At 45.5% G+C, this 568554-nt stretch overlaps 17 protein-coding genes and 1 long non-coding RNA gene across 38 annotated transcripts in view; 8 read left to right on the top strand and 10 right to left on the bottom strand.

The window, feature by feature from the left end:
* The window catches only part of FBXL15 (F-box and leucine rich repeat protein 15), a 6603-nt gene extending 4456 nt beyond the window's left edge, over nt 1-2147 (bottom strand). Inside the window, exons 1-2 of one of the 3 annotated variants that reach the window (XM_038140498.1) lie at nt 2025-2147; nt 72-322 (exon numbers count right to left, since the gene is read on the bottom strand). In XM_038140498.1, the coding sequence (XP_037996426.1) occupies nt 72-322; nt 2025-2076 (303 nt within the window). In that variant the 5' untranslated portion in view covers nt 2077-2147. Of the gene's footprint in view, nt 1-71; nt 323-1074; nt 1755-1969 lie in introns of those variants that run through there. The other 2 variants (XM_038140500.1, XM_038140499.1) reach the window with 2 other exon arrangements.
* Nucleotides 1796-5727, top strand: LOC119702426. The gene is made up of 3 exons (XR_005257353.1): nt 1796-1843; nt 3088-3209; nt 4596-5727. It is a non-coding gene; the product is annotated as an uncharacterized LOC119702426 (long non-coding RNA).
* Nucleotides 5728-9175: 3448 nt separating this feature from the next.
* On the top strand, nt 9176-47318 carry PSD (pleckstrin and Sec7 domain containing). Its single transcript, XM_038140482.1, has 17 exons — nt 9176-9387; nt 12316-13207; nt 13288-13390; nt 14046-14514; nt 20044-20487; nt 28554-28748; nt 29260-29340; nt 29826-29938; nt 30771-30829; nt 31378-31467; nt 40960-41003; nt 42219-42397; nt 43176-43246; nt 43821-43978; nt 44293-44437; nt 45044-45187; nt 45426-47318. Exons 2-17 carry the CDS (start codon nt 12440-12442, stop codon nt 45663-45665), a joined length of 3303 nt encoding a protein of 1100 aa, XP_037996410.1. The 5' UTR covers nt 9176-9387; nt 12316-12439; the 3' UTR covers nt 45666-47318.
* NFKB2 (nuclear factor kappa B subunit 2) lies at nt 47200-58307 on the bottom strand. Of its 3 annotated transcripts, XM_038140484.1 has the most exons (24): nt 58200-58307; nt 55225-55408; nt 54160-54204; nt 53746-53824; nt 53233-53273; nt 53025-53123; nt 52627-52778; nt 51931-52037; nt 51624-51782; nt 51431-51535; nt 51202-51287; nt 50938-51076; nt 50739-50858; nt 50456-50641; nt 50151-50292; nt 49900-50014; nt 49491-49698; nt 49232-49401; nt 48975-49077; nt 48632-48861; nt 48369-48438; nt 48079-48251; nt 47891-48002; nt 47200-47794 (listed from the first exon to the last, which is right to left on the bottom strand). In XM_038140484.1, the coding sequence occupies exons 2-24, from the start codon at nt 55267-55269 to the stop codon at nt 47679-47681; spliced, it is 2802 nt and encodes a 933-aa protein (XP_037996412.1). In that variant the 5' UTR covers nt 55270-55408; nt 58200-58307; the 3' UTR covers nt 47200-47678. The 3 variants fall into 3 exon arrangements, with proteins under 3 accessions (XP_037996412.1, XP_037996413.1, XP_037996411.1); XM_038140485.1 differs by lacking the exon at nt 54160-54204; XM_038140483.1 differs by lacking the exons at nt 55225-55408; nt 58200-58307 and adding an exon at nt 54999-55211.
* A 1634-nt stretch (nt 58308-59941) lies between these two features.
* TMEM150A (transmembrane protein 150A) lies at nt 59942-69344 on the bottom strand. Its single transcript, XM_038140857.1, has 8 exons — nt 68847-69344; nt 67640-68331; nt 65799-65846; nt 63571-63642; nt 63358-63425; nt 63102-63229; nt 62046-62223; nt 59942-60269 (listed from the first exon to the last, which is right to left on the bottom strand). The coding sequence occupies exons 1-8, from the start codon at nt 69003-69005 to the stop codon at nt 60025-60027; spliced, it is 1590 nt and encodes a 529-aa protein (XP_037996785.1). The 5' UTR covers nt 69006-69344; the 3' UTR covers nt 59942-60024.
* A 1121-nt stretch (nt 69345-70465) lies between these two features.
* On the bottom strand, nt 70466-169807 carry GBF1 (golgi brefeldin A resistant guanine nucleotide exchange factor 1). 7 transcript variants are annotated; one of them, XM_038140474.1, is made up of 42 exons: nt 169549-169807; nt 163959-164064; nt 162574-162640; nt 113540-113671; nt 108504-108622; nt 107781-107889; nt 107361-107421; nt 105640-105694; nt 104129-104203; nt 102750-102785; nt 98863-98998; nt 97386-97615; nt 96703-96871; nt 96314-96525; nt 95359-95457; nt 94774-94968; nt 94262-94448; nt 93644-93784; nt 93014-93102; nt 89926-90128; nt 89382-89505; nt 88960-89085; nt 88293-88375; nt 85886-86122; nt 84883-84976; nt 81852-82028; nt 81318-81382; nt 81092-81215; nt 80443-80514; nt 79472-79566; nt 78873-79026; nt 78434-78656; nt 77028-77191; nt 76473-76719; nt 75879-76078; nt 74783-74933; nt 74303-74433; nt 73849-73950; nt 73153-73266; nt 72739-72916; nt 72402-72539; nt 70466-72095 (listed from the first exon to the last, which is right to left on the bottom strand). In XM_038140474.1, exons 1-42 carry the CDS (start codon nt 169554-169556, stop codon nt 71809-71811), a joined length of 5715 nt encoding a protein of 1904 aa, XP_037996402.1. In that variant the 5' UTR covers nt 169557-169807; the 3' UTR covers nt 70466-71808. The 7 variants fall into 7 exon arrangements, with proteins under 7 accessions (XP_037996402.1, XP_037996403.1, XP_037996404.1 ...); XM_038140475.1 differs by having other exon boundaries at nt 72411-72539; XM_038140476.1 differs by having other exon boundaries at nt 75891-76078.
* A 6678-nt stretch (nt 169808-176485) lies between these two features.
* Nucleotides 176486-198687, top strand: PITX3 (paired like homeodomain 3). 2 transcript variants are annotated; one of them, XM_038140502.1, is made up of 4 exons: nt 176486-176759; nt 191120-191260; nt 195901-196106; nt 197097-198687. In XM_038140502.1, the coding sequence occupies exons 2-4, from the start codon at nt 191152-191154 to the stop codon at nt 197658-197660; spliced, it is 879 nt and encodes a 292-aa protein (XP_037996430.1). In that variant the 5' UTR covers nt 176486-176759; nt 191120-191151; the 3' UTR covers nt 197661-198687. The 2 variants fall into 2 exon arrangements, with proteins under 2 accessions (XP_037996430.1, XP_037996431.1); XM_038140503.1 differs by lacking the exon at nt 176486-176759 and adding an exon at nt 179358-179551.
* A 6213-nt stretch (nt 198688-204900) lies between these two features.
* ELOVL3 (ELOVL fatty acid elongase 3) lies at nt 204901-208259 on the bottom strand. Its single transcript, XM_038140991.1, has 4 exons — nt 208147-208259; nt 207286-207417; nt 205918-206069; nt 204901-205323 (listed from the first exon to the last, which is right to left on the bottom strand). The coding sequence occupies exons 1-4, from the start codon at nt 208257-208259 to the stop codon at nt 204902-204904; spliced, it is 819 nt and encodes a 272-aa protein (XP_037996919.1). The 3' UTR covers nt 204901.
* Nucleotides 208260-220922: 12663 nt separating this feature from the next.
* Nucleotides 220923-233261, bottom strand: LOC119702579 (2-hydroxyacylsphingosine 1-beta-galactosyltransferase-like). Its single transcript, XM_038140864.1, has 6 exons — nt 233250-233261; nt 226087-226934; nt 223190-223329; nt 222935-223011; nt 222329-222548; nt 220923-221404 (listed from the first exon to the last, which is right to left on the bottom strand). Exons 2-6 carry the CDS (start codon nt 226930-226932, stop codon nt 221089-221091), a joined length of 1599 nt encoding a protein of 532 aa, XP_037996792.1. The 5' UTR covers nt 226933-226934; nt 233250-233261; the 3' UTR covers nt 220923-221088.
* A 1395-nt stretch (nt 233262-234656) lies between these two features.
* Nucleotides 234657-245350, bottom strand: NOLC1 (nucleolar and coiled-body phosphoprotein 1). The gene is made up of 14 exons (XM_038141295.1): nt 245194-245350; nt 245015-245070; nt 244817-244938; nt 243611-243726; nt 242671-242812; nt 242057-242160; nt 241263-241413; nt 240650-240790; nt 240167-240256; nt 239050-239196; nt 238264-238824; nt 237454-237566; nt 236998-237078; nt 234657-236749 (listed from the first exon to the last, which is right to left on the bottom strand). The coding sequence occupies exons 1-14, from the start codon at nt 245302-245304 to the stop codon at nt 236591-236593; spliced, it is 2094 nt and encodes a 697-aa protein (XP_037997223.1). The 5' UTR covers nt 245305-245350; the 3' UTR covers nt 234657-236590.
* A 3781-nt stretch (nt 245351-249131) lies between these two features.
* PIK3AP1 (phosphoinositide-3-kinase adaptor protein 1) lies at nt 249132-286640 on the top strand. 3 transcript variants are annotated; one of them, XR_005257305.1, is made up of 18 exons: nt 249132-249747; nt 255397-255813; nt 265557-265675; nt 266513-266657; nt 268176-268318; nt 269431-269563; nt 270231-270427; nt 272646-272835; nt 275654-275749; nt 276261-276440; nt 277218-277280; nt 278064-278269; nt 279809-279881; nt 280217-280372; nt 282112-282182; nt 282368-282477; nt 283263-283452; nt 283550-286640. XR_005257305.1 is itself a non-coding variant. In XM_038140055.1 (17 exons), the coding sequence occupies exons 1-17, from the start codon at nt 249459-249461 to the stop codon at nt 283602-283604; spliced, it is 2673 nt and encodes an 890-aa protein (XP_037995983.1). In that variant the 5' UTR covers nt 249141-249458; the 3' UTR covers nt 283605-286640. The 3 variants fall into 3 exon arrangements, 1 of the variants encoding a protein (XP_037995983.1); XR_005257304.1 differs by having other exon boundaries at nt 249139-249747; nt 265527-265675; XM_038140055.1 differs by lacking the exon at nt 283263-283452 and having other exon boundaries at nt 249141-249747; nt 265527-265675.
* A 1607-nt stretch (nt 286641-288247) lies between these two features.
* On the top strand, nt 288248-331674 carry TM9SF3 (transmembrane 9 superfamily member 3). Its single transcript, XM_038140056.1, has 15 exons — nt 288248-288407; nt 296348-296543; nt 302863-302985; nt 307611-307771; nt 309923-310000; nt 310905-311036; nt 311558-311724; nt 314084-314178; nt 316057-316187; nt 321821-321960; nt 323511-323579; nt 323671-323817; nt 323972-324055; nt 324168-324244; nt 328738-331674. The coding sequence occupies exons 1-15, from the start codon at nt 288330-288332 to the stop codon at nt 328803-328805; spliced, it is 1746 nt and encodes a 581-aa protein (XP_037995984.1). The 5' UTR covers nt 288248-288329; the 3' UTR covers nt 328806-331674.
* Nucleotides 331675-339093: 7419 nt separating this feature from the next.
* On the top strand, nt 339094-423967 carry TLL2 (tolloid like 2). Of its 4 annotated transcripts, XM_038141110.1 has the most exons (22): nt 339170-339302; nt 369520-369630; nt 385253-385353; nt 387161-387267; nt 387827-387997; nt 388788-388905; nt 389316-389494; nt 389792-389897; nt 394848-394972; nt 398783-398898; nt 400818-400920; nt 403716-403832; nt 407246-407391; nt 408319-408514; nt 411821-411946; nt 413648-413808; nt 415171-415351; nt 416650-416775; nt 417593-417720; nt 418501-418714; nt 419727-419977; nt 421153-423967. In XM_038141110.1, the coding sequence occupies exons 2-22, from the start codon at nt 369607-369609 to the stop codon at nt 421285-421287; spliced, it is 2931 nt and encodes a 976-aa protein (XP_037997038.1). In that variant the 5' UTR covers nt 339170-339302; nt 369520-369606; the 3' UTR covers nt 421288-423967. The 4 variants fall into 4 exon arrangements, with proteins under 4 accessions (XP_037997037.1, XP_037997039.1, XP_037997038.1 ...); XM_038141109.1 differs by lacking the exon at nt 387161-387267 and having other exon boundaries at nt 339094-339302; nt 385253-385324; XM_038141111.1 differs by lacking the exons at nt 369520-369630; nt 387161-387267 and having other exon boundaries at nt 339094-339302; nt 385253-385324.
* A 2882-nt stretch (nt 423968-426849) lies between these two features.
* Nucleotides 426850-432921, bottom strand: LOC119702674 (cytochrome P450 2C9-like). Its single transcript, XM_038141119.1, has 9 exons — nt 432704-432921; nt 432221-432383; nt 431596-431745; nt 431130-431290; nt 430567-430743; nt 429914-430055; nt 429394-429581; nt 428110-428251; nt 426850-427422 (listed from the first exon to the last, which is right to left on the bottom strand). Exons 1-9 carry the CDS (start codon nt 432881-432883, stop codon nt 427241-427243), a joined length of 1485 nt encoding a protein of 494 aa, XP_037997047.1. The 5' UTR covers nt 432884-432921; the 3' UTR covers nt 426850-427240.
* Nucleotides 432922-436334: 3413 nt separating this feature from the next.
* LOC119702676 (zona pellucida sperm-binding protein 4-like) lies at nt 436335-442747 on the top strand. The gene is given in 13 exon segments (XM_038141121.1): nt 436335-436722; nt 436724-436823; nt 437170-437291; nt 437370-437472; nt 438032-438187; nt 438573-438760; nt 438927-439024; nt 439403-439533; nt 439729-439918; nt 439993-440140; nt 441165-441243; nt 441568-441684; nt 441806-442747. Coding segments are annotated over 13 exon segments (1674 nt in total). The 5' UTR covers nt 436335-436623; the 3' UTR covers nt 441949-442747.
* Nucleotides 442748-444861: 2114 nt separating this feature from the next.
* LOC119702673 lies at nt 444862-476143 on the bottom strand. Of its 5 annotated transcripts, none has more exons than XM_038141114.1 (9): nt 475753-476143; nt 465269-466122; nt 457947-458108; nt 455239-455425; nt 454288-454442; nt 452963-452989; nt 451408-451526; nt 447509-447633; nt 444862-447013 (listed from the first exon to the last, which is right to left on the bottom strand). In XM_038141114.1, the coding sequence occupies exons 1-8, from the start codon at nt 475799-475801 to the stop codon at nt 447537-447539; spliced, it is 1650 nt and encodes a 549-aa protein (XP_037997042.1). In that variant the 5' UTR covers nt 475802-476143; the 3' UTR covers nt 444862-447013; nt 447509-447536. The 5 variants fall into 5 exon arrangements, with proteins under 5 accessions (XP_037997042.1, XP_037997043.1, XP_037997044.1 ...); XM_038141115.1 differs by having other exon boundaries at nt 447514-447633; XM_038141116.1 differs by having other exon boundaries at nt 465269-466119.
* A 21486-nt stretch (nt 476144-497629) lies between these two features.
* On the top strand, nt 497630-519528 carry HELLS (helicase, lymphoid specific). Its single transcript, XM_038141113.1, has 22 exons — nt 497630-497686; nt 497757-497878; nt 501457-501579; nt 502736-502795; nt 503277-503313; nt 503400-503464; nt 503927-503968; nt 504722-504946; nt 506393-506575; nt 506836-506979; nt 507544-507740; nt 508415-508511; nt 509450-509611; nt 510125-510267; nt 511419-511557; nt 512995-513078; nt 513166-513285; nt 513621-513737; nt 514637-514796; nt 516995-517091; nt 517262-517338; nt 519009-519528. The coding sequence occupies exons 1-22, from the start codon at nt 497656-497658 to the stop codon at nt 519104-519106; spliced, it is 2523 nt and encodes an 840-aa protein (XP_037997041.1). The 5' UTR covers nt 497630-497655; the 3' UTR covers nt 519107-519528.
* A 4009-nt stretch (nt 519529-523537) lies between these two features.
* PDLIM1 (PDZ and LIM domain 1) lies at nt 523538-567344 on the bottom strand. The gene is made up of 7 exons (XM_038141120.1): nt 567175-567344; nt 555221-555372; nt 545427-545511; nt 535218-535408; nt 528763-528917; nt 525729-525846; nt 523538-524073 (listed from the first exon to the last, which is right to left on the bottom strand). The coding sequence occupies exons 1-7, from the start codon at nt 567268-567270 to the stop codon at nt 523887-523889; spliced, it is 984 nt and encodes a 327-aa protein (XP_037997048.1). The 5' UTR covers nt 567271-567344; the 3' UTR covers nt 523538-523886.
* Nucleotides 567345-568554: the final 1210 nt, after the last annotated feature.

The raw sequence follows: 568554 nt of genomic DNA, 5'->3' as shown, positions 1-568554 counted from the left end.
AGATGCTCCCCTGTTAGTTCCAGAGCAGTAGGACATCTGTGTCCTCCCCCAGCCTCAGAGCCATCCAATACCTGGCTTGAGTCAAAGCAGCGCATGTTGGCCAGGTACAGCTGGATGAGAGACTGGAACGACTTGCTGACCCTCTGCAGGCTCAGGAGTTGCTGCAGTGGCAGATGACAGAGGATATGTGGAACCAAGATGTCTTCCCAGGGCAGGTCCAGGAGGCATCCCCTGGTCGGGGTCACACTCATCATCAGACACCAGAGGGCCAGGCTACTGCAGGAGCCAGGCAAGATCAGCTCACACCTACTGCCGGGTGCCTCTAGGAGGAACAGCCAGAAAGAAAGACTCAGACTCAGCGACGATTCCCACAGTTAGCCCACAGGGAACAGCCCCTTGGCTAGCCATCAGCAGGACACGTGCCTGCCGCCTGCATCACCACCTCTCCAGCCTGGGACGTTCACTGCTCAGGCATCCGAGTCTACCTGCCCACACTGCCCTCCAGGAGAGCTTGGGTGGGGCTTTCCATCAGCTGCTGAGGGAGGCCCTGTGCCTCAGCGAAGCAGCAAGAAGCTGCTGCAGCGTTACCGCACCAGTCGCACAGCAGCTGTGCCCAGCATTCATGTCCGAGCATCGCTCTACCTGTCAGCCAGTCCCCCACCCAGTGCCGGGCCACCCGGGCACCCTGCAAGCGGGAGAGACCAGGCGCTTGCTCCTTCCCGCAGGAGGAACAAGGCTCCGGGCTCCCCGCAGGGAGCGGACCTTCAGCGTCCCTGCGCAGATGAGGCCTCGGGCCGCGAAGGGAAGGAGCGGAGGGGTCCCGGCAGCCCAAAGCCCACGGAGCTGCGGCTGGAGGCCGCGGTTACACTCGGCCCCAGCGGAGTCCGCACCTGGGGATCCTCACCCGAGGCCATTCCTGCCCCGCCGTCCCAAAGAGCCTCGCTCGGCCCCAGAGCCGCCCCTGGGTTGCCCCGCCGCCGCTGCGGGGCGGCCGCCGGGACCAAGACACCGTCCCGCTGCCCGCCGCTGGGCCATGCGGCAACCCTGCCCTGCCCTGCCCCGGCTCCCCGGTACCTGCGGCCCCGGCGGGGCTCCCCCGGCCGCTCCATCCGGCGCCGCACCCGCCCTGGACACCGGCGGCCGCCCGTGACGTCACGGCGGCGGGCGGAAGTGCGCGCGCGCCACCACCCCGCCCTCGGCCCCGCCCCCTGGGCGCGCCGCGGCGGCGGAGCGCGCTACCGGCACCGGCCCAGGGGCACCGCTTCGCGGCGGGGAGTGTCGGGCGGCACAGCGGGCCACGGTGGTCGCAGGTCCCACTGGTGTCGCAGCGACTCCCGCAGGTTGCTCCCAGCGGCGCGGCGCGCCCATCGGCTCTGGTGGCCCAGCTCACGGGGCGCACCCGCTGCCCCGCGCGCAGCGCCTGTCCCAGTTCCTCTGTTATGCCAGATCGCCGGTGCACACCAGATCCCTATGGCCTCAGTTCCCCGGCGCACTCCGGTGGCTGCAGCCCCGCAGCTACCCCGGCTCCCCAGAGCACACCGCCTGTCCCAGTTCCTCGGTTATCCCGTTTCCCCAGCGCACTCGACATCCCAGCGCACACCAGCCGCTTCAGTTCCCCACGGCCTCAATTCCCCGGCGCACACGGGCTGCTCAGCCGCAGCTGGCTGGGTTCCCGGGCGCACACCGGCTGCCGCCGTTCCCCACGGCCCCGGTTCCCGGCGCACCCCGGCCGCCCCGTTCCCCGCTCCCAGCGCACGCCCCTGCCCCGGCGGGCGGCCGCGCATGCACAGCGCGGCGCCGCTGTCCGTTCAGCACTACGCGGAGCCGGGACACGCTGCAGCCGGTGAGCGACGGCCCCGCCGGACCCCAGCCACTGCCCGGCTCCGCGGCTCTTCCAGCGGGCTGTGCCGCCCTTGCCCGCCCGCAGCAGCGGACGGATCCCCGGGAAAGGCCAATCCCTGGAGCTCACAGTTCTCATAACACCCCCGACCGGCAGCCACTGGGCCCCGCTCCTCCGCCGGTACCGGGCTGTCTCCGCCCCGGGGCTGCCCGCGGCCCGCCGCTCCCAGCCCGCATCCTCCCGCGCTGCCAACCGGCTCCTCGCGCTCCGCTCCCCCGCCGGTGCCCCGCCTGCCCCCGCAGCCCCGCGCACAGGGCGGGGTTCGTCTCTTTGCGCGCAGCCCCCCCGGAGGAGCGGCCCGGGCTCCTGCCCGCTCAGTTGCCATAACGACCCCGTAGAAACGGACGCTGCTTCTTCCTCCCCGCTGTCGGTTTGCGGAGCGGGCACCGGCGGGCACCCGGTCCGCGTTGGTGCGACACTCGCACACCACACCTCCGGGCCGGCACAGAGTGTGTGACTCCATCTCTGTCTCGGGACTGAGACCTGCTGACCTGTGCAGCATAGCATCAAGCTGCCGATTACTGCGGGCATAGAAATTATAAAAAAAAAATCCCCCTGGCAAAAGAGCAGGGCCCACAGACAGTTAACAAATCCCAAATCCCCGGTCCCAAGTTTCCTGGAAAGCAATGATCACCCTGTCTGTGCACCCTGCTCTGCTCATTTCCTCAAAACATAGAAGCTGGTTTGTGGAAAGGTCTTCTTTCCTCTGGGGGAAACTACCCACCCTGTCTGCCCCAGGACACACAGCACCTGCTCCTTGAGGATTCCAGTGGCTCTCTGAGTTAGCACAGTGCATTTCTCATTTAAAGGACAAGTGATGCAGAGTTTTAAATTTTCTGCTGTTGTTAAAAATGCCCTTGGCCATGTCCTGGGACAGCTCTTTGTTTCCCTGTGGTGATAACACTCTCTTCTTGACTGCCCGCTGTGAAATGGAAAAGTGCCTCCTGGCAGAGTCCCTTAATGTATAGAATCACTGGGCCTATAGGCTGGAGTGGTAGAAGCTGGACGTGTGGCTGGTTAGAGCCACTAAGGTTTATAGGTGCCCCAAGGGCCTGAGAGCTCTTGGCCTTTGAGGGGTTTGGCCGGTTGGCTGGCTACAGCTATTGAGATGTATGTGCGAGATAGTAGGAATTATGGATACTTTCCAGCTGTGGAATGTTCATATTCTTCTGGTTTTTTGTCCACAGGTTGTTTGCAGATGCAGAAAGAGCATCAGAGACTGTTAGTGTATTGTGGAGGTGTGTACTGAGACACAGCTTTACACCGTCAGGATGTTCAGTAAACTCAGCAACCTAGGTCTACACCAATGGTAAGGATCCCAAACCAGTTCTGGTTTTGTGCTCATGTCTATCAAGTTTTCCTTCATGCAGAGCAGTAGTGAAATGGCTGTACAGCACTGCGGTACAGGGCTTGCGGGATGTTATCCACTGTGCTGTGCAGGGAAGGGACAGCTCAAAGCAGACAAGCTTGAAGAACCAGAGATTTGCTCTGCTCTGCTCAATCAAGATTTGCATCAAGCTTCTGGCTTTCTGTTGGAATATATTCTGCCAGACTTGGGTCTGCATTTCTCTTGAGAGGTGTCTGTAAGTCCCCTTTCTAAGCTTCAGTTGGATGCCCATTTTTAGTTGATTCATAATACCTCAAACAGGTCTTCCAAAATAGCTTTCTGAGGTGGACCTGGTGAATGCTGGGCTATGGCACCTGCAGTTCTTGCAGGACAGCTGGGGGAGTGTATTGCACAGGTACCTTCAGCACGCAGGGGACGCTGTTCAGCTCCCTGGCACTCCTGTTATCCCAGTGGCCACCGAAGTTCTGTGGGGGAAAGCGACTGCGTCAGGCCATGAGCTGATCCATAGCAATGAGCGACCGAGCTGAGCACCAGGGGGAGAAAGCAGATTAGCTCACATCAGCTGCTGCTGCTGCAGCTTTCTGGTACATTCCTTACATACAAGGCTGGCAGCTTGCAGAGCCGGGGCATGGCATCTTTACCCTCATGAACATCCCCTGAAGTGAGCAGAGACTTCAGCCAACTCTGCTGCAAGGTGGTGCTGATGCACAGCTGTACTTCTGAAGAGCCTTGAGAAGCACTTTGGTCATCACTTCACCCTTTAGGAAGTGGAGATGAGATTTAGGAAACTGGGCCCTGAAGGAGGGGAAGTTTTGTGCTTAGAAGAGCTGGCCTCAAGCCAGGAACCCAAGGATTTTTTTTTTTTCCCAGAGATGCTCTTGATTTTCTAGCTATAATGGGCAAGTCTCCCTTATGTATGCCTTTTGACTTCTCCCTTGCATTGCAAATTCAGTTATTTCCATGTCAGAGGTGTATTCAGAGATTGGCTGGGTTTCTGCAAGCCTGCTGGGGTTTCCAGAAACTAGTGCTGTCCAAGGGTACAGCTTATTTTTAGGAGATCAATATGATGCCAAGCCAACGTTATCCCGATGTTCTAGGACCTGTCACCTCGTATGATGGCTTGACACCTTGCTGGCTAAACACCTTTAGCCTTGCAAAGACTTTGGGGCCATTTTCTTTACAGTTTTCTACTAGTCTCAAGTGGGAGAAGAAACTTGTCAAGATCTTGTCAAGGACACCAGTAGCTCTGCAGTATTCACTCCTCTTAGATGTGAGAGCTAGGTGAATGCAGTACCACAGAAGTTCACTAAAGCCTCTCAACACTGTTTTTTCTTGGACTCTCACCAGGTTCTTTCAAAGGATCTGGCTCCATCTTTTCTCTGGCTGCAGGATAGGTCTGACAGCCCCCATCACTCTCAGGGTTGGAGTGGACCACAGCTGGACTTCTTGGTTGCATGGGAGAAGGTATTGAGCTCATAGGGTAAGCTCTGCTGTCAGTCAGTGCTGAGATTGCACAGTGTAACCAGACGCCATTTCTAAGCTGGTGAAACAAGAACACATGGTGACTTCTGTTCAACTCTTCCCTGTACATGCCACCTTCCTACTTCGTATTCAGAAAATAATTTGACTATACAGTCAGGACTAAAAAAAAACCAAATAAAAAGAAGTAAAGCAAGACCAAGTTCTGCAAGTCGAGGTTGAAAGAGGATTATGCATGGGAAGCTCCCAGCTAAACAGAAATACAGGGCTGTTCTGAAGCATCCTACTCATGAATCCCCTGCATTCAAGCTTTCAATGTGTCCTTTGAATTTATCTCCACACATTTCCACGACAGCCATTTTGCTCAGTTTTCTGGTTATATTTGTAATTACTCCTCTATAACTGACCTTCAAGGCCTTTTACACAATCCTGGATGTGACTGTGTTCTTCCTGTGCTGGATCAGACTGTGTGCCTTGGGCTTACTGTCTCTTTTCTGCATAAAATACTCTGTATTCATTGCTCTCATTTCCCTTTATACCCTTTCACCTTTCCCCATGTGAATCTTGAGTCTGAAGGTATGGGGAAGGGACCACATCCTATTGCTGCATACATTAGCTGGAGAGCAGTCAGAAGATCTGTGCTGCAGCACAAGCCTGTCCTGGGAGGATGCACCAGAGTACGGGTGATTTGGGTTGTTTCAGACTAAATTTGTCTCTTTGATGCAGTGACTCACCATGGTGAGGCAGGTCTGGTGAATGACCTGCTGGCACCCAGGAAGCTCTGTCTTCACTGGAGAGCCCACCCCGCCACTCAGAAATCCCTTGCTTTTCTTCAAGACCATCTTTGCCTGAGCATCTTTTTACCAAGAGATACTCCCACACAATTGTTCCCCTAACTGCTGTGTAGGGAGATTATTTATGGCTCAAGCTGTGCTGAGGCCCCACCTCCCACGTCGCCAGGACAGGTTTTATCATGCTGTCATTTCTGTCTTCATCTTGACAGAGCAATGGTGGTGCAGGAGGAGCCCGCTCCCTGTGCGGGTGCTGCCTGGGGCGGGGACAGAGTCTGAGAGGATTTCTGTAACAGCAGGCGTGCCTGGGGCATTACAGAAATATTTTGTTACAGCTCATTCTGAGGCCCAGCACACAGTGTTTGCTACCACCTCTCTACAACTCCACTCTTCCAAGCCCCTGGTCCTCCTGCAAGAGGGAGCAGCTCAAGGCAGGGAGCTAGGACACTGGGTAGGGCACTGGCAGATGGGCGGGCAGCAGCCGTCCCTCGTGTAGAGTCTGAAACGCCTCTTCTCTCTGGTAAGACATTTTGCAGTCTGTATCCTCTTCTAGAATGTCTTTCGCCCTGAAAAATCCTGCCACGGTCCCACATGAGTGTCCCATGCAGGGAAGCTGCAAAGAGGCCCGGGACAGTACAGATTTGCTCTCCCCTGTTCCAGGTCTGGGTGGGAGGGGCTTCAGGAAGGATCTCCGGCAGTGTGTTTTTGCCCTGACTAAGCCACAGAACGGCATTTGTGCAGGACTATCCAAGGGAGGGTGTTTGCACCATTTATCTTTAACCACAAGTCTAATGCAATAACAGATAAGTGCATCGGCCCATTAAAGACTTGGCTTGTGCTGCAATGGCTTTTGTGATCTATGACTAGGATGTGGTTGGGTGTTGGCACTGGAGCTGGAAGGCATTAATTAGAGCCATGTAGTTATGGCTAGGCCCTGAGGGAACACATGCAACCTAATTGGTTGCCCTGGAGCCCTCAGTGTGGAGGTGAGGGGAATTCAGCTTCCCTTGCTTTCACTGGGACTCATCACCTGTGTGGCTGGAGTTGCTATTTCCACAATGCTTCCAGTCAGTTGAGTTGAGAAGAGCCCATCTGCTGATGGAGTGACTGTCCCCCCTTGCAGGCTTACACTGTGCCCTGAGCTACAATACAGCCCCACTGATTTTGGCAGCCATGAGGCAGAATATGTCCTTGCACCCTTTGAAATGCCTTTAGCATAAAGCACACCAGAGAGGAAATGGTTTTGACAGCCCCCCTAGGCTCAGAGAAGCAGCCCTGGGGTGCACTACAGTATTTACCCCAAGTGGAGCTGCAGCTGCAGCACCTTTCTAGAGACTGATCCATGTGCCTTAGGGCAAGCTGAGCATGAGCATCTCCTGGAGCCAGCTTGGGGAAAGAGCTCTTGTCTAACCCCTCTTCACCCAAATTTCATCTAGATCTGTACAGTTGTTCGGACACTATGACATGTCAGGTTGATCTCTTCCAAGCTGGAAGTTCATCGTTGTGCTGCCCTGATGATACCCAGACCCTTCTGCCTTTGGGAGGGAAAACTGTATTGCTGACTTTTGAAGATGATCAAGGACAGTGCTGGCAATATTTAGAAAACCCCTGTAAGCTCCCTTTTGCAGGTCCTGGGAGCTGAAAGGGATGACATGGAGTTGAGTGGACTCTAATAAAGGAAGGACATGGTACCTGCAGGCAAGGACTGGAGGTCCTGAAGTACCCAAATGATAGTGAAGAGGGTTCCCAGTGCACTGCACTCCTATCTCTCTAGCTAAGCTCACTGGATTGGAGCTGGGAGCTGAAGTGGGAGGACTATCTTGTCCCCTTCTGTCATCTGCCAGAGGAGTTTTCTGCTCCCTCCTGTCCTGCATCAGCTGGGGAGGGATTCACAGCAGGAGGGATCAGGAGAGCCAGGGCTAAATCCTGAAAAATCCTGATCCAAGTGAGGCTTATGTCAGTGCTGGCCAGATCCATGTATGTGGACACATCTTTCATGAGTTTCAGGGCTGTGGGAAGGTGAGTGGGATATGGAGCAGGACACTGTGGGGAGGGCAACAGCTACTGCTACGGCAGGGAAAATACAGGTTCTGGACATGTGTTTTCTGTGAATGATCTGGCTCTCCAGTCAGGGTGTCAGGAAAAGACCTCTCTTACCTTCTGCAGCTCTCATCAGGGCTGCCTGCAGGTGCTGGGAAGGCACAGACATGCCTTGTTCTGGTATGGGCACACTGGGAAAGCTCTGAGCTCTTCCACATGGTTAAATTTGTCACTCTGGCTGTGGCTTAGAGAAAAGCCTTCCCCCTCCCTGCCCTTCTGCCATCAAGAAGCTGCTGAAGGAATCAGGTCGTTGATCCTTCAGCACTGAGGCCCCTAATTAGCCCAGCTTCTTGGAGTCTGCCAGAAAAGCTGGCTATGTCTAAGGCAGCTGAGTCCCACAGTCCTCAGTGTGGGGGAGAGAGGCCCCTCACAGGCAGGAGCCTGGAGAAGGAAGGAGAAAATGGCAGCACTTTGATGCATTAAATATGAGGAAAGCCTGCCGTGCCTGATGCTTTTTCTCCATGCCTGGGAGGGCAGAAGAGACACACTTTCTGGGTGACTGTGGGGGCAGGTGAGCTTGGAATTGGACTTGCTGCAGGCCTGGAAAGCATCAAGGAGAGGCAGCTCTTCCCAAATTTTCTTGCAGATACGATGTGCACATGAAGCCTCAGCTCCCCTGGGCATCTTGTCTCACACACATTTAATAATGATTGCTGGGCTGGGTAATAAATTGCTGTTTAATAGCAAATCGATCTGGCAACCTGTGAGGGCACGATGTGCTGGCTGCCAGTCCAAGTGGCTGAAGCCCTGCTACAGCACCCCTCACCTTGGTACCCAGCTGTCCCTTATGACCTCTACTCACACATGCCACTGGTGCCATTGGAGTCCTCGTGCCAAGGCAGGAAACAAAGGATAGGTGATTTTCCCCCCTTGTATCTAGAAGTGGTTTCCTGAGATTCGTGTGGCATTTACTATCCTTGGGGTGCCCAGTGACGCTGTGATATCAAGTTCCTGGTGGCCTGAGACACCTTGGCACCCCTGGCTGTAGTGTGCTTCAGCTGATGACCTTTGGAGAGATGAGTCCCTGGCACAGAACCTGTGCTCTAGGGCAAGGACTTTCTGATGTTGGTTGGTCGGCTGGACCACACAGCAGCTTTTGTCTTCTCATCTTCGCGGTTCTTAAGCAGTGGTGGGGCACAGGGAGCCTGTACCCTTTGGCGTAGGACACAAGACACAGGCCGAGCACGCTCACGCATGACACGTGCCAGTGGCAGGCCGTTCATATTGATGTGCACGCTGCTGAACGGGGAAATGGACACGAGGGCACGGGGACGTGAGTGCTGTGGCATTGGAACAGGCGCACCGGCAGCTGGGGTCGCGCTGCCAGGGCATGAGACCAGGTTCGGCCTGGCACAGGGGGTGTACACACCGGAACCTGAGCGTGCGGAGGATGCTGCACGGGTGGGGGACCCGCCGGCCTGCCCACACACGGGGACAGGCACCCCGGTGTGAATGCGGCCGCTCCTCGTGTGCCGGTGCCACCGAGTGGGGCGGGGCTTGGCGCCCGGCGGGGGTTTTCCATTGGCTGCCGTGGCTGTCAGCGGGGCGGAGTGACAGGCCCGGGCCGGGATTAGCGCGGCAGGGAGCGGCGGATTGCGGCCGGTGGCACCGCGCTGCACCGTATCGTACCGACCTGTGCTGTGCTGTACTGTACCGTATCGTACTGTACCGCGGCGCGCCCGACGGGGCGGGCCGGGCCGGGCCGGGCCGTGCCGGCAGCAGCGCGGAGGAGCGGCGCGGAGGATGCGGTGGCGGCGGCGGCACCGCCGGTGAGACGCGGGGAGCGGAGCGGGGCGGGGCGGGGCGCGGCGGGGACCGGAGGCCGAAACGGGGCGTCTGGGGAGCGGGGAAAGTTGCAGCAGTTGTTGCAGAGACCGGGGCGTCTCTGCGCCCTCCCGGCGGCGGTGACCGGCGGGCGGCGGCACGGGGCTGCGGTGGCACCCGGCGGGGCCGAGACCCGCTCCGGCCCCCGTGTGCCGGTGCGGCGGGAAGGGCGCGGGGCCGATGCCCAGGCAGGGAGATCGCGGCGCGCAGCTCCGCCAGCCCTCCTGGCCGGGGGTGCTCCCTCTTCATCCGGATGGATGTCACATCCACTCAGAGCTGATCCCGCCAAACGGGAGGTGCCGGGTCAGGGAAGCCGGGCAGGGGGGGCCGGGGAGTGAAGAGCATGTTCAGCCTCAGCTCCGAGGTGGGGACACGTCCGCTGCCTAGACACAACAGCTGAAAGAGGTCACCTGTTTGCACCACAGCCTCAGGGCCTCCAGACATCCCGCTTCGGTCACCACTTCATCCCCTCAAACTGCTCTGTGACGCTCCCGCGGGCAGACTCATCTCCCAGGGGCCCTAGCCCCTTCAGATAGCCCGGCAGCAACAGCCTCGTTTCCCCCATTCCCTGCCATGGGTTCCATGTCCAGCACACCAATACGGCCCATGGTGTGAACTTAACCCCCAGCCCCGCACCTCTTGCCTCTCTCCCATTGCTGTGCCCTTCTTCTTGTCTTCTCATCCTCCCCCAGTTCCTACGCCTTGTCCCCACACTCCCGTGGCGTGGGTGTGTGCTTCCTCCGCAGCGTAAGCAGTTCCCGCTGCCTGCTGCCTTCGCTCTTCATCACCCCATTCAGCCAGGCAAGGGCTTGCTTGCATGGAGAGCAGCCGTCCCCTGTTGCGCTGGGTATGGCTCGAAGCAATGGCCGGGAAGCATCCCTGGACATTCCTTTGGCTGTTAAGAAGGGTCAGCCAGGAGGAACAAGTTTCTTGTGAGATGTTTTCTTGAACCAATTTAATCCCCCAGTGATGTGCAGCCCCTGGCTATCGCACTGCAGCTCCTGAGTTTTTCTCTTTGAATGTGTGCCCAGGGTTGCCCAGGCAGACACCCTGTGAGATTTTCTTTGCAGAACTTCTCCTGCCTTTAGGCAGCAGGACCAGCAACGCTTTCTCCACCCCACCGGTGCTTCACAGCTCAACCCATTCATCACAGTGATTTAAGGAGCAGCCTTTTGATTCACAATTGAAATCAGCAAGCAGGAAGCTGTAGCTCATTCATTCCATCACTGGTTTTTAATCTCAGTTGCATTTGTACTTTTTACCTTTCATTATTAAAGAAAAGCTCACTCCACTGCAGGGTGTAGCCATCTGGCTTTGGTGGGTCAAAGGCAGGCATGGCCTTTACTCTGAATTTGATAATTCTGTTTTAATAACCAGGAGGACATTCTGCTTATCCCATTTATTCTAGTAATAACTCACATGTTTTGAGATAGGCTGGTTTTTGTAGATGTGTTATGTTACAGAGAAAACAAACTATTCCTAGAGATAAGTTTTTTCCTTGGCATATGTCTTAGTCTGCATTGAGATAAAAAGTAGAATTTCATTTACAATATATAAACCCCACATCTTCATTATTTAGCAGTTAACTTCAGCAACCTTGAATGTGAACACAACCATAACAGGAGAAGAATATTGTAAAAATAGTACATAATAAATTAATCAGGAGAATAAAATTTTCAGTGAGTGAATTAGAGATTGCTGTTGCTCAGCAGGACAGATTTTTCTATCAGTGTGATAGTGCAGATAAAGGGGTGCCTACCCCACAGGTGTGGTTTGGGTTATTTCATTAATAGTTTTGTCTGTGCATCTCTGGAGTCTAAACACTTGAAAATTCAGCCCCATGTCCTTTAGGAATTTAATCCTGTCTGGTTTGATCTCAGAAACAGGAAGAAGAAAATAATGCTTTCCTGTTTGCAGCTGGCATATGGTTTCTCACTTTCAAATTATGAAAGTGAGGGACTCAGTATCTTGGCATCTGTCAGAAGGCACAAGCAGCCAAGGCAGAATCTTCTCTGCACATTAGGAATTCGAAGAAACTCAGGGAAGAATAAGTACAAGTTTTAGCTCCACTGGGAGAAAGAAAAATGTCAGCAGCCCTGCCAGTGAGGTCGATGTGGGCTCCGGGTCCTGCCTTTCTCTGCAGCCACCCACCTGCTGCCGTGGGGTGGCTGGTCTCATGTCTGGGTATACGGTCTCTGGGCAGAGACAGGCAGGCAAGTGAGCTGTGTGCAGGGCAGGCTTGCTGCGTTCCCCCAGGCTGGGATTGTCTGTTACCACTGCTTTTTGAATCTACTGGTGTTGACAGCTCTGTCTGCACCATCAGTAGTGGCTGCGACATGTGTTGGTGTGACACAGTTTAAACCCAGGCTGACCTCCAAAGACAGAGGCTCCTTGCCCTTGCTGCTCATATTAAACTCCTTGAGCAAGTATAATTGGAGGATGTCTCAGCGATGCAGTGGATACTTTTTTCCCCCCTTACTTTAGTAGGCTGTAGGCTGTGAGTAGTAAATATATTCAGCCTGAAGCAGAATGAATGAAATCCATTTTATAGTGCATTCTCTCACAGTGTCTGGGGTGCTGGATTGTGGGGAAAGTGCCTGAGCCTCCTGGCACCCTGGGGAGAAAGCAAACACTCTGGGTGCCTGGTGACCAAGCAAAGGGCTGCCAGCATCCCTGCAGTGGGTGCTGGTGTGACACCCTTGATGAGCCTTGCCTGCTTCTTGCAGCAGGAGGAGATTTACTGGGGGCTGTCTCAGCTGGTGCATATCTTTCTTCTGCCATGAGGGCAGGGCATCTTTGGCCTGTCCTCCCCATAGCCCCAGACTCTTTTCCATTCCTTTACTTCCCTAACCAGCTCCTTGCCCTTGTTTCAGAGCTGCCTGAGGATGCATCACCTCTTGTCTCAGACATCTCAGGGGTGCTGGGAGCCTGCCTTGCTGTGCCTGTGCCACCCTGCTGGGCTCCGGACTTGACACCTCCGTGCCCTCTTCTGGCAGGATGGCCCAAGCAGGGGCACCTGTCCGCTTCCACCCAGAGGAGGGCTGCACTGCCTCTCCCCCGCCCTTTGCCCAGAGGCTGAACCGGAGGCCCTGGCTGGCGGGGGGAAGCCCCGAGGCTGGGCAGTGCAGCCCCCCACCCTGCCTCAGCCCCAACCTCAACGCCGGCCGCCTCCACCTGCTGCGCAAGGGCCTGGCGCCCGATGCCCACCGCTGCCCGCTCGGCCTCTACAACAGCACTGGCTCCTTGGCCCGCAGGCCGGCTGAGGCAGCGCCCTTTGGCGGCGGGAGCTGCCCAGGCACGGGGCGACTGACTGCCCCCTGCACTCCCCGCTGGGGCCGGCCCGGCCCAGCTGTCGCCTCTCTGGGCAGCCGCAGTCCGCCAGCCCCAGAGGGACGCAGCTCTGTGGTCACCTTCCGCTTCATCGAGAAGGCCAGTGTGCGGACACTGGGCTGCCCGACAACCCCCCATCTCCGCTGGGAGAACGGCCCCTACAGCCTCAGCCGCAGTCTGGAGCTCGGTGGGGATGTGGGATCCCTCCAGCCCCAGCCCCTGCCTCAGGAGCGGCTCCTGCAGACGCTGAAGTTGGAGGCCTCTGCGTCTGACCCGCTTCTGGCCGGGGGCAGGACTCCAGGGGGGACACGTCCCTGTGGGAAGGAGTTCTGTGCCCTTGACACCAGCTGCCTCTGCCGATCCCTAACCAATGGACTGCCAGAGGAGTTCCCCACCTTCGCCAGGAGTCCCCTGAAGCCAGAGCCCCGACATCAGGTAGGTACCAGGGTCTCCCACACTGGGCATGGGCTGTGCCCTAGGGATGCATTGTCCACTCACTGCTCTTGTCTCTGCAGGGCAGTGCCGGGCTGTATCCCCGGCAGAGCTCTGCCCATGCCCAGCGCATTGCCAAGGCCAAGTGGGAATTCTTCTACGGCTCCTCAGATACTCCAAAGACAGGTAAGAAGTTGCAGGTGGATGCCATCGGGTGGGCCCACCCCTCCTTTCAAGTCTGTATTGTTGGCAGGACTCACACTGGGGCTGCCCATCCCTTGGGTCTTCTCAGCGCCCAACAAAGAGCTGAGATTCCCCCAAGAATGGCCAGCCTGTGTCCTCCTGGGGTCAGATCACATGTGTACCAACCTCCCTGCAAAGTCCCCCTGTGGCCATGCAAAAGAGGTGACAAAGAGCCCCTGGCTGCCTCTGCAGAAGAGCTTATGGTTTTACATGGGGTCTCAGGGCTGGCTGGAGATGCACTAGCACTGACAGCCTGTCTCTGCCTCTTGCACTCTTTCTCCTTCTGCTGCCTCTTCACTGTTTCCCTGTGTCCCTCAACCTGGTAGAGTCTGTTCCTGGAGGTGTTTAAGAAACAACTGGAATGGCACTTAGTGCTATGGTTTTGTTGACGTGTGGTGTTTGGTCAAAGGTTGGATTTGACGATCTTGGAGGTCTTTTCCAAGCTTAATGATTCCATGACATGTGACCACCCTCTCAGGGGTGTGTGTGTGTGTGTGTGTGTGTGTGTGTGCATGTGTGCGTGATGCTGCAGGAGCGGCTCCTCAGAGCTCCCCATTGCAGCTCCCCATAGCTCTGAATGCTTGGGCCTTCCTTGCAGGCTCCTCGGCCCCCGACTCTGCTCCCCTGGCTGAACTCCCCCAGAAGTCTGTCTCCCCACTGCCAGCCAAGCCACCAGAGCTGGTACCTGAGCACAGCCTGAGCCATGTGGAGGTGGAGATAGAAGTGTCTCCTTTGAGCAGCCAGAAGCCTGGCTCCTGTGAAACTGGGATTATAAGGAGAACAGTGAAGTACTCCGAAACAGACCTGGACACTGTGCCACTGAGGTGCTATCGTGAAACCAACATCGATGATATCCTGGCCGAGAAGGAGGAGGTGGATTCAGCAATTGAGAGCCAGAAGGACAGTGAGAGCAACCCAAGTTTTGTGGGCACACCAGGCAGGAGGAACAGCACACCAGAGGAGCCACCTGCTCCAGGTACCGGCTGCTCCAAGGATGGGCTGCAAGACAGGGATGTGGACGAGGACGATGAGGTCTTTGAGGCGATGAGGAAGGAAAACAGGGAAAGGTGAGGCTCTGTGTGCAAAGGCAAAAAGCTCCTGTCACCCTCGTTATTGTACCCTGGGTGGCAAAACAAGCTCTGCTAAAGTGTCTGAGCCAAAATCCCAGTAGCAACATGCAGGCTGTGCATGAGGGTGAGATGGGGTCCCTGATCGCACCACAGGGATTGGTGCTGGGGCTGGGGGCGGCACTGGGAAGGGGCCCTCACTGCCCTATGGAAAGAGTAAGCCAGCACAGGGGATCCAGCTCTGGGTGCTGTGCCACGGGCCTCACTCACCTGGGGTGAGCCCTGCAGCTCAGGTTGCCCAGCTGAGCCAAGGCTTCGCAGCATGAGTCCTGCCAGGTGAACTGCATCCTGCCATGGTGCTGCCAGGTGTTGGGGTGACAGTGTCAGGACACCAGAGCACAGGTCATATCCTGGAGCTACTCTGGGCTGCCAGGTGCTGCTGGGTTTTCCTTCTCCCCACACACGACTGTGCTTCAGCAGCAGGAGCAGTTCCATTTGCTCAGCCTCATTAAGTATTTGCCATTTTCAGGAAAGCATAGGGGATACATTGGAATCAAAAAAGCATTTTGTTGCCTTCTGTGTCACTTTTTACATGTGTGGCAAAACACCTTGTGCTGGGAGGCTGATGGAGTGGGTGGCATGAAGATTATCATTCAGTTGCCTACCCATGGGCAGCAAGTGTGCTCCCAGCTGCTGTCTGCCCTGTGCCAGACACTGGCAATTAGCACATGTGGGAGATGGCATTTTGGCTTGGTGGCATGAAACTCTGCCCCTGGAGTTTCTGCTGGAGTGGTAGTTTGACCATGAGAAGTGATGGGCATCATCAGATCCAGAGCACTGTGTGAGACAGCCACCTGAAGGGGAAAGGCCCTGTGGAGGAATGTTCTGACATGTGTATTGTCAAGTGAGTCAGTTGAGTGAGGTGAGGAGGTTCATCGTCATCAGCAAATGCTCCATAGGAGTAGGGACAGGTCTCTTCTGGGAAGCGCAAAACTAGGGTGATGCCTGGAATGTCACGTGGCAGCATGAGCTCACCTAGCTGTGCAGATGGTAGGTGGGGAGCATTTAGGTGGAAGGAAAGGAAAAGGGAGGTTTTGATGTCAGCAGAAGTTAAAAATAATGAAATACATACATTAATAATACATTAATAGAGAAATGCCCCTGCACTGGGAAGGAAAAGAATGAAAGTGCTGAGCTAACAAGGAGGGAAGGTGTGGATCTCAAGGGGCGCTGAACTCCTGTCAGTTTGTCCAGCCCTTGCATCCCTATTGGAGGGGACAAATATGTGCCAACAACCCTGTCCTCAAAAACTTGAGTTCTAGAGAAAAGCTGAAAATAAGCCATTTGTAATGTGGGGTTTTTTTTTCTGAATGGATGTTTGAGTGAGGTGTAAAGTTATTGCAAGTTCTTCAATTTGATGTAACGGTTTTTTTGCAGTGGTATTTTGTTTCCAAATATCTTTGAGGCCACTGTGAGTTTTACGAGCTGTAAGCCTAGACCTGTTTTTTTGTCCTCTGAGACACCCTACTGTAGCTCCCCAGCCAGTGCTGAAAGCTTGGATGTGTCCTTAAACAACCACTTTGCTCCTAAAAGATGGCGCTCCTGGTATAGTTACCAATGTGTGTATGTCATGTTCATTTGGCACAGCTTCTTTGTAGACCAGTTGTTTTTTAACCCTGCAGTCCCCCTGAATATTCCCCTGGTAAGTGCAGACCCTGTAGACAATGTCTTGAAAATCACGAGGCTCAAATTGCCAGCTTGTTCAGTCCCTGCATCACAGCCCTGGGTTTTTGCTTACACACTGTTTTGAGCTCTGCAGCTGCAGTCCTTATCCCTGTTTACCAGTCACCAGAATTGATGTTTTCTTCTTCAAGCTTTCTGCTTTGCCTGCTCACAGGAGGGGTGAAGTTGGGGGGATAAAGAAGCCACCCTGGCTTCCTGGACCTGGCACCATTCTGCTGCTGAACCCCATGCCTGCCCTGGTTGCTGGGAAGGACCAGCCCTACAAAACCACTGAAGTGCTTGTTGATGCTGATTTTCAGCTTTTAGACATGTATATCCCTTTGAACATCTAGCTTTAAGGGTTTGGTACTACCCTTTGGCTTGGTATTACCTTGTTATGCTTCACGTTCTGGCCAAAGTTCAGAATCTTCTTTTGTGATTTAACCTCCCAAAATAAGAGAGCATGCTAACAGCAAAAAAAATCTACCCCAAATCAAACAAGACATGAAAGTGATGGAAGAAATGTTGTCTTCTTCCAGAAAATCTGCTTCCTGAATATATTCAGAATTATATCTACTGACTCTAATGACTCATCTAAGCCTTTACTGTCTTTGTTCCTATTAGTCTAAGAGAGCTGAGACCTGTCAGTGAGAGCAGGCTCAATTTCCTTCTTCCCTGAGCATCAGCAGACATGCTGGATAAGCTGTGGAAGAGCCTGGTTTGGCCCTCAGCATGGGTGCCTTGGGCTGATAAGAGAGAAGAGGCTTTTCTAGGGAATGCTCTGCTCCCCCGAGAGCACAGAGGGCTGAGGGGAGGCAGTGATGCTTCTTCTACCTGCAAGCCGTGCAGGGAGCCTTGGATAAAGGCTCCCTTGCAGGGAGCCTTGGAAAAGCCCTTAGATATGCTGCTTGGGCAGCCTTTCCAGAGCCTTTGTGCTTGCTGCTTGTTGGCAAGAAAATAGCCACAGGGCAAGCCTTGTTGAGAATTAGAAAAATGGTTATGGTCTCAATTTCATCAAATGCTTAAGCATGTGCTTAACCTGGATCAAGCCTCTGATATGTTGTCCAAGAGCCCAAAGTGGCCGCAAAGGCACAGCTCGGGGTGATGCTCCTGGATGGAGCACCGGGCTCGGGCTGCAGAGGGGACGCTCAGGGTGATGCTGGCAGGGGCCTGTCAATGAGCAGGGGAGGTGCCTGCAGCACTTGTGGGTGAGCAGGGGACAGCATGACGGCGTGAGGTGGCAGGGGAGCGTGGACAGTCAGGGGAGCCTGCAGTGCCTGTGGTCAGTACCTGTGCCTAAGCATGGGACAGAGCGAGGACACTGAGCCCTAAGAGCAGGCTGCTGCCACGCTGGAGGAGTAGTGCAAAGGAGCCTGGGGGGTCTGCAAGGAGCTGCTGAGACAGGTCTGTACCAGAGCTTTGTTGAGAGAGGAATAAAGCTAGGGGCTGCTGGACAGTGCTGAACAGTCTCACTTTCTTTGAGCTGAGCTGGGATCCTCACACAGCAATGTGCCTGTGCGGGCTGGAGGAGCCTGGAGCTGGAGGAATGGGGCATGGCTGAGTCAGGGGTCTGGAGGGCCACAGGAGCATTTAGCAGAGAGTTATAACCACTGAGGGCCAGAGGAGAGATTTTCCCCTCATCTTCCCCCCTGCCGAGGATGGCATGTCTGCAGCACCATGTGTCTGCAGGCAGGGAGATTGGGGCGAGCCCCTTCCCCTCTATCCTTCCTCAGATACATCAGAAACCCAGTTGCTCAGATCCCATACCTAGAACCTTCCCTGAGGCACTGTTGGCTCCTGGATCCGCTTCTCTTCCATGTCTGCCTGGCCCTCTCCTAAGGAAGGCTCACTGCCTCTCCTGCACCAGCTCAAGGCTGGAAACCCATTTGCTTTCCTGCTGCCTGTCTCCCTTGCGCAGGTGCTTGATTACAGCTTCTGCATCTCCTTTCTGCTCCTCTCAGCTGTGTTTGTCTGGCTTGGTCTCAGTGCAGTGACCCTTCCTGGGGGACCAGGGCAGAGGATGGAGGAGCTGGGCAGTGCAGCTAGGGCTAATGGAGCATCTGGGTCTGAGCAGGCAATATTGCTCCCGTGCTGCTGTGGCTACATCCTTGAACTGAATGGCTTTGTGCTTGATATTTTGGTGTGAAAACATTGTTTCCAGAGCTTGGATGGTGTGGACAAAACCAGACATGGTTTTTCTGTGGCTTGGTGGCAATATGCTTGTCCACAAAAATGAGCCCATCTACCTCTCCTGGAAACAAGATACCTTCCAGTCTGCTGGTATTGTCCTCCCTGGCACAGTTTTCGCCCTCCTCATGGATTCAAGGTGCAAAATGATCCAACAGCATTAGCTTGGTTTAATCGCGTGGGGCAGGCAGGAAGGATGGAGAATGCACATTTGCATCTGTAAAGCACATCTGCAGATATTAAAGAGGTCTTTTCTGCCTTGTTCTCACCAAAAGCCACTTCAGAAGTGGCTGCTCCTGGGGCTCCTACAGGAATTGTAAGTGTCACATGGTGCTGCACAGCCAGGGAAACACTGGTGGATGGGTGAGATCAGCCTGCACCCTGCCTTTCTTACCTGTGTCTGGCTTCACTGCACACCTCTTGAAACCAGCTGGAACTCTGTGGGAGTCAAGCTGCCAGCTCTTGGCCTACTGAAGTAATTGGGGTGAGATTTTTGAGTGGCATGTGAAGGCTAATGAATGAAAATAATTTGGTGTGTGTTGCAGCAACGCATCTTCTGAGCCCTCTGTAGGAAGCTGTTTTTTCATAACAAATGTTATGACAGGCTGAAGCAGTTCCTCTCCTTTAATCAGAGGAGAGAGTGGCATAAGAAGTGCTTTTCTGCTGCTTTAATAAAATGATAGCAGCTTATGAGTAAAGTAGGCTTTTAGGGCTGTGTTTGTGCTCGTACTGCTGAAGCACTTATGTTCCCTGGGCTGGAAACATCCGTGTTGTCACATGCTTAGGTAGGTGGGCAGGCTGTACTTCACCTCATTTACAGGACAAAACACTCAGGGCTTCAGGGTTTAGAAAACTTCTGTGTTGGGCTGGACCTAGACCAGACTGGAGACAGGCTGGACCTTTCTGTGGGGCTGATCCCTGACAATATGATGAGCTTGGACAATCATGGCCTCCGGGGCATGGGTGAGCTCAGATCGCCAAGCCCAGAGATGGGTGTGAGGCTCCCTCTGTGCTGCCTGGGGAAACCTGGAGCTCAGTATCACTGTGTGCTCAGTCACATGTCTCCTGGACTCAACATCACCTTGTGGAAACAGCCAGCAGACCTTGCAGGTGAGTGTTGGTCATGCTCTGAGCACAGTACTCAGTGACCACAGTGCAGTGTTCATGGAGGAAGGTGTCATACTGTCCTGAGCAGCTTCAGAAGGAGCCTTCTTGGTGACAGAAGGTTCATGAAGGCTCATGAAAAATTCAGCCACTTCCAGATTTGGTTGGAAATGGAGCTGAACCACATCCTGCTTCTAGTACTTGAGCCCTTTATTGGATCTTAGCTCAAGTCAAGTGATTGGGAGCAGTAGCCATCTCATAAGCTTCTTATGAGGATGAGCCACTAAAGGAACAAAAGTCTGTGGTGCATTAAAGGAGAAGCATATGTCTGGAGAGAGGCCAGCCCAGTCCTGCTTCCCATGGTGTCTTGGGCAGGCGAGGTATTTCCTTGGTGGTCTACAGATGTTCAGAGATTTCTACCCTTCTCAGTTTCCTTCTGAAGCAGTGTGTGGGCTTTTGTTTTGGGGTTTTGATCTCTTCTCTTCAATGATCAGTTCTCACTTTCTTTCCCTCTAGGATCATGGACCGAGACACACAGGGTATGCTCAAATCTCCAGTGCCCTTCCTTCTAGGGCACAGCCTCTCCAAGGATGGCATGGACTCTTTCAGCAAGCATTTTGAGACCATCATGGAGTCTCATCGAGCCAAAGGCACATCTTACACCAGCCTGGACTCCATTGACATCCTTTCTTCCCCAGCCCGTACCCATGGGACCTTTTTCACTTTTGACCTCCCAACCCTCACCCCAGAAATACAGGGAAAAATCCGAGACAACGCCAAGGTGATCGAGGAGAACTTTGCTCCTCTGGCTCACCTGGAGCCAGACTCTGGGACCAGTTCAGCCACAGATGCCCCCTGGACAGAGCGGGAGGAGGAACGAGGGAGACGAAGGAAGGGCACTCGGCACAGCCCTTGCCACTCAGAGGACAGCTTTGGCACTCCCTTGGCCTCCAACACAAGGTGAGTGACCTAAGTTGCTTGCTGTCCAGCTGGGCCACTAAGGCTTGATGTGGAATCTAATGCTGTGACATCTGGTTTGCAGCCAGAGCCTAACTTGTGTTGCTGGGAAAGGGTCAGGACTGCATGTGCTAGATTTTCTAGGCAGTAAGTGACCAGGCCAGTGATCACCATGGTATTGTGGTAGGTGTGTTGATGGGAGCACAACTCCTTTTTCATGTTTGCCAGCTTTGTAGGTACTGGAGGACTGTGAGGTTTCCTTTAGCCAATCAAGCTGGGAATGCCAGAACTTCAATCCTGTGGTGGTTTTCATTGCAAGGCAGTCCAGTATCTGTGATGGTATGGGGAGAGTCCAGTCTGAAGTTGACTACCAGTAGAAATTTGACAATGTTTCCCTACTGTGGACTTTGTTCCTTGCCATCTGCACTGCAGCCACTTGTTTCTTAAAGGCAGGAGCCCCATGGTATTGTGCCTGTTCTGGCTTCCTGAACCTACTCAGCCTTGTTTATGTTGGAAGATGGAGGGCTGAGCGTCCTGAAACCCTCATCTACTTTCCAGGCTTTGGTCTTTTCCATACCAAATCTATGTCACTTCTAGTCACAGTCTGTGCCATCTCTGTGTCTCAGGCTCAGCTTGGGGTGGCCAGGTGAAGATCTAAGCTCTGTGTCTTCTCTGGTGTCTGCAGTCAAGAGAGGAGTGGGGTATTGCAGTATTGCATCAGCTCTGTGGGCTTGGGTCAGTCCAAGGGCCTTTTGGGGCAGAGAGGAGCTGGGTTAGGCCTTCCCTACCTTTGGGACACTCAAGCCAGAGACATGGTAGCCCAGAGGCCTGACAAAATTTGTGCAGTAAAACTGGTCATGTCTGGGAGGCACATGGCAGGGAAGGGTGACAGTATCCAGCCATGATCAGTGCTCTCTGAAGGAAGAATTGACTTCCTATTCCTGTGCCAAGGCAAGGGACTGAAACACAGCACCCTGGGGAAACCAAAAGGACAGTATCTGACTGTCCATGGGTTGCCATTGTACCACAGCACAGCAGGGGCACAGGCAGGTGTGAGGGGGCAGAGACACAGATGGCAGCAGGAGCAGCAATGGGGTGGCCTAAAAGAGATGATTCCTCACTGGTTGATAGTCAGTGGAGCACAGAGCATGCTGGCAGTGCCAGGACACTGCGGTGCTGTTCTCCCTTTCTAGCTCAGGTTTCAGAGCAGTGCTGGCCTGCAACACAGGCCGTGGAGGGATGTTGTGTATCCCTCAAGCTGCCCTAGATCTTTGCTGAGCCCACCTTTGCTGAGCCTCTTGTCATCTTCTCTGGCAGGAGTACCTCTGCTTTGGTGACAGAGGAGCACAGGGGAAATGCAGCTGCAGTCCTCACTGTGCTCCCTGGCCTGGGAACCCCAAGGCCTGGGCTTCCCACAGCACCATAACTGCCAGCCTCACCTTCTGTTACACACGCATGCAGAGTCCAAGCAACTACCTTTCCCTGCTTAGAAACTATTCCCTTGGTTATCAGTAGGTTCCTGCACAGCACTTTTTTTTTTTGTCCAGCTCAGACCCTGGTTTTTGCCCATGTCCTGGACTGTTCTGATCTGCCATGCTGTCCTGCAGCAGGTGAGCAGGTGCCCTGGCTCCAGTGATGGCCTGAAGCAGAGACTGCAGGAAAGACAGTGGGAAATGAGGTGTGGAGGAGCAGTACAGGCTGACTGCCATCAGCAGGTAGACTGGGACCCTTGGCAGGGGGACTCTGCAGTGGAGATTATGCTTTACATTGTCTGTCTCAGGGTTGGCAGAGGTGACCTCCAGCTGCAGGGCTTTGGTGTGACTGGTGATGAACATCAGTGGGTCTAGACCTGCATGTGCTGCCCTGTGGCTGTCCTCCTTGTGTCCCCAAAAGCTTTGTTGCTAACTGTTGCAATAGTTGGGGTCGGGATCTGGGTTGAAGACAGCCTTGTAGCCTGTGACTTCCCACCTCCCTCAGTGGCAGGAATGGCCAATCAGTGGTGCCCCTGCATTGCTGGGGAGATGTGGTGTTCCCCACAACCAGCGGCCTTGGGTCATGCAGCCTCGTTGCATACGCCAAGGCTCTGGTGTACCTCAGCACATAATCTCACCATGCTTTTATCTTGACCTTGTATGTGGGAAGCATGTCTAAGTGCAGACCTACAAAGGCCTCCCCTGGGCTGCCTGCACCTATTCCAGCAGGCTTAATTGAAAGGGGTGTAGCAGAGACTGAGCCCCCTCTCTGCCCTGCCTGCAGTGGGATACCCAACAGTGATGTCTCCAGCATAGTCTCTGTGAGTAGGTTATCACCCCATTTGGGCAGGAGGTGAAAGTGTGCAGGTTCCCTGCTCTCACTGGGCAGAGAGCTGCAGTTAAAGCAGGTTGTCCCTGTGGCTATGAGAGATCTCTGCAGAGCATGTGTGGAGGCAGAGCTCCCCAGGGCTAGGGAGTCCTTCAGACCTGGGGAAGCCAGCCAGGGACGGATGCAGTGCTGGCGAGATGGTGGGGCAGGAGCTCGGGCAGCCCTGGGAGATTACAGGGAGATTACTTCAGTGGTGACAGCCAGACTTCTGCAGCTGCAGATCCAAATTGCAGGACATGGCCAAGCTGCTGGTGCAAGCAGGTGTCCAGAGGGTCACTTGGCTTGCCCACTCCTATATGGGTAGGCACTGTGGGCTGTGGGGCATCAGCCCCGGAGGAATGTAAATGGGCAACCTGCATCTCTCCGGGGTTGCAAGACCCCTGAAATCCAGCTGCCCAGCTTCCCTGCAATCCCACTCTTCTGGAGCCAGCCTTGGCCTCGGGCACAGTCGTGCCGGTGCCTGAGGATTGTTCGCGGGGGGAAGAGACGTGGCTCGCCCCTCGAGCGAGGCGGGTTCTGCTGGGACCTCATCGGGGCTTGCCTGCGGTGGGACAGAAAGAAGGGTAGGAGCGAGAGGCAGCATCAAAGGTGAGGCCGCAAACCGTAGGTGAAAACGGCCAGACAGCACGACGAGGGCAGCACGCCTGGAGCTTCGCTAGAGGGAGAGCTCAGCTCTGGAGCTGCGGCTGTGTGGGAGGAGCGGGGAGCCCGTGGGGCTGGCGGCCGCCCCGGGCGGAGGATGCGCCGGGAGCCGGAGCTGCGTCCCTGCCAGAGCGCGGCTGCTGGAGTGTGCTGGAGCACGGGGCCTGCCCGCCAGCTCCGCTGCCTTTCTTTATAAGGTTCTTTTTGGTACTGCAGCGGTCGGGGAGCCGCTGCCCGTCCCCTCCCAGGGCCAGCGCAGGCCTCGGCTGACCTGAGCTCCCAGGTAGCACTGGGCAGACTGGTGAGGATGCCGTGAAGGGCTGCGCCCAGTTTGGGTCCCCGTGGGGTGTATTCGGGGTGTGATGCGGGAGATTGAGGCTGAGAGCTGAGCAGAGGAAGGTGAACCTTGAGGAAAGGATGAATATAGGGTAAGGGAGGTATGGGGTGGGCTGGGGTGATAGCACAGTAGGGAGACAGAGGTAGGGTGCAGGGTGAAGAGATCTCCCCACAGGCATTGGCACTGCAAGAAATAAAGGACAAGCCTGGGAAGAATTTTCCCCTCTGCAAGCCATGTCAAGCAGCAGAAGCCAGGACATAGAACACATCAGCCCTCCACAACATAAAAGACAGTGGATCCCAGGGATGGCAGGTCTGCTTGCAGAGGCATGAGCAGCAGCACATACCTATGGGATGCAGCCCCGTGTGTCAGGCATTAATTCCAGCTCTCAGATCTGACTCAGAGCCCCTAGGCTGGTCTTGGCCCAACAATCCAAGACACCCAGGTTTTCCTGTGCTGACTCTATGGCATCTGTGTCTTTGAAGGAGAAGACCACCCTCCATCCAGCAGGTGAGTAACTGGATATTTAAGGCTCTTGGCTGGCAGCAGAAATTGTTTGGTGGGATTTTAGTCAGTCTCTGTCCTCTACCGGAGCAGATGTGTCCCTCACAAGAAGAGCTGGTGGGATGGGGTGATGGAGGACAAATAGACATCTCCAGAGATTGCTGGTGTTGGAGGGGAGGTTCTGGAAGTCTGCAGAGAAGCAAGACTGAGGAGGGGCACAGCTGCCCAAAGTTCAGTCCTATCTGGATCTGTCAGCAATAACACTGGTGGATGCTGCTGTGGCTGGGTGATTGTTGGGCTCCAGAACTGCCAGAAAGCACAACCAGCCGTGTCTGTGGTTGGAGGCTGGTCTCGCTGACCTTCAAGTGTCCTCCCAGCCCTAACTTCAATTCTGTGAGGAATGAACTGGCCCAGATTTTTGCTGTCATAAATCAAAGTCGTTCCACTGAGACCGATGGAGGGAGCTGCGTTTATTTAGCTCAGCCAAAGATCCGGTCTGGTACATTCTTAGCAGCAACATTAGGCAGGCTTGGTGTGCTCAGCAGAGGCAATCTAGCTATGCACGTGGGCCTTCCAGAGTTGGAGTGCTACTTTGCCCCATGCACCTGTCCCTTGTGGATTTGCACCGGGCTCCTTACCATGGTTTAGGATGAAACCAGCCTCGTGTGGGGAGCAAGAGGTACTTGAATTGTGTTTAAAGGTCTGGAGTTTCCTGCAGCAGGTGTCTTGCCTGGAACTGTGTCAGGATGGACCCAGACAGCCCAGGAACTGAGCTGAGCGCACCCCAGCTCCTGGGGAACTGGTTGTTGTTGCAGGAAGGGTCCCACTATGCAGATGTGTCTCTGCTGGCATGTGGGAGGTGGAGGTCAGCCCCTTGGGCCTTCTTGCTGCTCCACATCTGGCAAGAAGATTTGCTCCTGGTTGCTGGAAAACCAAGTGAACATGGTGCCAAGTAAGCTTGGTTGATGGTGGCAAGGTGGAGAGGATGTCAGGACTCCTGCAGTGACACACTGCATTGCAGGGAAGGTGCTGTGGTCTCTGCTTCTGGGTCCAGGCAGTCGGCTAGAGAAGGAATATTGGGGTGAAATGGTGATCCAGCTCCAGGAAAGGAGTGTTTGGCCCTGAAAAGGAACATTTGGGCCCTGGAGAACCATCTGACCTGGAAGAAGCAGTGTGTTTGTTATGGTGGCCCTGAGCAGGACCATGACTCTGCAGCAGCTTTCCAGGGCAGGGAGCACAAAGTCCTTCTGCTGAGCTGGGGTGGGAAGCGGTCGATGAAGTGCCTCTGTCTCAGGGTGAGCCCTGAGCCCTGTGCTGGATGATGTGCCTTCCTTACAGACACCCCCAGATGTGCCTCACTGCAGCACTCTGGGCTCTAGCAAATGCCTCTGAGGTGACAGGGGCACCTGTGCTCCCAATGACGTGAGTGGTGGCAGTAGGGAGAGGGATGAGCTAGCGCTGTGTCTGCTCAGGAGTGACTTATTTCATGCACACCGAGGATGCTTGCACAGTATCAAATTTGATCTTTGTTCCTTAAGTGTGTATTGAATGTAAAAAATATTATCTCAGTGTTTCTTCAAGCCAAACTAAAACGTCCTATTACCAAACACACCAAAAAACTCTTACCCTGAGACCTGCAATTAGCTCATTGGTGAGAAAATTAGCATAACCTCAATTACCTCAGATGTGGACACATCTCTTGCTCTGCTCTCAATTTGCTTGAAATTGGGCTCTTGTTTTTCTGTCTTTAAGCTGCATGTTCTCCAAGCCAATTGTGACTTTCAGTGGTGGCAGACAGGTACCACAAAGGGGGCATATTGAGCCTACAGAGGCTGACTGTCCATAGTTAACTGCATGAGAGTGGCTTGAGTGCTAGAAAAAAAACCATTTTGGCATGGTAGAATAGTGCCTCATCCTGAGAGCAAGGTTATCTTTGCTGTAAAACACCAAATCAGTGCTGGAACTTGGTGAGGGAGGGAGCAGCAAATTCCACTGGTAGAGCTACTTTGAGACTCAAGGCTTGAGATCCCTGCATGCCCATTGCAAGAAGCAAGGCAGGAATTGTAGTCACAGGTTGGGACCCTGCAGGGAGATACAGGTATTGATGGACAAGAGAGATTTTATAAGTGGCCCCACACCTGGATGCTCAGCACTAGGTAGGAAAGCTGAGGACCATAGATTAGGAAGAGAGGTCATGGGGTGACATTCGGAGCTTTAGGTTTCTCCCTGGATGCTCCAGGAACTGGCCATGTGAGGGAGAACAACCTCTCAGGCAGGATAGATGAGGTCTAGAAGGATATCAGGAGTGTTAGGGATGGTGCAAAGATTTAAAATATTTTGAGAGGGTGACTGAGCAGCAACTTGCTCTGGAGATGCAGCTGGACCATGGAGAGTGTTAGAGGGTGGCTTTGCCTTTTGTAGCTGGAAAAGCACCCTTGGAGCTGCTGGGCTGCAAAGGGGACAGTGCCTGTGCCCTTGTGATAACAGATAAAGATTTTAGCAAAAAAATGCAGTCACCACAACCCATGGCTGGCAGGTGCCAGCTGCTGGGATGGATTAATGTCCTCTGCCTCTGGGAATCAAAGAACCTGTGACCTCTGTCCTTGGTTGAGGTCACATTGACTGCTGCCACACAAGGAGCTGAAGTGGGGCCCAGGTGTGTGCCCAGCACTGGCCCAGCAGCACCCAGCCTATTCTGCTGTCGGGCACCCCTCAGAGCAGCTTTGACCGTGCCAGACAGTGAAGGCACAGTCAGGCACCAGGGCCCATGCCAGCAGCACCTTTGGATGTGGCTGTTTTGGGAGGAGAAGAGCTTTTAGGTAGGTGGGAGATTTGCCCACAGCATGGGGTGTACTCATGATGCAGACAGTGACGCTGGATGCTGCCTGCCCAGCTCCCCAGAGCTGGTGGAGTCAGACCTGGTGAGCTCAGAGTAACCTTGTGGCCACTCTTGTGGCTGCTTCCACCAGAGAGCATTGTAGTAATGGGTAGTCTCCCTGGGGAGGACTGGAGCCAAGTGGGCACAAATCTGCCTTGGCCACTGATCCAGGTCTTACCCCAGTCACCCCCTGGCACCACTGAATTCAGCAGTGGTCTGAGCAAAGTATATGTCTCCAAGATCTTGCACCAGGGAAGTGTCTGACCCACAGGTGTGAGTACAGAGCAGCTTCTCCTGCTGCATGCTGGCTGGGGGTGACAGGAAGGTGGAGAAGATGGCACCTGAGAGCCCCCCAAGGCGTGAGGCAGCCTGCCAGTGCTGTGCACGGCTCCCCTGGGACAGGCAGCGCTGAGCAGGAGGAGGCTCGTCCTTCTTGAAAAAATCAGAGCCTCAAGGAGATTGGCCTGGGTAATTGGCTCAGGAGAGCAGGCCTCTTAAAACTCAATTAGAGACTTTTAAAAATAAATCAGACTGGAACATTGTACGGGCTGCCAGAAAATTTGGGCGAGGTCAGAGTTGCTTAACATTTGTTGTTGATTAGATTCAAGCAGCTTTTGGTAGGGATAACTTCTGCGCAGCTGAGTCAGATTGCTTTGGGGGCCAAGCCAAGAGTGTCTCCTAACATGGCCATTTAAGGCGTGGTGGGAGAGCTGATGGGTAGCCTGGAGAAGACTGCACTCCACTGTGAGCTGGGAGGCCAGGGGTGGTTTTTTTCATCCTCACATTCTCTGCCTCATCTCTGACATCTGTAGAGTGCTTTGAAATCAGTGGGTGGGCAAAGGTGAATAAAGGAATTGGAGTTGTCTTGTCTTTGGTAGAAACTGCACTTGAGAGCAGCATGAGGAGTTTGTCCAGATTAAAAAAATTGAATACAGAGCTGTAGGACAGCATGTGATGTTGCACATGTTTCTGCTCCAAGTCTCTGCTACAGCTGAGCTTGGCAGAGCCTAAGCCCACACATACAGTTTCACAGGTTCAAAGTGGGGGACTTTGGAGTAGTTGTCCTTTCCTTCCACATCCAGTATGAATGTTGGTTTGAGTGCCTTGGTCCAGTCAGTCACTGGTGCTGTCCCATCACCCCACCCCTCCTCCCAAACCTGCATTCCTGCACCTCCCCTTAGCTCCCTTAGCTGACCTCAGAGTGTCTCTGACCAGTGCAGTTCATCCTGGGTCCCAGCAGTGAGTAGCTAGTCTCCAAAGCAGGGTGAGGATCATGCATTTGCTGAGAAGCTGAACAAGGAGGGGATCTGTAGGCAGGCTAACGTGGAGTGTCCCTTCCCATTGCAGCGACCGCCCCCAGAACCAGCTGGTTTCAGACTCGGAGTCAGAGATGGACAGCGTGGAGCAGCTGGCCCTGGGCAGCACAGACACCCTTTCCAATGGACACAAGGCTGACCTGGAGGCTGCCAAACGCCTGGCCAAGAGGCTCTACAACCTGGATGGCTTTAAAAAAGCAGATGTGGCTCGCCACCTGGGGAAAAAGTACGTGTGGGTATTTGGAAGGAATGTTCCATTCTGCAAGGAGCTCACTTGCACCCGCAGTGCACCTGCAGCTGCTGGCCTTGTGGGGCACCAGGCTGGCAAGGAACTGCTGGCAGGACCACAAAACCCTCTCCTCACGACTGGTACATTTGCACCAGGTGTTCCCTCTAAAGGTCTTAAAACCTAGGAGACATCCAGATTTTCATATCTTCCTACCATGACTGCATCTTGGATGCTTCAGTAAGGTGTTGGGCATGGGAATGGCTAGCTGACCTCTCATGGGCCCTTCCCTCTATGGCTTCTCCATTTTCTCTTACATGCCCAGTATTCCCAGTGAATTTGTGGGTGACTTCTCTGAGTTTCATGGGAGCATGAGGCGTCCCTGTCCCTGGTACGCTTCTTGCAACCCTGGGGAGCTCCCAGCCTCCTGGAATCCACCCAATCCCTGTGCCTTTGGCTGCCCCCACAGCCTGGTCGATTCCATTCTCACCCTCCCCCTTTTCTATTTCAGCAACGAGTTCAGCAGGATGGTGGCCGGGGAATATCTGAAGTTCTTCGTGTTCACAGGGATGAGTCTGGATCAGGCTCTCAGGTCAGAACTGAGTGTGTGTACATGCGTGCGTGTGGCCACCAGAGTGGGGTCCCACCTGGAGATCCTCTTACCTCTTAAATAGGAGAAGGTGATTTCCAAGATGGTCTCTCAGCCAGGCAACCAAGATAAAACACTCCTGGTCTTAACTCAATGGTCGGTGCAGTTGAATGACAGTCTGGTTCACCTAGGCCTGACTTTCCAGGTCTTGAACTCAAATCCTTCTGTTGTTACACCTACCTCCTTTCCCAGTGTAGCTCCTGGGATTGGTTGTAGGTCTCTGCAGTGTGCCAGCAGGATATGGTGCCATGGACTTGAGGAGAGTCCCGCAATGGGTTTGGAGGGAGGGAAGGTTGTGCAAAACAGGGCTTCATCCAGCAAACAGGAAGGTCTCAAAACCAGAAAGCACAGCTCCATTCCTGCACAGGGTGAGTAGAAGAAACTGCCGTGGGCTTCATGTGTGACCAACCCTGCTGCTGCTTTTTCAGGTCCTTTCTGAAAGAGCTGGCCTTGATGGGAGAGACACAAGAGCGAGAGCGAGTGCTGGCTCATTTTTCCCAGCGCTACTACGAGTGTAATCCCAATGCCATCTCTTCAGAAGGTAAGAAACTGTGCATGTCTGTGGGGTGTGTGTGTGTGTGAGTGCATGTGTGTATTTCAGAGGAGCTTATGTGTTTGTCAGCTCAGTGAATGTGCTCGAGCTGAAACTAGAGAGCCTATACTGATGCCTTGGAAGACAGTCCCAGTATGTCATTTCCCTCAAATGACAGATGCTTTCGATTTTTTTTTTTTTTTTTTTTTTTAATCTTGGTCTGGTTGGATGATGCATAATTAGCTCAACCCATTCTTAATTTTGACCTTGAGCAGATTAGCACAAGAGACACACTTAGCACACTCCTCACTGAATAGACCCCAGCTCTCAGACCCTCAGCTCAGGGAATACGTAAGTGAGGAAACTTGTGTGCCTAGCATTTCAGGAGCACAGACGCTCGCTTTGCGCTGTTTCATGTCTTTGCACCACTTCTGTGTGCGCTCACACAGAATGAGTCTGCTTCTGGATCTGCTCTGGGCTGGCTCTGGGACTGGTGAGGTTTGGGCTGCCTGGCTGGCAGAGGCTGTGTCGGTCCTACCTTGCCATGCTAGGAGCTCTGCAGGATTAGCAGCAGCATCACTGCCTGGCTATAGGGGCAGCAGGCTTGGAAGGGAATTTGTATGCTCCGGTTTGGAACCAGCGGCCTTGTGCCTACTTACCTGCAGGCTGTCAGCACTGCAGTGACTGCTGTGTCCTCTTGTGTCCAGGGTGGGAGGAGGGGGCTCAGCGCTGTCTTGGAGGCTCAGAGACCCCACAGCCTTCTTGAGATGCTGAGGCACTGGAGCACCAGCTGCAGGGCTGGGCTGGGGGCTCTAATTCCTGTCCTGTGCTTGTGCTGCAGATGGAGCCCACACCCTCACGTGCGCCCTGATGCTGCTAAACACAGATCTGCATGGACATGTAAGTCACCACTGCCACTGTTCCAGTCTGTCCCTGTCTTGCCTCACCACCCTGAAAGTGTAGGTGCTCAGGGAACAGTGAGGACAGTGCCGCGTGAGCAGGAGGCATGGGACCCTGAGACCATAAGAGTTTGTCACCCCTAATGTGTTTGGTGAGGAGAGGCGAGAAAGGCTAAATTAGAGGAGGGGCTAATGAAGGAGAGAGTGGGGCTTTGAAGGAGACTTGCTAAGCTGAAAGATATAGAGGTGGAACGAGGACAGAAAAGAAAACTGAACAGGAAAAGAATGTGGGAATGAGACTCTAAAACCAACTGCCTTTGAGAGCAGGGAGCACACAATTTTGAAAAAGGAGGCTTTTTAAAACTCCTGGAGTCTCTGCAAAGCCAGCAGCTTCCCCATAACTGCAAACAGCCTTCCAGAGACCTGGCTGTTCCCTCACCCCTCTGCAGAGATGGGATGTTTGTTCCTGGGCTGTGGGACCTGCCTCAGCCAGCAGTGACCTCTGTCCCAAAGGTAATCCTGATGTTTCTCTTCCCCTGACTCCCCCAGAACATTGGGAAGAGAATGTCCTGCTCCGACTTCATTGGCAACTTGGAGGGACTCAATGGAGGCACTGACTTCCCCAGGGAGCTGCTCAAGGTAAATTTAGTTGCTCTCCATGGCTGGCCAAGCAGTAGGAGCAGAAGTGAGAACTTTGGGCTGGATCACATGGAGGGCTACTTGAAATGCTATGAATGCAAGATGCATTTACAGGCAAGAACAGTGATGATCCCTGAACCTGTAGTTGTGCTCCTGCCTTGCTGAGGGGAACATGGGCTGCTCCATTCCCCAGCAGGACACCGGAGCTTTGCCTGGGGTTCTGATTCCCTCATTGCTCTTGCTGTGCCTGTATTGCAGGCATGGGAGCACACATGGGGCAGCTTACTAGGGCTGGTATGCCCAGCTGCAGCCAGAGGCTTCCTGCCATCAGTCCTGTGGTACTCAGCCCTTTCTGACTCCCTGAAGCACTGGGGCCCAAAACCTTGGCGAGGCCCTGGGACTGGAGCCATCTCTGGTGGCAGAAGTGACATGGGCAAAGCATTGCAATGGGGAGAGTGGGCTGGAGGTTAAAACCTCGGAGCTGGGAACTCACCACACTGGTGGGACTGGGGGACTCCTGCCTTCTCCCTGCCTGACCCAATTCCTAGAGGGGCTTGGTCAGGGAGAGCAGTGTTCAGCAAGCACCTCTGGCCTTGGACTGCTGCGCTTCTGTGGCATTGCCTGCTCTCAGGAGGATTTTCTGAGCTGCTGTCTCCCTGTCTCAGACCCTGGGAATAGGCTTAGCTCCCATGGGGTCTGCCGGGCAGAAATTGCTGCTGTTTGTGAAGCACTGCAGTTGGCAAATACTCGTGATGTGGAAGATGGGTTCCCACAGGGCGCTGGAGCCACAACGGGGGGGAGGTGGTTGATGAAAAAAGGCAACAGAGGATGAAAAGCTGAGCTCCCTTTTCAGCCTTTGTGGGTCTATTCCTGGTTGTGTCGCTCACCCCATCATTAAGGGGTTACCAGCAGTTCTCAATAGGGCTGTCCTCCCTCTCAGCCCACACTTCACCAGTAAAAGGAGTTACTCAGGAAGAATTCTCCTCTAATTTTAAACCCAGCTCCAGAAAAGGTTTTAAGCACACAAAATGGATGGAAACCTATGAAATGTGAACCCTGGCTCTTCAATGCTGCTACACCTTGGAGTATCTGAGCTCCACAGACTTCTTGGTGTGCCCCCTTTGCATCCCTCACTGCCCCATGGTTGGGTGCCTACACTTGAGGCATTGCCCTATTAAACTCAGCCCCTCAGAACACCAGCAGTTCAAACTGTGAGATGAAGATACCACACCAGATCCCAGACAGAGGGAAATAGGACAGCGAGTGCCATGAAGCTACAGGCTTTCTCTCATGGGCAGGGGCCAAGACCTTTGCTGGGTGTAAGGAAGTGGAGGAAGGCTGCAGTGCTGCAGCACAGCCCCGCACAGCTCTGCCGGCAGCCCAGCAGCTGGGAGGCTGCTCTGCTAAAAATGGCCTGTTCCCTCTGCAGCTGCGGTGCTTCCCACCGCTGCGTTTCAGCCGCCTCTGTGCAGCAGCCATGCTGGGGAGGGGGAGTGAAAGACAGCGTGAGGAATCTCAGGCAGGGCAGTCTGCAGCTCTTCTGAAGCACCTGAAGCACTGCTCCACTTTGGAAACCCCCTGCCCATGCAAGGGGGAGTAGGTTTCTGGGGCAGGTGAGATGGAGAAAGTGCTGTTGGCTTGTGCTGGGAGAAGAACTGGCAAGGGGATCTTGGGCAGCCTTAGCCAGCTCATCCAGAGAAGACACTCTCCCTTCTCCCCACCGCTTTTGGCTGCTTGATGCTTTGTGGTCCCTGCACAGGCTCAGGGGCAGACAAACAGGGAAAGGCTCTCCTGCTGCTGTGTCAGCCTGCATTAGACCTGTTACCCCCAGCAGGATGCTTCCTCCTTGGCAGACCTGGCTGGCGGGCTGTGCCTGGGGACTGAGGCTCCTGTGCAAGCGTGCCTCACAGCTGGCTGGCTAATTTTAGCATTCCAGGAGCACACACGTTTCCTAAGGGTAAGGGGAGGGGAAGGCAGGCTTCACAGGAGCTTCCCAAAGCTGTAGGCCATGTCTTGGGCAGCTCCAGCACCACAGAAGAAAGGTCCTGGGGCTCTTCCAAGCCTGCTTGGGTAGACAGCACAGGCTGCTACCCCATGGACTTCAGAGCCGGAGGGCTGGAGGTGGCTCTCACCCAAAGCACTCACTAGCAGGGAAGTGGGGCAGCAGGGCAGGACCTAGGTGGCTGCAGGGGCACAAGGCCACCATCCCCTGTGACTCTGAGGACAGCATCAGGAACAGACCCACAGGGAGCCAGAGCACTCCCCTCATCTGTGGCTGCAGGGAGTCCCAAGATAAACGCAGCATGATGCCTGAGAGCATGTGGCAGCTTGAGTCAGACAAGAACTTTATCTGCTACTAGATAATACGTGTAAACAGTCCCATTTTTATGCAGAAGCAATGAAAACACTTGAAGAGCTTTCACAGCTGAGCATCACATCCCCCTCACTGCCAGTGCCTTACCAGCAGTGCTGCTGGAAACCTTTTGTCTCTGAAAGCTCCCCTAGAGAACTATACTCTACGGGCAGGGCTGCCCAGCTCTCCAGCTGAGATGTCCCCCTGATCAGGCATGGAGCCATGCTAGGGATATAAGAACCCATATAATGCTGTGCCTGAAGATGCCCACATCTGCAGGCTTGGGCCTGAACTCCTGTGGCCATATGACAGCAGCTGCCCATGCAACAAGGAAGGAGGTGGAAGCAGGACATCCCAGAGCTGCTGATATTTTGGTTAGCTCTTGAGGTATTGCTTTTCTTTTGACAGTGTGATTCCAGCCCATGCCCCCTGGGATTTCACTCACCATTGCTGATTGTCTGTTACATTTTAGATGTGGATTTGACCTTTATGTGATTGATCACTTCGTGGAGCCTTAGCTCATCCCCATCTTCTTTACTCTTTTAGCTTAACCTTGTGCTTCACCGACTGGCAGAAACAACAGTAGGGCCAAATTTGGCCCCATTTCTCAGCAGCACTGCTTAGCAATTGCAGGAGCGAGCCAAATCTGTGCTGCCTGCCAGCCTAGGAGCCCAGAGCACGTCACAGATGTTAATGAATTAAGCCTGACAATGCAGTCGGGTCCTCGGGGGAGGAAGGTAGGATGGGCCCCCACCTTCCAGCTTGGAGGCACAACAGCAGGGCTCAGACGCTCAGAGTGCTGGGTAAGTGATTAGCAATGTGGGAAGAAAGCCCTGGCTCCCACCTCTGAGCTATAATCACAGGAACGCTTGCTCAGTCTAATCCCCTGGGCTATTTTTTTTTTTTTTTTTTTTTGCCTGTTTCCCCTGGGAACGATGGGCTGCCCTGCCTCTGTCTCCCATGGCTCCCCCGGCCTTCAGGGGTAGCCCAGTACATCTGATGTGCCAGACTTCCATGCCCCCTCCCTCTCAAGTTGTGTCAAATGATCACTATGCCAAACAGTTAGGACAGAGTGGAAAATTTCCCCCTTTCCACTGGCTGCATCTCCTGCTCAGTCAAGCCTAACTAAATTATGTATCGATCCTTGTGCTTTCTGCAAGGATGCCCAGCTCTTTGCTTCTTCTCAGGAGCAACTGCCTGAAGCATCTTTGTCCTGCCCATAACCAGCTGGGTGACTGTAGCTACTGCTGTTTCCGGCCTGACCTGGCAGGGACAGGCAAGAGGCTTAAGCGTGGGGTGGGCACTGAAGATGGAAAGTCTGAGCACATCTCCACTGGGCCCATCTCCTAAAGATTTTGTAGGTCCCTGGTGTGGGCCGAGCTGCAGCAGCAGCTCTGAAGCCTGCCCAGCCGGAACCGAGTAGAGGTTCCACCTGGCCCCTGGAACTCGGGAGATGTCACCACCGCGGTCCCCCCAGGAAGGCACAGCCACCTGCTCCCGCTCTCCGCGGAAAGGAGGCGGGGACGGCCAGGTGGTGCACCGCGGGCAGCTCGGGCAACTCGTGCGGCATGACCATGGGGGATGCTGTCCCCCGGGTGGGATGCCCCCCGCCAGCCCCCCGGCGCGGCTCAGCCCGGCCGGGCGCCGCGGGTCGCCATTGGCTGCGGCGGCCGGGGCGGGGCAGCCCCGCCTCTGTCGGGAGCCGCCGCCGAGCCCGGCCCGGCCCGGCCCCGCTTCAACAGGCGGCGGCGGCAGAGCGGCCGCGGCAGCCAGGGCAGGGCAGGGCCGGGCCGGGCAGGGCAGGGCAGGGCCGCCGGGCTCCGCGCCGGGCGCCCCGCCGCCCCCCCGCCGCCGGCGGCAGGATGATCGGCGTCAACAGCATCAACAGCAGCGCGGGGCGCATGCGGTCCCGCTCCATGTGCTCGGTGCGCTACGGGCGCAACTACCGCGGCGTGGAGACCTTCTGCTACGGCTGGCCACAGCGCTCCCGCACCCTCAAGCCGGTGCTCTACACCGACCTGGTGGTCAGCCGCATCCAGAGCCGCCGTAAGAAGAAGCCGGTAAGCGGCGGGTCGGGGGAGCGGGGAGCGCCGCGGGGCGATGCTCAGCGCCCTGCGCCCCGGCGGGGACATGGGCGGGTGAACATGCCCGGACAGTCGCCGTCTCGCCCGCTGCAAGAGCCTCAGCCCTGGTACGGAGGTAGCCAGCAGCCGGCCCCATCTGTGTCTCCCGCCTGCTTTCTGCGGAGCCGGGTCTCCACCATGCCCCCTCCGCCCGAGGGTCCCCGTCCCCAAGCCTGGATTTCTCCCCCCTGCCATCCCACCCCGATCACGGGAGTGGCGGGAGCGCGGCAAGACCCGGGTGACATTGCGCCGCTTACAGTGGTCTGGCAGCAGCGCTTGCTCGAAAACATCGCTGCGAGAGGAATCCAGGACAGAGCCGTACCGCTGGGACCTGCCCTACGGCTTAGCATAAGTGACAGGCTCTGCGGGCTCTCTGCCAAGGGATGCTCTGCACCGTGCCCTGGCCAGCCCAGCCAGGGCAGACTGGCACCCACCTGAGCGTCAGGGAGAGCCGCAAGGCAACGCGGAGGGGTAACGCCGCAGCCCCGGCTCCCAGCCGAGCAGAGTTTGAGGGAGGAGTGGCTGGACAAAAAAGGGCTTTTTACTGCCAGGAGCTTGCTCGCTGGGAGCCGTCATCCGTTTTGGAGGTGTTGGGCTGGTGCGCATCGGTCCTAGGTGGGAAGAAGCGAACAGGCTGTCTCTGGGCGGGTCGTGCCTCGGTCGGGTGCTTGCCTCGGGTGTAGTAGCGGGAGAAGAACGTTCACCAGCCCCCTCCTCGCAGGCAGGCTGGGGCAGAGCAGTCACGGTCACCCCAGAGCTACTTTGGCTGCCCCCGTGGCCCAAACCAGCCCGGTGGGGCCATCGGGGCCGTGCCAAGCCGCGGTGCTGTCATAGCGCAGTACGGTCTGGGGGCAGCATTAAGTTGTGACGCACTCGGATGGAAACATGCAGTTGGGAGACGCTCGGTCGCTGCTTCCCGCGCTGTGGGGCTGCTCTGGGAAGGGTCTGTGTCCTGGGGGTGATAGTTGCCTGGCCAAAGAGTGGCTTAAATATCGAAAGAGTCTGATGCAGCTTACAATGTTACTGAGTCAAAAGTGTGGGATGGGTAGCTGTCACCTGCTGCCACCCATGACTGCAGCAGGGTGGAAGGTAATGCACAGGACGTTGTCCCTGTGACAGCCCCTTCTATGGGAAAAAAAAGTCTGTCCCCAAGTCAGTGTGCTCTGTGTGCACACAGGAACCCCTTGCAGCAGAGGGGAGGGAGGAAGGGAGGAACATGATGGTGTATGCAGTAGGGCTGGTATGTGCCAGGTGATGAGTTGTTCTGAGCACGGGTTGTGCATGCTGTGGGGGTGCAGGAGGTGCGGGTTGGGGGGGGACCTGCCAAAATGAATTAAGGACCCAACGTAGGTGGAGTTCTGTCTGACATACAGCCCTGATCTGACCCTACTGTTCGGATCAGTGCAGCTGGGTCATCTGCATGCCTGGGGGACCTCACAGAGCTTTGTGGCTGGGTGTAGGAAAGATATTTTGCTAAGATAAAGTTGAGGATAGCCAGCAATTGAGCTTTCATGTTTAAATGCTGTCAGTCAGAGAGAGGTAGAATGACTGCAGGGAGGGTGCTTGGTGGCTGTGAAGTCTGTCTTGAATGTCATGAACCCATGGCTGGTCACAGGGCTGACAAAGAGGAAGGGGAGCCTTGATATGCACCTTGCTGCATGGAGAGCTGAGCACTGTGTTTAGCAGAGGAACTAGCAGACTGGAAAGGGGATATATCCATAAGAGTTATGATGCATAAAAGAAGCACTCCAGAAAGGGTTAAAACCCTCCTTGGTATGCTGAAATTCCTACCTCAGCCTTCATCTGTTACTTGAGTGCTGGGCTACAGCCCTCAGCGCAGTCCCATGCTGAAGCTGTGTTCAGGCCAGCTTGTTGCTCAGCTCCACAGACCATTGCTGGATCTTGCCTCTGCTCTGATCTAAGCTGAGGAGCTGAAGGCGGGTATCTTCTCCTTACCCTGCTTACCTAGGCTGTCCCCAGCATGGCTGGGCTGGAGCATCAGAGCCACCTGCCTCTTGAGGGGCCAGTGCAGCCCCTCAAATGTCCTTGAGACATTTGGTAGAGCAGGACACACGGACAGCCTCTCAGCCTGCTTTTTGGAGGGAAAGCACCAAAGAAAGATGTTGATTCAGTTAGAAATCCCACTGGGACAGTACATTCCTAGGTCTCTTTAGCATAGCGCATGTCTAGGGCAGAGCTGGATGATTGGCCTGGCATGCTGCAACAGTGAGCTCATAACCCAGCGATGGCAAAAAACCCCAACCATGCTTGGGGTCATCATCCATAATGGCATGTGGCCAGTGCCCAGCTTTCTCTTGCAAGCTCAGAGATGCCAAAGAGTTGCTGTACTTTTGGCCCAGGGGAAATGAACCCACGGAGCAAACACAGTCCAGAGAGAGGGACCTGCTGAGCGATTAATCTGGTGGCTCTGGTCTCTGCTGATGTGGTTGTGAGTCGGGCTTCAGGAACCTGCGTCACCTGCGCTCCCCAGCAGAAACGATATATGCACCAGAATTTTGTGGACTGACAGGCAGTGGCTCTGCTACAGGACCAGAGCAGCAGGGTGGGCTTTGTGGCTGGAATGCATCTCCTCAGCTAGTACTTGGGCTGAGTCCACCAGCTTTGTACCTGAGATTGGTTTGGGTTGGGGCTGGTGTTTAGCCAAGCAGAATTTTGGCAGGTTTTAAGTGTAGATGTAAAGCTTCGTGTTGCCTTCTCAATCACACAGTTTTCCTGTTTGCCTCTCACTGTGCCCTTGCACAGGAGTGTTGAGCAGCCCCTGCTTCTTATCTCTGAGGTGGTACTTGGCAGCCCCTGCTGGTAATGGGCTTGGTGGGATGCTCTCAGGGCATGTAGCAGGGCAGCTGGATTCTTTTGAAGCCATAAGGCACTTCAGCCTTTGAAGTATTCAGCCAGAGTCCCAGGGCCCAGGTTTTTGTAATGCAGTATTCTGCCAGTCTGTTATCCAGCACTGTGCCATCCCAAATTACTCCTTGAGCATCTTCTTCTATTGGCTCATTCACTCATCATTTAGCAGCAATCCTTCTGCAAGCCCTGCACGGGGCTGGGGTCCTCTCCAGTCCTCCAAAATCCCTGCTCAGCTGGCTCACATCTCCCTTCCTTGGGGCAGGGAGCTGACACTTCTATGAATCACCAATAAGCCAGATGGAAGCCAAGCCACATGTGCCATTCTGCCTGTTCTTCCTGAGGTGCTTTTTTGCTGTTTCCAGTGCCCACTACTCTGTGCCATTTTTTTTAATCTCCTTTTTGTGCCTGTTGGTTCTCAGTATTTTTCAGCTGCATCCCTGGCAGTAAGATTCCTTCTCTTCTGTTTCCCATAGTGACTCCTTATAATCTACATTGCTCTGAGATCCTGCTTATCCCCCTGCTCTGCTCTCAGATTATGTTCTGCGGGGCTTTGCATTACTTTTTTCCTCCCAGATTCTTCTCTAAGTCTCTTTGCTCCTCTGGCTGCCTTGCTGCCAGCCCACTGGTTGGTACCTCCTGCTCACAAGTTAGCATCCTGCCCCTCTGGCGCTGGGACTGCATGAATGGGTCTGGGATCAAATCTTCTCTCAGGTTCTGAGGCCATTACCTCTTTATAGGTCTCCTGTCTTTCCAGGAGAGAACTGAACCCTACTTTCTGCCTACTAGATTGAGACGATCCTTTCCTCCTCTGAGAAACAAGCTGGTGCTGTGCCAGCAATTCCCCGACGGGAAAGTGTGGAAGGAGCTGGGTTCCCACTCCATCCTGGCTGCTGCGCCTCTTGGGAGTGATGGATGTCCCTACCTCAGACACCGCTGGGGCCTGTCTGCTGGCCAGCATTCCCGGGCCCCTGCACTCCTCCAGCTGTACTTTCTCAGCCACCAGCAAGATTTCTCAGCAGCAGTCTCTGGCCCAGTGATGGATGTTGACAGCTGCATGAACATCCTGTGCAAGACTCGATTATTTTCCTTCAAGGATGATGCCTTGTAGACCTTGCTCTGAAGCCCTCTGTGAGCACTGTATTGAAACCCTCTCTGGAGCCTCCCTGCCTGCAGAGCTGTGCTGAGCATTGCTGGCTTGCACCCAGCTCAAACTGGACAAACACTTGGGAGTGGGGCCCTGGAGTATCCTGCTGCAGGCAGGCTTAGCTTGTTCCTGTGCAGAAATACAGGCAGCTGACCTCGCCTTGCTCAAATGGGTGTTGTTTGGGTCTCCAGGGAGGGAGAAGTATTTGGAATTGCTGGGGAGGGGGTAGAGACAGGCCACAGCCACTCCAAGCTCCTGCCTTGACCAGCCAAGAGGTCAAGGTCCTCTGAGGGCCTCGTGAAGGACAGCATGCTAGGGTCTCTGTCTGTGCAGGGCCAGCAGTGCTGCAGACTCTCACAAAGGGTGCTCCTGTAGGACCAGTGCTTTGCCAGGGAGTGCTGGGTGCTTCCATGAGCTGGTCTCTGCCAGCCCAGGGTGGGTGGCTGACTGCAGTGTAGTTGTTGGCTGTGGTCTCTTGTGGCACGGAGCTTCTGGAGGCCCTGGAGCAGGCTGAGATTCCACTGAGTGGGGTGAAGGTGTGCACCAATGAAGTCTGTCCCAAAAGCTTGCTTTCCTTGGGCTCAGGCCTCCTGAAGGCTGCCATTTTTACCAGCCTGGAACACCTTGGAATAGGGAGAAACAGCTCTCCCAAGCACTTGGAAATGTTAGGTATGCCTCACCATTATGCTGCTAACACTGTGTCACTGTCATGGGCAGGTAGAGACAAAGGGTAGGAGAGGGCAAAATGCCAGGCCTATCCCCAGCATTTATTTGGGGTGGGGGGGTTTGCAGATCCCGTGGTCCCAAGGATGAGGTGTCCGTAACCTTAAATCAAGGTCAACTGGCTAGCCTAGCCAGGACAACTCTGGACTGGAACAAGCTGCCGTGGGGTTACCTTAACCTCCAGAGTCCCTGAGCCAGTCTGGCGTGCCTCCTCTGTTCCCTGGAGCAGACCCCCAGCCTGGCACCGCTGTCCTGCTGACCTCCCACTCTTCTCTCGGCAGGCGCTCTACGGCTCCATCAAGAACGAGAAGCTGCAGTGGGCCATGTAAGTACCTCTGCAGGGGATGCTGCTGCATGGGCTGAGTGGGCAGGGAATCCAGCTAGCCCCAGAGGCCACACAAACCATGATGCTGCAAGGCAGCTGCCCCTGTGAGGATGAGGGAAGGAGAGGGAGCTTGGGATGGGCTGGGCTGGGATGCAGGAAATGTACCCCTGGCTGCCCTCAGCCCTGCCATGGGGCCTCTTCTCCAGCGTGCTGAGGGAAAGCCACCTGAGTTGGCTTCTTGCAGCTTCGGCCTGGGTTTGTGCCTTGGCGGCTGTGCAAGGGTGGGAATAGAAAGGCTCTGGAGGTGCTGTGGCTGTGCTGGGACCCCACAGGGTGCCTGCACCCTCGCCCACAGCTGCCATCTCCAGCAGCAGGAGCGGCAGCGCCTGCGCTGCAGGGATTAATCAGCCTGGTGCTACCCAGCGCTGAGCGATGCACTCGACCGCTGCCATGGAGACGCCGGCAGATGCTGAGGGGTTTAATTAGCAGCAAGCGGCTGAGGGAGTGGGGGGGCAGCAGCTCTGGGCTCCCCCATCTTCCTGCGGACGGGGGGAGCGGCACCGGTGCAGCCTGCCCAGAGTGAGGGGCCGTGACCGGTGGGACTGCCTACATCCTGCCCACACCTGTTCCTGCCCTTGAATGGCATTGCCCGAGTCCTTCCTGCCACAGTCTGCCTGCACCCCTTTGCCTCTGGCTCTGGGCCCCGTAGTCTGGCTGCTACCCTTAAAATGTGGGGACCGGAGCCTGGGTCTCTCCTTGTGGGGGCAGTCCATTCTATACCCTTCTTCCTACCAGCTGGACACCTGTGAGCCTGTATGCCATGGGCTGTGGTAGTGCCAAGCCTTGGGGTACTGCTCTTTCGTCACTCCTGGCTCATCAGCCTGGCTGGCATCTGTTGCACTCCTGCCCAAAAAAAAGGCTTCTCACTCCCTGGGGCAGGCAGGGGCCCCACCCTGAACCAGCAGCAAAAGCTCGATGCCTTGTCTTTCAAGGGACCAGGCAGCACCTCAGCTGTCTAGAGAGTCAGGGGCACACGGGCATGGCTAGGTTTGGGATGCTCACCAGTGCTGATGGAAGACTGCTCATCCTGGCCTGCTTCTCCTAGCTTCCCTTTCAGAAGCCAGGCCTAAAAGTGGCACCGACCAGTGGGGAGCTTGGTATTTGCTGTCCCCAGAAAGGTAACAAACTCTTTCCCCACCCAAATCTGATTGGCAGAGATGAAGAGGAGCTGAGAAAGTCCCTCTCGGAGCTGGCAGATCCCAACCCAAAGTCCATCAAGCGCATCAGCAGTTGCAGTAACCCCTTTCTGGACTTTTCCCAGGACGCCAGCATTGCCACTTACAAGCACGGGCTGTTAGTCCGCAAGATCCACGCCGATCCCGACTGCAAGAAAAGTAGGTCCACGGGGAGTCCATGGGGGGCACTTGGGGCAAGAGGGCACCAGTGAGCTCCAGAGCAGAATGGGAAGCAGGGCGAGAGTCACTATGTGATGTCTGTCTGTAGCTTTATGCCAGCCTCCAGCATCAGTGCCCCATCTGTCTGGCTGTGCCAGGCATAATTCAGCCCTCAGGCTGGGGAGCTGGAAAGCCTCTCCCTGCTCACCACCCTGGGAAAGGGGCAGGCAGGGTGGTGGGGTGGGGTCTCTGGGGGTTGCAACCCTGCCACAGGATTGTGTGGATGAAGGGAAATGTCCTGTGCTGTGATAGACAAGGCACATAGCGGGCTGCAGCTGGTTGGGCACTGCCAGGCACGTTCACTGTATTCCCCATAAAATCCCTCCTAAGCCCTGGCCGTCTAATGCTGCCTAGAAGTGATGAGATGCAGCCACCCTTCAAAGCCAGCATTACCTGGCAGGCAGCACTGCCTTGTCCCCATGCCCGAGCACGGAGGCAGTGGTGAAGCTGAGCACAAGCAGCGAGGCGGGGAGCACAGGGGGAGCGCAGCACAGCGCTGGCCCCGGCAGGCAGCAGCAGCCCCCCTGCCAGCAGCACCATCTGCCAGCCACGTGGCCCGCACGGGCTCAGGTGCGCAGGGACAGTCCCGGCGTGCTGCCCGTCCCGGGGGTGGGTGACGCGCGTCGTGGCAGGGCTGGCTGGATGAGGGTGGGGGGTGGCTTTTCCCCCCCACTCAATTCTGACGCTGATGTCTGAGCTGCTCTCTCCTCGCTGGCAGCACCCCGAGGGAAGCGCGGCTGGAAGCCCTTCCACGCCATCCTGAAGGGAATGATTCTCTACCTGCAGAAGGTAGGCAGCAAGGCCTCCCACATCCGCACCAGGGAGAGGGATTGTCCCCAGTCCAGAGAGACAGCAGTCTCTGCAGCAGTGAGAGAGGTCCTGCAGCACACAGCATTGCAAAGCCTCACCTAAGCAGACTCAGCACCCTCTATGCCTGAGCTGTTGCTTGGGGACCTGGTGGCATCCCTGTTTCCAGGGTGCTTGGGTACAGCTTGGGCAGTGAAAGGCGCTGCTAATTGAGAGCGCTGCATGCAGGGGGCTTGGCTGGGAAGAGAGGGGCACCAGGGTCTTTCCCCTGAGTGGAGGGTTGGGCTGTACATCCAGTTCCCTGCAGGCACACACACAGGGAACTGGAGGCAGCGGGGAACAGCCCCCTGTGCTGTTGCCAAGCCAATGTGCCTGGGTTGTCGAGCCTCTCTCCAGGGGTGGAGCATGAGCTGGAAGCAGAGTCCACAGCTGTCTGGTGAAGGGTGATCTCCAAGCCCTGCCACAGCCAGCACTAGTCCGCAGTTCCTGAAACCTCAGAGCTGATTCACAGTGGGGTGCATCCCTGAGCTGGCTTGAAACACCCCATGATTTGCAGGAGGAGTATAAGCCAGGGAAGGCACTGGCTGAAGAGGAACTGAAGAATGCTATTAGCATCCACCATTCACTTGCCACACGGGCATCTGACTACAGCAAGCGACCCAATGTCTTCTACCTCAGGACAGCTGACTGGAGGGTCTTCCTTTTCCAAGCACAGTGAGTCCTTCAGGATCTCTGGCTGGGCCCCATGCTTGGGCACAGGAGCTCCCCTGACTTGAGTCTAGGGTTGGATGGGGCTTAGGGCCACCTTATTCTCTCCTGTCCTGGCCCTTACTGGAAGAAGAGGAACCTGGTGTCAGTGCTGAGCTTTGCCCAGCTCCTCTTTTTCCTACTCTGCTGGGCTCAGGTTGGCTGTGGGTAGAGTCCCAGGTGCCATGGGTGGCCAGGGCCAGGCTTAGACCTTGTCTGTGGAGCAGATCCCTCTGTCTTTGACAAAGATAGCCCTTGTGTAATTTGGCCTTTTTTCTCAGGAACCCTGAACAGATGCACTCGTGGATCACACGCATCAACGTGGTGGCAGCCATGTTCTCTGCGCCCCCCTTCCCCGCAGCCATCGGCTCCCAGAAGAAGTTCAGCCGCCCGCTGCTGCCCAGCTCCTGCACCAGGCTGTCTCAGGTGGGCCACAGTGTGGGGGCAATGGTGAGCCTGGGACAAAGCCCTCGATCTGCCAGTGGCACATTCCCCTGTGGGGGGAAACTGTGTGGTGCCATGCACCCAGCTGCCTCCCCAGTGACGTGAAGGGCCAAGGGGGAGACAGAGAAAAGGGGTACCGAGACTGGGGGCAGACAGTGAGGTCTTGTTCCTTGCAGTGGGACTGGAGTCAGGTGATGGTCAGACCGTGGAAGAGAAAGTGGTCCCACATCACGGCCTGCAAGGTCCTGCAAGGGACCTTGAAAGGCAACTGACTAGGGGGATTAGCTGGCACTCGTGCATACCAGGGCAGTTATTCATAGAGCAGAAAGGATTTAATAAAACCACCAGCCTAGTTTCAGAGGGATTAAATTCTGCTTTAAGACTGCAGTCAGCCCCCCCTATGAGGTGAGAGCAGATTGCCCCCAAGAGCCTGCGATTTTGCCTGTTATTAAAAAAAAAAAATCCAACCCAGCAGCAGAAGCTGAGATCCTGGCTGCTCCTAGAAGGGAAAAACCTGTTCTGTCCCTGGCCATCTCACACTACCAGGGGGACAGAGCAGGGCACTGACATGGTGCCACCCTTCCCCAGGAGGAGCAGGTGAAGAACCACGAGACCAAGTTCAAGACAATGTCAGCGGAGCTGCTGGAACATCGTTCCTCACTGCCTGAGAAGAAGGTGAAAGGCAAGGAGTATGAAGAGCTAAAGCAGAAGGAAGAGTACCTGGAATTTGAGGTAAGCTGGAAGATGTCCCCCTCTGCCCCTACCTGTTTGGCCATCCTCAGTGGTGGGACCAACCCATCCTATCAGCCGAGTTACACTGCCACTGCCATGGTCTAGGACCGTGAGCATTCCTCTGCCCCGGGATGCTGGTTGGGTTGGAGGGACCATGAGCATCCCCCCCACAGGGATGCTGGCCATAGGACAGTACCCAGCTTGCCAACCTCTCTCTCTGCTGCACTGTGCTCCTCAGAAATCCCGCTATGGCACCTATGCCATGCTGCTGCGGGCCAAGCTGAAGGCTGGCTCCGAGGACCTGGCAGCATTTGAGTCCACCCTCTTTGACACAGTGGGTGGGGAGGACGATGGCCTGAAAAAGTCCCACTCCAGCCCCTCACTCAACGCAGAGCCCTCCAGCACGACCACCAAGGTGAAGCGCAACGTGTCAGAGCGCACTGGCCGCCAGCCCCCGGGCCACCCCCAGAAGTCGTAAGTGTGGGGTCTCAGCTGCCTGCACTGCAGCTCTGTTCCTGTTCCCCCGGCACGGGGGTGGAGGCCGTGTGCCTGCCGAGACCCTGCATGTGTCCGTCTGTCTGCGGCACAAGCTGGAGGGGGTGACAGCCCTTCTGCGGCCGCCAGCACCAGCCATGCAGGGCCATGGCCCCTCCACCGGAGACAGTGGCAGAGCAGGATGGTCCCCAGTCCTTGCCTGCAGGAGCTGCCTGGCCCCATCAGACTTGTTCCTGCCCCTCCTTGTCCTGCATTTGGCTGCAGGACCTACTCTTGCTGCCCTGGGGAGAGGGAGCAACTGAAACCTACCCGCTGGGCTCAATCCTTCAATGGCTTAAAAAAAAAAAAAAAGACAAATGCAGCAAAACAAAGCCAGCGGCCGCTTCTCCAGCTCCATTGTGCCATGGGGGTAGATGGGAGGGGGCCAGCCCTAGACTGTCCCCTCTCCTAGGGCTGGTGGCCAGGGAAGCCAGGGCAACAGCACCTGGTCCCTTCCCTGCCACTTCAGTCACCTCTGCACCCTCCCTGCTTTCTTACAACTTTTGAACAGTTTTTGTGATACAGTTTTGCACTTTTTAGTACCAGATCAAGCTGACCACCAGAAAGGTTTTTTTTTTGGGGGCTACTTTTGATGCTTTTTGGGAACTGTTTAAAAAAAACAAAACCACAAACCCAGCCCTATCTTGTAGGCAGTGCACTCTGGGGGAAAGAGGTTTTTAAAAGGACTCAGGGGGCGATCCAGCTCCCCACGCCCCCGCCCTACAGCAAGCTGAGCGTGGGCTACTGTGTGTACTGCTGCTGCCTGCTCCCCAGCTCCACTTCAGCACCAGCAACCCTTTGGGGAGACAGCCCTGTGGCTGCCAGTTCCAAGGAGGCAGCCTTGAGATGGCAGCACCCATTGCTGCACATGTGGCTGCATGGGAGGCTGATGCACCGGTGCTTCATGACCCCCATTTTCCACCACCCACTGCTGGCAGCTTGGACTGGCCCTGTTTGCAGCAACATGGGTGTAAGCATGGTACCCAGGGCATGGTGGGCAGCAGTGTGTGCTGTCACCACTCACTGTGGAGTGGCAACCCCTGGAGCCAGGGTTGATTTGGGGGTCCCCCTGCCCTATGGCTCCAGTACAGGCTGGAGCCAGCTTTTCTTCCCATCTCTTTTCCAATGCATGGTTGGGGCCTCAGAGGCTACCAGCAAAGCCTGGTCTGTAGTGCTGCAGTCCTCACGCTGCAGCAGCACTGGTGCAGCCCCATCCTCAGCAACAGGCTCCCTCCTTGCCGAGGTGAGGGGCAGGCTGGGGCAGCCCTCACCACTCCAGAGTGGGCTGAAGGATGCTTGTCTAGAGCAAGGAGCAAGTGATGGAGCACGGCTGCAGGACTGTCCAAAAAGGGGTCCAGGCACAGTGAAGGGCTGTGACCAGGGGCTGGCACACACGCAGTTCTCAGCCGCCTGGGACCTGGCTGGTTTCAGCACTGACTTTGCGAATGTGTCAAAACTTTTTATTCTGCTCTTTTGAGTCTATTGCAAAAAAAAAAAAAAAATCCACCCTTGCCCCAGGTGGCTTGGGGGGTGGTGGGGAAAAAAAAACCTTTGTACAGCTTCTTCTCTCAGTTACTGAAGTAAAACTCACTCTTCACTTCTTGGGTGCGCTGTGTTTCTTCCCCATGGGCTGGGGACAGCCCCAGCACCAAGGGATGCCGAGGAGGGGCTGGCAGCTGTCTCCTTGCTGCCAGACTTCAGACAGAGGCAGGGTTCAGGAGGATTAGCACCCAGCTCACTGCTGGGGCTGGAGAGAGGGAGGGCAAAGACTAATAGAACCTGTGTCCTTTTATTCAGAAGACAAACCATTAAATAAGAGCAGAGACGGGCAGGAGCCAGCTGCATCCCATCCCCCTGAGTCCAGGCAGCCGGACCCCTAGTCCAGAAGGCACTTGTGTGGGTAAGGCAGAGGGCAGTGCAGCTCCCTGAGCGGTCACAGGGGCTGCTGGATGGCTCCTCAGTGCACCTGTGGCTGCTGGCTGGGGGGCAGCTCACCCCCTGGCTTCAGGGCTAGTGTGGGCGCCTGCTCCTCCTCCACTGACTCACTGCCGTAGGCACTGTCTTCCTTCAGCTCTGCAAAGCAATCCCCGGGTGCTCTTAGTGATGGGGCAACGGGAGGAGCAGCAGAGACACTCCCAGCCCACCAGCCCCAGCCCTCACTCTCTGTACCTGTGCTTTGCAGCTTCTCCAGTGCCTCGGTTTTGTGGAGCATCCTCACAGCATTGTGGAGCCCCATGGAGTCCAGTGCCTCCAGCAGTCCCCCCAGGCTACCACCTGCCAGCTGCAGAGAGAGGGCACTGAGTAGGGCTGACGGCCAGACAGAGAGGGGGACAGAGGCACCCCGGCCGGACACTGACCTCATAACTGCGCAGGAGGCTGACACTGGGCGAGGGTGTGTCCTTGTAGGTCTCCACGAGGCTGCACAGCCCCAGGCGCTTGGCCAGCTCGATCCAGTCTGACCCACTGCAGTCCTGGTTCAGCAGCTGCTCCAGCCCCTGCAGTGCCTCACTGTCCAGTGACAGCACCTTCCCTGTGTGAAAGAGGTGCCCCCATCACAGGCTGCCCATCCTTGCTGCCGGGAGGGTTTTACCCTACCTAGGTGTGGTGCTTCTGAGTTGGGGGGCTGGGGGAGGGAGGGGATGCTCACCTGGCTGGGGGGCAGTGGGCAGTTGTGCCTCGGGCCCCTGCTGAGAGGCCTGCAGCAGGATCTCCCGCACCTGCAGACAGACATGGATGTCAATCTTCCAAAGCACTGCCCAGATCCCCCATTGCCTCCTCACACCTTGGATCTCTGCAGGACACGGAGGAGCACAGGCATCCTCACAGGAGCATCTCCTGGAACTGTGCTCTATCCATGCCGTGGCCTGCACAGAAACTTTCCCAGTGAGTTTGTCCCACTGTGCCACACACCTTCTGGCTCCGAGTCAGGTCCAGGGACGTGTGGCAGCGGCGCTGCCTGTGCCCTGGCTGCCAGTGCCCTTGTGTGGAGAGCTTGGGGCTGGTGCTGTGCTCTGCAGCCAGGGCTGGCTCCCCCAGATCCATGGCCAGCTCCTGCTCCTCAGGGTCAGTGTCTGTGTCGCTACTGGCCTCTGACGAGGATAGGCTCATGGGCTCATCATTCTCACACAAAACATCTGCCCCTGTCGGGAAAGGTTGGCATGAGCCAGGCCCACGGGTCTGACCTTGTGCCTGGCACCACCCAGTACAGGCAGCCAGAGCTATGGTGAGGGAAAGAGGAAGGGCAGTGCCTTACCAGCTTTAAGGAGCAGTTTGGTGAGGGTGGGGGAGCCCAGGCCAGCAGCCAAGTGCAGGGGGGTGTTCCCGGCGAAAGTCCGGCTGTTGATGTCTGCTCCCAGCTAAGAAAGGTGTGAGACCATGAGGATGGGCTGCCTGGGCACTGCTCCTCCCACACCCCAAGGCCTCAGGGGAGCCCCCACTTCTGCCAGGAGCCTGTAGGAGGCTGCATCCCGTCCCTGTCCCACAGCCACCACTACACCAGCCGCTCCATACCTTTTTCACCAGGTGAGTGGCCATGTTCAGGTTCTCCAGCTCCACAGCCAGGTGCAGCGGGGTCCTTCCACTTTGCCTCTCCACTGCATTCACATCTGCTCCTGTCCTGACCAGCAGGTCCAGGCAAGCCAAACTCTTTGCCTTCACAGCCAAATGCACAGGCAGGAGGCCTGCAAGACGGGGATAGGCTCAGCAGCCTTCTGGCCAAGCCCATGATGGCACACTGGGGTTCTGCCCATCACCCCTGAGCCACACTCACCATGGAAATTGGGCAAGCGGAGCAGATAAGGGGCAGCTGAGCCCAGGTGAGCCAGCAGCGTCCTCAGCATCTCTTCATCACCAGCCTGGAGTGCCAGGTGCAGCAGGGAATTGCCATAGCGGTCCAGCAAGGTTGGGTCGGCGCAGGCTTGCAGCAGGAGCTGGACCACTTGGGGCTGCTTGGTGATGACTGCCAGATGCAGTGGCGTCTGCAGGACAGCAGCACAGCCTCAGCAGCGCTCACAAGAGGAGCCAAGTCCTGCACCACCATTCTCTCCAGTAGCTGCAACTTGTTCAGATCTGCAGCCTCCCCTCAGCAGGAGCAGCTACAGGAACCCCCAGGGTTGGAAAATAGGAGTGAGGAACTACTCCCACGTAGAGGAGAACTGGCTGCTTTGAAAAACACGTACCTGTTGCAGGTTATTGGAGATGTTGATGATCTGCTGGCTGGGGATGCTAACAATGATGTCTATCAGCTGCTTGATCACAGCTGTCTGTTCATGGATAATAGCGAGGTGCAAAGGCCTGTAGAGAGAGTGGGATGGTCCCTAGCTCAGTTCCATGCTTCACCAGGTACTCCCTGCTGCCCTCAGAGCCCCCATAATAGCTCTGAAGACAACAAGACCACCGTGCTCTCCCTTCAAACCCCTCGTGTGCTCACGTGTCTCCGTTCTCATCCTGTGACGCGGCCAGGTGCCTCTGGACTGCCAGCAGCATGCGGGGGTCGGCAGTGACCGAATAGTTGAGCAGGGCATGGGCATTGCGATGGGCTAACGCCAGCATCCACAGCTGGCACAGCTGGGCTGGGGGGCAAAGCAGGATGTCACCTCCAGGAGCAGCAGCCCCATCCACCCTTCTGTATCCACCAGGTATGGAGAGCAGCACACAACCCCAAAAGGTCCCCCATCCATGCCTCCTCTCCTGCGCAATGTGCCCCAGCCCTCCCTCAAGCTCTGCTCCTCCTACCGTGCTTCTTCAGCTCCTTGCAGTACGTGCTCTCTTCTGCAGGTGCCTGCCTATCGCTCTCAGGCCCCTCTGCTTCAGGGCCCTTCATCTGCACACCCCCCTGGTAGCTCCCCACTGGGTGGGGGCCGGGCGAGTAGATGCTGTTGTAGGTCAGCCCAGAGGAGTAGGGGAAGCTGAGGTTCCCACCTGTGGGGCAAGGAAGAGGATGGGTGAGCAGAAGGGAGCCCCCAGGGCCAGACCTCAGCCATCTGAGAGAGGAGGAGGAAGAGGCATGGCCACTCACCTCCTCCAGAGCCAAAGCCCCCGGCCCCCCCGCCGGCCCCCCCCATGTGTGAGCCACCGCCAAAGTGCTGAGGAAACTGAGGCAGGACTTTCTTGCGCTTCCTCTCCACTTCTTCCTTATCTGTGGGGAGAGAGAGGCAGCAGGGTGAGAGGCAGCCCCAGCAGCAGGGGACATGCCAGCCTGCCTGAGTGGTGCTCACCTTCCACCACTGGGTAGTAGGTGAACTGCTTGGAGTCACTCACGTCGCCTCCCCGCTTCCGCTTCAGCTGCAGGAAGACGGTGACTGGACGGTCAATCTTGGGCTTGTGGTAGGGGGGTGTGCGGAAGACAATGGCATACTGTGGGCAGGAGATGATGGACATGAGGCTCTGCTCATCCCTGAAGCCGGGGACAGGGCTACCTCACCCCACAAGGCAGTCATCTGCCTTGAAGCAGAGCAGGACACTCCCCACCTCCCCTGTACCTGTTTGTGCACATCTGTAGGAGAAAAGTCCCCAAAGGCCTGCCAGCCATTCTCATCATCCTCGTAGAAACGCACCTCAATGTCATCTGGGGAGAGAAGTGGCACTGGCACTGCCTGTCTCCTTGCCCCAAACAGGCTCCAAGGACAAAGACTCCTGACCACCCAGGGGCCCTGGATCTCTCCTGCTACAGCCCCTCCAGAAGGTTTCAAATGGAGAGAATGGCTTTACCTTTCTGAACTTTATCACACAGCAAGTAGACTTCGTCTCCTCCCCGCACGGAGCCTGCTGTCTTATCCATCCGCGAGATCTTCAGGTTGGAAGCTCCGGGGGACTCTGCAGATCAAGAGGTGTTGGGAGTCTCTGTGAAAAAGTCCTCACCCCCTCCTGCCCCATCCCTTTCCTGGACTGGCCCCACACTCACTGCTGTCATGGATGGGGTCCGAGATGACAGGCTGGAGAGCCAGCGTGAAGTTCCCACTGCTGTCACGGAGGTAGGCGGTGAAGCGCAACCGCACAATGCTCAGGTCCATCACCTTCTTCAGCTCCTTTGCCTCCAGCTCGATCTCACGCAGCTCCACTTCTGCCAGGGCAGGGGGGCAAACTGTTAGGCTGTATGGGGGGACAGGGCTCCAGGTCCCCTTCCTACCCACCCCAGCCCCACACTAAGCCCAGCCCCCAGCCGTCAGCCCACGGTGCCGAGGCCCACTGAGTCCCCGAGCTGCCCTCACCCGTCAGCAGACGGCTCCTGTTGCGCATCTTCTGCTGCTTCAGCTTTTCCTTCATGATCTCCATCATATTCTTCTTGGTGACATGGAGCACACCCAGGTTGCTGAACCTGGAGAAGAGGGAACCTGCTGGGATCTGGAAGCATCAAGGCCAGGAGCGGCAAGCCCAAAGGGGCACATACTGCAGCTGGGAAGGTCCTGAGCACAGAGCGGTGCCACTCAGGCAACAGGGAATCAGCGGCAGAAGAGGAGCAACTGCAGAGGAGAGAAAAGGAGCCCCAGAAACTGGGCTCCCACAGGTGACAAGTCCAGAGGGCTGTCAAAGACAAGACCAGGACTGAAGGCCAGAGGGATGCAAATGGTACTGAGCTGAGCCAGAGATGGATATGTAAGAGCAACAGCAGCAGTGGCAGAATAACCCTGTGACTCAGGCTAACTTCGAAAGTCATCTGCAAAGCTGGGGAGCTGCAACCTCAAGGACAGAAGCTCAAAATAAGCTGCATATGTCAAAACCCAGAGACACGCAAAATGCTCAGGGGACAGAGTTGTAACAATGAACTACACACGCCTGACCTCATCCTGCAAAGCCAGCTCCAGGGTGCACTAACCCCTATCTTCTCCCCATCTCAAAAGCTGCAGGCAGCACCCACAGCCACCTCACAAAAGCAAGAGGCCACCCTGGGTCCTCCTTGCACATACTGAGCAGTCATGTCCTTGGGTCCCACGATCGTGACGCAGTTGCCGGCCTCGTTGCACTGCTTGCCCACCAGGCTATGGGCATGTACACGCGGAGGGTCACTGTGCGTCACCAGGTCTACCTCGATCCGGGCCATCCCTGTGTAGTTACAGATCTGCAGGGAAGAAGGAGATGGGGGTCAGGTACACTAAGCCAGGAGCCTGAAGGATTCTTTACAAATCCCTGTTATCCCTCCCCATGGCCACCACCCCTCCTGCTGCAACTCTCACATCCCTCCAGCACCAGGAGACACACAAGAGCTTATTATAAATTTCCTGTCCTCCCTTCAAGGCTCCCTGCTGATGCTCATGCACTGCTGGTTGAGGACACTGCTCCATCCCCTTCCCATGGCAGCGCTCACCTTGACAGTGGGATAGGTCTTGCGCCCCTTCTCACTGGATGCTCCCGGCAGCCCCCCATGGGAAGGGCCCTCGCAGCCGTAGCGAAATCGGAAACCCCGCTGTGGAGGCAGAGAGCGGGTCAGCCAAGGGTGGCCAAAGCCTGATGCCATGAGAGCAGGTTACACCTGCTCTCAGTTACACCTGTCTTTACCTGGGTGACATCCTTACCTGCTTTGGCTGCTCAATAATGACAAGGTAGGGACCTTCCACTGGAGGACAGAAACGAGAGGTACCAATGAGAAACATGGGATAACCAAAGGGTATGTTCTCACTGAGGATGCTGGAGATACAGGGACAGCACTGAAGGTGATGTGACCCCTGTCTGTCCCATGGGGGTCCTCAGAGCCCCCAAACCCTGTGCTGTCAGAGCCCAGCTGAGAACAGCAGTCAGAGTAGCAGGAAGAGGAGAGGAGGGCCAGAGGATGTTCTGCCACTTGGGAAACAGGGACCCCCAGGAGGTCATAGCCCAACCTGGCAGTCCTTGGTAGACTGAGCAGTAGGGATAGATGGAAGAAGCCCCATTCTGGTGTCACGAGGCAGGGATTTCCAGCCAGCCCACAGTGGGACCAGTAAGGACAAAGCCTGTGATGCTTCTGGCAACTAAAAGGTGTGAGTCAACCTGCTGGGAAACTCCACTGCAGCTGGGGACCCCTGGAAGGGTACAGCCAGAGAGGCCCTTACCTGTCTCCATCAGGGGCTCCTTTTGCTCCATCATGTGTGAGCCAAAACTGAAGTCATCATAGTCAATCCCATCCAGGCACTAGGTGACAGAGGGAAGGTGAATGTGATGACTGCGTTGGAGCTGGAATCCCCCAACTACCCTGTGCGGGTGATGGCAGTCTGGCACAGAACCCCATCGGAGCAGGCACAGATCCCTGTCCCTTCCCGGGAAGAGAGGTGGGCAGGTGCAGACCCCTCAGTGCCCAGCCCTGGAGGCTGACACACACCCTCCCACCTCCCACCCCGGAAGCAGGCAGGGACCCCCACCTCCCACCCCACCCGCGGGGTCGGGCACTGCCCCCTGCCCAGCTCCGGGGCCGGGAACAGGCAGCGACACCCCCCGGGCCGATCCGATCCGATCCGTGCCGCACTCACGGGCTGGAACTGCTCGTCCATGTCGGCTCGGGGCCGGCCGCCGGCCTGCGGGGAGAGGGGGGTTGAGCGGGGAGCGGGGCTGCAGGAAGGCACCGCCGCTCCGGAAAGTCCCTAGAAACCCCGCCGAGCCGGGAAATGACGGGACCGCGCGTCACCGCCCCGCCCCGCCCCGCCGCGGCCGGGACACGGCCCGGCCCGGCCCGGGGCACGGGACAGGGGCCGCGGAACGCCGGGGTCCGCCCGGCACGGCTCGGAGCGGGGCTCTGCTCGGCCCCGCTGCTCCCGCGCCCGCCGGCGGCCGCTCGGGACAACGGGACGGGCTGTCCCCTCCTCGCCTGGGAATTTTGGACTCGGAGCCCCGGGCGGGCTGGAAATCCCGGAGCACTCCCGCCCGCCTCCCCCGGCCGTTCTCGCCCGGGCGCTGCCTGGCAGCCCCGGGGCGCCAGATGTGCCGTATTTTCCCCTCGGGAGTTCGAAGGGATTTGCCCCACACCGTGCCCGGCCGCCTGTCCCGCTACGGGTGCCAGTCCCCGCTCCGCTGCCATGAGCCCTTCCCCAGCAGGACCTGCAGTGCTGCACGGCTGAAACCACCCGCCCGCGCCGTAAACCCCCGCAGAAACCCCTGGGTTCCCCAAGATCCCTACCCCACATCGTCCCATCCTGCACAGGGATGTCGTCTCCGAGCCCCTATGGACTCAAACGGGAGTCGCCCCGAAGTGCTGTCCCCGAGCCCAACGGCTCCCCCCTGGACAAGGGACTCTCTCCAGGACTCTGCAGAGTCGGCAGCCCCTCGCCAGGCACCCAAAGGGGTGCTTTCCCTCTCCCCAGTTTCAACTTACACAGCAGCCCCAGCATCCTTCCCGCGGGGGTGGCCAGAGAGAGGCATTCGCTATCCGTGTTCCCATTGCCTCCTTCCCACTGGCTTCAAAGCGGAAGGGGCAGCCGCAGAGCTCCCTGCGGGAGCATTTCCCACCACCCCAGCATTCAGCACTGGATGCTTCCCGCCGACCCCAGCAGGGCACTGCCAGCAGCAGGGGCCCACAACGCTCACATTCTCCTACTCACCGGGGAGGAAGAGGTTGGTCTCAGCAACCCGTTCAGCCCCAGCATCGCCACAGGGACTGCCAGTACCACAGGCAGGAGTTCCGCTGGGGTCAAGGTCTGCCTGACCACAGAAAACCACCGGCGACTTCTAGCAAAGGGGCAGGATCAGGGGAGAGCCTACGGGCACGCTACACATTTCTTCTCACTAACCAATGAAAAGAAAAAAAAGTCCCGTATCTGACTCCACAATGCCCTCATACTATTAATTTCTGAATCAGTGGTTGCTGCAGGTCCCACTCAGGGGATTTTGAGCGTGTGGGAGAAGAGGGGAAGGAAGGGGATTGTTCAATCCGTGCGTGACTCATATTCTTCAGAAGCTGAACGGAGCCTTTTCAAGGAGATTTTTCAGCCACTCAAGTCTTCCAAAGGGACTGTCCTGTGACCTCAGGACTGAGGTTTTTCCCGGTTGGCCTGCCACCTAAGCACGGAGATGCATCCCAAGCAAAAGTGCAGCCTGGGATGTGGGGTCTGTGGGACCTGCAAGTGTAGGGGAGGGTGCAAGGAGAAGATAGAGATACAGCACTGCAAAATGAGGTGGAGTCCTTTCTCCTGTCATTCTGCAGGGGCTTCTGAAGGCCTAGGAACGTGGACACAATCCCCTGCTGGTCTGTGGGAAGCAGCACAGACTGCCTGCTGTTGGGATCCCATTGATCATCCCACCTGGACAGCTTCAGCCTGCCACCACCAGTCAGCCACACTATCTGCTGGGCACAGATCTTCCAGAGAGGTGAACAAACGGACAAACAACCTCCCTCAGTGGGCTGGGAACAGCCACCTATCCTACCCACTGAGCCTGGTGGGAGAGCCCAGGCCTGAAGCTGCTGGATAAGAACAGACTGTGCCCCTGGAATAGCACAACTCCTTTCTCCAGTGGCATCAGCTCCATCTCCTCTTGAGGGGTTTTCACAGCTCACTCACTGCTGCCCAGGACACTTCCACTTGTTGCAGCAAACAGCATGACTAAAGAATGCCATGGACTTGTACCTGCATCTCCTCATCCCACACAGCTCTGGCTCTCTCTGGAGGTTGCCAGCCATATCCCTGCATCCTTGTGCAGCGTGTGCTGGAGGAAGCCCACCTTGCTTGCCGAGCAGAGATGGTGTCACCACCTGCTTCCTTGTTCCTGGAAAAGCAACCTCAGGCAACCTCCAACCTGCTCTCAAGGTGAAGTGCTGCCTCCTGTGCCAAGCAGCATGCCTTTCTGGCCTCCAGGACTTGGGGTTTCCCCTAGGAGTGTAGCATATGCAGCTTTTATCCTCCACACATGCCAGAAGGGAACACATCTCTCCTTCCTCCATCAGTAGCATCCCCTGCTCTGTCTTCCCAACACATCTGCCCTAGATCATGGGCTTGAACTGCAGACCCCATTTACTTGGCTAATTCCTCCCCATCTTCACACATTCCTTGGGTTCAGGAAGGATTCTCTGGGCATTGCTGGGAATGGGGGAAAAGAGCAGCAATCCAGCTGCAAGGCACTGCCCAAAGCAGCATCAGCTCCCTGCCCTGGAGTGCAGCACTGCCACAGCACCCTTGCCAGATGGCACAGCCTCCCTGTGCCAGCCAGAGTGCTTCAGTTAAGGGCCAGCCTTTGGCAAGCAGTGTGAGTTTAAGCCAATCTGCCATGCCTGCAGCTCCTTGAACGTGACCTAGTAATGCAGGTGCTATTTTCTTTCCTCCCATGACAGTCGGCTGACTTGCAGAGCTGATGCCCTGCAGGCAGGAGGGAAACATACGTCAGCCTATCTGAGGCAGGAGTGTTTAGCAGCCATGGGAAAGGGTGCTCCAGAAATGCAGGAGGCAGCACGAGCACAGCCCTACTCTGAACTGCGCTGCTGTACAGCTGACATGTTCCAGCCACTCAGCTGGCTGCTCCTCTAACGTACTCTTCCCTTCGCATTTTGATTTCCCTTGGGTCTGCTAACACCTGCAAACAATAGCCCTAAATACCTGGCCTTGCTTTCTGCACAAATCCTGTGCTCTGCTCCATCCCTGGAGTCCCAGCAGCTACTGGCAAGAGGCTGCAGAGTCTCTCTCATATTGCGTTCACAGTGACTTTGCTCTGAGACCCTTCCTGGAAACCAAGTCCTTGACCAGCAAGCATGGCAGAGAGGAATCCCCTCTCCCTGAAAACTTCTAAGCCTTCTCCTCCTGACAGCCTGCCTTTGACCTCTGAAGCCATTTGTGTATCTCTGCATAAAATGCCTTCACTCCCATTGTGGCTATCAAGTTGGTTTTGGCAAACCCTAGACACCCACTGATCTTCTGATTTTCTCCTCTAAGGGCCTGTAAATCAGCTCCTCTGCTGTTATGAGCTATTAATCCAGCTGTATCCCCTAGAGAACCCCTGCCAGCGTCAGCCCGGCGTGTGCTGTCTTTCACTCTCTCCAGTTTCCACTCTGCCCACAGCACCGCTACCGTGTTGGAGCTCACGGTTCCATTTGGGCTATGGCCGAGCCTGCGGGCACGGATCTGATTCCCCTCGGAGCGGGCAGCAGGCCAGCCCTGCTCCAGCGCAGGCAGGGCTCAGGACGCAAGAGGGAGAGCTGCAGGATGGGGCAGAACCCAATGGCAACACAGAAAACGGGGAACTTCCCCACCGGCAGGGAAAAGGGTGTAACCTCCAGCGCTGGGACTTGCCGTCTCCTCTCCCCTCCAAGAGAGCAACTGTCTCTCCAAGCTGGATCTTCCCAACAACCCCCACCCCACCAGGCTGCATGGCCAGAGGCAACCGGGGACCGGCGTAGCTGCTGGAGCCAGAGAGAGCCCAGGACCCTTCCGCTGGGACGGGCAGCCCAAGCACAGGAATTTTAAACCTCGGGACCGCTCAACTCCCTTTCCCTGGGAACCGTTCTCCCGCTGGCGCGGGTAGCCCTGCCCGCCGCCGCTCGGGCGCCCCCCGGCACCCCCAGGACCCACACCCCGGCCCGGCCGCTTACCTTCATCCCCGCCGCAGGCCGGCCGCTGTGCCCCGGCCGCGGTACCGGGAAAGTCCCGACCCGACTCCGCCTCCCGGGGCTTCCCGGAGCCGGCTCCGCCCGGCGGAGACAGCGGGAGGGCGGGCCAGGGGACCCCCGAAGGGACGGGCAACTCCAGGCTGCTGCATTCCGGCGACATCGCCCATCGGCCACCTGGCTGGCACTCGGATCAGGGAACCGAGCCCCGGGCTCACGGCTGTCCTCCGAGGCAGGGGACAGGACCGTTCACCCATTCCCAAGGCCAGCTGCTACTCCAGCAGGAATAAGGGAAGGACCGTGTGCCTCACCCATGGATGATTTTCACTTTTATTATTGTAAATCCACTGTTGTCTTTATATATACTTTTAAAAAATATATTAGATACAAAAGTCAGAAAGGCTCCTCTTTGAACTACATATACTGGTGCATTTACAGGCCGGTTTGGAAAAGGTGGGCAAATAGGAAAGCCCAATTTGATCAATGCGCACAGCAGCAGCAGCAGCAGCAGTAAATGCCCCTCTCCAGGGACAAGGGGACTTTATATATATATATATATATATGTGTATATATATATATATATATATATGTAGATCTATGCATACACACACATGCATGCACACACAGCACTCACACCCTTCAACGCCTCAACCCCCTGCCCAGGACACCCCGGGCTGCACGTCAGCCCAAGGAAGCTGCAGCTGAGCGGAATGAGCTCCCGCCACGCAGGCATCGGCCAAGGCACCAGAGGACGGATTTGGGAGTCCCAGAAGAATGGGGCACACTCTTCCTCTTGTTCCTACAGAAGTGCTTCCCCTTTCCATGGCTGCACTCCCTGGGACAGCTTGGGCTGGCAGCAGCACAAAGCAGAAGTCCCCTGCTCAGCAGGCACGGTGCCTGCAGGACATCTCCCATTTGATGGTAAATTAGAAGACTCATTTCCCAAACTAGCTGGAAGCAGGGAAATGCTGTGACCAGGGAGGTGAAACCTGCCTCAGCAATTCTCAAAGCTGAAAAAATGCAGGAAAAGCCATTGACTGATGGCATAGAAGGCCCTGAGCAGTGAGAGCCCTGGCACGGGTCGGGGGTCAGTACAGTCCAGCTGGGGCTGCTGGTGTCATCCTGCAGCAGAGTGAGATGCCATCCCCACCTGGGAAGGCAGACAGGGAGAGACCCCCTGCTGCCATCCTCACTGGGGTTGCAAACAGACTGTCAGTGCAGTCACTTCCCAAGAAAGGGAAAAGGCACTCTGTGTTTTTGGCTCCTCTGACGGTCACAGTAGCCAGCTGGAAGGCTTGCATACCCTTGTGGAGGAGGGAAGAACAGAGATCTCGTCCCCTTCCAGCCCACCAGGCTTGTGTGGTGAAGGGAGGCTGAGCCCCCTGCTCCCCCATGTCCTTTACAGGAGGAAGCCTCAGTATGATTGCCTTCAGCAGCCTGACTCGGACCAGGCTACCCCAGAGGCTCAGGGGCAGATCCCGGCGCTGCTGATAGCACCAGGTTGGCATCCCCACACCCCAGCAGTGACCCCAAACCCTGTGGGCAGGGAGGGGACAGCTCTTGCAGGGGCAGCAGCTGCCAGAGGAACACTGGACACAGCTCCTGCTGAGAGTGGAGGGCACCGCAGGCCCACACGCACACACACACACACACAAAAACACATAAACACACAAACACATACACACACACACAAACATATAAACACACACACACAAACACACAGCAGCGGGGCTTTCAGAGATATTCAAGGTGGGGAGTCACTGGCAGAGCCCAATTTGGGGTCTCCACTATGGGCTGCCTCCTGTGGGGGTCAGGCCATAGCCAGGCCCTCCACATGGCTGTGGATGTGGGCCGTACTGGACAGGCTGCTCTCGCCTTTGTAACTTTTGGGGGCCCGGCTGGCTTTCAGCAGGACCAGGAAGGTGTCTGTGGAGATGGCCCCAAACTCAAAGGTGAATGTGCCGTAGAAAACCAGGACATCAATGATGAACATCCACTCACACAAGGCAGCCACGTGCTGTAGCACAAAGCTCTCCTGGATGAAGAACACGCCACCTGAGGGCATCCCAGTCAAGGATAGTACAGCTGAACCCCAACCACCCCCTGGAGGGCCATGTCCCACTCTTACTGCATGCTGGGGTGGACGTGAGTACCCATCCTCTGCAGGAAACACACCACCACTCCTAACACTGAGAAACCCCCACATGGTTCTCCCAGCACCAGAAGGGCCCTGGCACAGGTGAAGTGGTGGCACACATGCCCAAACCAGCCTTACTAAATCACTGTACTGATGCCAGGCTGGGATTATCTGAAGAGGCCAGGGCAGGATGACCTCAGCCTGCAGGTCTCAGTGCAAGCCAGGTGCCCAGATGCTCAACTTCCCCACATTCCTTGCGTCTTTCTCAAGCCAGGCTGGTGGTCTCCATCCTCTCACAGGATGCAGTCAAAGATGATAAAACTCAACCTTTGAAACAGGGTTTGGACTGTTGCATCCCAGTCCTGCAGCACCTCCTGTCCTTCTGTGCTGCAGGCTGGCCCACCCCAGAGAGGGGGCCTGCTCCCACTTCTCCAGATCCTACCACTACCAGAATTTCTTAATCCTTCTCTCATCCCCACCAAAAATCTCCAAAAACCTATTGCAAGAGCTACTGCGGGTGAGGGGAGGAGGTACATTCCCTAGCCCTCCGGGTGAAGCCTCCAGCAGTGCCATGCCTTCTGCAAGTGAGACCAAGATCTGGGAGAGCTGCAGAAGCAGGGACCTGACCTGTACAGTGTAGAGCCCTCTGCTCACTCTCCCACCCCATCAGAAAAGATCCCAGCCCTTTCCCCACACTGTCCACACCCCAGCTCGCTTCTTGCCCACTGCCAGTCCCAGAACTTACAGAGCAGAATGGCCACAGCAGATGGGCACCAGTCCTGTCTTCCTTGTCCTTACATGCCCTTCTTGTCCCACCCAGCTGGCATGGCCCTGCAGCAGTCCTGCCTTTCCCAGCTCCCTGCCTGCTGTGGTGACAGAGCAGGACCCTCTGATATGTGACAGGCCTGCCAGCACCCCCAGGCTCCTCTTGTGCGGCTCATCTCAGCCAGACCCCAGCCAGCCTCTTTGGGATCCATGGACACTGCATGTTTTTTCCCCTCCCTGCCCAATAACCACTACTTTGTTTCCCAATTTATCCCCAACCTCAGTCCCAATAAGCTACTCACTCCCCAGCCACACACCTGGGACCATTCTTTGAGCTCCAGCCCACCTGATGCCATGACCTCCCTCCCTGGTAAAGTGCTTGCAGACCCCGGTACCTGCTCACCAAACCCTTCTTGTCCCATGGGCAGGCTGGCTGGTGAGTGCCCAGAAGTTCTGGCTGACAGAGGTGCTGCCATGCACCCACCTGGCACTTGCACACAGCGCTTTTGTACTCAGCTTTGGTCAGAGAGGTAGCCCAGGTGGACTTTGCATTGCCAAGGGCTCAAAATACCTTTGTCCCATTAAAAAAGTCCAACAATTAACCAGACCTGGGTGGTGTGTGACTGGAGCCTGCAGTGGTGGCTGGGCTGCAGCAGCCAGGGCATGGCTGGTTTGGGGCATGCCAGCACCCCAAGAGACACCCACCAGCATCCCTTCCCCTCCTCAGCCCCTGCCCAGCCCTGGTACTGCTGCTCCTCTAGCCTACACCTGCAGTGAGCTGCCCACCCTCAGTGCCCTGCCCAGCTTCTCTCCTGGCACCGTGCCTCACTGCCAGACCAAAGGATAGAGAATTTGGGGCATATACCCCACTGTGAGGACCACCTTTCACCAGCCTATTCCCAGTCTTCTTCCCACACCCTTCAGGATACTGAAGACGAGCGTGAAGAAGGCCACAGTGGTGAGGATGCTACGTAAGTGGCCAGTCCAGTACTGTCCTCGGGTTTTAGCCATGCGGTAGGTGAGGATGGACTGCAGGAGCAGGAACAGCATGCTGGTGGGAAAGGCCACCCCTGCCCCAATGTAGTGTAGCACCTTGGCGTGATCCACCTGTGGGGAAGAAACCATCAGTGCCAACACCCTAGGACACTGCCTATCACAGTGTAACTTTGCTCCAGGAGTTGTACTCCTGCCCAGGAAGGGGTGCAGACAGTGCTGGGAGCAGGTCCAGGCAGCTCACCCTGTGCCTGACTCCTGGCTGAAGAGCAGACTTGGATCCACAATCTACTGCTGGGATCTCAAAGAGCTCTGTTTCTTTTATCCATGGGCCAGCAGCCCTGCTGTGCCCAGGAGCAGGGGGTGCCCTCTGCCCTGAGCAACATCAGGGACTGCCTGCACCCCTCCTGAGGGTCACAGCCCAGCAGCGCTCACCATGGCTGGGCCACAAGGGGGATCGGGGCCTGCAAAGCTTCACTACCCGGGGCTGGTGTGGGCAGCAGCCTCCTGCCAAGCAGGAGGGACTGGCTGCCGCAGGCAGCTGCTGGGAAGCCGGTGCCTGGCAGAGCAGGCAGGGGCTGAGCACCGCCATGTGCTGCCAAGCCTGGGCCTGCTCCGCTCCCCGTGAGCACAGGCTCTGCCCCGACAGTTTCCTGGCATCACCCCCCGGGCAGGATCAGGAGCAGCCTGAACAGCATGTCCCTGCCCTGCACATGTCCATGGAGAGGACAGACAGTGCAGAGGGGGCTCAGGTAAGGGTTTAACCAAACCCAGCAGCTCAATCTGGACTTGAACTAGGAATACACAAAGAGGACACCCAGTATCCTGGGGAGCACAGCACTGACTCAGGAGAAGGGAAGGATTGCACGGATGGGATGCTGGACCAAACCAAGGACCCCAAACCCTACCCTGCTGAGCGCAGCCATTGCCCCGCTCCAGCCAAGGCCCTCTCCTGCTCCCCTACCCCAGGGACTCCTGAGGAGATGCCTTACCTGAAAGTTGCCAACCATGGTGAGGCCAGCAGCGCAGACCCAGCCAGTGGCCAGCCCCAGGGTGTTGAGGAGGGACGGCCCCAGGCGCTCCAGGAGGTGGGCATAGCGCAGCAGTCCCACCAGGATGACTGCGGGAGGGAAGCACAGCCCTGTCACATGCCACTGTCTGCGGCCCCCCTCATCCCACTGCTGCCCCATGCCGGGGGGGTGCAGGGCAGCCTCTCCCAGCCCTGCTTCCCCGGCAGCAGGCACTTACCCATGAAGGAGCCCAGGCTGCAGATGAGGCTGAAGAAGCAGCTCTCAGGAGGCAGGGTGCCGCACTTGCTGTGGGGACAAACAAGACACATATAGTGCTCAGACAGGGGGCACTGGGGTGTGCGCCTGGCTCCCTCCGCAGGACACTCTCCTGAGTTGCCCTGGAGGGGTCTCAGAGCAGCTCTACCCGTGTCCCTACCCTGAGGCTGCTCACCTGACGAGGGGGATGTGATCCAGCGTGCAGCAGGAGCTGGGGCCGTCCATGTCACATGACTGGTTGTAACTCCTGCCAGCAGCAAAGGAACAGGTTAGGAGAGCCGAGATGCTGCCCAGGACCCTCCTGTCTCCTGCCCTGCAAGGGCAGCCAAGTTGCTCCACAGTGAGTGCAGCCCAAACCCAGGGATGTGCCCACAGCCTCCAGGGAGTGACCCAATGCCTGTGTTTCCACAGCCTATTCCCTGCCTGCTGGCTCTGCTGCTCACCCAGAGCCCCATTCTGTGAGGGAGAGGCCATGGCACGGCAGAGGCCGTGCGGGCCGGGGTGCGGGCTCAGGGGGATCTGGCAGCCCCACACCCAGACAGGAGCAGGAGCACCCACCTGCCAGCCCCCTCACATATTCCCGGGATGGAAGCACAGCGAAGTTGGGCACGCAGCCACTGACAGTTCCAGGTTTGCAGGGGGTGGGTTGGAATGCTGAGCTGTGTGGGGAATGGCCTCCACAACCACAGGCACCCCCGGGGCAGTGCCACCGCACCTGGGAGGGCGGGAGGGAGGGAGGGAGGGAGCTGGAAGGCACTGCCTGAGGGACAGCATGACCAGAGCCACCCCCAGGCTGCCCTGGAGCCAGGCACACCAGCAGTGCAGCTGGGGTAGTCGCAGAACTGCCGGGCCGGGCAGGGCTGTGCTGCCCGCACCAACCACAGTGTGCTGGGAGCACCTCCTGCACACACAGACGCCGTGAGTCCAGCACCCCGAGCTCTTATCAGCCCTTCCTGTACCACAGCTGCTGCCTGCAACCCTAACCAAATTCCCACCGTGGGGGCTCATGGGCCCTCACCCTCACGGCGCTCCCAGGAGCTGACACACGCTGGAAGTGGGTTTTTGTGCGCCCCTTCGCCGCAGCATCACCCGGGCATCCAGCACCTCTGCCTGGCATGGCCCAGTGGAACCCCTGCTCACACCACAGGCAGCGAGTGCAAAGCTCTCTGCCCCAAAGGGCCTCTTCAGACACCCCAAGTCCCGCGTGGTGGGGGGACTGAGGGGAAACAGCACTGTGGGGAGAGCTGTGGGGGGACAGTGCTGCCCTGTCCCTCACCCAGGCTGTCCATCCACCACCTCCAGCTATGCAGCAAGCACATGGTTAAAAAAGCCTTTTTGGAAAGGGCTGGGCTGAGCTCTGATGTTTTTTCAGTCTCCTCAGTTTACTGGTGGCTTTGTTTTCCAACCACTAAACCCAGGAGAGGCGTGGAGCCCCACGGCCTCCTCAAAGGCTGCTCTTGGGGCTGTGTTTGGTTTGGGAGGGTTTTTTTTATTATTATTTTGTTTAAAGCAAGCAGCCCAAGGCCGGGAAGCATTATTCGTCATTAAGGGCTGGCTGTGCGGCAGAGACAACCCTACACACACATTCTTCCCAGGGCAGAATCAGCCATCAGGCAGGAAATGGCAGCAGGTTTTTTTTTTCACTTCTTCAAACACTCCAGCAAGAATTAAACTAACATGGATCTTTCTGGGCAGATTTTTAAGGGAACGCTACAAGCCAAAAACCCTGCAGAAGGAGTTGCCAAGAGACCAAACAGTGTTTCTTTTCCCAGCCCTTGTTTCCTCCACGCCTCATCCCCCATCTGGGGGTGTTGCAGGCAGTTCTGCCCATGGGGTGTCTGGGTGCTGCAGGATCATCCCATCCCCCTGGCACTGCCAGATTTAGCCTCAAGCAAGCAAGTCACAACCTTTTCCATGGAGACACATAGCCCTCTGTAATTCCCTGACCACTTATTTTCATACTTTCTCCATGCTGTGTTTTTTGAAAGGCCTCCTTCTCCCCGCCTGGTTTGCAGCAAGGCCGGACTATTCACCAGAGCAGCCGTTACCACAGACGAGCCTGAGCAGGGGAGGGAGGGCAGCCTAGCCCTGACAAGAGCTCGACCCCAAGCTGCTCTGCTCCCAAAAGCCACTTGGCTGGGCAGGAGGCGTGTGCCCTGTGGCATTTGCACCCCATCACCACCATGTCTGCTGGGGAAGAAGGCAGCTCTGTGCCTCTTTAATGCTCCCACCATCCCCAACGCCCCTCCAGCACAGTCATGGTGCAGGGAGTGCCTCAGCTACCCCGTAGTCTGACACAGCTTGCACGCTTCAAGTGGGACAGGTATGGAGGGACCTGGCATTACAAGGTCTCTAATCAAGCCGGGATGTGCCGAAAAGCCCCTGCTTCCCCAGAGGCCTTACCAGTTGTGGACAGGGCAGATGTGGTTGTTGGACAGTGCCATGGCATATCTGGAGGAAAGACAACAACAGGGTTACCACAGCCACCCTGCACCCCCTTTCCCTGCCAGCACCCAGAGCAGCCCCAGGGACTAGCCGCCAGAGCACAGGATACAGGCCCTCACAGCCTGCCAGGGGCCAGCACTCATGCTGGGGCAGCTCCCAGCTTTACAAAGCAGGAAAAAGAAAAACAAGTGCATGAGCACATGCTCCACAGAACTCCCACTGCTGGGACCACGTTCCCCTGCCTTGTACCCCCATCCCTGCTGAGAGCCACCTCCTGCTCCAGTTCAGTGCAGCTGCTTCTGTGGGGCCTCTTCTCCATCGCGCTGCTGTGCTCCAGGGGCTCCGGGGAACTACTCTGTCACAGAGTCTTCCTAGCAATGCCGCTGGCATCGGGGCTCTCCACCAGCCTACAGCTGTGCTGGGTGACACCCAATGGCACTGGCTCTGCCGTGCTTCCCCCAGCCCCTGGCTGGCCAGCATTGGAGCTAAAGGAAGTCTGGAAAAGTAGCCAGTGCATTGGGATGGCATTATGGGGAGATCAGCTCCATCAAGCATTTCACTGTGGAGTCACCCTTGTGCCTTAGTGTAACAGGGGGTTCATGACATGCATCCTCTTCTGCTCCAAGGGGTCTCAGCCCCATGGCCCCACCCCAGGCATCGAGAAGCCCTCCTGCCCGGCAGCCACAGCAGTGGGCAGCACCCTGTTTTTCAAATCACTGGCGGTTGTGAACAGCTCAGGTTAAAAATAGACCCCCAACACCAGTATGAAAACTCCTCTCCTTCCTGAGCTGGCCGTGTAACAGCTGGGCTGCAAAAACGATGATTCCAGAACAGAGGCAAAGAGCAGGACAGGTGGGGGAAACCAAGGAACAGCACCCCCAGCCACCAAGGAGCAGATCCCTCACCGAGCCATCTCCCAGCACAGGTCTCCAAAAGGGCCACTCCCAGGGTAGCTCAGGCTGTGAGGATCATAAGCAGCAACTCCCACCCGTGCTGCTTTGGTCTGGAGGGGCATCTGCCCCCCAAGGTCACTCACAGGAGACAGCCCATGCTTTGCAAGGTGTCTGAGGGAAAAACTTGCAGCATAAGTTCCTAGCACCAGGTTCAACATTCGGCTTTGTCGTGAAGTAGGACAGGCGATACCTCAAGGGGAAGCTCTTGGAGGAACCTGCATGCATGTGGGGTGCATTTGCTCCATCCCACACCCCAGGAAGTCCCACCACCTATACTGAACCTCTTGATGCCTTTAAGAAAAGTCCTTCATCCACTGCTTACCTGTATTAAGGCCTGAAAAATGGACTGCTGGGGTGGACTAGTACTGTTCACCTAAGTGACACAGCCTCTACTCCTAGCCAAGGCCCTTCCATGCATCTATCCACCACATGGGATGGGTGCCCATACACGGACTGCAGCCCTGGCGCTGCAGTACCTGGGCTGGTGGCGTGGCTCCCAATGCCGTTCCCGGACCACCTGAGCGTCAGCCGCACTCACACCGGGACAGGGGTGCGATTCTGCATGCTGTCGGGGATTTAAGGACAGGGAGGCACATGCCAGCGCTGCTGCAGGGGACGCGGAGACCACGCAGGGCGGCTGTGGGAGCCCCTGAGTATCCAGAAGCGCCCCAACATGACCGGGGAGAGCGGCTTCCCGCAACTTCCAGCCCGTTGCATCCCACCTCGCAGCATCCCACTCTAAAGCATCCTCCAACCCACGGCCCTCAGTCATCCCGCAGCATCCGGCCCGGGCCCCGGCCCCGACGCCCGTGGGTGGGGGGCCGGCGGCGACCCCTCGGCACTCACACGATCCACATGCCGGTGATGGTGAAGGCAGGCAGCGTGACGGGCAGGATCCCCCAGGCCGGCATCCTGGGGCCTGGCATGCCCCGCCGGGCTATGGGCGAGCGGGGCCGCCGGGCCGCCGCCGGGCCGCGCTCCCCATGGGCAACGGGGCCGGGGCCGGGCTGCGGGCGGAGCGGGTCCGGCCGTGCGGAGCGGCGCCGGGACAGCCCAGGCCGGCCCCGCCCCGGGGCAGCGCGGGTCCCGCTCGGCGGCGGGGCCGGGCCCGCCCCGTCCGGCGGCAGCGGGGAGCGGGACGGGCCGGCGCGGCCTCCGGTGCCACGTGGCGCCCGCGCTGCCGGCCCGGGGAGCAGGTCGGTGCTGGGGAGGGCAGCCCGGGAGCAGGACGGCACGGAGCCGGCAACGCCGGGCTCCGCGAGGCGGGCGGCCCCACAGCGCGCTCGGCTGAGCCGCAGCGAGGGACAGGCTCCCCTGGAGCGCAGGGGAGGGCAGGCACAGCTCAGCAGCGAACGCTCCTCCCGGGAGCCGGGGACCCGAACGGCTTTTGCCGAGGCTGACTCGGGCATCGACAGCCGGCTGCAGGCCTGGGGCCTCACCCCGCTCCGCTCCAGGTGATGCTGTCTCTGCCCGAACACCGGCCCGGGGCCCACATCCGCAAAAGCGTGGCTCCTGTGAGCGTGGCCCGAAGGGCAGTGTCAAAGGACGAGGCAAGAGGTGCTGCGACAGGGAGGGGCCCGGCCGAGCAGACCTTCTTCAGTTCACTCTTCCCTGGGGCTCAGCATTCCGTCCTGAGGACAAGGCTCTGTTTGCACGCCTGGAGTGACTGACCTTGTGCTCTCCCTAAATGGCTGCAGCCACACTGCCAGCCAGTGCCTGCACACGCTCCCGACCCGGTTGCCCTGACCTCTCTCGTCCCAGATGCTTTTTTCAACTAGGGATTACGTTTAGCAGCCAACCACGAACCCTGCTGCCTGAAAAAATTCCATTTTTCTTACACAGAAAACGTGAGGAAAGGAAGCACAACTTCCCTTGGCAGAGGAGCAGGGCTGTGGTAAGGCCACGGCCGTCTCATTTCCCTGTCGGGAGCTCAGCAATAACTCGCCCTCTTGGCCCCTGGCTGCTTGTGGGGATGTGTTTTCAAGTCCCAACACATCCTCCATCGCCAGCGGGTGTGCACAGCCCTTGAGAACGGAGCATTTGGTGCTCATAAAGCCAGACTTTCCCTCTGCAGAGACGAGCTGCCCGGGGACAGCTCTGACCCGGGCCTGTGTGGGAGCAGGCCTGGCTGCCCACCGCCTCCCCGGGCCAGGGTTACACAACCGCAGGAGCAGTACTGCACACTGGGACTTGTAGTCTCGGGGCAGCTCATCGTCCTCTGCGTTGACTCGTGCCCCAAGCAGCCTCCTCACGGGCCCAGGGTCTCTCCTCGCGGTTCAGCCCATCAGCTGGGGGCAAGAGCTGCACTCCAGAAGTTAGCACCCGAGCCGGTTGTGCTCCCAAAGCTGCCCCGGGCATTCCTGTCCGCCGGCCGGCAGAAAGCCTGGCCCTCCCTCTCCCAGCAGCCTCCACACCACATGGACAGTGGGAGCGGTGCCCGCTGTGCCGGGGCTGCCGCCTCCAGCAGCCTTGGCAGGGCTCGGATCACTCCACGGCCACAGGCAAGAAGCACAAGCCCCGCCGGGCTGCCTTCTGCGCAGCTTGGCCGAACATGCCAGGCACAGTGGCTTCAGAACACATCACCCTCTGTAACAGGCATAAATTTTTCCAGAGGAGTTCAACAGCTGGCAACAGTCCTGACATCGAGGCACTTGACAACTGAGCAATGGTTTACAAAGAGTTAATAATCTAAAGCTTTCAACAAGCAGAAAAACAGAGCTGTAAATAGAAGTGAAGGCTCAAAAAGACAAGACAGAGAGGGGGGCTGGATACAGAAGCACACCATGAACAGCACAAGGACTCAAATACATTAATGAAAACATCTGAGGGCTGGAAAGACAATCTACAGGCAGTGGAGGGTGAGGAAGAAAGCTGCAGCAGTGAAAATATTTCAGGAATGATAGAAATGGGGTTAGGGAATCAGGATTTATTACCAGGACTTTTGTAGTGTGCAAATTATTCTTCCATTATGCAACATTTAGACGTTTTCTCATGCAATTTAAACAAACTCCCTAGTTTTTACTGCCTTACCAAGTCTGTAAGAGTCTCTTGGAACAGAGAAGGCACTGGTGCTTCACACAGCTCTGAGGACACTGTGGCACTGCATGGATCTTGCCATGAAACAAAGTAGGAAACACCAGGAAGGAAGTGTAGTTCTTCAAATCCACAGCAAGCACTAGCCCTGGCAGAGCCCAGCATCTCACACCCTCTCCAATTCTGAGTCCTGTCCATGGAAACAAGGATTTCTTTTTCATCAGAGAATCACCCATGTCAGCTGAACTGTCACCAAGGTCTATGTTCTGGCACCATTAGCAGATGAGTAGAGAACCTGCTCCTCAGTCCTCATCTTTGCCCTCAGTCCTGGTGGTGCATGAGTATACACCAATGTACCATCAGAAGTTTTACAGCCCATGTGAAACTATTGCCATCTGAAAGAGCCAATCTCACTATTATAGCTCTGCTTTGTCCATGATGGGAACCATTCCTGATTAGTCCCTTGATGGCTAACCTCCATTGCAGGCCCCCACCCCAAGCTCACAAGTCCCCCTTTGTTCCCCCAGACAGAGCACTGGTATATGAAGCCAGGGCACAACACCCTGACAAGCAAACTCCCCTTTTCCCAAAGCTCTGAGCCAAAGTTCCATGACAGAAAAGGAGTGCGACACCGGAACATTCATTTACAGGATGTATTTATTACACTGTAAAAAGTCCATTGGATTTTAGCCATTTACTCTGTATGTACACTGGCTGTACTTCCACACCAACTGCAGGTTCCTCTCCTTACAGGATACACTGGGTTGGAGTCCCACCCATGCCCCTCCCAGTCACCAGGGGGATTTCAAAGATTGAAATTATTGATAATTTAGCCAACTAGTTGAGGGAGGAGGAGGAGGACAAGCGATGCAGCACTTGCCAGGCAGCCAGCTCTGCTCTGGACATGAGCGGGGAAAGAGCGGGATGTCCTTGCAGCAAGATGGAAGCACAAGAATCACTGCCAGGGCTTCAGCTGCAGGGGCCTTCTGGGGGTAGAAGGACATGGGATCCCAACAAGAAGATGGGTGCAATCTCTTCAGAGCTTTCAAGAGAAACCGCTGCAGACCTGCTGAGCATCTGTCAGCAGGTGCCACAGATCCCCACATCTGTAGGTGAAGGGGATATTCTCCTAAGGAAAAAGCTGGTCACCCAGAGACCAATGTGTAGCAAGTGGCAAAAAACACATGACTGCCCCACAAGTGCTGTGTGAGACACGGCCATGGTGCTCTGCTCTCAGCATTTCCTTCTCATTTACTCAGCTAGGCAGAGCCTTCTGGATTTGCCTTCTCCAACCAGAAAGCCTGACTACATTTACAGGAGCAGGGATGAAAGCCCCTATCAGACTCGCCTGCTACTTAATCTCTATTTGGCTTGGGGATTGCTGTCATCCATGCTGCAGGAAGGAAAGCATGTACCAGCAGGCAAGAAGTCCTACACAGCAATCTGAGAGCTCCACTGTAAGCAATCCACATTTCTAATAAAATTCTCTACCTGCTGAACCCAGGTGTGCTCAGATCCCAAACAAAGCAGTACAACCAGAAGAGGCAGCAGGAAAGCTAGGGAATGGCTGGGGAATTGCCCAGGGACTGGACTGAGTAATCTTGATAGGCAGTCCTGTACTGCAGCCCCTCTCTGGTGTGACATCAACAAGTTTTCCCTCTTTACCAGATGAACTGGTGGCAGCTTGGTCCCAGGCTGCTGGGCACAGGCATTGCCTGGCCCCTGAGATTGCAAAGGCAGGAAGGAGACTGGTCAGTGGAACTGGGCACTCCTCCACGGAGACAGGGATTTTTGGGCAGATTTCTAGGTGATGCCACAAGAAGGGAGCAGGGCGGGACATGCTCCAGAGGACTGTGGCAACAGCCCTTCTGCTCAGGTTAGCATCGTCTTTTAAAACGAACATGCCCACTACCAGAGAACACTTGGCCAGCATCCTCCACCCACAGAGCCTCCTCAGCAGACAGTTCTCCAACATCCTCCAACTAATTGACTTCAGAGCTTGTCATAGGGTCAGTGGGCCGTGGGGTAGCTAAGAGGGGAACAGGAGAGGTGGCTTCAATTAGGGCTGGGTTGAGAATGATTGGAAGAGTCATAGGTGGCACTCCAACCTGCAGGGGAGAGGCAAGAGGCTGCAGGATGAGCGGCGGCTGTGCTGTCGTAGGAGGTATGTCTGTAACGGGGCTTGACTTTGTTGAAGCTGATGCTGGGAAGGAAGGAGAGGCAGAGGTGCTGATGGCGGGTGAGGCAGGTGCAGTGGCTCTCTCAGACTCTGGAAGAAGGAACAGACAAAATAGATCCTTACACAGGTTCTGACAAAGTCACCTATTAGCTCAAAACTAAGCAAAACTCGGGGGCCTTTTTAGACTTGCCCCTTCATACAAGGCCCCGAAGAGAAGGGTTCAGTCGTAGGCATTCTGCCTACCCCAATAACCTCAGCAACAACTTATCCACATGGAAGCACAATATTTCACAACACTATAGGCCTGGTCACCAAAGATCATGCTAAAGCAAGGAAAAGCAAATCGATGCCACCCTGCTGGAAAAGTGATTCCAGAAAAAAGAAAACAGGACTCACCACTAACACCTGGCTCACACGGCTTCTCCAAAGGAGCCACATGGGTGGATGGTCTCACGTCCCCTACAGGAGAAGGGGGCAGTGCAGACACTATTGTTTTCTGATGCTGCTGCTCCACTGGTATGTTTGGGACAGGATCTAGGAAGACAAAACATGCAGTGAGACCACACACCAGTTTACTCACTCCTTTCGCCTTCCCTCAATTTGCCCTTGTGCCAAGTTCCCACAGCCTCCTACAACTCATTTCATCAGCATCAAGACACTGTGGCAGCTGTGTACTGGACAAGGTGAAAGTACTGCTCCAAAACCTGTGTTAAGGTTTCCCAGCCTCTCGTACCTTGGATGACTGTCTGTTTGAAGAGCTCATCCCGCAGCCGAGGTAAGAAACAGTCAATGCGCTCCCACGTGATCTCCCAGAGATCTGAGTATCCTGTCCGTGAGTCGGCACTGTGGAATATTCCAGCCGTATCCATTACAAGCAGCATGTTCTTCAGAGACTCTGGAATGGCCTCCAGCTATAATCAGAGACAGGACAAAGAATGGACAGATAGCAATGAACCAAAGCTCAAAACAGCCAATGGGCTGCCTTGGAAACTGTGGCCAGGACAAGAAACCATGGAACAAAATGGTTTGGAAAGGAATAAAAACTTAAAAAAACCCCCAAAACCCACACCAAATCGAAACACCTTTCAAGTTTAGAAGGTTAAAACTCAATGAATGGTTGTCCAAAGGACTGCATCCAGCACCTTACCAGTAAGTCACTGGAGCCAGCATGCATGTATTTGTCCATAAAATCCAGGATTGTGAGCCACAGGGCAGCAAAGGTGGTCAGTGAGAGCAGTGGGGAGAGATGCTGTAGGAATACCTGGGAGAAAACACAACTACTGTCAACAAGCAGTATAGGGGCTGCCGCTCACTGGCAAGCCAGTCTCACAAATCTGGATTCCCCCTCCTTGTGGCAGGCTGGGAACATGCACAGGACTGGCCTGAGGATGCCACAGGCTTCCAACTCTTCTGAGCTGTGTATGTGAAGGAGTGGATCTTGTCTCTTTTGTGGAAGGCCACTGTAGTCTGCATCAACATGTCTTCTAGCCCTTCCAGACCTCAGCCTCAGGTCACAACTATGGGCTTGTGACATGCATCATTTCACCTCAAGAATAGGCTGTCTTCAACTAATGTTGAGTAAAATCCTTCTCTCTCTCTATCATAAAGTCACAAACCTCTTCCTGACAACTTTTCCAAGGACTAGAATCATGGAGACACTTCTGGAAAGAAGGCACGTCCCAGCAGCAGAAGCTGGTGGAGAAGCCCAGCACTGAACAGTCAAACTAGCACCCTGACACCTGTCCAGATCAGAGATGCTGAGAAGCGAACACAGCAAACAGTTTGGTTTTCTTGAGGAACATGGTTTCCTTTAAGATTCCCTAGGCAGCAGAGGTGTGCTCACCTTGGAGAGTAGTGTTGAGGCTCTCATCCTAGTTTCTTCCATCCCACCAACATCAGCTGGGCTGATGTTCTCGAGTAGCTTGGTTAGCAGAGGAAACAGCACCTGTTGGATCCAATACGTGGATATTTTAGAGCTGAAAAATGACTGATGATATTTTAAAAGACAGCCTTACAGAAAGGCACTGGCTTTAGGGACTGGTGGCTTCTAGGCAGAGGACATGGCAGAACCAACGGGATGTGCATGAGTGGATTCAGTTCAATACTCCAAAAGGCCCTGTCAGAAGCCTAAGTAGAGAGGAACTTTTCACAGGACCAGAATAGGGAACATCTTGTCTATTGCAGTGAACAAGCTTCTCAAGAAGACAGTGCTGAAGTAGGACAACCCTCCTGCACACAGCTTCACTCTTCATGACAACACTGCCCTGCTCACATGCCCATGCCAGGCAGGTGGTTACCTTGTTGAAGCAGGACTCCCATTCCAGAGCATCCAGGGCCTGCAGGTCATGTACCAGGAGGGCCCGCTGCAAGTAAGTGAGTGCTTGCATCCGGATCTGGCGTCGGGCATCACAGCACAGCCAGGCAATACCTGCAAGAGAGGGATTCAGGGCAAAGCCCACAGGGAGAGTGTCACATCCCTACTTCCCCTGTCTAGAGTAAAAAGTCCAGTGAAGGTCAAAAACTCTCTGTGGAAAAAAAAGAATTATACTTGTTCCAGGCCAAAGACTGGCAATCTACTACCAGATCCAGAAACAGGCTGGCAGCTAACTCGTCCTAAAGATGTTTTTCCAAATCTGATCCAAATTCTTTTTCAATTACAACAGACCCTAAAAACAACCTATGCCTGCTTTCTGTAGTTAAGGTCTTGGCTCCTCAACTTTCCTGCCATTACTTTGGAAGAGTGTCTGCTCACTGTCATCACCAGGGGATGGCTTTACCCTGTAGCAAAGGACACCAGCAGTTGGACCACAGTGTTCGGGAATCCGCTGTGATTTTCCTGGCTGCTGTCTCCAGGTGTCGCTGCTCCTCTGCCCAGGAGCTATAGATGCCAGCTGCTCGCGTGTGCAAGGTGTGCATGAGGTCCAGGAGCTGCAAGTACACAGCACAGTAAGAAACACACAGGACTTTAAATTTTGAAGCAACTCTGATCTCTGCTGTTCCCCAAACAAGGCTAAAAGGCTCAAGCTACTTGAGCATGCTTTCTGTATACACACAACCATGCACAGTTATAGAGATGGTGTCAGGCCCTGCTGTCTGTGCCCTCCTTAAGCGGTCAAGTGCCAGGTATCTTCAACAAGATTTATGTCAGTTCAGCAGTCACGTCAATCCCATCTTTGAGGAACACCATTCCAGTCCTGTCTAAAGGAAGAACAGGCTCTTTCCTGGCACAGAGCATTAGACTCTCCCAGACAGAGGGATAAACCCAGTGATTCACCTGTGCAGTCCAGAACAACTCTGCAACTTTTTCCCTTGAAAAAAAGGTATGTGAAGCACATGCAAAGTTCCCTTGCCTGTATGGGCACATGACAGCACTTTAGTCAGTTGACTACTGAACTGAGATGCAACATCCTGGCAGTCAGCACGCCTGTGCCTTTATACCTCTGAAGTACCAGCTGGGAGCAATGACTCCCTTAGCCCAGTCCTCTGTACCTGAAATTGCAGAGCCTCAGCCAACAGGGCTTTCACCTTTCCTCAAGCTCAGATCCCCTGTCAGACTCCTTGCTAATCCTACAGGAACCTCATGTCTCCAAATGACCTTAAATCCATCCTACCTACTACAGTGACTCACAGCTTCAGACCTCCTCATTGCTTTTCAGAGGACCTCTCTCTCCATTGCTACTCTGCTTTTGCCAGTACAAATTGCAGCCTTCCTCCTTCACTGCAGAACCACATACTGCCCCCACAGACACCCTCTGCCATCCAGTGCTCACTTATCCAGGATGCAGCCCTCTGTTGCCCCATAAAAAATTCCAGTGATTACCCAGCAGGCCCTAAGAATGGGAAAGGAGAGGAGGAAATCCTTGCTATACTTACGTCCTGACTAACCTGTAAAGACACAGTGTGGTAGCTGGCAGGGATGCTCTCGTCCTCGTCCTCATCACTGTGTGTGTGCGCCTGGTGCTGGCTCAGGACCCGGGATCGCCGTGTGGAGCTGTCTTTTGGCTTTTTTTTTAACCGACTGGATTTACTGTCATACCTGTGGCTCTTCCCCCTCTTCTCCTGGGACTTGTAGCCTAGAATGCAAAAGGCAACAACATTCCGTATACAACAGTCCACTACAAAATGTTCTGCTTTTCAACACACAGGGCAGCCACCTTTTGATATCCCCAGCAAAGGGTCCTGTCCTCTGAAATGACCACTATCTGCTTGAAGGGGACTCAGTGCCCTGCAGGAACAACTTTGCACAAGAGCTGATACTGCTGTCTCCACATCAACTCCAGACCTCCCCTCCATCCCAGGGAGGGGGATAAGAATAAGGTCCCTGCTGCTAGCAGGAGACAGCACACTTTTCTCCTGGTAGACCATTTTCTTTGGGTTGGGGACTCATTTCATGTCAGTATATTTCACACTGCTTGCCAACTGGCCACCCAAGCCGAATCCTGGCTGACGAGTGAAGGGCCATCTTACCCCCATTCAAGCTGGCCTCCACGAAGATACGTATTGTTTTGACACAGAGTTCAAAGTTCTCAGGTGTAACATGGGCAGCATCTCGCACGATGAAGGACAGGGACTCAACACATTTCATGAGAGACTTTGTGTCATGTGGGCCCAAATCCAGCCCCACTGTCAGGCTGTACTGGTTGACGAGAGGTGACGGACCCAGCCTGCTGAGCCCAGCAGTGGATCTGGAGTTGTCGATGTCATCTTTCCCCACCTGCAGGTCACAGCAAGCACGTAAGCAGGAGAGGGTAGCATAACAAGAAGCATCTCATGCTCACACTGAAAGGAACTTTCTTCAGAAGCCAACAGGTAATGTTTCTGTATGGACCATTTCCCTTTCTTCCTCATTTGCCTCAAAGCTTTCCCCTTTCCATCTGTGTCTCTCCCTATCCTGCCTTTACATTATCAGCTCATCTTAGCTCTTTTCTACTGTCTTATTCTTTCTCCCACTACCACACCCTCTGCTCACAACCATGGTAGGAGTAGCCCTCTTTGGTCACCAGAAGCCCACTGGCTACTCACCACTAGCCAGCCACTGTTCATGACGTCCACATCTGTGACCGAGCGATGCATCTTGCCTGGCTTCCCGTGGTCTGTGTACACCTCGGAGTCAGACGTGTAGCCACGGTCCAGGCTCATGTCACTTGGATGGTAGGAGGAGGACACCTCGCTGTCTGATTGAGCACCTTTAAGATAAAAGACATGGGGTTTAGATCAAAGCCAAATCAAGAACTTGGAAGAGCAGCTGTGGATAAGGGAGAAGCAATCCAGATCAGCATCAACCAGGAACCACAAGTGGTTATTAGTATGTTCTACACCTGTCAGATCTACCTGCCCTGACATTTAGGATAACCTTAAATTTCACATGTCCCAAGAGAGAAGTCCTTGCAAGAGACAAATTTAAGTTACTCATATGTTATTTAGAAGTAAAAACTTGTTCTCTCCATTGTTCAACACCATCTAGAAATTCATCAGCAGACAGACAGACTTGCTGTGAACAGAGTGCACCACATTTTCAGGAGGTAGAGAACTAATGTTTTGATGTGTAAGGTGCCAAGTCAAGCAGTTTGTTCTATAAGCAAAGACAGAAGCACTAAAAAAAAAAAAAAAAAAACAAAAAAAGGAGAGAGAAAAGAGGAGACAGCTCTGCATTAATCCAGGGGGCAAAGTCCATAAGCATTTTAAAAAATCATGCTTCGTCCATCTGTCTAGCACAAAGCATCAGGACATATCAAAGAAGTTCTAGAAAAGCAAAGAGGAAAAAAAACCCTTCTGGAAAATTCCTTTATTGCTCTTTGTTTTAGAAGTCTGAAGACATCACCCTCAAATATATTGACAACTGGCTAAAGCAAAACTGAACAATTTGCTGAAAAGACCACCTTTCTAACACAGTCAAGAGAACTGAGAAATAGTGCATTGGTCTTGTGGTTCAGGGACTATTAATGCAAATGGATCTGGAAATATAATTTAAAAGAACAACTCATTTTTTGAGAACCTTAAAAAGGGGACAGAAAAGAGTCAGTCCCACAAAAGAAGCAAGTAAGACAGGAACAGCAGCTGAGTTTACGTTACATGCCCAGATAAGAGATTACAGTACCCAAGGCACCAAACCATAACCAGCAGAAAATGCTCCTTGGGTAGAGCAAAGACCTCCTACAGCTGCCAGAACTGATATCAGTTTTCCTCCCACCGCCCCCCAGGGACTAGCACCTGGATTGCTGCTCACTGAGTAGGAAGAGATGGCAGAATAGGGACAGGAACAGACCATGAGGAGTGAACAGCAGGTGCTGGTCTTTAATCTTGCTAATGTAGTTTAATATCAGCTTTGTTTTCTTGCAGTCCCCTTTGCTAATTGAAAAGCTTGAGGAAGCAGCTGCTTATCTGGCAGGCAGGCATCAGATTTCCTAGCAAAAGCTGGCCTGTCTTACCTGTGTCATTATCTGCCCTTGCTGTAACCTGCAGGGCTGCGGGTGGCTTCACCCCAGACCCGATGCACTCCAGGAGGGTGAAGAGCGTGTACCAGTCATCCCCGGAGTGAATGTTGGCAGCATTGGTCTTCAGGAGCTCATGGAGGCCATAGGCAACCTCATGGCTAACTCTGGACAGCACATTTGGCTTCATCATAAGTAGGATACGTAATGAGAGGAGAACCTGGCCAGAGAAGGAGACAAGAATAACACACCCAATCACTTATACTCCATTCTCTAGCAGTGTACTCCTTCATCTAGTAGAGCTAGTTACAACTGCTGTTTGTTGTTACCTGCAGCACGGACAGGTTTATTTTGGGTCCATCCAACAGAAACTGGTTTCCTGTGTCACAAGGTATAGCCACAAAACCCCAGTAAGTGCCTTTCAAAAATCCCTTACCTGTGCACTGATCTCCTCTCGACGGAGCAGTCGAATGGCCAGCCTCAGCAGCCCCACCACTGCCCTCTCCACCAAGAAGCAGAACTCCATTGCATGGATACAGAGGTGATAAAGGTGGTCTCGGACAGTTTGCCAGACACAGGTCACACGGTCCCTAGCCACAACAAGGAGGAGAGGAAGGATAGAATGAAAGGACATGAGACGAGCAGGATCCATCAACCTCTCCCACAATGCCAGACAATCCACCATTTCTTAACTTCAATGAAAAATTCCAGTTGGGAGGTACAAGAACAGACACATAGAAACAACAAAATGATCAAACTTCTTACTCATTACTTGCAAAGCAATCAGGTGGGAGAATTCTCCCTCTGGAGTTTAGTTTATATTCTCCAGATTTCAGGACATCAAGCACTAATTCATGAGCTAATAGCCTTTCTGTTTGCACATGCTACAGTGGAATTGTTAAGCCCTGAAATTATAGCCACATGCTGCTTCAGCTGGTGAATCACAGACATAAGGAATGCATTCCCTGGACCCAGGCAGCAGCTGCAGTAAAGCAGGGACATTACAGTGAATGTGCATTTATTTCAAGGTCATACCTATTCTCTAGAACAATCCGCAGAAGCATCTCCAAGCAGAAGGCTGCATCTTCTTCATCATATGTCTCCTCATCAGGAGTCACAGAGATTAGAGCCTGGAACAGCCATGGTATTTTTATGAATCACAAGCTCCCAAAAATGAGAAACCAACAGAATGCTTTGAGTCTGGCCAAAACTGTACTCCACTGCCTAGTGAGGGCATGCATAGTCAAAGGCAATGGATAAAGGTCGAGCTAAATCTATGGGAAAAATAATTTTTTTTTATTATGCAAAATGCAATATGAACTTAAAAGATGTTAAACTCTGACAAAGTGTCTCAGATGAAGAGGAACTGATATCCAGCAGCTTCTTGCTAATAAATACGTGAAGTACAGAAAAAGCAGGCATACTGAAGAATGACTACAAATACTGGAGTTAGTGTTCTCAAGGCATCGGCTTGTATATGAAGGGAGAATTCCTGACAATCAGAGTAGGAGCACAGTGTTCCCCCAGAACTGAGATGACACTCCTCCAGGGAGATGGGCTTCTCTAGCCCAAAGGCTAATGTGTCCAGCCTTGTATATCCGACAGCAGGCAGGTACCATACTATTTAGGGACACACTGTCAAATATTTCTGTAGAGCTCTTGCCTCTAGAGTGGCCTTTTAGAATTCTCTCATTAGGTACACAGCACACCTGAAAATCTTTAAGCTCTGGCACAGAACTACAAATACTTGCCAAGAGTTCTCAAGGCTCTTAGAATGCATTCCACAATTTAATGTTTTCTTCTACTGCCAGAGCAATTTGTCTGTCTGTCTGCCAGCACAGAAGTTACTTTTAACAGGTGAACTAAAGACTAGTTCCACATCCCAAACAATTCCAAGACCTCCTCTGAGGACAGAGCTGTTAAGTGAGTACACAGCACATATCCACTATCATGCATAGCATATTTGTTCCACTACCATCCAGTCCCTTGCCCAATATCTCTCTCACCTTCATGAGCTCCTGGAGGGATTCAAGTTGGAGAAATTTGCTTTCTGTGATCAACTTCTCAGGATCACATTGCTGCAAAATACAGAAAAGACAACTGTGCATCTGGGGGTTGTGGAAGGCACACAAACAGATCTTCCAGAAACACAACGTGTTCACAGGAAAGACACAGATGTTATTACCTGGAGGAAAACTCCTTCCAACTAGTTCAGTCTTTAACATAAATTATTTTTAACAGGCCTGATCTATGCTAGACAGATTTTACCAGATGACTCCTCTGGCCACACAGTGGTCAAACCCCAGGTTCAGATTTTGTTGGCACCATATACCTTTACACTGTCTTGGAAAAGATTAGTTGTTTGAGAATTCATTAACTTGTCTTTAAATACAGGACTGTGATGCCCAGGGCAGATCCCAGCCTGAGGAATTTTTTGATGTGTTTTGATGTGTTAGTACCTTCATGCACAGCAGCACAAAAGACCATTTAGCTGTCCACCCAGATATGCTCCTCTGTAGATTCTTTTAGTTCTAAAGTCTCCTGTTAGCTTCAATAATGCCAAGCAGCATGCATATTTATGCTTCTGTTGCCTGTTACCTACATAGTATTGTCACCAAGAAAAAAACCCAGATTCTTCTACAGCCTATAGGTTACCTTTATGCATTCCAAAGCTGCTCGCTTTGCCTCCTGTGTTTCCGTAGATGGCCCTCTCATACCAGATTGCTCTGTTCCACTGAGGGTGAGCCAACTAACAAAACTCAGTACTGTTGATTCACCACTGCAAATCAGAAGACACCAGCATCAGTAAGAAAACAAGAAATCATGTTATTTTCCAGTCTTGGTACAAAAAAAGACTGCCTGGGACATCTACGCCACTCACCGGCTGGATGGTGTCTCCTCACGCTGAAGACAGATTTTGCCATTAGGATCCACAAAGTCTTCAACCTGGAACACAGACCAGGACATGCATATGACCTCCCCAACCCCATTATATTTCTCTAAGTGATGAAACACAACACCAAACAGCCCATATGTGTGCAGTCAAACCCAGCTCTTCACCCCACTAATCCTGTCAATAAAGTGCCACTCTGGTAACGCCAGTGCAGGGCTCTAGCACTTCATGCCTATAAGCATGTCCTTCTTCTGCACAACATTCAAAATCTGTTCAAGTAAAAGAAATGCTGGAATTCGTCAAATCTAACAAGAAATAAAATGAGAAAAAAAGAAACAAGCTACAAAAGAAGCTGCACCCAACTTGAGCACTATACCCTTCACAGGCTTCCAAGTTCTGTACATACTTTACCAAAGCCAGGCCTTCGCAAGAGAGCTCTCCTACTTTTGGAACTGGCTCTATGAAAAGCCAGCTTCCCACTCTCCTAACTCTTCAGTTATCCACCAGCCAGCTAATTATTACCTCCACCATGGCCTTGGGCAGCAGCTCTGCTCGGAAAAGCTGTAGCATGGCCTCCATGATGTTTTTCCAGCCCTCTCGCAGAATGTCACCATGGCGATGGGCCAAGTGAAACACTGTCTTTGCTGCAATATGGGCCTTGGGATTACTTCCAAAAACAGTGGGCAGGTTCTCAATAGACTGCAGGAAAGAAGAGGCGGTGGCAATCAGTCAGAAAGAGATGTTTTCTTTTCAACAGAAATTAGGGCAGATGCTTCAGAACTGGTTATGGGAAAGATAACAATTCTCTGTATGATGCTTGGATAACTCCTCAGCTCACATTCACTTTGCACAAAAACAAGGACAAGGTAGCTTATCTGCTACAAGTGTAATCACTGCACAACCTAGATATAAACTCCCCAAGAATGACAACTCAGAACATTTTGAAAGTGCTTGCTGAGAACCCACTAATTTATCCTGCTACAGGAACTCAGCTCAGGATCAAAGCCTTCTACAAAAAGTACCCCATCTCCTCTGGAAGCAGCAATTACTCTGCTGTGCTGTTAGAGAAGGAAACTCCAGCCAAAACCACTACTGACTTGCAAAATTACTCCTACCACTACCTAACAGCAAGACTCAAAGTAATTCAGTCCTAACGTGGAGTCTCTGCCAATGACTGCTGGATCTCAAATCCTCATAATCTGTTCAACGCACTCACAGCTTTTCCAAATACAAAAAGCCAGATAAGTCATTGAAACCAACCAAGCATACACTGCAAAAGCAAGGAAAAAACCAGCAACCATGTCAGCTAATATCAAACAGTGTAACATGCTCCGTGATTCTGCAGTTACTTAAAATCATTGCAATCTTCCTTTTGAGAAGAGATGGGCTTTGCCATTCTCTTGTTTATGTGGACAAAATCTATACTTATCTCCTCACCAAGAATGGAAGAGAAAACAAGGAACTGAAGGAGTTAGTTTTTCTGAACTTCTGAGAAGATCTGAGATAGGATACACTATCTCTTGCTTCAGCCAAACTGATGGAAAAACTGTTATCAAAACAGTTGTTTTAGAAGCAAACTCCATAAGAAGTGCCAATCTGAAATCTGGCAGAAATGCAACAACACTTTGGGTTTTTTCCATTGTTGCTATGGGGAAACTACATGAATACATGTATCTCTGAAGTGTAAGTGCAAACAGCAATTTGCCTGATTTTGCACTGTGGCAAGAAGCCACATTACTGAAAACCACACACACAGGTTTTGCTACTACTTACATACTGAGTCAGTATGAGTCTTAATTATGGATCATGAAGTGGGGCACTCATTCTTCCTAATAGTTTAAAGACCTTCCATGTTCCTTTCCATTTCCCTTCTTTCAAAGTGGCCATGTGTCGTAATACGACACGAAAAGACGACACGGACACTGCTGCTCTCCAGGTGAACAAAAAAGAGGGACCTTTATTTTCTGACTCCAACATTTATAGTTTTCTAAAAGTGACAGTGGATTGGAGGGTGACAGTGCCACCTCTCCAATGACACTGGACAGACCAAGAGTCCATCAAGTCTCTCCTCCTCCATGAAAGAATGCAAAACATAAGTTGTTTACAGAACTGTGTGTGAGAAAGTTTGTGACAAGAATGCAAACATCAGAAGGCTTAGCAAGGTCTTAGAAAATCAGGGTGACATCCATGCATAGCAATTGCAGTGCATGGAGAGGATGCCTGCTTTGACTCTTCAGTCCTCCAGACTCTTAAATATTTGTTCAGTTATCCTATTCCACTACTGTCTCCAAACCTTACAGGAATTTAGCACAGCAGAAAGTTATCAATGTACTTTGAATCTGGCTAAAGATAAGAACTCAGCCTTCTTCAAATCCAGAAGTCCCTGACTCTGTGTCATCACATGCTTACTCGATTAACTCAGACCTCGGACTGCTCCAGATTCCAGTCTCTCAACTAGATGGGATGCAGCTGGCAATAGCTGGTGCATGTGAGGGCTTAGTCTAGTCTAGTTGCTTCTGCTGTGTAAATCTGTGTCAAACTGTTTCATGGCAGACATTCTTCTGCTTGTGTTACCTATTGGAAGTCTCAAGGTCTGGTGTGCCTGAGGATGATCAAATACTGCATTTTTACTGTTGTGAGCTGTGGAGGAAGAGGGAATCTAAAGCAAGCCCTCTGCTTGGGATTTGTCTTTTAAAAAATTCACCTGTCTTGGCCTTTTTACTCCAATGCTTTCAGTCTTGAATTATCTAGTTTCCCTTTCCTATATGTGTGGCAGTTCTATTCTGCTCACTGTGGGTCTTGTACTGGTTCTGAAAGCAATACTGTGAGATCCTTTGGGAGTTCTGACCCTTTACAGGAATTGCTGTCAACTACTCCTTAGTACACAGCATCGTCAGCCACACACTGTCTATTAAACACTTTGAGGAAAAACAGGTGGATGCTGTAACACACAAATATATTAGAGCAATAAAGCTTATACTAACCACAGCACCTTGAATTTATTCTCACGGTACACCCTAAAAGAAGAGTCTTCAGGGCTTGCAAAATGTGGGGCTAGCAGCTGATATTATTACCAGAGTCCACACCCCAGCTGACAATTCAAAGCATTTGTTTTTCTAAGCCCTTTATGCTTATGCTGTGCATCTACATAGCTCCTACACTTTGGAAGTACATCTCACAAAACAGTCCCCCCTGGCACTGCACAAACCCTGTAATTGAATAGTCAATATCTGAAATGTATGAACTTGCTTGGGATCACAGGGAGATCTAAGTCTCTTCAGATCAAATAGGTGAATAAACAATTCTACATCAAGGCATTCTGCTCTGCACAGACTGATACTTGTGAGTCAAAGAAAATTTGCATATTTGAACCTGTCCTATGGAAGTCCCACTTCACTACACATTTCCCATTACTTCCTCCAGAAAACTCTGGGCAGGGGCTGATAGATACCTACAGATACAATAACTAAAATAAGCAAATTTTGCTGCTTAACAGAGGAAGAGAGCTCCAGTGTAGTTGAAGTCATGCTTTTTTCCCCCTTTGCAAACTTACCTCACTGCTGAGAGCTGTAAACTTGCAGAGAGAAATTATGAGATTGTCAAACACATCACTAAGGCCATAATGAGCAGAAATCATTGCACATTTCCTGTGAAAAAAAAAGAAAACAGAAAATAATGCACTAAGTCAGCACAGACAAGTCTGTCTAAAGGACAGCAAATCTGAGACCCTCTCTGCTGACATTTTAGACCTTCCTCTCCACCCATTCATAATGAATGCTTATGCATAAAAGTCTACTATTATTGCTTAAATAAGTTCAATCCTTATCCATAGATACTGATATTTGTCTACGCTGATGCAAGAATCAATTTAAAGTGAGTCTAAACAGATAGACCACTTGCACCTGAGCATTCTATCCAACCTCCTGTCCTAACATAGAGAGTTGCTGAGATTGATGGTAGTGTTCAAGTGCAGTTTCCAAGATATCATGCTACAGCATGTATTGACAAAGCATTAAAACTATGCTCAAAATGTCCTTTGGTCTGATCTAAGCATGACCAAAGATCATTCCAATAGAGTTGCTCACAGATGGCAAGTTTTTGAGTACTGGTCATCTTGGAAGGAAAAAAATTTCCCACATCCCATTCAGCCACAGCTACAGGATCATACACATGAAAGGTTTTTTTCCTAAACGGAGATTGTGTCAGCATCACTGTGCCAGTTGAGTGACTTCTCCCCCTCACTTCTAAAAAGCCTAGGTGTGTCAGTAGGTCCTTTAAATGTAACCAGGTTGGAATTTAAAAATATGTACCCTGGGCACTTTAATTTATTACAACACAGCAGTCAAGCTAAACAGTGACTGGCAAGCCAGAGAGGCCAAGATGGGATGAACTGACACAAATGACAGAACACTAGAGGATCGTAGGTCATAAAAAAGTACTTTTCAACTGCTAGGAAAAGCAACATTTGATATTCACTGTGATGTATCTCCAGCAGATAAACAGGAGCCAATGGTCCCACTTTTACTCTTCTGGGTCTTTATGAAGGTAAGAGTCACCTGAAACCAGAGATAGCCTTCTGGATTATTGTTTCCTCTAAGCTCTTGTCAAAAACATAAGAAAGTGCTGCAATGGTGGGCCCCCATGTCATGGTGAAGAGGTCATGGTCATAGCTTCCAGGAGGCACGTGGAGAAATATTCCCTCATCAGTGGCACCACGATGCAGCAGGACATTCCAGATATAGTTTTCCTTCACCAGACCCGTCTGCTCTTCTGGCATCACTATCTCATCATTTCTACAAGGGAGGAAAGCAGAAAGATTGAATTTTTCATTCTGAGCCAAACCTAACATTTACACAGCGTCTTTCATTACGTAGTCCCAGAGCTAAGCAATACCTATTCTGGAATGATTTTGCCAGCCCCTGAAACATTCTGTTTTCCTAGACCTCCCTGCTTCGCCTGCCCTTCTTAGATATCCTGAATATAAAGCCTAGGGGTTCTCAGAATCACACAGCAGCAACCGTGCAAGGTCAGTACTGAAGAAGCAGGTATCTACTGCTGCAAGTGCAAAACACACCACACACTGCCATGAAATGATGGGAAATTCTGGACAGCACACTGGCAAAGCTTCACCCTCCATCCAACTCTCACCCTGTTAAGAGTGCTCTCTTCCTATCATTATTCCCAGTTAAAATGAAATAGTTACATTGCTGCAGTCACTAGTAGGCAAGAGTATCTTTGCATAAGAATAGTGGAAATACTCATATCATGCCAAAAATCAAATATTAGAAAGGAAAGTAGTATAAAATTAAAAATAAAACAAGAAACCAAAAGTATGATGGGGGATTTATAACCAGGGTACCACAGCTCCTTACACTAACTTGGATGAAGCTATGCAGTAATAAAACAATTATGATTAATGCCAAATACTGCTTGCAATCCTAGACTAAAAAAGATAAAGCCTAAATACATACTCTCTAGACTTGGTTATCAATGCACAAGAGAAAATCCTCTGCAAATGACCAACTAAGTGAACAAGAGCCTCAAAGCCACTAAGAATAGCAGATTACAGCCAATCTGAAGAGTTCTTTCTGCAACAATCAAAAAATAACATACTTCAATTGCCAAAGAGGCAATTTTCATGTGCTAACCACAACTAAAGAAACTGCTCCTGATTTATGCATAAGAAATAAGCTCTTCTCAGCTTCAGGTGCTGGCATATTTTGACAAGAGCTGTTATTACTGGGATAATATAGAGAAGTAAGTTTGCAGTAAACAGTGCATTATTTCTAAAATTTCATATATGATTGAAATTATCAGAAGTAAGTGAATGAGTTGACTTGGAAGGTTTCAGGAAATGAAAATGTGGTCAAAAGTGAAATGCTATAACCCTGAAGAGATCACCCACTACTTCATACAGATGGCAGTGTTATTTTTTCCCCCTAATAATACAAATAAATAGTTCTTCAATCTCAACTATGACACTGAGGCAATCTATCTGAGATGGAGCAATACTGAAATGATACATCAACTATTCCAACCATAGAACATACTGGAAAAGCTGAAATACCTGGTGAAGGGGGGATAAAGGGAAATAGACTGGGGTAGAGACACTGGGTAATAAACATACGTGTATACACTCAGTGTACTATTCAAAACATTAAAAACATCCTCAGGGGAGAGAGGCCAATCAAAATTAGAGCTCTGTTTGAAAGGTAGAGCTACATCTTTAAGAACTTCCAGATATTCAGTAGAGGCATCACCCCACCTTCCTGGAGAAGGCTCAAAAGGGAGGGTCAGCCCAATCACACTGCCCTGCTTCCAGCATCAGCTACTGCCTGCCACTGCAGATGGAAATCTGCTGAGACTCAGTCACATCCTGTCTCCTCAGAGATGTAATCATCTCAGCTTCAAATTGGCTGGGCCTGGATTTATCAATTTACTGATTTTTGAGCTATTATTAAAGCTTCCCACTCAAAGCTAGCTTGTGCACTAAAGGGCCTCAGCCACCAGGAACTCTCCTCAAATATTGCTCTGTGAGCCACGAGCTTCAGTGGTAGCAGAAGAGGCTGGTGCAGACAGCGATGATATCATCTCTTGAACCACATAAAAAAGTTCTAAAAAACTCTAAAGGCCTTTTCTGGAGAACAGAGCCTTCTCAGACACAGCATTTCAGATGTGCTGGCCTTGCTCAGCCATTATTTCCCATATTCATAGAAGCAACATATTTTTAAAATATATTTTAAGATCTGGATTAAACTACCGTGGCAAAAATCCAAGATACAAATCCATGTGTAATTGCTGTGACAGGCTTGTTTACCACAACCACACACAGAGCTGGAATTTGGTCTGTGGCAAACAGGCACATGACTGGTGAGTCTCTATCCATACTCTCCAGGTATCTCACTGACCAAACAACTCTGCTTAGCTCTCTGAATACATGGAGATGGACAGGCTGAGTCTTACTTGATGGCATGATACATGTCTTCCAGGATGTCCTGTTCAAAGTCTTTGCCTCCATTCACACCTTTCAGGTTCTTCCGAAACTCCTGAAAAAAATTACCATTATTAATTCCTGGTATCTCCAACTTTAACTGTTTGGCTAGGATCAGTACTCCACTTGTTTTTCACAGGGCCAAAAGGAGACTTTCCTGCATTCTTCAACATGCAGACTCAAAATTCAAAGGTATATGCTATTCTCAGTGGGAGCAGTGTGCAGCATCTGCTGCCTGTGCTCCTAAGGAACGAGCAGAGACACAACACATGCTGAGGCTGGACATCAGAATGGCAGGCCTGTACCACTGCACTGACACTCACATGACTTGGACCCTGTAGACACCCACAGCAATAGAACAATCTTCTTTGTGTTACTATGTCTGAGGATACAGATTGCTCACAGACACAAGCCTCTTGAAGAATTTGCTAAGTTTTCTGGAAAGCTCCTGTTTCTTCAGGCTGTCTCTTGCCTACAGCTGCTCTCTCAAATTGTACTCAGCTGTGGTGCTGCACTCCAGCTCACTGTGTACATGAGTGAAGAAGGCCAACGAAAAGAGACAATGCCACTGAGATAAAAAGAGGTACTACACTGTTTTCAAAACCAGAGGAGACAGATGCCTGCACTGGCAACACCCACCTCCAGAGTCATTGGGACATTCTGCTTGCGGACATTGTGGTTGTGCTGATCAGTGTTCAGCATAATAACTGCATAGGCCAGGGCAAAGCAGGCATCACTATTAGCAAACGGAGACCCATTTGATTTCTGAAAGGCAAATATATGCACAAATTAATCCTACAGGAACAGTGATAGCAGTGACTAAAACAGCCATTTTCCTAACCACGGTACTGAATCATCTCTGGGACAAATAAAAATCCCAGGTTCTGGCTCCAGCTTCTAAAAAGCAGCCCAGGAATCTATTTACCACTGCCAGCTCCTGCAAAACAACAGCTGCTGCTTGCAGAGCAGTTATACAGGCCATTTGATCTGACATGTCCACCATGGCAAGCAGATGGACAAGAAAGAAGGTAGTTTTGAGCTTTCTGCCACCAAGTACACACCCTCCAATGTTCTGTGAAGGCTTCTAACAGTCTCTGAATTACAGGTGCCTCTCCTGGTAATCTAAAGGCCTCTAGATAAAGTCGTAAAGCTTCATCCAGCCTTAAACCTTGGAAGCTGAAAGTCCTGCAAAAACAATGAAATGCAATGAGAAGCTGAAACAGGATGGGAAAGGTAGGATAAACGTAATAACTACAATCTTGTTTGCTTAGACAGTAGAGAGGAGGGTGAGAAGAAAAGAAATATACCATGAACAGCCAAAAACAATAAAGGAGAGTAAACAATCTTACAAGTGATTATGTATGTAATTTTCTTTCCAGTCTTCATGGAAACTGGCCCAGCTGAAAGGCATTTGAATATCATACTTATATATATTTAAGGTGTTACCATATGCAAGAGATGCACAGAATTAAGGCATGGCAGTACACAGAGAACCAAGTAATAGAAATCCAATGCCTCCAAGAACTACTATTCTACTGCTTTTTTAATTACTAAACTCTTAACTTTCACTGTTTCTTGACTGAAGAGATTCAGAAGCATACTCACCCAACAAAGCTTTCCAGCAAGTCTATGTTCTTACGGTCACTCACAAATTCCCCAATCATCTTTTTGTCCAGGCGAGGATTTTCCCGTAACCACCTGGCCACTTCATTGTTGTCAATGGGGGTGGCAAGAAGGTTTTTCTCCTGCAGAAACTGTATTCCTTTCTTTGGTTTTTGGTTGAACTGCTCTGTGCCAGTTATCAGGAGCTGCAGGAGACATTCTGATAATTACAGTTTGAAGTATTTCTTATTTTAGATTTTTCTTGGCATTTGAACCAAAAACGAAGCAGAAGAAAGATCAGCCTTAGCACAATCAAGTTTACTGTACTGTGTAATCCAGGAAAAAGGCTAATGAAGGACAGAAAACCTGCATTCATCACGAGGTTTTACCATCAAATAGTACTGGACAGAGTAAGCTTGAGCTGCCATCTCTGTCTAACTAAGCAATAAACTCTGCTACTTCAAATGCCTCACCTGCTCTCATTTGTAAACACAGCAGATAAACGCCAGACATGTGGCAAGATAGCCCTACCCAGTTACAACAGCAGCTCTATTGTCCTCTCCTGTCCCTTTGGCTCCAGGTTCTCATAACTGCCTCACCATTAGGAGACAGGCAGCAAGAATCCTCAGCACTTATTCAACACGTGTAAGAGATGGTCCCAGGAACATCTGGTATTCCAGCCTGACGAGGTTATTTGGTTCTGAAAGGAAGTCACCTAATCTGCCCTCCTAGGAAACTAGACTGTACCATAGTCACTGTGTAATAAAACAACTAAGAAAGGGTTAACTGAATGCTCCTGGTGGGGTTCAGGAAAACCAAAAGCACAAACAATGGTATGAACTTTACTAAGGAACCAGAATAAATGTCAGTTCCCTGTTAGCTCCTATCACGATCAGACTGCCAGCAATGACCTAGTGAACTAAATTCGTGACCATCATGATTACTAACTCCCCTGGGTTTCTCAGTACCTCAGAAGCCACCAACCTCTGGTCTCTGCTTCCCCTGCCTGTGTGAGCATCCTCAAAACGGCAATGAAACACAGACCCTGAAACAGCATGGAGTGCACAAAGACCCAGTGAGGCCATAATGAAAGAATAACCATGCACTGCCCTGGTCTAAGAGGCCTGAAGGGACTGTATAACACTGGCAGCATTTCTATTCAACTGTAAATCCTGAAACCCAAGACCAAGGATACTCTATGGACTGGCTGAGTCCACAGACTTCCTAAAACCACTTGAAAGGCGGCTGGACTGCTGTCAGTTTGCAGTGCATTTACAATCATATCAGCCTTGTGCTTCTGAGCTTCTGGTCACCACCTTTGGAAACAAAGGAAACTTTCTGTTTGATTCACAATTTGTTTTCTGCTTTTATTTAGCTTTTTTCATCCTTCCAACTGTGGAAATGTTTAGTACTTCAGAGGTTAAAGGAGGTAGAACATGCTGGTGCCAGATCAGCATCAACATAATTAAAGCTGAGTGTTTGGTGTGCCCTGTTTATGTGCTTGGGATGAAACCACTAGGAGATTTAGAGTCAGAGAACAATTTTCCCTAGGATAACTCAGAGATTTATGAACATCTTCCTGTCCCCTACTCTTGATTTCTTCTAAACTTGTTTTCCAGCAGAGCAAAGCCAGAGTATTACCAAAGATTTTCAGTTAGAGCAGAGGAAGCACTATGCAAGCTCTCTTCTCAACAATGGACTTTCACAGAGTCCATCAAGCAGTTGCTATGAAAGCAAGATTTAAGGTAAAATTTGGTGGTTCCTTTGAATACTGAGCTGATGGTCACTTCCCCCCACTGTCCTTGTGGCTGGGGAAGCCAGTTACCATTACCCCACTGCAGCACTGTGCTCCAGGTAAAGAAAAAGTTTTCCAAGTACTGCAGTAAACTTCCTAGAGAGAAACCAATGCTTTAAATTACACTCAGATCCAGCGACTGCCAGAGTGGATCACAAAGCACAGATTAGTATGGCAGCAGAAGACAGAGATGTATTTCTTCTATTTCTGATTAAGCAAGTTTAATCAAATATGACCATCAATCCCTTATAAAAATGTAAAATAAAACCACCTATGCTGGAGAGAGAAGCCAGAAGCCTTTTCGTCAGATACAAATAGAAAACCCTTTCTCTTTTACCACCAGTGAATCCTTCAAAGACATTAATTTCTTTTCTACTATCTCATCTCCTTACCCACAACTAGTATGGCCACTCAGGTTTCATTCAGAACATGCATTATTTTCATGTTGAAATTTAGTAATCTCTCACACCTGAAATGAACCTACCTCATGCATATGTTGTGCAAAGAGAACAAAGTATGTACAAAGAACATATGTGAATGAAAAAAAATCTCATGAAACGCACAACAAAAAAACCTGAATAGTCCCATGTAGCCCCTGGAGACTTAAGATATATTCATCCACTGTCTCTGGAGGTGAAAGAGCAGGCCAGTACCAGGAATTTGACACAGAACAGCAAATAAACACTAAGCCATTAGCATGGAGTACCTTTATCAACACTAGGCCTATACCAGACCCACTCAGGGAATGGAAAAGTTGTATAAAGTTTAGACTATAACTTGGACTAACGAGATTCAAGGAAACAGACTCTGAAAACAAAGAATGGCATTACCACAATCAAAACAATCTTTTTTGTCATCCTTATGACAAAGCAAGCATAGGAATTACCAAATCAGAATAGCAGACCAGTTAATTTCTACTGCAGGCCTCTTGGCACGCTCCCCCTTTACATCTTTGATAAGAGTAGTGAAGCTGCCCTTTTTGATCAAAGTACCTGATTATCTCCATATAATAAAAACTAAATCCAGAGACTTTCTCACCTAGAAATCCGATAGACCTAGCTTACAAACTGTCCCACAAAATTTCCCCAACACCTCCTGCAACCTTCAGCACAACTAAACCAGAACAGGTAATAATCACTGCTGTCTCTACAGTGTAGCAGGATTTTCAGTGGCTGACTCTTTAATTTTGATCAGCAGAACTCAAAATTTCTGAGGTATGACCAGTCATGCAAAGCCCACATGGGATGGGGAATGAGAACACCCAAAGATCCACCTGTAATATATTTCAAACCATACCTTTTTTTTGTTCTTAATCTGCATAAGTTCCTGAGGACTTGGAAGGATACAAGAAAATCGAGTAGGTTTCCTGGGAATACTCTTCTCAGCTAGAATGACAAAGCATCACTACAGTCAAATCTATCCCCAGAGTAGCACTCAGGCATGAGAGTGTCCCATAATAACTTTCAGTCATGGAGTCTTTGCTGCAATATGTTGTCCTGCAAACGGCAGTCACACTTCAATTTAATTACTACATTCCTCCCACCCACATTTTCTTCAGCGTAATTGCATAGTAGCTTCTTGCCCCAGACAATTTCACACAGCCACAATATTTAATTTTCTGGCTATTTTGGCTACCTACATTACTGATTCCCTGGAGAGCCCCTAACTTCCTTCAAAACTCTAAGCACTGCTATGAATTCACACACTTCTGACCCAAAGTGACCCATCAGATCTAATGCCTCCCAGAAGACATGCAACACCTAGTAGGCATAAACAGCACACATACAATAAGCATACATTCACCATGTACCTCCTTCCAATTTTGAAGGCAATAGCTACAATGGGCCACACTATAGCAGGACCTGTCAGCAAATGTCAGGACCATTCTTAGGATATTGACACCCAGGGTACTGCCAAGGCTATTACCTGCTTCACTTCCTCCTTCCAGCTCCATGCAGCTCTCCTTCATCTGGTCAGCCATGAGGCACCCGCTGGTGGGAGGACATGCCCCAGCTGGCTCTGAGACTGCACTGGAAGGTTTTCCCTCACTGAATACTCTCTCAATATCTGTAGAAGTTAAAACAAACAAACAAGCAAACAAACAAAACCACAAAAAAATCCCAAACCAAACACCCACATAGAAACAAACTCATAAGCCATGAAAAAAAGCTATCAACAGAGAAATAGTGAACTGATCACTCTAAATTGAACATGTGCTTATTCAAAGGAAGGCATCTTCTAGTAACCATGACTTTGCAGTATCCTCAGTATTTTGTCTACATGAATTCCACGGCACACCCTCATTCTGTTGTGATTGCCAGTCTTGACATGGCCTTTACATAAAGCTTCATGAGAGACAAATATTAATATCTGCAAATTTTATAAAGAGCAAGGCAATTAACACCAGTGTGTAGTTATAAAATGTGCAACGGGAAGATGAAAACATGTATTTAAGGAGTTTACCATGCCAGCAACCAAAATGAGATTTCCAAGTTTAGTACAAGACTAAGCTTAATATTAAGATATCAAAGAAAGGGTTCTTACTATTGCTTGTTTCTTTGGTGCTGTTGATGGTTTCTGGGCTGGGTTTGACAACTTCCTTCTCTTGTTGATGTATGTTACTCAGCACTTTGGCCTGGCAATGTGCCTCAGTGCTATCTATCACTGTCAGCAATGCTTCCAGAGACAGCAGATGGACAGTATACAGCTGTCCAGAAACTGGAAAGGCATTCTGGGAAACAACATGTAAGGATTAATCAACTTCCACATCTCTCGCACCATAACAGGGCAAGTAAGTTTTCCTCCACAGCTTGGGGAAGGCAAAAAACTAGAACAGAACACCCTAAGCCTCCTAGCTTGTATTTAATAGTTTATTTGCTCTGATATTATTAAAGCATCATGACTATTCTTTTTCTCTTCTGTTTCCCAATGTTCAGTGGCCTTCCTCATCTCTGCAGCGCACTCACCCCAGACCCTCTGAGCACTCCCACTGTCAAGCTCTGTCCTGAGTCACCGGCTGCCCCCTCCCCGCCCCTGCCCCTGCCCTGGTTCAGCACCTTGGAGAGCAGCTTGGTGAGCTCCTCGAACAGGTTGGCACAGTAGTAGTCGCAGTCGTAGTTAATGTACAGCTCAGTCACAAAACTGGGAATCCTCCACAGCTGAACAATGGCTTCCAAAGCCATCTCCTTCATTTCGTAGGGCATCTTTGGGTTTTCCACAGCTATTATTTCCATCAGCTTCTTGATATACATCTGGCAGAAACACAGGGCAGCTCAGTTTAAGGAAAGAAAAAAAAGCAGGACAGTGAATAGCTTTGAGGACTGCAGAGGGAGCTTCACCTTCCCCCATAACATTCTATCTTTAATGATGGCTCATTCTGAAGGAGGCTGTAAAAAGGTTTCAAACAGTTCTACCTGGATCTACAGTTCTAAAAAAACAGTCTGAAGGCAGGCAGCATAGTACACCAGTCTCCAAGACATTTGATTTTCCAATAGAAAAAGGCCTACACAGCCTACCCATAACACTGAGTCATTATACAAACATAATTTGACACTTAGGCTCTATTTTACTGTCCAGACATACGCATTTAACTGAAGGCCAGTAAACTATTATGAGGCACCCGGTGATATCAAAAAACTCACCTCCAGCTGGAATTTCAGATGCTCTCTCATGCTCTCAAAGAGAAGAAAGCACACCCTGAGGGAGGCTGCATACAGATTGAGCCGTTCAACACTCAGTAGCTGAACAAGGAACAAAAAACATTTAAGAATTACAAAGGCAAGTCATTATGTGCTATGAGTAGCAGTACCAGGGCACCAAAGGCATCACCTGCAACAGCCAAAGCTCCACACACTGCCCCCCATAGCAATGATATGTTAAAAAACAATCCCTTGTTCAACCATCCGGTCCCACTTTTGCTAGTGAGGATGAATATAATTAATTATATTAATTAAAATTAATTGTACTAATAACATTAATTATTACATATAATTATACATTATAATATATATTATAATAATGATTATAACATGGTACTATAATACTATATAATAGTTATATTAATTATTTAATTATATAATTATGTTTATTAATTATATTAATTTAATATATTAATTAAATGTTATTTATATTCATTCTCATCTGTGTGTAGTAACACTTTACCTACTACAACTTGGTTCTTTTGTCAAGTCCACACTTACTGGTGAAGGAACTTGGGACAGGACCTGCCTCTGAGATGACCCCAGTGCAATTAATAGCTTGGTATCCCCCAAAGATTCTGCCTACTGCTAAGCTGGTAACTTGCATCTATAATTACCACAAAAGCAATTATATCAAAACACAGTGTTATCCCACAGCAAGAGTTCATTCAAATCACACTCATCCTTCTGGGCTGTGGTCTGCAGAAAATAGCATGACACCCCTCTGGCTTTGCAACAGCACCATTTGGTGCAATTCAGAACTCTCACTGCAGTGCAGGAGAGAGCTTATTTGCAGACCTGCCAAACCTCATAATACTAAATTTCAATGTGCTCTTTGATGGAGATTCGTGTCTGACTCCCCAGTGCCATGTTCCATGTGAGCATAAGCCAGACTCACTTGAAAGAGGTGCCGGCACAACTCCTCCTTCACGAGTCCCAGGAGGGACTGGCAGTGGGCGATGGGTGCTGACTCCAGGGCGACAGTCAGCAGCTGCAGCCCCATGTGGATCATCACCTCAGAGTTGTGGCGGTCGTGAGGGTTGGTGAGCGAGATGAGAAAGCGGAACAGTTCTCTAATACATGGCAACCCATATGGGACCAGAGCTGCTCCTGAAGAAAAAGAGAGATTAGCAATCTAAATTCGCTTTTTGCAGGTGCCTAGCAAGTGTTAAAATTTTAATTGTTACACACCCACTAAGGAACAGGAGCTTATCAACCTCTTAGCAGGAAGTGAAATAAAACAGTGGAAATGAACAGTGGACTTTAGCAGCATTGCCCACCTCTCACCTTCTTTTTGGGAAGACTGAGTAAAACGTACTCCCCGGGGATTTACATAGTCCATGTCATGAACTGAGGCAGAGTCAGAATGTTCTGCTACAGATGTGCACTCCTCTAGGACCTCAGGGATAGACTCGACAGAAGCTGACTGGACCTTCTCCTCCCTCAGACTTTCATTCTTCATTGAAATGTCATTTGAAAATGAAAGAAGCAAAAGAAGAGTTAAGCACTAGACAAGTGAAAAAAAAAAAGTCTAATTTGTTTGCAGTTAATCTGTAACTATTAAAACAACACAGGTCACTAATGGAAGAGTACCATAAAAACAAAATTTAAGAGAAAAGAGAGCCTCTACATAAGCTGCAACTCTCTTTACCCTCCCACTTACATCAAGTTCTTATCTGCTTTATATAACTCTAGGTTGTGAGACTAAGGACTTTACCTCAAAAATATTTCTATAACCTATCAGTTCTTACTGCCTCTGAGGTGAAAAATTTTGCTTATTTTTTTTAAATGCTACACAACTTAAGCACATTACTTCCGTTTAAGCCTTCCTAGCATTTTTATCATTCAAAATATCTGCAGCTCTGAAAAGTCCCCTGTGGCTCTATGATCCTCTCAGTAGCATTTCTGTTGGGGGGAGAAGCGATCACGCTGGGAGTTGGAATTTTTCTTTGTAAATTACATTCATGTACCTGAAGTTCAGGCTGATTTTGATTTTCAGTGACTTTGGCCTCATTTGAAGGTGTTCCTGCAGTAAGTCCCAAAGAAGTGACTTGGTCCAAATCCGTCAGGTCTTCCTTAGATGTTGTCTGTGAGGACAACTCCAACCCACTGTCTGTAACAGGACTGACTGCTGATGAAACGTTTTCTGAGCTCCCAGAGGAGCTGGGTGAAGGACCATCTATGAAAGCAACTCCGCTTGCTGATGAGAAACAGAAGCAAAATGATTAGTATTGCTCTGTCCCTCAACCACAAATTCATACGTTAAACACAGCAACAAAAAATTCTCTCATTACCACTTCATACTACAAATAATCTCAGCAGCACACTAATGTGAGAACATAGATAAACTAAGATCTCTCTTGCTAGGTATTAATGAATTAAATAGATGAACACTGGAGATACTAGCAGTTCTCCAAATCTAACACAAAAGTTGGAGTCTAACTGACTCAGCAAATTAGGCAACTTATATACTTAGATAAAGAGTGCAGAGGATTTACATAAGAAGGCATCTGAAAAGTCTAAAAGGTGTACTTTACTCTTTAATACAATGACACAACCACTTTAGATACTTGCATCAAGAATTAATCATTCCTTCAGAGTGAGAATTCTGACTTGATTCTAAAGCATGACTGATATCTTTAATTCTTTCTAAACAAATGAAGTTGCCTTAAGATTCAAATGGATCTGAAATATGAGCAGTGAAGAATTTCTACTCATTTCTACTCAAATTTTGTCTCTAAATATGAGACAGTGCTCCAAGAATCTAAGTGTTCCTTACAGAATCACAGAATCAATTAGGTAAGAAAAGACCTCTGTGATCATCGAGTCCAATCTATGACCCAACACCACCATGTCAGCTAGACCATGGCACCGAGTGCCACATCCAGTCTTTCCTTAAACACCTCTAGGAACTGTGACTCCATCACCTCCCTGGGCAATCCATTTCAATGTTTAATCACCCCTTCTGTGAAGAAATTCTTCTTAATGTCCAAGCTAAGCCTCCCCTGGAGCAGCTTAAGACTACGCCGCCTTGTCCTGTCACTAGTTGCCCTCGGCTCTCCTCTTGTCAGTGTTCCTGTTCTCAGTCTCTTCTACCTGCTTCATCTTCCAACTCCTCTGCACCGCATGGCTGTCCATAACCTCAGCCACTTCTCCAGGTGTCCGTTCTCTTTTGTCCAAACTACCCCTATGAGGCATGCTGAAAGCACAGAAATGCTGCCAAGTTATCTGCAGGACCATGCCTTTCTCATCAATATGTATTCCATTTCCTGAAAACTTTTTCTCCTGGACCTGAAAAGCTATGATATGTTTTATTGCTACAGTCACTGAGAACTAATATGAAAAGAATTACGGCAAAATAATATATTAGGAGAAATTAAATACAGGTAGATTCAAAAAAGCTCTAGCATGGATGCTGTCTGGTCTCTTGAAAAAGATTCAACTTACCTGTAGTATTAGTAGCATTGCCTGCTGATGGTTCTGTCCCAGGAGAGACCTTAGTTACGTGTCGAGGAGGCCTAGGTGATCTCTTCTGCTTTTTCCATTTTGATGACTCACTCATTCCTCCAGCTCTCATTTTCAACTGAAAACAAATAATCATTAATATCAGTGTTGTAAAACCACATAGCATAATGGATCACACAAGTCAACTCGCAAAGGCTACCTCAAAAACTTTGAAGTCAGGCAGTAGCACTTAAATATATCACACAAATTAATCAACATCTCAAAATCATGCAAACTACCCCCTGACTCCCCACATATTAGCCAACACTCCACACTTAAATCAAGGGACTCTGCTATAATATATACTTAACAGTTCAATTCTCACAACACTCCCTATTCCCTATCAATACCTCCCAACTTTAAATTGGAAAAAGAATTCTCTTAGACCTATACATCTCAAACCTCTCTGCTTTTACCAAAGCTCCTAGACTTCCAAAGGGCATCAATTAAAGTATCTAAGTAAGCATTAGTTCAGTTTGACATGAAGCTAAAATGTCACCATCTATATATCAAGCTGGAGCAGCATGAGCATGCTGCAGCTCTGTCACTGACCTCTTGCCTCAATTCACTCTTCATCTTTGCAGCAATGCCATGCTCACTATTGACAAGTATTCCTAACACTTCACTTGCTACTGGTGCATTGCAAATACTACCTCAGCAATATAGAAACAAACCTCAGTCTCCTTTCACCTGCCTTCTGTCATTACTTCTCTTCTAAACCTAACCTTAACTTTTGATATCTTTGTTGACCAAGATTCTACTTCTAGTTTGTACACAGAACTTTGATTGGGAAAACAAGAACAAAAACAGGAGCAGGGCAGACTGTGTGGCACTTGCTGCACAGCATGCTATTTCAGGCATGCAGAAACGCTGCAGAACTCCAGAAAAACAGTACAATATTTAGTCACATGGCTAATGGCCCTGGCCAGCATGAAAACCAGTTCCTTACAACATAAGTTCCTCCAAGTGCAGGATCGCATGTACTCTTGCATTTGGTAGCTGCAGGCAGCTTTTCTGATGCTGCCACCTCCTCAGTCTGAGAGCAAATTAGGCACTGAACAGGTATATTGCATGCTGTGGAAACCATTCAGCAGGTTTCAGTACCAGGCCCTGTTCAGTATTCTTCTTTGTAAATTTATCACAGTCAAATTTTATTTTGGGCTAAAATATTCCTTATTTCTTATATCTCTAGCATCAGATTTAGCTTATGTAGAAGACAGCTATATTCTTCAGTCTCTTCCTTTTTCTGCAACTTAACTGCTTCCAGCTACTACTACTCTTAAATGCCAATAAATCTTCCAAGTTCCACCACTGTTTTTCCTTCTCTTTCCATTTTCCAGGTAGAATTGTAACTCCCTGTATATGGCCTCTGCTTGTACTTCTTCCCATTTAAACAAAGCTTGTGAAAATGTTATATCCCACTGCAGTAAACCATTTGTGTAACTGTTCTTCACACCACAAATTGCATTTGTTTGATGACTAATCCCCAGGTTTTAGCTGTGCTACAGTTTCCTTGAGTGTGCTGATTAACAGATTCAGAATTACTTTGTTCCTTGTTATTTCTTTCAAATATTGCAGCAAGAATCTTCTAAACCACAGCTTCTAGTAAATACTTACATGAGAAGCACACAGCTAAAACCAAAATTTTGCAGATGTCAAAATGTTTTAAAATGTTTATGGATCACAAACCTTTCATGCCAAAATTATACTGCTTCTCATCTTTCTTATTTACTGCTTCATAGGGCTATAGAAAATGTGTTATTCTTGATTCTTGCCAATTTCTAAAATCTGAGCCTTAAATACTACCAATAGCTGCATTTATTAAAGGCTTAACCTACAAATTAGATCAGATAGTTTCACCTACCAGCTTTTATAGAAACAGCAGTAATTTTTTCTCTTTTTTTTCAGTAACTTATACAGTAAGATCTGAATACTTATAGTTCATGGTACCAAACTACTTTCATTAGGAAGGAAACCTGGAAGCATTATGTGTTAAACCAAAAAAAGTCCATTTCACACAATTTCAAAACATTGCTTCTAGCTACTAAATCCAGTTATTATTTGCCAGGTTAAAAGTAACTTGCAGCAGGATGCAAAATTGAATCAGCAAAACGGAGCTGAGATACTGATACAGGCTAAGCAGGTACCACTCCTTTTGCCCTCATCACCCTCCTGAGAAACACCAAAGGTTTGAAACATTCTATCAGACAATGCAACCTGACAACTTAGTTACTGTTTCTAATCTTCCCTTTCATCCAACACCAAATACCACCTCAATTCAACACAAGTACTTTCAAAAAAGCATTTTTCCTCAAACACAAAATCTACCCTCTGTGATTGTCCTTTGTTTTGTTTTAACTTCCAAGATGGCACCATTTCGATGAACCTGGGCCATCTTTCAGAGACTGAGTCACAACAGCTTCATATGGATGGGAAACAGCACAGTCAGGCAAGCAAGAAGACTTACTTGATTTTTAAAGATTCCAAAACATTTAATCAGATTATACATCATTTAGACCAGAATCTAAGTTTATTAGACCTTTTAGGTGGTTTTTTTTTTGTTTTTTTTTTTGGGTTTTTTTGGGTTTTTTTTTTTTTGTTTTTTTTTTTTTTTTTTTTTTTTGTGGTGTTTTTTGGGATTTTGGTTGGTGTGGGGTTTTTTTGTGGGTTTAATTTTTTGTGGTTTTTATTTTGTTTTGGTTTTTTTTGGGGGGGTGGAAGTTCTTTTGTTTGGTTGGTTGGTTTTTGTGTTGTTTTTTTTTTTTTTTTTTTCTGCAGGGAGTGGAGGGATGGGTGGGGTGAGATGAGATTACCCAGTAGGTCTTTTTCATCTCATACCATCCAATCTCCACATTCTACAAAAACAGGTATCCTTTTATTAGAATTACCTAGTCGGACTACGTAGGAGTACTTCCCATATAATTTTGCCCTCCCTCCTTTTTATTTTGCTATCTCCTTTTGCTTCAATGCAGCAAACTATTGCACAGCTTTAAAAATTTGCAGAAGCGAACAGAAATGCTTAATAAAAACATTTCACCAGTGTCAAGAGGCTAAATGCTGTTTCAACAAACAAACACTGACTTTGAGAATTCTAACACAATACATGTATCAAAGGACAGCAAAGTAACGTCATTCCTTCAGGATTTTCTTTGAATTAAAAGGTAACTATCTCACATCTCTTTGCTTTTAATGTTAGTATAAAAAATGTAAAAAACACTTGCACAGTTAGCCTTTAACTAAAGGAACTATTTCTAAATCTTGTTTTCACCTTCAATTCCAAGACATTTCCCAGTTTCTCTGGAAAGCTTCATGGTATGTAAACACACTGATATTTTAAACCTAACATTCCCTTTTTGATTAAATGCAGCAGTTAAATGGCATTTAATAGACTATTAACATATCCTGAATCTTACACATTATCTAAAACTCTCATTCCCTCTTCCATGATCAGTGATACAAGAGTTACATTAGTTTTCTAATGATCAACATCCTTGAGACTACATGAGGCTTGTACTTTTGACAGTAAAAACCATTTGATGCTGGTATTTAAAAATATTCTTTAGAAATGAGAGAGGGAGTTCAGAGGTACTGTTCATTCATCTTGGAATTCTGTATAGATTCAATTACATTTATCTGAGTTACCTTTGCATAAAGAAATGTCCACAAAATTATAGAAGAAAAAAATTACAAGATTCCAAATGCTTCCTTTGATAGATGAGGTTTTACAAATAAAACCCTAGCTAAGGTCTAGGAAGGTGAAGAAAAATGTAATACTACAAGATTATTTTTAAAGGGTTCATGAGATCTCATTTTTCTACAAGCCACCTTACCTGTACTCGTTTGTTTTTCCATAAGATACTGTAAGCCTCAAGAGAAAAGGGCAGGGGCCAATGATTAGTAATTAAAGTGATTATACTAAAACATGAGCTCATTCTAGATGCAGCATGGAACTGTTCAGCACACCAAGTAGCGTTCAAGACACAAAAGCATGCAGAGAGAACGCAGTCCACGATCCGAATCCTGGAGACACCAAGGCAATCCAGTCATCTCATTTTCGTACCTGCCTGTACTGCAGCAACTAATGAAGGTTATTTGGTGAAATGCATTTATGCATCTTAGGCAACTACGAACAAAACCCACCCCAAAAATCTGTGAAAATTCAGATGTATGTTCCTCCTCACTCTCACAGCAGAGCTCAATGTTTACCTAGAACGCTTTCTACTGCAAAGGGAAACATTTCTTAGTCTTTCTTTTCTGTGTAATTCTGCACAAATCTGCAAGTCTTGAGCCACTGCCTTTGCAACTATCCTCTTCATTTAACTATTTTGTCTTAGACACAGAACAAAAGAGTTTCTAACAAAAGACATTTCTAAATGTCCTGTTCCGCTCTGTCTGGACTAAGTAACATTACCAGCAGATAAAAAATAAAGCTACATTAAGTTTATGAACCAACATGGAAAACTGAGAACTGTCCTAAGTTAGTTTTTCAGGTTACTATGATTGACCCAAACTAAATAATCTGCATGCCTACAGTATTTCTTTAGAAGTATTTTCTAGGGAAATTGGCAGGGACTAACACATTTCGTAAATCAGTTTGGCCCCACTGATCCCCCACTAGCATATACCGTGCTGGGACACATACTTTCAGTAGAAACACGAACAAAAGATGTTGAAAATATACAGCAGTCTCCTTCAAAAAAACTTCAGAAAGCATTGAACTCTGTGGCCCTGTACCAAGTAACAAAGCTCAGAGATTCACCCTGACTAAAAAAATTTTAAGGCATGCTGGGTCGAAAGACTCCTCAGGTATATGGAGGAGCTATGTCTATAATTAAGATCAACAGGCAAGACACACAACACTTCAGAGACAAATCTATACTTTTTAAGTTTTCTTTTTTTGGGATTTCACTGTCAAGTCTTACCCATGCCCTCCCACTCCCTTCCTCCAGAGGATGCTGTGATGGTGTCTTAGGTGGCACTCACCAAGACAGGGAACGCTCCCAAGCCTGCCCCAGCTGCAGCCACAACACTGCAAAGCAACCATGGCATGCACTGTCTCCAAAAGCCATGCTGTGTCAAATGAGTAGAGGGAGATTTGCTGCACACACCGTAACTATCTCTCAGGTGGCGTTTACAAGAGAAGGAAGAGGGGAGTAAGGTAAGAAGGGAGAAGGGAGAGAGCAACCTTCAGGTTCTTAAAGATCAATACCCTCTCTAACTGGTTCAGGGCTTTGGGCTGTTCCCCACTACTTAGCTCCAGTTTGTTGAGGAGACCTGAAGAAATCTGTGAAAGATAGGCAAATGTATGGTTTAAACAAAGCAAAATAAACCCAAAGAGAAGAATAACCTGGCAGAGTGCAAGGCTGCAGGGCACACTCCTGGCATGCACAGCAAAGAGACAGTACAGGGTAACTGCACAGAGCGGACACAAGACAGAGCATCACTTAACCGAGCTGAGAGCAGCCATCACTTGGTAAGGGCAGCCTTCCTAAATTCAGTCACCTTCACTTCACACCTTCGGTACACAGACCATACAAAGCCTGCCTCCTGCTGTACATGAGCCTGATCTCTTTTAGCTTTCCGTACGCCAGCCTACCACCATCACAAATCCTGTGACTTCTCCCACAGCAAGGGAAACAAGCAGTCATTGGTTTACCATACAAGAAGTAAAGCCCTAAGCCTTACTAGGTTTCAAGCACCAGCATTCAGTCTCTCAAAACACTTCTGTAATGGCTCTGAAATGTTTGCTTACCCTATGCTGTCCCTTTTCTAAACTTATTGAAATAAAAACAGAGTGGAAGCTATAAACTGTATATTCAGTGTTAAGCTGAAAGGTGGTTATTTCTTCTCTAGCACCCACTTCTCCCCATCCTGTTGCTCTCAACAGCAGAATCAAACAACCTTTACTGACATTCTTCATATGGAATATAAAGAATATGGAAGTATATATGGAGTTCCTCAATAGGACCTCTCTTCAATAAGAAATTGGTACATTAACAATCATATAAGATCACATAATGGTATTTGAAATACTGAATTCAGCTACTAAAAACCTCACTGTATTGATCAAGATGGTGGAGTTGAACAAATCTAGGACTTCCACCATCAGAAAACTGTACATTTAGGGAAAGGGAGATAAAGAAAAGCCTACTTTGATTTGGCTGCTAATAGAGATGGCATTGATCATGTGAACTAAGGTGCTCACCACAGAATGCTGTCCTTTCTATAAGTCACCAAAGCTTTTTCTACAAAAGCTAATTTCATGCTTTCATGCTGTTTCACCAGCCTCAAAAAGTTTCCCTTCCACACAGGAGGAACTGGACAAAAATATATCCCAAGAGCTCAATATTAGACCTGTAGTGAATGAAGAATGATGAAAAAGAAGCTGGGGAGAGAGCAGAAGACAGCAGATAACCAGACAATGACACCATCAGGTCCTAGAACTTGCTAGGGTTTTCTAGCCCACAGCACTGACAGCTGTTTCCAGAATCCAGACTGTCTCACTTAGGCAGCAGTATCATTAAAAAGATTTGCCACTGGGCTATCTGGACTTAACCCCACAGAATTAATGAACCTATGTTCATTTATGCAGTTAAACATGCTCTTTCAGTGAACTGGGATTTGTAGAAACGAAGAAATACAAGTGTGAAAACAAACAGAATAGAAATGAGCGCAAGCCAAAGACAGGAGCAGAACAGTGAACACAGTGCTGGGTCTTACCTTCTTCATGTTCGTTCCCATGTAGCTTTTAGGCTCTTCTTTAAACTGAGGCAACCTGAAATACAAAGAGCAAGCCAAAACACATAAGCTTATATGGATTAACAGGCTGGCCTTTCCAGCTATGCTGCAGATACTAAAAAACACAAATTATGTTTTCTTCACAAAGAGAGACTCTCCTAATTTCTTTTCCTGCCAAAATCTGCCAAGGGAAAGAACCCACACAAGTATAGATGAGAGGTGCTTTGCACGCTATTACAGCTAATGGCCATTTTTCTATATTGATTTTCCTGCCATGTAGAGACCATTTATTTTCCTTCACTGTATGTTTTCAGTAGTGGACTATTTACATCTGTTCAAAACAGGTTTCTCTGATGCTGCTAAAAGCAGCTGCTGCATCAGTGTCATCCACACCAGGACTCTTGCAGTGTACATATTATTACTAGTCAAGGCAATTCTTCTCTTTGAACTTGTAGAAACCCCAGCAGTTATCCTGTGGTCAGCATCATATAAACACAACTGTGGAGGGCAGCAGATGTACATTAAGCTGAATCTTTGGAGATAAGCAGTTCCCATCTCAGAATGAGGTAGGCTGCTCTCACCTGTGCGACCAAACGGCAGCACGTACAGCTCTACAATTCCACACACCCTGCTCTCTCTCTCTCTTTACTGTTTCTTTACTACAGTTCTGTCTTTACTTGATGAGGGTATAAAAGCCTTGGAGCACAGCTTTGGCTGTTTCGTTTTCGGGAAACCAAGATGGCCGAATCACCCCTGCAGTTGCTGCCTTTGCCTTGCACGTCTATCCCAATGTCCACAGGCACAGATGGTGATGGTATCTCCGTGCCTTATCAAGAAGGACAGAGGAGAGGATTACACAGTAAGTAATTAAAAAGCACCAAGTAAAATTCACATATGCTTTTGGAGAAAAAGTAACGTAGTTTCTCCTCTTTGAGGAGATTGATTCTGCCTTTGCCCAACATTCATCCAATGCACGATGCAGGGCACACAGAGGAGAAGAAAATGAGATCTCATCGGAACTGTGTGACAATGGGAAAAAAATAGGACGCAACTGTGTCTCATAAGCTGTCAGTTTCACCAAAATGTTTTTCTACTAAAAGTATATATGTACCTGTAAAAATTTCCTTTTTACAATACCCAGGGAAAGTCTGTGATTACTTCACTATATGGAGAAACAGTTTTGAAGTTAATTAGCTTACTTGAGTTTTAAAGAAGTCATCTTAATTACCTGAAGGGTGCTGGAAAGGGCAGAATGTTTGTCCAAGACACACGATTTCAAGAGTTTTAAATGTTCTTTGATGTGTGAGGTCAAAAAGCTCTCAGCTAGAAAATAGTGTGTGAGTATTCAACACCCTTTCTGTTCCCTCTGCTAAAGAGAGCTATATTTTTTTAGAGAACCTTTTTTTCAGTGAAGTTTGCATTCTCTGTCCTGAAACTGGTTCTCTATCCTAAAGCTCTTCATTACTTGGCTGTCCATCTCTCCTCAAAGGACACCCTAAACCAGGCAACCTTCCCTACCTCTGTCTCCCCGCAGTCTGACAGGGTCAGCCCTAGAGAAAAGTGCCAAATCCTTCATCCCCCTCCACCTCTAAATAATGACCATTTTGGATGATTTTTCTGAGGGCCCTTAAGTGGAAGTGTGGAATCTTCCTGTCCTTAGAGGGCCATCTCGGCAATGCTGAGGCAAACACAAGCAGGTTTACCTTGTGAAGAGCAGCTGCACCATGTCGACCAGAGTGTGCTCTGCAGATTTTCTCAATAACTCTGCGAAGACAAAAACAAATAACACAGGTGTCATTACTCAGTGTGATATTATCAAGAGGCTTCTTCAAGCAGACTCCCCTCCAAGTCTTGTTTACAGAGATTACGGCAAATTTATTAAAACCAGCTCCAACCCCGTGTTACTGCAAACGGTCACGGCATCACACGGTGGCGCTACACAGCTGGGGAAAAAAAGCAGTCCAAACTCCTACAGCGAACGCCCAACAAATCCATGAAGTTGTAGAAAGACACAATAATATAAAGCTCAGCAGCTTTCCATGGATGCATGCTCTACAACAGAACTAGTTAATGCTGAGGAAACCCGATCAATTTCTTAACGGCAGAAGGATGAACAAACCTACCACTGAGCCTCATTTCGAAGCATATGCGGAAACAGGACTGCATGATCTCACACACCGACTCATTGGTGAGGTGGGCTCCCACTGGGGTGAGCAGCAACGTCCTCAACACCTGCGAAGAACAGCACCCACATGTACCACACTGCAATGATACTTGCATGCATTCCCAAGAGGAGGCTGGTCTCCTCAAGAAAGACTGCCATGAGCAGAAAACCTAAGGAGGCTTCTCCTGGAATCATTTCAAACTGAATATGTGCTCAAGAAGCCAAATAGGAGACAAGAATGATCTTCTGACCCATTTCTATAAGGGGTCCAATACACTGCATGCTATGCAATATTTAAATTCAGGAACTAGATATCTGCGCAGAAGTACACAGACCGACAGTCCACAGTTTTGACTCTACAAAAAAACTGTTCTCAAAAATAAGTCTGAGAGCTCCATATTCTTAATTAACTCCCCCAACACAGACCATGCACAAGGTAGGATTATCAACACTACCACATTATCAAGTTCATAATTTTAAAATAATTTAATTTAAGCTTTTAACTATTTTCATTTGGAAAAGCTTTTACCACAGGTATATGAGCCATCTGTTTAAAAATAAAGTCTGTCACTAAGCTCCTGCAGAGTCAAAACATTGCTTCCTCCTCTTCATCTCTATGTAACAGGATATGTTCCACAACAGGCAGCCACCGTTATGGTAATTACCATTTCTCTCCTCTTACCTGTAGGATTTTCATCAAGACAACCTCATCGCTCGCATGATCTGTGCCCACAAATCGAGCATGAGTGACAGCATCTGCCATGTTCTCCATCCCCTCTGCTGTGCCCTCATGGCTGGGATCTGAATAACAGAATAAAAGAGACATGTCACAGAACAGTCATCTACAGTCTACCACCTCTGTGGGGAGACATGTACATGGAGATATTGTGTGACCTTCAGCTTCCTCAATTTATGTGACTTGCACTGAGTTGACCTGACAAGAACATTGCTCACCTCCCACTAATAGAAAGGCTTTATAACTGGGAGCTTTCAGAAAGATGTACCAAGAATCTACTTATATTTGCAAAAAAATATAACTTAACAAAGAAAATAATTACAATTCCGTTGTTACCGGTTCTCTATGTTTTGGAAGTTAACTTCTAAGACTGTGTCCTGTTCTCTACAATACAGCCTAATCAGCTACTAAATGCATTCAGGGCCTCCTTGGGAATAAAGACAGAACAGCTCTTAAACACAGGGAACCTAAAATTTACTCTCATGAGAAGAAAATGCCAAACAGGTTCCACTAAATTGAGAAGGGAAAATTGTCTCTTGCTCTACATCCCTCTCAAGGAATGAGAGCTGGGAAGGAACAGACCAGTAGTTTCCCCAGAGAAAACAGCAGACAGACACAATCACAGTTTAGATATCAGAGTTGCAGGCCTCCCACTCCAATCATTCATCAAGGCTCCTTCTCTCCATTTCAGTCTTTTGCAGCTACAAACAATGGTGCAGTTTGAGAGAATGTTTAGGATGAGATTGTTGCCAGTAACTGTATCTTGTGCTACATTACAGTGGCTTCAGAAAAGCTGCCTCTAGCTTTGATTTCATTCTCACTTAGACAATATGGCACTGGGCAAGAATCTTGATACCCTTCTACCTAAACAGTCATTAGGAAAGAAAGAAGACAACCTAAACATTGCTTAATACCTCATTAATTGGCAATGGGGCCTCTTGAACTCCAGCAACAACGATGCTGACAGAGGAACCAAGCAAGACCTTGTAAGGTTTGCAGAGAAGCGCTGCAGATTCCCTCTTTGACTCCAGTAACATCCACGTCTAGGAAGAGCTATAAGCCCTTGGTGTTAAAGAAAGCTGTCCTTATTGTGGTCCAGAGACAGCAGCCTCTACCACACTCCTATTCTGAGCTGCAGGGTAAGAAATTTCTCACAGTTGCATAAAACTGAAATGGCACCAGCGTACTTTAGAATGACATAAATCTGCATAGGAGCAACACTTTGCCATTGCCATCTCTTACACATCTGTTTTAAGAACAGAGCTGGATTACTTTTGACATCGTTCACACACACATACACATAGAAATCTTGCATAGTTTAGAGCGAGTTCCTCTCCTGTTTTGTCAAACAAACTTCACTGAGCTTTGAAGACGGCTGTTCTAAAACCAACCGGTCACTTTTCACTCAATTTAGCAGCAGCACACAACAGGATACAAAACTGGAAGCATTAGGTAAGAGGCCTGGCTGCCAAAAGCAGTCCTCTGCATACCTTCAATAATGGCTTATAATCCAGTGAGAAGCTACTACTCTTCTACCAGAGGCAATAAAATCAGTCATAGGTTGGTGAGTCATGCACTCTTATTCATGGAGGTAATAGCATAAATCACCAAAGGTAATGTAGGCGCATTCTGAATTGTCTTAATTAAATTAGGCAAAGACCAGTGGTGTTACAACACCAGCACCTACATTAGCATTACTGTTAACCAACCTCAACAACCACAGTGGAAAGCAGCCCAGTGGGAATCAAGACGAAAAAGCAACTTGTTGCAGAAAAGGCTCTCACAGGCAGCACCCACAGATTCACTTCATTGTCACCTTTTCCAGGAGATGTGAGTTACTCCAGTCTTACGGATATGTTTAATCACAGTTACACATAAAACAGTCTGTGTGAAAAGGAAATGCAGGCAAGTTGTGCACATGCTTCTTTAACAGATCTGTGAGTACTACTTCACTTTTCTAGCCGCTACCTTCAACACCTCTCTCCCAACACACATCACGCCTGACTACTTCAGTTCTGGCTCCCTGGAACAGCACTACAAATTCAGGTCAATTTATAAAGCCTCTTGAGTTCAATTAAAAGCACAGATACTTCTGCTTTGCAGAAACAAGATACAGACAAAAATCTTTGTTCCCTTGTGAGAAAACAGCACAGAAAGATGTATCGATGCCTGCTCAGAATCACTAACAAGAAGTTTGAGTGAGCACAATAACAGTTTGAAAATTGCCATCTACAATGCAAAGATCTAGACACCCCATCTAGATACACATGTTTCATACTGGGCGCAGTCTTACAACAGGTGGGCAAAAGAACAAACAGAAATCAGAAAATCCAGGCTCTGAACCAGAGGGAATTCAGGAAAGCCAGAAGCCTACTCAGTAACACCTTTAATGGAACTAATATCAATCACCAAGGAGACAGAAAAAGTGGAGGGGAGAACAAGTCTTAAACCCCTTAAACAGCAAGTCCTCTCACTGGAAGCTGAGCAACAGCTACTTACTTATAGATATATAGTTTCCAGCAACATCAGGGAAAGCTAACTTTAGAAATGGAATCAAAAGCTGCTGTGGACAATAAAAAAAGCACATACTTTTTCTGAGGGAAATACAGAAAAACCTAATTCTGAAATTTAGCCACTAGTCTTCCTATAGTTAAGGTTTAAGCTCATCCGGCAGGCTGACAACTCACTAGCTAGTGCAAAACTGCTGAGCAAGAAAATAACTAATCTGAGGGATAAAAATCAATAGGAGTTTAGTATTACCAGTTTTCTAGTACTTTAAAAGTTACTGTGTAATTTATCAACTAAAACTCTTGTAGAAGTACTTAGAGCAGAGGATAATCACTGCAATGCTAACTATTCCTGCTAAAACACACACATGGTGAATATCAAGTAATTTTATCTAACTGAGCTGTGATTGCACACTATACCATTAGTGAATTCCCATTTCATACTACCAGAGATCAGAAGTCTTAAACTCTACTCAAGAATTATTCTTTTCTAACTGGTTTTAAAACATACCTCTCAGGAATACTGGCCTAAAAAGGAGACAGATAACCACCTGACATGTGACAGAATAAAAAAGCAATAAGACTGCACAAGGATTAGCAATGAAACACTTTGGAAATGGGAAAAGAAAGCCATTTTAAACAAAGAAATTTGTCAGAGGAATTTGGCCCTTTCACTGCACCCTGGTTTTCAACTCAGTGTGAGCAGCAAAAACCAACCACTCACAGAACAGACAAAGCTAATGTCACTTTTTTAAAAAGTGCTGGCTTCACCTGTCATTATGCAGCTCCAAAGCACACTATAATATCTGCCACGCTGCAATTTGCCTGCCATGGTTATGCCAGCATTCTTCTCTTTTGCTCTGTATAGTTTGAAACAGATTTGTACATTAAGAACAGTTTTAAGCATTTCCCATGTTTAGGCAAGCAGTCTTTAGACTACCTTTAGTCTCATATTACAAAAAGAAATAACACCAAAAAGCTTTCATTTAACAACACAACCTAGCCAGATGTTCAGCCAGCACCACTAATCCCAGCCTAACTGGTATCTGGAGCAGCACAAAGGACAAGGCTGCTCTGAATGTCACCTGAAGCAACAACGAAGGTCTTAGGTTACAAGTTCTGACCCAGAAAAAAAGCCAGGCAGAGAGTCATCCCCTGCCTACTACAAAGACACACAATCACCAACAGCTACAGGGATGCACTCTTGTTGGAGTGACCCAATTAATATTCTAAACAACAGGTAGCTAGAGAAAGACTACAAATTCTAAACTCCATTTTTTCCTGTTTCTGCCTCAAATCAAGCATTTATAGTCAGTTGCCTGTGCAGACATTTGCCTGGACATGTGATTCAGATCATAAAAGCCCAGAAGAAGAGTCCACCCCTCACTGTAATGCTGAAAGTCATATATTTGCATTATTGCTTAATTCTTCAGAGGGACATGTTTTACAAACTGAAGTCCTCATACACTAGATTTTCATCCAACACTTGAATCTTTTTTCCTGCAAGTCTCTATTTTTGCTCATTTTAGTTTTGTGTCTTTCCTGCAAAAGTGATCTGCACAGATGTAAAGCCCCTTTCTTTCTCCAACTGCCTTCAGGCTATCTCTAAAGAACTAAATATTTAAAACAACCAAAAATTCAAAGTGTTCCCTTACAATGCAAAGGAGAAAAAGAACTGAGAGATCCAAACTCAGGGGGAAGGAAGACTGATAAAATTATTTTCCTTAAGTGAGACTATGTACAAACAAACACGGATAACAGGTTTTGTAATTCACACAGGTATGATCACGAAGTACTAACAGAACTTACAGAGAAAAATCGAGTACCACTAACAGCAGGGTGACACATTGATGGCAGACAGAAAGGCAGCTAATGAGTTACAAGCCAGCTGAGCCACGGGAACTGACCACATGCACATTATTAGTCTTTCACAGATACAAAGAAAAATGTGCAAATTTGAAAGTTTGATCAGCAGCAATACAGTCTCTGCCATGACAATTGTGGAAATGAAGAGTACTGGCACACCACTGGACAAGGTCTGGGACTGGGCAAAAAATCATCTTCCCTCTAGAGCAGAAATATTAGTCCACAAAACTAAATAAATCCTACTGTGTTTCTACATGTTACAACATTGTAATCCGAGCTGGTATTCTTCCCTCCCTGGCCCTTTTGCTTGGAGGGCATTAAAAAGCAGCTGGTGGCCAGCACAGTCCTGCAGCAGGCCCTAAGCACACACAGCAGTCAGGGCAGAGCAGAGGCTTTGGCTCTGTCTCCAGACACGGCTGTAGCACCATGAAAGATCAGCCAGTAAGATATTAAGAAACTGCAGATGCTGATTTCCCCAGTGTTAATGACAATTTTCTTATTTCCCTAATCTCCATATTAAGACTGCAAGCATGTATCCTGGCCAAAGACACAGCTCACAGAGGCATTTGGCTGGCATTTTGGTAAATCCCACGAAGTCACATAACATACCTATTAGTGCATATGAGAGGAACTTATTCACAGAGGTGAGTGCCAATCCAGTTATGGGGCCTGTAGTGTCTTCAGAACGGATTACTTCCAGAAAAGGCCGAAGAAAGACATTAGGTTCAATTTCAGATAGCTCTGTAAAATAAAAATAATTTTAAAAAGACAATTAGACTTGATTCATTAGGATTCATTTTCTCTTTAAGAAGATACATTTTTCATCTCAGAGGAAAAAAAACCCTGCCCTAGGTTAGTTTCAGAAGGCTGGTGGGAAGGTCAGGGTTGCTTTTCCATATACACGCACACAAACACACACAGGTATATGTGTATATTTTAAATGCAATGCTTTGTAAAGTTCACTTTCTTGCACTCTTCAAAACAGCTTTCTGGAGCCTTCTAAAATCTGACTGTAGGAACACTCTGTAAACGCCACAGAGGCCACTGCTGCCTAAATTTATGCTTTAACTCATTGGCAGATGTAGCTGCATTTTCCTATTACTCCTGGAACTGTGTGAACCCATGAACTCTATAGACCCTGCCCCACCTTCTGCCACCCCTGTAACATCCTATTACAGATAAAACTCCACACTAATCACATGCAAAGTACAGATGTACAACCAGGTTCACTGGACTTCTTGCAGCTCTTTGCCTGAATACAAATCGCATTTCTGCTACACTAAATGTTTGCTTGGCAAAGACAGGAAAGCCTCACAAGATACCCTAACTTAAAAACTCTTCTGTCTTGCTCTCAAAATAACTGTGTAAGCCTCTCAACCAAACAATTAGAAAGAGCACCCCTCTACTTGCTGTTTTGGCCAGCAAGGACCCCCTCTAAAGCTGCAGTACTAGAGAGCACTGAGCTATTGAGCTGGAGAAAAAACAACTAACAAGCTTCCTGAACTTTCCAAGATGATCAAGAGATGCTTTGGGAATGGAAAAGAAATACAGAAGAGAATAACCAGAACTAGGGAAATTGACCAAGAAAAACAAACAAAAAACCCAAACCAAAACAAAAACCAAGCCCAACCAAATAAAACAGGAGGAATCAAGATAAGAGGAGCCCTGAGGGGGATTTAGGAGAAAAAGCATTAAAAAGCAGGTGAAGGCAACCACAACACAGCTAGTACACAGGCACAGAGGAATGCATTAAAAGTAACTTGAATAATTTTGAGACCAGAAATATTTAAGTACAACACTGGGCTCAACTTGCTGAAACACACTTTTTATTCCTAATAAAAGTTAACAAGTCTAATGGCTAATAGTGTCACAGGATCACTGGCATTTATACCCTTAATCAAACAATCAAATATTGAACTTATCTGTCATATGAGCTTCTTTGAGGCAGGGAATAAAAAACGACTGCAATTCCTGAATCCTTAGACAAGCTGCTGCTTTTCTATCTACCAACATAATTCAATTATTTTGCTGAGGGAAAAAAATCCAAACCCCTCGTTCTGAAATTTTATCACAGTTCCTATTGAGAGGACTTAAGTATCAAAGCAAAAAAGTCTGCCAGAAACTATGTTAACATAACTGTGTCAAATTATGGCAAGGAAGCAAAGGAGGAAAAACTATACAGGGGCTTATGTTTTAAAAGTTAAGAGCACAAAGAAGTAAATAAAAGTGCTTTTAACTAAAGCAAAACTACAATTAAAAAGGGACTTTGGGAATCATTATGCCACCTCTTATGTTTCAGCCACCAGTTCAAATAAGACCAACACCCCTCACTTGTGTGGGGTTCAAAGGAACATGATGATTCAACCTTTTTGGCTTAAGAACAACTCCCCCAGTTTGTCAGATAATATGCTGGTGTAACATTACAATTGTGTCACCTCTGAACAGCACATGGAAATCCAGATGATCATAAGACATACTTACATTAATGCTTATTTAAGTGTGCTTTATGGAGCACTTGACTGGTTACAAGCACTTGGACAGCATTTAAGACTGCTAGGGATCAAAACTCAATTTCTTCTTTCCCAAAACTGATCCTTTCTACAGACCAGACTATAATGCTGTCGATTCCTCCAGTCTTATTCAAACCAGTGAGTTCCAGGATGAAAAAGTTGCACATGATTAGTAAGAAAAATGGGAGTTCAGCAGACAATGAAGATACACTTGGTAGCAAAGGATGTATAGGGCATCACACCCTCCATTAATACATCTTTTGGGACAACAAATAGATATTTTCTTTACAAGAATAGGGAGAGAATCAGGTTTTTCCTTTCAATTAGAATTGTAAATCTTAATGTTGTTAAAGATCAGATTCCCTTGCAGTCTAACTGAAACTTGCAACTTACATGAAGATCAGAAAAGAGCTTGTCATGATTAGGATTTAACTTAGACACATATTGTGGATTACACAGCAACTTTGGCCACTTTCCCTAATATTCACAGATTCCAGACTACACAATAAAAAGCACTTTACATTAAGCTCTCTGAAACTGATGGTTTATGCTGCAAAACTGTTTAGACTGGGTAGTTGGTACTGCGGTATTAATAAAAAAATCAAAAAACATGTCAGACAAAAAGAGAGCATTTTTAGTGCACTAAATAACTACTGTCTGAAAGATCTAAGTGTCAATAAACATCGATGTCATTGCTCGTACCTGAGGAGTATTCAGTTAATCACTACTATGAGCTCTTCTTACCAGAAGCATTTGCAAGCACTGAGGACTTACAAGGGTCACCAGCTCCCTTTTCAAGGCAGAATTTAATCTTGGTACTGGTTCTTTGCTTCCATGGGAAGTCTCGGAGCACAGAAAAACACTGATACTGAAGCTGTTCTTGCTGTATCCTGTCTTGAAACAGATTACTTTCATGGGCTAAAGAAGGTTCAGCATCTGAATGTGTCATTAAAGCTACCTGGATTTTTAAATCCACTTCCATACTAAAGCTACTGGGTTTTTAATACAGTGACAATTTTGCAAACAAGCCATTAAATCAAACATATAACCTCTTCTTTTAACTCAATCCTGTTGAGGCCAATGAAGTTCGTTCAGAAGCTCTTTCCTCAACAGGTTTTCTTAGCCTTGTGCACCAAAGGTGGCAGTGCCCAGAACAAACACGCCAGCCCTTTTGCATCAATAGCTACAACTGCAGGGTGCACTCCACACTGGCTTTTCCTCTACAGCTCAGGTTTGATCTAGAGCACAGAACAGCAGGAAATGAACAGCATTCTCTTCACAATACTTTGGCAAGGTGGGACCGTAGTCTTTAGAAGGAATTGCTCTGTCCAACAAGTTAAAACTTCATGAAAGAGACACAACAGAACTCTTGCTAAGACCTAACTGTAAAAGCAATCCTGCACTCTCCTGAAAATGTCTAGGAACCTCAGAAAATGCAGCAAAATCATTCATTACTTTAATAATTCCTTGTGACAAAACAAAGGCTATATAAGGTACATAGTAAATGTTAGGAAGTACATACTTGATGTTTGTAACAACAGTCCAAAACAAAGTAGCTCTGAATTTTCAACTCTGGTTCTTGTTCTGCCACATTCAGGTTCAGGCATTACAAGTGAGGTAACTACAACCAGTGAGAGAACTGAGAACTGCCTATACAGACATTTCTCCAAGTATATTTTCCAGCAAGAGACATTTCTCAGTGTTTTAACAAGAACTCTACTTAAGTAGCCAGTTTCAGCTCTGGGGGAAAAAACCAACCAAACTAAAAATCCATCTGAAAACCCACCAAACCTGTAAGCATACTTCAGCCAAGGGTATTACAAGAGGAAACACTGAACTATCCACAAAGAGAACAAAATTTCACAAGGGACTCCTTCAAGCAGCCTTCCTTTGAAATCTACTCAAAGTCAGGGAAAAATATATTAAAACATTACTTAGACTTAAATGAAGAGCCTGGTCTGCTTTAGGGACTAGCTGGAAAGCACTTCCCATTCTTTTCCCCACAGGTCCTTTCAACAAAATTTCAGAGAAGCAAATGGAGACCAGCATCAGCACAACACTCAGAAATGCTCAGCTAGCTTAAAGCAGTGCATGGAAATGGGAAAGAAAGGAAAGAGTATCTTAACTAATGTATCAAAAAGCCAACCCTTCAGCCTGGCAATTTTAATGAGGACACAATTCCTTTGAGACCACAGTGCTTTCCTTCATTCTTCCCATGGATTATTTGCACTTAGACACACATGTCTATAATGATATTTAATCAACTAATTCATGTTTAAGCACCTAACTCCCATTTCAGCAATCCCATCCAGCCATTCTGGAACTTCAGCAAACAAACTGCATCAGACCTCTGGCGTCCCTTTTCTCCTGAAGTGCAGGAGCAGGTCCCCCTCGGACGAGTTTTCTTATTGTTAGCACACTGTTGGCACATTCCTGATCTAAAACGCTCACATAAGCTGCTTTCTCTGGCAGTTCAACTCTTCACTCCTGAATGACTCTTATCAGGATCGGCTATGCGTTCCGAATCAGAGTAAATGAACAAGAAAAAATTGTTTATGACAAGTTATTTCAACATCATTTGTCCCGAGGACAGGCAACTGCAACCCAAACCACATGACCTGGACTCCTCTTATGCAGCAGCTGTTGGCCTCTGACGCCCAGCCTTCAGAAAAGCTGTCTGAGCTGTATCCCACGCACCCCTCCAGCGAGACGAGCTCAGACAGCAGCAATGCTCAGAGCATGCAGCATTACGGTCCCTGCCTGTAAACTGAACTGTACAATGAACAGACATTCTCTTTTCTTAAGGTGAGAAAAAGGCAAAGATAACACTGTAACAGAGCAGAAATCCAGCTTTTCCGGACTCTTGCTTTGGGGCTCAATCAGTTCATGCCACAAAAAATTGAAGTATCAGCAAGTGCTTCCTGGGTCATCCTCGAAACCACTTTCTGCAAACACTGCCATTCTGGCCTACGTGACATGCACTTTATTCTCAGTTCACCCAACAAACACCAAAACATTTTGTCTTTTCACCCAAAGGATGAGAAGCCCCTGCAGTCTGGATCAGCAAGTCAGACTGAATGTGTTCCAAGGAAAAAGGACAAAATTGTACTTGCCTTTTAAAACCACCTAAAAGTATGGAGTGGTCACACTTCCTAGATTTTCATAAATATTTTAACTACTGAAATAAGTACTGGCTTAATTTCAGCTAGGTCAAAATGCAGGATTGCAGGGAAATGAGAAATTTTTTTGAGTTAGTCCTGTGATTATCAGCAGTTTAATTTAGAAGTTAAAAAATCTAGCAAAAAGATTTATAGTAACTTGTTCCTCTAAAAATCTTCAGAGAGCTTGAATTTGCTTTACATAGAGTCCCTAGGTAACAGGCGCAGAACAGTACATGCATACTGATTCTAGGTGCTCTGACAAAACTGCAACTACAGCAGCTCTACAGCTGATAAACAGAGCGGGAGCATGTTTTTCACCACTCCAAATTCTCCAGACTGACTGGAACACATGCCACTCTGCACCTGAGCTAAAAGACATACCCTGACTTCCCTGATTTCCAGCTAGCAAATTTACTCCGACTCTGACATTTAACCCCAGATAATAACAGCCAATTAATGGTGGATAACAAGTGCAAAAAAGCTACGTTACAGATGATCCACATTCATTTGCTCCTGAGCATATGCTCTGCTCCACACAGCCCTGGCACAGACAGTGTTTTAAGTGAAAAGCATCCTCTGCCATCTCTCCCCTACAAGGGGGTCTTAGTCGCTCTCATCTTGTTTTTCTTGCAAGTTACAGACCAGCCCTTGCAACGCAGTGCAGTTGGTCGCACATTTGTAGATATTTTCTGATCTGAAAGGAGAACAGGTTGCCACCTATACAGCCTGTATAGTGCAGCTAGTGTTGCAAGAGAAAGCTCTAGTTCTCCTTCCTCAATATAATGGCAATGTCCATTAAACTTCATAAACAAGAGGTCATCAAAAGCGACCAAATATTCTCTCCAGGTTCCCCACAACATCATTGTCTTATCCTAATCTAAGCTCTTAATAGATAAAGAAAACAGGACTCTGCCAGCTAAGGAGAAGCAGAGGAGCCACAAGCTTACATCCTAGCTTCTAAAACACAGAAATACTGTGGAGATTGTGCAACACAGTATACATACCGTGGGGATGTGTGGGAGCAAGCTTTGTGCATCTCTGAAATCAATACTGCATTATAAATAAATGGTAACAAAAGCTTTGCATACAATAAACATAAACACAGGCTGAAAATCAAGGATATTCAAGCCAATGAAGGAGAAGTATGAATTAACTGCAATCCTTTTCAAAGGATGTCTGTAAAATATACTCTTCAAAGCTAATGCCCTGTGAATTAAAGTGGTCATTCAGGGGCCCCAACCCACCAAACCAAGAGAGAAACAGTGCCATTCACAGCCACACATGAATGCAAAGCTGGAATTACAAATGCAGTTTGACAAGGGAAACCCAGAGATGTCAAGCCTGTTCTGTTTGCCTAATTTCATTACAATGGCACAAATGCTTTCATTTGTCACACTCCAGCTTCGTGTGTTTATCTCCCTTTCATTAAACATGACTTTAACAAATTATTGTTTCATAGTGCCAAGATCTCAAGCACCCCTCAGAACTGAGATTTTTATTTTGGGGAAGCATGACATAATGCATACTGAGCATTTGACTCTTCACATCCTTTGATTAAGGCAACATAAACTCAGCTAAAACACGGTCTTCTATGGAATTACTTATATCCACCAGTGAAGCAGAAGCACTGACAATGCCACCAGTATGTGCCATTAGCTTATAAGAAGTTTCATCTGATGCTGTGCTTCAACTTCAGCTGCTCTGACTGACCATTAAAATTTCCTGGGCATTTTTTCATAAAAAGGAGCCTGCTAAAGTATCTTCAGCCAAAACTGTACTATAAACTCCAGCTGTGTCTCCACCGTTCCCTTAAGTGCTTTTCACCCAGCTGTAGTATTCTGTTCTAGAGTGGTATTACAAGAAGCAGAAGATACTCACTTCAATCACAGGGAAAGCAAATGCCATCAGCAGAAATATGGAACTACATAGGAGGCAAACTTCCATGGTTTCTATCTGGATGGACTGAAAAGTGCAGACATGAGTACTTGCTCCACCCTGAATTTCTAACACCAGTCCTGAAGACTGCTGAGTGTCTGGATATGAAGTTATTTCAAAAGCTGAAGTTGTTTAATTCTGGTTTTATTTCTTAGCACTGAGGAGAGAGCAGAGACAAACATCTTGACAAACTTTTTTCTGAGCTATGGTTGACACGTACTGATCAGAGGTTGTAATCAAAAGGCTGCTTCAAAATAAGAACAGCTCTGAAAGTGAGCTGAGGGGTAATTTACCACAGTAAGGTTGAAGGTCATCAGGAGGAGACCTGAATACCTCTGAACAGACATGACTAATTCCGATAAAAGGCAAAAAATCAAGTAACTATATAGTAAAAGGCTCCCATCTCCAAACTGCTTGCTCATGAGTGTATCTTTGGCCAGAGTGAAGAGCAATAAGGGTAATTTCAACGCTAATCCATCCTTGTTTTCATGAAACCCTTCCTCCTACATCACAGTAGAGGATAAGCATTAGAGCGCCACTTGATTTTGCCAGCACATTTTACAGTAAGATTATTTACATATGATAGAAATAAGCAAATTCAGAAGTGCTCAAATAGCTTTTTTATCTCCCCTACAGGAAGGCTGATTGCTGTGAGGGAAAGGAGATAGGGTAATACAGCTGATCTAAGCCTCTGATAGGTTTTGGAATATACCACTAGTTCTGTGGCTTTTACAAACAGACAAAAGCTCTAAACTGTTAATGCCAATTGTAATGTCACTTAATTCTACTCCAGAAAACTGAACTCCCCAATGACTCTACAAAATCTGACTTGAGATTTTACCCATTCTTGAAGAATTTTTTTCCCATGGGTGCAAGTTACTTAGCCTGAAGCTCAGTAAGCTAAACTGCTTACAAGTTTCACAGGTGAAGCTTAACATCCACTTAAAAACTCCAACAAAACAAACCCATCCCATTTAAAAAAGGCAAATAAAATGAAGGCAAGCTTCACTATTTGTCTGTTCAGAACCAGCTGAAACTGTTTCAAAAGACTCTTGCAGAAAACCACCATGCATATGACAACAGCCAGTTTTTGTGATAGACCTGCACCAGGTCTGAAGTTCAGAACCCACAGGCACTCCTCCAAGCCAACGACACTCAACTCCAAATGAAATTACTAAACCAAAATAAACCAAATCAAAAAGCAGCCATCCCATGACAAATTCATCTGCCCTTGACCAAATGCTGATAGTTATTGATCTTGCTGCAGTTGTGAATTACAGCCAGGTTTCCCAAGGTTCCCTCCTAATACGGGGAAGAGAGCGTGGCCAGTCTAACAAGACAGACCAGGCTAAATGAAACCTGTGGGGAATTGCACACTGCCAAGTCCAAAGGATGGACTTAGCTGCTCATCTTACTGACAGTACAAGTTTGATGCATGTCAAGTTTAAGCACTCTTTCTCCTCTCTAAAAGAAATTGGTACATGTTGAAGAAAGAGCAATTAGATTGTGACACTCTACAGAACCCAATTCAGTCACTGGACTTGCTTCACTATGATATTTTACACATCTTGCACAGTACCAGGCCCAAGCTAAGTAGGCAATTTAAAAGCCCAGGAGAAATTAAAACTCCTTCCCTGGTATTTTAAAGCACAGTAATTCTCCACAGCTTTGTGTGTCAACCACGCTATGAACAGAGCTCTCATTGCAAATTCACCATGTTGTGAAAAGGAAAACTTCACTATTTCTAGGAGGCTGGAGAAAAAGATTACAGTTTTATCATCAATTAGCCGTCGGGATGTTACTCCATTCTGTTTACCCTTTCCTCAAGGGAAGCCAATGAGTGCCAAGGGGAAAAATTAAAAGGAAATTGAAGAACTACAAATCCCAAACAAGCCAAGACATTTTTTTGATGTCGCCAGAGAATCAAAAATGCATCAGTGAGACAGACAAAATCCAAAGAATGAAATGAAGAAAAGCCTGATGACCCAAGAGGAAAGAATCTTTTAATGACAAAAATCTCTCAAATGCTCAATATACCTTGCTGTTATGATTTACACAAATTCTTCTATTCAACCTGAACTAATCTAGGAGACATTGTGCTTCGCCATATTATCAGAAAGTAAAACTCCCAGGTGCTAATGGTAAAATACAACGGCCCAGAGCTCAAGAGCCCACACACCAGGTGACCACAGAACAGAACGGGAGACTTGAGGAGAGCAGAATGCAAAATATCACAGGGATATTAGTTTCAAACCTAGAGGAGTGGAACAGAAGCAAAAGGAAGAACAGCCCAGCTTGCTGGCAGCCAACACAACCATTACCTCAAGACATTCAAACAGCAAAAACATTAAGAAACCCTTCTCTCCCCCCACCCCCCCCAGCAATAATTGAAGCAATCAGCAATACTTGCACACACACATGCGCCAAAATTTTGATGCTACCTGCATTAAAAGGCAGCTCGATTCCCATAATAATGACAAGTGAGCATTATGTCCTTGCAAATGGACTGGGGAAAGAAATTAATTTCTGCATACTGCAATGTGCTAGATCAAACCACTGATACAAGGTCCTGATGATACATGAAAAGAAACAGAATTCCAAATTTTAACACTTTTGACTTTTTTTTGTTAGTTTTTGCATCTGAAGAGATCTGTGAATGCTATTCAACTTCAGTGATCACCAAGTAGGATGTATCTTAAGACAGGCATCATGGAAACAATTCTATCAACCCCCAACTCCATTAAATACATTTTTTCCATGCTCTGGAATAATTTATCTGCTGTAAAACAATAAAATGTCTGTGAAGAATAAAATGGCCTAAAATCTAAGTAAAGAAATAGAATACAGGTTACAGTCTCTAAGAAAGTGTCAAATTGATCTATTTTAGTCTATTACTAATTGTTTTGATCTAGTACATGCCCATGACAGAAGAGACCATTTCTGAGCAGCTCAGAAGTTCAGCTGAGTGATCCTGATAAAGGCCATCGTTGACAACACGCTGCCCAGCAAGACTGATGGAAAAGCGGCAGCACAACGCAAACTTCAACTCGTTCAGACAAACAGGGCTGCTGGTTCAAGCCAGCCCCCAGCTCTTCACTCCCTCTCTCCCTCCCCTAGGGCACAACACAGCTCTCCAACTGGAATACACAACACACACTGAACAGGTCAGCAGACACAACCCTGCTTTAACCACTCACCCCTAGGATTTCTGCTGCCATGACCTCTGTGAGGGACCCATTATACTTCAGCAGCACTTATTCCCAAGACTCGGTAAAAAGCCAAAGACAGAAGAATTTCCTTTTGATTTTCATTCCTAGACCTACAGAATTTGCTCTGACAGGATGTAAGCACATACACAAATAAACTGACCATCAAGTGGCAGCAAGGCCCTTGATCACAGACAGGCAAATCGGTCTACTCAGCCTCTGCCACTCATCTCCCCCTGATGCCCTTGGGCAAGTCACTTCATCTCTGCTTCAACTCCTCATATGAAAAGGGAACATATTTGGCCTTAAGTGCTGTGCCATAAGATTACCTGGAAATATTAGCAAAAAAACCAGCAATACCAATCCAATAAAAGCTTCCTGCCCTATCCTCGCAAAATCAAAAATTAACTAAGACTCTTAGTTAAAACAGCCATTTTCCAAGTTAATATTTAAGTTAGGGAAATATGATATGCACCGTGTAACACAAGTTGAAATCAAAATTATATTTACAGTTTATCACACAGAAGAACAGCAGCTGAGTTTATGAAATATCAAGGAGATTCACAGCAACAAACAGGAGAAAAAACTTGGCAGCACTTAGGCACTCACTTCTGGGTGTCAGTGTTAAAGAACTTGATTTTTAAAAAAGCTATCTAATTTTCAGAAGACCTAAGGAATGAGGGGGAGAAAATATACCTCTTTTTAAAAAGAGCAGCAGTTAAACTGCTAGTAAATTCTCACGGCCTTGTCAGAATGAAACCACTTGACACACACCAGTATTTTCAGCTTTGAGGCCACTGCTCAAAACCAAAAAGTGAGTCAAGGTAACAGGAGGAGTTTGAGGGCCCTTCCAAAAACTTGGGATGAAATCCCAAAGCCCTGGGAGAGCAAGGCAAGCACCTGTTTTCCTGAACAGTCCATTTTTTTATGCTGCATACTTTACACAGAAGCTGCATTATTCTGGAGAAGCTGCATTCCAGCCAAAAGTGCACAGTTAATGTTTTTTGCAGCCCCCAGCTTCCAGTGATGGATGACCATTTTATAATGAAATACTTTATGCTCAATCAACTTACAAATAACGGATGTTTTATCACACTGAATTAAAAAGAATGTTTTTAACAAAAAAAAAAGAAAAAGAAAAAAGGAAAAAGGCAGCAGGATTGGATCAGCGATAAGCAGAGGCAAAAGTTATTCCTATTAAGGGTGGGCAAAAACATCCAGATGATGGTTCACTTTAACTTTTTCATGGCTCTCCAATAACGTGGAAATGATGCACAAGGTAGTATTTGCCCTGAAAACACCTACACTTAAGTTCTGTTCCAGACCATTGAGACATGAGACTTTTCAGCTTCTACAAAAATTATTTGATTGTATAGCGTCTCAATTAGGTTTCCAAAAGCCTAAGGCTAATAAGGAAGCACTGTTTGAAGATAAACCTTTAAAAATACTCTAATCTCTCATGCCCACTCAGCATTACCAAACTCATTCCTTGTGGGAACCCAGGGCTTTCTCCTCCTGCACTTCCACCTGTCAATGCTCAGCGATAACCAGAGAAGTAAATGCCCTGTACTCAAAAGGCTACTGCTATTTCTAAATCAAGTTTTGGAATCAAACATCCAAACTCAACTGATAACCATGACTCAGCGTTATACTGCTATACCACAATTGTTACTGTTTTTACACACTACAAGTCAAGAAACCCCAGACCTGCAGGGCCATATGTTAATCAACACAAGTTCTTTAAAATGCTAGCAGCAGAACCATTCCTGGTCCCTTTTCTCCCCAAATAGCATATGAAAAAGTCTCTAAGCTAGTCCAAACATGCCAAATCACATGAGAATGGAAAGACAACCTTATACTTCTAGGGCAAAAAAATCTCTTCTAATAGAAATAAATTAATGCAAGAGTGCAGAACAATATGAGCAGAACCATTCCTGGTCCCTTTTCTCCCCAAATAGCATATGAAAAAGTCTCTAAGCTAGTCCAAACATGCCAAATCACATGAGAATGGAAAGACAACCTTATACTTCTAGGGCAAAAAAATCTCTTCTAATAGAAATAAATTAATGCAAGAGTGCAGAACAATATGAGCTGCAGTGACAGAAGCTACATGGGGAACAGCAATAAGGTATTGGAAAGATATTTTCTAAAGAAGGGTGTTCAAACACCAGGACAGTTTGCTCAGAGAAGGTGTAGAAGCTCTATCCCTGGAAACACTGAGAATTCAGCAGGCTTTAACCCTGCACACAATCTCACAAATTGGTCCTGCATTCAGCAGGGTATCAGAGCAGATGAATTCCAGAGATCTCCTCCTACTTAAACTATTTCAATTCTGACTTGTGATTACCAGGAACAAAAAGTCCCCTCTGTAACTGTACATGCAGGCTCCCTAATATCCATGGAGTGAAGAGAGTTTCCCTCCCCAGATTTTCTATTTGTTAGTAGCAGCAACCAATAAATACCAAGCAGAAGCTCACTTCAGAACTATACCTACAAAACACTCTTCATTTTCTAAATCAGTTTTTTAAGCAGAAGCTGCAAACTCAGGCCTGCAGCTGGATTGGGAAAAGCAAAGCAAACCGAAACACAAACAGAAAACCATCAAACCAAACCCTCCATAGTTTACCAAATTTGGAAATTTTAAGAAAACTAGCAGAAATAGAGCATGTTCTTCCTGTGGGCTCTTAAAAAGATATTACATCTGCTGCAGATATTAATGTCAAAAAAACCCAGCACCTTGGCCCAGAGTCATAACTTCAGATCTAAATCAAGTCACACTGCATCACCTGAAGCTCCACTAAACTCACATTTAATTTATGGCACTTTCACTTTACTATTTGAAGAAATGCAAATATTAATCAGTCCGAGATTTTAATCACAAAACCAATTCTCCTCCCTCTTCCATTCCTCAGCTGAAGGCTGGCACTCAATGAACCAGACCAAAGGGAGAATAGTTCTTCCAGCACCTGCTTCAGCTTTTAAGTTTCCAATTTAAACTGCTGTGATCTGGCAGCAGGCAGTCTGGAGATGTCATTTTGCTGCTCTGTGAATGACTGAATCTCAGTATAAAAAGAATCCAAATAGAGAAATGAGTGAAAAGAGCAGCAGCAGGCAAAGGAAGCCACAACATAACTTAATCTGGCCAAAGAGAAAGAGCAGCTGAATACAATGTGCTCCAAGTACCGTGTCCTCTAGAAGCCAGCACCGTATTCCCCTCTGGGTGCCTCCTGATGGGCACTGTGGGCACTGCTGAGCAGGCAGGACTCTCCACACTTGTGACAACGCTCCTTCAAACAACACTGTAAATATGACTCAGCACTGATGTATGATTTGGAATCACTTTATTACTAGACATTACAGACTATGGTTGTTTACCACAGTAACATTTTTTAATTTCTAGATTTAAAATCTAGAAATTATATATTCCTGCTGAAAGAAAGTTTCCCTTATTTTACAGAAGGACATACAGATAACTCAAAATATAATTCCAAGTATGCTTTTCTAGTGCATAGAAAGAATGTCAAACACATTTATTTCTCACTATAATAGGCTTCATGACGTGGTAACAATACACCTGCAAGCAGATTCCTTCCACAAAGAGGAAATGCTCTCACTCTCAGCATGTCTGCTTGAAAAAAAAAAAAAGAAAAAAGAAAAAAAAAAGCACTCCCTTTAGTCCTGGTCAATACAGTGTCTGTACCACCTCCTTTTAAAATCCAATTTAGGCTTATGAGTTAGAATAGCAAAACTCCTAAAATGAATGCAGTTTACTGGGGTCACAACCTTTACAACAGTATGGCAGCACTCACACTAGATAAGCAGCACCTTAAGACTGATGGCAGCAGTGTGACTTCAGTTTAGTTTTGTCATAGCATAGGACAAAAATGGAGGGGTGCAAAAATACAGTTGTTTTGATTGTTTTAAAGAAACAAAAAAAACCAAAATCAAATCTCCTACACACATCTCATCAACACCCTGTTTTACTTAATCTTATTCCCTTCCCCAATACAAGCACTAAGAACTAATTCTTCTTCCAGCTCTCAAGGCTTTCTTGGTCACAGAAACTGCTCACTGAAATTTTCCAAAAGTTGGAGTAGCAGAAAGAAGAGTGGAGAAAGGGTTAACTCACAGCTGGGAGAAAGTTTCCCCGGAAAATTAGAACACATGCTGTGGCTGTGACTAAATTTCACACTGGTTCTGTTGAGTACAAACATCCACAACTGTGTGCATTTGAGAGAATAGGAGAAAATGAAATGCTCCTTATATATCAGCTTCACCTGCTAAGTTCCTTCAAATGGATAATGACATACTCAAGGGACCAGCAGAATCCTTCAGACTCACTTCACATTTCAAGCAGAGAAGAGGCACTGGGGGAAATGGAAGGAAGTTGTCCTTCCCTTTCCTGCTCCCACGTATTTTGGAACATACTGGAGAGCCAAGCCTATAATCTGGCAGAGACAATTCTGCTGTTTAAGACTAGATGTTTCAGCATGGAAATCACCTGAGTTGACACTTAAGACACCTGTGCCATCCAAGTACATAAAAGAGGAACTGTACAGAGCAAACAGGGAAGAGTATGCGCACTTTAAAGATCATCTGGTTATGTTTTAAACAAACGGGCAGCACTTGTCTGAACAGACAAATACAAAGTGGAGATTAAGAATTACTAAGACAACCAGAACAGAACCACAGAAATGTTTGCTTTGGAAGAGATCTCTGGAGGTCACAGACTTCAACCAGAATTCAACGACTGCTCTGGAGCTCTAACGGGTTGCTTCAAGGCCGTGTTCAGTCAAACTTTAAAAATCTCCATGGATGGAGATTCCGCTCTCTCTTCCCATGTCCCAGTATTTAACTCTCTTTCAACCTTTTCCTCCCAAGTACAACTGGAATTAATGCATATTCATGACAATGGATCTCTGGCCCATGTAAGTGGCTCTGCCTTTTTTGTTATCCTCCTTTAGGTAGAAGAAGACCACTATTAGGTCCCACTCACCAAAGACTGTTTTATTACAGAACGGCAGTAAATGAAAAAAAATGAAATGAAAAAACAAAGAAATTAAAAAAAAAAGTATCTTCACTGAGTTGAGAGATCTCAAGAGGGGTTATCAATACAAAAAGGCACAGAGCTAGCACTTATACCTATTACCCCTAGATAATTAATAAATAGCAATAGATTAAATATAGAAAAACACTTCCTCTTCCTCAAAACATTTTTTCACCAAACTACACAAAGAGAAGCAGAAAGCTGGCAGACAAAATATCTAGAGAGGGGAGGAGACATGATTACTCCAAGATGCCAAACACTGTGCCGGGTAGGACAGAAAACTTCTGCTCTGCCCTTTTCTATAATGCATTCATATTTAAGAAGGTGGGAGGTAGGGAAGACTTTGATGAACTATACCAGTCTTCATCTGGTTTACTGCCTTTGTTTCCTAATTGCCTACAAAGTTCTATTCAAATATATAAGGACTATTTTGTAGCCGTCCTTCCTTGACAGGAACTAGCAAATGCAGGGTTAGTAGATTACTAAGACATGGGACTTATAGGAGGATCCACACATCCTCTGATGGCCTGGAATTTCACCATCTTTAAAACAAATCTTCTGCTCTGTCCTTTTACAGCCACTGAAGAACTGTAGCAGTGCTAGGGAGGGGGCTTGGGATGAGGGTGCCTCATAGTCAGAAAGGAAAAATATCAATATTACTATCACTCAGTAATACCCAAAATCTAGATAAAATAACATTTATTTGATAAATCATTAATAGGACAACAATTATTTTGAAAATTTTATCATTTTGTATCAGACAATGTTATTTCAGAACCAATGACAACCTATAACTAAAACCCCCAAATGTAAAAGATCAAAACATACATTTCAGCAAGCTTCATATTTAGCATACTTTGAATTTCCTTAGCTACAACCAGATTTATTCAATCAGAAATTGTATATGGTCTCTGAAGAGTTAGTGCATGACCTTGCATCCCTTATGAGAAGTCACAGCTGTATTCCCACATTGACTGATAAAGACAACTGAACAGGCAAGCAGACTCCCATCCCCTCTTTGAAACAGGCCAGACATCTAAACTCATCTCAATAAAAAAATATTTGCTACCATCATAATTAAACATTTCTGGCTTTCTATTACATGGTTCAAAACAAAACAAATCACACTTAAAGCATCAGAAAATCTCATACTTGGATCCCAAGTGACAAAAGGTAAGAAAAAAAAACTATGAGGTGCCCTATGTCCCCTTTTAAAGGCTAACAACCTAGCAACACAGATCTCAGTCTGGTCTGAATCAGGTTACATCTCCAAGAAAATTCAATTCAAAAGAAGAAGGATTCCAAATAGGGCAGAAATGACAAGTACAGACTAATTTTTTTTTTTTTTTAAAGAAAGGTAAGAGTATGTAGGAGTTGTGGAAGCAGCACAGCTGGTTAAAAAAAGGTTTGGTTAAGAAAGGTCAGGAGGAGGAAGAAGAAGCAAAAAAAAAAAATCTTGGAAAAACTACAAGTTAACATGAGCAATGTATCAGACTTGTACTTGGAACAACAGGCTGGCTCACACTTAATGTGATCCTAAACAGGATCTTCCAAATCTCTGCCTAGGTAAGCATTTCAACTTGAAATGCAACATTGTGTTCTGACAAATATTGAAGAAGTTGACAGGACAAACTGCAAGTCCTCCTTCCACAGAGATAATTCCTCTTCAGTTCAAGTAGCCTTCAAACATAGAACCCCATTTCTTTTACTGAAAATTTAAGTGAAAAATAAAATATACTAATAAATAATTTCTGAATTTGTGTCTGGTACAGCTCAGCAAGCCCTGTCCCTCACATTTGTCTCTGCCTCTCCAGCCTGCAGCTCTGGTTTAAAAAAATCTGCCCTTCAGCACCACATTTTGGAAAGGATAATCTGGCCACAACCCAGTTTACTCCCCAAACTGTTCAGAGCTACTGGTTCAGTCATACTGAATCTGTGTTTTCATCCTTTCTCCATGAGTGAGCTACTGAAAGCATCTCAAAAGAAGCAATCTCAAGAAAAGCTCCCTATTTTGTGGCTTTAACTAAAAAGATTTGAAGTGCAAAGAGCAAATGATAGGCATAAAGAGCTTAAAATCTTTGCATACAGATTTTAATCTTTCCTTGCCAGCTCTTACATGGCTAATTCAGCTCACACAAAGGTTTCTTAGACGATAAGCAAAGAAACTTGTGCTGCTCACAGTGCAGTGTTTTGTAGCCTGTCAGCTTTAATAGTCACTGTTTGGACTGAACTTAAATAATTTCCTAAACTCTCACAATCTTCTACCTCCAGCATCTAGAAATGGATAAACTTTACCTTTGATCTCTCTTCCCTACCATGTCAAAATGGGTATGTCACTAGGGCTGAGGTCAGGAAGTCATCCCTTCACAGCTATATACACAGACACTACTTACCCAGACCACTGTTTTCTGCTCAGTTGCTTTAAACAATTCTTTCTTAATCAAAACCAGTAAATAACCCATCAAGAACATTTCCACAGAGACCTCTATCATGTCCATAATGAAAAAAGACCAGCTGCTTTTCCAAACTATTGTAAGAGAAGCCTCTGTTATTTTGAAATAGCAGGTTAACGCTCATTAGCTTAGTACTAATTAACTGTCTTCCTATTCTACACTTTGCATTTTGCAGAGGGAATGTTAACTGGTGCCCTGCATTGAGAGGATCAGGCAGACAATGAAGACAATCTGCTGTCTCCTCAGAGTACAACAGGGAAGCTGAGCAATTTCTACTATTGAGTGCGGCATATAAATGTATTCGTGCTTCCCCCATTCTATTAATTCTATTTTTTAAGCCTCATTTCGGCTGCGGTTACCTCTTGGCACATGCTGTGTCCAGCCAGAAAAATCATTACTACTAATCCAAAAAAGGTAAACTCCATTGAACCATGTGATAAGTATCCCTTGCACTCCTGTTTCTTCCTAGGCTGTCCTGCAATTGTGTCCCAATCTGCCAGCATTAACACAGATACACAGCGGTATTTATTTGATGCCTATTCCACCACGCTGTATTCACACTAAATCCTCCATGTGTATTTAATAAATCACACTAGTTAGGTGGGCAGGATTAGTTCCAAGTCACCTAATGACTATATCATGAGCTGCAGTATTAAAGGGATTAATATTAATCTTAGCCATTTCAATTCACTGCGAGAGGCCAGTCCCCGCTCCAACAGAAGCCGCAGCAGGCAGCGCAAGAAATTCTAAACAAGAGCATGAAGATTAATGAGGGCTTCCTCATTCTGCCTGTGAGTCTTCTCTACCAGGATACAGGGCAGCGAATCCCCAGCAAAGACAGGCTCATAAATAAACACACAACACCACAAATACTTCGAGCAGCTGAGCCCAGCATAGAGTTGTTTTCACTTGCTATCTGCTTCTCCTGTAACCCACACCTCTAAGAACACTCAGGAATTTGAAAGGCTTGCACAGCAGCCAATTTGTTTTCTTTCACTTAAAAGCGCACAGCTCATTACTCATAATAAATTACTCGTTTTAAACGAGCTTGTGGAACTAACAGCTAAAATGAGCTGTGTTCAGAGAGGATGAGAGCAGCAGGGGAATTTGAAAGGATAACTCACTGCACTGAGGTTAAAAAGAATGTCAGACTCCAACAGATTTGACTGCTTTATTCTTGGCAAGAATAATCACTACAAGCAGAAAGAGTCATTAAAAATGGACAGAAAGCCCTTTTCTAAAGCATTCATGTTAAACCAAAGCATAAAAATGGACTGATACAAACTGATTTTCTGACAAAGTATAGCCCCAGCAAAAACCCCATGCAAGGGTCCTGGCCTCGACTTCACATTAAAGAATATAAACCCCAATCGGTGGCATAAAATTCCAGAAGTTCAGTTTTAGTCTACTGCAGATTTAGATGCAGTTAAGTGTTGAAAAAGGATCGGCCTTTTACGGCTCACAGTTAATTCAGAGCACCACAGAACAAGTAAGAGTCAGTCAAACAGCTGCAGTCTGGAGACTAGCTGGTAAAAACGTCAGATGAAAAAAGGGGGAGTTGAGTCAGCAGTATTTTCTGCCTTCACTGAAAAACTCTAGACCCTCAAAAAAAAAAAAAAAAAGACAGATCAGTTTAAACTGGAGCACAGGCCTGTCACAAGCTATTAACAGCTCAGCAGGTCCTCCAGGCGCAACAGCAGCCTCAAACTCAGTGCAGATACAGCGCAGAGCTGAATACAGTACAACTACTTGGAAGCACGTGGCTCACAAGCCATGGAACTGAAAAGGAGCACTACATTAAACATGACAGAAAAAGCCTTGAATTTGTGTTACACTAATACATAAGTGATGCAAGGGACTGATGCCAGTTTATATCCAAGTTTATAAACTAAACACATGCAAACAAAGTGGAGTTGCATCACATGTGGCAGAGCAGATGAGAAGGGCTCCATTAAGTGCACTGTCCAATCCTTCAAGAGGCAGAATGGACCAGAGATGGAGTTAACATTCTCTGAATTTGTAAACAACCTGCTGCTTTTTCATACGAGAAATATGTGGCAGTAAGGGTGTGCTCAGCTCACACTCTTACACCTGTTTGTCTTGTTCAGTTTGGGGAGTTGTTTGTTCTTCTTAAGAAAAGGACAAAGAAAGCAAATTCAAGACTTAACAAGATGCAATGTTCACAGGTTTTATACTCCATTAGCCCTCAGCAGTCAAAGAGCTGTACTCCCAAAGCACCTTTTAAAGGGTAAAGGTATGCTACAGGCCATACAGTTAAAACCATTTCAGATGCTTAAGGAAGGGTTTTGTGTGGTGGGCCAGCTATTTTGGAATGAATGAAACATTTTACACTCCAAATGTACATTCAGATAGAGGCAGACCACTGAATGTATTTTTTGGACAAGTAATCAGACAGACAATACAGCTACATAAATGTTTAGATGTTTTCAACTCTAAACATTTAGCTGATTTAAAAACTGACATAAATTTGATACTTAAAACTCCACATAACTGAGCTCTAAATCTCACAATTCAAAATTATTATTAAAAACCACAGAAGAAAAAAGCTTGAAGATTTTAAGCTATCCACAAACACCATCATGGTTTGTCCAACAACAAAGTAATATCTGCCAAACTTCTAACACTGCAAGAGGCTAGAGTACTTGACATGTTTTCATCAGTGCACACCCTTAACACTGAATGTGCAACCTCGAATACCACCCAAAAGAAACAAATTAGCAAACCTTATAGTCTTGTGACCAAGTGGAAGTCATTAGTCATCATTTTACATTCACTCTAGTCCCCTCTGAAATAGGTACTCAAAACCTGTAGTAGCTAGCTCACTTACAAATTCCATTTCTGACTCTCTCAAACAAGGTAGTCTTCATCAAATTCACTTTTAGCAGCCAGGTTTCAGTGGAAGTCAGCCATCCAGCCTGCAGCTTGCTGTTTGACCTGTGAAAACTCTAACTGGTAACTTAGCTGACATAATGTTGTGAGAAAAAATCTACTCTTCTTCTACATCACAAGTCTCATTTCCAGGACTGTTTGGTCTATCATAAACAAAAAACAACTGAATATTATTAAGCATGAAACACCTTTTCAGTTGATTTGTTTTCTGAGTTTCTGGGGTTTGGGGGTAGGGGTACCTTTTAAGTACAGAAAGGCAGACATGGGAAATAGAACTTTCTATACGCAAGCTCCTCTTACCGCTGTTGAGAACATGATTTGTAACTTTTGCCATATTTTACAAAACCAGTAAAAGTAAACTCTGCTTACAGCTTCAGAAAGGGGATAGATAGAAGGGTATTTTTAGTGCTTTGGCAGGGACAAAGACAGTCCCAGTACCAGACATTCTTGTAGTGCTAACAGGCTGCAAAACCCTCATAGGAAAGATGCTATTCAGACCTGTGGACACTGTATAAATATAAGCGTATGTGAGAACTATTTCTGTGCACGGTAGCAAATTTTTCCTCCCCATGAAGTCCTCTATAGATGAAGCCATTCTGCCTGCTGCTGTGTCCACAGTCCATTCTGCACACAAGGTCAGGCCCATCCAGTGGAGCTGCATCAGTCTCCTGGAATGCTGAAGTCCACATATTTGCCATTCAACATGAAAACTGCTTTTCAAGTTCAATCAGCTATAAATGTTGCTTTGTTTTAATTTTCCACTGAACTTCCTGGAACCCATTATCAGACTGTCAGGGATGTATATTTAGCAATGGCAACACGGCCTCTTTGCCGCTGCCCCACTGCTCATGTCACCTCCAATAAACAGAAAAACAATCCACCAGCAAATGACATTTTTTGCAGACTATTTACTGCCAGCATGAGGTAGTGGGTGAAACTGGAAGTGCATGGGGAAGCCTTTAACAATTTAATAATCTTTTTTTTTTAAGTTTTTAAAAGTCATCAAGGGATCTCTAAGGAGAGAGACAAAAGGGAACACTAATTTACCATTTACACATTAAGTCTCATGAAATTAAAACTATATGAAATATGGTATGAAAAAGAGCAAGAAAGAGTTGCAACAAAAGAGAGAAATGTAAAAGAAAAACAGCCTTCCAGCCACCCCAAATCCATCAGCTGCCAGCTATGAGACAGTGACCATCAAAACCTGTCTCTTTTCAGCAACAAAACTTTACAACATAAAAGGCCAGTTTTTAAGTGTTTGCAGAACAGTACACAAATTCCTTCTTCTAAGGACAACTTTAAACAGAATTGTGGCTGCACAATTACTAAACAATTGACAAAGCAGCCATATATAACAGCTTAAAGCAAAATATGCGTAACATTTTAATACAACAAACTAAGCTTCCTGCCACAAACAGCAATGGGTAGAAATCAACTAACCAAACACCTTTTTATTAAAGCTAATGGTTATCTTATATTTACTCCCTGTTCTTCAGAGATTAGAGTATTTCTCCACCATTTTCCATCAGACCTAATCGTGGACAAATCAACAGAATTTAAAAATTTTATGGTTTGACATCATTTAAAAAAGAAAAACTTATTAGACAAGAAAAAAAAAAAGAAACCTAAACTTGTGAATTGCATAAAGGTGGACTAAGAGGCAGAAGTCTACTTATAGCTGGACAAAGAAGTTGTCATTGAGGGATTGTGACAAACATCTCCCTGAAAGCAAGTTCTTGTGACACCCAGATGTTACCTCTGCTATACTTGCTTTACAAACTTCATCTAAGAAGTAGTGACTGACTTTTGCTGAGAAAGGAAGCTGAGTATTAGTAATAAAACTCCAAGACTCAAACTGAGGCCTCTGAGCCTGGTAATTTCATTAACAGATAAAGAATGGCTCAGTGCTTAAAAGAATTTCTTATGAGCAGGTTATCAGACACTGGAGAGGTGTACACAGCACCAATGGCCATCTATCTTCTCTTCAGAGAGCTGAGCATGGCAGACTGTTTTCCACCTCTGAAAAACTATGTAAGAATGACTGCAATAATTGTGTGGCTGCAAATACTTTAAAGACAAAAAAATTAGATAAAACAGCCATTAGGTACTGAAGTATTAATAAAAGGAAACTCCACAACCCTAGACAGGAACACCTAACAACCTAATTTTAAGCAAATACTTGGCTGCTCTCAGAACATGGGTAATATAACGTAAGCTTCTCAGAACTTAAATTTATGACTTTACACAGCACCTGCTATGCCCAGGCCTGATTTCTAACTGGGTTCTTTCAATGTTGTAACAAATGAAGTACTGAGAACATCCACCAAAAACATATACAATACGGTAAAGGAAGACCCTTATCAATATTCAGACTCAATGCAGCCAGATTAGTAAATGGAAATTCTACATAAACTCTGAGTGGAATTTCTTTCCACCTTTCAGATAATTTATAGCTTAATGTCAGCTAAACATAGTAACTAATCCCATTTGTCCACTGAAAGTAAATTCTTGGCCGCTCTTCCAACGTCATTGCAGACATTGCTGTCAATCCCCAAACTGTGGCCTGACCAATCAAAGTGTCAGCACTTACCTGCTGCTCAACACTTCAGACACATGGGCTGTCATATCAGTCAGTGACTGATCAGGCGCAGAAATCAGATAGAGCTTTCTCTTGACAACCAGATACACTCAGAGTCCAAGTTCCACATCAGCCTCCGCAGCCTAACCAACGCGAGCTCGTGTCAGTAGGAGGCAGCTTTACTCCTCATGACCAAGCTGCCATCATCTCTGCAAATCCTTGGTGAGAACAAGCCAGGGAGAACAGCAATAGGTGCAGAACAACCCCCTCCTCCTTTTCTGTGTGTAAGTGATTAAGCTTAAAAAAGCCAAACAACCAGTCCAAGGAGCAAAAGTCCTCTCTAGACTCACAGAAGAGGCAAAAAAAACCCAAGAAAGAATGACCACCTTGAGCCTGAATTCCCACTACAAAGTCTAAACCCAGCAGTGAAGAAAGGAGGTATTCTTGAAATAAGACTGGTCTCTCTCCAAACACACTTTGATTTTTTAATTGTGCAATATATCAGTTGAAAAATGATAGCAGAAACAAAATGGTATCATTAATCTTACAAGGGCTACTGAGTAGCTGAGAAAGAATTTTAGTTTATGCCTGTGCTTCTGGATATTCAGAAGGTAGGCCTGAAATTTAAATCCCGCACGTGCATCTTTTTTTCAGCCACCTCTTTACCTGACCATGGCTGCATATGAATCAATGAATGAAAAGTATTTTAGAATTTATATTTAGAATTTTAGATGCTTCCAGCTTTCTGTCTTTGCGAGGTAGGACTCCACACAAGTCATCTGGCATATTCATCTATCAGGAAGAAGGCACAGTCATCTCACCAAGAGCTGTTCCTCAGTGAATCCACAGCCCCAGTGCAACAGAGAGCAAATGCTGGTGAGGTGTGACACTGTGCTATTTCTAGCTCACACCAATCACTTCAACACAAGCAACTCAGCCCCCGTAAAACAGGTCCAGCCGTTCCACTATTAAGTTTATCAGTAATAATGTCACAGCTCCACAAAACTTTTCTTCCCATCACAAGTGCAAAAAGCCTATGCCAGCATGACCTTAGATCGTTTTTAGCTCATGAGTCAAGTTTGCCCAGTGCTGTCATCTTCTAATACAGAGCATGAGCCAGACAGCAGGAAATTACTACAGAAGCCACAGCTGTTGCAGAGCCCAGTCTTCATCTTCCAGCCATGAGAACTGCTCTATTTCCTTCTTTGATCAACATGCCCAATGACTAAAAACAAACGGTGCCCCAAATCTGCTACTAGTAAAGAAATTTCCACCATTCGCATCTCTACTTTGCTCAAAGGCTAAGAAGGTCTGTGAAAGCACTCTTAGTTCTCCACCATTTCCTTAGGAGCTCAAGTACTTAGAGACTTGCTTCTCTAACACTATGCATTCACAGCGCTACACCAACAAGCCATGTTCAAAAGGCTCAGAAAAATTCAGTACAGTCCAACAGAATATAACACAGAATAACAGCTGTCCCTTATAACAGAAATACTTCAGAATAGACATGACTGACTGCAAATCCACACTGCCACAAAGACTTAACACCTTTAAGACTAATAATATTATTAAAGGCTCTCTAGACAATATTCCAAAACAAAAAAAGTTACTAAATTCCTCTGCCCAGAACTCTCTTCCAGTTTCTTCCTAAATACAAAGAAAATTACAGTCTCAGAGAAAGAGGGGAGTGGAGAAGCACAGGGGTCTGAATTTCATTTTCATCTCCTATTTTTAGTTCTCTATTTGGCTAAGTTAAAACACTAAAATTAAAATGAAAAGTAAAAACCTTCAATAAGGAAATCTCTTATTTCAATGTACTTTAACAAGCCACATAGAAAAAGCCAGCTCTGCAGTTTGACACATCAGCTCTAAAAGAAACACAGATATACATCTTCAAGGTGTGTACAACAGAGTTCCTAAGAAACCCTGGAAAATCAATTCTGTGCCTCAATACCCATACCTGTAAAGTAGCAGCAATGTTTCCTCCCTCTGCCCTGTGTCACTTTAAACTGAAACATTTATGCATGCTCAGTGCTTCAAAACCACTGGCATAACCATACGTGGAGCTTCTGAGAGCCATCAAAGTATGGATAATATGATTAAAATGAATATGCTAAAGCAGTAGTTTACACTTTGATTTAATAAGTAGAGTACAACTACTCACCAGATTCCTATCAACTATTTTCATTGAAATCACTGTTGTGATTCAACACTACAGTTGATTCAATCACTACAGTTCTGCATTTATTACAAAGCTGAAACTGTTGCTTTTCAGATTTCCAATGTACTATAACCAAAAATTTGAGAACAAATGGACTCCTCTATACTGGAGCTGATTGTAACTCCATAACTTAAATAGCACAAGGGAGGACTTCTGCCCAGCAGATGAACTCCTTTTCTGTATCGTTCCTTTCTTCAAATGCATAAATGCAGGAATACCTGTTTTGATAAGGAAAACAACTGCCTCACAGTTTAAGTAATTACTTTAAAAAGCTAGGGGGAAAAAAAATCCCCTACCCACTCCCTGTGCATTATTTTTATCCAAGTATATTTCCCAGTAACAGGAAACAGGGACTGTCAAAATTCTTCCTAATTATTCTGCTCCCATTAGCCTATAAAAATCTGCAGCTGAACCATGGTATGAGTGATAATTACTCCTAAAAATCAAAGCAATACTCCATGATTCAGAAGCAAAACCGCTAGGATGTATGCTGAGGAAGTAGAATATCCCAGTTCCAGTTAAATCCTCTGGTATTCAAGAAGAGGAGGCATTCAGTCCTCTCTGCAAACAAAAAGGACATCAGAGGAAAGCGTTAATGTACAATTTGATGACCCACCAATACCTACTCAATCACCTCTTTTCCAAGCCAGAGGAAGGGATACAACCTAATGAATAAGAATGAGACATTCATTAGGGGTTTGTTTACACATTACTATTCAATACTAACTTTCAAAATGAACTATGATAAACAGAAGAATGATAACCTATACATGGTATTATGCAGAAAAGCTGCTGTGCTTTAAAATCACCTTCTCCCTTAAAACAAATTAACATTTAAAGTATGGATAAATTTTTAGTGGGGAGGAAAGTGATTGCTTACAGAAGGGGCTCAGGGTGGGGGGGATTACTCGCACACAATAGAACAACAGTGCAAAGATAACAGAAAACTGAGTATTTTCATGCATAAATAAACATATTATTGTAGTACCCTCTGCATGACTTGCATTTGAACATCTAATTTAACAATAATCTTTGGAAACTCTAGGAAGACTGGAAAAAACAACACCTGTAGAATTCTAATTTGAGGGCAAAAGTATATACTCATCTTTACTTTTACACATTGTCCTTCATCTCACACTTTTCCTTTCATTACTTAGTCTGCCTACCAATACATGTCCACTGCTACAAAACATCTTACTGACACTCAAGACTAGAATGAAAACATATTTCTATTGCCTGCAGGCTGTACACAGGCAAACCACTGATCCTGTCTAGCAAAAAAAAAAAAAAATTTAAATTAGGAAGGTACCCTTAATCAGTACCAGGACTGCTGGCCTCAGTCTCTCTTCTCTCTCCTCCACTTCATAATGCCTATTATCTAACTGAAAAGGAAAACTTTGATCCTAATGGTTTCCGACACCTGATGAGAATAAAGCAACACAAAGCGACCTGGTGATGTGTTATTTAACGCATGACTGTTTTAATAGAGCTGTCTAATTTTTAGAGGCACAGGGCCCATATCCAATGCCCCTCACAGCAACCCATCAGCTATTTGCCACATTCCATTCACCACATCACATGATGGCATTATTGGCAGTTCCTGAAGGTTAGTTTAATCAACTTTGTATACTATGATAATTTCCTGGGTTAGAAAAGGTTAATGAGAGGCAGAGCTAAGAGCAGAGCATTTTTCTGTATTTCAACATGGCAAAATTTTTACTGTTCACAAAAATCTGAGCTATGTATGAATTACAACCAATTACACAGTATGCATGTTTTCAACCTTATATCTCTCAATGCGTTACAAATTGGTGTCCTTAGCCTTATATTCTCAAATGTGAAATTTAAGACACACACTGACAAGGTGATTTTTCCAGCTTCCATTTCTTTAAATATGAATTTACCTAAGTATCCTGTTGGTGGCTATATCCAAGTCCTTTAAAACAACATGAAATTTCCGCATAGAAGTTGGCTGATCAGGTAGAGCAGCTGTTATGTCCTGTAACAGGTTACCTCCATTGCTGTATCCATCCACAGCTCCCTCTGCAGAAGTTTCAGGTCACTAAAGGACAACTTCTTTTTTAAAGCCGCTATGTCTAGGTTAGTTAGATTTCCTATTACCAAGTTTGAAAAAGTAATCTTCCATTAAAATCCAACTCAGCTTAAGACAAAACCCCACATCTCCATTTTTAATCAATTCCAGTGTAAAGAAGCTTACTAATAAGTTCTTAGAAATCCATTCTATACTTGTTACCCCACACATTCAGAGAACATAGTGAACTGCTTGTCACTAAGGAAAGCAATTAAATCCTAGCCTTCATTTTTTAAACTTCACCTTAAGGAAGAAATGGTGGTGAGTATTTGTCCTGACAAAGCAGGCATGCTTCAATTATTTGGGGTTGAAGAGGAAGGAAGCACTACTAGATCAGAGATTTTTTACTTGTAATGGGAAGGTAGTAAAGTAAGTACCCTTCTGACACAAACTGGTCCCATATTTCTGGATTTTCCTATGAAGTAAATGAAGTTCCTCACATCACTTTTTCCCCCTCAAGGTAGTTCTTATACAAGTTTCAAAAATTTAAATGCCAAATTGCAAACAGGAAACTCTCCCTGTTCTGTAAAAGAACAGGCAGCCGGTAGAGTACTTCTGCTTACCACCAAGTCTAACTCCATCATCTCATGATAAAAACCAAAATCTATCACCAAGTAATCTTCCTGATAAATTCCATGCCTGCTATTTCAAATACTGACTGCTCAGATACCACCAACCACTCTAAACACAAGGAATGAAACAAAAAATTGTGAGAGAAGACCCTCAGCATGAACAAAGAATGGTGAAGCCACATTTGGTTATTGTAGAAATTATTAGGCTCCACGAATGCTAGAATTTGTTTGCTATAACTAACAGCAGATGAAATACAAGTGCCATCCAGAACCAGAGGATACACAATACAGCAAAGAGTCACATCTCCTTTCTGATGCAGGGAAGCAGCCAGCTTAGGTTAGAACGTGTCACAGAAGAACCAAGTTGCTGTTTCACCACTGCTCCACCCACCACAATCAGAATTACTACCACTCTGATTTATACTTCCACCCAAGGCAGTATCTATCATTTCAAAGCCCCACACAGCAGTCCAACTGCCAAGCAATCGCCATGCAGCCTCTTGCAAACCCTACAGGTCGGAGTTAATCCAGCACTCCAGAGGCTGCAGTTCAGAAGCTGGTTTTGCATCCTACACAATGCTTCTGTCAACACTCCAGAGACCCCAAATCTGATTAATTGCATTTGCCTGGGACCCTCCATCCTCCCAGCATATTGTTGAAAGCTGCTGAAGCAGGGCAACAGTTGCAACCGTCTTCACACCAGGCATAAGCCAAACTTGTCATTCCCTGTTTAAAGTGCCATTAACTAGCCAGATTTACAGCTCCTAACCAGCAGCTCAGAAGCACAGCATAGTAATAACTTCTACTAATCACTACTATTTGCTTCAAGTCTTGTGGAAACTTGAGAATCTTTTGCTCCTTCCAGTCTGGGTTACACAGATAAAAACATTTCATCCCGAAAGACTACCTCTTTGCTTCCAGACACAAGTACTTCAAAGCCCACAGACAAATCAGAATTGTACACTTGTCTCTGATCCAGGTAATGTGAGCTACAGCAAGAATTATGCTATCATTTCAATAGTTTGATTTATGTACAGAAATCAAATGCTCAGTTATTAAAAAGCCTAAAACTAAAAAAACCAAATAGAACAACAACAAACCCACCAACAGGCCCCTGCAAAAAAACCCCCAAAACAAACCAAAAACTCACCACAATAAATCCCAAACCTATAAAATTTAAACCTTTGGTGTTACCTGATTGGCTAAAAAAAAAATTTACTACTATCCTTTCTACAGCTGGTTATTTATGAGTCCACAAATCCTGAAACAACATCCTTGAAAAAACAATTTACACCGTGTTTTTCTTTACAGACATCTATTACTAACAATTGAAGGGATTCATTAATGTGATTAAACATTCAAAAAAGAAGAGAAAATTACAACATGTTCTTTAAATGCCTTCAATAGATGCAAGACATCGCCAAACAGGTAAGAGATGCTATCAGGAGAAAGGTGCTAAACCATATCAGGCAGCCTCTGAATTTTACTAAAAAACCAAGGAAATCTTCCCATTGGTCTTTCAGAGAGCAATGGGTGGGGGGTGTCATCCCAAACATTTTTCAAGAAAGGCAACAGGAAAAAGTTGCTCAAAAGAGGTGAATTATGTATCTCATTGAGATAAATAGCATCCTCCTTTCTAACACATTAACAGACTAATCCTTTATGCTTCCAGACAGCTCATTATCCATGTAGAAATCATCTTCTCTCCCATGGCTTATTTCAAGTCACATCTGTCCTATATTATCAGCATAATCAAGACTCTGCAGGCCAGGTTATCTATACAAAAGGCAATTAGCTCTTGTTTTGTTTTAATTTTATTCATGCCTTTTTAGCTAGCTGTTACCTTAATGCTTGCCGAATGGACCTCCCCACCATTTCTCTGAGGCTCCAGAAAGTTGGGTGTATCGCATTTGCATTGATCATTGAAAAGAAAAAAGGAAAAGTCTCTGAGATACCAAAGTATCTTAATGCAATCACCAAGGACGACGAGCTTTATGCACTTTACTTCCCTTCCCTCTCATTCTGACTGATTAACCGTGACCTTATGTTTAAAATTGCTACCCAGGTCAAACCCTTCTAAAGGCCTGGCTCGCCTATAAAGCACCAAGGTTAATCTTCAACAGATTCCATTACAGACCCTTCAGCTATTCTAGCAATGTTGTTTGAACATGTTTCCTCCACAGACCAGGTCTTTTTCCAAGGTGGTGTTAGCTGTCTTGTTATTTTGAGAAAGCAGACTGTGTCCTTTTCTTCAGCCCCCATATACAACCCTTCTCATCCTGGACAGTGTGGAACGCAATGCAGGCTTTGTCCGCTCTAAGAACGAGGGGTATAAACACAGCCATACAGTCACTAAGAACAGTGACAAGCAGGCTTGCTTTGCCTGGTGTCCATCTTAAGTCATCCTTGCCTCCTGCATCTTTCCACTTAGCAGCCAAAAGCCATCTGCACAGGAGAGGTGATGAGTTAACACATTATTTAAGTAGTTGCCAAAATGCCTCTTCGTTAGCCAGCCTTTAAGCATTCTCACTTGGCTAGCAGACAGCAAATTAAAATACTTTTGACCATCACCTTTCTGCCTCAGAACACCAAGCTCAAGAATGAAATAGTATTCTAGCACTGAGGTCAGTCAGCATCAATACCTTTTTTCTAAACAGTAGCAACAGGCACAGCCTCACAGGTCAATCCCTAGGGCTCCAAAACAACTGTTTGCCACTCTCATCACGACACTGAGAACTTTGCAAGAAGCAACCAGGTAAGTTTGCATCTACCAGCCAATTTAAATTTAACCCAGTGCAGAAACTCTAGGCTAGCTGCAGAAGATATCCAGAGAAAAAATTTTACTGTAGCTTAAAAAATAAAGACATTAATATTAAAGCACGCTGACAGTGGTCTGTGCTAAAATATTTGATATTTTTCTTTATTCCTCCCCAGAACCAGATCCCAGCCTAACTATTTCTGCTGTCTCAGGCACGTTAAATTCAGTAAACATGCTAAGTCATGAAAACATCTCTGTGAACTCTCCTCCCTGTCCTAGACTTTTGCATCTATACACCCGCACCATGTGCAGGTGGATATTGTAGTGGCCAAATTCAGCATGACCAAAGCCAACAAAACCACTTTGCGCATAACTCTACACAAAACATGCTGTGGGAGCTGAACGACTTCTGGGCATCCAACAACAGATACATACATGTATATAAATACAGCGACAGTGGTTAGGGTCACAGTTCTTACTCCCCACCAGCACAGACGTGCTGACAGATGTAAAATGCACAGGTAAAACTGAGGAGCAGATAGACTCACTCTGGAGAATCCCGCAGTGATGAAGCAAGCACTAAAGATTCTGCCCAGTCTTGACTTTGCAGCTGTCTGTCTCATCTTCCTCCAAAATCATCAACTGCTACTAGACACCTGAACAAAGCAAACATACGGCCACTCCCCAGCCACCTCAGTATGAAATTCGACAGGGGATAAAAAGGTACAACTCCTGACCATTGTCCCAGTGTTGGGAGATTTTTTTTTTAATGGGTAATTTAACCACAAGAACCCCACCCTGCCAGCTTAGCAAATTGCTTATCAGAATGATTTACAATATTGTATAAAACATGACAGTATGACCTGCCAGATCTCATCTGTCAACTACTTTAGTCTACAGAAGCTATCCTGGGTAAGAAAAGGAACTTCCCACTCCTAAACCTCTTCACCCACACTGAAGAAAGATAAGGATGGGGACTTCAGAGCTACTGATGACACTCAATGACGAGCTCTCCAAGAAGCAAACCACTGCCAATCATCCTTATACAAAGGGGATATGATACCTAGTCTTCATTCACATCCCAAAGATCAGTAGCCCATTGCATAGCTTTTTCAAAGCTGAGTTGCCTGTAAAATCAAAATATGAATAGCTTCAAGAGGATTTCACACTGGGGACTCAGCTACTTCATTGACTGGATCAGAACAAAGGCTCAAAAATTTTGCTGTTTCACCAGAAAAGACTAGTTCTGGATGAGCACAACCAGACATGCAGCTCTTCAGCCCTGACCCTATGCCTAAGAGCACCCAGGACAAGATGCAGGACACTGCTCTGCAGCTCAGAGGACACCAGAGAGCTTGTGAAGCCTGCCCACTAAGTGACACAGAGAGATAAAATTTCTACCATGCACTCCCTGCGCAGTGCCAAGGGTTAATATTCAGATGGCAGATTCAGTTTTGAGAGATGCATCTCTGAATTGAATTTAGGTTCAGAAGGCTTGTACTGAGCTTTATGTGCTTCTGAATTCTGGGGTAACTCTTGCTCACCAAACACTGGTATTTGTATGAATAAAAATGAAGGGATTTAACAAATCTTGTTCCTGCACACAGTTGTCAAAAAAATCTGACCTTTAGAACAGGAAAAAGAGGGGGGATTTAAAGGTTTAAAGAGGAGGCAGTGGCTGCCTGATGTATAACAAACCTTTGAAAAATTATGAACCAGTGAAAATCCCCTACAGGTCCCAACAAAATGTGTCCAATTTGCATTCCTGCAAGTCTTCCATACAAACCACTTTTTGCCTGTGTGTACACAGGCAAATAAATCCCTAGGAATAATACAACTGGGACCTGAATCTGATCTCAGATATATTATTGCTCCAGAGCTCCATTCCAACTTTCACAAATGGCTTTTTTTGTTCCAGATAACTAAATCAAAGCAGTCCTGATAAGCTTTCAAAGCAGGGAATGTGAGGAATGGTTTAATGAATGTTACAACTCAACCTATTACAGACTACAGAGCATTACAGAAGACAGGGGAGAAAAAAAAGCACATATGACACTCATGTCTGGAAGTCTCATAAATTCAAATCCAGAAGCACCTGCCTTTTTAAGTCCCTTTATATTAAGCCCAACAAAAACTCAGTGCTGACTGTCCAAAGGAACATAAAGAGTGGGAAAGGAGAAGAACTGTCTCAGACAAATGCAAAGGGCTTCTTATTGTAAAGTTATACTAGTTGTAAGTTTGACACAGAAAATCCTTACACAGGAACAGACTGCAAAAAAAAAAAGCATGAACAGAAAGTAAAAGCAAAAGAGAAAAAGGGAAAAGAGTCATGAAGACAAAGCTAAAAAAACTTTGGAAAATTTTTATTTTTGCAAAGCAGCTTCTGTGGCATTTACATGGGCCCCAAGTGCTGATTGTGCCCTACAAGAAACTCAGGCAATTTCTTCACATATCAAACTTCAGCTATGCATGCAAAAGGTACACACGAAACGTCTGTATGCTGGTCCCAAGTTCTGCCTTGTTTTCACTGCTTTTTCAATTTCTAAGCATTAAATGATTCTTCTGAACCAAAAATAAGGTTGCAGCATAAGTATTTTACAACCTGTTGTAGCTAATAAGGTTCTGTGCAGCTAAAGCTCGTGGGCTCAGACTGGAAGACTAAGTTAAGCTAATACTTCAGGTGATTTTCATGAAGTGAAATTTCAGCTCAGAACACACCAGACACTAAAGTATCACATGAAAGAAATTATCAACTCCCTTCCCACAAACTTACCACCTAAAAGGTGTTCTTGAGTACATCAAGAACAAAGTAACTGTGCTCCTATTTAGCTTCTACATATCTTCATTCTCCTGTTTACTCCTTTCTCCAGGTAATGATGTGCATTCCTGTCCCAGAATTAGTAGATGCAAGAGTAAAACGGTTTAAAGGCTTCAAATGAAAAACTATCTTCTTCATACAATTAAACAGTTAGATTGTGAGAACAGGTTAGCAATTCAGCATTTACTGTCACAAAAAAGCCTGAAATACCATATGCTTTAGTATTACCTAGACAGTTGCAAATGAACTGTAGAATGCAGAATAGTTACACTCACGGGGATTAAATGCTTCCTGTTTACATGACATCACCTAACAACACAGCTAGATCACAGTTAAAAGTAATTCCACAGCCATCCTGCAGACATGCAGGACATATCCAGAGCAAAGCCATTCTTATCATGGAACAATGATCCCAGAAAAAAGCCCTGCAGAAAAAGCTCCTATGGAACAGTTTTAAGTATTCTACTCACTTTCCTCAAAACAGCAGGTCCAAAACTTTCTCTCATACACCTCCTAACACTAATCCACAGTTCTTGCACGTAACACTTTACAATTTCAAAGCCCTTTACAAAAAATTACCTTGTGCTTTGTTTCTTCTAGATTTCTTTCAAATTTAAGTAACTGCAGGTTTTTTTAATACCACAGTCTGATTCTTTTAAAACACTTTCAATGCACTGTAGACTATTTCAGCTTCTTGCCTTCAGTACAGGAAAGAATTCTGCTATTTTAAAACCAGATGCAAATGTCGGGGGAAGGAACAACAGATAGTATATTCTGAACATAAGTTATGCTTGATTTAATTTCTGCTTCTAGATACCTGATTAAAAGGTCTTTTGTTGTCATACATATTGACAGCTGATGCAGTAAAACAAACAACCGGTACCCAATGATCACAGAACACAGGTGTCTTTTGATGTGAAATTTCACCTGAAACATGAAGTTTAGCCCTTTCACTTTTATTCCAGAGTGAGACTGGCAAAGGAAAAATGAAATGGAATAAAGAACTAGATTTAAAGGGCATTGAAAACCAGCATTGAAGAGAAACAGAGGCTTCCACAGAGTAGACTTCAAATCTCGATTGCTGGAAGCTGGGACACCTGGAGTAAGAGGCATGCAGGCAGATAATAGTGTAACAATAAATTAAACACTGATGATTTGTTTTTTCATAATAAACTGTTCCTGCTGATGAAGTTTACATTGCAAAAGGCCTAGGCAAGCCAGGCGTGCAACATAACACAGCTAGTAAATTGTAACAAGTCTTGAGTTAGCAGTATGAATGAGAAATGGCAAAGCTTTATCCCTGCCTATATCATGACATACAGTATTTGGATCAGGTACAATCAGAAGAAATAACAAATTAATCCTGGGGGCTTACAAATATTTGTGAAGAACACTGTACACTGACAAAATAGTTAACTTAAGCAGGTTTTACTCAAAAAATATAGAACTCCATCTGTTATCCTACCGCTTGTAACTACAGAAAGCTTTTGGACAACCTCTAGTCTGAATCAGTTGCATCCTCCAGCAAAATACCCATTTCTTCCTAAAAGCCAAAGAAAATTCAACACCAGTTAAGGTCTTCAGACTTCTGAGCATAGAAATTGAAGCTTATTACATGGAAGTGTGTAAGCCAGTTTTCAGAACAGACTTACTGTTCAGTGAAAATGTTAGCATTCATGTAATACTTTTTACAATTACAGTTATTTACCCCCAATGCCCTTGGACACAAATTCTCTGCCTCCACATTTGCGTGGTATGCTGTGCACCTGTTGGCTGCTCACCCCACCCCAGACACAGCCACATCACAGGGCACCAGACTGAGCTCACTACGGTGGGAAGCAGCATGTAACCTCTCAGAAAAGGCAGCAGAATCAGCAACTAACCACAGACAGCTACTGTGCACAAAATTGTCAGGGTTCCTATCTTCAATATGTTCTTGACCCAGCTGATAGAAAAAACCAGTCCACCGCACTAGGAAAATGCTGCAAATGGTACCGACTCTAATCTGCAGCCATCTCCAACTTCCCTTGATAAACTGCAAAAAATCTGTAATTTACTGTTACATTTGATACTGCCTCTAACTGTTACAATTTTGATTGCCATTGCCCATGTTTATGCCTTTCTGTGCAAAATACGGTCTATACCAAATGACTGCATAGACTTCTGTAGGCCACCCTCTAACACAGCTGGTTCCATTTTCTTCCCAGACAGTACAATTTGTGTTGATACTTTAACTAATATCACAATATTTCAGGAAGCTTTATGGCTTTGCCAATCAGGTTTTGCTGGAGAAAAGCTTGTGATTGGCTTTTTCTGTCCCTGCTCATCACCTATGTATCAACTGCCAATAAAGACAGAATTTTAGAATATTCGCTCTCAGCCCATTTTCAAGGAAGAGGTTGGTGGGGGTTGCTTGCTTGCTTACCATGTGGCCTAGAAACAATTTTGCACCTAAGCAGAAGTCAGGTTTCTTCAATATAATCATGTCCTGAAACTCTGGGGGTCACTTTCCACATTTTATGTCCTTGCCTCTTTTCAAAGGGAGCTTAAACTAGAAGAAAGTGTGTGGAGCTACTATTTAAACACCATAGAAAATATTGGTATCAGTTCTCTACACATGTTCCTACCAATTTTACCATTTTTGATAGCACTTTCACCACAAGAACATATGACAGCAGAATGCAGCAAGCATGCCAGGCTGTTACCTTAGTTACACTGAAAGAAATAGGTATGTCTCAGAAATATAGGAAATTGTTACTAGACAACAGACAGACAGCACTTCCTTTCCCAGAACAATCTGTCTCCTGCCCTGACAACCCATTCCTGCTATATTTACCCGACCAAATTTCACCAGTGATATATTTCCAGATGCACTTGAGCCACATGTGCCTGTCAGTCAGACCAAGCACAGAGGAATCTGAGCTCCTAGAAATCACTAGATGTTAATCCATGCTTCCTCTCTTGCTTGCCTGTAGAGTTAAAGGAGACAAAATGTGTAAAGCATTATTCCCAGTTTATTTTGGAAGCAGGGACAAGAGGTACTTCATTTGATAAAGCTATTTACTTCAACTGCTGTCTTTAGAGCTTGCAGAGACACCTGAACAGTTAAAAAAATTTCATATGTGAAATGTGAAGTTAGAAATACCTGGCTGTTTCAACCAATTAATACTGGGTGTACAGCAAGAAACTGTAAGACTCTTTTAAAAATTCTTGATGCTTAACAAGGAGCTTACTATCCTAACCTGCCATGGGAGAGCCAATTCCTCATCCAGAAAAAAAAACTCTGTGCCATCTTTGCAGGAGAAAAGCAACACACATCACTTTTTGATTATGGACAGTTCAATTTAAGAATGCTGACCAGCTAAAATTAGTTGAGTTTTGGAGCAATAAGAACACGGTCTAATGAATTATCTAAGCTAAACCACTGCACTATATTAGCACTTATATTCTTCCTACATTCTACCATGTACTTCTGATCCCATGCTATCTTCTTCCAACCCTAACTACACAGCTAGGTTCTCTTCTTTGCATAATTTTATAAAACACTTAACACACAAATTCTGATCCTTATCTTTACTCTTGCTGAATTTCTCCCTGAGATCCTTCGAGCAAAAAGGAACAAATATACTCTCTTCCCACGTCCACATTGCTAAAAGATGATCTTCACAGCTGCTATATCAATACTACTTTCATTCCAAAGTGCATTTTTTGAGGTTACAGCCCTGGGAGAAAAACAAACCAACCCACCCTATCTCATGCCAAAAATCTAACCAACCAAAAAAACCACCACAAAAACCTAAAAAAAAAAACCCACTCCAAACCCAACTCCACAGCAAAACCAAGGGAGAAAGAAATCCACTTAAAAATCGCCACAAAACAACAAAGTCACCTCTCAGAATCTCATTAGCAAGAAGAGATTGTCGTCACATTGGTGGCCACTCAGTGGAACCAAGGTATTTCTCAGTTCTAGGTACCATGACTCTTCTAGAGAGGGCAACGGGAGGCTAAACCATTGATACAAGAGAAATTAGTGAACAAAGGAGCTGAAAGGGTTTAAAATGGTAAATATCCTTCCTCTGGCTCCCCTTTTTTGGAAAGCACAGAGAGGTGGTTTCAACTTTTTCACCCTTTATTTAATAGGCTTAACAGAGGGTCCTAACAAACAAGCTTTTTTAAATAAAAAGCACAAGTTGAAATTATTTGTGGCTATATCAAAACTCACTGCCAGGCCAATTTTATTACCCAAGGCGGAATTAGAAACCCCTGTAGCCTTCTTTTAACAGCAGATTCACATACAAGACCTCTTCAACTAGCTGCATGCAGGCAGATTCTTCAGAACAAAAGCACTTTTGATCCATTCTTCTCAAACAAGCATACCCAAAAGTATACTGTTTAAGGACAAGAACATCCTTTAGAACAGACTAGATTATTTTCATTACAGCATTAAGTCTCTAAAGTTTTAAAATGCTTTTGCTAGAGAGATCGTTCCTGCTTCCTTAAATCACATACAGTTTGCATGTTCTCAGGTACTCTTTCCTTTTCAAATCAGCAGCCCTGGAACACTTTTCAAAATCTGACTAACACATCATACAAGAGGAGTGGAGACAAGCATAAGCAAGAAAAGGAGCACCTTATAGGTGGAATTGAAAGATGTTAAAAATTATACTGGCCAGGGCTGAGTATGATCAAGTGAAATGTGGGCAAGATATGAACTGCATTACATGTAAGAGTTTATTAGCAGCCTCATACAGCTGCTCAAATTCAGGCATCTAATACAAGGATGTGAACAGCTGGTACCATCACCTGCTGTTGCTGCAGAGTGAAAGGGAGTGTGTGACCTTCCGCTGCAGCACATGGGCCTCGTGCATGTGAACAAGGACCAGCACGGGCTGCGAAACTCTATAGCATTAAGAAACTACAAGAAGAAAAAAACTACAATTTAAAGACAGCTGAACAACAATGGACTGCCCTTTCAGATTTTTAACGTATTGTTAATAAAAGTGAAGGGAGAAAACACTTTTTAAGCATGACTGACTGTCAATAGCCAGTTAGCAAACAACCATTAGGGTAAGCAATTCAGGATGCCTATGATGGTCTTCCTGCTCCCCATTGTTTAATAGTACATTTCTTCAATTTATTTTCTCTGAAATTTCTTAATTTTTTCCAACTCTTGTACTACTATTCAGCTGCTGTTAAGAGTCCTGTTGCTTTCTACAATGTCTGAATATTTTTATTTCTTTTTCTCCTATGTTTCCAACGCTCCTGGCAAAGCCTTTTCCCCAAGAAAGTGATACTTATTTATTTGCAGAACATGGATGTTTCTTCTCTTATTCCTCCCTTTCATTAAGAAACAAAAGCCTTCATAATGAAAGTATTCAGACTCCTGTATGACACAAAGAAGTTACATGCTTTCAGAAAATTGTGTTGTTTAAAACTTATCTCTTTGCCAAATCTAAATTAGACTTCTGCTTCAACTGAACTTCTGCTTCAACTGAAAAAGTCTCTTCCTGTTGACTGTATTTTAACAGGCTGGCTAATATTTGAGCACATATATTTCCTATACCTTTGTGTTCATCATCAACAATGCCACCAAAGTAAATATTCCTAGGACTGTGTTCTCCTACTCTCTGTACCAGCCTGATCACATCTGAAGCACTAACCTCATGCTGAGGCAGAATGTATTTAATAGAGAGAAGCACAGAAATCAAATCTAACTGTGCCTGTTAGACTCTAAATCTGACTGAGTATATTTGCACTTCAGATAGTCAAAACATTTGGTTTTTTTTCAGTAAGAGCTGAGTATGTAAAGAAAAACTTGGTATTTCTAAATGAAAAACACGAAAACCTCAGACCGAAGTGAAAACATGCTAATGATGGCTCCTGGATGCTATCATGACAGTAATTTTCATTATTATAAAACTATTACAGGCCACTAGAAACTGTCTAATCCCACCCTGAAGAACATCCAAGATGCTAAGTGCAGTTACTAAATAGGCTTACACGAGCAACCATATTTTACCATTGCCACTCATTCTATTTCTACAAAGCTCCTCCCATAGGCTACAGCCAGATTCAATAGATCATTCTCTTTCAGTACACCATGGTCAAGGTAATAACCACATCTTTGTTTATTTCAACAATTCCTCATATTTACAACTTGATCCTTTAATCTTCTAGGCAGTTAATCAAGCTATCAAGCTGTATGTGGAATCTAATTCACTTTGCAGACTTCATCACTGTATCATGAAAAATTATAATTTCATGAAAAGTAGCAGGGCACAAAGACACATCTGAACAAAAAAAAAAAAAAAAATTCCTCCCAGAATCAAGCTATATGTGATTAAAAGAGAAGAGCACAGTTTTGAAGTATCTCATCTCATCTAAGTAGCACAAGCTTTGAGAATTATTTACAGTCATGCAAGCACTTAGTCTCCTGCAACAGCTTACACTTTCTGAAAGATTCTCTAACTTACTACTTCAATATGTCTAGGAGTAAGTTTCAGCTTACTGCTACAAGGACAGAACTGGAAAACAGAACTTCTCAAAAGCTTGTATTAGGGTATAGGTAGAAGTTCAAATAATCAAAGAACTACCACTGGTGGAGAACTTCAAATATTCAACTAAAAAGCATTAATGTAGTACACCCCTTGACCACTGTAATTGTGTAACTGCAATTACAGGGCATAAAACACATTAGCATAGGCTGTTTATCAATCTGTTCATTTTAACAGGATAGCTAAAGCCAAACTTTAGTTCTATAGCAAAGATGTGCAAATTCTCATTAATATAGTTTACTTTTTCCTTTTTACTCATCTCACACTGGGGTGTTTTTGCCATAATGTCTCACCTATTCCTCAGTTGTCACAAAACCACAAACCTGCTTTTTCTTTCACAACACATTGAATACAACAGTGGTTTGAACTGACAAGTTTTAACTTCACAACTGCACCATGCAAAAAGCACAGACATACTAACTTCAGAAAGTCCAACAGACAAGGATTCTATGTCTGTCTATGCCCTTCAACTAAAGAAGTATCTACCAATCAGGAGTTCAAAGCAAGAGCAGGTTGCTTTAACACTTGCAGTAACATTTCCAAGTCACACAGATACAGTACATCATACAATACCAGTTTAGATCTATCCATTTTCTACAATCACCACTTGACAATTGTTCCTTCTCAAGATGCGCTTTTTATCTCCGATAATTTTGTGATGACATGTACTGATTCACCATCCCCTAAAACATTTACATATATTTAATTGCTCACTCTTTTAATAAAACAACAGATTTCCATTCACTCACAAAGTTCTTCCCCAGAAAGTATCTGTTGATATTAACAAAAGCTCACCCATGACACTTCCATCTCTCACCTCAGAATCCATCACATCATAAAACCTCAGACCCTACCTTCAAGCCACTGTACTGCAGATTTTATATATCAAGTTTTGTCTTTTTTTGTAGCTTTGAAAAGCGCTGAAAAGCCAGTTAAAATCCTGTCATCTAAAAGATTATCAGAATTTCCCTAGGACTGTATGCATCAGTTTTATGTCTTCCCTGGACATATCTGCTGTCTTGTATCATTTTCTAAAGACAAATTACAAAAGCAAGATAACAGATCACAAAGTATTCTGAGTTGAAAGGGACCCACAAGAAGCATCATGTCCAGCTCTTGAGTGAACAGCCCATGTGGATCCACAACCTTGGTGTTATTGGCACTGTGCTCTGACCAACTGAGCTAATATCATCTCGACTGTCCATCCAACATTTTTTTAAGAACTTACCATGAGAACATCCATAACACATTGGAAGATTAATTTTTTTTCTGACTGCAAAGAAACCCCACCCAACCAAGCATAAACAAAAATACTCCTTCAGCAATAGTCTATTCTGCAACACTCAGACAGCTAAAAAGCTAGATAGTTATCCTAAAAAGAAAAAGCTCCTGCAAGTTTACTTCAAATGGGCAAGCCACCAAGTACACATCCCTCACTATCAACGTTCCTTAACCAATCTGCTATTTTAATAAAAATGTTCTCCATTAGTCTGCTACTTTTACACTTACCTTTTAATCCCTGCCATTCTACTTCTTTTCATCCTGACTTTTTTATTCCACACTGATCATTGAGAGAAGCAGCACTTTTTCACAGATCCCTGCACTACTCCTGAAGAAAAGGACACTTCACCCAATTGTATCTTCTTTCAAACCTCTCCTTCCAACTCACATCTTGGTATAAACCATATTAGGGATCAGCCAACAGCAGCCTGTTTGAAGGATAAATTGAGGTAATCATTAAGAAAAACCCTCAAGTGTTTAACAACTTTGTATATTTCATGATTTCTCTCTGTTGCTGCCCCCTTAAGCTACAGACTCTGAGATGAGGAATACTTCAGTAAGCTTCTTGTGTATGCTTCTTATGTATGTATATAATCAACAATTCTTGGCAGACCTGTTACATATTATGCAACTATATAAATATGCATCTGCACTTTCTGACACAAGTTATTGCTTCTTTGAAGTAAATCACTTTTGGGACAATATTTTTAACAGGTTAGATGGCAACTATTGAGTGATAAGACAGGTAAAAGTAGGGAGGAAGAAGAGCTATATACTTAGTAAACTACCAGCAGAATTAAGCAATTTCATGTATACTCCTACTTCCAGTGGGTTTTTACTATAATGCAAATGGGCACAATTCCTTTTCACTACTCTTGACCACCAAACAAAAGCATCACCATCATAAAAACTCAATATAAAACCTCAATGGCTGACTTAAGAGGAACCTTAGCTTCTATGCAGCATCTGGTACTGCCTGTCCACCAAATCAAACTGCAATTTATTGCACCCTCATGTACATCCATTAAGCCATTTCCTTCATGGCTCCACTTCACACAGAAGCAGTAACTGAAGGAAATAATGGAGTGCCCAACAAGTGGGAAAGTAATTGCTCAACAAGCGTGGAACAAGAGAGAGTCAGTTGCACACCATGCACATGTGGCAGCTCTTCAGAGCCCAGCCCTGCAGTGGTAACAGAAGGCTGGTGTTACAGAACAAGCCCACTGTGGGAACTCTTCCAAAGCAACAGCCAGGAGTGCTTGTCCATCTAAATCCTTGGGTCCTTAAGGATTAGGGGTGAGGAAACAATTCCTTCCAACAGCACCACCTCCTGCCTGTACCTGCCAGTCATTAGCCATGCATAGGAGGAAGACTTCAGCTCCAAGTTCTAGTGTTAAACTGTACTCAGAGAATTGTATTGAAAGGATGCTTAAGTGGTATCACAAAGGCTGTGGGGCTGAACTGCATAAGGGACTTCAGGAGACATGAAGAAATACCTAGTGTGAAGATCACCTTACTGGGTTGGTTAGGTTTTTTCCTCTAAATACTCAGAGATTCACTCCATTTCCTTCAATTTCATTCATTAAATTTCTCTACTACTCAGAAATACAAACCAGCAGATGAACACAAGAGCTAAAACGTTATCAAATTAAGGATTCTACACAAACAGAGTTTCTCCCTTTCTCTATGTCAGTGTTCATTACAAATATCTCAATTACAAGCTTCTTCTCAGGAGTTCTCATTTCATTCAGTAATCTGTGCTGAAGGGCTCAATGTACAATTCAAGAGAATCAATTAGAGCTCAGAGTGACACCATCCATACCTGACTCCTCACACATTCTGCATACATGCTATCCTGCACACAACAGAAAAGCCATGAAAAAGGTTATGGTGCTTGTCTTGGTGCATCTGTAAATCATTCTTCATCAAGGACATTCCTCGTCCTTCTTTCATATAGAAAGTTAACAAAACCTTTAATGAAATTATGGCAATTCTTGTGTTAATTTTGGGCTGGAGAAGTTCTCATCCCAGTTGCAGTGCAGCTATCATTCCTACAGCACATCAGTGTCTCTCTGGGAAAATCACTTAGAAAGTAAAGCACAAGGTTAGCAAGCACCTGGGAAAAGTCTGATTTATTACTTCTCCAAAAAAACACAAAGAAAATCTATGCCAAAATACCAATACCTATGCTAAAAATACCCCTGAGGAAGATGCAAAGACTTCAGCCATAAGACAGTGATTTGATTAGCTTGATGCTAAAATAAGATTAAAAAGATTAATCTCACTTAGAGTATTTGGAACTACCTCCAGCTTCAAAGCAAAAATACTGCATTGGTTTACATTCTCTGTGCAGTTGGAAGGATGTTTGCATTCATTTAGACAAGAAACTTGCTTTTAAAATGACAATTTTTACTGTATTGTCTGAACGCAGCTGGCAAAAATCAAGTCTGGATTCAACCAGCAAGCAAAGCATCAAATTTAAGTTGGCACCTTAATATTCTTATTTCTTCTGGTAAGAAAATATGAAGAGAAATAAATTACCACTTTTGTACACAATGTCAGGTCATTCAATATGGACTAAAATTGCATTGTCATCCATTAATTAGAGTGAGGCCAAGTTAAAGCTACGGAAGAAGCCTTATTCTATGAGCTTCCTAACCTTCATTATATCCTTTCCATTCTTCTTTAAAAATTCATAGAGAATGCAACAAAGCTAAACGTTAGCCTGAATTGCTTGGTATTCAAAAATACCAAGTTAACACATATGACATGACTAACCTGTTAGTAAAAAAAAAAAAAACAAACCTTTTAGAGTTATCACAAGAACAGACATGATCTATAGGATCAGTGCATGTTCTAGATCTTTGACAGGAAGCTGACATGCAACAGGAAAAAAAAGCTTTTTTTTTATATGGCTGATCTAGATAACATTTATATCCTTCAATGCAAGCAGTGGGAGAAATATTGCAGCATGCAGTTATCATATTTGTTATTTGCCAGTAAGTTCAGGCATTGCTAGTAGAAACTCAAGATCTAAATAATAAATAAAATATGGTATTGCTGTTACTTGCAAAGCAATAAGCATCACAGCACTTTATATATCATACATCCATATCGTCTAATTCCTACACTTCAGATAAAAAAAACCACAAACGCTACTTTTTTCTAATTTCTTAACTTGAACTAACATCTCATATTCTAACCATTAGCACTTCAACAGCATTGAGAAGAGGCCACATATTTATATTTACTACCAATTTACCACTTCTTAAAACTAGATCTTTCAGAAAAAGTTCAGACATTAATTCAAAATCAGGATAAAATTCCTGTATTGTTTTATACAACTGTCAGGTTTTCCATAAAACCTGGGTTTCCAGAGCTCAGACATGAGAAAATGAGTGTGCGATCAAGTCTACATACCAGAAAACTGATGGCTACAGTAACAACTATATTAAGTCAGACACTGGGCAAAGGTTCTCCTACGGTTACAGTCATTTGACCTTTAGCCAGCTCTTAATGCCCAAGCCAACCCTCTAAAGATGGAGATTTGCAGCAGCTTCTTGTCTGAAATAAGCCATGAAAAGATTCTTCTGAACCCACTGTACAAGCATTCATTTAAAATGTCATGAATGTGCATGAAATCAGAGTGCTTCTAACAGCTTACTCTGCAGCTTCTGTTTAAATGCACTAACTCTGAACCACCAGAGGATAAAAGGACTCAAACCTTGCAGTCTGGCACTCACGTACCTAAAATATACACAAGCACCTCTTCACAGGTGTGTTTACCTAGTTTAAACCTTATTCAAATAGACTCTTGATGCACACACTTTCCACAAACACCTGCTTCTCCCACTGCAGTCATGACTTGTACAAGGCAGTTGTAGTCAGTCATTCCTGTCCTAAAGCCATCCCACACAGCAGTAGGCAGCACTTCAGGCGTGAAAATCCTGGGTACTGACTCAGCTCCTGGTCAGAGCAAAGCACAAACTCTGTAATGAGAAGGATGACTACAGAAGTATCTGCTCTTAACTCGACATCATACCAGAATGGTCTGAAGACTTCAACAACCAGAGAACCATTTAAAGAAACCCAATCCTCATGAAATCATGGAAAAGCAGGCTTATAATTAATTCATTCATATTTCCAATTATTTGTGGTTATAAAACCTTTCTCTACTGACCTAGAGAGCATCCTAAGTTGGAACCATTCATGAAAGAGACAGTCTCAGTTATCACTGCATGTTAAAAAGAAGCTTCCTTTTGGTGACCTAAATCCGTAACAAAACTGACAAAATGAACAAATGTTTCAACATGCAGACGTATTTTTCAGGGTACTCAGCTCACTTTAAAGAGCAGTCAAATGGAAGCTGTGGTGACAGTGGCCCTTGATCTGAACTTGTATCAATACAGGTTTTCATCAGTTTTAAAATAACCTTTGAAAATGTAGCTGTATTTCAATTTTGCATGCATGGACAAAGCTTGATAGTCATTGCTTCCATATGGTCATAATTCAGGACACTGACTTCTGCTTTTTCTAAGCACTAGAAATATGACACACGCCATCAAATTTAAGCATATTGTGGTCATCTTAGCATTGCAAGCATTCAACTATTAAATTTATTTTGGATTAACTTATGCATCACCCAAGACAACAGAACCTCTGTGTTTCCTTTCTGTTTTTCAGGCAACTACTATTAATAGTAGCTAAAATACATGAAAATGTAGCCCATGAAAATGTAAAAATGGCATCCAATAAATCAACTGCCAGTGGATCAGAGGTGGACATGCTGTTCATTTTCAAATTGTTAAACTCTTCTTATAAATCCACAAAAAATTCCCACAGAAATTAAGTTTATCAGAATTTTAAAGAGAAACTTCAAAGTATTCAGGTTCAAGGCCCTTAGCTAGGTATGCTGAACTGTAGAAGTGAAGTTACTCTTACCAAAATCATGGGACTGTTTGTGCTGAGCAACACAGCTTCTCTACACGCTTCCTCCAAGAACACAGGTAGAGGTTACGACAGGATGGGATACCATACTTAGTTGCAGGCAAGCTTTCCAGCATGTAATTTAGTTACTCTTGAGGAGCAATACTTTGAAACAAGAATCTTCAGCGGCTGAGGGCATACAGCGCATCTTTATACCCTTGACCAGGGTATTTCAGCACCACAGTCATGACAGAGTTAATACCCACTAGCTCAGAGGAGAACAAAAGGTACTCCACTGCAACATGCCTAACATTTACATTGCCTCTCTTTGCTCATTAAACAGGTTTTGGTTAAATAATGAACAAACTGTATTACAGACTCCGATGAGAATTCCAAAATTATAAATCAACTGGTAAAGCCCAGAGGAGAATGAAGGGAGTGGGAGGGAAGGAAGGATAATATTGACTAATATAAAGGGCGCAGCTTGACAGTGGATATTCCTGCCACACCTGATCAAACATGCTCCATGGGGGAGGGGAAGGGAGGGAGAGAGCAAGAGGGGAGATGGGACAAGGCAGCCTGAAATTTGCATCCGGAACAGATTAAAATGGGTTCTTGGGGGATTGAGAAAATACATAATATATATTACTATAAATGCAAAATTGTACTAAAAGCTAACTCAAATGTCAAAGATTACAGCTTGAATAAATTTAAATATAAAAGCAATGCGTTTCCATGAGCTAATGAAAGAGACATGAAAGGAAGGTCTAGGGGAAAAAAAAAAATCACCAAAAAACCCCTATGCTGGGGACTGGACTTTTGATTGCCTGGAAGATGATGCAGGATACTCTGCATCATTCAAAGTATTGCTTGGGAGCAAGTCCATGTCTAAAATGGAAAAAAGATGGAGCACAGCAATGATGTTCTATCTCAAGACACTAGTCTGTAAATAGCAGTCACTGCAGCTAAAATCACCTGTATAAAAGAATCCCATGTAGTCAAACCAACATGCTATCATCCCCATACATAAGCAATTATTATCTCAGCAGGAACCACACTTACCTCATGACTAATACAAAGGGAGTCTCTGAATCTCTCAGTACATTAAACTTTGCTTTCTCTAACATAAGCAGATAGTGAACTTGCATTTCTCCCCAACAAGTCAACAGCACATTGTACCTAGCTGCTCTAGATAAATGGCCAGTCCCTGACATTTACTTATACTGCATTTATTTGAGCATCCTGACAGTCCCTGCTCTTGCTGATGAGAAGAGGTATTTGCAATAATGGCAAAGAACTTCAGGAAGCTTATTAAAAAAAAAAATTCATCCCACAGAAGGGAGAAATGTAAAATTTCCTCCCAATACACTTTTGGTGACTGCACATATACCTTACAGAAGGTGAGTGGGCTTACAAAAAACCCCACAAATCCAGACTATCATGTAGTCCAGGTACAAGGATAACATCCAGAACAAGCCAACTGTTCAGGAGTTCCCTAAGATGTCACAATCTTACAGAAAAATCCTGCTTCCAACCACAGAAAGTTAACCTTGCAGAGAAAAGCGAAGCATTACACTTACAGGCAGACATGTAAGAAGAAGGAATAAAGGCTTAGAACTGGCACGCGTCCTCAGCACCTCCTGTCACCACCACCTGGAAGCAGCACTACAGTGCTTCTAGAGAATGCACTTCTTATGAGACTCCAGACTCAGCACTGGTGCATGAACAAGCATGCTTCACAGCTAGAAACGCAAAAGGTCCATCTCAAACTAAGGCTGAGTGCAGTTCTGAACAGTCACTGTAATAAAGGGACCAGAAATGAAGTTTACTTCCAAATACTACAATCATTAAGAAAAATCCTGGGAAGAACATGCAGAATGCCATATGGAATTTAGGATTAGCTTCACCTCCAGACTCTCAACATATACTTCGGTAACACTTGAACAATCACTCCTGAAACTACAAAACCAGAAAATGTTGGGGGAAGGGGAGAAAGATGGGTTGTGAGTAAAACAATGGTCAGAATACACACCACAGCCTTGTGTACTACTTCTCTGATCAATACAGATTTCCAGTTTCTTTCAGTACAGGTGATTACAAAGTAAGTCTTTCACTTAAAATCCAAGAGACTCAAATAGAAACAGAGGTCTGTGCTTTACTTATTACATGATGAAAGCTAACAAACCAAAAAATGTGAGGAAAAAACAGACAGAAACCACTTTCTAAGCAGATTTTTTTCCATCACTCACACATCAGAAAGCATAAACAAACCACAAAAAACCTATGCATGATAATACACCACATTTCATATTCTACAACAAGCTTCAGTATATCAAAGAAACATACATCTTTATAAAAATGTGTGTGTGCATACACACACAAATATATATACACATATATATTTATATATATATATCCCTAGAGACAGTGGCAGCAGTGGTATTTCTCTGCTAGTTCACATTGGTATTATTTGCCCACAAGTATATGCAGATTTCCTCTTTTCTTGTTCTTCAATAAATGACTTCTGGATAGTAAATAAGACAAATAAATACACCTGTACATTTACTTGCATATACCCTAGCAGGTGCACATACCTGCTGATTTCTGCAGAAGCTTACCTGTTATATTATTCAGCACTTCTTTTAGGTGGCTAAAGCTATGCAGCAGGGGATCCCTTTCTTCATCCTATAGGTTATATACAGGAAGCAAGTAATTAATGAGGCAAACATATTCCTGAAGACAATCTTAATAATGGGTCTGTTAAGGACCTCACCATCACATTCACAGAAGTGCTGTGGTTTGAGTTTATCACTGTCAGCATGTTTACAGCATCAAATCCAAGAGAAGCATTTTTATTTTCCTGCCAGTGCTCCCCAATATCACACAGCTCAAATGTCAAAGCATAGGTCCAACACTGAGCATTCTGGTTTGGTTTTATTGTCCTCGGAAGTATTTCTGATTATTAGTCTTCTGCTATTCAATGAATTTCACTGCAAATCTAACTCATACCATATTGAAATGGCTCATCTGGATTTGCTATAATGTTAATCTATGCAGATTGTAATGGGAGCAGAAATACAATGACATTTTATGCCATTAAAATAACTTGAAGAAAGAATCACAGTGCAATATTTATATGAATTAGCTGCATCCTTTAGCCTTAGTCTATCTTTATGATATTAAAATAAGGAGGAGCAGCAGTTTCTCCAAGCTGAGTGCAGCTGCATCCACACCTCGAGCAGAGGGGCCGTGAGCTCTGATGGAGAAATGCATGTTAGAAAGAAAAAGGGCCCTGCCCTTTGACAAACTGAAACCACTTGCACTGGATGACAGCCATCTGCTACTCATGTGACATTCCCAAGTGCACCACTGATACAGTGTGCCACACCCACACATTTACACTGTGGCAGCCACAAACCCGCCAAAGCATAGTTAGACTTGGAAACACTGTGTAGGATTTTTACCAAAGCAGGTTTGAAACTATTGATAGGTTTAAGTCAGGTATACAGATAGCAGCAACAAGACAGAGCTGAAAACAGATACTATGCCATATGAAAAATTTAAAAATACTCTATATATAATTACTTCCCCAATTTTTATTTCATGGCTTTCATGATGAAGACTGTCTTCCCCAAGAGGGTACAAAAGATACATAAAAACACTGTGCTAAATAAAATAACACCATATGTGGAAATGCCCCGACATCCCCGGTGATAAAAGCCTCAATGAGATGATTCCCACACAGAATACAATGTGGGGGTTTCGTATTTACAGGACAAGAAGGTAGAAGACAAAGACAAAGAAGACTTTGTAGCTTTTGCAGTCACTGGCACATGAGATGCCCAAAACAAGGTAAACAATGCAGAAAGTTATTCCAACTTCACTTACAAAACTACTGTAACAAGCGCTACAAAAAACTGAGGTACTTTTCCAAAGCCAGGTGGTTTCTGTCACAGGTGTTTCCACCTGCTGCTACAGATGGCAACAATTCAAGGTAACTTACCAGATGTGTGTGAGTGCTCCATCGGGCATTACGCTTTATGGCTCCCACCACTGCGTTGATTTCACCTTGTACGATGTAAATGTTCTTATCCACCATCCTGACAATTCTGAAAATAAAGGTAATCCAAATTAATCTCTAGCCTCTTAGAGTAATTGTCTTCCTCAGATGAAACAAAGTTGACTCTAACCAAGAGAAGGCCTGCAGCGATGCAAGAAACTCTTTCAAATTTGTTTTGTGCATGCACAAAATACAAGTTACTACACGTAACTAATACAAGTACTTCATCAAAAGAAGACACTTTTCCATAGCGTGTTTTCAAAACCATGAGAGCAGACAGTTAGTTCTAACACCATCTTTGTAATGCGAGAGATCACTTTGCCAAGGCACATTCCTCATTTTTTTCTAGTCTATGTAAGTTGACAGAAAGATAAAGTGTTGGGGTACCAGGACAGACATCCATGGCAATGCCATAACACATGCATTTCCAGCACTCATGCAAATTCCTGCAGCCCTACGTGGAACACAAAGCTAACCTTGCACTCTCTTAAATAAGCATCAGTGGATGAATGAGCTGGCCAGAGCAAACCTCTTTGGGACTTAAAACGTTGACAAAATAATTTGTAACAGATGTTGATTTCACACTTGCTTCACAAAACAAAGTTTTCAAGAAAGCAGGAATGTAAAACAGACGTGAGTAAAACCCCAGAAAGAAATGAGCAAAACTGGAGACAAAACTGGGAAAAAATGAGAAAGCTAAAGGCAGACACTTACTCTCCTGTAGTCTGAGATCTTTCAGGGAAAAAAATTAAACTGATACATCCAGAAAGAGGCAGAAGAGGGGGAAAGAAATTAAAGGAAGAAAGATTTGTAATAGTCTGAGAAAAAGAAGAGTAAAGTTCTATGGGACTGTTCTCTTTATACTAGCTGTAGCCCAGATACAGTCAAGCATCAAGAAGTAAGAATGAAGGGAAATGAACAAACAAATGTTTATAAATAAAAAACCAGGACTTATAAAGAGGCCAACGAGTCAGATGATACCATGTCTGTAAATGAGAAGGATTTAGTGATATGGTAGCCAAATAATGAGACTTTTTCAGGAAAAAGAATGAAAGGAAAATGAGGACTCCAGCTTGAAATCACAACTTGAGATCACTCCAGCTTGAGATCATCCATAGGGAAGCAAAAGATTGGAAACAGGTGAAACACTGATCGTAACACCTCAAACCTGACAGGCTCATTCAAAGGACTCAGCTGGGAAGGGGAGGCAGGGACTAACAAAGCACAGAGAATAGGAGAAGGACTTTTGCCCATGCAACACAAGCAAAGCTGGAAAGAAATGGTTTTGGTGGATTACACAGGACCTCAGAAAGATCACCACGGAAATTTCAGAATATACATCCTGGATCTGTCAGGCTTCATGTTAATTAGCATGTCTGAATTACCAACAATGCTTCAAATACACAAATATCTTCTGAATGAAAGAGACTAATTTGCTTCAGGACTCCAGAAACAATGGAAAGAAAGCAAAGTATTATAAAAGATACCTCACCAAAGGACAGCATCAGATTTGTTGCTTCATTTTTTCAGGTGTTTGCAATAGAATGAATGCTCTTATGGTAAAACTGTTTATTTCATTAAATGAATTACATATAATGGTACTCCCTGGTGTAAAACAATAATTTAAGGGCAAAGACAGAAGTATTTTGTAAGAACAATCATGACAGACAAATAGTGCTTCCAAGTAATTTGCTTTGCCCTGAAGAACAAAGGTTTATATCCTTCCTCCACAGCTGTATACAACAGAACCACCAATACACTTTCTGCTCATGTGGCTAATGCTTGAGAGATATTCCCATCCTCAATAGCAAATTATTTCATACATTATTCATATGATTGCATTGAAATACCATTGATCACAATTTTTCTATTCACTTTGTTGTCTGTGTTTTAGTACAAGGCATGAATGGGAGATTTCTCCTTCATGTAAAATTTTTGCTTATTTATTTTTTCTTTCAGTAATTCCATTATTTTCTGTATTTCTACACCAGCAGTTTCAGGGCTCAAAATTCTAGTCCAGGGAAGTACTTCTGAGGAAATACTTTACACACTCATATTTGTCAAATCTAAGTTTTTCCTGTCTTCACTGTTTCAAAACAGTATTGAACATGTAAACTGTGTAGCACCATTCCAGGCATTTAGCAAACTGACATGGAAACATTATTTCAAAAAGCATGAAAATATCAGACAGATATATTACAAACCTTGCACATATACAGATACTCAATCGTTCTGACAGTATTTAAAGTGAAGCCAAAGCTTAAATGCTGTCCTGCATACTACTGAACCTGCTTGTAAGAATTCTATTTATTCTCCTCTATTTTTAACATAAAATAATTAAATAAAAAGTTTGTTAAAACTCCATCTCTCCTGAATGTAGAAGACTTACAATACCCAGCTAACTGCAAGTGGCAAAATATGAAGAAAATAGACAAAAACCTCCAATACAGACCCTTTCCTTTTCACCTGATCCTTTCAAGTAAGGGTGCAAAAACTCTGTGTTACTTGGCAGGGCTCTCCTGACATATGAAAACCCTGTAAAACTAGGGCAGTATTTCATTGCTAACTGTCTGAGAAGACTCAATGAAAAAATGCACTCCTTTCCTCAGTGCAGATTCTATCAAATATGACTTTATTCAAAAGTACAAAAATTCACTTTATGCACACCAACAAACTCATTTCACCAGTGCAACTGAAACAACCTACCATGCTGCAGGTGCAAATTCCCACTGAGGCTCTGAACATCCGACATAGAGCTCACTTCTCCCCCAACACTGGGTGGAGATGGAGGGAAATACTGCTTTATATTCAAGCCTGTAGCTAACCAAGCAATAGCATTCCAAAGTAAACCAAGAAGCCAACGGACCTTTGCAACTTCTTGTTGGAGAAGGGAACAGAAAAGAACTACAGAGTGAGCAGGAAAGACAGACAACTATTATCAGAGAGATGCACCTTGTAAGGTAAGCCCACCAAAAGAATCATCCATCCATGTAAAAATTTAAATTTGAAATTTTATTTCAAGTGATGGATATAGCTTCACTAAACTCCAAACTTCCCCTTAGGCTACCCCTTTTAAATGATAGATAATTTCTGTATGTGTTCCTTCAACTGCAGCATCGCCACAAGGAACAACTGATCACACTTCAGAGCTCAGTACAGATGTCCCCAATCGAAAGAAGTTTTAAGATTGAAATGAATGCTGTGAAGCAACAGAGAAAAAAAGTTACACAATTTACCAGACCAGCACTGAATGATCAGCTGAGTTTACAAGAGCATGGTGGGAGTCAAGCAAAACCACTAGGCATTTGTTCAACTTAGAGAAGAAAAAAAGTTAACATGAATTCAGGCTTAATGTTACAAAGCTCTGGTCTGAAGAATGGGGTATTGTAAAAGTGTTGAACGGTTAACAGAACTAATACTGAAGATCATCAGCAAATTTGAAACAACCTCCCCAGCAAAGGTATGTTTCAATACCTCCTGATCTCAAACCAAGAATAAATGCCTTTCTTGCAAGCAATCAAGCACAAAAGCATAGTGGATTCAATACAGAAACAAATGGGTTCAGTTCTGTGGTCTTAAGTTAGGAAAACAAAAAAAAACAAAGAAAGGTACCTACTAAATTTCAAATGTTTTTAGCTCCTTAATCATTCAGTTAGTTAAACTGAAGGGTTATATAAACTCCTGTTTCTTAGTCAAGACAGATTCATATATCTGCTTAAAACTGCAGCTCAATCCCCAGACATGCTCTATGCACAGAAGTTCAACAGGCAGCACAGGGAAAATGACAGCTCCAAACCAAGGCAACAGGGTGCCCCGGCCACCACAAGAACAGAGACTGTTAACTTTCACAGCCTCATTGGCAACAGCATTGGGAACACTAAGTGGGAAAAGGTCAATGCCTGATCATGTCATAAAAGAACAGAAGCTCATATTCATAACATTACCAAAACCTTCAACAGTGTTCTGTAGATAACAATTACCACTATTCTGAGACTTCAGAAATAGCATCACGTGTAGAATCTTCATATAAAAACACTGAAAGATTTACACCTGCAAATGTTATTTCACACATGCACTGAACACTCCATTTCTGACCTCAGAATGTCTTACCCCTACACATCCCAAGAGATAGGAAGCCAAATTCTTCCTAGTATTACCACTACCTCTTCTGCAGCAAAATGTCTGCAATTCTTCTGCAAACAAGCAAGAGTTAGCATCAGAAGCATCAAGGTCTGGCAGACTTCCCTCAAGTCACTTCTTCCTATCATTAACTTTAGCCTTCAGCCATGGCACCTGGTTTAAACCCAGTGACACTACTCCAATAAACAGCAGTAGTGAAAAACAACATGACCACAACACAGAAAGGTAATATTTCAAAGTAAGCTTCTGTTGACCCAAATTTTTACTGTTTATGAAAATGCTGGAATGATCTAGATAACTTCTGACCTAGATTTGGCCACCAGAGTCCTGATACCAAAACAGAACACAGATACACTGCTACCAAAACAGAACACAGAGCCATGAATCACAAACAACTCCTGGCAATCTCACAGCCAGCTAGGCTTCCCAGAAGCCCAAGTGGCAATCAGAAAGCTCCTTTTCTTCCTCCTAAACCTCACATGGAAGGTACATGAATGTCTATACAGAAATTTAACTTGCTTGGGTTTTTCAAGTAGTAACTGTTCTGCAAAAAGCATCACAGGCAGCAAAAGTTCAGAGAAGTCAGGATGTTTCTCCAAAGGCTAGCTCCTAATGCCTGGACAAAGGTGAGATAAAGCAATAATTTGTAAGTATGGAAAGGAACTGTGCAGTCCTGGGCATTTAAGAATGCCCTTCAAAAGATAAGCAGCAGCAGCATGGTAGCAGTGGCACATCAGAAAGGAAGAGAGGGACAAGCTTCTCTGCAAGCCTCCACATTCAGCTGCAACAGTGAGATTGGGCCTGGGGAATCAAGTAGAGAAAGGCAAGTTGCATTTACCTGTCAAAACTGCATAGCAAAAATGAAACCTAAGGTTATTATGGTGAGGGACATTTCCTTTTTTCCAATTATTTCATACTGTTGGAACTATGAAACATGCCACGGGATGAACTCATAACACAGACGCTAAGCGCGCTCTGAGCTTTCCCCCGCAACAGCCACGGAGCTGACCATATGGCAGCAGCAGCCCGTCTCCGCCGCTTTCAGGCAGCAAGCCACGGTGGCGCACGGGGAGCGGATGCCTGTGCAGGTGCAGCGCCCATCCTGCAGCTGCCTGCGGCCCGGCCCGAGCCCTGACCCCGCTCTTCCCCGCGGACCGTGGCGGTCGCTGCCAGGCGGGCCCGTGCGCCCTCCGCCCCGTGGCACCGTCACGCGTGTCAGCCCCGGCCGGCCGCAGGGGCGGCCGCCGCCCCGACCCGCGCCCGGCCCCCGGGGCTGCCGCGGCCCCGTCCCCGCCCCCCGCGGGTCCCGCAAGGGTCCCCCGCCGCCGCTTCCCGCCCGCCCGCCCCCACGGCGCGACACTATCGCGACAGGCGGCCGCTGCCCGGCACTGACCCCCGCATCCAAAATGGCGGCGCCTGCTCCCCGCGGCGGCGGCCGCTTCACATAACCGGGCGGGCGGGCGGCACCGCGGGCGGGAGGGCTCGGCCCGCCCCCTGTCCGCCCCTCCTGCCGGCGGCGGCGGAGGCGAGGCCGCGGAGCGCGGGGTCCGCGGGGCACGGGCAGGGACACCGGCCCCGCTCCCTCGCACTGACGTGGAAACCGGCGCACCGTGACCCGCTGCCTGGTTACTGCGCAGACGGACAGCCCGGGCAGCCAACCCGCGCACGATGCGCCGCGCAGCTCCCCGCGACACCCAATGGCAACACGGTTTGCGACCGGAGGAGGCGGGCCCTGCGGTGACAGCGGCGGACAGCCAATGAGAGGCGAGAGGGTGGACCCAGCAGACCCGCTGGCCAATCGCGGCGCGGTGCGCCGCCGCAGCCGCGCCTGAGCGGGCGCGGTCCGCGCGGCCGGGCGGAAGCCGGCGGGAGGGCTGCCCTCGCAAAGCATTGTGGGCCGGGCCGCCCGGGCCGTGTGGGAGCCGCGGCCGGGCCGGGCGGAGGGGCGCGGGTGGCGGCGCTGGGGCTGCGCAGCCCGCCGAGCGCAGCAGCGCCTTCCCTTCGCCACTATTTCCCGACTTGTTCCACAGCCTCTTGCAGCTGGTACCGCGTACGGCAGTACCCAGAGGAGCGCACGCCGCTTCTCCCTTCTCCGCAGTCCTGCTCCCCAGTAACTCCCCTCAGCCTGAGCACCGCTGATTGCTTGCTCGAGTTTGGCTCCAAGCCACATGCTGCAGTCTTAGTTCATCCAGCCCAGCGATCTTGGCGAAGAGACCACCGCGGAGTTTAACTGCTCCATGAAGCCACTTTAGAGGCCTGCTCTTTGCAGCAAAAAGAATCACAGCATTGTAGCTATACAGCAGTTGGCAAAAGAAGTTCTTGGTGCTGCTCCCTCCTTCTCAGGCACTTTCTATGTCTATGCTCCAGTAGCAATGCTGTGTGCCTTAAAGGCAGTAATTTGCAGGGGTCAATACTTGTTTAAGCCTCTGCCCATTGAACTCGGGACAGAGGACAGAAGGTTCTTGCAGTTGTGTTACAGTTTTACAGCTCTAGGATCATCAGTCAGGTCGGCCTGGGGATCAGTTGAGGCAGATGTTAGAATTGTCAAAGCAACAGCTACCCCATAACCCTACACTCTTTAGGGAAAACACAAATCACTGGAGCCAAGAGAAAGGTGAAAGGGTCAGAAAGTTTTCATTCATTTTTAATCACAACTTCATCTATCACAGTGTGACTGAGGAAAGTTCTCAGATAAAGGCTCAGGGGAATATCCAGCAGCACTGTTCCATGGCCGGCCAAATATAAATCTGAGACTGACTTCAGTGCCACTCTAAAAAATGGCCGGGTATCATCACGTATCAGTAGCTGTCAGACTATTGTCTGAGGAGATTCAACGGGCCTTACACTGAAACTGCTGTTGCCTCCCAGCTCTGACACCGCCAGGGACCTTCTTCAGCCCGGCTTTGCCTGGCAGCATGTAGGAAGTCACTGGATTTGGAAGTTTAAGCTGTGATTGCATTAAGCAGCCCTATTCCCTAGAGGTGAAGCAAGAAGGAGCATGCCCCAGTGGTCTAGCCACAGGCTCAGAAGCTAAGATGTCTTCCTCCAGCCTCTGCTGCATCCATGGTTCATGCAGTTTATCTTGAGTTTCTCAGCTCTGAAACAGACAGTCAAATACCGAGCCTGGATTTCATATGCCATCTAGGCAATGAGTGAAGGTTTGCAGAGGAAGCAAATTAGTTGCTAGTGCTTTCTCCTTCCCTTTTGCCCCACTCCAGCAGGTGCTAATTAACAGCCTGGTGGTATTTGCCAGATATTTTGAAATCCACAGGAGTTCATCTGGCACTCCATCCATCTACTCCCTGCTCTGGAAAGGGATTTCAGGTGCAGGCTTAGCCACTGTACACCTTGCAGCTCAGTCCCGGTTTATCATGCCTGCCAAGAAAGGGTCTGAATCCTGTTCCATGCCTTCTTACCCCTTCCAGTGTCCACTGTGTAGCTCAGGCTCCCACCCAGTCACATCTGGTGAATTGGACCCTGCTAAGGTGTTATTTATGGAAGCCTGTCACGGAGCTTGAAACCAAGCCAGGCAGGAGCCTTCTGCTTCACCCAAATGCATCCTAGTGCATTAATAAAGAGCAAACATTGCAATGTGCTTTGCATTTTTACTTACAATCCAGCCCTGCATTGTCTGGAGAGAAAAACAATGTGGTATGGCCCCACTCTGCCCGAGGAGGAGAGTTCACTCACACGCACTACAGCACTGCGTTAGTCAGCCCTCAGACAGCCCAGCACCACCCTGGCTGCACAGAAAATCCTGCTGATGTGACAATGGCACCAACGTCCCCAACTTGGCAGCAGTGAGGAAACCTGGCTTGCCTGGACTGCATGATCCAGCAGAGTTTGAAGTGAATGGTGCACAGCTATGGGCACATGTGGGCAAATGGGAACACTCTGCACCAGAAGATCCAGGCATAGGACCAGGACACAGGATAATCCTTTGTCCCTTTATTTCCAAGATAATGCACTAATTCTTGCACACAACATGGTGCAATGAAACCAAAGATCAGACAAGCAGTCTGTGCACATCCCGCTGCTATCTGCTCAGGAAAGCTTAGCTTTATCTTCACTGAAAAGAGGCAGCTTTTCAGCAGCTTCTGTCTCGAGTATTCCTCCTTAGCCCACAAGGAGCATATGGAAGGGATGCAAACTCACTGACAATCATCCCCTCAGGCCTTTCCCAGTTACCTGGCCAGCTCACCTGCTTTCATGAACATCTGAGCAGCCAGCCCCTTGCAAAGAGCACGGTCTCCATGTCACACCAACTGCTTGCCTTTGGTGAGACTGTCAGAAATCCATGCTGCCGACCACTTCCACCTCTGCGATCTGCACCAGCCTTGTACAGTCCACAGCTCTTGCTTAGGCACCACCAGTTCATGGTTATCTTCAGAGCCCAGATATGAGGCCACTGGGCACTTGTAACACAGGAATTTTCCAGCAGGTTAGGTAGTCTGAGAGAGATTAAACTTCCCCTCCTCGTGGAGGCTTTTGCTGTTTCTCAGAGGCTTAGTAAGGTCTAGAACAGAGAGCAGAAAGATGGAGTTTCTCAGAAGGTACTAGCAGTTGTCATGGCTAGAAGCTATGTGCAGCCACTCTTCCCAGAGCTAAGCATCCCCAAACCACTACTGATCATGTGCAGAACAGAGTGTTTCTAAGCAGATGCTCCCTTCCAGAGCAAGCTCAAGTAGAAATTTGCCCAAAGCCAGCTGAAGGGTCTCCAGAGGAAAACTGATGTGCGACATCTGACACAATCTGGAATCCAAGTCAGGACCTAAAACTGAAACAGCAAAGCTGCTGTTGCAGAAACAATTAAAAGGATTAAAACACTTCTCTGGAAACTACACAAACTATTGAAAACTGTACAAACTATACCAAGTACAGTATCAAACCTGCAGGGAAGTCTCCTAAATCTAAAATACCCTGCCAGCTGCTCCCCTTAGCCTGTGTCTCCAGAACACTCCTGCACTTCCCAGTGACATCAAGCTCCCCCAGAGAACTTCCCAATGTAATGTTTTCGTTGTCTCTTCTTGGCCAAGGCAAGCCATGCCTTTTTGGCAGGAGCAAGCTGGGCTCAGTTAGTCATATCTTTGTCACTTCTTGGCTAGACCACAGCTATGTGATACACCTGGGCATGAAGCCCACAGTGATTGTCAAATGCCAACTAGAAGAGCATGCTGCAGTGGCAGCCCTGGCTGCCACGAGTGCATCAAACCTACCTCTGCTCTCTAGGCCACTTTCTGGCGTGAAAGCCAAGCCAAATTCAGGCTTGAGTCCTGATCTTTAAGGCATTTGATGGCATGGACCCAGCATGGCTAAAAGATCAGTTAAGACACAGAGATGGAAACCATGATCATCAACAACTCCACCACTCCCCAAGAGCAGTGAACCCATCCAGCATGAGGACCATGTTTGTCTGTGGCAGAGACAGATCTTGTCTGAGAACAAACTCTTCCCAGCTGGTGAAAAAGGAAGGGTGTCTAAGTAGCTGAGTAATTCCCTTTTGCATATCCCATCTCTCTGCCAAGACATGAATCAGGGTCATTCTTGGTTTAGTTTGCTTTTGCATTTTTTTCTATTTTATTTTATTTAAAATAGTAACATTGGTCTCCTGAACCCATGTGAAGTTCTTGTTCTCTTCCCCAGCAATGAAGTCTCCTGCTGGCAGGACAAGATGCACTACAGCTAAGGGGTCTTGGCACAAACCAACAAGATCTACATTTCAGCGACAAGTGCTAGAGCCTCCCTCCCAAAGACACCCTTCAGGGGTCAGTCCAGCAGTTGAATTGAGGATGCCTTGATGACAAACTCCTTCTGCAGGTCCCTGGATGGTCTAATCCAACAGTCTTTGCACTGTGCTCTGCAAGGAACTAACCTGGGACATGGTGCCCTAGAGAAATAGCTAAAAATACATTTGTTTCATGATTACTTGTGACTGTAAGCACAAACTGTGTTTGCTGCAGGCTACTGTAGGTGAAAGGTTTGGAGAGAGAGGGAAGCAACTGAAAATAAGGTCTCTTCATTGCTGCAGACTTTATGCACGGTTTTCCACTTTCCTGTGGCATGTGGTCATAGAGACAGACTGCCCCGTGGAAAGTGCTAGTGCTGTTACACTGTGTCTGCTTCTCCTAATGGAGACAAACCTATGCCGGGGTGGATTAAAATCTGAGCTAGAAACAGATGTGGTCCAGCTTTCTGTCATTTTTGGCAGGCAAAAGAGTAGTAAGGCAAGCACAAGCCCCAGATTACTACCATTAAAAAAACACAGTAGTTTCTCACAAGTACATCAGTGTTGTGATTCCTTTTCAACTCTCTGTATTTCTACTGAATTAACGTGTCAGTGAATGTTTTTGAACAATAATCCATAATGCCTGGGACTGCTTAACCTCTTTTTACATCCTGTGTTGCTCTGTGCGCATTTGTCTTTCCACGTGTATCTTTATGTCTTGTTATGCATTTATTAAGCTCCTTAAATTTGGCTGGTAAATCATTCAGGGTTAAAATTCACTACTATTCTCACAACATTATTTCCTAATCTTTAAAATATGTCAGTGGAAGAGCTTGAGGGTGACCTTTGACATCATAAATTGGAGAGCAGGTTGACATGAGAACGACCTCAAGAAAATCAGACGGTAGAATCACAGATCGAGCTCCAGAGGAGCCTGACAGGGACAAACTTCTCCCCTGGGCTCCTGGAGCAGGACAGAGAGGCTAAGCTCGGCTTCTACAAACTTCTCCCTGTAAGCATTGGGAGAGAGGGGACCTGTTTAGTTGGAGTGAAATGTGTGTGCCAACACGTTCAAGGCTTGCTGTAGCAGGTACAAGCATTTGGGGACATTTCAGGGAGTGATCGCACCCTACACTCCTGCACTGAGATTTTGTCGTGAACTTCAGTAGAAGCCAGGCTGGAATGTAAACTACGAGCAGCATTTGGACTCCAAAAGATTCATCAGTGGGCTGGAGCGCGGTGTTTTTCGCACAGCCGGTAGCCTCCGTGTCCCGGTAGGAGCGGCACGGTATTGACAGAGAAGCGCTTCCCGGAACCGCCTAGACCCGCAACAGTGCGTGCGGTAACTCGCCTGTGATTAAGCACGCCCTGCAACTGCTGCTCCACCGTGCAGCGGAACGCTTCCAACTGCTTCCAGCTGACTACGGACTTCATTCCCCAAAAAAACCTCTGTCTGGATGATAGCTCGAACTGCAAAACCCGAACAGGCTCGCCGTGCCAGTACTGAGAGGAGCAGATGCTCAGCACGGGCTCCAGGGTACGGGATGGCCAAGCACTGAACGAGGCAGGCAGTTTGCGCGGAGCCAGGAGCAGTGTATGGGTGTGCAGGCACAGGAGCACCGTGTCCACGCACCGCGGCTGGCTTTGCGCGGAGCCAGGAGCAGTGTATGGGTGTGCAGGCACAGGAGCACCGTGTCCCCGCACCGCCGCTGGCTTGGCGCTTTGCGCGGAGCCAGGAGCAGTGTATGGATGTGCAGGCACCGTGTCCCCGCACCGCCGCTGGCTTTGCGCGGAGCCAGGAGCAGTGTATGGGTGTGCAGGCACCGTGTCCCCGCACCGCGGCTGGCTTTGCGCGGAGCCAGGAGCAGTGTATGGGTGTGCAGGCACCGTGTCCCCGCACCGCGGCTGGCTTTGCGCGGAGCCAGGAGCAGTGTATGGGTGTGCAGGCACCGTGTCCCCGCACCGCCGCTGGCTTGGCGCTTTGCGCGGAGCCAGGAGCAGTGTATGGGTGTGCAGGCACCGTGTCCCCGCACCGCCGCTGGCTTTGCGCGGAGCCAGGAGCAGTGTATGGGTGTGCGGGCACCGTGTCCCCGCACCGCCGCTGGCTTTGCGCGGAGCCAGGAGCAGTGTATGGGTGTGCGGGCACCGTGTCCCCGCACCGCCGCTGGCTTTGCGCGGAGCCAGGAGCAGTGTATGGGTGTGCAGGCACCGTGTCCCCGCACCGCCGCTGGCTTTGCGCGGAGCCAGGAGCAGTGTATGGGTGTGCGGGCACCGTGTCCCCGCACCGCCGCTGGCTTGGCGCTTTGCGCGGAGCCAGGAGCAGTGTATGGGTGTGCAGGCACCGTGTCCCCGCACCGCCGCTGGCTTGGCGCTTTGCGCGGAGCCCCGCGCCCGGGACGTGCCCCGCACCCTGCGCGGCGCGCGGGACGGGGCGGGGCCAGCGCGGAACGGCGCGGCCTGCCGCCCTCCTCGGCCAATCGGAGAGCAGGGCTGGCGCCGTATGTAAATGAGCCGCGAGGCGATTGGGCGGCGCGGGCGGGGGGCGGTGCTGGGGCGGCGGGCGCTGGACGGGGCGGGCGGCGGCGGGCGCGCAGCTGGAATGGGGCGGGCGGGAGCGGGGCGCCCGGTGCAGCTGGCGGGGGGCGCCGGCCGCCCGCCATAAAGTGAATGGCCAGGGTGAATGGGAGGCAGTCGGCCGGCGCCCTCCGCCTCCGCCCTCCCCGTGAGCCGCGGGCCGGCAGCGACGCGCAGAGTGGCTGGGGAGCCGGGGGGATTTACTTTCTGACAGCGGCAGAGCAGCCCGGGGCGTGGGGCGGCGGTCAGCTTCGCTCCTCTCGCAGGATTAAGTCCGCTCAGCCGAACCCGCAGCTGGAGCCACTGTAAGTGCCTTTCTGTCCCCGGCCTTCCGGCGACCTTCTTTCCCCCTTTCACTCCGAGCCCCTTCGTACTAGCCCGGCCGGCCGTAACCTTTTCGATGCTGGCGCAGGGTAAGAGCATCCCCGGCGGGGTGGCTAGGTGTGCCGTGCTCGGCAGCACGGGGTCAGCCCCAGTTCAGCGCGAGATCGGCTTTCCGTCGCCTCCCGTGGGTCAAGAGGCGGCAACCAGGTGAGAGCGGGCGGATAGAGCCCTGCCCTGCCATCCAGAAGGGGTCCCGGGGCTGTGCGCCGCCGAACTGTCCCCTATCGCTGCCGGGAGCGCTGCCCGCCTGGCAGCGGGGCGCGGCCCTTCCACTGCTCTGCTCTTGTAGGGCCCGGCGACCCCCTGCTCGCCGCCGTCGGGGTGCCCCAGCCCCGACCGTCCCCTCGGGGCCGACGCGGGCCCCTTTCCGACAAGCGCTGCTGTAGTCTCGCGCCGTTGCTAAACTTAGTCATTTTCCACTCGGACGAGCGGGGCAGGGGGCTGTTTAAATTAGCCGGGATTCGCTGTAAATAACGGCGTTGCGGGCTGGGACTCAGCTGTCTGCAGGGTCCGGGCAGAAAGGCGCAGGGAGCAGAGGCGGGGAGATGTCGCCGGGGAAAAGGAAGGCAGCCCGACGGCTTTTGGACAGTTGGATAAATTATATTTATGTAAGGGCTGGCTCCTGTTTACAGCAGAGCCGACCTCCCTGTAGCGCCGGGGAGAAGCGAGCCGGCCCCGGCGGACGAAGCGCATTCGTCCCGGGACGCCGCTGGCTGCGGCGCGCCGGCGGATGGGGTTCCAGGGACCTGACCGGGAATAATAGACCTGGTCGGGCTACGTGGAGGGAGCGCCGACCCCGCGGCAACCCTGCCGGGAGCATCGAGCCACCCTGCCGGAGCGCGGCTGGCCGGCGCTGGGACGCTGCGGGCAGAACCGGCTGTCGGGCCTCCGGGCGCTTGCACGGGCTCTCCCGCCTCCCCGGCTCCGGGGGCACGGTGAGGAGCGGCGTCCCTCCGTCCCGCTGAGCGGCCGGGAAGGCCGGCCGACTGGAGCGGGCTCCCGGCGGAGCCCGGTACTGTCCGCTGCCCCGTCTGTTTCCCGCTCAACGAGTGCGGCTCCGGGGGAAGAGCCAGCCCGCCAGTGCGGCACCCCCTTGTCCTTTCCCCCGACCTCCTCCTCGGAGCAGGAGTAAGGAACGGGTGCGTCCCGGCTGGCCGCGGCTCTGGCGGGGGAGGGCGACCGCGGCGGGGGCCGATGCCGGCGCTTCGCCGCAGCTGCTGGAGCGGGCTCAGGGAGGGGGGCGGCAGGCCCGGTGCCGCCATGCAGGGCACACCTGTCGGCCGTTCACCCGGCGCCCCCGCGGCTGGACAGCTGAGGGGACGAGCGGGGAGGGGACTGGATTCCACCCCCCGGCACAGCCAGGGCCCTGCAGAGGCGCTGATGGGGGTTGCCGCAGCCCCCACCCCCCTCCCCTCCCCTCCCTGCCCGGCTGGGGTTAGGCAGCTCGGGGCAGCAGTCCCTTGGCCGGAGCTCCCGAGACTCCGCACCCCTTCCCCGCCCGGTCCGCCGGGTTACCGGGTGCAGAGCTCGGTTCTGCACGGGAGCCGCAGAGGAACACGCTGCTTCTGGACGCCGGTGCCCCGCAGAGCCTGGAGGTGAGCTCCCGGCCGCCGCACCCCTTTGATGCTTCGAGCTGGCAGTGCAGAAATCAAAACTTATCCCTCATGTCCTTGCCGTTCTTTCACCTGAGAGGGAAGCAGACTTCCGACTGATGGGAGCACGACCCGTCCACTTTCTAAGTGGAGTCCAGTGCTGAAAGGAAAGAGAGGGATTTGGCGTCCCCCAGACAAACTTGTGGGTCTTCCACACGTGGCCCGTGGCCTGGAAAACAGGATGCTAGGGATGAAATGGCTCCCTCCCATCTGGAATTTCGGGAGATGCTGGAAGGAAGTGCTCAGGAAGCTGTCTTTCAGAGTCTCACCTCTGTTCCTGTCCCATCTTCCCAAGACAGAGACAGGACCACCTTTTCGGTGATGGGATCAGTGTCTCCCTGGCTCCCGGCACCACGTCCAAGCCCCTCAGCCTGCCGATGAGCTGAAGTGGATAGGTGTTTGTGCAGGCTTTGATGGTGCCTCGCTGTGAGGGACAAAAGGCTGCCTTCTGGCTCTGGAGGGAATATCCAGTCATGGTAGCTGCTTTCAGTTTTCACAAATGTCTGCTGAAGAAGAGCAGAGTTTGATTTTTATTTTTTTAATTATTATTTTTCATTAGCAAATTGTCACACCATGCCCAGTACTCCTCAGAAGGAACCTCACAGAGTGACTTTTTTCCATGTCAGCCTGGAGAGGGGTCTGGGCAAGGGCGGTGGTTTTCCTGCTGTTATTGTAGTTCCTTGATTTGCCTGACTTGCTGCCCAGATTCTGCCCATGCAAGCCCACCTACATTCCTGTCCAAGACACTGCTTTAAAAACCAATATTAATCTTTGTCAGAGAAACTGTTGCAAGCCTCAATTAATACCTATTACGTTTATACAAGGGCTTAATTCAGGCAATTATTAGCTCGGCAAATTGTGACTGGATTGCAAAAGTATTGGTTAATGTTCCCTGTGAAGAGCTGGCAAAAAAACCCTTGTATCTTCTCTCTGTCAGATGCTACCCAAAACCTTGAGATTGAGAGGTGAGGCTGACTTTGGAGACTGCCAAAAAGAAAAAGCCAGAAACCTGATCTAGGAGACCGCTCCAAAAGGAAGATGAGATGAGCAGGGGACATGAGGTCTGTCTCGTGACCTGGCACATGTGCCCTGGCCTTGGGGACAGGGGAGGTACCTGGGTCTGGGAACAAAGTCCCAGATGGGGAGATCTGCTGGTTTCAAGCTGTGCGCTCTGCATCAGGAAGGAAACGGGACGAGACTATGGTGCCATGGAGGGAGGAGGGTCAGAAACAGGAGGCTGTGGCGTCTCTGAGCAGGCTCAGCTATTTATCTGGCTGTTTAAAAATGGAAGATTGCTATTTACTTAGGGCCTGATGGCAGAAGGGGCAAAGCTGCCCCTCTTGCTGTGGGCCACTGGGGCTGGTGGGTATTAGGCTGTGCCAAGGCTGGGCATTTGCTGTTGGCTGGGGAACAGTCTCTACCAGCTGGTATTAAAGTTTGTGCTGAGGCTGTTGGAAAAACCCTCTATTGTCAACACCCGGCTGAAATAGGCTGGGGTTTCGGACGGCTGGAGAAGGAATATTTCTGAGGCCAGTCCGCCACACTTCCCTTCCTCTTCTTTGTGTGCTGCTCCCCCTCACCAGCACCCCTGCCCTCCTCCCGCCTCACCTCTGAATATTAATGCCTCTGGCAGATTGGATAATAATGTGACTGGGAATTGAATGAAGCTGGTTATTAGCTCTGGGCTTCCTTGGGGCATTTAAGGGAGTCCACAGGCTGATCCTGGAAGCTTGGCAGCACAAGGGACCAGCACAAGGGCCAGACTCAGTAAAGAGTGGGGGGTCACTTCTGTGGGAAAGGATTTGCTTGAATCCTCATGTCCCTCTGACCCCAGAGGAGGACATGTATGGCAGCCTAGCCAGAGCAATTCCTATGGGACGGTTAGCAATAGATCTGTTGGGTTTTGGCAAAAAAATTTAAATATTCAAAGTTTTTTTTCAGGAAAGACCTAGGAGATCTAGCTGGGCAGAAGCTAAGAAACATTTCTGTTACTAGGCTTTAAAAAGAGGTGGGGAGTGAGCAAAGGAGGTCTCTCTCTTCTCTTCCCATCAGTATCAGAGTATTACCAAGCAGATTCAGGAAGAGAGCCAATCCTTTACCTCTAAACAAGAAATTTACCACTGATTTTCAGGGTGTAGGTTCATCTTTGGAACACTCATTTCTGAAGAGCTGAACCTTTTGATCTCTCTCCTCAGGAGACTCCTATACGTAGATCTCTGGACGCTTTAGCATGAAGGGAAATATCCCTGTTGAGCTGAGGAGAAACTGAGCTCTGGCAGAATTTCCTGATCCGAGTCAGAAATACAGCCTCTGTCCCTTGACCCTCAATCTGATGCTCTTTGCTATCTCCTAAACCACAGCTCCACCAGAAAATAAACATTTACACCCTTTTGAATAGTGCAAAAGAGGAGGGAAACCAGAGATGGATTTGCAGAAACTGTTATTAATTTTGTCCCTCTGATTTTTCAACTATTCAAAATGTTCTACGATGCATTAATGGGACTGCAGGTACTGGGGATCTTAGCAGATCTCCAGCTTGGGGGAGCTGGGTCCTGAGTGCACTAAATTAACCCCTAAAAATCACCATCAGAGATCACAGATCACTGTAATCAAGACACCTGTTTGTAAACTTCTATCAAACAAGCTCACAATCCCAAATCTGAGAGGCTAAGAAATACTTCTGTTGGGAGGCACAGCACATATGCCACTCTGAATCACACAGCACTGCTCCTATGGGCTATTCTTTTCAAATACGTACATTAAATTGCTGCTTGGGGAGCTTCAATGGTGTGGTACAGGCTGGAATGCTCAGCACCTGCCGAGCTCTCTGCAAAAACTGAAAAAGTACGAAGATGGAATGAAACAAATGACTAGAGGTTCGCAGTTACTTCCACCTCTCTCTCTTTCCATTCTGTCTTCCCCTCAACCTTATTTAAAACAGAAGCAGCCTTCCCACCACCCGTTGCCTTTTCTCTGCTTTGCAATGCTGCCATTTATATGAGTCTAATTTTCTTTTAAAAAAGCTGATTATAAATGACCATTGTGAAACATGAGGATTTAATGGTAAATCAAGTTGACCTGTCTGTGTGTGGACGTTTTTATTTACTCCTTTTTTTGAAAAGCAAATAAACATAGAATCCCTCCCACATAAAGCAGCTCCCCACTTAGATTTGAACACAGTTTAAAAGAAATCTCTTTTGTTTTAGCCATTTTTATTTCCTGTTTGTTTCTGAGCTTAGACTTGACAATGAAAACCACATGAAATTCCCTGTTTGTTCCATCAGTTTTATTTTTGGTGCCACAATATCCCAACTTCCAGTTCTGTGAGTTGGGTTTGGGGTTTTTTTGTTTGCACTTATTTCAAGGCTTTACTTTTTAAAAAGTAAATGCATGGAGGTTTTCTTCCAAAATAAAATAAATAAGGCTTTTTAGAGGACTGGATGTACTAGGATAATTTTTAAAAAATTAGATCGTTAAGGTAAATTAATCGAGCTGTAAAGGTCAGCCTCCGTATGAATCCATACCTAAGCAGAAATACCAAATCGATGAAAAATACGGACTTTCTTAGCCCGTTAAAAGGGTTTTGCAGCTTACTTTGTGTTGGGTGGGTTTTAATAACAGTGCCCCAGTGCCTGAGCTCAGATATGCCCGAGTTGCAGACCAGGGTAGGAGGCTGGAAAGCTGTTCCCTGGCCCTGGAGCTGCAGCAGAGGTTGCTCTCAGGGTGACAGGGTCTGGGCAGGCAGAGGCACTTTTGGCTGTACGGCCCTGTCCCGGGAGCAGGCTCGTCCGTGGACGGGACGTGGTGTGACCCAGGCAGCAGCGCTGTGAGATGGCTCACATCCTTCTGCCCCATCCCTTTTCTCTCCGAGCCGCTTTGATGGGATCGCCCGAGGGCCAGACTGGCTGAGTAATTAGGGCTCTGCAGCTTCCTCTCCTACCCACCCAAACTGCCTACCTCCCAGGGCTCCGCATGGGATGCGGCCTCGAGCAGATGGAAAAACTGAGGATTTGGCGGGGGAAAGGAGGGGGAGGTGTGTGGAAGGAGGAGTAGGGGTGGAGGGGAAAAAAAAAAAAACACAAAAACAAAAAAAACCCCAGCAGACTTTGTATACAGTCCTTAGGCAGCACACTCCCACATTTCAAGATTCCCAAAGTGAAACCTCTTGGTTTTGCTTTAGCAGCGACTGTTGTGCCCTGGATTTAGGGACGTGAGACATTTTGCCACGGCCTCGAGTGGGGCCTCTGGGCGAGAGGCTCGGAGAGAAGGGCAGCTAGCCCTCTTTGCTGACCCACCCGCCCTTCCTCCTCCTCGCCCCCGATCCGCGCAGCGTTCGCGGCCGGTGTACGGCAGGAAAGCCGGGCGATCCGCGGGACCGATCCCGCCGGCAAAGGCCTGGTGCCAAGCACTGCGGGATCGGCCCCGGCACTGTTTGCTAATCGCCTCCCTCGGCCCCTTCAAACAGTGTCTGGATAAACAGGCTGACCTTCAGGGCATGTTGCAAGGTCCACAAAGATGGAGTTTGGAGAGGGAGCAAGCTCCAGCATCCATCCCGGAGCCATCCTCCTCCTGCCCCAGCCCTACTAGCTGCAGTATCGCAAGGAAGAGGGGAGGGATACTGTGAGCTGAGATCATCCACTTGTTTTATTCACGGCAGTCTTCATTCTGCAAGGGTCTTCTTGTCAGAGAGCTTTAAACAAAATTTAAATACAAATTACTTGGGGGTAAAAAAAAAGAAAAATCATCAGGAAACTTTACAGCCAAGCACAGCAGACTTCGACTCCCTCCAGCACTGCCGGTTTGCAGTGAGACAACACATCCCTCAGAGCAAGCCAGCAGTTTCTGGGCTCTTGTTCCCTTAACCAACAGAGCTGCTCGTTGGCCATGGTGGTTGGTGGGGCCATCACAGAATTTCTGGCAGTTACCCCTTTTCCCTTTGCAGCTCTGCAACCCGCTGAGCTCTGACAGGTTGTTTTAAAACAACGATCTAGTACCACCCCTCCCCCCCAAAAAACTTCTTTCTAGCTGCTGGTTTTGCTAAGTTCTGTCATAGAACAAATGTTTATGATCAAGTTGAAGTTCTCTAGAAAGGATTTCCAGAAGTGGTGATGGATGGCAGACACTGACAGCCCTACAGTGGCATGGAGGTCATAAAGCCATAGTGGTGTGACATGCTGGTGGCAGGGCATCCATCCCAACCTTCAAGCCCCTGTATTACCCACTTGATGATGAACTTTCTTGAACGTGTTTACTAATTGTGAGAATCATTTACATCTTCGATAACATCTGATTTAGCCACTGCCCTTCATCTGCATACAAATCTCCTAACAGCAGCTGGAGCCACAGAGCTATCTGGGCCTCCCTAAAATGAGCCAACTTTACAACTATAGAGATACAGAAATGACCCAGCCCCTCTTCTGCAAGCACAGCCCCCATAGGAATCAGGCCAGTTTCCTTTGACTGCCAGAATAATTAGTCAAATTTATACAATTGCCCAACTAAATACAGCAACACATACCAATCTGCTGATGCCAGGCCCTGGTGGCCTTTGCTGCTGCATGAGCAGTGCGTGTTCAGCTGAGCTGCAGACAGGCTGCCTGCACCTCTTGTTTCTGCCCAGGATCCTGGCTTGCAACTATCTCATCTTGCTCCTGGCTCCCCAAGAGCAGATCCCGATCCCTTGTACACTGTGGCTGTGAGCTATTTCTCTCATGCAGATGCAGGCAGATCCCTCAAGTTGCATTGCAGCCAGCTTGACAGGGCTGCAAGAGTGGGCAAGGGCAGGTGGGGATGAACAGAGTCAGTATGTTCCAGCCAGGTCAGTGCTGGCACTCCACTTTAGTAGATCCTTTATTTCAGTTGCAAGATTTTCCCAGGCAGAATTTCTTACTGAAATCAGCCTTTTTTCTCCCTTCCCGAAAACAAAGGGATTAATTTCCCTAAAGGACTTTTCTTCTCCTATAACTGCAGACCATGCTCTCACTCCTAGCACTCCTGCATGGTGGATCCACACCATGCCAGCAACTTTTTGCAATTGAAAGTTGTTTGGGCAAAACTGAGTTTTTGCTGATTTATTTTGTTCCAGATGCCTAACAAACAAAGTAAGCCATAACAAAGCGTAGCCTTGTTAATATAGCTGCACAGTCTGTCAGAATAAAAATCCCAGTCCTGGTTGATAGATCCAAGGTGCCAAACACCCCACTGAGGCATAGTGTCTAAGAGACACTGGAAACACGGCTGGACACAGTGAGACCTGAAGCACAATGCTCACAAGAATGCAAGAACTATGAATGTTAATTTAGAGAAAAAAAAGCAACTTTGCAGAAAGTCTGGCAGGGCTTTTCTTTTGTGCTAAGATTAGCAATTTGTTTCCAAATTTTGTGTGCCATTTCAGAAACCATCCAGGTATGCTAAGGGTAGCATTGAGGTCTAAAGATACTATTGTAAAGAACTTGCTTTAAGCCAAGCCCAAGCACATTACCCTGCCTCTGCAGAAGCCAATGCTTCAGCTTGGCAGGGTCTGCACCAGTGTGGGGGATTGCAGACACACCTGTTGTGGGGAACGATGCACTGTGTGTGGGGCATGGTGACATCAGGGCGCTTCCACAGCACAGGGGCACAGTGCAGCCCATCAAATAAGCGAACAGGACACATTCCATTGTGGGCTTTTTTTTGCTGTGGACATGGGTATGGAGCTGTCAATCCTTGGGACATTTCCATTGTGATAATCCTCTGGAATACAGACAGTTTATTAACCCTCTGCCACCCAGAGCAGAGGTTTCGGCCATCATCCTCCTCTCCAGCTGGAGGTTTATGTCAATGTGAGGGAAGCAAGTGGCCTGCTCCCATCTTGCAGGCTACCTCCAGCCCCCAGGAAATGCATTAGGCAGTGTCCAGCATGGTTGGGCATTTTCCTAGCACCTCTTATCTGAGGATCTGAAAGCACTTAAAATAATTTTGCTTCATTACCTCCACCAGCTCAGATACGCTCATTTACGTGATTTCTGAGATGAAGGATACAATCCCAGAACAGTCAAATAGTTTTACCTGCCTCATAAGGCAAGTCAGTGTCAGCGCCTTACCTCCTCACCCTCTTCCCACCTCACATTATTGGGAACTTCTCCTTAGAGCCACGCACAAAAAGAGAAATAACCTGGACCCCTCATCAGAGAGCTGCCAGCTCTCAGGTCCTTGCTGCCAGCTGTGGCCAGGAAGCCTGGCAGCAAGAGCCTGGGCTACTGCAGTTCCATGGCACCATGCACAGCTCTCAGTGCTCTGTGGCCCAATCCATGTGTGGGGCAGTGCCAGACAACTTGCTCTGACAACAAAGCCACTAAGTGCCTCAGGGAGCTTTGGCAAGTCCTACTGATGAGAGGAATAAAACCCCTAAACCATGTTCTTCAAAGCAGCACACACCACTACCAAGCCACCCTCAGGAGCTCAGGGGTTAGTGCCCAGCTGTAGGGACTAAATCGAGAAATAAAGTTTATTATAACCTGTGACTCAGCCCTTGCTGGAGGTCAATGATCCACTTCTACCCGAAACCACTGCTCAGGCAGCCTGAGGCTGTGCACAGCCTGATGTTTTTGGAGGCAGGCAGCTTGCTCTCCTGTCCCATAATGGCCCTGTGCTCCGGGTCACCAGTTGGCTGCTGCTGTTTATCTTCCAGTGATTAATGGTTGCTCTTGGTTCCTGCTGCAATTCCATTAAGATTAGAGATTTAAAGCTACACTGAGATGTTTAGCAGTGGGTGACCTTGGTCTCCCCATAGTTATAATTCTATAGTCTCAAGGAAAAAAATATTAACTCATTTTGCACCCCATCCTTCTTGCTTTCTAGCAGTGGGGAAAGAGCACCTCACAGGCAGCACTTGTGTTGGTCAGCAAAGAGAATCTGACTCTTGGTTGCTGCACAATTCATGCGCTGTGCTCATGTGGTACTTTTAATTCCAGCCCACAGGCACTCTGATGGCACCATAGCCTGAACAAACACATGTATCCAGAGAACAAAACACTCTTCCTCAAGAAAACAGGCACACTCTCAATCACTTCCTCTTTGACAAGAAGCAGAGGGAGAGGCAGGGCCTGTTCCACCTTGCCTCAGCCCCTCATGGGGACCGAAGTACAGAGGCAGATCACCTTCCTGAAAATGTACATTTAAATAGAAGCCCAAATGTTTGTCTCTCCTAAAAGTAAGCCAGCACACAGGGAACATGAGCATGGGAGGAGTGAAGCAATCAGCAGTAGTTTGACTTCTGCGATTGATGGAGCAGGAAGAGACAGCTCTGACCCTAAGAGTCTAGTGTAACATCATATCTTCACCTCAGGGGATGCAAGAATGAAAGGACACTTCCCCCCAAATGATTGCAGAGCACCTTTCAGCCTGAGGGGTAACCCTGAACTCTTTGTGGAGATCAGCAATTCCAAGCAGAAGATTCAGCTACTCTGGCCCTGGCTGGAGGCAGGAAACTCAGAGATCCACAGGGCTGTGCTGATCTGCTTGAGAGAGGCCAGCTTAGGGCTTCCCTCCTATCCTTGGGTCATCAGTGGTCCTTGTGCTCCTATCTTGGAACCTGAAGCATCAGGTCCTTGCTGAAGCACCCCTGCATGCCCATGGGAAGTCAAATAACATCAAAACAATGCAAGAGACAGCTTTTCACTTCCAGATCAACCTGCCAAAAGCAGGTCCAGCAGGAAGCCTGCAGGCAATGCAGAGAGTTGAGCAGCACACACTAGTCAGTCTCTAGGCAGCTCTCAATGGGCAAGACCCACATCACAAAAGCCACCCCTATAATTAGTCTTACTTTGCTTGAAGTCAGCCTCTATGTTTCCTTCCCACCCCTTCAAAGAAAAAAACACCCAAGCAAAATCCTCCTTGCTCCCAGGTGATGGAGCAGTGCGTTACAGAGAAGCAGGAGACGGGTCACAGGGACCCTTGTTTCTGTTTTCAGGTAAACAAGGTTGCCCTCCTCACGAAGGAGTGTCCTCCTTCTACTGCCTCAATGTCCCTGGCTTGAGCAGTTGGGAGCTGACACAGAAATAGAAAGGGAGAACATTTGAAAAGAGAAAAGGCCTAGAGCCAGGATTGCTCTTCCCCTGCCCTCCACCATGCCCATGGAGAAGGGATGGCAATTCCCTGTCTGGCTGGAGGGTCTTGTTCACATGGGCACCAAGGAGAGGACGCACATGGGCAGTGACTGGAAGGAGAGATGTGTTTGTTACAAGTTTGGGAACCTTTATCTCAGGGGCAATAACACATCAATGGAAGGAGTTATGAGTGCTGGAGCAGCCTGGGAGCCATGGCTAGTTTTACAAAACTGAAGCCTCTGAGAAGCCTGGCTGCATGTTGCTAGTACAGGAGGTGTCCCTAAAGAAACTGTTCTTTTATGTTAAAAGAAAGTGAGATGAAGAGTCAGATGAAGATGGTAAATTTGATTTTATCTAAAAATACTTTTGAGTTGCCTATTTCAATGATTCTTTGACACTGGGCAAACAACTTAGTAGAAATGCCATGAAGGTTTAGCGTTGACTTTTTTAATGTCTCTGCCTACAGCAAGATTGAGCCAATGTGGACAAAAGCACATTTTTTTAAATTCAAAAGGGCTGTATAATCTAGAAGAATACCTTACAGCCTTTTGTGTCAGTAGCATGGGGTTGCCTTTGGGTAAATACATTGGTACAGAGCTCACGTGCAATCACCATGGCACACTTTTCCTGCTTTTATAATCATGCTGAGTAGATCCCTCTCTCCCCTTGCTTTTGCTTCTCCATGACCTGCTCAGAGCAGACTGAGACAGCATTCCTTGATGCCACCACAAACGGTACACGCAGTAGGTTATGTAATTACATATATACATACATCATCTTCTCTCTGAAATCCTCCTGCTTTTAAATTCAGTTCACAAAGCGAACTTGTGCTCAGCCACAAGTCCCAGTTTAAACTTGAATACTGGCCACCCTTCATAACCAGTTTTAATCTAAATGCCCACTGTATCTCTGAGGCAGGCTAAGCAAGCTATGTTGTGTCCAGCAGCTTGGATGAACTTTGCAACCACTGCATTGGTGCAGCCCAGGTTGGGGCATAAATTTTCAATACCAGGACTAGGTTCTCCTGAGCCTTGTACCTTGTGTTGTCATTTAAGCCTGTGGAACCTTCCCTATGTAAGATACTCCTCCCTGGTTTTCCTGTCTTCATTCTAGTTTGTGTAGATGAAAGCAATGCAAGATGTGGAAAAAAGAGCAAACAGGACCCTGCACAGGAGGACACTGTCCTTGAGTTACAGCGAGGCAAGGATCTGAATTCCTCCTTAAATCGTCCAGTACAGTGTCAAGCTCTAGAAGAGAGGAAATTGTGCTTGACAGATGCAATCATATGCAAATGGCTGTAGAAGAGGGGAAATTATCATCTACAAACATTGGGCAGAAATTCCATCTGCTGCAGACTCAAGAAGGGCTCTTAATAAATTCTGAGACAGCAAAGTGACACACATCTTAATCAAGACTTAATCCGTGGAATTAATTCACTGCGCGTTTCTGCATAATTCTGAGAGTAATGCTAAAAGCCATGGCAATATCAGCAGCAGATGGACTCCCCTACTCCATGCAAAGGTATTAAAGAAAACACAGCCCCTGTCACATCACTTCATGTATGTACACACTGCAGAATGCAACAGGGCTGTGCCTGGCTGCTGGCAGGAGCTTAACGCAGCCAGCAGACACCAAAGGTCAGGCTTGCCACAAAGTGGAAATGGAAACCAGCCTCATGGCAAAGCCAGAGTCCTGCCACTTTTCTCCCACAGGAGAGGAGAAGCCCAGAGAAAGGCAAAGGTCTGGGAAACCAGAACCAGGTCCTAGTTTGTTATGTGCTGCTTCCAGAGAGCACTGACTGAGGTTGGTGTTGAGACTGTCCCACCAGTACCTGGGAGACGTGGTGGACTTCTCAGGCAGTGAACGGAGGTCAAGCCAAGTGAAGAGCAAGGGAAACTACAGGGGTTTTGTGAGCAAGATCTGCTGCAGATGCCAGCCAGATAACCATTAGAAATGGCTCTTTTCTCTCTCATTACAGCCTGGAAAGCACACTGCAGGTATGGGGATCAGCCCTGGGCCCTGGCAGCAGCCTTGTACAAATTGACTAAAGGAGGCTTTAGACAGCTCTGAAAATACATTCTTAGTCACTGTCATCCACGTCCAAATGAGGTGCAACAGCTATGTGATTAATCTCTTGTTTACATGTCTAAAAACTAACACAGTCCAGACTGTCTTCAGCACGTTCCCTCCCTGACACGCATGGATTTGAGGGGCTGGGCAATCCCTCACCACCCAGGAACCAGCCTTCACAACTGATCTCCACCTAAAGTTTGAAAGTTCCAAACCCCTGGTCCAAACTTCCCTAAACCTAGGGGTCCCAGATCCTGGCACAATTTATCAGCTGTTGTGTCTTAGAGGAAAAGGATCCCTGTCTGGAAAAGTGAGGGATCAGCTGGGAGTGGCTGAAGTTTCAGAAGCTGCTGTGGTCCCCTCAAATTAATCCAGCCTTCATAAACTGTGCACTGGTGGCAGTGAAACATCCTGCGTTTTGGTGGGTTATGATCCAAAATTCAGATTAGGGGCTAGGACAGGACCAGCTCACCTTTGCAAGGGATGTAGCTAGGCTTGGAACACTTACTGCCTCATGCCTGCCTCTTCATGAGCATGCAGTGTGGTCAGAACTAAGGGGTGCTCTCAGCTGAGTTCCTTTAGGAAATAGAGATGGAGGGTGCAGGGTCCATAAGGAAGTGAATGATGAAAATAATTGATCTTGGGACAGGGAAAGAGGTGGCAGAAGAGTCACAGTGGTTCCTGCAGTCATGGGGAGCAGCACTGACAGCTTCCCAGTTGGGATGCTTTCAGCCAGGGAAGATGGCTCATCAGCACAGGCCAGTCTCTTGAGGGGACATGGGGAGCCTCGAGTCAGGATGATCTCAAGCTGGAAGCAAGCTCCTGCTACAGCCTTTCCCAGGCACCTAAGTGTGTGAAATGTGATTCCCATGTTAATTCAGGTTCCAGAGGTCCTTATGTACCCCAAAGGAGTCCACTTGCACTGCCTGGGTCTCTGTAGCAGTGGCTGTGCAGGCAGATGTGCCTTCCTATGAGTGCCAGGCATAGGAATGTTTTTCTTTTGGGATGTGTGCATGCAGTGCTCTGTGAACAGCTTTACTTAGGCTTGGCCAGCTTGTGGAGAAACAAGGGAGAAAGAGGAGGGAAGCTGGACAGGGAGGATGGGAGAGGTGGGATGACTGGGGAAGGTGCTAACAGCCCTTGGCTGGCCCAGAACCACTTCCTCAGATCTCCATTACACAGCATGCTCCCGGCGTTGCTATTTCAGTCTGAATGTCACCTATAAATTGGAGGCTCTTTCTCTGAAGGCTGCAAATAGAAGTGTCACTAGATGATCTTTGATTGATAGGGAAGCTCAGCTGAAAGCCCAGTATGTCCATTTTCCAGCCAAGAAACTCAAAGGTGTCCAAGGATCACACAGGGATCCTTTCCTTTTCCTAGACTTTTCCTCAAGGCAAGTCCCTGCTGGAGGTGGTGAGGAGAGGTCATACAGACATTGATCTCTCTGATCACCCTGTGATTACTGTTTTTCAGATTCCTCCTTCTCCACCGCCCATCCCTGCCCCATGGATTTCAACCTGCTGGCAGACGCGGAGGCTCGCAGCCCAGCCTTGTCTCTCTCGGACTCTGGAACTCCTCAACATGAGCACAGCTGCAAAGGGCAGGACCACAGCGGTGAGTGCAAGGCTCAAGATACAAGAAAAACCCTGACCCATCCTTGCTCGTGGATCTGGGTGGCCAGTGGATTGCAGTGCTCCCAGAAGGACAGTTTCCCTTTGTACTGGGAGCCAGAAAAATGCCATAGCAGCATGGCTGTGCCAACAAGCAGGGGAAAGGCATAAGGGTCCATATTGCAATGGCAGCTATTGGGAGGGAGGGTGAGAACATCATCCCAGTGGTGGGGTCATCTGGCCCTGGCTGCAGGAAGCCGCTGCTCACAAGGGTATAGCCCATGGCAGGCCAGAGCCAAGCAAGTCAGGTCACAGCCCAATCAAGATTTTATTATATTTGCCTAAACAGGATCCCCACAGCAGGAGACCTGTCCCCACAACATAGGAAGTATCCAAGGTGCAGAAGGTTACACCTAATTTAAACTGCCTTTTTTTTTTTTTTTAACCTCTGTTTAAATTGTTTGAGTTTAAAATTTCCTTGGTAAAGGTAAACCTCAGGCTGAACTTTCCAGGTTCATGCATTAAGATGAAAGGGAAGCACTTGTCCTTCTTGCTCCTGCTTTAACTGAAAATGTCTCCTCACCTGTGTCTCACTGCTCTCCCACAGAGGGGCCTCTGACCATTACCAAAGGCTGAACCAACCCCAAGCCTGCTGAATTCTTTATCAGGCTCTGAATAAGGAACATCACCATTCACATCTGTTCAGCTACCAAATGCTATGGTTTCCTCTGGATTTTACATCTGTCCGGTTACCACTCCATCCCTTGTTATTCTGGATGTGTCAGGATGCAAAGCTGCTTCTGCCAGTGCCAGCATGAGGGAGTGAGGGCCGGGGACAGCCCGCTGCTCTCCGTGTAAAGCCTCCAGGCTCACCCGCGTGCAAAAGCTAATAAGGATAATGATGCAGATTAAAATTCCCCAGAGAAAGTATCATGAAGGGAGTTACGCTGGGATAACTAGAGTCAGAGAATCCGCCCGACAAATTCCCCACTGCACACGTACCTTAGTTGGGCACATCCCCAAGCTCAGTGGCTCCTCGTCAGCTGCTTTGGATGCATGGCAGTGTCTCCATTCAAGTGGCCTTCCCTATTGAGCCCACCCTGGCATGCTGTAGAAGTGCCAATTTAGGCACTGACTTTTCTTTCCATTAGGCATGAGCAGCTAATTCCAGCTATGGCCACAGTCATTTCACCGAGTGGGCGAATGTGTACAAGATATATTCCACAACCTATTTTGGGGCGACGATAAGTGTTGGATGCATGGCTACATCACTCCCCACTGTCTTAAGCAGTCTAGAAATAAAACGGTTCTGGGAGGTGCCTTGCCAGCATTACCTGTGTGCAGATGCTGGCAGCTTGTGCCTTTGCAGCAGAGGCTGATGGCAGCCATGCATCAGCAGTGTCAGGCAGAATAGAGCTGGCTACCGAGGCCTGCCTGGAACAGGGGTAGAGCTGCACTTCTGACACTTCTTGACTCACCTCAAGAGAGCTACTTCTCCTTGGCCCTGCTTCATCCATCCACACAAGTGAACACAAACCTTGCTTGTCTGGGCTCAGCATTCAGGGATCTCAAGTGTCCTCCAATTTTATGGCATGGTTAGTGACACCTCCTTCTATTAGGTTTCATCAGGCAGCAAAGGGGAGAGCAAGGATGAGGAGTGAGAGAGGTAAAGAACTGCCCCACATCTCCCCATATTGTGCTCCTCAGCATGGATTCAAGCCACACACATCCTTCCTCTGGGCTCATTTCTTTCCCTGTATTGCCACAGTTTGGTTCCTCACTGCAATCAGTCAAAACTCCACACCTTTTACAGAGGACACTTATTCCCTGCTTACAGAAGAAGCAGAAAAGAGATGACATACAGAAAGAAACACAGCTAGCAGGTATGGAAACAAAGAGAACACCAAGATGAACTGCAGATATGTTTCAAGGCTCAGAGTTGGGATTCCTATTTCTCCTTAGACTTAAGATTTATGGAAAGTAGGTATACCAGAGGGTGTTGAGAAGACAAATACCAAACAAGATACATTGTGATCTCTTTCACCCAGATATAGCCCATAAACCAGTGGTACCTTCATTCCATTTTCTTTCGCTCTTGGTATAATTTCTTCCTGAGTGAAGAAGGGCAGCCCTGGGCAGGAGTTCCCAGTAAGGGCATAGCCTCCTACTTCACAGCAACCCCTTTGGAAATAAGTATTTGTCAGGGACTTTGGTGAGAACACATCCCCTGTATGCATCAGGCTCCTAATTAACCCAGGCTCAGCAGATGAACAAACAAACCCAATGTTGCCTGTTCATCTGTATTGAGCCATTCCTAATAACTAGCTCAGATGGGTGGCATCCCTCCTCGTTCAATCTCTTTTGCAGATGAATAGTGCAGGAATCTCCTGCATCCAATACCAGTTTAAAGCACTGAGCTAGAGAAATCAGATTAATCTTCTTGGCAAGAACCACTATAAAAATCCACATTAAGAGCATGCTTCCAAGAGTTCTGCTGAATATGGGCTCCACTAACAAAGATGCTCATGAAAATGAGAAGAGTACCACAAGACCACAACCAAGCTCTTTCATTCTACTTTTCAATTCCTATGGCTTTGTTTCAAGAGCGTGCTGGGAAAGTTCTTGTACAGGTACACCCTGGATGGAAACACAAAGTGATCCTGATGCTGAGAACAGGACATAACACCTTCCTGCTCAGAAGAACCAACTTATAACCTGCTGCTGTGAGCAATGGCCATCTCACTGTCCTCGCATTCACACTCCCGCTGATGGATAGCATCAGACATGCTACAGAAGCAGAGGTGGCTGATGAGGAGCAAGCCACTCACCACACCCAGGGTTTCCTCCCTGGAGAGCGAGCACTTCTCCTGGAAATGCTCTCTGCTCTCTGCTGTTCACAGAGCAACTCCAGCATTGCTCCCTTTGAAGAAAGGCAAGTACAAGGAGAATTTTCCAGGAACACCAGGAAAATATTTCTGAATTCACAGACTGTCACAGGAAGAGGGTAGTGGCAGCAGGTTCCTAAGACAGGAGCATCTTCAAGGTCTGGGGCCCACTAAAGCACCTGCTGTTGGCACAGCACTGCCCTGCAGCAGTCTCTGTGGGGGCTCAGATTCTTTTAGGCCTCTTGCATGCCCTAGAAAAACTAAATGGAAAAGACAGAGCCTATTATTCCAGAGCACATCCATTTGACTTGTGGAATCCCTTTTTTCACTGACTCAACTGTATTCCAGGCTGCTGTCTCCTTGCCTCCCCACTCATTAAGGGGCTGTACCAGACACCTTCATGCTGAGATTCTTCTGGACTTTGAAGCCTTTTGAACTAGCTTCCACTCAGACAACTGCAACCAAACAAAAATTTAAATTTTAGCAGAGTGATTCCAGGATATTTTTAAAGGTTCTTCCTTCAAGTGAAACAGTTTGGGAGCTATTTGCAAAAATTTCTATTTAGTTTAGCTGACTATTTCCCAATGTAAAAGAACACCTCCTCTCCCTGCTGAAGACTTGATTTTCATTTGGAAATGCTTCACCTGGCTTCTAGATCAGAGGAAGGAGTTGAACATCAGAAATTATTTATTTTCATTGGAATAATTTTCCTCTACAGTGATTTGTCTTGATTCCCAGCAGAATTAAACACAAGCTATAGGTTTCTTCCATCATAAAAGAAAGTGCCACATTTGAGCAGTTGGGCACTCTATTAGGACAACTAAAGGGAAGATATTTGTATTTGCATTCTGCCCCGATTTGCATTTTGCCTGCTTGTATCTGCACAGCCCCCAAAAAGGGCTGTGGCACAGGGAAGCAGCTGGCTGCCCACCTCCACTCACAGCAGCCAAAAGCTCAGCATGCAGACATGGACTCTATGCCCAGAAGGAGGCTGAGCTGTACATTTCAGTGAGATATCAGTGTGAACACTAGAGAGTTTTGAGACTTTAATGGGCAGTGAAACAAAAGACACTGCCTCCAGGAGAGGGATCTGTGGATCAGGAGGAGGGCAGGGGCAGAAAGACAGGGAGATGCTGGAGTACTTCATGGTAAGGTCTAAGAGAGGCCTTTCCCTATTTTTCAAAAATCAAAACATATGCAGCTAAGTAAGAATGTAAAGGAGGAAGAAGGGGAATGAAAATTTGTGCTCCTCAGGTTTAATTAATTGAAGAGCTTCAGCTTGCTATCAATTTGCAATTTGCCTTTTCCCATCCCTTGTCCACGAGGGACAGGACTAGATCTTTTGCTGTGCCGTAAGTGTCAATTTCTGTTCAGTTTTTCTAAAGGACACCTTAGGCACAGAGTTTTAAGCACAGTAAGAACCTTCTGATCTGGATAAATTCTGCCACTATCTCCCATGTGAACTGTAAATGAAACCCAAATATTGGAAGTTTGGAAAATCTAAATCTGGTCACTTGGAAGCTAACATCTGTTATGGCAGTTAAACAAAGGCAAGCTGTGCTGCATGAAGGGGGTTTTGGTGCTGGGTGGATGCTTGCTTGCAAGGACAAGAGAGGGAGATGGGACCACTCCTGGTGGCTGCAGTGGAAGGGGACCTCACTGAGCATGCACTGGTTGCCTCAAGGATGGGCTCCCCAAGTGCATCCAAGCCCTCCAGTTAACTCAGGGGATCTCTCCCATTTTTCTGTTTCTCGCACAGACACTGAGAAGTCCCAGCAAAACCAGACGGACGACTCCAACCCTGAAGACGGCTCGCTGAAAAAGAAGCAGCGGAGGCAGAGGACGCACTTCACCAGCCAGCAGCTCCAAGAGCTGGAAGCCACTTTCCAGAGAAACCGTTATCCAGACATGAGCACCAGAGAGGAGATTGCAGTCTGGACCAATTTGACAGAGGCACGAGTCCGGGTAGGACTGCAGCCCTTCCACCTTCCTGGGCCTGAGCTTGTGGGGAAGAAGCCTGCCGTGATACATGACCAAGCTGTCCCCAAACCAAGGAAGGAATTAGGAGCACTAGAAAATTTCCTTGTCTTGGAAACACCTCACTAGGGTCTGCCCTTGGGATTTGACACATCCTGCCGCACACATACCCCAAGCTGGTGGTGCCTTCCCCATCTAGGGCCACCTTGCAATTATACAGGTAGATTCAAAGCCCAGGCTCTGCCCACCAGCAGACCCTTTCCTTGCAGTACCATCACTCCCCAGCCTTACCCTTGCTGGAGGGCACTCTTTTGGGTTCCCAAATCAATGTGCAGTCACAGGCATAGTGTGGCAGGGCTCCAGCTGGAGTGAGAGCTTCTCTCTGCTACTAGAAATATGAGTTAGCAGCATCATGAATAGCCTTCCAGCAGCTTCCATGCTCTAGGAAGTTATATTGTTTGAGCCCCTCTAACACTAACAGATTTTCCTGTTAGAAGACAGACCTATAACATCCCACTCCAAGCCAGTCCTGAGGCAAATTCAAAAGAAGAGAAGTTATTTTCTTTGTTCAGCAGTTTTCAAGTCACATCCTTCAAATACTTTGCTCCCAAGTCACACAACCCCAATCCCTCCTCCTGGCTGTGGTCTCTTGGAAATACAGCAAGTATTTTCCTCTCTTTTTTCTGTATAAAGGGCATCTGTTTGTTGATTAAGGTGAGTTATTCTGTGTGCTGTGAAATGGCAGTGGTTTGGGTTTCTGTTGGTTGACTGAGGACCACCTGGTGATTCCTGCTGGGAGATGACCCTGAAGCCCAGACATCTTGCTGCAGCTCTTTCCTGATGCTCAGCCTCCCATCTCCCTGGAAGCATCGCCAGCCCTTCAACAGCTCTTGTCTTGCTGGGCAAAGAAACCAGGGCAAGGCCCCTTTCGAGGTCAGCCAGAGCAATTCCCATGGCCTCCCTCTCTCTCTCTTGCAGGTCTGGTTCAAAAACCGCAGAGCTAAGTGGAGGAAGCGAGAGAGGAACCAACAGGCTGAATTGTGCAAGAACAGCTTCGGAGCCCAGTTCAATGGACTGATGCAGCCTTACGATGACATGTATTCCAGCTATTCCTACAACAACTGGGCCACCAAGGGGCTTGCCAGCAGTCCGCTCTCAGCCAAGAGCTTTCCATTCTTCAACTCCATGAATGTCAGTCCCCTCTCCTCCCAGCCCATGTTCTCCCCACCCAGCTCCATCACCTCAATGACCATGCCTTCATCCATGGTCCCTACTGCTGTGACCGGGGTACCGGCCCCTAGCCTCAACAACCTGGGAAACATCAATAATCTGAACAGCCCGAGCCTCAACTCTGCTGTCTCATCCAGTGCCTGTCCTTACGCCTCAACAGCCAGCCCCTACATGTACAGGGACACGTGCAACTCCAGCCTGGCCAGCCTGCGGCTGAAGGCCAAGCAGCACGCCAACTTCACCTACCCAGCGGTGCAGACGGCAGCTTCCAACCTGAGCCCTTGCCAGTACGCCGTGGACAGGCCTGTATGAAGGGCTGCCCTCTGCCAACCAGGGACTCGACCTTAGCCTGACAAAAGGAGACCTTTAGCTCTACAACAGCATACGTCCTGCAGAGAATGAGAGTGAACATGACAGCATAAGAGGGAGACAGGGAGAGAAAGAGAGAAAAGAACGAGCAGGCAGACGAACCTTTATGAAGATTTGTCTATTGTATGGTGAATTTTGACTGTCTTTCCCCTTCAAAACCCCTTCCCTTCTTGCCCACCAAACCTTCTCCTCCATGGTAAAATAAACCAAAAGAGTCTACTGGAAGGCCCACGGGGAAACAGGAGCCCAAACATGCAGGGTGCCTGACCCATGGGAAGCACAACCAAGTATGTTTCAATCTGCCCCTCCAAGCCCCACAGGTGTGAGCCCCGCAAATTCCTGGGACAGCACAGGCAGCCTCACACCACCCCTGCAGGAAACAGCCAGAGACAGGACAGCTTGAGGCGGGTTGCCAGTTGGTGCTTGGCTAAACCATATTCTCTGCACATGTGCAAGACTTCAATGAAAGATACCTTGCCCATTTATTTATCATACAGCCAGTAAGGAAGCCTTGTCTCAGTCAGTTATCATCTCTTTATAATGCATATATACAACTGGCCCTTCAGACTTGAAACCTTCAGGAGCTGGGGGTTGTAAGAATATGAAATATGTGTATGTATGTGTGTGTGTATATATATATATATATATATATATATATATATATATATATATATATATATATACACACAAATACATATAGAGACATTAAAATATGCTTTCTTGTTTTGGATGTGAAACAATCTACAAAGTAGACCTTAAAACCAAAAACCCTGTAAAGGAAGCACATCCACCGAGGCAGTGTCCTGGCTGTCATGCTTTACTGCTTCAGTCATTTTGGTCAGACACACTGCCGCCAGCATACATCCCAAACATTCCCATCTGCAACAATCAGCTCCTCCTTGCACATCTCCTTCCCTTCCCCAAATCCCATTTCCAAAAAAGATAATAAAAGTTGGCACAAACCCTTTAAGCTTCTGCTTGCGTGGTTATTGAAAGCACAAACCTGCATCTGAAGATTCTGAAATCAAGTGCCAGCAGCCCGGGTAAAGGAAAGCATCCTTAGAAGCACCAGCATGAGGCAGTCCGAGTTGGAACAGGGGCTGAAGTTTGGAAGAGTAGTTCACGTTCCTCACATATCAAACACCTGGCTTCTCAGAACAACAAAAGACCACACACAGAGTAGGAAGAGGAAAACAAGCCCCCTCTGTGTTCCTGGTCTGCATGCACTCAGTGCAGCAGCAAGGTTGAGCCTCTTCTGCCTCAGGCTTCCCCACTGGATGGGGTCAGTGCCTTTGGGCTCCCACAGCCCAGGGCAGGGGAATTCCCCCCCTGGCACTCTGGCTCGAACAGTGGTCCCCAGGGCAGGTGCCGGGTGCAGCAACTTGCCCTGCTCAACTTGCCCTGTTGGGAAAGCTGTAAAACAGAGGTGGCCCTCCTAAGCCATACAAGCACCTGGAAAAGCTGCTGCCAATGCAGAGGGAGGCAGCAGATCCCTCTGAGGGCCTGAGGAAGCTCCACATACAGCAGGGGAGCAGGACATCTCTACCCAGTGCAATCACCTTTCCCTTCATCAAGCACAAGCTCCAAGGGAAAACATAACTCCAATATTTTACTTTCCTCTTTAGACAGAAAAAAAACAGCCCTAAAATATCTTCAGAACAAACTGTCCTACCAGGAAGAATAGGACAGGCAAATCTGACATAACCCATGTTCTGCAATGTCATCAGCATGCAGAGGGAAAGCAAGTTCTTTGCTAAGAATGGATCTTCACTAGGACACTGTAAGAGGTCTCTCAGAAACCAAGCTCATAAACTGTTCAGTTTTTGCCAAAGCCTCTTCCACAGTTCAGTTGCTTCTGAAGATATTTGTGAGCAGATGCTGGAAGCAGTCACTAGTGTCAGCTCACCCTCACTGTAACAGATTATTCTTTGCTCTGAGCTAATCCAAAATCTGGGAGCCAAGATATCCTGCACTGAAACAGCTACCAGTAGAAAGGGTTGAAAGATCAAGTGTAAACATATAAAACATAAACATAGTACATCTCAGACCATATGTTTCATTTTAACCTGGATCCTACCTTGCTGCTGGGCACAAGTGCTGTTGAAGTAGATTCAGTGTTTAATCTCCATTCTGTGCTGGAGCTGCCACCCAGCAGCCTTTCCACCAAATACACACCTCATCTTGGTGCTGCTGTTCTTACCTTCCTTCTCCGATACGACTCTTCCATCTATGGGAAGAAAGAAGGGCCTGGGCTTCTGTCCAATACCCTCTCCTCCACTGAGCCCAATTCGTAGCAGAGTCCACCTTTTCTCCCTGGTAACCCAAGACAAGTGGTGCCACAATCCTCTCCTATTGCCTTGAAGAAAAGCTGATCTCTTTACATACTTGGTCTTTCCCTCCTCCTTCTCCACACACACTGCACCTCCACCCTGTGCTTGGTGGTTCTCTATGCTGCTCTGGTGCTTGTGGAGGTCCTCTACTTGTCCCACAGAGAAGATGATGTTTGGCTGGGGGAAGCAGTACAAGACTTGGCTGCTGACTGTTACAAGATTCAGTGGATGAAAGATATGTCCAATTATGCCAAGCAGAAGGCCAGCTCCAGCACATGGTTCTCATTATCTCCTCTGGGAGCCAGTAGGGAAAAGTCAAGACCTAGTTTAGGTCCTGATTTTTCAATCTGAGGTTTTTCATGCAGTCATTTAAATTACCATTACTCCAGACCACAGCAGGACAGACTCAGTACCCACACAAGGTAACTAGTACATGTGGCCAGTGGCTCTGCAGCCTGGCTAGTTGGCTCAAGTTTTTCCTTCCTATGCTGTATGGAGAAGATGGTGGGGTCTGTTTCTGCAGTCAGAGGTATTGCACCATGTAGGATCCAGACCAGATGGCAAACCACACACCAGCTCTGAGCTGAGAGCACTTGGTACAATGGTACCTAAAAACTGACACAAGCACGGGGAAAACCTTTAAATCTACAGAAAATAGAGGTGGCCAAGAGCAAATAACTAATTGAGCAAGTTGGCCGCAGAGTGTTCTGCGAGATGTCTCCTGTCTGACAAATGCCACCTACCTTCCTGGTTCAGCTAAGCCAGTTCAGCCTCTCATATTCAGCTTCTTCCCCACAGGGCCAGGACTTAGAGATCATGCTCTCTGGTCCAACACAAACACAGCAGGAGTTCTACAGACCTTACCCAGGACTTCTCTCTCACAAGCCCCCAGTACCTTCCCAGACGTATCTTGTTGATACTGCAACCCCAAGCACACGACTTTTAGCAGGATTCCACTTATTCTGGAGACCTGTTAGGCAAATAACTTCGTCGTTGGATACTTCCCAATCTACAAATTTAGCAAAAGCATGTTCTCCTCCATCATCCAGATCATTAAAGGAAGTGCTGGGCAAAAACAGAACAACAGATGTCACTGAATTTCACTCAACAGACCCCTTTCTTTTCAACAGTGAACTGTGAATAACTCTCTGGGTATAATTACCCAGTGGGTTTTGTACCTACCCAAATCCCATGTAGATCATCCTTAAAAGCCACTTGACTGGCATCCTAAGCTCTCCGTCACCATGCCCCTACCCTGTCAGAGAGGAAAACTGAATTATTTTGACCAGATTCTGTTCTTGATGTGCCCACATAGCTCCTGACCACAACTCCACTGTTTACACAGAGTGAGATTATTTGATCCAGCTTTTTGTTTGGTTGGTTGGTTTTTGTTTTTGTTTGGGGTTTTGTTTGGTTTGGTTTTGTGGTTTTTTGGTGTTGTTGTTGCATTTTGTTTATTTATTTGGTTTTGTGGGGTTTTGGGGGGTTTGGTGGTTTTTTTGTGGGGTTTTCTGTTTGTTTGGTGGGGTTTTTTGTTTATTTTTAAAATGTTTTTTGAGGGGGGATTTAACTGCGAGCAGTTCCTGGATTTTGGCCCCGTCCCCATTTTGAAAAGGGGGAAATTCTGCGGGAATTCTCATAGATAACAATGACTAATTCTGGGATAGTTTTGTGTGACGTTCACCACACCGAGAGGGTCTGAAAAAAATCCCATTTGTCTGAATACTTGCATTTTTCTTACTCAAGGCCAGACTTTAGCCCCCATCACCAGCACGGCCTGTGCTCCCCACTCGCCCGCAGCTGTGTCTGAAGGCTCGCACAGAGCGCACGGACGCTGGGCGCCCTCAGCAGCTGCCGTCGTTCCTCCTCAGCGCAGAGCGGCGCGGCACCGCCCGCGGGGAGGACGTTCACACCGCTCCTGCTCGGTGCGTGCCGACAACAGAGCCCCAAAGCGCGGGGCGGGCGCGCACCTGCGGGCCGCTGCTGTACGTGTGAAAGCTGGGCTCAGATAGGTCCACAGCCCCGAGGGGCGGCTCTAATCTCGGCCCCAGCCCCGTTCAGGTCCCGCTGCTGTCGCCGTGCGGGCCCGGCCCGACCCGGCCGGCAGCGCCCTCAGCGCGGGCGGCGGCGCCGCCTAGCGGCGGGCTGCAGGGCGTGCCGCGCTCCCGGCCCCGGGACCGAGAGAGCCCCGGGGAAACCTCCCGCCGCCGTGACACCGAGACAGCCCCGGGGAAACCTCCCGCCGCCGTGACACCGACACAGCCCCGGGGGAACTTCCTCATCGCCCTGACACCGAGACAGCCCCGGGAAACCTCCCACCGCCGTGACACCGACACAGCCCCGGGGAAACCTCCCACCGCCCTGACACCGAGACAGCCCCGGGGGAACTTCCTCATCGCCGTGACACCGAGACAGCCCCGGGGGAACCTCCCACGGCTGTGACACCCATACAGCCCCGGGGGAACCTCCCACCGCCGTGACACCGAGACAGCCCCGGGGGAACCTCCCACCGCCGTGACACCGAAACAGCCCCGGGAAACCTCCCACCGCCGTGACACCGAGACAGCCCCGGGGGAACTTCCTCATCGCCGTGACACCGAGACAGCCCCGGGGGAACCTCCCACGGCTGTGACACCGAGACAGCCCCGGGGGAACCCCCCCACGGCCGTGACACCGAGACAGCCCCGGGGGAACCCCCCCACGGCCGTGACGCCGATATAGCCCCGGGGGAACCTCCTCATCGCCGTGACACCCATACAGCCTCCGGGGTAAAATCGCCCCCCTCGCTCCCGCCCAGTCCCCAGGCCGGCTTCACCGGCTCTCGCAACCTGGAGCTCCGTCTACTCCCGGCTCCAGGGGGACCTTATCACTCTCTACAAGTGCCTGAAGGGACGTTACAGGGAAGACTGGGGAGTGGTCTCTTCTGCTCTGCCTACAGAGAGGACAAGAGGAGATGGCCTAAAGCTGAGACAGGGGAGACTCAGATTAGATGTTAGAAGGGTTTTCACTGTTAAGGTGGTCAGGTATTGGAATAGGTTGCCCAGGAATGTGGTGGAGTCACCACCCCAGAGGCGTTTAAGAGGCATCAGGATCTGGTGCTGGGTGATGTGATTTAGTGGTTTAGGAGTTACAGTGGTAGTGCTGGGTGGATGGTTGGAATTGATGTTCTTTAAAGGTCTTTTCCAACCTTGATGATTCTGTGATTCTTTGTGTTGGCATAGATGCCAGACACAGCTGGGGAGCGTGCCTGAGGCAGCTGTAGAAGTTAGGAGAGCTGGCATTTGCTTCACCAGGACCACAGCTGTTACATAAAGTACCCCAAACAGCACTATGCAGGAGAGAGACCACCCCATTACTCCCATATGTTCACCATCCCCTCTCTAAAGAGACCTAAATGTGGAAACTGTTTATTCCTATTCCCCAAGCCTTCAGCTAACTGCTCCTGCCTTTCCCACAGCTGGGGAAGGTGCTGTTACACCACTACCCAACATGCGCCCAGGTCTAGAGCAGGAGCCCTGGTCAGGGGAGGCTGGACAGGGCTGTTGCTATCTCCCAGCATTGAAAGTGCAGCCCACTGCCATGCGGCAACTTTCCAGTCCACTGCCTTAAAAGGCCAAAACTCATTCACCAGGTAGGAGCCAACACCCACCCAGAGGCTCGGACCCCTGGACTCAGGCTCTGAGGCACATCTTGGCTTTTTGAAGCACAGTGACATGCTCATTTCAGATGGTAAAACAACAGCCTGATTTTTTTATCATCTCTCTCTCACTTCTAGCTCCCTGGTGGCGAGCAAAGATGCTCAGGCAGCCTAACCAGCTGATGACTGCAGAAGGGGTAAGCACAGGGGACAGCCTGCTGGACACGTCACTAAGCCTCAGGAAGACACAGTATCAAAACAGAGAAGGCAGCATTCCTCTCACAGTTCTGTACAAAGGTCAGGTATGAAAAAGGCATCAAAGAAATCAATCAATGCATACATGACAGCATTTATTAGTTGTTTTAACACATCACCCAGTGGCAGATGCACCCAGAGATGAATTGACTCTGGGACTCTTCTGTTCCCAGCCCATGAGATTGGCCATGGGCTGGGACCATTGGCAATGCCTGACCCACTGCAGGACAGAGCTGGACCCTGCTCATCTTTTAGGGTTTGAGGCAGTAGCTAGTCAAGTTAAATAGATGGGTTAATATTGTACAAGAGGCGCACCACAGGTAACAGCCATTAAAGTTCATGGGATTCAGTTCCTTGCATCACAGAGGAGAAGAGAGAGCCCAGGTAGATCCTTTCCCTACATAACCTTAAAAAAGCAGCAGGAGTTTTCCATTTCAGTGCTGTTCCCACCAGCAATCTATTAGGGCTTCCCTGCAAAGTAGCAGCAGTTTTGGGCTCTGTTCTTCCCCAAAACTGGGGAAGAGGGCAGTGCTGCACATGGAGAGGGCAGTGCTGCTTTGAGAGGAGTTTCCCTACCTTTTTTCCAAGAAGAGTCTTGGTGCATGCAGGATTCTATCAGTCCCCAGGAAGGAAGTGAAGCACAAGGCGAACCCAAGTGATGCAAAGAAGGTAAAGCAGAACCACAACCCTGAGGTTTCCAGAGCCCAGCCTCTTCCCCTTTCTCCTGTTACCAGCCTGCCACGACCTGCACCTCACTCTGGCATGCCACCCATTGCAGGGCAGATACACCAAAGGCCAATGTGCAAGTTACTCTGAAGGCTGTTACCCACAGTGATCTCTTCCTAAACCCCATCACACCCATCCTATCAGGCACTTAGGCTCCAGACAGAAGCAAAAAGTTTCCCTTTTTCCTCTCCCTCTCTCCCCACTTCCATCCCAATGTCTTCTTCCATCCCTTGGTTTTAATTCCACTTTGATTTCTGGGTGTTACTCAGGTAAGTTTTCACGAAGAAGTTGGAGAAGAGGACCAATAAAGTGGTATACAAGCCCGATGAAAAGAGAAACAGGGGCCAGGTAACTTGGCAGAGCTTATCATCCTTCCAGAAGAAGATAAAGATGTTAATTATTACAAGTCCTGTAATCTGCGCAATCTGTGAAGTGGTGATTAGCATGGTGATGGAGTGGGGTACCCGGATGCCCATGGCTGCCACAGTGTAGTACAAGTACATCGCAGAATGGATACTGAGGTTTAAGGCTGCATTCCACCCTGCCCCAGCTGGCATAATCTTATAAGCATACCAGGACAAAATCATTGTGAAAAGGTGGTGGTACCAGTGCAGGAAGATGAGCTTCTTTTTCCGGAGAACAATGAACATAGTGTCACCTGGGGTTGGGGAAGAGGTATATCATTAGTCAGGTGAAAGCACAGAAGTTGCACAAGTTTTCACATGAAACAGACCAAGCAAGCTTCAATGCTGAAGCCATTATGTGGTTTGATCCCACCAAAGCCTAGGTTCCCATTGAAATCATCTGTATTGAAGAGGGGACCATTTAGGCCCCCTACCTTCTGGCATTTTTGGAGTATAAGAGCCCCTTGCCCCAGGCTTTCTTTCCCAGATCTACCTGCACTGCATTTCCAGCTGGCTGTTCTTTACTTCTTTTTATGAAAGCTGTGTGGAAAGCCCAGCCCTCCCTGCCTGTCTGCTGCCCCCTCGCCATGGTTGTTCCAGTGCAGAATTGCCTAGTCCAGGCACTGGCCCGGGGATCAAACTCGAACAGTAACATCAGGCTGCAACCCCGTGGAGAGCAAGCATATCATCTGAGTCGAGCAATAGGGAGCAAGGAAATGAGTGACACATGCAAGGCTAAGCAATCCTTTTCTCCAAGTAACATTTGGGCAGAGACCTGTAAAAGAAAATCTGCCTGTCAAAGCAAAGCAATTATAAACACACAGGATAAGGAGAAGTTTCAGACTCACCCATTTCAACAAGTTTGCTCAGTGCAAATAGATATATCCAAAGCTTGGAAACGGGGTGGACATAAAAAGATTGACTACACACTGATTGCTTAAATCCCTTGGTAAGGAGGAGGAAGGCCATCTGCTTCCAGATCCGACAGGCTGCAATGAGACTGCAAGAAAACCAGAGGAGAGCTGAACACTGTGCCCAGGGCCTCAACATAGCCTCTGACAGCTCTGCACCCATGGATATTTAGTTGCCTCCATCTTGATGTTCAGGGCAATCTCAGACACATTTAAACAAACCTGTGTCTTCTTAGACTTCCTAACAAGTTTTAGCCAGGATTTAAAACCTATTCCTGCAAGACAAAGCAGCATGAAAGAGTGCTCCCCTCAGGGAAGCACCCCCTGCTTCCACTGCTTGAAGAGGCACTTGAGCAAAAGCTGCCCCACCTGATGAGAAATGGAGGACAATTTTCCTTATGTCCTGCCTTTCAACATGGGCCCAGAGGTCAGGGAGCATTTATAACCTCCTGTGGCAGGCAACTCCTACAGCTTATGAGAAGAAATACCTTTTTTTTCTTTGTTATCGACCTGTTTCATTAGCACAAGTTTGTCTCTGAACAGACCATGAACAGCTATCCCCTGACCTCCCCTCTCCCACGACTTGTGATTTTACCAACCATTGCTGTACTCTGCCCTGACAGAGGACAACCAGTGTCCCTTTGACCTTGTCAAAGCCAATGGGAGTTACAGAGGCAGTAGTCTAGTTTTTCTCTGTCCCACCAAACAGACAGAAAAAGTTGTGGTTATGAGGGGAATTTTCTAAAATTGACATATGCTAGTTTAAATACAGAGCATGGGCTGAAACATTTTTATGGCCACTGCAGGAAACCTATTCAATAAGACTGGACAGCTTGAAAGCACATTTTAGTTTAATCTTTTGTGCTTCTGTGAGTGCAGCAGAATTTTCCCCACCTCTCACACAACAGGATTGAAGAAATGGGGGAGCAGGGGAGGTGGGTAGGGGAAGAGAAAGAAATCTAAATTTTAAAGAGAAATAGACCTCAAATCAAACTTTAAATTGGCAGGCACCCTTTGAATGAGGGAAGACGTCTGCTCTTGCAGGCTTCACATTCAAATCTACCCACTAATGATTTTCAAGGACTCTCCCCAGAGATCCTTTTGCAACTCATTCTTGCTGGAGTTTTTCTGGTGAGAAATAAATGACTTGTATAAGCAGGTCACTCCCCTAGTTAGAAAGCGTCTTCAAAAGGGAAAATTTAATGTATTTCCCTAGTGATGATGTAGTGAATAACCAGAACTTTCCATCAATCCAGTTCTGAGGAAGGGTCTACAGCTGTCTCCAGATTTAACAAAGGCTCTTACCTGAACAAAGCCAGGCTGAAGGACCACAGGATCAGTGGTCCACGCAGTTTGAAGGGCCTCCGTTCCTTCATGAAATGTTGGATTCCAAAGATCAGGATCAAATAAATAACAGAAAAAAATAAAGACTTTTGCCTGCAAGTAGAGAAGAGGGAACCGTCAGGATAAGACCCAAACTGACCTATTTTTAGCCAGACTTCTGTAGCCCCAGCAAAGTACTCTCACCAAGAAACAAAAGATCTCCCATTCTCATGTGAAAGTTGGGTTTGGTCACAAGAAAGCCTGCCCTGACAGTGAGCAAGCATGAACCCTGAGGACTGCACAAAAGAAAGTGAACTGCTACATCATGGAGATTTCCACAAGACCTTGATAGGACGAGGCAGGTTCTGGTGACCTGTGAGCAGGATCCAAAGCAAATACATCAATGCATCTTATCCCTTTACACGTGAGACTCTACAGGCAGAGGATGTCTGCACAGGATGTCTAAAAAGGCCTGTTTCATGTAAGCTGGAGCCTCAAGTGCCTTGTGTTGTATCCCACACACTCCAAGGCTTTAGTGCAGCACGGCAGGGCTGAGTACCCTATTTGCCAGTGCAAGGGCTGCAGTGGCCATCCGTGGGTGCTCTTTGCCCTCTTGCCACATCACCATCTCCCTACAGGCTGCAGCCCCACCTGCACCACTGTTTGCTCTGCCACAGGTACTGCTGCATCCCATGCTCCGCAGCCTCAGGTACGCAACCAGAGACCCCCAATCTTCTCCTCGGAACAGAAGATCCTCACACTTGTTCTGCTAAAAGCAGCAGGATCCCATAGGGCTACACAGCGTTTGGAATGCACCAGGTCATCAACCTCCTCTCCTCTCACCAATTCTCCTCCATCCATTTCCTGGCTGCTCGGTGATTAAAGTTCTTCTCGAAGTCATACTCCCCCAGCGGCTGCAGCTCCGACGGGTCAATGTTCGCTTCCATATTCAGCATCCCCGGGAGCGACCCGAAACGAGTCACTCCCGCACTCTTCACGGTGGATATAGTCCCGGGAATGCGCTCCGCCCCAACAACACACCGCGGCGGGAGGCGGGACCCGGAGCCGCCCGGTCCGACGGAGAGCCGGAGCCTCCCACTCCTTGTGCTGGGTAAGGAGGGGGAGGCTCTGGTCACTCAGTCAGGCTGAGCGGGAGGTCCTCCCGTTCCCCATCCAGCCCAGCTCATCCCTCAGCAGATGGGCAAGGTGATTCCAACACTGTCACCAGCAGCAGGCAGAAATTCCATTTCCCTGACTGCAGTTAGCTGTTGTTCCTTCTTCACCATAGACTGAAGACTGCTGGAAACTAGATGGGTTCTGGGTAATCTCCCACTGAAGTTCCTGCAGCTGAAAATGGCTCCAGCGCAGTCAAAATCCCCTGAATGCAGCATATCTCATTGCACCCTCTGGTCACTCATCTTGGTGTCTCTCCCAAGTGTCATGTCTTTACGCAGGTGCAAAGCTGCACCCTGCAAAGCTCACAGACTTGGAAGAGGTTTGCTTCATGCAGGCATCACTGCGCCTGCGCACAAGTCATCTGCTGAACTGCTGCCTCTTCAAACAGGGGAACATTTGCCTGGGTGAGACATTTCATAGGATTGTAGAATGCTTTGGGTTGAAAGGGACCTTTAATATCATCTAATTCCAACCCCTTTGTCATAGGGAGGGACATCTTTCACCACACCAAGCTGCCCAAAGCCTTATCCAGCCAGGCCTTGAACTCTTCTAGGGATTGGGCATCCACAATTTTCTCTGTATTTGACAATGCAGTAGTGTGAGAAAATCAGGGAAGAATTTAACATGTAGGAATTAAAATCCCTTGGTGATTTTTGCACCACCCTGACTTACTCTCTCCATTTTGCAGAGCACTTGCATGTATCTGTGGAAAGTTTGGCTTACACGTGGCAGCAGCAATTGTTTTACCATACCCCACACAGGGAAAATAGCCTGTACATAGCATGAGCTCCCACTGTGCCTTGCACAGCTCTCACCTTAGTGTTTCCAGCACCAAGGATGTCCTTCCCCTTCCAGAGGACTGCAGGTCAGGGATTGTGCAGTCTCCATTCCTGGGTCACTTGTCTTTCATCTTTCATCACCTACTTTGGGCAGTAGCATCACCAGGCAGAATATTCAGGTATATTCAGAATATTCAGGTACATGCTGGAGGAAGCTTCTATCTGATGCAAGGGCTTCTGCATACCAAAAGAACAGGTGCAACCACCAATAAAGCCAAGGGTAAGAGCAGAGAAGAGGCAGCATAATAACACAAATTTTTTGCACTTCAAATGCATACAAGTCGATGTTCAGTCTCATTATTCAGCAGCAAAGCCACATTGGCAACCTTATAAATTTATCCCTCTCCATGCTCTTGACAATGGTTTCAGTGTTGCTGACTTCTTTGCCTGCACATTGTCTGTGGATTCACTGTTCTTAGATGGAGTACAGTTGTTAGCTGTTTGAGGCAGTACAAGTACAAAATACCTGCTTTTTTGACCTATGCTTTAGTAACCGTTAAACAAGTCCTCCTTTACGTAAGACACCATATGAGAAGAGAAGAGAAAAAACCTTTAAATACCTGTTGAGAGATGCAAGGATGAGTTGGGTTAGCTGAGTAGAAAACATCCTGATTTAACATAATTTCTTATTCCTAATCGAGTTTTAGGTTCAGTAAAGTTTTCATTTTGAGACGGTTTCATGCCACATAAACAAGAACAATGGCTCTCGTAGGGCAGGTCTGTCCCTCCATCCCTTAGGTGGTGGCACGTACAGTTACAGGAGGAGCTCACGACATGGCAGCTCTTTGGTACCACCTGAGCAGGCAGCTGGCAGCCCTCCCCAAGTGTCTCCTTGGCAGATGGGAACAAGAACAACACATGTAAAGAGCAGAAGCAGATAGCAGGGATGAGGCTCTTAGCATCCTGTGGCACACATTTCTTGCTTAATAAGGCAGGCTTTGTCACAGACTGAAAGCTCACCTGCACAATCCAGATGCAGTTGTGACATCCTTGTTATCCTCTTTTCTCTCCGCTGTCAATTCATCTGTCTGCCCTCCTGGATCTGGGTGGATTAGCATGCAGAGAGCTGCCCAGCCCAGTGCCTGGTCACTGGCACTGCTCAGAAACACTGCTGGACTCAGAAGGCTTTAGCGGCTGACATGCAATACAGACATCAGAGCGACTTGTAAATAAACAGATGAGCTTATTTTCACGCATCACAGTGAATTGCACAGAGCTCAGCCACTGCAGGGGAGGAAGTGGAGCCCCAGCAAGACTTCACACAGAGCAGGAGCATCAGGGCTGCAAGTCCTGATTCAATGGGAGGGGAGCACTTCATTCTTCTGTCCTCCAACTGAGTGGGAAGGAGACAGAGACGCTATGGAACAGAAGCCTTCATGCCTTTATTTTTAGCCCAAAATGGCTAGGTAGGACCTCAAAGAGAAAGAACAATTTTGTGAGGACCACGAGATAACATTGTGGATCCTTATGGAGAGCTGGGTCCCATTAGACTGCTTCTATAGCATTCCAGAAATAATTCTTCTTTGAGGTAGACCCAAATAGATTAAATTCTCACTTAAAGATTAAATTGCTATTTTCAACAAGACTTTCAGTTTTCTGGTAAAGATTCACTTTTTCACCAATACATGTGAAGAGAGAACTAGTTCCTGATGTGGTGACTGAGCATCACCTGCATCTTATTTGCCCTGCGGTCAAGAGTACAAGAAAATAGATTTTTGCAAAAATATCACATTTTGTATCTCAAGTCTTAAAGTTAATTTCCTGTAACAGAGCAGTAAACAACAGATAGACTACTTTGGTGGTAGATAGCACATTTGCGTCCTGTCAAGACTTGAGAGAATGAAGACATTTGTGAAAGACCGCAGGCACCATTCAGAATGAGTAACAACATGCCAAATCCTGGTATGATCCAAAGTACAGGAAGCAGTTTCTAGAAAAAAAGAGTGCATAATCTCTTTTCTAAGAACACTACAAATTAATAAAACCAAAACTTTAGGAAAGATAAAGGACAGCAAGAATTTACAGCTCCCTAGCCTCACAGATCAACCACTTCCATCGCAAGTGACACAAAAAAGACAACACAGAGAAATCTGCAGGACTTAAACACAGTGGCAGGAGTCAAGGGAGAAGCTACAATAGCTAGAATGAGGCAAAACATTATAACTGTGTGGGCCAGAGGCAATGTAGCCACCGAAGTCTTCCAGTGCCTGTTGGCTAGCTGGCTGCCACTGTACTGCCACCAACTACCTGCCAGATCCACACAGGTGGGGACAGGGGAACAGATTAAAAAAAAAAAAAAAATTAGTTCCAGGTATAATATGCCAGTTCAGATTGCCCTTAAATATGAGACCCCTGACATTCTGCAGGACAAGAGCACACACAGAGTCAGCCTCACCCAAGCTGGGCCTTGCTGGTCTGAGTTACACTGCCTCACCAGTGCAGAGGACAGAGAGGTTTTTTTTTGCCCAGGAGACAAGGCTATTGCACATAACCACCTCCAAATCAGTTTGTTGTACTGTCTGTGATTGTTACTTGTGATTTACACATCAGAGCAGTGAAAGCCGTGGAGGAATCTCCTTGCACAAGCACTGCAAGCTTTCATCAAAGCTTAAGATAATGACCTGATTCCATATGACACTCTTGACTGCAGAGAATATGACTTCTTATATGGGCCCTCCCAGGGCAGCTTTTTCACCAGGCTGACCACACTACTGTATGAAAACAGAGAACAATCTTTGTGTTCTTGATCAAAGTATCTTTTAACTCCTTTGACACCAACAGAAGTGGCATGGCAGGTGAGGCATGATTTTACGCGTATCACAGTTTGTTTTAATTAGGTTTAATGGGTAAGAAGAAATGGTAAGGATAAGCAAACAAATATTCTCCCCTGATTGATTCTCTGACTTTGGAAAGCAGCCTAATTTTAACACACATTGCAGCAAAGAGCTTGACATAAAGTGCTGGGGGCATTACCCTGAGCTGTTAGGCTTACACTCAGCTAACGCAAAACTTATGCCCACACAAGCGGTGAAACAGTGGAACAAATTGTCCAGAGAGATGGTAGATGTCCTGTCTCTCAAAACATTCAAGGCTGAATGGGGCTCTTAGCAAGCTGAATTAGTTAAAGATGTACCTACTCATTTCAGGGGGGTTGGGGCTGGATGATGTTTGGGTCCCTTCCAAACCAAACCATTCTATGATAACCCCTAAATACAAAAGCTGATGCAAAATGAGATATTATTTACATTTTCTTGCACTTCATATGTGGGCAGCTTTGAAAAGCTTTTGTTTAGAAAGGGCAACAGCGAGTAATGCAGCACAATAAATAGCATTGCTATTTGAAAACCAAAGCCTCAAGCACACAAGCATGCACATTTGTGCATAGATTAAGGCTTCATAACAACCAATCTGCAGAAGATTATTAATAGCTGGCTTGGGTAAAACCCAGGCAGTTGGCATCACTTGTTCCAAGGAGAGGGAAGAGTTGCAGTGCAAGTGTCAGAGGCAAAGAGCTTGAGTCAGGAGGTAGGCAGGGGACACTGACTCAGGGAGGACTAAGACCTGTGCAGATTTACCAATTTGCCTTCACTGCCTTGCTTTATTAAGTTTAGCTATAACCCTTTCTCTCAGCCACCATGGCACAGGTTCCCATTCCTTTGGAGATGAAAGAGAATACAGGGATAAACACCAGCAATCAGAGCTGCAGGAATAGCTGTGGGAGACCCCATCCCAGTGCTGGGTAATGGTGAGCGTGCCTGGACCTGAGGCTCGATGCCTCACAGGTCTGCCAGCACAGGGCATCCTCTGGCACCAGCCACCACGACCTGTGACACCAGGATCTCCACCAAGGGGCTCTCAGATCTTTGGCCATTAGAAGGGAGCAAATACTGCAAAAGTGCATGGAGGCATCACCCATCACCTCCTGAACAGAGACCCAAAAGCAAGAGCAGGCAGGAGGTTTGCTGTGCTTCTCCCTGACTCTCTGGAGGTATTAGCTGTCCTCTCCTGGAGAAACATGCCCTCAGGCCCGGGGTGAAGAGAGGATCCCCTGCTGTTTGCAAGCAGTCCATGTGTCTTCCTTCCACTTCTCCAGCCTCAGACGAGCTTCATTGCCTTGCAAGAGTCACCCAAGCAGGCTGGTATAAATAGTTTGGGGTTTAACCGCACAGTATCAGAGGAAACAATCCTTCCTTGCAGCTTCCTGCATGATGTTTGACTAGAGGCCATTAAGAGACACAGCTCAGTAACAGCATCTCTTCTTTCTGCCCTGGCAAGATACAGCCATAATCAGCAGCCCTTGCATCTGTATCAAACCTTCACTGTGCAGTGTTTGGGCACGGTCCTTCTCAAGGATATGTGTGATGATCAAGAAATGTGGGCATTTGAGAACAATTTTGCGTAGAGCAAGACAAAGTAGTATCCCTTCATGCATGCATTCATACATACATACTTCTAAAGATGCCTTCTGGGGAACACACTTCTGTGTCTGCCTTCCCTCTGCCATGCAAGACAGTGTTTTCCAAGCATGGAAAAAAACCCCAAAGCAGATGCACTGAATGGGAATATGAGACCTCTCAGAAGGGACCACTTGGAGTCCTTACTAGTGGCCGAGTTATTTCTTGCTCACTGACCTAGTTGCTCTAACCACTTTGAAAGATCTTCAAATAAAAAATAACAAAGGGGCTAAGGGTTAAACACCCTAAGGGGTAAACAAAATAGTGGTGACATCAGGAGCTATTAACCTAAAGATGTCATAATCTGCAATGACCCTTCATGAGAATGCTATCAACTCTAAGCTAAGGGTTACAAATCCCATGTAAAGCATCCATGATGCAAATCACCTCTAAGCAGCTCTTTTGTCAAAACCCTATCATTTACAAACCCTTTTGCTCTCTAAAGCCTGTAAGTAGGCCCACTGGTGTTTGGAAACATCGATTAAAACAGGTACTTTGAGTGGGCAGCTGGGCTTTTGCCTGGAGTTGTTATGTCTTCAAGCTTTGTTTGGAAAACAATAGTTGGATACATATACAAAATGCAGAAAACCTGAGATTAGCAGAGAATCTGCTAATTTGTTGGTGTCTGTTTTCACAATTGAAATTTTAGAGGCAGAGACTAGTTTAACTAACAAGTTCTTGAACCGATGCATGTAGAAAAATCCCATTGAATGAGTTCTGATTAAGATCAAAGGTGTCCTTTGAACAATGCAATCAGTTATGCTTTTGTCACAAAAGTCTGAAAGCTCAGGCAGAGTTTAGGAACATCTAAAAACATTCATGCACGTACCTGTTTGTGTTTTTTGAAGTGTTCATTAGAGAGAGACTTTCTACAAACATTCAGTGTTTCTCAACCAGAATGGGTCCTGTGCCTTAAATCAGAGTAAAATAAACCACAGCACAATAACAACGTTATTGAATTGATGAAATTGCCAATGTGAGCTGTTGCCTACACTGATCACAGTGTGTAAGAGTTATCCACTCTGCATTCTCAAAAATACAAAGCACCTTTGCTAAAAGAAGCAAAATTGCCCCAGGGTCATTCACGGCCAGATTTTGCCAATGGCTTTATGTTGGCCCCTCTCCACTTAATCATTCTCATGCTCCAGTCCCCAGTTGAATCATCTGCTGTCATAGTTAGCAGAAGTTACACCAACACCAGACATGCACAAAACATCACCTCTTTCCTCTGGTTGAAGTCTATCAAGATTGCAGAGTTCAGATAAATTTGCCAATCCCAGATGACATTGAGACCACAAAATCAAAGCTCAACACTTTGCTTTGTAGAATGCCCTGGATACAGAAGTGGGATTAAAATGCTATTCCTGCAGAAAGTTCTTGTTTCTGCCTTTTAACAACACTAATCAGCATTCATTCTACTTGATTCTGCCTTGAGACTAGTTTGATCCCCAGTAAAGCTTAGATTGCCACCACCAGTTACTTGCCTCTTTTTGCAGAACCCTTTTGAAACATCTTTGGAAAGTCCTGATAATGAGAACCCACACTCCTTTACCCAGTTCTGAACTGATGCAGTTAGAGGACTCCTTGGTTAGCAAGGTATGACCTGCAAGGAGAAGAGTCTTCAAGCCTTTTTCAGCATTTGAGATTTTTCCAACCGATTTGTTACCAAACTTACTGTAATGCAACTTCCCTGATCAGACCCAGCCTCTTCTTACACTACAGGTGCTCACTTCTTTTGCTACTGGGCAGTCCTGACAGAAGGTGGATGGGATGTAATCCAAACACCCAACTGCCCGAAAGGCCTGCAGCTGTTTCTTCAGCTCCTCCCCACTCTGCAAACTGCACAGGCAGGGTTTTTAAGATCGACTTTTACCAGTTTTGTCTTTTATTCTTGCCAAGGCCCTCAGCTTCTTACCTGTTTAGTTTTAATAAAAATTAGCCAGTCAACCTTCCTTCCCAGTTAGTTTAGCTTTTAAAAAGACTGTTTTTAATTGCAGTCCATGAAGATCATTGGTGATTCAGGGCATAGCCTTTAATACTTCCCTGCCTAGAGCCCAAAATCCAGCATTACCACTGCCTGAACTGACAGATGACCTTACCCAAAACTGCAGGAAGGGCACTGAAGTTCAACTCCATCCAAAGCATCTGTTGAACTCTGTTAGTATGATGACATGGGGTTTACCATTTGCAGAATATGTAATGTTGTGGTTTTTTCTTTTTCCCCCAGCGAGATACAGATGCTAATCTGTATTGTTTTCAAGAATGCTTTGGATATTATTTTTCTGTTTATTGAGGTACTTTTCTAAAAGCAACGTTAGCTATGGGGGGCTGCTGTTGCTCTTGTGAACCACACCATTACGTTTTCAATACCTCCTCCAACTTTCCTTGTTATCTTGGATTTCTTAAAACAGACTTCCCTTGAACTACAGGCTCTGCATATCACTATAACCATACCTACCTCTTCGCAATCAAGCAGGATCCCTCTAGTTTTCCAGGATTGCTAATAACAGAAGAAAACTCAACTCTGCAAAGTTCTTTAGTAAAAGAGCCTTTTACTAAAATAGCTGAGTTTTACATCAGCACATGGTTTGATCTTGGATAAACTTACCTTATAGAAACTCTTATAACTGAATTCAAAGGAGACAGGATTAGGTTAGTCAACAGCATCCCTACTATAGCCCTAGCACAGATAGTTTACTAAATAATAATTGAAAAGTTTTCCTTAAAAACATTGCTACACAGCCATTCCTACCATGGACACCACAGAGAGAAGATGTAAGAAACTGGAAAATAACTAGTCCCAACTACATCCCACCCAGAGTCTTTTATTGCAGCAGGTAGAGTGGTCCTGATGGTGGTAAATGAGCTCAGCTAGAGAGGGAGAAACATCTTAGCAGCAGTCCCTGAAAAAGAGGGAAGAGGCTGAGAGAGAAGTGAGGAGCTTCCTGCATCCTGAGATATCTGTCAGCTGTTTGGAGTAATCGGCTGCCCTCAGCTGTCCTGGAAGGCATAGTGCCCAGCTCCTGGCTGGTGTGTAATGTCCCCTTGGTGTTTGCAAGGATTTGGGAAGCCCTTCCAAAAGCACAGCTTGGGAGGGACCGTGGGCATTTCTGGTTTTTGAGATCTTGCCTCACCTGAGTGCCTGGGAGAAAGCTGCTTTCCTTTGCACTGCCTTCAGGACTTGCTGTGCAGTTCCATTTGCCATGACAGCCCTAAGGAGGCCCTGGTGGGGACAGAGGGACTAGCTTGCTCCAGCAGTGCTCTCAGTGGCAAATGGCTACGGCTGGGCTCTGGGGACTCACAGAGCTTGGTCCTTACCTTCCTCTGTGAGAAATATTTGTAACCTGGAAGCATCAGAGAAAAGCATTGCTCGCACTCTCAAGAGCATCAGAGAGGTGCATGGGAGCCATGAGGGAGATACCTACGGGCAGAGATGAGAGGCTGGGGCAGGGCCATGCACAGGCCAAGGGAAGGGGTTCTTGCCACGGAAGGGCTCTTTGATTAGTGTCATTAAACAGTGGGTAAGTAAAACCCGTCTTCTCTAGTCTTTCCACTGCCAGATGGAGCGATTTCACACTCACCTGCAGAGGGAGACAGCTCCTCTTCATTAGCCAAATTTTGTTGACACAGTTTGGTGCCTGCACCTTACTAGGCTGGAAAAACCAGATAAGGAATTGATGTGGCTGCGGCAGCCCACAGTCAGATTCTCCCATGGAGATGCTGCCAGGGCTGTGAGGGGACTCTTCCGAAGCCAGCACTGGGCTGGAGCAGCAGTAGTTCATGAGCTGGTTGCAAAGTCCTTCAGGGGAGCAGCCCCCGAGGCAGTGCCAGGCCCCGCTGCGTGCTCCAGCAGTGCTGCAGCTGCTGGCACTGGGCTGAGGAGAGGGGTCATAACAGGAGCCATGCCAGCAAGTGGCTTCACTATTCCCCACAAGGAGCTGCTCCCAGCAGGGGAGCTGCCCCCGGCCCAGGGTTCGGGCAGAGCTGCACAGCCATCACCTGGAACACACGCTCATTTGCAAACCCAGGGTGTTTCCAAGCCAGGACGGCTCCCAGTCGCAGGGCCTCACGCAGAGAAGTTTGGTGAGGAGCTGTGGGGCCGGGTGAACCTGAAAAGCTGGCTCAAGCGTGCCCCGAACACCTCCTGCCGCACTCGGGGCCCTTGCAGGGAGATCTGCACTCAGCAGCGAGAGTGGGGGTGCTGCTGCACCCTGCGGCTGCTGCAGGATCCTGCTCATGATCCCCCTGCCCCGCCGGCAGCAGGACAGAGGGGCAGGAGGCAGCTTTGCCCTGTGCACAGCTCAGCTGGGGTTGCAGCTCTTGGGTGAGGCTTCTTCAGTCTTCTGGGAAGGTATTGACTCATGTCCTACTCTTCCTCGAGGGGAAAGAGGGAAAAAAAAAAAAAAAGGCAAAAAAAAAGAGCTTGCTCCTTGCTTGCTGCCTCATAAATCACAGTTTCAATTTTTAATTTCCCAAGTTACACCACAGCCCTGCGTGCCTGTCTCAGTACCTATGACAGGGAGGGCATTTAGTAACTGCAGGCACTGTGCCCAGGGATCAGGCACCAAGCTGAAGGCAGAGCTGCATGAAGGATAAAGCTCACCTACATCCCTTCCCCCACCATGGCTTTTAATTTGTGTGACAGGCTACTCATTATTCTTAATTTAACTTAATAACTAGCTTAAGCCCTTGTTATACTTTTCTTCTGTATTCAATAGTGAAAGAATAACAAGGAGAAAAGTAAAGAGAGAAAGGAGAAAAGTAAAGAGAGAAAGCTATGTGTTTATTAGGAAAATATTTACAGAGGACATAAATAAAGCTGTAAAAGCTAGAGTAGTCTTCATCTTTAATAAGTCTATATAAATACTTCTATAAAATTACCTTATAACTTACAGAATGGCTCCTGATAGTTTCTAAGCCAGTACACAGCTTTTCCTAGGGAAGACTCTTTACTTCAGGGGTGCTTTTTGAATGTCCACTGCTTACTCACAAGGTCCTTGGGCAGGTTAGTGCTTTATTCCATTAGAAATAGTTGCCACCAAATTGTGGAATCATTTTTAAATAGACTATAGACCTTGACTCCCTGGATAGACATGCCTAACTCTGCAATACCTTTGGGAATGAAAGCAGCCATAAGAAGTTCAAGAAGTTAAGAGCATATCTGATAGGAGACAACATGCTAATGCTGCATGTGGTGCTTGCTTGAGCTTCTTTCTGAAATTGTGAATAGCAAGGAGGAAGCATAGAAAAATAGATCCACATTTTTGTAAGTCCACACGGGCTCTCGGGTCTCAAATACTTCTGTCTGCTCTTCTGCTTGCAGACAAAGCAACGTGCAGGTCTCTGTCCTCATCAGGCTGTGGTGCCTCCAGTTTGCAAACATGGTGAGTTTGTCTTCTTCCTCTTTTTTCTTCAAGTTCAAAACAATCCAACATTGTCACCAAGCCACAAGCTTGCCAACTCTCTTGCTGTGTTCAGCCTAATCTAAACATCCAAACTCTCACGTAGGCAGCAGTAATGATCTCCTTCCACCTCAGAGATGAAAAAATGCCCCACCTCCACCCCCTTGTTCAAACTCATTTGCTAGGAGATGACAACAAGGTCACCATAGTGCAACTGGAAACAGGCAGGAATGCTGAAAATTTGTGGCAGTATCTCTTTTTTTTTTTATCTAAAAATAAACCCCTAATCCCATCAACCTCTTAATTTCAACTGGCAGACAGAAAGGTGCCAGGCAGACAATGTTCCTATTACTTATCTACAATGGCCACTTTCCCCTTAATATCTATCAGCACCTTGCTCTGATCTCCCTCTTCCTGCCATTAGGGACTATTAGGCTCCACATCCTCAACTCAGAGGGCATGAAGCCACAAAGAGCTGCTACAGAGCAAGGTTGATAGGTCATCCAAAGTCATCTTAAGCTTAGCCCCTCTGCAGGCTGAGGGCTGGGGAGGGAAGACAGCACTGCTTGGCCTCAGAAGACCTCCCAAGTCAGAGCCAGGCACTATTCCAACCCAGAGCAGCCCAGTAAAAACACATCTCTTGTCTGGGAAAAGCCCCACATGGAACAGCATGCAAGAGCAGAGTCTAGAACCACCAGTGAGGGCAGCTGTGGCAGTGAGGTTACTCTCCAGCTCCTGGGAGCACTGCAGTGGCCCCAGTGGAAGCGTGGAGCAGAGCCCTTGATCCTCAGTGTGGGGCACTGGCAGCGGGCCCATCGGACAATGCTGTGGGTAGGTTGTGCAATTGCACCCCACTTAGGTTTGCCTTAGAGTCCAGGGTGAGTAAAAACACATTAGGTATCACTCCATACCATGGCCCAAGTAGGGCAACAGCATTGTCTGTTCTCATCGAAACGAGGAGAGCCTGCTGCTTCTATAATTGTGGTGTAGGGCCCATTGCTAGGACCAGCTCTCTGAGCTACTGGCTGCTGATCCTGTGGTCCTGGCACTTGCATCTGTCCCAGATTTCTTTCACCACAGGTTTGGAAGTGCTATGGGAATGGGTGTGTGCCACATGAAGACAGAGGAGGGAAGGCACTGCATGAAAGCCTGCAGAAAGGCTAAAATGCTGATGGAGGTATGTGGAGACTACAGCAGCAGTAATGAGAAGGAAAAAGCACTTTCACCTTACTTGAACAACTTCCTGTTATAAGAATCACAGGTTCACATTAAACCAAGACCAGAGAACTGCCACACAGGAGAAAGAATTTAAGTTTATTTTAAAAAATAATAATTTAGCTCAAACACAAACGGGATTGCAGAGTGTTGACTGAAGCAGAAAGAACAATATTTATCCACAGAACTTAAAACAGACCAATTTTTCTCTCTTGTAGATGATACTTTCAGTGCCCTTCCTTGTCCACAGCTCTGCTTCAGGTTCTCATTTGCACATAAATGTATCCTGACTACTGGGGCTCTTAGTAACAAGGCAGAGGAGAAATGGTGTCAGCTGCATATGAAATGCTGTTCCTGCCTCCATGATCCAAAAAGCCAGAAGAGCAACACCAGCATCTAAACCAATGTGCAATACAAAGGGAACAACTCGCACTCCTCCCTGGAAGTCTACCTACCCATGCCCCATTCCCAGCATCCTGGCCAAGTGCTCCCACCCACGCCTGAATTCACCCCCCCCGCCCACAGGTGCTGTACACAGAGGTGTAGACACAGGCCTCTGCAATACTTCTCCCTCCCCATTCTCTTCTCATCCAGACCTGTGGATCTTTCACCTCTCTCTGTGCCTGCATGCCATACATTTCTTGGCACAGCAGCCGTTCATTTCACAGTGATGGGATATGCCCTGGAACACACCAGCCACTACTGCAGTTTTTTCTCATCTGTGAAGTGGCCTTTCATGCAATTGCCATTCTGATACACAGGGCTGGCCCCCTTCCTTCTGCACCACAGCACAGATTTGTAGAGAACAAATCCAATACCAGCCAGACACAGCAAGAGAAGAGCCAATATGTCCAGGCAGAAGTACTCATACAAGGAAAGGTCGTAGACAGCCGGGCGAAGGTAGGGTGCCCCATCGTGACGAAGGATGTACTCCAGCCAATACACTGTCCTGTTGAGAGCGTGCATTGGTCTGTCCAGGTGCAGAGCTGAGATGTGCTGGGCTGCTTTTCTGTAGCTGCAAGGGAAGATGACAAGACATTCACCTTCCAACAGAAACTTCATACCTGAGAAGTGGCCCGAGACATCCAGTGATGCTTTCAAGTCCCAAATAATACTTTGGGAGAAGGGCAAATTTCTTCCATTCTTCTTCTGAAAGCCACTCTGATAGCACCCACCAGCTCTGAAGGCACAAGCCAGAGTGTATTTTTCTTTGTGTTTTGTTAATAACACTGACAGTTTGCCTTGCAACTGTTCAGTGAGTCCATGTGTATGGTACTTTCTGAGGGGAGTTTGTACCCCGAGACCTCACCCAGTATCAAGCAAAAGTTTTACACTTGATGAGTGGCCAAACCCTTCTAGGTACCAAATTGCAACACCTCTTAATAGGTAAGAAATACAAAATATTTTCAAAATCAAGCTCTCAGAGAGCATTTCAAAAATCAGCAGTTGCACATGTCCCATTAGAAAACAGGAACCCTGTGTCACTTTTCTATTCCTCCTTCAGTTCTAGGAAAAAGCAGAGTATATGACTGACAGAAGGAGCAGATGGAGCATTACCTGCAGTTCCCTCTCTGTTTCTACAGAAAGTTTTTGGAACAACTTCAGGGAGGTCCCAATGAGAGGCTGTGATCTCACTCTCCCTGATGACAGGCTGGCATTAAGAGAAGTCTGTTCCCCAGTAGCTCAGAAAACTTTCTAAGAACATTACAGTCAGTCAGACAGGACTAGATCACACTCCTTAGCAGCAAATGCTGGAGTATCTCCTCCTGTGCTGCATCTAAGGATTTTGAGGCACTGATACATCTGGTCAGCTGAGCAATGCTTGCAACTGTCCTGGTACAGAAGCCACCACAGGCAGTGTAAGAGTCAACACAAAGACACACTGGTCCCACCACATTGTCTGCATCAAGAAAGAGCTTGATGCTTCCAGATGCCTCACCTGGGCTCAGAGATGACAGTGATGACAGCCTGGTAAAGCTCCTCTTCTTTTACTCTGCTCCAGTCCATGAGGATACCCATGCCCTTCGCCTGCACTCTGGTCATGATGTCAAACTGGTCCCCATAGAAAGGAAATCCCACCACTGGCACACCATGATAAATTGCCTCAAATATACCATTCATCCCACAGTGGCTGACAAAAGCTTTCACATTGGGATGGCCTGCAGGTAAATAAAGAGTAGCAAGTCAATGCCTTCCATGTTGCAACAGGGCTACCAGGGGTTCCTCAACACACAATATTGATGTTTAGTGAAAAGCAGGCATGCTAAGCAGAGAGGATGCTAAGCAGAGAGGATTCCTTTGGGAGTAGATCTGGATTTTTGCAGCCCAGAATTGCTGAGTAGAGCCTGGAGGAGAAGGGAGATAGGAGCCAAGCAGCTTCAAGCAGGTGTTAGGTGAGGATCATGTTTTGCCCAGATCAGACATACAAGAAGCAACAGACTTAGATCCACACAGGTGCTGCTATCCTTATGTGCCTTTGCTGTGGTTTGGGCTAAACTCCAGGGGTGTTGCTAGTGGCACACACATACACAGAACCCAGCCTTACCTAGCAGGTCATTCTGGGGCAGCCACCCCATCATCAGCGTATTCTCACCCAGGTTTCTTGGCTTCTGACCAAAATATCTGTGGGAGGACACAGAGGAAGGGAAAAAAAGAAGAGAAACACACAGAGAACAAGAGTAAATTCAATCAGATCAAGAGAGACAGATCAAGAAAGCAGATTCTGTGGTTTGAAATGAATCACCCCTCAACACTGTTTTTCTTCCAACTCAAGTGAAAATGAATCCCATTCCCTTTTCACCTCCACACCACCCTTTGCGGGAGGCGAGCAAATGCACCAGCCATCTTCTCCACCAAATCGCTTGGAAGAGCTCGGATCCCGATGCCAAAGGAGACAACAACGACACCCGCCTCTGCTGCTTCTACCCAGAGACGCAGACCCTGTGGGCAAAACACACACAGTGGCCTTGAAGTATTCTTGCAGAAAGGCCCTTCCCACTCTTGCCTCTGACAGAGGCAGTAGAAAGCTGTCCGCAGAAAAGATGAAACCAAATCCACCCAGACCACAAAGCTACACAGTTTTCACCAAGCAATGAACTCTAAAACCACTGTGATTTTTGCACCCAGCCAATTACTTGAGCACCTCCTGATCTTGGGAATTTGCAGGGAGGAGACCAAAACCTGCATTTCATGGCATTATCTCCTGCACTGGATGTAACACAATTAGTCTTTGACAAGAAAGGTTCCGGAAACAGAGGCACCACATAGGAATAGCTAGGGCAGAGAGGGAAATTGGAACAAAAAAGGGAGGCTATTTTCCCATTACCACTAAGACAGGAGGCCTGTCAGGGTCTCTAGATGTAAGCTGATACAAGAGACAAAACATCACACAGTCAGGAATAACTTCTTCCTGGAAAATTCCTACAAACTCTCCAATGTCAAAGGCTTCTGGAGGTGGCAGAAAGTCTTGCCATCTTGACAGGAGACTTCTACCTATCCTTGACTGCTTCTTGTAGACGGCAGATTGAGTTTTTGATCACTGGACAGAAAGGTAGCTACAGATCCAGTAATACCCACAGTTATTTGTCCTTCATTTAGAGGCTACCTGTAATGCTACATAAACAGGTCTGTATCTAGAACGGAGTCTGTACTTTTTTAACCAAAGCCAGAAGGTAGTATAGAGAAGAAATCAGCAGCCACAGCTGCCGTGAAGCAAACATGGACTATTCCCTCTTATGCCAGGCTGGGCTGAGTCTATTTCTCATTATGTCCTGCTTCAAGTTTCCCATGCATCCCAGTCAGCAGCATTTTAGGGAAGTTTAATAAAAATCTATTTTGGAATATATATACTTCCTAAAATAAATATGTAGGAGAACATGAATTTTAAAAAAAAATCTGTTATTCAAAGAGAAAACTATAATTATTAATTCAGAATATTAATTGTAGTTTAAAAGTTAGGGGATCAGAGTACAAAATAGTTACAAAGTACATCTTAGTGTTAGTCTCTGGGGATACTTCTCCTTTGTTGTAGGCTTCAGAGACTCTAGCCTGTCTTTTCAGAAATGCTTAGAGTGCGCTAAAACAATCCAAGAATCAAAAAGTTTACAACAGAGATATTTTAGCTTCTCCATTCTTTTGAGTTTCACATCCTTTGAGCAGTACAACCACTGAAACTGCTACAGAAGAGAAGGTACTGGTTTTCCTTTTCTAAATTAAAGTATAATGATTCCTAAACCAGATGACTGTGTTATCCATTATGATTTGGCCATAACATTTATCTTTCAGAAGAAGCATTGAAGTTGCCAGGGAAGCATGGTTGACCACCAAATGTTCTCACTTTCTCTCAAATATATATCTATATTTAACCAAGTCCTAAATAGAAGCAGTCAAAATCATAGTGTTTCAAATAGGAGGAAATAAGCCTTTAATTACATTTTGAATGGGACATTCTTTAAGGCACACCTAGACCCACTCTTCTGCTGGCATCCCATGATACGGACACAGACCTGCCTACCTGCTAGCATGACAGCCACCACCTACTGCAGGGCTCCAGACTTATCTCCATCATTCTTTCCTTAGGTGCCCTGGGATCTGTTCTGGAAGCTGTGAAGCACATGAGTAATGCCCTAACAAACAACTCCCTTCTTTATAAGGCAGGTGTGTACGTGGCCAGGTTGGACAAAGCCTGAGTTTTGCAAGAGCTGTGAGGCAGCCACCCTCTGACACAGCTTTCAGAGCACCCTATGAGCGTTTCATTATCTGCAGGCCGTGCCACATGAGCAAGGCTCATGTGCAGTCAGACACATCTGGAGAGCTTCTTTTTAAGGCACCTGATCTCACTTCTTTTTTAACTGAAAAATATTGGTATCCGCAGCATCAGTAAAGTCGCCATCAGAGATCTTGACAGGCCTCTAATAATTTGAAAGTTGAAATCTTATCTCCATTTCAGACCCTTAGTCATGACACTAGGACATCTTGACTGCCCAAGTTTTATTATCCAGGTTTATTTCCCCATAATGTTTGTAAAAGTGGTAAGACAAGTCCTACTCTGTTCCAATACTGTCTTCAGCCAGAGGTTTTAGGAGCTTGTTTCTCTGAATTTATTCCTGGGATTAGTGAGGCATAGGCTAGAGAAAGCCTTGAGAGGAGTTTTCAGGACTGAACCTTGAGAAAAAGGGGTTTGTACTCTTCAGTTTTCTACATTTTGGGATTCTGCACTGAATTTAATGAAGGAACAAGAACAGCTCTCCCCTGTGGTTTCTTAAGACTACAAGCTCAAGGGCAGAAATGTTCTGTGAGAAATAGGGTGAAGGAGGAAATTCTGGATTAACACATCAGTGATGAAATAAGGAAGATTAGTTGTTCTTCCCATTCCCACTTTAGCACAGGAGCAAACAAACTATTCATTCTCAAGTCCCAGGGGCAACACTTCCATCTTACGAACTCCACACACCATTTTACATGGACAGTGAGGCCAAATCCCACTTCAGAGTGGCCCACTTAATGCTACACCCTTCCTGCAGCCTGACAACCTTCAGTGTTCCCTGTCTCACTGATGCACCCACAAGCACCAAAACACAGCAGCTTTCCAGACACTTGGGGCTTCAGAACTTTTACAAGGTTCTTCCAGAGAAGATCTGTACTAAGTAGCTTCCCCAGCTGATGTGGAATCAAAGATCAAAGCTTTCTTGCACTTACCACTGGAAGGGGCTTTGCAGGCTCAGCGAGGATCCCCCCTGTGAAAATGACATGGGGGAGCGTTGGACGGGGAAAGTCCAACACCACATCATTACAGAGGAAGAAAAGACTAGTTCCATGAACAAGGTCCAACATGGATGTCTTGGGCTCCACACTATGCTTCTCCATGAGACGTTCAAACTTGGGCAGGATGACCAGTTTTGTAGCCACGCGAGTGATTATGTAGACTAGGAGATTCCAAGCCCTACCAAAAAAGCCCATCCTGTCTGTCATCAGGGAGTTGAATTCAGGGACATAGGCAATGGGGGAGGTGGCACCAATCTCTGCGGGGAACCAGAAACCAGTGGAAATCACAGCATATTTGATGTGTAGGATGTGGGCCAGGATAAATCCACACATCTCATTTGGGTCCACCAAAAGCAGATCAAAGTGCTCCTGCTGGAGTTTCTGCAAAAGGGTAGAATTTCCCAGTACTAGGTCACAGTTTTCTAGGTACTTCTCCAAAAATGAAAACACCTCCAGGGAGGTCATCTTCCCTTGAAAGACACGCTTTATCTTCTCCTGCACCCAGGCATCTGCGCTCTCTGTGCTGAAGGTACCCCAGTACTTCTGCACGCGGAAGCCGGGCAGGGAGGTTTCCACATCCCGACCTTCATGGAGTAGCAGCACAGGGTCATGGCCCCGGTCAGTCAGTGCCTCTGCCACCCGCATGAAGACTCGCAAGTGGCTGTCAAAGACTATGGTGGGCATGATCAGCACCTTGGCACAGTGAGATGGCTCCACAGTGAATGCAGTCACTAGGAAAAGAAGAGCAGCAGGGCACGGTAGCACCTTCATCATCTTCATCACTGCAAGGAGACAAACACACCATTAATGTAGTATCTCTGTCATGCACTCAGCAATAACAGTTGGGATTGTAGCTGCAAGCCAGGACTCATGAGCAGGAAAAGGAGAGCAGTCTGGAGTTCTTCACTGGGGAACATCCATCCCCATCCACTCTGCCTTGCCCTAAAAAAAAACCAAACCAGAAACAAACCCACAAAAATACCCCAACAACAAAAGTCAGATATCAGAGGAGTTTTCCAGAAAATCTCTTCCCTGTGCTCCTAAGGCTCAAAAACTAGCAGACTGACTGACAGAGAGTTACTGAGGGTGAGTGGCTGGAGGAGCTATGCTGGGTCACAGCACCAGCAGGGACACTTGCTGCTCAGTCTCTGTTTACCGCTATAGAACCAGCTCAGCTGGATTTTATTTTTATTTCTGTCCAGCCAGAACAGCTGGTTCTCTCTGAGGCCTTGATGTCTGTGCAAGCTCGCAGGGAGGTCTGCAGAACTTGGTGGAAATGCCAAGAGGTGTGCTCTGGCTTTGGCCTTCACATGGCTGGCAAGGCATCTTGCTCAGCACAAACAAGGCAGGAGCAAGTCCAGGTCACAGCAGGACCCACTGAGAGGAACCACAATCCCAGAGAGCACAGCAACAGTCTGGACAGAGAGCTGCTCCAGCATGGATCAGTCATAGGAGGCTCCGGGGAAAGGTCTGGGAAAGTGGGTGCCAGGATACTCATCCACTAGAAGAAGGCAAACCCAGAAAGCAATCCCAGAGATGACATGCAACACCTGTGGCACACTGACGCCCCTTAGTCACACTCCTAAAGCCGTCATCCCCTCTTCAGTTTAGTGAAACACCCAAGATTTCTGTTGTGTAAGGGGTGTTGCTACATCACTGGAAGCAAACGCGCCTCACCCACACCTAGCATTATTTTGGGAGAAGAACTATGTGATAATTATTTGGGAATAGTCAGAAGCCGAGTAGTTTTCTGAGAACCCAGTTCAGACATGCTAGGAAGCAGCAGTGGGAAGAGGAAGAAATTACAATGGGAACTAGAAGTGGATTTTGGATGGCCCCCACACACTAAGCCCCAGTGGGGCTGCAGGGATGTGGTAGAGTGGAATTTAGTACAAGGTTTTCTGACAGCCCCTCTGATAGTGCTTGATCTATTAAGAGGTGGGAAAGAAAGTAATGGACAAGATTCTGCAAAACACAGTGTTCAGACTGCTCTCAGCAGGCCTCTCTCTGGCTAAACTAAGCACATGAGGGTGAAGACATGGGAGAATAAAACTGCCCAATTCTTCCTTCAGTGCTTTCTTGTCCCATGTGGAGACAGGACATGGGAAAGAAACAGAGCAGCTGCTGGTTGGGACCCTCCCCTGTTTCAAAGGCAATTCCTGCTAGTGCTTGGACTCCCAACCTTCCCACCCAGGGTCAACTGTGTGGCTATGCCTGCACGAGTGATAAGAAACACAAGAAAAGTTAACAGATACCAAGAGGGTTGTTGGACCCACAGAACAAGAGCTCCAGGAGAATGTAGACAAAGGTGATGGGCTGGAAAGAAGAAAGCATAAGCTCTGCAAGGAAAGCAAGGATCTGCCCAGCATCCTACCTTCCTAACAGCAGGAAACAGGCTGGCCTGTGACAAAGTGTTGGTCACAACGGAGCTACAGCCCACAAAGCTGGTCTGGTACTCAGTTTACTTGAGAGGCCCCAAGGGAACTTATTCTGCCCAACACCAGGGAAGGTAAAGCATTTGGCTGTGACATTCACAGCAGATCCAGGAGCACATGCTGCTTCCAGGAAGCAAGGGAAGGATGGCAGCCAGGTACTCCTGATCTCCACTGGGATGGCAGGGAATTAAGGACAGAAGCAGACATAGGCTTGTCCTGGGGCACTGAGTGGGTCATACATGCACATAAATATGCCAAGAAGAGTAGAAGAGGTTTTATATGTGGGGTAGGGTGTTATCTCATTGAGCAACAAGAAAAAAGATGAAGAAATAGTCCAGGTAAAAGGTATAGTTATTTAAAGAAAAAAAAATTGTCACCCATCTTCAGCAAGGACTGTGCTCTGCCATGGACCTACATGCCAGACATGGCTGAGACCCTCAGCTCAGCCAAGACCCTCTGAGGAATACCAAAATCCAAATGACAAGTAAGCTGTCAATCTCAGCCCTCAGGTCAGGGGCAGATGCTGACTCAGTGAGACTTGCAAACTGCTCTTGGTTGTTTCATCTCTTCCAAAATCAGGAGCAATCCCTAAAGGTGCTGGCTCAGGAGCCTCTTCTCTCTGCCCAAGCAATAAGGGAGGCTATAAATCTTGCTAAGAGGTGAGACGATGCCAGGCTGCAGGAAGAGACCTCTTTTCCTACTTCAGCTCAATACCACCAGAGATAATTTCTGCTCTGTCCATGCCCAGAAAGGTACCCTGGTCAGAGCTTCAGCCCTAGAGCTGTGCTGGATACACCAGATACACCCCTGATTTTTAGTGCTAGTGGGATAAAACAAATGCTAACTACTGGCAAAAAGGGCACAAGGGCTTGTTCAGCAGCTAGTCATTGTTGAAGTCTCAGGTTGATGGCAAAGGGGAAGGAAGTCCCAGACCTAGACAAGGGCTAAACGGCCCGGTTTGGGAAGGCTCAAAATCCACCTGCTCACCTCACTGGTTTACCTCTTACTAACACTGAACAAAAAAAGCTGCTTCATGAGCTCTGCAGCAGGACCCTCCAGCCAGTGCAGCACAGGCTCAGCCCTCTCTGGCTATAGGAGCTCAGCTACTACAGGCACGTGGTCTTCAGAAATCTTCAAACACCTGGGCATGGGAATGTGATTCTCTGGGAAGGTGAATTCACAGCTTGTGCCTTGTCAGAGGTGCAAAATCCAGTAAATGACAAAAAGTAAATGACAGATCCCACACTAGGTCTGAGAGCAGAGTAGACAGAACCATCTCCTTGTTTGTGGTCTGGAAGTCCTAGTGGCTACATCACATCAATACTGCAAAAATAACCCTGCCACTGCAAGGGGAAGGCCTGTAAAGAGATAATAGACCCTTCCCTGTTTTCATTACAAGTGGCATGCCAGCTGGCTCATCTACACATAGCAATGGACCCAACATCCCAGTGAACACTGGCAGCCAGAGTAAGGGTTCAAGGGAACTGTTGGAAAAGCCCACACCACAGATGTTTTAAGTTTCACCACTGCAGCATTCAGGGCAGAGCAGGCGCCTCAGTGGGAGCAGGACCTGGGAAAGTGAGACTGTCACAACCAGCAGCAGCATCCCCCCTACCCTGCACAACTGTCCACCTGCAGCTGCAGGGAGATTGCTTTCAAAGCCACAGCAATGCATTGGTGCTGAAAAGTGAGGCAGCAGAAAGGGAGCAGAGAGGGCAGAGTCCCCTGAAATGCCCCTGAGAAATCTCTTACTGGGCTGAAATTTGTCCCATGATTTTGCCCTGTTTAACATGTTTGACAGGGTATGGCTTTGGTATTGATGGAAAATTACACCAATCAACCTAAGTGAAATAACTGAACAGCTATACCTCCAGTTTAATTCAGGTGCCTTTTATGAGGCTGAAGTACTAAAACCTCTCACAGCAAGCAGTCTAGGCAAAGAACCCCTCAAAGAAAGGGCTATGAACAGGCTCAAATGCAAGGGCTGCCATTTATATCTCCCCTCACTTTTTTATATTACCTAGTTCCTGCCCAGGACCTGGAAGCCCATACACATGGGAATGAATTATTTCCCCTCCTGCATCCTAGTCTCTATGCAGCTCTTGCCCACAGTAAAAAATGTTTTCACTGCAAACATCTCAGGAATTAACAAAGCAGCAGAATTCATTGAAAAGCAAAAGATATCTTCACCTGGATGCTCTAAACTCTTCCTGGAATAAGATACTGAAGTTTGCCTTCTGTTGGGTATGAGCCAAAAAAAGCCAGGATCATCTGCTACCATCACACTGATGACAGCCAGCCTAGCTGCAGCTAATTTATGGAAGCCAAGACTGTGAAAGCAGGCAGGTATGCGGCTCCAAGAGCAACTTTGTCACTGCAGGAGGATGTTACACTATAAGCAGGGGCTGCCTACAGGAATCCCTAGTAAAAACCTAGAGGATACAATACTGTACAAAGAAAACAAAGCACAGGTTGAAATAGGGAAGTTAAACCATCAATCACATCCAGCCCACTGCTTGGTGGGCTTCTGTGCACTGGTTTTGGTTTATCACAGACTCTGACTTAACCAGAGTCACGTGGGTAAATTACAGTAACACTAAAACATTTATATTAGCACTACAGCATACTAATATCAGAGTACACCAATACTAGCATTAGTATTTTAGTATAGAAAACAAAGATAAAGAAAAAAAAAAAACCCTTCAGATATCAGCATCCCCTGGTAGTCTACATCCCTGAGGGTTTTTTGAAATGAATAGGGCACAGATAGTCTGCTCAAAACAACATACCTTTCTAGCATTTTTCCTTTTACATATTCATAGTAGCCCACTACAAGCACAGAGAATGAAGGAAGCCAAGATCCCTAAAGGACCAAAGGGAAAAATCACAGCACTGATCAGGTCAGCATCAGAATGATCTATACCTTTCACCACATTGGTGCTACTGCTGCCACAAAACACCAGAAGTGCTCTGGCTCATCTCTTTTGGACAAAGATTGATGTAGTCCCCAAACAGCTCCTAACTTTTGGTACTTTGGACCATCTTCAGCATTCTTCCTGTCTCATTAGAGTCTATGGAGGAAGTTCTACAGGCAAGATGGGAATCTGTGGGCTAGCAGGAGGTTGCCAGATGATAGATCACTACCAGGGAACCATGATACTAAAGGAAATACTGGTCCATAACAACTGAGAAAAGAAATGAAGATCTGGATCTCAGCTTGTCACAGTATTTGAAACTACACACACCTTGAGCTGGGGGATGGTGGCAGATACCACACATCTGCTTCCCCACCTGGCCCTTCATCATACATTAAATCTGTCTAGGAAGTAAGTGATATTTCTCCCATTCAATGTCCACAGGCTTCCTGTTTGTCTTCTGAAAGGAACAAAGATGGTTTGTGACACCAGGGTGCTCTGCAATAACAAGTTCTTCCGGACAGCCTTTTTCTCTCACTTACAACACGGTTGCAAGACAGAGCAGCTGATGTGAGACTGTGCCCCTTGAGAGTGGTCTGAGGTTTGCCATGTGGAAGCAAGTCAGAACATTATTGGTAATCCCTGGATGAAAAAGAAAGAAGAGCTTCGGGCCATTTCTAAATAGTCATGTGAGCCACAGACCTCAAAGTGAGAGCACATGACAGGGCAGAGCATTATTTGGTCTTAAGAAGAAGTTCTGTTTGTATGACACTCAAGTTAAGTAAGTTCTTCAGACTGCAGAGAAAACTGGGAAGCTACAGGTGCACCAAACCTTAGAGAAGCAGTCAAGAGGAATGGGGAGGAAAAGAATCTTCCCATTTACTGCCTTGTCATTTCAGCTTCTTTCTGCCGAGAAGCACCACATTTAAAGAAAAGTTATTAAACACCCCAGAAGGTTGTGAAATCTTGTGTAGAAAGCTATGGGGACTGATAAAGTCCTGACAGACAAGTCTGATCACATTTGACAGAGTTACAAGCGTAGAGAAGCTAGGGGTGAGTCTTATCTTCAATTAAACAATTGACGCCCTCATGTAAAAGAAACCCACAACCAAACCAAAGAGCTTCTTGGCTCTGAGCACGCCAGAGGAATGAGACCTGGCTGAGCTGCCATAAACAGAGGTTGAAGAGAGTTGCATAGGAAGAGGAGGCAGAACAGGAGATGGAAGATACTCCTGAGATGTAATCTTCTAAAGAAGATGAAGCAAGTTACACAAAAGCGCTCTGAACGCGTGTCCGTGTGCCAAGGCTCTAGTCCTGTGCATTGAAGCAGATGCTGAACTCGCGCCCGTCCGCCTCTCTGCCGCTCCAGCCTCGCTGGAGCAAGCCGGGCTGCACACGCGCGTCCGGGCAGAGCCGGGACCAGGCTGACAGCCGAGAATTCAGACCGAGTCCCTGTCCCCATCTCCCCGGCCGGGCAGAACTCAGGTGCCATCAGCCCAGCCCAGCCCTACAGCGCTCACCCGGAGCGCAGCCGGCAGCCCCAGCCCGCGGCCTCCCCGAGCCCCCGCCCGCGCATCCCACCGACCCCGCCACGCCGCAGGGCGGAAGGACCCTCCTTGCACGGCAGCCGGGGAGGACACGGCAGCCGGCAGCGGGGCAGCCCCGCCGGGGGACGCGCCGAGCAGCGCCGGCCGCAGCTCCTCCGGGCCGCCCGCCCCCGCCCTTCCGCCGCGGTGCCGGCACCCACCTGCAGCGAGTCCCGGCGGAGCGCGGCCCGAGCGAGACGCGCGGAGGTGCGGGAAGTGGGAGGGAAGAGAGGGAGGAAGGGAGGGATGAGCCGCCACCCGCCCGCCTTCCCCTTTCAAGCCGGCGGGCGCAGGTGGGGCCGGGCGGCGCAGCCCCGGCCCACGGGCCGCACCCCGGGCCGAGCCGAGCCGAGCCGACCCCGGGGCTGCGGCATGAAGGCGGGGCGGGAGGGGGACGCGGTGGGCGCGGAGAGCCGCACCCGCTGCCCCGGCAGCTCGACGGGCAGCGGGACAGCGCTGCAGTTTGTGCCTCCGGCCCGGCCAGTGCCTCTGACCGCACTCAGAGCATCGCTCCGGTGATCGCTGCCCGGACACCTCCAGGGCCAGAACCCCCTTGCGAGGAGCGCAATCGGAACACGATAGTCAGGACAGCAAAAGAAAAACAAAGCGCAAGGGAATCGGGATGTGAGGGACACTGTTCCAGCACACACCAGACAGGGATGTCCTGTTGGTCCAGTTCCAGCACTAATAACAGCTGTAACTGCACCACAGTTGCACAGGGAAACCAGGCCTCTACACAAGGACAGCAGTAAAGCAGAGATGTAGGCTAAGTATGTCTAGCAGCTGCAAAATCTTGTGAAAGGACCAGTTTTTCCCAGGAGTGTCAAGCATGTCACTTTGAGAGCATTTCCCACCCCAGCGCTTGTTGCACTTGCTCAGTCAGGTGCTGATCTCCAGCAAGGCTAATGACGTTCTTTGTGTCCTGTGCTGGAACTTCAGACAGCATTACATCTTCTCCTACAGCATCATGTTCAAGGTGGAAGGCTGTGGCAAAGAGTGTGGGTTACAGAGCAAAATAGAGGCCAATGCACGTGGTGCATCATCCCACCCTTTCCAGAGAACCACAGTGCAAGGGGTAAAATTGAGCATTACAGCACTCAAGAGCTCCACAAGGTCCTACCTATCAGCAAGTTTATTTTCCTTGCACACATAGAGGAAGAAATCTAAGGGGACACAAATCACTTACTTTAACTACATCTATACAGGGTTTTTCAGTTATGCCTATTCTTTCTTTTTCCTATATGCTGGTGCTTATATGGCCAACTGCCATACAGCTGCTTTGGCAGCAATATTTGAGAAGACCTGACAAGATATTCTGATGGGAAGGGACTTGTGCAGCCTCAGTTTTTGATATAAGTTTCTAGCATCTTACCCAAATTTCTCAGTCACTCACCAGCCAGCTGCACAGGCCACCTTTTGCTTCTGAAGGTCTGTTATATGTCCACCATCATTTAAGTTAAGATGACAAGTAGTTGTAGACAGATGTAGAGACAGTGCTGTTACCCCCCAAGCACTGGCACCCTCCCTTTTCCCACCCACTATCCCATATCTTTAACTACCAGATCCACTCAGACTACAAAGGCAGCAATCTTTATTTTCTGACACATTAAATTCTCACATTTTATACTTTTTTAAAAACTTCAAAGCATAAAAGTATTTTAAACAGTTTCAAATGTAAGTTCCTGATAAACAGAAAAAAGACGGCAAATGACAAGAAAGATGATGTTCAAATACCCATGCAGAAAATACTCTTTCCCACCTTCCTTTGGCCTCTAACCTTTACTTTCTTGTAATAACCATGGTCTCCTGGGCCCCTCTGCACTGTAGCCTTGAATCCAGGCCCCAGTGATTGTGCAAGCTGGGGGGGAAGTCCTGAAAATTGCTCACTGGAAAAAGTTGCCACTCATGTACATGGGGGTAGCTCATCAAGTCTCATCCCAACCCTCAATTAGGTTGACAATGCTTTGCACACAAACACAGCTTCCTGTAACAAGGCTCTTCTCATTGGCACCCTTTGGGGAGGGAATGGAAACATGGAAATCAGGCCCTGCACTCCCTCTCAGTGGCTGGCAGCTTCATCACGTGGGGTAAGCCTGTTTCACAGCCCACTAGTCCATTTCCCAAACATGCTCTACCACTATTCAACTCATACTGGCTGTGGGCTCAACCCACTGCTCCTCAAACTAGTTAACTTAAACCATCTAACAGAGGGGGAATATTTTCTACCAGATGCAAGCTGCACCAAAGTAAGGAAGCAGTCATACAACTGAGTGAATGCAAGCCCACCCCTCAGTACACCATTATACTGTCAATTGCTCATGGAATCTCAGTTTAGGCTGCAAGTTTCTCATTCTTTGTGGCTGCCCATACTGAACATACACTTGTAGCTCATACTTCAAACCTTACAGCACCAGGATTTGCCCTAGTGCTAGGGGAAAACATGGCATTTCACTTCTCATGATTTAACAGATGGAAAACAGATCCAAGACCAAGTGATCTAACTCAGAAATTTAAGGCATTAATGATACATTCACCTTGACTCCTAACAAGCTCCAGCTCACACGGCTGGCAGTAAATGTAATCTGGCACATTTTATGTTCAGATAGAGCAAGGAGTAATGCCACACTGCAGCCAGAGCCTCTGAAACAGTAACACTGCTTATCCACCTCTGCCTTTTGCTAAGAGGCCTTCATCTCCTCAGTCTCCTTTTCCCTTCCCCTCAAGTGAAACTTCACAACCCCCATGCAGTCAAGTTTCTGTACAGCTTCACTCCCCAGCTACACTAATGGAAGTATTAAGAGTGCCACAGCAGTACTGCAGACCTTGGTCTTTCTGGCAATAGCCCCCACCTTGCAACTGCAATCGATACTGTTACTCAACTGCTAAACCATGTTTAGAGACCGCTTCTCCAAGTACTCTGGTTAGTGGCCTCCACAGGAGTGTAAGGAAGACAAAAGTAGGTATTTATTGCAAGGTGAAACCACAAAACAAAAGAGAAAAGGAACGCTGTCACACTACGAGGGTAAACTTGAAATGTCAAGCGGGGTTGGGAATTACAGCCAGAGCGCCCAAATCAGTTGTTGTTCTTACAGTAACTAGTCGGAGGCAAGTGACAATACTTGCCTTTTCAAAGGCATGAGAGTTAAACTGGCTGAGGTTAAAACACAGGACAATGATTTCTCTTTCTTCTACTAGATGGGCAGGAAACCAAAAGTAAAAATCACTGCCAGCCTTTCAAAATAAGACCGTAGAAAATATAAGTCTTGGCGGTCACCCTAGTGGTGCCAATAACACCAGCTTAAGGATGGTTTCAAATTAGGAGACTAAAAATTAGAAATAAAACGGGGAAACATCCAATCATTCTCCCACATCCCTGCACTGGAGCTGCCTGCCCCACAAGGGGCTAGGTGAGGTAGCATTCCAGGCAGGCTTGACATCCGTAATGTCCATATGCCCATCCAAGGTGTTCTGGTGAGCAGATGGTTTATGAACTCCAATATTCTCAGTCACTTTCAAACTTGACAGAATTGACTTGGGTTGATATAGTGCCCCCACGGTAGCTGCCTCGTTTTTTCTTTGTTTTCTCATGACGGAAAGATTTGCCTTTAGTGTATTTCAGGATGTTGTTAGCTTTCTCACCCCAGTCGCCAGCTGCTCCTTTCTGTGAGAGATGGAGAGAGGGAAAAAGAAATTCAAGTCAGTACCCAAGAGAGTGAGGGCAATGCTTTGCACGTCCCCATACCCAGCAAAGCCCAGCACATTCACACAGGAGCTGATACCGCTCTCCCATGCGCCTCCTGGTGGAAGAAGGCCTAACCAAAACCACTCCCCAAAAGCACACCGAAGCTGCTCTGCAGTCATGAACGTCCAGAGACCAACTGGTACCACGCTGGCACCACCTAGCCCTACCTTTGCTTCAAATGAGTTATCAGCCACACGGGCATCCACCTCAATCTCTTCTTCCCTTACGCGGCGGAATGGAGAGGACGGCTGTTGAAAAAGAAAATGAGAAACAGTAATCACATACAAACACACAATGTTCCTTTAGTAACAACCTCCTTCCTTGCCCTGCAAATACAGAACCCTATTCACATAATCTCAATCTTTAGATGAGGTTTCTCAGATTCATCATTTCCTGGCTTCGTATCAGGCAGCTCAGGAGTGCTCCTGTGCAAGTATATCAAATCAGCTTTTGCCAGAATAATATGTTATGTGCACTCCCTAGGGTTCTGCAGACAGGTAGAGTACTTAGGAGACAGCAAAAATACAAATAATCCTGTGGGCCCAACCACCCAGAAAAACCCCTACTTGTTCAGAAGGCAGAGATGCCTCTTCAGCCAGTTGCCACAGTCCACCCTCACTCACCCGTTTCACCTTGGGAACTGTGTGTGGTGTTTTGGCTTTGATCTTTGCTTTTTTACTGTGTGGTGTTTCTGGCTCCTGAACATCTTCCCTCTTCTGTTTCTTCCCGACTGTGCCTGTTAGATGTACAGCAGCAGAACTTTAAAGGCAGCATTGGGAAAAGTAATGGCTTCTGTTCCCCAGAAAGCAAACCCAATGTTGACCCAGGTGTGAGAACTGGTGCCTGCATTACCTCACCCAGAAAACAGACTGCTGTACCAGACACTAACAAATTCTGAGTCAGCAAGGACCTCCCCATCCTATCATAATGGACAAAACTTTACGCACTAGGGTACCCCTATATGAATGATTTTGCATACTTGAGAGAGTTCTGTTAGCCAAAATTTGCTAGATTTTGGATGCATACCATATGCACTTGCACACATCACTAGTGCATCACTAGTCGTTTTCCTTCTGGGGGGTTAAAGATTGAGATTGTGCACCGGGGCATCAACTGCGGTGTCCCACTGCACACAGACAAGGTCCTCCAGCAGTCTGCTTTGCTGTCACTAAATCTTGTGCATGCACAGATGGCAACTGGCAACAACTACACAGACATGTACTTCACACCAGCACAAATTTCAATGTCAGCAGCTATGCAATGCAGATGAAAAAGATCCCCCCCAAAATCAAAACTAGCCCTTCCCTCTTACTACTGCACCAAATGGCACAAGCACACAGAGATTAGATTGAGTATTGTTTCAAAGTCTTCCATTCATGCTTAGCTCAGAAACACTGCCTGACAGACCCACTTCCCACACTGCTGGTAATTACCTCCATTGACTTTTCCAGTCTCTTCTTCAGAGCTGCTTTCACTGCTACTACTGCTGCCACCAGCTGGCTTAGACTTCATGTTGTTTGCAGCTACTGCAGATGCTTTTGCTTTCTCTGTGGAGGCAGTGGCCTTAGAACCATTCTGCACCCCCTTCACTGCCTTTTTGGGCTTCCCATCCTCTTCACTGGAACTGTCTGATGAGCTACTGCTACTACTAGAAGCAGGTGCCTTCTTCCCCACAGCTGCTTTTGCTGCCCCTGTAGATTTGGTGGCTGGTTTCCCCGCTGGCTTTTCTTCTTCACTGCTTGAGCTATCAGAGTCAGATGTGTCTGCTTTGGGAGCTGGAGTAGAAGGTTTGGACAGTGGCTTAGCCACTTTGCCAGCAGGTTTAGCTGGAGGGCCTTTCTTCTTCTTCTCATCCTCAGAACTGCTGGAGCTGCTATCTGAATCGGAACTACTTTGTGCTTTCTTTGTGGCAGCTGGTGACTTCTTTGCTGCAGGGGTTGCTGCTTTAGTTGTGGGCTTCACAGGAGCCGCCTTCTTGTCAGAACTATCAGAATCTAGAATGGAAAGAAAAAGAGCAATCAAGGCTAAGTCCCATTTCTTTAAAACAAGGCTAACATTCAGATTCAGTGTTGATACACAGTACGCTTCATCATCTGCTTGAAACAACACTGCAATGGGTATTTTTGTCCAACCGCACCCTCAGACCCTGCCCAGAAACAGAAAGGTCTGAACAAGAACAACATGCAGGTAGAAATTCTCCTTCTCTCCCACCCCAATACCTGAGCTGTCTGAGGAAGAACTGGAGTCTTTCTTTGCTTGTCCGGGCTTGACAACTACTTTTGCTGGTTTGGAAGTATTCTTTATCACAGGTTGTTTAGCAGGGAGCTTATTCCCTACCTTCTTTTTATCATCTTCAGAGCTAGAATCTAAAAAACCAAAAAAAAAACGTTCTTCAAGTTAATAGGCTTCATGGGCAAGTTACTTTAGTGGTAACATGTATGTAATTTATGGGTAAGTGAAAAGCAAAATGGCTTGTGGCTCAAGTATCTCATTTTAGCTAATTCCTCTATCAGATGAGATAGCAGCAGTTTGAAAATGGAGACTCTTGAGTACAAATACATCTTTCTTTGTGCTACATGGATCTGGAATACTAAATCTGATAGATTCCAGTATTTCTGAACACTTTAGCAACAGCAATCAAAAACTTGGCAACTTTGAGAGACACTAGGTAACAAAACCAGAAAACACACAACAGCTGGCACTCACTGGAGTGTCACACAACCTAGTGCTAGGGCTAGCTGTCTGCAGACAGACTGGCAGCTACCCAGTCCCTGCCATGCCACCAGAGATGCTGAGATATGCCACAGGAGCATCTTGAACTCAGAGGGAAATTGTAGTATATAGGGAACTTACATGGGGAAATATCAAACCTCAAACCTGGTTTGACACGAGAGGCAAAGTACACTATTCCCATTTCTAGGGTCACATCAGAAAAAGGGAGGCATTTTCTAAGTCTAGTTTGAACTTCATATGGTGATTACATTTTTATTTCAGAAACTTCTCCTAACACAATGGAATAACAAACCCCAAAAATCTCAGGACACATGCTCAAGAACAGTTTAACCATTAAACGTCTGTGAGAAACCTGATTAACAATTCCCTGCCCCTTCCATCTAGCAATATGGAGACTTTTCTACACTTGCCAATGGTCTTGTCTCATGGTCACACTCCCCCTTGAATAGCAGGCTGCTGGTTTTCAATTTCATATCTTGCTAGTCATGGAGATTCTGAAGCTTTTAAGCTCATACACTAAGGCTCTTAGATACACCACTATGGAGCAACTTGGCCAGTAAAAACATTAACACAGAAGAATCAGAACTCGATTTCCTGAATTACCTGAGTCACTGTCAGAACTGGATTCAGCCTTCTTGCTAGACACAGCTTTCTTCTGGGGGGCAGGGATTGTTTTAGCTACTACTGCTTTGCCTGCAAAAGCGAGTTTAAAATTAATAGGCCACATCCACACCAAACCTTTGTCCCAAGATCCAAACCTTAGCAGATGTGAAAAAGCTCCATTCTCAGTACACCAGCCACTCAGCCAGCCTACTGGAAGCCATGCAAGAACTTGGCTTATTCCCACTAAACTAGATCCCAATGACTTTTCAAATCAGCATGTGCAAATGCAACCTGACCACAGTTCAGATCCACAAGTTGTAGACAGTGTAGTTTGGAATGCCTTCAAATTAGTCAGAAGCTTCCAGAAGAGCAAACAGCAACAGAGCAAAGACAAATGGCTTTTTCAAGGAAGCCAAGACGTTGCAAAAACTTTGTTGGCACAATGTAGTACTTCCCCTGCACCCTCTCCTTCTCACAACATACCTGCTTCTGCCTTTGAAGGCACCTGCTCTGCCTCATCACTACTGTCTGAAGAGTCGCTGCTCTCAGCCTTTTTGGCAGGAGCTTTAGCAAGGCCCTTCTTTGCCTGTGTTCCTTGAGGTGGTGGTACAGCACTGTATGGACCTATGAAGAGAAACACAGCATTCATATGCCTGCATGATAATGTGAGCAGCACAAGGTGTTTGTTGCAGTTAGAATAAAGCACTTCTGCTATTCACTTCCATTTATTCCCCTTCTGTAGCTACAATCCAACACTAGCTTATAATTTGAAAAATTATACCCACCCCACTGCTACCTCCTTGTTTCTACCGAGTTTAACTCTCCTCTTGGGGTTCAGCTGACCCAACCATCTCTGCAGAAGTTTCCTCTGCACTTTTAGAAGAACAGGAGCTTGTCAGCAAACTTTTACAGAAAAAAAACCCAGATATGTCAATTTTTCATTGTTTTCATTTATTGCCTTCAGACCAGCTCTCTACTGGAAACCTGAAGACATTATACCACACTGAACAGAAGCCCATTTAGCCCATCAGCTGGACTACAACTGAATGGCCCTGGATAGTTCACAAAAAAACCCTATTTAGTGTTTTTTACACACCAGATTTTGGTTTTTGTTTGGCAGGTGGCTTTTCATCATCCGAGCTGTCAGATGAGTCCTCACTGCTGGAACTTTCCTTGGCACGTTTTGTTTTCCCCGGACATGCCTGAGTGGCTGCAGGTTTTGGCAGAGGCGATTTCTTGGGAACAGCCTTATCAAAAGAAATATACATTAAAAAAGGAAATTGCAGAAATCTTGAGGGGACAACTGGATCTTGTTTAATACCATGCCTCACTTAAGAGCAAATACTCAAGACAAAGGGAAAAAGATTAACAGAGATTCTCAAATGCAAATTTTAAGAAACACACGAGTATCATTATCTTTCTAACTCCTCTGCTATTGTTTTCTGCTCCATGAACCCCTAACAATGAGCTCAGCTGGACAGAAGGGCAGAGGACTAAGTGAAATTTAGCAACTGCCACATGATTAAAAACAACTATGATTATTTTTGTGTTTCAGGAAACATTTTAAACACTTGCTAGTGGAACACTCAAAGTAACAGCTAAACATGAAAGAGTCAAGCCAAAGCAATTTTATATAATGGAGACACAATATGGTTGTGACACAACAAGATGTTTTCCAGTAAAGGAAGGAGCAGAGAAAGTAGTAAGGAGGTATTAGGGAAGAAAGCAGTTCATGGAGAGGTGCTAGAATACATAATCCTAGCATATGAAGGAGAAGCAGGTGTAAGAGTTATATTGAGCACAGCACCTGTGTAGTCTGTGCCTGCAAGATAATACCCAGTGTTACTAGACTTCTACATTGTTCATGAAGTTTTTCATAGTCTAATTTACCTTTTTTGGTGCAGCCTTTTCCTCATCAGAATCTTCACTGCTGCTGCTACTGCTTTCTGCTTTTCCATTGACAACTTTGGTGGCTGCCTGGGCAGCTTTATTTCCTTTTGAGAGAAGTAAAAAAGCATGCAAAACATGCTATGTAGATGAGGGATAATTACATTGAGCAGTGAGTATCTTAAAGAAAAAAGAACCACAGAAGCCTACAGAGAGATTAAGTAGTACTGCTTTTGAAATAGTACTGCAAAACTGTTGGTTTATCCTACTGCTACTGCAACCTTAGAGAAAGTTTTCTGGAAACTGTGTCTTCTAGCTCATGGGAAGTTCCAAAACTAAAGGCTTCCTTACTAAAGGCTTTTTAAGGGGAAGACAATGGCAAATGCAAAACATAAACAGTTATTCAAACAATGTAGTGCTCAGGACCAGATGTTTTATTTGCATTCAGTTCTACACCTCTATGTCAGAACAGACTAGACTGGAGTGGAATGGCAGTGAAAGCAGATTTTCAGAGTGCTATGTTAATACCTATGTCTTTGCATGTAGGTACAGCCCCCAGCACTCCTCCCCTGCTTTTCTGATTTTGCACTTTCCTCATGATACACAATAACAGGTACCTGATTTAGGTGTTGCTGGTTTTGGTGGTTGCTTCTTTGGTGCTCCTTCATCTGAGCTGCTTGAGTCAGAACTGGAACTCTCTGCTTTCTTCTGAGGCTGGATTTTGGTTCCAGCTGGCTTCACAACAGGTTTTGCACCTTTCTAAACAACGGCAGGAAAAACTGATTAACCCTCAAAGTCATGAAAAAAAACAAGGCTAATAAGATGGACACATACACAGAGTGTAGAAACAGCTGTCTTTCACAGAAGTTACCATTTAGATTTGAAAACACCACTCTGTTTAGTGGTCAGGGTCTGAAAATCCTGGGATAACAGTTTTGCTCTAGAAAACCTCCCAGAAATGCATTGTAAGCCTCCTTTCCACTTCAGTTTTGCCTCCTCAAAATTGGGCTCCTCTGAGGCTGGCACTGTCCTCTTCCCTCTAGAGATCACACTAACTTGAAGACTGAAAATACTGACTGGGCAACTCTAGCTGGTCTCCTCTAGTATCCAATGTTATCACTCTTCCTCCCCTGACATCATTCTTCCTGCCTCCACTTCAAGACCATGACTGCAGCAAGCAAAGAGAAGATTCTCTTTTTACATAAACATATATGTGTGTATATATATATATATATATATATATATATATAAAGGTCAAACTTATATTACTGAATCTTTCTTTGCAAAGAATGTAAGCCCTGGCAGTCCTAGGATAAAAGCAAGGAGCAGATCTGGATATGAAACAAAGTGGGTGCAGAACAAAAAATTAAAATTAATTTTTCCCGGGACCAGTCCAACTGCACTACAGAATTGTCTTTTTGCATTGTATCTGCAGCAGCATGGGCACTTCATAGTTCAGGACTAGGGAGCTTAATATCCCATGCAATTCTGCTGGTTAATTTGCTATTATTCATCAATCTCAAACACGCATTAAAGCTGCTGGAAAGAAAAGCCGACCTTTGCTGGCTTCTCCTCCTCCTCCGAGTCTGAATCATCACTGGAGTCCTCACTGCTGCTCTCTGCCCTCTTGGCTGCAGGAGCTGCTTTTCCTTTGGGCACAGCTGATGCTTTAGCTGCAAATAAGGGACAGCATACACTGATGACAAGTTAATTGACAATTTTCATGTACCTACATCCTGCACTAGTGGGTATTAGGGCTGAAGGATATATTAAGGTCACTAAACTATGACTGAAGTTCATAACACTGACTTAGTTCCTTGGATAGTGTGTGGCAGACTGCTCCAAAATGGGCAAGCAAAAAGATATAACCATTCTAGACTTTAACTTTGTCACACACAAATTTAAGTGCAGATTTCTATCACCACAAATGACAACCCACAAAGAAAGAGCACCCCTCAAACTGAGATAATGTTAGCTGTGTCTGCACACCTCCCAGCTTAAAGAAACCTCCTGAACAAGTACAGACAGGTGCTTGCAAAGAGAACCACTGCAATGCTGTGTTAAGGTTCGAAACACCAAAACGTGTTTTGGCCAAATGCACTTCCTGGTTACTGATTGCTTTTCAGTAACATGGAGCAAAAAAAAAAAAACAACTAAGTTTTGTCTTACATTATATTTACAACTGTCCTTATCAAACAAAAATCAGATCTAAGTTCAAATTCAGCTTTAGGATGGCTCAAGTTGAAGACATATTTTCTTTCTGTGTCTCTCCCTCTCCTCATTTATTCTTTTCCTCCGGCAAATCTTCTGCTAGACACACACGACCTTGTGTACAGTGATTAATGAAAGACACAAGAACAGTTGCAGTTAAAATGGAAAAATACAGCTCACCACACAGCAAAGTGCAGCACAGGGATGGATTTTTTGGTAGCACTAGTACACGAGCTCTAAACAAAAAAGGGTAGCAACCTCACACAAGCAGCAAGTGAATACTCTTCTCTGGAATGGCTAAAACCTTCCATGGAACACAAACTGCTGTGCCTGAATTTTAACAAGATAAAGAGATCACCCTTAACTAAAATGAACCTGTCTTCCATGTCATGGACAAAGGACCTGCCAAAACCGAGATCAGTCAATACAAACCTAACACCCGAGAGCTGCCGAAAGACCTTAGAAGAGCTGCTGAAGTTGAGCTCTAAACGCACGTGAGAAACCAATGCCAAACACAACCCCGGTGTGCACTAGGGCCGCCCACAAACCTACCAGGCTTCTTGGCCGGGGGCTTCTCATCCTCTTCGCTGGAGCTGTCACTGCTGCTGGCGGACGGCTTCCTCTTGGCCTGGGCGCCGTTCGGGACCAGCTTTCTCTTCTTGGCCGCCGGGGACCTGCGGGAGAAGGGCTGAGCGGGGCCGTGCGGGGCGCGGGCCGGGCGGAGGGGCACCGCACCGCGAGGGCACTTACCGCAGCCAGTAGGTGAAGATGTCCAGGAGGGAGGCCGCGTTGGGGTCCTGCTCCTTCTAAAGCGAGAGAGGCCGCGTCAGCCACAGTCAGCCAGAGTCAGCCAGCCAGTCAGCCAGTCGGCCGGCCGGTCGATGAGCCCCCACCCCGTCCCGTCCCGTCCCGTCCCGCTCCCCGCTCACCGCCGCCGCCTCCCTGGCGAGGGCGCGCGCGGCGCCCTGGCAGCCGCTCTCGCGCAGGAACGCGAGCACGAGGGGGAACAGGTCGCTGGGCACCGCGCGCCGCTCCGCCATGATGCCCACGCCGACACGTGCCGCGCGCGCATGCGCTAACGCTTGCGTGCGTGCCTGCGTGCGTGCGTGCGCGTGCGCGCCGCGCCGGCCCCGCCCCTGCCGCTGCCTCATTGCCCGCGCGGCGGCGCCCGGGCTGCCGCACTCCCGTCGTGAGGGCACGGGCGAGGAGCCGCTCGGTCTTGGTGCCCGCGGCAAGGCAACGCGCAGTGCCGAACGGCTGCCCGTGGTGCAGAGGCAGGGGAGGGGCTGGGAACCCGGCAGTGCCCATTCGGCTCTGGAAGCGGGAAGACTTAAACTTAAGTCCGCTTAAGCATCACCAGCTTACTCCTACTTGTAATCCGTTTTAAATCACCGAAAGGAGAATGCTGGGGGAAGGCTGGAGAGCAGGAGTTGGGTTGCTCTGGGGAGGAGAAGGAGCTGGGAGCTGCGGACAGCCTCGGCGCTGGCAGAGCCCTCAGCGGCACGGCTGGAGCCCGGCACGGCTGGAGCCCGGCACGGCTGGAGCCCGGCACGGCTGGAGCCCGGCACGGCTGGAGCCCGGCACGGCTGGAGCCCGGCACGGCTGGAGCCCGGCACGGCTGGAGCCCGGCACGGCTGGAGCCCGGCACGGCTGGAGCCCGGCACGGCTGGAGCCCGGCACGGCTGGAGCCCGGCGCTCGCCGGTACTTGGGAAAATGGGCTGAGAAGCAGCTGAACAGGAGCGTACTGAATACTCCTAATAAACCCGTACAGGAACAAAGGGAGTTGGTAAAAGTAGCACCATGATCCTAAAGTAGCAACCTGTAAGAGACAGAAAAGGAATTTGAGACAAGGCTATCTAGAATATAGGCTTGAAGGGCTGCAAGGCGGGAGATAGGGAATGAAACAGGCATAGCTCAGGTAGGTGCTGAAGACCCGGACCTGACCTTAAAAGGAGCTTCTGGACCTATGTAAAAGGGTGGATGTGGAAACCCCAGATGAGGCTGAGCAGGACAAGCTTAGTGTGTTAGTGTACTTACAACTCTGATGAGATTTCATTCACCTGTTGTATATTCTTTAGTTACTTTTCCAGGGAAGTATTTTTCCTGTAATACTGCAGGTTTGCTCTGCTGAATGTAGCTCTCTATTCCTGCCCTTGTGATGGATGGCACTTTTCTGCAGTAGATTGTACTATAAAGCTTGCTGAGGACCAAGGAAGAAGAGGGCCCTGTGCTTAGTCTAGATTTAGGGCTGCCACGGTCAAAAAAACAGTGGTAGGTAGGCAGTGTTTTGCTTTTTACATTTCCCCTACCTAGCCCTCTGCACTTAACTATTTCCAAATATTGCTGTTCTGTGCTGTGTGGATGTTGTGTGCCTCGCTGCCTAATGAACACACACAACTGGGTGGGCTCTGTTCTCAGCAAAGCATGCCTGTTGCTGGTGCTTCTGGAAGGCTCCATGTTTGCACTCATGGGGAGGTAGAAGTCAGCTCTTGTGGTATTTTGTATTGTAAGAAGCTGTCATTTTGTACAGGTGCTGTAGCCTGTGTAGCAGAAAAGGAGTGTTCAGCTGAGGCTTGGTTAGGTATGTTTACTTGTTTTTGAGATGCCCTGCCCCTTTTATGTATGGAATAACATGGGGCTGTGTTGCAGAAAAGAAACTGTTTGCAGGAACTAATATTTCCTAGTTTTTGTAGTTTCCCTCTACAGTAACCTACAGCTGCAAGCTTCATCTGCAAAGCTCAGCAAACTTTTGTGCTTTTGCCTACATTGGAAAGGAAAAGATGCAGCTTTTGCTGGTAAACTGTGGTTACTTTAAGCCCCACTGTGTGAAGTAACTGCTGTGAGGAACCAGGGAAGTTACTGTGTTTGCTTCACTGGCTCACTTTGCTTCTCGTCTGGTTAATAAGTATCTCCCTCTCCTGCCTGGCCTTTGCCAGTTAGGTCTGTTCCCTGTGCTGTGTGGCAGCTTTTTTTCAAAGGTGTGTGGCTCTCTGGGTGTGTTCCCCTGTGTTGTGATTGCAGCTGTCCAGATGATCTGGCAGGAAAAGCAGTTTTGTCCTTGTATTCCCCAAGACAGTAGTGGACGATCCTGGGATCTAAAAGGCAAGCATATTCAACAGATTTATGTTACCACTTGTGAATTCCTTCGTTCCCCTCACCTACTCCTCATAAGTCTTTTCAGCCCTCCTCTTGGCTGCCATGTCAGTGCAGAGCAGAGCAGGACAATCCCCTCCCTTGCCCGGCTGGCCATGCTGTCCCTGATGCCCCCCAGGACTCTCCTGGCTGCCAGGGCACTGCTGACTCATGTTCAGCTTGCCATTGACCAGGACCCCCAGGTCTGTTTCTGCAGCACTGCTCTCCAGCCTCTCATTTCCCAGCTCATCTCAGAACACATTTCCATGAAGGGTCTCTGGCCTTTCCGCTCTTTCCGTGACCAAGAAAAAGTGAAGAGAGATAGCATTAGTATTCAAACATGTACTCAATCCTTTCCTTGTTACTGCTTGTAAGTGCCTAGCAAAAAAAGCATTGGCTTCAGAAAGAGCAATCTAGTCCTTTTCTTTGGCCAGGGATAAGGCAGACCCTTGAGAATAATGCTGCAAATGCAGCTGTGTTCGTATGCTGCAGTGAACTGAAGTGAGGAAAGACTTGTACGGTCAATTTTGGGCAAGGTAAGATTAAATGCTCCCTCTATTTCCTCTCTCTCTTTTTTTTTTTTTCTTTAATTATTTCTTCAGGACATTTGTAAGTGTTTGTTAGGCCTTCTTACTGTGATAGGGTGTGAAGGGGCTTTTGCCTTGATTTGCTATCTGAGTTTTTAGTTGGAGGTTGCTGAAACAACACACTAGCAGTTATTTTACTTAAGCTCATTTGTGGAGGCACATTAATTTCACTTTAGAGACTGGGGAAGTTTAAATGCTAAAGAGGCTTTGCATTGATTAAATAAAACACAGAGAATCCTAAGTGACACTGACAGACATGGAGAAGCCCTGTGGGTTCCCTGGAAGCTGACTCAGCTTACCCGCTCTGTGTTACTGCAAGCTTTAAAGAGAGAGAATTTAAAAGCTCATTTCATAAGAGCCTGTTGAAATTATCATCTAAAATCAGAAAGATGATTTTAACTTTTTATACTGAAAGTTAGTGAATGCACAGCTTAGCAAGAGAAATAATGTGTAACTGTCATGAAGTCATACACATGGTTATCCATCTGTTTTAATATTTCTTAAAATACACTTGCTGTTCCATAATAGTAAAATAGTTTGCTTAGAGACTCTAGTTTCCAACTAGTTATCTTTTGTCTTTCCCATAAATCCCAAGTTGGTTCTGTATTTGCACACTTCTCCAGTGTCCTTGTGTTCTTTATTCTTGTGTATATTTTTGGGATGATTCAGAGGGGAAAGTTATGGTTTCTTCTTTGCATACCTGGAGTTAATCATAAGGCTTTATCATCAGGAAGTTCCAGTACTTCCCTATTGAGAGAACAAACACCTTGCTTTTGGAAGACAAGCAGTGGCACAGAGTTTGTAAGCTTAAAGTAGTTTTTGAGTAAAGAAAGATCTGGAGGTAACAAGACAGTTTGACTAGCTTCTAAGATAGAGTTGGTTAGTGGAAAATAGTTGGTTCCTTTCTGCTTGTAAGCACCTCTGTTCTAACATTAGCAGTGACATTAAGCTGCATACAGAATGTTCACTGGCTGCCTTGACTGGGAAGCCAGATTGTAGGGATCTGCTTTTGCTGTGCTGAAGTGCATCAATGAAAGAGCTCACTGGTTACAAGTGGTTTTTTCGAAGTTTGCAAAGGAATAGGCTGAATAATTTAGGCAGATCTGTTTCTTTGTCTTCAGGGACAAAATTAGGAAGTTGAGCCCTAGTCTCTGAACAATAACGTCATTCTGCTGCTTATTGTCTCTGTACTCAAACATGAGCAGTCTTACAGAAACTGGTAAATTTCATTTGAAAGACAGCATCTTCTCCATGAAAACACAGAACATTGAGCCACTTCACTTCATTCTGTAGGGAGCAACTTGGCTTCTCCCTAGGAGTTTTCCGTGCTCATAGAAGACATGATAAGGGATGAGTGTAAAGCAGGTATCTCTTGTTCTTTTCCTCAGCTGTCGCTCCAGGTTTCTCGAGACCACTGTATTACTGTCACCCATCCTTTCCTCGTTGTAGCGCTGTTTCCTCGGCCACCTGGGCAATGTGTGATCGGACCCGCTGGAAAAGGCAGTTTCCCTCCTGGGGGCAGAGTCCGGCCGAGTACCGGAAAGGCGACGCGCGGCCGGGCAGGGGCAGCCCAGTGCCCGGCTCTGCAGGGGGCGCCGCGGGCGGGAGGCGGGGCCGGGAGGAGCCCGGTGCCGTGTCCCGCGTCCCGCGCCGCGCCGGGGGCGAGGGAGCGCCCGCGGGGGATGCACCGCCGTGCCGCGCCGCCGATGTGAGGGGAGGGGAGCGGCCCCTTCCCCGCCAGCCCCGGACCATGGCGGCCCCCGGTAGGTGCCGCGGCTGTCGTCCCGGGAGCCGCGGGGAAGCGGCGGGGCTTCTCCGCCCGGCCGTGCTGCGCGGCGGCCCCGCTGTGCTCCGGCGGGCCGCGGCTCTCTGCAGCTGCCCCGCGCCAAGGTGCGGCAAGCGGAGCGGAGCGGAGCCCTGCCCGCTCCCCCCGCGGGGCGGTGCCGCGGCGCGGCTCTGCACGCTCCTGGCGCTCCGCTGCTGGGGAAAGGGGAAAGGGGGGTCCGCTCTCCGGGCTCGGGTAACCCTGGCGCTCTTCAGAGCAACGGTGCTCCTTTGCTTGTAGCCGGGCTGCAGCGCTTTCTAGCTCGCCTTGCTTCACTCGTCTGGAGTTCAGGGCAGCTGCTGGCAGAGCTTTCCTGCGTCTGAAGCTCACTTCGGCTTGGCAGATCAGCGAGTTCTCTGAGGGAGGGTGTTTGTAGAGTAATTTGCCCCTGTCCGCCTTTACTACTTGCATGTTTTTCTGTGATGTTTTATAGAGAAGTCAGTTTTTCCTAAATACGGCTTTATCCTTCAGCACCACTTCCTTTTGGAGGTATGACTTGGTGCCCCTTGCCACAGTGGCACAGGATCCCAAGCTGAGCTAGTTTGCCGTAATTTAAAGTGTTTTAGCGGACGTATGTGCAGGTAAAACTACCTAGAATAAGAGCTGCAAACTCAAGGGGAGAAGGGTTTAGCCTGCATTGTGTAAGTCTTGCTAATGCCCAATTTGCAAGTTCCTCTCTTTGCAGGGAAGCGTATGGGTTTTATCTAAAAAAGGAAAAAACGTGCCATTCTCAGGGTGTGAAGTAACATTTGCGTTTCATTGACGCATATCTCCTTGTGAGGTAAAAATAAGCTAAACGGAGGCCCCAGGAGACTTGTGGGCAAAACTACTTTTCTCCTTATAAACAGAAGGTGATTTCACAGAGGCCCTTAAAAAGAGAACAACTTTAGATTAACGTATCATAATGTAAATCTCTTGTTCCTCTCTGTGAAGTTTGGTTTGCAGAAATTTTATCTGCTTTGATTCTGCTATTTCCTTTTGCTTGTTTGCAGCATTTTATTTAAAGTGAAGATTTTCTATTCCAGTCAAGGTAAGAAGTCTCATGTGATCACTATTGCTGTGCATTCCATGCATGCAGAGAATGCATTTATTTAATCATACATCACTTAAATACACACACTTCACATACTGAAATGTGGAAGGTGCTGAGGACTTCTCTTACTGGCCCACCAGCAGTTTCTATGACTTCCTGGAAGTGCTCTCTCTTTCAAGAAGTTGATTATTAAGACTTTGAGTTGCATTTCCTTTATACCATAGACAATTGTCTTTCATGAAGAGTGAATTCCCATCTATCAAGGACTGTTATTTTGGACAGCATTATTTCTGTATCCTCCATACACATGAATCACAAAACACACTGGAACAGGTTACATAAAGCCTTTCTTATGTAGTCAGAATTGGAGATGGATTTTTTCCTAGCAGATGAAGATAAATTGTTTGCCACTGCATATGATCCTGTTAGTTGGAGTGAAGGATTTAGTTTCAGTTTTTTTACCTGGTCTGTGGACAATGAGGAGTCATGATCTACTTATGAGAGGCATGTGAAAGATGACCCAGAAAAGTTGTGTGTTACTACGAGCCCTGAATATTCCTTATGGGGCCCACAAGTACAATGGAAAACTTTATGATCTGTAAATTGAAAAAGGGTCAAACCTTTGGGCTTATGGAATGAAATAATAGATAATAACAGTTGATAATATAAGATGTAGTCTTACCCAGAGCTGATATGCCAGCTTCCCTCAGTATTATTTAGCTATTTCAGTGGTAATCAGAACCTTATGGTACGGCCATAAACCACTATCATATGTTTGGGCTGAGCCTAAAGATTATCACCTCACTACTTGCGGACATAGTTTGGAGAAGAGCCTGATTTGTTTGCTTCTCAGAGAGAGACTGCGAAGACTTGATATGGTCATGCATACTTCTGTATTCTTGCCATGAGCATATGTGATTTTTACTGAAGTGTTTCATCCTCTTCCATTCTACGTGCAGTGTGTGAGCCAGGGAAAGCTTTGTATCACGTCATTCGTGCTGTTTAATTTGTGGGGCTTACACTTCAATTATAGGTCTTAGGCATTTCTATGGTACTGGTTTGTAATCTCATCAGTCTGTTATTGTTGCTGTGTAGTGAAATGTGCAGATAAACACTGGAGAGGCAGTTACAGCTGGAAAGCATTCCAAGGGTTATGGTTTATCATTGCAAACTGCACCAGAACTATACCTTTATGATTTTCTACGAAGTAAATGAAACATGCCCTGCAGTATTGTTAATAGTGCTAGCATTTTGTAAACAGAGGCAAAAGTATTTTTAATACTCTAAGCTTAGGAATCCAGTAACAAGGTATTGTTAAAATTTAAACTAGATCACACTTGAGAGTGTGAAAGATAGACTTGCACCAGCCAACCTTTTTTTCTTCATCTTGCTGTTGTATATAGTGTTCATATATTTCTTCCCTTAATTGAAGACTTTTGCAAAATCAGCCTGTCAAAAGCATTGTCAAACCATCTATCTCAGGGCAGGGTTTAAGGAAATAATATGTTGGGTGTTCACCAAAGGATTTCTCTATATGCTTACAATAGGCAGAGAATAAATTATGTTTTGAACTGTACTCTCTGAGTTTTTCTGATGTTTGAAGAATTGTGAAAAACCTCCCTGAAATTTTCTGTATCCTTTTTACATGGCTCTCTGAGGACTGGACAGTAGTTAGTGCTGCAAAGGCAGCTATTTGGTTAGACAAATAATAGCATGATCCGGGAAGGAGTGTCCTGTGTCATTCTCCTTGTAAAGGAGAATGTTGCAATTGAAGTTATTTCTAGGTTTTGGGGGATTTTTTTAAACAGTCCCAATGCTGACTTAAGCTTATTTAGCTCTGCAAGACCCACTTCCAGTATTTTTGCCTATGAACATGGAGCATTACTTGGGCTCTACATGTGGAGTCAGTAATTTTATTTCTCAGTTCTCGTTTTAGGAGCACTGCTCCTCAGTTGATTGTACATGTGTAAAAGGCTGTAGGAGCTGAGGGAAGAAGGCCTGAGGAGAGATGGTACAGCTCTGTTATGGGGGATGGTGTTCTTGTAGAGCAGTGCTAGCTAGGAAATCAGTACCTTTCCTAAACACCAGAGGAAGTTCCTTCCTGCTGGATGCAAAGGCTGCACTGCTCTGGCAGGGAATTTGCAATGAGTCTGTCCAGTTTGCATCCTTTATCTACATAGCAGAGAAGGGAGGGATTCTTGGATATTTAGTGCCCCTGCAGTGCAAGGCATGTTTAAAGTCAGTGGCTCTTCCACCCTGTCTCCAAGCACAGCTGCTCACTTTTATTGAAAGCCTGGAGAAGGGCATGTTGGCTCACACGTGGAGTTGTGGAAGCTGTGCACTTCCTAAAGTGAATGACAGGATTAGTTGTTCCATTTCATAGAATGTTAAAGTGCCCAGGAAGCCACTACTAATTTTTTCCAGAGACTGGAGATGGGGCTGCTGCCAGAGAGCACCAGGGTACGACTTCAAGAGCTTTGGGCACACCTCAGAGAGTCATTGTGTGGTCTCCCCATCTGTTGAGGTTGGCCTTCTCTGGCCATGGTGCAATGCGTGGGCTCCATTCTCAGCAGACAGTTGTGCTGTCCTTTCCCGCTGTACCGCATGTAAATCAACCCAGGGCAGTGGAAGCAGAAGTCTGTGGTACATCTCCCTTTCTAGAATAACACTTGAATTCTGCTTGGTTTTCATGTTTTTGCTCATGTAATTCTGTTGTCTTTGCCAGGTGGTGTTCAGCTGTCAGTGATATTTTGGCAATGGGGGTGTGCTCACTGGTGTGAAAGCCATTTTTTTTTCACAGCAGCTCTGCACTCTTAGGTTAAAGGCACCAATGTTTTGAGTCACGAGGACTCCACTTTGAGTTTGCTGGATCCTCTCCTTTGGGAATGTTGTCTCCTACAAGCCTCCATCTGTGGTTCAGGAGCTGTATTCACTCACAAACATGCAGCTATCCTAGTGACTATGTCAGCACAGCACTGCCCACGTTCTCCATAGCTGGGGTACCATCCTTTCACTGCTAGAGACTTCCTTATTTACGCAGGTAACTGTAACACTATTGGTCAAGCACTGAGCACATCTCCGTTCTTCTCAATCATATCACTTCTGCTGAGCTACAGTTTAAAGCTGTTAATTCTGTAGTTTAGGGCTGGGGTCCCTCAGCCTAGACATTGTTTCTGCCTTAATTTCGTAATGAAGGTTCTGGGGAAGGTGATAGAATAAAGTCTCTGGAGGCTTTGCAATTTTGGTTAAATTTTTCTAAGGTGACTGAAAAACTGTTATCTTCAGTTTGGGTAAATTCACTTTGCAGATCCTGTTTTTGGCTGCCCAGATTTTAGGCATTGCTCTCTGCTTTAGTTGGAAAAATTTGCCTTTGCTTGCATCATGATGGAGATGAAAATGTTGACATTTTTAAAGAGTCAAACTGGAATTAGCGGACAATTTGTTAACAAGACTTTAAATGCTTGGCTCTGAAATTTACCATGGACCTGAGCTGTAAACTTAAATTTTGAGTGAACTTTTTCATAGGTAAATAGAAAAACTAAATTTAGACTTAAAAGCTTATTTGAGCTTGGTGGGAGAGCACTGCATCATGTCACACTGGTTCAATTTGCATCTAGTCTTAGCAAGCTGTTAACATTTTTAAGTGCTTTTGTGCCAGAGCACTGAAATGATTGAGTCTGTAGGTAGAAGCTGTCTCTAGAGAGTTATGGGAGAAGTTAACTTTGGTGGGCATATTTTGGGCTGTCTTATGACCACCACTATTGTATTAGTTCTTTCCCTCTGAAGAGAGTGTTTGTCACTCAAAAAAAATGTTGGGAAAGCTTTTGATGACAGTTTTGAGTAAGGACTCTAACCCAGCCTTGTGGAATGTCTGAAGCCTGAGCGACAGAGTGGCTGTGGTGCAAGCACTGGGGCTGATGTTCCCTTAGTTGCATGCATGCTTTTCAGGCAGTTTGCTTTCTGCTGCAATGAGAGCAAGTATCTTAACACCACGGGGGCCATAGTGACTTCCTGTAGGCGTTGTGTGACCTCATTTGTTATTTTAGGTGTGCTGTTTGGTGTCTGCTTGGGCATGTAGTGATCTGCAGTTGTGTTGCAGAGACCGTGTAATTGCCTAAAATGATTTTGACTTCTCATGTTAGAGTGAACTCCCCTTTTCAAGCTAGTTTGTTCTGAAGGTCTGGTTTTTGTGGCTCTTTTTTTCCTTATCAGAACACTTTAAATCAGTAAATCTCTGTGTAGTTTGTTTCACTTGAAACTACGTAGGAAATGCGCTCCTTTATAGGAAGAGCATTTTAATTTTTTTCATTTTTAAGAATGAAAAAAACTACTTAAATTTAGTGGAGTAGATGCAAGTAGGAATTCATTCACCCTTAGAATTGCTTTGTGGCTGCGAACGCCTCATTTTGGATAGCAGTACTGTTCTTTTGAAATGCTTTGTAGTTTCTGACAGGAATTAGAGAGAGTGCTGTGGGGTTTTTTGTTCCAAAGCTGTGGGTGAGTTCATGGTTTGAATTTAATCCTTTTTCTTGTGATCATCTTGCACCTGTACAGGAGCCCCTGGAGAATATGATGTGCTGATTGTGTATGCAAGTGACGCTGCTGAATGGTGTCAGTACCTCCAGAACCTCTTCCTCTTTACTTGGCAAGTTCGAAAGCATCGGATTCTGAGCTACCAGCTGGAAGACGACTCTGCCATCTCCCCACAGGAGCTGGACCTGTTCAGCAGAAGTCGGAGTATCATCCTTTTGCTTTCTGCTGAACTGGTGCAGAGTTTTTACATTCCTCACATCCTGCACAGCCTTCAGGAAGCTTTATGGCCCCCATGCAAAGTGGTCAAGCTGTTCTGTGGTGTGACGGACTGTGATGACTATTTGACCTTTTTCAAGGACTGGGCTCAGTGGCAAGAACTCACAAATGATGATGAGCCTGATGCTTACCTTGCAGCTGTTGAGAAGGCTATTTCAGAAGGTAAGACCATAGCTAGGAGCTGTGCTTTCTTGTTGGAGGAGGGAGATAAATAGTGCTGTTTCTTCTTATTTTTACACTGGTAATGTACTGTACTTAAAGAGCAAACTAAAGCAAATTGTCCAACCCTTGAAAACAAGAAAGTTATGCAAGCAAATTTTTCTACACCCGTTTGGCTGGTCCCTAATTCAGGAGAAATTAGCAGCAACTCACAGAGAACTTCTGAATTTGAGGTTTTCTTGGGTGGCTGCTTTTATAGCAAATTGAAAACTTTCAATATTTAAAATTCTGCCTGTAAATATTGTATTCTGCAGTTTATTGACCCAAATAAATAGAAAATTGTCTTTTATTTATTTATTTTAGGGAAAAGCAGTATCTTTCTCTTCAGACTTGTTTCTGTCGTACCAGAGCCAAAATAAAGTCCAGTATGTATTCTTTAGCACTGGGCCTAAAATCAGAGATATAACCATACTGGCAGCAGAGCACTTTGTTACCTATGATGAAAAGGCAGAGATTAATTAAGGAATTGCACTGATGGCCTTAAAAATAACCCAGCCAGTCTGAAGGTGATCCCCTTGTAACTAATGCGGAGGACTTACTTGCGCAGAAGTATTAAGAGCTGGAGGCCACACAAGCCCAATGTACTGAGTTTTAATTGATTCCAAATTTTCTTAAACTCTAGAAGAGCATGTAGAATTCCTTTCTCATAGTTTCTGTTGAAATGAAGGTGTAGAGCTCTGGGCAGTCATGCTGGTCTGGGTATTTTTATGACATTGCCATGGGTAGGGTTGTAGTGTTCTTTGTCAGCCTCAGCAAGACTGGAATCCCGTGGTTGCATCTTGGCTTAAGATTTATATCTATTCCATGGCATAAGTGAGGCAGTGTGTCTGGTGTTGTGTGCATAAAGGCTCTGGAGTCTGACTTCTCACAGTTAGATCTAAAGTCCTTCTCCATCTGTACCGCAAGTTAGCATGTGCTGAAACAAACTTTAGCTTTATGTAGGTGTTTTGAAAGGGAGTTTGTGCTTTGGATCTTTATTACTGTTTCTACATAACAAAAAAAAAAAAAAAAAATCAGCTTGTTTTCTGTTTTCTCACTTTAATAAGCATACATTGATCTCAAACTGAATTCAACATCTCTAGAAAACATTTGATTGGGAGAAAAAATGAGATAAAACTAAACTCATTTGCTGTGGAGTCTGCTGTAACGTGTTCCAGATAGTTTGGCACACAAAGATTCAGAATTTCTGGACTTTGGTTACTGTTATGGCAGTCATAGCTGATGGCTGTCACCTGCATGCCGTGTCAAGTTTTTGTTTTGTGCACCAGAGCAGTTGCAAAGGTGAGCCATCTACTGTCACTGTGGTTCTTGTGAAGGAAGAACCTATTTACCATGGGCTGCTTTCATGGCCAAAGTATTTGGATTAATGTATCAGATCCTACTTCTGTGTGGGGAAAAAATGACTCTGACCTCTTCTGTTGTGTGATTCTATACAAATTCTGTGAATGGCCTCAAATGGAAATGTTCTGATGTTTCCCCTGAAGACAGCTCCAGGTGTACATAGTTCCTTTTTTGGGTGAAACTGAAAACTTTCTTCTTGACTGGTAAAAAAAAATCTGCTGCATGACTTGGTTGCAGCATGAGTTTCTTAAAATATTTGTGACAGCAGACTTCTCCCACAGAGAAACACAGACTCTGCTCTGGTCTTAGTTAAGTTTGAATTTTTCCTGATTAAGGCAGCCCTTAATTCTTACAGCACTTAGCAGAGAAAGTTCATGACCATATTTGAAATTGTTTGGGTGTGAGTGTACCTCTGGGAAGTACTTCTCTTCACATGCACTCACCTGTACTTCTAACAGCAGTGTCAAAACTAGGCTTGATGCTAAAATGACTCAGCTTCAGCTTCCAACTTGCTGAATCCTGAGGCATGGTACAGGGCTACAGGATGCAGTCAGGGCAAATTCTTCTCCAGAGGCTGCACACTGGCCCTGTGCAGGCTGTGCTGTTGCCTCTGGCACAGCTGTTGGTATTTAGGGAATCATGGGACTATGACACCCCCAGACATCACATGCTGAAACTTATTTTAATTTTTATTAGTTTAGTATGAATTCAGAAATGAGGAAACATTGATCTAGCCTTGTTGACAACTGTGTGCTGATGCTGACTCTTGCTCTCTTGTGTGGTATTTTTACTTCTAAAGTTTCTCAATTCTGGCAAATTACTGAGCATTTGCAGGTACTCCTCTTATCTGTAAGGAAGTTTTTCGGACTATGCAATAACTGTGCTGAAGGGATGGAAATCATAGAATTATTATGGCTGGAAAAGATCTTCAAGATGGAGTCCAACTATCAACCTAACACCACTAAACCATGTCCTTCAATACCACATCTACATATTTTTTGAACTGTTCCAGGGATGGTGATCCCACCACTCACCTGGGCAGCCTGTTCTGATGTTCAACCACCCTCTCAGTGAAGAAATTTTTCATAGTATCTAATCTAAGCCTCCCCTGAAGCAACTTGAAGCTCTTTCATCTTTTCCCATTGCGTGTTGCCTGAGAGAAGAGAGTCTACAGCCTCCTCTCTGGCAGTTGTAGAAAGCAGTAGGTTCCCTCCAAGTCTCCCTTTCTCTAGATTAAGCAGTCTTGCTCAGGATGTCTCTGCACACACCAGCTCAGGTCCAGCAGGGTGCAGTGACCAGCTGCTGCTTAACCCCTCTTGCCTGGCCTGTGATAGCTCTGCTGTGTGCATTGAGCAGCTGGGAGTCTGAGCCACAGTCGGAGTCAGTGATCTTTCTCTTCATCGTGTGTTCTCAAAGCTCACTTGACATTTCAATTGCTCCAGTGTATTTGTCCCTATGTACATTGTTTTGAAACATTTCAAATGTCCCACTTTAGAAGCTGCTGTTTCCACTAATTCATTTTCTCCTATCTTGTCCTTCTAAGATTCCCCTGAGTCTTCTTTTCTCCAGGCTGGAGAGTTCCAGCTCTTGCAGCCTCTCCTCTTATGAAAGATGCTGAGGTTTCTTAATCATGTTTATGGTCCAGTGCTGGACTCAAGCTGTAAGGATAAACCTTGGAATAAGCTACTCAGAATTTAAGGTCATGTTGGACAGATGTTCTTAACTTTTTCTCAACCCAGATAGATGAAGTTGTAGTACATGTGAGATTCCCTACAGCTTTGTTTCTGTGATTATTTGATTTGATTATTTGTTTACTTTTGCTAATAGTTGCCATTTTGGGCTAGAGACCTAAATTCACAATGTATTTTTAAGTTTGGCGTGAACTGTCATGTGTTTACTTCTCCACTCTCAGTGCTCTGTGGAGGAATATGTTCTGAATAGTTCTATCTCAGCTAATTGCATCCAACATTGACTTCTGCAAGCTGATTGAAGTAGCCTTGAAGACGTGAGGTGGTAGCACGCAGTTCTCTCTCCCTCCTCTTTGAAGGGGTAAAATAAAATGAATTCTTAAAACTATATTTTTCTCTGTTCTCTCTTATTTAAACATAAGATGTGGTTCTTTGGCCCTGCTCATTGAAGAGGAGCGGGTGAGCTATTAGTCAGCCCTTTGGGTGCAAGTGAGAGCCTGCTTTGTTATATGGGAGCTCAGCAGCCTGGCTGCTTCTCGCTGCCTGTCGAGAAGAGGAAACTGTGACGCTCTTGCTCAGGAGTTCAGGTTGAGAGAACATGCTGGTCGCATGCCTCTCTGTGCATGGGTATACATGACTGATGCTGGAAAATTAGAGACTTTAGAGAGCTGGTTAAAGCAATTGGAGAAACCTTAACTAAGCTCCCAAGTGATACTGAGAGTTCTCTGAGAGAAATGCATGGATGTTCTTATTATGAGGATGTTCTGCATATGAGGTCAAGCAGTTAAAATAATCTTCCCAGCTACAGAATTGATTAATTGTTTGTCGTTAAGGTGTTTGATAAAGTCACGGTTTATTTACATAAAAAACAATACTTAATGGGTTTTCTTTCATGGCATTATAAAATTCAAGTAGTGCTAGCATAGGTGCATACTAGCTTTCTAAATAGAGAAAATGAAATGATAGTCCAGAAATAGTAAAGGACAGAAACTGTTGTGGTTAAGAATTTCAGACTATTATAGTCTTTATGCACCTTGTAAATACTAATCTTATTTTTCTGTGGCTTGTGGTTCTGACAATCTCCTCACAGGTTGCTTTATGGTCTAAGACTAATTCTAGGTATCTGCTAATGAGAACTGCAAGGCACTTGCTTAAAGTAAGAGTGGCCATCACTGATCATATTCAAGTCTGGAGCAGCTGAAGTAATTTCTGAAAAATCTCAGTAGAAGTATGTGGTCAAGAAAAAGATGCTTTGGAGAGCGGGTCTGGAGAGATGTATGGAACAGAATTTAGGTTATTTCACAAACCCTTTGTGTGTACTTGGACAGCTGTTTTACTTCCAGGGTTGCATTTTGTAAGATTTTCATGACTGTTTGTTATTACCTCAAAAAACTTTGGACATGTTTTTCAAAAGTTCCTTGAGAATAACAGTGTATCTCGAGTTTCCCATGGGAAGTTTGGCCAGTGGCATAGGCTGACCTTAGCATGGAGTGCTGCCTCATTCTCTACCTTTCATCTGCCCTATTGGGTGTGGTGTTGGCCTACAAGGGTGGTATTCCAAGAGAAATTATTTGAAGGAGAGGCAAGGCATGACTGCCCTTGCAGTACTGATGTGGTCTTAGATCTACTGGAAACACTTGTAGAACCACACGTTCAGTCAAACAATGACTGGTGGGATGCTTCCAAGCAGCTGCCCAACTCTGAGGTGGAGTTCCAGGTTTGTTGGCTTTTATGGGGATTGTCTTTTCTGTCATGCAAGCGTTACACATTGCACTTTAATTGAAGCAAGGAGGTACTGCAAGAGGAGATAATGAATTAGCAGTCTGGATATTCATGTTTGTTACCTGTGGCTTCTCAGGAAGGCTCGAATCAGTGATGAATATAATGTGATTCTTGGCAGCCTTGAAGGTCCTAAGAGGTGTGCATATGCCTTGTCAGTATGTGTTGTCTCTTCCTGCCAGAAGTAGTGGAAGTGAACTATTCCGGCCTCTCTTGCTTGAGATTTTGGTCACGTACACAATGTCTGTTGTCTGGGTGGCCAGAACCCTGCTTCTTCCTCAGTGTCTTCCCTCTCTCTGTCCTGTTCCTGTTCTTTCGTTTTGTACACTTGATCCAGTCGCCAATTGACCACTAGACCTGCAAGAACCTTAGCAAAACTTGACAGTCAACTACACCTTGTTTCCTTGATGGAGGATGAGAAATAGTTTATTGTAGTTTCAAACTTTGCATGACATACGAAACAATACCACGCTCTTTGTAGAATTGAAAATCTGTTTGTAGGTGCTGTGCTTGTAGATGAACTGCTTGGGGTGAGGGGTTTGGAGGGAAGGGAGAGATGTTCCATAAGTTTTTTTGTTCTGTGTGGACAGTTTTACAAAGTCCTAAATTTTCCTGTGTTTTGTTCTTCTCGCTGTTTTTCTGCACGCTTCTCTCCACTCAGTTGAAACGGGAAGTGTTGCTACAGTATCGCCCAGTTCTGAGGGCTTATCACAAGACCTTCCTCTGATGCACGTTTATCTCGTTGGTGAAGCAGGGGCTCTGATGTTAGCATGATGGAAGATAACTTTCTCTGCTTTCCCCGACTACTTGTCAGTACTTAGTCTGCTTCTTGCAAATGTAGCTGGAGTTGCTCTGGGAGACCTAATGTCCTTACTAGCTCTTGGGAGAGGATACTGGCCAGTTGCAAGCTTCAGTAAAAGCAGGAGCTCTCTTTGAGGGTCTTCCCTCTTGCTCTAAGCATAGTGAGCTCTGTGCTTAAAGTCTAAGGCCTTGTGAGAGCTAATTGTATCGACTGGTCGATGGACAGGATGGGAGGTGTTTGCAGATGTCAGCGAGGGGCTGGTCCGCCCACACAGAACTTAAGAGACAAGCTGTTGCCCACTTGTGCCATTAGCAGTAATATCTGGGTGACAGAGTGCTCTGGACAGACTGCTGACCTCTTCCAAGCATTCACATGTCCTATGGTGTGAGGGCTGACTTGTGAGAAACCACAGCTGTCGGCTCCATGCCGATAGCCTGCCAGCTTCACCAGGAGGAAATGGATGATAGGGAGAGCTGTGTGCTCTACAGCAGTAGGTCAAAATAACTGGCTGCTTCATAGGAGTTTCTGAAGCTGCTAAATGGCTCTTGAAGCACACGTCAATGCCTGTGTTTTCCCTGGGCTTTTCCCCGGGGTGAGTGTCTGCAGGACAGCTGTGCAGGGAGCCCAGCAGGGCAGGCAAGAAGAGCATGAGGCTGCTCTCTGCAGCTCAGCTGCTGATGCATCCTGGAGGGGTGTATGTTCTTCAAGGGGAAATGTGGTTGGGTTTCTTGGACCACATCTCCTCCCCTTGCTGCTATTCTCACAAGTATTTCACACACTGTCAAATGAGGCCTGAGGGAACCTTTGTTTAAAAGGGAGCAGAAAGGGAGACACTCTTATAACCATGAGTGTTGACCTACAGCACATGCTCATGGAGAAGCTTAATTCAGGTATTCACTTAACTTTAATAATTCTGTTGCTCTCCTCAGTGATGGCCTCTCTAGGCTGGCTGTTATTGCAATGTTATAACTGCTGAGTCTGTGTATGCAAATGGGTTGTCATTACTCAAGTATCTTAGTGGGTGGGAAATGTGCTCTAACAATGCTTTAGAGAATGGATATTATCAAATGTTATGGGATGGTTTCCTCTTCCAGATCTTGCACATTCATGAGTCAGTCACTAGCACATGACTGGAACTTCAAGATGAATCATAGGATCACCTCTCTGCTGATGTGGGAATTTGGTACTTTGCAATTTCAGTATTTTATGAATGAAAAAACAGATTAATAATTCATACCTGAAACTGAATGCCTGTTCCTTCAGCTAGTAATCCAGTTACTGATTAACATTGCGTGCTTCTTCCTGTATTACCTAACAGCTCTGTGTTCACATGACCTCCAGGCAGTCAGGTCTGTTACAAGAATGCAGAAGTGCAATGCCAGAACTTCTTAAAAGCTCTCGCTATTCTTTACTTGCTAAATTGTTTCTAGTCTCAAATAACACCGTTAAAGCAGAGAGACCAGGAGGCTTATTCTCTCCTTGGCTCCCTTCTTATCCTTGCTTGCTATGTATGTTGTAGCTGAGATCCATAGCTTTGGTTTGATTTTTCTCTGAAAAGGACCACATGTTGGCCAAGTGAGGTAAAAATTAACACACTAATGGTTCCGTGTTGGGTTGGGGATGAAGCCCTGAGGATCAGGATGCTGTCAAGTGTCCACTTGCGCATATGTTGCAGGAACATCAGTGTCTTACTGTAGAGCAAGAGGGTCATTGGCTCTCTCCTCTGCTGTGAACTTAGTCTTTCTGACTTAGTCATATTGGAAGTAACCAACAGAGATTACAGACACACTAATCTAGTAACAGTTGCCTCTTCTCCCCAAAAGGCATGGCATCTTGCTCTGCATATGCTGAACACCTGAATTGAAAGTTATTTTATAAGGGAAGGATGTGGGACCAGTGCTTTTTCTCCTCTATGCAGCAGGGCAGCCTGGCACTCCCATGTTTCTCTGAGAGGAGGATTCCCCAAATGTGTCTGGTTCTTGCAGCTGATGACTTTGAACAGTACCAATTGAAATACTGAGTTAAGGAATATAATGCCTCAGTTAATTTTCTAATACTTGGTACTAGTCTGAAAATCCCAAAGACCACCTTCAGTACAGCCCTCAGCCTTGTGTCAAAGCAGTTGCTTAGTCAAATCTTCAGATTTGGTCCAGTATTAAAATCTGTTTGCTAAATTGCATATACTGTTCCAGGTTTGTTTAAGAAATGTTGATGTTAGTGGTCATGCCTTATTTGAGCTTCAGAGCTGCAAATTTTTGGCTCTCTTCTTTCTACAGCAAACATTAACGCAGCAATCTACTTGTACCCATGTGAGTAGGCTTATTTGCCATGTGGAGAGATTCACATACTTAGTTGAGTGTGTGTGCACCAAAATTTGTGAAAAAAATTTCACCCGAATGATTTGCTAAAGTTTTGTGGCTTAAAACTTGTCTCCTGAAAGCAAGGTTGATTTCTTATTCCTTAAATTCCTTAAATACCATTTAAATGAATTGAAAATATCTTTTAAAGAAATGTGTGACAAAGCACTTCAAATATCCTAAGTTTAAGCCTTTGGTGGAATAATAATAGTAATTATGAAGACATCTACATTAAAGTTCCTCACTGACTTCTAGCTTCAGTTTGAAACTAGGAAGACCTGAATTCCTAATGGTGGCCCACTTATAATTATTTTGGCTCTCTTGATTTGTGGAAAGTTGATGTACTGGAAGATTGGAGGATTCTGAGTGAAATCTGAGTTCTTGGCAGCTTCACTGTATGGATGCCACAGGTTTGACAGCCCAGTTCATCACTTAGGTATTTCTCATCAGGACTGAGCATTTTAAATAGAATATTCCTTACTAATATAAGAACAATGACAGTCCAAGTGTGAGATTTTATCTGGTAAATAATTTGTACTACTCTTTACAGATTTGGTTTTTTACTAGGTGGTAAATAACATGTAAATTCCAGTATGTTGTCTTAAGTCCTTGACTGCTTCACAGGCTTACAGAATTTGGGAAATTCTGACCACAGGAGATTGTCAGAAGACTGTCATGACTTCTTAAAACTAAGTGGAGTCAGTGACTTTCACCTTGTGTTCTGGGAGATGGGGAGGGGGGGAATGGTGTGAACCATGTGAATCAAGAAGTAGAAACTAGCTTAGAAAGTGTTCTGTACTAAGTAGCTACGCAATTGTCTTTGGTTTCCTTTCTCTAGCTGAGAAAAGTATTTCCTGGCAGGGATAGATAATCTGTTTTCATTCTGGCTAGGTTTTGGTTTTTTTTCAGCCAGTGGTATCAATTCAGTTTGTTTGCACTTCTATCAATATCCATGCTGGTTTTGGGAAATGAGTGAGAACATTGTTTTCTACACATGTATTGTAGGCTTACATGTGTTAATTGTGCTCTTGATTCTGTTTAGGTAAAGTGCTGTTACTTTTCAATGCAAAGGTTCTAGTTCTTTTCAATTTCACTCTTGTATAGATACTGGAGCTTATGGTTCTTGCCCAAGGAACAGAACCCCTTCAGACTACTGCTTCATGTTTTATTTTTTGATGCAATAATCAAAGTTGGGGTAAGCAGCACTGAGAAAACTAAAGATAATACTGAAATGACCAACATTGGTCTTTGTGTTTTATTTTAGGAAAGTGAGACTAAAGGCTGCTGCCATTTTTGCAGTATATCAGAGTGCTGCTTGAGTCAGATGAGTTCAGATGCTGATCATTCTTACATTAGACATTCACATGCTGATTTTCCTGTTTAACGAGGGGACTATCCAGCTCAGCAAAGAGTGCCACTGTTGTTTGCTCCATAAGCATATTCAGCACTACTCTACTGCTTTCATGTCTTTGTTAATTTCCTCCTCAAATCCTCTTAAGGAAAAAAAAAAAAGAGGAAACTCTGTAGTTTCACTTTGTTCAACTAGATCCCCTTTTCTGAGCATTACTTTGAGAGGAATAGCAAGTTCCATCCCACCACCTTCACAGCTGTTTTTCAGGATGGATGGGTGTGATAAGCATTTTCAGGAAAAGGGAGTGAGGCAACAGGACTCTCTATACTTTATTGTAGACTCAGGCTGTGACTCTGTGACTGATACAGAAACAGAAGACGAGAAGAATCCAGTTGACTCCCACAGACTTGCCATGAGTGAAGAACATGGATCCTCCAAGAGCACTGGGGATTGTCCAGTGGTGCAGCCCAGCCGCATACAATGTGGGGTACTGTATGTCCACTCCTTGGGCTGTGTTCTTACTGTGAGCTGGTGCAACTCATTATGCTGCTTTGTAATGTTCAGCTCTACAGGCCTGGAAATTAGTCCTGAATTCCGCTGTCGCCTTCCTGCTCAGCCCCCTGTCCTCCATGTCTCCTGTTTCATGGGCTTGGCTCCCTAGGCCCAGGAGTAGCTCGGTAATGTGCAGTGCTTGGTGCTGTCTAGGCTGTGGTGTCGCTTCATGACTGTCTCATTAGCATGGCTGCTTGACTTGGGTGCTGTGAGACAGGTTCACACTCTTCCCTTCCTCTGCTCTGCTGGCAAGTGGGGTAAGATGACTGTAATGAACTGCTTAACTCCACAGTCAGTATCCAGTCTAATATGACAATTGTGGTGCATGCCTTGCAAGTGACCCTGAAAAGCCTGGATCGTGGCTTCTTGTCTGAAAAACAGCACTTTTTAGTATAGCATCTCCTCAGATGGAAGGAGTCCAAGTTTCTTTCTTTTGTTTCTGTTTAGAATGTGGCTGTGCTGCTTAAGGGAAGAGATGGATAGAGTTGAAAGTAAATAATTTTATAAATCTAGCCCTAATCAGTTTATAAATCTGTTTAATAAATCTGGAGTTCTATCAGTTATAATGCTTGTATCTATACTGGTGCAAGCTGTAGCAGAAGCCACCTGCCCAGTTAGTCTGTGATTGGAAGAAGCTCCTGAAAACAATTCAAAACTGTGAAAGTGATAATTGATGTGTTAGTTGCAATGAGAACAAAATCCCTAGAAAATTGACTTAACCAAGTAAGTGTTTTTGTTTTGAACCTGTGTGTTGTAATGCCTTTTGTCTTAGGTGCAGACAACAGTTTATATTATCATGAAATGTAAACTAGATGGTGAAATGAAAACTGAAGTTGAATTTTCTCCAGAGAATGCATCCTCTGTGCGTGTGCTGGCTGAGATGGAGAATGAGTACACAATCTCTGTGAAGGCTCCAAGTAAGATGGACTGAGATTTTGGTTTTTTCCCCCTCTCCTTCCCCATTGCTTCCTTTCAATCTCAACCTGCCGGTCCTGAGAAGTGCCAGGGGCATAAGGGTAAAGATTGCAATGCAGAAAAACTTGAGTCCAGAAAGTCTTGAACTTGCATTCTCACCTGTGATACTTCTGATGAGGAACTAAGAGAGACTGCTGCTTATGGGCTCTGTTTTCCCCTCAGCAGCAGTAGGGTTGCAGGGTGGAAACACCTTGCTGGGAGTTCTGAGAACAGATTGCAGCTTGTAGAGCACTTTGAACTTAGCTGTGTGTTATGACCACCACCATATTAGCATTGGCAGGGCACCAAAAGAGAAGGGAAGTGCCAGTAAATAATTACATGACTATAACGGCATGTGTTTAATGTGTAGTGATCTCTGTGATCAGAGCTGAGACTATTTATTCTGGCTTTTAATTTAGATATGCTCTGTCACTCTAAATATTTAGGCAACCTTCAGTTTTGTAAATGTAAACTTTAGGTTCATTGAACTTTAAAGGAATGATTTCAGAGCCTTAAAGATTGGTATTATTTCCCAGCATTATTTTATTTAATCTACTTTAGTCTTTCCCCTTGAAGAGTCATTCTGCCATTCTCTATGAGAATAGAGACTAACAGTCATTAAAGCAACTACCATAAAGTCAGTGAAGTGGGTTCTTTTTAAAGAAGGTGACCTCATGAACATATAAAGGCTTAATTTAATGTCTTAAGTCAAGACTTACAATATAAACACTGACCTGGAAACTAACTTGTACTTTGAATTTATAAACATGACCGTCACATTGATGGAGTGTACAGTGTAAGCTCTGAAGTTTCTAACAGTAAGAGAAAGAATTAATTCCTTTGTGTTATTAACTGTTTCATAATTTCCCGAGTTGTTAACAGGGAAGGACTAACTTTAGTGGGATTCAAAATATCTGTGTTTCAAAGAGACAGTTCAGACTTATAAATGCATATTAGGTGAAACATCAAGAAGCTCCAAGGTGCCGGTAGAACATAATCCTGTGCGTGGGTAAAGTTGCAAAGCTGGAATTCCTTTTAATTGATTTTATTCAGAGACTAGTGAGGCTGACAGAGGTTGCAAAATCTCTAGTGACTTTTCTGATTTCTTTTCTTCCCCAGCTCTTTGTATTTATGGTATGGCTTTATAGACAGCTCCAGAGAAGCCAGGGGTGGAGAGATGTGTGGCTTTCTAGTTCAAGGTGGGGTGCTTTTAAAATTAGTGGTCCAGTCTACTGTTAGCAGAGGACCTAGCAGGTTATGTGCATTGACATAGCTATGAAGAAGGTTGTTCCAAAGTACTTTCCTACCTAGTGTTCCAACATCGTGGCTCTTCTCATGGCTTTTCATGAGTTCAATATAGCAGAAACTCTTTTGGTATCCATCTGGTGGTATATCCAGACTCCTCCTGTCCTCACAGTACATCAAGCAAACTCATGCCTGTTGTTTGTGCTAATGGTTATTCTTGCTCTTTCTTTTCAAAGATTTAACCTCTGGGACAGTGACCCTGCAGATATATTCAGGGGACTTGATGGTGGGAGAAACAAGTGTCACTTACCATACTGACATGGAGGAAATCAGCAATCTGTTGGCTAATGCAGCCAACCCTGTACAGTTCATGTGCCAGGTAAGGACTTTTAGCACCCAGCTGCTTTGGAAACCAGCTCTTTCAGAGGCTAGACAAGCAGGTATAAGCAAAAGTGCTTGCCATGAAGTAGCTCTTCTGAAATGAACAAATGAAAGGTTATTTAGGGATTTTCACCTAACTCTCATATCCCCTTTTATTAAAAGCATGAGAGTTTTTTTCTATCTTTGGAGCACATAGCTGGCTAAGGTGAGTCAGGTTATCAAACTAAGGAAAAAAATGCGGTCAATCAACACCTACATTTAGACCTTGATGACTTCAAAAGGTTGGAATGACAGAACTTGATATAACAGAAAGTACCATAAAGAAATAAAACATTTTGGAATTTGTACCTAGGTGTTATTAAAAAAAAAAGTAAATAGTAGCAAAGATTCATATTAGCTGGAGGAAGCAGAGTAACAGAAAATTATTTGCTGATTCTTAACACTTACTTTTTCAATGCCACCACTCAGTTTTCCTATTATGTTTTGCCTAGTTGGGGTACCTGAACCCTATTAGAGGGGTAAAGCTTGCACAAGGAAGTTTTCTGCTGTGTTGCCCTGTTGTCTGCCTGCATGTTTCTGATCTGCCATGTGGTGGGAGCCTGCAGAGTAGACTTGGTAGTCACCAATATACCTGGGGCAGGGGAGACTGCGTTTTCCTTGCTTTTTAGTTCAAGTTGTGTAGCAGCTGGTACTGGTTGATGCCTCTGCTTAGGGAGTATGCCTGCTTCCCAATGGTAAAGAACCAGTTCAAAAGCCGAACCCAGCATGTGTGCAATTCCAAATGGACTAAAGCATACTTAAAGCAGGAGTGACATTTTATTTGAACACTTTCAGAAGTAAGTGTATACCTGCCAAGAAAGTAGGAAGCAAGTTTTCTGTGCTTCCAGTTGCATGAGTGACTTTCTCATTGTGCTCTGTCTTGTGGAGTATACAGTTCTCATCTCTGTTTCTACACCAGGAAGCTATCCAAGTTCTTTGTTTGACCTGAACATTTCTACCCTTTGTGTTTATACCTATTGTTTTCCGATTGTGTTAAAGACACCATATAAATCTCACCTTAACTGAATCTCCAGACTCTACCAAACAAAAGTGCTTTCCATTTATCTGTAGGCCTTTAAAATTGTGCCATACAGCATAGAAGCCCTGGATAAACTATTGACTGAGTCACTCAAGAAGAACATTCCTGCCAGTGGTCTTCACCTGTTCGGAATCAACCAGCTGGAAGAAGAAGATATGACAGCAAGTAAGTTTAAAGACGCTTGGTTTATTTTTAGATTTTCTTTGTATCAGTAGTTTTACCTTGAAGCACCTTAACACTGCAGTGGGTGGTACCTGCACAGGCTGTCTCAAAAACCTGGAATTTAGCCAGGAAGCTAAATTTTGATGATGTCTATAGAAAGCGAATTGCCATTTGAGTCAGATGACCCTTTTTTATTACATCTATCATTCTCACTTCCCTGCACTGTGCCAGATGCTGCTATATAGACAGCCTCAAACCAGAGTGAAAAGATGATGCTCCCCAAATGTCTCCCAGGTTTTCTGCATTGTTCTTTTGCCTCATGCCTTTTCTCCACAGCCCAGTCCTTTTCCCCAAACCCCATAACTCCTAACACAGTGGGCACTGAGCAGTTGGGTTGGTATGCTGTCATTTTGTAGTGATGGTCTAAGAAGTCCTTGCAAATCTGTGATCCTACATACATTTAAGCTATTACAATGCCATATTCCCCACTAAAGGTTATAGGACTTAAGTCTGGAGATGTACAAAAATTTGTACAGTTGGCTCGATTTTTGAAACCATATCTATCCTTCCAGGGATTTCACAGCTGCTTTGGTCTATGTCTGTTTCTCACCTACTGGCTCTGTTGCTACTAGGGAAAAACTTAGATTCTAATGCACTCCTTTTCTCACAGATCAGAGGGATGAGGAGTTGCCAACACTGCTTCACTTCTCTGCGAGATACGGGCTGAAGAACCTTACTGCCTTGCTGCTTACATGCCCTGGAGCACTGCAGGCCTACAGCGTAGCCAACAAGTATGGCCACTATCCAAACACCATAGCAGAAAAGCATGGCTTTAAGGATCTCCGCCAGTTCATTGATGAATATGTGGTAAGAGGAAGCTGAGCCCTCTTTCTGCCTCGTCCCACACCAGGTGCAGGCTCTGGCACCGAACTTGGCACTTAGTGTTACTGGAGCAGGAGTGATGGGGTGATAAAGTGTGTTGTGGTAGGGTGTAGAACACAGACATCCAGCCACACAGAAAGCTTCCAGGCTGGAGGGTTAGGTGTGTCTCTGGAGCCAGGGAAACTCCTGGGGCTTTTGCAAAGAGCAAGTAAGATAGAAGCAGAGACTGCCGTGCCGGCTTCCATTCCTCCATCCATCTAATGAAGTTTCTGAGGAGATGTGATTGGTGCCTAGTGCATTTTTCTAGTTCTGATCCTGGGAAAGAGCCCCTTCATCCAGCTTACTTTAGGGAGTAATATGGGAACAGAATATGTTTGGGAAGGTACAATTTGAGGTGCTTTCTTATTAGTTTTAGTATGGGCAGGATTGCTACCTAGCTCATTCACAGCTGAGCTGTGTAGTCTGCCTGTTCCACTTGATACCCATTTCTCCCTGCATTGGTATAGCTGTCCATTTCCTATTTGTTCTATCAGGGATCCCAATTGACAGTTCATTTCTATTTGAGCTAACCCCACCCCAGAAAATGCACTCTGACTTTTCCAGATTATGCCATGGACCTGACTCCAGCTGCACCAATCAGTTGTTTCTGTGCAGTACTTGGGTATGCATAGAGTTTCTCCTTTTGTTTCAGTTTGAACTGTTTCTGGCCTGTATGCTTCAAAATAACAAGGAACTCCTTGACTCAGGTTACATTGACCACATCTAAATTCTATTTGCCTTTGCTTTAGGTTAAAAAGTTGTGTTTATTTGTGTAATTGTCCTTAACATTGTCTGAGTGCTGGGTGATAGATCTGCCAGTTTAATATGGTTCTGCCAGCCAATTACTGTAGTGTTTAAGCCCTATTTAGGAGGCATGGGTAGTTCTTGGACTTGGGCCTTGCTTCTTGACGTTATACATTAGAGCTAAATAAAAGCCATTCCATATTCTGAGATCAGGAGGGCTGCAGAAACTGTAAATTGTGAGATCACAATCTTTGCATTGGGGTAAGTGAGATATGTGCAGGAAGTCCTTCCAACCTCTCATTGCAGTACTGCACTCCTCCCATATTCTCTCCACCAGCACAGTTTCAGAGCTGTGTTAAGAGCAGGTCCTCCTCAATGACCTGCTGGAGCACAGTACAAAGCACACAAATCACCTGCAACAGTGTGATTACTGCAAGGTAGTGACTACTATCAGTAGTATGGATGTCTGAAAATACCATTAAACCCCATTACTCACCTAACTTTCTCTCTGGCAAAGGTTCCTTCCTCTGCACCTCTGTAAAGCATTGCATGAACTACTGCCCTGATGCATTTTGATTGTGGAGGGAAGCATGTGTAGACAGCTTTGACACACATGCCCTGTGGATTGAGGGCCCATGAGTCTGCATTTGTGAATGGAAGAATATCTTGTAGTATTGCAACTATTAAGGTGGTGCTTGTGACATAATTGGAATTTGGGAAGGAGGATGGGATGAAGCTTTACTTTTTGCTTCCTTGTGTTGTGATTTGGTGAAGCTCTGCCTTCCCCCCGGCTCTATGTTGCAAATGGATAAGAAAGGATTCTGCTCTCCTGTGAATCAGAAGTTGTCTGTATTACATGAACTGCTGCCTGCTATGAGGTTTCCTGTTAATATCACAGAAAAGGGTCTGTGTACTCCCACTCTGGGTGTTACATGCTGCTGCTAATGCTGAGAAATTGAAACTGAATCTACATCAAAGCTAAAACTTTGCTATTTTGCAGGTGCTCTGTGTGTGATAAGCTTTCCCCCTTATGGCTAGCTATGCGTGCCCCAAAATAGCCTTTGACAAGCATTTGTATTTTTAGAATGAGCTGTGCTTATGTTCTGGGAGTTTGCAGACATTGGGTAGGACATGAAAGTGGTGGGGGAAGAGGCTGTAATGGCTACTCAGAATGTGTCAGCAGCCCTTGCTTCGCCTTTGTTACCTATTAATACAACATAGATCTCAAAAGTTTGACCCAGACAGCTGTAGTGGGGATTTAAGTCACTTGAGAAGCCTTAATCTTTGAGAATGAGCTCTCTTCAGAGGTTTTTTGTATCATTAATGATAAAGTGAGACATCTTTTGCTTGCTTTCATTCTCTGAATTCTATATTTAAAAGAGACTTTGATTTTTTTTTTCTTTCCCTCCTTCCTGTCCAGGAAACTGCAGATATGCTAAAGAGTCACATTAAGGAAGAGCTGATGCAAGGCGAGGAGGATGAGTCTGTTTATGAGTCCATGGCTCATCTGTCCACTGATCTGTTAATGAAATGTTCCTTGAATCCAGGCTCCGATGAAGAGCTTTATGAATCCATGGCTGGATTTGTCCCGGGTGCCCCAGAAGATCTTTGTACGTATATTCATATACATAGAGTTACAGCATCATGGGAAGGTTTGGATTAGAAGGTACCTCTAAAGCTCACCTGGTCCAAGCCCAAAGCTCTGCAATGGGCAGAGATATGTTTAGATCAGATTGCTCAGAGCTGTCTCTCTTACACACAGTAGTTCCTCAGTTACAGCTTTTCTGCTCTCACCACAAGGAAGCTATGCTGCAGTTCCATCATCAGCTGACTGAAAAAATTGCTCTATACCTTTTCTGAATTGATAGTGTACAAGATCAAGAGCTGTTCTTCAGTGTTTCAAGGACTCCCTGAACCCTGAGCAAGTAAATTAACATATAGAAATGAGACTAAATTTTCTACCATGTCCTGCTTTTTCCTCCTGAGGACTGGTACATAGGAACCATAGGAACATTCTGACACTGACAGAAAAGAACACTATGTCAGATGTGGTTTTACTGGCAACTGGGAAACTGAAAAACAAGAGCTGAGATTTTAGCTCAAAGGCTTGAGAGCAAAAGAAAACGAACATCTAGAAATATGTATGCCAAAAAGATAAGTGAAAAATCATTATTCTAATCTGATTGGTTTCTTGCTAAAAATAAATCAGCTAATTCTGATAAATATGCATATGTTTAACTTTTTCACTATTGCATTAATATTCAGTGAGGCCAATTGAAAATACCAAATTAAGTATCTCTGTTAAGCAATTGTAAATTTGCTGTTCTTACTCACCTGTCTGCTTGGTCTGACTTAATCCCCCTGATCTTTTATATGATTTCCATAATGAGCAGAGAATTTAGCTTATATTTTAAGTACCTCCTTAACGTACTTAAGGACTTCTAGTGTTTCTGCAGTTTTTAAGTGTGCTGCCTCAGGGGAAAAGCTTTCTTTTTGAAACACTTGTGCTTATGGGCTGTATTGGTTTTGGACTGTTTTCTTTCTTTTAGATTAAATGGTACTATAAAACACATTTTTGTTGTTTTTGAAGCCCAGAAGACTGCATTGGTTCTTTCCTTGAAATCATGAACCCTTTTCTGTTGTTGGCCACTGCAGGGATAGTTCTGCTACCAAAACCAGAGTTATTCTGCCTTCAGGTGGAGATAAGCAATAAATCAGGTTGGACTTGTAAGGAACAAAGCTGCTCTTGTTTGCAGTAATGAGTGAGTTTCTAGATGCTTGGTAGATCTGCCTGTAATCAGTGCACCTCTGAATGGGGTTGATTGACAAAGCCTGTGGAGGGTTAACAAACAAGCTCAACATTACTAAGCCAAACTCCCCTTCTTCCAGGCCTGAAATGCTCAGATCTCCCAGAAACTATGCACAGAATTTTCTTGCAAATTGAGCTCCCTGTAATTTAGCACTTTTGAGCTGGACTCTGAAAAGCCTCTCCTTTCTCCTGCTTCTGGAGTTCTAGTGTGTTGCTTCTGCACACAAAGCTCTGCTGCCTTCTATTCAGGAATCTTTTATTGAAATTCTGTTTTCCTTACCTGGTCTGTTGGTCTTTGCCTAAAGAATATTAACAGCTTGTCTGAACAGTGCTTAAAATCTACCTGTATCATAACAGATAAGTTTAAATTGGCACAGTTCTCAGCATTTAGATTGGTTCTCTCAAAGTGAAAGTGTTTCAATATCATTTAGAATACCAGCACACAGGCAAACTCTCACCGAAATTAATGTTAGTGCTGGCTGGTTTAGAGCTGCCATCACAAATAAAGGATTTAAGCTTTTGTACTGACTTGAAGGTTTCTGAGGATGGCTCACTAGGGAATCATAACTAACTTCTCTGGAAGTACTTTTTCTAGGAATTACCTGTATGTGAGTAGATATGGTTGTGGTGTAGAGGATAATACCTGGGCTATTGTAGGTGTAGCCATACTGTGGCAGTGTGCCCCTTTATTGTGATCAAGATGTGCTTCCACCACAGTTTTTCAGAGACTAATCAAAGGAAGATTAGATACCACAGGGTCAATTTTTCTGGTAGGAACTTGTTTGAGAATAAGGTAACAGAGTACTGAAGCCATTGTAATGAGTTAAAAGTATTTCGTATTCTCACGTGTAACCCAAACTATCTCATTTACATAGTAGTAGATCTATGACATAGAAATAGATATACCACAAAAATTCACTTATATCAATAAGCCTCAGCAATCAATTTATGTCATTCCTGTTTTTAATATCATTAGGAACATGGTTACCTAACATTTTATTTTAGTTTTAAGATTAGTATTAGTGTTATGATGAGGTTCACCTTTTTCTTTAAAATCAGAATTCTTTATGTCAAAACAGTGAATTAACAAAGCATCTGATTGTTTGCTGTCAGTCCTTTTTCAATACTGAATTATCATCTGACCCTGTAAACACTTTCCAGATCCAAGTAATTAACTCAGCCAACTGTTTTGACTTTATTCCAATAAATAAAACAAACACTATCTTATGTGTCATGAAAAAATTGCCTCTAATGTCTTGTTTTTCTGAGCCACATGGTTTCCTCTCTGGGGCACTGTTCAGAGTTTGAAACTTTCACCTGGCCAACACACGCTCAAGAATAGCCAAAACTCAATGCCTTCTTGAAGCCTTGTCAGAATTTTTCAATAGCATTGTTAGTCACCCTCAAGTGTAAGCATCAGGCAGCTGGAAAAAATTTGTGCAGAGTGGACTGAACACAGCAACTTAGAAGTTTTTTTTAAGGAAAATGTCTGGTCATTTGCCCAGCTTCTTTGATTGTCACCATAAAGTAAAGGTCCAGTTTATTATGTCATATTATATTGTTCCATATGTTGAGGGATATAATTAACAGGTTCATCTTTCTGATTTTTTTTTCCTCAGATGTAGAGATGCTTCAATCCAAACCAGACACTCCAGTTGCTGGAGATGAAGTTTCTATAACTACAAAAGACTCAATGCTCCGCAAGTTTTTGGAAGGTGAGACCTATTTTGAGGGAAGGATGGCAGTAGCACAATTAAAGCAATTAAACAGAACCTGAGAGTTCTTCATGAACTCTTAAGTATAGAAGATAGTTCACACAGTTTGTTTTTTCTGACAAAGGACTAATTCTCTATAGTACTTTGTAGACCATCACACATAGCTTTTGGAAACCATTGGTCTGTTTGATTTGTTCACTATTAAAGTATGTTAATTAACTGAAATTAATTAAACTAACTGTTCCTCAAATTCTTAAAGAGAGGAGATTTTTTCACTATTTCTTTAAAACAGATGGTAGAGGCATAGGGGCAGTTACGTGCTACTAGATGTTGATGACTTTATCAGGTCCTGTCATGAAGGTCTTTGGTACATTTAAGGCACTGCAAAACTGGATGGTTTTGGCTGTGAAATGCCAGCTTGGTAAGAATGTGGTACATAAAGCATCTGGAGGGAACCATTGTTCTGTGAAGTGGCCAGGCTGTTATCCTTACAAACTCTGCTTCATTGTAGGTGGTAGCATGGATGTGCCAGATTCTGAGCATGGAGGTCAGGACCAGTATGGTGAAGACGTGTACTACTCAGTGGAACAAGACCCTTTTCCCCAGGAAATGGCTAACAGACCTCCAGTTCCTGTTCCAAGACCAGAATCTAGCTCTCCACAGCCAGACAATGAGCTGTACATCTCCAAAAGTGAGTTGGTTACTAGAGGAAGTGTAGACCAGTAAACTGTAGAATGGCATTGACATGGGCTCCAGTTGCCAAATAAATGCCAGGATCCCTGGATTATTTGACTCTGGAGTTAGGTTACCTTTGAGATCCAATTCCATATCTGTTTTTTCATCTTTTGCCTGCTCTGAAAATGTGGGATGTTATATCCCAAGATCTTGGCCTAAGCTTGCTCTTCATGAAAGCAGTAGCATGACAGATTACCCCCAAATGGTATAAACAAATTCAACTAAGTAGGAAAGATCCTGATATTATAAGGACGCAATCAAGCTAATAAATTGAGATGTTGCTGATGGGTAATGCTATCATTGATTCAACTGCATTTGTAAAGGACATGATTTTATATCTCAGTACCTCTCTCTGAGGTAGGGTTTTATTGAAATTGAAGAAGATTGTTCCTCCTAGTTCATTAGGCAGCTTTGGAAACCTTAGTCATATATCATGAACATTCTAACAAGAGCCACAGTGACATCTGAGAGAGTAATTTCAGTGACTTCTTCTCACTGTGACAGGACTATGGAGAAATCATGTCCAGATTTCTCTTAGAGGTAGCTGAGCTAAATTCTTTGCGATCAATAGAAAGGGAATTCTGACGTACAAATCTTTGTTTTCATCAATGGATTTAGAAGGGTAACAAAAGCTGTAATGCAGTGCAGAATTGTGTATGCATGCCATGTTCATCCTTGCCATTTCTGTCTTCATGAGATGCATTTCAGTATCTAAAGAATGTTTCTTTTGCAGTTTTTGCACAGAAGGCTCAAAGACCTGAGAATCTTTATGTCCCTAGAGGAAGGGTTAAGAAAGGTAAGGCAGAAGTTCACCCTGAAAATCCACCAGTAGTCCAGTAATCCCAGTAATCCAAAAGCAGATCTGTAATCTGTAAAAATCTGTAAAAAATCACAGTAATCCAAAAGCAGATCTGTAATCCCAGTAAACCCAGTAATCCCAGTAATCCAAAAGCAGATCTGTTATGGTAGCTTCATTTGTGTGAAATATGACAGAACAGACTGTTTTGCAAAGCTCTGGGGATAACAGTTCTCTATGAATAACCCAATCTTTTTGACCATTTGTGACACTGGAAACTTTTATAAGTGCAGAGTATGAGCAGAGCACATCTCATGTCTTGGGAATTCTTCTTTATGTTGCAAATGAGTTAGAAAATGCCAGCATCAGTAGAATGAGTTTTCAGTTTCTGGGCTTAAACTACACAGATTACCTAGATAGAATCTAGCTTTGTGACTGCTATGGTAAAAGCTCTGTTCTGTAAATTGCTGAGGAAGCAGGATGCTTTAAGGAATATGTTTTGTGCTCTTTACTTAAATTATGTTTATAAGAGCAGAGCTTATTCCTGGGATATATTTGTGTATGAGGCTACCTCTCATCTGGGCTTTTAGACCTGACAAATAGTAGGATGGCCTAAGAAGAAAACACTTCTTAGGAAACACTCAGTCTGTAATACTTTTTTTCTCCTTTTTTCTTTTTTATTTTTTAATGTTTGCTGGATCAAGGGTACTTGATCTCTTTGTATTCAGTGAGGAAGGTAGATCCACAAGTTTAATAATATTTTTGCTGGTGTTCTCTCTTCAGAGACAATAGTCAGGCCTGTAAGGGACCTGTCTCAATCAAGTATATATGATCCATTTGCTGGAATGAAAACCCCAGGTCAGCGGCAGCTGATTACATTACAGGAGCAAGTGAAAATGGGCATCCTCACTGTGGATGAAGCTGTACTTCATTTTAAGGAGTGGCAACTGAACCAGAAAAAGAGATCAGAATCATTCCGGTTCCAGCAGGTACAGACTTATGCTACTGTTTAAGAAATGCAGCTGTCTCTCTAGGCATATATCACAAGCTTCTCAGCACAGGTAAATTTTTTTCCTGGTTGGAGTGGGAAGACTGCCAACACAGTCCCCCAGCTAGCAGAGTTCTCTCCTGCCATGGGGAAGCTGCTCCCAGTAAGCAGCAAGCAGTTTTACAGATCTGTTAGTCTTGCAGTGATATTGTCAGTTTTTGAAGATCTGTATACAAGGAATTGGATCAAATCCAGTTGGTTAAATTACCTTTCTAGAGGTCACCTAGCACCTACCTGCTGGCAGGGGACTTCTGTGATGAACACTTAACTTGTTGGTTCTCATCCATTTCAGATCAGTGAAGACTCTGTGTCCCAGATGATGTATTGGCTGTAAAGCCCTGGCTGGTAGATGATCTGATTTCTCCAGCTCTTTGATGATTGCTACAGGACTGTTCTTTGCAGCTGGGCAAGGACTAGCAATGGTCATTAGTAAAAGCAGAGTGTTTGGATGCCTTAACAGAAAGAGGGAGTCAGTTTGCAGGAGTGACATAATGACTGGTGGAACTGTGAATTGTAGTTTAAAATTTTCATTCTCAAGGTAGAGTTTGGCTCCCTCTTTAAAACCAGTGCCTGCTTATTTTGCAGCCTTTTGTTCATGCTGTGGCAGTCTAGTCTCCAGTGGGTGACATTGTTTTGGAAGTTGTCAGAACAAAGGCAAAGCTTTTCTCCTCCTGATTCTCACTTGGAAAGGTCCTCTCTACCCTGAAACAATGCTACTCAAGTAAATTGATGTTGAAGAGATGAAGTGGCATGCTCTGTGCCCCATGCCATGAGCAGCTTTCAAAGTCTCTGCTCTGAATTTTGCTTCATGGTACAGCAGTTGCTTCCTCTGCTTTTCAGGGGTTTCCTCCTCTCAGATCTGTATGTATATCCCTGCTGAAAAAAGCTGTCTTTTTTCTCCCTACCTTTTTATACTGTAAGGTGTAATATGCTGCCACACAGTGGTGAAGAGTCTTTGCTCCCAGTTCCATTTCTTCATTAGGGATATGCTGAATTCTGAGTTGTACCTTACACTGTGGGATGCATGGCAGCCTTTTCTGTCCCTGCAGTCAGAATAATCTGTTCATTAGTACAGAAAGGACAGTGCAGTTACTTGGTTGTGGGTCTTGTTTCTATGCCAGTGTCACAGTGCAAACAGAAAATACAGGGAGTTCTAAACCAAATTTGCTGCTTATATGCAACTGGTGGTATGTGAACCTGACCTTAACATACATAATGAACATCAGAAAAAAAACTTGGCTTCTGAAAGGCACACATGGCTTGCTGAAAGGAATAGATTAAAACCTGTTGACATGGTTTGGACTTCAGCCAGGTCTAGCAAGCTTTGTTACAGCTTGACTGCAAAGCAAGTTAGCTAAAATATAATGACTATATATATAACTTTAGCAAAGTTAGCTAAAATATGATACTGGTTTTGTCAGAAAGCTGCTCATCTTTCTTTATCCGAAGCCCTGAAAAGAATATCTTGTGATGTTTTTAGGAAAATCTGAAACGTCTACGAGACAGCATAACCAGGAGGCAAATGGAGAAGCAAAAAAAATACAAAAGTGCAGGTAACAGTCTTTGATTCTGATATTCTCTGGTAATGAAGCAGCTAACCATTTTAATGAGCTCTTTAGGCATATATGTCTCCATGTATATTGTGGTTTTGTGATATTTTAATATGCACATCCATGTGCCAGTTGTCAAAAACTTAGGGAAGCTGCTTTGCTCCTCACTTTCACAGCCAAGAAAAGAATGCCCCCATCTGTGGAGTGCATCTTGATTCATTCATTACAGTTTTGATTGTCCTTACGCAATTGTGTTTAACTCTGTCCTTAAGTGCAAAAATGTCTCTTGGAGGCTATAATCACATAGATCTTTCTGAGCTGTTTCTTTTCCCTTCCAGATTTGGAAATTACAGTACCTATTCGACATTCTCATAACACTTTGGGGAAACCAGAATGTGGAATATATGAATACACCCCCAGGAAAAACCTTTTTCCACCAAAAAGGGAGTTAAAACGAGGAGACTGGAAAACGGAAAGCACATCCAGCACAACAAGTAAGCAACCTCTGAGCATCACCATCCCTACAGGAAAGCTGGATGGAACACACTTCTCAAGCCTTACCCTGGAGTCAACCCAGGGGACAGGACTTATGTTCCTGAATCCCAGCACTGACAATGCCACCCCAAACCTTGCATGCCTCAGGCCAGCTGTTCTCAAAACTGTAAAAGCAATTCCAGTTGTGCATCAAGTGGTTTGGGCATCCTTTGTCTGCATCTCTGCAGGAGGAGAACCTGGAAGCTGAGCAAAAGTTTCTTTTGAGCCCTTCTCAAGGGAAGGCATGCCACCTGTTTTCAGTTCTTAGAAGTAGATGGCAGCTGCTGCCTTACTGGAAAGGATGCTCCCATGCTGTGCCTGCCAGCAGGCTGTGTGCTCTTCTGGCCTGAAGGGCTGGAAGCCAGTCTCTATATGTTGTTTCTTCAATTGTTTTACATAAAGGATAGTATTTTTCATTGGTAACTGTGGGACCTCTTGAGTGATTGGGCAGTCTGCACATTTTTATTATCTTTGCTTTTCATTACATTTAATTTGTGCAAATTAAATCCCTGCATTCTTACTCTTACTGCAGACTGAGCAATTCTTGCAGAAATAATTTAGGATCAGTTGGGTCCTTTGAAAGGAAACCTGGCTTCCTGTTAGGTTACCACCTTTGTGACTCCTGGCAAGATGCAGCTGGCATACATCCAGAGTAGGTGCCAGAGGCAGCTGGCTGAGCCAGTAAGTTGCCTACAAGCACGTTGAGAGAAGCGTTAAAAGTCTGCAGAGCTCGCTGTATGCAGGCTGGCACTCTTTGTCACGGGGTGATGCTGAGAATGGACCCTAGCGCAGTGTTTAGCATGCTTAAGTGCTGCTGTTGGTACCAGCTGATGAGACTTACCAAAGCTAGCAGGGAGGGACTGCATCTTAGGAGAAAACCCCTCTAGCCACCATTTCAGTGTACAGGTTTCTGAAGATTAGTGTCCTCGTATTTCACAGCCCTATAGAATGTTATCTATTTATTACTGAAACCAGCCACAGCAGTGTAAGGTATGTTTGTGAGTTGTTGTCACCTTTGGAATTGGCATGACTGATTGAAAAAACAATCCCTACTCTGAGTCCATGACAGTTTAATGGGTTTGCATAGATGGGTGCTGAAGGTTGTTTGAACAAACTTGTTTTTAGCTTGGAAATAGACTAGGAAACATTCCTGTGATGATTGAGGACTGTTGTAAGAGGGGGTAGTAAACAGTTATTTATTTGGAGCAATAACTTCTTAAGCAGTCACTCCAGGAATGAATATGTGACAGTGCTCAGAGCCATCTGTCTTCATGCCGTTGTTAAAGAAATGGGGACCGGTAATTTAAATGCACCTAAGTGTTGGGTGTGTAACCCTTGTGAAAATATTTGCCTGACTTTCCAGATGATATAAGCATTGAATCTTTTCATATGATATAATAGATATAAAGAATAGATTGTGGTTGTGAGTATTTGACCAGAAGACTGGATAAAGGAAGATAAGGCAGAAATCTTCTAAAAAGAAAGCATAATTGAATGGCTTGGTCCTGTGGTTTGTGTTGTATGAAATGCAGTTGTTTGGATCCCAAATATATGAAAAAAACAGTGAAAATAAATTAATCTATACAAGCATTAATTAAATTTGCAAGAATTAAGCATGAGGTAAGAAAGAGCCCTGAGTTAGGGATTTGCGGTTAAATGACCGGGGTTTATTGATCAGTTTTTCTCTTGCTTCCTCCAGGTAGTGCAAGCAACCGCTCCAGCACTCGGAGTATATTGAGTGTCAGCAGTGGGATGGAAGGGGACAGTGAGGTAAGCTCTCACCTCTGCTGTGTACTGTTCTGCTGTCCCTGAGTACATGCCTTTGTTTTCATGCTGAAAAAAGAGCTCAGACCTGGCATTGCACTTAGAGAAATGCCAAAATGTAGCCCCTTCTTTTGTGAGGATACCAAGATCCAGATTCTGCTGTTCTGTAAACACTTCTCTTCATTTTGTAGGACAGCGAAGTCCCAGAAACAGCAAGGAGCCGCAGCCCAGTTCCTCACCAAGTAGAGAGGCTTCCTTTCCCAGAAAGGCCTCCCAGAGTGCCTCCTCGAGGTGCAAGCAGGTAAAACTAAAATGCAGCTCAAAATGTGTGCTTTCAGTTAATCCTTATGGAAGTCTTGGACAGAAAGCAAGGCAGTTAGCAAAGGCAGAAAGTGAGTGTGTTTTTGAGCAAAGTCTACCAGACTGCTGTCTGTCAGCACACACTGTTGGGAATTGTAAGGTCATTGTTTCTCATCTGTATGTGGAGGAATATGTTTCCTAGTTGGTAACAAGGCTGTTGCAGTGCTATCCCTGTGGTTCATGCTCAATGAGGGGCAGCACTAGTGATACACACAATGCTTGCCACAGTAAGACTGACCCAGGTGGAGTTACAGCCTGCCCTTGGCAGAGATTTAGTATCTGACCCTCCTGAAAATATCCTCTTGGAACATACTAAGTGTAGTGCAGGGGGAAGTTCTTTTTGGCATTCTCGTGGACTTTTTTATTTTTACAAAGTTCAGATCTCTCCAGAGCATATATGTTTACATGTGTTACTGGCCTCAAAGAAAGAACTGCACTAGTTTTATAAAAGGCGTTGAGGAGATTTGATCATAAACTTAAATAACTTGTAAACATTCCTTTAGTCCAACCAGTGCAAGTCTATGAAGTCTATTCCCCAAAAAGTTCTCTCAGTACAAATACTAACAAAATTCTCAACTCTTAAAGCAGTAATTGCCACTGTGTGGGTGCAGCAAGGTCTGTGTTGTTGTCTTGGCTTTGGCAAGGAAATAGCTGGAATTTATCTGCAGTTAGTTTGAAAAAAGGTTTTGAATCTTTTGATCTCTTTCTATTGCATCTTCATTTCAGGAGAAAGTTACCAAACTATCAAAGTTTTACTCCAACCAACCATTATAGCATCCCTTTCTAGTAATAGTAGAATTACTGCAGCTGAAGAACAGAAGAAAAGTCTTGGACAGGAACAATGCTCTGGCAGCTTGGCATCTGCTCTGTTGCTCAATCAGCCTGTTTTTCTTCTTGTATGACTACTGATTGTAAAGTATGCTTGCATATGATGTTATTGCATGCAATGTCTTGTTCCAGAACTCTGTTTTCTACTACTTTTTCATACATTTTCATTATCTGTCTTTTTATAGGCCTATAAGCTGTGAAGGCTTTTATCCTCCACCTGTGCCTCCAAGAGGTCGCTGAATCTCTCAACATCTGTGGAAAATGAGATTTTTTTTGTTTATATATGTGTTTGTACAGATATTTTTTTGGGCTGCGTTAAATTATTTATAAGTGGGACCCAAATGATTTCATCCCCTTCATCCTCCCTGAAGCCCTGGTGTGTTTTCCCGTGATTTTCACTGGGGCTTCTTGGCGGTTTATGACTTTTTCTTAGCTGGAAGAATTTTGGTGCTTTGGGGCTTCAAGAAAAGGTATCATCATTGGGAAGAACATTGATGTGTGTCTTGGGAGCCCTGCATCAACATGAAGATCCCATTTGATCAAGAAAGCACATGTGTCCTTTTAGGAACTAAATCCTGATAGCATTGTTACCAAACCTTTCAATACAGTCGACCAGGGCTTGACTGGAAAACACGCTTAAGAAGTAAAGAAAATAAGATGTTTGAAAAATGCTCATTACAGCAGGAACAGGTGAATGGACTACTGCTCGGCATAACATTTTGGATACAATTATACTGACCTTTCAGAAGGTGTAGCATCCCCCTTTAGCAATCATTAAACCATGAGGGGATGAGAAATTGTCTTAAAGAATGTATTTTGCATACAGCCTTGAAAATGCCTTTCCTTTTCCTGTTCACTTCCTGAAGAGGACAGACAAGGTGTTGTGTGTGCTGCATTTACTATGAAAATTCCCTGGTAAGGGACCTTCTGTATCACAAACCAACTGAACTTAAACCTTTCTCATGCAGGGTGCAGGTATGGTGTTACAAAATCACATGACTGAGCTCTCAAATTAGAGAAGGGCTTGGTGGCAGTGCTGTGTTCTGTCTTTTACATGTGGTCTGAAGGCATTTCACTTCAGACTCTGGAACAGTAGTGAGTCTCCAATTATCAGTGCACACCCCTCACAAATACCAGCCATATTTTAGCTGGCTGCAGTGGAAACAGACAGCCTGGGGACTGGACTCTGCTTGCTCTACTGTCCCTTTCTACCAAGGTGAATCTGCAGCAGCTATGTCCAGCCTTTTTTCTGCCTGAGGGCTTACAAACTTCCTGGTTTGGCTCTCTTCCAGACCTTGAAATCTTCTGTGCATATCCCAACCCTTGGGGGACAGTTTACGGCTCTGATTGTCCATGAGTGACACAGATGGGAATCTGCAAGAAAACATTCAGGGTAGAGAATTAAACATCATTACATACTTGGTTTTCAGGGATGAAAGAGGGGGAATGGTTTTAAAAACAGACAGAGACATCTGTATTAGGTGATGCCTCAGGTAGAGGTAGGACATGTAGAGCTTCTGATCATGTCAGCTTCCCTTCATCTGTAGGAGAGCAGGTGACAGAGTTGCAGTTCCTTTCTCTTGCAGGGTGGCAAACCCAATGTGTGAAGCTGCAGAAGTGACAGCAACCATGACTTGACCAGCATTGAAAGAAGGTGGAGGAGCCCCTGCTCCTTTCAGGGATATAGGCATATGCTAAATATCATCTATGCATTAGACACATAGGATTTGGGTGACTCCAAATGCAGTTCATAAATCCTCTCCTTTTGATGGCAGAGGGATGCAGGTGTTGTGCTGCATACATAGCACAACAGATAGAAAGGTGTCCTTTCTGTTTTGGTTTTTTAAATTTTATTTTTTAAAGGAACCTCAGTGCTGTCTCTAGTAACTGCCACTATAGACTCAGTGAGTTTGCTTTCATTCGCTGTAGCCAGGGGAATGGTGAGGTTGCCCTCCTGTGCCCTTCTTGGAATGAAACAAGGTTTCCAGCTCTATTAGCTCAAATTGGAAGGAGGGACAGAGGTTTTGGTGCTGAAATGAGGAAAACGGTAGCAAGGATAAGTGAAGAAATTAGGGATAAAAGATAAACCAAAAGAAGAAATTCAGCAGCTTGATTGTCTTCAGCTGTCACATGCTTTGGTTTGCATACAGCTCCCTGGTTTTGCTCAAAAATTCCCTATCTTCTTGGTGCTGATTGCAGCTGTGCCCCAGACCTTGGAGCTGTGATGTGGGAAGAGAAATTTGTCTGCTTTCACATCTGCCAGGTACAACATACAGCAGAATTGTAGGATGTGGGTAAAACTGTAATAAGGCAGGAAAGGAAGAGCAACTTATATGTGTATCGTGCAGATTTTCTTTCAACACTGTTGGACTGAAGCAGCCCAGGGATCCATCTTTCCAAGCTAATTTTTAGTTCTGCATCCCCTCCATGTTAAAGCCAAATGTCCTCTATGGGAGGGATTTATCTGAGCATTTGACTTTGCAGAATCCTAATACCATGGCTGTGAACTGGATATTTACTGCTTGTGCTGTGGAGAGATGGTTACATCTCAGTTACTGAAAAATAGCTCATAAGTAGCTTTCAGTCCCTCTCCCATTTGAAGCTTAGATACTTCACTACTCTGATCTGACCTCTCACATAAAGCCAAGGGCTGGTGGGGCTCTGGGAGAGGTGAGCTGGGAAAAGGGGAACTGAGCCATACTATAAATGTATTCTGTTCAGGCCCTTCTGCACTCCTTAAGGGAGGGAAACTCTAGATGCAGCTGTAGTTTCAGGCATTCCTGTCTCACTGCTGCTGGATTAGTGAGGGATCTCAGTAACCAACAATCACTGCAAGACTCTCACCCTATTAAGGAATAAAGGAACAGCACTAAAATGGCATTACTGTTGGAGGCAGGTAAACAACTGGATGCAATCATGTCTTTCAAGCCTCTTACAGGCCAGCAGCAATGCACCTGCTTAGCCACCCAAGTGTGTTCCACATAGGCTGGATTCATCTAGTTGCTTTCAGCCTGGTACATTTCAATGTATGCAGTCCCTGTATCCGTATGTTTTGCTGGTGAGCATGTGGTGTGTGTTGCTTCGACCCAGGATGAGAAATGCACTGAAACTGAAGATCAGAAGAGACCAGAGAAGAAAACAGCATGCATGCAGATTGCTGGTTACTTAAGAATATGCTTGGGAGGGAAAGTGGAAAGGGAAATATGAACAGTGTTTCTGATAAATATTAAGAGTTCAAGGACTGAACAGATAATAAAATTGCTTGTAAAAACTTAAGTGGCCTGGCCAATTGTAGGGGCATCAACCAATCCACCAAACTCAGGTGCCAGCTGGCAGGCCTGGGGAAAGTGTTTGTTCTTTGCACAGCATGCCTTACAAACCCTGCTACAGCAGATGGCTCTGGTTGGCCCTGGTGCTGACTGAGAGACTTAAGTACTGAATAAACTGAAGATGCTGAAGCCTCCTCTCTCTGTCTCCCAAGGGTAAGCTACTCTATTTTGGACTGAGATGCAATGACTAGAAAGAAGCATATGGTGTTATCAAAACTGTCTAGGTTTTCTTTTTTTTTTTTTAAGTCTGTATGTGTGTGTAATACAAGCATGGCTTTTGCATGGGTTTTGGCAAGTATCTCTATAGGGACCTCGCTTCTATTGAAACAGTGCATGCACTATCTCCTACATCTGTAGAAAAGGCTTCAGATAAATAGACCTTGTGAAATATGATCAGGGAAGGTAGACAATATGTGAAACCACAAGAGGAAAAGCTTTTAACATAGGTATGATGGTAACAGGGAAATCTGTTTTCTGCGTCATTTCTACAAAGCATGGATGACATGTAACAGCACAGGGTTCCTGCCTTCTGCTCATGTCATTTGTCTGTCTGCTTATTTGTTGGCTCTCTTTATTTGAGAAAGCCCCCCCCTTTTTTTTTGAAAAGAATATATAAGATAATTTTTGAAATTTTTTACTGTAATTGATTCATCAGACAACTTTAAAATTAATGTTCAATACCATGAGCTTTTTGGATTGAGGGCTTTGCTTGGTTTGGTTTTTCTTACTGTGGACTTGTAGTTTGAGGTAGGTCCAAGTTTGGAGGCAGGTTTGTGGGATTCATCTTAGCCAGCAGTGACAGAAACCTTACCCTGAACTAGGTCCAGGAGTGGCTGGGCTGCCTCAGCGCCTGCCCTGGGCCCCTGCGGCTCCGTGCGCTGCTGCTGCTTGTGCCAGGGGCGTAGAGAATGGGCCTGTGTATTCCACTGATGAGCTTGGAAAAGACCTGAGAGCGTCGAGTCCAACCTCGGCCGGAACATCACCCTATCACCTTCCCCATGTCCGGTCTTTTCTTAAACACCCCCAGGGCCAGCTGCCTCCATCATCTCCCTCGGCAGCCCCTTCCAGTCTTTGATCAGCCATTCCGTGAAGGAATTGCGCCTATGCTCCAAGCTTGGGCCCCTTTCCCCTCGTCCTGGCACTGGCTTCCCGGGAGAAGAGACGGACCCCCGCCTCGCTCGAGCCTCCTTTCAGGCACTCGTGGAGAGTGATAAGGGTGTCCCCTACGCCTCCTGCTCTCCAGGCTCAAAGACTGCAGCTCCCTCAGCTGCTGCCCCCAAGCCTGTGCTCCAGCGGGTACTTGTACACAGCCCGGCGTCCCGCCCTTCCCAAAGACCTTTCGATTGCTTTATCGATCAAAACGCAATATCAATTGCAATTCCATCTCGTAAGAAGGGCGCTCCCGTGCGCTCCCCCTGGCCGCGCTCTGTCCCGGGCCCGCGGGGCGCGGCCGCTCTGCGCCCGCCCGCGCTCCCTCCGGGCTCCGCCCGCCCCGCGGGGCTCCCGTAGCGCTGCCGTAGCGCCCCCGCGGTTCCGGCGGGCGGGCGGGTGACGTGGCGGGCGGGGCGGAAGTGGCGTCGGCGGCGGGCGCGGGCCGGTGCCGCGGCGGGGCCTGCTGGGGACGCCGAGGCCCGAGATGGCGGCGCCCGGGCTGCTCCTGCTGCTCCTGCCGCTCCTGCCGCTGCGCGCCCGCGCCGACGAGCACGAGCACACGGTGAGGCGGCGCCCGGCTTCCCCGGGAGCGGCGCTCGGGCCGGGCCCCCGTGCCTCGGTGGGCGGGAGGGACGGGGGGCCGCGGGCCGCGGCCTCGGGGGGAGTGGGCGGCTGCCGCCCCGCGGGGCTCCCGCCGCGCCTGCCGAGCCGCTCGGGCTGTTCCGGCCGCGCCGGCCGGAGTCGGGCCCCGGCGATCCGGTTCGGCGTGAGGGGGACGCCGGGGCGCTCGGGGCAGGGCCGCCGGGTTCTCTGATCCGGTTTGCACATCCTTGTGCGGCCGGGCGGGGTGTCCCACCTTTTCCTGGAGCAGATAAACGGCCCGGCAGGTACGCGTGCTTTGTTTGGAGAGCGCTGTTTGCTCTGCCCTGCTCTCGGGAGGATGTTTGCTCTTGCTTCAGAGCACAAGTCCGAGCCGAAGCGCGGTTCTGACAGCCCTGCGGGACAGGGGCTGACAGCTCCCCTCGGGAAGAGGCAGGGATAGCGTGGGAATGGGCTGGGGAGGGAGAGCAGGACGGGGGCACTGCCACGGACCCGCAAGAAAAATGGGTGTAGATAATACTGCTGATCGGAGAGCTCACACGTTGGCGTGAGAATAGTTTTTCTCAAGTGCTCGCAATATTACCCGAAAAGAATCTCTAGGAAAAAAATACTAGTGCTTCGTCAGTTTCGGATTTTACATCAGAGTGTTGTTTCCCGTGGCTTTCAGTGGGAGAAAGTGGAAGTTTGTGTGATGAGCTGAGATGTGATTTTGGAACGAGACTTTCCTAGAAACCATCTCTGTTTGCTGCCAGTGGAGTGTATTAGAACGTGGCTGTGATTAAACGCTGGGTCTGTCTGACTGTCAGGACTTTTTTTGCTCTCGAGCAGCCTGCCTGGTAAACACTTGCTGAGTTTCTTAACATAGTTTTCTCAAGCTGAGGTGTGGTAAAGCTTACAAAGTGTTCTTAATAAAACAGATAAATAGTATTGATAGCTTTTGTATCAGGGGTAGAAAATTACCCTTATTCCATTTATTTTTGAGGACTTTAAAACTGATTAGGATTGTGTATATTTTTTGAAAGGGAAAGGGTTTTATTGGTGCTGCAGTTAATGACAGAAAAGTTAATGTAATATTCAGTACTTTCAAGAAATAGATATTCCTTGAATTAGTTTAGGTGCCAGTTTTGTTGCTGAACCTGTGCTTTAGAGTGAGGCTTCTGCTGAGGTGAGGTGGTTTTTAGCATAGCGCTATGTTTATTTTAAGGGCTGGGTGGCTCGAGGGATTATTCATTATTAAATTAATATTGATGATCTTCTAGGAAAAAAAAAATAAAGCTGTCACTGACTTTATTTGGGTTTGAACTCTCCCTTCAAAAGTGATTTCTGATGTTTTTAGGTCTTATGAATGATTACCTAAACAATTACCCATGGAAATCACAAATTCCTTTTGAAGGCCTGTCATTTTTTTCATCTAAACTATTTAACTCTGAGGGATTATAAGTCTTTTTTGGTTTAGTATTCTTGTTCACATAGTGCCCAGTTTTTTAACTGGATAGGTTATGTGATAGGTTAGGAATAGTTGGTGTAGAAAGACAGTTACCTTTTTTTGGAAGGCTGTTTCCTTGCTTGGGTATTTTGATATTTTTATCTTGTGTCAGGGATTGGAGTGGAAGCATTAATAGCTTGAATGAAGCATGACCAGGGTTTTGTAGTAGTGTACTGATGGTAAGATAAAGAACCTGAAGGAAATATTCCTTAAATACTGCATTTTAATGAATTTCACTTTTGAATATGGTTGCAGCTGGAGATTAATTTTCTTATCATCGAAGTGCTTTGCTACATTTTGAAGTCCCCGCTCACTTTTGGAGAAGTGGAAGGGAAATTTAGGATTTGGTAATCTCAAACTAAATTTTCACTGACTTTAAGACTCGAGACCTGTTGGTTGGAATTATCCTTCATTTCCTCGGTGTGCGGCTCCTGGGGGAAGGTGTGCTGGTGCATCCTGACACAGCTGAACAGGGTGTTGTCAGTGCTCAGCATGTTGGACGTACAGAAGTGCTGCCTTAAGCTTTAAATGCTGCCATAACATGGAGTAGTATGCAGTGTGTGCTGTAATATGTATTAACACGTGTCCTTTACTTTATGGTTGTGGACTTCTACGCAAATACTGTAAAAGGTAATTGTGAGAGGACTCTGCATGAAGCTCTAGGTCTGTGCTGTTGTTTCTGGAGATACTAGGTATGCATAGTGTCATTGAATCAACAGCTTATATCCTTTATCTTAAATTTGAATCAGTCTTTAGAAATCACATCTGCCTTTCTTTGGAGGAAGAATAGCGTAAATACAAATGTTAGATAAAGACATGGTTATTTAAAATGAATAGTAAGTGAAGAGAAATTTTTGCCACAGTATTTAAAATCTCCATTGTCTAAAGACAGTACAGCAGCGTAACTTCAGACCATGACAGAACAGTTTATCAGGAACTAACTGAAAACTTGTCTGGTGATTCTTTAACTTGTTTTCATGCTTCAGAGCCTGTAATATACTTGCTCATTGCCTGTATTGTAACAATTGCAACATTTTTTGACAGTTGTCCTTTTATTTGTGGAAGCGATAGTATCGATGGGGTGCTGGTGGCCTTATCACAATGTATACTGATCCTGCAGAAATAGGGCTGGGGTCTCCTGCCTGGCCTTTGCTTTCACATCTTCTGTTGCTAGACTTGTTGGAATTGATGATGTAATAGACAAACCATAAAACACTCTTAAATATCCTGTGGTTTTTGTTGCAGGAGAATGGTCTAGAGAGTAGGTAGCATTTTAATTTTAATGTTGCTTCAGTTTAATTGTCTGTGCTCTGTAAGAATAGAAATACGTTAAAAACATTGAAAAATAAACAAAACCCAGCCTATATTGTATAGCAAAATTCCTGATTTAATATGATCGAGAAAAGCATTTTTGCTTGACTTATACCCTGATCAAATACGTTAAAACCCTGAGCATGTAAGGCTTATTTAAAATTAGTATGTAAAATTAGGAACTTTGTATAGTATCTGAAAATTGTCAGTTAGAGAAGCACTGTGGAAAACATTTCAGTTCATGTAAAATACTTATTTGCATGGTAAGTTGTGCGCAGATGAGCGGCCTCATTCCTCTTTGAAGTTGTGTTTCCATTTTGAGGAGGTGAAATAAATGTTACGGAAGCAGGACGTGGTGTGCCTGAGCAATCTCGTGCATCTAGGAAGTGTAACAGTAAAAGTACTGCATGTACAGAAGTTCAGCCTGTGCCACTGGTACAGTTCTAGACACATCTTGGCGAGGCCTAAAATTCAGAGAGAAATAAAGAAGTGTTACTGGAAATAGCCTACTTTGCCCAAAGGCGAGCATGAGGCTGAAATGCACAGTTTAATAGGGTGTGGATGTGAGCTGCAGACATTGAGGATTATCACAGTGCTCGATAGATGGAGTATCTGTAAGATGCTGAGCACTGCAAGCCTGGGATATTACTTACCAGGTGAGTCCTGCCTGCTGCCTCCTGTATTTCTTGTCTTGCTTCTACATCTTTGCTTTGCCAGTAACAAATCGTGTTGGTTCTTTTTTCCCCCTGAAAGATGTGCATTGTAGAACACATCATTCCAGACTTCTGTTCGAGGAAAGAAGTAAAATCACATATTTTCTGAAAGAAACTGTCTTGATTTGAATTTATTTTGCTGAGTCATCACATGAAGTTAGGCACTTGTAATCCTCTTTTTGTCTCCCATCATTTTTTTGCAAAATGTTTTCCTGGTTTAAAGAAGAATATCAGCAACAGTCTCGTATCTTTTTCTGCAACCTTTTGTAACTGACTTAATCTGGCCTTAATTGTTTTGTAGAATAAATAGTCTGTTTTTAGGGTTAGCATGCTGATTTGTGCAGTTGAGCAAAGAGAACATAAAGTTGCTTTCCACACCATGAGCGCCTTGTTGGGTAACAGGAAAGAAAGATGCATGTGGTGTACTGAAGGCAGTATTGCTATACTTGAACAGTTTCTAAACTGTATAGATGTATGGAAATTGTCTTTATATTAAGCCTCAAAGTGGTGCACACCCCCAGTTTTTCACTAGTTGTATTACATTGAAGAGAAGCACTCCTGGCTGTGTCAGACCACACAAGCTTCCTGCCAGTTTAGTGTTCTGCAGGGAGCTAGAGTGACCCATCAATGCCGGCAACAAGGAAGAACTGTAGATGGGCTGGATGTGATTTTAGCTTGCACAGGCACATCCCTGCAGCCCAGTGCTCTGAACAGGCAGCGTGACCATATTGTGCTGCTTTGGAACAGATGTCCTCAGCTGTGAAGAGGGTTGTAGATGATACGTAGTTGCGTTTGAGATGCAGCTTGGTTCTCCACCACCTGGCTGGCAATTACAGAAAAAAGTTTCTGAAGGTTTGTCTCTCTTAGTTTAACGCCTGTATGGTAGGTACCTGGTGTCGGTGCTGAGACTTTTCAGGCTGCATCTGTAAATATGTCATTATATATTCCATATAGCTACAGAAATTACTGAGCTGGTATTAAGCATAGTGCAGGAAAATATGCAAAGCTTACAGACTTTTTTCATAAATTACAGTAAGTGAAACACAAATAAAATTTTGTTTTGTAGCCTTCTCTCACATGTGGAAGTACTGAACTATGTGAGTTGTGGCACTGTGACCAAGTTGTTAAATGTCTGTGAATATAATTGGGATCTCTGAGCTTAGTGCAGTATATTATCCCTTCATATGAACCAAAACCAGAAGAGCTTGCTGAGATACACTAGAGTACAGATTGCATCTTATTTGTTGACCTTCTTTGCCTTGTCATTTACTATGTTCATCTTGGCTTACTTTATGTTCTCTCTCTCACAGCATGACCTTTTTGCTGAAAGGTGTGTTATATGTAAGCCTTCTCAAAACTTAGCAGCCCTCATGAAGAGGTGACAGTACAATCTCCTACAAAATGTTCTAGTGCTTTGTCTTGCCTAAATAAGTTTTCCTTTGTGTTGGCACTCTTATTTATTGTGGACTTTTTGATATTATGAAGGCCCTAATGAAGCAGAACAGAAAAGAAACCAGACAGAAAGCCCACCATCAAACCACCACACTTGAACTCTTTAATAGCACTGTGTTCTTGCCACCAAGTTACCCTACCACTAGGCTAAGAGTGGAAGGATAAGATATGTCAGAGAAATATATTTAAATGTGAAAGCTCACCCTTATAATTGACAGTGAGCAAAACCCAACAAATGGAGAGAGAAGAAAATGTCCTTCAGTTTCTGCTAGGCACCACCCTCGAATTTAAGCTGAAGGTGTTTTAAGTTGTTTTGGTTACTACAATGCTCTTAATTTGAGGAGGTCACCAGGAGCCCCTGATGGATGCAGATGGCTGTGCCTAGGGACTGTGTGAGTGCAGTGTAGCCTGGGCTGGCTGAGGTGTTGTGTTTATTTATGTAGCAATCTTGAAAAGATTTATCTCGTGCTGTTCTGGGGTGGTTGTGAGAAAGGAGGAAGTAATAAATGCAGACTGAATTTTTTGCATCTGTTTGATGTAGCCCCTTTTCTCTCTAGAGTAGGTTGATGGCATCTTGGAGTCATTGTGGGAAAAACTTGTAGGCCCTGAAGAAGGACTAAGCCCCATGCAGATAAGAGATAAGCAAAGACCAGATTTGTTATTGCAGGTGTTGTAATTACTATTTAGTTACATTGGTAGATCAGAAAACATAGCAAGATTTTGCATGTTATGTTCTAAATCTGTTGGTTTCTGCCTTGTCTGTCGTGAGTTCCAAAAATGTGGAGGTCCCAGCTCAGTATGAAGCGTGTCAGATATGAACAGCTGAGAAAGGCAGTGGTCAGTGCTTTCTTTATTCAGGCAGTCAAAGATGAGCTGACAGACCTAAGGATGTTGTCATATTCTATTCCTGAAGGTTAAATGGAGACATAGGTCAGCTCACATGTAAGCTGTTTGGTACAAATAGTGCTAAAATGGGCTCTTGACAAGTAAAGACCATTTTGAAAAGGGGCTGGAAATATGTTCTGCAGCTGTTAGAGGAAGAAAGAGAAGACATGATAGAAATAACAGGCTAGGAAGAGATATGGACCATCTTGTCCCGTGCTCTCTTGGCAAGAGCTAGAGCCGGATTCAAAGTGCAGACTCCACTGTCTGCTTCTGCTCTGAGGGGATTTGAACTGGGATTTTGCTTTCTTTTTCTGTTATCTTTCCCAACTTTCTTTGGACAACTGTGCTGCACTGGTATAACCTTTCTGGTTGTTGGTGGAGAGGAGGAATGTCTACTTTCTCTTATTTTCTCCTGTTGTTTACTTTTTATTTGATGCTTCTTTGACATTCTTTACCCGTTAGAAATGCTCTGAAGTGTGTGCTCTGCAAAGGGGCAGGTTTGTGAAACCAATAAGTGTTTGGTCTCTCCTGCAGCTCAGAATGAAATTAGTAAGATATTTTAAGTTTCTTGTTGGAAATCACTCACATAAGAGGCTGGAATGACCTTTGTACGTCTTTGTAAACAAAAAAGATGAGCCTTTAATTGAGATGGTGTGTTAGTTTAAAGGGATTAAATTATTTTCCGAAGCATGTTTGTTTAAATCCTTAAGTTTAACTTTTAAAAACTTAATCTGAATTTTTTTTTTTCATTTCATTTCTGCATTGACCTCTTGGTATGACCGTGGTTGTTCAGAATATAATAGAGTTGAAGAACCTTTGTTGGTTTGTTAAAAAGGGAGATACAGAACTGTATTCAGTATTTCAGCTGTGCACTACATAGTAGTTACGTCTAATTAATATTTTGTTTTCTTTTCTTCTCCAAGGTGTTCTGTGTCTGTGTTTTGGTCTTATAATAGTACTTCATACTTCTGTACCTAAAAAAATTCAGGACCTGTATAGTGATTTGCTTTTATGTGTAAATAATTATCAGTAGGGTTTTTTCCTGCCTTAGAAGTTCTTTTGCTGTCCCTGTCCCTCTTATTCTATTGAAATTATAGGTGAAGTAGTGTTGCCTGAGAGACTTTATGTAGTAATCAGCAAATCTGATACCTCATCCAGAAGCATACAGATAAAAGGCAAATTATTATTTCAGATCATTTAATTTTCCTGAATTTGTCCAGTATTTGAATACTGATAGATTAATGACTTCTAAGGACTTTTTGTTGTTGTTCAGAAGTAATAAGAGCTTGAAAAAAATTACTGGCTCCTAGACAAGGGATGTGTTTTCCTGGCTGACAGTAGCTGTGGAAAGTGAAGAGTGAATGTTCCCAGAGAGAATTTCATGGCAGCCACCAGACTTCTTGCTGTTCTGTTTTTTCACTGTGGGAATGTTGGAAATGCATCAAAATGCAGTTCTTCTGTCTGACTTTGGCTCTTGGCTACTGTAGGTACGCAACAGTTTAATTTTAGTGCTTCCTGTGAGGCATTATGCTCTTCTGGGAATTTTGAATGCAGTTTATACCCTTTCTAAAAAGAAAGGGAGCTGCATTTTAGGAAAATACAAAATATCTGACAGTATGGGTAGATTGCCTGACTACTTTGCTAAGATCTTGTTTAACAAGACATTAATTTGGTGTTTCCTTTATTTCAGTTGAGATAAGCAGAGTTTTGCTTTTAACTGATCTGTGTTTTTACAAAATTAGTAAAAGCTTATTTATTTTCAAGACTCCTGCTTGCTGTATCTTCTACATCTTTCTTAAATCCCCCTCATCTGATACTTCACTGATAGGCTATAAGAAACTGTATGATCAACTTGGCTTTTTTTTCCTGTGGGAGCAGACTGAAATTTTATCTTAGAGTCCCTGTCATGCAAAACCAAAAATGCTCAGCTGTCTTTAAATGTGGCTGTTGCCTGTGATTGAGCAATCCCACCATGCTAGTTAATATGAATAAGAGCTTCTTGAACATTTTTATTCTGCTGGGCTTCTCATCTAACTCAATAACTTTGTCTTTCAGTACCAAGATAAAGAGGAAGTTGTTCTATGGATGAATACTGTAGGACCCTACCACAATCGCCAAGAAACGTACAAGTACTTCTCTCTCCCCTTCTGTGTGGGATCAAAAAAAAGCATCGGCCATTACCACGAAACCCTAGGGGAAGCACTTCAAGGAGTTGAGTTGGAATTCAGTGGGCTTGACATCAAATTTAAAGGTAAGTGGTTCAAAGTGCATTTAGTCACTTTAAAAAATAAACAAACTCTTCAGACTTGATCTGCTAATGAAATTTTCTTGCTGCTAGGAGCTGAGTGTATTTTGTATGGTTGATTGGTACTACCACTGGCTTTTGAGTTTGCAGTGAAGTTTCTGTCTATGTGCCCTTGCAGCAGATATTGCTTCTGAAGTAGCTGATATCATTTTACAAAGTAAAACTGAGTTTTCTGCATATGAATGTTTGATAATTTACTGGAACTGATATTCTGGAATTACCAATTCTGAAGATGTAATTTTTTTCCTGTGATGATGAATACTTGTAGACTCACTGCAATTGCAAAGGAGTAGCAAGGGCTCAATATATCAAAGTTCCACCTTAACACAAAGTTGATAATTGGATCCTTCGATTACTGTCTAGTTTAAAATAACTTTGACAAGTACCTTTATAGTGCTGTCTCTAACTCGTCTTATGCCAGTCAGGCTGGAGCAGGATGAAGCTGGTTTGGGGTTTTTCTTCCTGTTGTTCCCTGTCCTCACCATCTTGCCATACTGTTCCAGAGAAGACATTTAACTTCTTTTGCAAATATATTTTTTGGTATGAAGGCCTGAATCTTTTATTGCATAATTTCTCTGTGTGTCCTTTCAGATATCTGTAGCCAGTAGTTGCAGAACTTCAAATAGTAACAGATTCTTTTTGCCTCTTGAATTTTAACATTTATTAATTTAATTAAATTTCTTTTTCTGTGTATCTTTTTTTCCAGAACACTGCATTTCATCACTATTGCTTAACTGGATGGAGAACTTGAGCATAGTATCTCTTGTCTGAGCATTTACAGTCAGATGGGATTTAGTTTCTGTAAGCTGCTAAAGTTTTATCCAAAACTGGACATCTGCAAAATAAAAGAGCTAATTATGTTTTTGCTAGCAGTAGGATAAGTTGAATAAAAGATTTTTACAAAGTTTGTTAACACCTTAAATTCTTCATAATTTTATAATTTGCATAGAGGATAGCATTGCCACACTTAAGGAGTTTGAATATTTTCTTTTAAGAAAGAAAGAGTACCTGTACAAACACTGGGAAACAGTCCTACTACTGGTTTGTAACAGTTGTAGTGTGCTGAAAATTTTACTCAATGTGGGAGAAATAGTTTTCTTGTCCAATCTCATAGAATGTCCTCAGAAACACAAAATGGAAAGGACAGTGAAGGCAACTGGCAGCAATTCAATGCATTGGTGAAGATTAATGAAGTTTCTTTTATCAGAATATGGTAAATGTTTGTTTGTACAGCCAGTTCGATGTGTAATTTTTACTGCCCTTAAGTACCCCAACTTTAGAAAGAGATTCTTTTATTCCTGTGACAAGTGCACTCTATAGGTGCAGCACCAGTTTGAAAAGACTAGAAGGTTTGTGAGTTGATGTTTACTGCTATGGTGTAGCCAATGCACAGAATTCTAAAAAATTTTATTCTTGTTATTAACACCTTGGAGTTAAGTAGATTGATGATCCTTGTTGAACCTGCAGTGAATTGAACTCCCAACAAAAGTGGCTGCAGGTCAGATGTTTTCAATAAAGCAGATGGTACATGCTAGCTGGTTGATTACTGAGTATGTGTAGATGATGTGTGAAGCTGTATATGTGCACTTCTAGTTTTTTCTCTTGCAGTCTGTGTCCTCTGGTTAAAAGATGGAGACAATAGTCTCTTTGCTGTTAGCTGTTTTCCAGCAGCTTCTGCATCAGGAGCTGTTCTAGTATTTCTAGCAGTGGTCCATGAAGTGAAACTGAATGGGAGTCAACTCTATTTTACTATCATTAATCTGCTGTTAAAAGTATTAAAATACAATTTTTTCCACATTTCAAAGTAACAAGTATATATTAGTTGTAATAGTAATTATTTAGTATTAAATTAGTATTTAATATGAAATTATGTAAAATTTGTGTAATTCAAATCCCCTTGCTACACAGGTTTTAAAAAGAAAGAAATAGAGCAGAGGATTGCAATATTTAAATTCATTTTTTTAGAGGCTTAAAAGTTGTCATAAACCCAGTACAATTTGAATCCAATTTATGTATTGTAAAATTTGAATTTCATAGACCAGTCCCTAAAGTTTAGCATTTCTATAAAGAATTCCTTTTCAGTTAGATTGTTGAAATGGGATGGTAGCTCAGTTTTTTGGTGATATTTAGTGGTAGACCTTGTTCTGTGCAGAAGGGGTGTTCACTTTTTTTTCCCTTCCCTTGTAACTTGATTGTATCAGTGAAATTGCAATAATATTTTTGTAATGGATAAGTTTCCTTTCAGTGTGATTGATACCAGCTTCAACTCTGCATCAGTGTTCCAGAAGTTGCTGCAATTAAATTGAAACAGGGGTGTTGGTGTTTTTGTGGTGGTTTGGTTTTTTGGTTGGTTTTTGTTTTCCTTTTTCTTTTTGTAAACAGATAGAGGCTTGGTTGGTACCAATAGATTCATGTGTTCTTAAGTAAAAGATACAGCTTGAAGGAGTGTTGAGTATCTAAAATCTGCAGCTGAAATAATTAAGATAATAAGTGATCAACTCACACAGATTTTCTTCATGAATATGTGGATCATATCTAAGTTCTGAGTTAACAGGCATCTGTGCTTTTCTTTGTGTGCCTTTGGCATTAAGACAAGATTAACAGTTGCAGGCATTTCTTTCTCTTTAAAGTATTGTATGAGTTTACAAAATTAGATTTGAACTTCATACTTTTAGGTTTTTATCCTCTAAAGTTAGTAAAAGGGAAATAGAATTGTTCTAATAAATTAGCTTCTGCAAGAAAAAAATAATTCCCTTCTCAACATTGTTTGGGCAGCAGTAGCAGGTGAGTGTGAAGCTGCATGTTGTTCATCATCTTCAAAGAATTGTTTAGGCTACAGCTGTTACTGGCTGAAGTCCTAAACTGTGTAAGTAAAACTGGCAGTTGAATCAGTAGGCATTGCCTGTATTTTTTGAACTAGAATTAAAATATCATGGTTCTGCAGTAATGTGCCCTTCTGAGAGTGAAGGTTTCTTCCACTTGAACTCACATGGGTGGTGACTGGTGGGGCAAATCTACAGTGTTCAAGCCTCCATGAAGTAGTGTTTCTTGTTGTATTAACTGTGGCATATGAAAGGATACATGCAATTATACAAGATAGTTGGATTTACCTTTTGTTACAATATGAACAATGTTGTTCTGACATCACAGGTCTCAAATCTGTATAAACACCTGTGTGAAGGAAGAAATGAATTATTAACATGCACTCATATTGTAATATAACTTCTGAGTTTTCGGTTGGCTTAATTATCTTGTCAAGCTAAATCTAGGATAATAATGCTTTTTAATTAATGTGTCAAGTTCTTTACTCAAGTGTTTAAGTGACATCCTGTGTTACACCTGAGACCTAGTAAATTATTAAATGTATTGATATATATTATTGGTATCATAATAACTTCAATTTGAAAATCTATTTTTGATACCACCATACAGTCCCATTAGAGAAAATGAATTTAAAGAGGAAAAGGATGATTTAACAAAATTGCATTTTGTACTTCTTCAGAAATGTTACTAAATGACCATATTTCTAATGGAAAGTTCTTCACCCAAACCTTCTACTGCAACATCTCTAGAAGGATGACATTTAGTGTTGTTAGATATAATGAGGTTTTATATGGTTCACATGTTTGGATAAAACCCCATTGATCTGACTGTTCATAGTAAATTTGAAATCTGGCTAAGCACACTTGCTTTTCTAATGAGTCATGCTTTAAAAAATTTTCCTAAATGTGCTACTGACATTCCTGAAGCTTTATTGCATAGCAGATATTACTTCTTTCACATCCCTGATGCAGAGCCATAAAACCTACCTTTAACTTCACTCTACTCTTGGATACACATCCAACCATAACTTTGATAAGAATTCTCTAACATGTGCAAAACCTTAGATCTGGTAAAGCTTTAATGAAATAGACATCAGGTTCCCCAGCCACCAAATGCTGTTCTAAGATTCTTTCGTTTAATCATTTAACAGTGGATTTAAGCTTGACTACCTGATCCTGTCCTGTAACTGAAAGACAGCTTCAGCTGTCAGTGGCTGGAAAAAGGAGCACTTGTCTTTCTTCCCTTGTTTTACAGGGAGGTGAGAGGAAACTGTGCTGTGCACTATGGCTGACATCATACTCCATATGTAATGTCATGTTTGTGTTTTGCAAGAATTGAGTGAGATTGTTTCTCATGAGTCCGCTGGGGTTTTGTGTGTGTGCCCTGGAGCAACTTGTAACACGGTTAATCCAGATGTGATCATACTGTCTCTGTGATGTCTTCTGGTATTCTGAATGCTGGGAATAAGATGTGCAAAAATGAGTGAAGGCAGGTTTTTTTTGTGGCACACTACTATCTGCAGCCTTGTGTCAGTGCAGTCGTTTCACTTCAAATGATATTTGATGATAAATGATTTTTAAAAAGTCTTTTTGTTTTTTAATAGCAGCAAACCTCACTGTTTATATCCGAAAGCATTATATGCGGAATAGCTCATTTCAGTTGGTAAAACAAACAAACAAGTGGCAAATTCCACAGTCTGAAAGGCTATGGAGTAATTTAGGGTAGCTTGCAGTCTAACCTACCTGTGCTGGTACTGCTGGGAACCAGAGAGTCACCTAAAGCCAGCCTGGCCCCCATAATACTTCTCAAAACAGGCTTCATGCTTCAGCCCTGGGAAATGCTTTTTTTCAACAGCCTCTATCAGTTTCTCTTCCAGCTGCATTTTAATTCATGGCTTATTTTCATTTGATCTGATTGTGCAACAATCCTTTGAGTCAAAAAATGTAGTATTAGAAAGGTGTTATCCTTTATTTGGAACATAGTATGACAGTGAAGTGCCAAATATTTTGGAAAGAATCCCTACTTAGCAACAAATCGAGAAAATGATGATTCTGGGGTTTGTGTGTTAGCTTTTTTTCCCCCATTTAATTAATGTCAAGACAATTAAAAATATATATTAAAATGAAAAAGTGCCAAGGAGAGGCATTTTGCAGGTAGGGGGGAAACACAGTCTCAAAAATACAGGATCCAGCTCAGTAGAGGCATAAGTGCAAACTTGAATATGTATGTTTGTTTCAGCTGGGATGGCAACTTTAACGGCTTCCTTCTCTTAAATGTACCAGTACAGGCACTGAAGGGCTTCTTGGTACATTTGTTGGCTTGAATGGTTTAGTTACTCTCTTTTTTACTCCAGAAAAGAAGTTTTGTTGACCAGATGTACTTGGCATATTTTGACTTTTGTTGTTATCAGAGAAATTATTGTTTGTGTTAGAAATATTCTGCTTGCCTGCACTTTTTCTGTGCAGGTGATTTGATTTTCCTTTTAGGCTTTATATTGTAGTTAGCGTATCGAAGAAAGTAAGCTGAATTTTGATACAAATTAGAGCTGTACTTAGGGCAGGAATTAATTTTGTCTACTAAAATGGGTCCTCAATTCCAGTGATGACAAAAAGAGAAGATGGAATTCTTTACTTTTACTGCGTTTCACTATTTGTAGCATGAATACAATTACTAAGATGTAGGTGAGGAAGCTTGTCTCCATTGCTGTCTGAAGTCTTGTAAATTACATGAGGCCTTTCATCTTTCTTCACTTGAGAAGGAGACATTAGGGAAGGAAACTGAGATGTAAAAGAATGGCTGCTAACAGTATAACTTAGGAATTGTAGATGGGTAAGAATAACTTTCTGGGTGAAAGAGGTGGATTAATTTTATTTCCAAATGCAGCCTCTTGTGTGTTCTTTTCATTATTCCTATTTTTGTCTTCTCTCCTTTTTTTCTCTGTCTTTGATTGCTTTGTTTCTTCCTTAGGGTGGTTTCTTCAAAACTGCTGAGAACTTTAAACAGTTTTAGGTTTTTTTACAAACATTATTGCTAGTCAAGTGAAGCTGATTATACTAAAACAGAGATAATGTTGTAAACAGTTTTATGTATTTGTTAATAATTTCATACCTCTTGTTAAAGTTAAAGAGATTAAATTCTCTATTCAGGTGAATCTGCCATCAGCTTTTGTACCTTAATTTAGTGTGGGTGAAGCAGCAAAAGGATACTGTGAAACCTTTCCTTGTCCAGTATGTGGGAAGCCTCTGCATGCAGAAATGTAGATTTCTGAATATAATCATGCATTTGCTTTAATGGTTCCTTTTAAAATGTCCTTTATTTTTATCTACTTGAGGATACCCAAGAGGGCTTGGAGACTTCAGCTCTGTCCATTCTTCCACTTGATTTGCCTTCACTTTGAGCCAGCTCATTAATAAATCTTCAACTGTTCTTTAATTTTTTGCAGATGATGTGATGCAGACCACTTACTGTGAAGTTGACTTGGACAAGGGAAGAAGAGATGCATTTGTGTATGCTATCAAAAATCACTATTGGTACCAGATGTATATTGATGACTTGCCAATATGGGGTGAGTGATATTATGCATTGATGACTGGATTGCACCTACTCAAGTCCTGTACTGGTGGGTTTCATGGAGTCATTTAATGACTAAGCTTTGTTACAAGAATTTCACAAGAAACTTACATGCAAGTCAAATTCACAAGAATATGAAGTAAAGTAACAGAGGACATAATCTTAAGCTGTACCATCGGAGGGAGGGTTAGGTTGAGCATTAGGAAGCATTTCTTCACAGAAGGGGTGATTAGACTTTGGAATGGGCTGCCTGGGGAGGTGATGGAGTCACCATCCCTGGAAGTGTCTAAGGAAGGACTGGATGTGTTGCTCAGTGCCATGGTCTAGTTGGTAAGATGATGTTGGGTCATAGGTTAGACTCAGTGATCTCAGTGGTCTTTTCCAACATAATAAATTCTGTGTGAAATAAGTTGAAGGCTTATTGCATTGAAAGAACAGTAGGATGGCTGTACTGGTGAAATACAAAAACAGTGAAAAGCTGTTCTGTTTCTGAAGCCCTGATTTAATAACAGTAAGTTCTTAGGTTTAAATTTGTTCAAATGTTCAAGTAAGTGGTAATTGGGTAGGTTACTTGTAAGGTCCATGTTATTGTGATCATGAATAACAAGCTTATTTGAGAGTTGAAACCTTATTTTGCTACCTTTCTTTATTACTCATACAAAAACTGTTTTGTTTAATTTTGTGGTAATTTAGTGGCTGTTAACAGTGTTGCTTTGTTGTCTTTGTTTATATGGAGTTTTATTTTACTTATTCTTTTAAGTTCTCAGAATTTCTCTTGCTGAGTATTATTTATCTGGGTTTAGAAGTGCTTGTGTCTTGAATAAAAATGCGTGTATGTTTATTGCCATTGTCTCTTAAGGTCTCTGTGTTTTGTTGCTCCCTCATAACCTGTGATCACATACCTAGTAAAGAGTGCTCTGCAGACTGCACCATGCACTGATAGCAATCAACCAAACTCTCCAAGGCCTAATCTCCCTGTTGTAGATATAAACTGAAAGGAAATGAAAAACAGCCATAAGGTCTTTGTTGCCTGTGTTCAGTGAAAGAGGTAAACCTGCCCAAACTAAACCAAGTCCCACAGCACCTACAGAAATGCAGTTCAAGTCATGCAAGAAAAGTTCATTGATAGCTGGTATGAATAATGGTATCCATCATTAATTCATTTTGACAAAGGGTGCTTTTTAGCTCTTTCTTATTTTAACTGGTTTTAGAAAATATCTGTCTGATGAACATGGCAGAAATATTAACACTTTATTTATTTATTATTTATCTGGTAATCGGGAAGGTCTGGGTTTTTTTGTTTTAATGTGTCTGTTTTTAAGAGATACCATTATAGTGCCTGAAGAGAAGTACTTAAGTATTGATTTTGTTCTTTTCCGCTGATTTGTTTATTGTGTGTAATGGCTCTGTAGCCAGGCTTGGAGTAGACCTGAATCACTCTGTGTGACCTTTACTGTACTGCTTGTGCAATTGCTGGTAGGCTCTTTAAAAGCATGCATGAGTGACACTTGTTGCTACGGTATTTTTTATGGCTTTGGCCTTTCAGCAAAAGACCAATGAATTCTTTTTCTCAACTAGTGGCAGGTATGTAGGTTTTGAATTGCCCAGGGATGATGGATGCCAAGCTGACTTCTTTGGAATCCTATGTGGCTAACAAGTCTTGGAGGCTTTCTTTTTTAGGATTTATTTTTCTGGTCATGTTCTATCACCTAAAATGCCAAAGAACAAACATACCTACTAAATCTTCTATACATGACAAATTTTATGCTCTCAGCTAAAAAATCTGGTTTCCTGTGATTCCAGTGTTTTTAATGTTTCCCAGTAGTATGCTTTTTAAGCACAAGAAGTCAGCTAGAAAACATGTAGAATATAGGTATCATCTTTCTAAGATATTAAGAAACTGCTTTTGATAGTTTGGAAGCAGGATCTCAAGCTGTGCTACATAATGGGGACTGCAGGATCATAAGTACTGGTACTATTATATAAGGATATAATCTGACATCAGGTGTGAAAGCAAGTGGTGCTGACAGTTTTGGTCTGTGTCTCCTGCAGGTTAGGTGAAAATAGCAGGACTGCAGATTGGTCAATATTAGCCTGACTGTTATTAAAAAAATTAAATGAGTTCTTGGTGGGGGGCTGAGAAAGGAGTGGATGCACCTGAACCAATCAGAAGAGTTTATCTGCAAACTGGGCATATAGCTTATCTGCAATAATTTTGGTTTGCCTGGGTCTCTGTTCAGCAACAGAAACGTTTCAGGCTCTGAGTGCTGCTTAAAACATAAAGCACTGAGACTTGCTGCTAATTTTATTTTAGTATTTCTGTTATGAATATGGCATGAATGATGCTGTACACATGCTACTCTGCCAGCTTGCTGGTGCCTTTGTGTTGTGTAGACTTGTCTAGTACCATATAATGCCGTGGCAGGTAGAGACACTGAAGAAAGCAAGTAGTTAGTTGATAGTTGATAGTTGTTGCACAGCTGTAGCTAATTCTAAATAGGTACTAAATTTCAGTAATTATAATAAAGGAAACCGTTAGGACTATTTAAGATACGTGGGTGTAAGAACAGAAGTAGTTATGATGGCATCTCTGAAATACTCTGAATACTGGGAAGGGTTTTTTTGGTTTCATGAGGATCGTGTCCAGAACTGGTTACCCTCGGCTTGCATTAAAAATAGCTTGTGCTGAATTACTTTTTTTGTCATTGTGTGAAGGCTGTCATGTTGATCCACTTTATTTGGATTAGCTATCTTGAGACCCTTACTGGCCAGCAGGTATTGTATATACTGTATGACTCAATATCCTGGGTTTTTTCATTGTTGCTTCACATCTTGTCGCTGAATTAAAGCAAAATTTTGTTCCTTAAATGTAGATGGCTGGAATCCTTTTTCAGTGCTACCAAAATAAAGTTCTCTGTGAAGAGTGTAAAAGAAAAAGATTCAGATGGTGCTAAAGTTTGCTGAGAATTGTAGGCAACTTCTCTTTAATTCTGTTCTTAAAGCAGACCATTCACTTCCCTGGGCTCATCCAGATGCATTCATGGCACTCCTCCTGTCTCCTGGCAAACTTTAGTTAAGTTCATCCTTTGTGTTCTTTATGATTTTCCACCTTGCTAAGGCTTACTGATACCAGACATATGCACAAACACAAATTCTTAAAATTTGCCCTAGAAGTCCTCAAGCCCTGTAAGGAGTACTCTATTTTCAGTAGAGACTAGGCATAAATTAACCTTTCTTAACTGCTGATGACTGAAGGTAATGACATCAAACTGCTGTTCAAGGGCCCTGGAAGGTTTACACTATTTTCTAATCTGAAAAAGGCAACAAGATCTTTCTAAGTACATTCAGAAAAAATTACTCCATTTTATATTTTTTCCTGAATTGCTGTCCTACAGTGGAGAGGGAGACTAGGCTTGATTGTTTCAGGACATTCCCTATGTGAAGCACTGTGTTAGTTCATTCCTTCAGTGAGTGATTGATCAGAATGTCCTTTAAGTAGTTCAGAGGTGTATGTTGTCATGGTTCTGGATACTGCCATGGGAACAGATGGCATGGCAGGTGCCAGGCTATATGGTGGAGGCACAAACTGGCACATGTGTTGTGTAGATGGCATATACAAGGCAATCGTGACATATGAGCATGAGTAAAAAACTTGACAGAAAAATACCACCTAGAAAATTAAAAAACACAGATGATGCACAGAGGCCCTTCATATATCTAGAGCTTTGTGATAGCCTGTTCCATATCCTTCACCTACTTGTTCTCCCATTGCCCTCAGCCTTGTGTATCTTAAGTGCTGGTTTTTTTGTGACTTTCCATCTTGTACATTTTGTATGTGATCTTTGATCTTGACATCAAAGGTGACACAGCCTGGGAACATTTTGACTGTTAAACTTTTTCTGTTTTCACCCAGTGTAGCATAGTCTCTGGAATTCTTCTGTAGTCGATGAGACATTTTGCACTAACTTACTGAAAATTAAGAACTTAATTATAGAATAGTTTAAATGGTTTGAGTTGGAAGAGAATGTAAAGCTTATCATGGTACAGCCACAACTTCTCTTGGGCAACCTGCAACCTGTACCATTCTCTCAGTAAAGAATTTCTTCCTAATATAAAACCACATTTTTGGCAAGCATTGGAAACTTGTGTGCAAACGAGAGCAAAAAGCATGTGTTGGGAAGTAAACTAATGAGGATTACAGAGAAAAAGTAAAATTCTTACGAGGAAATAAAATGAGTGAATAGAAAGATGGAGGATGGGAAATTACAGAGGTCTTGACTAAGTTCTGTTAGGGAAAATGAATCTCTGTTTAACTAGTTATTTATCTGGTAAGAATTGCAAATAAAAATAGAGGCGCTGTTATTGGGTCTTCTGCAGTGTTTGTAGCTGCAAGCTTTTTCTTTTAATGCTGTTACAAAATGCTTCTTTCAGAGACCCGTGGATTGAAAGTGGAGTCCAGATATTAGAGAAAAGAAGAGCATATGGATGGTCTTCTGTGTCCTCTTTGTTTATGTTGCTTTTTTAGCTGGCAGAACTTTGTAATGCATGTTTTTAAAAAGTAATTGCAAAATATCTGAAAAGCATGCCTGTAATAGATGCTTGCACTTGTTTTCTATGCAGGGATTGTTGGAGAAGCAGATGAAAATGGAGAAGATTATTACCTTTGGACTTACAAAAAACTTGAAATTGGTTTCAATGGAAATAGAATTGTAGACGTCAATCTGACCAGTGAAGGAAAGGTGAAATTGGTACCAAACACAAAAATCCAGATGTCATATTCAGTAAGTAATTTGGTGATGCACCTGTAATAAGAAATTCTACTTGGTGAAATAGCTGAAAAATAGGTACTTGTATACTACTATATGTTGGGCTGTGTTAGAGGAAGATGCATCTTCATTCCTTCAATTATTCTGTTTGGTTGATAAAAAACCTTGATAGATTTGTTAATAACAAATGTAAAATTGTGATTTTTGAAGTACTCCAAACAAACTGGACCTTCTGTGATGTGCAGAAAAGTATTTTAGTGGGAAAGGAAAATACCCTGAAAGAATGGAGAGCAGAAGTGTAGAGGACCTGTGAGTAGGTACACATTGTCTTCATGTTTGGACTTCTGACGTTTGTATCATGGGTTTGAACTGGGTTCTCAGCTAGGATAAGAACCCACTGTAACCCTTCGTACTTTGCAAGCAGTTAATATCAAAATTTACTTTGTTTTGCAATTCCGGTAGAAATTTCTTATTTATATAACATGATTAATAAGGTTTTAGGTTTCTTTTTCTGAAGCTCTCTGCTATGATATTGAGTTGCTGTGATAAAAGGTAATGAATAAACAGTGCTTGATGGTTGACATAAATTAATTTTTTCAGTTTTACTCTTTATTTAGTTGATGTTACTTAAATCAAGTGATGGTTCACTTGTCATGTTCAACACATTTGTATAGTGAAACCATTTTTTAATGCCCTGCTTTTCTTCCATGCATTAGCAGTGGATGTCAGCATAGGCTTTTATTTCAGAGAATATTCTTGCCACAATTCCATTTCTTTTGTGCTGAATAAGTTGTATAGTTTAAAATGCAGATAGCTGGATTTTGTAGATGCTTTTTAGAATTACATTTACACTAATTTCCCTATTTTTGCTGCAAAATTTATAGTAGAAATTTCAGAATTTGCTATTTCAAATTCTACCATCATTGTGAAGTCCATTTGCTCTAAATTTTAAGTTGAACAGCATTGAGTAGCAGCCAGTAATAAAAATAACATAAGCTATTCCCTTAAAAGACTTTTTAGCAGGCAAAGCTCAGGACTTGTCTATCAAATTGTGTTGGCACCACTGGACAGTTGCTGGGCTGCCCTGTATGTGGTGTTCAGTTCACACATTGTCACTGGTGGCTTTGTTCTAAACTGTGCTTTATAGTGGCAGGTGCTCTAATGAGAAATGTATCTGCTTGAAACAATTTTGAAACCTAGTAATCTTGAACAAAGTTGTAATTTGAATTGAGGAACATTAATATCAAACCTCAAAGTGAGTAGTGCTGGCATCATGGGTTTTTTAACATGTCTCAGGACTGTGGGGAGTGATTGGGGTGTTCAATCTACATGGATATGCTTTCTTCTATACTCAATAAGAGAACAGGTTTTGGAAGGGGTAGTTCCTTCTCATGAATTTTAAAATAGGTATGTACAAGGGGGCTGTATTTGTTTCAATATCACTAAAAATCCTGATAATTTTGGCATGCTTTTGAAAAAGATTTTCAGGTAGGCTTGTATTTAGTTTGTAAAATTGTTTTTATTTTAATTTTTAAGTGCTGTCTTGTAAAAATTGACAAAAATACTTTGTGCTACCATATTGGCACCATATAGTTCATTAATGCAATTACATATTTCAAATCAAAAGCAGTCCTCTCTGCAGCTGTTGGAGAACTGACAGCTGTAATATGCTGTTACCGTGTGATAGCCTGTCCATAATCACATACTTTTCCAGTTGGTTTCAGAGTAATTTATTGGCAGTTGAAGTGTCGAGATTCATAGTAATTATGTGTATGTGTGTGTGTATATATATGCATATATACATTATATATATTCTGTGATCATGGAAAAGGTTTGTTGTATTTGACAACTACAAATTTGTATATTTGGTTAACCTCACAGAGACAGAGAGAACTGAGGTAGTGCAAGACTGATTCTTCCTTGTTCTTAAACATAAGCATGGACAAGATTAGATCCATGAGGAGAGGTGGCTGATACTCATTCTATGCCTGACCTGTAGATGCCAGTCTTTAAGAACATCATTCCATTGTTTTTTGCCAAACCCCATTCATATTGAAGAAGCTATCTGAAGTGGATGATTTTTAATATGTAGTCTGGGTTTCTGCATGTAAGTATAGCTAAAAATACTGTAAGGAGCTTTTCAAATATAAACATTTATCTCTTCAGGTGAAATGGAAGAAATCAGATGTGAAGTTTGAAGACCGATTTGACAAGTATCTTGACCCATCTTTCTTTCAGCACAGAGTATGTATTTTTCTAAGACAGCCTTACAATACATCCCTTTACAATGGTTGCATTAGTTTAGATGTCATGCAATTTTTGGATTACATCTTTGAATTTTCAGATTTTCCAGGTGTTCTGGGACAGTAAAACAGGGAGGTCTGACTGTTGTTTTAGTGGCAATGTTGCTGCTAAAATAGGATGGCTCCGTTTTTTTAGAGTGCTTCAATAAATATGCAGGCAAGCTTCAAGCTTGCAGAAAATACAGTATAATTCAAGAAAATCCATTCAGGGGACCAGAAGCAGTGAATCCTCAGGGACACAACTGTGCAACTGTGCAAGCTGGATAAGTGCAGTTGGCCATAGGCACACTTCTTTCTGGAGTAAATGCAGAGCAAAAAGCATTAGCCTAAACCAGTTATCAGTTGTGGCGCTATCAGTTGTGTTTAAATCTGTGGTCGTAATCTCCTTAAGGGTAGTGTACTGAGCTCTGCTACTTTCTCAAAGTAGAGACTTTGCATTCTGTTTGGAGCTCAGTGAAAACCAGAAGTACATGCTTTTGAGAGCAAAAATAATGCTGCTGCACATTTTCATCTTGAACCTCTTCTCTAGGAAGGCAGAGTCCATCGTGTTGCCTTTTGCTTACCGAGGGAGCATGCACAGCCAGTTGTTCAAACTTTGCTGCCGCTTAACTAAGTTGTAATAACTTGGTCCTGAGCAAGGCTGGCTGATAAAAAGGTTTATATGTGGTGTTTCACAGGCCAGTTTTAGTGTCACTCTCTGAAAATGTAGTGTTACTTACAGTATGGTTTATTGTTACTTAGCTAATGCTGACAAGCTGTCCTTATAGGCAACAATTTATCCTTATGGGAACAATTTGAAACACATTTACAGTTCTAAATTTCATGGGTGTGTTTTCATTTTGTAGATTCACTGGTTTTCAATTTTCAATTCTTTTATGATGGTGATCTTTCTGGTTGGCCTGGTGTCTATGATATTAATGAGAACTTTGCGAAAAGATTATGCAAGATACAGCAAGGAGGAAGAAATGGATGATATGGTAAGACCTGCATCCATGCTTTAAAAACTCTTTTTTTAAGGCTTATTGTTTCCTTGTCATACATTCATTGTGTTAGCAGCTCTGAGTGGCTTTCTTCAATTTGACAGAAAATGCCTTTTGTGTGTCTTGAAAGTGTTACTGGTTTTCTTTATAACATGCTTCTAGGTTGCGACCCAAAAATCTCTCTCTAGTCACTGTGTTAATGTTCATATCCAACCTTAGGATTAACTAGGTCCATTCTGACTTTGTAGTAGAAGCCTGATGTACTCCTAAGCACCTCAGAGGCTTTAGGGACAGGGAGGGATTCTGATAGATTTTACTGTGTCATACTTTCAGGTAATTTGTTGTTGTCTTCATATGTATCTGAAAAGTAAACTTTTCGATTTGATGCATTCAAAAGAAGAGAAGACACACTTCACTTGAAGTTGCTTTATTAAATCAGACCTTCTGTTTTTATGTAGCTTGTGTGTTTGTCTTTAATTGTCATGACTAGACTTAAAATTTGTTGTTGTTGTTCCCAGGACAGAGATCTAGGTGATGAGTATGGGTGGAAGCAGGTCCATGGAGATGTGTTTAGACCATCCAGTCATCCTCTAATATTTTCATCGCTTATTGGTTCTGGCTGTCAAATTTTTGCTGTGTCTCTTATAGTTATTATTGTTGCAATGATAGAAGATTTATACACAGAGTAAGTATAATTGTGCCATGTCTTCCATATATAAATGTTTAAGTGAACAAAATAATTTTAAAAATTACTGTTCTAACTGGCCTGAAAAAAAGTGTTTGAGAGTTTCTAGTAATAATCTGTAGATCAGATGTAGTATTAAGAAATGCTCTTTTAATTTGTAATGAAACTTTGTCCTACTGTTATCATGTTAGTTGGTCTCCTTTTATTTTCTCTTTTAGCGCTTGCTTTTTGAATTACTTGTTTTGAAACTAGTTTGTTGTTCTGCAGAATCACTAGTAGATAATATGGGAATTGTATGTATTCAGAGGTACACATTTCACTCCTGGTTTCGTCCGGAGTAACAAGATGTTAGTTTATTTCTGACCCTATTTCCCCACCATGTCCTGTGAAGACTAAAATAAGAGTGTGCTCTGTTGTGAGTAGTTCTGTTTTCTGCTGACCAAGTCAGTATTAAGTCAGTCTTACCACAATTCTGCTTAGGAATGAAAATGTAAATCTTTAAGGTCTTTTGAACACATAGTTCTCAGCCTGTGTTGGTGTAAAATCTCCAGAAATAGGTCTGACTGGAAAGAATCAATTAAAAAAAAAGAAATAATACTCAAGTTTAAAATGAACACACTACTTGTAGTTCACCTGTTTTCTTCCTTCTTAATTTGATTGAGATTTTTGGGTTACTGGGTGGACTTCATCTGCTTCTGTAGTGATTGTGTTTTGGGAATTAATTCTTGGCTTGTGTTTGGGTTTTTTGGGTTTTTTACAAGTGATTTGTTTTAGGCAGTGACTAAACTTTTATTTGTATCGCCTGTAATTTGATTTTACCAAGTTGTAATACTTCCATTGTACCGCTAGAGGGAACTCCTGCTTTTCAGTTCGGTGACCTTCTACCGGTGTGTTTAAAAAGCCGCTCTGTAGTGCCAGAATCTTGGCATATTTCCATTTTTCATGGGGTGTAATTCCCCTCCTTGTGTCTCATGGTTATATTTATAGACATGCATACATACACACTTTTAATTGTGCATCATATCAGCCCTTCAGAGGACAAAATTAACCCATTTCAGAATGTACGTGCCCTGTAGGTTAGTCATGTCAGTTGTAAAATGTAGCAAACAGTATTTTTTGAAAAGATATGTGCACTTAGTCTTTTACTGCAGTAGGCCTTTCTGTCACTTTTAAAGTGAATTTAATTCTGGGTGTGTAGTGGAACATTTGACCAAATGTGGTGCAGACAATTCTTATGTTTAGGAAAACAGCACCTAGTCTGGAGTTTTTACTGGTAGTCTGGATTTACACAGTGGCAGTGCCATTTCAGACTGTGCCTGCTCTTGGGGGTTTTGCATGTGTTTCTAAATTGTCTTAAGTTACCAGAAGTTTTTTAAAAAGAAATATTGGTAAAACAGTCCTTCAGTGTGTATGACCAGCAGGTATATTTGCTTTGCTCATGCTGTCATAGAAGCTTAAGTGCTAAAGAGTGCTTCTTTGAGTACAGCAGGCATCCAGGAAAGGTTCCTCAAAACCCAAAATGGCAGTAACTAGAATCTCTCAGAGCAACTAATTTGAAGAAAGTACAGTAAGTCAGCTGAAAACTTACTGCTGTTTGCTGTTGAAGAATAGCAGAGGGATGTGGAGAAACAATTCTATTAATGAATAACATATCTTTCTATTCTTAGATATGATCTTTTAAAATGTATTTGGCAATGGCTTCTTTGATTTAAAATAATTAGCTTTGCTCGTAAAATTTCAGAAAAATTATGCCAAAATTAGTAGTCCAACATTTAATGGGGTGACATTTAAAAATTACTAAGCTCTTCTGATTGCACTACTTAATGCTGATTTGTGACTTCATTATAGTATTTATAGTTTCTAAATCTAATTTTCTGCCAGATGAGCACTTTCGATGTTAAAAGTTAATTTCTGGGGGATGGCAGGAACATTATTCACAATCTTAGTATATTTTTGTTAATACTGGCCTTTTGACATTTTATCTGCAGTTGAATCTTACACTTAATGGATATCATGTAAATAGTTGTTTATGCACAAAGTACACACATCCAAATGCCAGAGTATGTTTATCAGAGGTGAGAGTCTGTACTCCAGTTAAAATAAATGCATGTTAGGAAAGAGTGTAGTATGTCAAAACTCTCTTTCCCACATTGAATTAGACTTGGCCAATGCCTTGTATACAAACAGTTCTCATTCTTATGCAGATTTTACAGTTTAAGCACTTCTAAATATTTGTATTACATAAAAATATTAAATAACTGCTTCTGCTAAAAATACAGGGGTTTGTTTTTTTTTTTTTTTTTTTCTCTAATCATGTTTGGTTTTTTGTGTCATTTACCAAAAACATCCCTTCTTGCAGGAGAGGATCAATGCTTAGTACAGCTATATTTGTTTATGCTGCAACATCACCAGTGAATGGATATTTTGGAGGAAGCCTTTATGCTAGACAAGGAGGTAAAGAGTTTTCATGTTTCAGCATTTTCATTGCATTGTTAAATGGAGAAGTTATTATTTTCTGATTTGCATCAATGTAGAAGAGTCCTCATGGAGTTAGATGGAATCTGTTAGATTTTTAATGAACAGAAAATATTTTGAATATATTTAGCTTTCATATTATCTACTCAGTACTGGCTATGCTTTCTAAAAAGGTAACTGAAGTCTTAGGTGAATTTAAAAGAGCTAAAGAACTGTTAACAGTTGTGACTTCCAAATTGCGTGTTATACTCTTGTAAATAATTTTTGGCTCATGACATCCACAGAGTGTAATAGCCTTTCCCTTTCGTGTAGCATGTTGTTAGCCAGCTCATGTCATCTTCTCCAGATGACTCCTACATGGTCCCCTTCTTTATATACTAGGGGGGGTTATGTTAGACTAACACAAAAAGGACAAGTATAGATTATTTACTAGACCATGAATTGCAGATGGGGAAAACTGTTTATAACATCTTTTATATATACTTTCCAGTATGTGCTCTGCTTTATACTTAGCAAATCAAAATGAGCAGCAGTAGAGAGCAGAAGCCAAATAAAATTGACAGAAGATTTGAGCAGGCTGTCTTCAAATGCTCTCCACTATACCTCTGAGTTATGACCAGTTAGATTCTTGCAGTGCACTAGCTTCATCCATTCCCTATGCTGCAGGAAAAAAAGAATAATCAATATCTATTATCTTCTAGAGTGCTTAAAAAAATAATTCTGGTAAGTTCACAAAAGAAAATTTGTATCTTTTTAGCATGATATACCTGTTAATGTTTAATCTCAACTCTACTTTGAGTTTGGAGGTTAGAAGTTTATTTTCATGTGGCTTGTTTATAAACCTAGCAATTTGTACAAAACCAGATCTACTTAGAAAGGGGTTGCTATGCTGTAATGTATTGTGCTCTGTGGTTGGGCCAGATAAGCTCTTTTTTTTACAGGTAAACATGTATCAAACCATGAAATGCTGATTATGTGGGCACATGGTGGAAATACGTATTTTTGTCTTGAAAAAATACACTTTTAAAAATATTTTTTACTTACTGCATATTAATATCATGGTGTATAAATGTAGACTGTATTTAAGAGCATAGAAAGTACAGGGAATACAGATGGGGAAATTTTTAAGGTATTGTCCAAAAGGATTTCTTTGATCTCCTCAGGGAGCTCTAAACTTAGTAATAACTGCTAACAGGTGTTCTGTTCCCTTGATGCTTGGAGTTTAGAAATCACTTTCTTTCTACCTTTTCTGTTGTTGACAATGTCAAGAGTCCAGTTTTCCTGTATGTTAAATGCTGTGGCATTTTGCTTTTTACCAGGGATAGCCATTTCCTTAGTGCATCCTGAACATGTGTCTGGGTTGGCTTGGTCCAGCTTAGAGCAAGCCAGCCCCGAGCAGGTGCTGCTGGGAGCAGCTGTAGTGCTGAGTTCTCCTGGCAGCAGTGCTGAGCTCTCCTGTGCTCTCAGAGTGGGAGCAGGTTCTGCACAGGGCCAGCTCTACTATCTCTGTCTCTTCTCATCTGCAGCTACACGCACCCTCAGGTTTCACACCCCAGGTTGTTTGGCCAGCTTAGTCACCATGTGCTGTTCTTCAGCTGAAATGTTCTCATGCTGTTTCCCTTTTCTTCTTTTCACCTGGCCCACTAAATTGATTAATGTGCTGCATCTTGTGAGTTACCGGAGTCAGATGAAACTTAGTTTGCTCTTAGCTCTTGTATTGATGTAGTATGTTGTTACTTACTTCTTTCACCTTTTTCTGGGAGAAGTAGTCAAACATGGAAATTCTGGAGTGCTTGCTAATAAATAAAAAAAATATGCTGTATCTTAGCAGTCCCATTGAAATGTCCCTTCTTACAGGAAGGCGATGGATAAAGCAGATGTTCATTGGAGCCTTCCTTATTCCAGCAATGGTGTGTGGAACTGCCTTCTTCATCAACTTCATTGCCATCTATTACCATGCTTCAAGAGCTATACCCTTTGCAACCATGGTGAGTTGTTTTATTGGAGAATTTAAACTCCACTGTACACACAGAAAAATGATATTTTTTAAATCGAAATACATTTGTGAATCATAGTTTAGAGCTAGCTAATTAGAAATTTATCATGGGAGGAGGCTTAAGGTGCTTCAAGTATAATTAATTTTAAACACAATAGCAACAGCTGCTGGGTGCCAAAACCAGTCTTATCTCTGCTTAAAGTGACACTTAAAGTGACGTTGCTGGTTCTAGTCACCTCTTCATTAACAGTGTTTTCAAAGCATGCCTAAATACCAGCTTTTTACCAGCTGAATTCATTTTTATAAAACCACTAAATGTAATATAAAGCTAAACATGTTTATAAACTCTTCACTTATTTTTTCTCGTTTTTTTCTTTGAGAAATTAGATTAAAATTCTAGCTTTGAGTGTGTTTGGGTTAGTTGATCAATGTGTCCCAAAGAAATATTGTGTTGTTTTTTCTTTCCTATGCTAGCAGCCATATACAATACTGTCATAAAAGTTTACAGCATTGATCTTTGATATGTGTAAAGAGACTGTTTTACTGCTAAGCAAGCAGTTATGGTATCCCATTTCTCACTTGTATTCTCATTTGGAGGCCAGGAATGCTGAGGGAAGGTTATTCCATGTGTGCTGAAGTTTGTCTTGTGAATTTGTTCAGCTGATTTGTATTTTAAGACCACGGGCACGTGCATGGAAAAGCAAACTGATATATAAATCTTCAGGGTTCAATTCACCAGGATGTTAGGACTCTCTATACACAGTGATTTTAATGTTTGCAAGGTTTTATGAAAGCCTTTGAATCATTGTGACTGTGGCAATAAAACTTAAGTGGAGTTAGCAGGCAAGCAGGTTATGAATCGGAAACTTCATCAGCGTGAGCAACGCTCTAATGACTTCAAATCAACAAGCTGGTTTGTAGAAGGAAATGGAAATTGTTTGCAATTACCATGTTATGCTTCAGGTTGAAGTCCCCAGGAAGCCCTCTGGCTTTATGGATGAGATGCCTTTGTGTCTTTCCACCTCTGTTTTCAATGTAAAGAGGCTTCCAGAATTACCTAATGCAAAATTGCTGCTTTCTTGGGGAAATAAAACCTCTGCCACCTAAACGTATTAGAACACAGAAATAACTTCCTTTAACCTGACATGTCTTGAAACCATCCTCCTTGATTTAAATTGCTGGCAAGTATTGCCCCTTCATCTTGACTGCCATAAATCTAGAAAAAGAAGAAACTGAGTTACTGAAAAAAGTTCCTGAGCAAAAAGGTTGCTAAGAGACTATTCTTAAATATATCATCCCGTACTTTGCCAGTTCCACTTCTCAGTGAAGTATCTAAGTAGTCTCTGTGACTTAATTCTTCCCTCCAGAGGGATTTTCCTATGGAATTTAGGCAAGGGCAGCTGATAGAATCCAATCCAGGACATCCAAACTCACACTCAGTGTATCTTTCACCTACCTTGTATCTGTTTTTCTACACTTTGTCTTGAAGTCCTCAAATTGATTGGGCTCTTCAGGATCTTCATGCATCTTGTTGTAGTCTGTTTTGAACTTCAAAACTTTATTCACCTTGTATAACTCATTCCTGGTGTCTGGGATCTCTTTGAAGATGTGGTAGGGCCTGGGAAAATGGAAAGCTTGTTTCTGAAATCAGTCTTCACTCTTGGGACTCTGCCCTTAGCCCTTTTTAGATACTTGCAAGCTGTTTTACCTATGGAATGACAAACCTTCTGCAGTGAAATAAGCCATGAGCATAAACAAAGGCTTGATCTCTTCTGTGGGGTAGCTCTCAGCTGTCCTTCCCTTCAGAATGAGATCAAGAATGTGACAGGTGTTATTCAAATATGAGACCTGTTTAAAACTTGATGCATTGAAGCTTTCCGGAGCATATGAAGGAGATACACAATCTGCTTTTTTCACTCATCCCTTCACCTTTATAGGAATGCAATGGGTACTGTTCAGTTATTCATGCCTTTGGAGTCCAAATTTGATTTTTTAGTGTATTTTGTTTATTATGTCCTCTTTCTGGTGAACATTGAGTTTTGAACTTGTTATACGTCTCGACTTACTTTCTGTTGATGTTTTTCAGTCTTTCTGGTGTATTTAACAATCATCTTTGTATTTGTATGTGTGTGAATGATGTGTAAAATTGGAGCATGGGAGATTTCAGAAGACTTTTAAGTAATGGTATGTGAAGTGACTTCTCCATAATATGTTTGAAGAGTATGGTACTAGTTCTGTGCAGAAATACTGACTAATGCAGAATTTCTACAGAGTACAGCATGATTGAATTTGAAGGGACCATTTTAATTCTGGCATTTTATAAGTTGTGACTGCTTACGTTGTTCTGTGAGTGATGCATAATTTAAAGATTTCCATTAAGGCTACTATGACTAATGTAATATTCTGACTGTAAAATCTATGCAGCTTCTATTACTGTTTTAAGATTTATCATTTTTGTTTTGTTTGAACAGTAGATTCCTTTGTGGCTAAGGTTTCCAGTGTGCATTTTTAATGATTTAATTAAATAAGGTTAAGGACACTGTATTTCTCTTGGGATTGAGACCCTATTGTTTGCATCTTTTTTACCTTGTTTTGAAAAGAAAAAAGTGTTTCCTCCAACAGATGGCTTAATCCATGCTGCAGGTTTCCCTGACAGCTTTGAGTTGATATGAGTATTGACTGCCACTAAAAAAAAGAGGACCTGGTAGTGCCAACCATTTTCATGCCTTGAGCCAGATAAAGAAATAAACCTGGCTAAAAACAGGGAGAAAATCCTGTTAGATGCATTCAGCAGAAAGTGACTGTGCAACCCTTGGTCAAACACCTTCATTTTGCTAAAAATAGACATCTCTTAATTCTTCTGCCTCCATTTTTAACAGTTCCATTTATTACCCAAAGCGACAGTCTAGATTAACAACTTAGTTGTAATAAAACTAGTAGGATTTTATGTTGAAGCCTTCTGTTCTGTTCTTTTTCTTGTTATGTTTGGGCAATGTGCAGAAAACTGTTGTGTTATACAAATTTGGTAACCTCTGTATGGGAGGGAGTCTCATGACTGAGAGTGCATTTTGGTAGCTGACAGGGAAGATCAAGCTGCTGCTTTGACAGTTAATTTTTATTGCTTTTCTTCCCTGTGCATTAAGCAGACATGGCACCATAGCCTGCCAGTAGCTGTTTAATATTAGATATGCTCATAAAAATTTTAATTATCACCCTTGAAAGAAGTTTAATCTACAGTTGTCAGGAAATATGAAACATGTGGCACTAGGAAATAAATTATATCCCTCTTCATAATGTTTCCTTTCAAATATGGAAAACTGAATTCTGCACATTCAGTCAAGGGCAGTAGAATATTCTTTCCCCATCAAAACAAAAGAAAAAAGGAGTTAGAAGGAATGCAGGCTTGGTGAGGTTGACAGTATCTTCTATGGCAACTAAAACCTGCAAACTAAATTGGCTGCTAGTGTATAACATATTTTGTACAACAAAATTGCAACAGTCAAAATTAAAGAAGTATTTTTTAATGTACTGGCTTGGTACAAAAGCTCACACTATTTGTTTTGGGTAACAAAATTCTTGAAAATTTCTTCTACCCACTGCACCTCAAACGAGCTGGGATGTTTTGGTGAGGATTTTAATAAATGTAGCAGTCAAGATGATGTTCTTTGATGTTTCTGATACTTTTTGACATTTTTCTCTGAAAATTCTCATCTGTTCCTTCATTTAGACTGAGCAGTTTTCAAGGGCAGAACTTGTATCCATTGAGTGAGTTGTATGCTTCTCCTGAAATTTATTCTTAGGCAACCTCAGTGTCCTACTTAAAACATTATGCTTGCTTACCTGTGTTTTTGGAGTAATGGAAGAAGATAAATGGGAGATACTAAATTAATTGTGTAAAAACGGCTTTATTGTTATTATATTATTTATACTTTAAGTATAAATACTACTATTATACTTTAAGTATACTATACTACTATTATACTATACTACTATACTATACTACTACTATTATACTATACTACTATTATACTTTAAGTATAAATACTACTTAGTGTCTCCTTATTTACCAGTGACACTTCATATTTTAGTGGCTCATTAAGTAATTCTGTAATAACCTCTTCTCAAAGATATACAGAGCAGTCTGGAAAGTGCTTCTGCTTGTTGACCCACCAGTTTGGTGTACTCCTCCTGTGAAGCATGAAGGCTTGCTCCATCCAACCCCAGGCAATGTTTTCCCTTCACATCTGACCTAAGCTAGCCAGTAACATTCTGACACTGACTTTAGTCAAATGCTGCCTTAAATTTGTGTGTTTCACCTAATGCTAAGTTTGTATTGAACTAATGTCATTCTTTCTGTTCAGCTGCTTGCTGTAGATTTCTTAGATACAACATACATGAGCAGCTTTTATTTATCCTCAGAGTAACTGCTTCTTAAGCAAGTCAATGTGTGCTCTTAGATCTGTTGTGCTCTCTTGTTTTGCATTAATCTGCTGCCGTGGACTTTGCATTCTGCTGGAGTGAAGGCAAATGTAGCTCCTTTGCTCGGGAGGCACCAGGGTGTGCACAGAGCCTCAGGCAACAAAGCCATTAAAAGGCAGTATTTTCATATGTTTGCATAGAAAAGGTCACGGGGTCAGTATTCAGTACTGTGGTGATTGCATTATGGGCAACTGCTCTGTCTTTAATTATCAATATCAAAAAGCTACCAAACTGTCTAATATTATTTCTTTTTGTGCTAAAGAGTTAAAAGTACAGAACGTCTTCCTTCACACTTGAAAGTTTCCTGGTTTTGGGAGATAAATTATGTTGCCTTTAAGGAATAGAAAAAATGGACCTACATAAGTTTAGTGGCATTAAAAGATTCATGGTAGATTTTTAGAGAGGCTGTTACACTGGAAGGAGCTGGAGCATTGGCTTGACCTTTCCTGTATTGTGCATAAACTTGATTTCTATATGTAAGTAAGTTTGTTGTGTTTCTAAATTATGTATCTTTGTGTACTAGTGGTCACTGGTTTCTTTGTCAGTTGATGTTCTTAATTGCCTGGTTTGGTGCATAGTGGAGAACATTGTACCCAAAATTGCATCAAAATTGGTAGCATTCTTACATGGTTTTGTGATTGTTATTGGGTTGGCTGGTTGGTTGGTTTGCTTGGTTTTTTGTTTGGTTTTTATTTTTTTAATTTGATGAAAAATTCTGCACCCAACAGTTGTAATTTTGTGTGCAACTACCTAACTGCTAGATATTTATTCCCAGAGAAATTCCCACTTTCACTCTCTACAAAACTGTAAAAAATGCTGACAACACTTTCTGTTATGAAGTACCATGAAGATTTAATTTTATTTCTTGAGCAATATATTGAGTATAATGATTAGGTGGAAACAGTAAAGCAGTCTGTAATGGTTCTGTTCTCTCAACTGATGGATGAAAATATACTTAATAATGTTTATTAGAAAGTTTCTCAGGGAACAAGTGCTTCTGTTTTATAAAATATATGGTGACTAATGCTTCATTAGTAGGAGTATGATTCTACAGCAATAACTACTAAGGACTAATACTGGTCGATTATCTTCTGTTGTTGTCTTAGACCTGTTTTTTGAATTGCAACTCTAAATTTTTGCTTGCAGGTGGCAGTGTGCTGTATTTGTTTCTTTGTCATCCTTCCACTGAACCTTGTTGGAACTATTCTTGGCCGAAATCTGTCAGGACAGCCTAATTTTCCATGTCGTGTCAATGCAGTGCCTCGTCCTATACCAGAGAAGAAATGGTAAAAACGAGCATAATGTTACTGGAAATATTCACTTCAATTCGTTTTAAATGGCTTTTCTGGTCTTCAGCTTTAATGGAATAATTCCTTTTAATTTAAATTGAGTTATGCCTAGAAGAACCGCTCAACTGGCATTTTCCTAATATGATTTTTCTTTTGAATTAAAACACCATGGTTAATAGTTGCAGCAGATTTTACACTCTTGGATCACTGATTCACATTTTGCCTGAAATGCTCTTTAGTCCCTGTGTAAAGGGGGTGGTGCCAACTCAGTTCTTGTATTGATATATTGACACTAAAACCTCTCCACTTCAGTTAATGCCTCTTACAGGTTTAGGATTGAGTGTGCCTTGGAGGCAGAACTGTTCTGATTAATGATCTCCTAACACAAGCTGAGACATATTTGCAGGGTTATGGTGGGGAGAAGCTTGCAATGCTGTTCCCAATTCTTTACTTTTGTTGATGGCACAGAGCCTAAAATATTACAGGTATATGGTTTGAACTGTGAAGAAGGCTTTATAATTTTTGACGTGAATGCAAAGTGGTGCCTGGTCTCAAAAAGTATACTTAGGTTTTTGGAAAATTATGAATGCAATCACTTTTTCCTATTAATTTAATTCTGAGGTGAAAGCAGCAAGCTACGGAAATTAAAATATCCTCTGAGGATTTTTTTAATAGACTTTTCTTGCTTTCCCTGTTCAGAGGAATGGAACAGACGAAGTGAAAGGGGCACTGAAACATGTAAGCCTGTAATGTCCAAGAAGTGCAGCACACTGAGTCTCTTGTTAGTGGTAGGTTGTGCAGCTCAGATGTTAGAATTTAATTTATATTGTGACCGGTATCTTGCTAATCTGATGGATTTTTCTGGATCAGCATGACAGTTAAAAATACTTCTCTTGACTATGATGAAGTAGCACACAGCATCAGCTTAGACAAGTCTCCCTATAAATAATAAAAGAAGCTGCAAATAAAGTCACTGGTTACTAGCTGGATTCAGCATCATTGCAAGTGCTACAGAGAGGTCACCTTTTAGTGACAGAGTCTTCTACAGGTAGCTGGGTATTCATTTTTAATGTTATGTTCATGACTCAGTATAGCATTAAAAATGAACACTAGATCTTATTTATGTAACCATTATCCTGTGAAATTTTGCTTGTGCTTTTTGCTGTATCTGTAGCCATCAACAGCACTGTGTTGTCACTGCCTTCGTGCAGGGCTAGTGGATGTCATGGATCTTGATTGCTTAGGCCCTTTTTGTCAAGAAAGATTCTTTTTGTGGCCTTAAGGCTGATCACAGGGCTAACCTTATGCCTGTAGGTAATAGGCACGAGCCTCATGTTTTGTTTCAGCTTTCCCCAAGTGTAACTTCTTGTTTTATCCATACTTGTGACATTTTTGAGGGAATCTTTCTAATCTGCTGGTATGAGACAGAAATGTTCTTGTCAGCATGCTATTTAAACACTCTTCTGCCCCATATCAGTAATCTGGTCTTAATGTGTTTATAAATGAAAATTTTCAGTTGTCCCTAAACCAATCCTAATATCTTTCAGGTTCATGGAACCAGCTGTTATTGTTTGCCTAGGTGGAATCCTCCCTTTTGGATCAATTTTTATTGAAATGTGAGTACCTTAGCTGTTTCCCAGTTTGATTAAAAATTACAATTTAAGTTAAATTACGATATCATCTGCATATTTTCTTTACTCTCTTCAGGTATTTCATTTTTACTTCATTTTGGGCTTACAAGATCTACTATGTTTATGGCTTTATGATGCTGGTTCTGGTTATCCTCTGCATTGTCACAGTTTGTGTGACCATCGTTTGTACGTATTTCCTGCTAAACGCAGAGGATTACAGGTGGTAAGTGTTGCACTGTTTTCATAGTTAACCACATTGGGAGAGTTTTGTAGAACAGTAGTTCTTCGGTCTAGATGGGTCTTTTCCAAGTGCATTGTGCATCTTCTTGGGGAGCCTTTTGGCTAGTTGTATGATGGACGTGTGTGTTCACTTTTAGGCAATGGACAAGCTTTCTTTCTGCGGCATCAACTGCGATTTATGTTTACATGTACTCCTTTTACTACTACTTTTTCAAGACAAAGTAAGTGATAGTTTTCTTGCTTGAGTATCAGATTACTGTATTGCCAAATCAGTTTTATTGATACAAAAAACAGGGGAAAATGCTAGCATCAATTTCTATCTTTCTTTTTCAGGATGTATGGCTTGTTTCAAACATCATTTTACTTTGGTTATATGGCAGTATTTAGCACAGCTCTGGGAATAATGTGTGGTAAGTTCCAGATATTTTGAAGGTTTTCTAAGAAATTTTTTCAGAGTCATATTTCTGACTTTAGTTCGTGGTTTTGGTGGTGGAATGTGTATGTCTGCAAGATCTGCTCAAAAAGTCTTTGAGAAGAATCTGAAGAGTTTTCTGCTTATACTTGGTTCCTACCTTATATAGGAGATTCCTGTGGATGGTATCTTCTGATAGGAAGGTAATTTACATACTGTGCAGGGAATTTCACCCTCTGTGCAAGCTTAAAAGATTCACTATTTGGCAAGAAATCCTGCACAATAAATTCCAAATGAAGTTGAGACCATGCTAGCATTTTGCTTTGGATTTTTTACTGTCACCCAAGACAAGGAGCTAGGTGCACCCATTGAGACATCAATGATAGCACCATAGTGATGACAAGAGCATGTGTATCTTGTGGCATGTATATATGAGGGTCAGCATCACAGAGGACTTAGAGCTTGAGGATAACATTTGAGAAATAATTATTGCAATAATTATTGAGAATAAGTATTGCAGTATTCACAGGTGAGGAGAGTGCAGGGTGCTCCTGTGTGCAGCTGGATTTCATTGCTTTTTAAGATAGTATTTTGACAGGTGTTTAGACAAAAACATAGTTTATGGCAGGGAGGTCATCTGTTAAAGCCAAAAACTTGTTCACATGTTAGCTTTATTTTTATCATTTCCTTTATGACCTTCAGCAAGTGCTTCTTGATTCTTTTGCACTTTTCTATAATGTTTTTTTGGTGAGTGATCTTAATTTAATACTTCTTAGCAGTGAATGAATAGTCCTATAGCTAGTGGGAAGATTTCTTAGAGTTACATTTGACACACGAGATGTCTTACAGGAACTTACTTCTGTAAAGTATATATTTCTTTATAGCTCAAAAGAGTGGGTAATATCACAATGCTTTATGAAAAGGGAAGGGAATTCATCACTCAACAGCTGAGTACCTGTTCCCCTTTTCTCTCATACAATGTAATTTTGCTTCATCGGGTTCTTGGCACATTACAAGACTTCCCTGCTGTTTTGGTAGTCTTGCAGCCATTTTTTTTTCTTTAATAGGCTTATACTTTTCAGCTCTAATGTTTTATTTCAAAAGTGCTCAGGCCAGTATTGATTAAAATGTCTGTGATGCAGAAGCCAAGCTTGTCCAACAGTTTCTGTAATTAAAATGTGTTTTAAAACACAAAAAAGGAAGATTGTCAAATGGTTTCTTCTCATGGTAGGACACTATTTGATAGAATATTAGCATAAAATCCAAATTTTTCAAAACCAGAAAATACTTCAGCACACTGAACTTTTATTTCCACAGCTCTATTGAGATTTCTTTTTGTCTTTTTAAATGTGTTGGAAGAGAAGCTGTGAGATTCCTTTTTACTGAGAAGTGCCATTTTCAGCATGTGGAGTGGAGGAAAAAAAATCCCCTGTCAAAAAGCATTTGTGTAGGGAACTTGCAGCCATTGAGGTCTAACAAAAACATTTGTGTTAGAGAATTGTGCAGTGTGTGTGCTACTGACTGTAGGTCTGTGAAAAGTGTGAGGAGCCGTTCTTTGTAGGCTCACATGGGTGGGCGTGTTGGGTATCACAGTTGGATGTGAGATGAACTAGTTAGGGCCCAAAGCAGCCACAGGGAAACTCTCTGTAGGAATGGATCATCCAGCTCTGGGTTTAATGCCCTTGACAATGCCTAGTGAACTCAATCCCACATGTAGTGGGGTGCTTTGATCCACAAAGTTTGCTGCTCTCTGCAGAGCATCTCGGCGCTGGGACTGGACAGTAGGGAGCCCGTGAGAATTTCCAAACCTTTTGAGCTCCTCATGTTTCCCTCTTAGTGGCAGAAAAGGTTAAGACTGATTTCCCAACTTAGTGGAAGGCTTAGAGGCTACATAACATAGAAAGACCTCTTGCAATACCACACTTCAGCATTTAAGTATACTTAAAGAGCTTTTAAAAAAAATTGGTGCTTACAAAGTCACAACTGTAGTAATTGGTTTGAAGTAATAGATGGGAATTAATCTCTTTTTGCTTTGTGGTTGTTCTTCCTCAGTTTTTGGATTTTTCTCTTTTTTTAAAAGCTTATTGTTCTGCTGAAATACGCTTGGATTCTATTTCTGCTGAACCTAAATAGGCCATAACCAGGTTATAAATATCATCTGGTAAGGTGTTTAATAAACAAATAAAATATTTTCCTTTACTATGTTTTTTTTTTTTTTTTCATTCAGATGAGCCAGCTGCCTTGCATATGAATCAGGAGGATGTTCTTTAGTCCTCATTGCTCAGGGTTTCTGCCTCCCTGCCCCATGTTTTATTCAATGCCTGTGAAGTAGCCTTGAGGCTTAACCCCTGCCTTGGGTATTGGCCATTAGTGGCCTTCATGGCTAAGGCACCTCTCTAATTCAGAATAGGTTATGATTTTTTTGTGGGGATGAGAGCTTGTGGTCTCATGTGACTGCTACTCTACTCCTCCCCCTCACTTCTACCTCGTGCATTCTCTAGATCCCAAGTGAAACACAGTTAATGCTTTGTTCTTTCAAATCTCTGTGATACCTGGCATCACATCACTAGGGGAACTCTTAAAGAGTAAATTCTGGAATGTATCTCAGTTTGGCAATGGAAATGACATTGGATCTGTTGGCAGTGTTTGCTTTAACAGGAAAAGCTTGGTGAGTCTTAAAGCAGGAGTCCAGTGCCATTGTTTTGTTCATTTGCTTCATAAGACAGAAGATTAATTTCTTGACAAGCTGCAGAAAAACCTGCACGTGCTTCTGTATGACTCCAAGCTCCCATCACCTCTTCACAGCCTGCGCTGGGTCTGTCCAAGCGCTGCCCTAGTGTCTCCTTGAACAGTCACGCCTTCCTTCTGCTGCATCCTCAGCTTGCTTGCAGCAGCAACCTGATGTTGTGTGTGCTGTAATTGTTTTAATGGAACTCTACTTTGCCCAAGTTAGTAATGCAAATCTCTTGTTTGCTGGCCAGTGGAATGGTTGCCATGATATTTATACAACTTGGAATGCTGTCCTGTACAGAAGCTGAATCCACAAGCTCCTTACTGCTCCAAAAACATTGGAATTATTTATTATTATTTAGTTACTTTTGCCTTGTGCAGCTTTCTTGATTGCATATAAATATTGGGCTTTTGAGGGTCTGAAACTCAAAACTTTGTGACAACTTCATGGCTGACTTAATAAATTATCCCATCAGTCTCCAGGATTTAAAGAACTCTTCAGAATCTGAATAATTCCATAGTCAGCAATGCCAGCTGCAGGTCTGTACAGACTTAATATGTGAAGGCAAAACAACCACTTTATATTTTTACTGGAAAGTTTGGCTTAAAAATTTTAGCATTGGTTAGACTTCTATATTTAACATGTCTTCTGCAGTTCTGGTGCATCCTAGTTCACTGCAATGCTTTGTTCTGGGCTTTTCTTCATTTCTTCAAGGAAGGAAAAATGTCTTTTCTCTTAAGAGTGTTCTTTACCAAGCATCCAAGCATTTAATGTTAGAAGTCCTCTGTAGTGATTTACAGACCCTGACTTCTCTATCCATTCCATAAAATATGACTGTGTTGGCAGTCAGACAGCAGTTGTCTCTAATTCTTGCCTGATTTTCAACTTCACTTCAAACATGACGATTAGCCAAATTGACTTACTCGCATTTTGCTTGGAAAAGATGAAGACATTCCCTGCTGATGTTGTAAGACCACAGTATTTACTGAGCCTGGCAAACCTGAGGTTCTGGGTTTGACCAGGAGGGTTGCTGAATCTCTTTCTGAGAAGAGGCCTTAGTCCAGTGCATTTCTTTAATTTTTCTGAATGTCCTTAATACTGCTGTATTTTGGGTTTAGCATAAACTGTTGCCCCTATCAAAAACTCAGTGACCTGTTCTTTTATTACCGCTGTGACAATGCATACTTTGCTCATGACTCTTACTAATTTGAAAACCACAGGTTGCAATTTCTTGAACTACTAACTGCTACTTGTTAATGTCTTTTTACAGACCTCCTTGGAGTGTAAGACTCCTGGGATGGGGATCTATTATTATTTGTGCTTTGTGGGAGGGAAGAAGCCATCTGCCAATAAAACACTCATCCAGAAGGCATGTAACTTATAATAAAAACCTGCCCTCCCATCCACCTTCCCTGCAGAGTGGGTGATTGTATGTTTTTTACCCTCTGCTCAGAAAAAATGGACTTGGTTATTGGCAGCAGTAGGGAGGCTGCTATATTTATCAAGGCCAAGTGAGCATGGCCTCTTGGTAAGATGGCTTAATGGATTTAGATTGCTAGACAGGGGAAGTTCCTGTCAGCCTTTCGAGGGGAACATGGATAATTAGAGTTTGAGAACAAGTATTGCAGGTAGAGAAGTTTTTGTGTGCAGAGTATGTGCTTTGTATGACTTTCTCTGTTGAAGTGTGTGTGGTTTATACCGCTGGCTTGTTCTGATGATCAGCTCTCTAACATATTGAATGTGTTTGGTTTCTTTTGCAGGAGCTATTGGTTACATGGGAACAAGTGCCTTTGTTCGTAAAATCTACACTAATGTGAAAATTGACTAAGGAAATAAGAAAATTGAACTATGGATCAGCTCCTGTTTTCCTGGGGATGAATTTGCACAGCAAAAAGCGCAAGAAGAGATTTGGGTTTTAACACTGGGCACTATATGGGTCTCCATTTTGTGGATGGCTTAAAGTAACATCTATTTCATTGATCCTAGGTTCTTACTGACTGCTTTCTCCAACTGTTCACAGCAAATGCTTGGATTATATGCAGTAGGCATTACTACAGTATGTGGCTAATCTTTCCCCCCAAAAAAACCAACATCAAAAAACAAAAAACCTAGCTCATTAAAGATGAATAGACTAGCTCTCTTCAGTGAAGAGGACAAACAGTTTGTTTAAAGCATTTGTTCCATTCAATATAAAGAGGGAAACTTGGCTGCTAAAACTACTTGATTAGTAGTCTTCCTGGTACTCAACATTTCTAAATTATGTAAAAATGCTGTTCCAGAAAGATTACTCTTCTGATTTTTACTGCCATTGCCAGGATAGGAGGTGTGTTTTGTATTTTCAACTCCAGGTGCTTTTTGGTTTATTTGCAATATCAACTACCCTACACTCATTTGTTTAAAAAATAATTTAAACATATATAAAATTCCCATACGCATGTAATATATCAGCTATTGCTCTAGTTGGACCAACTTCCCTTTATTTATCTTTAAAGTAATATCCAGCTACATCTTAAATCCATCCAAAGAAAATACAGTCTGAAGACGGGATGTGTTCTCTGCAATGCAATTTACTGTACAGTTAGAAAGCAAAATGTTAAATGAAGAGGATTGTTTGTTTTTTAATAAACACTCTGAGGTCTAGATTAAAACAAAACCAACATTTTAACTGAATGTCTAAAGTGATTCTCCTTTTTTCCAAGTTAGTCTTGCATATTTTTTTGGGGTTTGGGTTGAATGAAGATTTTCCTTTAGACATCATACAAGGGGTAATAAGTGTATATAACATTAAATAATGTAACTTAGGTGTAGATCCCAAATGTATTTGGATGTACAGATTTACTACAGAGTACTTTTTCTGATGATTCGATGTAAAAATGTGTGAATTCAGGTGGCTTTTTACATCTTGCCTGCCATTGCATGAAAAGTTGGGGTTTCTTCACAATGTGTGTATGTCATGCTTTTCTGTTCTATTTCTCAAGCTCTTACAGGAATTAAATTTGTAATTTAGAACATTTTAATTTTCGTTAATCCTATCTGAACACTTTTGTAACATCAAAAGCACAGTTGCTTTAGAGTGTTCAGAAAACTAAAATAAACTTTTCAGACAAAAATGTTTTGATTGTGAAAATAGATGAGTTTGCAATTGAGAATGTTTGAAAAGGCAATACTGCTGAGCACCAGTTTCTGTATACAATATTAGTGTGGTTTTCATCTATCAACCCCCCTGCTTTGAATTCAGAATTTGCTTACAACTGTATTGTACAATACAACTCCAAAGTGAATGACCAACCCAATAAGATTCTTCTTGGCTGTGGCAAAGTGTTTTGTGATCCAGCCAGTGTACTGGGAAAAGTGGGGGTAAGTGTGGACTGAAATAAATGGGCAAATAAAGGTTAAGTCTTTCTAAGATGACTGTTAATTATGGACTGTGTTTAGTTAGAAATATCCTGAATGTGTTTGTGGTAGATTTGAGAGCCACCGGGCTTGATTTTTTCATGGGTTTTTTTTTTAAGACATCAGCCATGTAGGAATGTTTTCATCAGTGTGGCTGTCTGAAATAGAGCACCTGCCATGTAAAAGGAAACTTCCTGAATTTAAAAAAATGAGCCAAATATTTGTATTGATTAGCACTGTACTGTTCCTATATAAAAAGTGTGGATAATGCAGTAGCCACAGTGAGAAACATGCGTATTTATCTTGGGTGAACTGTACAGGTAGGTAATAGTGGGAAGCAGTGCATCCTTGCTGCATATGGCTTCTGAAAAGTATTTGAGCTTTTAGCTCTGATTTCCCTGGCCAATTTTAACCAGTCTGTCAGAAAATAATTCGTTTTGCTTCAAGTGAATCATTGGTGCCTGTAGGTGAACACTCTGCACAACAGAATAATTTTTTGTTTGTTTTGAAGTACAGGCCAATTTTAAGATGAGCTTCTAAACTGGGTCAACAGTTAGTTCATCTTTGTTCCAAAACATGGAGACTTAAAGCAAAGAATGGATTTTGTACTAGTACTTGCTAGTGCGTACAGCTGTGGGAAGCCCTCTTTTCATTCTAAATCTGAAGTGAGAAGCCATTAATCTCCACTGAATAAATACATTAAGTACTCTGCCAAGATAGAAGTTTTTTTAAAGGGAATGTTACGATAATGGGTCTGGTTCTGTGTTTAGAGCCCCACTATGTGATTAGTCTATCAGAAACTTCACTGAACTGTTTGTGAATAATTTCATTTAATCACTTTTTAATGCCACAGGATGGTGGGTTGCCTACTTGCTTTTTCTATCCTCTGACATTATTGGCTTTTGCATATGCGGATAGGATTGTATATCTTCTAAAGTGACATTGGAAAGATACTTACTGCACAGGCATTGCTTTTTTTTCTGCAAGCAGGTTCCTCCAGAGAAGTACTGTGTTTAAATAATTGACATTTTTATACAGCCACCCTAGCACGTAAGTTGGGAGTTTGCTTTGTTTTCTCCCTTTTGGTTTCTGAAGGAGTGCAAAATGTGACCAGTTTTCAACAGCTTGTCTTTATGGTTGCTGTTTTGGGCAAGGCTGTTTGCTCCCCTTCCCCCTCCTTGCCCTCCTCCCCAAAAATGTGGGTATATCTTGAACCATCTTGCTTAATAGAAATTGGAAGCTCTCTGCTTAGATGATGTAGTCCTTCCTCTTTTATGGAAGAAATAAAGATCTTACAGACAATACTCCTTTTACCATGGTTGTTTCTTAAGAGTTTCTGGTTCTTGAATTCAGGCTTTTTGATAACTCTTGAGTTGGCTGCTCAGTGCTTTTCTTCCCACTTCTTGGTATACAGGGGCCAGGGATTTGGGTAAATAGTTGCATAAGCAATAGCCAGTCTTGACCAAATGTGTTAAGCAAATACAATTGTAAATATTTTCAGTTGAGGCAGAGTGCAACATAGAAAGTGCCTTTTGTAATTCATATGTGAAAATACATGAATGCTGGATTGGAGGGAGTGGAGACTGTAAATAATCATTACATTATGCTCTTTTTGATGTCTGAATGTTTTGAAGCCACAGTGTCTATTAATTCCTCTCCAAAATTACATTCCAAAGTGTATAAAGCGCACAAAATTGGTTTTTGTAGGATAGTCCTGGATGTATTTCTTTAAGTTTCAGGTTAAAAAACAAACCCAAAACACTAACACTTTTTATACTACTGGTACTAAAACAGTAGGAGTGATAACACATTCTTATCACTATCATTACTGCAGAGCTAACACAAATGAGAAAGTTACATTTTGCTCTAACTTCAACATCACCAGTACCCAGCCAAATTTGCCCAAGGAAATATATATACACAGTTTCACTGAAGACAGCAAAATTCTGTGACTGTGAGTGCTTCAGGAATTTCTCCACTGCAATGTGTCCGGAAAGTGTCAGCAGGAAAAGTCTTTCCTTGTCAGGAAAAGACAAGTCTCCTCTGCAGGTGGACAAGTAAACTGAATAGCTGGAGCTGGAGTTTAGGGCTCCTGTTTTCTTGAATGAATTCTTGACTCTGCAGCTTATGGTTCATTTCAAGTCTGTTGGAACTGTAGATGGACAAAGAATTCCAGTTTTGGATCCCTTGGGTCTTTTCCAGGTTAATGCACTATGGCAGAGCAGCCCTGCAATAGCTGTTAGCACTGCTGCCATCGAAAGTCAGCGTCTCATACCAGGGTTAGCCCTGAAGTCACAAAAGCCCCTGCTGTTGTTGGACTTCTGTTGGAATAAAGCCGCATTTGAAAGTGTTGGGGCAGTGTGTTTATGGGTTGCATTCTTCAGGAGCATCATATCTCATTAAAAAAAAAAAAAAAAGTTTTGGTGCCATTTGTTTTCCAAAGCCTATCAAGGGAACATTTTCATTCAGCTAAATGGCATCAGTGAGAAAATTCTCAAAACTTGAGAGGAGACATCTGCATGTGCATTCTGCAAGTAGTGTGCCTTTATCCAGGAGTGCGTTTTCAGGTCCTTACTTTCAGTATTTTCATTCAGTGCTTCTGAAATTTTTCTTCAAATTTTGGGAGTTTGGCTTGTGCAGGGAAACTGTAAAGATGATGGGAGGACCCATGAATCTGGAAGGCTTTGTGTAGTTCTTGGAGAGAATCACTTTAAAGGGGAGGGATTCATTTTGGAAAAGGTTAAAAAAAATCTTTTTTTATCTGGTGGACTAACCTATTTGAAAGGCAGACCTTGAAACAGATAAACTGTTAACAATGTCATTGCCCCCAGCCCTGTACCAGTTACAGCATTTTTATTTTCATCAGTGTATTTGCCAACAGTGCAAGGCTTTTGCAAAAAAACAAAGACTCATCTGCCATGAACAAGGGGGTGATTGCCTGGGACCAGCATTTTTGGCTTATTGATGTATTGATTTTCTCACCAGCTCTTAATAATACAATACAGAATGATTTGTCAAATAGCTCTGGAGGTCTTACTGTGCTGAGGCTTGTTTTGTTATGAAAACCAAACCCGTTTGAACTTTCCTTATGTTCTAGATAGATCTCCTTCAGGACCATGGGCTTGGAGCATTCCAAAACATTCCTTCACAAGCTTGTGCTTATCCTTCAGCTGGCATTGGATGACTGCAGCATTCCAGAAAACGCATGTATTTGTAGGATTGGGAGTTTATGTAGGATTAACAAAATACCTAATTTTACAGAACTGTTATTTTAGGGTTCTCCTAATACTGTGAGGTGTGCTTACCCATATGATGCAATGGTTACCTAGATGGATTCCAGTCCACCAAAGCTTAGACCTAAGTCCTATAAACTGGAAATGCTGGATCTGGGTGAGAAGGGCCAGTCTCCAGCAGTTCTGTGTAGCAAGCTGCCCAACCTAGAAAAATGTGCTGCAGTTAAGACACCACACAGTGATTTTTTTTTCTGAACCCTGTGTGTCACAAGCTTTTATTTGGTTTCTGAAATGTTTTGAGAACTGTAGTAACTTTTTTCTTAGCAGCTTCTAAACAGGGCTGAGAACATCATATGAGGCTGAATTCAAGGAAGCTTTTGTGGCTGCTCGTTCTCATTTTTGAAAGGTTTGTATCAGGAAGTTCAGATTTAGAGCACTAAGCAAGGCACAGTGGTTTTCTGTGCTGCCAGACATGTAATTCTCCTTTAGATTTCATTTTATGCTGTTTTTTTCATTCTGAATCATTTGTCTTATCACTTTATTGGCTGAGAAAAGTGGGTTATGTAATTAACTGAGTGTGAGGCTTCTCTTGCTCTGCTACTTAGGAGTAACTACAAGAATGGGGTGGAAATATTCACCTTATTTTCTTAGTGCCTGACCAGACATTAGCAGGTGAATAGCGAACATTACCTACTGTTTGCTTTAAAAAGATGTGACAGAGAGTCAGGCACCCATTTACCTGCAACAATTGGAGACCTGTATAATAAACTGTTGAAGAAATACCATTAGGTTAAGTTCTGCATTTGGATTCTGCAGAATCATTTTGAGTCATTTTAATAGGCAAGATAAAAGGTTATTTTTGTTAAGATTTTTTTCTGTTTATCTCACCACTAGAAAGTGATCAAACACCACCTTTTTCTGAAGCTGAAATTACTATAATTTTTAATTATGTGTATAGCAAAATAAAAAATGAAAAAGGATATCACTGTTCCTGGTTTTAGTGATCTAAAGAGTGACTTGTAAGATGAAACTATTTTAGGGTGTTGCTTACCTAAGAGGATGAATACCTGCATGTTTTCTGCCTGTGGTTTGGATGAAGATGTTACTATAGTTATTCTCTGTACAGAAACCCTGTGCAGAGGCTGTAACCGGGAAAATTCTCTAAGGCAATTTTTGATGGAACAACATCTTTTCTGAGATTCATTAAATTCTACCTACTTGTCAAACAGCCTTAACTCAGGTAGCATATGGTCCAGCCTCTGTAAAGGATACCTGCCTGTGAGCAGGGAGATGCAACTTTCCCATCTTCATCTTGTAACAGGATTGGAGATATGTTTATACTTTCCCAGATTTATTACTCTGCATAAAGAGAAGAAGAAAAAAAAAAACAAAAAAACTTTTCCTATGGCAAAAAGTACTTTGGAAAAACCAATGAATTCAGCTCTTCAAATTTTTAACAGCAGATGCTTTTCCAAAGATGTTCCCATGCCCTTCTTTTTAACCTTGCAGCAGAGATCACCAAAACCACCAGCTTTGCTCAATGCTTTCCAAGCATAACTGACTCCCGTGTGAACCCTGAAAATGGATTTTAAGTGAAGTAATGAAACATCAGTTTGACATGCCTCAGTTTTGGAGACAGTGGTCAAGCCAAAATTCATGCTTCCAGATAAGACAGATTTCTCTCCCTGCCTCCCACAGCTTGTCCCTATACAACTCAAAATCACCCCATGAGTATCTTGGTTTTTCTCACATAGTTCGAGGATTGCATTAATGATGGGAAAAACATTTGGTGCTTTTTTATGTGGGGTGACTTCAAATCCTTCCTGCTGCTACTTTGGTGTAGGAATTTTCCAACCATGGCTTACTTCTAGTTTCTCTTAAGTGTCACTGCCTGTTGTGACAAGGCTGTTGTTAATTATACATTGAGTTGTTAATGCACAGGTGAATGTGCCTGTGACTGCAGTGATCTCTGTACAGTGGATTTCAGAACCCCTGGGACATTTCAGCATGTATGTGTCAGCATCTTGAAAGATTCCTTTTAGGTAGCAAATAATTTACCTTATGCAGGTATTTCCTGCATAAACAATAAACTTGATAAAAAAATACCCACCCCGATCTACTGCACAAGAAACTAAAATGGGTGATGGAAGGAAGAGAGAGCAGGGCTTGACACTTACTTTGTCACCTGGATTTGTCTGTGACTGCTCAGAGTGGTCAACTCTATGAGTGATAAGGGAGTGTGAGAGCAACAGACTGCTCCATATAAACGGTCAGAGGAAAAGGGAGATGGGGAAGTGAAGAGGTTTTGTCAGGTAGGATGCCTGTAATGGTTCTGGGAGTAAATGAGCCTCTGCTAGAAGGGGTAAAGCAAAGGGACCAGGGTGATGGTTCTGCAGAGGCCCCCATGGTGCCTGTAGGAAGGGGTGCAGCTCGCTGGGCTACACCTGCAGCAGGTGTTCTTTCCTGCCATGAAAAGAAGCAATGAAAGAAGTTTGAGGAGAAGTGAGGGGCACTAGAAATGCAGAGGGAAGAAGAAAGCGAATGCTCTGGGTTCAGAGTCCTGCTCCATCTCTCCAGGACTCTATCTGCCCTTGTATTGGTGGTGCAAACACCTCGGTGTGTTTGTTTTTTTGTAGACTTGGCAGCAGCTGTGGAATCAGCAGTGTGACAGGCTCCAAGGGAGTGGTGCCTCTGACACTTTGTTAGAAGAATTGGTGGACCCCAAGTGCTGGCAAGAGGAAAGAAGCAGGTCTTGTGGAAGACCTAGCAAACTTTGTGTGTGTTTTGGCCTCAGGACATACTGTGTGCAGGGATATTCCATTAGCACTAAGTAGCTCACACATAGTTTTGCTCATGGATGCTATTCAGAAAGAGCTGTGGGCATTCTTGCTCAGCGAGGCTTGAAAGGACAGTGGATTTTGTCTGTGTGTGTTGGGCAGGAGAGAGTTCTGCAAAGGAAAAGACTGCCTTGGACAGCAATGGATATGGATTGTTTTCCTTCCAGATAATTAACTATTGGTGTCATGAGTTGCTCTGCTGTTGTGAGACTTCACTGATTTTTTAACAGATCAGATGAAAAAGATCCTTTCACAGGATCCTTTCCTGTGCTCCTTAGTTGCACTGATGTGGCCCTGCCAATCCAGATGACATGAGCTGATCTCCTAAAGACCTGGCAGCAGTCACTGCTCTGGGTACACTGCTTTGGCTGCCAGTTGCGAAGTGCCATGATTGTTACTGAGAACTATTTCTGGAAGTTTTGAGCAGTTCTCATGTTAGAGACTTCCAGAGTTCCTTGTAGTAGGGCAGCATTATTTTTTGTGTGTGGATAATAGTGATAGACTCCTCTGAACTCCCTCACAAACTCACCCTAATTGCACAATTAAGGATCCATATTTTAATTTGTTCTCTTCCTCCTTCAAAGCTGTAGGATGTCCTCTTCTCCATCCATCCACATCTATAATGTACAGAAGGGGCTCCCCAGTGTAAACTGTCGTGCTGGAAGAGGTTAACAAGTGGTTTCCATGTGGCCAAAAGACTGTTCTTAGTGGTGACAGCCCAGCTTTCCACAGGCATAACAAGGATCCATGATGCTGATCGGGGAAGCTGTTGACCACCCTTACAAAGATTCAAGCTTTTGTTTTCCAGCTTCCCATACCCTCAGAAAGTTATATTGCCAGGCTTTGGGAAGAGAGAAAGGGGCAGCTAGTGCTCATCCCATAAAAGCCTGGAGTTCTGAAACACTGAGAGGTGATCAGCTTTTCTTTTAAAAACAACCATTAGACTGCTCTTCCACCTGACAAAATCAGAGAAAGCAGCAACCTAATACAGAAAAAGTAAAATTAGATAATGTGTAAATGTGCAGTATAAAACTCAGGAAATGGATAAAGTTACCTTACTAAGTTTAGTCTTGATAGCTGTTTGTCTACACTCCTCAAAAACCTAAAATGATGGAAATTCCCTGGTTCTTGATGGCAATCTGCTCTAGAACTTCCCTGTTCCACTGCTAGAAAGCTTGCCTGAAACCTAGATCATCCTTGGTTCATTGAACACCAGCTGTAAGAAACTCCAGTATGTTTGATTAGCTGAGCTGTTCACCATTGTCTTCATGTCAGAGTTTGATGCAGGCCTTTTTGGCTTCCGTGAAGGTTTGAAGACAATTTTAAATATTAAACAAGTGGCAAGGACAAGAGTCAGGAACAGTTTGCAGAAGGCTGTGTTGCTGCTGAGGAGATGCCTGAATCATGTTGCGCCCTTTTGTGCCGAGTTATCAGTCATTGCTTAGGCTGCAAGAGAAGGGACAAATTTATGGATGGCAAATGATTATCTGTCTGAGTGAAGGGAAGGTTTGGAGCCTGTGCTGTATTGGGAAATGCTGCTTGACAATCCTGCTGTGGGAGCTGGCAAGTACACAGCTGAAGGAGCAGTTCTGGCACCAGGAGACAGTGCATACACGTTCACCCCACAAACACCCCACTGAGCTTGTAGCTTTGTCAGCTCTCCCCTGCTCACCGGGATGGCAGCTGTACCTCTCTGCCTAATGCTGCGTCTGCTGAGCAGCACGAGCACAGATCACCACCTGGACACACTGCTCCAGCCTCAGCCCAGCATCTTGTCAGACCAGAGGCTGTGCTAGGCAGTGTTGAATTCATATGGAACCACCAGGCTGGCCTTTGTGAGATTTTTTGTAAGATGATTCAGCATCCAGTGAGATGGTTGGGCTTTGGGCATCTGCCCCTTCCCTGTCACTATGCATACAGCAGAGTCCTCATGCCCGTGTGATCTACCTCCATCACAAACCAGCAGCCCTAAAAGTATGATGCTTTCCGGTGTGTTACCCCATGCTCTGCTGTTAGAGCTGTCCAAGGCTCAGACAGCCACCAGGTCAGATACCAAGGTGTTGATTTTGATGCAATTGAGCATCTTGCACGTGATCCATCTTCCTGATTTCCCAGCCTTTGGTGTATATGAATCATCCCAAAGCCCACATTTCCATTAAAACAGCTTAGTTGCCTCTGAAAACAGCTGTGAAAAGCAGGTGAGAGGCATAAAGGCACATCTTGATGTTTAGTCCTATCTTTCTTAATTTCTCCCATTCTTTAGTTTGGAGTGATTTTTTTCCCCCCACCGTCCTCCATGCACGGTCTAACAACTCCACTTACACGAGAGTTTTAAGGCTGCGATGTGAACGTTGATTCTCCCGGCGGCGGGCGGGCTGATTGTCTTTGGCTGCCCGTGAAATACCGACCGAGGGGAAATAACACTAAATACCGCTACGAGGGGCTAATGGCAGTATCAATAACTCCAGCGTTTGACGCGCGCCGCTGTGGCCGTCGGGCTCCCGCTCCCGAGCGCGGCGGGAGCAGCGGCTGCGCCCGGGCCGGGCGGGGCGGGGCGGGGCGGGGCGGGGCCGAGGCGCGGGCGCGGCCGTGATTGGCCGGCGGAGCCGTGAGTGGCGGCGGCGGCGCCCCCCGCGGCCGCGGGGCCGCTGTGGCCGCGCAGTGCCCGCACCCCGGGCAGCCGCGCCGCCCGCTCCGCCCGCGCCGCCGCCATGGGCCGCGGGGCCGCCCCGCTCCGCCGCCTGCTGCTCTCCCTGCTCCTGCTGCCTGCCGCGGGCACGGGCGCGCCCGGAGCCTCCGTAGCGCTGGGGGAACCGGAGACGGCGGAGGAGCTGATGGAGTACCGCGACCCTTGCAAAGCCGGTAGGGAAGCGGGCCGGCTGCAACTCTGGGAGAAGTTTGGAAGCGCGGCGGCGGCGGACAGGTGTCCCTGCGAGGCGCTCCTCGGTAGCCCGGGTCCGCCCGGCCGAACCGTGCCCAGGCTCACCTGGCGGCGGCGGCGGGAGCCCCTGGCCGGCCGGGAGCGTCCCCGCATCCGCTGCCTGCCCAAACGCCGCGGGGCGCCCGGCGAGCTGCCCCGCTGCCCCGGCCCGCCGCTGCCGGGGGGCTCTGGCTGCCTCCAGCCCGCGCCCCGCTGCCCGCGTTGCTCGGGGGCTGCAGCCGCGGGTGGGAGGCTGTGCCGGGCTTTTTCTTTGTAAATCGCCTCCCGCTCCCCCACCTGTGCCGCTCCCTCCCGCGCGAGATTCCCCTCTGCAAAGCCAGGGAAATGCCCGCCCGTGCTTCGCATTTTGGGGTTAGGGGTTCTTCCCCCGCCCCCTCAACCATTCTGGCTTTTTCTGTGCATTTCCACGTCCTTTTGGCGGCTGTTCGAACTTGCTCCGAGCTCTGTCCGGCCCGAAGTTGCGGTGCGTGCCCCGGCGCGGCGGCGCTTGGGAGGCTCCCGGGGCGCCCGGCGCGGGGGAGCCGGCGCGACCCGCCTCGCACACGGCCCGGCAGCCCGGTACTCCGCAGCTCCTGGGTGCACGGCGCCTCATCCTCCCCAGGAAGCCTCCAGCTGCTCCCTCCGTCCTTTTCTTGGAGTTGTTCGTTCCCTTGTCAGACTGCACTCTGCCGGTTCTGAGCTCGTTCCTTTTTATCTGTTTGAGTTCTAAAAGAGGTGCCGACGTCCCTGTTGTTGCATTGCCTTAATTTAAAGAGAATATGGACCCAGATTTTCTCTTTGAAAAACTAGGAGGTACTTTTGATGTGAATGTAACTCGTTTTGGTTCTAGCTATTGGAGAATGTTGGAGTCTTGTGAATTGCTTTTTTGCTGACAAATTGGCAACTGATACCCTGTTAGCTGTGTTACATTTACAGATAATTTTATGTGAACTCCTGTTTTCTTTATACTGTAGGAGCTGAAAAAAGAAAGATGTTTTCTTTGTGGGCGGTGTTCTTGGTCTCTTGAGTCGGGGCTTTGCCCCCTGAATGTGCTGCTGGCTGTTACTCAGTGTCCCTCGGTGATAGCTTCTCCTGTTATCAGCTCTCTCCTGCCTGCTTTTGCACTACTTGCAGCCCTATCTGCTCACATAGACGAGCTCTGTCAATGTAATGTCTTCCAGAGCTTCTCTGCCTGGTACAGCAAGTTTAGCTGGCTTTGTATGTAGGCAGAGTGTGGTGGGTTTCCTTCTAAAATTCAGCTCAGTCCTCTCCAGAGAGTATTTTTTGCACAAAACATTCCCTTGATCAGCAAGTCATCTGTCATTTGATATATAGTTTGGTGTGTGTGGAGGTTAATTCTTTGTAATGAATATGGGATCCAGCCCAAATATGTTTTACTGTATTTGTGTCTGCTTCTAAATGGTAGTGAATTGATCTTTCTTGCTGGTGAAACTAGTTGTTAGTGACACAGCTATGGTTTAGACTTGGAGAGGTACAGGTACAGTGCTTCAGCCTTCCCATCTGAAAATGTATTATCCTTGCTTTCTCCTCAAAATTACACCATCATCTCTGCTGCCTCACTTGCTCCTGTGACTGCTGGGTGCTGATGTCAGATCAAGTACATGGAGGATGAGGAATGCCTCCTTTAAGGACCACACAGAGAACATTTACTTTATTTGACTTCTCTACATCTAACAGGGAACCTGTGGCAGAAAAGGAGAAAAAAATATTTTCCCAGTCTTCTCTTTGCCTGCTTTCATTGCAGGACCTTTTAGTTTTTCCTCCTGCAGTCCCTTAATATCCCAAGTTCTCTCCCTCTCACTTCTGCATGCACACAGAAAAGAGCTTGGACTGCCAAGGACAGCCTCCCTTCATTTGCATCAGCACCTCTTCTTCTGGTGGACAGAAAAACTTTGTGTGGGTTATTCCTGTTAATTCAATTCAGACAGGATCAATCACAGAAATTATCTTTATTTTCTGACTTCTCAGTGTTTGCCTTTTATGCTTTTCCAATGTCTTCTTTCCAGTAGAAAGGGAGAAGTGAACAAGGCCTGTGGAGGTCACACAGGTGATTCCTTTTCCTGCCAGGAGCAGGCTGGTGTTTCTGGAGGTGCTGGCACACAGCTGCCTGTGGTGGGGGCTGCCAGGCAGCCCAGCCCAGCCCTGCTCTGGCTTCCTGACCTGAGGCTGCAGTACTGCAGTGTGAGTTTGCCTTCCTCACCAGTGTGTGCATGTGTGCAGGGCAGTACAGTGCCTTCTGCTTTGCTGCAGCCTCCTGCTCTGGTGAGCACTATTACTGGCTTTCTCAAGTTTCACTCTTGTGTTCTCTAGAAGAAAGAGACTCTGGTTCCTTCAGTGTGTCCTGGCTGGCTGTATTTCCAGGCTCTCTGATCCAGTTTCTCTTCATGTGGCTGTGTCCACCTAAAGTGCAGAGCACTTAGAGAACAGGACACTCCTTACATGCTGTGTACCTCTCTCAGTGTGCTGGATGGTTCCAAATTTTAAAGTTAACCCCAAGATAAACCAAACAAGGCTTGTACCACAAGGATCTGTGCTAGACCCTGCCTTGCATTCACAGCCTGCTTCCTGTTCCTGTCCTAGACCATCGGCACCTAGTGGAGCTAGCAGGTGTTCTCTGCTGCAGACACCGTCTCAAAGGGTTAGCTGAGCTGAGATTAATAAGTGATCTGTTTCTATTAGAGACACAAGGAGAAGGCACTGTTAATAGAGTTGTCTCTCCAAGAGGGCCTGTCTGGGCTGTGGTTAATGCCTGTGTGGGAAGTGTCTCACTCTGTTCCTGATGAACGATAGCAGTGACAAGTCTTCTTAACTTCCCTGGGCCTGAGCTCCTCCACTTGCGGGACAGTGTCGGGATCTGTCAAGGAGCATGACTGGGGAGGGCAATGGCTGCAGACCTGCTGTGAAATGTTCAGGTGTCTGGTATGTTTTGCAAGGGGAAACAGACTGTGAGCACTCTGAGACTTGTGGTGATGCTTCCATCACTGCTGTAGGCACAGGCTCCTGTGCAGAGTCCTGTGGCAGCAGATTGTGTGCATGCTCTTAGCCTGTGGTGAAGACAAGCTGCTGCTCCTCTTGCATGATTTCCAAAGCTTCTAGAACTATAGAGCTTTACTTACTTCTTTTTATTATCTTCTTTTATTTTTTTCTAATTTCCTGTGGGCTAATGGCTGTGGCCCAGATGCTGTTATGGATTTAAATCTGGCAGGTTGGATTTAAAGCTTGGCAGTTCCTCACCCCTGCAGCTCATGCCCTGAGGTTGAGTGCAGGCTGTCGATGGTTGTTCTGCTGGACTGGGAGCGGAAACATGCTCCTGGCACATGCTGCTCTCTGTTGCATTCGTGGAGGATGTAATAATCTCCTGCAGCAAGGCAGGAGGGACAGCACAGGGCAGTAACCTCCTAAAGCACTGCAGCCGCTGAGCTGCTGGTGGCAACACATGGGCTCAGATGATGGGCCCTAACTCCGCTGCTGCTTAAGCTCTTAACTCCACCCATCCAGAATTTTCTTTTCCTAATGGGGCTGCTTTCCTGCCTTTTTGTAAGGCAGAAAGAAACGAGGAGTTGGCTGAGTGGCTGATGCAGGGGCAGCTGAGGCAGCAGTTCCCTGCGCTGTCAGGTTGAGTTGCCAGGGAAGGTGGCAGTGCTGGCTCTGTGGGATGGATTTTGCTGAGCGCTGTAGCAGCTCACTGGAGCTTTTCAAAGGGAATAGTACAAAGGTTCCTGCCCAGAACTGCTCTGTAATAGATGGGACAATGTCATAAGCCTCACATGTGCTTTGGATGGATCTGCTGCTCAAAGGATCCAGTTAAGGACACCCAGGCCCGTGTGCAGGTCTGGGTGAGGCTGTATGACAGGCAGGCAGGAGGAGGAACCGTGGATTAGCCTTCTAAACAAAACAAGCATGTCCTTCTGAGACTCCTCAGACAAACTGGAACCAAAGGAATTAAATAGCCTGTAATTTGTTGTGGTAGTTATTTGGGTGCAAGCTTGTACAAACTTTAATTTGAGGTGAAGAGCAGCATCTCTGAGGTTCAAAGTGACCTCTGGGGATAATATCATCCAATTTACGTCAGCAAGGAGAGGTGGGTGTAAATAGGAGGGAGAGCTGGGCACTGAATAATTTGTCCCCTCGATGTGTACAGGCTTGATGATCCCTTTCTTCTAGCTCAAACCTCCCATGAGGCTCTTTTCAACTTTACAGGTGGGGAGAAAAAGCTGCAGTTTTGTTTCACCATCTTGATTCCTGGGTACTTCAGCTCCTAACGTGGTATTTCTGCCTTTTGTGAGCTGGACATGCAGTAGCTCATTTTCCAGGGAGGGTTTTCTGTGTTGGAGTCCTGTTTCTCTCTGCTCTGGGCAGTTCATCCTGGTGTGACATGTCCTGACTACAGGCTGACCAAGCCTGGACTCCCAGGCCAAAGGCAGTGTTTCTCTGTGCAGGTGTTTGCAGCAGGGGATTGGCAGAGCTGCCTGCCCAGCCGTGTGCTCCTGAGGCACAGGCCAAAGGGGGACTTGTGCTTCTGCTGCCTCTGTGTGTCTCAGGAGTCCTTCAGGAGGGTTTGTGTGGCTGAGGAGAGCTGGACCAAGGAGGAGTTGCCTGTAGGTACAAATGAGCCTTGCATTCAAGCTCAGCTTCTTTCCATGAGACTTTGATCTCTCCATGGCTTTTGCTCTGGGCTATGGCTTGCAGTGCTCTGAGCAGGCAGAGCCTGGCCTGGGGAGGCTGCAAGACAGAGCAGGGCTCCAGCAGGGAGATGGCACCTAGAAAGTGAATTAGTTCCCATGGATTTTTTGTAGTTCTCAGGATATGAGCTCAAAAGGGGAAGACCTGGGGCAAGAGGTGTGAAGGGGCATCAATCGAGCAGCAATTCCATATCTCCTGTTTCTTTATCACTTGAAAAGTTATTAGAGAAGCAGTTTGGCAATGATAGATCATTTTTTCCTGCAAGCCAAGGCTCCATCAAGTGTGGATGCTGCTTGTCCATCACAGGACAAGTGCATCCTTGTTCCTGCTCCACTTGCTGATTTGATCCACTAACTTGTAAATGCCCCATGTATTTAGAGTTCTCACACCCAGTGCTGTCCTGAGAGCTGTAAATTTTGCTTCATTGTTGTTCTGTTCCTCACAGCTCTTCCTCCATAAAGGCACAGTGCCTTTTGTTCTAGAGACTGCACATTTATTTTGGGCTCTGGTGCAAACATCTGAAGTCAGGTGCAGACATTTCTGTGGGCAGCTTAGGAATTTGCTCTTAGGAACTGAAAGCCTCGAGGGGGTAATCAAATGAGAAAGGGGAGACGGCATCTGTAATAAAGCCTGGGTCATTTGAATGTTGCTTGGGTTTTGAGTGGGATGCAGATGCTGTTTTCCCAGTTGGAAGCATGGATCCACCATGTTAGCAGGGCAACCAGAAAGCTCTTTGCAGGCTGTGCTAGGGATCCAGCCCTCTCACTTCTTGACAAGAGCTTTCCTGCAATCTTGCAAGCGACCCTGTTTAGTTTGGCAATGGTGGGAGCGCTAGCAGAGTGTGTGCCACCCTGCCCTTTGCTTGGGAATCACAGAATCCTGTGGAGCAATCTCATTTCCATCTTACAGGTTTTCTGTACAGCTTTGAAGCCTCTGGGCTTGTATGGAAAGCGGCAGTGCAGCTGTGGTGGAGGTACCAGTCCTCTGGTGTGGGGTCTGAGTTGTAGAAGAGAGTGGGAGCCATGTGCTTCCCCAGGGGCAGTCACTGTGCTGGTGGCAGTGCTGGGAGCCGAGTCCTGCTCTCCTGACTTTAGAAGGTATATGGCCTTCCAGAAAAGGGAAATTTCCTCTTTTGCTACCAGTGCTTATAGGAGGGCTTTGAGAGAAGGGTCTGGGACATGACCCAGTCTGTGCAATCTTCAGTGCTGAGCTGATGGGAACTTTTATAGAGGAAGGAGAGCTCTCACTGGCAATCATTCCCTTTGCATTTTTTCCCTGGTACATTGCAGGAAGGGTTAAATACTCAAGGAGGAAATTGACTCGTTTTGGGTGGTCTGGGAAAGAACGAGACCAGACTGTTCAGTCTTTAATTTACCTGCTTTGGGGAGATGACAGCAGTTACAGAACGGAAAACAGGTGGGTGAAAACTACTGGAGTCACTCTTCAGTGATGCAGCTGTTTGCCACTGGGGAGGTGTTTTGTAGTGAGGCAGAGCTGCAGCAGAAGTTTCCTCCTCAAAGGGAAGGTTTAAGGTGACTTTGATTATAATACTAGCTGAGCACAAGCTAATGGCTCTGGCTTAAAGAAATAATAACCACCAACGCTTTTATTGCACCTGAGATTCCTCAGTAGGGAAGTCAATGGCCTGGGGAATCGGAGAGCAAAACCTTATGATCACTGCAACTTGAGATCTGGGTCTGAAGTCCCTCCAGTGTTTACCTGTCTTCTTGGGATCTGACTAAATCATGCCTGATCTTTGACACTTATTGGGGTGTGTTGGATCTGCTTGGCCTGTAGGAGATGTAACCCTGTGTTCTATACCTACACTTTGGGATTTAGTAATGGACAGGACAGAAGATGGGCAAATTTAGGACAGAGGACTTCCCCCCCCCCCCCCCCCCCCCCCCCCTTAAAAAAGCCTGGTAGGGTGGGGAAGAGGTGCTTGCAGTTGTCATGGATACCTCTGCAGAGCTTTTATTGAGCTTCCTAAGCTTCCTAGTCTGGGTGCAGTTCACAGGTGTCAGCCCTCAACCGTAGCCTGCACAGGTGGGATCAAGGAATGCTGCTTGTTCTTCAGCTGTTTTGTGGCATAAGATTAGTAAATCACAGAGTCCCAGAAAAAGGCATTTAGAAACTGTGCTTTAAGTCTTCCAGGATTTAAAAGTCCACAAAGCTGAGCATTTTGGTTGGAGGCACTTTGCATTTGTGTAATTCCATTATACCATTGCAGTTGTGCTTGGAGATTTTATTCTCTTCCTGCTCTAACCTGTGTAGTGTGCCTTGCCAATGGTTAACACAAGAAGTTGCTGCATTTACTGGTAACCCACCTCTTTCTTGCTGCTAAAACTGTGCCTGTGGGTGTCTCCCAGGTCAGTGGCCTCCAGCCCAGTCTGGGGAAGAGCTGTGTGGCTGTGGGTACTCACTGCAACCTGCTTAGGCTCACACCTTAGTCCCTGGGGAACTGGCAGTGCTGTGTGTCTGATACATTCCAACCTGCTTCCTCTGACACTTTAATTTCCTTCTTTTTTCCCCGGCCTTCGCTGCAGAGACCAGAAGCTCTCTGCCTGCTTCCCTCTGTGGTTCCTACAGATTCATTTCTGATGTTCCCCCGTCTCCCTTTTGCTGAAGCCTTCTCCAAACCCTGCCTGGAGAATTGCTCAGATCCTTCTCTGCTTCCTGCCTCAGGTGTTCTGCAATGCCCTCTCCCCCAGGCTTCTCCCCACCCCCCTCTCCCATCCTGGCAGTAACTCCCAAAGGTCAGTAGGTTCTTCTGTCCTTGCTCTCGCAAGGGCAGCCCTGCTGTGAGTCCTGCTGCTGTGCCCTTGACCAGCCAGCTCTGTGCAGCAGGCTGTTTGCTGTCATAAATGGGCTGCTCTGCCCAGCTCCCCTTCCCTTCGAGGAGCAGAGGGGGAATGCGGGGCTGGCTTCTGTGACTCAGGGTGCAGAGCTGTCTGTGCTGAGCGGGTGACGATGGGACTGGGGGGACACTGACCTGACAAGGCAGTCTGTGTGCTGACTTGGAGATGGGCAGGCTTGGCAGAGAGGAGGAGCCTCTGATGCTGAATGACTCTGTTGTCCTGGATCACAAGTATTGCAGGTATTAAGCTGCAACAAAACCACTTTCAACTAGTGCTGAAATGTGATTTCAGTACTCAGAAGAGATAGATGACTAAGCAGAAACTGGCTGTTGTTTTGATTCAGCTACTAGGACTTCTGGGTTTGTTTGGTTTTGGGTTTTTTTTTCTCCTTTGTTGCAGCTGAGCTTCCAGAAGTGCTGATCTCCAAGCATACTTTGATGTTCCCATTCTAGCACTTCCTGAATGGGAAGGTTCCCTTTCAATAGAAACTGCTAAAATGTGCAAGGAAGCCCTTTATTAAAGAACTCTCAATGACTGATTGCCCCTTCTTGGCCAGTTTGTGTCAGCCTAGCTTGCAGTGGAGGGAAGTCTCTAATTGCATGTTGAGAAGGAAGCCCCCAGGAAATCTCAGCAACTGTTAAATCCTGGTTTCTCAAGCCTCTGGTTTGAGTGGTACAAATAGTCAGAGACCCACAGCTGCTGCTGGTCCATGAATCAGCCCAACTTTAGACCTGAATGGAAATTCATGTCCTCTCGAGTCATTTTGTGTTCATGTAAATGTCAGCACTCAAGTAAAAAGCATCTGTTTAATTTTTCCATCCACAAACCTCAATGCTATTCACACAGCAAACCCTACTACAATGTTACAAGATGGAAATTTAAGTCTGCTAAGTGCTTTATCTTCCTGAGAGTTGCTGTTGCGAGTACAGTTGGGTCCCTCTGCCTCCTTATTGGAAGAGACTGATTGATACAGCACTGGGTGCTGAGAATTACCTTTCTCCACTTTTCATGTCACCGTGGGTGTTGCCAGTCTCACACTGAACTTAGCATTGCTGCAAACAGCATTACCTAATCAGCAGCACTTTCCTTTGCTCAGAACTTTGGCAAAATTGGCTGGTTTGTTTGGCATTTCACATGCCGAGTTTCAGGTGGGATCTGCTGGAGGCTGTTAATTTCAAAGAGCAGACTTTGAAAGTGACAGCTGTAATTACAAACTGTGCCCCTCTCCCACTAACAGTGGCTGTACCTGACAGAAGGGCTTGTCCCAGCTCCAGGGACAGACATCTGCTGTGAAGGGTTGTCCACACTGCTGTGTGTTGGCAGGATGTGTGTGATGAAGGTATTGGTTCAGTAAGGCATTGGTTTTGCTTTGAAATTCTTCTGATATAAAAATCCTTAAACTCACTAGACTTGCAGTCAAACTCTCAGAGATGCCAGTGTTAGGTCTGGAGCTTGTGGTGCGGTTACTTGGGCGTGAAGGCAGATGATGTGACAGGGAACTCTGACTTGAACAGCTATCCTGTGCAACAAATCTAACCCGAGACTGTATTAATATGAGTAACAAAGGAGATTTCTGGCTGCATTATCCGTGTCTCTCTTGCAGAAACTGGGTAGTGGGTAGTAAACAAGGCAGCTGCTGCAGGAGCAGCTTGTACAGCTGCATGGCAGAGGTGTTTGAGCTGTACGACAGCCCAAACTGAGAAACATCCATTGGTAAATAATTCTTGCAGGCAGTGGGGAAACCCAGCATAGAGACCTACAAGTTCAGTGGCATTGTACAGAGACGGAACTCTTGCACCTGTATGTCCCTCACCGAGTACCTTGGACCTAAGTAGGTCTATTTCTTGGGTCACTTGTTGTCAGTAGCTCAAACTAGATGTGGGCAGGGGAGTGATAAAGCAGCAAGGCTCTGTGCTTTATTTGTGGGGCCTGCCAGTAGGGCTCCAGAATGCATCTGGCTTCAGATGTGTGTGATATTCCAGAGGTCTAATTCAACCTTCTGTTATCACCAGATCTTGTACCCTGCCAGTGCCCAGGATTCTTCTTTGTGGTTTGTTTGTTTGTTTGTTTTGTTTGTTTTTTTTTCCTGTGCATTTCCAACAAAGGTAAGGAACAGAACTTCATATAAAAGTGAGTTTTGAGAAGTTCTGGCCACGGGACCAAGAGCTGTCTATGTGATTTGCACAGTATGATTTCTGGAGTCTGCTTTTCATGGTTCTATTGCAGTTACTCACAGCAGAGACCCATAGACCATTTTGTTTTAACCATGCTGGTACTGCTGACCCAAGCAGGCAGAGATGCTCTGACTCTTGGGGCTGACCTTTTGAGGGGGCAGGGGTGGCCTGTCAGGCTGGAAGAGGAGTTTGGTTTTTGCTGTGCTGTTGATGGTGGAAGAGTGTTTTGCTCAGTGACACTGAGCTGCAGCTGGTGCCTATACCAAGCTGCTGATGTGCTGTGCAGCTGATTGCTGTCTGGATTTAATCTCTAACCTTTGATTGTTCTTGAAAGCATGTTCTAGGGATTTCATTCCCACCCACGCTGCTCCTGTGACCCCTTCCATTTCCTGGGTGTCTAAGTACAGAACAGAAAAGATTCATTAACCTGGTAAGTAACCTCTTTTTATGAGGGAAGTGATTTTCCGTCACGCTCTGTTAGATCCTATTGATTTCTGTTTTTCCCCTCATTGGCCTCTTTTGCCATATATTCTCCTTTTTTTCATGCTTCAGTAGGAAGGTGATATGTGATATGTTGGTTTGGGTTTTTTTTTTTCTGTTTTCTGGGCAAAGAGCTGGGATCTCCTAAGGCCACTGCTCAAGTGCCCACGTCTCTGCCTTTTCTTGGAAAGCTTTGTTGTCAAGGCAAACTGCAGGTTGGTAATAGGATGTTGACATGAGGAGTAAAACTTCCTGGCTGCCCTCTTTTGTTTGGAGGTTGAAAAGAGCATCTTTTTCTCTCTTTGCCCATTGTACAATCCCTCATCTCTTGGCAGAGGTGTGACGCGTTTGCCATGGGGTTTGCAAGCATGCATGAAATGGAGTCCTCAAACCATCACGTGTGCCTGCTCTTCGTGTCCTCCTGGGTCATGGCAGTGCCTGGATCCTGGTGCTTTGAGGTGGAATGGAAGGAGCTGGCAGGTTTGGGCTTGTCTCAGAGGCTTGTTGTTACAGAGATTGGTTATGGCAAGTATGCAGGGAAGAGGTTTCTCCTTGGATCTGACCGGGAGGGCTTGGGGGTGTCCCCTGTTTCAGAAGGGTGTCATTCCATGCAAAATTCCACACAGGGCATGGGCAAAGTGTTTGCTTCCCAGCCAGTTCCCCTCCTCCTGTGCACAGTTGTGTATTTCTCCCTCTAATGAGCCATCTCTGTGCTATTGCAGGTATTGCAAAAATAAAATATTCCAAATATTACAATGCTAAATACATGCAGTCTCAGCAAGAAACCTTGGTTTTGAGAAGGCTGTTGTTGGGATTGTGTTCAGGGGTGTGCAGGTCTTTCTTCCTCTGTGTGAGGAGTGAACCTTGCTTGCTGCTGCTGTGTGATGCCAGCAGCTTCTGCTTCCTCAAGTGCTGGTCTGAGGATGCCATTGTCTTCTGAACAGGGAGACTCTGGAATGAGCCGTGGACTGGAAGTGAGGGACAAGCTTGTGCCTCTTCTCTCTTCCTTTTGCTGGCAGGGAAGGTGACAGATGCACAGGAAGTTCTGGATATCCTGGGGCTCTTGTTACTCATTGTCAAAAACTGCGGCAAACTCTGTTACGTTGTCGCAAGGCAAGGTCCTGGCCTTGTCTCCATCACCCTGCCTTGCCCTGAATTTTGCTAACATGCATGAATACAGAGTCCTGAAATTCAGGTTCATGGTTCCAAAGTTCATGGTCTTGAGAATAAACAAAAAACTATTGTGGTGGCTGAGAGCTGCATACCCCATTAACCCAGAATCATGAATATTTATCGTGATGGATTACAAAAGAACATAGAGACTATATTGTATTTCCTATAACTTTATTTCCATGGCATCTTTTATTGGTGGGTCACTTTAATGTAAGCTTTGCTTATTTAGTTGCACACTTTAAGCCGATTAACTTTTTACTAATAAAATGTGTGTTGCCTCCCTTTGTCCCAGCTACCGTTTGTTTGTACCTACACTCCTTTGACAAAGAGTCCCAGAGAAATGCTTTAAGCTCTGAATAAATCCCACTGTTGGAGGCTTGGGCACAGCTGAATGTGTCTGAGCTGATTTCAGCCTTGCATTTTCCCTTTCTCTCTCTTGCTGCCTGAAAGTTGGACCCTCAAAGCAAGGTCTTTGCCTCGAACACCTTTCCACTCATGAAACCATTTGTGTGCTCTGGGGCTAGCAGGAATTATTCAGCCTGTTAGTGCTCTCTGAGCTGGGCTAGCATAAAACTGTAAGTGGTGGGAACTGGGGCTTTCCAGCCATGAAGACTGGTCTGTGGCTCTGCATCTTCAGTAGTTTCCCAGCTGGTGACCATGGTATTCTTTCCTGCTTACAAAATTTGCCCCATCATTCAGTGTCCAACATACTGCATATTTTACTGTGACTTCTCTCTAAGAGAAGTATCATCCCAGAGAGATGATTACATCCTGCCATTTTTTTAAAGACACACTATTAAAATTATCCTTTTTCACCAAGACCATTCAGACCAGAATTTTAAAGTTAGTTGGGAGCCAAAAGGCATGGATAAGCACTTGGAAAATACTTTCTCAAGGCCTTTATTAATCTGTTCTTTTATATTTGGAGCTTTGCTAAAGCTAAAATGATCCCTTAGAAATGTACTGTTAATACTTAAGAATGACTGATCTGCCACAAAACAAACTCTGTAACCTGTTTCAGTGAGGCAGCAGTAAATGCCAAAGGAGATGTAGGAAAGCAGGGTAAGACAGAGTGGTATGTCCAGAAAGTCTCCCTGGCTGCTGCAGACTCCACAATCCCCTGTCCAGGGATGGCTCATTGCCTTTAATGGTGTTGGATAGCTTTGTGTTCCACCTGCTTTCTCTTTGAACCTCTGTAAACTTTTGGCATCCATAGGCTGCTGGAATAAGGAGTGCCAGAGCTTAACTGCAGTGTCCCTGTGCTCTTTCCTTACTCACCTGTAAAGGAGTCAGAGCATCTGGTGTTTCAGAGGTTTAGCTAGTGTTGCCTACCTGTTTCCATTCTTGTTTCCTTTTACACCAAAGCTTCCCAGCTGTTGGCTCTTGACTTGGGGAGATTCAGAGGAACTCAGCTGTTTTTAACAGCAGAAAATGCTCATCCTTTACTGTTGAAGGAAAATTCCTTTCTTTAAGAAGTTTAAGATCACACTGGCTGTGGAGAAGGAGAGGAAACATGGAGGGTAGTAGCAGGCAGCTGTGCTCCATGCCTTGTGGGAGCTGCTTGGTGCCTCTCTGCAGCACACTGCAGCACATCATACAAGCTTATAACTGGCTTTCAGCTGCATTGGGATTCTACTTAGGAGCCAGGAGTGACCTAGGAAGAGCAGTTTTAAAGAGCAATGGATAGGGACACCTCTTAGCTTGTGGAAGTTCACAGCCTGTCCTTGTTCTGTTGGCACCTGGAAAGCATGAAGTGGCAGTGCAAGTCCTTTGGGTAGCTCATGCTCAGTATTCCCTGCTGATGGCAGAAGCATGTGCATTTAGTGTAGTGCATTGGTTTCCCTTTTCAGGGGAGTATTTTGTGGTTTATTTATTGTTTCAGATCGGTGTAGTTCCTTGGGTTTTCTGCCCCAAACTTTCCCAATGGCTGCTTGTCCTCTGTGTAGGAGTAGTGGAGCAGATGAAGTTTCCACAGGAGTCATGACAGATTTTTGTCATCAGGTGTGTGGGGGTAACAGGGTGTATTAGCAACAAGTCCAGAGAAGTACACTGATGTGTTCCCCCTTTCCCTTGCTCTCTCTCCCATTGTACCACACTTGCAATCTTTTCTGTGCACTCAGACCTAGTAAGGAAACAAAGCCAGGTGTGTGAAGCCATCACCCGCCGTGGAAATAATGGTTCCCCATCCAATGACACCCAGTTCCTGTGTGACAGTTATGCCGTGTCCTGCAGCAGGGACAGTTGTGATATTAAAGAACACTGTCAGCTTATCCTGCCCAACCAGCATGTTAGTTGCTTTGTTTGAGGAATACGGTATGTTGGAAACTGAATTGTCTTTTCTGACTACCTTGAATATTACTTTTCTCAACATTCTCAGACTGTTAGACTCTGGTGACCCCTTCTCACCAGTGGATTTTGCCTGCTTTCAGCTCTTTAGTGTCTGGTGGTGAGGGAGCTCCATCCTCTCTTGCACCTAGATGTGTGAAGGTTTGCTCCCCACAGTACTGCAGGTCTGTGCAAAATCTGGAGGGGAATAAGAAGACCACAGCTTGAAAACCTCCATGTTAGGCTGTGCTGCTTTATGGTGGTTTTTAATCTTGTGCAAGGTGTGTGCCATGCAGGGAGCACTGGCATTTGATGGATGTTGATGTGGCTGCAGAGGGATGACTGACAGAAGGGGGAGCAGATCTGCTGCTGCTAGGTTTTTAGAATAGCTGAATAGATGGAAATGTTTTTTGATGGGGGCAGCCCTTCTGGAAAGTGCCTGCATTTTCCTTTCCACTGATCCAGAGCTGGCTCTGAGAGGGTGAGCCAGAGGCAAATCTCTGTCCTCACCCTTTGTGCTTATGGTGGCAGAGAAAGGGGTTTGCTACTGCTTCCTCAGGCTCTCCTGCTGAGCTAATCCCCTGTCCATGGCATCTTCTGGAGGAGCAGGAGGGATTGAAAACCAGCAGCCACTGGAGCAAATACCTGAGCACCACCTCTTCTTTCTAACCCAGGATAAGTGTCCTGCAGTAAATGAGCCACTTTCTATTTTGGTGCCTTCCTTTTTTTTCCAGCAGGGCTGGTGACCCTGCCTGCTGCTGATGCTCATGGTTAAAGCTGTGGGACAGGAATTAGATTCTACTTTGCTAGTTTTTGGGTTGGAATTTTCCCTTACTAGTCTGCCTGTGGCTGGGAAGTGTTTTTAGAGCCTGAGCCAAAAAAGGGCTTTGTTGTCTCAGAGCAAGGCTAGCACAGAGACTTTACTGGCACTGCTAAATTCTGGCAACTGCCTCACAGCAGCTCTGGTCCCTCTCGCCTTTGCTCCCTGCTTTTGTCAAACTGCAGCCTCCCACTTCAAAGACAGGCACACTCCTGACACAAGACTTTGCTATCCAGAGGGCACAAACAGCTTGTCAGGGGAATAACTTGTCCTTGTAATGATATTTTATTAAACCTGAGAAATGTCAAAATTGAAGTTTCCTGTTATACCTCCAGCCCTGCCCTGCTTACACGTTGTGATAGTTGCCAATCGTGATTGCATGGCACTGCTTCAGGAATAGATCCAGTGGTGGAGCAGAGGGCACTGATTTGGACAGACATCCTTTCTCTTCTCTTGCAGAGTCAGGGCAGTACACACAGAGCAAGGATGAAAAAAGATCTTGTGCTTTACTGGATGTTTGGCATAGGAGCATATGGATCACTTGCAAAAGTGCCAAGTACTTGCTGTCACAAAGTGGGGAGCAGAGCTTTGACAAAGACTGGGCTAATGCACAGAGTGCAGCTGAGGTGTTTCAGAGGGGGGTGGCCAGCAGAAACACTTATGATTTATATGTTTATATAGCTGAATATTTACAATGTAAGCTTATGAATGTTTGTGAAGGCCTGGGATGAGTATCTTTGGCTGAGGCTTTGTATTCAGGACAAAGCTGGAAAGTGAGGGGTGGGCATACTGAGGCAGAAGTTCACCCACTGCCTAAGGGTCCAACAACGGCAATTTGGCCCAGCCATGTCCCCTGATGCTGCAGTCATGGCCACTTTATTCTGATTTAAAGCTGGGCTGCTGTTGAGGAAGATGGTCTTCCCTCTCATCCTCCTTCTCCCAGTATCAGTGAGCCGTAGGAACTGAGCACAAAGAGAGATTGATCTGGTTTTTAGTCAGAACCAAAAGGTTTTTTTCTTTCCAGTCTTCTGAGTGCTTGTGGTAGCACAAGGAAGTCCATGGAACAAGTGTGAGTGGAAAGGAAGATGGGATGTAAAGAGATAAACCCAGCTGCCTCTGGGAGAGTAAATGAACAATTCTGCAAGCTGCATACCATCTACAGTTGATGGTATTTCTGTTGTGCATGTGCTTGTCTCATCCTGCTTGCTTGTCTGGAGAGTCATGGCTGTAGTTAACCTTCCCTGAGAGACCCTACAGTTTCCATGAGGTTGCAGGAGATTTCATGTATTGACAATCAAATATGACTGGAAAGCACTCAGGATGAGTTACCAGTTAAAGGCAGTGTGAAAGGTAGATGATATTTGCATATGCATGAAGCGTAAGCCTTGTTGAATATCATCTTCTGCTAGATGCCTGAGGGAGCAGAGCTCAGCTCTGGCCTTCTCTGGGAGGTGAAGGATTAATGATGCCTCCTTCAAATTGCTGAACATTGTATTTCTATGCTGGCTCTTCACATCTGCTGTGGTGTGATACAGTGCAAACAGCTTCCACTCGAGATCCTTCTGATTGCAGAGCCTTTGGTTCCGGTCTGGACCTGCAATCTACAAGCAATTATATTTTGCAGGAGTTCCACCTTCTTGCCTTTGGAGATGGTGGTGTGCTGATTCTAATTCTATTCCCAATCTCCAGTGTACTGATTTCTGTTCATGAGAAGACTTGTATTTTCTGCAGTGATATCCCCAAAAGCAAAGAAGACTCTGATGAGGAGCTTGGATGTGTTCTGAGCGATTTCTGACACCAGTCTTCCATTACTGTAGGCTCACATGTGCTCCAGGCTTCCTGCAAAGTTTAGGGCATGAAATAACTCCTGTAATTTGGACCCATGGGAAGAGGCTGAACTGGAGAGGACCCTGCACTAATGGTGGAGGAAGCAGGGGTGGCTGCTGTTAGTATGCTGAATTGCACAGCATTTTCATTCATTCCAGCTGTTTAATGGGATTACATGAGGAGTGGCTTCTGCCTGCAGACATTTAGTGCCTATGGAAATCTGCAGCTGTCTGAGTCGGTTATGTGCAAATCCCAGATCTCCCCTTTATGCGCAGGAATTTCTGAATGACAGAAACCATGTGAATCAATTGCATGAGTAATTTTTCATGTGCTTCACCCAATATCAAATTTGAGGGATATTTTCTATTAACTGTGTCTGTGGTCCCCAACAACTTCCCTCCAACAAAGAGGCAGGAGATGCTGCGAGGTGGCCACTAGATGTAGGAGTAGGATAGCTTTGGTGAGTGTGGATCCCCTTACCCTGAGCAGTGGGAGACAGCCCCCAGTGCAAGGCAGTGTGAAGCTGGATGATCTCATGTTCCACTTGGTCCAACTGCCCTTTCCACCTGGTGAAGTTGCAAGGAGTGGACATCCTCCACCCTCAAGAAAGGGAGGGGAGCTCCAGCACATTGGTGCTGGTCAGCAGTGGATGGTCTGTCTAATAGTAGAGCGCTGAGATGGAGGTCTGGGACATCCAGCTCTATCCTGGATTCTGTAACCACAAAATAATCACTTCTTCAGGACAGGATGAGAAATGTGTTTTTGGATGGCTCTTTGAGGCACCTGTTTGGTGCCTGCTCCAGCAATCTCTGTCTGAAGAGGCAGTGTGGGTTTTACTGTGCAAGGCCAGTTCCAGTAGGCACAGGCTCTGCACTGCCCTCCCCTGGGGTGCAAGTACAGCGTGCCATTGTTGACAAGGAAAATAGTGGCATCCATTTCCTTTCTCCTTTGAATGTTTAAATCCTTCTATTAGCTTCCTGTCCATTTCCAAATAGAGATATTTATTATATGCTTCCCTGACTGGATCTACCTCTTAGAGAGCAGTAACCCTGGGTGAAGGCCTTACTGATAGTCCTCCCATCTACACATCTACAGACTGTCAGTTTGGATGTGGTCTAGCTGTCATATGGCAAGTGACCTCTTGGCAGGTTGGAATAGAGAGGAAAGCCACTGTGCATACTTTAGAAGTGAAATGACTTCTGGTGTCACAGCAACATGTGGAAACATGAAATTATAGCTTATATGCAGCCACAGAGCTTCATTTATGTTTTGGGCAATTCCAACAGTTACAGCCTGGTGCCCAGTGAAAATGTCTGGATAAGGACTGTGCAAAAAGCATGGCTGTTCTATGAGTAAGTTCTATGAGTAAGTAACTTTTTCTGGAGCAAGGAGCAGGATACCCTGATAGAGGTTAATGTAACACTGGAACAGATTGTCCAGAGGGGTGGCAGCTGCCTCATCCCTGAAAGCACTCAAGTCAGGTTGGATGGGGCTCTGAACAGCCAGATCTAGTTCAGAGTGTCCCTGTTCATTGCAGGTGGTTAGAACTAGACCTTTACAGGTTCTTTCCAACCCAAACCTTTCTATGATTCTATCATTTCCACATGTTGAGGTGTTCATCACAGGTCTTTTCCAAAGCCTACCCACCCTGATCTGTAAAGTGTGTTGCTGCAGTGGCATGATCCCAGGAGGAGGCAGTGTTTGGACCAGTCAGCAACATCTGACTGTGGAAGGGGCTGAGGAAGCCCTGGCAGACCTGGGAACAAAGGAGCTGTTGCTCCAAGATGAAACTTTTCTCTGTGGAAGCCAGACAATCTTCTCATTTATTTGCAAGTGGCATTTGGTCACAGCTCTTTGGCAACATATGGAAACTGTTTAAATTAGCCATATGAGCCATGCGTGAAACAGATGCATGTTCTTGAGCAGGCTTTTATCGTTGATGTCTGAGCGAGTGAAGGGTGCAGCTGGCTTGCTTGGGAAGTGAGAACATGTCCTCACCCAGATGTAGTTAAGTGCTTGAAGTGAAACAGAACTAGCATGTTAAAGAATGTATCAATAAAGACCAATTTCTTATGGGTACCTACTGCATAAATAATGTGAATGGAGGTAACGACACCTAACCTTTCACTGCTTGCGTGGCTGCTCATAGCTGGAGTAGGATCACTGGTGTCAAAAGAAGACAAGGTGCATGACTTCCTTGCTGGCATCTTTCACTTGTATGCTGGTCTGTCAACAACCTGCTTTAAAACTCCAAGGTCTGATCAGAGCACAGTTCTATACCTTTCTGAGCAATCTTAGTAAATAGAGTGTAATGAGATCTTGCTGAAGAAAACAAAAAACTGGCTGCTGTGACTTTTGGGTGTGAATCTTGAGAGCAGTTTTGTATGGTGAGAAGTTGCACCCAAAACTGATGTTTCTGTAAGTGGAGCTACAACAGCCTCTGAAGCCGTGTGGAGCTCTGCAGTGGGAGGACTGTGTTGCTACACAGTCCTAGATGCTCACTGTGGTGGGCATGGCTGTGACAATAAAAATGCCCTCGAATATTGAGAACTTTGATTTTATGCATGCCAACTGTGATGGGATGGACCAAGGTGGGAGTCACTGAGAAATCAGTGATTGTTGCTGTAGATGTTTGGGTGACTGAGTTTAGCTGATGTGGAACAGTAACACCGAAATACAAGAACAGAGCATTTATGGCAGGGATACTCAGAAAAGGGGGAGGGGGCAATGAACATTTTGGGACATCAGAAAGAACCATCTGAAGAAAGCCACGGCAGGATGCAGACCTCTCCTGTGAGGGCAGCAGATTGTGTGCTGCACAGGCATGTCTGCACAGTGCAGTATTTATAGAGAGGTGTGCTGCTGCCAGATTTGTCGTGCTTGCCATTGCAAAGCAGACTGAAGAGTGCCTGCCAGAGCAGGCTGGCTCCATCATCTGCTGTGTGTCCACAGGTGCAGTTCCAGAGAGGCACTTGAACAGGCTGTGTATAAATGATAAGGCAATCACCTTTTTGTTTTAAACCCCTACAAGAAGCCTAAAAAGACAGGGAACGACCAGAGGGGCATATAGCATTTTAGGGGTTCTAGAACCAAGTGTCTCTCTGAACCAAGAGTAGTTTCAGCAGCCCGTGCTGTGGGCTGAGCTACCAGCACAGTACCCATCTGGGACACCACTGTCTCCTGCAGGATTGTCCCCTTCTGGGGGAGCTATGTCTTTGAATCACAGGACACTAGAGGCAGGTTTCAGTGACCAAGGTGAATTACTTGGTAAATGTCTGTTTCTGGGAAGTTGGTGGTACAGGGAGTTTGCCTGAGGTGCACAGTGTAATGTCAGTGCCCCTTCTCAGACACTGGTGGGCTGAGCCCTTTCCTAGGCTTGTGGACACCAGCAGCCACCTGATGAGCAGCCCTTGTGTGGAGGGGATTCCCATGGCTGAAGCACCAAAAGTTTCAAATGTAAAATCAATTCATTTTCAAAATGAACAGGTGAACCAAACAGCTGTTTATGAGGACAAATACTGATACTTTGACTGATGGATGAACCTGGGTGGAAAACCTCTTGTGATGTGTTTTGACCTTTTGTTTGTTTTTATTCATGTGATTCTTTGGACTGTTTTTGCCGCTGGTGGGACTCTCTGGGAAGCATCCTTGTCCTAGGTGTTACTCTAGTAGTGTTTTGTGTATTACAGGGGGTGAAACGCTTCATTTTGCAAGGTTATTTTTAACATCTAAATATTTGTGGTGAGGCCAGTCCAGGATGGTGACTAGATGGTGACTGGACAGCCAGGGAGGGCTGCGTTCCCTGCCAGGGTGAGTGATTTCCACTCCTCTTGCTGAGAGTGCCACTGTAATTTTTCCCATGTAGTATCTCCTTCCAGGGATTGTTTGGAAAGTTTGATTTTTATAGAGAAGAGTGAAGAAAGGAGATAGTCTGCTGGTCCCATTTTGTCTTTAGTTGTTTGTTTAGGGGTTTTTTGTTTGTTTGTTTTATTGGAGGGGAAATTTTTTTTTTTTTGTCCCTTATTAATACAATATAAATGCTATGTTTAAGACTTCATCACAGCTCGGCATGTGCCTGGGACAGTGCTGATGTTTACTTGGGACAGTTCTCTCCAAAACTGGAATTGCCTAGTGCTTTGCTGGGTGGTGCTCACCCATTTCCTCTGCTATCACCTCCTGCTTTTTGCTGATGCTGCGACTTTGCAGCTTGTGAGGGTCCCAGTCCTGTGGGTTGCTGAGACCTTCATTCCCTGGAGTGAGTTGTGGTCCTTTCTGGTTTGCAAAGTAGGAATGTGGCATTTGCCTGGTTCCTGAGATCTCATGCATGGATGACTTTTTCTTGTCTTTTTTGCTGGGGCACCTGTGCCTGGCTTAAGGCACGAACTCCGCTGTAATCTGGGGTGCCTTTGGTTACATCCCATGCCCCCACCATGCTGTCGGTGCTGCAGCCACTCTGGCTTCTAATCTCATTCTGATCTCTTCATTGTGGTGTTTTTGGCAACCCAAATTCCCCATCCAGGCCTGAGAATTTAACATCAGCACATTTGCATGACTGATCGGATTTGTCTCGCTTCTGTGACGACATTGTTTCTATGGAAAATTAATGGATTCTCACGTTGTATTTTTAATGGCTGAAACCACCTCCCTGCCCACCCTCCCATCCCTGAGCTTTCAGAAGGAAAGTCTGTAAACAGCTCAAATTAGCTATCCTCCATAAATAGCTCCCATTTCTTTCCTGCCTGCTGTCCGTTTCTTTTTTCTCTTCCAACGGTGCTGCAACACTCCTCTCCTGGTGTTGGTGGATAAAGAACAATGAATAAAATGAGCCTATGTTTGCTTTCCTTGTCTGGCCCTTGAATAGATGTGATCTATCATGAACTGCCTCCTTTCATCCAGGACCATGTGGTTTTAAACTGTCAGCCTGCCTTAAAGTTTGCTCCAATCAGGCCTACTTTGCCACCTTCCTCTTTGAGGATGCAGCTCAGTTCATGGCTCCTCTTCTGTTCATTTTTGCCATGAGCTAATTTCTTCCATGGGTGAGCAGGTGATAGGGAATTTTCTGCCTGTTTGGGGTCACCCATTCCCCTGTTGCAGTGTTTGGGGTGAGAACAGTGAGGTTTTGACACCTGTGTGTGTCTGGCCACCTGAAGGAAAAACATCCCTCCCCAAATGATGCAATTTGAAATGAAATGTGCTTGGGGTGGGGGGGGAACAGTGCTTAGCCACTGAACCATTCTAAATGAAATTAGAAGAGTTTTGGTCTTAACCTTAGAGATGACAGAATAAAAATTTATGTTTCTCACCTGAACTTTGAAGAATAAATCCAGGGCAACTCCCATGGTATGGGAATTATCTGAGGAAAAGTTCTGACCTGGATGTCTCCTCCCAGCAGACTGGAACTGGTGGCCACAAGGCTCCAAAAGTCTTGTGGGACAGCTGCTAAGGGAAATGCAGTATTTTAGGTTAAGGTCTCCAAACTGATGGTACCAACACCAGTAGTGATGAAAAAGAGCCTGAATTCTGAATTCCTGAGACAGAAACTGCTGGCAGCCAGTCTTCGTGCCTATCCTTGAGGTGTGCTGGGGTAAGAAGGTGATCCCTAACTGCTCTCATCCTTAAATGGTTGACTGGTGACAGTCAGGGTTGGGGTCCCTACAAGACAAAGGAGAAGGTCCCATGAAAAGAGTTTGTTCTATTGCTGCACAGCTGGGCTGCACTTGGTTTGCCTTGTACTGAGGTGTGCTTGCTGCTAAAAATCCTGCTTTCAGCCCCACAAGCCAGAGGTGGGATGGTGTCTCTTCCTGAGAGAAGGTCAAGTTATTAGGGACCTCAGCTGAGCTTTTTTCCTACCTTCTGGTTTTAGGTCCAGATACGTGCAGTACCAGCCTGGTACCTCAGCTAGGAGGCTGTGTTTGCCAGCAGAATAGGCTTTCCATTAGTGCTTTGGTAATTGAGATGCACTGCTACAAATGGCAGGCAGGAGACTACAGGGACTTGATGTGTTAGTTACTTAGGACAAAATCATTGTCAGTTTTTTAGGCAAAAATGAAGATGATATGGAAAGAGGTGGTTGCTTTGAATTTTTGTGGCGTGGGGGAAAAGGGGGCAAGAGAGAATCTTCTCTGTGCTGGCAGAGGCTGTGCTGAAGCAATGGGCTGTGCAAAGTGTTATTTTTCTGGATGCTATTGTTGCTTGGGGCTTTGGATTATATTAGCATGGAAAAAATGCCTCCAAGGGAAGGGGCACAAATCACAGCTTGGCCAATAGGGAGGGAAAGAGGACTATAAAACAGAAAATCAATTTAATACTCAGTGGGTGTTTGCAGCGTGCTCACCCTTCCTTCAAATTGCCAAAGGAAAGATTAATTAAAGTTATATTGAGCAGCAAAAATGATGAAGGGGGTGAGACGGGGCTTGTGTAGTTCAGCTTTCTCCATAATTAATTGACAAAAGCATTCTTGGATTTCATTACCCAGAACGTTGCCATTTCCCACTCTTAAAGGGCAGCTGAAGCAGTGCTGGATTTCCAAGACAGCATTGCTGCCTTGCAGGTTGGGCTAACAAGGGTCACTTCATAGGCACCTGGAGAAAGGGCTTCTTCTGTCAAATAGTGCCACTGGGTTATTTATGGGTCTTATCATTTAGGATCAGACCACAAAATCCTTTTATCTGGTTGTGGTTTTGTTTCCTGGGTCCCATTTCTGTATGCACTGTGGGGTGCAGGCCTTGGCAGGGGGTGGAGACAGATGGTTCTTGAGTCTCTTGTCTCTGTCTGCTTCCTTCGTTTAACCAAAATAACTTCGAGCAGGGTATGACAAAAGCTCTTGGAGAATCATGGCCGTGGTGGAATGGACAGAATCCAGGAAGGATACCTGTGTCCATCAGGTAGCAGGAAGGGGCCAGACTTGCCTGGTCAGGAAAACCAAGTCAGTGGCTGAGCTTGGTTTCACTTGAAAGGGAGTGAGGTCTCCAAGTGAATGTACCTGCTTTTGGGGCGGCTTTGAGGATGTTTGTCTGTCTGTGTTGAGGGGCAGAGCTCAAACTGCGTGTGTTCATGAGTCCATGATAGCTTCTTCTTAAAGTCTGTTTCCTGCCCCCACAACAAATGTGGCCAAGAGGCACTCTGCAGACTGTGTACAGCTTTCAGGGAGAAAAATTCAGAGACGCACAGCCAGATTCCTGTCTCGTGCCAGCATTGCCATGGAACTTGCACCATCACCTGGAGCAGAAAACAGATTGTTGGGACGCTCCCACAGCTTCCTCTACTTCCCGTGGAAGCATGAGGGGTTAGGCCGGTTGGGTTTTGCCCCCGTTACAGGGGAGCAGCTTCCTGCGGCCGTGAGGGGCCCGCGGTGCTGGGCCTCCCGGGCCGCGCTCCCTCGGGACGGTGCCGGTGTGTGGCCGTGGCGGGGCCCGTAGAGGGAGCTGCTTTGCTGCTCGTGCCACGATTTCCAGCGGCCTGGCATGGCTTTGCAGCTCTGGCTGCTCACACGCGCCCTCCCGCGCCGCTCGTTTTACAGGGAACGGGTTCATAGGTTGCTGGATTGGTGTGGCTACCATGCTGAAGTGGAAAAGATGAAGACCTTGAGTGAGGAAGTAACCAGCGGCAGGAGAGCTGTGAATTTTAAAATGAAAATGCCTTTCTCCTAACCTGATTCTGGCAAGCTCTATTGCTTGGTTCTTGGTTAAATAACATGGTATTCAGTGCAGGGACAGCAAAGCTGGGCGTTGTGTAGGCTCACGTGTATGTTTGCAGTTTTGAACAAACTCAAGCCCAAAGTATTTCTTTGGTCCTGCATTGTCACCTTCCAGGATAGGAAATCCACTGAATATGAATCAGGATTTCTGGCCTAATTGGGTCTCCTGCAGATCACTTCCAAGAGAGGATGCTTTGGGAGCACTACACATGATAACTTAGGCAGTTTAGGTTTCTGCAGAAATCTGAATAGGGATTTGGACTCTGATTCCCAGGAGATTTTGATGTTTGTGAAATATTTGTTGAGTAGAGCATGTTTATAGACATTCCTACACAAACTGAGAGCAATTTCTGAAACAAAATGTGCTCCCTGGACAGGGGAACTTCCCAGTGAAGAGAGAATCACCAAGTCCCTATTGCCAGGAAGCCCCACTGAGGCTAGACACCAGCTGTGACTTCAAGCACCCTTGCTGGGTGGTGCTGGTTACCACCAGAGCCTCCATGGCAGCTCATCCCCAAAGCTGGCCAGTGGGGAGACTTTTGCTCGTTCTTACTGAGGAGAAACAAATTGATCTGGATGAAAACACAATGGCTGAACATGGCAGTATTAATGTTTTTTGATAACTAGCTTTCCCATCTTCCTTTGTTTTGAGTGTTTGATGCTCATGATCTGGCCCTATTTCCAGATTGCTGGTTTGGGATTTTTTCTCTCTCCTCTTTCACTGGTTTCTGCCTTTTGAGGCTTTGATTTTCCCTCTGACACAGCTGTTACTTTGCCCTGAGGAATGTAGTGAGTTTCTTCTCTAAGGTATAAATCTTAGCATACTTCAGAATATTGTTCTGCTGGTTCCTGTGCCAGCAGGAGGTTCAGCAACAGACCTGTCTTCCTGCGAGAAAAGAAATATGGAGGTGCCAGGAACGTGCTTTGATCTGTTGATTTATTTTCTTATTGTTAGACTGCAGAGTGTTAGCCCAAATGAGAGCGTGTCCAGCCCTGAAAATTAAATCTCCCACCACCCAGACCTGTCAGGTTGGGAAGCATTCTGCAAATGCTCAAAAATAACTTTGCATGTTTTTGCCAGTGCCTGAGGAGTTCCATTGCTGTTTGCCAGGAGGTGGGATGTGTTACCATGTCCCCATATGCCCAGCACCCTTTGCCAGGTGCTCCTGTGGCTCAGGTGGGAGGGACATAGGTTTTCTCTTCTATTAGTTGGATGTACAGTAAGCTCTAGAACAAAAGGAACTAATTGGTGCTCTAGGACCTTCCCATAATGTGCATGATGGACAGCAGAGATGTGGGTGGGGACAGAGATTGTGCCTTAGAAATGCAGGTGGAATTGATCTCATGGGAGGGTTCAGAGCACATCCTACCTTTGCACTGGGAGGCACAGACAGAGGGTGTGGCTCATCCCTCGGGTGACACAGCTGAGTCTGTGCCAGGCAGGCTCGATCAGTCACCACCTGCCTGTGATGCACACAGAACTGGAGATGTCAAGGTTAATTGTGCAGGCACTTCTTCCTTGTGTATTTTGCACCGGCACAAGTCATAAGGTACCTCTGCTTGGGAGCCCTGCTATTATCTACACACAGGGGCTGGGAATGCTCATGAAAACTGAGTTTGAGTTGTGAGCATTGATGAAACAAATCTGAGGCACCTGCTTGGGTTCACATTGCTCTTTGTTTAACCTGCCCATTCCTGTATTGCCCTGTGGGACACCTGCTCAAAAAGAGCAGCAAAACTGTGTTAGAACTCTGCTAGAAGGACTGAAAGGAAATCTGTCAGTGTGAGCTGTGCCAGTTAGCTGCAAATGCAGAGGAGATACTTGAGCTAGTGACATACACAGCTTGGTGTGACCCCATAGCAATTGGGCCCCTTTGGCTCAAACTGGAAGACATAGTCTTCAATCTAAGTTCAGATCCCATTCAGCACTTAAAACCTGCCATTTTTTAATAAAAGCTTCAGATGGTGAGTCTATATTTGAGGTGGAGTGGGATGGAGGGTGCTTTCCTGGCAGGCAGGGTATACATGTTTCCAAAGTCTCTCTTTCTGTCAGTCTCTGTCACAGCTGGTTCTGAACAGTGCTAAAGGGAAAATCGCAGTGCTCCTCCATAGTATGCAGAGGGGGACTGCTTTGCTGATCCCTGCCACCAGGATAAACCTGTGGCCTATACTGATGCTGGAATAGGGGCTTCCTGGCAAGAGTTTGTGACAGGCAAATGGATGAAAGGTTTGCTCCAACTTGGTGGCTGAAGATCAGTTCAAACACAGACACTGGGTGATGTTTTCAAGTATGGAGTTATATTTTTCTTCTGGCAGCTCAAGTGGCTCATGTTCTTGTAGAAGCTTGTGGCTAACTGTGGTGAGGGTGAAGGATACCCATCCCCAGCAATTTGTCTTGAAGTGTTGTAGATAAGCCTGGTTTGAACAAATTGCAACAGTACATTTTGAGTTGAGATGTATTTTTAGGAACCATATTATTTGGTTTTCTGTCTGAATACCATAAGCTTCTTTTGGTGGTTTATTCCTTTCCTTATGTGTCTTTGAAGGAGAGAAAAAAACCAGAAAGTACTGGGTTTTTATTATTAAAAATTATGGATGAAACACACTTTTCATGGAAAATGAAAGTTTTAAAACTGTTGTGAACACTTCTGAATTGAATTCTCATGAGAGACAGCACAATTATTTTTCTCCCCTGAAATAAGATTGTGCTACTCAGAACTAGGGAAAGGAGAAAATGCAAGTGGGAAATAGGAGAAGGGCAGCGGGGGAAAAAGCAAGCTGGAGGTGATTTTCAGGGAAGAGTGGTGAACTTTTTAGAAAGAAGACACTTTGTGCTGTCACATTGCTAGGGACTCTCCAAAATGTTACTGTGGAAAATGAGGACTGTGAAGACATTGATGGTTTTGGGCTCTGGCTATGGGGGAGGCACCTGGAAAAACTGTTGAGCCTGTCCTCCGCCCAGAAGGAAGTGTTCTCCTTCCCAGTGCCACCTGCCATACTTTCCTGGTGTCATGGCACCTCTGTGCTCAGCACACAATTCAGATGTCAGCATGTGGACTGTTTTCCTGTGGGAGAAATGTGCTGAGAATGCAGACAGCTTGCCAGGCTGCTTTTTTCATTTTGGTGCTGAATTTGTTTGTTAAACACAGTCATCCTTCCCCTTTGCCCAGGAAAGAAATGCTCTCTGGTTGCATATGCTGGGGGTGGTGAGGTTCAGCATTCAGGTGGTTGGTGCAGGTTACCAGTCCAGTAGAGGAGCAAAGTCTCTCATGTTGGCTCCATCAAGCTCAATAAGAGCTGCTCTGTTCTTACTATCCAGAGCGATGAATGCATTTTCTCAAAGAAAAGCTGGCATGCTGTTGCACTGTGTGTTAAGAGTTTGCACCTGGGTGTACACTGCAGAGCTCTGCCAAGAGAAACTCTGGTTTCCAAGCTTGTTAGCCTGCTGTTTGGAGATTTATATTTTTTGTTTTGTTTCTTTTTTTTTTTAATTGGAAATCCTCCCACATTAAATTAAAATGGAGAACTCGGTAAAAGAAACCAGAAGGGATGGTTTCAGATGCTTCGTTTGCCAGCAGTCTCTGAACTTGTGACCCTTTGAAATAAAGTACTTGGGCTTTCCTGTGGGACAGCTCCCTCTGGGTGGAGGCAGGCTTTCAGGCTTGCATGTCTTTGGGAAGGGGCCTTTGATGGCACAGGAGAAGTTGCAGTGTAGCATTCTCAGCTGGGACTTCCAGCAAGGAAAATTGTTCAGCTGGCTGGGGACTGGGATAAATGATGGTTCCCCTGGAGCACACTGGGACTGCAGAGAGCTGGAAATAAATGCTGGGGAAATTCTGCTTTTGTAGTGGGCTATCTTTCAGGATGATGCATTGCTTTGTAACAGAAAGAGATCCCTTTGCTAGAACTGGGAGTAAACTGCTGCCTTCCATTGGAAAGGAAAACATAACAATGCTGTAGGTGTAAATCCACGCTGCAGGCTTGCCCTGAAAGCTGTGTTTTGGCATGGGCCGCCTTAGCCTGAGAAACAGACTGTGTGGTACTAGGAAAAGAGCTGCTGAGAGCCCAGGGTGGTGGCAATGAGTTGGGACAGTAGGTTTGACAAGAGGGTAGGGAATGCTGGTGGCAGGTGGCCAGCACAGTAATGACTTCCCAAGTGTGGCTAGGGAGGTAGCGGGATGGCAATGGGATGCCACTTACATCTCTGCCTCTTGACTGCCACATTGCTCTGGGCAAGTAATTTCTGTGGATGGATAAAATGTCTTCACCTCAAATTGGAGTTACAGGAACCTGTGTTGCTGCTTTCTTCCACTACCACTTTCATCCCAATCAGCTTGGGATGTTTGGCTGTACTGGTAGACTTGTTACCTGGGGGGGATCTGCCAGTGTTTTGTGTTTTTCTCTGTTCTGGGTGATGGCTTGGGTTGCCTAGAAGCTGGGGAGAGCCTGAGTTCTGTGTTTGTGTGGCAAATGGAGGGTCTGCCCTAGTTATTGATGATGCTAGTCTGTTATAGATTTGTCTGCATTAGCTATGTCCTCTTCTGGACCTGGGTTGTGGTAGCAATTTTAAGGAGACCCAGTCAAAAAGCTGGAAGCAGCCTCTCTTGAGGCTGCCACAGCCAGGTAAACAGGGGAGACAGCTTTGTCTCAGGGAAAGGGAGAAGCAGTAGAGTCACCCTCTGCTCATGCCAGGGCTCTGCTTCTTGTAGCAGGCAGTAGCAAGCAAAGATTTCATTCCATGCCCACGTTCCAGACCAGTGATATTGGCAAATACTGTTGTGCTGTCTGAGATGCTGAGATGCAGAATAGTGGAATGAAGTCCTGCATCAGAACCAGTACCATGTTGTGTCAGAGAAAACTCTGAGTTAACCTTTCTTAATTCAGTTGCCACAGTTCTGATTGCAACTTTCTGATATTCAGGCAAAGGTCCATGTTCCATTTGGTCTTGGCAGTAAAAGTGAGATGATTGGTAAAGCACATTGGTTTCTCAGGCCTAACATGCTTTGATCAGTTATGTTCCTAGTGTAGCAATGGGATGTTTTTTCCCCTCAAGTAATGTTGACTTAAATAGAGAAGTAAAAAGAAGTTTCATCAAATCTGGTCATTGTTGCAGAGAGTGCCTTAGTATTGTTCCTTGTCTGTCTGACTGAGCTCTCTTCAATTATATCAATAATTAGTTTGTTCTGGTTTTTTTAATTTCCCATCAGCCTATACAGGCTTCTTGTATGAGTTTTAAGAGCTCTGGTTGTAATCTGTTTATCTCTGAAAGATCTGCTAGGCTTGATCAACAGCCTTATTGCCTGTGTTTACTTTGTTCAAACTCTCAAAATGGTACCTGTTGGTACTGTGCAGCATCAACTCAGCCAGGATACTCCAGGGGTATGATTTTTTCCACTCGAATGATTTCTAGTCTGTTTCTCTGAGCTGTGAATGTCAAGTGATCCATTTGTTTACCTTATTTTGCTGCCTTCTGACTGAAATGCAAAGATTTTTACAAAATTGAAAACTCTGGAAACTTAAATCTAGGGAACTAATCCACGAGGGGACAAATAACTGGTGTTTCTCTAGCTAAGTGGAAATGGTAGACTGGCTCTCAGGTTGGACTGGGACCAGTGCAGTGTGTTTGGGTGTGTGAGATCCTGAAGCCTGTAGCTTTTAGATATACGCTGCTGACTCGAGTGCTTCACTGCTGTTCTCCAGTTTTGCACACATTGTTCACCTGGGGATGGTGCAGTGCAACTTCTCAGTAAGGATCTGAGCTGTGACTTATGTAGTTCCTTCACAGCAAACAGGACAATGCTGGTGGTTGCCTCATGCAGGCTTTAATGAGGAGTGAACACCTCCTCATTGGGAGTCACACCTATGTGAGTGAATGGCACAAGGCATCCCAGGTAATCATCTGATTTTGGTGGGACTTAATGTAAGTGCTGTCACTTGGCCTCCACTGATGTCCACTGCTGGTACTTTTTTAGAACTGCAGCAATCTTTCACCTGTTTCTGGTCCACAAAGTCATTGCCTTTTATGTGTGATACAAGCCAGCTGGGAACTGTACCTTCCTTCCAAAATAAAAACTAAACTAATTGCACTTTGTTTCTCTCCAGCTGCCTTTTGGGGAGATATCGCTTTAGATGAAGATGATCTGAAGTTGTTTCAAATAGACAGAACTGTTGACTTAACAAAGCACTCAGATGGCAACGCAAGACACACTTCAGGTAAGGGCAGCCCTGGGGTGGGGATGCCTTCTTTCACCTGGTTTTGTCCTTAGGGAAGGAGGGCTTCCATTTCCCTTGTGATGCTGTTCCCACAGCCAGGGTGGTGTGTGCAGAGCTTAGCTATGGCACTGAGGGTGGGATCCATCTCTAACTTTGTCAAATAAAAATCAAGTCACAATTCAATGTAGCCAAATCCTATCTTGTCTGAGGGGTATTTTAAGATTTATAGCACTGGTCTCTTTCTATGAGGAAATACCTTTTTGCTAATTTGGAAGATGTGTTTGAAGTTGGACCATTCAGTTTGTCAGAAGTTCTGACTCTTATAGTGCTCCTTTTGCTGTATGATCTTAATGGAATAACACATTTTTTCAGCTATCTAGTAAAACCCATTGCAGTCATGCATCCAGACTGCCCTAGAAGTCATATTCTAATCAAAATAGGTTAACAATTGTGTTGATTTTTTGTAAAGCGTCTGCTCGGTTTGTCTCCTGTGCAACTCTAATGTGTGCTTGGTCTCATGGCAGACCAGAGGTGTTTCTTTACTCAGGACTCTGACTGGACTCCAGTCTCTGAAACACTGCAGCTGATTCAGAGGGCTCCCCACAGTGTTTTTCCCTCTAGTTCACTTTATGCTGCTACAGAGAAATTGCTGAAAGTCTGATCTCTGAGAGGTACCAGACTCTGGGTCTGGAGGGACTGGAGACAAAGAAGGTCAGAACAAATTTCCGATTTTCTTTGCGGTTCTGCCTCTAGGTTAGCAAGTAGGGTAAGAGGGTGGGTAGAGGCAAAAATCACTGAAATTGTATGTTCACCTGACCCCTGTGCAACTCAGCTCAGCTATCATTTGAAAGCACTGGTGTCTGGTTCCCCTTCCTTGTAACTGCCTAGCTTTGGCTTCAGAGCATCAAGTACCATGTAGGTCTGGTTCTGGGGATGAGTGGTGCAGCTTCCTATTGGGATCAAGTGTGAAAGGTGACACATCCAACACAGGCATATTTAATTGTCAATGTAACTGAAATTCTGGATAGAGAAGGGCTGTCCAGTTCTTCAGATTATGGGTAGCTCCCTGGAAATGCCATTGTCCTGCATTGCCATGTCACTTAGCCCATCATGCTTTTGGCTAGGTGGTAGGTTATTATGAGCAGAAGATATATCAAAAAATTAGGTCCAAGAGGGACATGCAGCGTTAATCTCTTTCACATCCCTTTGTTGATTCCTGAAGTTAGATGAGGACATTACTGGGAAAGCAAAGTTAGATATGTTTGAATATATCAGTTTTCTCTGGTAACTTTTTTAGTTGTCATGTCTAGCACATTTCTTTCACTTGGCACTGGTGCCAGACCTGTGCCATCTGGAAAATGAACTGGGTTTTATAACTCACATCTGTATCATTTAGTGCTGGCACAGAGCTCTTACAGCCATGGCTCCTGTGGTGTGTTTGGACCAGTCTCTTCTTTGCACATTTTACTGATGCATCACACAGTGCTTTGCCTTGGGTGAACGAAGATGTCGCCTCACTCACTTTCTCTTGTCCTCATCTCTAGCAGGTTTCATTTGTATCCCTGGGAGTGCAGCTGACAAATGGGCGGCCCCTGTGACTGTGATGCTTTCTGCAGAGCACACACAGAGGGATCTCTGTGGTCACCTGCCCTGTGAGAGGCTCTTTGCATGGGCAGGAAGCGTTGATTTTTCTCTTGTGAGGCTTGTTTGACACTCTTGTGAATTTTAAGAGGGTGGCCTACTTCAGCATGGTGGGGGATTGGGCTCCATTCTTCCCTGGGAGAAAATCCTACTCCCTGCTTTATTTCCAGTGGGAAGAATGCAACCTCTGTACAGAAACAGCCTAAGACCCTTTATGAATGGAACCCCTTGAATGATAACATTTCAGAGTTGCCTAAAGCTGTTAATCGGATTAGTGGTATAGTGGAGGAAGTACTTAGTACGTATATACAGACACCCAGGCTCTTCGTGCAGGGAGCTGCACTTCTGACCATGTTATTAGGCCAGGCATTCTTCCTGCCCAGTGTTGTTCCCTTGTTCCCAGAAAATGCTGTTCAGCTGGGAGGAGAAGGGAAAATTGTGCCATTTGACCCTGCTGGGCTGTTTGTAGGTGTGCACCCTAATAGCTGGTGTGGAGCATCTGAAGCTGTGAGGCTCTGCAGGAAGATTGAGGTTCCCATGTACTTAGGAATGATTGGACACATGGTCCTCTGGATCCAGCATTGTACTGCTTGAGGGAAAGCTTTGCCCTGGCTGGTAAAGACAGAGACTGTCAGATGTTTCAAGTTTTCCCCTTCTTCACCCTCTCCTAGTCATTGTCTAGAAAATAGCTTGGTACTTCTCTGGGTCCTTGAGAGAGAGGGGCAGGGAGTCAGAGAACTCTTTGGATTTTGCCATGGATCTCTGTCCTAAGCTAAATTTCACAGCATGAGTGTGCTTCAGGCATGTTTTCTCCATTAATTTCCTGCTTGCAGAAATGCCATGGTAATTTTTCAGAAACTAAATATTTGTGATCCTGCTTGAGAGGGGAATGCCTTGAAGTTCAGTGTTTCCAAGCATTTTCTCAGCAAATATTGAAGTTAGTGTTTTATTCCTAGTATCTGAAAGCAGTGGACCAAATAGCATTGTCTCCTTGGTGAAGTCACAGAGCAGGATGATGGTTCCTTCCCTCTGAGGAATGCTGACTCAGAGCTCTCTGGCAATCCCCTCAAAAACTGCTCATGTGGATTTTAGGGGTGGCTGTCTCCTTGGTACTTTACCTCAGTGCTCCAGCAATGATGTTCATCTTTGGCTTTGTCTGGATTTCTCTGTCCAGTATACCCAGATTATTTTGTGTTAGTGGTCACATTGGAAATTGACATTACACAGAGAATTACATCACTTGTGTTATGTACTTACAGCCTTCTGGAGTGCAGAATAAGGACCTGATAGTCCTTATTCATGTGAAGAGTCTCATTTGCTCCAAAGGAGCTTCCTTTCTAAAAATTTATCAGGAAGAGTAAAGCATCTGCAAACTGCAGTAGGTTTTCAATAGCATCTTGTGTGCAAACATCCTGCATTAGATTACATTGTACAAGTGGAGTTTTCTTCAGGCCCTGTTGAAGGAAAGGCAGGCATGGTGGTGGTCTGTGGCTGAGTGGAACCCATTTAATCCAAGTAGTTGTTAGAAGTCTGCATGTTGATCTGCAGTGACTTGGTTAAAGCTCCGAGCTGTGTGAGTTAGTAGAGTCATTTGCATGCAGTGCAGATTAACTGTGAGTGAATGCCAGGACATGTGCTCTACCAAGAGCTACCAACTAGTTAATTTCTTGTCAAGACCCTTTGATGACTTCCCTGAAGGTTTTATCCAAAGTGCTGTCCTCCAACCCAATTTTAGACTGTGATCATTACATGACTTCTGGGCTCTTCTCCACAGGTCTCTCACCTCAGCTTTGTTTTACGTGAAACCCAGTTTTATTCTAATCAGCGATCTGGCAAAGAGCTGTTTAAAGTTGAACATTTGACCTTTTTTTGAGTTAAGATTTTTCTAATTTTCTAAACCAGAATTTTTTTTTTCCTCATTGGCTGTTCTCCTTTGAACCTAAGTCCTAAACTCTGAGACTTGCTTGTGATCTTACTGTTTGTTGCTTTGTATTACAAGAAATTTTGCAGACCAAACTATGTCCTCCACGTCACCTGCTCATCCTGCTATCACCATGTATAATACCATATAAAATCTGCCAAACAAGGAATTTTTCCTCTTCCTTAAAAATGTTTTGCTGTTAGAAGAAGGGGCAACAATGCGGCATATTGTTAAAATGCAGGTCTTAGCTGCTTCCCTATCTCTGTTTCTGTGGGATCAAGTTTAGATGTTATGTTTACTATGAAAATCAGGTGTTCTCATGCAGTGGTGTTGAAATGGATACCCTTAGGATTTGGACCTGTAGAGAGACAGTAATGGTTCAGAACATAATGAAATGAATCTGTTACCTGGAGATCTGCCAGTGAGTGCTATTTCAGCAAGCCCATGCATCACCAACTCCTAATCACTTTGATGAAAGATTTTTTAAAAAATTTGCAGTTCTGAAAAGTTTCTCGTATTTTTTAAACTCTAGTGAAAATATTTGCTTTTACAATATAATTTAGTTTAGAGGAAATTTGACTGAAGACTTTGAGGATTCATCTGCTGCAATGGGAAAAAAGAGAATCCCGAGGCAGGCTGGGAAATTGCACAGTGTCACCTCTCTTTTGGACCCTAATGAGTTTTTATGGGCATTTTAGGGATTATGAGGACTTTTGTGATACATTACCTCTTTACTTGATTTTTGTATCATAGGGACAGTTTATAGTCCTGAAAGGCACCACTGTGAGAAGAAGGGCAAGTGTGTCTCTTCAGGGTTTGGCAGCAGCAGATCAGAAGCCGAGGGCATTTGGCTGCCCTCACTGATGCCATGCTGTGCTGGCTTGCTGCTAAGAGGCTGACTCCATATCCCACTGTCGCCAAGAATGCTTTTCAAGAACAGTCCAAATAAGTTTTCTTTACCTCTCATCCTGAGAGGTTTTGAGGCTCATGGCTTGAAGGCCTTGATGAGCCTTTCACACTGCTACAAATGACTGGCAGAAGAAATTCAAAGAGCATTTTTCTAGCTAGAGTAATGCTTCAGATAACAGTGCAGCTGGGAGAGGGATATATTTGAACCCCTGCTCTCTACTGATATCAGAGGAGACAGAGGCCCCTGTCAGTGACTGGAGGTTCTGACAGCAAAGTCATGCAAGTAATTCTGTGACAAATGAGGCAGACAGGAGTTCTGCATTAGACCTTGTCTTAAGAGCAGGGACCTGGTTCATTGGCAGCAGCTCTGCTGTTCTTGAGTGTGCTGTGAAAGTACAGTCAGCTGCTCTGCTGCCTCACCACATCTGCACGTGGGCCTATCTGCAACAGGATGCTTTGCTTTTTCTTGTTTTAAGATGCTCATGGTCGCTGTCTCTGGTTGCATTCTTGAGGAAAGGCATTGATTCCTGTGTAAGCTGGATTTACTTGCTGGACAGGTTGCTGGAGTGCAGCTCTCCTGCTGAGAGTTGTGCTACTTAACTTCAGGGTGGAGAGCAGGACTTCTCCAGTGGAATGCTTCAGGTACTGGTGGCAGTCACAAGCAGGGTTTCTGCTGTTTCACTTTGTGACAACTTTCTCAGTGAAGGGGCTCTGGCCAGTAGTAGTGCTGCACATTACATCAGAGTCCTCTTGAATGATACTCATGTGTTTCTAGTGAAATTTAACTTAGTGCAAAATACACTTCTAGAAGACTGCAAAATCCAGGGATTTAGACCATGACTAACTGAGATTCTAGGGATGATCTGATTTATGGATTTGAAAGCAAGACTGTTAAATTCAGCTGATTTGACACATGCTTGCCACCTCAGCTGGATTTCCCATTGTAACTCATATTTGGTGCTCTGCTGTAAAGTCACTCAGTTCAGGGTAGAAGGAGTGGACTTCAGCATTGCTGGATTTCGCAGAACCACAGAATCATAGCATTTAGGGCTACTTGGAGCCCAGCTTTTAATTCATTTAGGCTTAGAGCAAGTCTGTGGGTTGTGCTAACTTAACTTGAGCTGTATTGGTCATAATTGGCCAGGCAATGCAAGTGACTATGTACGTGTTGTAACAGCCCACATCTGTGAACTCTCTGCAGGGGTCTGCTCTTTCCCTGGGAAATCTTTAGTGAAGGTTGCTTCCTCCTGTGTGAGTAGAGGAGCATCTTTGTTCCAACAGACCTGTCAGAGGGCTCTCTCCAGCTGTCTGCATACCTCCTTTCAGTTTTCCACAGCACGTGACATGCACTCTGGGGATGTCTCTTTGCAGTCCAGGCACATTTTTAACAGGAAGAGGAGCCTCAAGAGTGGAAAGGTAGGTGCCTAGAGCTGGCCTGATGCTGAAGTTTGGTTAGCTATGCCAGATGATTTTCCTATGACTGGTCCAAATGTTTACCTCTGTGAGTTGATTCACTCAGGGGTTTTACCAGAGCAGACAACCATGAAATGCATTTCCCACAGTTCTGTGGTTTGCTAAGGCAAAGCAGGAGCTCGCCTTTGGAAGAGCTGAGTAAGTCCTCTAGGGCCGAGAGTGTTCTTGTTTGCTCTGCTTTTCGGAGTTATCCCTTGTCCCAAATCTACCCTTCCATGCAATAAGTGATCTTCTCTTTGAACAAAAGCAGATACTGTGCTTTTTTTTTCTCCCAGCCCAGAGTCTTACAGTCCTATTGCAACCTTCTCAGACTTGTCTGATTTTCTCCAGCATAAAGATAACTGTCTAGAAATCCCATACCCTTAGCTGGTGGACCTTCTAATTCTCTCTTCCCCTAGAAAATGTCTATCTTAGGTTTGTTATTTTCACATCAAATGCTTTTCTTTGTGGGTTTCTGAGTGCCAGCTTGAAGTCTTTTCTAGAAATTATTGAGAGGGATTTTTCTCATCTTTTGGATGCACTTTTTCTAGTCACAGGACAAGAATCTGACAATCTTGGGTGATGGTAGAAGATCAAGTCAAGATGCCAAAGCTTGGAGTGAATATGTGCAAAGGGGACAGATCTCCCTTGTAAGGCTGGAGAAGAAGCCCTGAATCAGGACAGCACAGCTGTCAGGAGCGGGGAAGTCGGATTGTTGGCCACATCTGCCTGTTCCCAGGGGCTGCCCAGTGCCTTTCTGTGCAGTGAATGCTGCTTGTGATCTGCCTGGGTAGCAAGCAACAAGAGGTGCTAGAGTCTTTACTCTGCCTGTCCCACGGACAGATAGGCAGGCTCTGATTTTCTTTCAACTAGGGTCTTTCCAGTATGGCATGTTACTTTGAAACCAGGTGGGACTAGTGGGTTTGCAATATTCCTTTACACACTTGGCTGTGGTGTTCCAGACTTGTGACAAATAGAGAAATGAAATCTATCTCCTTTTTCACCTTTGCATGTGATAAAGGTTCTGCAGGACAGGGTAAAGACAGTCCCAAGCAATAGGTGCTGAGTACACCTGAATGGGCAGAGCACAACCTGAATGACACAGCCCTGTTACTTACTCCACATTTCCTATGGACTAAGATGTTCTTTTTCCTCTTGTCGAAGTTCCCAGTGGCAGCTGGTCACATGCACCACAAAGTTTGTTTTGTAAATGCACTGTTCCCTGAAATCAAGTTTTCTGGATGGTGGCCTTCCACCTGTCAAAATAAATGGTTTGATTTCTGCTGTGCAGTCAATGTTCAGCCTTACACAGTTTTATTTTAGTGGTTTTATGAGTGCTGCAATATTGCTCAAATGGATCCATCCAAGCAATAAAGCTTTCTCTGTTGTAACAAAAATCCCCAGCTATTTCAAACACTGCCACTTACTCATTCTTAGTGGAAACTTTAGTTGTGCTTATCTTGTGAGTCACAATTCATATGCTTCTTTCAGAAATCATCCAGGAAGGCGAGTAACTCAGTATCACTCTTGTCAAATGCTGCACTTCAGAAATTAAATAGCATGGATTTTGTTGATGAGCGATTAACATTATTTAAGCACCCAAAAACATCTGCAGAATGCTATCCATTGATGCCATGGTTGAAGCTGCTTCCAAGCAGCCTGTTTCTGTAGTTTCTTCCTATTCAGCATGATGCCACCATCAGCTTTGGGCAGGGCTGCAGCTTTGGGCAAAGCTGCTGCAGTGCTCCTGCACAGATGATGCCAAATCCCTGCTGCTCTGCACTTAACTATGCCAGGTTTTGGCTCCCAGCCCCACTACTTTCCTCATCTCAAAGGTCTCTTGGACACATCTAAAGCACCTGGAAGTTGGTACTGGTTGGCACAATTAACCCTTTCAGGAGCTGGGATAATCACAATGTAGGAACATTTATAACATCTGATTTCTGTTTGCAACTGTCGTGCTCTTGATCGCTCTTAATTAAATTTTCTTTTGCTCTCGTCTACAGCTGGTGTATCACATTTGGAGGCTGTTGCTTTTACTGATGCCAGAAGAGTCTGAATGGTCTTTTGTATTTAAGTGGACGTTATTAAATAGTTTTATATTAATTAACTGTGATGAAGGGAGCACATGGGCAAATGTACTTGAGGAGATCAGTTTATCCATATGGAAATTACATTGAAAGTTAAATCCATTACCCTAATTGTAAAATTCGACAGTGCTTAGCCAATAACTGTGGCATTGACTAAATCATGCATTTGTACTTCAGAGCTGGGCCAATGCCTAATTTCCTTGAATATTTGCTCAAATGAAAAATTGTATTTGCCTCAATTGCATAAGCTGCCACATCATTTCTGAGAGTATTTTAGGCATATGAGTTTGGAGGCAGAAACAGTCCATGAAAGAGTAGGGTCTAGTAAGCTCTGAGAGCAGTCACTGCAGGATGGTCACTCTGAAAGACTGGCTGGGCTGTCTTGACCCTCAGGCTCTCTACTTTCAAGCAGGAATCTGTGTTCACAAAATAAAAGTTGCTTACACTGGTCAGAAAAATGTCTGGAAGGTCCAGCGAACAATCAATTGCCAAAATGACTTGTTGGACAATAGCAAGCAACAAATAAATTAGAAGATGTAAACTGCTCGTGGTTGATTCTGAACAGAAAGGGGTTACATTTGTGGAATAAATTTGTTCACTTTGAGCCACTTGTTCAGGCTTAATTTGGAGACAAGGCTGATGCTTGTAGCTGCAGTGGACAAAACCCCTTTGCTGCAGCTCCCCTTTTCAAATGGTGAGGACAAAGTATTTATTCAGCTGTCAAGTGGAGAAAGAAAGCAAATTAGTTTTAGGCTGGAACCCTGGACTGTGTTTGCTGTTGTATTTCTGAGGCCAGATGGTGACTTGGACAGCCCCAGGGAATGGGTAACAAGTTTCTCCAGGGCAAAGATCAGAAGCAAAAGGAAATATTCAGATTATGTTGCAGTTCCACTTCCTAGAGAGGAAAAGGGAGTGTGAGATGCATCAGGCTGTGTTAGGGAGGGATTAGCCACTCCTTTTCTTTAGTTGTTGCTGTTGCTGAATCCTGGAGTCAGTTTGTGGCAGGGTGAGTTTGAGACCCGGCTCCCCCTGCAAAGTGCAGCTGTCCCTGGGAATGACAGGGCAGCTCCAGCACTGGGACACCCATGGGGGCAGCTGGCTCAGGGAGGAAAGGGCCTCTGCCCTTGGTCCTCAGCTCCTCCACAGCTCTTCTAATGACAACAAATGATTTGGGCACCTCTTTCACCAGGGAGTCAGGGAAGACCTTGGGGAAGGAGATGGTCTAAGGTTACCTAATAGTGGCTACATTTGGCTTGTGCTCCCAAGGTGTTGTAAGTCCCACTTTTCTGGCCACAGTGCTGGCTCCTGCCTCAGTTTCCCTGGTTTGGCAGTTTCAGGTGCTCTTTAGATGGGCTGTGGTGGAGTTGGCAGCTAACCAAGCAGATGAAGTGTCTCAGTTATATCTGCTTAGGCTGCTCAGCTGCCTGTTAAACATGGTTCAGGCTTCCAGCGCATAAAAAGGTACCAAAAACTCTCTAAGAAGCTCCAGGACTGTGAGTGTCTGAATGTCTAGGCAGGAAGAAAGGTCTCTCTAGTGGCACAAAACATTCTTAATGGAAGGATTTTTAATTCCATTCAAACATAACTTAGCTTCCCATGCGAGTGTTTTCATTTTGAGTAAATTTTTATCCAGTATAAACAAGGTGTGGGGAAAACAAGAGGATTAGGAAGGCTAAAGGGGAAGAGTGGTCTGGCTGGGTTGCTGAGAGCAGCAGGCTCTCCCTGGAAGCCCCAGCTGGAGCGGGGCAGGGAGCTGCTGCAGGGCAGCTCAGGGAATAGTGCATGGTCCTGTCCAGAGCAGCTTGGGGTGCATTGAGGCTGAAGAAATTAGACTCTGCAGGTCAGAAGGAAAGGAATGTCAGCCAAGGGGGGCTGTGAGGTTGGTGCTGTCTACTAGGACAGCAATGGGTGAACCCAAGCCAGCTCTGACAGTTTCCTTATTGCCTGCAAGTTCACTTTCGTTCTTCCTTTTCCCTTCTCTTTCCTTCCAAAAGAGAGACAGGTAGGGAAGGTGATTTTTGTGACTTGAGAGGAATGTAATAGTGAAGCAGACACCTGTTAGGAGTAGATCTTGATCCATGAGATTGACAGGAAATCAAATGCAAGGGGATGGGGATAGCTGGTACTATGCATTACTCAGTTTACATGCTGGGAGGGGAGAAGTCTTACACCATGCGTTGGGACCTGGCTAAACAACAGAGACACTCACATGGCCAGAATACTCATGTGCCCACTTAAGTATTTCATTTTCACTTGCCTCAATAAAAGCACTGTACTTGCAGGGCTCTTTCTCACTGGAAGAAACCCATGAGATGACAGAGGTTGTAGGTAACTTTTTTCTTTCTTTTATCTCTCATTTACCTGTCTTTTTACCCTAGGGAACAGAAGTGGTTGTTACAGCCCACGAGAAAAGACCCCTTCCAGTCTTCTCAGTCCTTCCTTTTATCCAGAGAATGTTGATCCCCTTAGGCATTAACTCTCAGTGGAGAGGTTGGGTCAGTGTCCCCTTTCTTGCAATGCCTTCTTTAAAAACAAGATCCATCATAGTATAAAAGCAATGTTGCTGCTTCCAGAAGAGCAGGCAGTATCCAGGGAAAATACAGGGTATTTGGGAATGGTGCTGCCTGCACTTCTGCTCTGCCTGCCATACCACTCCAAATACAGCTGGCCAACAGAAGATTTTGATCCATTAAGTGCTTTGCAGTCTGTGGCAGCCCTGGGTTTGCTTAGCTGTACTCACCTTCCTCCTCTCGTGAACTTCCCTGTGAGGCAGGTGTCCTCCTTCCCTGCACAAGCATTCACAGCTGATGTGGAGATGACACATCTGCCTGTCAAGCCTCTGGACCTTGGGACTCTCCTGAGTTATTGCAGCTAGTCAGCTTACTCTGAATAGGAAAAACAGATTCCTGCAGGGAATTTGGGGCTTGGAATTCTTCCTTTCTTTAATTTATTTTTCTTTAGGTTAATTGAGGGAGCTTCAGCTATTCCACTGACAGGAAATGCTGAAGGATATATCTCAAATCATTTGCTCAGATCTCCAGGGTATGGGGGTTTATGAAAGGTTTTTGCTATAGACTCTCCACCAGCTCTGGGAAACATCTGTTCTGCATTCTGAATGCATTTTCCCAGCAGAAATTGTTTTAATAAAATCATCACTTTTTCTGTGCTTAGAAACCCCAGTGAAATAGTTTTTTTCCTATGCTCAACAGTTCTTGACCACTGGTTAATGAAGTTAAAAACAGCATGTTTGCATTGTTTGACTTATCCTGTTTTTCCAGGAGCTTCTCTGATGATCATAATATGGCAGAACTCACCAGAACTGAAACTCTAAAGAATGACTAGTGTTTAATGTTAACTGCACTACTTGGTTTTGTTGGTGCTTCATTGCAATCTCTGTTTGAAATTCAGTCTCTAAGCCATGGCATGTGAATAGCCTATATATTGAGTGAGACTATGAAAGCAGGGTGTTCTAACACATAAGGTAGAGGAGGTGAAGTCGTTAATAATTTTTCAAAAGCATTTTTTTAATCACTGTGTTGTGTCCCAGCTCTGAAATGGCCTTTTCTCCACAGTAAGATATATTAGAAAAAGTCTGCTGCGCTTCGATTCACTTGAGAGCAAATAATTATGTGCACAGCCAAGTTACTCTCTGCTAAATCAGAAAAATTGGAAAATCTGTCAAAGTCCTCAGTGCTCACTGTGGACTCCTTTGTCCTCAGCAGAGGTGATGAGCAAATGGGTGGTAGCTGTCTTCAAAGTTCAGCTGTGGAACCCTTTCCCTGTGTGGACAGCAACCAGGAAAGGGAAAGGAAAACTGTGAACATAAAAAGATTCTTCATTGGTCTGGAGAGGAAAAAGTTTCCTGACTTGGACTTGTTCTGAAAGTGGATTTGATTTTAATGGGAACTTTTACAATTTGGAAAAAGGGTAGTGTTGCAGGCTTCATCCCATCCAGTTTCCTGTGTAAGAATATTTTGTGTTCTCAGACTGCAATTTTTCAGACAACTACAATTTCTATTGTCACTTGTTGGGTTTTAGACTAACATTATAGATAGGCATCATTTGAAAATGGAGCTTGACTCAGGATAGACTGATGTTTCTCCTTTGCTTTCAGTTGGGTAACTCATCTTGCCTCAGAGTAGCATTTTCCAATGCAAGCTGAAAGACAGATGGTGCTAAAATGTTTTGGAAGTCAGTGGCCCCTCAAGCAGCTTTGAGATCTTAAATGGACCCAATAGGAGGGTGGTAGGTATTTCTGGGCCAATTACATGCATTCTGATTCACCAGCAGGCTGCTTCACTGCTTTGCCTGGCTTTCCTATTCATTTTTCAGACAAGAACCCCTTTATGGTCCATAATCAAGTGGAAGAAGCACAGAAGCTTTAGTTGGCAAGAGATGCGATCGTCCCTTCTTTGGTGATTCAGACTACCTGGGCTTAAGCAAAAAAAACCAAACCAGAACATGCACAGCAATAAATACCTTCAATCCTAAATTGCATCTTGTAGAAGACACATTTTCAGGTCTGATATATTACCACTTCTCCACGTCCCACCCTCTCTTACTGGAAGTAAGGGTTCTGAATGGAGTCTGCTCCTTGATCTTCCTTCAGGCTGCACATCTTTTGCCTGTGCTAGTGTGCAAGGCAACTACAAACAGTATAGCTTTGGTGGCGTGCTTTGTGCACTCTCTCTTAATATATCTTGTCCTTTAGTTTGGTTTCAGCTGAACAACTTGGACTTCATTTAACAAAATTGGATTTTTATTTTCTTCTCCTGGGAGAGTGAGAGAAACTGCTTTCTTCACAACAATGCCCCAGCCTGCTGCTTTCTGCTTCACTGGACCCTTAAGTTACCACCTCAGGCTGCTTCTAGTTCCTGAAAACAATTTATACACCTGTTCTTCAGCCATACTTGCAGACATGGTGGATTTATCTCAGATTTGTGATTCTTTCAAGCTGCTGGATATTTCCTTCAGTGAGCCAAGCTCCCTTGGCAGTGCTGGTCTGTGAGGAGCAGAAAAAACAAGCTGTAGTACAAGTGCGCTGTAGGTAGAAGGTGAAATATTCCCCAGCCTAGGTGGAGAATCTCTTTTGTGTCTCTGCCAGGTCATGCACAGAAACTAAGTTACCTAGTCAGGGACTCCAGCAGTGTTCTTCTGGGGTTGCAGCTGTTAAGTAGGACAAATTATTAGGAAGAATTGAATTACAAAAATGTGGAGGTTAAGAGGGTTTAGGAGATGTAGTACAGCTCTCTGCATGGAGACATGACCTAACAAATTCTGTTATCTTCAGCTGATTGGGGGAGAAGCAGACAAAACTCTGTTAGGCTGAAGAAGGAGGAGTGCTGGTCTAGCACAGCAGTGGGTGGAAGGTGGAAAGCAGTGAGGATGAAAGTGATCTTCAGGGGCTTGTTAACTGCTGGAAATCCATGAAAGTCAATGTCATGTCTTTGTGGGATACCAAGCCTGCTTTTATTGGCTTTCTGCAGAGCACGATGTCAAACTGGAAATCTCCCTTCTCCTCTTCAGTGTTTCCAATGATAATGCACTTCAGTAAATACATAGGCATTTCATGCTCTGGAGCAGTAACACTGGAATATGTTCTGCTTCTGGATGTGACAGAGTAGTCTGACAGAGAGGTACCACTTCAGGAATGTGTTGAGGGGACAGCAGGACCTACAAATTATCTGCAACCTATGTGCAGTTGCTTCCAGATACAAGGTGCATTTCTTGGCTTCCTTATTTATTTTTAATGGCATATCAATTCTTCTGGGGTCCTACATTAGCCCTCTCTTGGAAAGAATCAGAAGAGGACTAAATGTCTGTCAAGTCACTTAAATTTTTGGGATATCTTTAGACATCATGATGATAGGAAATGTCTAAAAACTCAAGTGAATCAGAAAAGGGTCTTCTAAAATTGTCATGTTCGTTTCCAAACACCCTTGTAGGACACAAGGCTGTGGGTGCTTCCTGTCTGTATGAGTGAGGTTAGAGTTTGAAAATATCTGGTAAATGTGCACCCCCATATCTGGCCTTTGTGTAGTGCTCTCCCTTTTCATGGGCTACTATTAGACAAAATATGCAAAGATGTTGTAGATTTCATTAGTCACACTAGTTTATTCAAACCTCTTCTTTGCATAAGAAACCAAGGCCTGCGCTGATCTCTGGGAAAGTATGTGCTCCCAGCCTGGAAAAGCCGTGTGCTCCAGCGGCGCTGCGGCACGGCAGAGGTCAGCGGCTCGGGCACAGCAGAGGGGCCGGCTCTAGGGTTTGGTGCCATCATTTGCAATTCAATCCCATGCAACTCCCTCTTAGGAGAACAATTCACTAAATACAGAGTTGTTCTTTTTCCCTAATTCACCATATAATTCACCTCCTAAGTTCAATTAAGAAGCAATCTGTTTGTGACTGGAAGCAAGCTGCATTTATTTAGAAATACAAAATTATCCTTTGCCTAAGCAAAGACTGCATGCCTTAATAATTCTGGTGATGAATGGCTAGTTGGGGTTTCCTTTAAATGGAATGAGACATTGTGTGAAGAATAGCATACTTTGCAAGGGTGGGGGTGGGAGAAGTCCTGGGGATGTAAAACTGAGAAGAGGAACTTTTGTTGAGCTTGGGCTTAAGGAAGTGACGAGGACTGGGCATGAAAGAAAACAAAGGGAAATCTTAGGATGGGACATTGAAGCTGGAAAAGAGTGATAGAGTTCAGAGCAATCCATCTTGTTGAATCAGGCTTGTTCCTGTTCACACATCTAATGGCTTTTGTCCAGCCAAGCTCTGTTAAACTGTGGCACTTCCTTTGGGAGACAAACCCCTGATTTACTGTGTCTCTTGGACCAGGAAGCTCTAACCTATAGCCAGCTGAAAGTCTGGGTGTTTTGTTTTCTTCTGAACTGCTTTGTAACTATCTTCCATCATAATTTTCCTGATACTCACATGAGTTATAGTAGTATAATGTTGGAGATTTGTTACCATCCTCTCAGTCCTTCTCCAAGTTGCCAGAGATATCCCTTTTCCCCTGTCCTTGCCCTGCTGGAGAAGGATTTGCTAGAAGCCAGCTCCAGAGCAAAGGAGAGTTTTCCAGCTGGCAAAGCAAGACTGCTTCAGTGACTGGAAGATGTCCAGCTGTCTTGAAAGTGAGACATCCCTCTTGGAAGTGTCCACACTGCATCCAGCAGTGCTGTATGACCAACAGTGCATTCTTTTCTGCATGTGGTGGTTTACCACACTCTTCAAGCTTTATCTTGCCACCACAGAGACTTCCTCTTGCAATGCCTCTTCAGACATCAGCTCATTCAGTTTCTGCTGTCATTAAATCTCCATGAAAATAACCTTCCCTAGAAGAGACTTTCTGCTTATTCAGCCTATGGAGAAACTTAGGCATGGTATGGTAATGAGTTGCAAGGTGTCACTGTAGGCTAGGAACAAATCCAGGAAAAGTGCCTGGCTTTATCAAGGTTTAGTCTCTGCTCCCTCAACAGGGAAAGCAGACAGTTTCTGTGGCCAGCAGACCCCCAACTGGCATTACTGATAGCTGCTGTCCTTTCCACATCAGAGCTCTGCCAGCCAGCTAACCAGAGATGAGTCTCTGCTCTTTTTTCCTTTGCAGGAGGCCTGGGGGAAGAGGTGTCAAGTGAAAATGCCACTTCAACCGACCGCAGTGACAAGGCAGTTAAAAAGGGTAATGTGGTACCCCACCCAGACCTTTGGGTATCTTTTATTTACTTTTTTTACCCTCTGTAAAAACATGTTTTTGTACTGTTTTTTACATGTGTGTGCCTCCATGCCTGGGAGATCAGCCCTGTGCAGGCATTCTTTGCTGTTGGTGAACTCTCTGAAGGGGTGGGTTTGCCTTGTATAATGTAGTGGGTTGACCTCAGCCAGAAGCCAAGCACCCAGTCAGTATTCCTCTCTTCCAGCAGGAGAGGTGAGAAAGCAGGAAAAGCAAGAATGAGAAAACCCATTGGTTGAGATAAAGACAGTTTAATATGTGAATGAAAGGGGAAAAAAATAACCAAAGTGATATAGAGGCAACAGCTCACCCTCACCCGCAAGCAGTCCCTGCTAGAAGAATGTGTCAGGCCTCTCCAGGGAGGAGAATTTAACAAATTTCAATTGTTAAAGGCAGGAAAGTACCTACTAAGGAGCAGTCAAGAGCTGTTGCAGGACTGGTGAGGATAACTTGCCCAAGAGTGTGTGTTGCTGGCAAGGAACGGAAGCGTTGTGGCACAGAAGTGTGGACTCAGAGTCCCCTGTGCAGAGCTGCTGCTGCACCAGGCACAGGAGAGTCCAGGGCAGACACCTCCTCACTTGGGTTTGCTATCAGGAGCTGTCCATGTGCAAATCCACTGAGATTTTGGGCAGGCACAGGAGCAGTTTGTGAATGGAAGACAAGACTACTTTTGTTTTGAGACCCTCTTCTTCTAGCTGTGGCCCTTTTAATGCCAATGCTCGTGATTGTACCTGGTACCAGAAGTACCAGGTGTATGCAGGAGGGTGGTTCTTCCTTTTTTGGGAGAACCCCCAACCTCAGAGCATCTGCCTTCCAGGATCTAGCAGCTGGCTTGGGGATGGGGCAGCTTCTGAAATGGCAGGAAGGTGCTTAGGAGTAAGAGGAACAAAAGGCAAATTCCCGTTTTTGTCCTGCAGCTCAGAGCAAGGTCTTCAGCAGGAAGGGCTTGACCTGGTGAAGCAGGAGGGAGGGTTTAAAGTTCACTCTTTTCATTCCCTTACACTGCCTGGATTTCCTTCCCATTGTATTGATCCCCTCAGCCTTGACAGTAGTGGTTTGCTTACTGGTGCTTCAGCTGGAGGGATGAATAGGGGAAGAGGCTCTCAGCTGCCCCCCTGGTCACTAGAGGAAGGTCTTAGCAGGACATGTGCTTTTTAATAACCCAGCAGCCCATGTCTCTGACTTGGAAAGCAAAGCTGTGGCCGGTCTTGCTGATTTACATACAAATTGCCATCCTCTTGGGCTTCACAGAAGTCTGCTGGTGAGCCACTGTCAGCAGTGCTGCTCCTCAGAGTGACAAAGATGTTCACCTTGGTGTGACCCTTTAGGCCAGCACTCTCTGAAGGCACAGCATCCCCTGTACTCTCTTATTCCTTTGCCCTAGTCCAGCTGATGAGTTGGCTGTGCCACGCAGGGAGCCTGTCTAAGCAGTGGTGTCTGCATACAGAGGTTTGTGAAACTCAGCTGGACTCTGGCTGCTTTGAGGGTTTGAGTTGCCCATGGCACCTCAATTAGGGGATGAACAACCAGGAAGCTTTGAGTAAAGGTGCCAGCACATTAAAAGTGCAACTCATGTAGGCATAACCAGTACCTCAGCAGAGCTGCAGCAGCACAAATGCAGGGCAAGTGACAGGGTCTGCCTAAGAAGCCTGTATGAATCCTCTTGCAGATTTCAAGGCCAATACTGAACACCACACAGTCAGGGCTCCTCTAGCCTTTGTAACAAGAACTGAGATGTGTTCTGCTCTCCCTTTTGTATTTTTGCTCCTTTTCATTAAAATGAAGAGATTCAGCATGGATGGAGATCTGCACTTCTGTTTTTCCCATCCTGAGCATCCTCCTCCAACAGAGACTGTCCGATCTTTATAGATTTCCAAACCACCCAAGACCTGGTATGTGAAACCAAAGTAATACTTTTCAGCCTTGAGTACAGATTTCAGAGTTAGGAGTCTGTCACCTTCTTCCAAGGCCAACTCAAATGAGTAGTTGTTACTGTGAAGCTGTTCGTAATAGAACAAACCATTTTCTGCAGATGAGTGGATAGGTAGGGCAAGCTGAGAATATACAGTGACATCTAGGCTTGATTCCCACCTTATGTTCCCCTTGAGTAGTGTCCCCATCTGTGAAGTTGCTGTTGCAGAGGAGGAGTGGCTAGAGACAGGGAAGGATATGCTTTTACATCCTAATGGGAGAACAGCTTTGGCATGTTGTGTATGGAGGCTCCAAAACAAGAAGGGACAGTTTTCTATAGATTAGCTAATCTATTCTTAGATTAGTCTTAGATTAGTCTCAAAGTCCCAAAAAAATCACTGGCAAATCTGGCTGTGACTTCTGGTTTGGTTTAACACCTTGCTTTTTCTTTTTATCTTTTTCTGAAGCTCCAGGGTATTGCCTGAGGGCTGCAGGTGGAACTAAAGAGGATTTAAACAGTGTTGCCACTCTGTCTTGCAGACAGCAAGCAGAACACAACGCTTGCGAGGAGCCCGAAGAGGAAGGAATACAAAGATGAGTCTGGAACGGATACACACTCCTCTGCCAGAGTGCGCAGGGCAACCACGTCAAGGGCCGAGAGGATCTGGCCAGGGGGGGTCATCCCCTATGTGATTGGAGGAAATTTCACTGGTCAGTAGTGGAAACACTGCTTTCTGTTTGCCATGGGATTTGTGTCTCAAGCTGTGCAGGAAATCTCTGGAGCAGAGTTCTCCCACTAAAGACTCAGGTCCTTGTCTCCTGAGGTAAGGTGGGTGTGTCATTGCACAAGGAGGTGTGCACTGTGGAAGCCTAAAGCTGAGGCGTGCACTAAGATGGTTCTTTTCTTGGAGACCAAGAAGTACTTGAGTGACTGAGTCATTTTTCTTTAGAGGCCAGCACCTGTGAGCTGTGCTTGCTCCCTGTTTTTCCAGAAGAGAATTCTCTCTGCTGTTGGAAGGGCAGGAGCAGAAGTACTCTGGGTTCCTGACAATAACTTTGCCTTAGTTTTGAGGAGCATATGTAGCACTCATGAGATTCCTGGGTCTTGAAAGATGAGCATGGTCATTACTTCGTGTCATGAGAGCAAATTTGGCACATCACTTAGTAGCTGGTGTTCAGATCAGACCACCTGGAAACTCTGCCAGAATGGCCTGTACCCAGAAAGGTGGCTTGTTTTATATTCACAAATATTGATCTACTTAATCTGTAAAGTTTTTTACCTGTTTAATTAGAGCAGTAAATTCATCAGGCACAAGGAGAGAAAAGATGATTCAGGAAGATAATGCTATAGCTGGAAGTGGACCCCAGAGTCCAAGAGGTGTCTCCAGGGATAAGATTGGCTGTTTGAAAGGATGACTGTTCCCATATCCGGATGAAATCCGTTAGAGATTTTCCTGAAAGGCAGGCCTTCACTGTTTGCTCTTCTTGGTGTCTTTTCCAGGAACCCAAAGAGCTATCTTTAAGCAAGCAATGAGGCACTGGGAGAAGCATACTTGTGTGACCTTTGTGGAGAGAACTGATGAAGAGAGCTTCATTGTGTTCACATACAGAACATGTGGGTAAGTGATGCACGCATTCCGTGCAGCTCTCTATTGCATACAGCGCTTTCAGTGGCACGTGGCTTTGTAAGTCTAGCCCAGAACAGACCAATGGCTAACTTGGAGAATCTGTCACAGAGATGCAGCTGGTCACTTTCAGTGAGAATTGCTAGGATAGTTTAGTATTTGCTCAGAAGGTGCTAAGCCTTTCTGGATTCTTTTTTCCTGGGATAACACTTAAGTGTACATGTGCCTGTTTATAGATACACAATTTTTTTCTTTATGTTTTCTTTGTAATTGCATGTAAGTACATGCAGTGCATGCAACTGCTGGCCTGTCCTGAACCGGGCCAGATGCCACGCTCTGTTCCTATGTTTAGAGTTCCTCAAGTCACTGATGTGCTGCATGGGTTTGTGGGCTTTCTTTTCCAGGTGTTGCTCCTACGTGGGTCGCCGAGGAGGGGGCCCTCAGGCAATATCCATTGGAAAGAACTGTGACAAGTTTGGTATTGTGGCTCATGAGCTGGGTCATGTGGTGGGTTTCTGGCATGAGCACACACGGCCTGACAGGGACCAGCATGTCACTATCATCAGAGAGAACATACAGCAAGGTAAAATCACGCTTCAGGTTATTCCACCTGGCTTTTGGCTGGGTAGAAACCTTTCTTGCTACACTTGTGGAAAATGCTGGTGGTCTGAGGATTGGGATAGAGAAGAAGAAATATTGCTGTCCTTGTCTAAAGTAAGGGTCAAAATAGCTATATGAATAGAAATTTTCGATGTCCAGCTGGAATTGTTGGAACAGAGGAGCATATCCATTTCATTCTAGGCTCCCACAGGTAAAAGTCTTCTTTTTTTTAATTCTCTAAGAGTGGTTTGTTTATTTTCCTTTTTGTTTGTCATCATAGGTCAGGAGTACAACTTTTTAAAGATGGAAGCTGGGGAAGTGAACTCACTTGGAGAGACCTATGACTTTGACAGCATCATGCACTATGCTAGGAACACGTTCTCCAGGTGATAATTCAAAGTTTCATGTCCTTAGGACCATTTTTGGTAGTTGTGGTTGACTCTGTGGGATATATAGAGCCTAGAAGGAGACCTCTGATCTATTGCTGCATTGCAAGGCTCGAAAAATATTTGAAGAAGCAAGGTGGGTGTAGTATGGTGGGCTCCTGTTTTCCCCTTTCCACTGTATTTACTCAGTAATAATACTGGTAATCTCAGAGAGTTTCCAAAGCCTTGCTGACATTCTTTGCAGCCTTCCCAGGCAGCACATGTGTATCTGTGTGCGTATCTGCTCATGTGCATGTTGGATAATACCAGAACAAGCTTTGAATCTCTTGGTTGTCCAGCTTATGCTTTGGAGTCACAATACAGCCATCAGAGTCTCTAGTGGTTGAGCTGAGGGAGAGTTGAACTCTAGACCATGATCTTTAATTGCTTGGGTGGTTTTTTAACCCATTTATGCATGAGCTTTCGATCATGGCCTCTGCAGCTATGTGGTTCTGTGTGACTGGGTTTTTTCACGGAGGAGTTATCAGTCCTGCCCCTAGTAAGTGCCAATTTCTGCATAGGCTGTTTGTCCTTGACTCCCATCTCATACCTCCACCCATTTTCTGATCAGACTGCTCTACTGGATGGAGAGGTGATATAAGCACAGTTATGTCCTGTATTTGGAATGAGGGTTACTGGATGGCCAGATTCATTTTACTGCATTGTTAGAAGTTTTCTTCCGTAAATCCTACTATTGCTCTTTCCCAAGAGCTTTCTGTCACTGCATACTGCAGTTAAAGGGGTTGGAAGGTACAGTGAAAGTATTCACACTCTTGAAAATTTTTGTTGCAAAAATTAAAGATGTCTTTGTGACTTTTTACATTTTCTTACTCCCCTGTTGTATTGAAGGGCCAAGCCTGTTGTTTTGTGCTTTTCTTTTGACAACTTCACACCAACCAGTGGAAAAATGTCAAACGTGCTGAAATGCTGCTTGTTGTGGCAGGAGGAGATGGTGTCTGGGCCAGGGTGTTTTGCAGACTTAGCAGATTTCTTTGCATTAGATATCCAAAGCAAACAATTTTTCTTCCCTTGAAGCATCTGCTGGACCCTCCCAGGGTTTGCTAAACTCTTAATGGTTAGAATTGTCTTGCACAAAAGCAGGATTAAATTATTACCGCCATTTATGTTGTGGATGCCTTTGAGTCTGTGTCTCTTGAAATGTGGGGTCCTTCAGAGCACTGCGGGGCCAAAATGGGTAAAAATGGCAAGAGTCCTGCGAGATTTAAATTGGTGCTTGATAGGATTTTTAAGTCTGTTTTCTTTAAGCTCTTTGTCTCTGTGACCCGCCCTTACCCCACTTGCAGTCTTTGTGCAGTAGCTGAACGGAGCACTAAGTGCCTCGGTAGGCTGATTGTGCTCTCACCACAAATAAGCAGTGCTGGAATACGCTTTTACTTTGCCAAGACCTGTCTTGACATCTGCTCCCCTAAGGGAGCAATGCATTGACCAGCCAGAGAGGCTGGTGGGTCTGTGCACCTGACCTTCCCACCTCACTGAGGTTTCTGAGTGCTGGCCAGTTGCATCCCAAACTGACACAAGCACAGAGTCCATGAAGATACTAAGTTCCAGCAAGTTTCATTAAGATCAGTGGCTAGGAAAGGGAGAGAGTTCCTGCTTGGACCTGCAAGGGAAGGGCTGCATTGGGTGTGTTAATACACTAGTAGACACCAGAAAGTCAACATAAGATGGTGTGAGCACCTGACCAGTGGAGAGGGGATGTGTGCGTGAGCGGGGGAAGGACACAGGGTCGTTCCTGTGACTTACTCTCATGTAGAAATTCTTACCTTAGTACAACCTTGTTTTTAACTTCAGTCAATATTGATGATAGTAAATCATATGGTGCTTGCCATGGTCAAATGCTGCTGTAAATCCTGGGCCCTTTTTATTCTAAACATTTTACCTAGGACAGAAAAGGTGGCTTTTCTGAGATTTGATGAGTCCTAGCAGGGGAAATAGTTTCCAGTGATACTTTTGAGGATTGGTGTAGTCACCCCTTTCCATTTCATAGCAAAATATGCCTCTCATTTTTGTCTGTGGCTAATAGAAATAGGAGTATGGCATAAGAAACTATGATGACAGCAGGAACAAGTTTTTATCATTGGAATTTCTGTTCTCATCTATGACACAAATTGGCCTGTTGTGCAGAGTGTGGCTGCAGACTTTTATTTCCTGGTGCATTCCTTACAGCATGGCAGCAGTCTAAACTGAATGTTGCCGTATCATGGAACAATTTCTTTTACAGCTGTCAAGACCTATAAATGGCAACTTAGCAAGAAGAAAGTTTAAACCTTCACAAAGCCCTAAGCAAGTAGCTGGTTACCTTAATTCAGTAAGTGGCTTGCTAGTAGACATGACAGCACAGTCTGGTGTTACAAAACAGGACCTCTGCAAAGCTCATGTTCAAATTAGGATGTAGGCAGCACTGCCTTCATGCCCAGGAGGCACATCTTGTATTTGCAATGCACTGTCCTGATCCTGCACAAGACACACATAGATCCTCCACTGGTTTTACTGCATGAGGAGTCATGTTGTCTCTCTTCTGCACATGGAGATATAAGGTAGCTACCTACGGCTGGGTCTTTAACCTGCCTTGAATATCTGCTTCCTTGAGTGTTGCTTAGGCACCTGTATTTGTTAGCCTGTCTCCTGGGACATGAATGTTTAGCATCTGTTGAGATCAGCTGATAATTTCATAGCACTGGCCTGGCACTTTGCATGTTCAGGGTGCTGTGCAGATGCTAATGATTTGTGTGAGTCTCTTGTCAGACTCTGTTGTTCTTAGCTGGTAGGAATGGTGGGGTGTTGTGCTTGGTTTACAACTGCATTGGGCAGCTAATGCATGTTCTGCCCATGCCTGGACACAAGAGAATGGGGCATCCAGGATTCATGGGTTTTTCTCCTACTTCTGGGAGGAGAGCTTAGAGTTTTGAGTTTTACTCAAGCATGGTTCTGGTGTTAGACTTCCTGAGCTGCTCTGTTTGATGATGTCTGTTTGTTGTTTATTAACTTTTAAGTCAAAGTATTTGCATTTTTAGAGACACTCGCCGAATGTGCAACTTTTACACTCCAAGTGTTTTTAAGCAGATGAGGTTTGGGTGGACAGCGTGGGACTTCTGGGACTTGTGTGTTTTGGGCCAGACAGATTCTCCTGTTCTTGGTTCCTTTGATGGCAAAATGAGAGAAACTGTACTTAATGCTCTGTAGTTGGGAGTCATGTTCAGCAATGTATGTGAAAGGAGAAAAAATTCAATGGGAGGGAAAAGCAAAACCAAAAGTCTTACTGCCTCAGTACAGAGTACAGCTTTCTAGAAGAAAATGTGTTTGGCAGGTAGCAAGGGTAGTTTGAAGTTGTGTGGGTTGTCTGTGTTGTGTGAGGAGTGCCTGAGGTATATACTGCATGCAGAAAGCTGAGGGCTGTGGGTGCACAGTTGTGAGAGCTGGAATGGGAAAAAGAATCAAAACTTTGCCTGTGCAAGTGGTGGTTTTTCTATTAAACTCTGTCATTCTTTCCTGGTTGAGCCTGGAGATCTGCAGAAAGCATTTCAGAGGCCACAGAAGTATGTCCCTGCCAAATGCTGTGAGTTCTTCTATGAACTCCTGAGGAGGCTTGAAAATTTACTGTGAACAAACTGACCTGCTTCTATGTTTGTGGTGTTTCTGGAATTGGAGGATTTATTTTCAATACATAAACTTAAATAAATTCAGCCCAAGGCGTGCAGTTGGCATTTAGAATAACAAACTGCATTTCTAAATTGAAATTTGCAGGACTCACCTCACATCTTGTAAGTATTGGTTTTGGTGCTGATCAGGAATTTTTCTAGTGCTGAAAAAATGCCAACATCTCCCATGCAACAGCTGATTCCAGTTTTCAAAACAGATTAAATTCCTTTCCCTCTATTTCTTTCTTCTGTTTGAATATTTACAAAACAATTTTCCCCCTTTCCTCCCCACCTCTGGACTAGGCAGCACTAAAAGTATTGCTTCTGCCCTGATTTCCCATTGGACTCTCTGGACAGTTCTATCCTGTCCTTCAGAAAGAGCAGTCTGCCTCACTGAGCTGATGCTGAAGGTTAAGCTTGGTGTTAGCCTTGGCATCCCCAAGCCTGTCTGGCATTCAGGGGTGCAGTGGCAGGTTCCTGTGGACTGGACAGCCTGGCTGCAAGAGCTTGGATTTTGCCAACCTGGAGTTCAGGTTTCTGATTCCCTCCCTCCTTCCCTACAGTCCTAATGCTCCCTTGGGGGTCTCTCTTTTTGTGTGCAAGCTCTTGCTTGGCTACATGGACTGCATTTTAATAGAAGTGAGGCCTGAGCTTAAATCCTTCACTGGACTGAGATCAGAAGTGCAGTAAAGAGCTCCTGAGTGTGAAGCACATGGAAGAAATAGTAGCAAGTAAAAAGAGGCAGAGACAAGTGGAGTTACTAGCTTGGAAACTCCTACAGAACAAAGGTAGAGCACATGATCTTTTCCTCTTGTCTGTGGCAGCCACAGACACTGCCAGCCCAACCCCATCTACTACTGGGAAAACTTCCCTTCCTCTGCTTCTTTGGCTTAAACGCCAGATCTGTGCTCCTGCTGTGCCAGATGTGCCATGAACTGTCTGCAGGAATATTTCACTGCTTTTTCTGATTTATGGCAAGGAATGTGCTACCTCAAACAGAGGCAGCAGCAATTTTGAGATATCCAAGAGGAATTTGGCTTGGCAGACTTACTTGTACATTTGGAAGCTGTCTGCTATAGTGAGAAGGCTGTCTTGAGATAGTTAGCAGTTATTAGAAGCTGAACCACTACTGCTTGTTAGCATGGGATATATGGTCAGGGGGATGGGGTGTGGGAGGCCTGCCAGCTCTGCTTGCTGTTCATTGTGTCACTTTCCCTACTTCACTGCTCTGTGTCTTTGCTCTTCCCTTTAGAGGAGTTTTCCTCGACACCATCCTGCCCCGTCGTGATGACAATGGGGTCCGGCCAACTATTGGTCAGCGTATTCGCCTGAGCCAGGGAGACATCGCTCAGGCAAGGAAGTTGTACAAATGCCCAGGTAAATATGGCTTGGGGAGGTGGAGCCTGTTTCATCATAGACACATGGTTCATGTGGAAGGCATAGTTCAAGAGCACCACCCTTTGAGGAAAGAGACTTGGGAAACACAGACTATCAAATGCTTTAGGCTGGAGCCGTGAGGGAGAAGTGAACATGCCTAAGATGTGTCTCCTGTTAGTACTTTGCCAGTATTCTTGCTGGGTTTAGGGTTTCAGATTGGTCCAGTGTAGGCTCTATTCGTAGAAAATGAAACTGACGTACAAGGCAGAGTGGGGACTAGGATTTAGCAAAATGGTGGAAAGATGTCTGGTAGACTGAGGCCCTGGAAAGTGGTGGATAGCTGGTGTGCAAATCAACTGTTTTTCTGTATCCAACTGCAGGTCAGAAAGTATGAGTCCATAAGGGTCTAGAATGAATTCTGAGTGCTTCAGGGTCTATATGTTTGAAGATTACTGCTTTTATCTTATAATGGGTGGTATAACTTTTAAGTCTGTTAGTTCTATTTAACTTTATTTTCTTTTTACTTCATAATTACATTTTTCTTTTTACATTCATCATTATCTCTAAATTGATTTTGGTTGAATAAAATGTTGTTCTTGCAAAATTATCTCATGGATTAGTTTAGGGGTTAATTTGTTTTGCACTGTGTTTTTTGATTGAATCAGGCTTAATCCAACCAGGCTTTTCATTCCCATAGCTGGAAGAATCAATTACAGATTTAGATTTCTCAAGGCAAGCTGAAAAGCCACTTTGGCCTGAGGTACTAACTAAAAGCTACAAAGCAACTTTCTTTAAAATGAGGACTCTTCTGTAATTCTCAAGTTTTCCATTTGCGAAGTAGGACTTTTCCTACTTTTTTTTTTTCACAAAGCTTTACCAGAGGTTATTGCAGTTCAGAACATATTAGGCAGCAAAATAATTAGAGATTTAAGCCTACTAAACTTTTTTTTTAAATACCTGTTGTTCTGCTTTGCTTTTTTTTCTTTGCATCAAAATTTATACACAAGTTGCATCTTAAGAGAAGAGGTGCAATATATTTAATGACGTTAACATCATCTTCTGCTGCTTGAATCTGTAGCTTGGAAAGTTTTGTTCCTCTCCCAAAATACAAAGCAAAGGAGTTCAAAACCAAAGGACTTCATCTGTGTGTTCAAGCAGGGTCTGAATGAGACTTTAGGATGAAGACACTTTGTTCAGCAGTCAAGCTGAGGATTTTAGGGTAAAATGCAACAACATAATTCAGAAGTTGAGTGGCAGATGGCTTCCCTTTTACAAAGAGAGTCTCCATCTGAGAATACCTAATAATATCTCCAAAAAAAAGAGTTAGTATGGGGGAGGATGAGTTACAAGCATGCACTGGAATCAGCCAGAACAACTGCTGTGTCTGTTGTAAGAAACAGGGCTCTCCAGCTCATTAGACTGGAGCTCATGTGCCTGCTACAGTTAGGACTTGCTTAGCTTGTCCATTCTAAAACTCTGCTGGTTTAAATTGCTCTTAATTCCTCAAAGCTTATACCTGCTGGGTTAACGTTAGTGCCAAGCCAGGTGAAATCAAATTAAATTTGCTGAAGGAATTTCTGGAAGGCAAGATGCAGTCTGCTACAGAGTAGTTAATGCTAGATTTGCTATGGCTGCGCAGTTGAGGATTTGATGACTGCAGTGACTACAAAAGCTTTAAAACAGCTCATCCTGCTGTCTTATGCTGTGCTAAAGGAAAAAGGCTTGTGTAGTTGTGCTAATTGTGCAGGAATGGTTAAACAGTAAACTGAGAATGGTCCTGCCTTATATAATTTCCTCCAGTTCTCTGGGCATTTTCAAAAAGATAGAGTGTACCAGTAACCAGCGATGAGCTGTAAGTGCCTGTCACCCAACTGCTTCATTTACAAATGAGTTCTGAAGCATTGACCTTACTGCTTTGCTTTTCACCTCTCATCCTTTCTACCTGCTCAGTTTCTTGGATCCCAGAAGTACCGGACAGTTATTGGACTTCTTGTCTTCTTCACTACCAAGTGGACTAGAGTCATATTGATTTTTTGGGTGCTCTGCAAGAGGTTGTGCTCTCCCCACAAAGATGCATTGCTCACTGTGCTTCCCCTGCACTGCACTGCACTGCACTTTACTCTATGCTGCAAGGCCAGCCTGGCACAGTGTCTGGGGAGTTTCCTCTGCAGGGGTCAGAGAGTTAGATAGGTCTGCTTTCATATTTCAGCAAAGAAGTCTTTGCAAGTAGACACAGTAATACCTGTTCCATGATTGCAGGGTCTTGCCAGTCATTGTGTAATTGCACTCTGGGAGGATTAAGTCTGGCTGTTGGAAACCTTCACTATGGCTCATTCAAGGTCAATAATCTCCTATCACTGTGTTCATGTTGTGCATGTTTCCTGTGATTTTGAGCTCCCTTTATCATTTCATGTTTGTTTAAATAGATTTTTGAGCAGAGAAAAAGAACATTTATTTATCCTGGTGAGTTGTGGATTGACATCCCCTATCTATTAAAAAAATATATATATTAAAAATCTCCTTTCTGTGTCCCCACATTTCTTCATCTAGTCTGATCTGTCAATCTGTGGATCAAACTTCCTTAGAGAAATTAAGAAATTCCAGATTAGGTGACCTCCTCCTCCCCTGTTTGAACATACTACACTTTTTCAGTGGAACCCATCTCTTTTCACCTCCAACTGCACACCCACCCATCTAAATGTAATCATGGCTGCAAAATTACCCAGTGATAGAATCAAGCAGAGGAACAGCCCCTGGCATTTCCAGGAGAAAGGGAAGGCCTTGTCAGATCTTTCAAAGCACTGCTGCTCAATCAGGGATTTTTGGGGGCTGCTTTGCCACCTCTGAGGAAACAGAGTTCCAGGTCCAGTGGAGCTTTATAATATCAGTTGGTTATGAAACTGGAAAAACAACTGGGAAGCAGGCAAGCCAAGGTCCCTGCTCCTTGCAGTTGGCATTTGGATGTGTCTAGGGGGCACTGTCAAGGAAATGGGAGCCTTGATATTTGTGGTCCTCCCACCCAGCCAGTCAGGTGCTCTGCAGATGTGGATGGTCTCTCCTTGTTCCAGCTCAGCCATCCTGTCTCAGAGAGTAGAACTACAGTAGTCACAGCTTTTCCAGATGTTGGAAGCTGCAGTTCCCTAAAGGATCATATGCATGTGCATGTTCTTTGCTTCCCAAAAGTCGCTCTGGGATCTACATTTCATCAACTGCAGCAGGCCACAAAACAGGAAGTTGAAGAGCAATGGACTGCTGTGCTCATATTTTGCCCTGTGCAGTGTAGTGGCTGAGAACGTGCTGGGCAGCTGAAACATGGGGGTGATGGGACTTGCCCTGCTTTTGTTAGGATGTTTCAAGCTCAAAAAAGAAAATTTACAGTGGTAACTAAGGAGAACTTCATTGAGCAGCTTGTGAAAACAGATTTGCTGGCAGCAGTGTGGGGTTGTGAAGTGGGGTGGGGTTAATACTTTGCATTTGATTAGTGAATGAGATATTCCTCGACTGAAACCTCAAAGTGCTGGCATGTGGAAGGATGATGAAGGAAGAAGGGTTCTTCTTTAGTAGCTGCTTCATCTGTGTCCTTGCACTAATCATCTTCTATCCCAGAAATTCTAACGAATTCCACATCACCCCTTTGGCAAGGCTTCAGGTGACCAGTGACCTTTGGCCAGTACCACGAATGAGTGCTGTGGGAGTACCAGCCACCAGCCTCCACAGTCAGTGCACACGGCCATGAGCAGTCAGTTTGGTAGACCCTGATGTCTTTCAGAGTCATTCCTTTTTGATAGTTTTTTTTCCCCTCTCCTGCAGCTTGTGGAGAGACCTTGCAAGATTCAACAGGTAATTTCTCAGCCCCTGGCTTTCCAAATGGCTACCCCTCCTATTCCCACTGTGTCTGGAGGATCTCGGTGACCCCAGGGGAGAAGGTAGGTGCCACAGCAGCACAAGGTATACTCTGCACTTCCCTCATGTGAGATTTTGCCTGTGATGACAGTGTTAGAACCTGCCAGAAGATCTCTGCATGCCTGGTGTGCAGGAATGGAGCCTGGAAAGGCTCCTGAGCACCACTCAGGAGAGAGATGGAGTCAGGAATACATGATTTTGAGAGAAGTGGTGATGCTGGAGCAGAGCCCCTCACATATCTGGGCTGTGTGTTGATCTCTGATCCTCCCTCTCAGTTTGAGACTAAACCCTGCATGGACATTTCCTGCCACCTGTTAGCTTTGGCAAGCACACATTCCAAAGCCAGTCAGATGAGTTAGATAAAATGTGCTGCAATCTGGAGTCCTGAAGGGAGCTGAGGAGCCGTGAGTGACATCCGTGGCCTGCCCCTGTCATGCAGGCATAATGTCCCTGTCAGGGAACTCCCACTTCCCGCCTTGAAACGCCAAGCCCCGCTGCACATCAATCACCCGTCCTGTCCACTTTCCTCCCAGCTCCTTTTGTTTTATTGATCTTCCTGTAGAAATGAAATCTTTCCTTAATCCAGCAACACCAGCCCTTCAGGTCTGTCACGCCATACCAGGCTGCAAGAATGAGCAGCCCACTCCTTGGCAGAGTGACTTTGCTGAGGATCACCCTCAAGACACGCTTAAGACTCAGACTCGGACAAAGAAGCGCAGAGCTCGTTTGTTTTGCAGCAGCTGCCTGGCTCCGGGACCTGTTTCTGTCACCTGCAAGCCCAGTCCCATGCCATGCTGAGCTCCTGCCGCCAGCTGCAGGGAGAGCATCGCTGGGGCGAGAGGGCCAAGAGCCGTCCAGGTTTGACAACTGTAGCACTGAGAGTTTCGTGGTGTCTTACTATAAACTCTCCCTTTGCGTCTCAGCCTCTTCAGAGTTGTGTCAGGAAGGACCCAGCAGCTAATTAGTGCTGAACCATTAATGTTAAAAAAGGAAATAAAGAATTGATTTCAGATTAAATGCTTCAGTTTTCCTGTTTAATTCAATGCAGTGGTTGGTGCAAATTGTTGCCCTGAGGTGTTAGTTTAGAACAGATACTGGGCTTATAGCATTCACCTTCACAGAAATAGATGAATCTCCTTTTGCTGTCTAAATCAGAATACTGCAAAAAGGTGAAAAAAGTGAGTGACATCATTACAGACTGCACTCTGCACACCGAACCAGTACTTTTGGGGGAGAACATCCATTTTAACATGAAGACATTTCTGTGACTATGTTCACATTATGGATGTAAATTAATTACATGGGTCAAATCTCACCTGAAAAAAAATACAAGTACCCACCATGGTGACCTTCATAGGTGGCGTCCCAGACCAAGGTCAGTGATTCATCTTAGAGAGGAGGGAGACGAAAATAACGTTTTAATGCCAAGTTCTGTTTGTTAAAGCCACTGAATGCAATTGCATCCCAGTGATGGTGTGAGTCTGGTGGTCAGAATGTGGAACCTAATTAGCAAAATTCGATATTTCTTGCAAGTATCATTTATATTCAGGTGTAGACCCCAAATATGTGTGGTTTGTGGCAATGTCTTTCTCTATGATTTTCACATTACTCAAAACCAAAGGGTTTAATTTTAAAAATCTGAACTGGGCTTTTTTTTAAAGTAACATTTTAGTGACTGAGAAGTATTGAATTTGAATTGCAGAACTGATAGTAAAGGGCTCTCTGCTGTCATATACTGTCATGATTTCATTAAAACATCTTGAGAAGCCTTTCTTTTTTTGAGAAAAGGTGGTGTACAAATCCTGCAAACGGCCCAGCTGTCTTTGCCTTGCATACTCACTTAGGTAGCACTGTAGTGAAAATGAAACATGAAACAATCTGTAGAGTCTTCTCTTTAAAGTAATTCCCTCCCCAAAGAGAAATGTGCACTCTCTCTTTTCAGATTATGTTAAATTTCACATCGATGGACTTATTTAAAAGTCGCCTTTGCTGGTATGATTATGTGGAGGTGCGTGATGGCTACTGGAGGAAGGCTCCGTTGTTGGGTGAGTAACTATTTCATTTTAATTGCATTTTGTGTATTCTTCTTGATGCTTTGGAGAGTGGGTGGGGAAAACAAACAGAAACAAACTTTCCGTTACTTGGAAGGATCCCAGGTCCTGCCAGTGCACTGGCCATCCCTTAGTGTCTCCATCCAGAGATACCAGTGTGCTCTATTCACTTCCAGTGATCCATGTTCCAAGCCCTTTGGTCACAAAGGCTTTATTCCTTCCTTTTCCAGCTTGAGAAATGAGGCAGGGAGGGAAGTGAGCCAGGGCCCTGGCTGGGACTGAAAATGTAGTCTCTGGAGTTTTGTTATTGCTCTTTCCTAAGTCCAGAGAAGAACTGTCAGGCAGTCAGAATGAAGCAGCTGCACAGCTCCTGACCCAAGCTCCTGCCATTATTTCTCATGAATTTGTGTTTACAAATACACAGTATTTGTACTTCGAGCCTCTGTAGTCCTAGCAGGGAACTTGTTAGACCATGCCATGTCAAGTTGTGCAAGGACTCCACTCTGCTTCTGCTCCCAGAGATCTCTATGAAGTGCAGCTCCTCTGTGTCCTCCCTGTTTCTCTGCCTCCTGCTATCATAACTGCAAGTCTTCTGTCACCTCGAATGGTCCAAGAGTCCCACCTACTTTGCCACTGCCTCTGATCCTGACCTCATCCCCTAAACTTGGTGTCCCGAACATGTAAAATGTGGCACTGCAACAGCCCCTTCTGCCTAAAAGGAAAGAAGCAATCAGGTTGGGCATCATCCCCAGCTCTGTTAGAGGTGCTGCACCCCATGCTGCAGCACAGGACTGGGCTAGTGAGCATCAGGTCAGAGGATTTAGGGAGCTTTGGGTGCTCTGTTTAGCTCCACTGGACATCCTAGTTCTGGTACCAGGTGAGGTGCTGAGGCTGAAGCCATGCTGCTTCCCAGGTTTCAGTGGGCCTCCCTTTCAGGGCAGTTGGTGGCTGGTTTTACTCTTCACTGCCTATTTTGGGGTTGGCAGCATATACTGCTGTTCTCTGCTGCATATGTGCCAGGTAACACTGCTCCAGCAGCTGCAACTTAGCTCCTTGTTTTTTTGGTTTTTTTCTGCTGAGTAATTTAAAGGTACTTCAGAAGCCAAGCACCTCCCCGTCCCCCTAGTGCAGGTGGACTTGGGAGTGTTTCCATCTGGAAGGAGACGCTGCATGAGTGGCCATGGTTCCCGCATGGGGCTGAGCCCATGAAATTAGGTCAGAGAGGCAGACAGACGGCAATTCAGCAGGGGGTGAGGAGGGGGATTACTGTGAATTGTGAAAGCACGGGCTTCTTGTGGAGAGAAAAAATACATGTGTGCTGCATATTTTCCCAGGGAAGTGTGTGAAAACCCAGCCTTTAAATGGTGTATAACTTTTTATGAATGGGCCCTTTATCACACTCTGAGGAGCTTGCTCGTTCTCGTTCCTCATCTGTGTTTCCTCTTCTTGACACCCTTGTTAAACTCCAAGCCTAAATCCAGGAGGAAGTTGCTCAGTGACCCTAGAGGAAGAAGCTTTGCAGTGCTGATGCTGTTTTTAGCATCCCCTTTGAGAGTGGAGATGGGGGATGCCATTGATATGCTACAGGGCTGTCACACTGCCCCAGCAGCACCGGGCAGGTTGGGGGCACAATAGTTGCTGGGTGAAGCTCGGTCCAAGATAATATTTGGGTGGGTGACTGCAAGAAAAAAAAAGCTGGTAGTGAAACTGCCATTCCCAGCCACTTCATGGGAAATACGATGCTGTCTTGAAGGTAAGGCATTAACCAGGTTTATACCCAGTGGAAGTTGTTCAAAGATGCTTTTGCCTGGTGTTGGAAGGCCAGGATCCCTATCACTGCTGAATTCAACCTGAAGAACTGCTCTTTGCCTCTGTCAGTTTCCAGCTGGGATTCAGTGGGACAGGGTGCCAAGACCATGTGAATTCAGTGTATAGCCCTGCTGGTGTCAGCTGAAGTGAAAAACCATGTTTGCTTTGTGCAAGCTCCTGACCCAAGTGCAGGTCCCTGCCTATCAGTGCATACTTGGTGCTTGCTCTGTTTCTGTGAGGAGCTTTTGGCTTCAATAGAGGAGCACCAGATTGGGATTGTTGAGGTTGTCCAGGCTGAAGACGCCATCTGCAGCTGTTCTGTTTCAGGATTCATTCCTACTGGCAAAATTTGGGAGTTTACTAGTGCTGGTATATGCCAGAGAGCTCAAAGCTAGGGCAGTCATGGAGCAAAGTGGCTCCTGGTCTCTTTCTCTTGAAAGAAATTAAATGACTGCAGAAGCTTAACTGGGATTTGTTGAACAGAGAATGAGATAAGTGATTTTTTTTCTCATCAGTATGGCCATGTCCTGCCCTTGGTTTGACTTGGATTATTTGCTCTTGGGTGCAAAGTACTGAAGGAGTTTTCAAGGCTTAGCAGGTGGAAAGGACGTTCCCTAATGTCACATCTCTAGAGGGACAGGGGGATGCTTCCCTGCCATGGTAGCACGTGTGCTCAATTACGTGATCAAGACAAGAGCCCTTTTGAATTTACCAGGGCAATAGAGGCTTCATCTGTAACTGGATTCTGCTCCCAGCTGAAGAGAACTTTAATTCACTTAATAATGGAAAAGAATATGAATTAATGAAGGAGGGACGTGGAAACTTTTTCAAAACCACAACTGATGGGAGTGAAAGGGTTTTTACACAAGCACACTCCTTTACCAAAGACTCTTTGCTTCCCAGAGTCACAGGTGCCCATTATGCTGTGCTGTCCCTTGGGAGATTGAAGAGATCTTTATTGTTGCTGTCTTGCCTTCTAGGTAGATTTTGTGGTGACAAGATTCCTGAACCAGTAATCTCCACGGACAGCAGGCTGTGGATCGAGTTCCGGAGCAGCAGTAACATCCTGGGCAAAGGCTTCTTTGTGGTCTATGAAGGTACAACCCTTAGCCAGAAGTCTGCATCGTATGGAGCAGATGGAACGGGATGCAGGGCTTTAGGGGATCAGCAGAAGTTCTGCTGCACTGTGTGGTTAGATACAGCCATGCCCTTGTTTTTATGGGAATTGACAGATTTTGTGGCTTGTTTCAGTAGACAAGGCATGAATTTTCCAACTATATTATCACATTTTGAGGGGCACAACAAGATGGGAACACAAAGCAATAGCTTCCATACTTTGCCAGGTTTTGTTTGGTCTAACCAGCCCCTGCAAGCAGCAGTGTATGGAGCAAGACTTTGTTTCAGTATTTTAACAGGCAAAGTTCTGTTTGGGATCATACATTTTGTATCATTTAATACAGATTGTCTTGGGGTGGTTTTGTTTGTTTGTTTGAGGTTTTTTTTTCTCAGATTCAAAGATTAGTCTTTTGTTTCTCCTTTGTATGTTTTACTTATATAACATTGGAAATTAGCATGTCAGATCTTCTACAGGTCAGGTATTTTAGAAACTTGCATAGCACTGAGATGATGAAACCACTTCGGTGGAGGAACAATACTACCACAGTCATTAAAAATCAGTAATTTCCTTTTTCCATAAATGCTTGGGTTTTTTTTTGCAGTAATGATTCTAAAATGTATTAAAAGCCCTCATTGTTTTCTGGGCAGCAGGCATTTTTTGTAGAAATACCAGTGTTGTCAACAGTGTTGAGGTTGACTGTATTGATACCGACATTGCATCATCTTCTTTCTTCAGCCACAGGAACAAGCATAATGCTGGAAGCCCAGTGCCCAAGTGTCCCATAAACTCATGAATAATGATGCTAACAGAGGGAAGTGATGCAAACATGGGACTGTTGGGGAAGTGCAAGTAAAGCATATGAGGATTTCACAGCAGTTTGGGGCTAACAAATCTGTTTCACAGGAGAAATATCTGGTTTCTGCAGGAATTGTTACCCCAGAGACAGAAGTAGCTTGCCTGATGTTGGGCTTTTTTAAAACATCTCTACTGAAAAGCAGCTGTTGTCTGGACCATGTGGTTTGTAACACCCCCTTTATGGTAGTTTGTTGGAATTAGAAGTGATCAAATTAGTGTGTATGGCATCATCCTTCATATTGCTAAATGGTATTGGAAGAAAAAAATTTTACATTGGCTGCATTCCAAAGTCACTTTGCAAAGTGTCTTTGTTTTCCCTTGACAATTTCCTATATTTCCTGTTGATTAATAGGTGATCCCTAAGGATTCAATAAATATGAGCTTGCTTCACTTGATTTTTGAATAGAGCAACTGAAGGTAGAATGTACATCTAGTGGTCAAACAAACTGCAAGTTTGTATTTTCCTGCCTCTTCAAGAGTCGCTTTTTATATAACTCTTTCCTGCAAGGAATTTCCCACTATAAGGCTGTCAAATCCATGGCTTTGCCTGAGAGCAAGCACAGAGTATGTCTGCTGTAAACCAGCTTGTACTACAGATACAGTGATGGCTTATTGCACAGTTTCATTCTTATCTCTGGATGATGAAGGGAATGCTTAAGCATTGGATATCTCAGCCTCCTCTTGTCAAAACAGCAGGTAGAGAGGTTATCTACATGTCTCTTCATAATTTATTTGCTGAAATAGGAGATTTTCCAAAAGTCTTCTTTAATCCCTATTTCCCTCTTAGGCAAGTTCTGATAATCTCTGGTTTCTTTTTCCCTTTGGAAAGTGGCTTGCTCAGGTGTTTTGTGACTTCTGTGCTTAGGCAATAAAGGTAGTTTTTATTTCCAGGAGGGTTTGCATATAATTGTTTAATTTTCTATCAATTTTTGTCCAAAATCTTTCTCTGATGCCGTTAGTTCCTCTTTTTCTTTTGACCTCCTCCATCAAATTTAGCACTGCTTCTCTGTCTTCTGCTTTAGTGACAGTGTATAGAAATGCACATGCATCTGAACTTTTCTGCAAACTGTGGATGAGGACTGATTTTTGGGTTTGGATTCCTCCAAGTCTTGGCCTTAAAGTTTTCAGAAGATGGGAGGAAAGAGGCAGAAGCATGTAGCCACATGATGGTAGAATTACTTGATCCTAAATGACAGTTTATGTAGTGAAAGTGTCCTCTTAGTTCAGTCATTCTGTTCCCTTTCTTTCATGAGATTTAAGATGGGAAGATGATGGTGGTTTTGCCCCTCAGCACTGCTGACAACCCTGAATGTGCCGTCATTACCTTCTTTTCAGGCTCTATCCGTGGATGTTCTTTCCATTTTGCAGTAAGGCTCTTCCAAGTATAGTTGACACTCAGCTGTATGTCAGTGTGAACTTCTGCAGTGGATAGAGAAAATATTATTTGTTGGCTGTCAGTTTCATGGCTCTTAGAAAAAAAAGTCCTCTGCTCTTGAAGACCTCTTTCTGTTGGGTGGAGGAGACAGTTTTTTAAAGGGTCCTTCAAAGGTTTTTTCTCAAGCACCACTGGTAGCACTGAATATATGAACTCAAATTGCAATCTAAAATGTGCTCTGCAGCTGGATTTTTGGGTGCAACTTTTTGGTGGTGCTTTAGCACTGATTCTGTAAGAAAGAGGTTAGCTGCACTAATGAAGCAGTGCTTTTAACTCGGTTACATTAGCAGCTTACAATGCAAGACCAAGACGGTGTTACCCAATGCAAGCAATCTGCAGGACACTTCATGGAGACCCATATCTGAATTGCTAATGCAATGCCTTGTGGGGAGAAGCCAAGGGTGAGGATGGTTGATACCTGGCAGATGTCATTGCAGTAGCATCTCTCTTGTACTTTCTGCCGGTGCTTTTTGTTTCCTTGACTTTAGGCGCAGGCAAAACGTTCATGTGTTTTGTAGATGTGTGTCGTGCATCGTGGGTAACGCAGGTTTTAGCCTGTGATCTTATTTTCATTTTACTTAGTCTTGCAGACAATTTTGCTGAGCTGCTGTTGTCTTCAAGATATTCACTAGTTTTATATTAAACTAGATTTCCATTAAATTTTCTATTTTGGTATTTAAACTTACTCTTATATTTGGTACTAGAACTTAATTTTTTATGCACAGCAGTCAGCCTGATGGTCTGGTGGTGCCATCGTGTGGCTGGATTAGATTTGCAACTTCTCCCCTCTCCCACAGCCTCACCCCCAGCTTTTCTTGGTTCTTAGTGCTGGTAGCAGGTTTCAAGCGGATATGAAAGTGAGCAGGAGTATGAATAACACAAATGTATAAAAAAATCTCTGTCCCAGTGAGCTCACCTTCTGAGGAGAGCAAGATAGGAGACACTGTTATAAGACAAAATGTTAAAAACATCTATGCCTTGTGTGTTGACTTTGTATAGCAAGCAATACTGAATCACATTTGATGAGAAAGGTGTGTATGGAGTGGGCTTTACCTAGAGAGAAACTTGTGATCTCGTGGGTTTGCTGTTTCTTTTTTATGAAGCTATTTGTGGTGGAGAAATACACAAAGATGCTGGCCAGATCCAATCTCCCAATTACCCAGATGACTACAGACCTTCCAAAGAGTGTATCTGGAAGATCACAGTTTCTGAGGGTTTTCACATAGGAATCACATTCCAAGCCTTTGAGGTGAGAAATATCATTGCATATTATATTACAGATATTATTTTGCCTCTACAAAGCCTTTAAAATGAAGAAGAAAGTAGTAATAATAATAATAGTAATAATAAAAAAATGTTTGACTACTTCAGAGTACCATTTACCTTACCAGACATTTGCTCAGAGATTTTGATTTTTGAAGTTTAATATATGCTAAGTTTTCAAAAACTGTTACTCTAGACAGAAGGAATTAGAAGGATCTCAAAAGTGTTGATGATGTTAGAAAGGGACTCATGAGTCCTTAAATTTTCACTCTGGTCAAATGGTCACAATCCAGGCAAAAAACTCTTATTGGTGTCAGTGGCACTTGTCAGATTGCAGGATGTGACTCCCCAAAGAAACATCGTGTTCCCAGCTGGCAGACAGACTTTGAAGAGGTCACAATAAGTTTTCATCTATTGGTTATAGGATGTCTTACACTCTTAGCTACATGCCAGTGATCAGTCTCTGATTGCTGATGTTAAGTCACAGACAGGAGTGGGCAGGACCTTGGTTGGTGCATAAATGTCATCTATCTCACGGGCTCCTGTGGCTTGTGTACACTCACCATGCTTGTCCTGTAAAGGGCTGACACTACTATTTCACCATGGCTATTCCTTGAACCTTTTTGTTTGCAGTTGTTCTGCACTGTTTCTTACAGCTTCTCTTGCAGAAGCAGTTTGTAGATCAGAGACTGGGTTTCACTGCAGGATAGCCATGAAGCAGTGGCAGAACAGAGATGTGCCTAGGATCAAATGCAGTTTGAACTGCAGAAGAGCTCAGTGGCAGCCACAGCAAGTACTTAGTTGTAGTCAGTTGTTTGGGGAACTGGTCTGTGGCTGGAGTCTAACTGTGTCACTAGCCTGGCTGGAAAAACTCCTACTAGTGAGGTACAGACACACACTTTTCCTGCTGCAGATTGAATGGCACGACGCGTGCTCTTACGACTACCTGGAGATACGAGATGGCCTCACTGAACAGAGCCCGCTCATCGGCCACTTCTGTGGCTATGAGAAGCCAGAAGACATCAAATCCAGCTCAAACAAAGTGTGGATGAAGTTTGCATCTGATGCAACCATCAATAAAGCAGGCTTTGCAGCAAATTTCTTTAAAGGTATGTGATCTAATACCTCTCACAGTCGAAGTTGGGGACAATTCATCCCTTAAGCTACTGCCATCCACAAATCAATTCATGCTATGTAACAATTCACACATTATCATTCTATCTACTTGTACTTAAGATTTTTTTGAGCAATTTGTTTGCAAATATTGAATTTATGTACAAATTGCTTTGAGACTGTAGAGGGGGTTGATGCTTAGGCAGAAACACCTCCTCCCTGATTAGGACAGAAATGAACTCTGCTGAGCTGGTGTCAACATAAATGTTGCACAGCTGGATGGAATGTCATTTCCATTTAGCCATACCAGAGGACACTGACATTTTCAAGGAAGTACTAATACTGCACAATGAGTGTTTTAAACAGCTCTCTGCTGAAGTTCTATTCCAAAAGAAACCTCTGGAGAGGGGATAAATCTAAATGCAAGTAGAGTCCTAGTAAAAGAATACTGAGACCATTAGGAGACAAATGTATTCCTAAACTGAGATTCTCTTCAGGAAGATGTAAGATTAAGATTTTTTTTTTTTTTTTTAAGAGCTAGACCCTAGAAATGGTCCTTTTCCAGCATCCTGGTGACTTGGTAGAGGCAAGAACCAAATATCTAACTGCTTGGGAAAATACCTGTGGAGCTGCTGGGGGTCAGACAGTCATGTTTATCTTGGGTTCCGTGGCACTTGTACAGAAATAATAGTTGCAATGCCAATATTTGGATTGCATAAGTCCTTTATTTATTTCTATCTTAACTTTTGTCTTGTATTAAGAGTATCATGGTCCATTTAGGTTTCTCAAATTTTCAGGAGAATGTACTCTGTGAATTAAACTTTATTTCATGAACTTAAGTCTTAAACCAAACAAACATGTCAGGGCTCAATCCCCTTGGCTCAGACTAGGCTATCCTATGAATTCACTTATTCACCATTCAAGGCATAAAATGTCATCATTTATAACCCATAATTCTTAAACCATGCACTTAATTGGAAAAAAAAAAAAGTAAATAAAGTTTAATTCACAGATTATATTCACCTGTAAATTTGAGAGGTCTTAATGGACTGTGACAAAGGGTGATTGCAGAATCGCTGGCAAATACTGTCACATTTGATCTCAGTCCCTCGACAGGTCTCACAGTACCTAGATTTCCTTGTTTAAGTTTCTCAGGTTCCATAAAGGCTCAGAGAATACTTCTTCCTAAAGATATTTTGGCCCTTTCAGGAGTGAACAGTGCAGGCTGACTGTGGCAGAGATGTCTTTCAAGATTAGCACTACATGGAGACACAGCAAGTCATTCTCTAAAATCTGAGTTTCACCTACAAGTTTGTAAGGGAAGAAAGTTATACACCTGAACCTGAAGTGCTTTCTGTGTGATGCAGATAGGCAGAAATAAATTTGTTTTGTTTTGTTTTTTAATGTAAAAATGTGTGAACTTGTACACTAGTGCAATTGGAGACACAGGTATTTTCTGTGGAATTTTAGCTGGTAGACTAGATCTTTCAGTGTCTGCTTGAATTTCTCATATTTGAATCAGAAACCATGTAGCTTGTGGTTACAGCATTTTGGTTTTGGTTACAGCATTTTTTAGTCCATGCCAGTAAATTCAGCTGAGGAGCAAAGTGGTTTTGCTTGAACCAAGCATCACAGTAGTCATAGCTGCACAATTTCTAGCCAGCTTGCATCGTGAGCAGAGCTGACGTCTGTGTGCAAAAGCTGTGTGAACACATGTGCAGACTACATGTGGAGTTTCAAGCTGGCATCTGAAGCCTGCAGTCTCTACCTCCATATTCAGGGGGATTGTGAGACACTCTGTGAGCAAAGGGAGCAAATTAGATGGTTCTGCAGGCACTCTTCAGACTGCTTCTCATAGCTGATGGAGCAATGGATGACCTTTGCCTTAATGGATAAGGAAAGGAATAGAGCTTCAATTAAATGTCTTACAACACGGAAAGAAAATAACTTAGCCTAAAAAATCAGAGTTAAGGATGGAATTGAATGCTATGCTTTGTGAGACCATGCAATGGTAATGTCTAAGTTTTCAGAGATAATAAACCTGCAGTCAGCTTAGAGGGTAAGCCATTGGTCACACCCAAGATGCATTGCCAGGAAGAGTTGGAGAGCAATTACCTCATGTCCACCCAGCCAGGTATATCTCATGGGATACCTCCAGGATTATTCTTGTTAGTTATCTTTGTTTTGGCAACAAATTGTTTGTATCATTGAAGCCTATTTTTATATGGTTGAAGTGTTAGTTCATCTACCTGAAGCAGGGAAGAAGAATGAGAAGCAGCAGGGTCATGTACTGCCTGTGGCTCCCCATCCCCTCCTGCCTTTGCACACCCGTGGCTTTGCTGAAGGGGCTGAGTGTAACTTGTAGGGGTACAAGGCAGGGGGAGAGGTGCTTGGAGTGAAGTTGAGCCAAGAAAGGGAAACAGAAAGATGTTTTCTGAAAGTGTTTTAACATATTTGTTTTCAGGTTTGGTTTCCTCATACCTAAACCAGAACTAAAATATTTATATTAATTGGCAGTAAATTAAGTTAAATTCCCCAGAATTGAGTCTGTTTGAACAGAACAGTAATTGGTGGATAATTTGTCTGCTCAACCCAGAACTTTCTTGCTCTTATTCTTCCTGTTTTCTTCCTCATTCCACAGGACTGGCAGGCCAGGGAATGAACCAACAGTAAGGTGGCAGTTTGGCTGCTAGCTGAGGCTAACCCACCACAGCCATCTTAATAAAACCATCTATTAAGGGATGCATGTGGAATCAGGGGTCAGGGTGAGAAGCCAGTGCCTATCTTTGTATTAAAGTGTCAGTTCAGGTTGTTGAGATATGATTGAAGAACCTGATTTCGAAGTCTAGGACAGCAAGAGTTCATGTGCCTGTGAAAAGGCAAATACTTGCATGTCCTGCCAGCTCCTTCGCAGCACCCCGTTCCATGGGGTATCACCTCCCTCAGCTCCATTACTGTGTGTGCCATAGTGGGTTGGTTCCTGGTAGCTCAAGTTACTCGAGAGTGTGAGGAATTTAAAACAAACAAAACAAAGCCAAAAAATAGCATATGAGAACAAAAGGCAATGAAGTCTTTACCAGGGACAGTGTTTTCCTGCTCGTGTCTAGAAAAAGCACTGTTGGCTAGTAGCAGTAATGGCAGTCCTTCATGGTTCTGGTTGTGAGCTTTGCTGCAGTGCCTATTCCACAGTCTTGGCTCAGCAGTCAGGGCTCTGTTCCTTCTGTCTAGAAGGGTTGCATGAGGAATATCAGGGTGTTTGGGTGATCAGGAGAGTGCTACTTGCTCTGTTTTTCTCCTGACAGAGATGGATGAATGTTCTCTGCCGGACAATGGTGGGTGTGAGCAGCACTGTGAGAACACACTGGGCAGTTACAAATGCACCTGTGAGCCTGGCTATGAGTTGACAGCTGATAAAAAGAGCTGTGAAGGTAAGTACCCACACATTGAGCCATCTGACTCTAGGAAAGGTACTACAGCTGTAAATGGAATTGAACAGTCTTGGAAGTGATTTTCCTTACCCCTCCATCCTCTTTATTTCACTTTATTTTCCCCCAACTGATATTTTTGTTTTTGTTAACATCTTCCATTGAAAAGCCAAGTTTTGGTTCAAAAAACCCTGAAAGTTCTCTGATTTATACTGCTAATCATTCCTAAAGCCAGTTGTCCTTCATGGCCACAGATTGCTGTTCAGACCAGCTCTCCCACAGTGCAACATAAGGGAAGTAGGCATTACAACCCAGCCATTGAGTGGCCCAAAAGTATTTAAATCTATCACTGAATTTATTTGTTTTTCATAAAGGAATTTACTTCATATAATAAAATATCAGTGTTTTGTCTGCATGCAAAACAGGCTTTTCCACATTGAAGAGAATTTTCCTCCCTTCCTCTTTTATGAAGAAAAAAAACCCCTGTGTCTATAATAGAAGGTGTTAGTGTCAGCTTTCTAGAGAGTTAATCTCATGCAACAAATGTTGCTTCTACCAACAATGCAGTTGTTGGTGTGCTGAGAAATCCATCCATTGTTCTTGTCTTAAAACTCTCTCTGTAGGGACATTTAGGGAGCTCCACATGCTATCAGTGGTGCTCTCAACATCACCTGGTTTGCCCTGACTTCTGCTTTTGTCAAACTGTCTGCTATTGACATGGTGAGGGCAGTCAGGTGTGTGCAAAAGGCTTCTGAAAGCTTTTTTTTTATTTTTTTCATAATTTCTTGCTATTTTAGCAAGCCAGTTGCTAAGTTGCTATAACTTGGCAGGGGTTTTTTTCTGAACTTCACTCTTAACCGCCTATTTTAAACTTCATTTGTGGGCAAAACAGAAAGGATAGTCTTTGAAACCATAGCAGTGTACATCAGAGTAAATTGCCTTTTTTTCTCTAAAACCACTTGCTTGCTACTCTATTTATATTGAAGTTGCTCCCTTGGGTTAGGGTTAGTCCTCTTAATGCAAAATGATGCTGGGAACACGACACAGAAAGCTTTTATCCCTGTGGGTTTTGAAGATGTGGCTATGTCTCATTATTCTCAAGAAACAGCAAAAAAAAAAAAAGAAAAAAAAAAGCTTTGTTGCAAATAGAATTTTGCAGCAAATTGAGGTTTACTCCTTTGAGGTAATAGCCCTGCCCTCCCACAAGAGGATGAAGCTGAGATGTCTTAAATTTTTAAAGGATATGGGATAATACAGCTAAGTCTTGACTTTGCCTTCAACTTTCCCTAGAGAAGATGCAGTCCAAATATAATAAACCACTGAAGAGTTGACAGGAATGTCTTGATAAACTTAAAATAGTAAGGTTTGTAGCACTGAGTGTAGGTGAATTTACCAAGCTGGGCTTTACAACTGTGTTGTGCACATCAAGTCAACTGATTCACAGTAAGCCCAAGGAGAGAGATCAAAAAGGAAACTAGTCTGACATGGTGGCTCTCAGGGCCATAGCCTCACTGGGAGGTGATTTACTGCAGGTAAAGTTTCTGTCTTCTTCACCCTTCCCAGCATTTTAAGCCTGTTCTGGAGGCTGGGATTTGAAATGTGCCACCAACCAGGATCTGGTTCATTTGCTAGTTAACGCTGTGGCCCGGTCTGTGTGTCTGAACAGAACCAAGTAAAACTTGTGTTCATTTATTGCCTCTCCAGCTGCCTGTGGGGGCTTCATCACCAAGCTCAATGGGACCATTACTAGCCCTGGATGGCCCAAGGAATATCCTACTAACAAAAACTGCGTCTGGCAGGTGGTAGCTCCAGCCCAGTACCGGATCTCTCTGCAGTTCGAAGTGTTTGAGCTGGAAGGCAATGATGTACGTAACCAGTCCCTGCATCTCTGAGGTGGGACTACTGGCTAAATCAGAACTGGATAAATCCTTGGGGTACAAGGAAGAGGAGGCTCTGTCTTACTGGTGGAGCTTCTGGTTGTTTTCCCACCCTCAATGTAATTACACCAATAACAGTGACTGTTCTTCCTGAAGTCTGGATTTGCTTTCTCTATGAAGTGGAAGGATTAAAACTGTTCTATTATAAGTGGGTGCAGTGGTTTAACCCAGTCTGGCAACTAAGCACCACTCAGCTGGTCACTCACTTTTCTCCAGTGGAATGGGGGAGAGAATCAGAAAGGTAAAAGTGAGAGAAACTCATGGGTTGAGATAAAGACAATTTAATAGATAAAGCAAAAGCCACTCTTGCAAGCAAAGAAGAATGAGGAATTAGTTCACTACTTCCCATGGGCAGGCAGGTGTTCAGCCATCTCCAGGAGAGCCAGGCTCCATCACACTTAGTAGTTATTTGGGAAGATAGACAATGTCGCTCCAAATGTCTCCCCTTCCTCCTTCTTCCCTCTACTCACCCCCACTTTATGTACTGGGTATGATGTCCTGTGGTATGGAATATCCGTTTGTTCAGTGAAGATCAGCTGTCCTGGCCATGTCCCCTCCCAGCTCCCTGGGCACCCCCAACCTCCTCACTGGTGGAGCAGTACAAGAAGCAAAAAAAGGTCTTGACTCCATGCAGCTCCTGCGCAGCAGTAACAAAATGTCTTGATATTATCAAGCCTTTTCTCAGCACAAATCCAAAACACAGCCCAGTACCAGTCACTGTGAAGAAAATTTAATCTAGCACAGCCAAAATCAGCACAATGGGCTTCTTTTCTCTCCTAGTGTTGCATAATTGTAGGTATTTTCCATCCCTAATAGGTGTCCCGCCTCCCACCTCCCAGTGCTGCTTTTGCAGGAAAATAGTTGGAAATGAACAATGAAGTAGAGTTCTTCAATGGTAAAGGAAATAACAGTAAAAGAGTCTGTTCTCTGCCATGCACAGTGAAGTTTGAACAAAGCATTCAGGTCTGAGTTTCCCTACTGTGAATGGGAGCAGTGGCACTTCCATAATTCAGGAAGCTGTTAAAGTTCATTCAGCCCTGTCAGGTTCTTGGATAAGGTGGAAATAATTACTTTTGCTAAATTCAATAAACCTTTCCTCTTTCGAAAAACACACCCATCCTTTAAGATCGGGGCAGGAATCGAAGGGGTGAGAAAACTGACAGAGGAGATTTTGGGCAAGTTAGGAGTGTATTTGAGTACAAGTCTTTTTCTGTTCCTTCTCTGTCCCCTTCCTCTGAAATGCTCTGTTCCAAGGCTACAGAACTGAGAAATCTTTTCCTCTCTTGCCAGGTCTGTAAATATGACTATGTTGAGGTTCGTAGTGAGCTGGCTTCTGATTCCAAGCTACATGGCAAATTTTGTGGCTCAGAGAAGCCTGAAGTAATCACGTCATACGGCAACAACATGAGACTGGAGTTCAAATCTGACAACACGGTCTCCAAGAAAGGCTTTAAAGTTCACTACTTCTCTGGTATGTGACTGTATTCCTTCACTTGCCTACCGATCTCCTCTGACTGAACCTCTTGGTTTTGGTGAACTTTCTTCAACATCCTGTCAGAGCCTGACCTGGTTCATTAAATCTAAAAGCATGGTTGCTCTGTTCTGTGTTACCTTCATCTTGGGTTCTCAGTGCAGTGTATGGTCCAGTTTCATAGTGTGGTGTCAGCAAGATGCATGAGTTCCATCAATGCCTCCAGTCCTTCTACAGCAGGAAACAATGTGGAACCTAATCCTGGAAGTTATTTTTGTCCCTAGAAGATAAGAGGAAAGCTTTTTCCTCTGAAACTAGAAGATTTAGAAAATTTCCAGTAGTGTTCTATATGGTAATCATTCCCATCAAAGCAGTGTGTACTAGTGGAAGTTTTTAATCCTGTTCTCAATCCTTTGTCAGTGATGTACCTTGTTGGCAGGCAGTCTGGAGGTTAACTGTATGTCATTTGGAAGCAGAAATTCAATTTCATTGTGTCTCTTCAGCAGAAGCCTAGGAGTATTAACGCTTTTGAGGAGAATGATCAGGCAAAATGGCCTTGAATTAGGACAGGTGCAGAGTAGAATCAGGACTAAGGGTTTGACTTATTAAATTGTACAGGAGGAAGGATGAGGTGGGTATGATTAATCTAGAAATACATTTGGGAGTGAGGAGACAGATGAATTTAATGAGATCTAGGGAGGGCGTTAGGGAGGGCATTATCCCAAGTAGAGATTAACTTCTCATAAATTAAAGTGAACTGGAAAGCATGAGCAGATCCTGTGCTCAGAAAGTGAGACTGAGGAATGCATAGTCCTGAACACACAGGAGTCAAGATCCCCTGGGACATATTTCAGCTTCAGGGAGCAGCTCATACCTTAGATCTTCTTCATCACCTGGCTGTTTGTGCTCAGACAGAGCTATTTAGAAATGGAGGCTCATCAGAGCACATAAGAACTTGAAAATATAAAGTAGATTTTTACCTTGGCTAGTGAGTTTCTGTGATGATTTTCCTGGGCTCTGTTCTTAAAGAACGAGAGGCTGCTCTAGGTTTCTTTAAGACAGGAGTCTTTAACCAATAGACTTACATTATGAAATAGAACACATTTGTGATACATTTTATGGAATGTGAGGCAGTTGAAGAGAGTAGGATCTGGGCTAAAAAGCTGACTGGACTATTCCAGCAGTAGAGTTGGAGGTTTGCATTGCTATCTGCCAGCCTGGGTATGGGGCTCTCAGCTGGTGACTCCGGTAGCCTGTGTCACTGTTAACTCAGTATTTGTTGGTTTGATCCTGCCCAGACAAGGATGAATGCTCCAAAGACAATGGTGGTTGCCAGCATGAATGTATCAACACCTTTGGGAGCTATATGTGCCAGTGCAGAAATGGCTTTGTGCTGCATGAAAATGGCCATGACTGTAAAGAAGGTAAAGTCCCCACTCCTGCCCTCGGGAATGCCAAGATTCTTCAAACACTGGTTCAGAGCGTTTCCTGCCCTGTGCTGAAAGGAAGTTTGTACAGCTTACCAGGCAAGGGCAGTGAAAAAGCCCCAGCTAGCTGCAAAACTGGCTAGAAATAGGACCATTCCCATTCCCCAATCTTGCTCTCTGTATGCCCACAGGGGATGGACGGGGTGGGGATGAGAAATTTGACTTGCAAATGGTGCAGTTATGGGACATCATTAGACTGGTCACTGCTGCTTCATTTAATTATTGTGTTTGAGTCAGAAGAGAAAGGATGAGCTGAGCTAACCACTTGCTGGTGCCAAAACTACCTTTCTTCCTGCACCCCTATCCCTGCTATGTGCTCCCATGGCTTTCCTGTATGTGGTCTCTGGTCCTTGTCTGACCTCTCCATGAGCTGATAAAGCTCTCCAAATTGGCAAAACAATGCAAGGCTGAGATAGCACCAGAGTCAACAGAGTGGAGTGGTTGAGATCATGGCCCTAGGAACAGGGCAGGTGAGGTGAAGGAGCAGGAGAATAGATTAGGGTGTGAGGACATAGGTTAGGTTAATGAGGCCCAGGAGAGTGAGATGGTCCATTTCACCACCTGCCAGGTTAGCTCAAAATAAGTATAGGACAAACCCACCAGAACTATGGAGTAATACTAAAAACTCTTGTTTGGTGACTGAAGCCTTCCATATCTCTGCCCTGCAGAGGGTCTCAGTGGGCAGAGAGAACCATGTAGGATGCTACAGGGTTGCCATGTGAGACTTGCCCCAATGCAATTTCTCTCTCCCAAGCTGGTTGTGAGCACAAGCTGAGTGGTGCAGAGGGAATGATGAGCAGTCCCAACTGGCCTGACAAGTATCCCAGCCGGAAAGAGTGCACCTGGGACATCTCTGCAACACCTGGCCACCGAGTGAAAGTAGTGAGTAGCCAGAGAGCGGGCGTGTGAGGCAAGAAGCAGGCTGGGTTCTGAGGAGCTGAAGTGACTTCCCACCACCACTGTGTGAGTGGGAGGCTGATGCCCTCAGGTCCTGTTTGGGGCTCTTGGAGGAGAGTTTTCTGGGAGGCTGCCCTGGTTTGCAAAAGGGCAGAAGGTCTCAGAGGGACACAAGGCAGAGGAGAGGCAGCTTGGAGGAGACGCCAGCAGATGACAGCTGTAGAGTATTTCCCTCTGTAAACAGATGGCATAAATGCCCTCCCACCCCTACCCCTCCTTGTGAGCCACTCTCTTGGGGCTGTTTCTACATAAGGTGGTGGCTGAGCCAGCCCCTCTGAGGGAGAGGGGTCAGGCCCATTTTACAACATGGCCTAATGCAAATGGCAGGACATGCCCAAAGCTGTGCAGATGGCCCATGTAGTGGGGGAAATAATCCCTGTGCTCAGTGGAGGTGATATTACAGAACTGCCCTTCTGGTGTGCTGGGCAGAATTTCCAGCCAGAAAAATAAGTGTTATAAGGCTTGCAGTTGATAACTGTTTCATGCACCCATGTGAGGCAGCAAGGCTGAGGCAACACTGCACACTGATAGAGTTCTTTGCCACCTTGAGATCACTCTTGTCTGAAAGTACATTATTCTGCTTTAGTGTGTGGGGAGAGTGGAACAGATGTACCATTTGATCTGTTTCTCACTTGGCATTTCAGCGTGTGCTAAATGGCATAGTCAGATTTACAACTGTCTTAATTCTCCATATTCTTGCTCTAGACCTTCAATGAATTTGAGATTGAGCAGCACCAAGAATGTGCCTATGACCACTTAGAAATGTATGATGGGCCCAACAGCAAGTCACCTATCCTTGGCCGCTTCTGTGGCAGCAAGAAACCAGACCCTGTAGTGGCTTCTACCAACAAGATGTTCCTCAGGTTTTACTCTGATGCTTCTGTGCAAAGGAGAGGTTTCCAGGCAAAGCACAGCACAGGTAAGCTGGTTGCCTGCCAATACCCCAGTGCCAAAAGATGTCATCAAGTCTCACTACATTTTTTACTAGGTAAAAACAGACACACCTTTCTCCCAAATAGGCTTAGCCTAAATTTTAAGTGGTGTACATTCAGTTCCCGGACTGCTGCCAGTGTCATACCATAAATACCAGCTCCCATAACAGCTCCAAATTCTCTTGGTATTGGACATTCCTGTTCAGGCTCTTCTGTTAAATTTGAGGTATTTGGTTGAGCAACAATCCCTTTTGTTCCACATCAACCTTTGGAAAAGGAGGTGATGAAATTTAGCCCATGTATTGGCCCACCCTCAGAACAGGCCCACATTAGATTGATTGTGGTAGAAGCAGAGCTGTGCTGTGGACAGACACAGCTTGATCCTCCTATCTGTCCAGCCCAGAGGTGGGCGTGTTGTGCCAACATTCATTTCTTTGAAATCCCTGCCACTGTAAATAGATGAAACATGCTCGAAGTGGCCATGCACATGACACTGGTGAAGAAGTGTCTTCCTCATTGGCTGCAGGAAAACTCTGCTAAAGCACACATGTGCTACACAAACACAGGGCTACTTTTGTGCATTGTGTGGGCAGAAAAGGATTGTTTTGGTCACCAGTTTTCTGATATGCTTCCTCTTCCTGCTGACAAAATACTTGGGGTCAGAATTTCATCTACAGGACAAATACAAAGTGATGGCTTTTCTAATACAATAAAATTTCCCAGAGTATTTGTCAAGAACGCCATCCTGCAGTCTAAACTGATCACCTCTTTCCATGTGTGTTCTGTACTAAAAAAACCAAGTTCCTCTAAGCTCTGTGGGTTTTTGGATTCATGGGTGACTGTAGAATTCACTGGTAGTTTGGTGCAGTGTTTAATTACCTTTCCTATTGCACTTCAAGCTGGAGGTCTTCTCTGCTCATGACTGACCCAAAAGTGAGATGAGTCTTTGTTGTGACGAAGAACTTTGAGAGACTGTTTTGTGTCCTTTTCTCCCTTCAGAGTGTGGTGGGCTCTTAAAGGCTGAAGTACAAGCTAAGGATCTGTATTCCCATGCTCAGTATGGGGACAACAACTACCCAGGTCAAGCGAACTGTGAATGGGTGATTGTAGCTGAAGATGGTTATGGGGTGGAGCTAATATTCCAGATATTCGAGATAGAGGAGGAGGCTGACTGTGGGTACGACTACATGGAGATTTACGATGGTTACGACAGCACTGCACCCCGTCTGGGACGCTTCTGTGGCTCAGGGGTAAGCCATGATAGCAGTGATTTCAGAGGGGTTGCTGAGGGTGGCAAGGAAGAGTACCCTCATACCATTTTTGGAGAGGGGCAGTTGTCACAAACTGGTACTGAGAATGCTTTGTGGATGGGTTTTGCTTCTTTCCCTTCCTCAGGAGATCACAGCTATTTTATCTGTTACACAGTGTTGGCTGAAAAATTCTTGCTGACTGACTGTCCTTTTTAGCCCAGGGCCATGTACAGCAGCAGGAGACTGCCACGCTGCTGTGCCCCAGCCCTGCCATCAGTGTTGTGTAAATGTGGGAAATGGCTTCCAAAGGCCAGTTTCATCCTGTGTTGTTTTCTGGCTCAAGCCAAGTTATGTTGTGGCCGTGCTATGGCAAGGGTGAACAGTGGAGGGACTTAGAGCTGTGTGATGCTTGCTGCCTTTAGGATGGCATGCTGTCTCCTAAACTGTTTGTCACCTGCATCCCCATGACCAGGAGTGATTCTAACATGAGTGCTGGTGTGTGGTTTTTGGAATCAGAGGGTCTGTGTTTGATTTCTCTAGGCCTTCAGCAATGAAATGGAGATGTTTCTTATTGAATTTAAAGAGAGACAGTCAGGGACCACATGTGTGGAAGAAGTTCTCACAAACTGGGAAAATGGTCTGGAAACCAAGACAAGCAAAGGCAGAGCAGCTTGGTGTGAAGAAGCTCAGGGCAGCTGGGTAGTAATCTACCTACCTGCCCACTGATGAATGAAGAATGGCTGGGAAAGGGAAGCACAACGAGATTGCAGCAGGTCACAATAGTGTGGGACATAACCAGAATTGTCATGTAAGATAAGTACCTGAGTTATTTTAACCCCGGGAGAGCCTCAGCTGCCAAACAGGTTCCAGTTTTCTCCTGAAAAGACAATGACAAATTAGAGTAAACCTGAAGACTGGAACGAGAATATTATGGGGGGCCTGTGAAAAAAGCAGCTGGAAAGACTGGACTTGTAGAGTGGACTGACATCAGTCTTCAAACATAAAGAGCAAAGGAATGTGCTTAGGAAGGCAGATCAGGGCAGGAGGTACTGAGCATTCAAGTCTTCTTGTTTACTGGCCATTCACTCTGGGCCTAAACTCTAGTATCATGGTGCAGACAGTTATTTAGTCTACATATTTGACCACTGTGTACTGTCTTCTTTCCTTTCCTGCAGCCTCTGGAAGAAATCTACTCTGCAGGGGATTCCATTATGATTCGATTCCATACAGATGACAGCATCAACAAGAAAGGATTTCATGCCCGATACATAAGTACCAAATTTCAGGATGCATTGCACATGAGAAAATAGTTTGACTGCTCCTCACAGATATTCCCCATCTGAAGATTGAGACATTTAACTGTGATCTTTGTCTCTTTTTTTAAAGCTTCTGTGCACTTGGCCAAAAGCAGTGTACATTATTTTCTGTAACTAAAACTAAATCCAGTCTCAAAGGTTTGCCTCTGCAATTATTAGCATGAGCCTTTCTTGTTAACCTGCCCAGGACCAAAAAATTGTCTTTTAATCATACCTGCCAGGGCATAAACATTGTATTTTGCACAACTTGCCATGGGGCTGAATGAAGACTGAACTTGAATTGAGAATAGCCTTCGTCTCTTGCATATCTTGTTTCTAGGTGACATTTCCCAAGCATCTACATGAGCTGTCTGAACGTATTTTCTGGAGCAAGTGTTTTGGACAGACATCTAGTAGGATTTTTTCAAAGGACTTTGTGAGCCACCCGCTCTCCCCTACCTGCCCCAACTACTCTGTGCAATAAGAGAACAACCAGATGGCTGTGCCTGCATCACTCTTTCTGTCCTCTCTATTATTGTCTCGCTTATTGTTGAGTGGCGAGCAAGGCAGGGGACAGGGACAGTCTCTTCTAGCTACTTGGATTCCAGGGAATGAGGAGAACCCAGTATTTGGTTTGTAGTAATTGTCATGGTATATGTTGAATGGAAATACTTCAATGCAGTGCCCAAGGCAAGGGTGGTGGCTGACATGGAAATGTTGTGGTGAGATGCAAGGCAAAGCTGTGTGATGGTGGCAAAGCTCAGTTATGGGAGTGTTGACAGCCTGCTCCAGTTACACCACCGTGCAAGGCAGCTCAGAGGGCTGTGGCAGCAGTCCAGGCCCTGTCTTAAATACGGAATCTCTCCTTCTCACTCCACCCATGCCTGCTTTCTCAGCCTTCTTTACACTGCTTCCTTTCCATACTACCACTTCCCTGTGAGCCCTTCCTTTTCACAGCAGAGCTGCTCTCCCCAGGGCTCCCTGCCACAGCCTAGGAGTGCTCTGCAACTTCAGCTGGCCAGAACATCTCGCTGAAGAAAACGCTGGGGCAGGGGAAGTCAGGGTCCCTGAGGGACACAGGCCATGCTACAGGTCAGCTTTGGTGATCTCTGGGAACCTGTCAAACTTGCAAGCTGCAGGCATGGGGCTAGGAGTGGAAGATTTCTTCTGGTTTCTGCGTCCTTCCTATTTGTCACTGGTGCATGGCCCAGTCTCTTAACTTCACGGCAAGGGTGCAAGTGAGATGGTGACTTTGACTTAGAGCACTTAGAGCTATAAGGCTCAGACATGTTCTTGTTTGCCCATGAGAGCTACCCAGCCACAGGCTTGAAGAATTAACAGGTTAGCTTGGTGCTTCTTTCAGAAAAAAGAAAAGGAAAATTGTGTTTTAGGGGAACCACTGTAACTGAGCAGTTGACATGGGAGGAAAAAAATACTTCATTCTGAATGTTTCAGTAAGGCACTCGTGGGCAATTATGAGCTAAAAGCTGAGGTATGTTAGCTTTAATAAAGTATTTATAATCCAAGGATTGCTATGTTTACATAACCATTGTGCTGTCAGGCTTTGGAGTGGCACCTCCTCTCTTGTGTATGACTGTGGAGAAGTGTGGAGCCAGTGCCACTGTCTGGCACAAACAACATTCCTGGAGATAAGGGTATTTTCAGATGGATAATAAATAGACCCAGCCCTCTCCAGAAATCCTTGAATAGAATATGGGCCAAGTATTGTGAATACTAGGAGAAGCAAATGCATGAAAATATTTTCTTGCTTAGATCAAGAAAAGTAAAGTAATTTATGCATACACACAGAGGATTATATGTATATAAAATGTGCATGTAGAATACCAGTAGTCAAAGCCTTAATAAGTGTAATGTGAACAATACTGTACCATTGACTATAGCTTTATTGCAAGCTGTATAAAATTGTTATCTCTATTTTGGTTTTGGGTTTTTCGTTTGCTTTATTTTAGATTTGCTTTGTTTATTTTTTCAAATTTTGTGGCCTTTTTACAGGCAAGACCTCTGATCTCAAGCTGTTTGACCATGCAGGTCTGGGGAAATGAGCTCTGCTAGATGGGGTGTGTGTTTGTCCTTCTCTTCTTTGCTCCAGTTCAAGCAAAATTACAGTAACTCAGGTCTGGAAATAAAAGTGTGACATAAATCCCTGTGAAACAGAAGCAAAGTTTCAGGTGACGAGCAGCAGTTCAAGTTTCCTGACCTTTCAGTGGCAGCAGTGACTCTAGAGAAAAGTGACTGTAGCAGGTTCCCATGTACGTTAACATCTTTTTTCCATCTTCTGGTAATTTGCCATACAACCCAGACTGGTTTGATGCAGATGCTTGCAATGTGGTTTGACAGATTTATGACACTTCTTAGTGTTCATCCAGGTGTCTTTTGTGACGGTGTGTTCACAAATATTGTACTGTGCATTCCAACCAATGATCTATGTAGAATATTTCTGCTGTACTGACTGGACTTTACAGTCAATAATTCTAAATGAGTGAAATTTTCTTAACAAAAAAAAAGTCAAACCCTTTGACGTGTGAATATGTATTCTGGTCTTTGTGTGGTTTTACATTTCACTAACTAAAATAATTTTTAGAGGAGGAGAAGAAAAGGGTGTGGGAACAATCACAAATGTACCTGTGTCCAGAACAAATCTCTGCATTCATTAAAGACTGTGGATTCAGTTGTACATTCTGTTACATGCTTGCATTTTCCACTTCCTCATGGAGAGGAAATTTCTTATTACATCCCTTGTTCTGCCAACTTGTTGTTTGGGTCTACTGCTAATACGCAGGAGGAGTTTTCCTGTGGGCCTTTAGGCTTGGATTTGCTACTGCAATCAAGGGAGCATTTAGAAAGTGGGGCAGAGAAACAAGATGGCCAGCCAAAGGGCTGCATTGTTCCATGTGCTGCTCACATTTAAGAGGGCTGAGATGCACATCTGCAGTGATGAATATCAGGGGTCGGGGAATTAGTCTGAAAGCATTTTTTAAAGAATCAGCTTATTTGCTGCACTACAGCCTATGGCCTTCAGCAGCAGGTGCCAAAGACCCAGAGACTTGAAACTCCTGTGTGAAGGACAGCAGGATGAGGCAGATGTTCCTTACTGCAAAGTTTTAGTCCACAATCCGTGGCAGCAAAATGCTGCTAAGGCACCACCTAAAATGCTTTTCTTCCTCTTTTTGTCCACTGCTTGATGTCTACCCTGATTGCTAAGGACCATGTCTGAGTTCTTTCCCCAACACACACCTAACTGATTAATGTCCCACTACCCAGAACTGTTCTGTGGTGTGTATCTCAGCTACCCAAACCTTCATGGTATCTGAATTTCCTCCCAGATGTTCCCAAAGGCAAAGCAGTAGAGGACATGAAGTAATAAGCATCCCCAGGTAGCCTCCTGCAGCCCAGTACCATGGCACAGTGTGACCCAGTGGCGCAACTTACTTCAGAGAAAGAATGATGCCTCAGACCAGGCAGGCTCATTGGTCTCAGCATCAAGCCAGTAGAAATCTTCCACTTTGTCCTGGCATTTCCAGCAAATGCTCTGACAGATGAGGTGGTAGCCTTAGAAAGCAAAAGCAGGATTCCCCTCTGTGCCTCGTTTTAAGCAGCCTTAGAGCCAAAAGCTGCCTTATTTGCCAATGCTGGTGGTAGAGAAGATATGGAGGCTCCAGTGCCCTGAAGCCCAGCTTCCCAGGTGTGTGCCAGGGCCTGGATATTCTGGGACCCAGCCAGTTTGTCTGAGTCAGCCCAACAGAAATGCCATCATCTCTTCCACTTTGCAGGTCCCGCATGTGTTAGCAGGAAGAGAAGCTTATCCTGAACGGAGCACTAACCCTGACATTGGGCAGTCTGCTGTTACTGCATGCAGGGATTTTCCATGGAGAAGCATGAAATGGTGAGTGGGAGTTGGGTCTTTGGATGGGAGCGGCAGGGGGAGGTCAGAAAGCAGGAGAGGTGAGGCACTGGGCCACCTATCTATTGGTTGTAAAGCCCTGTGGGGGTGTTTAACCCTCCCGTTCTCTGCCCCAACCAGAGCAATCAAACTCACTCCTTCATGAGCTCTGCCTTTCCTTACAGTGCAAGAGATGGTTTCAAATACCTGCTTGGATTTTAGCATCTGCCCTCAGCCTTTCTGTTCTGGAGGTATTGTTGGGTCTTAGGGCAGTTGGAGCAAAGAGGAGGTTGGTGCCCTTGATTACGAAGCGGACCTCTGCAAGGTCATTCTCATGGGCAGGTGTCAAGAGGATGCTGTCATTGTTCCAAGTGGCACAGCATTATTGCATCCAGCTTAGGATATGTTGAATGTTATCCCAAATGTTATCACCTGTGTGGTTATTTATCCCCTGAGCATGTCCTGTGCTCTGGAGCTCTTTAGTAAGAGAACATTTTCTCACTGCCCTGTGCTTCTCATGCAGTTGTTTGTGAATTGTTGAAAGATGTTGCTTGTCACGGTTTTGTTCATTGCCTCAGATGAATCAGCATGCCAGTGGGCAGGAAGGACATGAAAAGCAATCATCCCCTCCAAAACCTTGAGATGTAACCATTTTTAGCTTGTTCTGAGCAATGCACACATGCTGCTGGGTTGCAGGACTGGCTTTAAGGGCAGCCTTAGACTGATGGAAACCTCAAGGTAATCTCCTCCCCATTGTGTCTGGGTCTCATACACGGCTGCTGTTTCTGCTTGCACACTTCTCCATTTGATGCAATCCCAGATGAGCAGTCAGCAATGGTTTGCCATTGTTTCAGAGTACACAAGCACTAGAGCTGCAGTCTTCATGGGAAAAAATGGAGGGACAAAGGGGGATGAAGCTGAGCTGTGAGCAAATGTGATATTTCCATCAAAGTAATGTTAAACACTTCCAAATGGAGGTGTGAATTCTTGCACACTGTTTTCTCTGCAGTACTCATATGGACTCTGAGTGCCTTGTGACAACCAATCACAGAACTCATATTTTGCCACTTTCATATGACCATGATGCAGGGGACAAGAAGGATCTATGTAAATGAAGATCAAGACAAACACAACAAACTAAACCTCCAAACACATCCACAGGCTACAGGAACAAAGAAGCCCAGGAGAAAGTAATCTGTGGTGAAATATTTTTATGAAAGCCATCTGACCCATTACTGAAAGAAGAGTGCCAAATTGTAGCTGGGGGCAGAAATAAGAGACACTCCCCTTTTCCTAAATTCATTCATTTTAATAAAGAGCATCTAAATCCCTGCAGTGATACTGATGGCAGAAAGGAGGTGCTGGAGAGTTGGTTGCAGTCTCCAATGCTCAGGTAAGTGATCGCCTTGCAACAGGCTGCAAAAAGCACAAATGCATTCTTTTCATTTGGCTGACAGGCTGCAGGACACCCCCTCCAGCACCATGAGCCTTCCCAACTGGTGGTGTGCCGTGACTGCTCTGGAGCTCCTTGCAGGCAGCAGCAGTGAGCACCCTGGGGACAAAGGCAGGCTCCTTGCCCAGGAGGGACAGCCCTTCCCACAGGCTACTGGCCACTGCTCTGCAGTGCAGCAGTGGATGTGGGCACTGCCCCAACCCAAATTAAGTAACAGCTCAAGTCATCATAAACAGATTTTGGTTTATTGGATCATGAATGTACACACATGCAGCACTATCCATCTGCAAAGCCAGGTCTTGGTGGGACACGTGCTGCGGGAGCAGCCACGGGAGCTGTGTTGGTGAGAAAACCAACAGTGGCTGTTTGATGCAGCCACTGCACTCAATGATCCTGTGACAGAGCATCAGAGCAAGAGGCTGCAATGCCACCCAGGGCCTCCTGTGGTGTGGTGGAGTTCTGGCAGGCTTCAGAGGTCTCTGCTTTGTGCCTCTGTTTGGACTGCCTTCCTGAAGGTCTGGGAAAGGTGAGCCAATGCTCCTGCTGTTGATTTTAGTAGAGAACATGTAAAGGAATAGCCCCTTTCAGGACACTGGAGAGTGGTTCAGTGCTTTTCAGCGAGGGCAAGCACAGAGCTGGTAGGCAGGAGGTACATTGCCTGTCCCACTCAGAGTCGGGGTTATGTTGAGCTCCTGGGGGTTGACAACAGACTTCAGAGTAAAATTCTGCAAGATGGTGGCTATAAGTAAGAATATCTCCATTCGTGCCAGGCCCTCTCCTGGGCATATTCGTTTTCCTGAAAGTGAAAGCAGCAAATAGAACTCAGTGGGTGAGTAGACCAGCGTTTGTGCTAAGCAGCTGTGTTGCACAGCTTTGTTTCCTACACACAGCCATAGCAGTGAGACAACTGTCAAAGTTACCAAGGACATTTTCAAGAGAAGAATTTGTTGGCAAAAGACCCCTGACAGTTTGGGTGGATGTGTGAAGGAAGAACAGGAGCAGGAGAAGACTTAACTGTGGAGGGAACATCACAGGAGTCAAGATGAGGGAGAGCAGGGTGACATAAAGCACAGGTGAGAAAGTGGAAGGTTGGGCCCGCTGCTAGGTGAATGGTTGCACGTAGCCTAAGAGGTACTTAAAAGGTGCTGGGGGAAAAGTGGAGCTATCACCAAAAGATTTGTTCAGGATGACTTTCGTGGCTGTGTAGGAAGGTGACAAGTATTTTAGTGCCAGTGGAGCCCATTCACGTCATTACATTGACAACTCCTAGCAGGAGATTTGAGAAGCCGTCAGCCTAATGAAGATGGGGGATGCCAAGGGAGATGGGAGCAGCAGGGAGGAGTTACCCAGAGAGCAGTGAGCCCCAAGGTAACACCAGTGGGACTGTGTTGGGAAGAGGCAGTTGTGTGTTGCAGGGAAAGGCAGGGTGGTCAGCAGAGGGGGTGGCTCACAGAGAGAGGAAAAGAGCAAACGTGTGCTTTACCTGCTGAGAAGGGCATGAAGAATTCGCTCTTCTTAAAGCTGCCGTTCTTATTCAAGAAATGTTCAGGATTGAACTCATGTGGGTTTGGAAACTCTTTACTGTCATGGAGGACAGAAGTGAGGACAGGGAAAATCGTGGTGCCCTGGAGTAAGACAAGAAGAGCAGAACATGAAAGGCAGGCAAATGAGGTCACGCAATCTGACTGCCTGCCCAGTTGGGACTGTGCTTCCCTGTATAACCCTACCAGTGCCTTTGGTCTCCCTTTGGGGACCCTTCTTTAGAGGAGGCAGCTTTAGGGAGACCCTCCTGAATGTCACGGCGGTTGTTGGCTGCTCTTCCTGAATTCTCCCTGTTGTCTCCAGAGCATTCTGACCTTGCTCTGGCCATCAGAGGACACCCCACCTAATTCTTCTCTTGGTGTTTCACAATAATGACTTTGTAGATGCACCATGTCCCTTCTTTTCTGCAAATCCAAAATATCAAGAGCTTACAAGGGTGTGGAAAAGAATCTCCTGTGGAATTCCCCTGTCCCCACAAATTTCTCCTGCCACAATCTTCGCCCACTTCCTGGCCAGCCATTAACAGGGGCTGGAGTATTCAGCAGCAATGACACAAGAGTTCTCTGCTGGTAGCTGAGCAGTTCTCTGGGTCCTGCCTCATAATTTTACACAGAGAGCTGGAAATCACACCACCAGCAGCCCATGTACTGCTGTTTCCCAGCTGACCACAGTCACCCAGAAGAGCAGCGAGCGCTGCTGCAGCAGGCCAGGCCAAGCCATGGGCTGCTCCAGCCCACCAGCCTGCCTCTGGCAGTGGCCAGCAGAGACTGTCTCAGGAAGTGTGCTAGAACTGAGCCAACAGCTTTGGCTTGTTCCGTTCAATGCAAACATCACCTACAGCATTTTGTGCCTCAGAGTCTTTCTGTGCTCAGTAACCAGCAACTGAGTTTGCTCCCGAGCATGTGCATAGGCTATCCTGGATGGTGGTGAGCTGCTCCTCAGCTTTGCTGCCTTTTTGTGTGCAGAATCACTGCCCTGGGTGTTGGTGAGCCCACTGTGCTTCTGCAAATATGTAAAGCTGCAGAGCAAGGCAACAAAAGTGTTGGGCAGAGCTACTGTTTAATCTTGGCCCATGGAGCATCAAGAAGGGAGTGCAAGTCAGCTACAGCTGCCTGAGGATAAAGCCCTCACAAAGGACTGAGTGAAAACAAGCTCAGGCCACAGCAGTTTTAAGTACTGGCTTGTACCTGGCAGCCTAAGAACTGCTGAACTTGAGGGAGCTCACCTTAGGAATGACATAACCTCTGAAGCTGGTGTCTTTGGTCACAGTGTGAGGGAGAGCCAGGGGGACAAGAGAGATGAAGCGCTGGATTTCATGGACCACGGCATCTGTGTAGGGCATCTGGGTCCGGTCAGCCACACAGGGTTTTCTTGATCGTCCCACGACCTGGTCAATCTCTTCTTGAATTTTCTCTGTCATGAGAGGCACAAACCATCAAATGGGTAAATCAAACCAAACCCCTCTAAATAGGTTGCTGTACGCTATTAACAAATCTCAGAGGGCAGGAGCATTAAGTTGGTTTTGATGTTGACTGGAACACAGCTCCATTGCTGCCCATGCAAAGAAAGTTCTCCTATGGATTTGGCTAAATAATAATGTGGACACAGTCGGGTCCCAGAGAAAGAAAGAAAGAGAGGGAGAGAGAGGGAGAGAGATGAGGGGAAAATCTTGCAGGAGGATGTGGGGTTAGTCATGTGCCCAGCTCAGGGGAACAGCTAGAGAGGAAGAGGTGAGAAACTGGTACCTTGTATCTTTGGATATTTGAGAAGAAGCAGAAGCCCATATCGTAGAGTGGTGCTTGTTGTCTCAGTTCCAGCAATGAACAAGTCAAAAGCGCTTGTTATCAGGTTCTTCATATGGAAACTGGAATTGGGATGATCCTTCTCCTAAGGAAAAGGCTTTGTTTTTCCTCTGTCTGAGCTGAGAGAAGTGGCCCTTTCACATGTCATCCCCAACCTTCCTTTTCTCCTAGAGATGTGGCATTTCTCTGCTAAGGGGCAGCAGCCATGTCTGGGGCATTGCAATGCAGCCTTGAACAGTAAACTCAATACCGACCTTCTTTTAAGCTGTGCACCGAATTACACACTACAGCTTGTTTGCTGTGTCCAAGGCTTTCCAGTGAAAGAACTGCAAGACCAGACTGAAAAAGTCCCTGTGTTTTGGTGAAAGCAGAGGAAGCTCTCTCTCTCCAAACACCTGCATGTAGTGGGGGCTGGTGCAGAGCATGCAGACCCAGAGCTATGAGCTCTAACACAGGCGGTATCTGGGGTATTGTTGCTGTTTTCCCATTTCACAGCTGACTGGGAAGGGGTCATCCCCATGTCTGTGTTACTTATGAGAGGGAAGGACTCAGCACAGGTGTGTTTGGGGACAAGCTGGGGCCATCTGTCTCCTTACCTCCTGCATTTTGCTGAGGAAGCAGTCGATGAAATCCTGAGGGGAGTTGGGATCTAGGGAGGCTTGGTGCAACTTCACCTCCTCTGCTACAAAGGCTTTTAGAGCATCAAATTCAGCAAATATATTGTTGTGAGGGCCAGGCAGGTAGTCCATGATATTTGAGAACATCTGGTAGAGCTGGAAGGAAAGAAACAGGAAGGTCTCTAGTATGACATATGCCTGATCCTGTGATATTAACCAAATGCCCAGGAAAGCCACAAGCCTGTCAGCTGAGCCAAGCAGAAGGACTATGGGGCTGAGCAGTCTCACAAGATTGCTTAGTAGTGGTAGGAACCTTAGAAGTGGAGAAGGAAGGTGTCCAGGGCTATTGGGAAGCTGTACATAGCTGGCAAAGCCAATTCCATGTTTTGTGAGGAAGTTTCTTGCTCTTGAATGAAATGCCTTCAGTGCAGCAGAGCATTGATGGGGTCCTACTTGGGAGACTGAAATGGAACTTTGTTGGGAAGGAGGCCTCCTGCTCCCCTGGGAGAATGTTGCCACTGTGAAATGCCTACTGAATGTACCTGTCCCCAGCGGGAGTTCATCATCTCAAAGATGTTGTTCATGTTGCTCATCAGAGCCAGGAACTTCTTGTCTTTATAATCATATCGTTTCCCAAAGACAATGGAGCATATGACATTGGAGACAGAACAGCTCAGCATGAAGGTTGGGTCAAAAGGTGTTCCTGTGATTTCAGAAAAGTTACAGACTATAAACAAAACCGCCATGAAAAGTTGTATGTCTACTTGTGGCTACTGTGGGTAATCTGAACTCTGGTTGTTAGTGGAAATATCAGATCAGTCTCGGAGTGACACAGAAGGGTCCTCCAGACAGAACAGGACATGATCACAAAATTACTATGGCTTTGTAATGAGGAGTAGCTGGTGCATGGACCAAATCCATAGGAACTACATTCTTTGCTAAAGCTGTGAGCTCCCTTAATAGGGCCTATATTGTTCACACATGAGATATATAAAAAATGGACTGTACCCTTTGTTTTGTTGATCTCTTCCAGCAAGTAGTCAGATTCCTCCTGTATCCTCTCTTCAATGCTCCTCTTCCCCATTCCAAAGTTCCGCAGAGTGGTGAGAGAAAACCGCCGGACTTGTAACCATGGCTCATTGTTGCTAAAAATAATCCCTGCAGAGGAAGAAGGAAGAGGAAAGACCTGTCTTGGGCATGCTGGGCGTGAGATGAGCAGTGGCTCATGGTGACAGTGAATCCTGTCCCTGGAGAGCACTGACATGGCAGCATCACAGCGTACTGTGGTTTGCAGGTTCTGTAGTGCAACTGCCTGCTTTTGGCCTTCTCCACTACGTGCCCAACATCCTTGTGAATCATTCATCGCTCACCCACACACAATTTCCCTTGCTGCAGCTGCTGGCTCCTGCCCCTTGCCATTTCCCTGCCCATCTTTGAGAGCAATCTGGCTCCCCTTCTCTGCCACCTCCCACCCTCCTAGTGGCAGCAGCCTTCTCTGGCTTCCCCTCTCCAGGTGGGTTGCACCCAGCCCTGGCAGTTTTCCCTCATGCAAGGTACACTCCAGCGCTAATCTGCTGAACACAACCTCAGCCCTTCCCTTCTCCTTCAGAAGGAGCTCAGTCAGCAAACACACCTAATCCATTGTTAGCCCTGTCTCCAATTGGCATGTGTCCCCTGGCAGCAAACTCGTCCGCACGATTGATCAAGGCTTCTTTCACCGCATCATATCCGTGCAGCACCACCACTGGGTCAGAGCCCAGGTGCACTGTGAACACAGGTCCATACTCTTCACTGAGCTGTAAAAATGCAAGAGAGAACATGGCCATGGAGTAAATAGTGAGGAAAGTCTCCTTGCTACTGCCTCCCACAGCACGAGTTAGCCTCACACACTGCTAACATCAAGATTTGGTTCCCTCATGATAATTATGGCTGTGCAGATGGGTCACACTTATCAGGCCCTGAACAACATGGCAACAGCAATGAGGGGAAGCAGCTGCAATCCCCATGACTTTTCAGCTCCTCTGGAATTGCAAGCCATAGCCACAGGTCGACCCCATGCACAGGTCCCAGACATTGCTCACCCACAGCAGAAAGAGAGAAGAAGAAGTGGCCTTACCTTCTGGAGGGTTTTGGCCAAGTTACTTGGTTTCACCTGGAGCAGGTTACCTAGAATGGGCAGGGGAGCTGGTCCTGGAGGCATCTTCCCCTTCCCAGACCTTCCTTTCCATGCTGCAAAGGAGAGCAGGCAAGCAATGCAAACCAGGAGGACAACAGTGACTCCTCCCAGGAGCTCCATTTTTGTCTGTGGCTCAGGAGGGAGTGACTCTGGCTGTCAGAATCTGAGTTTATATCCCGAAGGTCTGTGTTAGCTCAAGAGCAGGTTTTAGGTCACATGGCTGAGTCAGTCAATGTTTACTAGTCAATCATTTGTTAGATTGCCCTGTGTTATGAAACTAAGATTTTTTTTTTTGTATTAATTATTCATTGCAGTCACACCTTATCTCAAACAACTGCAGAAGCCAACAGAGATTAGGAAATCTCTAATGTGGTCACAAAACTTGTTTTCTTTTATCTAGACTTAATTGTTAAAGAAATCATGGTAGGGGTACCCTCTCCTACTGAGGCACTCACAGATATTCACTGTCACAAGAGCATCTTCCCAGTACTTCAGTGACATTTGGGTTTTCTGTTCTTCTATATTGATTGTGCAAGCCCTCAGTGGTGTGAGCCATCCTTCATTGTTCCTGAAATCTTCCTGATGTTATTAGTAAATTCACATTGCATGTGATTTGCCAAAGGACACGCAACTGTGTTTTCCTCATCAATTGCACAGCAATAGCCCCAGTCTCTCTCCCTAAGGGCGTCTGGCCTCAAACAGAGGAGAGTATAAAATATCCATCTAGCAAGGCTTGAAAAGTCTTCAGACATGACAACAGACAAGAAAGGCCTTGCTGGGTGAGGCAAAATGAAGATGCAAGAAAAGGGGACGAGACCTTGAGACTCTGACCTCTTCAAGGACTCCTAGAGGAGAAAAAGAGAAAAACACAGAGAAGAGAGAAACACAGAACTTGAGAGAGTCTCTGGGAAGTGGCTTCCCAAGCTGGGACAGAGATGCACTTGTCCGAGGCTGGCTATAGGCCATTGCAACCTGGCAACTAATCCTTGCAGTTACCAAAGCTGCTCATCCAACCTGCTGCTGGAAGCTGGCATGCACAGGTTCTTGTTCCATTGATGTCTGACTCCACTTTGAGGAACTAGTGCCCTGGAAGTTCCCTAGGTGCTCTGGGAGACAGTAGAGCATGTCTGCTGTGTTGCAAGGGCTTAAAAAAGAGCTGGAGGCTTCCTGCCCAAGATTGCACAGGGCCTGCATACCGGCGGGGTCCCAAGGGCAGTGGCAAGGGCTGGTAGAAACAACCCTCAGTGCTGTGCTCAGCTTGTTCAGCCTGGCTGTCTGAACAAACTGTCTCTCCCAAACTGTGACACATTTGCAGGCAAAACTGATCAGAAGGTGTTGCAAGGATAGGGGATGTGGGACTCGGTGGGAATTAGCAAGAGGCCTGGGTGAACGGAGTGCTTTGTTGGGCCATGCTGTGTTTGCTGCACGGCAGTGTGTTAAGGTGAGTTTCCCTTCCACTCAGAGGAGCTAGTGAAGATCTCCACCCCTTGCAAAAGTTTTTGTATCTTCCCTACAGAAGGGACTTCTAAGTCATCCTTGTTCTCCTGGACAGGTGCAATAATTTTCTAGTTGTTCATTTTAAATCTTGTTTTACTTCTTCTAGAGCCATACTCAATACTTTAGTGGAAAAACCAAATTGCCAACAACTTTTGGCTAGTTGCTGATCTGCTGGGCAGAATTCCTGCATCAGCTCAGATGCTGTCAGGGCAGTTCATGGAAGTTCATGTAGGTTTATGGACTTTCATCTAATGAAAGTGAAGTTCATGAGAGTTTGCACTTCCACATGAGGCAGCTGCCAGCTAGCAGTGTTCATGACCTTACCACCTTGTCTACAAAGTTCCCTTTTGCCCATGACACTCATTGATCACACCAGTGGTCCACAGAGAGGTATTCTTCACCTGCTTTCATCCTCTGCATGTCTTTCCTGTCTGTGGTGGTCCTGGCTGCTATCTGGCACTTACAGCTGGGTCACTGTAATGCATGAGAACTATCAAATGGTGAGGAAAAGATTTCTGAGGAAGAGAGACCTGCTTGTTTCATTTCAGCTAGGCTGCTTTCTGCTTTCTGCTTTCCATAACAATTCTTTAACAGAAAGCATTTAATTTCCCTGAATTTCAGGCTCATTTGAAGAGCCTCCCATGCCTCCATGATCCAACCCAGCTATTTGGTGTCTGTGTAGGAACTAGGACAGGGCAGTTACCTGAGACCGTTCTCAGCACAGGTACTCCTTGGCAGATCTACAGCACTTCTGGGGTTGTTTCATGTAGAATTATTCTTCAAGTCCACGTAGACATTTATTTTGTTAGAAGTAAAGTATTGATGGGTTACAGTATAACCCATATATTTATACAAAGGATAACCCATGGTATATATATATAAAAGTACTCCCCATAGCTCCAAAGTACATTACTGATTTTTACCCAGTTATCAGCAGGTAATGCAGCCAAAGGAAGCATTTGGCAGTCATTCAGTGATGATGTGATTTGGGCATGCACAGCGCTCAGCTTCTAAAGAGATGAAGCCTCCCTCCCTGCCAAAGTCCAAATGTTCACCCTGGGTGTCTCTCCGCTGCTGCTGCTGCTGCCCGGTGCCCAGGCAGGCACCGTGGGGAGCACAGTTGGTTCATCAGGGCTGCTCAAGCCTCAGCCATGCAGGCAGCCTGCCAAGATCCATTGTCTCCACCTCCTGTTGTGCAGAGCTGCTGACAAGGTCTTTCACTTCCTGGAGCAGCCATCCTGGTTGGTGCATGAAATTAGCAGAGGTAGGCACAGTGACCTTCTTGACCAGCTGGGATCATGGCATCTTGTACAGCTGTGCAGCAAAGATGGGCTGTGGCTGAGGTGGAAGAGCAAAGGAAATGCCTCCCTCAGACTCAGCTGCTGCCCACCCACCATGCCTGTGATGAGGGCTGCCTGGGGCCAGTGTATTGATGCTGTACAGTGCTGTGCAGACATCCAGGAGCTGGAGGCTCTGCTGAGGGCAGAAGTGTAAAGCCATTCACAGTTCCATGGCATGAATGCAGAAAGATGCAGGGAAAGATGGACAACAAGGCATTCGCTTGCTGTGGCTGCCTGACATGTGGATGTGTGGCTGGGGAGAAGACTCTCCATGACACCTTGCACTTACAGGCAGGCAAAGGTTGCTGGCAGGCAGAGTTTTCTCTGAGAGCACAGAGGCTCCCCTTGCCTGTGTTTCAAGCCCAGCTCAAGGGCCCACCTGCCACTTTTTGGGGGTAGGGGTCCCAGAGGGCATCCTGTCACTTAGCAGCCAGGCCTGCACCAGTCCTGCAACTATCCCCACGCAAACACACTGCAAACAGGGTTGTAAGTCCCCGGCCAAGAGTGTTTATGGGGAATCACCACTGTTTAGGTGTGCAAAGCCTTCTGAGCTCCATGAGTCCTCACAGATTTTATGTGGAGGGCTCTTTCTGTGCTTTTATGTCAGCACCCTGTGTCTGGCACTTGAACCCGTATAATCTTTAAAAGAATAAAAGAGCATTGTGGCTGTTTCTTGCACTCATGCCATGTATTGAGCAATTAGAGCAGCAATAGGGTGCATGGGGAGAAGCAACCAGATTTCCTACGTGTCCCAACTGTGGGAAGATCTCAGGGTAGGAAAGAAGCTTTGAAGACCCTCCTGGGGCTCTACCATATGAATACAGACCCATCTCTTGACATTAGCTCAACTCTTGCCCTTTGGTTTTCTTCAAAGAGCACAAGCAGACTCTGCTGAGTTCAGGTGAGGGCAATGGAAGGCGTTGAACTGCTGGGCTGGGTCCACCTGGGCACTTCAGGGATTTCTGGTCCCAGCTGGCTCCACAATTTAAAGGGACTAGGCTAAGGGCCTAGCAAGAGAGCAGGATGGCTGTTGTAGGGTGGTCTTGGGCTGCATCAGGAGCTATGCTCTTCTGGGTGTTTCTTGGTCCCCTGGCTTTGGTTCTGGGGGCTCATGTCAGTGTTTTTTTCTGATCCTACCCTGCTGACTTGTGGCCAAGAGAGCTTACAGCTCACCTTACCTCCAGGCTGGGAAGGGAATGCTTCATTTGTGCTGACTACTTGGGGTGAGGCAATATCAAGAGGCATTTTTAGCTATATCTTTGCCCAAATGCAGAGCTGCATGAAATGAGCAGAAGGGAATAGCTTTTGATGTGAAGTGCTGTTGAACTTCACTGAGGTTCTGGACATCTTGCATAATCCAGGGGATGTTTATATGACACAGCAGCCAAGGACTTGGTGGAGTGAGTGCTGTGCCTGGATCTAGATGTCTTGGCTGCTGGATTCTCTCACTGCTGTTCCAGACCCTAATACTGTCTAGATTCCTATTTCCTACAGAAAGGTAGGATTGCAGTGGGTCTAATCTGCAGTGTGGGACCCTGAAGCCCCTGCTGCTGTGTCCTCTTTCCCTAGATACTGAAGGGAAGTCACATGTTCTGCAGAATGACTCTGGCTGTGGGCTCTTGGTATCTGGGACTCCAGATGGCTCCAAGAAAGTATCGGTCTCTTATGCTGGCTGTTATGTCTTTGAGTGGGTGAGTGGCCTTAGGGATTCTGCTGGGGCTGTAACTACTGCTGCTCTGGCTGTCCTGACTGGTGTGGCTTTTCCCTAGGATCACAATTACCTTACACTGGTTGGGCTTGAAGGAACAGATGCTGCTGGACAAAAGGCTCTTCATGAAGAGACGCTGCTCAGGTGCCCTGTGGACCTTCCTTGTAAGATACAAGCACCTGTCAGAATCTTGTGGTGATGAGTGCCATTCCTTTCAGATGGCTGTTCCTAGTCAGTTTGGGGGCTAGGAAAGGGGACTTACTGCTGTGCAGAAATCTCCATGATAAAAGGTTTGGACATAGGAGCCACCAGCTTGCTGAGGACTCATGCCTCTCTGCAGGGTCAGCAGGTGAATATGTGCATTGTGTCTCCCAGCCATAGTCTGGCTACATGAGTTCCTGCAAGTTCAGGGAATGAACAGGAGACTAGGTACAATGATTCCCTAAACTACCAAGAGCTGATCTAGAATGCTTTATCTTCACAGATCCAATGTAGGTCCAGATTCCTGTACGTGGCCTCAGGGGGAGTCTCTGCTCCATGGAAATGCAGGTCCCTCTTGAGCAGGCTTCCATGGCAGATCCCGACCATGTGTTTGACCATCATCTGACTTTCACTTCCCTTGATTTGTATGCAGAATCACCAGGACTCGTTCAACCTGTGTCCTTCATGTCTTTGTCCCCCTGCTCTTGTGCTTTATCTGCAAAGACCTGCTGATTTTTCCAGCCCTGGATGCTCCAAGCAGTAGTGTCTGTTTGGCCGTTCCCAGCCAGGACTGGCTGCCATGTGCCTCTCTGCCCATCAGCCAGGGAGACTGTGAAGCACGAGGCTGCTGCTATGACCCCAGGGACAGGGTGAAGCCTTGCTACTTTGGTAACACAGGTAAGCCTGAGCAGCTGTTCTCCCTCCCTCCTGAGCTGCGGCAAAACAGGGTTTCTCACTTTGCTGGCAGGGCAAGCCAGCACTTGGTGTGTACCACTCCTGCAGGTGACTCAGGGCTATGTTTTTGGCTGCCAGGAATGTCATGTCCCAGTCAAGTGTCCAGCATTTTCCTCTGTATTGCAACACACCTGGTTTTATGCCCAGCATCGGTGTTGTTGTTGGAGCTGGCTGCACTTGTCTTGCCATACGTGGCACTTATTTTGTGGGTTAAAGGCAGGACAGCTTGCAGGACTTGCTTGCTGGTCTTCCTTTGGTTGTGATGTTAGAGCATCCTTCTCACTGCTCTTATCTCTGAGCTCAAGACTGGTTATATCTTTTTCTCCAGACACAGCTCATTGCACACCAGATGGCCAGTTTTCCATTGTTGTTTCTCGAGATGTCACCCTGCCACCTGTTGCCCTGGAGTCAGTGCAACTGGCCCGTGGACACAGTCCTGGCTGTGTCCCTGTCCTAACAAGCAATTCCTTTGTCGTGTACCAGTTTCCACTCTCTGCCTGTGGCACTACTTTTCAGGTAAGAGCTGCAGCTGTTGCTAGGCTGGAAGAGCTGGAACAGCCTGACATGGCTTTGGCTGCTCAATGGACATCCCACAGACTTCCACAGGCCAAAAGCTGTCCGCCAGCCTCCTACTGATCCAGCCTGACATTACCACAGGGATGGTGCCTATCTGTCATTCCAGATGACTGCAGACCAGGCCATGTATGAGAATGAGTTGGTGGCAAGCAGGGATGTGAAGACCGGGAGCCTTGGCTCTGTCACTAGGGGTAGCACTTTCAAGTATCACCCTGGGGCTGATGTTGCTGGGTGTCCCTGGGTTCAACGTCCCTAGAGAAATTCCTGCTTGTCACAACCTCTGAATTCACATGAGGGTGCTGGAAGGTTAAAGACTGGTGTATCTCCACTTAGCCAGAATAAAGCTGGAATTGATCAGTGACAATCTGCAGATTCTCAAATCTAAACGCTAAAGAGAATTTCGAGTATTTGTTAATAGGAAGTGTTGGAAGAAATGGGATTTCATATAATTCTAAATTATAATTTAAAACGCGATATTAGTATAATTAAAGCAGATGATAGGTTGCCATATTGTAGGAAGGGGCTATCAGGGTGACTTTTCTTATTTGCCTGATTTGGAGCATTCCTTTTCTTTCCCACCAGGTTACATGTCCGATGTATTTATTCCATCAGTGGGAGCTCCACTCCTTTGAGTGTTCAGGTCTCCACGTTGCCACCGATCCCTGCTGTGTCCCAGCCAGGTCCTCTGTCTTTGGAGCTGCGTGTTGCCTCAGGTAGGAGAGGTTTGCAGGACCTGCTCAAGGCTCTCGGTGCAGGGCTCTGGTCTCTGACAAGTAACAGTGGAGTATCGATGGGTTAACCCAGCACTGCTTCCCTGCCATGGTGGAGGCTTACTGATATGGCTATAAAGGGTGCCTATTCCTGCTTCTTCCTGCTCTTAAATGGCTCTTGGGTTTCTTCTGTCCCAGATGGAAGCTACACTTCCTACTATATGGACTGTGACTATCCTGTTGTGAAGACTCTGAGAGACCCTCTTTATGCAGAGGTCAAGATGCTTTAGAGGACAGACCCAGACCTGATTTTAGTTCTGCACCACTGCTGGGCCACACCAAGCACCAACCCGCAGCAACAGCAGCAGTGGCCAATTTTGGTGGATGGGTAAGTGACTTGTAAAAATCTTTGTGTTGGGGCTAATAACTTGCTCTTTTTCACTGCTTGCCTTTTCTCCTCAGGTGCCCTTATGCAGGGGACAACTATCAGACACAGCTGATGCCTCCAAGTTTCACCTCAGGACTACTGTTGCCCTCTCATCACCAGCGTTTCATCCTCTACACATTCACCTTTGTGGACTCCACTTCCCATGAGAAACTCTCTGGGCTGGTAAGATCCTGTCCTGCCTGCCTAGCTTCATGTTGAAGACCAGTAAAATGTGTGAGCAATGAGAATCACTTCATGCCTATGAGTCTCTTGGCCTCCTTGAGGGAGTGGGGCAAAGACTAGGAAAATCCCCTGCTGAAACAGAAGGGGAGAGGTTGATGCCAAAACCTCATTTGAGTGGATACCCAAAATTGGTCTCGGCTGCACTTATCAAGGTTCCCAGTGAAGTGGTGCCCGGGCAGCAGTATTGCAGGTGTCAGGGAGAAGTGCTGTAATGCCGCATTGGACCGAGCTTGAACGTATATGCTGCGAAGGTTTTGAAGCCGCCTTGGAGCAGACAGCAGAGGGCTCCAAGGCTACAGCCTGGATGCGAAACAAGCCGAACAGACCTTCCTGCCTTCCCCCTCAAGGTCCTGGCCCGTGGTATGGAGCTAAGTCTCCTCTTAGCAGCCCATATGGTGCTCTGGCTTTGGATTTGTCGCTAAAACAGTGTGGAAAACAGATGTTCTTGCCGATTGCTGAATGGCACTTGCAGAACATCAAGACTTTCTCTTCATTCTGATGTCTCTCAACCTCAAGTGAGTAGGCATGGGACAGGCCAGAACCTGGGAGGCAGCAGAGCTGACTCAAAGAGGCCTAAGGAGTATTCCATGCTGCCCGATTTTATGCTCAGCCGTGTAAACATTGGGGGATTTCATCTTCCAGCATAGCTGATGCCCCAACTACCTGGGCACTGACCTGTAGGAGCAGGGTTGGTGACTTGCCTTTACATCACTTGTGCTTTAGGTCTTGTCTTCCCTCTCCTCCTCTCCTTCACTTCTTTAACTGTTCTTGTCTCTCCAGCTATAGGTTTTCTTGCTTTTGCTCTTCCTATTCTTTTTCTGCCCTGCTGGGGCAGAGTAGGGGGAGGCAGTAAGCGGCTGTGTGGGCGCCTGGCTCCTGGCTGGGGTCAGTGCAGCACGCTCGGATATCACCAGGCCCCAGACAGTGCCTGAGGGATTTCAGGCTGTGTTCCATTTTTCTCTAGGTGCACCTGCACTGCAGTGCTTCCGTGTGCCACCAGTCTGTAAAGGAGTCCTGCATCCCGGCTTGTCCTTCCAGAGTCAGTAAGTGTCCTGGCCTTCTGCTCCCTAGCCAAAGGGGCAGCAAGGGCCTAGTCTCCAAGCTGGGGAGTAGGAGACATGCGGCCTATGGAGTAATTCCCTTAAGGCATGGGCAGCTTGACAAAGCATTTCCTGCTCCTTTCCACTGACTAAGGCTCTCCTTATGCCAGAAAGACAGAGGTCTTCATGGGCTCTTAGCACTATGTGGATTCACATGGAAACTGTGCCTTCAGAGCTTCCCATGTGTTGAGAAGCTGACCTGGACAAGGATTGCTGACCTTCAGGGCCATACCTCTTCTTACCTACAACCTTCACCTTGCTCTGTAGGGGGTAAAAGGAGTGCTGAGCATCCTTTTCAGGAAGGTAATTCCCATGTCTCCAGCAAAGGCCCTGTGATTTTCCTCCAGCATGAGCTAAGACAGGACACAGCCAAGGACGGCCTTGGTAAGTGTGGCAGCAGAGCAGGGGAAGGGGCCCGGTCTAAGGCTTTTCTGCAGAAAGGCTGAGCCCCTAAGGCATCCCTGTGCCTCACTGGGGGCATTCATTGGGGTGTCTCTCCCCACAGGAGCAGCTGTGCATGCTGCAGCCCCCTGGGCTCTGGGATTTGCTGCTGCGGCAGCTGGGACAGCTCTGTGTGTGGTGCTGGTGGTTTCTGTGCTGTGGCAGAGGAAGGTGTCAGCCATGCATGAAATCAACGCATTGCAATAAAGTGACTGTCAAACCCATTTGTTTGGTGGTCCCCCTTCCCCTGGAGACCCTAGCTGTAAGACTTGATTTGCAAGGCAAAAATTACCCCAGTGGCTGTGCAAGCTTTCCAAACGCTCTGAATTCATCTCACTCGGGAATTCTTTTGCTCTGGGTTTGGTGATATCTGTCTGCCTTGGACATACTGGAGACCTTGTCAAGGCCTGGGCTGCAGACTGGGGCAGGATTGGTGTTGGGTGGTGTCGGCATGTCTGTTAACGAATATAATGGCTTTCCAATGTAGTGACCTAGGCAGAATTGCAGAATTGCAGCTCAGCTCACTAAAAGCAAATCCTGCAGATGCTTCTCTGGAGATGCAGAGCTGCTTCTCTGGAGATGCAGAGCAGGTATTTTGACTGCGCTGAGGAGCTGGGACTTGCCCACTTGTCCCTAAGCCACTTGGTAAAGTAGGGCTGTGCTCATGTGACAGGACTGGAAAGCAAGGATGCTAATGCACTGCACAAATTGCTTTTGATGCTGTGCATGAACTTGCCTTTCTTTCCTTAGAAACAGAAAAGGATAGGTGGCATTTTTCTGGTGAATGAGAACATGGAAACTTCATAGCAACTGGGGGGGGGGGGGAAAGGAGGGGGGGCTAGGTGGTCTGAAATTCAGCAAGAAAAAAATCAAACTTTACTTAGTGCTTACTCTTCAGCCTTCATGTGACAGTAGGCAGTTAGGAGTCTTCAAAGGTCTTGGATCAAAGCTAATTTGACATCGCTGTCGGTATAAAAGTGCTTTTCTGAATTTTTAACTTGGTTTTTTTTTTTTTTTAGATGAGAGAAAAAACTTGCCATTTTGAACATCAGGAGCAGTTCAGTGTGGTGTTGTCAGTCCCAGGAGCTGAACAGCATACCTCTTGGCTTTCTGAGGTCCTGGGTGAAAACAGTACAGCAAAGCCCTCCAGGCAGTAGAGGGGAAACGGGGCTCCACCCCCTCCTTCCTGCCCAGCCTAGGGCAGCTGCGGTGCTTGCACTTATACTGAGATCTGCTAATAGCTGATGGAGTACTTCTTGAGGGGAAGGAAAAATGCTTTTCCCCTTTTTCCTCTAAGGCTTCATTAGAAATTCTTCCTGTTAAGGGCAGGAGAGAAGTCTTAATTGTATTGCTTTGGGGCCTTTAAAAGGGAGGATTAGCACTTACACATGGAAGCAAAGAACTGATCAGTAGCTTGCTTGAGGCAGCAGATGTTGTTCTTTTTAATTAGGTTCCGTTGATCCTGTGTGATTGGAGGGTGTTAATGAGTGCTGGGATCTGTGGTTTAATTCCTTTCCTATTCCAAGGAACTTCAGAAGCAATCTTACGTTTTTATTTTTCTAGTAGAAATGCTTTTCCCTGCTACTGTCAGGATAACCAGTGATCCTTGTCTTGCATGCTTTCAAAATCTAACCAGATGAAAAGACTGTTCCGAGTTATATGGTGGGAGGGAGAGGGAGATCACAGGCAGGAAAAAAACATCATCTGAAGATAGGTCAAACAGCCTCTTATATCAGGCTTCTGGCAATTAAATGACCTTGGTACAGGTGGAGCTCTGTCTGGGAAAGCTGAGTGTCAACTCATAATGTGCCTCATGACAAGTCTTTAGTAGCAGTCTGTAATGTTAATTAACTGGGCAATTAGAGGAGTAATATAGACCACACCTCAGTGCACTAGGCCGGGTGCTCTGGCTGTGGTCTTAACTGTGTGCGTGTAAGCCAAGACCTAAACCCCTCCTGTTTGCTACTGGAGCCTTCCTATGCCTCAGTAAGGGAAACAGAAATATTTGCTTAGAGCTCAGATTACTGTGTGGATGCTGAAGGGGCTGTGAGAGCCAAATCTCTGCTGCTCTTTGTTGGGTTACTGAAGCATCCCAAAGTTGACAGGGAGCTCTGGGTGTGTATCCTGTGGAAATTATTAGAGAGTCCCCTGCAGGGACTGTGCCTTTTGGTACAGAGCTGTATGTAGGACGCTGGTATGATGCTTAGTGTAGGGTATGTGCAGTGCTAAGTGGAGGTGGGTGAACAAAGAAATAAACTTAATTTCCTTATCAAAGCTTGCTACTTCGTCCTCAGCTGGCAAGAAGGCTGTGAGTAGCAGTGAGATTGGAGTTGTTCTTCTGAAGCACTGGTACAGGGTGAAAGGCAGCCTGGGGGTGTTAGTGGCTCTCATGGCTCCTGTTATGCAATATTTGCTTCTGCAAAAAGTGTATTATTTCCCTCCTACCTTCACAGATGCCCTTCTCGCTAACTTGTTTTCTAGGCCTCTCTTTAGCTGAGACTCATTGACTTTTCACCATGACTTTCTTTTGAAATACCTGTGTGTAGCTTCTTGTGCCAGCACCCTCTTTAGCTTCACTCTGCATCTTCTGGTTATACAGTCCACTTAAAGCTGTTGGGGGTGCTGTACACAGTGCCTTAGACACCTGCAGGTGAAAGAAGGCTGCTCTGTCCAGGAGAGTGCTGCTGGCTGGGAATCAAGGCTGAGGAAGAGCAGCCTGGAGGCCAGCTAGGATCTGTCATTTGAGGCTGTTGCGCAGTGCTGAACAGCAGCACGATTTGTCCCAGTGCCCTCATTGATTCTTCTTGGAAGTGCTGTGTGTGCTGCCTGTCTGTGCAAGCAAAGTCCAGCAACAGCACCTAACACAAGGCTGCTCACAAATTAACACATATGTTTTGTCATACCTGAACTTTCAAAAGGCTCTCCTCACCCTCTACACCTTTGAGAACAGCATTTACCTCCAAAGAGCAAACTTGCTTCTTTGCCAAAGCTAAAGAAGACCTTTAAAACCTTGGAGGTAACAATTCCTTTCTTCACTAGCTATGCTCACCTGATACCCTAAAGGTATGGCAGTTGCTATACTACAAGCCAGGTGTTCATTAATAAAATATCTGAAAACAATTACCATAACAGTGATACTTTTATTAAATTTCTTATGCTTGGATTACAATGGATCCTGGAGTGAAGAACTATACAGTATGTTACACATTATAAATACATTTCTTTCTGAAAAATACATGAACATATTTAACATAATGCTATAATAAAGAAGAGTGCTAGTTTCTCTTAGTTAAAAAAAAAAAAAAAACAACAAACCCAACAAACTTATACCATGAATAGAGAGGGTTGTAGAAAATACCAGTTCATGATGCCATGTCTTAAAACACTTTAAATTCAGTTTGCACTGATTCACATTCTGTACAGTCACTGTAAAAAAGTTGGAGGGATAATGGAGGATGTAAGTTAATGCAGGATTTTTGCCCCCTGTATTTGTGGAGATATATACAGAATATTCACAGAATAATCAAGTCATAAATCTCTCTAGCTTTGGATGAAGCCAGCAAGATATCCAGTGAATAACCAAGTCCTGCAGCAGCAACTACAGCTGAAACATTAAACACAGCACCTACTTTAGGGTGCTAACCTTGAGTCAGCACAGCCTTTTTTTTCTTTTTAATGGGGATTTGGGTTTGGGTTGTGGGGTTTGGTCATTGTGTTTGTGGGGTTTTATTGAGATACTAAGTAACGACAGTAGCAATCCTTCTGAGTACTTGAACCCTGCCCTCACTCATCCCTGCCAACTATACTGGCCCTGAAATGGCATGGCTGAGATGCTCTGAATCCCAGAAAAGATCCTGTTCTGGTTTGGAGGACTTCAATGGTTCCAGCTGATGTGGATGACCAAAGGAGAAACATCTGTTATGGAAAGACTAAGCATGCTGAAGCTGATCATTCCTGCCAGCTTGTCAAATCTTGGTTCTCAGGCAAGTTGGGGTTGGGGAGGGATTTTTAATCAGCAATTGCTTGACTTGTAATTATATTATAATTTATGGAGTAGAACAATCCTTTATCAAGAGGCTATGTTTGTTTACTTAAATCTTTACTCCATGTGTATTAATTATTTTGCTAGTACCAATAAGAGACCTCTGCAACCATGGGACGTTCAGAAGCATGCACTGCCTGTTCCTTGAGTCAGGAAGCAGTGTACATGTGGCAATAAGGCAGCCACCACACACAGTCATGGTGTTTCACAGTTAAGTGTATCCCAAAAAAGAGCACTAGTTTATAAAGGATGTATTTTAATTTCTTTCCCTTGTAGCTTTGTTCTCAACTTTTCCCAGTAGAGAGAGCGCAGGCAGAGCCATACAGCAGCATGACTGCTCCACCTACAGCCTCAGGCCCCCACCTGCACAGAGCACTTCAATGGGACTTAACAGTAGGAATTCAAGCCCGGTGTCCTGTCCCCCATCAAAAAAAGAGGAAAAAGATGATTACACAATGGCTGGGGCAGAGGCTGCCCTGGATGCCCCCCCACGGTCTCAAAAGGCTGATTCCTGCAGTGCTGCTTACTCTGATCTTTACATTGAGTGTGTACAATGCCAACCTCTGTGCAGGATAGCACCAGAGTCCAGGGACCTCTGCAGAAGGAGCAGGCCCGCAGGACAGGAGGCTAGTAGTGGATTCAGGAATGACCTTAGCTTTACATTGTTTTCCTGTTGGATTCCAGTGAAATGGCACAGCTGGCTACAGGCTGCTCTGAAGGGAGGAACTGTGCTGGGGACAGAGACTGTAAATCAGGTTCCCAGAGGAGGGAGGCTGTCCTTTCAACAGCCACCTCTGCCCTGGGCAATGAGTCTCTGGCACTCCTCCAGATGATGCTATGTCCCATAAAGCTAATGTTTATTTCAGCTGGAGAAGTCCCCAGAAAGTAATGATAGTTTTAAAACTTCGGTGTTTCAGGTAACTCTGTTCCCAATCCAGAGAAGAGGAAGAATTTCCAAATCTTAAAGGTCCCTGTTGCTTGTGTTGCCAAGATGCTAACAGCAATTTTCATCTGTGGCTTGACTTTATAAAGTACACTTCAGATTCAGGAGTAAAGCCATACATAGTTGAGCATGTATCTGCCCACAGACCCTTCTCAACATCCCCCTTCCCTCTTTCCCTTCCAACACTCAATTCAGAGTTGCTCTGTTGACAATTGTAGGATGCAGATTGCACAGAGTAACCCTGGGATTCTTGATTTTGTGTCCTTTGGTGTTCTTGCCTTGACTTTCTGAAACAGAAACATGCAGTGAATGTGAGATTAGAGAGAGTTTCTCTGTATTTAGCCTGTGGGCTGAGTTGGGAAGGTGGAAGATGAAGCTGAGGCTGGTTTTCTATAGTCTTTATTAAGGACAGATTGTCTCTTTCCCAAGACATCTTGTTGGCTTATTATTTAGAAGTCTTTTGACTGACCGTAGACAAATGAATTTAGTGCCTTTTATGTTTTGTAAAAAGGCTGTGTGATGTAGCCTGTATGACTATAGTTGCCTTTGAATTGGGTGTTAAAAAAAATACAAGCCAAAAGCTGGGGGACTATTAAAATTAAGATATATGGATTAGTTCTCAGTAGACATCAATCCACATCATTTAAACTTCAAAAATTGGACCTATTTCTGTGTTTGTAAGCTGAAGTGTGTCTGGATGAAGGAACAGGACTGCCTCATTTTTGTGCCGAGAAGAGGTGAAAAACCCCAATCCACAAAGAAACACATGCTGCTTTACTTACTTTACCTTGCTCCATTTGACTCAAGTTATCAGAAAGGCCATAAGTTTTCGTTCTTTGTATTTTGTCCCAGAACAATCATGGAGTTCCTCTCAGTTTTCCTCAGCTCTGAAGACAAAATATCTGGCCTTAACAAACGGAAAAATACAAGTCAAGTTGACAGTGGCCAGAATGCATGGCTGTGTTCTTAACATTAATATGCTGTGCATATGTATGTGAGCTATACCCAATGCAGCTTCCCCCTCTCCAGTGTGAAATTCCATAACAGATGCTGTCCAAATATTTGTGGCAGCATCCAAAAAAAGAGCCACAAGATGCAGCACTTGGCAGGGAGCCACACTGTAATGGATGGACACAAACATAATTTTGTTCGGAGCAACCAGTATTTTCTGCCTAGCTGGAAGACGGGGGATAGACTTGTGGCTGAACATCACACAGAAGTTAAAATTTCTGGCCTAAAATAGTAAGAAAATGAAGTGTTTTGAAGAGCAATACTAAGCTAGCTCCTGTGGACTGTCTCCAGCTTAATTTTTTAATGTTAATTATTACATATGATTGAAACTAGTATAATACATCTTGTTTGGCTGAACTGACTTAGCTCAGGCCTCCAGGACTTATGACAGACAAACCTGTTGAAACACTTTCTAGACACATCTTTAAAATAGGTTCTGTTTAAGAAAAAAATAGCTGTCATTTGTTTTTTGTTTTTTTTAAAGCAGTATTTGAAAGCTCTTTACAGAAAATAAATAGCTAATAGATATTTACTTAAATCTTCAACTCAAAGTCCTGACTAACATGGTGCAGATTCTTTATTTTGTGAACTACTATATTGGGGTTTTTTCTAAATGTTGTAAATGTGTATGTTCTGTTCTGCTCTTAGCTCTTTTACAATGGACCAGTCAATCTTCTGGTTTGATGTTCTTTAATTCTTTGGTGGTTTCTCAACCCTGAGTACAGGGCTAAGAATACCTTAGTAATAATCTTCCATGTGAAGAGTGTCATTCAGATCTGAGTCTGAGGTTCTTGTACCCTTTTCAACCTTTACTAAACAATGTTGAAGATGGGGTTTTGTAATGTCAGAACTGCACTGTCCTTGCTAGCTTACTTCACACTAACCACAAAGTAGGCATCATACAGCAGCAAGCTTTTGGTGGCTTCAAACTGAAACTATCATCTTTACCATGAAAAATACTGTATTTGAGGTTAGCTCATGCCCATGCTTCTGCATTAAAGCTCCCATAGATACCCAGGTGGGTACATCTGCACTGGAATGTCAGGAAGGGATTGCCTACATTAGATCCTGCCCTGGGAAGTGGAGGACTATGTGTTGCTTAAGTTCACGACACCATAATGAAGTCAGTCATCAGTCTGTTCTGGTCCTTTGCACAGAACAGATGTTGCTTTGCAGGAGCAAATGTATTAGCAAGAAAAAGAAAATGAAATGAAAACCTGAGCCTGTTTAAAACAATGTATGACAAACCACTGAGTCTTGTGCCAGTATGTTTACCTTGGCAGGCCTCCCCTCTCTCCTGGTGAAAGAACCAAGTTCTCTCTGCTATAAGAATTCTTTTGTGGATGTTAAAAAAAAAAAAAAGAAAAGAAAAACAAAACAACCACCCTGCAGCAGATCATTCATCATACAGAGTAGAAGCATGAAAGGGGATTTGTTTTGACCTAGTTACAAAAACAAAAAGACTTTCTCTAATTGCCCAAATGACTCAAGTGGGACTGGGTGTCAAAAGCAACAAATCTCTGACTCCTTCAGAACTGTATGTTAATACAGGGCACCAGGCTCCAGCCTGTTCCAGTGCAAGACTTGGAGCCCAAAAAGCCTGTGTAACAAAAGCCAGCCAACTCCATATGTCTGCATGTACAAACAGGACCAGGAGCCAGGACAAACATGTTTCATAAATTGTAACAGTGGCTTTAAATGCTGAGAGTATCAGGGCTTCAAGGTTTGCTTTGCCAAGATTTGCAGATGAGTGAGACTTCATTGCTTTACATTCTCGTACTGCTGCAGGAAGGGTACCTCTTACTGTCCAGAAGCATTTGCTGGTCTGTCATTGATCCACTAAGCCTAACTTTTTACTTCATAGGAGCCTGAGGGCAACTGTATATCCAAACTGCCACAGGAACAAGCTGCCCAGCTTTTCCACACACCAGTGAAAAGGACAGGGTTCATACAGTGCTACTAGGTTTGGGGTAAAAAGAGCAAGACCAAATACAGATAGGGCTGGGGAACTAGAATGAAGGAGAAAAAGAAATGGAGGGAGATAAGGGGCATGAGTAGAGGCAAGGGTTTTATGTAGATATACAGGAGAAGAACATAGAAGAAAAGGCCATTCATCAGCTACTGAAAAAACCTGCAAAATCAGTGTACAAGAGCTCTGAAAATGCCTAGATACAGCCAAGCAAAAAACTGTCAATTTGGCATCTCATTGTACAGCATTTCCATGATAGCAGTAGTTGTCCATTCTAGGAGACTAATTTCTAGGGAGCTAGAATTTCTGCTAGGAGCTATTGGGCTGACCCTTCATTGGAAATACATTAATTTAGGCAGCTGAGGACCTAGCCTTCAATCCTTCAATGCAGGGACTGCTGGCGCTGTCCTCTGTGCTGTGGAGATGGGGCAAGCAGAAAGTTACAAAGACAGAACTTTTCTGAATCCCAAATAAAAGTGCTGGTTCTATTCAGGTTTAGAGGGACGGTTCACAGGAGTTTGTATTTTTTTCCCCAGCTGGTTCACCATCTATTTTAGATGGAACTGTTTGATCTCTCTCTGCTTTGTGTTTCTTTCAGTTTCCCAAACAATAGGAGGAAGCTCTCCTGTTACATGTGCTTGGGCCCCAACCAACCTTTTCCCAGCTGGAAAAATCACTCCATGTATTACAGAGGATTTTTTTTTCCAGATGTAATTATAAGATTGATTCCCAGTTCCCTTATGCATTTTGTAAGGTAGGTACAGGCTGTCTTAAGAGGAACAATAGGACATTCCTGAGTGCTTAAACAACTGCTGTTTCCCCACCATCACCCCCTCTAAAACTGGAGGAGGACTTAAGCACATTTGAGCTGTTCCGCTAGAGGTTACTGAGACCTCAGCTGAAAAAACATACAGGGAGGTGCACAGATCCATGTAATGCTCCTGCTTTGGTGACTAAGATACCCAGGCTCTTCCTGTTACCTGATTACATACACAAACACTCCAAATTCACCAGACTAGCTGGGAGGACTTGGCAAGTGCACAGGGAATATCTGTGCAAGCAGAACTGTCAGATGGACATGCACAACACAGTTTAGTTCAGAGGCCAGGCTACAACCAACCTGGTAGACAAACTTGCCCAAGGGAGCAGCATGGATCCCCTAATCAAAATAAGACCTCTTACTTGACCCAAATATTCATCTACAGCAACAAATGGTCCCACCCATAAGCACACATTCAGCAAACTTCATCTCCTCTTCCTCTGACAAAACCATCCAGCTGATCCTGACTGTCCCATCCTAACACACATCAGGTACAATATGGTCTGTCCCACTGGATGAAAGGTGGGAAAGCAAACAAAAAAGAACATGAATGCTGACTGCAATGCTTAGGAGGGAGAAGAAAGACAAATAACTAGGCTATAGAATGGCTCTGGCTAATTGTCATCATCCCCTTGCCCTACTGGGGAGAAGTGCCTTATTTTAGAGACCCTAATATTTCCATAATTCTCACACAGGTAACACCCAGTTGGGATCCTGGAGTATCTGGGCACTAAGGCAGCAAACACCACTGCTAGCCAGGATCAGCATATGAAACGGAAATAAGGTAGGGAGTGGTCTTCTCCAGGCAGCAACAACCAGAGGTGAAGCTTCTACCACCTCCTCCCAGCACTAAGAGAAAATCTCCCACAGCATCCTCTCACCTATACAACTGTGGGCAGGACCTCTTCAGAGCAGCAGAGGACAGCCCCAGCTTGTTCTGGTTTGTCAACCTTGTCTTCCTCATCAGATCTCTCATTCTCCTCCAAGCATGGCTCTCACCCTAAGGAGCAAAAAGAAACCATAACTTAAAAGACCAGAGGCAAGTTGCTGGCAGACTTCATCTGGTCAACACATGATTCTTTGGGGTACTCCAGGATGGTGGGAAGAGGGAAATTTATTTATTTCAGACAGATAGGGGTCAGGGCCCACAAAAGAATTTTTAACACTGCAATGATGCCCAGTGGCCAGCCTGCACCTGTATGGGACAAGGAGACAGGCTTGATGAACTCTGAGTAACACCATCTTTTTCATATTTTGTTTGGTAACATTGCTTAGGACTCTGCTGCTCTTTCAGATTTAGGATTTCAGAGAGTGAGGTGCCCTCAGGGGTGAATGCTGAGTAGCTGCCTAAGGGCACGTTTTACCCTATTGTTATGCTGTGCTAAAGGAGAAGATTGGTTTGGTTTCCTACCTACTCACATGCATGCAGGGGGCCTTTACAACGAAACCCAAAAAGCAGTTTGACTCTCTTATCCTTTCTATTAGGCCAGGTGCATTGGTATCAGCCTTTTTTAAGGTGGTAGCTTTTGTGGAACACGAATTAGAAGAGATCAGGCCTTTGTTTCCCTGTCATTCAGCAAGCCACAGCTATTGGCCTTATATTTGAAATGCTAATAGAGATTAACAGGAGGTCAGGGAGTCTCAGGAGACCATCTCTAATCTTTGGTCTCTCCAGGCTAGGCTTATCAGGACCCGTGAACTAAATGGAGCTATGAATCCAAAAAAATTTTTTTTTCCAATATTGTTTTAAATTTCCTAAAGTGATGACTGGAAAACCTAGGGAACAGAATAAAAATTATCATTCCAGAACTAGCATAAAGAGAGAAATTATTCCCATTTCAGTGAATTTCTCAAGTCATTGTCACGTTCCTGACATTGTTCTGCCCTGTCCCAAGGTTCCTCCTCCCTGTGTGCTGGTGCTGCTGTGCCACCAGCAGAGCCATTACTGCAGCAGTTGTGGCCACCTTGAGAGCACAACCCGGCAACTGCCCAGCCACACTTACCAGCCCCAGCAATGCCTATTGTAATAGTTCTTCTTGGGAATCTGCCAAGTTTTCAGTTCAAAACTTCAGATGAGGCCATGGCTCAGCTGAGAACTGCAACACCTTATTCAGTGCTATTGAGTTAATTGCCTGTAAGCAAGACTGTTTACTCAAGGAAATAGCAAACCTCTGTGTTTACTGCTAGGATTAATGAGTGCTGTGGAAGGGTTTTGAGGCCTCAGCAGTTAGTCCCTCGTTGTGCTGGTGATGTCTTGGACAAGCAAGCACTGCTGATACCGAAGAAAGCCTGAGCAGCTGATGCTCCTGTCATCCATGAGAGCAAACTTCGGGGATGAGTAAACCTCTTTTGTTCATACAATGGTGTGCACTACATGGGCTTACTCACTGATAATATAGACACAAGTTAAATATATTCTGCAAAGGCAGTACATACCGAGATGTTCTTGCTGACGTCCAGAGCCTAAAAACAACAGGGAAATAATTGATAAATGACAGGACAGCGAGACCATCTCACAGCATTTGCAACAGACTAGGCTTTGTTCTCAGCTCTGCACTGGAATGTACTCATAGCCTTGGACGAGTCCTTTATTTCTTTTTAGACTCAGTCCCTCACATGTGTGGTAACCCCTTCTTTCTCCTTCCACCTCTCACCTCTCTTTTGTATTTAAACTGCCAGTTCATGTGTATAGTACCTAGTAGCCTGGGCATGAGTGTAACAGACAGACTTCCCATACAGTACAGAATTTCCTATACAGAATTCCTACAGTACCTGCACTGTAGGAATAAATGGGGCCTTTCACGTTCAGGGTACAAAATCTAATACTAAGCGACAATACTAAGGTGTGATGTAACAAGAGAGGATGAGGATTCAGGTTAAAGAGCATGGTTCTTGGTTCTACGGTCCTGTGAAGTCATCAGAAGTTCCCACATACTTAAAATCCCCCATACTTAAAAATGGAAGCTGGCTGGACACAAGGCAGAGCACATGGAGCACCTTTCAGGCCTCAGCCTTAATTTGAGTTCTGAAGTTCATTGAAGTGTTTGTGACCTATTTGCAACTTAAGGGTGGAAATTTCATGAGGTCTTTCCCATGAGAGACCTACTCCTTCCTCTTTCCTGTTTGCAGGGCTGGGAATACTCTGATTAGAGTCTCTGCTCTGGCATTTCAGCACTTCTGAACCCCACCGGAACATGAAAGTGCTGAGGCAGACACAAACAATGGGAAAGAAAGGGAGAGGAAAGCATTCATCCTCACTCCCTTGGATTTCGGTGACACAGATTTGCTGAAACACATTCCCTGGAACATGCTTTGAGGACTGGAGGTAATTACATTGATATGCTGCCAGTCTGGTAAAAAGTGTGGCCAGCTAAGGATTGATCCACTAAAATTTTTATTAGTGGTAATGAATACTTGGTTTAATCTCACTAGCATCAGTAGTGGAGATACTTATGACTGAGTCCACACAGTGAGTTATTTGGAGTTGGTGAGGACTAAATCCCATGCTGCTGTCTGCAGTGCTCCTCTCCCCTGCACCAGTGATCCATTTGTGCCTTTCTTGGCATAAAGACACAGTCCTTCATTTAAGGTTGGGAGCAGAGAGACACAGACCCCCCTAACCCTTGCTGGCCCAGTTCCACTTGGTAGCAGACAAGGTTGGCTTGCTCTCTTGGCACCTCACTTTGATCTGCCTGAGTAGAACTTCTTTCTGCTTCTCCTACGGGTCCCACTCAGAGTCAGGTTCCAAGCTTATCACTTACCTTTCTTACTGCAGGGTCCTTTGACAGAAAAACCTGTCCCTCAGCCATACTTCCAACTTCTCTGAATTCATTCTCCTTGTTGTTCCTATTGTTTGATGACTTCCTGAGCCCCATCATTGGCTGGCTCTTTCCTGATTCCAGGTATCTCTCACTTCCTGCAATGAAATGCAAGGACTTATTTCTTAGCAGTGTCCTGCTAGGATGGCCTCTGGGCAGTGCTGGCAGCAAGTTATGACTTCAGATGGGATGGGAACCCTAAGGACTTAAGGACGGGATGATCCCAAAGGGCTCTGACTCAATCCTGCAATGAAGTTGTCCTGTGTTTCACCAGGTATTAGAAACAAGCTGAAATACAAGGTTTGAAATAAACTGATCAGACTCATTGAGTGAGCTGGTTGACATCTAACAGACTTTTCATCTGGTTTTATCATCAGGAGGCTGAGCCCAGTGTTTCTCAGCCTTCTGGAAAAGCTGGTCTCTGGATCCAAGCTTTGCAGCTGGGGCTTATTTCCACTTGGTCTGTAGACTAAGTCACCCTCCAGGAATGTGTTCTGTGCCTACTTGAAAGAGCAGAAGACTAACAACAGGCATAAGGTTTTCCATCTTAGATCAAATCCTACCTTGCCTGGCTGGAGGGGGCTCCTCTAATGGTCCCATTCAGTCATGCTAATTTTCCAAAAGACCTATTTTATAATTCACTTGTCCTAATCTTTACAGCCACAGCTGCAAAGCAAAAACCCCCAATTCACACACATGAAGCAGCCAGTGTTAAAATCCTAGGTACAGACAGAGCATTTTAAACTGCTTCTCTTGGATTTCAGTTAGGGTTTAGTTCTACTAAAACCTTGCTCTGTTCCCAACTGTCTTTCCTTGGGAAAAGAAAGTGGCTGATCAGCTTGTTTGACCAAGTGGTGGCAAACGGGAGGGCATGTTAGAGGTATTTGAACTCACCATTGCAGCTGCTTAGCTTCTCGGTGTTCGCTCCTATTTCTGGGATGATGGAAAGATCAGAAGGGTTTCCAGTCTGAACCAAGAGGCTGTGAGGTCTGCTCCTCCCAGCAAAATTTGTTTTCATGTCTTGATATGAGTTAAGAAAGATACTGGCAGCTCCACAGTAGCAATGCTGCAGAACGTATTCCTGTACCAGACAAAAAGAAAGCATGCAGGCTCTCAGGCTGCAACAACCCAAGGTAATGGGCAGTGCGGCACTACAGAGGGATTGTAAACATTCCAGCCCAGGGGTGTCCATCCTTGTCCTAGGACCCACCAGAACCCAGACAAATTATTGAATTCTCTAAAATGCTGAACAGCCTGTAGTTAGTAATACAGAGATTTCATGGCTTCATTAGCATTTAACTTAAATTGCCTGATACTCAGCATCTTTTCAGTTTGTTTCCCAGAAGGAACTGAATAAGAGTTTCTAAACAGAGAGCTGCTCAGCTAAGGCATTAGTGTAAATAAACAGATCAGTTATAACAATGACTCATATTTTAAGATGTTTTTTGTTTTGGAGTATGCACAGACAACAATATCTTGTATTTTTATTGATGGGATGCCACAGTTTTCTTGTGTGTTACCAGCCAAATGGACTGTATGGGGTACTTCAGTCAGTGTACTTCTGCTGTTGCTGGTGAGGTGAGTAAGGGGAGAATTTCTACCTTGCACAATCATGTTGCAGATGAGTTTAGTAGGGTAGGAAGGAAGGAGAGCTTTATCCAGCTGAAGCAGAAAGGGAACCAAACTGTTTACTGGTGTTGGAACCAGGACACCAGTTCAGCACCTCTGGAGACCCCCAAGCAACTGACAGTTTCAATGTCACTTCTCATCTGGATAAGTTGTCACAGGAGTGTGGCACTTTGCATTACCTATATGTGTGGGAGATGCTTAGCAAATCTGATGAAAGATGCTGGTTTTGGCCAATGGTATTATAGATTTCCCTGTAAAGCGAAGAACGTGGAGCAGCAGTGTTCCCTTTGTGTCCCAGGATCAAAGCCATAATTTCCGTGGTGATGTCTGTGCACCTCTCAAGAACAGCATTGCAAGCATTGGTTATCTACAATCCTCATGACCAGCTCTTAATACCAAGTTAACCCCATGTTTTGGGGGTTGTGTCTTCCCTAGCCATGTCTGGGACATGGATACCTTTTCATGCTCATAGTCTACATGGGGAGTGAACGTGGCTTGTAAAGGAGTCTTTGGACGCCCTCCAAATTATGGATGGCAGTCTTCATGTTTCATGGCAAATGGGGATATGCTGTGTTCCTCTTCAATTCAGAGGGGCTATGACTGAAGAACAGAATGATAGAGAGCTGCTCAAATATTGGAGATCCAGGCACCACAGGACACCTGACAGCATCCAGTTTTTTAGACCACGCTGCAAGCACTGAATGTTACATCTGAGGACCCAATTCCCCACTGAACAGTATGAGACAAATGCATCTGAGAAGGCACTGCTGAGAGACCTTCAGAAGTACCAAAAAGATCAAAGTTTCAAATATTTAAATGAAAGCACAGTGCCTTTCATTTCAGTGGGAGCTGGGGAGGGGGCACGTACACCAGATGATTTTGCAGCTTGGAAGAGTTACTTTGAGCAATGACTCACAGTTGTAAAGCTTCAGGAAATGTGTTAACAATTCCCAGGCTCTATGTAGGAGGCTGCATTCCTCTGAGTGTGAGAGATGGGTACATGGAAATGACAAGCTACTCTGCTCTGCAACCTGACTCAGAACTTGGCTTTGGCTCTGAGGAGGAGTCAGTCACCTACTGCAGATCCAGTCCCAGCAGGTGGGAGAGCAGCACCAAGGGAACAATGACGCTATCAGGAAAATAAAAGACTCACCACAGCACAGCTGGGAAGAAATAGCTGAGTGTGATAAACCTTTTCTGTTCCTTTGGGGAGTGTTAAAATAAACAAAAAGGCAGGGGAGGAAAAAAGATGGAAATCTGGTGTGATGACTGAAGAAGAGGTGGGATAGAGCTTAATAAAATATGTAGGGAACTAAAAAATGCTGATGGTAATGCTAGGAAGACCCTGAATTTATTTGCAAATTTCAGTCAGATTTTCCATCTAGCTCTGGCTGATAAAAATGAAAAATGGGAATACTGAAATGGTTTCATATCAGAGATTCTTCATCTGGCAGCTCAGGAGCACAGGAAGTGAAAAAAAGCACAAAGCTGGGTCATGGTATTGCTGCTTCTCTTTCCCCTTGTGTCTGTTTTGTGAAAAAAGCTGGGATTTTGACAGTTTGAAAACAGAAGGAAATGTAAGATCTTATAAATCAAAACACAATTGCTAAGGAGCTCTGTGGATTTTGTTTTGATAGCATTGAGGAGAGGAGATGTGTTCTTCGGAAGTTTACAGCTTAGAGAAGAAAAAGTTACTGACTTAGAGCAGGCCATTGCATCAGGTGAGAAGTGTGCTTTTTAACTCAAAAGAGGGAAGCACATTTGGGGAACAAAATTGAATAAGACCAGAAACTCAAGCCCAGCCTCCGGAAAGTAAACCCACTGTGGTGTGTGAGGCCTCCCTAAAGACCCAGCCCAGGTGGGTGCTGGATGTGGTAAATTGGCATCTTCCCGCACACAGAACTTTCTGTTTGGCCTTGAGTTTATTATTTAACGTGTATTACTCAACGGAAGATACTATGGTGTCTGCTTACCTCTTTTATCTGACTCATCTTCTGCTCTTTCTGCAAGCTGCACACTTGTTTTTGGAGACGCAGGTTATGCTCCTGAAGCTGCCCAATCTTCTCAATCAGTTGGCAGATGTGTTCTAGGTATCCCAGACCAGATCCCAGGGCTTTGCTGTTACTTTGGTTCACCTGCAATGACAATGCATCTTGGACTATGGAGTAACAAGAGAGCAATTCTTACTAGGAACTGAGAGCCCTGCACACGCCGTACAGTCATGTCCTGTGATAAAGTCAGGCTTGCTCTTACAAGGTGCTTTGGTCTTACCACAGATTTGAGCTACAGTATTACTTGCTGAAGCTCTTTTCTGGATTACTCAGCAATTTCCACTGTCAGAGGGACTCTTCTGACTGATCACAGGCTGATGCAGAGGAAAACCTCATGACAGCCTATTTCTAGTTCCACCTCCCAGGCTAATTTTTGGTTTTTACTGGCATCAGAAACCTTACAAAACAAATATGGTTCAACTGTATGCAATGGATGGCTGGTGCTAGTATGGCTCATTAGCCCACAATCCTCAGTGCAAGTCGCACTTATGTGTACTGAAGCTGAGCTTAGCTCCTACCCAAAGGCACGTATCTGCAGGTTGCATTGATTTGCTGAGTTGTGACCAGCTTGGGGGTACACTTTGTCTACTGTACTCTGGCCCTCATCACTGGTGTGTCTGTGAGAGAAACGTACTCGAATGAAGCTGCCAAAGTGAAAGAACATCTTTCCACTAGTCTTTAGTAGATCCCAGCTTACATCCCTGCTGCTACTTTCTCAGTCTTGAAGAGATGCCTGAAGAAAGTTTGCAGGAGCAACTTTGCTGTCTGGCTGTGGAAGGATAATCTCTACCACCGATTTCTCTTCACCCAAGACCTGACAGAGTCTCACTGCTGCTCAGCCAAGGACAACGCTGGAGACAGAGAGTAATCCTATGGCAGAAGAAAAGCTATGATGCTTCCTAGCCTCCTGCTCTGCACCTCACCATTTCTGGTGCCAAGACCTCCCCAAGCACAGCGAGTGTCCTCCCCTGCGCCGTGATCAGACTGTGTCGAACGTGCTGCTAACAAACACATGCAAGGACTCACTTCCACCTTGGCGCTGCCTGCTGATGTGCGTGTGATATCAGTGAGTAAAATAAGCCTCGAACTTTACAAAAGCAGTGCTCTAAGTTTATCTTACTTCAAAAAATAAGTTCCCTCTACAAAAGCAGGAAGCTTACTCTGTCTCCTTTCCCACAACAATCTACATTTTTGGGGAAATGCCAGCCCTGGGACTCTTCCTGTCTTTTCATTATGTCAGAAAGCTCATGGTGTGTTCAAAAATAATCAACATTAGGATTTACTTCTTTTTAAACAAATGATGATACAACGTTATTTATAAACAGGTATTATTAAATCCAGATGCTTTCGTGTTTGAAACTGGGACAGAGGTTGTTGACTCCAAGTCAAGCAGTCATTTGTTTCATGACTTTTATTTTCCTCTCAAGCAGAGCCTGCAAGAAGTGGTGGCAAGACAAAAGTTACTCAGCTGTAAAACTGAGTATTTACTGTGGCTGAGCAATGGGAAGGGGCACAGCCCCAGGACCCAAAGGGAGAACAAAGCCTATGTGGTATCTGTTGGGAAAAGCTTGAATAAAAAGCACTATAAACCAACATATCTAAAAGCAGCTAGGGATTTGGGAGTGCCCAGCTTGAGAAGCATAATTTTCAGAAAGTACATGGGTATCAACTTCTGAAAATTTGGCCATTTCGAGCTATCCCAAAATGAACAGTCATTTTTATACACTGTTCCAGTAGACAGTCAGAAGTTCCTTATTACCCCAAAAATATAGGGTTTCTGCTACACTGTACCCTCTTTTTGCACATCTAGCAACTTCTCTTCCTTCCAGTACGCTACTGAATGACTTCTGGCATGTCTGTACTGCCCTAAGGAGACACTGAGCCAAATCCAATGCATTATAGCTATGGAAACACAAGGGGAGGCTACAAGGGACACACAAGGTCTTGGATGAAGTAAAACATTTGGCTCTAACTTACATTGAAGAAAAAGAATGAAGCATTTGACTGTGACCTCTTTAATTCAGAGACCATCTTTTTGCTCCGTATTTGTCCTGTGCTTAATGTTGTACAGTCCTGCTTCATGTCTGTGGCTGTGGGGTTTGTAGGGCAAAATGGGCAGGGGGAGGAAAGAAGAAGGTCCTGGTCTAGGGCTGAAGGCTCTGGAAAGCAAATGTGTGTTTGGGATGAGCATGGAAAAAATCTGGCTTTTAGCAAAAGTTAGAGAGAATTTATAACTCCTGAGAGTAAATACAGGTGCCCAGAAAATCAGAGGGAAAAGGTGTAGAGTAGTTGCTCCAGGTCTTGGGACAAGGTAGATCTACCCCTGTAGAGGACCTAAACCAGACTGAAGGTTGGACTAATTATGCTGAAGATCTCTGTTTCACAGCCAGACTTCAGAGGCTGCTTAGGGCAGTTTGGGCTACTTAATGACAAATTAATCTGCATTTTATTGAAGTGATCTCAGAAAGCACTAATCAGGCAGAGTCTCCAGTGCTTGCACATTTCTGCAGGGCCAGCCTCCTCTGTGGTCAGAATGCAATGGTGAAAACTTTTAGGGGTGTACTTCACCCTGCCACAGGGCTGGTTAGCATTAGGATTGCTCAGATATGGCAAGTGTCCCATACAGAGTATTTGTGTAATTTAAGCTGGTTGCCCCCAAAACAATTGCAGAGAGAGGGTCTCTCTAGGAACCCTTCAAAGACTTTGTTTTTTCATAGACTGGAAATACCTAAAGACCTCTAGCTACTTTTTGGTGATGCCAAGTGCAGCACAGACTCTGGTCTGTCATATTCTGGTCTAAATATTTTCCTCTCAGCATCTGAGACAGTTTTATGCAAGTAGTGAAGAGTCAGCAACCACAAGAAAACTGCAAACATTTCCAGGATGTCTCTTCCATTCTCTGCCCTCCTAGCTGAAGCTTCATGACTGAAATTCGTCCTACTTTCCACATGGTAATTGTCAAATAGTGTTGGAACAAAAGCTGTGTGCCCATTTTTGTGATTATGAAGCCTATGAAGAAGGAAAAATATCTTGCCTACTATTCTGTCAGATGAAGATGTGGAGGATCATAAAGGCACAATTTATGAATCACATGGTTAAAGCTTCTCTAGGAAAGTAAGAATGTAATGTATAAATACGTGCCAGATTTTGCTTTTAGGCATGAGACTGAGCCAGACCCTCATCTGGAAGAAACAGAGTTAAAGGCTCCCAGTTATGCTATGCTGTTACTCACATGATGGTTTTTTGACCCTGAGGAGTTAAGATGCACTACATTGACTGTACATCTGTGTAACCAAAGAGGGATCTCTGCCCTTGTCAGTGCTCACCTAAGTTTTGGGCACAGGTTTTCAGTATGTGTCCCTGGCAATAAATCATGACAGTTTTGCAGGTCCACAGATTTCTTAGGAAGCTTAAAAATACAGGATCAGCATCTGCACTGGGAACTTTGGCTTATCTAGAGCCCTCAATATTTTGACTGGCATAAATCACATCTTTTCCTCTGTGGCTACACAGCTCACAGAGGTGGGAGCCTGTCCTCTTGTCTCTGGGGAATATTGTGCTCACTGCAGCATCTGATCACTACAAAGATTTGATGTTCAGTGGGAGCTGCAAGAATGAGAGTTGCTTTCAAGTCTCTTGTCCAACTGATGTATAATCAAAATCTGCATGTCTGATCATCTGGTCAACACTTTGTCCAGCCTCATTTCAGCCGCTATCTGTTACTTGGATGCATGTGATGTGCTTTTCTACAATTGGACTCAATGGAGAACTGTCCTGGGCTGGACCTGGCAGCAGGAGCTGAAGATGACAGGCAGTTGGCAGGGGAAGCTTTTCTTTATTCAGAAAAACGCTCACTGATGTATCTTGCATTGCTTTAGGTTTCTGCGCTTCACACAATGCTCTTTGCTTTTCTTGTGCATAGTTTTGGGTGATACTAGGCTGCATCCTGCCATACATCCCTCACTGCGTACTCTGGCCATGTGAGCATGGCTGGTACAGGCAGCACAGTCACTGCGCCACCCAACAGGGAACAACGTAATTTCAACCCTCCCATTTCAACCTTCCCATCCCGGGCCCAGAGCAACCAATTAGTGATGCCACAGGCTGAGTGGGAAGCATTTGTCACTGGTAGCTGACAGCACCGAAAGGCTTGTGAATAACAGGAAAGAGAAGGATCGTGCTGTGTATTTCTGATGTCTCCACCCTGCTATCCAGGAGAGGCTGTGCTTGCTGATAGCTTCTGGTTTCCCCTAAGTGGCACGCACAGGCTAGGGGGTGACCATCACAGGTAGCCCTATCCTTCCCCTGAACTGTACCAATCTGTAGAGAAACACTTTGATTGCTTTGGCCCAGGATAAATAGCACTGCATGAATTATGATTTTTTTCATTTAATGCTGACATCCTTTTTCTTCTAGGAGTATGGGCTGGGCTGACTTTAAATGTAAACTTTATGGAGCGTGAGGAAGTGTCTGTAAAGCAAAAGCATCAAAAGCTATGTATCTTCAAACTTCAAGCTTAAAAGGAAATGCTTTTATTTAGGCTTCAAAGTTCTTTCTCTTGTTGTTTGACAGCTTCCATTTTCTTTCATCTTTCAAAATGTAGGCAAATTTCAAAATAATGACAGTTCAAAACAAAAGATCAGAAAGCTTTGTCTAAAAATGCTGCACTGAAATGATTTGATGTATATTTTCAGCCAAACCCATTCACCAATTGAATCCAAGTGGTCAAAACATTTGGTCATTTCCAGCCTCTCTTTTTCAGCACTTTCCTTCCTGTTCTCTTGGAATTGGCCTCAGCAGTGAAGGATGGTCAGGAGGACATCAAGGGACAACTTCACCCAGAGACTGAATCCTTGTTTGGCTGTGGAGAGCCAGTAAGCACAGTTGGCACTGCCACAGCCAGCTGAGCTGGGGAAATTGAACTGCTCTTCTCTTACTTGAAAGTTCTCAAAACCATCAGTAGAACTGAGGAAGATGGTGTCACCTGTAACTAAATAATGCTCTCAACTGAGCATTAATTATAAGCCAGCGTAAGCATTTTTGCATTTCTATCAACATTAATTTAATGCAAGAATTGATTTAATGGAGCAATTTGGTTTGCCATGTTCCTGCCAAGCAGGGTGGGCATACACTGTGCTGGCCTTTCTTTCAGGCCACAGTGATTCATTTCCAGGGATATCAGTCCCTCAGAAGACAACGGGCCATAGCAGCGATTGGTTTCTAAGTACCATTTTGTGCCTTGGACAGACAAATGTGAAAACCACAGAGAAAGCCTGGAGCAGATCCTCAGATAGGATGAATCAAGATGCATCTGTCAGCTGCATGGTCAGATGATCGTCTGGACCTCACTCCTGAACACATCTCTGTTGTATGACAGTGAGGACAGGTCAGCCTGGTGTAAGCTTGGTGAGGGCAAAAGACTGTGCATCTGACAGAGGCTGTCCTGGTGCTCTGAGGCACACAGAGCAGCAGCTGCTGCAGGGCTGTGCAGCAGCCTGTGGGCATTTCTTGTCCCAGTCAACTTCGGTGCTACCTGGCATCCCAGCAGTTTGAGGAGTGCTGCTCTTAAGATACATTAGCCTGGGGGTGTGCTGTGAAGAGGGGCAAACTTCCCCAGCATCTAGGTCACAGCTGTATTTACACAGCTCAAAAAACAAAGAAAAGTGCTCTAGGGCACAGGGCTTTACCACTCAGCCAGTGAGGATATTAAAAAGGCGGGGAGATAAGCCACCAAGAGCTTAATTTCCTCTTCAGCTTCTTTCTAATTTATTCTCTTATTTATTTAAATGCTTTGCTTTGGTAAACTGAGGCTCTATTTCACTAAGGATTTAAAGGAATTTCACAGGCATACAGAGCTGTCAGACAAGACCAAATCTGGGTGCAAACTCTCCAGAGTGCAACAGAGAATTTAGGTAACTTTTTATGAAGCCTTCTCATGGTCAGATTCTGCTGCTCTTCTCTTTTCTTGAACTCTCTGCCAAATGGCCAGATCTGCTTGGGATCTGTGCAAAATTGTCATCTGTCTTCTGCCATGTGTGAGTTAGCTCTGGCGAGGAAAATGCTGCTCAGATGGGTTGTGTGTTGCTTGTACTGCTTTGATATGCAATGTTAACAGAGATGAGACATCTCTGACCTTCCTCACTGCTCAAGACGTTTTGGCATGCTGGAAAGGAAGTCCAGTGCCCGATTGTTCAGGGCAGGGAGGTCATGGTTAAATTATTTGCAAAGCACACATCACTTGTTACTTGGCTTCCTCCCACCCATCTCCAATTCGTCACTATTACCACAATGAATGCCCCCCAAAAAATCCATTTGATGCTTTTGTGTGTTTGTGACCCTCTTCACCTAGTCTGCCTTTCTCCTTTTTCCTTCCCTTTGCTCATGGGGCTCTTTGATCTGTCCCTCTGTCAAGAATCAGCTCCCCACTGAGATCTTTGCTTTGCTGGCTCCTGGAACCCACTGCAATGATCTGTCCTCACTTCAGCAGCTTGAGGCTTTAGGCAAAGAACTGGAGGGAGCACTTACCAGCACCTGCTATGGGAGAAGGTGCACAGAAGGGCTTTTTATTCCCTTGTCAGCAGAACAAGGTACCCAGCGAGGAGAAAGAGAGGGAGTAAGGAGTGAGACAACCTGCTGAAATTAGGTCTTTGCAGTTTGGTCCATCACAACTATGCTGGCAAGTTAAAATGGCATCTACAACTCCAGCCCGACAAAAATCTGAATTTGTGAATTAATGCCCTGCCCGTGCATTATATGAGACAGTTGACTCAACAGGGCACAACAGGCCTGGTCAGAAATTAATTAACCCTTAGACAAGGTTTTTACAAATTTCAGTGCCCCAAAAGCAAGCCAGCTATTGCCAGAGACAGGAATAACCTGGTCTTGAAAATAAACCTGTGTTCTGACCCTCACCCCATGTATCAGAGGATGATGACTTAACTTCATAATCTTCATTTTGAGACCAGAATCAAGTCCATCCTCTCATCTAGAGCTTTTAGAAACATCAGATCTCAATGAGTCATTTTTCATCCTTACCCAGACCTGATATTTATGAATTAATTCAGAATTTTACTGGTATGAAAAGAAACCTTAAAAATCAATTACCATTTTTTACTGCTTACAAATTTCAGGGGAGATATTCTAAACTCACTCAGATGTGTTTAATTTGTGACAAACAGGACTTGAACACTGACCGGGGTGTTTGGACAGGCATAGATTTAAGATTCAGTTCAGGTGTTGCTCACCTCACTCAGCCTACAGCATTCATCCATGTATTCATCCAAGCTGTCACTTGTGGGGTACTTCTTCAGCTGATGTTCATGGATCTGAAGGTCTTGCATGCTGCCAAAATTCTCTGGAAAATTGTCAGCAATTGTCTTTGGCTGTTCTACGGGACCTGGGGTGGAAAGAGTGCTTTCCCTGGAAAGGTCCATCTCTGCAGTAGGTTCCTTTTCTGGAGACTGCTTGTCATCCTGGTGAAAATGTTCATCAGTACTTTCTTCCTGAGGGTCATTGAAGTCTTTAAGGGAAGCTGTAGGATCCTGCACAGCCTCTGCCTCCTGACTATAGCAATCAGCTTGCTTTTTGCTCTCTGGATCTTGCAGGCTAACTTTTCTGGCATGTTCTTTACATGTTCTCATTAACTGATGGTCAATTTCTGGAGAAGAAGAGGTGCTAAGCACACCCGAGTCACAAAATGAGTCTCTGCTGTGAAGCACAAAGCTCTTCTCTGAGCCCGTAGGCGTTGATGGAGAATTAGCACCGCTTGGCAACTCAACCCCCGAGTCCTCAGATTCAAATTTGGAGAATCTGTGGAGCCGGCATTTGGACTCGAAGGCGCTGAGGTCAGGCAGGGTGGCTACATAGTCAGTGCTTGCCGGGCCATCCGCACAGTCTGGATCTGCTGGCGTGGCTGCTGCATCAGGACTTCCCAAGCAGTCTGGTGGGACGCTGGCACCAGGAAGATGGAACTCCTCTGTGCAGGCTGTGTCAGCTGGAGCCTCTGGGATTAACCCTGGGTTTTGAATTCCTTCATTGCTCAGTATCTTCATGTGTGTTAACACGACTTTGTCCTCAGCAGGTGGGCTCTTCTTACCTGCTGAAAAGAAAACAAGTAGAAGGTCACAGGAGGCTACAAAACTCAGTGTCTAATGCATCCCCTGAGGGACGTGGAATGTAAAACTGCCTATACCAAGGTGGTAGAGGGGAACAGCCCTAATTTGTTTCCCTGAGCTATATGAAGCTTTCTTGAGGGCTTTGCTGCAGAAAAAGCCTTGTGTTTCATAGCCTCAGAGTCCTCCAGGGGGGCTCATAAAAGCACAATTCTGATTTGATAGATAGGTAGAAAACAACAAATGTAGGCAGGTAACTTTTTTAGTAATTATCTGCATATAGATGGAGAGTGATGTACATGTTCTTTCAGCCTGACAGACATTAATTTAAGGCTCAAATATTTTTTGCAATTAAGTGTATTCTGAACCAGCAGAAAAAAAGAGTAAAATGAAATCACTCTTCCCAGAGGCTTAAGTGAATTTTGGGTCGCAACAAGCAATTTGAAAACTCCTTGGTATTCTCTGCAGTATTCTCTGCTCACATACACATGACAAAAATCAAGTTCTGATAAGAAAATCAAGTGTAAAAAGCACTGCAGATCTTTTTCACTCCCGGTATGGTTTTAGCTATGAAGTAATGTCTTTAAGTGAGCTCCTACCTTATTTGTAAAGACAAAAGAGATGGAGGCAGCTTTGCTCAAGAGCTTTTGCACACAAAGAAGACTTGCTTTCAAGTCACAATTATTTTACACAGTAATGTGATAGAATAGTCTCTGGATGAAAGGCTGATCTTCAGGGGTCAAAGAGCTGCTCCCAGGTTTTTCTTACTGTTTTTCTGAATATAATATTTCATAGTGCAAACATTTGGATCATGATGGCATGAGAGCCAGTGTGAAAATTCTGCATCTACCTTTTAGCAAGCTGCAAATCTCAGCTCCAAATATGTATGTTTGCGGATTTGGAACCAAGAATTGATGCACAACAAAACTTCAGTTTCCCGGGTATCTTTTCCCTTAGCACCCAATCCAGAGTGCCTCAGAGGGCTACAATGCATACACTTTCCTGGATGTCTTACTTTCTACTTCATTTTCCTCTCCTCTTTCTTTCTGCCTGAATCAGACCAGCAACAGCTTCACAAACTCACCGCCAATAATGTAAATGTCCCTAGGCGGGCAGGAAAGCCTGGGATCCACCCCACCAGCAGTGAACCAGGGAGAGCTGTGCCGTGCAGTTCTCCTTTGCGGAAACCCAGAAGCTCCCTGTTTCAGAAATAACCCATCTTTACCTCCTCCAGCTTGCTTTCTGCAGAGTACTTAGATAAGGGAGACTTTTACTCATTAAGGCCAAGCTAACTCTTACATGGATCATTTTCTACTTTATTTGAATTCCCTTCAATTGATCTTGAGAATTTCCTGGCATACCACTGAAACATGCCCTTTGCTGTTCATAGACACCCTCTGATTTAATATTTTACACTGGATTTTTACGAAGGGCAGTCAGTGATAAATAATCTGATGGGCTTCTTGTGGTACGTAGTGCTAATACCCCTTATATGAGATTTGTTTATCATATACAGAATTGCACTGCCTCCCTTAGCAGGATTCACAGGCATCTTCCCCGTGCAAAGAGCCACGTTTGCAACAGTCAGTGCCAGACCTCAGCCACACAATACCAGGATGTTGCTGTGATGGGGGACAAGAAAAAGACATCAACCAGGAAAGCTCATCAGGAGCTGCCTGTGCTGGGCTCTGTTGTTACTCCTCCAATTTTGGGATATGTATGAGGGACCCTGACCTGAGGACAAGGAATAGGGTGACTGGTTTGCAGCTTCAGAGCAAAACATCAGCTCTAAGAGGGAGCTGGGTGCCAGGTCTTGGAAGGAGGAGGTGGAACTGAGTCACTTTGATTTGGAGTAAAGAGGATCTACCTGCTCAGCTGCAAACACCTCTTGGCAGCCAGACACAAAACGTTGTATCCACATGAAAAATACAAAATACAAGGCTTACAGGCTCTTCTGGTGGCATCACTACCCCAGATGGCCAACAAAACCACCGAGAGTCAGGAGGAGATCAGTTGCATTCCTACAATTACTTTTAAGAACAAACCATACAGCTGTCATTCTTACCAGGAATTACTATATGCAATGGTAGTTCTTTCCCACAGACTGATTGTTCTCACTTATTAATCATGCCATGCTTTCCTTTGAGTGGAGATTCTCTTACTTCTTTCAATCTGCCCCTGTTTTTTCTTGCTTAACTGGTTTCACCCTGGCCTACACAAATATTGCTTTGTCTAAAATCAGGAAGCAGCATATTAAAATGGTCTTGCTGCTTACAGAAGGAGATGTCAGATGCTTTACTGCATATCTTTTAGGACTACAAAAGCTGCAATGTGAACAAGAAGGTTTGGCTGGAGTAGAAAGAATAGAAAATAAGATGAAATCTTTGACCCTCTGTGGGATGGCTGCCTTGATGCCAACAACAGTTCTTTGCTCTCCCCTTACTGTGGTCACTAGCAACGTGTTTTACAAAAATTGTTTATCTGTTCTAGGCTGCAAACCATTGCTCTCAGCACTGTCAGGTCCTGCAAACCACAGTGTTTGAGCATTTCTGATTTATTCTTCCAATGCCCCGTGATGAGGCAAAATGTTATCATCTCCCCACCACAAGACCAGAATACTGGCAAAGGACAACAGGATTTTGCAATACACTTAGGCACCTCATCCTCATTCATTCAATAATACTTTCCCGTGGTCAGTGAGCTCATCTGTGCTACAGCAGAAAGATCTCCAATGATTAAGGCAGTGACCTGAAACTCAAGTTATTCTTGCTGCACCTCACTGACAGAGCAGGCTCTCTTCCTCCTCTCTGTTAACTGGATTATAGAATCTAAACTATGGGGCTTCCAAGAAGCAGATTGATCCTGCTACAGATCTCAAAAGAGGCATACAAAAACACTCAGCTCTTTCAAGCATATTGCTAACAAACACCGGAATGGTGCAATTAAAGCTCATCTGTACAATTGGTGGGGGGAAATTAAAAAAAAAGGTGACCCAGACCCTCAGCTGCTATAAATTAACTCATTTCCAGGGCCCTTAACACAGAACTGTGTCAGCTAATTTTGGCTGAGGGCTTGGCCTGTAAGTGCTTTGTTCAGTAATACCAGGGGCCCTGAGTAAAGCAAGGAAGGGAGATAACTCCTGCGTGGCACTGGAGGGAGTGTGCTGCAGGGGTAGGGCTGCAAACAAACCTGCAGAGGGGCTTCTGAAAGGAGGTGTGAAGAACTCCAGAGAGCTGAACAGTGGCATTAACAATAGTAAAATGTATTTACTTGTGCTGGAGGCCAGACAGGTTCGACGCTGCTGTTCCTGGGAATTTAGCCAAGATTTTTGTTGTTGTTGTTTGTTTCTTGTCCTCTGGACTGGTTTTCCACATCCCTCTGGGGTGGGGGTAAGATAGCAAATGCTGTAGTTTTTAGGAAGATGGCTGGTATGCTGGTGTGGCAGCCAGGGAAGGAGTGGAGATTTGCATGTGTGCTTCAGAATCAGTATAGGTTCCTGAAGCATATTCAACCTGTGTGCCCAGGCCAAACATTGTCTTAGGGTAGCTTGTGCTACTTGCCTAGTAGCCCTTTCAAAGAGTTATATGGCTCTGTAATCACTCTAGAGGGATAGAGGATTCCCTGGATTTAAATATATGCCTGTAACTGGTGGCAAGTGATCATGTGTAGCCTTGGGAAGCTGGGTTTCCTGTGCCTGTAAAGCTGGAGAATCAGACTGCTTCCCAACTCACAAGGAGGTGGTGACAGTGAACTAGCTAATACCTGAAGGCAATTGGTAGGGAGTGAAAGGAGCAAATGTGTCCCACCTAAGTCTCTAGAACTTTGCCCTGCATCATGTTTGCATTGTTTTCTGGGATATTTCTATGTTGCAGTTAGCATAGCTTAATAGAGAAACTTAAATCCCTTACCCTCCCAATCATCTTCTGTCCCAAGGCTTCACTTTCTTGGGACTTTTAAGTCCAAGTTATTTTTCCAGTTGCACAATAACTAGCAGCTGCCAGGACTCAGCCTGGTGTATTAGTACAGAGATAACTGACCAGGAGTAGGAGGGCAGATACGTAAATATAAAATTGCTTTCAAGCAATTTCTTTATCCCAAGTTGGATGCACGACATGAACTCAAACAACTGCCCAGGAAAAACTCCTTTGCATTTCCAATCCTGCTCGAGCCTAACTCTTGCAAAAGCTCCCACCTTTCTAGTAAACCAAGCCAAAGCCTATATCCAAATCCCCGTGCTCCAAAGTACTGAAACCCATGTGTGATTTTTACTTTTTTGCATCTATGCCTGTGACTCAAAGTTGTGTTTCACTGGCAATTCCTTCAGTGCCAGACCTGTTAAGCTCTGCTACATCCCTGAGAGGGTCCATGGCCTCTGATGCACTGACTTAAGTATCACAGCACGTGGTTTTCTGATGTATGCAACTAATGGAAGCACTGGTGGACAGGAAGAGGCCAGGCTGGCAGTGGAATGAGTGCTGCTACTGGCAGTAGAGAGCCAAACCATACCAGCACTGCCCTTTGCTGCTCTCTTCCTTTCCAGTCTCTGCCCACCTGTTGTCTCAAAATGTTCATCCTGATTTTTAGGCTACTTGGCATGGGGAGAATCTCTGTTAAACATGGCACAACCGGAGCCAAAGTTTTGATTGTCTACAACCACCGCTGTCTTACAAAGGATAGCAGAGGTAGAGCCACGGCAGCCTTCTGCTTGTCTCTAGAACTCCTGCAAGGTCCATGTGCACAGCGAACCCAGCTGCAGTGGGTGGTGCTGGCAGGCTTGTACAGGATGAGCAGCCCAGAGATGCTCAAAGAATCTCGTCCTCTCCCTGCCACTGTGTGCCACACATGCCACAAGACATGCAACATCTTACACACTGCAGTTTATAAGGCCAGTACTTTCCAACTTTACTGTGCCACCAAAAATAAAGGGTATCACCAATGACTTGGGTTGTTGGAGTAGCAGGGACTTTGCACAGCTGCCCTGCAAAGGAAGACCAAACTCAAACCACAGCACTCCTACTATTCTGCTTAGCCCTGAGTACGGGAGTAAGGTGCACATGCAAAGTGCCAGAAAAGGTTTTTCAGCATCCTATAGAGGACACAGCCTGCCTAGTAACTCATCTCTGGCTCCAGCTGTGCCAAGAATGAAACCCTACCATGCAGGACTGGCTCTGTGATGCGACTGTAGCCTCCAAGTAACAGACTAAGAGACTATTTTTGCCTTTTGAAGAATCATTAGATAGCAGTGACTAGTGCACTGGAGTCAGACTCATGACCTAGAAATGAAAGGCTTCCTCTCCCATTCAGTCCCAGTCCTTGCATTCCCTCATTTTCCTTCCTTCCCGTACAAAAAGACTCCCTTAATTTTGTCACTGTGCCACATTCTCTAGCACTGCTGGCAGGACGGCTCAGGTGGTATTTCCCTTTCATTTCGAAGAGGTGGGTTTTTTTCTCACCAATGATGAGGTCTCAATTTCCCAGCATTTAAAAGAGAAGGGGTCACTTCCTTTCTGAAACAATAGGCATTTTTTGCTGATGACTTTTCCCCCACGTGTGCTGAAGGGTGGGGTCCGTGCTGGCACCTCCTCAGCAGCCCCCACGCAGGGCCTGCGGGAGCCGTGTCACCTCCCCGGCTGGGGAAGAGCTGGCCCTAGCACAGCCCTGCGGGCTCAGGCAGGCGCTGCACGGACAGGACCTCAGTGTTCACAAGAATCGCATTACTCTTACGCTTCCAAAAACCCCAAACCAACCCAACAAACAAAGTCCCCACCCCAGAAAATCAGTAACCACTACCAACTGACCCTCTGTGAGCAAAGTCTATCTCCACACAGCTTTGCTGGAATCCACATGGATTTCCATGGGGTGGGGATCACCCGACTACCTGGTGCTTTACTGGACTGTTGATCCCAGTCCTGGCAATGGCAGAGGTGCTACTCGTCACCAGAAGTCTGCAAACTATCTGCCTTCTCCAACGCTTTTCAAGCAGCGTGCTGAGTGTGCTGCCGGATGTTGGGGTGCCCAATCTGAGCAAGGCTTCTCCTAAATAATTAGGATAATCACAAGCTGAAAAATTTGTACAGAAAGCTTATTGCAGGGTCTGCTGTCTTCAGTGCACCAGTTACAACTTCTACCTACAACAGCAGAAACTTGTGAAGGCATGAAAATCACTGTCAGAAGAAAGGTCGGGTTTTTTGTTGTTTTATTGTGTTTGGTTTGCTTGTTGTTTTGGGGTTTTTTATAGGAGCTGTGGCTGAAAAATTCGTATTTGCAGGGGAACGTGCAACATTGCACGATATTTGCATGATAGATCCGATTCTCTAAACTTCCAATTTATCCAGCTGGAGAAGTGAATTGCACGTGGATTTCAAGAACATACATATACAATTTAATTTGCTCAAAATGTTGCATGCAAAGGGATAGTTGTGGCAAAGCTGAGATTTCAGATAGTCCTTGAACAAAAAGCCCAAAATACTTAGATGCTTTGGTTCCAAGGTGGTGTCTAGTCTCAATGTTAGTTAAGTGGGTGAAGTTCCTTAGGATCGTAGTTTGGTAATATAACATGACCAGAAATGTTATAGGTCCCCACAGGTGCAGCTGGTAATGATAAATCCATATAAAGCAGATGCTGAGAGAAAGATAACAGGGTTCAAGGACTCTAACTGAGACTCTCTGAGAAGACATTCGTTGCTTTAGTATCTATGTTTTAGAAAAGAGGAGCTAATTATATCTCTTTTCAAGCATTTGAGGAGGAATGAGAGGGAGATTGATTGTTTACTGATTGATATAGTTGGGTGAACTGAAGAGGAAATGGATTTCCAAGTGGAGAGGCCACTTGACACTTTTACAGCTTGCACCTATTCATTCCAAGTGACCTGTGAAGTTTTTGAAACCAAGCGACAGGTCTGATAGATTAGTGACCTCTGGCAGAAAGTCCCGGGGCACAGCAGGTCCCCTGAGACCACCTGGTTTATCAGTTACTTGTGTAGGCTGGCAGTCACCAGTTTTGAGACAACACCTGACCCTGTGCATTGCACCAGCTAAAGCGCTGCTCCCACTCGTTTCTGCATTCACGCTGCAACTTATTTGTTTGTATCTATGACCCGGTGGGAAAACCTGGCCAGGGATAATTTTGGTGCACAAGGATCAGGGCCTAAGTCCTCCCTACTCTGCAATGTAACCAGTCCTGAGGGCTGGGGGAGGGAAGAGGTTCAGCCCCTACAATCACCTATGGGTATAATTTGTGAGATTTCTGTCACGGAGACAACAGCTGCCACTAAAGACCTGCAAATCCTTCTCCTTGGAAATTCCCATGTGTTCCTCCAAGAGAAAGGTTCATAACCTTAGTTAAAGGAAACAGTGCTTTGATGAGCAGCCTTGTATAACAGCAAAAGATTATTTAGCACACAACTCAGTGATATGTCTGAGCAGAAAATTAAAACAATAGAAACAAATATATTGCACATTGGCAAAAACTGTCTAATTTAGATATTTTCCTTGTACATCTCATCTGCAGGCTGCCTCATCCCAGAGGATTATTCAACCAGAAATTAACTAGAAGCCAGGAGGCCCTTTGCAAGGATGGAACGTGCCCCCCAGGGATGACAGGTATGTAGTAATTCAGGTTTTATTGCCTATAATAAGCTTGGATAAACAACTGTTCAATAGCCCCAAAGACCAAGGCCATTTAGACATCAGTGCTTCAACTGAAGCCAAGGAACTCGAGAATGGTATTAGAAAGGTTGCTGTTAAGCCATACTTCATGACATTCATTGCTGTCCCTTGGTAAAACCCTGGAGAGCTGCTTCTGCTCAAACAAGGTAGCACCGGACAGGCGTAACCATGCTCTGGCATGTCTGAAATCTTTTATAGTTGCAGTGAGAGCAAGAGCCAACAATGCTATTTCTGAATAGAGATGGCATCCAGATCAGGACACACATAATATTTGGTGTCTTTTTCCGAGATGAAGTGATTAGAGAGTGATGTTGCTGTTTCTTATTTGGATAAATTCTAGCTGAACCTCTTTTTGATCCCTCAGTGTTCAAAATGCTCAAAATAGCATAACTCTGTTCCCCCACCAAAGCTTTCACCTACTCTATTAACAATACTGCTGTGTCTGGGTGGTGAGGGACACTTCCATGTGGAAGAGCAATTTTCCTTTCACCTCCTAACCCTGCCATCAGGTTTGCACTATATATCTTGGAGGAAACAAGTTCATGGTCAAGTTACATCTGGCGCAAAAAAGGAACAGTTTCCACCATACTGTAAAACACTCCTCAAACACCCTCCACATCTCACGGGGATGCTGGCACGTTCTCACAGCAGCATTGCTCTAGAGCCCTTTGTGTCACTGGGTAGCACTTTCCAGACTGAACCCAGGCAGAGCACCGTGCTTCAGCAGCCTTGCTGGCAGCACTTAACAGTTACCTGCTGGGGCACCTCACAGAGGCTCCGGCTCACACGGAGCTCTAAGCAGCTGCCCCAGACCAGGACAGCTGGGAAGCACAATCCAAGCAGAGAGTACCTGAGTGTCTCCAAGAATGTGTCATTTCTGATGACTCCATGGGAACAATTGCTGCAGCACTCCAAAAGAAGCAGGAGTTTGGCATAAGGATGGAAAGTCACCACCCCAGGAGGTATCACCACCCCAAACACGTGCGTTTGCAACATTTTTACCGTCCTGCTGTTGCACTGCACAGTACATTTACGCTCTGACAAACTGTCTGTAGCCACCTCCATGCCAAGCAAACCAGCCTAGTGCAGCCTTGCCAATGAGACAGAACCTGCCGATCTCGTTTACAGCTGCTACAAGCCAAGCAGAGGGGTAAACAGGGATGTTAAGAGAATTCTGCTACGTGGGGCTTGTGATCTCAACGCCTGCAGTTCTGGCTAAGGTATCAAATATAGTGGCCCCATTATTCCTGGAAAAGGCATACCGAGACCACATTTGGTTTGCACAACAGGCTTAAAAAGTTATAGGTGATCAGCTGCAGGACTATACCTGCCTTTCTTGCCAGGGTCACCTAATCTGCACAGGCGGGAGCAAGTAAAACACTTCGAACCCGCGACAATCCCTGCTGGATGGGAATACAGTGCCTAGGAAGCGAGCCGATGTCCGTGGCCCGCGCCGTGACGGGCGCAGGGCAGCCCCGACCCGCCTCACGGAGCTGCCGGACCCGCGCGGTGCCGGGAGCAGCCGCTCCGGCGGGTGCCGGTCCCTCGGCAGCGCGGACCGCTCGGAGGCACAGCGCTCCCGCCTGCCCTGCTCCTCTCTCCCAAGCTTTGCCACGCTTACCAAGGCGAAATAAACCCGTTTTAAGTGGAAATGAAACCGGTTCCTGAGGCGCGATCTTTGTCCCCGCCGGCCCCGGGGCTGAGGGGCCGGGGCGAGAGGGGACGCGCCTCGGGCAGCCTTACCTGCGAGGGGACAGAGGCAGCCGGAGAGCAGCGAGCGCAGCATGGGGCCGGTGCCCGTCCGGCGGGGCCCGGGAGCAGGGCGGGCGGGATGATTTGTCCTAAGTATCGTCCGCGCGGCCACTGAAGGGAAGGAGGGGGTGGCGGGGGTGCGGGTTTGGGGAGGTGTTGGCAGCCGCCGGCTGGCCCCGGGGGAGCGGCCGACTCACCTCTCCTCCAGGGCGTTCCCAGGGTGAAGCTCCGATGCCAGCTGAACATCCCGGCGGCAGCAGCCGCCCTCAGGGGCGGGCGGGGCACGGGGGCGGGGGTGCCATCGCTGCCGACCCTCCCCGAGTTGCTGCGCGGCCCCCGGCGGGCGGGTGAGCGGGCCCGGGCTAGGGCATGGCGGGGCCAGCGCGGAGCGGGCAGCGCTGCCGGCGCGGAGGCTGCGGAGCGGCGGGCGGGCGCCCGGCCAGCAGTGACTTATAAAGGGAGCAGCCCAGAGGAATGTATCTCCTGTGGCTGATAAGCCGAGATGACTGGAGGGGTTTGAACTACCTTTGCAACCCCCAGAGAAGAGAGGGAGAGAGAGGGAAAAAAAGGACAGCAGAGAAGAAAAAGAAAAATATTTCAGTACTTGCATAATATCAATAAACAACTCCCCTCTCTAGTGGCAGGGAAGGCTGGAATGTTTAGGGTGGGGAGGAGAGAGAGTAAAAGAGTAGAGTAGTAGAGTGGGTTTGTTGGGTTTTGTTGGTTTTTTTTTTTTTTTTTTCTTTTCAGGTTTTTTCTTGTTCTGTATTTAAATTGCATGGTATGTGTTCATAATGGAAAACTGCCTTAGTTAACACTGGTGCTGCAGGCTATGGGTAAGAAGGGCGAGAAGGAAGTATAAGGACTCTCCTGGGTGCAAGCTCCCATGAGCAGTTTTGCACTGTCACCATACTGGAGTGAACTCCAAACATGCCTGCCACGCAAGAAGTGTTCTGGGAGGCCCTGGGCATGGTTGAGCCCACTGGAGTGTTGTCTTGGGAAACGTGTGGGAAATTACTCCTAGGCTAGGTTTAAGGAGTAAAAGTTCCCTACAACAAGCAGCCCCAAAACTTATAAAGGGTCTCTGCTTGCTAAGAGAGCATCAGTCCCTGATTGCTCCCCCATCCAGACTTCTGCTGACATGAGCACCCTCAGGAGAAAATGTGCTGCTCCACCGGTTAAACCGGCCTAATTCCGTGGACTTCAGCTGTCCATAGGATCAGTGTCCCCAAGGAGATCACAGAGTGGTGCTACAAATGCCATGAGAAAGTGAGTGAGAGGGGAGCTGTCAGAGGAGATCAGTCCCTTTGCCCCATTGCTTTGCAGGTGCCAGCCTGCAGTCCTGTGCCTGTGCAGCACGCACTTCAGGTCAAGTATCAACTAAAGTGAATTCACTTTTTGCTGTAGCAGTCACTGGTGTTTGCTGACTGGAGCCAGCCACAATTCAAAGGGAGGGTATCTAATTTGCCCCTTTTCCCACCACATTGCTCTTGTATTTAATTATTAATTGCTCACAAATTTGTGTCATCGACCAAAAGGCATCTTTTCTCCTCAGGCTGGGAGGATTTTACTGCTCTCCCCTTGCTTCCCACTGCAATGAGATAGAGTTTTTGGGGGCTGCATCTGATTCTCTTCAAACACTCCAGGCACCCATGGAGCACCTATTCCTCCTTTTCTGGTTTGTTGTGTGGACCAAGCCAAGTTTTCCATGCTCTTTGGGCTGGTGAGAAGGAAAGCTGTAGGTTCCCTTGGGACAGGAAGTCCTGGTTTCCAGCACTGAGACAGTGCTGGAGTTAGTGCTGTGTGCTTGCTGTGTGACATGCTGCCATGCTCGGCCCATGCAACCGGCTTGGGCTCCCCTCTCAGCTCCCAGCTGCAGAGGGCAGACTTAAATTATTACAGCAGAGAGCAATTACAGATGCCTTAGCATGAATGCAATAGGACAGCCAAAGGAATTTTGGGGACAAAGAAATAGAAATTGCTTCTAACCTTCAGCTCTGCTGCCCATACACCACTGCACTCTCCTTTCTTTCTGCCATTGAGCTCCATTGTTTTGTGCACTGCTGAGCATACTCCTACACTACCTGGAGACTCTTTTTTTTTTAATAACTAGTTTGGAGAAGGAAAAAAGCTACAGTGCTGATGTTTGTAAATAGCTTCAGCCCAAAGTGTTCTGAACAGTATCTCATTTGTGGTAAGCAAAGTGTATGATGCTGTCAGAAATTGAAGTTCCTAAGGCGTCTCAAGCTGGCTCTTTCTAAGCTTGGTTTACCCCCTTGTGTTCAACAAATGCTTGAGGCCAACAGAAATGACTGTGTTACCAAATGTAATAAATAAAACAACCCACTGACAGTAAGCTTTTGAACAAGAATAAAATATCCCCTGGAATGTGTACAAGACAAGTACTCTAGCTGTGGGCTAGGGCAAACATGGAATGAAAATGGCTGGCGATGAGTAAAGGACTTCAGTGCTCTAGGTACTCTCACAAGAGGGTGTGTTTGTGTGTATGAAACTGACAATTAAATTGGAAATGCCCTGTGTTGACACAATATATGACAATGTTCAGAGTCTAGAGGGCTCCACAAGGCTATTGTTAGTTGCTGCATGTGATTATTTTTGTCTACACATGGATTATTTTTGTCTACAGTTTTGTCTACACTAACATAACTGTGTTTTAAGTATTTTTTCATCTCAGGTTTATTTGCTATATTAACATCAAGATGTTTTACTTGAATAGCTTAGCACTGAATCAGAAAAAAGCATTAGCATGCTTAGGACTTTTGTGCCAGTGTAAATGCATGTACCCAAAGGGAGATTTTACCATTTTATGCTTGTATTATGAACAGCAGTGAAACCTTCTGAGGGGTGGACACCACCAATTCCAGCCCTCATCAAAAACAGCCCACAGGCAAGAAACAAAAGTGATGCTTGGTTTTGGTGTCCAAGCTTGAAAAAAGTGCAGGAAAGGGAAACTGATTATTAATGTGCTTTTGTCTAAACCTTTTGAACACCCTTGACATGGGAAAGATCATATTCCCTGTGTATATTGAACCAATTGCTGCTGCAGTACAACAAAGAAGGAAAGATGCCTCTATCTTGCAGCTTCATCTCTTGCCTGGCAGTGAGAGTATTGTCAGATCTCACCATTTAATTAGGAGTTTTAGGAAGATCGACTCCTTTTCTTTAAAGTCCAGTTTGTTCGTGAGGGGTGCTGGGGCTGAGCTATAGATTGCTGTCCTGGAGCAGAGCACAAGGATGGGAAGAACCAGCCAGGCAGGGAAATAGACTTGGGACAGCCTGGCCTGGGGACTGAGGCCACTGTGGCTTTTGGCACACATTACATCTGCCCTTTCTCTGCAGCTGCCAGTCCTTGTGCTGGATCTCCTTCCCATTTAACCATGTGCTGAGTGTATGGGATGTGTTCTCCAAATATTAACTGGGCAGGAAATTCCCTCTTGAGCTGCAGAGGATGTAACATGAAGAGAAAAAAACCTCTTAGTCAGCATCAGCTTAAATTTTGATGGATGCATCAATTTCCTCAGTCATGAGAAAACACTCCACCCAAAGAAGTCCACAAGTGTGGAAAGGTGTTGTGTCTCTGGATCCCCTTGGTGTACAGCTGCATCCTGTGTTTCTTGTCATCTCTGTAAACTTGGAGCTTGTGGAAAGCATCTTCAGAGCAGAGGGTAGTTCTCTACTGTGGAGAAGTCAGGCACGAGCTCACAGGGAGCTACTTGCACCAAGGAGGGTGGGTGAGGGGGTTGGGCAACATATGTTTGTACTACAATTCCTAAGTTAGGTACCTGGAAAGCAAGAGAGATATATTTAGTGATCACTCCTAAAACTATTGTGTCGTTTGGGCCATTGTGTTGTTCCTTCATGCCCCAATTACTACTGTGCAATCCCAGATCTTTCACAAAAATTACTGCTACAGTGTCCACTGAGATGCTCTGCAGTTGCAAAGGAGAATTCCTGTCAAATGTGAGCCTTGTTTCAAAAAACTCCCCAGAAGACAAAATATACAGTAGCAGGACATATCCCTGAGCAGGTGCAGCTCTGCACAGGTGAGCTGTCTCATCTGGGAGAGGTGTTCCTCTGCTGTTTGGCTTTAGGCATGTCCCACATGCAAATAACTTCATTTCCTTCTGCCAGAGCTTGTCTGGGAGAACAGAATTTTTGTAAGTAGTTTCAGAGCCCATCCTCTTTAAGTTGTGCAGCCCCCAAAGCACAGGATTTGTCATGCATGTAAAAGGTCTCTCCACCTGGCATGAAGTATTCATGGTGACAAAGCCCCCATTCCAGTATCATTGTCATTGTGGTTTTCACACTGAAGCACACAATGAAATAACTGTCAACCTTTCATCACGCATACATATTAGACCTTGTTTTCCATCCCATTCCCTGACTCCTTAGTTAAAGGCTGGATCTAGACAGATTGCTTGATTACCTTCTGATTTGCTTTGTACTCATGCAGCATGGCACAAAAGGACTCTGCAATGCAATCACCTTCTTGACTTAAATATGTTTTCTTTCACTCTGGTAGAAGCAAGGTTTTGGGATGTAGCATGCAGAGGGACATTGGATATCTGTGTGACAGTGTGGGAAAAGGGGTGGATTTAATGTCGTGTTATGGGGGTACTCCCCAGCAGCTGAGAAAGGACAGGGAGGATATGTTCTGTGCAGCATCCATCAGGATTGGCTTGGACCTGTGCCCGGTGGTTGATTGTACAGGGCTTTTTTCTCTTTTAGGTTTTAGCTACCTTTGCTCGATCTGCCATGCCAGCAGTGCAGTATTAATGTCACTTAAGTGAGGACTTGCAGCACCTTCTACATGAGGGTCTTAGTGCCAGCCTGGGGGTATTTTGGGGCTGTTGCCCCGCTGAGCCCAGTGCCAGGCAGGATGTGGGCAGGCATGACGCAGGGGAGCCCGTGCTGCCTGAGCCAGCAGCCCCTCACAGGAGGGACAGGTCAAGGGGGAAAACAAGAGGTGTAGGTTCAAAGAGGAATTGCATGATAATTGCAATCCTGTAAACAGAAGTTTCCAGAAGACTCCAGCTTCCTGTGAAATGGTTCTCTTGCTAACTTGGCAGTGGCCCGCATGTGTACAGCTTGTCCAGGTGAAGGTTTGGGGTCACATAAGAGGAAGTTGTTTCACTGCAGTGCACTTATGGTGCAAAAATAGCTTCTTGGGGTAGTGAGCGGCTCTTGACTCTGTTAGAGGTAATGTGTTAACTCTTGCAAATCTTGTGTCTTCCTCCAGACACTTGGCATAGTCTAAATACATTTCAGTTTTTGCTCTTCCTTCACTTAATCTAACACTTATTACCACTTAATATTCAAAATGTGCAAACCCTGCCTATACAAGCAAAACCCCTCTGCATCTTCTCTGCCTTTCTTAAGGATGCTGCTGCCTCAGGCAATTCCCCAAACACAGGAGTAGGAGAAAAAATTGCCACCTAGCTCAGCACCCGTTCTGTTCTGCTTGTTCGTGTGTCCACCAGCCTTTAAGAGCAGAGAAGGCTCAAATAACACCTCGTGTGTTTGGATCCTGGAGCAGGTATGTGGTCCCCACTCCACCCTGCTGTAAAAGGACCCTGGTGAGCCACATGGGAAGCAGCTGCCCAGAACTCTGCCCTGGGAAGTCAGGGTCAGTGACTTGCCAGGCACATTATTTCCTCTGGTGCACAATGGAAGCACCTTTGTGCTCACTGAGTTGGGCTGAAAGGCTGACTTAAAAGATGTTAAAACAAGTGCTTAAACTCAGTCACTGCTTTCTAGGCCTCCAGAGCCAGGACACTTCCCCTCGCTTTCCTGTCACTTCCTGCCCTCAGGGTCCACACTTTTCTCAGCCAAAGGACAAGCTGGCATACCTCATCAACACCTTCTGAAGGCAGGCTGAGCTGCACTGTACTGTGCTGTGCTGGCTGCTTTCTAGGTTATGGCACAACCCAAACCCTCTGTTTTCCTTCTGTGATGCTTCAGGCTGGATGGTGGCAATGCAGGCACAGAGGGGGTCCCCATCAGCAGTTCCTCACCCCACAACACCTGCACCCCTCTCCACCAGTGGCTTTAGGTCAGATGTCTCAGACAATATGCACCAGGTCTCAGCCAAAAGAGGATGGTGCCTGGTTTGGGATGGGATGAGCAGCAGAGCAGTGGTGAGCACCTTGGGGCCATACACTGGTGAGGCAGTCAAGTGTGAGTGGAGAAAGACAGAGGAGTGATGCTGGAGAGATGGTAAGTCGCAGGAAAAGTAGTAGAGGTGCTTGAGGACTAGTGGCAACAAGGAAGGAAGGAAGCAAGCAAGCTGAGCTGGGTATGAGGAGGAGGTGCCTTACTCTTCTGCTGGGACCTTGGTGTCCTGGGGGTGCCAGGGGGTTGCCTCTGTGGCCCTGACAAAGGACAAGTCATGATCAGGGTCACTCTGGAAGGGCAGGATACTTCCATGTTCTGCTTTGTCATGAGGAGACTTGTAAAACTAGATGGTAATCCAAGGAATTGTGACAAAAAAGATAGGAGATATGAGGGAAGGATCGAGGAGTTTACCACAATGACATTGTGTGCAAACGTGATGAGGAGGAACTCAAAAGAGTGCTGCTGTTGACCTGGGCCTCCCTTTTCACTCTCTGAGGTGTCAGCAGGCCTGCAAAACTCTAGCCAGGCCTGGGCTTGACCTGATTTTCTATCCCTATTGTGAATCTGCCCAGTGCAGACAAATGGGTACCTTCCACCCTCGCTTGATCTTTTGCTGGGAAGAAGCCAGGCTGGGTAGGGTCTGCCAGGCATGTGCCAACACTGTTTCCTAGCCCAGAGATGGGGTGGGAGAGTATCCAGAGCATCCTTCAGCCTCTTTGCTTCTTTGCTTTTAAGGCCTGGAGAATCCCAGTGGCTGTGAAAGTGCTGCTTAAACCTTGCCATTAATGGGGCTGAGGGTTTGGCAATCGCTGCTTCATTTACCTTGTTGCAAATGCTGCATGACTGTAAACATTGCAGTTCCTTTAGTTTGGAAATGCTCGCTCTCATTTTAGGACAATCCATTTCAGTGGAGTTGAACAGAAGAGTTAGATGTGACTTGCTAACACATCACCAGAGTTTAAGAAGTATAAATAGCACTTAATGAGATCCTGGACAATTTGCATTGCTTTTCCCCTGAATAAATGTGCACTCACCAGTTGAACTAAATCTTTTTCCTGTATAACAATTTAATTACAACTGATTAAAGTAAACATGTCCTGAATGTTTGAATATTATAGTAATACTGAATTATAAATGTCATTTTGATTAAATAATGGATTCTTTGCTTGAACAGGATAACTATCTGCCCAAAACACAGGGGGAAAACTTTAGTTAATAATAAAACCCCCAACAATTTCAATAGAGCTATATTTCACCTTAATTGCACCTATAATTGCACTTTCACAGTTTGATTACAAAATTTACTGTTTCTTGCTTGGAGGTGGTATACATTGTTGTACACCTTCAAAAAGAAATAGGAACAGAGGATTGTTGACATGCAGTATGTGAGCCTTGATTTCCCCCATTCAGTGCAATGATGGAGCTCACTTGTTCCAGGATTCAACAGCAGCACTAAGAGTTGCCACATGGGATCACACTAAAAAAAGGTAACTGTAAGCTTGGCCTTGAGCAGTGGTTGTCAGATCCTGTGGCTCTGGCTGCTCCAGTACTGGAGAGGAGTAACTGAGGAAAGCAGGCTGACTGTTAGCAAATTTAAATATATTGCATGAGACCTGACCTCCACTGGTAAAGTATACAGGGGCTTCCCAGGCTGAAAAATGTTGAAAACAACTGTCCTTGATGAGCAGATAGGTTCCGTAGTCAAGGACCTGTCTGGATGACCTCAGGACATACTTTACAAATAGCATGTGTTTCTGAAAACCTGTTATTTAAAAAATCTCTTGCTGAAGCCAAATCAATGCTCTTTCATTTGTGTACAACTCTGATATCCAGTTCTGGGGTGTGTATTTCCTGTGGACATCCCGGAGGATATCTGCGGCTCCACTGTTTGTGAACTGAGGTTGGTAATGTGACTGTGGATCTTACATCACAGTCTGTGTACGACTGTGTGCAGCACCAGATGACTGCTGCTGTGTGTCCCCACATCTGGCACCTCTTCATGTGACAGAATGGGCACAGGAGTTCAGATATGGCACCAGCACTGAGGTGTTCTCCCTTCTCAACATGTTGATTCAGTTGTCTTTGCTTTTCATCTCCCTAGCTGAGAAAAGGGAAAAAAAAAACCTTTTTCCCTTTTGCAAAGCTGCCTGAACATTAAAGTTGTGAGTCTGTATTAAAATGTTTCTATGAGCAGTAAGTGACCATGGCTTCCCAGTGTAACTAAAGCACGTTTGGCATGAAGAGACATTTCTTCCCTTCCAAACGAGCCCCAAAGCAGGGCTCTTCTATGTCCAGATGGGAAATGCCAGTGATATATTCACATTTCCTCTCTTCAGATCTGATCTAAGCCCACTGTAAAAAATTAAATACTACCAAGCACTTTCAGGGGTTGGGACCTTTGTGATTTTTATCTTAACGGTGCTATTTGTGCTTTTATCTATAAAATTCTACTTCTGTTTGTATGCTTGTTTAGTGTGGGATGACTGGAGACAGTCTGCTGTTTTACTGCAGACTTCCATGCACTTACTAATTTAGGACTGCTACTCAGACTGAAATTTCCAGGTTGGCTCATGATGAATCCATAGTCTATATACAGCGCTTGGGAGATATTTCTGTATCCTGAAATAACAGGAGGTTTGTGACAGATCATTTCATGACTTTGCAGTATTCCGCAACTCATGGGATGGAGGACAGATGTCACCAAACTGTTGTACACCGGAACAGCCACTGCACAACTATTCTTTGTGAAAGTCAATACAATTTAACTGACATGCAAGTTTCCATGCCGAGTAAAAATAATGGACATATGTATTTTTAGTGGTTTTGTATAAAGAGAGCTTTCGCTGGTACCTTCCCCAGAGTTCTTGGTAGTGCTCTTAAAAAAAACAAAAACAAACAAAAACAAACAAAACAAAACAAAACCTCACCAAAAAGCCACCAAAAAAACCCTGACCTCGACATGACCCAAGTTTGAAACTTGGTGAATTAAAGTCTGGTAGCACAATTTGCTTGCTCCCAAGATAATTTCAATGTAAAGCAACAGGCAAAGACACAACAAAGTATTGTCCCAAGTTTGCAACTGAATCAATCAAGTTCCAGTCCGTCAAAATCAGCAGGGACCAGCCTAACCCTTGCCCTGATAACCTGCATTGTGCAGGCTGAGGAGGCAGCAGGAAACCAGGGAAGGGCTCCTAAGAGCTGCAAAAGGCTGCAGAGCAGATTTCAGGTGAGCTTGGCAGCCAGGGAGACACCAAGATAGAGTCTAACTTTTCAGCAAAGGCTCCACATCTAACTGTTTCAGGGATATTTATAGTAATATTTTCAAAGCCCCCATTACAAAAAGCCCTCTTGGGAGAGCTGGCTTCTCATTTTACTGCCCAAAAATGCAGGCTAAGCTATTCTGAAGACCTAGTTCTGTTTGTGGCTGCTGAACTGTTTTAAAAGCCAAACCCTTTTTCATATAAACACCAAACTGCCTGATGTCCAGTCAGGTTTGCAAGATAAGATAAGAGTGCTTCACTGAGGGAAAAAATGGAGGAGATTTTATGGAAACTGAGTTATTGTAAATAGATAGCATCAAGAAGAAGGGAGTTTGTGTGGTGCTGTTGAGAGTAGAGGTGGGTAGGGAGTGAATACATATTTTTTAGAGCTGTGGCAAAAGACAATGAGTGGGAGGTGAGGGCTCCCCCACCCCTCTCACTGCAGTGGCCAGGAACCCCATGGCACAGGTCTGAGCAAGGGGATCTGGAAGCCGCTGGACGGCAGCAGCACAGGCTCAGCATTTCTGAGGCAAGCTCAGAGGGCGATGAGAGGAATGGAGGGAATGTGATAAGGCTGGGGGAGGATTCAGTAAGGGAATGAGCAGGGAAAAGGAGGGGGTGTGGGAAGCCTTTCCCCTGTCTCCCTGTTTCCCCATGCTGAAGGCAGGTTTGGGACCTTCAGCTGAAACAACAGGGAACTGCGGTACTGGGGGATGTCCATGTTACTCTTATGGATGAAGCAGATACTCTGATTAGTGTCCTTTCACCCATCCCAGATGGCAGGAATGGGGGACAGTGTGCTGCCAGCAGTAACTCATCCTGGCCACCAGGAACCTCAGAAATAGCAAGATTTTGTTGTCATTATCCTTGTATTTGTAAGTGATTCGGCCCAAGCAAGGACAAAAGATAGTGGAAATCCCTAAGCTGCTGTGGATATTCCTGTGAAGACAGAACAGATCTGAAGGATCATACTGCAGAGGGTTTTTTTTAATGGAGAACTCTTGCTTTTTGAAAAGATGTGACAGTGTAATTCACAGCACAGAAGGAAGCTGAGAGGATCACAAGTGGTTATGCCGGGAAGTTGCTGAGCTGTGCTGGGTGGCCAGGGTGTTCCTGAGTGCTGAGGGCAGAGCAGCCGCAGCAGTGCACCCTCACTCCACATCAGATTTGGTGTAACGTTCCTGGCTCCAGCACTAACCCAAGTGTCTGCACATTCTTATCAGCAAGACTTGCAGGTAGCATTACATGTTTGTCCACTTGGAATAGAAATATTCCTTAACTATGAACATCCCTGGCCTTTCTCTTCATATACTAGTCTCTGTGAGTGGGCAGTATTTATATTGATTGATTTATTGATTGATATATTTATATTTAACCTTTCTGGCTATATAAATTCCTACCTGCAATGACTCATAACCATCAGAATTCAGAAAAAGGCAATTAGAGAAAATCCATCATGGCACATATATGAATGAGTTTGTAACTCATTTGCTATCCTAACACATGAGAGCTAATGACCTGGAAATTTTGATATATGAACAGAAACCAAGCTCTATATCTGAACAACTGAACATTTTCAGAGATTTAATACAGACTTGGATTGTGTAGCTCATTAATACTTTGAGAAAGCTCTAGGAGAAACAGAGGTAATCTTTAAAGCCATGGGTGGAGAAAGAAGGATATAAGACAAAGTTAGACAAGGTAGACAGTTCTAGTTAGTAGCTGACTGTAGTTTTTTTAGGATATTCTTTCTCATAGATATAAACTTTTGTGGTTAATTGATCAGTGTTAACTGCTGATTTGTTGCAAGCCATCATACTTGTAGCTGAAAGCTCTAGAAGGATGGTGTTGACCTCCCAGAGTAGATCAGACTTCTCTGCTGGCACAGAAAATATTATGTGGAAAGAATTGTGGTAAGCAAAAGATTTGGCAATGTCAGTAGTACCCAGAGGGAGGAGGAGGTGGAGCTCTCCATGACAAATAAGAGGTTTGGTACCAGCAGGTTTAAGTATCTCAGATAAAATTTGTGATTTCATCCTGGTATTTTGAAGACCTGGGCACCCTGCTTTTTTCTCACAAAAAGAAAGGAATACTCTTCCTTCCTCTGTTACCAAGATGCTGGCCTCCTGTAAGGGAGAGCTTTACCTCCCTCTTTGTGCATCCCACAAGCCATCCAGCAGACCAGCCTGCTGATTCTTACAGTGGTGCTTCCCAGACATCTCCTCCTGTGTTGAGCTGGCACATCTTGGGAAACTTCCACCTTTTTAAAACCATCCTTTTCCTCAGAACAGATGGTGACTTCTCACCACTCACAAACTAGCCATGCTCTCTGCCACAAAACCACACTAACAGGGGTTTAAGTCAATGTCAGGTGGGTCCTGAAATATCACACCTGTCTGAGAAGCAGGCAGCTGAATTCTGTTTGTGCTGCATCCATGGAGATGGATCTCAGTGGCACATTTGGATTCAGTCAGATGATGTGCTGCTGAAAAATATATGTGATTGGTGTGCTGTCAGTTTTGAGTTGGAGGAGAAAATGGCAAGGAGCCTGAATAAATTAGTATTATACCACGCTTGGCAGACACTAACTCCTCCACAAAGTATCTGTTGCTAGAGGATATGAAAATATACCTGTTGATTTTGATGGGTGAGGTGCAGAGATAGTGCCAAGAAGCAGGACTTACACCAAGACAGTGCAGAAACCAGCATAATGTTCTTGGGTGAAAAATCATTTAAAAGCGAGTAGCAATGTCCACGACTTACAGGCCCCTTTTCACCTGGGCAATGAAGTCAGCTGGTATTGAAGAGAAAATGGTTGGCCTGTTCTAGGCAGGAAAATGTAACTGTGATGCTCAGTGTCTGAGAGCTCTAGGAAAAAAATATCCCACCATGTGGAAGTGACAATATTTTTCTACTGCTGTTTCACCAGTAGATCTCAATGTGTTTTGAAGCAGTTTTGAAGAAGTCTCCAAGGTTATTCCCACTTTTCTGTGGGGAATACAAAGTTCAGGTACCTGAGGCAAAGGGAAGGGAGGGTAGTCAGGCATTGTAGTAAACCTGCATAAACTGTTACCTTCTTTAGGAAGATGATAATTAAAGTAAACATACAGAGAGCTTATGCCTGGCATGGGATCTCAATAAACTACAATCAAAGTACCTGCAATTTATTGCCTTGATTATGAGACAGTAATTTGAGTGTAAGAGTGAGTCTTGAACAAGAATGGGTATTATTTTTTCCTGTTTACTTTTTTCTACCATGTGAAAACTAGGGTTTCCAATGGAAAAAAAAAAAGCCAACAAAAAAAACCCCCAAGGTACCAGCATAGCTGGCATTTGGCAATAATTCCCTGGGCTCTCAGGTTAGTCTTCATCTTTTTGGAACCTTTGCCCTAGTCAATCAGTGTAATCAGTGTTCATATTCACATTCTCATGAGTTTCAGGGGAAATTAAGTGTCACTTCAGCTTTTTTCCCTACAAATCTTTGGTTTTCTCACCACTGCCCTAACAAACACTGAAATTAGATCATTAAACGTAAATTGATGTGTTCAATATTACTGCAATACAAGTAAAGACAATTTCAACAGAGCATCAAAAATATGTCACCTTCACTGTAGCATTGTACAGGCACTAACATGGCTTCTTATTTTGTTTGCCCGTGGAAGGGAACTGTCATTTTCTTTGTTAAAGTACTTTTTCATTGGATGGAAATAATTACAAGTGGAACAAAACAAAATGTTTTGATTAAATACAGGGCTGGTCTTGTTTTTTTCCAGTAAATATTTCATGTTTTCAATTCTTTTCCCCCTCTCCCAGGGATAATATAATGCATAGTTAGAGATCACCTTCCATCTCCACAAGATCCTATATTCCACAGGGATCCCTTCCTTTGCCACTGAACTTTGGTACCCATGAGGAAACACCAGTAAGTAATTTATTCCCATGGGGTACCACAGTGAAGGTGAGTCATCTGCTGCAGAGCAGGGGAGTTTTCAGGAGACAAGACTCCAGTTCATCATTCATGCCAAAACCAAGGGTTAACACTGAAGTGTCAGATCTGGCTAGCCCATGGCAGAGGAATGAAAACCAGCAGCTGTCTGAATTCCAGGGATGGTGCTGGGAATAGCTGTGATGAAACAAAGTCCCACCAACTTTGATCTTGGATCTTCTGCACAGGATTAAAGGAATAACTGAGTTTGGGCCTGAGGCACAGACATTTGGGGAAGCAGCAGGGGGAATTTGCTAAGTTTTCATGGGAGTTTACTAAGCATATGAGGGTAAAGCAAAGATAATTCTCTTTTATCATCACAATCCATTTCTTTAAACTGTGAGTGCGCTTCGAAGCCCCAGTGAGATCACAGCAAGGACATCAGCAGACTTGCAATGCTCTCTGCATGGTGCTGCATTGTTTGGGTTGAAGAGGTGATGTTTTGTCCTGGATCAACCTTGTAAATAAGAACAGAGCAACGCAAGATTTGTTAGTGGAAAACCAAGTATTTTCCTCATTCCTCGTTTTTTCCGAAGTTTGATGAGATCAGTTCATATACCTGCCATTTCCCTGGGATAGGAGCAGCTGCCAGAAACCCCTCTGGCTGCTGCCAGTCTGGCTTAGGACATCTTTGCAGGAGTGGCTCCAAGACAAGAGAGTGCAGTCCATCCAGATATAGCATTCTATCTCCACTATTATCAGAGCAAGGAGTCATATTTCCCTCACCCCTGCCCTCCAGGTAAAAAAGGCAAATGTTTCATGAAGGTACCATAATAAGTCTGCTAGAGTTGTCTTCACAGCCTCTTTCTCCTCCCCAAACTGGAATGTGCCTAAGCTCCTTCTGGTCTGTTTATTCCTTTTTTCTAGCAGCCCTTGGGGAAGGTACCTAATACCTTTTCGTAAACATTATTTATGGACTCAGAACAGCAGAAACATGTCTCTACAAATAGTCTGCACAACATGTCCTGAACCCTCCTACTGGCACTTACTTATGTCAGTCCCCAGTTCTGATATTTCTTGGTCTTTTTGCTGTAAGCCAGATTTACTGATGTGGGGTTGTTTCCACATGAGCACTACTATAGTGACTGATAAGCTGCACTCATACGACTTGCCCAGCAGTGTCCCGATTGTTCCTGGTTCCTGGTTGTTCCTGCTTAGGCCCTAGGGCCAATGTTTAGTGTTTCCAGAAGAAATAGAGGTCAGGTGCTAACCCTGCAGTGCCTGTGTTACATTGCACAGCACCCTAGCATGCATCACAGAGGGTGAGCTCCCTTGATCTACAGTGCACCTCTTCTTTCCCAGCACCAGTGATGTCTGTATTATTTAGATGTACGTGGGTGTTCTCCCCATGCACCCAGCACTAAGGTTAAAGAACAGGTTTGTACCAGAGAACCAGCTGTATGTACACTTTTCATCAAAACCACTTAAAACCTTTCCTTTGGAGGAAAATCACTGGCTTTGTTATTATTTCTGCCCATTCAGGATCAAAACTACAGCATAAAATCTTCTGAAAGAAGCTTAGTGAGTTTTGCCTCTTACCTAAAAAAAAAGAGGAAAAGGCTGCTCTTTCACACTTTAATAGCGTTTCCCATTCCCCGTGAATCTGGAATTCTTTATAAATGACATAGATCTTGGTCTCAATATAACAGTATTAAAGGAAATACCTCACTTCCAGTCAAGAGTTTAAGTTTAAAATGGAAAACAGTGTGTTCAACTGAAACCATAGGGCAGGAACTGATCTGAACAAGAATTTTGTCTGGATGCAAACATTAACAACTCTATTATTTAGTGAATACTATGTGACTCTTGAAGATTGTAGTTGCATAAAAACTTCAGTTTTACATTTAAATCCAAGTGCAGTATCTCACCAGCATAGGTCTTGTAGTTTATCCTGTGTTGTTTCCTTATCTGGTTTGTACTGTAATAATTTCTGTGACTTGGGGGTTAAAAAAGCATAGTGTCACTAGGCCACCACTTTCAATGGCTGGTCTTCTGCTCATCCCTTATGTTGAGTCATTCATTCTTGGACTGTACATCCTGAGTGGATCACAGCAGAAGCTTTCATCAACAGCAGACTCCAGAGGTACAAAAAAAATTGTGGTGAAATCCTGAGAATTTTGACAGAAATTTGGTGAGGAAAGAATATGGGGCATATATACTCTGATGGGGCAAAATCCTCAGTGGGTTCACTGAGGCTGGGATTCCGTTCACTTACCCTGTTGGCCATCTCAGTCCCTCTCCAAGGCTTCACCTACAGCTACTCCTGAAACACTGTACTTCTTGGTTTGCCTTTAAGGTAGGTTCTGTTTTCCAGACCAGTGTTTTCTGAATGCTGGCAGAAAGGATGTGACTTGCTGACTTCAGACAAGATGCCAAAGCATGCAGAGGAGACTCTACTGTAAGCAATCTCTCAGAGTTCATTTTAGAAGGAAAAAGGGATGTGGGGAGGAAAAACAAAATACTTAAGAGATGCTGACTTGCTAGCTACAGTCATCCTCCCTTGCTGGTGATTAATCATCTCCCCCTTTGAGCCCAACGGACCAGATACACACATTCCTAATTTTCTCTGTTGATGGAAAAATTTGATTTTTGGCATGCCTTTTGTAGGATCCAAAATACCTTTGTGCTGTGGTGAGTGTGAGGGGAGGGAGTTTCACTTCTCAGCAGATATGCTAATCACATGTATTAAGGGCTGGGCTCTCCACCCCACCAAAGTTGCAGGGAGCCATTTGTGGCTGCCTGATCCCACATCTCTGACACATGCTAGACTTACCAGGCTGGAGACTCTGTGTCTGTGTATGCTGTTAGCTGTTGGTGAAGATCAACATACTCTTGCATAGTGGAAGTTGCTTATGAGTCAGCAAAAACTAAGCATGGAGGAATCAGAAGGAATGATACTTTAAGTGAGATAGTTACTGTCTGTGTGCTGTGAACTAAATGAATTTTAGGTCCTATATTGCAAAACACAAATAAATCACATTAGTTAGTACAATTGCAGGCTAAATCTAACTCAACCTAGTTGTACTAACTAAATCACATTAGTTAGTACAATTGCAGCCAACCCTGTACCAAGTAGACTCCCCTGGAGACAATCCCTGGGAAAAAAATTCCTAGTGTCACTGACAGATCCCTCACCACCATGGCTGTGGTTCTAGAAACCTTTGAGAAGGCAATGTGAATGTGAATCTGGCCCTCCTGTTTGCTAGGGTTAAACCATGGGTTTGTTAGTTGTGCAGCATTTGCTGATATTTGTAATGATTACGAAATAAGTAACAAACATTAGCTGGTGATAAATACTGTAGCTAGCCCAGCTCTGAAGGAGTTACCAAAGGCAAGACTGATTGTCTCATGCAAACCAGCTGTCATCGGATCCCTGCAATCAAAACCCACAAAAGGAGCTGATTTATTACCCAGGGACAGTTTTGTGAACATTGTGGTGCTCTGATCGCTCTCATGTCATCAGTACTGCGTTTGCCTGTGCATATGTATCTCCCCACTCTGTGCTCTCAACCTGTAGCAAGATTTCAACATGCATGTTTGGTATACATTGAGCTCACAGATGTTTGTGCTCTTCCTTTGCCTGCCAGCAAAAATTTTGCAAGAGGTGTTTTTTTTTTCAGTGTGACTTAGAGGTCCTTGTCTCATGTGACACTCAAAAATGTAATCATTCCTGGTTAGAGCTGACTCTGTGGGGAGAAGCAGGGAGTTGGCATGTTCAAACCAAGTGAGGACTCCCTGAGCTCACACCTCTGTGGGCTGCTGTGCAGCACATGCAAGGCTGCATCCTTTGATCAGCTTTTCCAGATCCCTTAGTTTGTGAATTCCCAACATCCAGTGGGTCACAGGCTGCAGTTGGTGGGGTGTTAGGATCTCCAGGCTTCGCTGGCAAATTGGCAAAAGTGATGGGCAAGTAGCAAACTAAAGCACAGAATAATTTCTGGCCTCTTCCTGTCTGCCTGAGCTGTAACATTTTAATCTGTTGCAGCCACAAGCAAAGAGGTGGTTTATGTACCAGGCAGGAGTGTCTGCAATAGGGTTAGGAGCCTTCCAGGGCTTGGTTCCACCTTCCTGGGGTGCCTTGAAATGAAGTTGTAAGCTCTGATTCTAGTATGCATACGTGTCAAGGGAGAGCAGAATGTAGTTTTCAAGCAGAAGGTATTAGGGCTCATTGTGCATGAATTTGATGCCTGTGTGGATGCACAGCCACAAACCATTGCAAAGAGACAAACAATTATGGGCAGAGAAGCTGGAAGGGGATTTTGTGACAGTTACCCAAATGTAAGCCTGGGAATACATTGCTGACAGAAATTATGCTTGAAAGATTTGGACTAGGTGATGAGCTGGATAAAACTGTCGTTTCTCAGCAGATGTTGTATTGCCAGTTACAAGCAGAGATGCTGAAACATTCAGACCTGGTCATGGTGAGAAAACACAAGCAATCTTTCATGTAATATATGAATAAAAGTTGTGTATTCAAACGCCAGTTTAAGAGCTCGCTGAAACTGCTAGACTTATATGGTAATTATTTTGTAACTTTTGGAGGATCTTTAAAGGAAGGATCCTGCCCCTAAAGAGAACTGATTACCTGCTGAAGCATAACATCCCACTATCCATCCTTTTCCCTGACAACCCTAATCCTGCTCTGTCTGGTCTGGGCTGCATGCTGCAGCAGGATCTAGAAACCTGAGAGCTGTATGCTGGAAATCTTTGGGATGCTGATGAACAGAATCGCGGGTGGTATTATTTAGATGTCCTTGTAAACAAACAAATATGGCTGATCAAAGCTGGACGGCCACAGAGGTTTCTGCCTCCTGCATACTCCACCCTTTGGCTGGCACTTATGGGGATATCAGGTTTCTCGAAAGGCCAGGTTGGAAATGAGTGTCTCAGGAGCTGCTTCACCTGTGATTCAGCGCCTGGTGACAGGGACATAGCAAATCTGGAGGAAGGCTGCCCCACCACCGTGTGATATTCATGTCATTTGGTGGGATGCTTAAGTCCAGCTGTCAGCAAATGCCCATCCTGCAGCTCTGCCTGCCAGCTCAGAGAACTGGATTGCCTACGAACACAGAGGGGCTGGCACACAAACACACTCCACTCATCAACACATCTCACTGTGTGTGTTTCAGGTGCACAAGCTGCCAAATCAAACTTGCAGACAGCAGCAGTTTCTTGGAGACTGTGCAGCCATCTAGTGTTATTGCATATACAGCATGCTGGTTACTTGCCAATACCCCAGACACTTCCCTACTTTTTTCCGACACATCTCCCAGCTTGAGGTATCAGTTTTAATTACAGGAGTCTTAGTTAAACTTGCCAATTCACTGGGCTTGATCCCTGAAATTTCTGACCTGAAGATTGTTCTCGTGGATGGAGAATAGAATGCTGCTGTAGTATTTCTTTTACTCATAACAACGTTTGTTTCTATGAAAAAAAAGTAATGAGTCTCCTTGGCTTCTACTACTGTGTTTTAGCAATCTTTAATTCTTAAGGAAACAAAAAACAACAATGGAAAAAAAGAAAAAAAAAAATCTAAATTTGAACATCAGTGAGTGAATGCCAGGGATCTACTGCTATCTGCTGGAGTGGTTTTGAGACTTTCTCATTTTATCAGGAGTAGGAAAGCTTTGTACATATATTGTGAGGGAATAAGACAAAGATAAAATAGCCTGAATTTGTATGTCTCACTTTTCTCATCTAAAGAAAATGATCTTGTTTCAAAGTCCCAGCTTCCTCTTTGGTCATCCAGCAGACAAGGCAATTAGTACAAGGAACTACTTTTACAGTTTGTAGTAAATTAATTAGGTAATCTGTGCAGGCAAGGAACATGATGAAATGACACACATTCTTGTACTGCATACCAGAATGACAAGTAAAATTCAAAGGTGACAACCCAGTGTTACTGTGACTTAGCAGCAGCCACTTGGCCAAGCTGGGAACAGAAACGTCTTTGTTTACAATCTGCATTTTTCTAACTCTTATCTGCTCTCTTGCATTGTAATTTTCCCCAGCCCCCTCTGTGCCACTAGGTTCATCTTTTTCTGCACCTTGCATTAGACTGTAGAAGCATCCAGGTGTGTTTATGAGGGACTTCCATATTCTTCCATCTTCTGAAACAAAAAAGACCAGTGATTTTCTGCACTGCAATAATAAGCACTGATTAATGAGGTGAGTAAATGGCTTCTGGATGGAAGCTACATGTTGCAACTTCTTTGCTTGGGCAAAGCAGTGAATGAAGAATTTATGCCATGGAGACAGATACATTTTTAGATCCTGCTACACTTGTGGAAGGTGCTCTCAGCTCTGTCCATTTAATATATTTTGCTGGAGAAACAGCCCTATTCCAAATTCCTAAGAATCTATCCCATGAACAATTTACTTAAGGACTGCCTTATTCCCCTTGTCACCTCAGGCTTTTAATATAAAATACTGATGTCTCAGTCTTGAGAGCAGCTGGAGAGGAGCAGTGACAAGCAGCACATACTCATTCCACAGCAGTGGAATCTGGTGGGTCTGGAGGAGGATGTTTGTTGACATCACCTTACTCACGTGTGCTAAGCCAGGCTAATTGCCCTTGTCTGCAAAACTGGACACAAATCTCTTCCACACTCCCCTTCTACGTGTCTGTCTATCTGTGGGATGTTAAAAACAGACAATGGTATGTGTCCAACACGTTTCAACCTCAACTGATAGATCTGGTAGCATTTATCTGAAATATTTTTAAAGGCATGTTTTACGCTTTCACTGCATCATGTTTCGTGGGGGTTGGATATAAGAATGTCACCAAAGAGCTGGCTATTTACCTTTCAATCCATTTTTTCCTGATGACTTTTAACAATAAACAGGGATAATAATATTCTAGAGCCAAATTACAATTAACTGAACACAGAAACACACTGCACACAGAGGCAAACAAGAGCTCACAGAGCCCCTCTCCTGCTGCAGGGCATAGTGGGGGGTCCATAGGACATGGATGTGGATGCATCCACGGAAGCAGTGATGGGAGGGAGGATGAGAGTCCCTGCAGAGCAGCACAGCCTCTCCCTGCAAAAATGAATGGCAATCGTGATGCTGAGCCACCCACAGGGAGCCACAATGCCACTAGCCATAGGCAAATCCCTTCCCATCCCAAATTGCTCGCAGACAAGGTGTTGGGCAGAGCAGGAAATGGCTGAAACAAAGCTATCTCATTCAAGTGATAATCTGAGGTGAGGTGGAGTACGTGTGTCTCACAAATCTTAAAATGGCTTAAATGATGTTACAAAATGACGTGTATGGACACAGGAGTGAGATGGAACATTTGTATTCTATTAGGTATATTACCGAGAGGGTTATTCTCTTTGGATAAGAACAATTTCTGGGAAGGAAGTATTTTTTTTTTTTTTTGTTGAAGTAGTAAAGGTGTTGTCATTCATTTCTTAGATAAAATGTTTGCAATTTTCCAAAGTGCTCCTTAAATTCTAGTAGCATCTTCATCCCTGCTTCCTGCCTGCGACAGGAAGTTTTGAGAACCACAGCAGCCACCATCATATTCCAGCTTGGATGCCTTTCAGTCGTCATTTAGTTGATTTTTCTACTTTAATGTTATAGTTTTGAAAGCACTTCAGGTTTTACAGAATGATAGGTGCCACAGAAAATAAGGGTTTTTTTTGTTTATTCACTATGATGACTTGAGAATGTTTGCAAGTGAAACAGAGGCTTGAAAAAGGTGCATTTGATTGCCACCATGCCTATAAAATAACTGTATTTGGGATTAGTAACAATACTCCCTGCTAACATTCCCTAAAATGGATGCAGAACCATCTCCAGTTAACCTCTGAACTATGGCTTGGAGAACAGAATTACTTTTCCATAAACCACATTATCCAGAATCAGCCTGTCAGGCTTTGGGAATGAGAAGAATGCCATCCACCTCAGTTATTCCTAGACTTGTTTGTCTTTCTTTGCTTCTTTTTTCCTCCCCCTTTCCAGGTCTCCGGGCGCAGGTCGCCATGTGCGTGCAGCAAGTTCAAAACAGTGATTAGTTTGACAAATAGGGGTAGACAATACCAGCGCAGCATCTGAAGCGATAAGCCTTGTCATTTTGGCAGCTTGTGTGTTATTTACGTGGAGCTAAAGCGTCTGTGCTCCGAACACGAGCAATACTCATTGTAACGCAGCGCCGGGTTCGGGTTTCCCGCCGGCTGGGCACGCGCGCTCCCGTCCGGGCTCCCAGCGCTCCGCTGCCCTCTCGTGGCACAGCCAGCAGCGCCCAGGGCCGCCCGCGCCACGTCCCGCTCCCCAGCTGCCGATGCAGCGACGGGCACCGGCGGAAGGGAGCGGACAGAACCACGGAATCCCTCCGGCTGGGGAAGGCCCCTGGGATCATCGAGTCCACCCCGTCCGCCAGACCACGGCACCAAGTGCCACATCCCGTCCGCCAGACCACGGCACCAAGTGCCACATCCAGTCTTTCCACAAACACCTGCACGGAGCGTTACTCCCGCGGCTCCCCTGGCAGCCCATTCCAAGGGGAAGGGTGCACCCCGGCCCCTCCGGCCCTGCCCGTCCGAGCCCGCAGCCTGACGGGCCGAGGCGGCCCGCGCGGGCCCGGCGGGCGGAGCGGGCGGCCTCGCGAGAACCGCGCCGCCTCTCGCGGGGCTTGGGCAGCGCGCGGTTTTTTTGTTCTCGCGAGGCGGGCGGTGAGGCGGCGCGCGCGGGAGCGGGGCCGCGGCGGGGCGATGCCCGCCCGCCACTCGGGCGGCGGCAGCGGTGAGGGGCGGCCGCGGGGCACGGCCGGGGCGACCGCGAGTAACCGCGCGTAACCGTGCGCTCCTTGCAGAACCGCTGGGAGCCGAGATGGGGGAGCAGGCGGAGGCGGTGGTGATCACGCCGGCCATGCTGAAGGAAGAGGAGCAGCTGGAGGCGGCGGGGCTGGAGCAGGAGCGGCAGATGCTGGAGGAGGTGAGGGGCGGCAGGGATCACCGCGGGCTGCGGGGTTTGTCGGGGTGTCTGGGGTCCGGGGCCGTGCAGCTCCTTCGGTTTCAAAACAAACAAACGTGAGGGGCTGATAAAGGCCGTGCTGTGGTGTATAAGCGCATTTTGATCATCCACCGGGGGCTTCCGGTTTTCTTTTTGTTTTTAAAGGCTACCGGTGAACTCTTGCACTTAGGGAGAAGCCTTCTGCATTTTATATGCATTGAAATTTGCGGTGGGAAGATTACGTCTTTGCTTCTGTCGTTCTGAGTCTAAAAATGTGAGGTATAATGCCTGTAAAGTGAGCTCATTTTTAAAAGGATAGTAAGTTCGTATTCTTTTGAATTTCTATCTGAAACATTAAAGACAAAATTTTTCTGGTTTTGTTTCTCAAAGTGTACGTAACACTTATTTCCCTCTTTGGTTAAAACAGGCTCACTAGCCAAACGGCTTGAGTAGAGTCCTGCAGATCCTTTGCAGAATAAGCCTGGTTATGTGTTTCTTTCCGTAGCAGGTATAGTTTATGCAGACCTGATGAAGCAGTCTAGCCGAGAAAGCCCAGCTAACAAGGCCGGTCACTGTCTTGGTCTGCACTCCTGCTCTTCCCTGCACGCAGTTGAGCGGGAGCTGCCTGTGACCTGCATTGCTGCCAGGAGAAGCGTGTGAGCTCCTCCTACACGTGAGCAAACCGCGAGGCGATGTTTGGTTTGGGTACCTTGGTTTGCCCGTGTTACAGGAAATAAAGACTGCCTCGGGGAAATGATACCTCCCACCGCAAGTGATGTCATCATTGCTATGCTTCCTTTCTCTCTTGCTGAGAATGTTTTCAAGCGTTGATGTTAAGCACTAGTTGATACTAACCAGTCTGTTTTGGAGTGAGAACATGAGAGCACGATGCTTCTAGACCTGTGCTGATCCCTTATATAGTATTCTGATAGCATGATAGTGTTGTGTTTCAGACATAAGGAAAGAGAAGCTTGAAGGAGCTGTTCTCCTGAATGCTTTTTGGGGAATTGTATTCTAAAGAATCACAGAATGGCTTGAATTAGAAGGGACCTTAAAGATCTCAAAATGTTCGAGGAACTATATAATAGAGAAATTAGGTAATGGGTTTTTTTTCCCTATCTTAAGAATTAACACATTATTCTAAGGGCCTGAAACATACCAGTCTCAAAGGCCTGGAACTAACTTTGATTACTCTTTTTTCCTTACTTTAAGACAAGTTAGGTTTTATAAAGGTATGTTTTGATGATGCATTATTTTGTGATACTGTAGTTAGAAAAGAATATTGATTCTCCCAGAAGTCTCACAATATTCTTTGTTGCAAACTGTAAGTGGTGATGTAGTATGTTGGAACTTCAGGTATTCCTTGATTAGACTAGGAACTAAAAATTAGGAGGTAATACTCCTTAAAGGTAAGGAGGAAACCCTTGTAGAGCAAATTTTCTCATTGCACAGGAGCTATTCAAAAAAAGACTTAAATTTTAATTTCTTTCACAAGGACCACTTCTGTAATGATGCTGTAATGTGGGGTTTTTGTATTCTCCATTTCTTGAGAATGCACATGACGTACCTCTAGCAAGAATATCCATCATCCTGTATGCTTCATCACCTTTTCCCTGTGCAGTCAGAGGCCAGCCAGACCAAGGGGATTTACTCCTGTAGTTACCACAGGCTTACTGGGGGGCAGCTTCTGTATTTCCTATGCTTGTCACTTCGGCAAACCCTCTGCCAGGTGATCTGTACAGCGGTGCAGCAAAGGAGTTGTCAGTTCTTTTTGAGGGTTAATGGTGAAATACTCTGCAAATATGTGTGAATGTAGCGTGGTGACCAACAGTGGCAAGGTTTTGACCTTTTCAGTCAGAAAGGGGAAAAAACCCACTGTCATAAGGCGTTAAGGCTTGAGTCAAAAGGCACAGGGAGATGTCATTAAGTGCTGTTCATCTTTGAGTTTTCTTTTTTCTGCTTGAAATTTTTGAAGTTGGTCGAGGAAACAGTCCCTCAGTTTGACCAAATAAGAATGCTGCGTTCACTCCAATAAAAAGTGAGCAATAGCAGTTTGCTGAAAAAGTAAAGGTTAGTTTTAATTATATTCTCTCTTGGCATTGCCATCAAAAGTTGATCTTTCTAAACTCAGATACTTGTCACCTGAAGGTGAAAACCTGGACTGGGGAGAGCAGAAGCAAAGAAAATCACGAGAATGCAATCTCCTCCCCGAGAGAAATTGTGGGAATGTATCTTCCTCTCTTAAAAGAGCAAGGTGATTGCTACCTGGTTGGAATTATTTGGAGAAAATGGAGTTTTGATTTCTGAGGGGACGGACATTCTCCACCTTTTCAGTGTCTCACAGTTTGTCCCATGGTTCAGGAAATATCCCATTTCCTTGCCTATTAGTGTATTTAGTTTCAGAAGAATCCCTTGTTTTTCTGTGTCTTAGTGTGCCCTTCCCCCTGTGTTTCTTTTGAAGGCAGTGACATAGATAAGCATCTTGTAAAGCTCTGCACCTTGTGCTCTGGGGATTCTCTTGGAGATGCTAATTAAACCTTTTCACTCTCTACAACTACTCTAGGGGGGTGGGGGGGTCTGGCTCTTCTTCCAGGTAACAAGCGATAGACAAGAGGAAGCATCCTCAGGTTGAGCCAGGGGAACATTCTTGGGACATTCTAGAATGGGACATTCTTGGATAATTTTCTTCACTGAAGGGGTGATCAAGCACTGAGACACTGCCTGGGGAAGCAGTGGAAGCAGCACTCAAAAAGCGCGGAGATGTCGCACTTCGAGGCATCCTTAGTGTAGTGGTTTAGTGGTAACTTGGCAGTGCTGGTTAATGCTTGGACTCCATGATCTTGGGTCTTTTCCAAACTAAATGATTCTGTGACTTGTTTGGTTTCTCGGTTTTGCAGGCAATGTTAGATGAATGCAGAAGGGTGAATGTTTTTTACTTTTTTGGGGGTGTCTTGATGCGAGTTTTAAAGAGTAATTTGCAAACTTCTAAATGCACAGCCCTGACTAATTCAGCAGCAGTTACTTTGAAAAGCATGTGTGGATTTTGTAAGCAAAGTGAGTAGAAGTTACTGTTTTCATATTGGCAATTGACTTGAGCTCTGTAAAACCGTGTGATAGTTTTGTAGCTGTCTGTATATCTTGTTCTTCATGAGAAACTAACTAGGTGTAAATGTACACGAAGGGATATAATACTAGGGAAGCTGTGCTGAAATTTGTCAGGTAGGGCTTTTTCCTCAAAAATTTTGCAGACTACAAGTAAACTGAGATTTCATTTTTGCATTGGAGTTGAGGCATCTCTGAGTCCTTGAATGCCATGTGCTGCTCTAGGAGGGGTGTGTGTGGTGCACGGGCAAGTGAATGCTACCCTCAGTTACTTCTGCCTTAGAGCACTTCATAGCTACGTGTGAGTCCATACAGTCACACATCATAGAGTACGACGGCTGGAAGGAAATGGGTCTGTGTGAGACACTTCAGAGTTAGTGCTTTTAACACAAGCAATGGTTCTTCAGTATAATCACAACTGTATCTGTAAATGATTGACATGTCTTTTTGTTGGCCAGGCTCGTACTTCCTGGGACAGGGAATCAAGTGAAATGCGCTATAAGAGGCTTCAACATTTGCTTGAAAAAAGCAACATCTATTCCAAATTCTTGCTAACCAAAATGGAACAGCAGCAGCTAGAGGTAGGTGTGTTCTTGTCTGCAGTGGGGATTCTTAAGGGGCTGTCTGTTTAGGGTTTTTTTTCCATCCAACTGTTTGAATTAAAAATGTTTTTAAGATTGCATTAGTAACATTAGAATCTACTGAAACCTAGTGCACAGAATGCTCTATGTAGTGTTCGGAATTTGTTCTATAAATTAAAAGATGAATCAGACATTGAAGAACATGAATTATAATTTAAAGTCACAGTGTAAAGGTGGCACTGATGCCTTTATATATTTACAGTTCTTTTGGCCTGAGTGCAAAGAAAGCAGAGTAAGTATTTCAAATAAGAACTGAAGTTTAAGGGAGCTAGAAAACATGGAGGGAGGATAGAAGGTGCAAAGAGCTGACAAGTAGGAAGGTGAGTAGCCTGTTTGTGTTATTAGCTGAAAGCTGAGGATGAGATGTACCTTCAAGAATGCTAACTTAGGCCTCCCTCAAACAAATCGGTAAATTACAGAGACCTGAGGCCATGCTATTCCCAAACAGGAGTTTCCATAAAACAGTGTCATGTGTCTTCTTTTTCTTTAATCCGTGGGCTGCTGAGTTCATACCTAGCTTGGTCTTGACTTTTTTAACTCTACCTTTATGGACGAGCTTGCAAGATATTATGCTTGAGAGAGAGGGAAAAGATTAGGAACAACATTTTCTGAAAAGGGACACTGATAGACTGCAGGAACCTCCTCTTCAGCTGTCAGCTTGAATTCATGGTTATTGTATTGCTGGAATGTGTGTTTCAGTACTAAATCTTGTTCCATCTGATAAATACCAAGGTCTTCTACTCTTTCTTCAGGATCCTTTTGCTTTTACTTCAGCAAGAAAAAATAGTAGATGGAATGAAAATCTTAAGTTCTTCAGACATGAAAGCACTTCTTTGTTAAAGGCATTCTAGGCTACTTACATTGCTGTCTGTTCTGCAGTGACAAGAAATTTAGAGCAGTGGCACTTTCTTGTCCAAATTTTGCTTTATTGTTTTAAAGTACCCCAGAACAAACTTAGTGGGGTTGCAAAAACAAAGTCTACAGAGTACATGGAACTTGGAATTAGTGATGTAATCTACCGCTTCTGTAGTGGATAGTACTCTTGGGGGTGTTATGGAAAGGTAAGAATTACATGTGTGGTTTTTATTTTGTTTAGGAACAGAGGAGGAAAGAGAAGTTAGAAAAAAAGAGAGAGATGATGTTAAAATCTGCCAAGGTAAGATTAAGTAGCTCTTTATGCAACTTTCTAAATAAAGTCTGAGAAATTACAGTGTTTGTTTTGACCAAGGTAAGTAAAATAAGTAAGTTTGATTGTCCAGTATTTGACTTGCAGGATCTATCTAATATACCATTTATTTTAACTGCAGTAAGACTGTTTGAAAGTGCTTAAAAGTTGTATACCATGACAATAATTTTTAGGGGATGTTTTTGACTAGTTATTATTAGAGAAAATGGTTTCAGTTCATCTTGAGAACTTTTTTTGTTTTAGCAGTGATTGCTTTGTTCAGCCAAAATAGTGAATAAGTAACAAGAAAAACAGGAATTTTTTTTGTGTGTTTTTGAAAAGTGTTTAGTTGTAGAAATATTTCAAGAAGCTTTCAAAGGTAATGGTAGGAGTTTGATCACATCTTTTTATCTGTGTCTTGATAATTAGAGATGCATAAGATGATAAATCTCTTCCTGTGGTTATTTTCTAGGGTCAAAACCCAGTTGATGGCAAAGAGGAGAAACTGGGTAATGTATTTGCCTTTTTTCAGTACTGGTGGGTTTGATTTCCTTTATGTTTGATGCATTGTATAAACTCAAATATTATCTTACAGGTGCAAAAAAGAAAAGAGGAAGAGAAGATGGGACATACAACATATCAGAAATTATGTCCAAAGAGGTATGCCCTATAAATAGGTTGTCTGGATTTTTGTAGCACTTTTAATGGGTGAGCCAGTTTCTGTGACATCTGTATTTTAGAGCACTTCATTCTCATACATTGCTTCCAGATATTATCAGCCATCAGTAGTCTGTCTGTGAGCAAAGATGTATGCAACAAGCAGTGTTGTCACAGCTGTAGAGAATGAATACTCTTTTTTTTTCAAGTCTTTTAGGGAGGCAAGCTGTGAAGAGTCTACGTGTCCAGTTGAATTTTCAGGCACCCTTTGTAATTGAAATGTATTACCTGGTGCATGGTCTTGTTTTAGAGTCACTTGTATGATTAATGATTTTGTATGTTAAGCTTTTTAAAGTATATCCAGATTGAAAGATGAATGAAGAGATTACATGAAATACAAATTACAGTTGCTTTTAAGGTTGAAAAGCACATAAGCATGTTTTTTTTTTCCCTGTTTGTTTCCAGGAAATATTATCAGTGGCAAAAAAAAGTAAAGTGGAAAATCAGGTATGTTGACACATATTATTGCAATTTAAGAGCGCTAAGCCCAAAGGGAGGGCTTTTTATATCTTGTACTGCATCCTTTAACTTTACCTATAAATAAACGTCTTTGCCAGTTATTGAAGTCCTGAATTAAAGTTTAGAAAGGTGGTATAAATGAATGCACTTAAATACATATTTCAGAAATCCAAGGTGAAAACTTTAATTTGTTTTTTTAAAAACTGAGTTTGAAGGTATTTATACTTTATAGATTACTAGTAGCTTCAGAAATAAAGGAAATAGGAATTTATTAGAAAATATTTGTGTTGGTGTTTAAGACTTTAAACCAGTAATTTTTAAGCAGTCAAGTGTGGAGATAAGAGGTGAGGTCTCTTTTTTTGCTTCTGTAGTTCCAGAGCTGCATGCACAGTCTGAATTTCTTCCTAACATTAAAATAGCTTACAGAAAGGAAAGCCCTTCTGCTTACAGAAGGGAAATTGCTGCATTGAGTGCCAGCCTCTGTGAGGAAGGTTTTAAGTCTGTTTACTGTTATGGGTAGAAAATTATAAGCCAATATAAGCTTCAGTAGTGTCACTGCTTTTGAATTCCAAAGGAGAACAAAGTCTACTCTTGAGTTGACAGTTGACTCAAGAGATGTCTTTGTGTCAGAGACTGAGTTACTTCACTGCGCATTAAGGCAGTAAATTGGGAAGAAGTATGTCTTAACAGGCTTTGATGTGCATTCCACTTGTCACATGCTCTTTGACCTTCCTTCTACAGGATGAAAGCTCTGCTGACACCCTGCATCCAGAAGACCTGCAGAAAAATGGAGACTCAAATAGTGTCATTAAGGACAGGTTGTGTCAAGCTGTACGACACAGTGCCAAGCAATTTCTTGATCCAGTGCGAAAATTTAATGGACAGCCAGTGCCTTTTCAGCAGCCAAAGATTTTTACTGGTGGCGTAATGAGGTGGTACCAAGTGGAAGGCATGGAGTGGCTAAGGGTATGGATGCAATTGAATTTGATCAGAATTGCTACTGGTTGGAAACTGGTGTGGAGGGGAAGACGTATTGGAAGTCTGTGATCATAGTTGGTACAGGGAACGTGAAGAGGAGAGAGTTACGAACTTTCATGGTACAAGAATTTGGTCTTATGAAAAAGTTGTCAAACAGCAAATAAAATGTTTCAGTGTGGGAAGGACATTGGTGTTTCTAAGCCTTTGTTTATAGATTTTCTGGCTGGTGTTCTCCATCTTCCCTTTTTCCATCTATTTTCTTGTTCAACTCAGCCTCTCCTTAGAAAGAGTTTGTGAAAGCAAGACGGTACATCCTACTGAGGATCAGCCTTATTTGTTTCTCTCAAGGGCTTCAATACTTAGCCCAAAGGTATTCAAAGACCTGTTACCTTTGCAGGTTTGACACAGATGAATTTTTATTCTCTGTATCTTGGAGTCTTTACTAGTAATATTAGCACAGTGTGTTAAAAATGTTATGTCTTTAGCTTCTGAAATAAAAAAATATAGGAATAAAAAATTACCATAAAAATTACGCACATACATTTTTAACTTCTACCTGTTTCAGCATGCAAGCCAAATTTAAAAAGTCGTAAGAGTCAAAACTAATTTTAGTTCTGCTACTGATCTCATATTTCTCTTAGATTTTTTTCTTTCTGTTTTTTCTCCCTACAAGGATACACAGTCTGTTTCAACAGGCTTAGACTCACCCCTCAAGTGAGTGCCTCTAAATTTGCTCACTCACTTCTGTTACTGGAAAGTGCCTAGTGAAGACAGGGCCTCTTCTGAAGGGAAAACCAGTTTCCTTAGTTGGGCCCTCAGTTATAATAACCTTTTTATGTATCTTTATTGAGTAGTAGAGAGTGGCCAAAGAGCAATTCTGTGTCTTTCTGTTTTTTTTGTGAGAGGTTGCTCTGCTCTTTGTCAGAGCAGGCAGTGTCTGCGCAAAGAACTTTGGGTGGAGCAGGTGGCTGTGTTGGCCAGGAAGTGCACCTTTTTCTTGTGGTGTGGTAGCTGCAGGAGCTCCATGCCTACAGAAGCTGCTTGAGTAGATACCACTGAAATGTCAGCACAGTCATTTGGTCTTTTGGAAAGCAGAGCTAAGTGAGGTTTCAAAGCTGGGATGAGCCTTGGGTAATGCGAGCTGTACTTGCAGTTAAAGTGCCTTCTGGTGCAACAGTAAATTATGTACTTTCATTTGATACTGTTTTTTTGTGCCCTAGTTAGGCACTTAGTTGGCTAGGAGTGCATACATCTACATGAGAATGTCCAGCATTTACAAGATGCTTGTATTTATTTTTATAATAGAATCATCTTCATCTGTAATATAAAATGGGCCTAGTAAAGTGTTTCCACAGATGTTACATTCCTAAAGATATTTGTTTTTCCAAATGAGTGTTGATTATTTTGCATTTACTTTTTTTTTTTCATATGCAGATGCTTTGGGAAAATGGTATTAATGGTATTTTAGCTGATGAAATGGGGCTGGGGAAGACAATCCAGTGTATTGCAACAATAGCACTGATGGTGGAGCGAGGGGTCCCTGGTCCATTCTTAGTATGTGGTCCTTTGTCTACTCTTCCAAATTGGATGTCTGAATTCAAGAGATTTACTCCAGAGGTAAAAGAAATTAAGACTTTTCTTCTTCCTCCTTAGGTTTAAAAGCACAAATTGTTTAATTTCTATTCTACTTCTTTGCCTTGAAGCTTTCTCTGTGCAGAACATAATTTTAATTGTAGTTGTTTTTGTGGTTACTACAAGCTGTGCTGTGACTTGCTATGTATTTACAGCCTTCTTGTAAGAAATCTCAGTATTTCTACTGTGCTCCCATTAGCTTAAATGGGCATCATAGTCCTGACTTGTAATCTCTTTTTTTACAGATTCCACTGATGCTCTATCATGGAACTCAGCAGGAGCGTCGTAAGCTGGTTCGTAAAATGCGTGGAAGACAAGGATCGCTGCAGATCTATCCTGTGGTCATTACTTCCTTTGAAATTGCAATGCGAGACAGAAGTGCCCTGCAGGTATCCCAGTTCTCTTAGCCCTAGGACTGTGTTGTTCCTCAGTACTGATAGCAGTGCTTTTGAACACAGTAAAAAATCCCACATGCTGCCTGAACAATAAGTTTCATGCTGTAGAATGTATATTGTCATTCGCTTCTGTTGCCTTGGTAGTAGTAGCTCTGCAATTTAATGCTGAAGTTCTTCAAATAGAACATTATTCTAAAAGCAGATAGTTACAGCATACCTGCTCTTTTTGTTACCTGGTTGGTTAAGGATGTTTAGAGTAAGAACTGTACTTAGTGTATAAATATTATGGTTAACATCACAGTTGTTGTTTCAGCAAGATGAGTTTCTTGTAGAAGTTTTGTTTTAACCACCTAAGCTTTCTAAAAGGCAGGCACGTGAAACAGGTGTGTGGCATTAGCTGTTTAGGCTCAGCTCTGTTAGTCTGGCAAAGTGAAAAACAGTAAATAGAACCTATGTAACAAGCAGTATCAAACAGTCTTATTAGTGCTTCTTAATTAATATTACACCTGTTTTGATGGAATAGAGCTAAAATTTACTGAAATACCTTTATTTTCATAGAGCTGCTACTGGAAGTACCTCATAGTAGATGAAGGTCACAGGATTAAAAACATGAACTGCCGCCTTATCAGAGAATTGAAACGATTTAACGCAGACAATAAACTCCTGTTGACTGGCACTCCCCTGCAAAACAACTTGGCAGAGCTTTGGTCATTGCTTAACTTCCTGTTGCCTGATGTGTTTGATGATTTGAAAAGGTAGGTTGCAGTCTGATGGTGGAAACTATTTCTGTTTGTTCTGTTTGAGTATTATGACTCTTTAATAATTAAACTTATCAGCATGTAAAGAGTTGTTTTATGGTATAGCTGTAATCCGCTATGATTATTTGGTGACAAAGGCTTTGAAATGTGTCTTGCCTCACATTTAGTTGTTTCAGAAAGGAAGGAATTAATTGTTGACTCCCTAGATAGCTCACAGCTGAGCTTCCACTAAGACATAAACATTTGCAGTGAGAGATGTTTGTTTTATCACAAATGCCTGGTGCTGAATTTTGGAGATTCTCAAAAGTGTTGGATGAAGCTGCGTGAGGCTGGCAGACACAGGACCCATAGATTCTTCTCTGCAGTAGTAGGGGGTCAGATGGAAGAGCACTGCCAAAACAGTGTTTTGACTAATTTTTGGAAAAAGCTATAACCTAGATGGAATATAATAGATGATAATGAATATTCCATCTATTACAAGTATTTTTACACATAAAACCTCACACTTCTGAATTGACGGGTATATTTCAGAAATTCCACCAATTCTATTCATGATGGATGTGAGTGCTTTATTTTTTTTTTAAATCACAGGATAAGAGAGTAGATACTTTGTAGCTATTATTCTTCATTATTTTATTAAGCTATTTTTTTTCCTTTCTTTGTTTTTATAGCTTTGAATCCTGGTTTGATATTACCAGCATTACAGAAACTGCTGAAGATATTATTGCTAATGAAAGGGAGCAAAACATCTTGCATATGCTGCATCAGGTTTTCATTTATCCTTCATTTTGTATTTTTTATGATATAGTTGTAACATTGACCATTCATGTCATGAAGTGTGTCAAAATCTTGTTTGTGATGCTGAATTCTGGTCTGAGGTTTTTACTGTGACACTTCTGGACTTCCTGAGACTTGCAGGGTGTTCTTTTCAATCTTTGCAGCACTTGCAAATGCTAAAGGAACAATGTATCTCTTTCATAGGAACTCATTTTTATTCTTGGAGCTGAATTGAGTTTAGTCAAACTTAATTGCAGTTACAGACTTCAATTCACCAAGAGATTTAATCGGTGTATTTATTTTGTTAAAAGATAACTTTGAGGGAACTTTTGTAACTTTTAAGTGTTGAGCAGAATACCTTTCGACAAACTAGTTATATTACATGGCTGTCTTCAAATTTACACTTCAAGCTCTTCTTTTAAGAGAGTGTGTGGAAGTAAATGCTTACAGACTTATCATTTTTCCATTATAAGGTGCTGATGAGGGATCTAAACTGTATCTTCTATGTATAATTGTTGATGACAATGTATTTATTTTGGTTAAAGGTTTTGGCTGTTTTCAGAAAAACTTGATTTAAGAAATATAACAAATGAAATGAGCATTTTTATATTAAGATTACTTTCAGTTACTGGAATTTGTAAGAAAGGTCTGTAACGTAGTTACTACTGCAACCCTACTATGCAGTTCAGAATTTTTTAAGTGTTAAGGGGTGTGTTTCAACACATGTTAGTACCAGCATGTGCATGAAAACATTAAGTAGGCATACATATTGAAAACCTAAATATATGTGCCAATTAACTCTCTTGCTTTAAATTGGCAAAATAGCGTTACATCAGTAGGTCTGCTTTTGTGCTGTTGTCTGTTTTCTTTGTTTTAAACTAGCTGTGTTGACAGCTTTGAGTAATTGTAGCATCTGCTCACCATTTCAGATTCTGACACCTTTCCTCCTGAGAAGGCTGAAATCGGATGTTGCTCTCGAGGTTCCTCCTAAACGAGAAGTTGTGGTGTATGCACCGCTGGCAAAGAAGCAGGAAACGTTCTATACTGCCATTGTCAATCGCACCATTAGGAAACTGTTTGGGAATAATGAGGTATCTGCTGATAAGGATGTTAGGAATGTGCTTGCTTGTAATAATTCCTATGCAAAACCATATGGGTACTGCTTCATTACCATTGTAACTAAACCTGCTTTTATTCTTAAAATTTTAGTCTGATCTATTTGTTGTCTATTTCAATAGTGGCAGTTACTGTGATAGGCCTGTGGCACAGAACTAAAACAATATAAGTGTAAATATGTTTTTGATTACTTGTAGCTTGGGAGGGAAAGAACACTGTTTTCATAGAATTGGCAGTTTCAGCTTAGAATCACTAAGGTATGAATGTAACTTTCTAAAATCAAACAAACTTTCAAAATCTACAGTTGTAGACCTTTACAATTTGGCTGCATGTTCTACAAAGCCAAAATTTAAGATGCCGAGTGTAAATAAGGGTTGCATGATGCACGTCACTGAAGCCTCTTTTCAGTTTTGAGAATTCTTGCATCAGCACAGGCCTTTGAGTCTGAAGCTGGCTGCTGTTGATGGCAATGTTCTCCTTTCCCACAGGAAGAAGTAGTTGAGTTGAGCTCTACAGGCCGACCAAAACGCCGCAGTCGGAAAGTGGTTGATTATTGTGAAGAACATAATGGTTCACCTGATGACTTGGAAAAACTAATTAGCAAAATGCAAGAGGAAGTAGAAAAAGAGAGGTGCCTGTCTTGAATGATTTTTTTTTCTTCTTGTACTGTCTCCCTCCCTCTTAGTTTGCTTCCAGTGCTTTGCTTACTGAAATTGATCAGGAAGAATGGCATTTAGTGATTCACAATCCTTGTGGGTTTATGGTTTGTTTCTTTGATTTTACCTGGTGTTCACTGAGCCATGATAGCAGTGATTATTGTCCTATCGCTCACTGGCTCATTGGAGTTGCAGTTAACTTAAGGACACTCTTGTGGTTTAACCCAAGGCAGCAGCCAAGCACCCCACAGCTGCTCGCTCACAACTCTGTCAGTGGGGTTGGGGAAAGAATCAGAAGGATAAAAGCTGGAAAACATGTGGTTTGAGATAAAGATAGTTTAATAGGGAAGGCAAAAGCTGCACATGCAAGCAAAGCAAAACAAGGAATTAATTCACTGCTTCCCATGGGCAGGCAGGTGTTCAGCCATCCACAGGAAAGAAGGGCCCCGTCATACATAACAGTTGCTTGGAAAGACAAACAGTGTCACTCCAAATGTCCTCCACTTTTCCTTCTGTTGGTGGCTCTAAAGTCCTTTGGGCATAAGGAGAATCTTGAGGTTGAAAAGTGTTCATTTTGCTAGATTTTTATTCTAGTCTAGTTCTAGTCTACTAGCCTCTGAGAACAGACAATTAAATCATGTTTGTGTTAGATTTATGGTTTGCATGGATCCCTTATCGTGGAGACAGTCCTTACATGTAGAAGAGCTAAATAGGTGTATTCATTGTAATTTCTGCAGTGTAGCCAAAATGGGGTAGGCAGACAGCTAATTCTGGAACATCTTGGGTATTGTTCCCCAGGAAATCTGACCCTGTGGTCTGGTAAGAACTTGCCTCTGTTCCCTTTTCTGCTGGGTGACTTGCACAAGTCAAATTCTGCTTCTAATTACTACTGACTGCTCTTTTCTATTTTAAGTCAATAATGGCAAACACTTATTCCTTTGTTGCCAGGTGTGGCGCTCTAAAAAGTTTTGTCTGGTAATAGCTTTACAGACTATAAGGGATTTTGAGCACGTCACAGCATGTGACTCCATTGCTTAACTTTGTTGTAGGGTTTTTTTCCTCTCAAATATTTATAGCATAATAAGGGGACACTTTCAGTACTAATAAGATGTTGTGTCTTTTCAAGGCCAGTGGTAGAAGTGAGCATTCCCATGGATTCCGAGGTGAACCTTAAACTGCAGAACATTATGATGTTATTGAGGAAGTGTTGTAATCACCCCTATCTTATTGAGTATCCTTTGGATCCTGCGACACAGCAATTCAAGGTACACATTTTAAAAGCATTAGAGAAAATTTGTTCCAGGCATTAAAAAGTAATAGACTGGGAGCTGATGGCAGTAAAGAATGACCTTTTCAATGTATTTGGCATACCCCTCCTGTTGAATTCCAGCAGTATACTGAATCATTGTTTGAAAGTTCCTGTAGCAGCAGAGCGAGGAGCTGTTCAGCTGCTGTGCCCGTTCAACCTTTGCACAGTGGTGCCACAGTGTTCTTCATTGTGACAGTGCTCTTCCACTGGTGGAGAGTTATTCAGAGAGTTGCTGGCTTCCATTGACTCCAGGTGCTTTAGGGGCTGCCTCAAGGTGTCCTCACCAGGGAAACTTTTCAAAACAAATGCTAACCTTGGTGAGCTGTTCATGAAGTAAATTGTACATGCTGCAGGAGGTGCAGTGGTAACATTTAGGTGTGACTTGTTGAAGAACTGTACCAAATATACCAGTCATCTGAGAATACAGCATCCTTCCTCAAAAGGGAAAAAAATCCAAGTTATATCACAAAGACCAGGTGGTAGCTTAATTTACACAAAGCAGATGGAAATACAGGAAAGTATGAAATAATTTGAATTGAAAGAATTTTAAAGAACTGAAAGTTGCTTGCACATTCTAAATGTAGATGTAGGTTTGTAGGTATGTGTGGTCATGTTTCCTATTTGGTGAGTGATAACAGAGCCTGCTGTACTCCAGAGTAGGCTGTTAAAGTGTATCAATGTAAAGTCAGTATCAATGTAAAATCTGCTGCATAAACAGCAGATTCCCCAGTCAGGGAGGTGAGGGAAAATTAGTGTGTTGAAAATGGAGACAGTTTGACAGCTGACACCACCCACAGGAGTTAGTGCTTGCTCAGGAGGATGTGTTCCTAATTACTACAGTGGCTGATCTATGTTTCAGACCGTTGAAGTTTCTATTTCCCTGCCCTTAGCCCATGGCAAGAATTAGATCGAGCAAGCTCTCTTGAAGAGGGGTTTAAGGCAGCAGTGTGAAAGCTTGCTGTGAACCTTTACCTCCTGGCTGGTGTGAGAGGTGTGAACAGCCACTTGTTCAGCGGTGCCTCTCTGTGTCCAGTAGGGGGAAGCCTCGTGTCTTAATTACAGCCGGGGAAAGAAACAGCCGCACTATTCCATGAGGAAAAATTAGCAGCATGAGGGTTTCCCCTTCCAGAAATGGGGTGAAAACTAATTAGATTTAAAAAAAAATTATTTGGGCATATGGAATGGTGGAGTTCAGTTTAGTTTCATTATGATTTAAATTATTCGATGTTGTTTGCTTAAATTAACATTACTTCCAATAGTATGGCTTTTAGTTAAGAAAATGGTGCACACTTGTTTAGTGAGATTTCAGAGAGCTTTTCTTGAGGCTTCTGAGATGGGGAAGCCATTGGTCTCCTTCCCTCCTAATATATGATCCCCTTTTCCCTGTTTCAAGGTTGATGAAGATCTAGTAAAGAATTCAGGCAAGTTTCTACTGTTGGACCGAATGCTCCCAGAACTTAAAAAAAGAGGACATAAGGTAAAGCTGAAGATTACTGGAGGTGTGAGATACAGTCATCCCCTTAGGAACAAAAAATGTTATTAAGGAATCTTTCTGGTTTTGTAGGTCTTGTTGTTCTCACAAATGACTATGATGCTTGACATTTTGATGGATTACTGTTACCTGAGAAACTTCAAATTCAGTCGATTGGATGGTTCTATGTCCTACTCACAGAGGGAAGAAAATGTAAGTATATGGGCATGCCCTGTGAGCACATTAGCAAATTCTGCTTTTGCTATGACACTGGGATATGATTTTGCACAGCACTTCGCCTTTAATAGGCAAAACACCTCTAGGCTGAAAACTGTCTTCTGCCTTAGTATCTGCACCTCAGAAATACTGAAGCAGTGAAGTGTGCTGCTAGCCATTACCTTGAGGTATGCCTAAAATGCAGTGTTCTTAAAACCTCTGACAGCTTGTGTTGTATTTTCTGTGATCATGTTTTTAAACAGGTCTCATTAACCATTAGCTGTGTTATGTTTGGTCCATCTACTTTTTTTAATAGATGAAATCTCTTTCAGATGCATCAATTTAATATTGACCCTGAAGTCTTCCTGTTCTTAGTGAGTACAAGAGCTGGAGGCCTGGGCATTAACTTGACTGCGGCAGACACAGTTATCATATATGACAGTGACTGGGTATGTTGATGGATTGTTAACCTAGTGATAGGTGTCAAAAAATGCTTTCTTTTGCTGCTTTTGATAACCATTTACGAACCCATTATGGTATAAACAATTTCTGTAACTTTAATGAGGTGTTACCTGAAGGTAATAGTAGCATGTGAGCATGTGCAAACATTTTGTTTGTGAAATAACAGCCTCATTTGAAAAGTCCTGGGTTACTGAATACAACGTTACAGTTGGTTTCTGAGTTTGCCCCTGAATTACTAAAAGCAGGAGGGGTTTTTTTGTGTTGTCAATACATTTCCTTCTTTTTATTACTTAAATTTGAGTGTAAGTGGACCTTTTATGGGTTCCCCGTTTACAACAGCTGCCATGTTAGTACCAGCTCCATGATTTTCCTCTGTGATTTGCCATGTCTGTTTTAGCTAGCTAGGATTCTGCTGCTCCTGTAAATCTGGAGGCTGGGAAGAAGAGAGGTTGGGAAGGAAATGACTGAGGACCTCTTCATCTTCACTTTATTTTAGTAGACAGTGCTGCTATTTTCAGCTTCAGATATGGCTGAAAACTTTAAAAATACCTTTTCTTATCCTCTAACAAAGAAACCCAACACAAACCTACAACTAAAATTGTCATCTAAATCTGTCATATTAACCATGTGCATCTGTAGAAAACTGCAGCACATAGTGCAGAAGCAGTCCAGGCTGGTTGGGTTTCTCTGCCTGTGCAGCTATAGCAGCAGAGCTTGTCATGGATAAGCTTAAGAGTCAAGAGTGGCAGAGTTTTATTATACCATGTCTCTTCTGCTTCTGCACTGACTCTGAGCTCCCCATTAAAAATGCTGCATGTGGTATGTCCTTTAAAAAATGATAATGGCATAACTAAATTGTTACTGATTTATTTCTTTATCTGCTCAGAACCCCCAGTCAGACTTGCAGGCCCAAGACAGGTGTCACAGAATTGGTCAGACAAAGCCAGTAGTTGTTTATCGTCTTGTGACAGCAAATACTATTGACCAGAAGATTGTGGAGAGAGCTGCTGCCAAGAGGAAGCTGGAGAAGCTGATTATCCATAAAAGTTAGTATCTTTCTCTTAAAACTTCATGTCAACACGTGTTGCCTCTTTAAATCTCAAGCTGTAACAAATTTCAGTATCCTGTTTGCCTCTGTCCAGTGTGATAACCACAGAAGTCCAGTCCTGTTTGAACAACTGGCCAGTACTCAATAGAACAATAGTCCTTGGGTTTATGTACAGAGCAATGGAGATTCTTGAGGTGCTCATGTTTATATGGCTTGTCATACTCAAAAGTCTTTAGAATGTGATTCCTTTAAAGTGTCCCTTTTGGGGATGAGTTTTTCTTGTACAGATCCTATAGGAATCCTGCTTTGCTTCTGTAGCTTATTCTGTTTGTGACATTTGGACTGTAGCTCCTTATATACAGCAATTTCCAAACATTAAGCTCACTTGAAGAATTGCAATTCTTATAACTTGGCTGCTGAACAACAACTAGTTTTATAGCAAACTGAGGAGGCTAAAAACTTCTCATCATTTTTGTATTATCATATTGAAGGGGAACAAAGCCTTTTCCATGAGGGCATAAAGGGGCAAAAAGGCCACACCTCTTTCTACTCAGTCAAGCCTGAGCTGTGGTTTGCCTCTGGTTCTGGATGAAGTTATCTTTGATAATTACTATCCTAGCATTAGCCTTTTTCTTTGTAATCTTTTTGCACTGCTGTCTTGGTGTGACTGCCAGGGCTGCCTCGTTATAGGCATGTTGATGACCAGTATACTTTCTTGGTTTGGTGTGGTTTTTTTAATGATTTGATAATGGTCCAAACTGAAGTTAAAACGCAAGCAGCAAGATGAGCACAGAATGGGCTCTAATAGGTGACTGCTGTGTACTAAGGCAGCACTGGAGACTAGGACTGCTTGCACTGGAAGGAAGCTAAGTGTCAATGCCTTCAGTTTTGCAATAAGTTCAATATTTATCATGGCATCTTTTGGTGTATCACATGTAAATCTTGAAGCTTAGGTAGGGGTGTCACTTCAGGAGCCTTTGGATTCATTGTGTAAATGTAAAGCTGATGGTTTCGATACTGTTATGGTGAATATCTAAAAAGTGTTGCAACTTAGGAGAAGCAAATGAGGAAGGAAAATCACCAAATAACTATGTAGGGTAGATACAGTACAAATACTGGAGTTTAAGAACTGGATTTTGTTACAAAACATCCATTTTTTTTGGCTTTCCACCTGGGGCTTCTCATGTCTCTGTTGCATTGAAGAAAGTTGCTTGGGAAACTGTATCTCCCTTGCTATTATGGCACCTTGAGACCCGCACGGCACTGATTTAATACCATGTGGTTTGTGAAAGCTAAAAGGGAGAGACAGCATCACTCATAATGCTTGAAAGGACCTGGAGCATGTCTGTCAGTGCTGTGGATGTTAATGGGGGAGAGAGTCCTATAGCTCAGACCGCTCTGGAACTTGAATCTGATTTGCACTTCACAGATAAACTGAGTTCTTGAAGGGAGATGGGAGAAGATGTAGGGAGGATTTCTGAAGCCAAGATAACAGGAAGGAACATCAGTGTGATGAATCAGTGAAGACACATTAATAAAATGGGTACATGTGTTGGTAAAAACTGAGGAAACTTGGCACAGAACAGCAAGTCTTGCCAGTCTCCTTGAAATGTATAAGACCAAGCTCGACTTTGTGCTCAGCTTTGGTTAGGTAATAGTCTTGTGTAATGTTTTTACAGTTGGACTGACATCCAGGTTTGCTGTAAATAGGTGCTAGCATAGTCTCAAGCAAGCAGTCTGTGTCAGGGGTAATGCTTTGTCTGTTTCATTAAACTGAGGTTGTTCTCTCTGCAAACCACATCTTTCACATATTTCCTGCCTTGTGGTTAATACAACTTACTTTGTTTTAACCAGCTTACAATACAAAGGGAACAAACTTCAGCATCCACCATGTAACTTTATTTACAGTGTTTGTACTGTAAGTAGAACTAATGGCTTTTTTGCTCTCTGTGTTCATGTGGGCATGTTGAATTGGTGTTTCACTCAGTTCTTCTGCATACTCCATATGTGTCTACGTACATACACATTACAGAAAGTGAAAGGCCTGCATGCAAACCTTCGTGTACCTCTGAGTCCATTAGTGTCCATTAGTGTTCACATGAGGACTAATACAAGGAAACCTAGCATTAGTTTTGATATTCAACAGTAATTTGTTTTAGTCTCTGTGTGCTTTCTTAAAATTTATTCTTTCTACAGATCAGTTTAAAGGTGGCAAATCTGGTCTAGCACAGTCAAAAAGCTGCTTGGACCCTCAGGAATTGTTAGAATTACTGAAATCCAGAGACTATGAGAGGTATGCAGATTTCATATTTTCTTGGACCATGAGTTTGTAACTTGTAACTTGCAAGCAGCTGTCAAGAGCTCTCTTGTCTTATGAATTGGTATGTGGATCCTCATAGAGGAAAGAATGTCCTAGGAATTCTGCTGCATGGGAAAACTGAGAGATTATTTCTTCTTTAACAGGGAGGTTAAAGGATCTAAAGAAAAAGTAATCAGTGATAAAGATCTAGAGTTACTTTTGGATAGAAGTGATCTTATTGGTAAGTCTGAGTTTTCATGTTTTCTTTATTCTGTTCAGCAGTAAATTCATATTTTGTAAGAGTTCTTTGTATGTAGAAAGCTGCCATAGCTTCATTTCCCTACAGCTGTGTTGTCCATTTGACAAAGGACCCTTTGGTCTCTTTGTTGACATTTTCAGTATGGTTTGCTGGAAAAGAAATAACAGAACTTAGACAAAAGTATTCCAGAAAACCACATTCAGCATGCTGTGCCCCGAACATACTGTGAGTGACAAGCATAGATTAGGAGGTGTTCTGCAAAGCAGCTTTCAAGGAGAATTGCTGTAATTGATCAAAATAGAAGTTATTCTCAGGAAAGATTTATTCCAGCAAGCTTTAAAAATGTACTTGGATGCTGTGACAATTTAAAATACATTTATCTAACATTGTCTAACTTTTCTGGGGGAAAGAATTCAAGTCTAACATTTGGAAGAAAGAAATCAAGCTTTTGAGAGTTCCCATGGCTTATCAGTGCATTGGCTGTTTAGCAAAACACCCCAACCAAACCGCAGCTCTTTTTTGAGGCTGTCTGCAAATTCTAGTGCTTGATCAGGTCAAGATATTATTGAAAAAAAATTTTAACTTTCCTGAGCAGAAAAATTCTTGTCCAGTTCATAGTTCTGGAATGCTTTTGTATGACAAGTAGATTTAGTATGCCTTGTTTCCCTCAACATCTTTAGCAGAACAAGACTCCAAGCATAGATACAGGAAAAAAACCCCAGTCATTACAGAATTTAAAAGTAAAAACTTTAGCCTTAAGTAAGTATGCTGTGTGTAGTTTGTGTAAAAATAATTTGCCTTAGGAAACTTTTGCTGTATTGTAGATAATTTAGGGAAAAAAATTAAGCCAGTGTTCTGTAAAACTGCTTATTTCAATTAACTGGCTAATAATACAGAAAATTATTCTTGATGAATGGGTAATAAAATCTATATCTTTAAGTTCAGACTGTGAAACAGTCTGATTTCTCTTTTGGAGTTGAAGAAGGTGCTGTTTATCTTGTTTTATTAGTGTGCAACATATTTATCATGGTTGCTTTTTTTCTTCTTTGCTAAGCTAATCAAAACTAATATAATAAAGTTGTCAAAAATGTTAATAGGGAGATATTAGTTTAGGCTTCATATACTGAATTTTTGCTATAGCTAACTGCAGTTAGTGCTTTAGAAAGCAAAATTCCAGCTCTGACCCTGGTAAGCCATAATTATTAAATTTATATAAATATAATACTTTTTCATTAGCGTACTATTCACTGGAAGGGCAACAAAGTGATTGCAATTTCCAGGAACACAAGTTTGCAGGTCCTTGAATTTTTTGAAAGAATATTACTTACCAGAGTTGTAATTCTATGTTTCTAATTTCACTAAATAGGTCTTCTGGGTATTTTTTTCAGGAAAATGAAACTGGTTCAGGCAGTTTTTAGAACTGCTTTTCTCCTTTCACATTTAGCCAGAGATGTTGGAATTTTTTCCTAGAAGCATACAGCTGAGAAATTATTTTTGAATACAAACTTCTAGTAGCCAGCTGTTGATGAAGGACAAAAATTGTTTTTATCTGCTTGTTCTCCAATTCTGCAAAATGGTTTTTTTAACTTGTTTTCCAAATCTATTTTCTACTACACCTCTTACTGTTGACCTTTGATTTGTTTTAATCGTAGATCAAATGAAGGCCTCTGAAAAAACGAAAAAGGAAAAAATGGGTGTCTTCAAAGTCCTAGAAGAGTCATCAGAGTCCAATGCAGAATGTGTGTTTTAATATGCAAATGTGGCCTCTAGTCTTTCAGATCTTCCAGAGATGTCACTTATGCTTGCTGGTCCTTGATGCTGACTTTCCTTAAAGGCCTTGTTCAAATCCCTTGTGTTCTTCCAGCGAATTTTAACATGTTCTAGAGTATAACGCAGGTGATAGTGGTAGCTTTAGTAGGCTTTCATAAAGAAAACAAGCATGGTTCACATTTGCAGCTAGTTCTTGTACTCAGTGGTATAAACTGGCAAATTTGTTAAAAAAATCTTCCTGTGGAAGTCCTAAACCCCTGTTTTTTGGTTGTTTTTTAAAAATATGATGTCAATTATAGTTTTATTTGGAAGGGAGAGAACATGTTAAAGCCATTTGTGTAGCTTCTGTTTTTAACTTCTGGGAATTATTTTGATTAAATAAATATCTGTTTTGTTCTAAAAGTGTGTGGATTTTGGCTTCTTAAACAAGCAAAGCTGATCCATTAATTCACACTTTCCTGCTTATTTAGCATATTAGCCAATGTCATACATTTAAAGAAAAACAAACTAACCCCACAAAACAGCAGAAAAACACCCCCACACAGAACAGAAACCAAAAAGCAATGAGCCTAAAACAGCCTAAATCTTTCTGGTGCAGACATTACTTCTTTATTGACTGCTGGTCAGCCTGTGCAGCTGAGTTGCCCAGTCGAAGCAGATGCAGGGAGCTGCAAAGCTGTTGAAGAGTCTGGAGCAGAAGTTTTGGAGTGACTGAGGGGGCTGAGGGTGTTTAGCCTGGAGAAGGGAGAACTTACCATTCTAATGCTACATGAAAGGCGGTTGTAACAAGGTGTTGGTCCCTTTTCCCAAGGAAAAAGCAATAGGACAAGAGGAAATAGCCTCAGGTTGTACTAGGAAAGGTTGAGACTGAATATTAGGGAGCTTGTTCACCAAAAAAGATCGAGCACTGGAACAGGCTGCCCAGGAAAGCAATCCATTTCTCATGGAAATGGCTGCCCAGGAGTTGCCATCCCTGGAAATATTTAAGATGTGGATTTGGCACTTGGGGACATGATTTAGATGGATCGGCAGTGCCATGCTAAGGGCTGGAATCAAAAGTCCCAATGCAATGATGGCAGCTAACTCCCTTAGGTTAAATGCACGTGTAATATCCTTTACCTCTTGACTGCCCTTCTCTTCCCAGAAAGTACTCCTTGGCTTTCACACACCCACGTGGACATTCTGCACTTTCCCATTCCAGAACACTTAGTTACCTTTGTTACCTTTCTCTGGACACTCTCTAGCACCTCAGTGTCCTTCTTGAAGCAAGGGGCCCAGAACTGGACGCAGCTCTGGATGAATCAGGCAGCTTTTAAACCTTCAGCTCTGGTTTGTGAAAATGTCTTTTAGATGTCATTTAAAAGCTACAGGCATGGAATTGCAGCTGGAGCTGTCACAGTTGCAGTTGTGCTCATTACCATGGCATGGATAACACAGAAAAAACCCCTCTACCAACTCAGACTTCAGAAACCAGTTTTCAGTCACTTCATATTCATAATTACTTTATTGGCCTGATACAGAAGGGAATCTTATAGTAGCAAGAGATATTTATACTTACCTCTAAGGGAACAGATAAATCTGTTAATGAGTAAGCTGACTTTGATCTTTGCCTGGTGAAAGCCCCTTTTGTTGGTAATTGCTAAAGACAAAAGTTTCTAATTTTTCTGTTCAGTTACTAATTACCTTGAGTAATACAAAGTCCAGCATGTGCCTGTCCTGGGGATGACTGAACACCTGCCTGCCCATGGGAAGGAGTGAGTTCATTCCTTGTTTTGCTTAGCTTGTGTGTATGGCTTTTGTTTTCCCCATTAAACTGTCTGTATCTCAACCTAAACTTGTTAAAGACAATAGTAAGTGACAGCTGCTCCCACACAGCCTACATAACTTTTGGAGACTGATCCACCCTGCTTAACCTGCAATATGGTGCAAAATCAAAGTAATTTGTGTTACAAATGACAGACTGTGCTTTGTGCTGTGCTGCCCACCTTTGTGAGAAACTCCCTCACTCGCTCCAACTGCCCAACATGCTTTACATAGGAACCTTTTATGTGTCTTCACATTATTGATAAGTTCTAAAGCAGGCAGCTCAGTGTGGTTGCAAGGCTATTTAACCTATTTTGTTATTGTTGACAGACTGCAGATGCCAACTGTTTAACTCCTGAGGGATCTGGAAAGTCAGACTACAGTGAACACTGCAGTTGTCAAATATTTTTTACATCATAAAAGATAAATACATTCCGTTTCTCAGCCAGCCACAGCAGAGTGTGATCAAAGACCTCAAGTAACAAATGTGAACTTCCTCATCTAACCCATTCCCATGTAATAAATTGGATCAACTCTGGTATCCACATTAGAAACCTACACTTCCAGACTACTCCACAAATCTTTTGTGGTCCCCGACTCCTGTGCCAAGCCCTGGCAGTCAGTGTTGCCAGCTGTGCTGCCAGCCTGGCTGCAGGGGCTCGGGCCGGTGACAGAGCCCATGGCCCCACACAAAGCAGGGCTTGTCACCTGTTTGCAGCGTGGCGCTGGGTGGGAGGGCAGGGAAATGTCAGGCAGGGCCAGGCTCTGACGCCCTTGCCCCCAAAATCATGAGGTTTTCTGGAATGAGCGCTGTTTTGCTGACAGACATTTGTGTACAAAATAATGTAGTGACTTTATAGGCACAGGAGGGCTCAACCCAGGCTCTGGGGCCAGGACACAGCTCCAGATGGCCTCAGCAGCCAACATTTTCCTGGGGGAGCCCTGAGCCTCCAGCCTGCTGAGAAAGCAGGTGGTGCGGAGCAGCCACACCACCAGTAGCAGTCCCACTGCCGGGCAGGAGACTTGGTCCAGAATACAGCCAGAGCATTTTGTGCCTACTGGGTCACTCCTTCAGCCCTGCGGGTCTGTGCTTCCCACCACTGCACCAGCTTACAGCAGTCCCTCCTGCCAACACTGCAGCACAGAGAGCCTTTCCCTGTGGAAGTGCCCGGTGGAGAGGTGAGAATTAACTCTCCTAAGCAGTAGTGAGGGGAGACATCATCCCAGCAGGGAAAAAAAAAAAATCCCTCTGCTCTCACCTTGAAAAAGAGCTGCTTGTGTTACTGTCTGGAGTTCGTGCAGGGGTGTGCTGCTGTGTGCCAGTGGCCCAGAGAAGCCAGGCTTTTCCCAAAGGTGATCCAAACAAAGTTTGCTGGTTGAGCTATGGCAGCCTCGCTTGCTTGCCTCTGCCCATAGAAGGAGCCTGAGAGGGTGAACTAAATTTAGCTGGGTTAGTGAATTAGTCCCCTGCCCAACCTGCCCAAAACCTGCACTTTGTCTGAACAGCTGGAGGCTTATAGGCTTGGTGTCAGGTCAACTTTACCTCAGATGAGGATTGGGTTTGGGGTTGTGGTTTGAGCTTGGCTGTTTTGGTTTATTAGCTTTTTGTTTGGGTTTTTTTGGTTTTTTTTTTCACAACGCAGCTGTGCTGTGGTGTGATTCACTGTGAAGGAGAGGAAACAGGGTGCAGCAGTACAGCATTGCTGAACACAGACAGGACTTTCCAGGGCAAGGACACGACCCTGTCTGTAGCTGTTGCAGATGCACCCACTAACTCCAGGGGCCCTGTGCTGGCCACAGAGGGCCTGTGTGCAGCCACAAACCCACCCTGCTGATTACAACCACTGGCAATTTGTTTTAAAGGAAACATGACACATCTTAGAAACCGTTTAGTTTTACATGATTAAGAACAGCCATCATCTCACTTAGTGGTGTGAGAGAAATAACCACTGCAGGCCTCCTCTGTGCTCTACACGGGTGGAGGTTCTGCTCCTCAGGCACCGTCAGCCCTTTGTCCAGGGCACAAGGGGCACGTGCCCCCCTCCCCACACCACCCCCAAAGGCACCCTCCAGCAGCTGTGCACAGCAGCAGCACTAGGAGCCGGGTGATGCCTTGGGCAGCCACATGTGGTTCCCCCGAGGAGGATCCAGAACAGGGACTGTGACCACTCAAACCTTCCCCTCTTCACTCACACATTCCCTGGTTTCCAGCAAGCATCGTGTGATCATTTTTCTCCTAGAGCTCAATTTGTGACTGTGGGGAACAAAGGGGCACCTGTGGTGATGCAGTAGCAGGAAACACTGCCATGCCCAGTCCCATCATCATAAAGCAGTGCTGGACACAGAGGCAGCTCTCGGCTGCCTTGCACTGGGCACAGGCCACCAGGCTGCTCTGCGGCTTGGCTGTGCCCACCTGCCCCTTGCTGGGTGCCAGCAGGCAGCTGCTCACAGCTCAGCTGGCAGCAAGACCAGCCTGACTCAACTTTGTAAACCTCTCCCACTATTCTCCAGGATAAACACAGCCATGCACTGGGCACCTCTTCTGCTGCACGGCATTCTGGGAGCCACAATCCAGTGCACAAGGAAAACAGCAGAAAGCAGACACTTCTACCTTGTGGATTCACCCCATTTATTGCAGGCAAACAGATGGCAAATAACTAGAAAACAGAAAAGTTGTAATCTGACTTTGGCCTCTTGATTTTCCTGTGTGATTGGCAGCACAATGAAGGAAAAAAAAATTGTTTACTAAAAAAAAGTGCAAGAGAGGATGAAAAGAATGTTGAACAATTAGTGACATCTCATGTGAACAGATGGAGGATTAATAATGACAAGGAAATTGAAAGCCATGCCTAACATTCCTTATTGCAAACAAGATTCTGCAGGGGGTAGGGATAATGCTCTCCAAGGAAAATCAGCAGAGGATAAATCATCCACACTGGCTTTGTGAGCAGCACGGTTTACTTTGGGAAGACAGTGACCACCTCGTAGCCCTCCGGGGGAACCACCCGTTCCCGCGCGTGCTTCTCGCAGTAGATTTGGTCTTCCACAAAGAAGTGTCCTTTCTGCTTGAGATTGGTGCCACAGTCACTGCACACGTAGCACTCGGGGTGACGCTGCTTGTCCCGGATCTTCACAAACATCCCTCTGGGGAGGAACCAGCACCGCTCAGTGCCCGCTGTCTCCCTCCTCCCCAGCCACCTGCCACCCAGCTCAGACCCAAGCCGGTCCCAAAGGTGAACCATTTTCTTCTGGTCCTGACAAGTCAAAGTATAGCCCCTACCTCTGGTCAGGCAAATGTTAACAGCACTTTTAGAAGCCCAACATGTGCTGGCATGGAAACTCTCCTCTAGAAAGTGTTTCCCAGCATTCACCTGAGTAAGTTACATAGGGACAGTCCTATCACCTGTGGTGGCAAGAATTACTGTGATGGCATCTTTAGCTGGTGGCTGCAGACAGCACAACAGCATTCAAATGCCCAGGATCAAATGGCAGGCAGTAGCTTGACCATCTGGGGAAGCAAAATCCAGGTACAAGCCAACTGAATGGCAAAACAAATGCAGAAATGCAGGGATGAACACTGCACAGCCAGCACTGCCCTTTTGCTAGTGACTGACGTGTGGGAGAAGCACAGAGACTAGATCCTGGTTTTCATCTCAGACGTGGCTGCTTGGGAAATGCAGTGAACAGATCCAGCCAAATGTGAGCCAGCTCTTACTGGAAGACTTCACAGCTCAGTCCAACAGATGACTAGGAAAACTACAAAAACTACACAGCAGTTTGTTAACTACCATCAGCCCCAACACAACAATTTTCAAGTATTATTTTGTTCCAGCAGCCATCTCGATTTTCTGTAATTCATTAGTTTTGAGTGCTATTCAAGGCCTTGTGCTTTCTCTCCAGACCTACCCAGCTGGTTGAATAATTACAGGGTTTGTCTCTGAGTCATATTTTACAGGGTATGGATTGCTTCTCTAATGAATCTGTTGGTCCAGATGCTCCAGGCATGCCAGGACCATGCAAACACAGTGTAGCAGGTCTCAGCAACAATCTGATAGCCTGTGGCAGGCAGCATCTGAAAAATCAGAATTCTTCCATGACAGTGCAGGTTTGGCTACCAGTACTTGGCCGCTGTGTACTTAAATTAAGGGGGTTGCAGAGGAAGAATTTGAAGAATCTGAGGTTGAAAAACAGAGCAACTCAAAGACAGTTTTTCAATGCTGGGTCCCCCATGTGGTCACACTTACGATACAGCAGCTCTGTATCAAACCCAAACCCCAGGTCTGCTGGAGTTGGATTTTACCCACATAAAGACAAAAAACAATATGTCTGCATAGACACAGTGGAGGTGTGAGGTCCTACAGGAGAGCAGGAAGCAGAATGCAGCTCCGCAGTCCCCACTGCCTCTGGCCACCAAGGCAAGTCTCCATGCCCCGCCTGGGAGCACTGAGACCGGAAACGCATTAAATACACAGACCCTGAATGGAAAGGTCATTTTGTTTCCAAATGCTGTAAACAGATTTTAGGTCAGCCAAACACTGCAGCAACAACTTCCTCAAGGCTTGAGTCACAGGGACTTGCTCTGGCTTCCACTGATACGGATCTAAAGAAATAGAAACCCAACTCCTACCTCACTGCAGGGACCTGCAAAGTTAGTGTCATTCAAGCTGGTGAGAATAAACGTGCCTTGAGTCTCCTGGATGCACTGGATGTGGGTAAGTGAAGCTGCTTGGGTGCACTACCTCAGCCCCTGGCACAGGCACGGGCTGCTCACCTGCAACCCCAGGGACAGGCTTACTTACACGATGCCAGATCCACACTTGTCGCACATGGGCAGCTTCTGGGCATTCCCAATCGATGAGGCCACCTTTGTGGTAGGGGCTTTGACGCTCCTAAATCCAGATGGTTTGGTAGGGTCTCCTGGAGGTGGAAGGAGAGTGCTTCAGAGCATGTGAGATGCGTGGCTTGAGGCTGTTCCTCCCAAGCAGGTGCTCTGCTGGGGGCATGATATTCTTTAACCCCAGCTCTGAGGCAAGGATTCATGCATGGAAAATGGGCAGGGATTTAGGGATGTGTGGGGAGGAAGGAGAGAAGGGACACAGCTGAACCTCGCCCTGGAAATGTGAGGGCTTGAGAGGGTGGGCAGTCAGAAGAGATTATTTTCTCATCTTAAAAGCCCATCAAACTTCAGCTGATGTGTCTCACATGCACAGATGCACAAAGCAAAGCAAAGCCTGAGCCTTGGCAGCACTGGAGTCTGCCTGACTTGTCTGATCACACACTCAGAGTCAAGCTGATTCCCAGATTTGAGCTCAGAAAGAGGTGGGCGTTCTGTTGGGAGGACTGTCAAAGCCCTTTTCCAGTCTACTGTCTGTTTTACAGTGGAGTTGGTTCCCCCAAGACTCCTGGAAGATTTGGTTAACAAATTCCTTCTTGCAGAGCCCTGGGGCACTGAGGGTAACCTTGCACTCCCCTGCTGTTGCATAGCATGCTCCAGGTATCTCCCTATTGCAACTTCTCTGGGGCAGGGAGGCCCTTCTCTCCTGCAGGGCCTTTGCAGGAGCCATTGTGCTGACCTGGATGTCTAATTCAGCAGTGGATCCTAGATGCGGGATATGAGGCAAGCCTTTAAATATCTGCAGGGAAAAAGGAGCCTTTTATGAAATGACATCAGTGATGGGACTCATCTCTTCTGTATGGTTTGACACCAGTTAACAAGGGAAGGAGGCTGCTGAGACTCCCATGATATTTCACCAGAAACACCTTGGACTGTGAGCGACACTGAAACCCTTCAGACCAGTGTCAAACCAAGAGCACACTTCCAATGGGCATTCCCAGCGCAAGGAGCGGAAAAACCCTCCAAAGACAGACCCTGGTGACCAGCCATTTCAGGGACTCACCCCAGCCCAGGGCAGCATCACTGATAGAAGAGCTGAAGGAAAAAGGGGGGGAACTGCCTACCTCAGCTGTGGGGCAGGTGATGCTGCGCTGGTTTGCCTTTAGGGCAGCCTTCAGCTCAGAGGTTTGCACCCAGCTCTGTGCAGATGCTGGTCCAGAGGTGCAAGTTCCCTAACCCTCCAAACATAGCAAGAGCCACCTGCCCTCCAAGAGTTGCTGCAAGTGACCCTCACTGGGAAGCAAGCAGCAGCAATCACATTTTCAGACTCTTCCCTATCACTTCTGTTCACTCCCTTTGCCTCAACCAGCACTTCGCTCTTATCAGCAACACCGACAACACGTTTTTAAATCTCTCCTAATCAAACACCCACAGGAACCGCAGCATGTTCCACTCTCCACTTTTGAGTACAGGGTCAGGCCTTAAAAGACCAGCCATGGTGCTTCCTGACAGCCACTCTCGGCCGCTGTGCCCGGCCCAGGCTCTCAGCTGGTGTAAGTCAGCGATGCCCACACAGTCAGCGATGCCCCAAGGGCCTTGTCCCAGCTGGGCATGGCTCACAGCTGTCATTCACAAGCCACTGCCTGGAGCCGGGCTGGGAGAAGGCGCCATCCAATGTGCCATTTATCACAGAAAATGCCATCCAATGTGCCATTTATCACACAGAATGCCATCCAATGTGCCATTTATCACACAAACTATCTTACTCGCAGCAGTGTGTGTTTGTTTGCTGCTGGCCGAGCAGCACGGCAGGCTGGGCCATGGGGTTTTATCAGCTCACTGTGGGATAATGCCAGAGCCTATCCCGGCCCTGTGATTGAGGCAGGCAAACCTTGTGCCAGAGAATCCCAACAATGCTGCAAATCTTCAAAGAAAGATAAAACAGAGGCTTTTGCTTCTTATCTTCTTCACCACTACTAAGCACAGGGGAGGACCTTGGCTTCATGAGAAGTCCGGGCTACTCCTTCCATGCAGGAGCTGAACCCTGAGGGTAAGCTGCAAACACTCAATATTTAAAAGATTCTTTCAGGTAGGTATTTTAACAGCATATTAGAGACTCCTTGATCCTGGTTTCTTTCTTCCTATTGTTTCCTTATTTCCTTCATTTTGCTGTTTCCCTACAGCACTTGGCTGATCTGTTTCTCTTTGTGGTGAATATCTCAGCACCAGGCTTTTTTTGGATTAAACTGAACATACCACTGCCAAGCTAATAACACAAAAGACTGGCCTAAGGACAAAAAAAAAGGTCATTCTTGGAATTCTTCTCCCATTCATTTATTTTATTTTATTTAAGGGGAGAAGAGAGCGTGATTTAGTCCCCAGATAAGTTAACTGGCTTTTTTATCTTAAACTCTGTAGCTATGAATTGTACAAGTCCGAACTTAAGATCAAGAATACCAAGAAGAGTGAATTTTCAGAGGTTAAAAGCTATGAACTGCTCACTGTAACCCAGCTTCTGTATTTTTATATTCAGCTGCAGAAGGGGATACTTTTTCTTGTGTACGGGGAGGGAGTTCAGAAGCAATAGGACTCACTGAAGAGCACTATCTTGTGATACCATCCAAAGTCTTGAATCTAAGATGGTCTTTAACCAGTGAATACTATCTTAAAGGGAGCAAAACTTTAGAAACTACAGGAGGTTTTGTAACTTTAAAAATTCCTTCTTGATAACTAAATATTGCAAGGGTTTATTTCTGGGGCACTCACTCAACGATTAAGCAATGATGTGGGCCCATAGACACTGAAGCTAATAAACGAGAGAATATGAAGGGATCAAATTAGTGACAGGGTCTGTAGGTTTCCACAGGTCTGAAGGTTTTTCACCTTGAACAATCTATGCTACCTTGAACAATCAACAGCTAAATGGAAAATAAAGTGTTAAATGCTACTCAACCCAAAGAACAGCAGAGGGGAAGAGCACGCTCAGATCAGGTACTCACCTTTCTCCTCTGACTCCAAGATCTCTTGCAACACAAGAAACGAAGCAGACTGTCTGGGTGGCTCATTTGACTCTTGATTCTCCTGCAGCATCTTGTAAACCTCAGATTGTTTGTCTATGGCAATGTTGCCTGGGGTCTGGTTATGCTGATCTAAACTGAGGAAGGAACAGAGAACTCTTGTTAAATGGATGAAAACAAAGCCAATGCCTCTAGCAAAATTTTCACGATGACTGAAGAATGAACGTGCAAAGCACACGCACGGCGGGAGGCCACGAACACGGAGGTGCTGGATGTGCTCCGGGTGGGACTGGCACGCTGGGCTGGGCTGTGTGCCCATGCTGCTGCCAGCAGCTGCTCACCGACTGCCCCCGGCCAGGGTTCTCCCTGCTTCACAATTACCACGCAGTCCAGCAGCTAAAACCTGCCCAGGAAACCACAGCTCTGTTAATAGGAAAGAATTCATGTGCTGGGATGGGAATCCCACCTAGTAGCTGTGCCATCCACATATGCATGTTCCTTGCATGCATAAACTACCTTACAGTACTACCTCACACCACTGTGAATCTCAAACTAAGTAAAGATTATTCCATTAAAAAGAAATCTTTGCAAGTACCCTATGAATTGCTTGTAAATGTCACCTTCACAGAGTAGCAGCTGTAGAGTCTAACTAGAAGACTCTCTGATTGGAAGTGATTTAGTCTGGTTTTCAAGATTTCTATTTTCTAGGTGGAGCCCATTTACAATATTTTACGAAGGTTAATGAGCAGGTCGAGGGCAGAAATTTCTGCTGGCTAAGGCTAAGCCCTCAGGGCAGCTGCCCTGAGGTGCTGCTGCCACCCCTCATGCCATGAGGGACTTGCATCCTCAACTTAGAGCCCAAGGTGCTTCAGGGGCAGCTTTGCACAGCACAGGGTCATGGAAAAGGTGGTCATTGTGCCACTCGAAGGGTCTTTGGGGATAAAAAAAGAGTCTGGAGGCAGTACCTATGATATTCTCCACATACATTGGGTAGAGTATAGGCTTAAACTGCAGGAGAATATTTAGAATATCCCCTGGGAAAAGCATTCCAATACATCTGTTGACACTGAAATACCAGAGGAGATTGTTGCGGACAGGTGAGGAACCTCCAAACTAAAGGATTTGAAAATAATCTGGACAAATATACAGTGGGAATTATTTAAATCAGTGGTTTAAATTGCCAAATGCTGGACTAAGGGATGGATTAAAGGACACAGGAAGTTCCTGCCTGCCTTGTGTTCTGTAGCTGCAGTAAAATATATACAATAAAATGAAATAGCTGACAAATCTCCTCTGATAGCTCAATTCTATAATGTAGTCTTATAAATGTAAATGGTCTACTCGGTTTCACCATTCTTGCACTCTGTGATTGCATGAAAAGTACATAAACATCCTGAAGCTCAGACTAAATTGCAGGGGGAAATCTTTTTCTCGAGGAGGCAACCACATACTTTCAATGCCAATGACCGATTGAGTCATCTGGGAGTTACTCTACATAATGAACTCTTCAAGCATCAGAAGTAAAATCATCACATGAGTTATAAAATGCTATTTCCATAAAAAGGATTTCATAAAATGTTTCCATCTTTAGCAATTTTCAGCGGAGCAGGAAGCACATTAGACATGCAAACAGTTGAACCTTTGAAACCTGAATCTCAGTTACTGAAGCTTCTTACCCAAATAAAACAATTATGTGCCTTCTATCAGACAGAAGATGTCCCATGCTCCACATTACATTCATCTCATGTGAAGTCATATACTCCCACTGCTCCATCCACCCATAAAAGCATTATGCAAGAAGCCTTTCATTGCAGTTTGCATCCTAAGAATGTTTCAATAACATGCATCCAAAAGGCAGAGGCTAAATAATCTTAAAAAGCATTAGAGTCAAACAAAGCCATCACATTTCAACCATGCATTGTGGCAGTGCATAACATACAGATCAGCTCTCCCAGGTATGCACCCTATACATCCACTTGCACATACAAGATGTCCAAAAGGCTATAAAAACCATCAAATCCAGATTTGTACCAGCAGAGTAAAATACCTCAAACTGTTAGGGCAGAAGGCTATGCTGCTTAAATTAAACATCATTTAATTCTCCAAAAAGCATGTGTATCTTTCAAAAGGGCAAGGCCACAGGCACAGAAATAGCACCCGCAAGATACTGGGTCTCTGTATGCCAGCTGATTTTTGGCACCTTGTGTTACACAGGTACTTTATCTGCAGCAATCACAAGCAACTGGTGTCCTTTTCTGTGTACACGAGTTCCCTCACGCAGAAACTTTGTAGGGAACAACCCCAACCACATTTATTGGGTTTTAGACTTACACAACCATTACTGGATCTCATTGCTGCTACCATGGGAAACTTGCAACACTGACTAATATTTGATCACTGAGCCTTAAATACTGGCAAGAAGATAATAATAAAAACCATAGAGACACAGCCTTGCACAGAATCTTCAAAAAGCACAATTTGTTTTTTACTAAGGATATTTTAGTATTTTATGCCAGCCTATTTTGCAACGCTTAAAGAGTCTCAAGGCTACAGGAAGGCTCAGTGCTTGGAGCACTCCCTTTTGCCATTAAACAACTGCTGATGTCTGGGGCTCCTTTGTGAGCGCCAGCAGCTCTCCAGGCCAGCACAGAGAGCAGGCAGTGTGACCACTTCTGGTGTGCATGGTACTGACTACAAGCCAGAGCACTGACTTCAAGCGAGTAACTGCACTGAGTAACGAGGCAGGAGTAAATCCTCAGCCTCTCACTATCTCTTGGCTCCTGGCACATGGTAAAGCTTGGCTGTGTGTGTCCAGGGGTGAGGACACCAGCTTTTCTGCTCTGAATACATGGTTCCCAGAAGGGAACTGTGAGCAGTGCAGGAGCCGTGAGATCTGGCTGTGTCCTTTTCTGCCCCATGGAAGCCCTGGGATTGACCACTGTCCTGGGCCACACTTCACACAGCTGCAAGCTGCTTGGTCACATAGCAGAAGGTTCACAATTCCTCCTTGAATGGACTCCTCCTGTGAGACAGATAAACGTGCTTTCTGTTTCACCTGTCCTGACACTAAAGTCCTTGCTGTAAAACCCAGAGGCTGTCACGTAGAGGTACAGTCCAGGGGGCTCCCAAGTACCACAAAGACGACATCCAGGTCCTGCAGACCTCAGAGCATGCTGAGCATCCTCCACTCCTTTGGGCAGAGGTAGCCTGTGCTGCAGCAACCTCTGCAGACAAGCGGGCAGGGGTGGGAACACAGACTGTCCCTCCATGTGCCTGCTGCCTGCCAGGCTGCTCCAAACTCTTGACTGTTGTCAGCCAAAGATGGAGAGCATGGGTACCTGCTTCAGCCTGAAATGAAACATGCTCAGCACACATCCTTGGTCAATGAAACAAAAGAACAAAGACTGGCAGCACCTCTCAGTCACAAACAACAAAAGTTATTTCAAGTGCAGGAAAAATACCAGCTTTCAGGATAAAGCACTCTCCTACCCTCAGCAAACCCATCTGCTGCAGGTGGCTCCTCCAGAAAAGCCACCAGGTGCTGTCAAGTCCCACTGTGTGGGTGTGCCGGGGGTGATGGCACACTGACACACTAAAAACATGTTTTGGTGTTTCCCATGGTGTCGGGCACAGACACAAGGCAGAGAAAGCTCCTGTGAAGAGTCATGCACTGATGTTGGAAGGGTGAAATGCAAATGCTGTTTTCTTGTGACCAGACAAATGCCACGAGCCACAGACGGGGACGAGGGACTTGTGGACACCGAAATGCAGATGAGCAGATGTGCTGAGCTGCCTGCAGAGGCCATGGGCAGGTTACCTGGGGAAATCAGGGCTAACAGAAGAGATCTGCCCCTGCAGGGTGTCCATGATGTTGCTCTGCGAATAGAGCTGCAGGGGAGAATTGAACTGCACGTGCAGCACTTTGAGTCCCGGCACCTCCACTTCCACAGGGCTGTTGGGGCAGACCTGGGCCGCGTGCTTCAGCTGCTCAGGCCCCACTCGGACCTGGCTGGGGCTGGAGGAGGTGCTGTGCCTGCGCCGCAGCTCGGAGCTCTGCAGAGGGTCGTACACGGAGGCGATGGGAGCCTGCATCGCACCCACCGGCGATGGGCGGCTGCCAGCCCACACGTCCACATGGGCAGTGGGAGGTGGGATGTTCAAGGTTTGTTTGGGGTTTACATTGCCAAATTGAGGGGAAAATGCAGAGGAGGAAGAAAGGAAAGGAGAAAGAAATTAATGAAGGGCAAAGCCAAATACTTCAAGCCATCAAGCAGCTGCAGAATACTGTCTTAAGGACACACCACTGAATACACAAATTGTACTGGCTAATGCTGTGCCTCTGGTCTCACACTCCAGGTGTGTCCACACAAAAACTAAAAAGCGAGCCCTCCACTGATATGCAAATGCATGGGTTGTAAAAGCAATGAAGAAGTGGCAGCAGGAGTTTCATTTTACAGTAAATCCCTTCGCACACACTTGTGGTCCCACTGTTCAGACAAGGAATGCCACCTTCACTGCTGCTCTCCTCAAAGCTAGCCATGGCATCCTACTGAGGAGTAATCTCACTTCCCATCCCAAACCAGATGTGCTTAGCAGTGGGGCTTCTCTGTCCCCACCTGCTTTGCAATATCAAATCCAGTGGAGATATTTGCTTTTACTTCTATATGTACAACAGCCCTGCATTTATACCACATATTCTCTAAGGATGAAGCACGGACTAGGTGTCCAGTCACGTCACCATGTGCAGTGGCAGGATCAAGTGCTGGGTTCAGATAGGCTGTGTATCTGCAGGATGCAGGATGAGGATGCAGATAAATGTCAGCTAGACCCAGAGCAAGGTCAGGTATATACCAAATAACTCAGTGAAACAGATGGGCAGGAATTTAAAGGCGGCTGGAAGATTGTGTGAAGGGAGAGCCTAGACACTCTGTGCTTGTGCACTGGGGAGACTACAGGGGGTTTTTAACATCAGGCTGGGGTCCCTGGCTCTCACTGAAAACCAGCAGTAATTAATTTGCTTTTGATGACTCTGTAAACAAAAGCATATTAGCATCAAAGCCTCATCCACAGTTTTCCCAGCATTCCTTTGCAACTTGCTGTGTTTCAGCAAGGAAAGGATGAAAGAGATGCCATGTATCCAAGATGGAGCAGGGCTAGCAATGGATTCTCCTGTTAGGAGGAGCAGAGTGAGCCACAGCCCTAGAAGGAAACTTTGTGGATCCCTGCCAAGAAAAGGGGTTCAGCTACAATTTTTCCCTGGCTTCCAGGGAGTGCTCTCACATGGAGGGGACACCAGAATAGACTAGGGATGGTATCTCACTGCCAGATGGTCCCATCAGGTTAATGCAATGTCAGATTTTCCTTGTCCTTTCTCTGCTTTTGCCCAGCCCCTGAATGAGGCTGCTGAGTCTACCAGAAGCAAATGAAGAACAATCTGCCACCTTGTCTGCCAGCAGCAGCACTGTAACTGCCTAGAAGGGACCACGCTGCAGACTGGGCTGCCAATGCAGGAGCTGGTTTCACTCACAGGAAAGCTGTCAGGCTTGTGTTAAACCACAATCAGGTCTTTGTACCCTGCAACAGCAGAGGCTGAAGTTACTTTTGCCTCCCCACTCTCAAGTCAGAAATTTAATCAAGTATTACCAAAAGCACTGTTCTTCCAGCTTTTATTATTAAAATAGCCAAAGCCTTCTAGGCAGTTTGATATTGCTATGCAGAGGCTTAGGGCAGTTAAGCAACCTGACCATCACAGCCAGAAAACTTTCAGGTAGCTTCTGGTTTATTACCTCCAATGAAAAAAAGGGGAACTTTGAAAATCTAGGATAAAATAATGTCTTTGGTGAGGCTTATCTGCAAACACAAAAATGAACAGGCCCTTTTAAGGTTGGGACTCTTTCCAATGTCATACATAAAATCCCTCACATGGAATGAATGCTTCAGCTACTTTTTAAAACTCCAGTGAAAAGCAAAGTTTGATAATAAACCACAGAAATATCCACACTGAGGCTGAGCCTGGCTATCAATCCCAGGGACAGGTGTGCTTCCTGCGCTAGCTGGTGCCTTTCCTGCCCAGCATGGCAGCGAAGTTGGCACAAAACACTAACTTTAGGAAGTGCTTGTAACAAGCTATCAGGCACCTGTTCAGACCAGCGGGCTGGTACGTCATGCTGAACGCACGCGGAAACTGCGTCGGTCTCTGCTAAACAAAGAAACACAACAGCATTAATGTCATGTCTGCACCTCATGAAACGTTCCCCACTCCTCCGAGCCCTGTCCCTGGGAACAACACCCACACTTGTGCCTCTTCTACTTCCGTCGTCCTGAAAGAGAGCTTTTCTTGGTTTAACAGACTAGACTGGCACCTTTGCAGTGAACTCGTGTCTCCTGAAGCCTTTCCCTGGAGGCCCAGGGAGGGAGGGGGTGAGGGAGGTACTTACGGCTTGGTAGGCTCCAGGGCCCCAGGCGATGTCTTTGTCTCCACTGCGCTGTTGAAGGTCTGGATGTTCTCTGAGGAGTAGAGGCCTGCTGGGCTGTTGTACTGAGCAGTGATCACCCTGGGGGCAGAAGCTGTGGCAGCAGTGAAGGGCACTGCACTCCGATTGTGTGCACTTCCTATGTGCCTTATTTCCTGCATGCAAAGGAGCAGAGGCAACAATCAGAGGTGCTCAGGCATGCAGGTGGATGTGACAGGGCAGCCCCACAGCCACTGCAGTGGTGGCCTTCATGTGTGGTCTCAGCTGAGGAACAGGTGACCACAACCACCAAAGCAAGTGAGCATCTTCCAGACGGCATGAGGGCCCATCCTGGATGGCTTCAGGATGACCTTCAGGACATTTCAGTGTTGACATACTGGCAATATAAGAGCCCAGAAACACTGCCAGAGCTATTAGCTCAAGGTGACACACACCTGGGAGTTCCTGCATGCCTACAGTTAGCTACAGGACCAACTTCCTCATGCGAGACTACAGATTTTAAGCATTCCTTGCAATTCCTGACAGCACGATTGATTTCAATGGAAAAGCGAAGATGAGGGGCAGAAGAAAGAGCACTTCTCAATGACATCTGAAAGTTTGGCCTCCTTTAGATAAGACACCCCAAAAAGAAGGGATTTGTCATTACTACAAATGCTCTGGAGCATCTCTGCTCCTTCAGCTAAGACCAGGGTACACAGCTGTCTTTGATGAACAACTTTGGCATTTCTGGACAAGAAAATCTACAACAAAAGTGTGAAGTGCCATTGTCAATACAAAAGGTTGTCCACAGGCAGTGACAGCTAACTTTCAGCAACTTCAGTGTCAGAAGTACAAAATGTCACCCAGATGTTCTGGGTTTGCTGCAAACTGGAGGCTTCCAGCAGTAGTAGTGTATACTTAGAAACCCAGGCTACAGTCTAACAAGAAAAAGGGCAAATCCAAGTTAAGTAAGACTGGAGCTAGGACTCTTCTTAATCACAGGCAGTTCTAACAAAGATGAGGACATTTCTAAGCCCTATCACCAGTTCAGCAGGCTGGGAATTAGCAGCCTTCAGGCAGAGATAACAACACCCAGGGCTTATTTCTCTCCAGAGACAACGCTTGACCAAAGCAAGAAGAAAGTATAATTTGGCCTCACTAAAGTGGGCATAAGAAAGGACTAACAGCCACAGAGGTGGCTGAGATATTGAGGGCTAAGAGATGAGATTGGGCATGGCTTCAATACAGGGCTAACAGCCAATGGCACAGGATGAAAGGGGGCACTTCTCAGCCTGCTGGGCCCATGGGTCCCAGCTCTAAACCAACTAGTTCCCACTCCCACTCTAAACAGCCACTGACTTCCACATCAATGATGTGAGCTTTGACTGCTCTATGAACATCTCACAGTGCTTTTTTGCTAGAGATATAGTTACAAGATAAACACTCATTACACAAAAAGTATGACTTAAATCTCCCTACAGATTTTTTCTTTAAATCACATTTTTGTCTCCAGACTTCCTTAGGCAGCTGGCTAGCCTCCCCAGACTGACAGATGGGAGTCATCTCACTTCATGGCATCCAAATGCTATTTATGGCATCGAGCAGAGCATAGAATCCCTCAGAGAAGAGCAGCTTGGATCCAAACGCCCTCATGAGTTACAAGTCATTTGAAATCAGCGGGGTAGCTCAAGATGTTCAGGTGTGGAGTGACGAGGCTGCTCTCCCACAGCTTTCTGGCCAATATGTATGGATGTCAGCTATTAAACTTTCCCACACACCAAAGGGAAAATGACCCTGGAGTAATTAGCTAATCTCCCTTTGTTGTAATCTCATTCAAATCACATAACAGGACTTGTGAAAATAGTCCTTCCCATGGCAAAAATGTGGATTTTTAGGAAAAAAAAATTACTTTAGCCCGTATATCAAACCATGGGGAACAGTTATATCAGCACTAAATACACATGGTAGCCCGCCATTCAGAGGCCATGAGTGGGAGAGGGTTACAGATGTGCACATAAATAGTCAGTCTCATGAAAGACTGAGGCAGAAGGTTTAGGCTAAGGGGGTTATATTCTTAGGTCAAATAGACTCCACATTGAAATCATGTCACAAGATGTGTTGAGGAAACATTTAAGCATTAATCATGAATTAAGGAAAGGGAAGTAATTTACAGTTTAGTTGGGTTTTTCTTTTAACTCTGGTTTCCTAAGAAAGTAAGGTGTCTCAATTACATACCCAACATGCACATGGGCATGTTGAATCTTTGAATGTGTCAGCCAAGCCAAATTAAGTACGACAGTGATGGAGGCCTCAAGGATCCTCACCTTCCTGCAAGTATTGAGGCAGGAAGAACAGGGCAGCTACATGGAGAAGAGAGACTGACATCACATTAGTGCCTTGACTCCAAGAACTGCAACACACACTCCGGCACAGAATCCATGTAGGAGCTTTTGTCCTACTTTTGGACACCAGGTAGGTTTTCTGCTGTGTAGTAACACCAAGACTATAAGTCAAGCTTTCAAAAGTGTTGGGACATCTCCAGGAGCTCTCAGGTGTATAGAGGTCACTGACCATAAGAGAGTTTAACAGTTAAACAGAGAAAGTGGTGCAGAACCTGGTGTCTGAAGATTGGAAAAATCCCATGTAGAGAACAGCACAGAAGGTGAATAACTCAAAGAGTACACAGACAAGTATTACAAGAGCAGTAGCATTATAAAGGGAACTAGGATAATCCAAATTCTCCAGCACTTCCTGTTAGACCATGCTGTTCTTTCTGCTCAGACTGTGGAAGGAATTTGCAGAGAACAAGTGCCTTCATGATCCCAAGATCAAAAGGTAATGTGTTCTCACTGTTAAATATATTTATCTAGGGATTTTCCAAAACTGCTAACCTAGGGCCTGTGCTGTGCAGCAGTTTTGTTAAAGCCCCAGCTCCTGGAATCATGTTTATGTGACAGTCTCTCACTTACTACCGGAAAAAAAAATCAGATAAGTGACACTCCCAAAAACCTGTCCACCAGCAGGCAAGTGGAAAACGTTAGTGCAAAAACCCAGCTACACTGTGCAGATGTGTGGGGACAGCACCTAGTTTGTGCATTTGAGATGTATAGGGTTTACAGCATCTCTAAGGCTGTGGCAATCCCAGGACCAACATAAACCAACATCCCTGGCTGGAGCACAGACTGCAAGGGCAATAAGCAATGGTCTGTTTGCAGAGGAAGAATGGCAGTCACCTAAAAGGACATGATCTTACCCAATCAGGACATGACCTACTCTTTCTTTGAGAGTAGTACAGAGGAGTGTGATAATGTTAGATCCCTTCAGAGACACCTTCTGTTGGCACCTGCAGAACTGGAAGCACTTGCCTCACTCTCCCTGCAAGCTGTGGCACGACCTCAGTCCCCTTACACCAGCCCTTTCAGCAGCGGGCAGGGATACCAGCAGTAGTTATTTTGGTCTGAAGCTGGGGTATGGAAGCTCCCAAGCTACCAGGTAGGATATTCAAGGGCATTATTTTACCACTATAAACTGATACCATGATAGTTAAATTGCTTTGTCTGCACAGACATCAGCCTTGCTCCCCTCCTTCTTTTGCAGGGGTTATGTTTGAGAGGGCTCAGCAGAGTTAGACCAAGCTAAACTAGATTAGCAACTGCATAGACTTCTCTACCAGCTGCTTCTGAACTCTCACTTCACTTTGAAATCGAAGCAATTCCTTCAACAGCCCCCTTCCTATCTAAAGCTACCCTGCCTATAAGAACAAGCTCAAAATGGCTTTGGAGCACAGCCCCAAGTGCTCCCACTGCAAATGTCCCCATCTCACAGAAAAAAGCTATTTTTCAATCCTGAGGACAAACAACAATTGTAGCTTCAGGTCAGACATGCACATCTTCTGCCAGAAGAGTTTTCTGGGTGCTGGCTGCTAGTGGCAGCAGCCCTCTCTGAGGCAGATGGGACACAGCCGTGCGCTGCAGGCACTGCAACACAGCCATTCCAGCTGGGTGCTAAGGGGGTCCCACTGCCATCACCACAGCCAAACAGCAGGGAGCTGCCAACAAAGGTGCCAGGCTGTGAGGATGGGGAAAACATCCCTGTGCCAGGGCAGGAAGCAGATCAGCATTTCCTACTGCACCAGCTGCAGGCTGCGTCACGGGGAATTATCAGGGAAAACAATGGCCCCTTCCTCTCTCTCATATGAGGCCATCCTCAGTGACGCTGACGTCCAGGCTGTGAAATCCCCACAGCTACATCAGCTGTCACTGCTGTGCCTGTGGCCAGCTGGCGGCTTGTGGCATGGGAGTCTGCTTCCTCCTCACCAACACTTCCACCACTGGACCCATTTCCACCATTGGGAATGGGGGCATGCAGCTTCAGGGAAATTCCCAGCTGTCAGTGAAGCAGGCAGACAGACAGACAGCCCCAGATAAGCCACCTGTATCAGCTGAGCTGGGACTCGTCCTACACACCAGTGCATAAAGCCATCTGGACACCTTCACCTCGTGCCCTCGAGCAGGTTGGGAGCAGACTGGGGTGAGGGTGGGCTCTTGGGTCCCTTCCACCCTGCAGTGACGTGGCCAAGGCCATCCTGTGCAAGGCCTGTATGGACGTCACCACCACCAGAAACAGGAAAAATCTGGAGGCTTTTTGTACTCACTGAATAAACTAAACCAAGATGTGCCGGGTCAAGCAGCCTCTCCTGTTAAGTGGGGTTTTCCTCTCCCCACAGCATGGCCTGAAGGCATTCAGCCACATGGCCTGAAGGCATTCAGCCCGGCTAGGCCCTCATAGGTGCTGGCTAATGGCCGCTGCCACGCACCCGCACCCGCAGCACCCTCACTGCCCTGCCTGCCCCGGCCCTTCCCAGGCTGCCTCTCTGCAGACTCTGGAGGAAAGAGGTCAAACATGGAGCAAGGGGCTGCTCGAAGCCAAAAACTACTTTCAGGTGTGCAGTAGTGCTTTACAGACTGGCCAGCTCTTGGAGTCTGGGGATTCACTCTCACCTCACGTCACAAACTAAACAAACAAACAAAAAAAAATCATCACCCAGACACTGCAGTTGCAGGGAAAGCAAAAGCCCCCACAGGTGCCTGGAGCAGCCAAGTGGACCAGCAAAACTTGCTGCCTCACAGGGCCTCAGAAATGTGGGATGGTTTTGCATCCCAAGTCAGCCCAGCAGCTCAGGGCAGGCAATGCTGGATTGCACACCTCCAGAGGCACGCCAAGAGGAAACAAGATGAAACATTTCTCAGTACAAATGTTTACTCAGCTCTAAGAAAACGGGCCCCTGACCAAACCTCAGAGAGTGAGAGCACTCTGGTCCTGGGAGCAGTGAAGGAGAGCAGAGACCAGCAGGCAAACCCCCAGCTTCATCCTTGCCCTTGCAAAGCCACCCAGGGAGCAAAGGCCACACTCGTGACCAGCTGGCGTGTCTGGGGGGAGGCTGCTTGTGCTTGCCAAACACACAGCAATAGCTAAGGAGAGGACATCTTCATGGCAAACTCCACCACATGCTATGTTTCATCAGCTGTGATCACAAGTATTAAGAAGTGCCTTTACTTTCACCTCTCCCTCTATTATTGTTTGGGGTTTTTCAGCTATGGAAGGATCTTTTGCAATGCTTTGAAATCTGATTAAAAATTACGAAGGGTTTGGGGTTTTGTTATTGTAGGGGGGTAAAACAATAAGACTAGCTTCCCACATCCTCTCCCTCCGCGACCCTGACACATTCCACACCCATGCAGTAATGCCTTTTAACCAAAACCAGCAGGTCGCAATATGCCAGCACAGTTCCCAGTCTCAGTATTGTTACTTTATATACCTATTGCTTCATGCATTGCCCACACATGCACAGCCTTATCAAAGGCCAAGCCAGCCACACACCCAGTTTCTATACCCCCGCCTGCTTCGTATCCAAGGAAATAAAATACACAAGATGGAAACAATGACATCACTCTGTAAGAATAAGGATGAACGCAGGACAGACACTTAAAAGAAACTTTGGGAAGACAGAAGTGGCTGTCTATTTCTATCATCCTAAAAATACCCTGATTCACCCTCAGAGCTCCTCCAGCTGCTAACCTCTGTCTGAAGGTTATATCTATTAAAAAAAAATCCTTATGTTTGAAAACCCTTACTTTTCGCGATTAAGAAGAGCTGAACTAACCATCTTAAACCAAGAGTTTTCACTGGCATTCTCAAGGTCTGATGTTAATACGTGTGCCTTGTTGCAAAGGGGACATACAGCCTCCAGGGAGCTGGACAAGTATTTGAAGACAGTCTGGGTATTGAATGTCCTTGAAGCTGTACTCTCTCAGGTCTTTCTCTACATTAGCTCACTCAGCAAAAACAGAGACCTGGACCCCACTGGCATCTGTGTCTTACAAAAAAAAACCCAAAACAAAACAAAAATACCCAAACAAACAAAAAACCAAACCAGACCCCAGGTCTGACAGGACTTGGCACAGTTCGAGGATATAGAGGCAGTTCAGCCCCTTGGGTACAATTGGGGCCCATGGGCCCTGTGTGGCCCAAGATCACCAGAGGGCACAGCTGACTTGAAGTTTTGCTGGTCTCTGGTCAGTATCATAAGCATTAAAATTACCTTAGCCATCACATAACTTCTCTCTTGCTGTGACCACTTTTCTCAAGAGACATTAGGCAGAAGGGAGAGACAGACATGTTATTTTAGTCTTTCCCACTGTTGTGAGGAAAAGATCTTGATGGGAAAATGCCACCGAGCTATCAGCCTTAGGATCTGGGTTAGAAGTGCAAGTGAACTAACTGAGTAAATATGCTAAGAAGACTGTAATTTCCTTCCTCTAGTGTTGCCATGGGCACCAAAACAAAGCTAGGTCAGCTGCTGAGCCATCAACACCGACAAGTTGCTGCCCCTTTTGATGAAATGCAATTTTGTCATCACTCTTGCCTCAGTTTAAATTAATTTAGAAGGAAAAGGATAATGGCAATGAAATAATAATAAGACTGTAGCTCTTTCACGGGCAAAGATCAGCTTAGACAATGAAATCAGTCTTCGGACTCAGGACTTCAGGGAATGCATGGGAGGTTGCAGAATGGCTTTTTATTTTCCAAAGGCAAATAAAAGTATCTTGAACGTACATTCCAAGTAAGGGAAAACACTTCCACCAGCATGATGCAGCATGTCACCAAATATCAGCCTCCAAAAGGATTACAGCACTAAACAAACAGTCCATTTCAAATGGGGTCAAAAATGTGTAAGCAGGGATCTTAAAATATGTAGCTAGTCATAGACAAGCTCTTAAGCACTGGTTCCTGAGACAAACTGAAAATTAAGTTATTTTGCAAGATTTTTTGCAAAGATCTAGCAGCTACATCAGTAAAATAGGAAGACAAAAAGAAGGTGGACAAGCATGAAAAACTTCTAAGATACCAAAGGTAGGAGAGGCAACACCTAACAAACTAATTCTAAGAAAGATGGTAATATATCTGAATAAGTCAATTTCTACAGCAAGGGTTTTAAAGACTTTTTTTTTTTGAGCCTGAAGTAAGGTTATTCACATGTATGATTCTATGTCTGCGTTCAAAGGGCTATGTGCAAAGCCAATGAGAACCATTGTCAGACGACCCTGGATCAGGATTTAAACAAACCACTTGGACTCCGCACATCCTATTTTCTTTGGTAAGTGAATTAATAAGTGTTCTGCACTAGACTGTTGCCAAGAAAAGCAAAGATACTGTTTTCACTGGCCAGCGAGTCAAAAAAACCTGAACAGCTCAGTTTTGCCTTCGAAGATTCAGCTCTACTCACAGCTTCAACCAGTCGTGCTGGAAAAATGATATCAGCATCTTTGTGGTAAAATTCATAGCAGTTTGCCATGTTGGTATACATACACATAGCATTTTCTGCACTCTGCTTCCACTGATTTGCAGCAGGCCTGGCCAAAACCCCTGATGATGCTGCAAAGACACAGCCCCAGAGCAACTTGGCCAACATTTGCCACACGCTCTGGCAGGAATCAGCATGCTCTCCTGATTTCACGCTCCAAGCAGAAAGACCTCACCACAAAACTTACTAGCTGTAGTCAGCTACTGAAAAAGCAAATAGGAAAAAACCCCCAAACAATCCACCAAACAACAAATCCCACAACCCTTCAAATTGATGGTATCCCTGACGCTTTGGCATAGCAGATTAGGATGTTCAGGCACTGTTATGCCTTAAGAGTAAATAAGAGTTTGTGGTTTGGAGACGTGATGCATCTCCCCTGACACTGCTGAGTTCCTGTCTGAGTATGCAGCCAGCGAAGCCCTTCAAAGTTAAACCCAGTGCTCTGAACAGCAGCAAGCCCCACTCACATACACAACTGCAAATTATTCAATCTGCTTTAATTTAAAGGAAGGGAATAACAAAAGACAAGACTTCTGTGAGTTTAAATGTTCCTTTCACACCAGGTAATAACTCCTCTAGCATCAGCCATCAAAGGGGTCAAAGCCTAATTTTCATGCAACCATTGATTCTTAGTACAAGATTAAGACAATGGTCACTGCTCAGAGATAAGCTCTGTATCATGAATTTCTCCACTCAGTTGTGCATCAAATTCTCCTGGTCAAGTCAGTTACTATCAATAGTAACAGTCAGTTGCTATCAATAAATTCAGTTGTACTATACTTAGAAACTAGCAGTATCAGGATATCTATCCAGTGGCCAGAGTTAGAACCAGGACTAAGACTTAGGAGGGAATGTCTTCCACCAGCAGCATTACTGCTAATTCCTGACCATCTATCCAGGCTGGACTGGGGGGCAAAAATGTGGTGAGGCAGTGAGTGACAGGGGAGTTCAGCAGCAGGTTTCTTGCTGCAGTTAACTAAAATTAGTGAGCTACTTTAAAATCCCACTTAGGGCATGTGTTGTGCTGTATATTTGATTTTATGGCATTTAGCTGAATTCTTGCTAATGGCTGCATTGGGAAATTGGTCTCTAGGATTAAGTCTCCTGCTGAATTAAATGACAGCTCTCTGCATCACTGCAGCAAAGCCTCAGTGCAGACTCTGCCCCACTCCTTTGGCAAGAGATAGCCCCCAAGTCTCAAGGTTGAAGCAGAGCCTTTCCAAAACCTGGCCAGCAGAAGGCACAGAGCAGACCTCAGCTCAACAGTGTCACAGACAGGTGTCACCACATGGCTCCAGCTCAAATGGCTCACTCTCACACTGTGCCTTGGCAGAGTTATGAAATACCTGGAGAATGCCGCACCGACTTCTCGGGCCAAGCAATACAGAGAAGTCTGATGTGAAAGAGAACATGGACAGATCCCAGGCCAAGGTCTGGGCAGGGTGTTGCTGCACATGTGCTGCTTTAGTCTCAGGTGCTTTCCAACCAAAACAGCCATGTTAGTGCTTAATTATTTGCAGAGTCAAACTAGTTTTATAATCTACTTATTTTGCTAGAAAGACTCACATGGTATGTGTGCTTGGGCTAGAATCCACTGGGGCCATGTCACTGCCCCAGTGAAAATCCAGAGGAATGCCATTGACTTTAGTGTAGTTATTTTAGATTTTTTGCAGTGCAGTCCTCTAAATCTAGCCCAGGCGATGCCCTTGCACAGGTCGCTGTTATTACTACATTTACTTGACAGAGGCAGCAGGCCAATGAAACAAGGCTGTCAACAGGTTACAAAACCAACTTCCTAGACAGAGGCTGCATGATCTGCCACACAGATAAAAGACGTAAGATCCTCGTGTATTTCTCTTCCACTTTCTCCACAGGTAGACTGCTAAGAGCTTACTGAGTAAGAGAAAAAAATACAAACCAAACCAAGAGAAAACACTGAGTGAATAATATTCCTCACCCCTAAAGTCTTTTCTATCTGTGACAACCAACTGGCTTAGTACAGTAGCAATGATTTACTGGGCCACACCTCTACAGTGCCTTCTGTGCCCTGTGGTAGGTGTGAGCATGCAGATGGAGACACCTCTGACTCAAGCAGGTTACTTTAGGCATGGCACCCAATTAGCTCTCCACAGCAGCAGGCTTCTCACCATGAGGGAGGGAGTCCAACTCTCAAGGCCTCCAAGGGCCACATGATCTCTTGATAGTATGGGACATGATGCTACCCCCAACACGATTAACAGAGTGGCACATGCTCAGCTCCTTGGAGGATCAGGCCCAGAACTTCCCTCACAGGAGTAAGAGGGAACAACAGCAGTTATTTCAGGACTTACCTGTGGCTCAGAGGCCAGATTCATCTTATAAGGATGTGTCTTTCCCTCCTCGCTTACAAGTGGTGACCAGACTTTTGCCTCCGTTCTGCAACACACAAATTTTGAATAATTAATCTGCTTTCATCAGTGAGCACCATAATTGTTATTAAAAGACTCAAAGTTCATCAATTTCTCAAACATTTCCGCAGTCTCTCAAATATAGCACAATCCACATCAGGAGGAATCTAGACAGCCTCATTTTAGGTACACAATGTAGGTGGCTTAGATAAGTGAGGTCCTTGGAGCAAGACAAGATCTCATTAGTGACTGTCCTGGCCAACTCTTTGTGACTCCACAGGCAACACATCAGGCATTGGCTCCCATCCAGGCTGTCAAGCTGGGGGTTACCCAAAAGCAGAAGCTGGAGATATCCTGCAGATGCCTTAATTAAGTGGGACAATTCAGATTGCTATGTGCTTCAGCTTTTATGGGTAGCCAGAAAGAGAATGATTCTTATCTGTATTGACTATACAAAGAACATTTTGTTCTTGAGGTTGGACTGCCTTGGAGATAAGCTAGAAATATTTTTTCATTTGGGGCTTCCGAATTTTCTTCTTATTTACAGTGGTATCCATGTTGAACAAACAGAAGCCTTTTGGAATGATGAAAAGAAAATGAAAAAACCCCGCCTGCAATGGGACTGAGAACTGAGATGACCTCATGTGACAGAGAAAGTCTACATAACCTTTACTGGTCTGTGGTCTGACCCAATTACTCACAGTAGTCTGAAACACAAGTCAAGATCTACAACTAAATCCAACTGCTTTTACCATCATCATTGTGGAATTTTGCTATGTCCCAAAGAATGACAAACAAGTGGCGAGGAAGAAGTGTAGTGCTTGGATTTGCTTGAAATATGTTGTGGGAAACATATGGTGCCTACATTTCTCAGAAGTAAAGACAGTAGTTAGCATCTCAGATAGATTAAACAGTGCCACTTTTCCCAAACTTTTGAAGAGTAGGGAATGAGTGACTGCAGTATTGTTGAATGAAAACTGCTGTTCAATGCTAAGTATTGCATCATGCAGCAACCAGATGGCTGATAAACTCTCCGGATGAGGTCTGAAAACCATGTTCTGTCCTCTTGACAGGGACCTTTTCTGGAAGCTGGAACTGGAAATAGATGTACTTCCTAGGTATTTGTGGGTCAAGGACTAGCTATAATTTAAGTGCTTAGTTAGCAAAACAGGAATGTTTCCATTGTGAATTAACTGGATAAGTGGAAAGAGATTTTTCAGTTAAAGAAGGAGGAAGAGAGAAGAAAAAGAAAAGGCTAACAAAGATGGACAAACAGGGTATAGAGCTACCCAGAATATATTCAGTCTGGTGTGCACCATTCTTCTAAAAGCCCTCCAAAGTCACAACATTTTTTTAAACAGCCCAAAGTTAGCTGAGATGTACATATACATTCCAGATATTTGCTGCATAAATAGTATTTTAATATTTGCACCTAGAGGGTAGCTCAGTGTGAGGAAATGGGAGGCAGCATGCTCAGCCAGGAAAGAAGTGTTTTATTTATCTGCTATTCCCTTTATTGCACTGTGGACTTTACACAGAAGAAACCTGAATGAAGGCTGCTGTGCTGTACCTCCTTTCACAGGAAAAGTACAAACACACAGGTCACACCTGATATGCTTTATGGGTATTCCGGTACAGCAAACCTTTGACTCGTAGTTATTGCATCCTGCAAGCCCAGCTGATACCTGACAACCCATACCACTCAAACGCTGCTGTCTGGCAAGCTGGGGCACACACAGACAAGTATGAGTAAGAGCTGCATGGTATCGGATCCACACCAATCTGATCATCATCTTGTCACAAGATGATGGTGTGACTGGATGGCCAACATGTCTCAGGTGAATACAAAACAACCATTCTCTCCTTGCTTCTGGGCACTCGTGCTTTAAGGTGCCTGAGGAGCCAGCAATTCCACCCAGATTATGGCTATCGAGCCTCACAAGGTCACACCCATTTCCAGGATGCCTGTATTTTCCACACCTGAAGACTGTTTGCACATAGGGAAGCAGGCTGATGATGAATACAAAGCCTTATTCCTTGGAAGCGTTTGTAGATCATGTATGACCAAGTTTCATCTCCTTTGGAAAAACAGGGGACACAGCAAAATGTATGGAAATGAGACACCCAGCCAGCCAGGCTATAAGCAAAGGGACATTGACTGGAGATGAAAGAGCAGCTCAGAGAGCATTAAACACTTCTGCTGCTTTCTAGCATGAGGCATCCCTGTGCCAGTGTTTGCAGCAGTGATCCAAGAACTTCTGAGGTAGCATTTTCTTTCACAGCAGTTTATTATAAGCTTTCAGAAGCATGAGAAGGCTTTATTCACACTGAAAAATGTAAGCCTAGAGCAGGGCAGTGTATGAATATGGAACAGAAACTTCCCCCCAGGCACTTGTTTTCATCCCACTGGCCCTCAGTGCGTTTGAGGTGCTGATCACACAGCACATTGGTCTCCAGAAGAGAGGAGGCAATTACAGCCAACTACTGCAGCCCATGGGGGGTTTCACCAAATTCTTCTCCTTTATTTATAAGCAAGGCAAATAGCTCAAGTTTGTTCCCCAGACTGCTGCCATACTGCTCTGTCACTGGATATAAATGGAAGCAGCAAGGTCACTCCAAGCTTTACTTTCAATCCAGTCTAGAAGTTATCCAAGCAGGAATGTTAAATAGGCCATGCATCTGTCCCTCTGAGGCAGAGAAGATAAAGCTTCCCTTTGTATTCACAACAGCTGCAGAAGAGCCCCCCAGCCACTCTCAGCAGCCCATTTATGGCCCCAGTGAAGCGGCAAAAAGGACACAGCTTTGCTCTCCCTGGCTCTACCCAGCAGATCTTTCAAGGCATGCTCCCCATCCCACCTGCAGAGCCCACAGTCTGTGGGTCTTAGGTAGAACCATGATGGTCCCAGCTCTTGGGAAAGTGTTCCAGGCTCTGCTTCTTGTGTCAATGCCTGTAATTCTACTGAAGTGGGGCAGGAGGAAGAAAAGCACCACCTAAAAGTTCACCTTATGTCCCACTGCTGGCCCAGGGCTTACTTTCTGCAGTGTTGGGAAGTGTGGGCACCAGGCACAGACAGCAGGGCAGGTTAGACTCACCGTGTTTGTATCGTATCCATATGTTTCCGTATCTTAGCTTCATGAAGGAGGGAACAGGCATCAGAGTAGACAGCTGAACCCAGCCTTGGTAACAGAGCTTCAGCTCACACCAGGCTGCTGCTGGTAATGGCTTTCTGTTCCCTAAATTCGAGGGAGAAGGCCCACAGCCAAAAAAACACCTCCACGCTGCCCTCAGCAAGGCTGTACCCCTGCCACTGAGCAGGGCCATGCTAGCAGGGCTGCCAGACCTGCCTCTCCACTGGTGTAGGGGCTGGATGTCCAACCGCCTGCTGGGGAATCCCATCCTGTCTGGTGAAAGCCAGGGGCTTTGGCATCCTTATCAGATCTCAGAAACTCTTGATAAACCGATGAATATTTATTTTATAATATGGTTTCTAATGCATATTCTTTCAAATGAGACTCCATCAGAGAGCAACACTCAAACAGTGAAGGAGACAAAAACATGACACAAACAAGCCTGAGAATGTTGGTCAGGAAAATTAACTGCAGGCACATTGATATACAAATTCTGTCATTTTTGCAGTTCACATTTCCACGTTGTTTCCTTACTACAGGATAGAGAGTAACTTAGACAGGGCCAGGGAATGAGCCATGCATCTCCTGTTTCATCCAGGCAGAAACCAAAACCCAGGATTAGAAAGAAATTTCTCTGATGCTAGTTTGGATGCAGAGATACTGGTAGGAAAAGAAGGAAGGAAACCACATGCAAGTCAAGGCAGGAATATGGAGAGGTATTTATGAAACAACACTTTTCAAGCAGCTTGTCTTGAACATGATGTAATATAAACATCACAAGAGCCCGGATTTTGCTATCAGCACTTTGCGTGCAAAGTTGGGCCATAGCTTCAAGGGAAAATCCAGAGCTGGGAAATGAGGGTCTAACTCTTTATGCCAGGAACTGTGCAGTTTCCATAAAGAAGAAAGGCACATCTACATTCATTCACATCTCATTTCAAACATTGGGATGGACACAACTAAGATACCAAGTAGCAAATAAACCCCAAAAGACTGAAAAGTTTCTTGTGTAGCACCAAGTTCTTTAGCGGAAAAATGAGGAAAGACCTAAAGAATTTATCTTTCACAATCCTCTCACCAGAGTTTTCAACAGGCGTTTTAATAAAGTTTAGAAACTAACTACAAGAGCTGTCAGGCTACCAGGAAGGTACCTTTTAATCAGCCTTTTAGCTGCAACAGCTGTCAAATGCAGGCTTTAAACATGAGTAGTCACTTTTAACAAACATCCATTAATGGACATATTCAGTTTGGCAAGCAAAACTGTACTCAGGCTGCATACAGCCTCCTGCCAATTCAAACAGCAATGACAGTCACAACTCCACAGAGACAGGAGGCCCCAAATGTATGTCTCCCTCCATGCATGGCCCTCTTGCATCTCAGGGGTCTCTTTATACAACCACTAAAACCAAAAAGGCAACCCCAGTTAAACTTCTGTGGCTTATTCTGTCTATCTGGAGCAGGTTCATGACAGCTACAAAGGCTAAGACACTGACTGCTGAGACTCTAACTAGCCAGCTGCAGAGTTAACTCTTACTGCCTCACCAAAGAGGCTGTAAAATCACAACAAATACCAATCTTGATATACCAAAATTACTTTGAACGTGCCTGTTGTTAGTAAAAGCTGCTGGCATGCACCCACAAGGGCTGGAAGCACCACACTGGCCATGGAGAGGTTGGGAGTGGCCACAGAGGGCCAGGCAACCTGCATGGCCTTATATAGCTGCACACTGAGCAGCTGGCTTTTCCCAGGGCCAAAAGCATTATTAGTAAGATGACAGAACTGGAAAACTCTTCTTGGCAGGGAAGCAAAAAAGCAAACCTAAATGAGTCAACGGATTCCACCAACTTCCTAGAACAGAAATCCAAGCCTATTGTGGCCTTCAGCAACTATTCCCCACAGCTCAGACCTGGGAACACATGGAGCAAGCAAGAGTGCAACCAAACCTAACCACACAAAATGAAAGGACATGACACATGTGCTCTCTTCTTCTTCATAAGCATCTACACATGATCCTTTCTGACAATCCATTTAACAGGTCCTGGTAGCAGACCTGACTTCCATGATCCTAGCACTTTTCAAAGAACAAATACATAGCTTCACTCCTTGGCGGCACTTTCAACAAATTAAAAGACTATTTTGCAATCAAAAAAGGTGCATTAATGTATTATAAGCTAGCAGCAGAGTAGCAGAAAGGCAGCTTGAAATTTGAGGAAAATGACAGTAGGAGCAGAACAAGACATTACATATTTGCAAACTTTTAAAAAAATATTCTCCTCTACCACCCCCAAACTGCCTCCAGACATAAAGGGAAGGACAGACTCACTACAGGAACACCTGTTTTGTTGAAAAAAACCCTTATATAAATATACACTTTTACCTTTGGGTTGCTCAGGGCTGCACAGTTCCACCACCCATCTGGTGACTATAGCCAGAGGCAAAGAGCCATTTGTTATAGAAATAATTTTCACCTGTGCCGCAATGAACATTTGTCTGCTTTTGTACATCTGCAGCCACAACAGAACTGTGTGTCAAATTCATCATGAGCACTTCCACTGACATGGGTGATGCCTGGATTGTTTGACTATCCTGTGAATTTTGTGGTAGGAGTATCTGTTTCTCCTGCACCTTCTTTGCTTTGAATGTTCTTTTTCAGGGAAAGCATCTTACTCAAAATACACTAAATTTCCAAAGAAAGTTGATAGTTGTCTCCAAGTTCCTGGACACATCTTGCTGCTTACCCCATTAATGGAGAGCAATGCCGGGAGAGGCTTAGCTCACCCCTAACATGTCAGTGCAGTGGTGTTCACACCCTAATTTGAAAAAATGAAATCACCAGGAAAAAGAAGCATAGCTCTTCTAAAATATTCAAACTTCATTTTTCCTATAGAGAGACTCAAAAATCTCCCTGTGAATTTCTCAGTTCAGCAACCAGGTAGGCTTGAGTTGACTGAAGCACTGTCTTGAGCTTGATTTTACACTGCTGAAAACACTAATGGAACATTTACTTTGATTTTTTGGTAACTACATTTCTCTTGAAACAAAAAGCAAAATGAATAAACAAACAGGCTCAGAAAAGAGCAGGAGCTGCTAGACACAGTGAGTTCGGTGGGAATTTGTTATCTACGGCAACATTGTTGAACATCCACTTTGGAGGCAGAAGACAGACCTTTCCAACTCTGTTCACAAGTCGAATAGCAAAGCACCTGGCAGTGCCACTTAGGAAAGAGTATTCAAAGAAAGCAATTTGTGGCTGGGTTTTAAATCCTAGGAAATTACGAGATTTGCCCCTTTGGGTGAAAAAGCAGATCAGGCATATTTTCTTCAGCTAGAAAGTTGATACGTTTTTAATGGTGACTTGTGTTAGACAAGATTTCCTGCCTACAATCTGATCTGAAATATTTTTGGACCGTTACCATTGCTAAGAAAAATAACGAAACAGGAAACATTGGAATGCTGTTGATATACACAATCAAGCATACAGTGCAAACAGCATTTCCTTTACCAGAAGCATTTAGGTCCTTTCAATTCTCTATATTTACACTTCTCTTAAATAATCATTAGTAAGCCAAACATGAAGACATCTTAACTGCTTGGCTGTCGTTAAAAGAGAAGAGAGTTGCCTATTTGAAGAATACACATGTATAAAGATTGTTTTGGTTCACAGAAGAGCAGATGAAAAAGACAAGCATAATACTTTCATGAAACACTCTCCTAGCTTCCAGCTACTTGCAGCTTAAAGGCTTTCTGCAGCAGAGATACCACCATTGTATATATTATCCTTTAAAGATTTGACTCGCACTAATTCACCCGCTAGGGTCTTCAAACCACATACACTCATCACGTGTACAGCACAGTCACAAATGAAGTCTCCACTGTCACAACAGTGTTAATCCTTTGGTGAAACTGAAACACCTGGCGTGAGCTCAGACCTGTGTCTGAAATCCACCTGGCACAACCTTGTTGCCACACTGAATGCAGGTCAGAGAATATTTAGCATGGGTAATCATTTAAATAAGTAATCATTCAAAATTCATCAGCTAGCAATTTAAAAATCACTAAGGACTTAAGCTTTCACAAGACATCTCTCCAATGGTGAGTAGAAAAGGAGGACAGGAAAGACTTCTCACTCGAGAAAACCTAGCACAGCTGTGCACATCCTCCCACCAGCTGTGTAATGTTCCAACCAGCACAGCTCCTTGGTACAATTGATTCAGCTAATGAGCTACAACTGCACAGAGTGGAGACCAGACCCAAGGGGTGCTGGTATTGCAGTGCAAATGATATACACTCCTTTTCATACTCAGCCAAATATTTACGGAGCTACTTTGACAGAGAAAAAACTTTCAGCTCTGACCTGTGTTGTGAGCCTTCCTCACCAACTATATTGTATGGTCAAGCCTTAGTGACAGAACTGTGCCCACCAAAGCTCAGGAAGCCCAAGCCATACCACTTGGCCAGGTGGAACTCATTTTCTCCAAGAATCTTCCAACCTCTCCACCCCCATGGCAATGTCCTTCCCTTCTTCACAGAGAAGATCATCACCACACCACAGTCTGTTTTCCTCACCCACTTCCCCTTCCTTAAGCTGAGCAGGAAGATGAAGTATGGCTCCAGGTCTTTTAAAATGCTTTCTCTGTCACCTCTCTAGGCATCCTCTCAGGGCCTTTCATTTTAAGGCCTTAGATTGTAAAGTAAAGAAGTGCTCCTGCCTCAGCAATAAAGACTACATGGCACTTCTGACCACTGAGTGGAGCTGCATTTAGACCAACACAATTATGGGGCCTAGGAGGAGACACTGGGCATTAGGGATAAAATATTCTCAACAGAGTACAACCAGGAAAGACAATATGATGTACACAGATTTTCCATAGAGCAATGGGTAGTAATATCAAACTCTAAAGTGTAAGAAGTCAGATCACTGCTTTCACATTCTTGCAGTTTTGACACTCTTCCCGGCCTTCTGTCAGCAGAACTTAGTGATCAGTACAGCAGCAGAAGCATCCAACACACACTCATGCTACCTCATTGAAAGAGGGTCTTGAAAGAGTTGAGTTGTGTAAACTGAAAGCCCCTGCACAATTTTACACAGCTGCAGATCCAGCTAGAAATCTCTCCCATGGCAGCTTCCAAGCCCAAGGCCAATGAAATGTGCATAGGGTAGCTATAAACTTAACGACTTTGTAATTAACATTAGCAAACACATTTTACAGACTCAATGATCTGTAAGAGTGAACTTGCCCGCAGGCTGAAAGAGCCCTTGCCTCCCTTCCTCTTTCCCAGCCAGAACCATATGGCACTGGTTTACCAAGTCAAGCAGCTGGATTTTTGGAGAGGAAAAGGAACACTCCTTTGCAGGAAGATTACATGCTGCTAAGTTCAAGGCCAATATGAGAAACTCTGGGGTTAACAGGCTGCTGCAATGTTCACTACCCATTCACACTGCCTGCACTGTGCTTCCACCGTTCTTCCATCTGTGAATTCCCTTAATGAACCATCAGGCATTTCTTTTGGCCAAGACCCATCGCTTCTTCCTGGACTGGGAAATGCCTGCTGAACTCCTGGCATTGTCTAAGCCATGGTAAAGACTTCTGTTTATCACAGAAAAGCCCTGAACAAACTGAACCACTGTGTCATTTAAGGCATGCTTTTGCACTCCTTTTGAAAGCACTTCCCCTGCATCTGCCCTGAAACTGATAGATGATCATTCTTACGGAAGGCAGGTACAGAAAAAACTTGCTCCAGAGCCACTAGAAATGCTATACTGCATCTACCACCTGACTTTGAAAAGCACCAGTACCTGCAGCTGCAATTCACACCAAAAGGAAGGATAGATCCCCAGCACCAGTTCCTTTTAGTAGCAACGGCTCAATGCAAAGCAGAGCCCTGCCTTCCCACCTCCATTTCCTCTCCGAACAAAGATGGCCTAACAATAAAGCATGGCTGGGGAAAGGAATGAATCTCTCCATTGCTCCGCAGTTCAAGATGGTGGGAAAGCTGAAGTCAGCCTGTGCTCTACACTAGTGGCAGAAATTGTGGCTCAGCTGTCACCTGCCTTTGGTTTTTCAGGACTTCGAGAGACTGACGCCTAAGAGGAACTTTGTTGCACCCTGGGTCATCACTGTTTAAGGCTGACAGTGCTGTTTGATCAAGAGGCTTAAAAATGTACATTTCTGAGTCTGTGCTTGGCAGAAACCAGGCAGTTAATCAGCTGGAACTACACATAAGCACATATTTTAACTGCTAAAGGAATGCAATGAAGGAAGGTCATCTCTGGTTACACCTCCTCTGCTATGAGTGAAGTTTTCATGAGACTATCTTTGGTTTCTTGCAGTCAGGAGCCACAGAGTAAGTTGACAGACCCTGCCATAAATTATCAGCCAATTCCCCACATGGAAAGTTGTTTTCATAAGGGCAAAGTGCAGCAAATGCAAGCAGCATTAGGATTAAAGGATAAAATGCAGTTCCCTCTTGCTAGCTGGCACCTGCCAGACAAAGCACTAAGAGGTCAAATTAAACCAGCGAGAGGTCTACTGTCAAACCAAAACACAGCTACTGCCCACCCTGCAATCCTCCCTCTCTCCAGCCCCAGTCTCACTCAGCTACGTACCTGCTGACTGTCAGAGTCAGTTCATCTGTGCAACCCTTGATTTTGTTTTGCGCCTCAAGGTGCGTCATGTTGTCTGTGTTCACTCCATCAATGGCTATGATCTGGTCTCCTATACACAAGTTGGCTATTGCAGCTTTGCTGCCTGGAGTTACCTAAGAGAAAGCAAAAAGAATGAATGGACTTTCCAGGGAGGAGATTTCCATAGCAACATTTAAAAAGGAATTGCAGAAGTTGTGTTTTTTCTCACTGGTATCTGGAAGCAAAAAAGGTAAAATTAATGAAAGTAAATTATAAGAATAAATTTATCTAGGTCTTTTAGATAAAGTTTTTTGTTTCGGCACCCACAGATAGAAATCTGGAGAGAGAACAACAGGTAAATAACAAAAATAATATTTTCACTCAAGGCAATTCTCATGCTAGAGAGCAAAATCATAAAGAAAGCAACTATGTTCTTTCCTCAACAGAGAAGTGCTCTCTGAAACAGAAGGTGCTGAGGACAGACAGAAGTCCAAGTCCAAGAACAGAGGTGACAGAAGAGTATCAGAGTCATTGCAACACCAATGCCAATCACAAACAGCTTTGCCTGCATTACAATTTCATTTTTTTTCTTCCTTGAAGGAAAGGTTTGGACTCAAGATTTTGGATTGCTTCTTTAGTTGTAATAATATGTTTTTTTCCCAGAAACAGGTGCAACACACATTTACTGACTTCAGCAAGATCAATCCCAAAGCAGTGTATGATCTACGCAGATTGGAAGGGGGAAAGGCATCAGAAACTTCATCCTTAAACCACAAGTTGTCAATAGTGTCTGAAAAAGTAGAAGCACCAACCCCCATTCCTGATCACAGCTCACCTTGATACCTGTTGCCACATTGCATCTCCCTTTCCTCTCCATGTGGTTCCAGACAGTAGACACTATGCAGCAATGCCATCAGTATGACATTCTGACATTCTTAATGAAAAAGGTCCCAGCTAAAACTTGGCATTTTCAAACAAATCAACTAAATGGCTTCTTCATTTTACCCTACTTCTTGTAAAGAGGTGTCCTCTTAACAACTGAGACCACTTTGGGCCAAAATTATTGCTTGGGCAGAAGGTAAATAACATAATGTTTGTGGCTTTGCAAACACTACATAAGATTTTGTGCAGTTTTAAAGAGTTTGTGAAAGGAATGTTATGATTTCTATGGGATTTCATCCATTATTTAATAGGCAGAGGAAATGAGAAGGGTGGACTGCTCCCAGACATGAGTACAGATTAAAACATGCCTTGCAGCTGAGACATACCTCATTTATGAGTCCATTACAACTGGTATTCATTCTACACATTCATGCTAGGTTTCAGCATGCTTGAAAGCAGCTGAGCAAACCCAGCAGAGCTTTCAGACATAAATACCATTCACAAGATTTAGAAATCCCTCCTAACTAGAGTTTGGTTGGCAAATCATTGCCCCCAGGGAAACATTCCCCTTCTAGAGGTGTCACACATTAGCAGCAATCACTGTTTTCCCTGGGTCAAATCTGAAGCTGTTCATCCTATCTCCTCACAACTGCAGTGGGCTATTTTCCCCAACCAGAAGAAAAATCACAAGATGTTTTTCTTTTTTTCATCTCTCTACTAGGAAAGTGTTTAATGGAAAAAGGAAGGACATAGAAGTGGTTCACTGATGCCCAAGCTGACCAAGGTGCTCAACATTAATTCAAAGAGTTCAGATGGGTCCACCAATAGTGAATGACTACCTGCACACCACTTTGAATGCTACAAGCAGTCTCTGAACTGACAGAGGAAGTGCTGGTGACAATACCAGACAAAGCACCAAATGGATACAGAAATTCTTACATGTGAAGATCACCACCTGCCAAGCTGCAGCCCTCAGCTGACCGGTGACCTATCGAGGCCATTGAGTGCAGTACGCAGCCACTCCACTGGATTCATTGCCTTGAGAGTACCTCCTGTAAACCTTGCGACAGGGTGTTGTGGTTCAACCCCAGCCAGCAGCCAAGCCCCACTTAGCTGCTCACTCACTCTCCCACCTGCAGGACCAGGGAGAGAACTGGGAGAGTAGAAGTGAATACTTCTGGGTTAAGATAAAGACAGTTTAACAGGGAAAGCAAAAGCCACACACACAAGCAAAGCAAAACAAGGAATGAATTCACTCCTTCCCATGGGCAGGCAGGGAAGCAGCCATCCCCAGGAGAACAGGGCTCCATCATGCACAATGGTGACTTGGGAAGACAAAAGACATCACTCCAAACATTTCCCCTTCCTCCCCCTCTTTATATACTGGGCATGATGTCATGTGGCCTGGCATATCCCTTTGGCCAACTGGAGTCAGCTGTCCCAAGCATCCCCAGACGCCTCACTGCTGCACTGCAGTGCAAAAAGCAAAAAAGGCTTTGCTTTGTGTAAGCCCTGCTCAGTGATAACAAAACCATCTCTGTATTATCAACCCTGTGCTCAGCACAAATCCAAAGCACAGCCCCTTACCAGCCCCTGCAAACAATTCTACCCAGCCAAAACCTGCACACAGGGGCAGTTTGCAGCTCTGAAGAAATCCTGAGCACTGATAGCTGCCTACAGTCCCCCCAGATTTGGGAGCTGTCATTATAAAATCTGTAAGACATATCCCTAAGGATATCATTAAAGCAAAAGGGGCCTGCAGGAAACAAAGTGTGGGTCCTTTCCTTATCTCTGGACCTTAACTTGGTTTCTCGGGGCCTTTATTTCCTCTGCTACCAAAGGAGGGAGAGAGGCACATTACTGACCCTGTGAGGAACACCAAGCTCAGTACACTGTTACCATGATTCCTTGTCAATCAGATAAGCTGCCAAAGGGTCAAGAACAGCGGATTAACACCAACACTGGAACACTGCTGGAGACTGAGCCATACAGCTTGCTGTATTTCAAGACTGATAATTATACAATATGTGACAGGCTAGTAGAAGCAATCATGTATCAGCAGGAGCAGCTAAGCCACAGCAGCCAGGGACACTGAAATACTGAAGCTTCCTGAAGAATCCCCAACAGCCACCAGGAAGAGCAGCTGGCATTCACAGCGATGTCTCAGTGCATTGCCAGTGCTTGTGGTGTCAGTTCCCTTCTGTGTCCACTTCAGAGGAATTTGAAATGCGAGTGCTCTTCTCCATCAGATAAGAGCCACTGGTAGCACAGGGGCTATTCCATGCACTCAGGTTCTCATATAATCCTCTCTCCTAAGGACAAGCTACAAGGTTGGACAAAAATATAAAAGAGATGTGTATCTGCCAAAAGTAAACATATTTTAAAATCCAGCTTCTTCAGGTCTGGAAATAACTTGCCCTGAAATGCAACCTTCCACAAACTACTGCCTACAACATCCAGCTCATACTGTCTGCCAGGACTGTTCACAGCAAACATGTCTGCACAAGGGCAGGGTATGGAGGGAACCCATCCCCCATCCTTTTAGGATGATTTATAGCTACTAATAATGTTCCCTTCCCCCCTCACAGTAAGGTCTGGGCTTATCTCAGTGCTGCCAAGCAAAAGGCGTTTCTGTTATTAAATGAGGAGCACAGAGCTGCCACTGTGATGTTTTCCTGCTTTTATTTTTGTTACATACCTGCCTGGTCCATGGGAAGCAGCAGCAGCAGGCATGTGGCTGGGGGGAAAGCAGGCAGAGATGCTCAGAGCGCTGGCAGCTATCAGCCAGCTTAAACAAAAGGACTCCAAAAATGAACAAAAGCTTCAGGCAAGCAGGGATCCAGTAAATTTTACACCTGAAACTGCTCTGCTCCTGCTTTCAGATGATCTAAAGCTTTGTCCCAGCCTCTCTTACCCTTCCCTCTTGACTGAGCATGGAGCAGAGGCCAGCAGGAGCCACGGTACCAGCAGGCAGTGACTTGCACATCTTGTACAGGTGGGTGAGGCAGTACTGCGGAAATAGAGCTGCACTTCTGCATGGATAGACGAGAAGGGCTGAAAGACACTGCAAGGAACAAATCTTGTACAAGTCACAGCTTGGGCAAAGGCACAGTCTCTTGTGTCCTTCAAAAGAGCTCCCTGACTTGGTTTGGGCTTCCTCCACTGTGCTTGAGCAGATGGGAACATGGGCAGACTCACAAGACACCGGGAACCTCCCTGTTCCAGAGACACCACGGTTGGGTGAATAAAGCTCTGCACACCTTGTAACATCATGGCCAAAGGGTTCCTTTGGAAAGGAGCCATGCCCTACCTTGAGGTGATTGTTCCCAAGCAATTGGGTAATGCTGCCGTTTGGTCATTTTGCTGTTGAACAGACAGTGCTGAGACAGGCAGAGCAGAACTGATTCATATGGTGTCCAAAATAGGTCCCAGAGTGATGCTCTGTTTGGGTGGTGTTCTGTGTAAGAAATCTGGGCTACTATGGAAATATTCTAGATACTTACAACCAAACTCATCAAACTACATCCTTGATACCAACTCAGACATATGTGCCAGCATATGGAAGAAACAAATAATCCCCATAATCTACAGGTTTGATTGTGCACTATTTATTCATGCAAAACTCAATGCAGTAGATAACAGTTTAGACCAGTTATAGGCTTGGACCACTTTTTTAAAAACAGGTCCCACAGATTCAGGATTGGTTTGGATAGAAGAAAAAACTACATTTCTTTCTTATACTACAAAGTGAAGTTTTATGCACATGTGCCCTCTTGCACACACACTTAGGGCTCCATCTTGCCAACACCACCAGAACTTTGCACGACTCAGATGCCTATCTCCCAGGCAGCTTGCTTGCTACTACCTGCTTGTACTGGTGGCCAAGCAGCAAAGAAAGTGCTATGAAATATCAAGTCTTCAGAAAGTCTTTGGGCAAGTACATTTACAATAAAAACCACTTTGATTCAGCAGCAGGAGAAACATCTGGCTGCTTATTCAGCTCCCAGGACCTCTTCATAAAACTTCTGTCTGTCCCAGAGCTTGCCAAACACAACTACATTTTATATTTGATGTAAAATATATTTGATGTAGAACCTCCATACATGCTATCTGACAAGCTCTGCAGTCCCTGGACAGAGGTATATGGTGCCTTTGTTCCTCCTGCAGGCAAGGATCCAAGAGGCAGCAGTGGGTATACTGAGGGAAGCTGCTGCCCACAGCAAAAGACAGGGAGGAAGGGTGGGAAGCATTTTTATGAAAAGCAGCATAACTCAGCTCCCTGTGAGTCAAGATAGATGGGTGGGTCTAAAATTCATTCAATTTTTTCTGGCCTTCTCCCCTCATCCATTCTGGCACCCTACATGCTCACTCTGTCAGCTCTTCACAGTTTCTCACAGACCCTGCAGCCTCCGGCATCACTCCTCACTCCACACCTAAACACACTCAAGAAGTGATGAAGAGATAAGAAATGAGAAAATTAACATCAGCCAAGAAAAAAGATCTGGAGAAACTGCACCTATGTGTGTTTGAGAGGAAAACCCAGCTGGGTCATTGCTGGAAAGGACAGACATGAAGTAACATACTTCCAAGGCCACCAGTGACAGCCAGACATCTCTGACATTCACTTTAATCCTCCCCACCCACACACACTGCTTTTTACCATGAGTAATGTCCTCAGCACTGGAGTATTATGCTAAGCAGTCGAAGTTTCTCCCAGCAAAAGCATGCAGCTGGGTCAGCAGAGATCAGAGGCTATGAGAAAATTCAGACAAGCACATTCCCCACCCCTTCTCTTTAGGGGAGCAGGAATGATATCCCTTACAACTGGCTCCAGGAGAGCTCCCTTCAATGCTGCTCCCATTCTCTGCAGCATCACAGTCTGGCAAGGCTGCAGCCCAAGCCTCCCTGCCTGCTCTGTGCTGGCCCAGATCACATCATCACCAGGAGACAACAAGGAGAAGGGGATCATACCTCTAGCCTGTGAAACCCCTGAGCATCTGCCCACCCCAGCAGGGTCTGGGCTTCCACAGCACAAGCTCCTGTGGCAGCCCAGCCCTCACCCTCCTGCCTGCCTTCATGTCCTACCCTGACAGCCAGAGGAGCTTTGTTAATGCAGAAAGGGGAAGGCATCAGACACTGCACAGAGAGGGCTGACCTCAGTAACATGGTATAAAAAGACATGGGTGAGAGGATTTGCTCAGACAGATGGTCAAGGAGTTACTCAGCCTCACAGCTTCTTTTGCAACATGTCCCATATTAATACAAACAAACAAGAGATTTTTTAACAAGGCCTCAAAAACAGCTGAGTCTTTCCTGATGGTTTATTTCATCCTCTAAATAAATCAACACATCCAGTAATCAGCAACCATACTGTAGTCCAGAACAACATCAATTATTTATGCAGTTTAGGGCTCCTATAATTTCCCTGTTTTTACTGAAAAAAAAATTTTCTCCTATTATTTTGATGCTGCACCCTTCAAATCCAATTCATTTTACATAACCATATACATTTCTTGATGGACAAAGTAATTTTTGAGGGTGAAAGGTACTAAGAAGCCTGCAGCCATACATAACTTGACATCTGGGACCAAAAAGAGCTTTCTTCCTCCCAAGAAGTCCAGCATTTGCTTTTATCACCTAAAGTGCTAGGGCTTAAAGTTCTCACATAATGTTGAGGCTGGTACATTCACTCCAAATGCAGAGTTCTCTCTTTAGGCCCTTTGGGGAACTTGCCCAGAACAAGGTGGGTCAGACATCATCAAAAAAGATTATACTGGTTGCAAGGAAGAGGTACAGAGAAAAGGGAACTCCAAAGTTTGAGTGACATCAAGCTGCTGCATAACCACCGACAAATTAATCTGAGTGTGCGCACTGAGGAAAAGAGAACCGTGGCTCCTAGGAAAGACAAGAGTAGTGCTCCTGCATGTAGCTCTGGTAGAAGGCATTTGATTAATAACCCAAAAATTGTAAAAGTTTTTTTCAAGGTAAAAGTGTCCCTCCAAACTCAGGAAACTGGACTGGAAAAGATCGAACCTGTCCTTGCCTCAAAGCATTTTGCATTTACCCCAAGAAAATTTGCTGCTTTGCCCTTGCTACAATTAGGGAAGATTTCTTTTCATCCAAATCCTGATCGTCAGGGAAATCAGAAAAGTCTTTTTGACGTCTCAGCAGCCATTTGTACCTTTGAAGCACAGGATTTTTCCAGGAAACTGCCAGGATGGATGTTGATTTCAAAGCCTGTAGGGGCACAACCTCTGCTCTTCACAGCTGGTGTGCTCTGACAGCGCAGACAGGACTGCCACCAAGCAAAGGCACAAGGCATCTTGCCGTCCTCTGAACACCAGCCCAGCCACTTCTGCAGGGCCAGAAGCTCTTGGCAGGTGACACCAATGACCAGTGCTCCACAGGCCCCTATCAGCTGTGTAGTTCTGGAGCAGCTCTGCCTGGTGCGGCACAGCAGGGCTGCTGTGCCACAGCTCCTGCCCCACCCGCAGCCAGGTAAACATCCGAGCAGGAAACATAAAGCCACCTTCACCTTCCTATAAAGCCCAGCAGCTTTCCCCAGCTGCCTCCCTCTGCCCAGACAGCCTCAGAACAAAACCCCAGCACAATGCTGAGATTTGCAGTCACAGGCACAAGAGCTGGACCGCATGCCAGAGGAGCTGCAGCCATAGGTGTGCACAGTGGGGACCAGCCAAGGCTTTCCAGGCTGAGGAGGAAAGCCAGCCCAACCCTAAATCCTATCACATCCACCACACCCCATGTTTCCTTTGGCAAAGGAAAGGCCAAAAGGTTCCACTCTGGGAGCAGAGGGCTGCCCGGAAAGTCCCAGTTTTCTTCATGTCTCAGAAAAACAACCTGCAGCCAGAGTCTCTTTCCACCTGGGGAAGAGGCTGGAGCCCAGCTCCTAGGGCAGTCACTTGTGCCATTTGGCTAAGCCCTGGCATGCACCAGAGGGAGGACAGTCTCCACCCATCCCTCAAGCGATGCCCATTAGCAGGGTGTCCCCTGCCAGCAGGGGACCCCTCGCCACCAGCTCTGGGATGCCTTTGCTCAGCAGCTTCCTACAAGGGTTACTGGCTGACAGGGCAAGGATATCAGCTGGTACCAAAGCTAAACCTGGTATCTTTTCACACCACAGGATTCAGACCCGTGATTGATTTCAGACCATCAAGTCCAGTTTTACCACTAAATCAAGCTTTAAGTTTATAAAGCTGGTTCAGAAGGCCGTGCTTGAAAAGAAAACCAACACACTCAAATACCTAATTAAGATCCAATTCTGTATTTTATATAAATAGTTTTTAAAATATCACAAATAGATAAAATATCAGACTAAGCAGGGATAAATTCATTTTACAGTGGTCAAAATCAGCAACAAGCATCATGTTGGGATTTCATCTTTTTAACATATTTACATAACTGAGCTGTCTTGAAACCATTTTTTCCATCGGAAAATTGGTTTTATATGAAAATGTCCAGTTTTACAGACTCCGAGAGACACTCACGCTTAATGGAGCTGGGAGGTTTTTGACAGGACAAAACAGCAAACATCTGCTCTGCCCATATTTTGGGTCAGATGCTCAAGATCACCACCACAAACCACAAAAATCATCTCAATAACAAGGTTTATTAGACAGTTCCATGTATTCAGCTGGAAACAAAAAGCCTCAATGTTTATCAAAATCAAATGCAACCAAACAGGCAACAGCTCATGTTACCTGAGGAATGGAGGGGGATGGGGTCTGTCAACTGCACTGCTTTTCAGACCGCTCCATTTCATCAGCGGCTGCTTATACAGCGTGCTGCTTGCTCCCTCCATCAGCTCCCAGCCTCAGTGGGATTTAACTGAGAGCTATCCTGTGCATAGGTCAGCTCTACAGAAACCATTACCCTGTATGTATTGTGCCCATTCACATCTCAGAAAGAACTTCTCTCAAATTCTACCCCACTGACTCACTGCAGAGTATCACACAAAGAGCAGTAAAGACAAGGGCCTTTCCTACTCCTGTAAGGCAATCCAGCAGACTTTGGCCCAGAGTTCATTACACTAAACACAAGTTTGGGGTTTCTTCTGAACAAAGACTGCAATAAACTGTCCACCAGAACCCTACAGTTTTAAAAAGAAATATAAGTCAGAAACATCTGTGAAGCATTTGTCCTAAAGAGACGGGAAACTCCACAAGAGTCTCATGAGCAGCACTTGTGAAATCTCCATACTCGGTTCTTTCCAGGAAGACCAGTCCAACACAACCAAGAAACCAGAAGTGTTCTCACAAAAAGATGCCTGTGATGTATTTGAGCCTGAACACATATTTCAAGTGGTAAGTGAGGAAGGGCAGTGACAAAAGACAAGGTAAAAGCAGTTGTGGAAATGCCACACTCTCATCTGCTGCTCCTACAAGGCACAACCAGAAACAGGTACCACACAGCCACTGTCAGCCAGAAGCCCTTGGCCAGGCTGCTCTGGTGGCTCCCATGCTCATGGCACCAGTGGTCCTCATCCTTCTTGGACCCAGGACTGCAACACCAAGTTTCAATGACTTCCCCCAGAGAGCAACCCAAACAGCACTGCCTCCCACCAACACGACTACATTCCAGCGCAGCTGCTCCCTAGCTGACTGGGGAGCTTGAGAAGCCAAATGCCACTAGCAAGGAGCTGAGGCACAATGGTGATGAGGGCCATAAATACCAAGATAAACTCTAAAGCTTAACAGCTTTAGACAAGGATGATGGTGCCAGAAGCCAAACATGAGCTACTGGAAGGCAATGCAGGCTGAATTTAGGCACCTGGTTCAGAGAGTGCAAGACACCCAGTTCAGGCCCATACCCGGATGGACATCTCTCCTGGCACCCCACCATGCCAGCACATGGAACAGCTTGGTGATTTCATCAGTGCATCACTGGGACAGGCTCCACTGGCTACATGGGACAGCACTGACACCCAAACTGCAGCACTCTCAGTGTCAGGATGCTGCTGCTCCCCACGCCCAGGACAGGCAGCCCAGCCCTGTGCACCCCTGCTAACAGCGCTCCTCACGAGCACATCTGTGCACCCACCCGCCTCCCGCCAGCTTGCAGCACAAAGAAAACATAAGTGCTGAGGAGGGAGAGCTGCAACCTCCCAGGCTCCCAGGGTAATGCTCTTATCACAGGTTACAGCCTCCCCACCCTCTCACCTCTCAGGTAGCCCTCCTATCTCATAACACAATAGGACAAAGGCCCTCACAACCCCTGGGCAGATGTCAGTCCTACGGCCACAGCTCATCCCATCCTGTGAGGAAAGACGGGCTCTGTGCCAGAAATGTCTCTGGTGAAAACACAGGTACCAAATAAAATAAGCAAGAATACGTAAAGTCATCACACAAGGAGGAACAGACTTTTTAAAACAGGCCAAAACTGGATCAGATATTTTTTTACATGGTAAGGGGAAGACTTGCCAAGAATTTCACTCCTGAGCCCAGGAGAGAAATCCAGGAGTCTTACGAGCAAACCACAGGAAAGATTAATGACTTGAAGTCTGGGAGGGGAAATTAAAAGTGTCAGAGGGGTCACAAGAGAAAGCCCTGATAAGAGCTGTTAATTGTCAGCATTTACGTCACCACGATCGGAGAGGCTATTTTATTACATTTTAGTCTCTAGGGTCAGGATTTCTCATGAGGTGGTTATTTTTGCTGCTTTGCTGATCTATGTCCCTTGGTATGTGCCTATAAGCATTGATAGGAGACCAAGAAGAGCTAAGAGCAGGTAGGGCTTTAGACACCCTTCTGCCTGAGAGTCTTTGCTGGAAGGAAATCGCAATAATTACTATAACAATGAAGTCAATATCACTTCCCTTACAGTAAAGCTGCTTTCATGTCCCAAAAATGCTTTAGAAAAATGAAGCATTATTACTGTAATTGAAAGAGATTACACAGAAAACTAGTAACTCACCCCCCACCCCCCGTGGGTTTAACAGCACTTGTGAGCTCTGCCCTTCGTGCAGCTGGCAGCTTCCCCGTGGCACCTGGGCTCCTTCAGGCGGTGGGACCCCATGGCAGGAGATCCCGTGGCAAGAGGCATTTATAAAAATTCACAAGTCTGACCATCCTGGTCTTCTTTAAGGGCAGTAAATCCACGTAAATTCAAGTTCTGGCACCTTCCACTTCCCGCAGCCCTTCCTTACCTGGGGCATGCGGGCACTTCGAAATTGTGCAATGGTGGCAGATGCCAGAGCCCCAGGCTAACAGCAGCTCGCTGGATGCCTCTGTTTAGCCGAGAGATTGCTGGAACTAGGAGCAATCTCTTCGTTCCTATTTCCATGGGGGAGACCTGCAGCCAGCCCCGACAAGAGTCTCTGTGCAGTGCACCCCACCAAAGCCGAGCAGGAGTTTGGGGCTCGGGGCGCCACACACGAGTCCGCGGCCCTGGTCGCCTGCAGGGCGGGGCAGGGCCCAGCTCCCAGCCGGGCCCAGCACCTGTGGGGACAGGTGGGGACAGGACAGCGAGGCACTGAGCACCGGCATCTCACAGCCAAACGCTGGAGCAGAGGAGGGAAAAGCCATGTACAACGCTAAAATTGTTCCAATTCAAAATTTTTGCTATTTCCTAATTTCTCTTTAAGGGGGGGAGGGAGGGGCGGCAAGAAGGACTTCGAACAGAGCCGGGCAGAGGCACCGAATACACCTTAACATGGCTACTGTAAACAAAAGCTCTTAACTATACATGGCAAGCAAAGCCTGCGAGCATTCAGCCCACCTCGGTGAGACGGGTTCCCGCAGGGTGGGCTGCCAGACCCGAACCAGAGGCTCAGAGGATTCCTACTGCCGGCAGGGTCCCTACGGACAGGCTGAGGAGGGAGGCTCGGTGGGAAGCAAAGACCCCGGTCTGCTACCGGTGAAGGGGCTGAGTGTGCCACCACTCATTTCTCCGTAAACATAAAAAACCCAAACAAACTAAAAAACAGGGGGGGAAGAAAAAGACAACCCCACCTCCCGCCCCGGCTCTGCCGTTGTGCCACCTGCCAGCCCGAGCCGACCCCGGCCGCCCCCAGCACCGCCCGCCGCAGGCCACCCTACCCGGGAGATGGCGAGAGGCTGCTCGAAGTCGCGGCCGCCCACCAGGCGGAAGCCCCAGGGCCCGGGGCCCGAGAGCACGATGCGGTGCGTCCCCATGTGCGCGCTGCACCTCGCGGGTGGCTCCGACAGCCCCGCCGCCCGCACCGGCCGGGCCCGGCCCGCCCCCGGCCCGCCCCCGGCCCGCCGGGCGCGCCCCGCCCCGGGGGCAGCAGCGCCCGCTCCCCGCCGCCTCCCCGGCCAGGAGCCGCTCCGCCGCGCTCCCGGGGCAGCAGCGCCCGCTCCCCGCCGCCTGCCCGGCTAGGAGCCGCTCCGCCGCGCTCCCGGGGCAGCAGCGCCCGCTCCCCGCCGCCTCCCGGGGCAGGCCCTCCCGGGGCAGGGCGGTGCCGGGGTCGGGAATCCCTGCGCCCCTCACTCGCTCCCTGCTGGCAGGCAGGACAAGCCTCCGGCAGGCAGCCGCACGCAGGAGTGCCCCGGCGCGGCATCTCCCAGGCAAATACTCTCCAGCCCGGAGCAATGTTAACTCTGAAACCTAATGGGGGCGATGGAATTAAGCGGCCCTGCCTGCAGTTTCCCCGCCCGGATCGGATGAGTGAGGGTGCAGCCTGGGAAGGGTGGTACCTCTCTGCTAATTTATCCCAGGTTCACTGATTTACACAGCGTTTTGTTTATCTCTAGCCTCTTAAGCACGGTACCACGAATAAAAGGAATTCGTCTATACAGGTTTTTCAGCCAACCTTCTTATCTGTGATTCAGGAAAAATAGTTGCTTCAGTTGCATATTAAGCCCTCAGTAATCTGATGGTGGACAAGTGGGAAAGGGTGGTCACAGCAACGCCATCGGCACTTACAACTGGAGTGCAAGCATTGCTCCTCATTTAGTTAATGAATACAGCTCACCCATAAGCACAACATCAGCGAGCTGTAGCTGAAGCTGGGATTCAGCCACAGCTGGGGAGCATGGAGCGGGCAGCAAGTAAGAATGATGCAGGTCACACAGGTCCTACAAGACATGGCCACAAATGATCCCATCGCAAGGCACACTCTTGCTTCTGTAACCCCCTTTTGTGATTGTGCCCTTTTTCCTGCATTAGCTTGTCTTTCACAGGTTATTTCTTTCCAGGGTCCATGTGTCCAGACTATTAATTTCATCCCTAGCAGAGAGAAGTGGTTCTTCCACTACGTCATTGGTGTGGCACTTGTGACAGTGAAGAAAGTCACTGCTTTGCTACAGCAGTGTGCAGGATCTCCAGAGGGCTGTTGCACACTGCTGGGTCACCTTCCCCTCTCTGCTTGCCCAGCTTCTGCAGTCTCTAACACCTCTAGCTTCCTTACCTTACGTTAGGTTAGAGAGTGAGTAAATACCAATGTTCAGCAGGCACAG

This window comes from Motacilla alba, chromosome 6 (assembly GCF_015832195.1).
Source record: "Motacilla alba alba isolate MOTALB_02 chromosome 6, Motacilla_alba_V1.0_pri, whole genome shotgun sequence".
In the NCBI taxonomy this organism is placed as follows: Eukaryota; Metazoa; Chordata; class Aves; order Passeriformes; family Motacillidae; genus Motacilla; species Motacilla alba.
The sequence above is the reverse complement of the archived record's forward strand: the minus strand, read 5'-3'. Positions and strand labels throughout refer to the sequence as shown.

What these genes read in the sequence shown, in the direction of transcription:
- PSD (XM_038140482.1), top strand. Translation starts at nt 12,440, where the DNA reads ATGGCCCAAGCAGGGGCACCTGTCCGCTTCCACCCAGAGGAGGGCTGC. An exon ending in AGCCAGAGCCCCGACATCAG is followed by an intron (nt 13,208 to 13,287) that starts GTAGGTACCAGG and finishes TTGTCTCTGCAG; the next exon opens with GGCAGTGCCGGGCTGTATCC. An exon ending in TGATTCTCTACCTGCAGAAG is followed by an intron (nt 43,247 to 43,820) that starts GTAGGCAGCAAG and finishes CATGATTTGCAG; the next exon opens with GAGGAGTATAAGCCAGGGAA.
- NFKB2 (XM_038140483.1), bottom strand. Translation starts at nt 55,064, where the DNA reads ATGGGAACACGGATAGCGAATGCCTCTCTCTGGCCACCCCCGCGGGAA. An exon ending in AAGGATGCTGGGGCTGCTGT is followed by an intron (nt 54,205 to 54,998) that starts GTAAGTTGAAAC and finishes CTCTCCCCGCAG; the next exon opens with GCCGGCGGCCGGCCCCGAGC. An exon ending in TGGACGAGCAGTTCCAGCCC is followed by an intron (nt 53,825 to 54,159) that starts GTGAGTGCGGCA and finishes TCTGTCACCTAG; the next exon opens with TGCCTGGATGGGATTGACTA.
- TMEM150A (XM_038140857.1), bottom strand. Translation starts at nt 69,005, where the DNA reads ATGAGCTGCCCCGAGACTACAAGTCCCAGTGTGCAGTACTGCTCCTGC. An exon ending in GATCACATCCCCCTCGTCAG is followed by an intron (nt 63,426 to 63,570) that starts GTGAGCAGCCTC and finishes TTGTCCCCACAG; the next exon opens with CAAGTGCGGCACCCTGCCTC. An exon ending in CCATGGTTGGCAACTTTCAG is followed by an intron (nt 62,224 to 63,101) that starts GTAAGGCATCTC and finishes TCTTCCCCACAG; the next exon opens with GTGGATCACGCCAAGGTGCT.
- GBF1 (XM_038140474.1), bottom strand. An exon ending in CTTCGAAATGAGGCTCAGTG is followed by an intron (nt 107,422 to 107,780) that starts GTAGGTTTGTTC and finishes TTGTCTTCGCAG; the next exon opens with AGTTATTGAGAAAATCTGCA. An exon ending in GGAAAAACAAACGAGTACAG is followed by an intron (nt 98,999 to 102,749) that starts GTAAGGTGGCTT and finishes ATTTGTTTTCAG; the next exon opens with TTGAAAATGAGAGCTGGAGG.
- PITX3 (XM_038140502.1), top strand. Translation starts at nt 191,152, where the DNA reads ATGGATTTCAACCTGCTGGCAGACGCGGAGGCTCGCAGCCCAGCCTTG. An exon ending in CAAAGGGCAGGACCACAGCG is followed by an intron (nt 191,261 to 195,900) that starts GTGAGTGCAAGG and finishes TTTCTCGCACAG; the next exon opens with ACACTGAGAAGTCCCAGCAA. An exon ending in TGACAGAGGCACGAGTCCGG is followed by an intron (nt 196,107 to 197,096) that starts GTAGGACTGCAG and finishes TCTCTCTTGCAG; the next exon opens with GTCTGGTTCAAAAACCGCAG.
- ELOVL3 (XM_038140991.1), bottom strand. Translation starts at nt 208,259, where the DNA reads ATGCTGAATATGGAAGCGAACATTGACCCGTCGGAGCTGCAGCCGCTG. An exon ending in AAATGGATGGAGGAGAATTG is followed by an intron (nt 207,418 to 208,146) that starts GTGAGAGGAGAG and finishes CTCTACTTGCAG; the next exon opens with GCAAAAGTCTTTATTTTTTT. An exon ending in GAGCAAACTTGTTGAAATGG is followed by an intron (nt 205,324 to 205,917) that starts GTGAGTCTGAAA and finishes CCCCAACCCCAG; the next exon opens with GTGACACTATGTTCATTGTT.
- LOC119702579 (XM_038140864.1), bottom strand. Translation starts at nt 226,932, where the DNA reads ATGAAGATGATGAAGGTGCTACCGTGCCCTGCTGCTCTTCTTTTCCTA. An exon ending in CTGCAAAGCCCCTTCCAGTG is followed by an intron (nt 223,330 to 226,086) that starts GTAAGTGCAAGA and finishes TTTTGCCCACAG; the next exon opens with GGTCTGCGTCTCTGGGTAGA. An exon ending in CCGCAAAGGGTGGTGTGGAG is followed by an intron (nt 223,012 to 223,189) that starts GTGAAAAGGGAA and finishes GTCCTCCCACAG; the next exon opens with ATATTTTGGTCAGAAGCCAA.
- NOLC1 (XM_038141295.1), bottom strand. Translation starts at nt 245,304, where the DNA reads ATGGCGGAGCGGCGCGCGGTGCCCAGCGACCTGTTCCCCCTCGTGCTC. An exon ending in ATCTTCACCTACTGGCTGCG is followed by an intron (nt 244,939 to 245,014) that starts GTAAGTGCCCTC and finishes CTTCTCCCGCAG; the next exon opens with GTCCCCGGCGGCCAAGAAGA. An exon ending in AGGAGGAGAAGCCAGCAAAG is followed by an intron (nt 242,813 to 243,610) that starts GTCGGCTTTTCT and finishes GCCGTTGTTTAG; the next exon opens with AAAGGTGCAAAACCTGTTGT.
- PIK3AP1 (XM_038140055.1), top strand. Translation starts at nt 249,459, where the DNA reads ATGTGTGATCGGACCCGCTGGAAAAGGCAGTTTCCCTCCTGGGGGCAG. An exon ending in CCAGCCGCATACAATGTGGG is followed by an intron (nt 265,676 to 266,512) that starts GTACTGTATGTC and finishes CTTTTGTCTTAG; the next exon opens with GTGCAGACAACAGTTTATAT. An exon ending in GGATGGAAGGGGACAGTGAG is followed by an intron (nt 282,183 to 282,367) that starts GTAAGCTCTCAC and finishes TTCATTTTGTAG; the next exon opens with GACAGCGAAGTCCCAGAAAC.
- TM9SF3 (XM_038140056.1), top strand. Translation starts at nt 288,330, where the DNA reads ATGGCGGCGCCCGGGCTGCTCCTGCTGCTCCTGCCGCTCCTGCCGCTG. An exon ending in CATCTTTCTTTCAGCACAGA is followed by an intron (nt 310,001 to 310,904) that starts GTATGTATTTTT and finishes TTCATTTTGTAG; the next exon opens with ATTCACTGGTTTTCAATTTT. An exon ending in AACGCAGAGGATTACAGGTG is followed by an intron (nt 323,818 to 323,971) that starts GTAAGTGTTGCA and finishes GTTCACTTTTAG; the next exon opens with GCAATGGACAAGCTTTCTTT.
- TLL2 (XM_038141109.1), top strand. Translation starts at nt 339,152, where the DNA reads ATGGGCCGCGGGGCCGCCCCGCTCCGCCGCCTGCTGCTCTCCCTGCTC. An exon ending in CAGAGAGAACATACAGCAAG is followed by an intron (nt 389,495 to 389,791) that starts GTAAAATCACGC and finishes TTGTCATCATAG; the next exon opens with GTCAGGAGTACAACTTTTTA. An exon ending in CTGGCCACCGAGTGAAAGTA is followed by an intron (nt 417,721 to 418,500) that starts GTGAGTAGCCAG and finishes TTCTTGCTCTAG; the next exon opens with ACCTTCAATGAATTTGAGAT.
- LOC119702674 (XM_038141119.1), bottom strand. Translation starts at nt 432,883, where the DNA reads ATGGAGCTCCTGGGAGGAGTCACTGTTGTCCTCCTGGTTTGCATTGCT. An exon ending in TGGCCAAAACCCTCCAGAAG is followed by an intron (nt 432,384 to 432,703) that starts GTAAGGCCACTT and finishes GCATTTTTACAG; the next exon opens with CTCAGTGAAGAGTATGGACC. An exon ending in CAGGGCTAACAATGGATTAG is followed by an intron (nt 431,746 to 432,220) that starts GTGTGTTTGCTG and finishes CTTCCTCTGCAG; the next exon opens with GGATTATTTTTAGCAACAAT.
- LOC119702673 (XM_038141114.1), bottom strand. Translation starts at nt 475,801, where the DNA reads ATGTTCAGCTGGCATCGGAGCTTCACCCTGGGAACGCCCTGGAGGAGA. An exon ending in GGGAACGCCCTGGAGGAGAG is followed by an intron (nt 466,123 to 475,752) that starts GTGAGTCGGCCG and finishes TTTTCTTTTCAG; the next exon opens with CAGGTAAGAAGAGCCCACCT. An exon ending in AATGCTGTAGGCTGAGTGAG is followed by an intron (nt 458,109 to 465,268) that starts GTGAGCAACACC and finishes TTGTCATTGCAG; the next exon opens with GTGAACCAAAGTAACAGCAA.
- HELLS (XM_038141113.1), top strand. Translation starts at nt 497,656, where the DNA reads ATGCCCGCCCGCCACTCGGGCGGCGGCAGCG. An exon ending in TGGAACAGCAGCAGCTAGAG is followed by an intron (nt 501,580 to 502,735) that starts GTAGGTGTGTTC and finishes TATTTTGTTTAG; the next exon opens with GAACAGAGGAGGAAAGAGAA. An exon ending in AAAGTAAAGTGGAAAATCAG is followed by an intron (nt 503,969 to 504,721) that starts GTATGTTGACAC and finishes TTCCTTCTACAG; the next exon opens with GATGAAAGCTCTGCTGACAC.
- PDLIM1 (XM_038141120.1), bottom strand. Translation starts at nt 567,270, where the DNA reads ATGGGGACGCACCGCATCGTGCTCTCGGGCCCCGGGCCCTGGGGCTTC. An exon ending in CTGACTCTGACAGTCAGCAG is followed by an intron (nt 545,512 to 555,220) that starts GTACGTAGCTGA and finishes TGTGTGTTGCAG; the next exon opens with AACGGAGGCAAAAGTCTGGT. An exon ending in CTTGGAGTCAGAGGAGAAAG is followed by an intron (nt 525,847 to 528,762) that starts GTGAGTACCTGA and finishes TTCCACCTCCAG; the next exon opens with GAGACCCTACCAAACCATCT.